The sequence below is a fragment of the Triturus cristatus genome, chromosome 2_2 (genome assembly GCF_964204655.1).
Source record: "Triturus cristatus chromosome 2_2, aTriCri1.1, whole genome shotgun sequence".
In the NCBI taxonomy this organism is placed as follows: domain Eukaryota; kingdom Metazoa; phylum Chordata; class Amphibia; order Caudata; family Salamandridae; genus Triturus; species Triturus cristatus.
In genome coordinates, this window is record NC_140582.1 from 376,749,401 (window position 1) to 377,326,116 (window position 576,716).

Here is a 576,716-nt window from a genome sequence, read left to right on the forward strand (position 1 = left end):
TCAGCCCCACAAACCCTTTTTTGATAACATTTGCAGGGAAAACTCCAGATGCTTTCATTTGCAGCCTGTTTTCCCATTTTCCCAAAAAAACCATACATTTTGCTGTATTTTGGCTCATTTCTGTGACCCCTCCAGGGGAATCCACAAACCCTGAGTACCTTCAGAATCCCCATGATGTTGGAAAAAAAGGACTCAAATTTGGGGTGGATACCTTATGTGGTCAAAAAGTTACAGGGGCCTCAGCGCGCACTACCCCAAATAGCCAAAAAAGGGCGTGGCATAGGAGGGGAAAAGGACTGGCAGCGAAGGGGTTAAAACTGACTACTAGCCTGTGTCTGTTGATAATGTGACTACTTGCCTCTTGTAAAATACTGCCTTTTTTTAAAAATTACTGCGCATTTGCACTATTACCTATATTGCACTCACCGGTACTCGAACTCGGTGCCAGAATCCACCAGTCCCTCCCCGGTCCACCGTATCCATTGGCGGGCTGTTTGAATGGAGGGAGTTGGAGTGACGGACACTCACTTCCGGTGTGCCATGCTCCTCCGCCATTCTGGGTGAGGAGACGGTCTAGTCTGCCGAAATTGGATAGTAGCCTGATTGAAAAGGGGCCGATGGTGCAGAAGCGTGGTTGATTTTAGACACAGCCTGCAACTGACTTGTGTGAGACCGCCTAGCTGCTGGAAGCTGTGTGTGTTTTTAAATCTGTATGTTTTATCACAATAGCTGTTAAAACTGACTACTAGCGTGTGTCTTTTAATAATGTGACTACTTGTCTCTTTTAAAATACTGCCTTTTAAAAGAAATTACTGCACATTTGTACTATTACCTATTTTGCACTCACCGGTACTTGAACTCGGTGCCAGAATCTGCCGGTCCCTCTCCGGTCCACCGCAGCTATTAGCAGGCTGTTTGAGTGGAGGGAGTTGGGAGTGGCGGACACTCACTTCTGGTGTGCCATGCTGCTCCGCCATTCTGGGTGAGGAGATGGTCTAGTCTGCTGAAATTGGACAATAGCCCGATTGAGAAGGGGCCGATGGCGCGGAAGCGCGGTTGGTTTTAGACACAGCCAGCAACTGACTTGTGTGAGACAGCCTGGCTGCTGGAAGCTGTGTGTGTTTTTAAATCTGTGTGTTTTAACATAATAGCTTTTAAAACTGACTACTAGCGTGTGTCTGTTGATAATGTGACTACTTGCCTCTTTTAAAATACTGCCTTTTAAAAAAAATTACTGCACATTTGCACTATTACCTATCTTGCACTCACTGGTACTTGAACTTGGTGCCAAAATCCGCCAATCCCTCCACGGTCAACCGCAGCCATTAGCGTGCTGTTTGAGTGGAGGGAGATGCGAGTGGCGGACACTCACTTCCGGTGTGCCGTGTTCCTCTGCCATTCTGGGTGAGGAGACAGTCTAGTCTGCCAAAATTGGACAGTAGCCCAATTGAAAAGGGGTCGATGGCGTGGAAGCGCACAGCGGGCGCGCCAGCGGCGCGCCATTGGCAAGCCCGTCTGTGCCCGTCCGTGCCTGTGCGTCGCCAGACACCAGACATGCTGCCAATATCACCGGAGGTGGACAAACTTATGCCCGTAATGATCTCCAAGCGATCAAGAATTTGGTGAGCAGTTGCGGATAGTTCTGTCTGGATGCGTACGAGGGCCCTTTTTGCTGCTTAAAGTGTGGTTTCGATTCTGTGTCCATGATGACACCACACAGTCACCTTCCCCTCTCTAGAAAAAACTTTATTATTTTCAATCTTAATTGCCGCTCCATAGCCAAACACTTTGCAGATGTCCAGGATCTATTAGAGGACGATTCCCCGGACGTCCTCTTCTTAACTGAGACACGGCTCTCTGATGCTATGATCGCTGAGCCAGGCTTGGCGCTCCCGGTAGGATACAGTATTTTTACCCTCAATAGGGAGACTAGAGGCGGGGGCATAGCGGTCATTTTCAAATCCCGCTACAGTTGCACTTTTGAAAAGCAAGCCGTAGCTGGCTGCGAATGTTCGCGTTTCAAGGTTACCTTGAGCCCTAACTACACAATGTCAGGGCTACTAGTGTACCAGCCCCCGGGGCCATCTAAAGCCTTTAGGGCAGCCCTCATTGAGACAGTCAGTACAATGGCAGTTAACGCCGCTAATTTCACAGTCACTGGAGATCTGAATCTGCACCTGGATAACCATTCAGACTCTGATATAGCTAATTTTGTTGCTGACCTCGCGGTGTGTCAGCCCGTTCAACTGGCCTCAGGTTCGACACACTCTGCCGGCCATCTGCTTGACCCTATTTTCACGAATATACCCTCCCTCACAATGCACACCCCTATCCCGATGGGATGGTCTGATCACTACATGGTACCTATGTCACTTCAGGGTATAATCCCTTCACGGAGTGAGGATCGGAAGACCTCCTTCAAACGCCCTTGGCACTAATTGTATTGGGACCAATTTCACGTCCTTCTCGCGACCACTGCCCCGTGTTTGCCGGCTGACCCCAACGAGGCTAACAGGGCGTTCTCTGACTGGATCAGCCAGCCGTTGGACAACTTAATTCCGGCAAAATGGTCTATGAGCCGCAAATCGACATGGCTAACATGCGCAAGGCCTGCAAGAGGCTGGAGCGTATTTGGAGAAGGGACTTCGACCCCGTCTCGAAGGATAACTACCGGGTAGCTATCCAGAGTTACCACAGGGCCATTCAACTTGCATGTGCAGCATTCTATGCCAAGTAAATTCGCGAGAGAGACAATCCAGCAAAGAGTATCTTTTCTATACTCTCTAACCTTAAGTCTCAGCAGACCACTTCAGGACCTACAATCACGTCTGATCAGCAGCGTGAGGACCTTGCCACCTTCTTCATTAGGAAGGTGGAAAATATCTATAGGTCTTTCCCGACGGTGCAAGTCGGCCGGCAGTAGGCACCTTATCATCACAATACCAGCATTCTAGACACCTTCCTGCCGATCTTTGCAAATCAGCTGCAAGCACTGTGTGGCAAAATTAAGTCAGGCTCCCCAACTGATCCTCTCAAACCAGCCCAATTCAGGAAAGTGCTATCAGTGATTATATCCCCTCTGGGATAATCAGGTCTCTTGCCATGGCGATCGTGCCTAGAGCCTGGAAACAGGCCAGGGGGATACCCCTGCTCAAGAAACCCACTCTAAACCTGAAACTTATCACCCTATCTCTCTGCTACCATGGGTAGCGAAGATCACGGAGGCATATGTCAACTCCCTCCACACGGACTTCCTGACAACTAACAACACTCTCTACCCCTCCCAGAATGGCTTCCGTCCAGGACACAGAACCGAGTCTGCTCTCCTGGCTGTGACTGAACATCTTTGAACAGCACTGGATGCTGGGCACACGTCGGCACTGATTTTATTGGATCTCAGTGCCGCGTTTGACACAGTATCCCACGCTATTCTGTTACGATGCCTGGAGGAGGCAGGAATTGTAGGCTCGGCCTTGGAGTGGCTCACCTCGTTCCTTGTTGAGAGGTCATTTGAGGTGTCAGCACCCCCTCTTATCTTGGGTATTCATTCCATCAAAAAAGGGGGGTTCTGCAGGGCTCCTCCCTGAGCCCTCTGCTATTCAATCTTTATGTCCAACCCCTGGCAGCGGTAGCTAAGAGCAGAGGGCTGACTATGGTCTCCTACGCCAACAACACACAGTTGGTGGTGGCACTCTCGAACGACTTAAGTTCCAGAGCGACCTGGCAGCAGTCGCTGAGTGGATGACCACTAACTGCCTCCAGCTGAATGCCAGCAAATCGGAGGTGCTGCTGGTGGGGAAGGACCGTGGTCAGTGGAGCGAATTCTGGTGGCTCAAGAGCCTTGATAGCGCCCCTCCTCCCAAGCAGGTAGTTAAGAATCTGGGGGTATGGGTGGACTCATCCCTCAGCTTCCAAGTACAAACAAAAAAGGTGGCAGTGACCTGCTTTGGGCTTGTTGTATTTGGGGTCTAATAAGGCTACAGAGGGCACAAAATGCAGCTGTAAGAACCCATCTCGGTCTGCGTAGAGCATGCTCTATGACAGACGCCATTCGCCGACTCCACTGGTTGACTGTGGCCAGGCGAATTGAGTTCAAGGCTCTCTGTATAGCCTTTAAGGCCCTGAAACATGGCAGCCCTGGTATACTGGCCAACCTGCTTGTGCCATACGTACCGCCATGCCAACTTCGTTCCCTGGGGCAATACCTGGCGGTGGTCCTCCGGGTAAGGAGGGCTTGTGATGGGGGTCGCTCTTTCCGTAGCAGGGCGGCTATCCTCTGGAAATCGCTGTCCGCTCACATCCGCGGCCTCAACAACTACCTGGAATTTAGGAAGGCAATTAAAACACACCTCTTTCCTGCACTATAAGCCTGCTCTCTCTGCTCCCTTTGAACTTGTCTGTTGCTCTGCTGTCAGCGCCGGGACGCCTCTTTGCTGGGGCAGCTGTCGCGCTTTAAAGGTTGTGGTAACATAACATAACATAACATGACGTCACATATTACATCACTCATGACATGCTCAGTGACATCACTGATGACATCTCAAATGACATCACTGATGACATCACTGATGACATCATCCAGTGACTGAGTGTTTCTAAAAAGTTCAAGTATGTTATATCTACATATGCCAAGGTCTATTGAAGAATGATTGATTGTCTGAGAACCTTTAAGGGTGCCTGAGTGTCTGTGTGGATGGGGGTATGTGTGACCCCTGTATGGATGTGTGAGTGGGTGATTCACTGGGTGTATGCATTAATGAGTGCGTGTGTTAGGGAGTGTATGGGTGAGTGAGTGTACATATAGCTGTGTTGGTGAGTGAATGGATGTCTTAGTGGTATATGTGTAAGGAACTACATATGTAAAAAGCAGTATTTGTGAGTGTTGGAGTATATAAGTGAGTATATGTGACAGTGAGTGATTGTGACAGTGGCTTCATGGATATGTGTATGATTATGTCAGTAATTGTTGAAGACAGTACGTATCTGTATGAATAAGTGATGTGGTGTATGTATACCAGTATAGGTGAGTAAAAGGCAGTCTAATAATTCTTTGGGTGACTCTGCAAACGCGGCTCCTGGCGCACTGCTGTTCAGAGGATGAAGTCCACTTGTGTCCTGAGGTCCTCAAGGCACAAGAGGACCTCATCGCTCAACCAGCAGTGCAACAAGAGGCGCGTTTGCAGAGTGGTGTAAAAAGGGGCATGGCCTCTGACCACCTCTCTGCAATCCAGCTTTGTGGCGCTTACTGGAGGTACTTGGTGGGCTAGTTGGCCCTCAAGGATCCTCAGTATTCAAGGGGAATTCATTTCCCAACTTAAAACGGGCCTGGTGGCGCATTTGCAGAGTGGTGCAGGGTGGGGGCGGGCCCTCCAACGAGATCACGCCTTTTAAAAAAAACATTTTTTAGAAGGGGGGCTGTGTGGCTCCCCTTCTTTTAGCATTTGTAGGGCCCTGGGGACCCCGTCCCCAAGGGCCTGACCCCTTTTTCATAAAAAAACCAGGAAGGGGGTCATGTGCCCCCCCTTCCCATGGCCACTATTGGCCCTGGGGACCCCATCCCCCAGGGCTTGGCCTCACTGCTGGGGACTGTGGGGAGAGCCCCAATGCCCCCTTGGTCCCCGGCCAGCTCCCTGCCTCCTGCGGGAGCCGGCATTGATTTTGCCCAAGGAGAGCTGCTGACATGCAACTCTCCTTGTGCAAAAGCAATCTGCTTTTGTTTTTGGAAGCGAGAGCAGGTTTCCTGCTCTCGCATCCAAAAACCAAAGCTGAGTTTGCTATGATAGGGTGGGAGCCGTGCTCCAGCCCTGTTATAGAAGACAGCAAGGTCCTGGAGGTGGGCTCCCAGGGACATTGCAGGAGCCAGCCCAGGGGGGAGGTGGTCCCCAGGGCCATCAAGGTCTCCTGAAGGGGGAGAGCGCGGCCCCCTCCCATCATTTATAAAGCCCCGGAGAGGTGGTGGTCTCTGGGGCCATGGGTATGTAACGGACCCCGCATTTTAATATTTAGTGCCCCAGGGAGGTGGTGGTCCCTGGGGCAGTGTGGGGGGCTCCAATCCCCTCACACTAATTATTACTTAAAGCTCCGGGGAGGTGGCGGTCCATGGGGCTCGGGGGACCACAAGCCCCCCACACCTATTTAATTAAAGCCCCAGGGAGGTGGCGGTCCACGGGGCTGTGGGGGCCCCAACACCTTACTTTAGAATTGTTCCAGGGACCTGGCCCACCCGGGGACGTTTTAATAAATGAAGCGCGGGAGACTGTGCTTCGTTTTTAAAAATAATGTTGGAGAGATTCGAGGGCCCAGCACGTATTCGGTCGAAATCATAAAAAAAAGCTTTTTTGAGGCCTGGGGACCCCCTGAGCAGTCCTAGGGGGTCAGGGTGTTTCTACCCTGCCCCCTTGTCTTGTTTTTTACCTTTTCCTTGTAATTCGGTTACCGAGTCACAAGATGGCTGCCAACACTTCCTGGTTTGGAGTGTTGGCAGACAATCAGAAGTCAGCTCATGCTCGGGAGGAGTCGCAACTCCTCCTCGGTGCTCAGATATCGATATTTTTATTTTTTAAATTCCTCAGGAACGACTGAATGGATTCACACCATTTGAAAAAAAGTTGCTTTATGAACCAAGAGCTACCTTTTTGCCAAATTTGGTTTAATTCCATTCAGCAGGTCGGGCTGTAGCTGTATCTAAAGTTTCCTAAGGAAATTAACATGGGAAAAACACGTTTTGGGACCCCCCTTTTTTCTCGGCCGCCTCCGACGAACCACCCCGAAAACTTTCAAGACAAGAGCTGAACGGAGCTCCCCATTAGTTTTGAAAATTTCGCAAAGATTCGGCAAATGTCACCGACGATATTGGCAAAGGAAAAAACATTTTTTAAATAGAAACGAGGTCCTAACTATACCTACTGGCGACTGCCCATAGGTAATATATATATATATATATATATATATATATATATATATATATATTATGTATATATATATATATATATATATTATCTATATATATATATATATATATATATATATATATATATATATATATTATTGCCCTCCAGTCGGTGATGCCGAGAATGTTTATGCTACTTTTTCTTTGTCACCCTCGCTCCCTTGCACACCAATTTCACATGCTGGAGTCCTTTCACAAGTTCAATATATAAAAGGAGGACTTGTTGTAGCCCGTTTTGCCTGCCGCTTGCTGTTTTAAATGGTTCATGATGAAGGGATTGTTTCCCGAAACGTGTCGACCAATGCTTTTGAGGGGGCGGTTTACATGAGAGCCGTCAGCCTGACAAGGGCCTTGAACCTAACTGCCTGTGAGTGCCAGCCACGCGGGTGTCTCTTTTGTTTGATAATCATGTGGCCTTAACCCGGCCACGGCATGGCACCGCTGCGAGATCCTTGCGGAACCGCCCCGTTACACTTGGCAGGAGTGCGGTATGGGTGGCCTGGAGATTGCCTTGTGTTACGGATGTTAGCGGAACTCATTGGCCCCTTCTTTTACGAACTTATGTGCAGAAACGAAGTGGCAGATACCCCACTTGGGAATCATATGTTTTTTTCATGGACTACATGCCCCAGCATGCAATGTGACTCACTTGAGACATACTTCCTGTATCAATTTGAAATAAAAGGAGGACTTGTTGTAGCCCGTTTTGCCTGCCGCTTGCTGTTTTAAATGGTTCATGATGAAGGGATTGTTTCCCGAAACGCGTCGACCAATGCTTTTGAGGGGGCAGTTTACATGAGAGCCGTCGGCCTGACAAGGGCCTTGAACCTAACTGCCTGTGAGTGCCAGCCACGAGGGTGTCTCTTTTGTTTGATATATATATACATATATATGAGTGACTCACTGTTTGCATGTGTTGAAGACAGCATGTGTGCAGGACTTTATGGGTGGATGAGTGTGTGTATGGGTGTGTTAGTGAGTGAATGACTGTCTCAATAGTGTCTTTATGAGTAACTACATATGTTTTAAACTAGTATATGTGACTATTGGTGTATATAAGTGAGTATATGTGAGAGTGAGAGATTGGAAGAGTTCCTGTATGAATAAGTATGTGTTTCTATAAGTGATTGTTTAAAAGACTAAGAATGTGTAAGTTTCTGTAGAAGTAAGTGTGGTGGTGTGTGTATAACTGTATATGCAAGTAAATGGATGTTTGATTCTTAATTAGCATGAGTGACTATATGTGTGAATAACTCTATGGATGAGTGGCGTTGTGTAACAGGATGTATAGGTGAATGAGTACATATGATGAGTGAGTACATGTATGAGTGACTGTATAGGACTATTGGTGAATGAGTGGATGTGTATGTCGATCTTAGAATTACTGAATAGGTTGTTGTAACTGGTATTGGTATGTCCATTGTTTTGAAAATGTTACTTTCTATTTTTGAATGTGTGTATCAAAGGTTATATTAGAGTGAGAGGAGGTCTGCCACTCTATCACAAGGATGATGTCATCAGTGACGTCATCAGTGATGTCATTTGAGATGTCATCAGTGATGTCATGAGTGATGTCACTGACCATGTCATGAGTGATGTAATATGTGACATCATCAGCAGTGCATTGCGGGCACGTGAGTTATAGTTAGCTGAACTAACTATAACGGGGGAATTTCAATGGTTTTGTATGAGTGAAAAGTCCAGCTAACTATAACGCCCCTGAAACCTATGTTTTTTTCAGTGAATTTCTAAGGTTTTTTAAATGCTAATTCCTAATTATAACGTGCCTGAAACCTATGGTTTTTTTCAGTGAATTTCAAAGGTTTTTTAAATGCTAATTTCTAACTATGCCTACAGAGATAGGACATGTGAAGAAAGAAGAAAAAATGCACAGAAAGAAAAAAAGAAATGCAGAAAGAAGCAACAGAAGTCCTCAAAGACGAAGAAAAGAGCAGGAAGAAGGACAACGTGCAGAAAGAACAAACAGAAGAGCAGAAAGAAGCCTTGTTGCAAAATCATCCTGTACCCTCAACTTTTTCCAACGGATACTGGTGGTAACTGAGTCTGACTAACCAGTCCTAGAGCCAGTGCTATGTTAAAAGACACTTAGAATACAGTGAAAACACCTACATACACTAGGGAACACTATGCGTTGGGGTCCCCTTGTGATTAGCATGACCTCCTCTGTAAGCCCCTAGTATATAATAGGGCAGGGGGATTAAAGCTACCTCTTAAAACGCGCCACAGGGCGTGTTTGCACACGTCACCTCAGGCCCCGTCCCCCTCCCTTCCCCACTGTGTAAACATGCCCTGTGGCCGTTTTAAGTTGGGAGATTAAGTCCCCTTGAATCCTGAGGGTCCCTAGGGTCCAACTAGACCACTAGGTCCCTCCAGTAAGCGCCACAGCGCTGCGTTGCAGAGAGATGTAGAAAGGGGCACGGCCTAGAGCACCTCTCTGCAACTCAGCGCAGTGGCGCTTACTGGAAGCACCTGGTGGGCTAGATGGCCCCCAGTGTCCCTCAGGATTGAAGGTGAATTATTTCCCCAACTTAAAACGTGCCACAGAGCGTGTTTGTACAGGTTAACTCAGGCCCCGTCCCCTCCCTTCACCGCTGTGTAAACACACCCTGTGGCCGTTTTTAGGTGAGAGATTAAGATCATTTGAATCCTGAGGGTCCCTTGGGTCCAACTAGCCCACTAGGTACCTCCAGTAAGTGCCACAGAGTTGCGTTGCAGAGAGGTGTAAAAAGTGGCACGGCCTGGACCACCTCTCTGCAATGCAGCTCAGTGGTGCTTACTGGAAGCACCTGGTGGGGTAGTTGGCCCCCAGGGTCCCTCAGGATTGAAGGAGAATTATTCCCCAACTTAAAACGCACCACAGGGCGTGTTTGCACACATCATCTCAGGCCCCGTCCCCTCCCTTCACCACTGTGTAAACGCGCCCTGTGGCCGTTCTAAGTTGAGAGATTAAGTCCCCTTGAATCCTAAGGGTCCCTAGGGTCAAACTAGCCCACTAGGTACCTCCAGTAAGCGCCACAGAGCTGCGTTGCAGAGAGGTGTAAAAAGGGACGTGGCCTCAGAACACCTGTCTGCAACGCAGCTCCCTGGCGCATACTGGAGATACCTGTTGGGCTAGTTGGCCCTCACGGACCCTCAGTATTGAAGGGGAATTAAGTCCCCAACTTACAACTCGCCAGGGGGCGCTTTTGCATAGTGCTGCAAGGAGGGGGCGTGGCCTCCGGCGCGATGCCGGTCTTTTATTTTTTTTTATTTTTTTATGAAGGGGCCTGTGTGGCCCCCCTTCTTTTTCAAATTTATTGGCCCTGGGGACCCCATCCCCCAGGGCCTGCCTCCTAATTTTTTAATATTTTTTATTTTTTATTTTGGAAGGGGCCGCGCGGCTGTGTTATCCCCACTTATGGCCCCGGGGACCCCATACCCCAGGGCCGGCCATTGTTTTTTTTACTTAAAAAAAAAATATATTTATAGAAACACCTAGGACATGCTGGACAAACCGTACGTACCTATCACCATGACAATTTGCGTGATATTCATTAAAAGGCGACTATGCATACAATGAATCCACGTGGACTGTATTTACACCGCCGGTGGGTACTCTCCAAGTAGACACCCTTGTCGTTTATTTATACAAACATGGGTAGCTATTGATGGGCACATTTAATACACACGCACACCAAGCCATTCAAAGGGGATTCTACAAAAATTCAACAAAAACTATGCAAGAAACCCCCTTCGCGGTTAATAAAACACACATCTACCGGAAAGGAGACAAACCTCACTTGAGAGTCACAGCGTGCTCCTGGCTGAGCACAATGCTGTGTTACACCCACCAGTGCCCGCCGAGTGCCACACACCTCTGTGTTGTATTCCACTAGCTAGTGCGTATGCTATGACACTCTCTAGCCCATGTGCACTGTAACACTACCCCGTGAATATGTCATGCCACACTTGCCTTCGCATGGTTTATATTGCCCCATCTAACGTGCCTTCCTCGATGCCTATGTTATAACGCACAGTGCTATGCCATACATATTACAATCTGGGATCCATATCTTTGTCACAGTGCATATGCAACTTTACACTCCCCAGCACATATTTTATATTACAACTTTAGAGACTAGTTAGGTTACACAACACTGCCCTGTGCATATTACACTCCAAGGCGCATATCGCATAGCACGCACTAGTGCCTGTGCTATCTCGCGCTCTCCAATGAATCTGTCATTGCGCACAATGTTTTGCATATTATATTTCACGCCCGGTTCATCTTATGTCACACTTTTTGGTGCATAGTTTATACCATACACTATATCTAGTTTTCATTTTCAATCTTGCTCTCAGGACTATGTTCTATATAACACTGCGTTCACCTACCCTTTTCACAGGCATTACATTTTGCGATGGGGGTGCAGGGTCAGGGGGTGTTTCTGCCAAGTGAGCCCGGAGTCACAGTCATAAACGTCCTCTTCTTCCTGAATAAAAGTGAGATTATGCTGCATACTTGTTCATATTTTAAGTAGTTCGCACAGACACACATTTTAAAAACAATAAAGTTCCTAAAACCCACCTTCTGAACAGTTAGCTTGCTGCCCCACCCCCTCCTCCCTATCCTCTGTTGTCTGAATCCATGGACTAGCCTCCTCCCTCCTACCATGCATGGTCTGATGTGCTGCCACTGCCCTCCATTTAGCATGATGTACCAGTCCACCCCTCCTGCCCTCCATTGCCCAATTCTATGCAAAATCATTGACCTCCTGCTTAGCCTCTGTGCTTAGCTTGCTGCCCCTATTCTCCTTCCCCCTGCCTTCCGATGTCTTTGTGCATGCCCCTGCTCCATCCTTTTTGCCCACCATGTTCCATGGACCTGCCACTCCTATCTACTCAGTGTTCTGTTGAGCTGCCACTCCCCTCCCGCCTGCCTAGCATTGTCAGATGACTGTAACCTGTCCCTGCCACCTCCACCCTGCCTGTCCACATGCCATGCCCCTATCCCCTTCCTCCTGTCCTCCATGGTCCATTTTACTGCCACACCCTTCTGCCCTCCCTGGTTTGTTGTCCTGCAACTGCTCCTCCTGCCTGCCCCGCGCGGTCTGTTGTGAGGCCCCTTCCCCAGAACTCTTGTCTGTGCCCAGGTCCTGACCCTCCCTTCTATCCTCCATGGTCCCTTTGTGCATGCCCCTGCACCCTCCTTCTTGCCCATCACAGCCATTGTGCTGCCACTAACCCTCCCGCTTGCCATGCATGGTCTTCTGTGCTGCCAAGGCCCCTCCCACCTTCCCTGTGTGGTCAGCTAGCTGCCCCTGACCCCCTCCCACCTTCCCTCCATGGTCTGTGTGTATGCCATCATAGTCTCACTGTTGCTCTCTATGGTGTGTCTTGCTTCTATTGCCCATCCTGCCTTACCTTCATGGTCATCTTGCTGCTCCTGTCCTGCCCCCTTGCCCCCAGCCCTCTGTTTCCATGTGCATACTCCTATTCCCTCCCTCCTGGCTTGCCATTTCCATTGTAATGCCCCTGATCCGTACCTCCTGCCCTTTATGGTCTGTTATGCTGCAGCTTTCTCTCCTGTCTGTCCATTATGGTCGGCTAGCTACCATTGCCTCTTTCCCCTCTGTTCTCTGTTGTCCATGTGCATGGTCCTGTCCCCTCCCTATTTCTTTCTATGGATTGTTCTGCTGCACTCCCGTCCCGCATGCCCTGTGTGGTGTATTGTGCTGCTGCAAACCCTGAATCCTTCCCTGGATGGTCAGTTTGGTGCACCTCTCCATGTCCCTCAAGTCCTCTGTTATCCAAGTCCATGTCCCTACCCCAATTCCTCCTGCTTTCCATGATCCAATGTGCCATACTTGCGAACATTTTGAACTTGGTAATAGGGAGATTTTGAAAAAAAACTGGGGTATTGATTTTCCCCTTTGAGTTACATTGAAAAAGAGGAGATTGTAGACAGGAGACAGATCAAATAAAGTCCATTTGAGCTTAAAAACATTGGACGTTTTCTGGCTGAATCGGGTCTGTTGGCATGTATGGCTGTACTACCACTGCCTCTTTCTTCTGCCCATAATGGTCTATGATATTGCCACAGCCTCTCTTGCCAGTCCTGTACTGTTGGTTTGTCGCCCCTGCCCCACTTTCCACTGCCCTCCATAGTCTGTTGTGCTGCCACGGCCCTTTCTGCCTGCCTGCCTGTGGTCAAATTGTTTCCTCTGCACCCTCCTACCTGCCTTCAGTTTTCAGAGTCCGTGCCCCTGGCCTCTGCCTCTCAACAGTATCCTAATGAACAACTAGATTGCTAACATTCTATATTTATTACAAAAGTGTGGAACGCCTGACGTCATCTTGATGTAATCAAATCTGTAATACCTAGAGCATTTCCTTTAGAAATTACATATATGAGAGGGTCTTATTTGCATAAAAATTATGGGGCCATATGTAGAAAGCAAAATTGCGATCGCAAACGCCGAAATTCGCAGATTTTTGGCGTTTGCGATCGCAATTTTGCTAAGTGGGATGTAGGAAGGCAAATCTGCATGCAAAATAAGGAATCGCAAAATTTGCGATTCCTTATTTTGCAAATGCATTTAAGGAATCTCAAATAGCGATTCCTTAAATGCAATGTAGAAAGCACCCAAGTTGTGCTATTTTGGCTTAAGGAATCGCAAATTACCACCAACTTCAGGTTGATGGTAATTTGCGATTTCTTTCAATAATGCAGTTTTTTGCATTATTCAAAGTGCCATGTGGCACACATACATGCCCTTAGGGCATGTATGTGTGCCACATGTGCACCCATGCTCATTACAGGGGTGCAAAAGGGTGTCATGTTGACACCCTTGCACCCTTGAAATTGCATTCTCAATTTGCGATTCTCTAATTGAGAATCGCAAATTGAGAATGTCTTCCTATTCATTCCTATGGGCCTTTTAGCCCATAGGAATGAATGGCAAGGTATTCCTTATTTGCAATTCTCAATTAGAGAATCGCTAATAAGGAATAGGTGGGATTCGCAAACAAAATTGCTAATCCTACCTACATAGCGTTTTGCTATTCTCTAATTGCGATTCCCTAAAAATTGCAATTAGAGAATCGCAAAACACAGCCTACCTACATATGGCCCATGGTTAGTGCTCTAAAAAACTAAAATAAGTACATATTTTCTGAGATTTCAAATAGCGACAAAGCACTTTTAAATTATTTGTTATCTTTATGTTTTTTTATCCAGTTGACCACTTGATTAAATGTTGCACTTAGGGCAGAGGATGTGGTGTTACTTCCAGAGCTGCAGACTTTGCCACTGGGGAACCAGGTTGGAGTTTCTGCTTCAGCTCGACATTCTGTGATTCTGGTCAAATCACTTAATCTCCCCATGTCTACAACCAAAATGAATTTGTTCTTGTGTGATGTAACCAATGCTCATGTAAAGCACTCCAACACCTGACAAGTCTACACTATATAAAACTGCAAAAACACAGAAAATAAGTGTCTTGCACACTTCTGTCATTGGGCTATACTTGGGCTACATCTGGGTGATATTTGGGCTACATTTGGGCTCTTTTGTCTCTGGTGGCCATCTTGGGAGACTTATTTGTTATGAAGTTTCCTAATTTCCCCATTTACCTCAGTCTCCTCAGTAGGAAATACTTTCAGTTTTTTACTTTGGTTCCATCAAGAAGGCATTGAGATGTGTCACACATTTGCCAGAAATTCTGAATGGTATTATTATTATTAACATTTCTAGAGCGCACGGCTACTTCCAACGGAAGTGTCCCGGCGCTAGCATCCACATTGAGAGAGGGAGAGATAGACCAGAGGGAACAGCTGTCTTTAGGGTAACCCAATCAACCAGGTTTTAAGGGCCTTCCTGAAAGGCAGTTCCGCATCTAGCTGTCGCAGATCATTCGGCAGTGTATTCCATAACATCGCTGTTTTGACGGAAAAAGCACAACCACCTGTCCTTGCCTTCTTGAAGCGAGGTGTGACCAAGAGATTACAGCTGTTCGATCTAAGCGTTCTTGCTTGATGGTATTTCTGGAGCCTCCGCCTCAGATAGTGAGGGCCTACCCCTCTTATTGCTTTATGCGCCAAAACAAGAGCTTTAAACTGAACTCTTTTTCTCAGAGGGAGCCAATGTAGGCTGCGCAAATGGGGAGTGATATGATATCGTAGTGGCACATTTCTGATGAGCCTAGCTGCTGCATTTTGGATACGCTGTAGTCTCCTCATCAGATACTCAGGGAGACCAATATACAGGCTATTAACGTAGTCAAGTTGGGAAGTGATTAGGGCATAAACCACTGACTTCCTACAATCCATAGGTAGGAAGTGAAGAAATCTACGCAATGCCTTAAGTCTCCAAAAGCACTGAGAGGAGACATGCGTAATTTGTGCCTTACCTGTAAGTTGGGAGTCAAACCTGAAACCCAAGTTCCTCGCCGAGGTTACAGATAGCGGAGGAGGATTTAGCTCCGCTGGCCACCATAGCTCGGTATGTGACGGAATAGGTTGATTGAAGAATGAGACTTCAGTCGTATCCGTGTTTAACTTTAAGCAGCTATCTGTCATCCAGGAGGAAATATTTAAAAGGCACTGTCTAAAATTAGTGAAGGCTGTCTTGCTTTGTTCTTTAAAGAAGACAAGTTGCCTGTCATCTGCGTACGAGACAACATGCACACCCCATTTTTCCACAATTGCCGCCAGAGGTGCAAGATAGACATTAAAAAGTGTAGGACTTAATGCAGAACCCTGTGGAACCCCATATGGCATAGAACTAGAGCTGGAGACATAAGAATGTAGGAATACCTGTTGCGACCTTCCTTCTAGTTCCTCATTAGAACACTGTAGTAAAGCTACTGCTCACCAGGGAAGTCTGCTGCTGGTATTCAAAGTGCATGTTTCAGTCTGCATGTCAGAATTTTTTAATGAAATAGAAGAGGATTTGAGAAGTCAAAATGTGCCCTAATTTTTCTTTCTGTAGCACTAATCATAATTTCTATGGCAAAATTAACCCCCTCATTTTGTTCCTACATCTGGGTGATATCTTTGCTGCATTTGGGCTCTTTTGTCTCTGGTGGCCATCTTGGAAGATTTATTTGTTATAAAGTTTCATAATTTCCTCATTTACTGCAGTCTCCACAGAGGAAATGCTTTCACTTTTTTACTTTGGTTCCATCAAGAAGGTATTCAGATATGTCACACATTTGCCATAAATTCTGAATGTTAGCACTCTAGTTGCTCATTAGATCACTGTAGTAAATCTACTGCTCACCACGGAAGTCTGCTGCTGGTATTAAAAGTGCATGTTTCAGTCTGCATATCAGAATTTTTTAATGAAATAGAAGAGGATTTGAGAAGTCACTCAAAATGTGCCCTAATTTTTCTTTCTTCAGCACTAATCATAATTTCTGTGGCAAAATGAACCCCCTCAATGTGTTCCTTTTTAAATTAAATGTTTTAAGTGTTACCAGTTTATTCCTATCAAGATGGCTTCAGGTGTGGCATACTTCTGTCATAAGTAAGACTGTTAGCGCTCTAGTTGTTCTTTAAAACACTCTGGGACATTCTGTCATTGGGCTATCCTTGGGCTACATCTGGGTGATATTTGGGCTACATTTGGGCTCTTTTGTCTCTGGTGGCCATCTTGGGATACTTATTTGTTATGAAGTTTCCTAATTTCCTCATTTACTACAGTCTCCACAGTAGGAATACTTTCAGTTTTTTACTTTGATTCCATCAAGAAGGCATTCAGATGTGTCACACATTTGCCATAAATTCAGAATGTTAGCACTCTAGTTGCTCATTAGATCACTGTAGTAAAGCTACTGCTCACCAGGGAAGTCTGCTGCTGGTATTGAAAGTGCATGTTTCAGTCTGCATGTCAGAATTTTTTAAAATAGAAGAGGCTTTGAGAAGTCACTCAAAATGTGCCCTAATTTTTCTTTCTGCAGCACTAATCATACTTTCTATGGCAAAATGAACCCCCTTATTTTGTTCCTTTTTAAATTAAATGTTTTAAGAGTTACCACTTTATTCCAATCAAGATGGCTTCAGGTGTGCCATACGTTTATCATAAGTAGGACTGTTAGAGCTCTAGTTGTTCTTTGGAACATACTGGGAAGCTGCAGTAGAACACAAAGGAATCAACTGACTTCGCCCTTGTTGAATGTACATGTTTTACTGAGCATGTCAAACTTCATTCTCACATGACTGAGAAAGATAATGTGAATTTACAGAAAATATACTCTCAGTTTAGCTTATAGATCACCTTACAAACCTCTGTGGGAAAAGCATGAGAAAATAGTTTTCTCTCAAACATGATTCATGATATCACAGCAGAAGGTTTTTTCACATTGTAAAATCACCTTAGAACACACCACAATTTCTAAAATGAGTATGGTACCATCAACAAATGATTTATAATGTAACTAAAGTCTTAAAAACTTCTATTAACTGCAATGCTTTTTAATGAGGTGCTATCTTGTATATTGGTCCCAAGATGGCTGCCAACACTTCTTGGATGAAGTGCTGACAGCCAATCAGATCTCACGATGAGATGTGTGGTTAGGCTCCGCCCAGATATATATGTGATTTTACTTTTGATTTTCTCTGGAACTACTGAACGGATTTACACCATTTAAGCAAAAGGCACGACTCTGAACCAAGGTCTACCTTTCTGCCAAATTTGGTGTAATTCCGTTCAGCAGTTCGGGCTGTAGCTGCGGCTAAAGGTCCTATTGGGAATTGCATGGGGAAAACACGTTTTGGGACCCCCCTTATTTCTCAGCCCCTGCTACACGAATCATCCCGAGACTTTCAGGATAGGAGCGGACCGGAGCTGGCCAAATGTTTTGAAAATTTCGTGAAGATTCGTCAACGGGCGCCACAGTTATTCGAAATAGAATGTTGCGGATTTCCTATGGAAAATAGGTCCTAACTATAATTACCTACCGGCGACCACCAGTAGGTAATATATATATATATATATATATATATATATATATATATATATATATCAGCAGTGCATTGCGGGGGCGCGAGTTATAGTTAGCTGAACTAAGTATAACAGGGGAATTTCTAGGGTTTTGTACGAGGGAAATGTCCAGCTAACTATAACGCCCCTGAAACCTATGGTTTTTTCCAGAGAATTAGTTATAGTTAGGACCGTGTTTCCATAGGAAATCAGAAAAATTCTATTTTGAATAACTTTGGCGCCGGTTGATGAATCCTTTTGAAATTTTCAAAACTAATGGGGCGCTCCGCTCAACCCTGAAAGTCTCGGGGGGATTCGTCAAGCGGGGGCCGAGAAAAAAGGGGGGTCCCAAAACGCGTTTTCCCCATGCATTTTACCATAGGACCTTTAGTCGAAGGTACAGCCCGAACGGCTGAACAGAATTACTTGAAATTTGGCAAAGAGGTAGTCCTCAGGTCAGGGATGTGCCTTTTGCATATATGGAGTCAATCTGTTCAGTAGTTCCTGAGGAAATTGCAGTTAAAGTACATAAATATCTATAGCCGCGCACCGTGCACGCACGGTACGCGCACGGTACCGTGCGCGAGCGTAATTCTGATTGGTGGATTCATGACAGTCAACATTCGAATCGGTCGAAATCAGGAAGTGTCGGCCGCCATTTTGTGTGTTGTGTGTGTGACAGGGAAAAAGAAAGGTGGAGAACATGAAAAGGGGGCAGGGTAGAGAGTTCCTGACCCCCTAGCCTTTGTCAGGGGGTCCCTGAAGGACCCCGAAGGGTGAAAAAAACATTTTTTTTTCAAAAAATCGCGGGGTGCGCGCACGGTGCGCGCACCCCCCAACCGCCATTTTGAGTTTTAGAGGCAGAAGAGAGCTAAAAAGACAAGTGGAGAAGGTGAAAAGGGGGCAGGGTAGAGAGCCCCTGACCCCCTAGGCCTTCTCAGGGGGACCATGAAAGACCCCTTAGGTCTCAAAAAAAAAAAATTTAAAAAAAATATCGCGGGGTGCGCGCACTGTGTGCGTACGGTGCGCGCACGGCGGCAAAAAAACCATAAAAAAATAGAATTAAAAATCAAGTTTAAGTGTTTAGATGTTGGTTGGCTCTAAAAAGAGCCGTTGTGTTCATTGAGTGTTTTTTTGTACCTACAAGTAAGTACCAATGCAGAGTCTAAAGTTCAAGAGGAAGACTCTGTTGCCTTCATCTGTGAAATGAACACCGTCTCCTCTATAAATGCCTTGCATGTTGTAACGCAAGTTGTTGTGGTATATAGAACCCATACCATAGTCTCTGAGGGAAGCAGAAACAGACTTATTGACGTGCTTTCTTGCTTTGTCAATCTGCGGAGAATATTGGTTGGACCAGTTCCACTTTTGCCTTTGGCATATATTAGAATATACAAAGGTAGTTTGTGGAAAAAGTGACATCAATTGCACAAAGGTGTCCTTAACAAGCATTTCCAGACCTACCCCAGTTAAAGTGCCTAGGTCATTTCCACCACAGTGCACAATTATAAGGTCTGGCTGTGGGAGGTGTAGAAAGGATTTCACCAAAGGCATTAATTGGTGCCACTTTAACCCTCTCTGACCAATCCATTTAATGTCTACATTTGGCAAAGCAAGGTCTTTCAAAATACCTCTTTTTTCTGCATACTTTTCACTCCAGAAGACATAGCTATGACCTACAATCCACACTGTGAACATCTTTCAAGGAGATCTGGATGCACTCAGAAGGTGTCTTTCAGTAGAATGGCAATATGAAAAGAAAGATAGTTGTAAAATGGAGGCTTACATACTTTTATTTAAATAAAAAGAACTCATTGGCTGTTTCAGACCATTCAACACTAAAAATTAGGCTGTATGTTTACATTTTTAAAAGCATGTTTTGTATTGGTCCAGAAAAATGTGTTCCAACAGAACATTACTTTGGATTTGCTGTTAGGTTTGAAAAGTCAAGCACTCTTGCTCTTTGGATTAGAAACATTGTGTGCTGAACTTCTGACCTCTCTGCTCACACCAGTGTTCCATGACCTGTTGATATGGTAGCAGGCAGAAGTCATGTTGGGGGTAGGGATCATTTAGAAAGGGTTGAAATTTGCAACCAATAGAAATGTGTGTTTCCATTTGAAAAAATGTGGGAAGCACTGTGATTTGAAGTTAACATGTATATGTGTGAAAAAAGAGAGGGAAACATTGCCATTTACTGGTTCTGCTGAGAGGAGTACAGTTCAGAGATTCTGGCTCTGATAATCTGCTGTGTGAGTGCCACATTTCTTTCTCAACTAACTACTTTTAAAGGTAAGTTATTAATTTGAGAGGGGATGTATGTGGTGCATTTTGATATAAAAAATATAAATGTGATTCTTGTTTTAAAGTTGTGTTTTACATTTTATGTTTTGGAAGATATTTAACTGCCTTGAACTTGTAAGATATTATGGAGTATGTCTTCACCATAAGTTAAGGTGTACTGGTATCAACCAGGAATACTGTTTTCTGCATAGAATCACACCATGAGTCTGTGTGCACAAAGGAATTGTTGTCAGAGATTTAATTTGTGGTGGTCTGGTTCTGTAAGACTTGCATTCGTAGGAAAGGTGCAGCTTGTTTTCTTGAACTGTGATGGCTAGCATCCAGCACAAATCAATTTCTCACAAATGAGAGGCAAATGCTAACACATTTGAAAACAACAGGGTAGATTTTCCTTACACTCCTGCAATGGGTGAGGTAGTTCCTACATGTTCAAAACTCCAATTAACCCTTACCACAGGTGATCTTAGATACATCTCTGCAGTCTTCAAGCAGTTGTGCAAGCGTCCATGCAGATCTCTCTTGCACCTGACAATACACAGTCTCCAGACGCACGCTCTAGGCACACAGGCAGGTGCTTCTCCTGCACTCCCATGCTAAGTATTCAGCACTGTGTGGTATTTTAGATAGCAGTGAGTAACGCGAACACAATCAATATCACTAAGGCTCATTTCCTTTGCTGTAGTCTAATCACTCACCCAGGTTACACATGCTCATGCTCTCAAGTAGCTGTTAGGACATGTGCTCTTTTCTGCCTCTCTAAACTATAAGGAAAATGTGTCAGGCTGTTACAGTAATTATCACTTCCAAAACCACAGTAGTAAATGTGCTTTGAAATTGCCAATCAAATATCGTTTTCTGCCTAGAATCACACCATGAGTCTGTGTGCACAAAGGAATTGTTGTCAGAGATTTAATTTGTGGTGGTCTGGTTCTGTAAGACTTGCATTCGTAGGAAAGGTGCAGCTTGTTTTCTTGAACTGTGATGGCTAGCATCCAGCACAAATCAATATCTCACAAATGAGAGGCAAATGCTAACACATTTGAAAACAACAGGGTCGATTTTCATTACACTCCTGCAATGGGTGAGGTAGATCTTACATGTTCAAAACTCCAATTAACCCTTACCCCACATACTCTTACATACATCTGTGCAGTCTTCATTCAGTTGTGCAAGCGTCCATGCAGTTCTCTCTTGCACCTGACAATACTCAGTCTCCAGAAGCACACTCTTAGCACACAGGCAGCTGCTTCTCCTGCACTCCCATGCTAAGTATTCAGCACTGTGTGGTATTTTAGATAGTAGTGTGTAACGCTACCACATTCAACATCACCAAGGCTCATTTCCTTTGCCCTAGTCTAATCACTCACCCAGGTTCCACATGCTCATGCTCTCAAGTAGCTGGTAGGACATGTGCTCTTTTCTGCCTCTCTAAAGTATAAGGAAAATGTGTCAGGATGTTACAGTAATTATCAGTTGTAAAACCACAGTAGTAAATGTGCTTTGAAATTGCCAATCAAATATCGTTTTCTGCCTAGAATCACACCATGAGTGTGTGTGCGCAAAGGAATTGTTGTCAGAGATTTAATTTGTGTTGGTCTGGTTCTGTAAGACTTGTATTCGTAGGAAAGGGGCAGCTTGTTTTCTTGAACTGTGATGGCTAGCTTTCAGCACAAATCAATTTCTCACAAATGAGAGGCAAATGCTAACACATTTGAAAACAACAGGGTAGATTTTCCTTACACTCCTGCAATGGGTGAGGTAGTTCCTACATGTTCAAAACTCCAATTAACCCTTACCACAGGTGATCTTAGATACATCTCTGCAGTCTTCATGCAGTTGTGCAAGCGTCCATGCAGATCTCTCTTGCACCTGACAATACACAGTCTCCAGACGCACGCTCTTAGCACACAGGCAGGTGCTTCTCCTGCACTCCCATGCTAAGTATTCAGCACTGTGTGGTATTTCAGATAGCAGTGAGTAACGCTAACACAATCAATATCACTAAGGCTCATTTCCTTTGCTGTAGTCTAATCACTCACCCAGGTTACACATGCTCATGCTCTCAAGTAGCTGTTAGGACATGTGCTCTTTTCTGCCTCTCTAAAGTATAAGGAAAATGTGTCAGGATGTTACAGTAATTATCACTTGCAAAACCACAGTAGTAAATGTGCTTTGAAATTGCCAATCAAATATCGTTTTCTGCCTAGAATCACACCATGAGTCTGTGTGCACAAAGGAATTGTTGTCAGAGATTTAATTTGTGGTGGTCTGGTTCTGTAAGACTTGCATTCGTAGGAAAGGGGCAGCTTGTTTTCTTGAAGTGTGATGGCTAGCATTCAGCACAAATCACTATCTCACAGATGAGAGGCAAATGCAAACACATTTGAAAACAACAGGGTAGATTTTCCTTCCACTCCTGCCATTGGTGAGGTAGTTCCTACATGTTCCAAACTCCAATTAACCCTTATCATACATGTACTCTTACAGACATCTCTGCAGTCTTCATGCAGTTGTGCAAGCGTCCATGCAGATCTCTCTTGCACCTGACAATACACAGTCTCCAGAAGCACGCTCTTAACACATAGGCAGGTGCTTCTCCTGCACTCCCATGCTTACTATTCAGCACTGTGTGGTATTTTAGATAGTAGTGTATAACGCTACCACATTCAACATCACCAAGGCTCATTTCCTTTGCTCTAGTCTAATCATTCACCCAGGTTCCACATGCTCATGCTCTCAAGTAGCTGTTAGGACATGTGCTCTTTTCTGCATCTCTAAACTAAAAGGAAAATGTGTCAGGCTGTTACAGTAATTATCACTTGCAAAACCACAGTTGTAAATGTGCTTTGAAATTGCCAATCAAATATCGTTTTATGCCTAGAATCACACCATGAGTCTGTGTGCACACAGGAATTGTTGTCAGAGATTTAATTTGTGTAGCGTTTATTGTGTAAGACTTGCAGTCGTAGGAAAGGGACAGCTCATATGATAGGTTTTGAAAAGCTCATAAAAAATATAGTAATATATTTAAATTACATAAAGGTATTTTTTTTTTAGTTTCTTTCAGGTATTGCTGAACAACACTGAAATAAATTAAAGATGCCTATAAAATCAAGAAAGAGAAAAGAACAGCAACAACATCTATATTTGAAGACAACTGGACAACAAAAATTAGTTGAAGAACCTCATGTTGGAAAAAAGAAAAAGCCTTCTTGTAAGCAGACTAAGGATTTTATAAAAAATATCCTCAAGCAAAGAAAAAATGTAAAAAATATATCCACTGGAAATAGTGTTTCAAGTAGAAAACAACAAGACAATCAACAGAATATACTAAATGCCAATGTACAATCAGAAGTATGAAAGAATGACTTAAAAAGAAAAATAGATTTTAAAAACATTCGTAGAAAAATGTTTCAGAGAAGAGTGATGTTCAATTTGCTAAAGGATGTGAAAAAATATAGGAAGAAAGCCAAATTTTATAAGAAAAAGAAACATATTGAATCAATTGTTGCACAGGCTTTGGAATTAAAAAGAAAACTATTCATTTTAATTTTGAACAGGATCCGTACATTAGATACATTAGTGAATGTAATGAAGTCAAAAAGAAAAAGAAAAAGAGAAGTGAAAAAAAAAACTTTTGTAAAGTGTTCTTAGGAGAATGGAAGCATAGTTCAAGTACTGAACCATTTTTTAATGAAGAGACTTATCTTCAACGTAATAGTTTGCTGCATGCAGTTGACACCAGTGGTCCAGCATATGAAGTTAAGGATGGTTGTGTAATGGAAAAGGAGAAAATGGTTCCAAGAAATGAGGAAGAAGTGTTAGCTGATGACGTTATGGGGAGACGTCCTAAAGCCCCAGTGTACACTTGGATTTGTAGTAGTATTTGTAGTGTACGACAGGAATCTATTGATAAATTGTGTGACTTTCTAAGAGAATATAGTAAAAAAAAGTGTTAAACAGAAGATTAAGGTGCTTCAAAGACTAGATCCATGCAGAGTGAGAGAGAATACTGGTTTGCAAGGACATTCTCTGGCTTGTCTTTCTAGGAAAGTTTGTCAAAGTGTTTTTCACCATTTTAGGATGCTAGCAGTTCATCATACTGAAATGAGAAAGTTTGTGAGAAGATTGTATTTTGCTAAAAGTCCAGCACTAAAGTTACATGAGTTGAATAGTGCTCTGTTCCGTGGATCTGTATCAGATGTGAAGAAGGTTTGTGAGGATATAACAAAAAACAAGAGGTGCACCACATAAGCAATTTGTAAAACAAAGGAATCCTTTGCGATTAACGAATTTTCTCAAAACTCATTCCTTATGAACATTTATTTTCATTTATATAATAATTCCAAAAAGGACATGAACAAACAGTTTGTGTGACTTCACAAACAGACCAGCTGACGCGTTTCGTTCTGAAACAGGACTTCTTCAGGGCACTAGATCGTAACGTAATTTATAGGTGGATGGGTCCTCATGGATTTTTTTTTCTCAATACTCAGCTAAGTGGCGCCAAGACAAAGATCAAGTCCTCGTTGATTTTTTCATCCTTAAGTGGATTATATTTAGGAGGCAATATGGCATTCAGTCAACTAATATAATCTTTAGATAAAGGGGATGTTTGTATTTGACATCGTCCCAAAAATCGCAATATATTTTTTGCTGATCAAAAAAGCACCGAGGAGTCTCCGACGGACAAGATCAAGGTCCGGTGTCCAGGTAAAAAAAAAAATATATTGCGATTTTTGGGACGATGTCAAATACAAACATCCCCTTTATCTAAAGATTATATGGTTCCTGTGAATGTGAACGATAAGCCATTGGATTTCGGTAGCTATACTACTCATCTTGTCCTTGCGCCTATTTAGTTGATTGAATGCCATATTGCCTCCTAAATATAATCCACTTAAGGATGAAAAAATCAACGAGGACTTGATCTTTGTCTTGGCGCCACTTAGCTGACTACATGGCATTTTTCCTCCTACGATAATCAACTTTGGGATTGAGAAAAAAAAAATCCATGAGGACCCATCCACCTATAAATTACGTTACGATCTAGTGCCCTGAAGAAGTCCTGTTTCAGGACGAAACGCGTCGGCTGGTCTGTTTGTAAAGTCACACAAACTGTTTGTTCATGTCCTTTTTGGAATTATTATATAAATGAAAATAAATGTTCATAAGGAATGAGTTTTGAGAAAATTCGTTAATCGCAAAGGATTCCTTTGTTTTACAAATTGCTTAAGTGGTGCACCTCTTGTTTTTTGTTATATACTCGGATTCCTAAGGGAATAGGCATTTCAACAGTGGGTGCCACTGAGTGTGCACACGTTCTTCCCTCATATATAGGGTCGATTACAGGTAGAGTTATAGAAGGTTAGGTGCTGGTCCAGTGAAGGTTCCACTGTTAGTTTTTGTTCTTTAAGGTTTGTGAGGATATTGAGTTTTTATACTTTGGTCCAGAGCAAGAAAGTGCAGGAAATGACACAGTTATTGAAGAAAATGTGGAAGAGAATGTAGAACCCACTGTTAGTAAAACATTTGAAGATCAAATGACAAAATTTACTATCATCTCTAATGAAAGACCAAATATTACTTGTATTTGTTGCCGGAGAAGCCATTATAAAACTCAAACAAGGAATGTTGATCTCTATAAAAAAGTGAAAAAGAAAATAATTATGAGTGGAAGGATTTTGCTACATATTTGTTTCTGGAAAATTGTTTTGAATTGGGTGAAGATCAGCGTATTTGTAAATACTGTTATAACAAGTTAGAAGAAAATAAAATGCCAGCTAGACCTGTACATAATAATTTAGAATTGGTTGATATTCCTGCAGAACTTAGTGATTTAAATACGTATGAGTCTATACTCATTCAATGTGTCCATCCATTTCAGACTATAGTTCGTATGGAGCCCAAAACAGGCAAATTACCTCCTTCAGATTTACAAAGAGGTTTAAAAGGAAGAGTTATCTATTTGCCATTAGAATTGAAAAAAAATATTGAAACAATTGATGCAGATAGTTTGGAAACTGAACCATTCGTTATTCTGGTTAATGGTGTACCTACAAAGAATAAGAAAATTTGGCAGGAGTTGGTAGATGTACGAAAAGTACAAAGAGCAAATTTATATTTGAAAAGAAATAATAAATGGTATGAATCAATTTAGATGGATGAAGATGAAGAAGTTTTACTAGCAGACACAGGAATACCAACTGGGCAAATTGAAAAAGTGGATAAGTCAAAAGAAGAAGAAATTTATGAACATTTCAGCATACATCCTCTTCATTCTAAAGAAGTTATGGGAAACACTATTGATCTGTTTCAGATGAAAAAAGCAAAAGGAACTCCCGTGAGTGTATGGGAGGAGAGCTTGGAAGCTCGTTGTTTTCCCCAGCTGTTTCCTACAGGAAAAGGTGGACGATATGATGAACGTCCAGTACAGATTCCTGCTTCTGAGTATCGGACTACAAGATTATATGCAGAAGATCCAAGATTTCGTCAAAGTATTCCTTATTTGTTCCATCTTTTATTTGAAAGTGACTTATCTGCACTATCTTATGCAGTAAATCACATTTTAAAAACTGGAGTACATCTACATAATGTGTCTGCAAAGGATTTTCTGAACAAAGTGCAACAGCGAGATGATCATTTGGAATCACAATTGATTAATCCGATGGCTTGTCAGCATGGGACTAATGAATATTGGTACCGACGCCATGGAGAATTGAAATGTATGTTACGGAATTTAGGAACTCCTACATGGATCCTTACCCTAAGCTGTGCTGAGTACGCTTGGGATGATTTACTGGATTTTCTTCGAGAGGCAAATTCAAATATTGAAAACATCCAATACAAGACAGCAGGAGAATTGTGCTCATTGGATCCGGTTAATGTTTGCAGATATTTCAATCATAGATTTGAGGATATGATGTCCTTCATCTGCAATAAAAAAAATCCACCTCTTGGAGAAGTTGTGGATTTCTTTTGGAGAAAAGAGTACCAAGCAAGAGGTGCTCCTCATATTCATATGCTGTTGTGGATCAAGGATGCCCCAAAATTTGGAACAGATTCTGATGATGCAGTTTTATCTTTCATTGAAGGATATGCAACATGTGCTATACGTAAAAGCACAGAAGAAAAAAACTTAAAATAGCAAGTTTTACGTTTCCAAAGTCATCGGTGTGGAAAATACTGTCGATGAAAGTACAAGAGTAAAGATAAATTCTACACAAAATGTCGATTTGGATTTCCACGACCTGTTCTTTCAAAAGGAAGAGTAAACAGTTTTATGTCAGCTGTGCGACATACTATTACAAGAAAATCGCCTAAAAATACCTACAACCTAAGAAGAAAAGAAGAGTCAAAATATATAAATGACTACAACCCAGTCATTTTATCCATGTGGAATGCTAACATGGATATTCAGTATGTAGCTGACAATTCTATTGCTGTTGCTCGGTATGTCACATCTTACGTCACTAAATCTGAGAGAACGGAATTGAAAGAAATGTGGGAAGAGATTTCTCACGAGAAGACTGTCAGTAAAAAGCGATACAGTTTCAGTTTAAAGATGTTATCGCATCGAGAAATTGGCTCATACGAATGCTCAGATAGGTTATCATCTGCAAGTCTGTACTCCAAATCCAGAAGAATAATTTGGGTAAGTTTAGGCCTTGCAGGAATGCGAAATCGGGTATTGAAATCTATTCAAGAAATTGAATATTTAGCAGAGTACGAATCAGAAAGTACAGACATTTTAAGAACAAACATGTTGGACACATATTACCCAAAGAGAAGTCATCATCTTGAGAACATGTGTCACTATGAACTGCTGCAGAACTACATTTTTAAACGGAATACCACAGAAGACATCAACAATGGTAAATATAAAGTCATTGGTGAGGAAGGATGTTTGGTAAAACAAACAAATGGAAGTAAGATTAATCACAGAAAGCTGAGTTGCGACACTACTGACAAAAAGGAATGTTACCACTTAGCACTTTTACAGTTGTTTAAACCATGGCGTTCAGAGGATGAATTACTTGGACATTTTCAGAGCTATGAAGATTCCTTTATTGCATGCAAAGATACCATAGAATGCAATACTTTCACAACTTATGTACAAATGTTAAATGAATAAATTGAACAAGAAGCAACAATTGCAGCTGAAGTAGCTAGAGACAGTTCTCAAGACAGTCAAAGTTCTGGGACGCTCAGTCAAGATCCCCTAGGACAACCAATCGTAGAAAAGGAAGCTGCAATAGCCATGGCTGAAGTGGAAACAGCTATGAATCAAGCTCAGGAAGATTTATTAAACTTACCAAATTTGGAACAGCAACTGAATGATGAACAACAACAAATTTATGAGGAAGTCACAAAACAAATTGATCATGGATTACTACATGAAAATAAAGAGTGCTCGTGCACATCATTTGAACCAATCAGAATGTATGTGAGTGGACAAGCTGGAACCGGAAAAAGTTTCTTAATTAAAGTAATTAGAAGCTACCTACAGAAAAAAACTGATTCAACTTTGTCTTGTGTTGTTACTGCTCCAACTGGGTTAGCAGCATATAACATAAAAGGAATTACCCTCCATTGTTTGCTAATGTTACCAGTAGGCCTGGGCGGTAAATTCCGTTCCGCTCGCGAAATTTGCGGAATTTCGGTAATTTTGCGTTCCGCGGAGAACGCGAAACTGCCCAAAATTCTGCTTTCCGCGACTTCGCGAAATTTTTTCTTGTTCGCGTTCTCAAAATGCGTGTTCGCGAGATATTTCTCCCCGAGCACGCAAACAGCAACTGTGAACAGGAAAAAAGCATCGCGAACAAGCAATTCCACGTGTTCGCGGAATTTCTGCATGTTCGCGGAGATTTTTTACCGTTTCGCGGAGATTTACGTAACGCGATTACGCAAATTCCGCCCACCCCTAGTTACCAGTAGAGCATGAGAACAAAATACAATACCACAAGCTAACAGGAGAAGCATGTTTTGAAGTTTCAAGAGTATTGAAAAAATGAAAGTTCTCATTATTGATGAGGTAAGCATGGTATCAAACGTAATGCTTGCCTTTGTGCATTTAAGAATGCAGCAAATTCTAAAGACAAACTATGACGTGCTATTTGGAGGAAAACATGTTATAGTTTTTGGGGATCTACTGCAGCTCACTCCAGTTAAAGGACAACCAGTATTTCATACTCTTACACATGAAGACACGAAAAAGTCGTTAGGAAGTATAGGTAATGTGAATATTTGGACATACTTTGAGTACAAAGAACTCATTACCAATATGCGGCAAGCAAATGATGATGATTATGCATGGATTCTCAAAGATATCAGAATTGGACTACTCACAGAACATGGCAGAAAAGCTTTACAGAGTCGATTGCTATGTAATTTGTTTCCAACAGAACAAATAGTTCCAGAGAAAATATACAAGAAAATTGCTGGAAAAAATACTGTAATCTGCTTAATGCCAACACTACATGAATGCTCTATATTCAATTGGAAAATGAAGAGATTATAAAACTGGAAGCTGTGGATAAAATACAGCATGAAGGAATAACTATTATATTGACAAGCAAATTGAAAACTAAATTGGATTCTCTAGAGAAAAACATATCAAAAACAGCTGGTTTAGAAAAGAATCGTTATATATATGTATGAACTGTCGAGTAATTTTAAGACGTAATTTGGATGTAGAAAAAGGTTTAGTGAATAGAGCTATGGGTAAAGTTGTGGGTTTTGTTAATTACCAGAAAAAAGATGGAATTGAATTTTTAAAAATAAAATTTGATCAGATTGAAGAGGTTAAAGACATTAGTCATTGTTCAGTTCGTTTCTTGCTTGTGAAAGACTTATATGTACGTAGGAAGCAGTTTCCGTTTTCTCTAGCATATGCTGTAACTATTCACAAATCTCAAGGATTAACTGTAGATAGTGCTTTTGTAAACATTGGATCTACTGTGTTTAAAGAAGGTATGGCATATGTTGCTTTGTCACGCGTGAAAAAAATGTCTGGTTTATTCATGATAGACTTTGATGAGTCAAAAGTTAGTGCTGATGCAAACTGTGTAAAGGAATATAATAGATTAAGAAAAAGCTATGCTCCTCATTTAGGTCAGTATCCTATGTTTGAAAAACGTGTTGTTTGTCGGAAAAGGAGAATTGAGAATATCTGTAATGAGGATGTACAGAAGAGTAAACAAATAGAGACTGATGTGATTGCAAGCAAAAGAAAAAGGACAATGGTGTAGAGGTTGTTGGTTGTCATTTTGAAAATAGCTCTGGTGTCAACTGCTACGCTAATGTAGTGCTGAATGTTGTATTTTATCTTGAAAGTTTGAAAGAGCAGATAATACTAAATCATGAAAAAAGATTCTGTTCTCTGCTGAGTTTCCTTTATGAGAAGCTGAGTAATGATAAAACTAAAATAGAAAGTGCTTCTGATGTTAGAAATCTTTTAGATGTATGTTCAGGATGTACACAGTTTATTCAAAATGTCCAGCAAGATGCACAGGAATTCTTAATGTATATGCTTATGATACTGGAAGATGAAGGGGTAGAAATAGAAAATATGTTTGGTCTCTCTTATAAATGGGAACATAGTTGTGAAAACTGTTTGAACACATTCAGCTCTAATGTTGATTCTGAAAGGTTCATATATTTAACATTACCAGAGAGTAAATCAGTGACTTTTTGTAAATTAGTTAAAGATGCAAATCACAACATGGAATGTTCTCAATGTAAATCAGAAATGTTATCAACGTTATTTTTAAAGAAATATGGACAGTATGTCATTTTAATGATGCAACGTTGTAGAGCTGATGGAACAAAATTGGACACTTTAATAAAGAAGTTTACAGGATATCAATTATCAATATCAGGAAAAACTTTTGTTGCAGTTGCAATAATTTTCCATGATGGACCTTCTATACCTTCTGGTCATTACACAGTTTATCTAAAATGTGAAAAAGGCTGGACACTGTGTAATGATTCACAATTGATTTTCAAGCAACGTTTGCCTGCAGAATTACCAAATTCCTACTTAATTTTTCTAAAACCAAAATTTTAGATACAAATTGCAGCATCTGAAGAACCCATTATTTCGATTTTATAGGATTACCATTGAATATTTCACCAAAAAATAATTTAAAAATTACCATTTGGCCTCATGGAAAGGTAACTGTTTCTATTGTGGATTTCTTTGACAGATATTATTTTGGTGTATGAGCTTAAGCAACAAGATTTACAGACGTTATTTATTGCAAATAGTTATTGTTCTTAGATGATATTTTTAATATATATGTTACATTTCTATCAAGGTATGTTTTACTGAGTAGAGATTCAGGGCTTTTTTTAAACAATCTTTCAGATTGTTAATTTTTTTGCCCGCTGTTAAGTGATGAATGCAATTGATTTCACAATTTGCAGTGAAATTCAATATATTCTGAAAACAGCAAAAAAAAGGGCAACAAATTACTTTGTTAAATATGAAAATATGTGTACTGTATTCTAAAATGTATTGTTAAATATTACTACTTTTTTCTTTTTTTTCAGATCGAGAAAGAACATTTAGGAAATGTAATCCTTTTTTCTAGCAATTAAAAAAAACATTTATTTATAATTAAGTTATTTTGTTGGTCAGGTAAGTTTGAAATATCTGTATTTCTCACCCCTTCACTTTCCTGCTCCCTTTTCTTCACTTCTCCTCACTCTGCTTTTCTCATTCCCCTTCTCTCTCTCTTCTTCCTTTACTGCTCTTTCGTAACTCCCTCACTCCCTCTATACTACTCCCCTAAGTTTACTGCCTCCATCACTACTTTTTCAACCATGTATCTCTCCCTGTCTCCATGTGTCTCAGTCATTCTAACTGCCTTACTCCTTCTCAGTTCCTTGCTCTCTGTCTCTGTTTCTGTATCTCTCCCTTTGTCTGTCTTACCCTTAATTTGCTTAACATCTCTGGAGAAGATTAACAAGACCCCTGCGCCACCACTACGTCACTTTTCATAACATACTGGTGGCGCAGGGAGCTCCTCCATATTTACAAGGAGAGGAAAAGCCACCCTGCGTGACTTTTCCTCTCCACATAAATACAGCCACTTAACACGCAGCACTGTGCGTTGAAGGGGCGTTCCATGGGTGTTGTTGTGGGTGTTCCCACGCAACACACAAAGAACTAGACACATCTCCAGGTTTACGAGAAATCGTAACTCTGGAGATGCGTGTGAATGCTACGCCACCCTAGAGGTGGTGTTGCGAGGCACAACGAGGAGAAATGTTTTTATTTCTCCTCGTTTTTTCCTCTTTTAGTGCGTCCTCCATTCTACAGCACGCATTGAAAGAGGAAAAAGCCTCTTTTGATTGTTTTTGTGCAGGAAGGTGTCCCTTCCTGCACAAGAACAATCTCCCCACCACGCAGGCATCCTTGAACCATGGTGCAAGGGAGCCTGCGCTGGCGCATGGCTGCAGTTTGTACGCCTGCGCAGGGGAAGCATAGAGATGCGACAAAAAAATCGTATAAAAAATAGAATTAAAAATAAAGTTTAAGTGTTTGGATGTTGGTTGGCTCTAAAAAGAGCCATTGTGTTAATTGAGTGTTTTTTGGTACCTATAAGTAAGTATTGATGCAGAGTCTAAAGATCAAGAGGAAGACTGTGTTCCCTTCATCTGTGAAATGTACACCGTCTACTCTATAAATGCCTTGCCAATCCCCTCACTATTTCTTCTTATTTCGTGGGACAAGGAGCAGAACAGGTATCAATTTTAGTTGTAAATGGCAGAAGAGCAATCTACTTCAGGGAGTGAGGAGGACATCTGGATGCACTCAGAAGCATTGGTTCATAGTAGTTTCTCTTCCAGAATCTTCATACACCATAGCCACTCCCCTCACTATTTCTTCTTATTACCTGGGACAAGGAGCTGAGCAGCAATCAGTTTTACTTGAAAATGGCAGAACAGCAGTGTATTTCAGGGAGTGAGGAGGAGAACTGGATGCACTCTGGAGGTGTCTTTCAGTAGAATGACAAAATGAAAAGAAAGGTAGTTGTAAAATGGAGGCTTATATACTTTTTTTTAAAAATAAGAACTCATTGGCTGTTTCAGACCATTTTACAATAAAAACTAGGCTGTATGTTTAAATTTTTAAAAGCATGTTTTGTATTGGTCCAGAAAAATGTGTTCCAACAGAACATTACTTTGGATTTGCTGTTAGGTTTGAAAAGTTAAGCAATCTTGCTGTTTGTATTTGAAACATTATGTGCTGAACTTCTGACGTCTCTGCACACACCAGTGTTCCATGATCTAATGCTATGCTAGCAGGCAGAAGTCATGTTGGGGGTAGAAATCATTTGGAAAGGGTTAAAATATGCAAAAAAAAGAAATGTGTGTTTCCATTTAAAAGAAAGGTGGAGAACGTGAAAAGGGGGCAGGGTACAGAGTTCCTGACCCCCTAGCTATTGTCAGGAGGTCCCTGAAGGACCATGAAGGGTGAAAAAAACATTTCATTTTTTATAAAAAATTGCGGGGTGCGCGTACCGTGCGCGCACGGTGCGCGCACGGCGGGAAAAAAAACATTAAAAAAATAGAATTAAAAAATGTTTTTAAGTGATTAGATGTTAGGTGGCTCTAAAAAGAGCCGTTGTGTTAATTGAGGGACAGAGGAAAAAAAAGACATGGCAAAAATTATAGGGTGTCTCACGTGTGCTGCTGTATCTTCCTCTCTATTAGCGGAATGCTGGTGTCCGCATAAGAGCATTACACAAGTTGCACCATATATGCACCCTCTCAAACAGAGGGTGTATTTCCAGAGGAACCGAAGAAGGTGAAGCTGCCGCCGCAGATGAAGTGCTCTGCTGAGCTGCCGATGATGTGCTCGGCTGAGTTGCTGCGGATGTGCTCGGCTGAGCTGCTGGAGGGTTTTCTCTAGCAGCTCGAGCATAAGCCACAGGATGTACATCTCTAACGTGCCTGATCATAGTGAAGATACTAAAAGAGTATTTCTTTTTAGAATCTCCTCTTGATAAGACACGATCACAAAGAGTGCAGGTGACTTTGGGAGCATTCACTTTCTTCTGCCCCAGTGGAAATGTAAAAAATTGACATATAAAAGAGTCTTTCTGTTTCCTCTGTCTCTCTCTCACAAGGGTCTCCTGCTCACTCCCAGAAGATGACTGCTGCTCTGCCATTCTGAAGTACTGAAGTACTAGAAAAGCTGCTCAGCTCCTTCTCCCAGGGAATCAGAAGTAATAATGAGGGGAGTGGGTGTGGTGTTGGAAGTTTCTGGAACTGAAACTACTATAAACCAATGAAAAGTGTTGTTTCTTAATCACATGACCTGAAACTACTATAAACCAATGAAAAGGGTTGTTTCTTGATCACATGACTTACCGTGCGCGCACGGAGCACGCACTGTACAAGCACGCATGCGCGTACGGAGCACACGCGCATGCGAGTACGGAGCACGCGCGTACGCATCACGCACAAAGTACGCATGCGCACGTGGATCACGTACGCATGCGCACACGGAGCACATACGCATGCAAGCAACGAGCGCGCACCGTACACGCACGGTCAAAAATCCTTAAAGAAAAATGTTTAGAGGTTTGTAGAAGATATTAACTATGCTGTTCAACTATATCCAAAATAAAAAACAAAATAGGTAAGCCATTCCATATTGCAGGATACAGTAAATCTATAATTATATACATAGGTAGCATATTGTAAAATAAATAAATAAAAAATATAATAAAACATTCATAAATTAGCATTTAAAAAACCTTGCAAATTCACTGAAAAAACTATAGGTTTCACACACGTTATAGTTAGGAATTAGCATTTAAAAACCTTGCAAATTCACTGAAAAAACCATAGGTTTCACACATGTTATAGTTAGCTGGACATTTCACTTGTAAGAAACCAATGAAATTCCCCCGTTATAGTTAGTTCAGCTAACTATAACTCGCACGCCCCCAATCCACTGCTGATGACGTCACATATTACATCACTCATGACATGGTCAGTGACATCAGTCATGACATCACTGATGACATCTCAAATGACATCACTGATGACATCACTGATGACATCACTGATGACATCATCCATTGAGTATGTGTTTCTGAACAATTTTAATATGTTTAATATATATAGGGAAAGGCCTGTTGAAGAATGAGTGGGTGTACAAGTGTGTAAATGGATGATTTTCTGTGGTGCGTAACTGACTCTATAAGTGAGTCATTAAATGTATCGGGCTGTAGCTGCGTCAAAAGGTCCTATGGGAAATTGCATGGGGAAAACGTGTTTTGGAACCCCCCTTTATATATTACCTACTGGTGGTCGCCAGTAGGTAGTTATAGTTAGGACCTATTTTCCATAGGAAATCCGCAACATTCTATTTCGAATAACTTTGGTGCCCATTGACGAATCTTCGCGAAATTTTCAAAACACTTGGCCAGCTCCGGTCCGCTCCTATACTGAAAGTCTCGGGATGATTCGTGTAGCGGGGGCTGAGAAATAAGGGGGGACCAAAAACGTGTTTTCCGTATGCAACTTCCCATAGGACATTTAGCTGCAGCTACAGCCCGAACTGCTGAACGGAATTACACCAAATTTGGCAGAAAGGTAGACCTTGGTTCAGAGTCGTGCCTTTTGCTTAAATGGTGTAAATCCATTCAGTAGTTCCTGAGAAAATTAGAGGTAAAAAGATAGATATATCTGGGCGGAGCCTAACCACACATCTCATCGTGAGATCTGATTGGCTGTCAGTACTTCATCCAAGGAGTGTTGGCAGCCATATTGGGACCAATATACATGATAGCACCTCATTAAAAAGCATTGCAGTTAATAGAAGGTTTTAAGACTTTAGTTACATTATAAATCATATGTTGATGGCACCATACTCATTTTAGGAATTTTGGTGTGTTCTAAGGTGATTTTACCATGTGAAAAAGCCTTCTGCTGTGATATCATGAATCATGTTTGAGAGAAAACTATTTTCTCATGCTTTTCCCACAGAGGTTTGGAAGGTGATCTATAAGCTAAACTGAGAGCATATTTTCTGTAAAATCACATTATCATTCTCAGTCATGTGAGAATGAAGTCTGACATTCTCAGTAAAACATGTGCATCCAACAAGGGCAGAGACTGTCAGCTGATTCCTTTGTGTTCTACTGCAGCGTCCCAGAGTGTTCTAAAGAACAACAAGAGCGCTAACAGTCCTACTTATGACAAACGTATTGCAGTATTTCCTACTGAGGAGACTGCAGTAAATGAGGAAATTAGGAAACTTCATAACAAATAAATCTCCCAAGATGGCCACCAGAGACAAAAGAGCCCAAATGTAGCCCAAATATCACCCAGATGTAGCCCAAGTATAGCCCAATGACAGAATGTACCAGAGTGTTCTTAAGAACAACTAGAGCACTTACTGTCTTACTTATGACAAAAGTATGGCACACCTGAAGCCATCTTGATTGGAATAAACTGGTAACACTTAAAACATTTAATTTAAAAAGGAACACATTGAGGGGGTTCATTTTGCCACAGAAATTATGATTAGTGCTGAAGAAAGAAAAATTAGGGCACATTTTGAGTGACTTCTCAAATCCTCTTCTATTTCATTAAAAAATTCTGATATGCAGACTGAAACATGCACTTTTAATACCAGCAGCAGACTTCCGTGGTGAGCAGTAGATTTACTACAGTGATCTAATGAGCAACTAGAGTGCTAACATTCAGAATTTATGGCAAATGTGTGACATATCTGAATACCTTCTTGATGGAACCAAAGTAAAAAAGTGAAAGCATTTCCTCTGTGGAGACTGCAGTAAATGAGGAAATTATGAAACTTTATAACAAATAAATCTTCCAAGATGGCCACCAGAGACAAAAGAGCCCAAATGCAGCAAAGATATCACCCAGATGTAGCCCACATGTAGCCCAATGACAGAAGTGTGCAAAACACTTATTTTTTGTGTATTTGCAGTTTTATATAGTGCAGACTTGTCAGGTATTGGAGTGCTTTACATGAGCATTCGTTGCATCACACAAGATCAAATTCATTTTGGTTGTAGACATGGGGAGATTAAGTGATTTGACCAGAATCACAGAATGTTGAGCTGAAGCAGAAACTCCAACCTGGTTCCCCAGTTGCAAAGTCTGCAGCTCTGGAAGTAACACCACACCCTCTCCCCTAGGTGCAACATTTATTCAAGTGGTCAACTGGATAAAAAAACATAAAGATTACAAATAATTTAAAAGTTCTTTGTCACTATTTGAAAACTCAGAAAATATGTCCTCATTTTAGTTTTTTAGAGCACTAACCATAATTTTGATGCAAATAAGACCCTCTCATATATGTAATTTGTAAAGGAAATGCTCTAGGTATTACAGTTTTGATTACATCAAGATGACGTCAGGCGTTCCACACTTTTGTAATAAATACAGAATGTTAGCTATCTAGTTGTTCATTGGAATACTGTTGAGATGCAGAGGCCAGAGGCACGGACTTTGAAAATTGAAGGCAGGTAGGAGAGTGCAAAGGCAACAATTTGACCACACTGGGCAGGCAGGAAGGGCAGTGGCAGCACAACAGACTATGGAGGGCAGTAGAAAGGGGGGCAGGGGCAACCAACCAATAATACAGGACTGGCAAGAGAGGCTGTGGCAATATCATAGACCATTGTGGGCAGAAGGAAGAGGCAGTGATAGTACCACCATAAATGCCAACAGACCCGTTTCAGCTAGGAAACGTCCAATGTTTTTAAGCTCAAATGGGCTTTATTTGATCTGTCTCCTGTCTACAATCTCCGCCTTTTCAATGGAACTCAAAGGGGAAAATCAATACCCCAGTTTTTTTCAAAATCTCCCTCTTACCAAGTTCAAAATGTTCACAAGTATGGTACATTGGATCATGGTAGGCAGAAGGAATTGGGGTAGGGACATGGACTCGGATAACAGAGGACAGGTGGGACATGGAGAGGTGCACCAAACTGACCCTACAGGGCAGGCATCAGGGTTTGCAGCAGCACAATACACCACACAGGGCATGCGGGACGGGAGTGCAGCACAACAATCCATAGAAAGCAATAGGGAGGGGATAGGACCATGCACATGGACAACAGAGAACAGAGGGGAAAGAGGCAATGGTAGCTAGCTGACCATAATGGACAGTCAGGAGAGAAAGCTGCAGCATAACAGACCATAAAGGGCAGGAGGGACGGATCAGGGGTATTACAATGCAACAGACAAGCCAGGAGGGAGGGAATAGGGGTCTGCACATGTAAACAGAGGGCTGGGGGCAAGGGGGCAGGGCAGGGGCATTAAGATGACCATGGAGGTCAGGCAGGATGGGCACTAGAAACAAGACACACCATGGAGAGCAACAATAAGACTATGATGGCGTACACACAGACCATGGAGGGAAGGTGGGAGGGTGTCAGGGACAGCTAGCTGACCACACACGGAAGGTGGGAGGGACCATGGCAGCACAGAAGACCATGCATGGCAAGCGGGAGGGTTAGTGCCAGCACAATGGCTATGATGGGCAAGAAGAAGGGTGCAGGGGTATGCACAAAGGACCATGGAGGATAGAATGGAGGGTCAGGACATGGGCACAGACAAGAGAGTTCAGGGGAAGGGGCCTCACAACAGACCGCGCGGGGCAGGCAGGAGGAGCAGTTGCAGCACAACAGACCAGGGAGGGCAGAAGGGTGTGGCAGTAAAATGGACTATGGAGGACAGGAGGAAGGGGATAAGGGCATGGCATGTGGACAGGCAGGGTGGAGTTGGCAGGGACAGGTTACAGTTATCTGACAATGCTAGGCAGGTGGGAGGGGAGTGGCAGCTCAACAGAACACTCAGAGTAGATAGGAGTGGCAGGGCCATGGAACATGGTGGGCAAAAAGGATGGAGCAGGGGCATGAACAAAGACATCGGAGGGCAGGGGGAAGTAGAATAGGGGCAGCAAGCTAAGCACAGAGGCTAAGCAGGAGGTCAATGATGGGCCATAGAATTGGGCAATGGAGGGCAGGAGGAGTGGACCGGTACATCATGCTAAATGGAGGGCAGTGGCAACACATCAGACCATGCATGGCAGGAGGGAGGAGGCTAGTCCATGGATTCAGACAACAGAGGATAGGGAGGAGGTGGATGGGGCAGCAGGCTAACTGTTCAGATAAGGTGGGTATTAGGAACTTTATTGTTTTTAAAATGTGTCTTTGTGAACTACTTAAAGTATGAACAAGTATGCAGCATAATCTCACTTTTATTCAGGAGGAAGAGGATGTTTGTGACTGTGACTCCAGGCTCACTTGGCAGAAACACCCCCTGACCCTCCACCCCCCAACGCAAAATGTAATGCCTGTGAAAAGGGGATGGACGCAGTGTTATATAGAACATAGTCCTGAGAGCACGATTGAAAATGAAAACTAGATATAGTATATGGTATAAATTATGCACCAAAAAGTGTGATATAGGATGAACCGGGGCGTGAAATATAATATGCAATACATTGTGCGCAATGACAGATTCATTGGAGAGCGCGAGATAGTACAGGCACTAGCGCGTGCTATGCGATATGCGCCTTGGAGTGTAATATGCACAGGGCAGTGTTGTGTAACCCAACTAGTCTCTAAAGTTGTAATATAAAATATGTGCTGGGGAGTGTAACATTGCATATGCACTGTGACAAAGATATGGATCCCAGATTGTAATATGTATGGCATAGCACTGTGCGTTATAACATAGGCATCAAGGAAGGCACGTTAGATGGGGCAATATAACCCGTGCGAAGGCAAGTGTGGCATGACATATTCAAGGGGTGGTGTTACAGTGCACATGGGCTAGAGTGTTATAGCATACGCACTAGCTGGTGGAATACAACACAGAGGTGTGTGGCACTCGGCGGGCACTGGTGGGTGTAACACAGCATTGGGCTCAGCCAGGAGCACGCTGTGTCTCTCAAGTGAGGTTTTTCTCCTTTCCAGAGAGTAAAATAAAAAGTATTACACATCCGGTGGTGGATGTGTGTTTTATTAACCGTGAGGGGGGTTTCTTGCATAGTTTGGTCGAATTTTTGTCGAATCCCCTTTGAATGGCTTGGTGTGCGTGTGTATTAATTGTGCCCGTCAAAAGCTACCCATGTTTGTATAAATAAACAACAAGGGTGTCTACTTGGAGAGTATCCACCAGCAGGGCGCCGGGATTATGCACGGTAGGGTGTCAGACACGTCAGAGCTTCACTAGCAGTGTAAATACATTCCACGTGGATTCATTGTATGCATAGTCGCCTTTTAATGAATATCACGCAAATCGTAATGGTGATAGGTACATACGGTTTGTCCAGCATGTCCTAGGTGTTTCTATAAATATATGTTTTTTAAAAAATAATAAAAAACAAAGGCCGGCCCCGGGGGATTGGGTCCCCGGGGCCATAAGTGGCCTGAGGAGGGAGCAATGCAGCCCCCTCCTTAAATTGTTTTTTTTTCTTTTTTAAAAGGCCATGACCCGGGGGTTGGGGTCCCCGGGGTCGATTAAGGCCTTGGGAGGGCCAAATTTATTTTTTTCAACAAAAAAAATTAGGGTGCAGGCCCTGAAGGATGGGGTCCCCAGGGCCAATAGATTAGAAAAAGAAGGGGGGCCATAAAGCCCTTCTTCTTAAAAAAATAAAATAAATAAAAGACAGGCATCGCGCTGGAGGCCACGCCCCCCTCCTTGCAGCATTCTGCAAAAGCACCCCCTGGCCAGTTGTAAGTTGGGGAATTAATTCCCCTTCAATACTGAGGGTCCCTGAGGGCCAAGTAGCCCAACAGGTCCTCCAGTATGCGCCAGGGAGCTGCGTTGCAGACAGGTGTTCTGAGGCCATGTCCCTTTTTACACCTCTATGCAACGCAGCTCTGTGGTGCTTTCTGGAGGTACCTAGTGGGCTAGTTTGACCATAGGGACCCTTAGGATTCAAGGGGACTTAATCTCTCAACTCAGAATGGCCATAGGGCGCGTTTACAGTGGTGAAGGGAGGGGACGGGGCCTGAGGTGACGTGTGCAAACAGAACCCCTGTGGCACGTTTTAAGTTGGAGAAATAATTCCCCTTCAATCCTGAGGGCCCCTGGGGGCTAACTAGCCCACCAGGTGCTTCCAGTAAGCGCCACTGAGCTGCGTTGCAGAGAGGTGGTCCTGGCCGTGCCACTTTTTACACCTCTCTGCAACGCAGCTCTGTGGCTTTTGCTGGAGGTACCTAGTGGTCTAGTGGGACCCTAGGGACCCTCAGGCTTTCAAGGGGACTTAATCTCCCAACTTAAAACGGCCACAGGGCGTGTTTACACAGTGGGGAAGGGAGGGGATGGGGCCTGAGGTGACGTGTGCAAACACGCCCTGTGGTGCGTTTTAAGAGGTAGATTTAATCCCCTGCCCTATTATATACTAGGGGCTTACAGAGGAGGTCATGCTAATCACAGAGGGACCCCAACGCATAGTGTTCCCTAGTGTATGTAGGTGTTTTCACTGTATTCTGAGTGTTTTTTAACGTAGCACTGGCTCTAGGACTGGTTAGTCAGACTCCGTTACCACCAGTATCTGTCTGAAAAAGTTGAGGGTACAGGATGATTTTGCAACAAGGCGTCTTTCTGCTCTTCAGTTTGTTCTTTCTGCACGTTATCCTTCTTCCTGCACTTTTCTTCGTCTTTGAGGACTTCCGTTGCTTCTTTCTGCATTTCTTTTTTTCTTTTTGTGCGTTTTTTCTTCTTTCTTCACATGTCTTAACTCTGTAGGCATAGTTAGAAATTAGCATTTAAAACACCTTTGAAATTCACTGAAAAAACCATAGGTTTCAGGCATGTTATAGTTAGGAATTAGCATTTAAAAAACCTTAGAAATTCACTGAAAAAACCATAGGCTTTAGGGGCGTTTTAGTTAGCTGGACTTTTTACTCGTAGAAAACCATTGAAATTCCCCCGTTATAGTTAGTTCAGCCAACTATAACTCGCGTGCCCTCAATGCACTGCTGATGACGTCACATATTACATCACTCATGACATGTTCAGTGACATCACTTATGACATCACTGATGACATCTCAAATGTATATGTAAATCTCAAATATATATATATATATATACATGAGAGAGAGTGAGAGAGAGAGAGAGTGAGAGGAAGGAATGGCTGTACCCCAGAAAATGATGAGATGTTGTTCATATTGGTCACCTTTGTTTAAAAGTAATGTAATTAGGCTGGCATTCTGTTTCTTTTTAATGCACAGTAAAAAAAAAATCTCACCTTTTTCAGGAGTGCGCACCTCCATACAGTGTATTGAACTCGGGAATCACATTATATTAAATGTAGCTACTGCATTCTCCATGAATTTCTTTTACCCTTTCATTTTACATCACTTATACCAAGCAAAATCAGAGCATTTACAACAACACTTATGACATTACAGATCACATTATTTGTGAGAATATAGTGCATGGTAGAGTGGGGAGTTATAGTTATTGTAGTGTGAGTGCAGCGTTCAATAAATTGTTTATGGAGGTGTGTGACTGATAAATATTTTGAAGGTGGTGCTCAAATTATAAAATTAAGGTATAAGACTAACATTAACATTTCTAATTTCTTTTAAAAAATTTGAGTTGGATGCATGCAGCCTTTAGTGCAATGGTGCCAACCCCCGTTCTATATACCCTGATGGGATTTGTAAAGCAGTATACAATACCAGGAAGGAATACATTAATGCACTGGAAGGGATGGATAACGTCTAGCAAGCTTTAAATGAGTCACCCTACCAAAGCAAGTTCATAGAAATGTAATTTATAAAAAAAGAACATAGGTATCAAGACCTATGTCAAATGCAAACGCTAGCATGACAATTAAAGCCTAAACTTGGTGTTAGCCACATAGGTCCTACTCTTTCCAAATAACCAAGGGTTATCCTATCTAGAAATCATAGTTCAAAATGTAATATAATATGTTTATTTCTAAGCACATGGGAACACCTTACTAACTATATAAACACATCAATACATACACAACCCCTATATAAATAAAAAGATTTTTTCAAAGATATACATATCATCTATTTTTTTAACATTCTGAATACATGTACCATTAGAAAAACAATAACAAATGCAAATTCTGAAAGATATGGATTTCTATATGTTTTACATTAAATAATCATATTCTTGTACAACCCATAAATAAACACACCAAGTTATTTAAATAACAAACACACCTCTGATTATTTTATTCATTGATCAAAATGAAACCAAAATAAAAACATAATACCTCCATCACACCATACATAATTTTAAGCAATTATTAAATCTAATACACAATAGCAACATATAATTGTAGGGACGGAAAAGTTATCTACATGGTAATGGATGTTCACCCCTGCACTGAGTGCCCCAATCGTACTGATGTCTCCATCCCTGATGCTGATTTTTTCTTCTCGTAGGCTAGCATGGATCATGTGTGTCTGTAATGACATAGGTCTGTCTCACGGATTGCAATCTTGTTGGACAAGGGGGGCCTCCAAAAGCACCCCCTCATAGTGTAAAAAGGCTGTTTCCTTGACAAGGAGTTAAGCAGCATGATCACGGTGGTGGCAGCAAACCGTGTAGTGATCAGCAGGAGTAAACAGGTCCTTTTTAACCTGTGCCGATGGAGTGAGCCCTACATGCTCACTCATTTAATGTTCCATTGCTGTGAACTTAACTAACCCCTTGGCCTATGTCAGTTTAGTGTGAAGTGCTGCGTGGCGCATGAGTGGTGTACCTGGACTGGGTGTGTGTGTGCCTGTTAAAGGTACACTACAGGGATAAATCAGTACTGTGCAGTGCATGCATGTTAAATGCATGTGCTAGGTGTATGTGTGCAAGGTAAGTGGTACAATACATGAAGGATGCAGTGCTGTGCAGTACGTGTATGTTGAATATATGTTCTCTGTGTATGTGTGCCTGTAAAGGCTACAATACATGGAGGAATCTAGGTTCCATTTTGATGGGGTCAGTTGGAAGGGAATCCGAATTGGATTTCCTAATGGCTTACAATGGGCTCGGAGGGCCCGTCCACCATTCGGAAGCCTTCAGAATTCCCTCAGTCTGCACTTTCCGGCCAAAGGATTACAATGGTAGATTCCCACAGCCTTTCTGTGCCTTTCCGACACAGAAAGGCTTCGGGAATCTGTCTTTGGAGGCCCCCAGCAGAGCCCCATTGGTGCAAGGCCGATAATGGTGGCCTATGGGGGACCTATGGTAGGTATCCCCCCTGCTGACCCTGCACCCAGTGGCAAGCACCTTGAGGTGCTTGCCACGGGGTGCAAGGATGAACTGCACCTCTGCTCTTTGCAATGAGAGCATGCATTCTGTTCAGAATGCATGCTCGCATTTTAAAGTATAGGATTGCTAACCGAACAGGGTTCAGTCGCATCCTACTTGCTGGGCTGGAACCCAAAACAGCAGGGTGTTTGTTTCCAGTTCCCAAACGATGTCAGACGGACTCTCATCTGTCCAACATCGTAATCGGGCCCTATGTTGCGTATAGTTACATCACCCCTCAAAGTGTGTGAGTGAAGGAATGCGAGGCATGTTCAAGTCCTTGATCTTGGCTACTCCAAGACAAGAAGTCTGTTGCACTGTGTTGTTAAGGAAGATAATCCCAGAATTATGCTGTTCACCCTGTTCAAATGATCCAATAGTTCCTCGTCCGCCAGAAAAATATCATCTATTTAGGACAATGCCTTCGCATCAAAATTTTGAAGTAACTCTGATACTCTTGCTGAGAATAACCCAGGTTTAATCTTATACCCTTGGGGCAGTCTGCAAATTTGCCTTTGAAAGCCGAGGACCAATTATGCTGTCAAATATCTGCTTTCAGGTGCTATATTTGGCAGAAGAATCCATTTGAGAGATCTAATTTTGTTTTGTATTTCTTCTGCACAATGTTATTCATAAACGCGGAATTGTGTGCATTTTGTACTGAAAAATGTTTTTGTGCATGTGTTCAAATGCCTATAGTCTAAAAGTAGACAGTATGAATTGTCTGGTTTTCTTAAGGGAAGCAAAGGATTATTCATGGAAGAAGTGCCATTCCCAATAACACCTTGATTTTCAAGTTGATCTAAGATCTCCCTGACCTGTTTCTTTGCTTAATGTTTTATAGGGTACTGCCTCAGTGGAGTTGGAGTAGCGCTTGCAGGAATTTCATGGTGAGGTGACTCAGCATCCCCCCCTACATAATTGATGTATAATACAGGAGCTAGTGCTACCGCCCACTCCTGCGCATATGGATGTTTTAGTGATTCTAGGATGAGTTCTGGGATGCTGGTAATATTACAGCTTCTCCTTTTAGGCAATCCATAACGAACTCAGGCTGCCAATCTTTTTCAGCCAAAGCAATATTGTATCCAAAAGGCAGGTTCTCCCAAAAGAGACCTTTCACTTTCCTTGGTATGTCCCCCTCCATTTGGAGTGTTTTTTCATGTAACTGATGTGGGATGCTTACCCTTGTATCTGATGTTTCCACCGTGATATGTTCATTCAACGCTGCTGTCACCAGAAATTCCATCAGGTTCTGGCGAACTTTTGTTACTTCTGCTGCACTGTCTAGCATCGTCAGAGCACATTCCCAGTTCAGTAGTTGAGTCCTCAGTAGCCTGGGCATTTCTTATTTTAAGGCCAGCTACCTTCTTCTTTTTAAATTGAGGTTTAGATTTGGGTTTATCCTCTTGTGTGTCTCTTGGCTTGACTCGCTTTGCTGATCTGCGTTATGACCGTCCTTCCCTCTCTGAGTTTTTGTTTGAACCCTGAAAGGAACAAGAGGAACGTGTATCAGTATCCTGATACCTGTAAGGTTTCTTAATATTGTCACGGTTTCTAAGGTTATATTTCCCGTCAGAGGGCTCCTGTTGAGGAGACCCACCCCGTGATGCATTCTGCTTGTTTTTTTATTGTTTATCATCCCACTTCTTTTTAGAAAAATCAGGTGCTTGCTTGGAGCAATCCTTTTCAGGATTACTCATTAATTGTGGTTTTACCTAACCCTGGGCGTAGTTCGCGAAGTAGCACTTCGCGGAGCTACGCAAAGTGCACTTCGCACTACGCGAGCTACGCGTAGCACTTCGCGAACTGCGTAGTACCTTGTTCGCACTGTGCCAGATGTCGTTTTCAATGATTGCACAGTGCGGACAAGCAACCGGCACTGTGCAATAATTGAAAATGGCATCTTGCACAGTGCAAGCTGTAGTTTTCTGCTGTTCGAGTAGATTTTTACTCAAGCAGCAGCTTTCTCAACGCGAACTGGTAGTTTCTCATCGTGAGCGGTCGCGAGCATACGCGACCACTCGCAATGAGAAACCTGACCTCCTCGCGTTGGGAATCCCGCCGGGAGGTTTATTTTCCATGCTCGCGATCGCCAACTTGATGTTGCTGATCGCGAACAAGGAAAAAGTCTAGCCGGGATGTCATTTTGCTTGCTCGCGGTCGTCAACTTGACGTTGAGGACCGCGAAACCGCAGCACTACGCAACACTACGCTACGCGTGTTCGCACTGTGCATACGTGCAATTCGCGTAGTGCGAAGTAGCGCGAACTTCGCAAACTACGGGAGCGTAGCGTAGTGCTTTGCCAAGGCTTAGTTTTACCCAAATTATCACGCCCCAGAGAAGCATAGGTCTCTTAGATAATTTCAGGTAACTCCGCTCCTGTTGTGCAGGAGTGCATTCCCTCAGGCATTGGTGTATAGCTTCCGCGGCTGCCTTCCCTTTTATGTTTGCTAACATAATTGTAGATACCTGTGAAAAATTGCCCATCAATTTCATCCCTAAATCCAGGGCAGGTTCTGCCCAATACTCATTCTGTATTTGTTTTAATACTTCTGGTATGACTGCTATTGAAGGGGTACCATGAGTCCTGGTGTAGACGAAAGCAAAGACTTTATCCCAAATGGTACAATCCTCTATCGGGGGAGCTAACCCCTTTGTCAAGCAAATTGTCAATATTCTGTATTTTTTTGTGACCCTGTGTGTGGAAACACTGCCTCAAGCTGCACCTTTTTCTTTGCTATCCAGAATGGAATTTGCTCGTATTAAGTGGGCATTCTTCCCATAATCACGTTCAGCATTTGTAGTTCGATTTTAGTTGTGGTCCCTTGTAGTTGACCTGTTTGAGTAACCATTGCAGGTTGAAGTGTGAGTGTTCAGATTACAAACTGTGTAAGATTTCTGTAAAGTTTTATTATTTCTTTGTGAAGTGGGATTAAGTCTGCTGCTGGCAATGTGTCAATCTCTGGATGTGGTGTGTAAGCAGATAGAACTGGCCAAGCTGTTCCGTCTCTGCTGACTGGACCGAGTCTCACTTTATCTGCGGTATGGGGGAGGGCACCTTCAAATCAATTTATATGTTCTTGGTAGGTTAACGGAGCTTCTATGTCCTCGTATGGAGAGTATTCTCAAGGTATTTATTCCGGAGTGTAAGAAGAAAATGTATGTGTGCGTGCATCTGCAGGTGTGAATTTGACCAAAGAATAGAACACCTCTGTTCTGTATGCCTCATGTGCCTCAATCACAAAGGTAACAGTCCCACCTAGTGCTGAGACCTCAAAATCTGCTAATTTTAAAGTAAGTGCATTTCTGCAATTTTCAGAAATTTGTATAGCACCTTCCTCCTCCCCTTCCTCTGCTGCACTTGCATTAAATTGCAGCCGCAGCAGCAGCATCATCCTGGACAGACATTTTTTCAAGGAGGTTTTTAGTACGGGAAATAGATAAGGTTTGCACAAAGGTGGAACTATAATGCTTCAAGCTTGAATATACCTACAGCCAATACATAGGATATACCTCCTCAGCTGTGATGGATTTTCCTTCCCCACTCCAGACGTTTCTGGGTAAATGTGAGTAGGGGTCTCTGAGAAAAGCACGACTGAACTACTCCGATTTGACAGTTAAATAAGAACCAAACCAATGTTGGTGGCGCCATGTCATGTAGTTCCTACAAATCGTTATAGGATCTGCGAGTTTAAACAACATAAACCAAGGGTTTTGTGTGTAGACTGATTTCAGACACCCCACCCCCAAAGGATGTGTTAGTCTGTAGACCAGCTAGCTCGCAGTGCCACTATAAGCCCCACAACCTTACCAAGGATTGAACAGTTTCTGGAAACTACTGACCATGACAACCCTGACGCCTCAGGGATTGTGCAAACGGTACAGTTCTTTTCACTCAGTCACTCGTCTTCACTTTGTCTCAGAGAGATACACAGAATTATCGTTGGGGACGTTTTCAATAAGTATTTATTGAACCTGTGTCATTCTAGTATTAAATATGTGTGCTGCAACAACCCTTAGAGAGAAACAGGTATATACGAGTATAAGCACCAACAGAGAAAATAAAATGTAGGATTATACCATGGTGCTAAAACAGTGAATATATGCAGGCATATAGATACATAGCAGTAATCATGAGTACTCCTCTGATGCAAACCCTAACTAGATGTAACTAAGTGTACCTAGCATGTATGTAGGTATATAGCCAATAATCCCCCTAGGAAAGAGCCTACCCTATTACCTGATGGCAGAGGATGAAGGACCCCTTCTTGATCTCCAGTTGGACACCCAGCAATGGATGTCAGACCAATGCGTGTTGGAGTGTCTGAGTGCAGGGACTTCAGCGTCTTGTGTCAGCATGGAAGCTTCTCGTCTGGTTTGCCCAGTGAAGATGGGTTACTTATATACCCAAAAGGTACCCTTAGGGGTTCTACCTAGATGTGTCATGGTACTCTGGGCCTTTCAGCCAAGGATGTAGATAGTGGTGATTTTTGTATAGAGTTAATATGCAGAAGATAGTAATCCTGCTGTGATACTAAGAATCCTCATGCATAATAAATGAGACTAGTTTTCAAATAAAACCACACAATATTTATTCAGCACCTAAGTCGGTAAAAGGACAGCACCAGAGCCGTTATGTAGAGCAAGGTAGGACAAATGTAGGTAAATGGTCGATGGTATGATGGAGGCACCGGTCTCCCGGATGTCCAGCGAAACTACTGGGATGCGCATTTGGCAGCTAGCAATCAGTGCACATTTAGACCATATAATGACCCAGGATATCAAATGGATAGATGGTTGTTGCTGGGGGATCCTATGCGCGGGCTCTTTACTCTAATCCTACCCGGCTGAGGTTGACGGAGCTGACATCACACACTGTTTTGACATGGCATACAACCCATAAGTGTTTAGGCTGGGATAAGATGATCACGCAATTCACCCCCCTGTACTTGCTAGGCACCCTCAAACAATCCAAAGATTTAGATTTTTGGGACCTAGTTGGGCTCTCTAAGGTGGGTGACCTATGGAAAGGTGGCTGGTGATGGAGTTCTCTGAGTTGCAGCTGGAATATGATCTTACCAGATCAGAAATCTCCAGATACTACATGCCCTATGCTCCTGTCTCTCTGTTGGAGAGATGCTTCCTGAAGCGATGCCATTGGAGGACAGACTCCTAGACAGATAAATGCCCAGTAAGTCAATTTCGCTCACCTATCGAAAACTAATTAACCATGTTCCCGACTCCCTTGTGAAGCTTATGGAAAATGGACAGGGGACTTGTTGGAGCTAGATGAGGAAGACTGGATGGAGGCGCTTGCCTCCCCTAGGGAGGTTGCAATCTTGTCGTGACTTAAACAAGTGCAGTTAAAGATTCTAAATATAATGTATTATTCAAGAATGGCCCTAGCTAAGATGGGATACGGGAAATTGTGGGCAGGATGGCACTTTCATTCATACGCTGTGAAAATGCACTAATATCCGCAAGTACTGGTCGAATGTGCATATCGCGGGGAATTCTGTGCTCCCCCTATTTCCCTTACACCCCCTTCTTGATGAACAATTACATGCTGATCGTGGCGAACCCTAAATGTATATGAAAGTAAATAATACCTGTTCCATCCATGACAATCAGATTGTATAAAGTTGTTTACACCGAAGCTAAAGATGTACCTGCTATAAGTAAAACTGCTGTTTTCAATAAAAATATGTAAAAAAAATAATGATGATGATGATGATAATAATAATAATAATAAAAGACCTTGTACGTCATACATTTCATTTTGTACAAGAACAATTGAAATACCAGCTTCAAAATCTATTTGTTACTTGTGTTTCACCACATAAGCCAAATGCTTTTCTAGGTCATGTTCTGATGGTGCCATCTTAGACTCCAGTAGCGTTTCTACTTTGAGGAAAATACTCAGATGGTAGAACCACATACAGTGCAATGCAAAGGTACACCGTCTACCGATCCTCCTAAATCCATACGTCTTTATGACAGGCGACAGTGGCAGCAGTTTCAACATGTTTCATTATATTCTAATCATAGGACCCCTTACAGGGGTCTGAGGATATAAAAATGCAACATATTCTCACAAAATGTATTATTAAATCAAATAGTGAGGAGCTCATAGAACACATTGTGTGTCTGAAGCGAGGGATCTGGAAGAGTAACATGCAACTACTGTGGACTGAGCACCTGCAACAGTTATTTTTCTTGTGTCGTAAAATGTCAGTAAGCAGGCAAAATTCTGGCTTTTAATCCCAGTTATCTTCCCTGCCAGCCACACTGTTGTTGTTGGTTAGGCAAAGTGTGATCTGGCAAACACCATAACCCCTGTGCCCATACCTGGTGGCAACCTGAGGCTAGTGGCACTTGCTTTAGGGTGTGTCACTGAAGCGCACAAATGAAGCACACAAAGGTGAGGGGCAAATGAGATAGCATTGAAAGGGTTTCAAATGACAGGTGTAGAGAGTACATACCTACTCACTTGCCAGGCCCTAACCTTCCCTTTTTCTACCTGTATGGCACTGTTAAGGTAGGCCTAAGTACCCTCCATAGTTAGGGTGCAGTGTATGCGGGTAGGACATGTTCTGGGCATGTTTTAATTGTCCTGATAGTGCAATGCTCTCCCATAGGTTATTTTTGGAGCTGCCTTGTGACATTTTACAAGTATAACTTTCAATTGGGTCGAGATTGAGATTTGGATTTAGGGCTCCATGAGCTCAGAATTTAAAAATATGCCTTTTAGTGAAGATCATTTTTAAATTGTGTGTTTGAAAATGCTACTATTAGAAAGTGTGCATTTTCTTTTTTAACCATCCTGCACCTCTGCCTGCCTGTGGGATCAATGTCTGGTTTAAACGGAGAGGGGCCTGTTTGTGCATTCACTCTAGACATTCACACAAGGGGAGTTGAGATGTGCCCTGCATATCCTGATGGAGAATGACCAGGCTGATGGGTCTTCCTCAAATAGGGTGGTGGGAGGAGTTATCACTGACAACTGAATAGGTCTGTGTCTGTCCTCTCACAGTGCTGTCTCCACACCCTGGTGTGTGTCTGGAGCCAAGGCAGGACAAGGCAGGAACTTGTGAACTACAAAGACTTTTCATTGAAGTTTGCCTACTTCAAAGGCCAAAAGCGGTATACGTATTGGACCTAAAATCCCAGAGTTTTAGAACGCTTCTGGATCAAGAGGAGACTCTGCAAATAAGAAGAGCTGTAAGGAGGAGTACTGCTACTGCTCCTTTGCTGTGTGTTGTTTTGGTGGGTTGGCGTGCAGTTCCTGCTTCTGCTTTGGAGAGGAAAAGGACTGGACTTCACTGTAATCCTGCTTCAGAAGTTTCTCCGAGGAATTGGGTGAGCTTGTCTCCTGTTAAGAAGTCTCAGGGCCATCAAAGACTTTATCTACAGCATCCCTGAACTCCACTGCTGTGAGTTCTGACCAGCATTGTGGTGCCAATTCCAGTTCTCCACCCTTGGAGTTTGCCTTGTGGCCTGAAACCATAAAAATCGATGCATCGCCCTTCCAGCGCCTGTTTTATCCAGCACCGCTGTGCGGGAAGATTTTCCACTCATTGCCACTGTGCGGCTGAAGAAATTGGCGTACTACCAGCCCGAGGCCGAAAAACCTACCATAGCCTGAGTTCACTGCAACGTTTCTCCAAAGTCTGAGAACACAGGACTGACCCCCAATGCAGGCCCTGCAGTATGGTTGAATGAATCAACGCACCATTGGACTGCATATGAAGAAATTGACACAGCGCATGCCTGTGTCGCAGCGAATCGACCACCAATATGTTCGGATTGGCATGCATCCACCGCATCACCCGCAGTCCAGAACCATCTTGGATTTAGATTCATTGCTTCCCCTTACAGTCCAGCTTCGATGCAACATTTGCCTGCGTGCAGCAGAACTGACGCATCGCCTCACCAGGGACTTAGGAATCAATGCATCCCTGTGTTTTCCGACATTTCCCTCCTCTGCAGCTGTTTGTTGATTTTGACGCATCTAAAGGTACTTTGTGTAAAATCACCGCATCCATAGAGTTCTACTGACAGAATTGGTAAAAACATATAAAAGTGATATTTTGATTTGGATATGCTGGAGTTTTGTTGTTTTGGTCTTGTTTGGTTTAGATACTGTGTCACTGTGTGTGCTATGTACAAATACTTTACACATTGCCTCTGAGATAAGCCTGACTGATCATGCCAAGCTACCAAAGGGGTGAGCAGAAGTTATCTTGGGTGTGTAATCCCCTTATCCTGATTAGAAGGGAGGGTCCCTACTTTGACAGGGTGCCTTCAATCCCAGCTAGAGGCCCCCATTTCTAACAGGTTCTACCATAGCTGCATGATTATTTTTCCATTGTTCTTTTCACAATGCCTAATATCTCAGGTATTGATCCTACTATAAGTACGCATGTTATTTTGATGGCGCTGAAGTGTAAAAGTCATTTTGGTTTCTCCATCCCATGGCTTTCCTCTCGTTGTTATAACTGGAAGGGTTGTTATTGTTAAAAGGGTAATAGCCCCTATGCCACTTGGGATGAGTACGTTTGTCCTGATGAGCTACCCTACAAACTCTCATGTCATTTTTCGATGTGTTTTAGACAATGTGAATTAATGCAATCTTGACCTTCTGTGTTATTCCATGTTTGAGACGAATTGCGGAGCTGCTGTCCTGTTTGATTGCATTGGATGTAATATATGCTTTCCCATTGTCTGCGGTTAATTGCACAAAAGCATTGTATGTACCACTGTTGATACTTGTGTAAGCAATATATTTGATTCCTTTGTTGCAATATGCACTATTTTGGTGTGTAACACCAGTGACCGGTGTTTGGTCATTACAGTTCTTTCGCAGATGTAATCTATTGGTCACTGGATGACCTCATGTTGGTGCACCAATGGCAATGTTTGGTGTTGCGAGCACGTGCATGGAATTCAATATATTTTGCTTGGGGATGTGTATCTCATCTGCAATCACAGGAAATTAGATGCTTGATTTGTTTTCCAATCCACTTAACATAGTCAAATGATGTATGTAATTTTTAACTGGAGCATTTTGATGGCAGCAATTATGATTCTTAATATATTTTCATTTCAGCTGCAAATGCATATCATATTCCATCAAGCCCTTGGGTCTAAGGGCAGACTATCAATCAAGATATTAATGGAAATGCCTTTCCCACTTTCAATGGTGTAGAAATTAGGGGGGTAGTGTGTCCAACACTAAAAGCAAGCCTCTGTGCTGCCAGTTCTCTGACAAGCAAGACTGTCTTCACTGCAAAGGTGCTGGCCAGTAAAAGTGAACAATGATATGGTTTGAGGTCTGCATTTGTGTTGCTTGGTAGCACAAGGCCAACATGACATGTTGGGCTAACTTTGCGACGGGTGACGTTGTAGCATGGGCTGCTCTGCCCTCTTCTTGGAGAATGCTGCCTGGGACTGAATTGGAAATAATGAGCTTGTGCCTGTTCTATTATTTGATGGTTATTTTAATCTCAGTCATCACAAAAACTTGACAAGGATTTCTTCCAGCCCCATTGACCCACTATCACCCTCCATTCTGCCATATCCGGGCCTTATAGAACTACTAGAGTGGAGTCGGAGTGCAGTGATTGGTGGGCCTTCGGATGCTTTCTCTACACCTTGATATCCACTCTTCCCAATAAGTGAGTGTATTGGATTTCATGGTATGTTTTCATCTTACCAATTCTACCTTTAGGAAAAAGCACACTCAGCCTAAAGTATATCTCAACTGTTAAGAGAAAAGGAATACATAGGAATACATAGACAAAGAGGACACATGTCTGTTGGGTGTTATAGCTTTGAACTGTACCAATGTGGTGGGCAGGCTTGTTTGCCTAATGATCTTTAGCCCAAATTATTAGCATTTCTGTATTTCTGTGTTGGGTTTCAATTCTCTCTCAGCTGAGTAAATACGGGGGCATCTATCACTATTCTCTGTGATTTAGCACATTCCACTGCCAATTCTAGTCACATTTTTGCAAGGCAAGGAAAGAACAATCCTCTTCCAACATTTTTTATTAGAGCTGTGAGAAACATCTGGGTACTGGTTGATTGGGTTGACACCCTACGAAAGCAGGAACCACAATTCCTGTCAGGGTTCAATCACAAGCAAACCTCATCTGGTAGCCTGACACAAAGCAATCAGGGTGAACTTTGACGTGATGTGTAAAGTATTCATGCGGCACTTCAAACAGTAATAAAGTTAAAACAGAACACAAGAAAAATCCCACACTAATTTTGAACAAAGGAGTAAAATTTAATAAATATTCGAGACCAAAATGACAAAAATCCAATCAGTGGATACAGAGATATACAACTTTAAAGATTTAAGTGAAATAATGCCTAAACGCACAAAGCGCCAACTGTGGTTCTCATGTCGCACCGGACCGGAACAAAGTCACAAGTTCAGGCCGACTGTGATGGAGCACAGGCCTTTACATGGACCAAGTTAGGCTCACTGAACAAAGTACCTTAAGTCCTGGTTGCAGAGCTTCTCACAGCAGCGGCTGAGGAAGCTTTAAGACTGCGTAGTGGAGTTTGCATTGTCGCTGAGGATGGCATCGATGAGGGACTTGCGATGCAAAGGCCTCAGTTGAGGATGCAATGCACAGCAGTGGTTCTGAGGAATATGAGGGCTGCAATTCATGGTCCTGCATCTGGGATGTGTCTTGCAGAGGCAGCTCTGCTAACAGGACCACAGCTGGGCTGACAGAGCACCTTCAGGCCCACATCAAAAGGTCCAGTACTCGGGTGGCACCACTTGGGGGATACAATTGACAGCAGACATGGCCCAGGTGATGGGTTCATGTTGCTTGGAGCTTTTTCTGCCTCTGAGACACTGATCAGGAGGCCAGCCAATTAGCTCTTGCAGTCACTCTTATGGTCCTGGGTTCAAGATGCAGGTCCTGTCCTTCTCACTTAGGGCAGGAGGGCAAAAGCGTAGCAGTCCTTCCTGCAAAGTAGCACTGCGTTTTCCTCATGTCCAGACGGGTACTGAAGAGCTGGATCTGATGGTCCATTATTTAAACCTGGTTCCCACTCTTAAGTAGGAGAAGGTTCTGGAGGTTTCCACCCCCATAGGTGCTTGAAATGTCCTGCCTCCCTGCCCTGGCTCCAGCTTGTCTGGGGTCACAAAAGACTAGTGTCAAACTCTTAGTGAGTGTGCAGAAATAGAGACTTTATGGTGTGCAAGAATGGGAGGTGATAGCACTCCTCGTCACCATCACATCAGAGATTGGCCTATCCTGCTAACACCTATTCCCCTATGTCTCACTGATTGATAGAAATAGACAAAGACCAACTTCCAGCTACACCTAGTCAATGTGACCCAGGATACAGGCTGCAGGCACCAAATGGTTAGGACATGAAAGTGTCAGCTTTCTGAAATTGGCATTTTTAGAATTGTTACTTAAAAAGGTTTACCTTTCCAAGCTGAGATGCAGTTTAAAGCTACTCACACAGGCTGAAATAGCAAGCCTGAGACATGTTTAAAGGGCTACTTAAGTGGGTGGTAGAATACGTCCTGCAGACCCACGATTAGTATTTAATTTACATGCCCTTGGTACATTTCATACTAAAATACTAGGGACTTACAAGTAAATTAAGTGCAAATTGGGTGTAAGTGAGTTTTACCATGTTTAAATTAGAGTGCATAAACATGTTAGCACTGGTTAGCAGTGGTGGCGTTTGCAGAGTCCTAAAGCCAGCTAAAACCAAGTCGGCAAAAACAAGAGGAGGGAAGGCAAAACGTTGGGTAAAAACCACACTTAAGGGCCGATTCCAATCCTGGGAAAAGGCTGTACGAATCGTTGTACGGAGCGTTTTCTCCGTACCCCTCGTACCCGGTAAACTGTCTGTACAACCTAGGAAGTACGATTCGTACAGAAAGCCTATTTCCGTACGTTTAGTACAAAAGACCGTACGGGTCAAAAAAAACAACGATTCTGATCCGGAACAGCTTGTACGCGACGTCCGGACGCATTCAAGCAGCGGTTTCCAGCCCAGCAAGTATGATTCGTCCCTACGTCACTCCGTACGGCTCTTTTTTTACGGGAGCCAAACACAGCCGGAAAAACAGAGTCCGACGCGAACCGCTACGCAACGGAGCACGGGTACATGGCGTACATGCCATTAACTCCATCGTACGTGTCATCCCGGTCCTCCTAGCCTATGACCTGGTCACCGGACCCAACGCACATGCCGCAGAAGGTGAGAACAACACCCAGGGGCCAGGGAGGGGTGAGGGGCAGGAATCATACCCCATACCCAAAGCAAAACCTATAATATGGAGCCCATACATTACCACCAGGGTCTGGTCACTTGGGGGGGCGTGGCCAGCAACCCCTGCGTACCGCAACAACGGAAGTGGACGTGTACGGTGCATTGCACACGTACCCCTAGCACCAGTAGAACAGTCATACGGACCGTACACACACAATGAATACGTGGGTACGGTGCGTTCCACACGTACCCCTACGGCACCAGTACAATAGTGATACGGACCGTACACACGCAATGAATGCGTGGGTATGGTGCGTTTCACACGTACTCCTACAGCACCAGTACATTTGGGATACGAGGCGTACACACGCCAGGAATGTGGGCCTGCATGTTACCTTCATATTGGTGTGTGTGTAGGTCCAGGCCAGCAGTGTACTGCTCCAAGGGGGTGGGTGGGTGGGTGGGTGAGTGGTTGCAGAGGATTCCCAGCAGTGGCCACACATATAGGGGTGGGTGCAGATAAATACAAGCAGTGGACAGAGACATGGGGGTGGGTGCAGATGAATACCAGCAGTGTCCAGACATATGGGGTGGGTGCACAGGACTCCCAGCAGTGGACAGAGACATGGGGTGGGTACAGACGACTCCCAGCAGTGTACAGAGATATGGAGGGGGTGTACATCATTATCAGATGACCACACCTACATGGTGGTATGGATGCATCCCTAACTTTGGACTATGATGATAGTGCCATGACAACACATCACTGACAGCAGTGTCCCACTCCCAGGAGGATGGATGTATTTCACACACTGCATGACATACCACATGTGGGTGTGAGGACATATAACTCATGCATACCCACCCATGGCGGATGCAGCACAATACACACCCTGATATCATGCCACAAGACTGTATAGTCATGTAACTGCCTACAAAACTAAGATAGTCAAAGGGAACACACACTGTCACGCACATCCCAGGACTGATAGGAATGTCCAGGTGCTGGTCCAGCCACCAAGATGTTGTCTCTCATGGAAGGAATAGGGTGGAAGTCCCCTAGATACAATGCCCACAATTGTCAGTCAGGTGCCCAAATACCCTGCATAACAAGTACCATTTGTGTGGTAGGTCGTGATTACACACATGCATAGTCCTGAAAAGGGGGAATTTGTCCATGAAGGCATTTCGACATACTCAAAACACAAGTACAGTGACTAGCAAGGATGGCACAAACGATTCAGCAGGAGACATCGGTGAGCAGGCATGGCCATTGTTGAAGGGATCCGTCACCAACAAAGGAAATGTAGACACAGGTCAGCACAACAATTGTGCAACTGTTTGCAGGGAAGATGTCAGGTGCCACAGAGGAAGGAACACTCCTTGGGACAATGTCTCTAAACAAAATTAACACACACTACCAATGATTCTTTGCAGAGACATTGTGATGGCACACAGATACCATGGTCCACCTCATGACCATCATACAAAAACATTTCTCTGAACCCTAACACATTACCAGAACACCAACTCCAGGAGCCTCAGCACCAACATCAAGTACCTGAAATGCAATAGTGTTGAAAGTAAAAATAAAGGCTTTATTCAACACAAAAAAATAGACAGTCCATATTTGAAGTCCAAGGGGGGACGTAGGGGACCGCGTCTACCCCTAGCTTGCCTGCACAAAGGAACCTCAAGGTTTGTTGACTGGGGGGGCATCATCTGTGGCAGGACCAGGTACCGCAGGGACAGGAGGGTGAAGGGTAGGTGTTGCGGGTGCAGGGGGGGATGTCTCCACCACAGGGGGTGGGGCAGCGCCGAAGGTGGAGGCGAGCTCGGCGCTGCACACCGCTGCCAGTGCCTCCATCCGAACCCCTGCACCTGAGGATTCCCCAGGGTCAACAGGTGTGGTGGGTGAGGGATGGGGTGCAGCGCTCTTGGGGGAGGGGGTCGACCTGGTAGGGGACTCAACTCCCATGCCCGGGGACTTCCTCACACGCTTGTGGGGTGGTCGCTCAGTGGGGACGAGGTCCAGCTCACCCATAAAGATCTCCTTGGGTGAGAGTTTGGCAGGGGAGCCAAGGGCAGTGGTTTTGGAGGAACATGGTTGTGAGGACTGCAGACTGCTACTGTGGCTGTGTGTATGTCGTTTGTCCCCAGACCCTGTGGGTGTGCCTACATCCCCCTGAGTGTGCATGCCAGGAGGTGTGCTGGCTGTGTCTGGTGGGGTGTGTGCCCGTGACTGTCTGGGTGTGTGTTGGACAGGCATGGGAGAGGGAAGTGTGGATGGGTCTGGGGTAGGGGGGAGACGGAGCACTGCAGGAGACTAACTGCTGCTGTCAGGGAAGAGTCCATGGACCGCAGAATTCTGCGTTGGTCAGACATTGTTGCTGACATGCCCTCCATGAACGACACCATCTGTGTGAGTAGTTTAGTGTGTCAATGGAGGACATCCAGCACCGATGCCTGCCCAACCTGCAACTGTCGCAGTATGTCCACAGACTCTTCACTGAGGGCAGTAGGGGTGACAGGGGCAGGGGGTGCGGTGCCTGGGCCGAAGGAGACATGGTGGGCCTCTGCACGGACAGAAGGGACGGGAGCAACTGGGAGGGTGGAGATGGTAACGGAGGAGGCGGGGACAGATGTGGGGATGCTGCCAGGTGGTGTTGCAGCCTCCGCCTCCCCCAGGAGGTCAGCGTCGGACCTGTCGGCATCGTAGCTGGTATCGTGTCCAGACAGGTCCTCTGACTGACTCCCCTTGTCCCCACTTTGTTGCGGATGATGATGCTGTGGGCAAGGAGAAGAAACCGAAAAGCATCAGTCACCTGTATACATCTGACACATGAGCACAAAAACAATTGGTCACGGTGCATATCAGGCAATGCATCATGAGTAACAGCTAGATTACTACGCACATATGTAAGCCCGGTACTGCCCAGTTGGTAGACCCACTATGCCACTCGGACACAAGGAAAAAAAAACACACCAGGCCACTACTTGAATGAGAAATACACTGAGAAGCTAGTGTCTGTGAACCGGTGAGCACAGCAATACAATTAAGTCATGCCACCTCTTGTTTACCCTGAAAGAACCTGTAGTGGTGTACCCAACGTAAACTGACACACCTCAATACTCAAGGTGTCACCACACTCAGAGACCTGTAAGTACTTTGGAACACAAAACTAAAAAATGTTGGTACCTTGGGACTCACAATTCTTTACAAAATCGACATGTTTGGAATGTGCCAATTCGCCATTTAGCGAAAAGAACACTCATGTGCCTGCATGAAATATTTCTCACAAGGCAGTGCACACAAAACTACATTTACACTGTCATTGAAGAAGCTGGCACCTTTTCTAAGAAGCCACTGTTAGAAATAAATGGTGTTGCAGAAAGTACATATACATGGGCCCTCGGAGGTCTGGATGTCTAGAGACTTGTTAGTTTGTATCACCAACAACAAAGGAGTCTCACAAAATCCAGACCACTGTGGGAACATGTATATGGAGAATCTGCAACACCATTTAATTCTAACAGTGGCTTCTTTGCAAAGGTGCCAGCGTGTTCCATGAAAGTGGAAATGTCGTTTGGTGTGCATTTTCTTGGGAGACATCTTTCATGCAGGCACATCAGTGTTCTCAACACAAATCATCAAATTACCACATTTAAAACATGAAGAACTGTTGACAAGTGCTGTGAGTGTCAAGGTACAATTTTTTTAGAGTAACAACTTGAATCATGTCAGTTGTCACATGGCCATCCGTCACCTGATTACACAGCTGGCTACACATATGACCTACTGCCTATCATCTGGAGTGGCACCAATGTCCACACCCAGGACAATGCATAAGCTACTGGGCCTGCAATTGGGTTGTTAAAAAGCATAGCTGTACTGTGGAGACACCCTCATGGCAAGCCAGAATGTCCACACAGATGTCAGCACACAAAGTCCAAACTGTGTAGCATCTGAACCACACACAGGTGCCAAAAATGTATGAGCAGGAATCATGTTTTAGAAAAAATGACACAGGCTGCAAAGCACGAACATTAAGCACTGTCCAGCATCACAGGGGCACAGCACGGTGATTCTGTGTACAGCCAATTCTCACACACAGGTCAGACCAGGCAAGAAAAAATCAGGGGTGCCCATGTAGGCCTCTCCCGCACAACCACCCATACCTGAGTCAATGTGATTGTTACAGATAAAGAAGTGACACCTCTTATTCAGGGTAACAAAAACTGTGCAGCAAAAATTGCTAGATTTACACAACATCACCTCCTGGGGCTGGCAACACATATTTGTGACAAACAACCAGAAACTGAATTTTGTGAATAGCCACACAGGCACTGCCCAGTGTGAGTATGCACAAGCAAAATGGTGTATCCCTGTCCAGTGGACACATGTAGCACACATTAGAAAAATACAAACTAGGCCAGGGACCAATGCCACAGAGGCAGACCTATGCTGAACCCACAGAGAATGTGCACAGTGTTGGATGACACACATGATTAGGAGGCCAGGGTGTCTCAGGGGACTGTAGTGGTCACACTGCTCCGTGTTCCTGGAATGAGCTGACTGTACCATGAGCAACCGTCATGGCACTATGCATATCTCACACTCATGCACATCATGTCTGAGGCCACAACATTGGTCATGCATGCTGCAAGGGTGTTCATTTGAAACCTCACACTCCTATGTTGAGAATCATCATCAGTGCCAACAAATATGGACCCCCAACATAGTGAACAGGTCATGGCACAGGCAAGGTACCAACACAAGTCACAGACCACCCTCCCACATGATGCGGAAAGCAATGTGCACTTAGATTTACTGGAATCTTAGATGACCATGTGCAAATGTGATTACACACAGACCAGGGGACACATGTCAAGGAGGGGAAGGGATGAAAAAGAGCACCAGGTGACATTGGGAAACAGAAAATGCACTGCACATATAAACTCTGGGAGTGTATCCAGGCTACAGAGCACTTCCAAAAGCTGGTGATACATAACACAACAAACAGCCATGTACCTACCCCCTCGTTGCTGCAGTCTCTCCTGAAACTGCCTATCGAGGTCAGGGAATACCACCACCAGGACACGGCTCATGTGGGGGGGTCAGGCGTCGGCGCCCGCCGTAGGGGCGAGGAGAGTCAATCCCCAGCTGGACCCGGGCGATCCGCCGGGTCCAGCACCGGATGTCCTGCCACCTTTTGTAGACCTGGGGCAGGCTCCGACTACGCTCCCCCGCAGATCTCACGGCCCTGACGATGTCCCTCCAGATCACCCCCTTCTCGTAGGCAGTTACCTGTCAGGATGACAAAGTGACACAACATCAATACACCTGCTCCATGTCCCAGAGACACACATTTGAACATCTTTAAAATGTTGAACAGGGCATAGGATGCTGACAGGAATTGCATCATTCACAATAAGAAATTGGCCTGTGTGCAAGCCCCAATGCACTACATAGCATTGAAAGTCAACAGGTGGAATGAGGGGTGCGACACACTCACTGATCATGTCACACACTGTGCAGCACATGCAACAGCAGGCTGATGGCCAGCACGTGTCAAGCAGTCACATGTCCCACTCCACTGACGCACCCTCAGCAGACTAGGCAGACGCACCCAGACACAGATCACTCGCCTGTCAGTCACAACAGCGGATTCAACCCTCACTCTGCACATGTGCCACTTGCCAGTGGGAAGTCACAGGTGTTGTGCCAGCTCTGCAATTCAGACACACAGCACAGGCAATGATTGCGGGTGTACGGTGCGTTTCACACATACCCCTACGGCACAAGTACAATAGTGAAAGGAAGCATACACACGCGATGATTGCGGATGTACGGTGCATTTCACACGTACCCCTACAGCACAAGTACAATAGTGAAACGAAGTGTACACATGCGATGATTGCTGGTGTATGGTGCGTTTCACATGTACCCCTACAGCACAAGTACAATAGTGAAACGAAGCGTACACACGCGATGATTGCGGGTGTACGGTGTGTTTCACACGTACCCCTATGGCACAAGTACAATAGTGAAACAAAGCGTACACACGCGATGATTGCGGGTGTATGGTGCGTTTCACACGTACCCCTATGGCACAAGTACAATGGTGAAATGAAGCATACACATGTGATGATTGCGGGTGTACGGTGCATTTCACATGTACCCCTACGGCACAAGTACAATAGTGAAACGAAGCGTACACACGCGATGATTGCTGGTGTACGGTGCGTTTCACCCGTAGCCTTACAGCACAAGTACAATAGTGAAACGAAGCATACACACGCGATGATTGCGGGTGTACGGTGCGTTTCACATGTACCCCTACGGCACAAGTATAATAGTGAAACGAAGCATACACACGTGATGATTGCGGGTGTACGGTGCGTTTCACACGTACCCCTACGGCAAAAGTACAAGGGTGAAATGAAGCGTACACACGCGATGATTGCGGGTGTACGGTGCGTTTCACACGTACCCCTACGGCACAAGTACAATGGAGAAACAAAGCGTACACACGCGATGATTGCGGGTGTATGGTGCATTTCACACGTACCCCTACGGCACAAGTACAATGGTGAAACGAAGCGTACACACGCGATGATTGCGGGTATATGGTGCATTTCACACGCTTACAATGGTAATACAGGCCTACACATGCCATGAATGGAGGGCTACGAGTCGCACAAGGATGTCCATCAAGTAATTGTCACTGCATAATTTCATGTGCAGGCCCTATGTGTGTCAGCCAGTGATATTGCACATGTCATCTCATCTAGTTGCACAATTGTTGTGTGATGACCTGTGTACACATGTCATGTGTGATGAGGCACTATGTGGCACACATCACCTTGACACTTGCCACATGTGTGTCTGTAGTCCAACTGTGTCATGCACAGCAGCAGTGGGATGGCACAGTCATCACCACCCACACTTGTCTCCTGATGCCAGGGACAGGGACACTCTCTCAACAGACATGTAATGATCAGCGTGCCCCTATGTGACTATGTCAGGTGTGTGTTATGTGTTCCCATAAGCTTGCTGTTAGTGTTCCGTCAACTGCATCTGCTGTTGGTGCATCCAACATGGGTCTGTGTGGAGATGGGCATGGCACACATCTACGCACACCATGCCACATGTGGATTCCCACGGCTGTAGGGTCTGTGTGCATCGGACATCATATTTTCACAAGCATACATGTCTGCGTCGTCTCAATGGCTGTGTTTAATTGTTGTCACGTGTACCCCTTCATCGCAATGTGTGTCATATGTACATTTGACATTCCATGTGACCTGTGCGTGTGCCTTGCAGTCAACTGTCTGGATGAGATGACATCCTTCCAATGCAGCTATGTGGATGTGTGTCACTCCTGTGATATCTCTGGCTGTTCACTCAGACTTGCCCCCAGCTCATTTCAGGGCCTGTCATGTAGACTTGACAATCAACAGGTGTATCTGGCTTTTCGTAGGAGTGCCAGCAAGGTGGCATATGTGTCCTGGATGTATTGCACACACCAGGCTCCATAGTTACCTGATGTGTAGTAGCAGTTTAGCATGTGCTATGTTCATTGACATTGATGTTGGCAGACTCTCAATCTTCACGATTCCTAACAATGTCTTGCAGGGCACCGCCTGTCCCAAGAACAATGCCAGACTTGGCTGCCATGAGGGAACGTGCCTGCATTCGACGTTACAGATTCACTCAACAGTTGATTGAGGACTTGACTGACAGGCTGGCACCACACCTCCATCCGCGACACAGGTATCCTACTGCACTGACCCCAAAGATGAAGGTGATGGCAGCCCTACATTTTTTTTCCACAGGTACGTTTCAATTGACCATAGCTGATGTTGGTGGGATGTCACAGACAATGTTCAGCCGTGTCCTGTGTGATGTTTTGGCAGCCATGTTGGAGCACCTTGATGAATTCATCAAATTTCCTACTCCTGGGGAGTTGACAGATGTCAAGGGTGATTTCTATGCCCTGGGAGGGATGCCCCATGTCATTGGATCCATTGATGGGACACATGTGGCTTTGGTACCACCACAGGCACAGGAGCAAGCCTATCGCAACCGTAAACATTACCACTCAATAAATGCCCTTGTGGTGCGTCTTGCTAACATGCTGATTTCCCATGTCTGTGCATGTTTTCCAGGATCAGCACACGATGCCTACATCATGAGGCATAGCAGGGTGCCACAAATGAAGCTGCGGCTGCACAACGAACGAGCATGTCTTGTTGGTGGGTATACTCTGTTGGTCCTGTATGTTGCCGTATCTTTGGTTCTTACGGCATCTCCTGACCCACTTATTTACATGATGTTACCATGTAGGGGACTCTGGATATCCCAACATGCCATGGCTAATGACACCTCTCCGCAACCCAAGAACAGCTGCAGATCACAGGTACAACAATGCACACGGGCAGACCAGGCGAGTGATTGAGAGGATGTTTGGCCTCCTGAAGAGCTGATTCCGGTGCCTTGACAAGACAGGCGGGTCCCTCCCATATGCACCGGAGAAGGTGTGCAAAATCTTCATTGTGTGCTGCATGCTGCACAACATGGCCATTGAGAAGGCAGTGCCACTCATCCTTGATCCTGATGAGGAGCAACACCCACCCGTGGAGGATCCAGGGCTTGGTCACGAGGCAAGTGATGAGGAGGAGGAGGATGATATCTGGAGTCAGCTCATACGCAACTTCTTCTCATAATGGTGAGTCACTGGGTGTGAGTGTGCAAGCTTGTAGCATTGAGTGGTATGTGTTGCAATGTGTGTGTCCAGCTGACTGAATGCAAAGTGACTTTGATGTGTGTACTGATGTGTCACTTGAGTGATGATGTCATGCCACACAGTTTTGCGGAGAGACTTTCTTTGAAATTTGCATGTGTCCAGCATTGTTCCTGTTTCGTAACTGACCATGTGTGGAGCAAGATTTGTTTTAGGTGACTTCTTGTGTGTCTGTCATTCCCAGGTTTTTGCACCTGTTGTCTGCTCATGTCATCTCTGTCCTCCTGCTATTCCTCATGAGGATTGCAACGTGTGCTGAATCAGCGTTCCATGCACGGACATGTGGAAATGTCAGTTTGGGTAAGGCTTGCAGCAAGGCTTTTTGGTGGTGGTATGGGTTGGGAAAGTGTGGGGACTGCTTCTGTGCATGTTGTGGTACCATGCATACATGTCTTCTCACCATGGAACATATAACATGTAGCATCACTACCATATCATGATAGTCACCCTTCTTGACAGTCATCTGTGGTGGAGTGTGGAGTGTGGAGTCTGATGAAGGCATCAATGTGCGTAAACCTTGCCTCTGAAACCTTGCTGATGCTACGGGTGGACATAGTGTGGGACATCACAACAACTGGCTCTATGGTGATTTGCAGCATCTCCGTGTGCAACATGATGTGTTTTGCTCATCCCCTTGACTTGTGTGCCAGTTTATTGGGATTTACAACATCCGTGTTGTGAAGGGGGGGTCCAGCGTATGTCCCACATGTTCTGTCAACTGACCTGTGAGTCTGTTCGTATGGATGCATTTCCCTTTGTGTGAGTTTGTGCAATAAAGGTGTTCTGCGCAATCCATCTCTGTCACTGCATATCTCTTGCCAGTTTCCATGCGTCATCTATGGCATAATTGTCAAAAATTGAGCATATGAGTGTATGTGTACTTCCGCAACATGCATGCATTTCTTCATGGCTAATAATCTCTATTGTGCATGAAGTACCTGGTTGTGTATGTATTTGTGCAGGTTGCTCCCCACGACGGGACGTCAACGCCTGGTGACGGTGTGTCTCCTGTGCGTAGGTCCGCATTTTGTTGCCTGATCCTGTGGCCGTCATTTTTGTTGATTCTTCATACATTTTCTCGGAGTGACCCATGAATAACCTGACACTCCTTCCTTTACATACACCTTTTGCACTGTGCCTTTCTGACCTCCTTGTCTTTGTGTGCTACTTTTTGCCTAGTTTCTCACCCCTTCCGCCTGCTGCTGCCTCACCTGCGGCACCGCCCCACCGAGTGCCCTGATTCGCCAACCCACACGCCTACAAAATGCTCCTCCCTTCCCCCTCCACCCATTCTAAATGCAGCCAGCAGCTTGTCTGTGCCACTGTTGCACCAACGCCGTGCCAAAGGCAGGACCGCCTGCGCCTGCAACGTGCACAGTGCACGACCCTCTGGTCCTTTCATGACTCACGCCACACAACAGGCTCATGCTGCAGCCACCCTCCAAGCAATGTCCTCCAGACAATCAACCGCCTGCTATCAGGCAACCCCTAAGCGCACACACGACACCTTTGCATGCTGAGTGTGCAACTCCAACTGCCTACATAGCACTGCCCCGCCTACCAGACTCTGTCAGAACAAATGGGTCATGTGCCTCCTACTCCACACCCACTCCGTCCACAAGCACGCCATTGGACTCTGCTACCTCCTCATCACAACGTCCCCACGCATCACCTTCATGACAGTAACCTGGTCAAAAGCATCCTCAGCACACAACTTCTTCATTGCCATCTCAGACGGATACAAGATCACCCGCAGGGACGGCAACAATAATCCCGGAGGATGAATTGCAATTTATTCTTAAGTACACCCTCAGAGTCACAAATCCGGTTTTGCTCCAACCACCTGGCAACCCTCAGAGTAACACTCATCTACAGATCTCAAGGCCTACATCCACAATTCCGCAAAGCCATCAACACGTAAATCTGCACGCACACACTCACCTCCACAGGCTACATGTGGCTGGGGGCCAGTAACTTCTTGCTGGAGGAGAACCACACCACCATCCAACATTGGTCCATCAACATTTGCATCCACGTCTCCGACAAGTAACACACTGGCCCACACCCCGCTACCGATCCCCCAAAGATGCTTGATGTAAGTCACCACAGACAAGCTGTGTGGGACACTCGAACCAACACCACCGCCACACCCTGCAACCTCACACACTGGATCAGCTACTGATCCAACAATCTTGCCACATTGACGGACTTTCCTGTGAAGCACAACAACAGTTAAGCCACCTGGGACAAGGCAGACCTACTGGACTCATACAGATCGAGCCAGACTCTTGCGCAAACCTTGCAACACAAAGTACCTTCATTTACCTTACAGCCCTGGAAAACGCCACACACAGCCATCACCATATCATCAGCAAGGCAAAGTGGAGATCCTTCAGATAGGGCCGAGGCACCAAAACACACGACATCAAGGAGCTCATCAGCAATGTGAGTGAACTGACAGCAGATCTCCATCCAAAAGACACCCCACCCTTGCAAGGCAGATCACATCCCTTGCAACTTTCTACCACTGCAAGCTCATGGCCATACACGACAGCCTTGGGTCACAGAGGCAGACAGCACTATTATCCGCGTGACAAAACCCCCCCAGGTTCTGGACTCCCGTCAGCAACAAATACACCACCTGGCTCATGTGCACCATCCACTCTGGCTCTCCATCAGGCCCCTTCCCACACAACATCTCAACCACATCATTCCCCATCCTTGAAGCCCACGTCCAGGGCGTCCTGAATGTCTCATTTGAGTTTGCCACATTCCATGGGAGCTGGAGGCATGCAGAGACCCAGGCCCTTCTTCAACAATGGATGGCAGTACCGCAGGATCTCCTGGAACATCACCCTGCTTCCCTACCCAGCAAATGTCATCACGAAGACACTCAAGAGCGACTGACAAACTTCCTCCGCGCAAACAGCTCCAGGCAACCGGCACCAGAACATCTTCCACAGTAATCACACCACTGAAACCGTCATCATTGCCACCACCAACGACAACTTAGCCCTACTCAACAATGGTGAGACCACCCCCCTTGACCTATCAACGGCATTGTACATCATGTGCTATCACACATCTCCAACACCGGTATCCAGAGGAGGGCCCAGTATTAGATCACCAAGTAGCTCACCAGCAAGGCCCAGGGAGTCGGCCTCCACCCTGCAGCATGTAGTACACTGGGGTCATGTGGCCCATGCCCCTGGGCTAATCTCTCAGCGTGACGATCTTCAATGTCTCCATGACCCCCCTCTCCACCATCACATGCGCACATGACCTCATCATCATCTTGTATGCCATTGACACCCAGCTGCTCCTCAACCTTACCAAAGACCCAGCCATTGCCAGATCCAACCTTCAAGAAGGCATGAGATCTGTTGACGAATGGCTGACCATCAGCCACCTGAGGCTGGACATGGACAGGACTGAGGTCATCATCTGAGGATTGTCCCCTTATGGCTGGGTCAACTCCTTGTGTCCCACCGGCCTGGGCACCGCACCAGCATCCAGTGGCCACGCACGCAAGCTGGTGTTCATCATGGACTCATCGCTCACAATTACCATGCGATTCAACACCATCTGTACCTCATGCTGCAACACCCTCCGCATGCTACAAATGATCCACAGATAGATCCACTCCAAGGCAAGACAGGCCGTTCCCTGGGTCCACGACACCAGCCGGGTCAACTACAGCAATGCCCTCTACTGAGGAACAACAGCAAAACTGCAGGAGAAGTTGTCCACATCCAGGGTGCTTCCGCACACCTCATCTTCAACATCCCCCGTCCCAGCCACATCACCGTCCACCTGAGATAGCTAGAATGGCTCACTGTCTGCTGCAGGATCACCTTCAGACTCCTGAACCACACTCAGGAGGCAGCCCACAACCCCAGACCCAAAACTGACCTTGGACGTCTGTCATCCAACACCCCGTTGGCCCAACTTCGTGCAGCCCACCTTGCCCTGGCCACCATTCATCACATCCACAGAAAAACTGCATGCAGGAGATAGTTCTCCCACCTCGCAAAACAGACCTGGGACTCCCTCCCCGGGCACCTCAACACTTTCATGATACTCTGGCAACTTGGTCTGTCTGAGCAGTATTGCAAGCCCCCCCTCAGCAGCTTGAGGCCATCACGGGTGAGTATTGGGCTCCATGTCTGTAGTTGGTGATACATTGTGACCCATGTGTGTCTTCGACCGGACTCAGATCCAAGTGTATGGATGGCTGGAGTTAGTTCCACACTCAGGCATACTTTGACATATCCCCACAGGTATGTTGTGGACTCATGCTAAATGACTGCAACATAAAATTACAATTATAATTTTTTTTATTATAGGTCTGGGGCGTGATTTGTGCACAGAAAAAGGTGCAATACAGGGACCATAGAATCCAAAGTTCACAGGGGGAGATGGGATCCTTGGCATTTGAAGTCATCAGAGTCCAGGCCACAGTGTTTGGCATCATTGGTCAGACTGTGACCAGCAAGTCCATGTGGCAGATGATGTCAGTCAATGAGGTGATGCTGTTGCACATGGAGGCCAGGTGCCACGCCAGGTGACCTGGGAGATGTGGATGGTCTGCTGCCTCTCACGGTCTTTTCCGTGGACGACCCACCTTTCTCCGGAGACCCTCAGATGCAGGCCTTGACGATGCTTTGGGACGGTCCGTCGGACGAATCCTCCTCCTCCTCCCTCCATGTGGCTGGTGGTGGTCTTCGCCTGGTGGCACAGGGAGGGTTGCCCATGTTGCCAGCGATCCGACGGAGTGAATGGCTTATGTCCCTTTGCACCGCCAGGAGCTCAGCCAGTCTTGCCTCCATCCGTCCTTGGTGTTCTTGTTGACTCGCGTGTTGCTCGGCCTGCTGGTTCTTAATCTCTGTGAGGGTCACCACTGCCTGTCTGAACTCCCTGGTGTCACGCCGGTATGCATCCATGATGTTGTCTATGTGTGACATACCGGTCCCTTCAGCTGGCTGGTCAGGTTCTCGCCTCCGCCTGCCTCCACTCCCACCACCCCTGCCCACATGAGCCTGGGCTGCCGTTGTGGGCTCATCGGGTCTACGGGACCCCTGAGGGATGGCAGTGGCAGTGTTTTCTGCCTCCTACTGGGTGCCCGGTGCACCTTGTCCCTCCTGGTCAGACTGGCTCAAGGTGTTCACTGCGGGCAGAGCTCCTCGGTGTCTCCTGGGATGTGGCAGGAATGGGGGTGGTGGTTGGCGCAGATGTTCCTGAACCAGGTCCTGCAGGGGCTTGGACACCAGAGGGTCCAGGTCGGTCGGGGTCATCCACGGAGTGTTGAGAGGCGTCGCTGCCGGTGGTATTAGGTTCCTCCCGAGCCTGGGACTGTAATTGTTCACCCCCATTGTTGGGGGGAGATTCATCACGTTGCCCTGTGTGTGAGAGACAGACAATGTTAATGCTGTTTCATGCAACATCCATGTTTCATACACATTCAATTTGGCACTGTTCCTCCAGGTAGTTGTATGTGCCTAGGATTCTCCTCAATGTTCACATGTGGATGGGTCTGTTGCGGGGGACAGATTGATATGTTCTCCTGAGTCTTTGACATGTAGATTTTTGGCTTGGATGCTTCTTCGGCTATGTATTAGTGTTGTTGTGTTACATGTCCGTTGTGACAGTGGGTAAATCCATTGCCTGTCCCGGGGGTGTCTGCTTGTGTAAGGGGTGTGTGTGACAGGGCCTGCTGGTGGGTGTAGTGTGATTTGGCACTGGGGCACCCAGGTGATGTAGCTGTTCCCCCATGGAGCATGCTGCCATGACAGTGAGTGTGAGTTCCTGTCCTTTATTTCTGACCTTGTTATCTTGGTGTTTGTGTTTGCACTGGTCACAGGAGGGCCTTGTGCTGCCTACACCCGCGCCAAGTGTCAGCTATCTTGTCAGTACTTTCCCAATCCCTGTGCATTGCGCATGGTGCATGGGTATGTACCTGGGCCATATGGGATGAGGGCAATTGTGTCTGATTTGGAGTTCATCAATGCGTTTTGTGACACCCACCCTCCCAGCATTCGGGACATCCATTCCTGGGTTGGTGCTTCGTGTTGCATGGGACATAGCATGGCCTTGCTTTCTCAATGGGGCATACACATGTTATTGGCATTAGAGTTGTTTTTGACTGTGGTTGTGGCCAGTGAGGGCTTGGGGGTAGTTGCGTGCATTTTGTGTAGTTGGGGTGTGGATGCCATTACCCCCATGTTACCTAAGTTATTTGTGTACTCACCAGGTTCTGGAAGTCCTTGAAGTCCATGTACTCCCACTGGCGGAAGCAGGGCCATCACCTTCTCCTCCCAGGGATGGAAATGTTCTGGTCTGTGGGACCCACCCCCTCCAGTGATGTTGCTCTGGGCGTAGTCATCATTAATTTTTCGCTTGACCACCCTCCGCAGATCTTACCACCTGGCTTGGCATTCAGTCCTGGTCCTTCTGATGGGTGCAACAGCATTCACCCTATCGACGATCCTCTGCCACAGGCGTGATTTTTCAGCTATGATGGTCTGTCTGACCAATGTTCCAAACAGCTGTGGCTCGACTCTGATTACTTCATTGACAATGATCTCCAGCTCTTCCCTTGTGAACTTTGGATTCGTGTCTGTGGGCATGGTGTGAGGTGAGGGTGTGGATGGTTGTGGGTGTGTGGGTGTGAATGTGAAGTTGTGTGTCTGAATGTGAAGAGGGGGTATGTGTGAAGGAGGTTGTGTGAAGGTGTATATGTTAAGGTGGATGGGTGCAGCTGTTGGTGTGTGCTCTCTAGCTGCAGTGAGTCTGTTGCAAAGGCTCATGGTGTGTGTGTGTGGGCCCTTTTTATTGGTGAATTTGTGGATGGGCCTCAGTTGGAATTTTTGGTGGGTGTGTTATAAGGGGTGGTTGTGAGTTTGCCCCTCTGTTTGCCTGTTTGGATGTGGCCAGGTCAGTCATTTCCATGTTTTGTGCACTGTAGACGTGTTTTGTGGTGTTGTGCGAGTTGAATAGACCCCCCTTGTGCTGTTTTACTTTGCCTATGTACGGTGCATACATGTGCAATGATGTTGTGAGGTGCGTACATACGCAATGTTGGGGTACGCACCATACATACACGATGATGTTGTTGTGAGGTGCGTACATACATGAGGATGTTGTTGTGGGGTACGTACATACGCGATGTTGGGGTACGCACCGTACATATGCGATGATGTTGTTGTGAGGTGCGTACATACGTGAGGATGTTGTTGTGGGGTGCATACATACTCGATGTTGGGGTACGCACCGTACATACGCGAAGATGTTGTTGTGAGGTGCGTACATACGTGAGGATGTTGTTGTGGTGTGTGTACAATATGCGATGTTGGGGTATGCACCGTACATACGCGATGATTTTGTTGTGAGGTGCGTACATACGCGATGTTGGGGTACGCACCGTACATACACGATGTTGTTGTGAGGTACGTACATACGCGATGTTGGGGTACGCACCGTACATACGCAATGATGTTGTTGTAAGGTGCATACATACGCGATGTTGGGGTACGCACCGTACATACGCGATGATGTTGTTGTGAGGTGCGTACATACATGAGGATGTTGTTGTGGGGTGCGTACATACGCAATGTTGGGGTACGCACCGTACATACGCGATGATGTTGTTGTAAGGTGTGTACATACGCGATGTTGGGGTACGCACCGTACATACGCGATGATGTTGTGAGGTGCGTACATACGCGATGTTGGTGCACGCACCGTACATACGCGATGATATTGTTGTGGGGTGCGTACATACGCGATGTTGGGTATGCACCGTACATACGCGATGATGTTGTTGTAAGGTGCGTACATATGCATGGGGGGACCTGTACGACTCGTACCCCTGTACGACTCTCACCCCGGTAACTACTTTTCCCGGGATACGAGTCGTACACAGTTTGCTTTGTAGCAGGTAAAGTCATTCCCCGTGTACGGGACGTTTTCAATACGAATCCTAAATCGGAAAGCCGGTCCGGATCGTACTCGTACGGTCGGACTGTATTTTTAGGCTTCGTACGGAAAAGTGTCCGGGTCCATCTCGTACAACTTTTCCCGATCTAATTCGTACAGATCGGGCCGATCCGTATGTATTTTTCCGGTACGAATCATACTTCACGGGTGGGACGGGACTTGTACGATTCGTACGGGAAAAAATACGGATACGAGTCATACGGAAAAAAATAATACAGGATCGGAATCTGCCCCTTAGTATGTTAGGTCCAACAAGAGCCCAGCAAACGTCTAATTAACAGGAAAATATGGTTCTATCCCTTTAATTCTTAGCAGGGCCAATTGATGGTTTGAGGTTCAGAACAGAGAGGAAAAGCTTTTTGCTATTGCATCATCTGGGTTCAAACGTCAAGACATTTTTTAAACATTTATCACCTTTGCCAGTTGTTGAGGGTAGTGTGGTCTTGATGAATACCAAGATGCATTTAAAACATTTGGAAATACACTTTCCTACTCAGCCAAGTTTGGTTGTACACAGACATTCATTTGTTTTCAAGAGAACAACCAAATGAATCCATTGATTCATATATTGTGGCTCTGCATATATGTGGTGTACCTTGCTAGTTTAAAATCTTCATTTATCTGTTAATTTAAGATCAACTCACAACAAATGTTTTAACAAGAGGGTGGAAATGAAACTATAGAATTCCAAAAACCTCTCCTCTGTGGAAGTCATACATATGGGCTAAGACTGATGAGCTCTTCAAACCTTCTGCAAAGGCACTGTGATCACAAGTAGACCTTGGTCCGACTACCAGTAATGTGAAAGTGATCAATCCTAGAACAACCAAGCTGAACATGACAATGAATATAGACAAGGAGCCATATTACAGATGAGAGCGTATTTCCTACTTGATCAACTTTAAAAAATCTCCTGCAGTGAAAGCAGGCTGTAAGATCTGCAGGTGCAAGTGGCACTTGGCTTGAGTGTGCAGCAGCACCAGGAAAAGCTTAGTCTTTTCAACAAGGGGATTAACTTGACGGCGTAACAGAGCAGACCAATAATCAAGTTCTATCTGTCAGAGAGTCTTGTGTATCTTTGACCAAGAAGGATAACTATTCTGACCTAGAAGACAATAGGGATATAGATGTTGCAAAGCTTGATGATGATGAGATTGCCTACAGTCATCCTTATATTGATCTCGCCACTGATGGAAAGCAGTGAAATTACAGTTAGATTGTTGGTCAACAAATACTTTTCTATCATATACTACATCTTCTGCAATGGAAATGGCAAACATGGGTTAATTTTGTCCCCAATGATATCTATCCTAGTGCATATGGGACTCAATAACCAATTATGTGGGGATATTTTGTTGCTGAAATATGTCTATCTTTTCAATTGAAAAATTGATGGGAAAGTTCATGTCGCTCAGAAAAGGATTTATATTCTTGGATGGCTACACCAAGGAAAGTTTAGGTTGACATTAAGACCTGGGGTTAATGGACTACTCCTAGCCACATTTATAATACGTCTGAAAAAGTCTCTCAATTCTCTCAGCTCCATGATGAAGAATATATTTGCACTCGTATTGTGATCTAGCTTCCCTAAGTGTGTTCTAAAAAGCTGGGGATTCCACAGGTTATTGCACATGTTTATTGTAAAGAATGGGTGCATTCAAGGTAAAGCACCACCTGGTGAATGTTCCTCTGAGTGGATAGAAAGAATTGACTGGAGAAATGCATTATGCGATGAAGGTGTATAGAATTCATGGATTCCTCCCAGTGGGTCTCAGGTTTGGTCGTGGTGGAAATGATTAATTGCTATTTGAGTGTTTGTATAAAACTGGGTTTGGTCGTGGCGGAAATGATTAATTGCTATTTGAGTGTTTGTATAAATCTTAGGTCTTTGACTAGTCATTTGGGATGATAATTTTCATGAATTCAAATTTTAGTAAGAGTTGTCATGCAAGAGTTTGACTTACCTCCAGATTCATTCAGCGTCAGAGTTGCTGTACCTTACCGCATTTTTCATGCAGGAAGACCTATCCCAATTGTGCTGTATGCCTTTAAGTTCAGTCTCTGCAGCCTTTGTTTTTCAATGGTTAGAATATAAGTTGTTGAGAGACTGGAGGGTGTTGTCACATTTTAGGATGATCTGCTAATTTTTGGTGAACAAAAAAACTGAGAAGAGGTAGAGTATTGTTTTGACATCTGGTTTCCTGCAATGGAATTCTGCCCAGGCATAGTTTGGTGTCAGCTATTACAGAAGCTATGCCTCCTAATAATGTGGAGGATTTGAAATGATTTCTTGCCTTATGTGTGGTTAATAAAAATGTTATGCAGGGATTTAAAAGCACTTCTGTTGTGCTTAGCAAAACACCAAATTTATTTGGTTAGAGCTGCAGGGAAATCGTTTTCAATGGGTGAAGAATGCTCCTACTAAGGCACCAGAATTACAAACGTTCAGTGATAACTGTATGTCTTGCACGATGGTGTGTGCTAGTGTGAACTGTTTTGGAGCAGTACTATGCCAATTGATAAGATGGATGTTACTCTGGGGGTTGCCTCGCCAGCTCTCAGGGAGACAGAACAGCTGTACTCTATGAGTGAGAGAGAACTCCTAGCCTGTATGTTGACAGTACACAAATGCCATTCATTTGTATGGAGAAGACTTGAGTTTGTTCTTCCTATGGATCATTGCTGTTTGCATAACATCCCTAATGGGATTCCAGCTATAAAACCTTCAGCTATGATTGTAATTATTTTGTGTACAAACATCAGTGCACAGTGTTACTCAGATTCTTAACATGAGGGTTGACACTTATCCAATAGAATATTCTTTGAGATCTCAGTGAGTTGATATCTGACTGTGATCTTGTAAATTAAATCATTTTCTAATAAAAAGGATACATATCTGACCATAAAATGGCAGTCCTCTGGAGAGTGGTCTATTCATGGGGAGCAAATTGTTTGCCTGTAGAATTTGTTTTGTAGCATGTCACACTAGAATAACCTTCCTTTGTGCAGGGCATAGTCCCAAACTAGAGATGATCTCTAAATCTGGTGGTTCTGGAAAGATCACCTTTTTGAACATCCTGGAAAGCAGATGTCAATGTTTTGTTTTCTAGTGATCTGTTTAGCAATGCACGGTGGGAGCAGCAGTATTCCTGTCTGGCTTATGTCATTTCCAAATCTTCATAATCACCATGGTTGTTATGTGTCTGTATTGTTTATATCAAAAAGTACAATTTGCTTTAGTTTTAAAATTGAACTTTTACATGTGCGTGAATGTGTGTTGCTTTTCTTATTGAACTACCTTTATTCCAGACAGTGCCTGGGGGCTACCTGGTAGTTCTGTGAAGGCAAATTTGTTTTTAACGCCTATTTTCTTTGCAATGGACTACAAAAGTTCCATTGCATAGTATCATTCAGCTAATTTAATTTAAACAAAAAAAGGATGTTTTGTGTTTTGCAATTGCAGTGTCTAAGTGAACTCCTCTTTATTCAAATGAAGCAATCTACTTGTGTGTTCCTCCCCTTTTCTTGTTGTACTTTATTGCTGTTTTCAGACTCTGCACACTGGGGCACTGATGTCCAGTGCTCAGTGTATTTGCTCTGACCCCGAAAATGTGTAGAAATTGGCTAATCCCTGATTGGCCTATTTAACTCTCCTAAAAAGTCATAATATATGGTGTAGAAACAACATGCATGTAATGGGAAATTACCTGAAATCAGTGGACTACAGCCCTTATTATGCCATCCACTAGTGTGACAAGCAATTCATATCTGCAGGCCTACCATTGGTACAGTTTAAACCTGTAGTGTGACCTGTTAAAATAACTCTTTTTGACAGGAAAAATCTACCTTTTAAATATAGTAAGTCAGCCCTATTTAGGTTGTGTAGCCCACAAGGTAGGGAGCATGGTGTTTAAATTGGGACATGTAGAAAATTAAAGATAACTTGTCACTACAGTGACATGTCCCATAAAGCTATGTTCACCTTGTTAGCCCTAGAGTGCAAAATATAATACTAATACTCGTAACTCTGGAAAAGGACCAGTGTTGGAAATGGACCTTTCTAGGGTGCTTTCTCTAGACTTTTTGCTTTTCTCCTTCCCAGTTTTCTGTTTCTCTGGATGCTAGCCTAAGGACTTGGGTATGTTTGGCACTGCTGTCCTTTGTCAGAGTGCTGTGCTCATCATGTATATACTGTGGAGCAGTGCGTCCATGATTGACTGATTCGAGTTAGTTGTAAGTCCCTTATCGTGGGGTAATACCTATACCAGGGTCATGTATCTTGAATGTGCCTCTGTGGGCCTGCTGTACTAGTTGTGCCATCCATGGAGTTAGCTCATCGATTGAGCCACAGGTTTGCCCTGGTGGCGCCTGTGTGCACAGGTTGCTGTTACTTGACTTGGCATTTACAAAACTGTGTGTCAAGGGTCTGCATGTCACCTGCTCTATCGGAGCTGTCCCTGGTGAAGAGGTGCGGTGTTTGGAAGAGGTTAGGCATTTATGTATATTTGCTACCTGCGACTGGTTTCTAGGGGGATAGCCACATCTGTACATTTCTGATAGAGGGCCATAAACTAGGGGTTCATGGGAAACTGCAGACCTCTGACTCTGAATGGCCATTCTTGAATGGCTAAGTGGGGTTGGAATTGGCACCTGCATTCCAAGGGGCAGGGTCTTCGCCCCAATAAAGATTGTGATCAAACCTCCTGTGTAAGATGGCAGACAGTAAAACATTTAGGATCATATTTACAAGGGAAGTGCCGGAGTTAGCCTTCCTGGCTTAACGCCTCACTCTGCCACTTCAAAAACGCAGGGCTGCACAATATTTACAAGAATATAGTGCAGCACTGCATTTCCCCCTGCACTGGTGCTACACATAGCAGCCTAACACCAACGCAGGCACCCTTGCACCATAGTGCAAGGGTGTCTGAGTGCAGGGGAAGATTGTTTATGTACAGGAAGGTCCCCCTTCCTGCACATAAACAATCTTGAAATGCTGTTTTGTAACTTCTGTGTGTGCTGCTTCATGCAGCACACATAGAAGTTGCAAAACTGCATTTTTTTAATTATTGTTTATGTGCCGGAACGGAAACTTTATGTACATGAACAATCATTGGCCTTTTGCTGATGCAGAACATATGAAAACACACATGAAAACAGCAAAAATGAGGAGAAATGAACATTTCTCCTCATTGCGCCAGGGTAAGACCAGGCTTTTCCTGGTCTTAATTCTGGCGCAGCCTTCTATTTACGCCTACATCTTAAATAGGGGACAGTGTCAGAATCAATGGGTGTTGCGGTAGAGCACCCACTGCAACACCCATAACCTTCCCCTTTCACGCTAAGCATAGAAATGGACTTATTTACAAGGCAGCGTTAAGCCACATTAAGTGGCTTAACGCAGCCTTGTAAATAAGGCAAAGCCCCTATCGCAACAGGAACATCTTAAAAAGTGACATTACCATGGTGATAGGGGATTATAAATATTACCCTTAGAGAGGGCCTGTGGATTTCAAAGGTGGCCTTTTGAAGTGATCATATCTTCAACGGCCATGGTGGGTATAACTACTGCGGCTTGGGTTTCTGAAAGTAGTCACACGTTTGGATATGGAAACATACTTCACTGGTTTGGTACTGGGACATTGACATGAGGAATCATTAGGGCATGAGGGACTGGAACTGGACTATCTTCAAGACTTGTGGTGACTTGGAGCTTGTTGTGCTGCAAGAAGGGAGGTTGATTTTGTCTTGACGTTGCTGACCTACCACTAATGTCAACTGCTGTGGCCTGGGTCTCCCAGTCTTTCCTGAAGGCTGGTGAGGTGGCCTCCTGTTCACAAGATCCCAGTGACACAAAGGATCTCATTGTCTCCACAAGATTGTAAGGACGGCACTGGGTGCGGTGGAGACAGGTGGAAGTGAGTGTGTTTGGGGCAAGGCACATCCTGACTTACACCATCATCTCACTGTGCAAAAGGAGTATGCGTGCAAAGATCAGCAGCCATTTGAGGTACCAGGACATGAGGCATTTCAGGAGTGCAATGAAGCTTACAAAGTCCGAGGAACCCGTGCTTGCAACCAAGGAGACCTGTGTTCACTTGTGTTCCAGAGCATGTGGTGTACGAGGGGTGTTGGGGGAATCTGAGCCAAAAGATGAGACTGTCTTCAGCGTTCAGCTTGAGAGGACGACAGTGCCTGGCAGAGCAGCCTCTGTCCGAGGTCGTTGGCTCCCTCTCCCTGGACGAATGCCACAGGGTGCTTTGTTTTGTAAAACATTTTGACAAGACCTGAGGGGTTTCCTGTGCCTTGTGGGCATCTGTGGCTAGCTGCCTGGGGTTTACGGCACCTCACACCTTTGCTTGAGGTGAATACATTTCTTCAGACGGGGAGCATACCTGCTTCCTGGGGCACAACCTTTTGCCTATGGGGGTGATAACGAGCCTGTTATCGTGCAAGTACCGTCGGGCGCCTGGAGGTCTAATCCGGCTGGATGAAACTAAGTAAGAGTTTCTTTCCATGTAAGGTGGTTTCGAATGTCTAGTCAACAGGCCTCCAGCAGGGGCAACATGTATCATTGGCTGATAGAGTTGAAAGACTGAGGGGCTGGGTCATGAGGAATAGTCAGAGACTAGTGACTATTTGACCTTCCTGAGATGGGAAAGTCTGACCATTGTATATAACTGTAAATTGTATACAGAATTTATACTTCATTGTGATTTCAATAGCGAAGTTTGACAATTGCATATAGCTGCAAAGTGTAAATACAATGTGTATCTCGTTTTGATTTTTAGTGTCTTTGTGTAATACATAAAGAAGTGGTTATTTACATACGATGTGGAGTATTTTTGTGGTGAACGCAGTGTGTTGCGAGGGGGTGTATTGTGCCAACACTATACACTCAAGCCCTGAGGATAAGACTGACTGCTTGTGCCAAGCTACCAGAGGGTGAGCACAAGTATTGGGAAAAGTGTATCTTACCCATCCTATTTCGAAAGGTGGGTTCTGACTGGCTTTGATGCGTCTTATCCAGTCCCAAACCACTGGGTTTAACAAACACTAGAGAAATAATTAAATCACTAACTTTAATATATATTAGAGATCTAATTCAATTGTGAAGCTAGATGTTTAATAAATATTAAGCAAATGTAACTTTTAGAACATTATCCTTCACCAGCCTGCGCTTTCATGAGCTAATTTCAATTATCTCTCCAGCTAATTCAAGCTAGTGCTTAGGCTTGAATGATGTGTGAAAATCTACCAAAAGCACACAATAGGCTAATTTAAACAGAATGGGTGGCGATGAATCTTCTGAGCTCAATAGAATATAGAGGATGGGGATTGTGCTTTTCCATTTCACACCCCCAGTATCAAATCTTGCATGGCATGTCTACATTTAGCACATGTAAAAGTCATTCACCCTTCCAAGGGGAAAAACAGAATGCTAGGACAATTCTTGTGTATCAGCTGTCTGGTTGTTGAAGGACACTGCTTTTATCCTACCAGACCATTGTCTCTGGGTTTTTTTGTGAGGACTTTGCCTGCTTCAAACTGAATTTTAGTGTTAGATGTGGACAGACACTAGGATTACCATAATACACTCTCAACACAGAGCCCTCAGAGCCCAAATTTAGTTGCTTATTTTCAAGGGCATTGTGCTATCAGAGTGTCACTTTTTGCAATGATCAGGTGGCACCGTGCCCTGCTACATATTTAAAGGTGGCTATGCCACTTTGCGTGGCTTAACATCATCTTGTAAATATAGTCCTCCTCAACACAGTTTTCTACAGCAATGGGGCTTGCAATGCGTGTTGCTGTGAGCGTTCCCACGCAACACCCTATGCCTTTTGACACAGCTCTTTACAATGATCTGTAAATCTGAGGCAGTGCCAAACACTTATGCCTCCCCATGAGAGGATGTAAGAGTGGCGCAACGAGGAGAAAAACTTTTATTTCTCCTTGTTTTTTGCTCTTTCTGTCTGTGCTGCAATCTGTGCTGCATTCTGCAGCACTCATAGAAAGAGCAAAATTCCATTGAGGATTGTTTTTGTGCAGGAAGGTGCACAACAACATGCGCCATTTTATTGTAAATATGCCCCCCTTAGTATGGCTGAAGAATTTCACCATCTTGAAATATGGCATTTTGGGCATGTTTGTAGTAAGCAGGGAATATGGCAAAAGTAGGAAGGTGAGGGCCATGAAACCTTTGCTCACTGGTCAGAGAGAAACTAGTAGTTTCTTAGGGAATCGCCAATCCACAGTCTGGAGATCCCAGAAAGCTGGACCCTCAAGCAACCTTTGTCACAACACTGCTGGACCTGCAAAAGGATACAAGGCAGACAAAGTCTTCTGCATTTGGCATCTGTTGCATTTGAGAAGGGCCACAGGATGTTGGAAGCACTTCCTCTTCAAATCCAAGGACACAAAGATCACCAAGGATCATTAGGCTGATACCCTGTATTGCTTCAGGAACATAGGAAAGCTGAAGAGGACATTCCTCTGAAGTATCCTAGCTGACCAGTGACGACTGGACCTGGACTGGACTTTGCTGTTCTCCTCTGCCTAGCACTCTGAGAGTTCCAAGTGTTCCACCTGACATTCTGGGGGCCTTGGAAGCATACTCATCTGGTTGTTTGGGCAGCTAAAGATGGTTGGGAACTTTTCAAAAGTTTTTGCTCCAGAGCTTCCATGGAACAAACAATGAAAAGTATCCGACCTACAGTTTCACTGCATTGAATCAAATGTCAGAGTTTTTTCGTCAGAAAAATAACACGCTGTATGTTCAGATGCAGACTCAAAAATGTTTTAGAGGTCCCATACTTCCCGGCCTTAGCGAGGCCAATTTTCTTGGTGTTTCCGTCCCGTGCTCCACCACGGTTTTCCTCAAATTGTGCCTAGGACCCGGTCTAACATGATCATCGGTTACCAGTGGTTCTTTGTGATTTTTGGTGCAATTCTCACTTATATCATTAAAAAAACATATCTGTGGTTACCCTTATTGAATTTCTGGCAAATTGGTGTCAGCTTGCTCATATTTTCATCTATTTTTACAAATTAGAGCAAAATTTTAATTGTCCCGTATTTTCAACTTTTTAACCGTTTTGGTACTTCTAAATACTTTTCACATTTCTTCTAATGCTCATGTCAACAATAGTGTAACAACAATAAGAGAAGAATATTCAGGCAGGGAGTTCAGTTCAGTCCCCTTCAGACATTGACTTGTTTGAATGAGCCCCCTTCCTCGTGTTTGCAATGTTTTTGTCTTGCTCATGCATTCGCACAACCTATTACATTATTGTTTACATTATTCCAGTTAAAAGGAACAAATTGCAAGGCTTCCAATGTCTGATTATTGTAAAACAGAATCACTTATTTCTAAACAGGATGTCCACGTGTCTTCATATATACATCAGCACATTTCCTTTCTAAATCTGCTTGCATGTCATCTTTTGATCATTTTCTGTTTTCACCCTTTCTCAATATTTACTAAGTCTTTAGTCTTGTGTGCTTTTTTTACATTGTGGAAATTAATTTGCAGACTGTTCTTCTAGCAAGCATACTAATGCTTTTTGCGTCAAATATGTTTCCTAGGCCAGTTAGAACATCACAAGACACTTCCAAACAAAGCTGCTAGCTATTGTATTGACTAATGCCGGCTAGATAACACAGTAGTAATAGCATCTTCTGTAGAGTTTTCTGTGTGCCCATCTATATGTGAGAAATGTTTTCAATGCTATTACTTTCCTTGCTGCTCCTCTCCTCTATGTGGGTGAAACCAATGCTGTTTCTACCTGGGGTGCGTGCGTGTGTGTGTGCGGGTGTTTGCATTGTCACTGGCTGTAGCTGTGCACATTTGATAATTGTGTCAGTGGGAACCTTCCACTGCTATTGACAATACATTCTGGCTTATAACTTAAAATGCAATCCTGACCTATTAGCTTTGCCAGTGCATTTTCAAACATTTAGGGGCATATGTACAAGCCCCTATCGCCACAGGAACATCACTTTTTGTGACGTTCCCGTGGCGATAGGGGGCTTTCCTTACGTACAAGGCAGCGTTAAACCACTTAAAGTGGCTTAACACTGGCTTGTACATAAGGCACCCTTTCACACTATGGTTATTGTGAAAGAGGCGTGCAGTGGGTGTTGCAGTGGGTGTTCCTCTGCAACACCCATTGTATTTGGCGCTGCGCCCTATGTACAAGAGTGGCGTACGTAGGAGGCAGCGCCAAAATTAAGACCAGGAAAATCCTAGCCTTAACTTGGCAAAACGAGGAGAAATGCATTATTTCTCCTTGTTTTTGCTTTTTCCATGTGTGCTGCCTTGTGCAGCACTCATGGAAAAAGCAAAATGCCATGGTTTGTTTATGTACAGGAAGGTGTCCCTTCCTGTACATAAACAAACCTTTTATAAAAATGCCATTTTGTAACTTTCATGTGTGCTGCATGAAGCAGCACACATACATTTTTTTAACAAAATGTCATTTTAGGATTATTTATTTGCAGGAATGGGAACCTTCCTACACATAACCAATCCGCCCCTGCACACAGACACCCTTGCACTCTGGTGCAGGGGTGTCTGCTTTGGCGCTAAGTTGTAAAACTTAACGGCATCGCAGGGGGAAATGCAAGGCTGAACCACATTCTTGTAAATATGGTGTAGCCATGGGTTTCCGAAGTGGAGGAGCGTGTCGTTAAGCCCAGGAGGCTAACGACATTCTCAAAACCACACTCCTTCTTACCCTTGAGCTAAAATATGGGACTTTATTGCAATAAAACTTGTTTAAGCAAGTATTGTCGGACCTTGGCATCAAATATGTGCCTCGCTGAAATCAGTCTATGGAGAGGCATTGTCAGCCATTTTGTAATGTCTGTCAATTGAAGTTCCGGCCTACTCTTTCCCAGCCAGATGAACAACTAAGGTCTACTTGGCGGTGTGTTCCTGAAAGGATTTTGGATTTTGGATCTTTAATTTGTCAGTCAGTCAGTCAAAAACAACTTTATTTGGTTTATCACAACCATAAAGCACACAATAAAATATATAACAATTGAAGTTTTAAAAACATCATATTATCAATAAAATTTTTGAATATTTACAATTTTTATAAAATTCCCAGAGCTGTTCCAACCCCAAGCATTTGTTCTTTATCCACTTTCAATAAGAGGTTGTCCACTAGGGTCATGAATTTTACACCACGACAAATTAAAATATTTGAAGAGCTCCCCCCCCATCCAGCTTATTACCGCCTGCCTGCAAGTGCGAATCTGTAAGTCATTTAAAGATGCTTTTAGCATCTTCCCTCTTTCGGTTTTTAAGGAGTCACAAACGCACATCACGCAAATCTTTAATTTAAAACGCCTTTTCAGTTTTAGCGTCTCCGAGGCTTTTTTACGCGAGTTGTATGCCTTTTTATGATCAGCTTGCTTTGACTACAATGCAGTATCAATTTGCATTTAAATCTTTAGCTGCCTTTCTCTGTGTATAAAAGGCTTCACTGTGGTCGGGTACCTTTCCCATGTTACACTTATTAGGGGATTGTGGCATTTGTAATATTGTTACATTTGAGCGAAAACTTCATTGGGGATGAATTACCACACATTATCAACAAAGCTTCAGTCATTTCCCTGCAGGGCAGGATTGCCTGCTTTATCCAAGGGTTCAAGAATAAACACAGATGTATCAAAACAAAGAGTCAGAATAAAAAAACACACAGGACATTTACTACACGAATGGGGATTAAGAAGCTTGGCATACGTGGATGACAGGAAGTCGAAATTAACCTGGTTTGGATTCATTGCAGCAGCGCAGGGTTGATCGTCTGCTCACCTGGAACATTGTGCAGCCCTAGTCACGCTCTGAAGTAGAGTGACGCAAGGCGGAGGGGAATGTCGCCAGCCGCCCAATTGTCATGCATTAACAGCTGCATCTCTCATTTTTCGCCGCTGGTAAAATACTGGAATCCCCTCAGTGACAGGAGGACGGAAAGAACAAGGTTATTAAAATCAGTCACTTAAGAATCAAAAATCACGGAAATATGCTCACCGTAGATTAGCAAAGGACAAAGGAGCTCTCGGATGGCAGGGTGTATTGAGGCAGAGAGGAGATTAGGCCGCTCTTCCCAGGTTATATCGGAAACACATTATCCCAGCCACACGTTACCTGCCCCAGAGGAAGCGCATTTGATCTGGTGCTTTGTTCTTTGCAGATGAAGGGCATTTGCTGAGATGTGCCACCTAACGTGGTGCGGTTTGTGTGATGCAGATTCCTCTGCAGGTGCACTCATTTTTTTGTCATAAACCAACTAAGGGGCATATTATCAAGACAGACGATAAAATTATCGCCGCTTTAGTGCCAGAAAACTGCCGCTAAAACGGCGATAATGGGCTTGATAATATACTCTATGGAATTCCAATTGAAGCTCAGGTTAGATGTCCTTCACATCTAACATGGGCTTCAATTGGAATTCCATAGAGCATATTATAAAGCCCATTATCGCCGTTTTAGCGTTTTAAATTATTGAGGCAAATATATTTGAAATACAAGTATGCACGGAAACTTCGTAAGATAAGCACAAGGATGCAAGTGCTGTTTATCTGAAGCTCACACTAAAAAACGCATTAAATAGGAAACTTATACCGACCATTTGAAGAGTTATAAACACCTCGGGGCATATTAGCAAGCCATTTATCGCCGCGTTAGCTGCACTTTTGTGCCGCTAACGCATTTTTTTAACGCCCTATTACCAAGCTGTCGCTAACAGGCGTTAGCGACAGCTTTCTGGCGGTAGCAGCCATTTTTTTCATCGCCTTGCATGCCAGTGATAGTTATCGCTAATGACATGCAAAGTAGGCGTTCCTTCTCAAAATTTCTTGAAAAATGTCGTTAACACCACATCGCACTATTAGCAATGAATGCTCAGACCTGTGAAGCGATAAAACAAGTTGTGCTAAGGCCCCTAAGCTGCAAGAACTTAAGACCAGAAAAAAGCTGGTCTAAAAATGGTGATAAAGGGAGGTATGTAAGGGAGACTAGCGCAGAGCCTCATCTGAAGACCCACTGACGCCATGGAGATACTAATCATTCATCTTGGAGCACCACGAAGGCAACAACCACCACTGCCACCTCCCCCAGGACCACCACCAAGGCAACGCCAAAGAAGACAGCGGGCCCTGCGCAGACGTCTCAGTCTTGCAGACTTAACACCAGAGGATGTCAATTGCCCACTACAGTTACAAAAGGACATCCATCCAACACATCCTGAACCTGATAGCCCACAGGCTGATGCTACCAACACAGCAGAGAACCAACATCCCTCCACAGACAAAGCTGCTAGCTGTGCTGCACATGTTGGCCTCTGGGAACTTTCAACCAACAACGGGCAGAGTTGGCGGAGTGTCACAGGCAGCCTTTTCAATCTTCCTCCCAACTGTCTTGGATGGCATACTCAGCCTGATACCCCAGCACCTTTACTTCCCCAATACTGTGCAGGATCAGATTGAGACCATGCAAGGCTTTCATGCCATAGCCGGATTCCCGCAGGTGTTGGGGGCAATTGACTGCACACATGTCCTATTTGTGCCCCCTGTGGACAGCGCACACATACATCGCAACAGAAAGCACAACCATTCTATGAAAGTGCAGGCAATAGTTGACCACCGGGGAGTGTTCACCAGTGTCATAGCCAAGTTCCCAGGGAGTGTGCATGATTCCTACATCTTCCGACAGTCCATCATAAACCAGCGCTTCCAGGATGACACATACGGAAATGCATAATGGCGCCCGAACAGGGACACTTTCTCATCTCACGCGCCGGCGGTGCGTTGCAGGCCCGGTCTCCTGCCACAGCTGGACGGACCATAAACGCGTACCAGCAGGATTTCCTGTAAGCTCCCTCCGGTCAAGCGGGGGCGACTGAGGCTGCGATCAACCCAGACGAGGCGGTGAGAAGTGCGAAGTATCCCGACCAGAGCCTAGCTGAGAGAGCAAGATCCGAGGTATACAGAGGCCCACCAGGTTTTCCGAAATCCCGACGTCCAGAGGGTCCGATGTCCGCAGTTATCGAGTCCTGTCCATTCTCTGAGGCCTTCCGTTTCAAGGAGCTACTCGGTGAGTACCATCGCCGGGGAGGCGTGTTGACGCGCACATAGGTTGTGCCGGTCAAGACGGATTTGGGTACACAAATCCGGTCTGCACTGTTTAGCAGTGTATATGTACTGTTTAGCAGTATATCAAGTATTCCGAAGTATTCAGTTATTGTCAAGAATTCAGCGTGGTGATTAGTTAGGCAGACTGTCATCATTGTCGATCATTGTTATAATGTTTAATGTTTAATGTTTAAAGTATTCAGAAAATGTCTTGCATATTGTGGTATGAATGACTGTTTATTGTTCACTGTTCATTATTGTGTTTCTCGTATTAAGTAAGTTCAAGAGTAAGTATCAGGTCAGTTGTCAATATGCCGCTCTTCTCGAAGTTAAGACAGATTACTACCAGAAAAGGGGTGCTTGAAGAAGCAGTTCCTATTCCTCCTAGAGACACTCCAGGACATTTCATGTACCATAAGCATGGCTTAGATGCCATATTGTTTCTTGATCTATGGGTAGATTATACCAAAGGATTACCGGAAAGTCAAAGGTGGCCCATAGCGGGAACCTGGGATGCAGAGTGCATCATGAAAGTGGAGGAAGAGTTATGGAAAAGAAAGGTCAGACAGTCACAGAAAGACGCTGTTGAGTTATGGCGTAAAGAATCTCATAGACGAACAGAAAAAGCACGTAGACAAGAAGAGAGGAGTAAAGAAAGTTCAAATAAAGTTCAAGAAAATCTATTAATTGAGGAAGGTATCCGAGTGAGATCAGAACAAGTAAATAGACAAAGAAATGCTCTTATGAATGGTATGTATCCCCTACTAGCCGAAGGATTACCTAAGGCTGCTCCAGAGATACCAAAAGACTTGCCACCCCCGTTATTTCCAATTAAGGTACATCCAAAGGGGCATCCCAGAACCGCAGAAGATGTTTTTCTTTCCTCATATCTAGACGATGCAGCTCCCGAGTATGCTAACGCCACACCACATAAACCGTCTGGCGGAGGGGTTCAACGTCAGGATCAGGTATCTGCACCCGTGCAACAGCAAGTTCCGACACAAGCGTCGGCAAGCACATCCGTTTCCGCATCTGTCTCCGCAGTCGACTCTACAGAGGTATCGACACCCATAGTTGCTGTGTCACGTTCAACGAACCCTTTCACACCCGACGCCCCAGATGGGGCCACGGGAGGTGCTAGCAGTACCTTTACACCACCCAGAATAAATAAACTTGTTTTTCAAGAGTCAGCACATTCACGTACACCAAAATTCGTAAATGAACGTACGCTTAAGGAACTCCTTGTAAATTGTAGATATGACCCCGTGGTCGGTAAAGAGGACGAAATGGTCCTGGCATCATTACGTATCAGACGAGCCGCAGAGTATTTAGCAAGGTTACCAGGAATGACTACGCATCTGGATAACATATATCATTTTGTTCAAACAGGACGAGATCCAGGATGTATTAACAGAGCTATGGAATTCCAGAAAGTAGAGATACAGGGGGAACTGTTACGTTTCCTCATAAACTGTGTGATCAGAAATCAAGATCGTCCGGGGGTAGACCCGAATGCAATGCTTATTCTTACAAGATGGAGTCAGAATATATCGGAAGGGAGACACGATAAGCAAAATTGTATAATAGCCATGTGCCGAAAAATCCGTAAAGAAATAGAGCGTATTCATGAAGAAAGATTGGGAACAGACGAGTTTGAGCAAGATGAAGTGTCCGAATCAGGGAACTCTGCAAGACAGTCAGAGACCATAGCCTATGTAGGCAGAGGAAGATCTTGTGAAAATACTAGATGTTTTTCTGATCCAATACACTCTGTATGTCCAAATAATAGCAGAACGTATCCGACGCCTGTAATGAATCTGAAGTCTCCTGAACATTTGTTTCAAGCCGCAGATAAAATACTACGAGAACGAAGGGGTTATCACCTCCTCGATTCCATAGATGAGCAAGAATTAGCCAGATCAGCCGTTCACTGGATTGTTAGTCCTGAAAAATACGGTGATGAGACCGTAGCACATACGTTTCTCAACCTCAGTACAGATGAACAACGTTTAGCTGGAATCTATATGATTCAGCAACTCCTCATATTATATAAAAGCCAACATACTGACCCTGGTCCTTTACCTGATATATTAACGGAACTACTCACGTACAGATGGAGAGGTTCTAGTAACAAGCTAATTAAAGAGATATTAGTGTCACGTAAGCAGTATGTTCTTTTTGTAAATCCAGATTCTCTCTCCCTGCCCCCCAGAGAAAGAGCACCGTACTACATGGATAGACAAAATCCTTTACGGGAAGTGCACCCAATAAAAGGCGAAGACAATGAGTTTCACCGTGTATTTGTTTACACACCCATATCAAAAATGGAATTATTAGAAATGAAGAAAGTAGTACCTAGTCATGACAAAGACCCAGCGGGTTTCCACCGAGAAATTAAAGACATGTTACTGATGGGAGAGTACACCTTTCCTGATATTATGACGATATTAAAGGTGCTTTTGCCTGCTGGCATTTATGAAAAACTGAAAGAAAAAGAGTGGGAAGTGGGAGACCAAAAGATAGACTGGACAGCATTAGCAGAGGAAGAAAGGAGCCGAGCTGCAGGTTCGGGGCTCGGGGATAAAGTTAAACTATTACCAGGTTTACTAGTACAGGTACTGCCACGTTTATTAACTACAAAAAGGGAAGATTGGGGTGCAATCACAGCCTGTAAACAAAAGCAAGATGAAGACACAAGCGATTATTATGCTCGATTTGAAAAATGTTTTGGTATAAATAGTGGTATAAAAGCAAGTAGTGACTCATATCCACATCTATTTGTGACAAAATTAGTGGAAAATGCATTGCCCCCAGTGAAGAATAGAATATTGAAATTCGAGAGTACCTGGCAAAGTAACACTCCGTCGCAAATGCTACAAATGTTACAGTATCATCACAATAGAATTAGGGATGAACAAGAACACGAGCATAGACGCATGAAGGATACAAAAATGAAAATGCTAGTTTCTCAGACAGTACCAGCAGATGGTCACAAAAAGGGTGTGACACATTCTGGTGATTCTGCAGTTCCTGTAAAAGGAACCTGCAATTACTGTAAACAACTAGGCCATTATGTACATGATTGTCAAGTCCTGAAACGTAATATAGCTACAGGTATTGCAAAAGAGAGACCACGATTAGTTAGACAAGATCAGAATGAACAAGGAGCTATGCAGCATGGACAGTCCGTGCCAGTTCAGCAACAGTCCATGCCAGCCTCACAGCAACCCATACAGTTTGTGCCAGCTGCACCACCGTTGCCTGCTACTGCCACACAAACCACAACACAACAAATGTATCAGACTGCACAGTATGAATACCCTGAGTATCAGCGTTACGCATGAACCAGCCTAGAGAGGGAAGTTGACTTACCGCTTATCGAGATTCCGGTAGATCAAGAAGGACCTTATGTACATAGTGAATTATTAGGTCAAGATAGAAAATTCTTACTCGATACAGGGGCAAGTCGAACAACCATAAAACGTAGTGAAGTTCCAGGGGCACCCCTCTCAGGCTCTCAAAATGTTTCCCTTGGTTTTTCGGGAAAACCTATTGTTAATGAAGTATCACAGCCTCTACCACTTACGATAGGACCTTTGACACGAACTACAGATTTATTGCTTACTAAATCATGCCCAGAAAATCTGTTAGGAATTAAAACTCTGAAAGCACTAGGAGCCATAATATGTTGTTCTCCGGAAGGAGTAAGGTTGTTTTTGCGTGATTTTAAAGGTCACTATGTGTCTAGAGACATGGATCCCCGACTACAGATTTTACCAGTACATCTATGGGCACAAGGCCCTACGGATGTTGGCTGCATGAACATTACACCCTATCGAGTTACATTGAAAGCAGGAGTAGTACTACCACGAATGCGACAATACAAGTTACCGCATGATGCTGTAGTGGCTTTGTTGAAAATTATTGATGAGTTAATTGCACAGGGAGTAGTTGTAGAAACAGACTCCAATGTATGTAATTCACCGATAATTCCGATTCTTAAACGAACTGATCCTACTGCTCCACCAGTGTACCGATTGGTTATTGATTTGCGTGAACTAAACAAGTGTATTGTACCACAATTCCCTGTGGTCCCTGATATATCATCATTGTTGACAGCAATTGATTCCGAAGCAACATTTTTTACTGTAATTGATCTCAAGAATGCCTTTTTTAGCGTCCCAATAGATCCGGAAAGCCAATACTTGTTCGGATTCAGTTTAAATGGGCGCAGCTTTAAATTCTCACGCGCTCCTCAAGGATTTACAGAAAGCCCCAGCATCTACAGCCAAGCACTGAAACGAGAACTTGACAGTATCCACATGCCAGTCAATACTGCACTGCTTCAATATGTCGATGATCTGCTGATCACCGCGAGAAGCGAGCCAGAATGTGAAAAAGCTTCTCTGACAGTTTTACATTTCCTAGCCGACAAGGGGCACAAGGTGTCCCCTTCTAAGCTGCAATTCTGTGTTCAGCGAGTTATTTCTCTTGGTCACTCGCTGTCCAAGGAGGGAAGGCAGCTTACACCAGATCGCATCCAGTTAATTGCTAACATGTCAATACCCCAGACACAAAAGGAGGTGCGAGCTTTCATAGGCCTCACTTCATATTGTAGGCAGTGGATCCCTCAGTACGCATTTCTAGCAAAACCACTCATTCAGTTAACCACACAGGAGGCAGCCACATCGACTGTTCTCCCTTGGACTCAGGAACATACACAAGCTTTTGAAAGCCTAAAGGAAGCTTTATGTCAAGCACCTGTTTTAGCAACACCATGTTATAGCAAACCTTTTACACTCTTTGTTACAGAACGCGAAGGTACTGCCTTGTCAGTACTCACTCAGGATCAAGCAGGATCACGCAAGCCATGTGCTTATTTTTCCAGTACATTAGATCCCGTAGCTCAGGCTTTGCCTGCATGCCTGAAATCAGTGGCAGCGACAGCTTTAGCAATCAGACAAAGCGATGCCATAGTATTAGGACACCCATTGACAGTACAAGTACCACATGCAGTAGAGGTTCTTGTGAACCGAACACAAACACAACACTTGACCATAGCAAGACTTACCGGTTATGAACTGACATTGTTTCAACCACACATAGAGATCCGACGGTGTAATACATTGAATCCTGCTACACTATTACCTGTAATTGGAACAGACCCACTAGCTCATGATTGTGTTGAAATCATTGAAATAAAGACGAAACCTAGACAAGACTTGACAGACGTTCCATTGTTAGATCCAGACCTGACGTTGTATGTAGACGGATCATGCATGAGAACAAGTAAAGGAGATTTAGTGGCCGCGTATGCAGTCACAACAGACACTGAAGTTATTGAGACACATTGTATAGATACTCTGTCAGCCCAAGCAGCAGAACTTATTGCTCTAACGCAAGCCTGTATTCAAGCCACAAATAAGAAAGTTAATGTATACACTGACTCACGTTACGCATTCGGAGTTGTACACGACTTCGGCGTGCTGTGGCGAGAGAGAGGTTATCTAACGTCCCATGGTGCCCACATTCAGCACGGGCCCCTCATTCATGCTTTGTTAGACGCAATACATCTACCCACTGCTATATCGATTATGAAATGTAAAGCACACACGAAGGTTACTGATACCATTTCTCAAGGCAATGATTTAGCTGACCGAACAGCTAAACAGACTGCTCAGAATCGCACATTAGACATGACAAAGCCAATAGTTCAGACCCCAACACAGTGTATGACAATTAAGGATCCCACACTTGATGTAATTGACATACAGACACATGCCACAGCAGAAGAAATAAAGAAGTGGACTGAACTAGGAGGGATCCAGACAGATCAAGGATGGATGACGAAGGAGAAATCTGTATGGTTTCTCCCTGATTCCATGGTTCAAGCCATTATAGCTACAGTTCACAGTCCAGCACATTTAGGAGAGAAGGCTATGCTAGACAGCATTCAGCACATTTGGTTCAACAAACATTTACGAGCAGCAGCTAAACAAAAAGTTCGTACCTGTATGATATGTTGTCAGTTTAATCCAGGAAAGAGTGTTCCCGTAGAGCAGGGTGGATTTCAGCCTCCTGACCATCCTTTTGAAGTCCTCCAGATGGATTATATTCAGATGGAACGTTGTCGAGGATTCAAATATGTCCTCGTAGTTGTCTGCGCTCTCTCCCGTTGGACAGAGGCGTATCCCGTATCAGATTACACTGCCCCGACTACTGCCAAGCAGCTAGTTCGAGAATTCTTCCCACGGTACGGTTTACCACGTGTTGTATATTCAGATAACGGTCAGCCTTTCTCATCCGAATTAATGAAACATGTCTCACTTTTGTTGGGATATCAGTGGAAATTCCACTGTGTCCGACACCCCGAGGCAGCAGGTCTCGTAGAAAGACATAACCAGACACTGAAAATCAGACTGTCCAAAATATGTAGAGAGAAAGGTGTCGACTGGATAGTAGCATTACCAGTTGCACTCTTTTACATGAGAATGGTAGCACACTCTAGAACAGGGCTATCCCCGTATGAGGTGATCTTTGGTAGACCACCGAATATGTGGGGGACGCCTATACCACGCAAAATAACTGATGTTGACTGTAACATGCTGACAGATTACTTGGCTTCCTTGATGTCTGCACTACAATCTTCTCGTTCACAGGTAGCTGCAGCCTTTCCCGACAACACTGAGGCGAAACCCCATGACGTTGTTCCGGGTAATCTTGTCTTTGTGAGAAATTTCGACAGGAAAAGTCAATTGGAGCCCAGGTGGAAAGCACCAAAGTTGGTCCTGTTGACCACAAGAACAGCCGTGAAGATCGAGGGACGCAAAGGGTGGATTCATTCAAGTCACGTCAAAAAATTTCATGGACTTCCTCCTGACACAGACAGTACTGCCCGTGTGTCTTCCCCCATTGACTCAAAGCTACCTTTGGCTGAGGCCAGTAGCACCGAACTCTATAAACAGAAACTCAGGTCCAGATCTAAACTGTCGGACGATTTGATTGTTTAAGTCCTCTCCAAGGTGAAGCGGTTGAATCTGTCCCGACATGTACCCCTTAGGTCTGAATCACGTAGAGTCCAGAATCATAATGAAACGACATGCTTATTGTAAATTACTGCGTAACCACTGTATTGTGACTTTATTAATTTTGTCTTCCTTGAGTTTTTTAATAGTTACTGCAAGTATATTGTTGCATATGTATTATCCTGTTTCTAAACGTGTTTTCAATATAACTGATGAACATTCTTTTAGTGACCTACCGCCACATGAATTATCTTATAGACTTGCGCTGCGCAATAACACATTCATTAGTATGTTACATCATTCCCATCAGACTAGTAATGCGACCAATTGTTGGGTGTGTGGCCGACTTCCTCCCTATCAGAATAACAAAGGAGTTCTGCCTTTCTTTCCACATCCATTCACACACAATGGCTCCTGTGGAGCATGGTTTAGTTTATCAAATTCCATAGACCCAGACACAGCAGTTTATCAACAACATTGGATATGGGGAAATCTGAATCTAGTTTTATTCAAAGTCTGTCACCCTAATAAGGAGGGTCACCCCAGTAGAACAGGAACTGATTTAGAAAATGAAGTGTATAAATTAGGTAATTTTACGCCTAATCTTATGATTTTGAATGTCAAATCCGAAGTTGAACTAATTCTGCCCACTATGTCAGTATTTCCAGTTAAGGGAGAATTATGTGTAAGAAAAGTTGGTTCCATACATATGGGCAATAGCCAATGCGTTACTACAGTAGAATATAGTGATCAAGGTAAATCTTCATTTAGAGCTTCTCGCCATTCTTACTTCATATGTGGTCAGACGGCATATATGCGTCTGCCTCTAGATTGGGATGGTACCTGTTACATAGCATTCCTTTTGCCACCTGTTTTCCTAGCTCCCCCTGATTATTATCGAAATGTTCATTTAGTACACAATAGAGAGCAAAGAGATCTCCCAGTTGTCGATTATACTGAGACAGCATGGGACAAGTATGTAGATTTCAATAAAGGTATCTTTCCCTATATAGGTACTATATCAAATAGTAAGCTGATACGCAGACTAACCAAGACTCTTGAAGCTGTAGTAAACGAGACTATAGCCGCCCTAGGCAATCTGACAGAGGAACAATCAGTGATGAGAATTGTTGTTCTCCAGAATCGTCTTGTCCTTGACGTCATCCTGGCCGATAGGGGCGGAGCTTGCAGGGTCATCGGATCCAGCTGCTGCATATTCATACCAGAAAATTCGCCATCTGTATATAAAGCCATAACACGCCTTCATAAGATTGTAAGCCAGATACACGAGAATCCAGGCACTTGGACGTGGTCCGGGTGGTTTTGGAGTGTGATATCAGCCTGGGGATGGAGAGTTCTATCCTTCCTAGGTATTGGCCTTCTTATGCTCTTCAGTTGTTGTTTATGCCTACAATGTGGACCAGCGATTTGTGGTCTGTGTGCCACATCATGCAATCCATATCACAGTTCTCGTTCAAAATGCCGGAAGGAAGAAGAAATGATGCTCCATGAGCAAATCAATGGAATGATGAAGATTGATGTCTCGTGAAGGGCAAGAAGGGGACAAGGAGGGAATGTGGAAATGTGGATTTTCCTGATCAGTTATGTCCCCTATCTTGGACCCCAACGGTTCTATATGCATGTTACAAGTACATGTATGTTCCCTCCAGTTCCAGTTTCTAAGACGCAAACATATGTGTGTCTACCGTCAACATGTTCTCTGTCAGATCCGCCATCAATGGGCTGGATATTCGATTCCTAAGTATGAAAGGCCACCGACTTTATATGGCTAAGTTACTCCATTTTTACAGTTCAGGCAAGTAGGCCCGATTCTGTCCTCAAGCCTTTCCCTGCTCTCTGTCTCTGACAGCTTCAGCTTGAGCTCGCATCTGTATCCATGAACTTTGTCCTACTCCCTGTGCAGCTAACGGTGCCTGCCTCGGCCAGTTTTCGCCTGTCTGCCAAGAAGTTGTATTTCACCTTCGAATTATCTATTTTGCTCTCCAGCCGATGCATTCCTGTCCAGTGATTTAGGTAAACATTTCCTTTTGCTCACAAGCAAAGGACTCAGCCTTTCCGTCATCCTGCAGGTGATTCATAGCACTGTTGCCATGGAAAGTTTTCTGCCATGTGGTAAATAAAATAAATATTACCGGACTGAATTTCATACGGAATCTTAAAATAAAGTAAATAGCTCAAAATAACAAGAGGCAGAATCCGTGGTATAAGAGGTTTTCTAATGGGCTTTATTCCATTCAAAATGGCCGACTCGAGTCGCGGCCTTCAGGTTCCGTCACCACGAGGGTTCAGGAAGTGAAGTACAATAATTTATTAACAGACATGTATTTTTATAATAAGTACATTACAATGAAACGAATGTAGAAGGCGTAACATTTGATAAGAAAAGTGACAAAACAGTGACATAATCGAAACTAGGCGTAATAAGGAATAAAAGAAACATGATTGGTTAGAATTATCAGACATAGGTGGATCTATAAGATAATACTTGGCATAGATGCGCGCGCAGCAGCATGACGTGTAATTGACGTGCAACTAGGGGGTGAAGGGGACTTGACATTTAGCTCTACATGTGGAGACGAGAAGTCTGGGGGTCAAGTCAACCTAATCCCAAATCATATCTAACATCCTATGTTTAAAGAACTATGTTATCCACAAGGAAGAGACTCTCGGACAGAATCTATTCTATACTGACTGTGTACGTGTACAAGCGTCTAAGTGTCTATATGAGAAGCGAGGGATAGAAAACTTTCCATGGCAACAGGGCTATGAATCACTTGCAGGAGGACGGAAAGGCTGAGTCCTCTGCTTGTGAGCCAAAGGAAATGTTTACCTAAATCACTGGACAGGAATGCATCGGCTGGAGAGCAAAATAGATAATTCGAAGGTGAAATACAACTTCTTGGCAGACAGGCGAAAACTGGCCGAGGCAGGCACCGTTAGCTGCACAGGGAGTAGGACAAAGTTCATGGATACAGATGCGAGCTCAAGCTGAAGCTGTCAGAGACAGAGAGCAGGGAAAGGCTTGAGGACAGAATCGGGCCTACTTGCCTGAACTGTAAAAATGGAGTAACTTAGCCATATAAAGTCGGTGGCCTTTCATACTTAGGAATCGAATATCCAGCCCATTGATGGCGGATCTGACAGAGAACATGTTGACGGTAGACACACATATGTTTGCGTCTTAGAAACTGGAACTGGAGGGAACATACATGTACTTGTAACATGCATATAGAACCGTTGGGGTCCAAGATAGGGGACATAACTGATCAGGAAAATCCACATTTCCACATTCCCTCCTTGTCCCCTTCTTGCCCTTCACGAGACATCAATCTTCATCATTCCATTGATTTGCTCATGGAGCATCATTTCTTCTTCCTTCCGGCATTTTGAACGAGAACTGTGATATGGATTGCATGATGTGGCACACAGACCACAAATCGCTGGTCCACATTGTAGGCATAAACAACAACTGAAGAGCATAAGAAGGCCAATACCTAGGAAGGATAGAACTCTCCATCCCCAGGCTGATATCACACTCCAAAACCACCCGGACCACGTCCAAGTGCCTGGATTCTCGTGTATCTGGCTTACAATCTTATGAAGGCGTGTTATGGCTTTATATACAGATGGCGAATTTTCTGGTATGAATATGCAGCAGCTGGATCCGATGACCCTGCAAGCTCCGCCCCTATCGGCCAGGATGACGTCAAGGACAAGACGATTCTGGAGAACAACAATTCTCATCACTGATTGTTCCTCTGTCAGATTGCCTATGGCGCCTATAGTCTCGTTTACTACAGCTTCAAGAGTCTTGGTTAGTCTGCGTATCAGCTTACTATTTGATATAGTACCTATATAGGGAAAGATACCTTTATTGAAATCTACATACTTGTCCCATGCTGTCTCAGTATAATCGACAACTGGGAGATCTCTTTGCTCTCTATTGTGTACTAAATGAACATTTCGATAATAATCAGGGGGAGCTAGGAAAACAGGTGGCAAAAGGAATGCTATGTAACAGGTACCATCCCAATCTAGAGGCAGACGCATATATGCCGTCTGACCACATATGAAGTAAGAATGGCGAGAAGCTCTAAATGAAGATTTACCTTGATCACTATATTCTACTGTAGTAACGCATTGGCTATGGCCCATATGTATGGAACCAACTTTTCTTACACATAATTCTCCCTTAACTGGAAATACTGACATAGTGGGCAGAATTAGTTCAACTTCGGATTTGACATTCAAAATCATAAGATTAGGCGTAAAATTACCTAATTTATACACTTCATTTTCTAAATCAGTTCCTGTTCTACTGGGGTGACCCTCCTTATTAGGGTGACAGACTTTGAATAAAACTAGATTCAGATTTCCCCATATCCAATGTTGTTGATAAACTGCTGTGTCTGGGTCTATGGAATTTGATAAACTAAACCATGCTCCACAGGAGCCATTGTGTGTGAATGGATGTGGAAAGAAAGGCAGAACTCCTTTGTTATTCTGATAGGGAGGAAGTCGGCCACACACCCAACAATTGGTCGCATTACTAGTCTGATGGGAATGATGTAACATACTAATGAATGTGTTATTGCGCAGCGCAAGTCTATAAGATAATTCATGTGGCGGTAGGTCACTAAAAGAATGTTCATCAGTTATATTGAAAACACGTTTAGAAACAGGATAATACATATGCAACAATATACTTGCAGTAACTATTAAAAAACTCAAGGAAGACAAAATTAATAAAGTCACAATACAGTGGTTACGCAGTAATTTACAATAAGCATGTCGTTTCATTATGATTCTGGACTCTACGTGATTCAGACCTAAGGGGTACATGTCGGGACAGATTCAACCGCTTCACCTTGGAGAGGACTTAAACAATCAAATCGTCCGACAGTTTAGATCTGGACCTGAGTTTCTGTTTATAGAGTTCGGTGCTACTGGCCTCAGCCAAAGGTAGCTTTGAGTCAATGGGGGAAGACACACGAGCAGTACTGTCTGTGTCAGGAGGAAGTCCATGAAATTTTTTGACGTGACTTGAATGAATCCACCCTTTGCGTCCCTCGATCTTCACGGCTGTTCTTGTGGTCAACAGGACCAACTTGGGTGCTTTCCACCTGGGCTCCAATTGACTTTTCCTGTCGAAATTTCTCACAAAGACAAGATTACCCGGAACAACGTCATGGGGTTTCGCCTCAGTGTTGTCGGGAAAGGCTGCAGCTACCTGTGAACGAGAAGATTGTAGTGCAGACATCAAGGAAGCCAAGTAATCTGTCAGCATGTTACAGTCAACATCAGTTATTTTGCGTGGTATAGGCGTCCCCCACATATTCGGCGGTCTACCGAAGATCACCTCATACGGGGATAGCCCTGTTCTAGAGTGTGCTACCATTCTCATGTAAAAGAGTGCAACTGGTAATGCTACTATCCAGTCGACACCTTTCTCTCTACATATTTTGGACAGTCTGATTTTCAGTGTCTGGTTATGTCTTTCTACGAGACCTGCTGCCTCGGGGTGTCGGACACAGTGGAATTTCCACTGATATCCCAACAAGAGTGAGACATGTTTCATTAATTCGGATGAGAAAGGCTGACCGTTATCTGAATATACAACACGTGGTAAACCGTACCGTGGGAAGAATTCTCGAACTAGCTGCTTGGCAATAGTCGGGGCAGTGTAATCTGATACGGGATACGCCTCTGTCCAACGGGAGAGAGCGCAGACAACTACGAGGACATATTTGAATCCTCGACAACGTTCCATCTGAATATAATCCATCTGGAGGACTTCAAAAGGATGGTCAGGAGGCTGAAATCCACCCTGCTCTACGGGAACACTCTTTCCTGGATTAAACTGACAACATATCATACAGGTACGAACTTTTTGTTTAGCTGCTGCTCGTAAATGTTTGTTGAACCAAATGTGCTGAATGCTGTCTAGCATAGCCTTCTCTCCTAAATGTGCTGGACTGTGAACTGTAGCTATAATGGCTTGAACCATGGAATCAGGGAGAAACCATACAGATTTCTCCTTCGTCATCCATCCTTGATCTGTCTGGATCCCTCCTAGTTCAGTCCACTTCTTTATTTCTTCTGCTGTGGCATGTGTCTGTATGTCAATTACATCAAGTGTGGGATCCTTAATTGTCATACACTGTGTTGGGGTCTGAACTATTGGCTTTGTCATGTCTAATGTGCGATTCTGAGCAGTCTGTTTAGCTGTTCGGTCAGCTAAATCATTTCCTTGAGAAATGGTATCAGTAACCTTCGTGTGTGCTTTACATTTCATAATCGATATAGCAGTGGGTAGATGTATTGCGTCTAACAAAGCATGAATGAGGGGCCCGTGCTGAATGTGGGCACCATGGGACGTTAGATAACCTCTCTCTCGCCACAGCACGCCGAAGTCGTGTACAACTCCGAATGCGTAACGTGAGTCAGTGTATACATTAACTTTCTTATTTGTGGCTTGAATACAGGCTTGCGTTAGAGCAATAAGTTCTGCTGCTTGGGCTGACAGAGTATCTATACAATGTGTCTCAATAACTTCAGTGTCTGTTGTGACTGCATACGCGGCCACTAAATCTCCTGTACTTGTTCTCATGCATGATCCGTCTACATACAACGTCAGGTCTGGATCTAACAATGGAACGTCTGTCAAGTCTTGTCTAGGTTTCGTCTTTATTTCAATGATTTCAACACAATCATGAGCTAGTGGGTCTGTTCCAATTACAGGTAATAGTGTAGCAGGATTCAATGTATTACACCGTCGGATCTCTATGTGTGGTTGAAACAATGTCAGTTCATAACCGGTAAGTCTTGCTATGGTCAAGTGTTGTGTTTGTGTTCGGTTCACAAGAACCTCTACTGCATGTGGTACTTGAACTGTCAATGGGTGTCCTAATACTATGGCATCGCTTTGTCTGATTGCTAAAGCTGTCGCTGCCACTGATTTCAGGCATGCAGGCAAAGCCTGAGCTACGGGATCTAATGTACTGGAAAAATAAGCACATGGCTTGCGTGATCCTGCTTGATCCTGAGTGAGTACTGACAAGGCAGTACCTTCGCGTTCTGTAACAAAGAGTGTAAAAGGTTTGCTATAACATGGTGTTGCTAAAACAGGTGCTTGACATAAAGCTTCCTTTAGGCTTTCAAAAGCTTGTGTATGTTCCTGAGTCCAAGGGAGAACAGTCGATGTGGCTGCCTCCTGTGTGGTTAACTGAATGAGTGGTTTTGCTAGAAATGCGTACTGAGGGATCCACTGCCTACAATATGAAGTGAGGCCTATGAAAGCTCGCACCTCCTTTTGTGTCTGGGGTATTGACATGTTAGCAATTAACTGGATGCGATCTGGTGTAAGCTGCCTTCCCTCCTTGGACAGCGAGTGACCAAGAGAAATAACTCGCTGAACACAGAATTGCAGCTTAGAAGGGGACACCTTGTGCCCCTTGTCGGCTAGGAAATGTAAAACTGTCAGAGAAGCTTTTTCACATTCTGGCTCGCTTCTCGCGGTGATCAGCAGATCATCGACATATTGAAGCAGTGCAGTATTGACTGGCATGTGGATACTGTCAAGTTCTCGTTTCAGTGCTTGGCTGTAGATGCTGGGGCTTTCTGTAAATCCTTGAGGAGCGCGTGAGAATTTAAAGCTGCGCCCATTTAAACTGAATCCGAACAAGTATTGGCTTTCCGGATCTATTGGGACGCTGAAAAAGGCATTCTTGAGATCAATTACAGTAAAAAATGTTGCTTCGGAATCAATTGCTGTCAACAATGATGATATATCAGGGACCACAGGGAATTGTGGTACAATACACTTGTTTAGTTCACGCAAATCAATAACCAATCGGTACACTGGTGGAGCAGTAGGATCAGTTCGTTTAAGAATCGGAATTATCGGTGAATTACATACATTGGAGTCTGTTTCTACAACTACTCCCTGGGCAATTAACTCATCAATGATTTTCAACAAAGCCACTACAGCATCATGCGGTAACTTGTATTGTCGCATTCGTGGTAGTACTACTCCTGCTTTCAATGTAACTCGATAGGGTGTAATGTTCATGCAGCCAACATCCGTAGGGCCTTGTGCCCATAGATGTACTGGTAAAGTCTGTAGTCGGGGATCCATGTCTCTAGACACATAGTGACCTTTAAAATCACGCAAAAACAACCTTACTCCTTCCGGAGAACAACATATTATGGCTCCTAGTGCTTTCAGAGTTTTAATTCCTAACAAATTTTCTGGGCATGATTTAGTAAGCAATAAATCTGTAGTTCGTGTCAAAGGTCCTATCGTAAGTGGTAGAGGCTGTGATACTTCATTAACAATAGGTTTTCCTGAAAAACCAAGGGAAACATTTTGAGAGCCTGAGAGGGGTGCCCCTGGAACTTCACTACGTTTTATGGTTGTTCGACTTGCCCCTGTATCGAGTAAGAATTTTCTATCTTGACCTAATAATTCACTATGTACATAAGGTCCTTCTTGATCTACCGGAATCTCGATAAGCGGTAAGTCAACTTCCCTCTCTAGGCTGGTTCATGCGTAACGCTGATACTCAGGGTATTCATACTGTGCAGTCTGATACATTTGTTGTGTTGTGGTTTGTGTGGCAGTAGCAGGCAACGGTGGTGCAGCTGGCACAAACTGTATGGGTTGCTGTGAGGCTGGCATGGACTGTTGCTGAACTGGCACGGACTGTCCATGCTGCATAGCTCCTTGTTCATTCTGATCTTGTCTAACTAATCGTGGTCTCTCTTTTGCAATACCTGTAGCTATATTACGTTTCAGGACTTGACAATCATGTACATAATGGCCTAGTTGTTTACAGTAATTGCAGGTTCCTTTTACAGGAACTGCAGAATCACCAGAATGTGTCACACCCTTTTTGTGACCATCTGCTGGTACTGTCTGAGAAACTAGCATTTTCATTTTTGTATCCTTCATGCGTCTATGCTCGTGTTCTTGTTCATCCCTAATTCTATTGTGATGATACTGTAACATTTGTAGCATTTGCGACGGAGTGTTACTTTGCCAGGTACTCTCGAATTTCAATATTCTATTCTTCACTGGAGGCAATGCATTTTCCACTAATTTTGTCACAAATAGATGTGGATATGAGTCACTACTTGCTTTTATACCACTATTTATACCAAAACATTTTTCAAATCGAGCATAATAATCGCTTGTGTCTTCATCTTGCTTTTGTTTACAGGCTGTGATTGCACCCCAATCTTCCTTTTTTGTAGTTAATAAACGTGGCAGTACCTGTACTAGTAAACCTGGTAATAGTTTAACTTTATCCCCGAGCCCTGAACCTGCAGCTCGGCCCCTTTCTTCCTCTGCTAATGCTGTCCAGTCTATCTTTTGGTCTCCCACTTCCCACTCTTTTTCTTTCAGTTTTTCATAAATGCCAGCAGGCAAAAGCACCTTTAATATCGTCATAATATCAGGAAAGGTGTACTCTCCCATCAGTAACATGTCTTTAATTTCTCGGTGGAAACCCGCTGGGTCTTTGTCATGACTAGGTACTACTTTCTTCATTTCTAATAATTCCATTTTTGATATGGGTGTGTAAACAAATACACGGTGAAACTCATTGTCTTCGCCTTTTATTGGGTGCACTTCCCGTAAAGGATTTTGTCTATCCATGTAGTACGGTGCTCTTTCTCTGGGGGGCAGGGAGAGAGAATCTGGATTTACAAAAAGGACATACTGCTTACGTGACACTAATATCTCTTTAATTAGCTTGTTACTAGAACCTCTCCATCTGTTCGTGAGTAGTTCCGTTAATATATCAGGTAAAGGACCAGGGTCAGTATGTTGGCTTTTATATAATATGAGGAGTTGCTGAATCATATAGATTCCAGCTAAACGTTGTTCATCTGTACTGAGGTTGAGAAACGTATGTGCTACGGTCTCATCACCGTATTTTTCAGGACTAACAATCCAGTGAACGGCTGATCTGGCTAATTCTTGCTCATCTATGGAATCGAGGAGGTGATAACCCCTTCGTTCTCGTAGTATTTTATCTGCGGCTTGAAACAAATGTTCAGGAGACTTCAGATTCATTACAGGCGTCGGATACGTTCTGCTATTATTTGGACATACAGAGTGTATTGGATCAGAAAAACATCTAGTATTTTCACAAGATCTTCCTCTGCCTACATAGGCTATGGTCTCTGACTGTCTTGCAGAGTTCCCTGATTCGGACACTTCATCTTGCTCAAACTCGTCTGTTCCCAATCTTTCTTCATGAATACGCTCTATTTCTTTACGGATTTTTCGGCACATGGCTATTATACAATTTTGCTTATCGTGTCTCCCTTCCGATATATTCTGACTCCATCTTGTAAGAATAAGCATTGCATTCGGGTCTACCCCCGGACGATCTTGATTTCTGATCACACAGTTTATGAGGAAACGTAACAGTTCCCCCTGTATCTCTACTTTCTGGAATTCCATAGCTCTGTTAATACATCCTGGATCTCGTCCTGTTTGAACAAAATGATATATGTTATCCAGATGCGTAGTCATTCCTGGTAACCTTGCTAAATACTCTGCGGCTCGTCTGATACGTAATGATGCCAGGACCATTTCGTCCTCTTTACCGACCACGGGGTCATATCTACAATTTACAAGGAGTTCCTTAAGCGTACGTTCATTTACGAATTTTGGTGTACGTGAATGTGCTGACTCTTGAAAAACAAGTTTATTTATTCTAGGTGGTGTAAAAGTACTGCTAGCACCTCCCGTGGCCCCATCTGGGGCGTCTGGTGTGAAAGGGTTCGTCGAACGTGACACCGCAACTATGGGTGTCGATACCTCTGTAGAGTCGACTGCGGAGACAGATGCGGAAACGGATGTGCTTGCCGACGCTTGTGTCGGAACTTGCTGTTGCACGGGGACAGATACCTGATCCTGACGTAGAACCCCTCTGCCAGATGGTCTATGTGGTGCGGCGTTAGCATACTCGGGAGCTGCGTCATCTAGATATGAGGAAAGAAAAACATCTTCTGCGGTTCTGGGAAGCCCCTTTGGATGTACCTTAATTGGAAATAACGGGGGTGGCAAGTCTTTTGGCATCTCTGTAACAGCCTTAGGTAGTCCTTCGGCTAGAAGGGGATACATACCATTCATAAGAGCATTTCTTTGTCTATTCACTTGTTCTGATTTCACTCGGATGCCTTCCTCAATTAATAGATTTTCTTGAACTTTATTTGAACTTTCTTTACTCCTCTCTTCTTGTCTACGTGCTTTTTCTGTTCGTCTATGAGATTCTTTACGCCATAACTCAACAGCGTCTTTCTGTGACTGTCTGACCTTTCTTTTCCATAACTCTTCCTCCACTTTCATGATGCACTCTGCATCCCAGGTTCCCGCTATGGGCCACCTTTGACTTTCCGGTAATCCTTTGGTATAATCTACCCATAGATCAAGAAACAATATGGCATCTAAGCCATGCTTATGGTACATGAAATGTCCTGGAGTGTCTCTAGGAGGAATAGGAACTGCTTCTTCAAGCACCCCTTTTCTGGTAGTAATCTGTCTTAACTTCGAGAAGAACGGCATATTGACAACTGATCTGATACTTACTCTTGAACTTGCTTAATACGAGAAACACAATAATGAACAGTGAACAATAAACAGTCATTCATACCACAATATGCAAGACATTTTCTGAATACTTTAAACATTAAACATTAAACATTATAACAATGATCGACAATGATGACAGTCTGCCTAACTAATCACCACGCTGAATTCTTGACAATAACTGAATACTTCGGAATACTTGATATACTGCTAAACGGTACATATACACTGCTAAACAGTGCAGACCGGATTTGTGTACCCAAATCCGTCTTGACCGGCACAACCTATGTGCGCGTCAACACGCCTCCCCGGCGATGGTACTCACCGAGTAGCTCCTTGAAACGGAAGGCCTCAGAGAATGGACAGGACTCGATAACTGCGGACATCGGACCCTCTGGACGTCGGGATTTCGGAAAACCTGGTGGGCCTCTGTATACCTCGGATCTTGCTCTCTCAGCTAGGCTCTGGTCGGGATACTTCGCACTTCTCACCGCCTCGTCTGGGTTGATCGCAGCCTCAGTCGCCCCCGCTTGACCGGAGGGAGCTTACAGGAAATCCTGCTGGTACGCGTTTATGGTCCGTCCAGCTGTGGCAGGAGACCGGGCCTGCAACGCACCGCCGGCGCGTGAGATGAGAAAGTGTCCCTATTCGGGCGCCATTATGTGGTAAATAAAATAAATATTACCGGACTGAATTTCATACGGAATCTTAAAATAAAGTAAATAGCTCAAAATAACAAGAGGCAGAATCCGTGGTATAAGAGGTTTTCTAATGGGCTTTATTCCATTCAAAATGGCCGACTCGAGTCGCGGCCTTCAGGTTCCGTCACCACGAGGGTTCAGGAAGTGAAGTACAATAATTTATTAACAGACATGTATTTTTATAATAAGTACATTACAATGAAACGAATGTAGAAGGCGTAACATTTGATAAGAAAAGTGACAAAACAGTGACATAATCGAAACTAGGCGTAATAAGGAATAAAAGAAACATGATTGGTTAGAATTATCAGACATAGGTGGATCTATAAGATAATACTTGGCATAGATGCGCGCGCAGCAGCATGACGTGTAATTGACGTGCAACTAGGGGGTGAAGGGGACTTGACATTTAGCTCTACATGTGGAGACGAGAAGTCTGGGGGTCAAGTCAACCTAATCCCAAATCATATCTAACATCCTATGTTTAAAGAACTATGTTATCCACAAGGAAGAGACTCTCGGACAGAATCTATTCTATACTGACTGTGTACGTGTACAAGCGTCTAAGTGTCTATATGAGAAGCGAGGGATAGAAAACTTTCCATGGCAACAGGGCTATGAATCACTTGCAGGAGGACGGAAAGGCTGAGTCCTCTGCTTGTGAGCCAAAGGAAATGTTTACCTAAATCACTGGACAGGAATGCATCGGCTGGAGAGCAAAATAGATAATTCGAAGGTGAAATACAACTTCTTGGCAGACAGGCGAAAACTGGCCGAGGCAGGCACCGTTAGCTGCACAGGGAGTAGGACAAAGTTCATGGATACAGATGCGAGCTCAAGCTGAAGCTGTCAGAGACAGAGAGCAGGGAAAGGCTTGAGGACAGAATCGGGCCTACTTGCCTGAACTGTAAAAATGGAGTAACTTAGCCATATAAAGTCGGTGGCCTTTCATACTTAGGAATCGAATATCCAGCCCATTGATGGCGGATCTGACAGAGAACATGTTGACGGTAGACACACATATGTTTGCGTCTTAGAAACTGGAACTGGAGGGAACATACATGTACTTGTAACATGCATATAGAACCGTTGGGGTCCAAGATAGGGGACATAACTGATCAGGAAAATCCACATTTCCACAACTGAACACACCACACGCCTCAACTCCACATTCATGCAACTCACAATTGTGAGAATGTACATGTTACAAAATGTCAATCAACATGCCCACTTACCAGACACAACAACACAAGTAACTGTGGGAACTGTGGCTAGCTATGTAGACAAACCATCCCCAAAGGCCTAGCCCCTCCGCCACTCATTTGCAAATGTGGGGAGAGGTGGGAACCAAGTATGTTTGACGCAGTGACTCGATCCACAAGGAAAGTATGTACACAAGGCCCAGTGTGTCGGTGTCGTGCTGGACAGTCGGGACTAAGCAGAGCGCAGACCTGCCCATGTGGGCATATAGTGTGTTTCCGTAGTCCAGCCTGATGGCAATGACTGTGTGGGTGACTGTCTTACCTGACAATGGGGGGATCCATTGGAAAGTTGCATGGAGGATGCAGAGGCAGTTGAAGCAGCTGCAGGCCAATGCATAGACCTGTTGGTTGATGGAGAGGGAGGAGTCAAATACGGTGCCTAGGTATCTAGACTTTGGGAGGGGCTGACAAAGCCGTTGGCCCACCAGGTGATGTCACATGCTGATGGGTTGGTTACGAGGATGAGGACTCATGCCTCATCTGCGTATAGCACCCCCCAGCTGTTGATCGTCCATGTTGCAACTCACAGCAATCCTTCCTGGAAGCCCAGTTTCGTGTGTGGGCATATTGTTAATTGAGATTATGAGCTTGGTGTCCATGTAGGTGGTGATGTCTAATGGTATCCTCAGTCTTGCACCAGTTCTTCCTCATGTGTCAGCAGATGCACCTGCCAGCTTTGAGGTTGTTGGTGGCTGAGGTGGCATTTATTGCATGCTGTATGTTGGAGTTGCATAGTGGGGCTAGTGTGCATGCGCAGTTGGAGATACATGTCTGTTAATCACGGTCTAGCACTATTGGTGTTGACTACAGTGTTGTGGGTATTGCTGTTGATGGTAGTGTGTAGCATCTCATCGGTGACTGAGCTCCACTAACTTTGTGTTGTTCTGGATGTGGTTTAGGGTGGCTTGGGGTTGACCGATGAGGAAGTGTATGCGTTTGTGGTCACTACATGTGCGTTTAGTGGGGTTGATGAAGTGGACAAAGTTTACACATGCGAAGAAGGTGTCAAAGGTGTGCCCTGCCTCGTGGCTCAGTGTGTTGAAGATTTTGGACAGTCTGATGTCAGCAAACATTTCGAAGAGTGTAATGGATTTTGAGTAGTTGTGGTATGGGAGTTGGCGGCTCTGCTCAGGAATGATTACGTAGTCCAGGGAGTGGACGGCTTGGCATCTGATGATGTTGATGGTGTCGGTGAAGCGTTCCTGCCCTTAGTGGGCCCTGCAGGCAAGGGGGCTGCTGAATGTTGCTTTTTTGCAGGTCTGGTCATGAAACTGCATGTGTTGTGCAGTGGGGAAGGTCTGTCAGCAGCGGCAGCTGCAGAACTGAATGTGAGCCGTGTCTGGTGTAGCTTATTGGCATTTAAACATTCCCATGGCGTTGACTGTGAGGAGGGCGGATGAGTGCTATTGCTAGATGGTAGGAGAGCCAGGGTGGCTGCTGGTGTTCTTGTTAGGCCTGCGGATATGCGCAGATGGCCTTAACATTATTGGACAGTAGGAGTGCCAGTGATGCAAGCGCACAGCGCACACAATCAGATCGGCTCGGGGGAGGGAGGATCAACTGTGAGGTAACTTAATTAGCACTGATGCTGGTAAATAGTCAGAAGCGACACATGGCTAACATGAAATCCAAAATAGCACAAATCACACACCACAAAACTATCAACACTACCAATACAGCATGCATAACCAATAATGGACACATCTCTCCATCACATGTTACAGGTGATCAAGGATATGCACTCTGCCCGTGGATGATGACACCCCTCCGAAACCCCACCACCCAGGCCCAGAGGCAGTATAAAAGATGAAAAATGGGTGTGAAATGGAGTAAAAGATGGAAAATGGGTGTGAAATGGGGTAAAAGATGAAAAATGGGCATGAAATGGGATACAGCATGCTTTTTAGGGTGTCATCTGCAATAAGCTGGGAACCTACTTCCACCTCAAGATCATAAACCTCTACAACAAGACCACACACCAGACGCAACAGCCAGCCAACAGCCAGCCCACCAGCCGCCTGAGACAACAACAGACAACAACCAGCCCACCATTTCCAACTGGACACCAGGCACGTGTGAAGACACTGCCTCCAGCATGAAAGTCATGCACTCAGGGGCCCACACAGAACCCTGGCCCACTCACATCTACCACAGAGCCGCGTGTGCCATCGCACACGAACTACAACGCAACTTCAATGCCACTATCAAAACAGGCACCTTCACAGACGACTGGAAGCGCACAGAAGTCAGACCCCTGCTCATGAAGCACATATCTGACCCCACCGACCACAATAACTACCGGCCCATCTTGCTCGTCACCTTCGCAGCCAAAGTCGCAGGGAAAACAGTCAACAGTGAACTGACACGATTCATCGCAGAGAATGCCATACTCGACCCGTCACAATCCAGATCCCTAAGCAACCACAGCACTGAGACCGCATTATTAGCCACCACATACAACATCCACACCCTCCTGGAACAAAGCCACTATGCAGACCTCATCCTACTCGACCTTTCAGCAACCTTCAACAACGTCTCCCACCGCACACTAGTCACCAGACTACACAACGCCGGCATCCAAGGTACAGCACTGGACTGGATCCGATTATTCCTCACCGTAAGAAGGCAAAGGATCAGACTGCCACCCTTCATCTCTGATCTCTCAACAATCACCTGCGGAGTCCCACAGGGGTCATCACCGAGCCCGACCCTCTTCAACATCTACATGGCCCCCCTCGCAGCCATCGCCCAACAACACGACCTCAACATCCTATCCTACACTGACGACACCCAGCTCATCCTCTACCTCACCAAAGACCCCACCACGGCCAAAAACCAACTTTCAGAAAGGAATGCAACACGGCGCAGTCCGGATGACCACCAGCTGTCTGAAGTCCAACGCCGAGAAAACAGAAGACCTCGTCCTTGGAACCAACCCTTCAGCATGGGACAACACCTGGTGGCTGACGGCCCTCAGAAGACCACCTCCCCCTGCAGACCCCCCTGAGTCAAGGAAGACAGTCACCCACGCACTCATCAGCAGCAGGCTGTACTACAGAAACACACTCTATGCCTGAATAAAAAAGTCCATACTCTGCAAACTGCAGACAAACAGAACACCGTTGGCAGACTTGTCATCCCTTGGCACGAACACATAAGCCAACACCTATAAAGACTCCACTGGACTGGCTCATAGCGTAGAACATAGTCAGCTTCAACATCCTCCCCCCCCCCAGTGCCTCATGATCCCCAGGGTAAGTAGCACACTTAAAATTCCCCTGATTGATTGATTGATTTTTAGTGAAATAAGCAATTTATGGTGTCACTGTGTCACAGGAGAGGACGAGGGTGGTGCCACACACGGAAGGCTAATGCATCCCTCCTCCGATTGCTTGTACATGTCACCCTCAGTTCGGGTATGTCATGGCACCATTGTTTGACACTGTCAGTCTCATTTTGTTGTGACAGTACATGTTCCATGCCATGCACTGTCATGTCAGTCTCCCCAGCATGTAGTCACCGATCCATGATTCAACATTTCGTTGTCCAGGTCACTCTCTGACTTCACATAGTTACGCTGGAGTGTAGGCTCCCATGATTAAGTGATATTGTGTTACAGATTTGAATGGAGTACATTGACACAGTCTAAAGGATTAAAAATTCCCATTGTTGATATTTTATGGACAACATGATGCCAGCCAAACAACATGCGTTCCAGGTTAGGAAGGACCGCTTCAAGCATGTCAAGAAGGTGGCAAAAGGGTACCGCAACATGGCAAAGAGGTGCCAGGAGGAATGGAAAAAAGGTACATGGAAGGTGGCGCCCGAGCTTGCAACAACTGGCACACAGGTCATCCCAGGCCTCTCGTGCATCAGTGGTGGGTCTCACCCTGGACAGGTGTCCCATCCCCCTACGGCCACACCCCCAAGGGACAGTCCCACCTGCACCTGCCGAGCAGGTGAGGGACAAGAGGATCCTGCATGACAACAATGTATTTCTGGCAGAGATCAGGCGAGAAATGGCAGATCTGAACAGACTTTTCACAGACATGAAAAAACACCTTGGACTGCCATGGTGCCTGGACATGTTGGACCCCATCCCCCTCTTCTCCCTTCCCCCAAAGTTTTAACTTGCGATATTAGGTAGTGTTAGGTTAGTTCTTTTAATAGTTAGGTAGTGTAGTTTTAGCATTGGTTATAGTTAGTGTTAGATTTTAAGGTAATTTTTAGATATTTATTATCATGCAGTATTTGGGGCTAAGTTTTCTTTTCATTTGGGTGGGGGGGTTGATGTATTTGTTGTAAAAAAAAAAAAAATATATATATATATATATATACAAAAAAATATCTTTGTGTAGGTTACATGTGTGGTTAGTTTATGTATAGCTTAGATGTCTTTGTCCTGTTTCGTGGAGTGCCCGAAGGGTGGGAGGGGGGTTGATGTCTAAGATATGTTGTTGCGTGTTTAGGATTAGTTAGGGTAGATAGTTTCGGTAAGTAAGAATTTTCTGGTTAGTTTAGATTTTAGTTGCAGTTTTGGTGATCATTGTTAGTTTAAGGTAGTTCATTCTTTTTGCTGTTCTAATAAATGTTTAATATTTTGGATTACTGCTTGCACTTATTTCAGGGATGATGTTGGGGAGTGTGGCTTATTCTGTTGTATGCAACTCATACCATCACTGTTTAATCCATGGAATGTGTAAGTCTGGCCATGACATGCTACTTAGCAGGATGTATTGTGTCAGGACACCTTGGATCTGAGCACAGTGAACTTGCATGGATGACAGGGTTGCAAGTGGGATTTACAGCGTAATCTAGGGACAGTCATTTGTGACATTCTATATCTTAAGTGTGACTCACGGAGTTGGACTGCACATTGTTGCCCATTTACAACACAACCTAGGGACATGGCATTGAGAGGAAATCGAATTAGCTACTGTTATCCATCATGGGGATGTATGTATGCCCCGGGTGCCACAGATTCCTTCACACACCTGCATATCAGATGCTCCTGGTGCAGAGTCCATCTACATTGCACAGACCTTGGCATATTTGCTGTGTAGTGCCACTGTGTCAGCTTCCTTAGAATGATATGTTCCTGTGCATGGACGCTCAATCTCCGGGCCATGCATGATTTAGTAAATTTGTGTGTCAATTGTGAACGGCACATGGCACAACCATGTTCCAGATTCACAAAAGTCATCTGAGAGTAAGTAATGACTTTACATTTTACGGTATTCACAAATGGCATTTAGGAGTAGTACAGTTAGGTATACTGACTTCACTTCTCTTAAATGCCTTTCATGACTCCCTTAATTTGTCAAGTTATAATTTTGTCCCAGCTAATGTTTTGGTGCGGGCACACTGTTCTGCTACACACAAGGGGGGATATGTTGCATTGCTCTCTGTAGTGACAGTGTCATAGCCACTTGTCCCAGCGGTTACTTCTCGCATGGCCTCATAGTGATGCCACCCTTGAAATGTTGGCCTTGCATCTGACTATATGCTAAGTGCAGTGCACCACACATCCCTAGACCCATTGCCCGATACGTTCACAGTGGTCACAGCATGAAAGGGGTCAAAATTTGGTATGTATTGTTTGTCCACAGGAAGGGGCTGACTGACGCCTTGCACTTTGGGGTGAGTCCCTATTGGCAACTCTACTTCACTGAGGCAGACATTGTGGTTCCATATGTGTATGGTAGACATGTGCCCTTATGTGTCTTCATCAATGTGAATATGGTGTGCACCATCTTGGGATGTGACATGAAATGCGCACCATCACAACAGGCTTTATCCACCCGGTAAAGTGTGAGTAGATATGCCAAGAGATAATTGTTTGCAATTGTTAAGGTGGACACTACTTGTGGCCTGCAACAGTCTTGGACATTTCAGCACACATGCCTATTTACTTAATGGACATGGGCCTACTTTGGGATATTGCTAGATGTTGTTTTGAAACAATGAGGGCACAGCTAGTTCACACATACCTGGTCATCTCACTGCCTATCTGTGTCAGGTAAAACATAAAGGAGCTTATTATCAAGGATCTATCGCCGAGTTATCGGCACTTTATTGCAGCCACAGTGGCAATAAATGTATTGTACTATTCACAAGCTGGTGCTAACAGCCGATATCACCAGTTTTCCTGTGATAGCAACCGCAAAAAATATCGCCAAAGATGACTCCAGCAACTAATGCTAATAAGATGCAGAGTAGATGTTCCCGTGCCAAAAGCCGCGACAGCGCCACTCCGCAACATTATCAACGACCAGCCAGATCGGCAATAAGAAGACAAAACATGTGATGAGGCGCTTTAGCTGCATGTTTCTAACACCTGCTCTAACCTGGTGTAAAGTCGGACGACAACCGGCACCAGACAAGGGAGCACAGCCCAGAGCCACACATGAAGAACAACAGATGGCCATGGAGCAACTGAACATGCAGCCCGGAGCCCCAATAAGGCAACAACACCCAGCGCCACCACCCGCAGCATGCCACAACCCCCCCCCCCGGGGCCCCACCCCAGGAACCACCCACCCCCCCTTGGACAAAGATATTGCACATCAACTCTACGAAACCCCAAACCAAACAATTCACATGAAGTCCCACAATCACAACACCTAACATACATATGTGGACAAAAAAGGGAGAATCATAAATTCTTCTTAGAATATCCAAATAATTAGTTTATTACAGATTAAACCCAATACAACAATGCTGAAGAGTCATGGCGGGTCTTCGCAGGACATTCTGTAAGTCACAGCCTGCAAGACAAAAATCTAGATAAGAAGATGAGTCCTGCGCTCATCAAAGTACAGAGAGAGAGAGTGAAAGAGAGATAGAGATAGAGTTAGGGAGAAAGAGAGAAAGAGAGGGAGAGAAAGAGAGAGAGGAGAGAGAAAGAGAGAAAGAGAGAGAGAGTGAGAAGGGGAGAGAAAGAGAGGTAGAGAGAGAGAGAGAGAGAGAGGGAGAGAGAAAGAGAGAAAGAGAGGGAGAGAGAGAGAGAGAGGGAGAGAGAAAGAGAATAAGAGAGATTGCCGACACTGTGGACCCAGGCCTCCCTGCTCACCTGCTGCCACCAGTGTGTCTCCAACCACATGCAGGTATACACTGCAGTCCCCCAGGTCCCTTATCTGAAACAGTTGCCAGAGACATGAATGGCAGAGTCCATACAGTTGCAACACGCCATCAACGCTTGCCTGCCCCTGCGCACACAGGATGATGCACCCGAGCCCCTCCTGCCGCCCAGCGGGGATTGCCCGCCCCTGCGCAATCAGGCCTCCATGCACTCCATCCGCCACCGGCGTGTCTCCAAGAAGGCCCACCACATGCCGGTGGGAGCTCCAAGCCCAGAGCCCGTGACCATGGCACCCTCAACATCATACAGCCCCGCACTGTGGGCCACCAGGTCACCCACTTGATTCTGGGTCTTGATTTCGCAATGGCAGAGATCACATCAGTGCACACGGCCTCAGCGCAGGCTGCACACCCGCCCAGCTCCTGAGGTGCCACTAACTCTGAAAAACGCGAGACAACACCATGATGCGGTAGGCTCGCACTTCCCACTGGCTCAGGCCTACACTGCGGTCCAGCAGGGCTCACACTAATCCATACCAGTCCGGACCACCAGGACGGCACATCATCGCAGGCTGCACACCCGCTTAGCACTTTAGGTGGCCCTAGCTCAGTGCACCGAAAGACACTGTCCTGTGGCGGTGTGCCTGCCGCAGTGTATCCGGTGCCACCAAGTCTGAGCACCGCAAGCCATGGACCCTTTATGATTGAGTCTCGTGGTGCGGACGCCATCATGTCACCCCCGGCACTGGGCAATGTTAGGTGGCAGGGCCCTAGCCCTTCATGCATACATGAGAACCACACAGAGACACCCAGTTAGAGAGTGGAAATGGCATCCAGCACATGCAGCAGGCCCTTTTTATTGGCCGTGCCACATTTCCTGTGACGGCTGTGCTGGATGGGTGAGGTGTGGGTGTAAACCAGCCGTGAGGGAGTGGCTGTGGCATGCTGACAACTAAACCTGTAAGCAGCAGATCCCTACAGGGAAGACCTGGGACATGTAGCATTGTCGTCGTCCCCTGTGAGCGTAAGCAGTATGGGCTGGCCTGGCGTATGCCAGTCCAGCGTAAGTGTGTGAACACTGACCCCGGGACGCTGGGCGTGGTTCCCTCCTAGGCTGGACAAGGAAGTAACTAATGCATGTGTCTCCATTGTAGTGTCGGCGCCACCTGGATGGCAATCGGCAATGTGTCACCCTGTGACCCAAGTCCCACAACATGAGCAACATGGACGTAAGGGGGAATCACTGACCCTACATTCATTCATACTTCCACACTTGACAGATCATAGACATGATACATAAATGTTTATTGCACATTCAGTGGAGTTTTCAAGCTGGAGCAGTACAGGGCCATGGAAACCCCACTTTACATTGTTGGCCCGTGGAGGGCCAGCCAGAGTCCTTAAGGGAATGACAGGTACATCAGAAGAGGAGGAGTTCAGTCCGCAGTCTGATAGCTGTGTCATTGGCGACCAAATAGAATATGGCTGTCCATGTCGGGGTCCAAGGTGAGTATCGCAGAGTGCATCGGGGGACAGTGGAAGGGGATGATGCAGAGGGTAGAACCAAGCAGAAACAGGCCATATTGCGGATATGAATGCTACCACTTTCTTCTTATCACCAAGGTGGATTCAGCCGCATCTCCGTCCTCTGCTGTTTCATGTGCCTCACATGTGGGTGGTGGCGTTCTGTCTCCAGCACTGTGTGGCAGTAACACCTCAGGGGCCGGAGGTCGAATGTCTGCTGCACTGTGTGGCACTGACACATCAGGGGCCGGAGATGTGGATGGAGTGGTAGCAGCAGCATGCATCAGCACCAGGCATTGTGGCAGCAATGCAATGAGGATGGACTTTAGGGCATTGAGGCACCCAGCTACCTCTCGCTGGTGTGCAGCTTTTGCAGCCGCTCTTTCCGCCCGCATCTGCTCAATGTTCTCCATGAGCCTCCGCATGTGTTCCAACGCGAGATAGCTGGAGCCACTCTGACTAGACAGTCGTTCTTGTCTCAGAGTCAGGACTCTGGCGATGTCAGCCATGGTTTGTTGGAGTGGTAAACGTAATGGGGCAACCCAGTGTCCCTCAGAATCTGGGTATACGTATTTTAAGAAAAAATTGGTTCTGTCGGGGTTTCAATTACTTTGAACAAGTAGCAACAGCTTACTTATAACAAATATGAATGATATAACACACACCAAAAATTTTGAATAAAAATGTATTAAGAGAAAATCAAATAATAAAGGCTGTCGCAATTTACAATTTCAATTGCAATGTGCAGAACGTGACTGTGGTGTACCAGTGACATGTGGTGATTAGTGAAAAAGATAGTCCACTATATACAGAAACAAATTGTGCAAGGAAAAAAAGGGGGGGAAAGAGAAATCATAGATGTCCTTATTATTAGCACAGAAATTGATTCAGAGGTTCCAGGATTGAGCCACATCCTGATACAATCGGGCGGCCTGGTGGTTTTCGTAGGTCTTTATGTATTTTGGAAAGTGTGTGTATTCATGTTGTGACAGAAAGCCTTCTGTCAAACCTTGATTTGTTAAGACTGAATGAGTACAGAGATAGCTTCGGTTGGATTCTTTCTTATCCATTGGTAGCTGTCTGTGCAGCTCAGTTGGTTATTAATTTCTGTGATGTAGTCCTGGGTGTTTTGAATGACCACGGCTCCACCTTTGTCTGCTGATTTCACAACGATTGAAGGGCTATGACTAAGACAGTGCAGGACCTGTTTCTCATCTTTGCTGATGTTATGCTTGATTAATTTTTTGTTGTTAAGGAGATCCATTACACAATTTTCTCATACGCGAGGATCTTTTCACTCATCAAGTAAGCTGCAGGAAGAAAGGTTGAAGCAGGTCTGAATTCAGTAGCTGCTTCCAGTGTTCATTTTTCTTGAAGTGGTATTTCAGTCGTATTTTTCCGAAAAATTGTTGCAGTTCCAACTTGATGTTGAAATTGTTGGGTGGGGTCGTCGGAATAAATGAAAGACCTCTAGACAATACATCATGTTCGCTTTTTGTAAGTGTGTAGTCTGAAATTTTGATGATGGGGTCTGTTGAGGCTAAATCAATCCATGTGTCCAGGACCTCCACATCTTCCTATAGGCTCCAAACCGGCTGGTGGAGACCCTTATGATTTACTCTCCTTACCTGACCAAGAATTTATCATTTGCAGGGGTACCTAGAAATCTACTTATGGGTAAGCTTCATCCCTTGAAAGCCATACATTAAAATAACACTTTTGTTCCATAACACACACCTGACGCTGTTATTTAAATTAACCCTTAGGCTGCCATCTACCCCCTTCTGCCCTGAGGAAGACCCACCTGTATGCAATTCTACTTTTGCGCTATATATAGGGTCAAAACGTCGGCGTATTGCAAATGTCTACACAACGCTTATGATCAGAGCCCCATCGTCATTGGATCATTAAGCATATGTGCTAATAATGAGGACATCTATGATTTCTCTTTTCACCCCCTTTTTTTCTTGCACAATTTGTTTCTGTATATAGTGGACTATCTTTATCACTAATCACCACATGTCACAGGTACACCACAGTCACGTTCTGCACGTTGCAATTGAAATTGTAAATTGTGACAGCCTTTATTATTTGATTTTCTCTTAATACATTTCTATTCAAAATTTTTGGTGTGTGTTATATCATTCATATTTGTTATAAGTAAGCTGAAGCTACTTGTTCGAAGTAATTGAAACCCCGACAGAACCAATTTTTTCTTAAAATGGTTTGTTGGAGAGCATGGAGTGGACTGTGGGTGTCCTTTAGGGACTGTGAGTAGACACCCACGTACAGTGTCTAGTTTGGCTGCCATGCGGTCGAACCCCACCTGCCCCTGTTCATCCAGCTTCTCTTGGCACCCCAACACATGGCGTTGGAAGGCCATGTGTTTGTCGTGAGGGTCCTGGGAGGCACCCGTGGTGGTGGGTGCTGCCTGCTGTGTGTTCTGTGCAGGGGGTGGGTTCTCCTTGTAGCAGCTGGGCTGCCCTGCTCCTGGAAGTGGGCTGTGGAGGCTCTCAGTGAGCTGTTGGAGGGCATCGGAGTCGAAGGTGTGGTGGTCCTCTTCATCATCAGAGAAGAGAAGTTCGGCCTGCTCTGCAGGAGGTGTTGGATTTCTCCCTGCAATTTGAAGGGGAGATGCAGTTTAACATTGTGTTCATATGTATGTTTACGCATTGTACATGTTTACATTCAGACTGCATGACAGTGTACATTGTGACTGTTTGGGGGGAGCTGCCTATTTGATGCGGGACAGTAGACATTTCAGCAACATCACAGATGTGTGTTTGTACTTGTACATTGTCAACTCACATTTCCCTGCAATGCCATTTGTGATTGGCCTGTTTCTACACACAGGCGGCACCAGTTGTGTCCTCTGTTCTGTTGTGTTGCGGTTTGTGCCACATCGTTGTCAATGTTAATGTGCTCTGCATGTAATGTGTGTGTGCAGCATTTTGGGGGAATTTCCCCTGCTGCTCTGATTTAGCTGCCCCTTATCCCTGACATGTGGTGTGCCTCTGATGTCTGTGCTTTTACAGTGATGAAATGTTGCATACTTGGGTGTATTGGTGGTAGTTGGGGGTCTGAGGCATGGTTTGTCTGCAGATGTGCTATGCTTACTTGTTCATGTGTGCCATTGTGTCCATCTCCCCCTGTCCCCCAAGTCCCTGGTCGTTACTCACCCTGTTGCTGTTGTGTCCGGTCATGTTGAGCAGTGTCCGGACCCCCAACTCCTGCCACCGCTCCCCCGCTGATGACTGGACACCATTTCCTCCATCTCGGCCAGCTCCTCCTGTGGCACTGGACTCCCACCTACAGTCTGCTTTGCTGCCTTCCAGTTGTTTGTGAGTTTTTGCTTTGTTTTGCGCTTCACATCATTCCAGCGCCTCTTGACCTCTTCCATTGTCCTCTTCAGCACTCCGACTGCATTCACCTTGTCCACGATGGTCTGCCATATTCCATTTTTAGTTGCCAGTGACGCAGTGGAGATGACGAACAGTAGTTGATGGTGTTCTAACACCTCCGTTATCAGGATCCTGTTTTCCTGCGGACTGAACCGCTTCTTCCTACTCTTCTTGTCCTTGCCCTTCCCTGACCCCGAGATCCCAGGCTGGTCCTCTGGGGGGCTCATGGGGTTCGAGTTGTCCTCTGCAATCAGTCCGGGTGCATCCATGGCACTAAGCAGTTTATTTTGGTTTTGGTGTGTTTTTTTTGTTCTACTCTTATAGTGCATTTTCCCGCATGACGCATGGGAATTGCAGGCCTTTGGCTGGTTTTCGCTGATTTGTGTATTGGGATTGGCGTCATCGCAACTATTTTCGCGTTCGTGTTTCATGTTTTTGTGGCATCGCATTCATTTTAACGTGTTCCTTTGATGCGTTATCGTGGGTCTATCGCATGGTACCGCCGTATTGAGAATACCACGTTAACACAGTTATTTTCCCACGATAGACTGTGATGTGGAGAGTTGCGTTAAGCTAATTTTGCGATGGTTATCACACGTTCTTGAGAATATGCCCCATACATTGCTCGTATTTCCCTTGGTGTACCTTCTGGTGGATTCAGCATCCATACAATTTTTACAGACTTCTATATTTGATTGGTCATGGACAACACACAACTGTGTGAGTTAAAGATTTTTATATACATTAAAAGAGTGAAGACTGGGCCAGTGCTTGGCCATACAAGCAAACACTGCATAGATGCCCGTTAGAGGGCCAGGCAGAGTCCTTTGGTGGTAACCGGTCCAAGGGAAGAGGCAGAGTTTAGTCCGCAGGCTGATTGCAGTGTCATTGGTAAGAAAAAATAATATGGCAGTCCATGTGGAGGTCCAAGGTGATTGTCGGGGGGACAGTGGAAGATGAAGTGGCATGATACTAAGCCCTGCACCAAGAAGAAACAGGCCTTTTGGCATCAATGGATCCTCCCGCTTTCTCCTGAGCACAAATGCACTATCATCCTCATCTTCGTCCTCTGGTCTGTCATGTGCCTCACACTTGGGTGGTGGTATAGTGAGTGGGTGCAGCACTGTGAGGCACTGACACATCAGGGAGAGGAGCTGAGGATGTAGAAGCAGCAGCAGCATTTATCGGCGCCGGACCTTGGGGCAGCAATGCAGTGATGAGCAGGTGCAGGTCACTATAGATTACAGCTACATTGTGCTAGTGTGCAGCCCTGGCAACCATTTGTTTTGCCTGTATCTGCTCCATGCTCTCCATTATTTGACGGATGTTGCCCAAATTCTCGCTGACATTGCTGGATACATTCTGACCAGACAGTTGTCGTCTCAGAATCATGACTCCAGCAATGTCAGCCATGGACCGTTGGAGAGCATCGAGTGGGCTGTGGGTGTCTGTGATCTTCTGTATGTGGTCCTGGATGGGACTCAGACACTCACATATGGCATCAAGTTTATCCACCAGCCTCTCAAACCCAACCTGCACCTTTTCAGCTATCTCTCGCTGGACCTCTAGCACACGGCGTGGAAGCCAGATGTGGGTCCTCGAGGTCCAGGGAGCCAGCTGTGGTGGGAGGTGCTTGCTGCTAGTTGGTTTGTGCAGTGGTGGGGTTGCCGCGATGCTGCTGGGTTGCCCTGCTCCTGGAGGTGGGGTGCTGAAGAAGTCTAGCAGACAGTGTGTTTCATGCATGATCATGCATTGGATGAGTTTACAAGCAGACTGCAGGACAGTGTACATTCAGACTGTTTTTGAGGAGATGCCTATTTGTTGCGGGATAGCGATTATTGTGAGGACTTCACGGCTGTGATGTTGTTGTACATTGTCATCTCACAGTTTACAGCTATACCAAATGTGATTGTACTATTTCTACACACAAGCGGCACCAGTTGTGTCATCTGTTCATTTGTGTCAGTAATGCAGTTTGTTCCACATAGTAGTCAATGTTGATGAGCTCAGATTTGTATGTGTCTGCACTGCCTTGTGTGATAGTGGCACCTGCAGCTTGGGCTTTACTGCCCGTTATACCTTTCAGGCAGTAAGCCTTTCACTTCTGTGCATTTACAATGCTGAAATGTTGCACACTCGGTAGAATATGAGTCTTGGTCAGAGTTGGAAGACTTGTGCATTGTTTGTCATCAAATGTCTTGATTACGTCAGGGGTTGTATGTACACGAGGATGTGTCAGAGTGTGACCTGCTCCTTTAAGGATGTGGTCCACACGCAGCCACCTCAGTGAGGTGGGCTGCACCATGTTAATATGTGCCTGCAGGCATGCTATCCATCATGCACTGTCAGTTGCCTTGTCAGTGTGTCTCCCGGACAAGCAGCTTTGCAGGGTACTGAACATGTGCATGTGTTTTGTGCAAGATTATTTATGTGTGAGGAGGGCACCCTTTAGGCACATTAACAATGAGAGCCTACTTCCTGTTTTAACATGTGCTGTACTATGCAGTACACATGGGCATCCAGGTAGCTTTGTCTATTGTGATTAGTCTTGTGTGCATGTCGTTCTTCATGTTTTATCTTGCATTAATTGCGTACTGCCCTCCTGTTAGCTTACCCATGTGATCATGGTGTAGAGTGAGTTTCTATTGTTGTTGCTGTTTGAACAGACAGTGTCAGCACCCATTACCCTCAAGGTTGACCCCACGTGTGGTGTGTAAGTGGTCCGTGATTTGATGTATGTGCATTTCCTAATGTCTAGTTATGCTGCTCAGGTCTTGTCACCACCAACCTCACAAGAGATGCAAATGGCAGGGTGATGTGTGTTTGTGTATGTGCCACGCAGCTGCTGACATGGTTGATACATGCTGTCCTGGTTCTGGTATTCACTGCCTGGCTTAGCATGTGGTTGATAACTACCTGACTGCATATTTGTTCACTGACACAGTTGACTTACCAAATATTTAAGTTTAATTGCACATGATGGTGTGATGGGAAACTCACATCAGGACCGATGTGGAATGCTGTTTTCTGTATGGCAGATGTGTGCACTAGGGGGTGGAGGAGTGTAATTTGGCCTAAGGGTTGAGGGTGCCATTTGGGCCTTGGTCATTATTTGTTGCAACTTTGCTTGTTATCATACTTTGGTTGTCATACTGCTTTACAGGCACATTGTGGTTCTGTGAGTATGTCACACAGACAAGACATGCAGTACATATTTGTGTGACACATTCCTGATCTGCATTGTCCATGTACTGTGGTGTTGTAGGCATAGCCCCCCTGCTCATTGTATTCCATCGCCCATTGGTGAAGTCTGCTGTTTGTGTGCATTTTTGGATGTGCATCTTTTATCCTGTGGCCTACATGGTCACTTTGTTGTGACATTGCATGTGTGTGTGGTATGCAATCTCACTAGATGCTTCCCCACTTGGTGTACACAGGACTGCATCTCATGAACAGGCAAGGGGGCACATTGCCTGGAGATGCAGGTGGATATCAGAATTTCCCTCTTGCATCATCACCACGCATAGCCAATTCATCTGCACATGGCCACGTCTCCCAGACGGTAAAATGAGGACTGCAAATGTGACTGATCATTTGAATGAGTAGCCATGCCACCACCAATGTCAGCACACCTGCAACATTGTGCACAAGTGTCTGAGATGTGTGCAGGAATGTGCATGTGCATATAGGTGGACCTTACTGCACATACACAACCTTGCTAACAACTCAGACACACGTGCACAATGTTGCAGGTGTACTGACATTGGTGGTGGCATGCCTCTTAGTGCGCATGATCAGTCACATTCACAGTGCATCCTCATTTTGGCGTCAGAGAGAGATTTGTATATGCGTGGTGATGAGGCAAGGGGGCCATTTTGCCACACTGCCGCATCTCAAGTTAATGTGCCACTTTTCCATTTGATGTGGCACTTATTTTGTGGTCTGATGTTGATCTTGGACTATATTGGGCTTACTTTTCTGTGCACATTTTAAAGTCTGTGTGCCCACCAATATGTGTCTTGCAATTTATTGTTTGAGTAGGGTGATGTGTGTCTATGCCACCATGGACAAGGGTATCCAGGAAATGATCCACAGTAATTGTGGGTATGCATTGCAATGTATTTAATTGTACATGAGTGCCATTGTGCCCATCCTCCCCCGTCCCCCCAGTCCCTGGTTGTTACTCACCATGTTGTTGTTCTGTCTGGTCACGTTCAGCCCACAACTCCGACCACCGTCACCTCACTGATGACTTGGGACACCTGCTCCTCCAACTCATCCAGCTCCTCCTGTGGCACTGGACTCCCACCTCCAGTCTGCTTTGCTGCTTTCAGGTTTGCTGCTAGTTTCTCCTTGGTCTTATGCTTAGTATCATGCCAGTGCTTCTTGCAGTCGTCCACTGTCCTCCTCCTCTCTCTGACGGCATTCACCTTGGACACAATGTCCTGCCATATTTCTTTATTTCTTGCCAATGTCACTGCGGAGGTGACAAACAGTTCTTGTTGGTGTTCAGTCACCTCCGCAATCAGGACCTGGTTTTCCTGCTGGCTGAACTTGGGATTCCTCTTCCTTTTGGCCTTCACATGGCTCTCTGGCGGGTCCTCCTGGGTAATTGTGGGGTTGTTTGTGGCCTCTGCACTGGTCCCAGCTTCATCCATGGCTACTCTGCTATTTTCCATTTGTTTTTTTTCTGCTTAGCGGGCCTTTTGTAGTGCATTTTCCAGCTGAATGTGAGAAATGCAGGCCTGGTCCCAATTAGCGATCCGATTCTGCCGCTGATTGGCCAATTGCCACTTTATTTACGTTAGCGTGAGGCTTTTTATCACCGTCACGCTAAATCTATCGCCGTCCATTTCCGCCAGAAAAGGAAGCTATCACCTGTTAGCGGAGTGTTGCTAATACGCCATTAACACGGGGATAGAATCCGGCGTTCGACGGCGATAAAAAATATTGCGCTAAACATGTTTAGCAATAAATATTGCCATTTGTTGCTAATATCCCCCTCATATTAGGAGAGCAGAGAGGAAAGGAGCAAGCACAAATTAAATGTGTGACGGGACAACAAGTTCCTCTGCACAATAAAACATTCAATGTATATTTAATTACAGCTGAAGAAAAATGTAATTGCTTTAACAATAATTAATCATAAGATAAACAAGAGGAGTTTAATGTTTTGGTTGAATTTATTAGTGTGGAAGTGAATTTAGCAGTTTATTCATGAAACCTAATGCATGCAAACAGTTTGTGTAACTGCTTTGAATTGAGGTTAATAGAGTTTCTGCTTTCATGTGATTTTAATCGCTTCATAGTACGTTTCACACGCTATGTGTTGTTGTGTTAATATAGAGGTGTCTAAAGATAATGTGAATGACCCACTCTTTTCTATTGAAATGTTTTACAGTTCTTGCAAACAAGGCTACAAAAATTCTAACGTCATGTAGAAAGTTAATATCATACTTCACAGGTATACTGAATGAATGAGTGGCATTTATATAGCACACAGCTACTCAAAGAGTGTCCCGGCACTCACCATAAGAGTACAGGTGAGGAGAGGTCTTGAGATGTCCAAGAGTCCTTAGAGTTTAAAAGTATATGTCTTGAACCCCTTTTTGAAGGGTGATTCCATGGTTATTGATCACAAATGACCAGGCAGCTGGTTCCACATTCTTGCAGCTCTGACCATGAAGGAGGAACCCCCCTCAAAGCAGTCCCGAACTTCCACTGCTTTGGGGCAGCGCATTCGTGTTAAAAAATGTGCCTCCTGAGAGCTTCTTTGCCTCTCTGCCCACGTCCATAATATGGCACGGGTGCAGAGGCAAAAGTATTCCCTCATTTGCATGGGGCACGCCCCAATGCAAATGAGGGAACGACTTCTGAAGATAGCGCTGGCACTTTATGTGTGCCAGCGCTATCGGTATTACAGAAGGGGACGCCAAGCATCTGTGGCCCCTTCTGTAATACCAAAGTGCCCAGGGGGCGCACAAAGCAGGCACAAATGCCTGTTGGGTCCTGGGGCACTTTGTGTAATATGGCCTGTGGTCTGTACTCCTTGATCATCTCATTCAAGTGTAAGGGACCTCTGCTGTTCAAGGCTTTGTGGGCAGTATCAGAGTTTTAAACACTATGTGCTTGCACACTAAAATCTAGTGAAACTCCTCACAGAAGTGACATACTGAGGCATATTTAGGTAGCCTATAAATAAGGCATACTGCCATGTACTGTATCACTTGTAGGCACTAGACTAGGTAGTCAGGAAGATCCTCACTTGAAATCACTGAGAGAGTGCAGTGGAGACTGACATGTGCAGTCACTAAGGTGGAACGCGACCATTTGGCACGGGTACCTTTACGCGGGATGGTTGCAGGTACGCAGGACAGCAGCAACTACCCAATTTGGTGTGAAAGAATATCGAGGAGAAGACTGGCTCCCCGACAGCCCTGATGAAGTTGCCTAGATAGTGTTGGCAATGAAACATGTTGGCCTTCTGTGAGTGAAAGTGGTCATACACATGCCTGTTTTTTAATTCGAGGACACTCACAAGGACTAATAAAAATACATTTTGTATGTGAGTGGTACCCCATTTGTATCTGTGAGGACGTTTTGTTCTCTGTGCACGGTTGAGGAAAAGTGAGCACTGAGTGAGCTACCCAGTCTCGGTGTTGTTCACTACACACATTGTTAATGTTGTATGTTGTTTGTTTTCTCACCTCTGAGGATTGTTTGTGCACACCTTTTTTTCTGTTTTAAGGCCACAAAAGCAACCAATGATGAAATCGTGGGCATATTGGCGAGTACCATCCAGCAGCTCCTTGGTTGTGCATACGTGAGGTTCTTTCTGGCCTTTTCCCACATTTTTCAATGTTTGGAATTGTGGTATATACAAGTTTGTGACGCTGTTACACAGTGTGGTTATTGAGATTTCTTTTCATATTGAGCAGCACAAACTAACCAGTCCACGGATATTTGAGCTGGACTGGATTGGGAATTTAAGTAGTTATTTCCTATGGTTCTAAAAATATAGAATCGTTTGCTCTAGGGTGGTCAGACTTTTTGTTGTGTTTTTGTAAATGTGAGGAATTCCATGGAGTAAAACTCAGTGAGTTCCGGCCACCACTACTCCTTAGTCACGTTTTTGGAGTGTGGATTCCTCCTGCAGTGCAAGGCTGCAAGGTGTAGCCGAACAGGGTTCCGCGAGGCCAGATAAACTCTCTGCGACCTACCGCTGAAAATGATTTGCTGTTGCAGAAGAGCTCAGTGTTGGAGGAATCTGGAACTTTGTCCCAGCTGCAACACACCCTACCTGGATTGACCTGGCAGGTGTGTCTTTGTCGTCTGGAGGTCTTTGGAGCCAAAACGTTTCTAAGTCCCAGGTTTTCAGGGGGTTAGCAGAAGTAAACTTTGACACAGTCAAGTGTCCCAGGACCTCAGGATCAACACTTGGGGGTCCAGACTCACTCCAGCAGAAGCCACTAGCATGGTCTAGGACACGTTCAGTTGAACGTTGCCAGCTGGGCTCCTCCGAAAAGGCTTTTAGCAGCTCATTGTGTCCCGGTAGCTAATAGAAGGACAACAAACTGACTATTGGAGACCACTTCTTTGTCCTGGGTTCAAGTGCGAGCAGGTCAAGCCTTTCAGGTCTCCCCACAGGTCTCAACAGCAGGTGCAGTCATTCTTCTCTTCTCAAATCCACAGGTCTAATTGAGTTCTGAAGAAGGTACCCTGGGTGCCACATTTATACCGGGCACTAACTTGTGGTTGGAACTAAATATTCGCCCCTCCCTGAACAATAAGGAAAATGTTCCCAGTGGTAACCCTACCCATGTTTACAGCAGTTCCTGTTTGCTTTCCAGTATGAAATACCACACTTTACCTCTCTATCTAAATCCAAAATGCCAGGACCCTTCTTCCCCTGTTCAGAGCCTGTGTACCATCCCAGAGATGTGGCTATGATAATGAGGTGCCTCCTCCTCCTCCTTAATCACCCTAAACTTGTTTTGGGAGCAGCTGCCCTCCCACTGGGATTGGTGCCTGCCTAGCTAGGTAGTCAAAGGAAGGGGTCGGACCAGGTGTTTGCTACATCTATTTTTGAGAGGGTTGGCTTCTTTGAAGTTAAAGAAATACCTGGACCCAGCTCACAGAACATCCTGTCAAGGAGGCAACACCACCCCCCCCCCCACACACCAAAGGCATCTGTCTTAGCAAGTTCACACCGCATCTTCTAGGTGACAGTTGGGGCTCATGCAAATGGGCGTCCAGAGAATATAGACAGGGAAAAGGTAACTTTCTAAATACCTTTTCCTTAATAGTTACTCCAAATGTGATTTTACATTTACATTTAATTTGACACATCTGTTAAAGAGAATGTTTGAAGTATATCTCTAGCTGTTTCCTAACATAAATTAGCATTATTAAATGTAATCATGTAACCCTGTGTATTCCAATGGAGCAACCAGCTATGTTACAGTGAAAATAGCTTTTGATACTTTCTCACTGTAAGGATAGGTGTAACATTAACTTTCAACTTGTCCTACTTTTAGATACCATGCACCTTGCTTTATGGCTGTAAGGCCTACTTAGGGGTGCCCTACTAATATTTAAAAGGAACGTTTAGGTATATCAAAAAAGGGATTATTTTGGCAGGTCAAATTTGCACTTTTACAACTGAACAGTCAGGCTACAATGGTGGTCTGCAGTCATGTTTACACTATTACTGTAGTGGGTGGCACATTGCATGCTGCAGTATGCTGGAAAAAATTAAATGTATGGGCCCAGGTACAGTTTGCACCATATACTAGGGGGCAGATTTACAGGCCCCTTGCGCCACTTTTGCGTCATTTTTAACATGGTAAAAGTGACGCAAAAGTGGCGCAAGGGGTTTGTAAATCTGCCCTTAGGGATTTATAGGTAAGTTAAAGTTGCCAATTAGGGAGTATAGCCCTTTTTTATATGTTTTAGTCAGAGCATAAGCACTGGGGCCTGAATAGCAGAGTTCCAGTACACAGGGTCAAAACGCAAAAACTCCAGCAAGATAAATGCATTTTCCTGCAATGGTGTACAATGCTTTCTGTTTTCTCCACACCCGAACTTCAACTGAATGCTTAGCTTAGCCAATAAACTTTGTGAACTTCCTGCATGGATTCAAAGACTCTAAACAAGAAAGTAGATAGTGATTTAAACCACAGCTGGCACTCAGTTTTCTCTGTGCCAGCTCCAGGTTACACTTGTTGCGGTCCTTTGCATTTCATAATGAAGCTAGAACATAATGTCCTGAACTAAGCGAGTGAAGCCAACATGTCCAATTTAATTAAATTGACAATGCATACTATTTATAACTCAATTGTCGAAGAGTAAACCACTCAACGTCTGCCTAGTGGTATATTAAATGTAAACTTCAAACCTATAGTATCCATGGTGCCCAGCTCCTTGCATCTTATGCACACATGGTACATTTGTGTGTAGTACATATTATCCAAATAATATATATTCATTTTCACTCTGAAGTCGGTGTTGGATAAATTTAATAATCTCTCTGTAAAGTGGTCTAAGAGGGACCTGTTATGGCTTGTTCATATTATGCACACTGTTAGCGTACAACTCTCTTACCTATATCAAATATAGAGAATGTTGGGTTAGTTTGCCACAAAAGTACATAGCGATGGAGTCAAATCATTTATTGTGGTTGTATGGAGTGCACAATCATCATCTTTAATAAATTGGCTTTTCGATACAGGGGGTGACACTCCTTGTCAGGTTGAACTTCAAAAGTCACTAAATTGACCTGAGCTTAACCCTCAGGTAGCTTGGTGTAAAAGCAGTCAGGCTTAACTTAGTGGAAATGTGTTGAGCATTTATGTAGCACACAAGCAGTAATAAAGTGGAAACACAACAGATAAGATATCCCACACCAACATAGAACAATAGAGTCAACTTTAATAAATGAAATGAGACAAGACCAATATGATCAAAATACAATAAGTAGATATGTAATTTTTAAGGTTTGAGTAAAGGTAGTGACAAAGTCACAAGGTCAGATCGACCACGATGGAGTGCGGGTCGGATGCAGGGACCATGTTAGTCCCTCTGGAAAGTTACATTCTAAGTCTAGCACAAAGAGTTCGATTCATGTTAGAGGAGGCCATGAGGAGGAAGCCGAGCGTCGCAGATAGTACGTCACTGTACCACGCAGAGCTGGTCAGTTGTCTCAGGCTGTCATCACTGTAGGTCGAAGTGCATGTTTCGAGTTGTCAATCATCATGGACTGTTATTACGGGTGCAAAGTGCAGGTATAATTGGAGCTTTGAGTGGGTGGTCATCATGTGCACTCTTAGTTTGGGTGCGAACGGGCACATTCACAGTTGTGAGGAGCCCACACCTCAGGAATTTCTCCTTTTCTTTCAGGAGGAGCTTCCACTGATGCCAGCCCCGTGTCTAGGACTTAGGTAGCACCTCCTGTGGCTCAGGACTCACTCCAGCAAAGTTTAGCAGCAGGGCTCAGGCATGTTTGTTTGCAGGTCCGGGCAGGCCCAGTTGCAGTAGATAAGTGGCAGGAAGATCACTGAAACGTGTTGTGTCCCTATAGCTCACAGAGGAGGTCACCCAACCAACACTTGGAGTCATTCTGAGTAGCCCGGGATAGGGGTGAGCAGATGTAATATTCATTCTCAGAGAGCATAGCAATCCTTCAAGCAGGAGGACAGGTTCTGGAGGTCCAGTATTTACACCTGTTACCTGCTTTAATGTGAGGGGGACTCCTTGCTCTACCCCTACATCTGGTTCTGGAAAGTTCATCCCCTGTCAAGGCACAGATGGTTGGGACATGAAAATGTCAACTTATTAAAAGTTATATTTTCAAAATTGTAACTTAAAGTCTGACTTTACCATAAAAAAGTTTACATTTACAACTCATTTGAGTGTAAATAGCAAACCTCTATCTGCTCTGTATCTTAAGTTATCACTTATTAAATGTTATAAGGTAACACAGTGTTAGTTATTGGGAAAAAAAGGCCTTACAACAGTGAAAAAAGACTTGCCCTTCTATTTAATACTATGACCCTTGACTTAATGAGGCTCCAGTCTATGCCCTGTTCCAGATCCTGGGAGCGGCTGTGCCCACAGATGACTTACTCATTGATTTTCTGGTCCATCTGACTATTGCTAAGGTGTTTTAGTTCTGGGTGCTGGTTATTTCCAGGTGCGCAGGACATCGTTAAATCGATGGACATATTGTGGTCCTGTGACCACCATCCAGGCCCCACCATGTACTGATAATTCACTCTTTCAAACCTCAGTGTTAGCAAAAGTATTCATGCAACTAATTTCACACAATTAACTTTATATCCTCACAATAGCACTCTGTTCCCCTCAGTGAGATGCTGAAAAGAGCATACTGCTGGGTTCAAGCAATGCAGCTGTTAATGAAGTTTTCTGTAATGAGCTAGAAGCATCACCTCAAGAGGTGGCAGCTGGCAGAGGATCCTGGGGTTGAGCCTGCAATTACATAGCTACTTTGGCACTGTGGGTAGCAGGCCAGTTTCTTGGTGGCCCCTGTTTTTTCTGCCTCCAAGGAATCTGCCTGTGGGCTGCTGGGTAGGGGTGGGTGGAATTTGCGAAATTAACTTTCGCAAACTATCGCGAAAATGCTGAAAATCTCCGCAAACACGCCGGAAATATCGCGAAGACGCGGACGTTTTTTTCCCGCATGTTCGCGGTTTTTTTTGGTTGATCGTGGCTCGCCAACTTACCCATGCGGTTGCTCTCGGGCGTGGCCATCTTGTTTTCACTTGTCCCGCCCTCTTGCGATGCTTACTTCCTGTTCCGGGTCGTGCAATGCATGTTCGCGCCCGTTCGCGGTAGATATTTCCTGTTCGTGACCGCTTTTACTAGATCGCGTTGCTTTTTGCTTGCTCGGGGAGAAAATATCGCGCGAACTTGCGCACGTGGTCGCAATGGGCGCGGCCATCTTGTTTTTCACTCTATTGCATGGTTCTGGGGCCTGATTTTGAATCCTCCCTACATCTTTTCAATCCTTTGTTTAAAGCCACTTTTTTTTATCTTTCTTATTTATTATTTCTCTAACTATTTTCCTGCTTCTATATTTTTGGTTTTTGTCTACTTTTTTTGTTTTTTAGCTACTTTTTCTCTCTTTCTATTGCCTGCTATTTATTTCCTTTACTTCTTTAATTTTATTACCTTTTCTTTCCCGCTCCGTCCCAGAACCATGTCAAAGGGTAGGGCTGGTCGTCGCAGCCAGAGCCGCGACTGCCTTCCTTGCGGAAGGCGCCGCCCACAAGGGGTGAAGGCACGGGCCTTATTTGGGGAGGTGGAGTTGGCTGCACTAATTTTCTTTGTGCAGCGCCACCTCCCCTCAACCATGGCAGCAGGTAGCAGGCCTGGGTCCGGGTACGGCCTCCGGGAGCGTCGGCAGCGATGGGGGAAGGTGCCCCGGGCAGTGTTGCGCTTCTCTGGGATCCGGAGCACCCAGGCGCAGCTGACGCACCGGTGGTCCGACATCCTGGACCGTGAGCAGGACCTGCTGGACCTGCTAGGAGTGGAGGTCCCGGGGCTTGGTGAGTAACTATTTAATTATTACTACTTTGTGTCTGTTCTTCTGCTCTGTGTTATATATTGCGAATATCTTTTTTTTCTTCCAACCAGCTAGAATGTTGCTGCTTACATTCCAGGTTAATTACGTTTAAAAGTCTTCTGTGATTATGACACAGGTGCTCTTCTGCGCTACTACTAATCTTACGTGTTTGCAACTTTGCGTTTGCGCTCGCTTAGCGTGATTCTGTAAGAGCTTATTTTAGAGAAATTAAGTTACGTAATGCTACAGTGGCTCTAGTCCACTCCTTACTTTGTCCTGTCACTAAGAGATAGGGGCGGATTGCTACTTAGGTTTAGGTACTTTGTATGAGTTTCTAATTTGTTAGTGGTATGCGTGATGCCCCCTCAGTTACGTGACGTGCTGCTAGTACGGCAGTCTTTATTAGAATCTTTTCTAGTTTGTTCAATGAGTGGTGGTAATTGGCTTAGCACTAGCAGAACATCAGCATCAATCAATCAACCCAAAATCTGGTGTATACAAAAAATGTAATCATGTGTCCTCCATTTGACCATATGCATTGTTGAGATATAAAAGAAGTGGAAATGCATACTTAATGTACAATTGGCATGCCTGGAAAAGGTGGGCTAGGTCCAGTGGTACGTCGTACTTAGGCTTAGTTGTAACTTAGTATTCTGGAATCAGAATGGAAGACTGGATTACTGTTGATAAATAGTAACTTAAGTAGTCGATCCGCGAATCCCCCGATACTACTTGTTGACCAGATGAGATCGGTCAATTTAGTTATTGCAATTGTTGTTTACATAAGTGTTTTTTGACCGTTCTTTAAAAATATTGTATTTGTTTGACACCATCCATCAATGTTTGTCTCTTTCTTATATCTTTCCTGTTCATCAGCACCCAGGGACAGACAGACAGGGAGTGGGCAGTCGGCGGGACAACAGTCCGAACACCACCACCAGGAGGACACCAATGAGGGCTCCTCTGCTGGCCCCAGTAAGTCTTCTTGTTTTTAATAATATTTCTTATTCCATAACTTTTACTGCATCATATTTTTCACGAACTATTGTTTCAGTTTCCCAATGTTATTTTTTACCAACAATTATCCTTTGATCTGTACGGTTTCAAAAATCTTGTTATCCCTGCCTCTGCTATGATGACTCTCAGTACTACTACTACTATCAGTCTGTCTGTACTGTAGTAGCTAAGCTTGCCCAGTTGGCCAGCGCCACTCTTTATGTGAAAGGTTGTAATAAAACTCAGATTCACCAGTAGCTCTAGCCATTGAGTCCAGTCCTTTGGGTCGTCCTCTTGTACTACTTCTAGTCTTATTGATCTTGAGTCTTTGTTAATCTTGAGGCTTTGACAATTCACAGCAACAAATGCCCAACCAGATTTATTACTATTTTGATATGATAGCCTATAGGACATACTACTACTGTTGTAGGGATCTTGCACATACAGACCTTTGCACAAGAAAATAGGATGTTGGTGATGGTAGGTTGGACCTTCCTCACACACCTCAATCAGAAATTCAGAACCCACCACAATCCCCTGCTCGACTATAGTACTGTCTTGTCATAACTATTAGGTCTCCGAACCCTCCCCCAAGATACCCAACAAGTAGACAACCCAGAACATAACACACCCAACTCTCAGTCATGGAAGCAATGCACATGCACACCCTTACTTTAATTTGCTCACTCGTGTAAGTTAGTCCACACCAAATACCACCAAGTCTATGTAAGTCTATGTAAGTTCAAAATGTTTATTTTGAATTGAGAAGCTCTGTGCATTGTTCTATTATAAAATGCAGCATCAACCGGAAAATCAATAACATTAAAACAATAAACATTGTTACACTTACTTACAGTTGGGAATTAAATCATGATAACTGAACAGTGGTGGAAGGCAGCACCACCATCCCATAGGAATTTAGTTTATATAAATTTATAAATGAAGATCTGAGTGAAGGGACCCCTCACCTTAGAAGAACCTAGTACTGGTAGTTGTTGCATCATTCATAAGCTCTGCAAAGCACTGGTTCATAGAAGGGAATCTTACGTCTGTAATGCGAAAAATGAAATGGTGCGCGTTAGTATATTGCAACTTGCAAGCATTTCTCAGCCGTGCCAAAAAGTGTAGTATTTATGGATAAGCAATATGGACTAACAGTACACCAGTACTTCATAAAAAAGTGGCTTGTTAATGTTTTTGTTGACCGCTTGTACGCAGCGCGTAGACAGTAGCAGTGTGAGGCAGGTCATGTGGGCTCAAAGGTGTCTTGTACAAAAAGCTGCAAGGTAACGTCACATGTGCAAAAATAAAAGACACAAAGGTAAAATGGTTGCATGGCTCGGGCTAACTAAGCAAAGGCTAGAATTACCATATATAACTATTAGTGTCTACTCTACTACTACCTGATTTGTACTAGTGATGTATGTTAGTATACTATTAACTCATTTTTCAACCTTGCTACTGATCAATAGGGGGAGGTGTATATGACGCCTAATAAATGTGTAATGTTTTCTAGGCACACTACCGACAACCATTGCCGGGGCCAGCGAAGGCGACGCGGAGGTAGAGGATGCGGCAGTTACTGCAATTACCGACGATGGAGCGGTAGGGGGAGTGGCAGCACCAGTGGCGGGCTGTGGTAAATTAGATTCATAATCCTTAACTATTATTGAACTTGACAGTACACTCACTGCAAGGGTGTACTGTATGTATACTGTACTGTTGAGACTTAGGGCCCCATTAGGATGGCAGGCGTATTGCCCCCGCCGGGCCGGCGGTATTCACCGCCGACACCACAGGGGCAAACCTCCCGCCATCCCTGTAGAAAAGAGTCAGACCCCCCACATGTCGACCAGACGGAAAAGGGTTCAATATGGTGGTGGACTGGTGGTGTCTCTCTGAACACACCGCCAGCCATATAATCTGCATTTTGGAATGCCTTTGCATGGCGGCATTGCCGTCCGCCACGGAAAGGCATGCAGACATTGCAGAGCCATGGAGGGTACCTATGCTATGGTACCACCCCTGCCTTTCAAAGCAAAACGTGACAGGCTCCTCGCGGGGCCTGTCATGTTGTGCTTGGAAAAGCAGCACAACATGTATTTTTAGCATTGCTTTCGGCACCGCCAACCAGAATGTAAAAAAAACAGGCCACTGTGCCGGGCGTATCCTCATAATTAATTGTCCCCACGGGACCCCTACCCTTTTTAGCGTGAGGATGAAGAGTGAACTAGAAAACTAGAATCCCTTTAATTGGCATAGGAGCGGGAGTATTGAGTAACCAATGGCCTCATCTATCTGATTTCAACTCCGCTTTGAAAGTTTTATGGAGAAGAGCATCTGGTGCACTGTTCAACTAAAAAGTGAAAGACGGGTGTAAGAAAGGACGGGCGAGATTTAAAATGTTATGTACTACTGTGCTTTATAGTGCTACTCTACCATGCCACTATGTGTATAAATAATTAACTTGTCTTACTGTTTTTCTAAGAGTATATTTTACAATTGTCTTGTTTTTTTCTTTTTGATACACAGCTACTCCTAAACTCAATCGAAAGGAGTTGGCCGCCAAGGCACGGCGCCGGAAACTGGAGGCAATCCAGCGTGAATATCGGCAGCTGGTGGTCTTGGCAGAGGAGGAGACTGCAGCAGCACTTGAATCCTCCTCCAGTGCCCCGGGCCCCAGCCACTGCCCTCCAGCGGTACGGCGCCACCGTCTGGCGGCTGCCCGCCGCCACCGCAGTGCCATCTCTGGTTCCCCCCCCACTGTGGCTGCTACTGCCGCGCCCTCAGATGCCACGTCGCCCGTTTAGAGGAGCAGATGCGTGTCCTCCTTCAGTCCCGCCCCACACCTTAGTCCCTGTCTTCAAGTTCTGCCCCTTTTTTAATTCTTGTTTGGGTGGGTGGGAACTGGTTTGGGCGTTGGGTTTTTGCTTTTCGGACTACTATTTTCTCCTGGACTTTCCTACGGACATTGGTTGGGGTTAGGGAAGGGGTGGGTCAGCTTTTGTGGGTTTTTAGTTTATTTTTGTTAGGGTAAATTAAATATATTTTTCTACGTTACATGCAATGTTGTTAATGTTTTGTAGGTGGGGTTACTGTTTTACATCACACTGTTTCCCTGCTGGTGCAGGGCCGCCCATAGCCAGTGTTTGATTTAAATAATTGGCTGACTGTGTAAGACACAAACAGATAGATGCAACACCCCTCACTGATTGACTTGTCCTACTAGTACTTTCAGTCTCTCCTCTAGTCTATGCATTCTTTATCTAGACTCAAAGGGGTGTGTGAAATTGAATTCATTGAAAACATGTCCATTATTAATTCTGCCTCCCCCAAACTTCTCTCTTACCTGTGCTTGATGTTTAACTTAGTCACAGCAATGGCTGCATGGTGAAGATGGTTTCCTTTTTCTAACATGCCATGATTGGGGTGGTGGTGGTTGTATAGTAGTAGTAGTTGACACTGGCAGGGCAGCAGCATTTGCAAAAAAAGAGAAGGAGACAGTCAATCGCCTTTGAGAGACTGCTAGAGGAGTAGTAGAATGAAGTACAGTACAAAACTTATCGAGCAACAATAATATGCTAAAATATTTTACAACAAAACATAATGGTGGTTGGGATAGCCTATTAGACAGAGTTACAAACTATAGTTGTGTCGAGTCACTTGACTAGGCCTACAGCCTAACAGTTAGTGCTGTGTATGAGGAATGACAACAAACAAATCCAATCAATGCCGGCAATTAATGCTGAGGTATATGTTCCTTTGTTAAATAAAATAACCTCTAAAATATCCTACTCATGGGTGGGCAAGCAGAAGAAGATCATCGCTCTGCCTTGAAATTGAAGTACTGTTGCTTTCGCCACATCCGCCCCAGCAAGCGTGTGATTAAGTATTGGTGTACATTTAATTTAGTCACACATCGACAATAAGTCACACAGCCCGGGGGAAGAGGGTTAGGGTTTGTTGAATGGATGGGAAGGGGGTTTTGGGAAAGGTTTGACATTGAAAAACCGTATGCATGGACAAACAAACGACAATCTTTGAAGACTACCATATCCATATGTTAAGGGAGAAAAAGGAAATGCATGCATGATGATGAGAGACCCGGATTACATACACTTCTTGTTCTGTTGTTCCGGCCTTAATACTTTTACAGATAGCAAATAGAAATTTTAAATATTGGTAGGGAAGAATCGTAAACAGAGAGCAAACCTAATGATGATAATAACAACATCAAGAACACACTGTTGTAAAGATTGTATACAAAAAATTATTCAAATTATTTAAAAGAAGATAAAAGTTGATACTGTTAATGTGTTATCCTGGTAAAAAATGTGGACTGTATTTGCATCTCGGCATTCCTCTTGGTCCTCTCGTCCATCAATCTTGGGTGTGTCGCCACTGCCCGGCTGGAAAAAAAATGACGATTTATTGGTAAGGTAAGTGTGCATTGTAATGTTTTCCAAAGTATAGGGCAAGGCCCGGCCTGTAATTGTAGATGGAAAACCAAAGGGGATATTGAGAAACAAAGTTGAAACAAATGCACAAGTTATGGTGTAGTGCAACACCATGTTTCCAGCATTGACTTTCAACAATAACAGGAGAGAGCAGGCCCACAGTGACAGGCCTGACGGCACGTTGCTTAGCAGTAGCAGATCCTACGTTTAGACTTTCGAGTACTTTTTGTTTTTTTTTAAAGAGTTGGACAAAGGCAAAGCACATTATCCATTCCAAACATAGCATTTTACACTTTAAGTTAGTAAATCAATGCACCGCAGTCATCCCACCGCTACACTCTATTCTACTTCTACACAGACATTTGAGTTTGCTGTGGTTTTTGTTGACGTGTTTACCTTTAGGCTTTTAAGTTTTATGCCACTCATGAAACGTCCTCCTAACTTCATCATCATCTCCGATACTTTTACTGACTGACTGTGAAGATCGGCCTGCAGTAGAAGTAAAATTGTTATTACACAACAAGAGTAGAAATATTATTGACTTGAGTCAGTCTTTAGTGTGTACAGAAAGATAGATTACTAGTACACTTTGACTTCACTTTGTGCACAACAAACAAACAACGAAAACACAAACACCAATCGCTCAGAGTCAGGTGTCCAATGCATGCCATTAACTGTCATTACCTGTTCCTTCTCATCTTAAGTTACAGGGCCCTCTATTTCGCCATCATCATCATGGAAGGTGCTGTTGTGTCAATCATACTCATTGCGCAAATTGAGTGAGTCCCCTTCCTGTATTGCATTAAAAGCAATGTATCACCAAGCTGCAGGAGAAGTACACATTTCTTATTTGCAAGAAGGGGAAACTTGAATTCACCTTGAGTTAAGTTTAGTGTGTTCTGTAGAAAGATGATTAGTGCATAATTACATAACTTCATGCACAACAAACACAACAAAATCATTCAGTCTGCAACTCTGCGTCCAATGCATGGCATCAATCATTACCTGTTCCATCTTATTTTCAGTTAATGGGCAGTCTCTCTCGGGTCTGAAAGGAGGATAGCTATAGTAGTCATCTGATTCATGCTCCACTTCTTTTGGCAGGACTAGGAAAGTTTCAATTTGTTCTTCTAGTATTTACCATCATCCAATCATCATTCATGTGGGCAATGGATTTGGGCAGGAGATTCAGTATGATGGAGCGAAGGAGCTGGATTCGGAGGACTGTACTGTCAAATTGCAAACACCTGAAACTTGTATATTAAATAAGAAGAGTAGAAGAGGCACAGGTGGTAGTGAACAACAAAAAATCCAACGCCTTTGCACTTGGTCATGGCACCCGACAGGGTTGCCCCCTCTCTCCACTGCTGTTCGCTCTGGCCCTTGAGCCACTGGCAGCTTGGATCCGTAATGACGTTAGCATTCGAGGGCTGCAGTGGTCGGCAGGTTGGGAGGATCGCATCTCCTTATATGCCGACGACATACTTCTCTACCTTGCCTCTCCCAATCGGTCGCTGATTGTGGTGTTCGACATCCTAGAAGTTTTCGGAAGGTATTCTGGGTTTCGAGTAAACTGGCAGAAATCACTTATCTACGTCTTGTGTGGGAAACCTCCACGGCTGCCTCAAAATTGCCCGATCTCAATTGCTACTAAGGGATTTAAATACCTCGGTATATTTGTCTCTCTTGACCCCACTCTTAGGCACGACCGTAACCTGGGCCCGCCCATGCAACGGCTTAAAAGTGACATCATACATTGGAAGTCACTGCCTATCTCACTATTAGGCAAGGCTGCCCTGTTTAAAATGATGTCCTTGCCCCGTTTCCTATATGTATTACAAAATGCCGCGGACCCAGTCCCCAACTCGTATTTTAAAGACATAGAATGACTTCAGAGAGATCTCCTATGGTGTGGAAAGCCCCGTATTGCCTTGCCAAAACTTACGCTCAGTTGGTATGACGGTGGAATTGGGCTACCTCATATCAGAAAATATTACTGGGCTGCTCACCTCACAGCCATAAACCACAGCTTCTATGGCCCCCCTGACGCTCCAGGGTTCCAGATGGACCACTGGATCCACCCTAATGGGGCCTATGCCCGAGCTCTGTACTCCAAGCCTGCAAAATACACGCTCACAGGGCCCACCAAACACACAGTAAAAATCTGGCACGCTGCGACGCAGTCACTAGGCTGGTGCAATAAACTAACGCTCGCCACCCCGCTTTGGGACTCACAAGCATTAGGTTACCTGGGAAACACCAAAGGTTTTCACAAATGGGACTTGATCGGCATTTCCAAGATTGGAGATCTGTGGGGTGCGGAGGGAATGAAGTCGTTCAGCGACCTTAAGAGCCAATATTCATTAGCGGAGTCTGAGTTGTTTAGGTATCTTCAAGTTCGGCATGCACTGCAGTCTGCAATCACTAGTGACGCCCCCTTACCGGACAGTTCTCCATTAGAAGACAGACTTTTGGACGGGCACATGCCTGAACGGGCTATCTCCCTGACTTACAGAAAGCTTATAAACAACATGAACGACCCACTGGCCTTGTTGCGAGAGAAATGGACGGAAGATGGTATTGAGCTGGATGATGAGGGATGCCAGGAGGCGGTCTCGTCCCCTAAAACAGTTGCAATATCAGTGAGGCTCCGACTGGTCCAATTGAAAATTCTACACAGAGTATACATAACGGGGCCACAGCTGGTACATATGGGAGCCCAGACGGATGGGAATTGTAGGAGGGGGTGCACACAACCGGGCATTTTTATGCACATTTTATGGCACTGCAGGCTGATCCAGGACTACTGGCGTAAGATACACGAAATAATGAGTGACACTGTAGAAATTGAGATCCAGCCGGAAGCCCCCAGATGCCTCCTTAATATTTGGGAACCAACCGACCTTAACAATTATGCCATGCAATGGGTCACACTCGGATGCATGGTAGCCAAAAGAAATATTGCGCAGCTCTTGGGGGCCTCACATGCACCCACAATTGCGGACTGGGGAAAAGACCTAGATTGGTGTATGCAACGAGAGAAGTCTGTATACATTGCTCGTGGCTGCCCTCGTAAGTGGTCCAAAATATGGGCCCCCTGGAACACATACCGTGGTAATATCTGTTCCCCCCCAATTGTTTGAAGCAGATGTCTCCCTCACCGTATAATTCCTACTACATGAAATCAATGTATTCTGACGAACCTTTGTTTTGCTGCCAATTTTGCTATGATTCTGTGATACTATGCCATGATGTCGAATCAGTTTTAAATTAAAAGATTTACAAAAAAAGAAGAGTAGAAGACGTGGTAATGGATTTGTTGTGATTCACAAGTTTGTAAACGGAACGACAGACACACAAATAAAGGGGGAAAAAGGGAGGAAGACAGTAAGTGCAAGCCTAATTGTCAGAGAAGTATAGCTCGTCCTCAAACTCTGGGGGGTTAGCCAGTAGTAGGTAATCATCATGTGACACACTACTTCTGTCACCTGAGCCGCTGTCCTCATCTTCCTCCATTGCTTCATGTATTGTGTAATTCGGTGGTATGAAGTGCAGATTCATTTTGATCATTGTTAACCTCTCCACGTTTTTGGGCGAGAAACTGGTCCTTCTCATTGTTACAATGGAACCAGCAGCACTGAAAACACGTTCGGAAGAGACTCTTGCGACAGGGCAAGCCAGATAGCTTATCGCCAGCCTGCTGAGCAGTGGCCTTTCAGACCTTTTCCTATACCAATACTGCAATGGGTTTTGATCAATGTACACCTCTGTTGGGTCGTCCAGATAGACCTGGACCATCAGCACTGTGCTTATTAATGCCTAACTGTACATACCAATCGTCTAACGATTATACTGGGCCTCATGATCCAGTTATTGTTGCTGTTGTTGATATTGATGGTGAGTGTTGTGATCCAAACGTACTGCCCTCAGCCGACGAAGTTGCACTTGATCCTGCATGCCCTGCTGCAGTACTTCTTGTGGGTTGATCTTGCGGGCTTTTAATTAGCAGCCGTTCGTTTTCCAACTTACTGGCTGCTTCAGCAATACAAGTTTTGTAGCGGGCAACATCAATCTCGGAAAAAGCAAAGAATGTCTTCAGTCCACATTTTGCACGTGGATCCAGAATTGTGGCACAAATGTAATGTTCTTGTGACAAAATTTTATTTTGTATCCTTACATTTTCAGCTAAGCGATGGGCTAAGCTCCCCACCAAGTCATAGGCTTCCCTTTTGTCCTCTACACCTTTGTATGTTTCAGACACATTCTTCAGCTGATGCTCTAGCATTTGCAATAATGGGATAGCTTGGCCCATTGTACAGTCCTCCTTGCTGACTTCACGTGTGAAGACCTCAAAAGGACAAATCATCTCAGTCAGGCATTTAATTAGGCTCCATTGCTCCATCTCAAGGTTCATGCCTTTAACAGTAGCATCCCCTCTTCTTTTCCAGACATATTCATGGAGTGACCTGTACAGACGATCAAGCATGTAATACGTTGAGTTCCAACGTGTTGCCACCTCCTGGATGAGTGCCTTGACTGGAGAAGTGTGGCTCAATGATTAGAGCGGCAGACCCTGATGCAGAGGTCTAGCCCGGGACCAGGGTTCAATTCCCCGCCTCGGCGGGTCTTGGGCTCAAAAATTCCACGGACATGGTAATTCTCGCCTCGGTGCCTATTCCAATCATGGAGTCCCACTCTGCAACTCTGGGCAATAGCTTGCTTAATCTCCACAACGGCCCCCACAACGCTAAGGATGCCTGGCCTCCACCTTGGGGGTGCCCAGGAGTGGACGCCTCACAGGGAAAGCCAGGATGGGTTCCACAGCGGTATTCGTACAAGCGCCTTGAGACCCATGCGGGTGAGTAGTGCGCTATACAAGTATCAATTTACATTTTTTTTACATTTACATCCTATGTTCACGTTGGATGATCCTCAGCTGCTTCCGAGCTTTAAAATAATGGCTGGAATGAGTGTATATTCTTTGGCAGATGGCCAGTAAATTGCTGACTATGGGTTCTTTTTTCAGAAAGTCTTGAACTATAATGTTTATGCAGTGCGCCAAACACGGAACCCTGAAATAGGAACCAAGTTCCATGGCCTTAAGTACATTACTGCCATTGTCTGTGGCAACAAAACCAATACTAAGCCCTCTTGGCCGCAGCCATTCCAAAACCTTGCTGCAAAACTCGTCTAAAATGTTTTCAGCCGTATAAGATTTCTCCATGGCGAACATGGCTACAGTTGCATGTTTCCGAGTACCTTTAAAAATCGCAGCTGTGTCAACAGCACCTCGTGCAGATAGCTTATCTCTAACCCCACAAAAGAGACCCAGTGTGCAGTGATGCACATGTAATCTGTGGCTTGGCAACTGGTCCACATGTCTGTTGTCAGGTGGATATTGTGAACAGCACTCTGCTGCAAAGCTTGTCCAACCAATTCCAGCACATCATGATGTAGTGCCGGAAGAGCAATTCTTGCGAAATAAGACCGGCTGGGAACCTTCCATTTAGGGCAGATGGCTGACACAAATTCAAGGAAACCCACCCCTTCCACAAATGAAAAAGGAAGAAGGTCCAGCGCTAACATTTTAGCCAGCTTCGCATTGTACAACCGTGCCGTTGGGTGGTTGCTTTGGAACTGCCCCTCCAACCTCAACATGCTCTCAATGGTAGGCTGGATTACTTTCCTTTGTTGTGCTGTTTTCATTAACCCACTTAGGCTCAATGACACAGTTTGTCTCATTGCGGTACTCGGTCGCCTTGGTGTCTCAGCCTGACTCTGAGTATGGCTCTTACTGCGGTGCCACTCAGATGTTACTGAGGAGGATGTGGGTGGTACCACTGCACTACTGGGGACAGGGCTAGAAATGCCTCCCTCTTCTTCACCTTCCACCGCAATAATATCGCTCCCTGATTCTTCCTGACCAACTTCAATGGGTTGAGTTTTTCTACTTTCTTTTAACTGAAGTAGGTGATTCTCCCACACGATAGTGTGGTGTATTCTGAGATGACTTGCTTGGCCTCCGGTACCATAGTTTGTACCAAGCTTACCCCGCCGGACACCTTGCCGACAAATTGAGCATATAGCAACGTTCTACTCCTTGGTGCTAACAGAAAATAAGTTCCAAACTGGGGAGGAGACCTTTCTGGCACTGCTGGATGTGCCACTTTCAATACCAGATGAAATGTAAATGTAAATGTAAATGTGTTGTACTTGTATAGCGCACTGTTACCCTGGGGTGTCCTGGCGCTGTACTCATACCGCTGTGGAACCCTTCCTGGCTTTTCCCTGTGAAATGTCCACTCCTGGGCACCCCCAAGGTGAAGCCAGGCATCCCAGCGCTGTTGGGGCCGTTGTGGAGATTAAGCAAGCTATTGCCCAAAGTTGCAGAGTGGGACCCATGATTAGAATAGGCACCGAGGCGAGAATTAACAGGTCCAAGGAAATTGAGCCCAAGACCCGCTGAGGCGGAAATTGAACCCTGGTCCCGGGCCAGACCTCTGCATCAGGGTCTGCCGCTCTAACCATTGAGCCACACTTCTCCACTGGAGGGTGTGCTTGAAATGTGACCCTTTGCACCTAGACTGTGACTCTTACTACCACTACCTACTGAGATGGTTGAGCTGGATGTAGGTCCCAGCCGGGCCTTGGAAAATATGGCAGCTGGAGGTAGTGGTGGTGTGGTGTGTTGGTGATATCCGTGTTACATCCCGCTCAGTAGCAGCCTTTCTGGATAGGGTGAGAATGTTGGTCTCCAATCCCTTTGGGGCGGGAGTAATGTGCGTGATGACTGGCTCATCTTCATCAACAACATCACCCCCCTCTTCTACATCTACCTCCATAACTCTAAGTTTTTCTGGGACCTTCCTTTTCAGAAGCATTGTCTTGTGGTGTATATCACTCTCAGACTGAGCTTGTGGGTGCCAAGTGGCATCACGATCATCAGAAGCGGGGCTTGAAGAAGAAGATGATGGACTAAGCCTCCTTTTCCTTGCTGGTGGTCTGGAAGACAATAGATCTTCTGAAACAGTGGTTTGACTTTGCTCCACTTTGTCTGCAGGAAGCTCGATTTCCTGAAATGCCCTTATGTCAGGAGCAACAACTACTATGGTGGGCTGTTGCGGCTGCTGCTGTTCTTGTTGCGGCTGCTGCTGTTCTTGTTGCGGCTGCTCCTGTTCTTGTTGAGGCTGCTGCTGTTCTTGTTGCGGCATCTGCTGTTCTTGTTGCGGCTGCTGCTGTTCTTGTTGCGGCTGCTGCTGTTCTTGTTGCGGCTGCACACTTATCTGCTGAGTTTGCGCCTGTGTTGATTGTGTACTACTTTGCGATAATGACATTTCTTCAACATCGCTGCTCGTTAGCAGACTGGCTACCTCTGCGACACTAAAGCCCTTGGGCCTAGGTTGGTTGGGTTGGACCGCTGGTGCTGAGGTGCTGCTCCCAGCTTGGTTCCCGGACAACGCTGCTGCAGGCGTAACTATTTTGGTGCCAAAAAAAACATTGGCCGGCACACCACCAGTCATGGTTAAAGGCACTTCCTTTTTCTGTTCCTTCTTCTCACCGGCAACTTTCTTGGTACTGGACCTGGTACCTTTCTTTGGGGCCATCTTCTTCAGATGTCAGGCAGGATGCAGATGCACAACAAGTTCTGGTCACACGTGGATGTGATGCGCAGCAGGACTTCTGTCTGGCTGGCAGTACAACCGGTAACCGGGTGATGCTGATGACACCTCCTCCTCTGGCTTTTTGTGCACCTAAAAGCAAATAAGCCAGGAGAAGAACATCAGTGAAATGTTGCATTTGTTGTTGTGGTTCAGTTACTTACTACTGTACTAGTGCACACAAAAGATATAGTCTAGCCATTTAGGACTTTTTTTGAACAAGGGCTACGTTATACTACTGTGTACAGTCACACACTACACTCTCAGGAAGAATAGGAAAGTTAATAAGAACCACGAAAATAAAAATGTTATGGAAGTGGGGTGGATCCTATTTGCCATTAAATTATTTGAGCATCTCAGCATCCATGGAGCTGCTGCTGGCAAAGGGGTGGATGGATGGAAGCAGTAAGCCAATAGGAAAACCATGCAGGCCTATATGGCAAAAGCAGGACACTAATAACTCCCAACACAAAAAAAGGACACCAGCCACATGGACATTCACAAATCACAAACAAGCAGGGGGCCTGGGAAACACCAGGAGCTGACAAAAGGCCTATAAAAGCCAGGTAAAGGATGCATGCTAAAGCACACTGCTCTGCCTTTTTAATGCAACAAAATGCAAATACGAACATTCACAGGCCCCAAAAAGGTCTGCAGGGTGCATGCATTGCACACCAACACACACCAGACACACACAACAAAAGCATGTCTTTAAGACAACCAACATCAAAAAGCCCACCCCAAAAAAACACACTTCTCCAACTCAATCCAATGCCATCCATGCCCTAAATGATGTCTAAGTTCAACAGACTACACAGAAAACACTTGATTAATAAAGCTGTGGCTACCTACTCTGATCCTACTGGATGAAAGAAGGCCTGTTGGCAGACAAGGCCAGGCAAACTTGCAGGCCTAGGCTTCAAAATGGCCACCAGCCACATGGCCAGGCCCAACAACATTAGAAAGCCCACCCCAAAAAACACACTTCCCCAACTCAATCCAATGCCATCCATGCCCTAAATGATGTCTAAATTCAACAGACCACACAGAAAACACTTGATTAATAAAGCTGTGGCTACCTGCTCTGATCCTACTGGATGAAAGCAGGCCTGTTGGCAGACAAGGCCAGGCAAACTTGCAGGCCTAGGCTTCAAAATGGCCACCAGCCACATGGCCAGGCCCACCAACATCAGAAATCCCACCCCCAAAAAACACACTTCCCAACTCAATTCAATGCCATCCATGCCCTAAATGATGTCTAAATTCAACAGACCACACAGAAAACACTTGATTAATAAAGCTGTGGCTACCTGCTCTCATCCTACTGGATGAAAGCAGGCCTGTTGGCAGACAAGGCCGGACAAGCTTGCAGGCCTAGGCTTCAAAATGACCACCAGCCACATGGCCAGGCCCAACAACATCAGAAAGCCCACCCCAAAAAAAAACACTTCCCCAACTCAATCCAATGCCATCCATGCCCTAAATGATGTCTAAATTCAACAGACCGCACAGAAAACACTTGATTAATAAATCTGTGGCTACCTGCTCTGATCCTAGTGGATGAAAGCAGGCCTGTTGGCAGACAAGGCCAGGCAAGCTTGCAGGCCTAGGATTCAAATGGCCACCAGCCACATGGCCGGGTCCAACAACATCAGAAAGCCCACCCCAAAAAAACACATTTCCCAACTAATTCCAATGCCATCCAGGCCCTAAATGATGCTTGAAAATGAAATACATTCAAAAAACACCAAAGGAACAGTTGCTTCATCATGCACACACCCATGAGGCCATGACTAGCTCGGCCCTACTACTGACTACTACTACCCACACATTTTTTTTTAAAAAGGAACTATGATAGTTACCAAAAATTAATTGTAGTTACAACAACTGCAATGCCCACAATCAAACAGACACAACAACCACTTACTTGTAAAATATCCAAATAAAAAATCCTCAAATCCAATTGCAATGATGCAGCAGACAAAAAGAGTGATCTTTTCAGCTCAAAATCCAAAGGCAGAATGAGCGGCAGATGGTCAAAGCACTGGGAGGAGCCTGCTGGACAGGAACAGGAAGTTGGAGATTCTGTGGCACTTCCTCCCTCTCCCCACCTTTTTACAAAAGGACTCCTTGCAAAAAAAAGGACAGCCAAATGTCAATCTGAGGAGTTGTTTTCATCCAAAATCATCATTTGCAGAAGGTTTCATGCTGCTAGAGCTGATATTCTTCTCCAAATTGAAAATTTTACATGTTCGAGTCCTCGAGCTTCACATTACTTCCGCCGGATGTCGATGGCATGACCAAAATGACTTGATCGCGTTCTCTTGTTCTCTGTCGCGTTGGATGTAATGTGTTTGGGGTCACTTTCTCTTTTTCGCGTTCGATTAGATGTGCCCACGTCCTCACGCTCTCGCTCGCGGTGGAGAATGACGTGTTCGAGATCTCAATCTTCTCATACTCTTGCGGTGCATGATCACGAGAAGAGAGACGTGATCGTGCGACAAATGACGTGATCGCGCGACAAATGACGTTAATGCGGGCGCGAACTGTCGCGAGACAGCGCAAAATGGCTACCAACAATCCAACATCTCGTGGAGAACGCGACCGGGTCGGGAAAACTTGTCAGCGAACGCGGGGATTCAGGTAAGGCGATCGCGCGCACGCGAGAATGTATTTTTTTACAGCGCAAGCAAGAAACAAATTACCGCTAAGATGCGGATTGCGGAAATTTTGACATTTTCACGCTTTCCGCGGAATGCGAAAATGCCAAATTATCGCAATTTCCACGAGCAGAACGGAATTTTGGCCCAGGCCTACTGCTGGGGTGAGTCCGGCAGTGGAAGCGGCAGCCACTTCTGCCGCTGTTTTGTATACTCGCATTTTGTTGTTCCTTTCAATCAAAATAAATGTGTCAAAATCAATAACTGAAGTTAGATACTGTGTTTTATTTTTGTTTCCATTCTTACACTTGGTTGTTTACATATTAAATGTGGCTGCGTCCTTGTAACCCATGAAGTATGTGTCATTGAAGCATCCATGCCCTTGGTGGAAAACAAGGGTCGACACAAGTATATTCATGATGTGCATTGAATAGCACAAATAGGATTGACAGATTTTGATAGAACCCAAGGATACGGTCAGTTTGTGATACAAAAATACTGAATGATTTAACATTGATTCAATTTTTGCCTCATGTTTACAGAATTTGTGTAGTGTTTCATACTTTTCCGAGGCATGAAACTCTATCCCATTTAACCTATTAATCATACTTCCATTCAGCTTCTGCTGCCTTAGTGTTAGCAACTCACTTTGGCAGGGTTGTACTGCAATATTTTGTCTCTGCTGGTCATCCTTTCCTGTACATTTTATTGATTATTATTAAAATACCTCTATTGGATCCCTGGAAACTGACCTGTCTGCATGCACCGAAACTCATGGAAAGACTGTCACTTGCCTTAGATCACATAGTTGCCAACTGGAAGAGAGTAATCAGCAATGGACAAGCTCTCTGCTCAAAACCCAGAATCTCTCTGACCAATTGATCACACCGCACATAACACAACTCCACAAAGTGTGAGAAAAAAATACCATTAAGTGCATACCTCCTCAACAGAAAAGTAATGAACTGCACAATGAAATGAATAGCTGCCTCTTTTGAGAAGCATCATTGCTGCCCAACTAAGATGTAGCAGCCATGTTGATAAGGGATGATACTATCCTGTTAAAGGTATAGCAGCCCAGCTATAAAATGCCCACCTTGTCTCACTGAAAAAAGAGCAGCAGATCTGCTAAGAAGTGCCAGCACTGGTCATTTAAGGGTATAGCAGCTATGTCAAAATGTTACCGATTTGTCCTATTACAGGTATAGCCTTGCAGCTGAAATGTCAGCCCTCTCCTCTTGAAGTGCAGAAGCCATTCTAAGAAACACCTGTAGCATGCCAACAGAAGTTTAGCGACCCAAAAGAGAAAATTCACCTTGTTCTTCTGCAGTGTAGTATAGTAGCCAAGCTGAGATGTGCAGGCACTCTGCCATTATAGGAAAGGGCTGCCTTGGCAGCTTCCTTTCAAAGCATAGCGGTATTGATGTGAAGAGGTAGTTATGCCCCATTAAAAGTGCTGATACATCCTTCAAGAGTATAGGAGAACTGCCCAAGAGTACTTGTACTGTCACATTAAAAACACAGCAGCATCGCTGCACAGATACTCAAAGAGTGACAGTGCGGTCCGTAAAGAGTCTTTCACTCACCTTATTCATTTTCCTGGGATGTGTAGCGCTGGCCACAACACTTATAGCACAGCAGTTCCATGGTCTAGCGCAGAGAAAAATGGCTAAAGTAGGTAAGCAACAAGAAGCAGCAGCTACGACATTGATGTCAGATCAGATTACCACCTCCAACGGTACCAACTGGTGGGGATCGCTCTGTGCTACCAGCAGTCACTTCCGGCATTTGGAAAACAGAGGCTCCAACAAACCTAGATCCTATTGGTGTAAAGTCAAAACGGACGGAGCAATATGGATGAAGTTGACAGGGAAGTGGTGTGCACTGCTGAGGTGTATAAGAAAGGCAGAGCAAAGTCTAGATAAATTGTGCAAAATAGCGTGGGTGCCAACTCCGCTACACTGCCTGGGTGCCAACTCTGCTACGCTGCGGAATTAGCAGGGTTTTTACCGAACTCCACGCTCCAAGTGAAGCACTGAGTGGGCAAAACAGCTCAAACTCCGCAAGAGGAGCATAGGCTAACGCCCATGCCTATTAAAAAGGATACTACAGGTTTATTTTTCCAGATCCAAAAAGCAGTTTACAACTGAACACACAGGGGCAGATTTACAAGCCCCTTGCGCCTCATTTACGCTGCCGTTGCGTCACTTTTGTGACGCAGCGGCGGCGCAAATCCTGCGCCATGGTGCGTGGTACTTAAAACGCGACGCATCTGGGAGATGCATCACGTTGTAAAGCCCTGCGCCACATGTAGGCATTCCTGCGCAGGGGGGGCGTTCCGGCGCATGAACGCCTCCTAAAAGTGGCTGAGTGAAATCTACAAGATTTCACTCAGTCACTTTTAGGCCCATGCTGCGTCAAAATCCTGCGCCTGCCTGAAGCAGGCGTAAGGATTGACGCAGCATTAACAAGATAGGACCCCCCAAGGCATTGCTGGAGCTGCATCGCACTTGAGACGCAACTCCAGCAATGCGCCACTTTTATGGCACAGATGCGTCACGCATCTGTGCCGTTTTTGCCCCATGGTGCGCCGCATTGTAAATGCGGCGCATCCATGGCGGCAGAGCTGTGGCGCACAATAACTGGTGCATCCCTGCTGATATGCAGGGATGCGCCAGTTATTGTAAATATGCCCCACAGTTTGCAGCGGTTGGGCGGAGACATGTTTTACAGTGCTACCTTAGTGGATGGCACAATGTGTGCAGATGTTCACTGGTAGCATTTAGACATGTTTTACAGTGCTACCTTAGTGGATGGCACAATGTGTGCAGATGTTCACTGGTAGCATTTATTTACAGGACCTCGGTACAGGAAGTACTATTTACTGGGGACTTGCATATAATATAGAGAGCATGTGCAAATTTTACGAGAGTGGATTTATTTGAACTTTAGAAGGGAATTTGACAAAGCTACTGGCTGAGATATCTAATTTGACTCGCCCAAGTCAACATGTGGTAGACTATATCAGAAGTAATAAAAGAGATGAGAATGCCTCCAAAATGTTGTTTCTGCATAGAATTGATCCAGAGATTGCATCTGAATTTGAATATACAGTTTGATGGATGACAGAAAATCAGGCTTAAGTTACTAAAATTAGATGTAGCAAAAAAATGAAATGTACCTTATCACACCAAATAATGTTAATGTATTTCAATGATTTTAATTAATCGTAATTAAAGCGTTTTCTCATGGTAATTATCATAAGAATTTGTCATAATGAAGAGTTTTCATAGTTACAGCTAACAGCTAGCAATGAGGATATTCAATTATTAATAGTAATCATTTTTGATACAATTTATCTCATCCCTCAACAGAGGCTAATTATTCTCAGAATTCGAAAGATTTTTAGCTACAGGCTCGCCTTAGAAATCATGTTTGATCTGCTAATTACTGTGAAAGTAGAATCAACGTGAATAAGGTCTGGCTTACAGGTGAAGCAGAGAGGATTCCTTTGGCTTATGCAAGAAAGCTATGATGATCAGTCTGAAATGGAAAAGCAAACGAACTAGATTCATTTGAAATACAAATATGCAAAATATTCCGTAACAAAGGAAAGCTGCGAATGTTAACCCCTACTTTTAAAAATAAAATATAGCAAATATTTGCACAACACAGATTTTGCTACAAAAGATGCTGTATAAAAGCGCAGCCTGGTGAACAGGTGTTTCCAAATACAGTTTGGCAAAACGAAGCATGCTTAGCATCATGGTTGAGCCCTCGCCCAAATAAAATTCACTTTGGCATGCTTTTGTTTTGTTCTGACCGTGCCCATAATTACACCCTTATAAATGCTATTCTATAAAAGATGTGCTCCAATCGCTGGAAACAGGTTGTAAGGTAAAAAAAAAAAATACCACGACTTGGACACACCGAAAATAAAAGCGGTAAAAATAACTGTCTCGTGGAAAATGTTCACATCGAATATGCCCCACAAATTCAACAAGCATTGGAAATGCAATCGGTCTCACATTTGTTACAGTTGGGGCTATTGACATTGTATATAGCAATATTTATTACTATTGCAATAGGTCTTGTATTTATTGGAGTTATTGGCAGTGTAATTGGCAATGCTTTTACTTATGTGGTGGGTTGTGGAATTATGTAGGTTGGATTGGATTAGTTAGGAGTGTAATTGCGTGGCGGGGAATTATGTGGTGTGGAGGGGATTTGTGTTTAAGAATAAATAAATAATAAGAATAATATTAAGAAATTAAGATTTAAATTAAGAAATATTAATAATAAATAAAAGGCATTGTCATTTACAATGCCAATAGCTCAAACACAATAAATGCGAGACCTATTGCATTGCAAATGCTTGTTCTTTTATGTTTTGCTTTTTCTTGCTCTGGGGCATAATATAATAAGTGCCAGTCTGCAAATTTGGATGCTGGTGAACCCCCATCTGTAAACACTAGCTCAAATTAATCACTGTTATATCAGAAGAATTTGCAGGGTCGGTAAGGATGTAAGGAGTCAGAGGAGTTTGTAGAGTGTTATAGTATCCCCACCACAGTTGTTTGTTATCATCGCCCACGCATGATGCCGCTTTTTATAAAATATTTTACCTTACACATTAACTATGCAGTATTCTACCTGGTTGACAACGCAGCAACAGATCATATGCAGATGAAAAATAATCAGATGCAAAGATATGTGCCCGGCACAAAGAAAAACAAAACGGCCTCTGAGATTGAACAGCACTTCCTGAGTGTCTGGACCACACCTTGGGAATTCCCAAATATGAAGAGAGCGCACAGGGTTGAGCGCTCACTGCAGAGTTTGATGCGTAACCTTCAAGTCACCGGTTCCTTTTCTTATGGTGATTTGGGTACATCGCTACTATGTTTTTCATTTGCCACGCAATGTGCACTTGACCAACCCAATCCATTAGTTTCAGGTACAACTGTTAGATGGCTAATTGTACCTGATGCTGCGATATACCTGGGGTTTGCAGATTCAGTATAAAAGCTAAGTGGTTTAGAGCACCAGACATCGCATGCCGGTCATAATATCAGTAAGCTAGCGCAAATGGTCGGTGCAGCTGCTGCAGAGTTTTGGGTATGAACAGTATGTGACATGATCATCGAAGTGCATATCGGGCTAACGCATACATTGCTGCGATTTGTGTATGGCCTGCAGGACACTACTTGCTAATACTGATTGGCTAACTGAGTATTTTAACTCTCTGAGCTGGATACAATCAGGACAGGAGCAACACCGGTGACTTACAGTGCTAGGCAAAGCAGAAAAAAACAAGGAATTCTCATAGTGCTACACTTGCTCATCTAGAAAATACGTTCAGGGTTAATGTCAGCAAACTACACGGTTTTGGGATGAAAAATAGGGCAACATTACACACAAAAAACGGAAGGAGAGATTACAGTGACAGAACATCTGTACGGTGACCCTGAAGAAAACCAAGTGTATAACTGCAGTTCAAAAACAACAGCCGAAAGATGTGTCGCACTTCAGCAGTATTGCTTGTACTACCGAGATAACACAGGGGCGGGTCAAGAATGTGAAATATGGGAGGAAATGAGGAGAAGCACATGGGCGAGTGCAGGAGGGAGGGAAGCGGGTAACGGGCAGCAGGGCAGGGGGATAGAAGGGGTGTGCCGAGTGCTGTGCATATGGGTCAGCTGGTCAAGCAGCAGGATGAGGCAGCTCCAGCAAGGGAGGCTGACTGATGGCTGGGATGCGGTGGCTGCAGTAGGAGATGGGTGTGGCAGCCGCAAAAGCTTCCTCTTTAATGGTGCACTAACAAGGTGGCCATGTTGGAAGACAGCCTCATCACGTGGACTGTATTGAAGGTAGTCCTGTATCTGCGTTACATACTCGGGCCCAACAGGACATTTGGACCACTGATGTCAAAACATTAAATAAACAACACACTGGTATTACATATACGAATTATGAATAGCAAAAACCGGAGCATGGTATTAGGTTATAGTACTAGTCATAATCTGTAGCAATTGCCTGAATGGAATAGTAATGTCTTACAAACATTTTGCATGAATAACATTGCGTATTTTTATGTATGGGCAAGCAGTGATCTGGGAGGGCTATTGAGGGCGGGTTGCGGAGAAGTGTAAGGTGCTGCAGTGGGCCAGGTGCAATGGAGTGCGACCACAAATACAAATCTAGAAAAACGTTTTTAGACTTACGCCGGGTGTACGTGTTTTGTACCGAAAGCATGTTTAAGCAGAAACAAACAAAAACATGCGCCTTCCCATGGCTGCATATCTGGGGCACAGCTCTCCCTGCAGCCCAGTGGCGAGGGGGAGGCGGCGGCGGCAGAGGAGGCAGCGGAGAAGGAAAACATCCCGGCCATCCGTCCACTCCTACAGCCTCAGCGATATACCGGCGCACACGCACGCATCCACTCATCACGCGCTTGCCTCGAAGTAAAAATGAAAAAAACAAGGCACATTTAAAAAAAGAGATCCCCGATAAACAACAGACCCAAAAAAAAACCACTAATACCAGTAAAGAGGCCAATAGCCATAGGCGTGCCCAACAGGGAAAAAGGAGGGACATAACACACGGTCAGCCAATAAGAAGTACATAATTTTGAAAGATGCACTCCAAAAACAAATAGGAAAACGGAGGCAAATGGAGGCGAGGATTACCCCACTAAAGCATATACTGCATGTCTCACCGAGACAGCACATGCGCTGCCTAGGCGAGACCTAAAAAGCACGCTCTTCAAATATCACTAAAGCACGCTACTGCCTCTGCAGTCATGGCAACATTGTTCTTACGCAGTACAAAAATTTCATGGTGTGCCATTTGACACTTATGTACTCTTGAATACTGTAACGTGACGAACAGTGAATAGGCAGGCACAATACAATGAGCCACATGCAAACAACACCTCTCAGAAATAAACACACAGATTAAGTGAGCTAAAAACATTACTCTGCCATGAAAAGTATCCACGTATGCTAACTGCATAAATGGAATGCAAACAATGCCACAGACAGTAAACATTACATCTCCAGAGCAAATTAAATAAAAAATGCTGTTCATGACGCAGGTAGCTTTCGTAAACCATGCTAAAGGTCTGATCAGCCTAATAGCAGGCTGTAAAAGTAGCGGTCCTACATAGCCAGTAGAATCAGAGGGGCATACGTACAAGCCCCTATCGCCACCACAGTGTCACTTTTACCGACGTTGTGGTGGCGATAGGGGCTGCACCTTATGTACAAGGTAGCATTAAGCCACTTAACATGGCTTAACACTGCCTTGTACATAAAGCCCCCATTCACGCTATGGTTACTGTGAAAGGGATGGGCAGTGGGTGTTGCGGTGGGCATTCCCATTCATTTTGAAGCTGCCCGGGCGCTGACTTGGGGTAGGGGCATCATTTTTGCAAATACAGTAACATTTTAAAAGCACCTGCTGCTGCGTTCCTGGCCTCCAGCAATTTTCAGGCATCAATTAAAAGGTCAAAATAACTCCAGTGATTATCCTGTTCCTGGAAAGAGTCCGGAGGTTTGTCAAGTGGAAGTTTTTAGAGCAGAGGGTTAAAATGCCTGCTGCTAAGAACGTGTACCATGCAGATCACAAAGTGCAGTGCTTACATGGACGTGCACCCTATGATTAAACCAGGAGTTTGTAACTAAAATGTTTCTGTCTTTAGAGTAATTCATTGTTACGTAGTGGAAAACTGAATGGCTTCAAGTTTACAGACTGCTGAGCTTCTCATGGGAATCTAAGATGAAATTACCAAACATAAATGTTTAGCAACTAACCAATACATCTATGGCCTCACTTATAAGAGGCCTGTGCCGCTGGAGCTTCACTTTTTAAGACAATCCGGTGGGCATGCCTCTCAATCATATCTATGAGGCAAAGGAAAGCCACCCTGCATGGCCTTGCATGGCATCATAGATAATGACTAAGACAAGGCAGCGCAAAGAACTGACTTGCCTTACTCTACGTCAAGGAGGTGTTCCAGGGGCATTGCTGTGGATGTTCCCACTCAACACCAATGGATTTTGACACTGTCACGGATTTACAATATCACATAAACCTGGGGCAGTGCCAAAATGTATGCCTGCCCAGATCAGGCGTAACAAGGAGATATTTTTACATTTCTCCTCGTTTTTCCCTCTTTCCATGTGTGCTGCATTCTGCAGCACACATGCAACAAGTGAAACACCTCTTGCGATTGTTTTTGTGCAGGAAAGTGCCCCTTCCTACACAAAAGCAATCATGCCAACAACACAGACACCCTTGCACTATGTTGCAAGGATGCCTGCGTTAACTGCACATTGTGTGCCGTTGTTGGCTGAAAGGGCAGGGATGAACTGTATGTTGTAAATATGGTGCATTCCTGCCCTTTGAAATTGATGTAGGGCAGCACATGTAAATAGGTCAGTGGGTTACTGCTTCTGTAAAAGAGCTCTTTTTGTTATATTTGAAGTTTATAAGTCCAAATCCTTTTATAGAACATTGAGCTATTAACTGACATCAAAGAGCTGCATGCAAACTGCAAGGTATATGTTAGAGCTATATGTTTTTTTGCACAGTCTTTCATTATCCTAATCTTCCCAACAGGGTTCATTTGGGTAGAAAACAATTCTTAATATTAAATAGTAACCCAAACAATTGTGTTACATTTTCAATTCTGAATTTGTGCTTTTCCAGAATAAGGACTCTTAAACTATATTGTTTACCAGTACCAATGACATATAACTCCTACATTATGTCTTGTAGTCCTGTCTGATATACCATTTCCTATACACTGATTTACACACATGATTCTCTCTGTGCAATGTGTCTGTGATGTAAAGTGCTCTGACACCTAACACTGGTATGAGGGGTGCTATAGAACTAAATTAATCTGAGAGACAGTGGTTATGGAGATTTGAGGGGCACTGTTAAAGGGTGCTAGTGAAGTAATCCATGGCAGAGGTGGCCATTGGGGGTGCCAACAAACATTGTCGCACAGGGCACCACCAGTGTTGAAGCCGGGCTTGCCCCTATGTACAAGGGTGGGGTACATAGGAGGAAACGCCAAAATTAAGACCAGGTAAATCCTGGTCTTAAGTTGGTGAAGCGAGGAGAAATGCATTATTTTTCCTCGTTTTTGATTTTTCCATGTGTGCTCCTTGTGCAGCACAAATGGAAAAAGCAAAATGTCATGGTTTGTTTATGTACAGGAAGGTGTCCCTTCCTGTACATAAACAAACCTTTAAAAAAATGCCATTTTGTCACTTTCATGTGTGAAGTGACAGAATGGCATTTTAGGATTATTTATGTCCAGGAAGGGACATCTTCCTACGCATAAAAAAATCCCCCCTTCACTAAGACACCCTTGCACTATGGTGCAAGGGTGCCTGCATTGGCGCTAAGTTGCTAAACCTAGCACCAGCGCAGGGGAAAACGCAAGGCTGCACCACATTTTTGTAAATATGGTGCAGCCTTGCATTTCTGAAGTGGCAGACTGTGGCGTTAAGCCAAGGAGGCTAACGTCACGCTCCACCACTTCCTTGTATATATCCCCCAGAGGATTTTTTTCAATTAGAAGAGTGCTGCGTCGCTGAGAACTGGCATCTCTACTGACTGAGAGGACAACACAATTGTATCTTTGGGCGTGTCCATTTTGATCTTGTTGGAATTAACCATCTGCCACACCATACATGCTGGAACTTTATCAGCATGCACAAATGCAATGAATTGTGAAGGCCCAAAGACAAGGCAAGGTGAACAGTGTCAGGTTTCAAACTGTATGTGATAAAACAGGAAAAGTTAGCTTGAAAATGTAATCAACAGAACTGATAACTGTCTTAGATAGTAAGGAGAAAACATATACAGCTGAGTAACATGTAGGAAAACGTGTTCTATTAAAACATACAAAGGCCTGCATGCAAAATTAATGTGCACCTTGGTTAACACGTAGAGAAAATGTGCAGAATGCAAAACTCACCCATTTTTATCGTATTTCTATTTTGTAGACCCAGATTAGATTTTATTTCTCTTTCTGTCATGCCTTATTTTTCCTCTTTAATAAGTGAATGTTTTCTGGAAATGCTGAACCATGAATAACTGTATTTTGATAGATGAACCAAGTTTGACTTGCTTACACTTGTCATTGCTGTAGAATGTGTTAGCTCTATAAAATGTATTTCTTCTTTATACAGTGCATGCTCTGATTTCATTTACATAGCTATAGTTTCCACATATTCATACAATGCTGAATAGAGAGGGGTATACCAACAACAATAATGCTTACATGGACGTGCACCCTATGATTAAACCAGGAGTTTGTAACTAAAATGTTTCTGTCTTTAGAGTAATTCATTGTTACGTAGTGGAAAACTGAATGGCTTCAAGTTTACAGACTGCTGAGCTTCTCATGGGAATCTAAGATGAAATTACCAAACATAAATGTTTAGCAACTAACCAATACATCTATGGCCTCACTTATAAGAGGCCTGTGCCGCTGGAGCTTCACTTTTTAAGACAATCCGGTGGGCATGCCTCTCAATCATATCTATGAGGCAAAGGAAAGCCACCCTGCATGGCCTTGCATGGCATCATAGATAATGACTAAGACAAGGCAGCGCAAAGAACTGACTTGCCTTACTCTACGTCAAGGAGGTGTTCCAGGGGCATTGCTGTGGATGTTCCCACTCAACACCAATGGATTTTGACACTGTCACGGATTTACAATATCACATAAACCTGGGGCAGTGCCAAAATGTATGCCTGCCCAGATCAGGCGTAACAAGGAGATATTTTTACATTTCTCCTCGTTTTTCCCTCTTTCCATGTGTGCTGCATTCTGCAGCACACATGCAACAAGTGAAACACCTCTTGCGATTGTTTTTGTGCAGGAAAGTGCCCCTTCCTACACAAAAGCAATCATGCCAACAACACAGACACCCTTGTACTATGTTGCAAGGATGCCTGCGTTAACTGCACATTGTGTGCCGTTGTTGGCTGAAAGGGCAGGGATGAACTGTATGTTGTAAATATGGTGCATTCCTGCCCTTTGAAATTGATGTAGGGCAGCACAGCAAAATGACTTGTGACACTGCCCTATGCTAATTTTTTGTAAATGAAGCCCTTAGATTGTACCTTGTTGACATTGTGGTGCCGATTACGATCCTGTAAAAAATTTCCCCGTACGACTCGTATCCGGTCTTTTTACCGTACGAATCGTACAAGTGCCGTACAAACTGCCAAGTACGATTCGCACGGGAAAAAGTCCATACGAATCGCATTGGGAATAATTCCCCACACGTCCTCGGGTCAGGAAATGTGTCCGACACGTCCCCGGACGATTTACCGTACAAATGTGAAAAGTGAAGTCCGACCGCGCAAGTACGATCCATCCTGTGCGTCCGATGTCACAACCGGATGGAAAAAACAGCGCCCGCACCGAACTCCCATAGCAACCATGGAGACATGTGCCCACATACGCGCCGAACACCCCCCCAGCCCCTGTGAGTACGCGCCGTACCCCCCCAGACCCTGTGAGTACGCGCTGAACCCCCCGTGTATGTACACCCGTGTATGTACGAGTCGTACCCCCACCCGTGTATGTACACCCGTGTACGTACGAGTCGTACCCCCACCCGTGTATGTACACCCATGTACGTACGAGTTTGTATGTATGGTGCGTACCCCCAGCGCGTAGCGCTGGGGGTACGCACTGTACATACATGGGTGGGGGTACGACTCGTACGTACACGGGTGTACATGCACGGGGGGGTTCGACTCGTACGTACATGGGTGGGGGTACGACTCGTACATACACGGGAGTACATACACGGGGGTTCGGCACGTACTCACGGGGGCTGGGGTGGTATGGCGCGTACTCATGGGGTCTGGGGGGGTACGGCATGTACTCACGGGGTCTGGGGGGGGTACGGCGCATGCTCACGGGGTCTGGGGGGGTAAGGCGCGTACTCACGGGGGCTGGGGGGGTACGGCGCGTACTCACAGGGGCGGGGGGGGTACGGCATGTACTCACGGGGTCTGGGGGGGTGGTACGGCGCGTACTCACAGGGTCTGGGGGGGGTACGGCACGTACTCACGGGGTCTGGGGGGGTACGGCGCGTACTCACGGGGTCTGGGGGGGTACGGCGCGTACTCACGGGGGCTGGGGGGGGTACGGCACGTACTCACGGGGCTGGGGGGGGTACGGCGCGTACCGGGCCCCCTAATCTGCTCGTTTCGCGGCGTACTTTGCTTTTCCGGCACTTTTTGGGTGCCGTAAAAATATTGCCGTCCGGACTGCTGCCGGTTCGATTCGTACTTCCTGGGTCGTAAAACGCTGCCTGTAAGCGTCCCGACGTCACGTCGGAGCATTCCCGGATCACATTCGTATGTATATTTTCGTCGGTCGGTGTTTTGTACGACTCGTAGTACAGAAATGGTGTTTCCGTGCGAATCGTACTTGCGTGTTTGTGAAGTTTTACAACCGGGTACGAGTCGGACGGAGAAAAGCCTCCGTCCGACGGTTCGTACCCAGTTTCTCCAGGATCGTAATCGGCACCCTAATGTCTACGGTGGGAATGCAGAAAGAAGCTGCTGACCATTGGACGATTGCTTTTCTTTGGCTCAAGATGACCTAACTTCAAAATGGATTGATGTTTATATTGTGTTTTATTTCAGGATGTGTATTCTAGTTAGGGCAATGCATTTCCATATTATTCTCCTTGCATATTTTCCTTTGGCCTCTCCTATCGGGAATTCTGTGAAACGAGCTGTAAGCTAATCATGACAGCTTTTTATATGTGCCACTTTGACAATGAGTCTTTTTCTGATTTAATATAGTCTTATAGCCCGCTGTAGCGGGCTATACCGGCTATTAAAGGCCCGCTGCATCGTTAAAGGCCCGAGCTGAAGGCGAGGGACTTTAACAAAGCAGAGGGACTTTAAAAGCCGGTATAGCCCTGCTACGAAGGGCTATAAGGCTATTAGAGCATACTGCCACTAGAGGGCAGAATGTTCTCACAAATAAAACAAAGCCTTTAGGGAGCGCGAGGGGATTCAAATCCCCTCAGGCTCCCTGAAGCCTTTGTTCACAGCCAGAGCTGTGAACAGAGAAACATTGGAATGTTGGAACTCCGGGCTTATACCAGCCATTATAAGCCCGGAGCACTCCATTGTTTTCAATGGAGCTTCCAACATTCCAATGTTCTAATATTCTTTATGCCTAATGGGTGTGGCTACTGCAGCAACTGTTGTTCTCATAAGGAGACTCGTCTGAGTTTTCTTGAACTGCTCTTTATGGGGAGTTTGACTTCTTAAATGCTCCAATGATCTCACTCTTTTCAAGAACTCTTTATGGGTTCTACCTAAATTCTGAATGTTAGGGACTTACAATATATTTTTGCGTTATTACTGAATCTAACCATGCCTTTTCTGATATTTCTGTAAACAGACTTATCTGACATACTAAATTGAATAAAGAAGAAAATAAACAATCTACTAATCTCTTAATGAGAAATTAAAGTTTTCAAATCTGATATGAAACTCTCATAATTAACTGAACTAATTTGCCTGTAACAATGATATTGATTAAGATGTTTCTGATTTACGCTCCACTCTAAAACGGTAGCAAAGATCCATTTGCCTAGAGAAGATCAGAGTGTGGAGCTGGAGCCCATATTTGTATGTCAAGGGTTGAACTGATTAAATTAAATTGACTTCCATACTAACAGTTTTCTGCTAGCAGAGTACGGTTCACACCCTGAATGGAGCTATAATAATAGAATCCAAATTAGAATAAAATTCCAGATTCCTGAATCCAATGTCCAGAAACTTGAAGATCTGAAGAGGTGGTATAAAAAGGCAGTTAAGGTTTGGAGGTGTGAGTATTAATAGGGTGTTATGTTGTTTTTTATCATTGTGCTTTTAGAGGTTGACTGAATGAATGAGAGAGGATATTTTTAAGTCATTGAAGAACATAGGTTGCTGATTTCAGGCTTGCTGTAGTCGAAAGATCCCAGGACACCAAATAAATAAATTGAAGAGGTGTGTGCAGGATTTGAGGTGCATTGTGTGAGGTACTATTACCTATACCTTTAAGATAGAGATACTAAGGATTGTTGTGATTGATTACCATTGATCGTTGTTAGTGGGACCTAATTGTGCAAACAGGGGAAGCTCCATTGATTAGGATGATTTCATGCTGGTCGATATTTCACTTGCGATTGAGGAAAATAATTCTAGAGCGATTGTAACACTGTTATTTCTTTAGTAGAGAAAATAAGAAAATGTTTACTTGAGGATTTTTAAAGATTTGTTGAAGTAATGTGAATGTGGGAGAAATTGTAAAGGAGGGTGACTGCTGCAAGGAGTGAAGTTATGCATCTCAGTGTTTCGCACTGGGATTGGTTGGTGATGTTGAAGTGATGCGTTGAGATTGGACAGTAGAAAAGTGAATAATGTATTTAGATTTGTTAACTAAATTTGAGAAACTAATAGCAGTAATAGGATTGGTTAGCTGAAACCTGACATACGGAACAGAATCATACCATTGAATTGAATATGCTTCGTTTCTACTTGAATTACAAAAATGAAATGTTTTAAGGAAATTAAGAATTTGATAAAGGGAGATGTTACAAATCCGGTATGGAAGGGTGAAGATGCACATCCTGAAGGAATGCCTGCATACATTATGACAACAGAACATGGGTTAGGCACTCGTATTTGGCTTCAACAATGGTCTAAGATCACTGAGAAAGAAGGATCTGTGAGTTTCCCTAAAGATGGAACATACAATACCAGACTTCTTGATGTCAATACCAGGCCACCAGTTGACACTTTTCACACTCATCGTTGTCTTAATGATCTCTAAATGCCCTTCTTGACACATTAGAATTATTATATTGTCTTAAGGATTGGGGAGAAACAAGTCTTTCTCCTCTCACAACATTTAGGTCATTGCTAACCCTGGGCAATGAACTCCGCTCCCGGTGTTTGAGGAGATTTTTTCAACTACGCATTCCATTATAAACACGAAATTCAGGCAAAAACTCAGCGGAGACTGCTACTAAACTGCACCCACAAGTGCTTTGATAAAGAAACTTTATATGCTAAAAGGCATATAACCAATTCACAAAAGTGAACTTTGAAAATGAAAATTATCAGGCAATGTGAGAGGTGATGATTTTGGGGTCCCCCCTAACCTAGGCGGAGGAGCAAGCAGATGCCTTGAACACAAAGAGCATATCATACTGCATGATTCAGTGGTAGTCCCATCCTCCTAGGACCACCACAAGCACAGTTATGGGGAAAAACACAATCCCAATCAAAGGCCCTGCAAAGCATTATGGGACGAGATTAGCAGTGGGCAGTGAATGTTATATTATCCAATAGCAAAATAATTCTACAAAGAGCTGCAGTTCAACTAGTCGTTACTAGGTGTCCCTCACAAGTCAAATGCAAAAGCATTGAAATTATTACATCAAGCTTCAGTTCAACTAGTCGGTGCTAGGTGTCCCTCAAGTCAAATGCTTTTGCATTTGACTCATGAGGGACACCTAGTAACGACTAGTGGAACTGCAGCTTCATGAAAGGGTTTCAATGCTCTTGCATTTGACTCATGAGGGGCACCTAGTAACGACTAGTGGAACTGCAGCTTGATGTTATAATTTCAAGGCTTTTCAATTTGACTCGTGAGGGACACCTAGTAAGGACTAGTTGAACTGCAGCTCTTTGTAGAATTGGATGCTATAATATTTACTGTCCACTGCTAATATCCTCCCATAATGCTTTGCAGGGCCTTAACTGTGCTTGGGGTGGTCCTAAGAGGATGGGACCACCACGGAATCGTTCAGCAAGATGTGCTCTTTGTTTTCAAGGCATCTGCTTGGTTTTCTCCCTAGGTTAAGGAGGTTCCCAAAATCATCACCTCTCTCACTGCTTGCTAAATTTTAATTTTCACTTTTGTGAAATGACTATATGCATTTAAGCATGTAAAGACAGAGATACTTGTTATTTTACCAAAAGTATATGAGGTTTCTGTTTTATTAATAACCCTTAGTCATTGCACATTAACTCACTTCTTATCTCCCAGACTGTCTACGTTCTTTCAACTCTACTTTTTATGGCCAACTATTACTTTTGAACTCAGTCACATTCTTTTGTGTTAATTGTGTTAAATCCTTGCTATATTTAACATCCTACTCTTCCTTCATGAAAGCATCCATTCAATTTTCCCATACCCATGCAATCTGGAAATCATCAAAAAATGTATCCTGATTTCCTGAAATCTGAATGGGCAGCCGTGACAGAAAATCAGCCACTGCCTTCTTTTTTTCTAGGTAAATACTCCTTTCTGTAGATGTCCTCTAGTAATCTCATAGAACTTCGGGCCAACCTTGAGGATACATTGCTCTTACCCACATTTGTCAATACCTTAACCAAAGGCTTATGGTCACACTTCTCTGCCCCAAATAAATTAACAAAAATGTTCTGGCACCCAAGTACATGCCACTGCTTCCCTTTCAAATACTGCATACTTTTCTTCAGCTGGTGATAATGATCTTGAAGCATAGGCAATGATTTGTTCATTACCCTTTTTCTCGTATTGTGATAATACTGCCCCAAGACCTATGCTACCAACATAAGTGTATTCACACTTTTTCCCATGGGATTAAATCCTTGCAACGCAGGAGCTACAGCAGTTGCATTTGTCACATTCTTAAATTCCTTTTCACTCTCCACTGACCATTCAAATTTTGCTCTGGCTTTAAATAACTGCTTAATGTGGAAAGTTCTTATAAACATGACAAATTTAGAACAAAATTCAACTTGTTATAAAAAAGATTTGACTTCCTCCTTACTATCAGGACTGGGAGCATCTTTAATAGCTTCCACTAGTTTTAATCTTAGGCTGGATCCCTACCGCACTGATCTCATGACCTAAATATTTCACCTGCCTTTCAGAAAATCTATATTTAGCATACTCTACAGTTAAACCTTGTTTGTTCATCAAATGCTAAATTAGTTTAAGTTCGCCATCATGGTCATCACTGTTCATACCCATCAGAAGAATATTGTCTAGAAAAACTAAAAAGTGGTACAATTTTCCAAAGATATTGAACATTAAACCCTGAAAAACAGCAGCCACCTAAGCCAGCTGGAATGGCAAGCTTGTGAACTGAAAACATCCCACATGTGAAATAGCTAGGTACCTCTATATCCTCACGCAAAATAATTTGGTGGTACACTTGAGATAAATCTATGGTTGAAAATAACACAATGTCCCTATTTTTAGTCAACATATAATTGATTTCGGGTAATGCCAATTGGTGAACCAAATAATTAGCATTTAGGTGGCACAGATCAGTACATAATCTGATATTTCCAATAGCTTTCCTTGCAACCAATAATGGAGCTATCCACTCTGATGACTCAACCAATTCCATTACACCATCCTTTACTAATTGTTCCAATACTTTCTCTCCCTTACAGATATAGGCACATTCCTGAGTTCATGTATTTTGGGAAAAGCATTCTCCTTCAATACTATATTGTGTTCAAATCCTTCCATCATCCCAATAATTCCAGAAAAAACTTTAGGAAATTCATCATGCATTATTTTCCTGAAAACCTCCCCTTCAATAAGCACCAATACGTGTTCTGTACTATTGGGATACAAAATTAAGTTAAGATTCCTCTGATCTCTCCATCCCAGGATGGAAAGACCTTTCTTGGAAGTATACACTTTTACCAATACCTTCCTGTTCTTTAATCTAAGGAGTAGATTTATGTGCCCTAACATTTCAATGGTTTCGCCAGTGTAGCTCTGAAGTGCAATATCTGTTTCATGAAGATCAAAACCCAATTTTTTCTCAAAATGTTCCTTCCATACTGACTCACTCATGATAGTGAATGACAACCCCGAATCATTAACAATGCTATTACCAACTTACCCCATTTTCATAAAACATATCGGTTTACATTTGTCGTTCCCATATTCAATGTATAGGACAACATTTTCTCTTATGCTTATAACACCTGAATTATCATTATCATCCTTTCCTTCACTAGAGTAATCTCTTGCACCCTCCGCAATACATTTGACTTTTTTAAAACACTCTCGTTTTACACACACAAGCAAAATACCCCATTTTTTCACAAATTCTGCACTTTTGGTTTATGGCTGCACAGTTCTTATCATTGACTTAATGGTTCTTACTATCGCATCGAAAATACTTAAGTTCCTTTTTGACAGGTTTTTTCACCTTCTTATTTCTGTACACCTTTGTTCGCTTTAAATACTTTAGGTTTGTTGGCCATTATTCTGTCTACTGTTTCATTTTCTTCTAGTATATTATCTATCTTGAGTGCTTTAGCGCACCTGCCCGACATCTCAGCTTTCATTACGACAGACAATACATCTTTCAAAGGACTATCCCCATTTATTCACAACCTCTCCTGAATAGATGGGTCATGAGCACGCATTGGTCACTTGCTAGTTGTTCTTGTATGATTTCAAAGCGACAATACAACGTTAGTTTTTTCAAAGCAGTTACATATCATCAATTGACTGATTATTGAGAAAATTGTAACGCGTAATTCCTATACATACTTTTGGAGAAAACTAAGTATTGTCTAAGAACTTCACTAAAGACATTTTCGTCTCCAGCGCTGTCATCCTTGTTAAGTTGGTTATAAACTATCAAACTCAATGGGCCTAAAAGGTGTAGCAATATTGCTTTTTTTTCTTTCTGAAGATAGTTTGTTACCGTGATCAATAGTGGATATATAATTCTAAAATATTCATTCCACCTTAACCATGGAACTGGTGGATCCCGTGCAATACATGGGAACTCTTTGAGAGGATTCAGAGTTATATTCGGTGCAGGAGCTGCCATAGTTAGATCGTTTTAACCCTCTTTCCATATCAAACAAACCAATCAATAACCTCTTCTGCAAAATAGGCATTTAAATACTGTACAGTAAGTAAATCACATTAAATAGTTTTGCGGAGATTTGCCTTCTCCGCGTTCCGCGGAGAACCCAGAGAAGGCAAATCTCCACACACTCCGCAGTGGAGCGGAGTTGGCCAGCCCCCGCCCCCACCCCCTATTAAGAAGTAAGTTAAAATTAATTAAATATAAACCTAAAACCACTTACCTCTGTACTGCGGCATCCCTGGGCTGCCCTCCTCCTCTTCCTGTGAGAAATGCGCACCCGAGCATGCGCAGTTTTCTCAAGCATTACCGGTACAGCGAGGAAGAGGAGGAGGGCAGCCTGGTGACACCACAGTACAGAGGTAAGTGGTTTTAAGTTTATTTTTAATTAATGTTAATTTACTTCTTAATAGGGGGGTGGGACGGGCGGCACAGCGGAGCTGAGTTCCACGGAGTTTTTGTGCAACTCCGTGTACCTCTATGTTGCCCCGCTACGCCCACTATGCTGGGGGTTAATTAAAACGCTATGGTGCACAGAACAGCAAATGAATTAAAAATAAATTCTGCTGGCCCACATAAAAAAATGATCATGTTCCAATAAGCTGTGCTGATCAGCATTAGCATAAACTGCTGGGTTGCACTCATGTTGTGTGAATCAACGAACCACATTCAGGAACACTCAGAAGAATGCTGCAAATTAGACTGCTGTAGACACCTGAGCACATAAATGGAAATAAACTGTGGCCTACTGTGCGAATCAGCAAAACCTGAATTGCCAAACCACACATATGCTGTGCGAATCAGCGAAATATAATTCCTGAACCGCACTGTAGGTCACAAAGAAGTGCAATAACCAGTGGAAATATACTGAAATGCTGCCCAAGTTAAGCTGCTCAAATCAGCAGGTTAAAATACAGCAACAGGTTTGTACAAAACAGCAAGGGAAAGGCTTGAAAACAGCACGCTGAGTTTACAATGAAGTGCACTTATAACAGGAGGAAATATGCTGAAATGCTGCCCCAATTAAGCTGTGTGAATCAGCATGTGAAAACTCAGCAACAGACTCGCACCATAAAGCAAAGAAATGCCTTGGAAGCAATTCATATTGAAAGTGATACCAGGCAGCGAGCGATAACAGTGAAAACTGATCGGGGACAAATGACGTACACGCCTACAAAGTACGGAGCAGCCCAATAATTGCTAGGCAATGCATGAGCCTAGCGTCATAACAGCAAAACAGTAATTACAAGAGGAACATTTATTTTTTCTTCCTTATGTGACCACAATGCCCGTTTGGCCAAAACATAAGTAATTTTCAGCCTCCGAGCTTCCGCAGTCACATAGTTCAGTGTTATGGAGAAGCATGTAGTGTCGGAACAGGAATCACAGCTCCCGGCATGCATAGAGGCCACTGCCTAGTTGCTAAATCATCGCCACAAAAGTCTAGAGAAGATGCTACACTGAAGTAAGTCATAGTACATTATTAGCAAGTAGACATGTAGTCGGACAGGCAGCTGGGCACCTCAACTGCCAACAGAGACCCCCAGAAGCGTGGACTCTTAGTAGACATGCATTGTGACCCTTAACATTCTAAACAAAGTCGCATGATGCCCAAAAGTTCTACAAATACCCAACACTACAGTCATGTTTGTTTATTTTGATTGACGTTGTTATTGCTGTTCACATTGAAAACTTTCTAATGTGGTCACTATAATTCTTCTTTTTTAAGGACCTTCTGCTAGCTTATTTTACCATATTCATTCATAATAATTCACTGTTGTTCATGTAACAAGTTTGTTCTGCCATCTCCGGATGACATTAGCTTAGAGTGGGGAAAATCAATATTCATGTAGTGGGATAGTGCTTAAGTACTAAGTCAATGTGACATTTTATATTCTTGTGCTCTGATTTGCTAGAAATGCTACATTTTTTCTCACAACAAAGATAATTCTGCAACATTAATGTTAGCCTATGAGAAGATTTCCAGAATAAGCATCTAATTTTGTGGGTGAGCAGAAGACTTTCCAATGGTACTATGGATGCTGTACATTTCTCTTTTGGGATGTTGCTGCTTACTTTTGAATTATTTTCTGCCTTGCATGTTAGTCTGTAATGGCCCTATCATAAGCGCCTTTATGGCATTGACTTTATAGTTTTCAGTTTATGATTTCTGAATTGTATCTTTTGAAATTTGTAAAATAAATCTTTTTATTTTGTTCCTGATCTAGAACTCAATCATTTATTGGGCCCTTACTTATTTTAGTGTATTTTGATTGTTTATGGGGTGCCTTATCTTGGGGATACAATGCCTCATGAAACTGAGGTATAACACCGTCTCCAATTCATCAATCTGTGGGCAAGTTGTTGAGGCAAATTGTGCGATTTTCAAATTTAGTGGTTCCCCGCACCTGCAGTAACAACTCATGCTAAATTACTCGTAAAACTGCTTATACTGGAATCAGGCTCCTTACAGAGCATCGGCGCTGAATTTGCTCTGGTGTAACAAAGTGGACAATATGCAATCCAATCACAAATTTTTACGCAAACCTAACTTCACACCGTGGCTCCTCAGGTTCCCCAAAGCTCATGTCACTCAGTACAACGTCAAGACAGACTTCTATACCGTAGTCAACTTCCTACATTCTTATTTCAATTAACTGTATTCACGTCACTTTCGTCCCACCTCCTGATATAGCACACATATATTGAAACTGCAAACACACACACAATAACTGTACAGACAGTCTGTGATGACATATTTTGATTCCACAATTTAGAAGCCTAATGCCCAAGCAATACACATGATTTAAACAGCTTCAGGCAAAATACTATCAGCCTGCAACTTCAAAATTGTCTGCATGGACAAGGACTGCTAGTTGGGATGTATGGTACACATGCCCTTCAAACCTCAGGAGTAGATAACTGTTCAAAGACAACATATGTAGCATGTATTTATGGCCCTACCTTAGGTGACCAGGATTTCAAGCTTTTGTTGATGAAACATTTTACAACCAGATGGATCCCAGAAGAAGACAAGTATGTAACACAATAACACAGTACTCAGAAAGACTCATGGTATATTTAAACAGATTTTTGACTTATACCTTAATGGGTGTAGACTTCTTTACCTTCCCAAGATTTTCTGTGACGTGTAAGTAGCATGTTGCATTAAGCAACCTCGGAGTACGAGATGAAATGCCCCTTCTTAAATACCCAGGAAGCAATGTGCAATCTCATGAGTATGTCACCAATTGACTTTTGAGGGCCCAACAATGGTACAGGCTCATAGGATGCAAATATGAGGAAATCAGAAATCATCCTCAATTTCTTTCTTTACCGATCTTACATGACTAGTGTTCTATTGACACTGTGAGTCACTGGGTAGCAATGTTACTGACATGTACTGTCACAAAAAACCAGCTTCATATGATCTCTTCCAGGATTCCATAATTGCAGTGTAGTGCAACTGATTCCCTTGCTGTTTCCAACTGTTCCTGAGTCAATGATAATGTAATACATAGACATGGTTGTGTCACATGTGCCTTGATATCCACTGAGGGATGAGGAAGCACATGACATTCAGTACATCAGACCGTATTTTACATACCAACAAAATTGCTCTTGTTAGCCTTGCTTCTATTTTACTTGGTGAGAATAATATAAACTCTATATGCAAAGAAAACTCTTTGTTTCACCCAATTTTTTAATAAAATGTGTACTCTTAATTTAAATCTTTATGAAATTGAACTACAAAAAAAATCTTATATCATTACAGAAATCCCATCAATTGGGAACTAGTTACTCATTTAGACATTACACACCCGCTTCAAACATATTCCCCTAATAGAATATCTATTGTTTTCTGTGTAGACTTTGTTTAAATTTCTAAGGGCATTCTCTGTAGATCACTATTTCAGTCTATAATATATGTACTGTGTATATATTATACATTTTGTGATCAAGGCTGTCAGGCCGAAACGCATCATGAGCAGTCTCTGAAAATAAACTTTGAATCACTGCCTTGTGGAAACGGTGAGACTTGCCATCTGCACCACAAACATATAGCTAAGTGAACACCATTTGTGTTTAGAATTCATAGTGGAATAAAGCAGTAGTTGGTGAAAGCAACTGTGATTGGAAATCGTTGATCAATAACCATCCCCAAGGTGGTGTGATCCTTGCTTGCACTACAGCCTATTAAACCCAGGCAGTGCCACAGTTTTACATGGTAGTGACATGAAAGAAAAACTGGACAACCCAAAAAGAAAGGTGTGTAGATGAAGCTCTTTGCACAATAACCGCTCCACCCTCTAAAAGGCCATTTTATTAGGACAAGGTTGACAACAATAATTTAACCAAACATCATAAAACATCTACCAATCCCCAAACTCAGATCTTTCATCCATCAGCCATTTACACACTCCAGTTACTCTCTCCCAATTCACTCAGCGACCTCTTCCCTTCTTCCATTCGCTTCCTCACTTATCCTTCAACCTCCTCCAGCATCTCGAGCCATCGCACTCTTGCATGCCGCACCCCCATCATGCACCTGTATCCCCCTCCCTATGGGGGGTGAGTATGCCCGTCATAGACTCCCCACTCCTCCAAAGTACTGCGAACCAGGAAACCCCTGAAGGGCGGTTACCTGCTCACCCCGCTCCAGTGCACCTTTCGCCCTCAAACCCGATGGCACCAAATGGACTCATTTTACAGTTTACTAATGACATCCCTCATTTCCATCATGTAGTACGTATTACCCATGTGCGAAAGGTGCACTCTATCATCATGAAAAAGCAGTGGCTCCTCAAGCCGCAATCACACATTAGCAATCACTTTAATACCGCTGTTCCCACAAAAAGCTCTCATTGCGCGATTCAATTTCCGGTGCGCTTTCTCAACTGCAGTGAGCTTCAGTGCTCCCCCCAAATCCTTCTCGGTATAAACTCAGTCCAAACAATACAGGCGCCTGCCATATTGCTCCTCATCACCTCCAGATCCCATTGCATCAAATGTAGCATAGACACACCGGATTGCTTGATTAAGTAATTCTCCCCCAGGTGGATAACCAACATGTCCGGGCAGCCTCTTTGAGTCACCTTTTTCATCAGCCAGGGCAACAACGCTCCCCAGTGCATCCCACTCTTACTCCACCAGTGTACCTCATGGTGGCTGCTGCGCAGGCCTAGGCTACGGCCGTACACCTGCCTGTCCGCGTATTTTGATGCCCAATGTACAAACGAGTGTCCGACAATCCAGGTAACCGTCTTGGCTCCCGGACCCCAAATGCAACCTACGAAGAGAAACAAATATTAATACAACTGAACCAAACACACAACTATCCCTCCAGCACCCCTACGGCCTACCCCAACGTCTTGAACCTGACTCATTTGCGCTCATAACGCACAGCAGCGGGACCTCCATCGCCCAATTCATTGAATCTTGTCCCAGGACCAACCCAGGCACGATGCCGCTGTCGCCGTCGCCGCGCCAAGGCAAAATGAATGCGTCCCATTCCTAGCAGGGTCCCTGCCCAATCGCCTCAATGCCATTCACAACACCGCTAGGAACTGAAAAGCCGTCACCCACTTCTGGGAAGCATAACAAAAGTTTTCCCCAGATACCTTTTGTGTCCTTTGAAAAAACTCTTGCCACTCCCGCACTGGGCATGCCCCCATGCAGCCGCTTTTGCCCAGCCACACCCACTTGCCCCTCCCAACCTGGTCAGTCTTAGAACATGTAACCAAATACCCAGATGTGTCCCATCCAGGCGCACGTCCTCATTCACCCTACCAGCTTTGCCCCTTGCCCCCACCAATTCTGAAACTCGGAACGCCGAAAAGAACATCCAAATCATACACAAACGAAACACTGCCACCTCATACTCATCATAACAACAATGCGATAACTCAGCCAACAGGCCTTGCAATAGGTCAAAAGTAAGTGCCACCCTAGGCGCCTCCCCCCTCCCTCACCAGTTTTGTGCCCCCAACCTTTCAACATTCTGCTCAACAAATCACTTTTTGCAGGATCAAACCCCATGTACAACGTGCTGTAAAAAGAAATCCCCACCAATTTTTCTGCAATCGTAGTCTGAGACAACCCTTTATCAATGCAGTCCAAAGAAAAACGAATGACTCCCTGTTCACATCCTTGTCCTGACATGTCCCATGTCTCACTGGTCCATCCCAGAAACGTGCCAAATTCAGACCATGCCAGCCTGTAAGAGCACCTCGTAGAGTCAGCTATGGATTTCTCTACCAGGCCCACTACTCTCACTCTCCCCAGGCCCAGATACCATCCGGCACCTTGGTCTTGCAAGCCTCCGCTCCCGGCGCCAGACGTCTGAAACGCTGCCACTGTGAACAAGACAATGCATCCACAATGTCACTGCTTACACCAGGAACATGTTGCGCGTGAAACAGCACATTAAAACGCAAACATTGCAACACAAAACTTCACAACAAGTGCAGCACAAGCAGGTCTCTTGCTTTCTGTTTGTTCACCAAGTCCACTACTGTCCTGTTGTCCACATGGAACAATACCATCCTGTTCTGGAACTCCGGGCCCCACACCCTAGCGCTACCAGCAGTGGAAAAAATTCTAAGAAGGCAAAACTCCTGCCCTGTTTCAATAATGTCTTGGCCACTGTTGCGCACACCACCTCCCGTCCCAGAAGACCCCAAACCCGGAAGCCCCTGTGGTGTCAGAGAAAAGTTGCACCTGCCAAACCATCTTGTCATCCACAAAATCAAACGACACCATTGAAGTCAGACAGAAACTTCTGTCACACCCGAAGGTCCGCCCTGACCCCCATCGAGATCCTGACTCTGTGATGAGGGATCACCGCAGACCGACATGGCCATGCCAAGACGTCTGCAGAAAGTCCTCCCGGCACGCAAAGTTCAGAAACCCCAGGAGTCGTTGTACCGACCGCAGATCGATCTTTTTATCCCCAATCACATGCAGCAGGAAAGCCTGCATGTCTGTCACCTTCTTCTCAGGTAACCTTGCCACCCAAGCGACCAAATCCAACTCAATGCCTAGAAATGTAAGACTGCAGCCGGGCCCACCTCACGCACTCACCAGATCGCGCTCTCCCGACAAACAGAATATTGTCCAAGTAGTGAGACACCGCAATATGACCGCTCTTAAACATAAATGCCCACTGCAGAAAAGAGCTGTACGTCTCAAACAAAGCACAGGAAATCGTGCAACCCATGGGCAAGATCTTGTCAACAAAGATGGCCCCTTCGATTTGCATCCCCATCAGGGAGAAATCTGCAGGGTGAATGGGAAGGAGGCGAAAGGCCGACTTTATGTCACATTTTGCCAATTCAAAAGACACACAATTGATGGACGGAATACAGAACAAAGTAAAACATTCACCCCCAGTCAAGAGATCTGGGTTAAATCCATCATTCTTTTGCTCAGCACGCCACCCCAGTTTAGATCTGGCCATATGCAAATCAGTCTTGACCCTGTGCCTCATGGGAACAGTCCAGCCCGAACTGCCAAGCCAGGTCCTCCCTGGATCAGAACCAAGCATCCTAGGACCGGTTTTGAGGTTTCACCCCTCCTCAGCCAGGATAGCTCGATTCCAGTGGCACAGTGAGCCCAGGACCCACGTCTGGGCATACCTGGCGCACTTAGGGCAAGAAAGCAAAAGACACACAATTGATGGACGGAATGCAGAACAAAGCAGATGTGAGTCCCATGCTCTCCATGCCACTGGAATCAAGCTATCTTGGCTGAACAGGGGTGAAACCCCGAAACCGGTCCTAGGGTACTTGGTTCCATTCCAGGGAGGACCTGACTTGGCAGTTCGGGCTGGACTGTTCCCATGAGGCACACGGTCAAGACTGATTTGCATATGGCTGGGTTCAAATTGGAATGGCATGGTGAGCAAATAAACAATGGATATAGGCCCATATCTCTGTACTGGGGTGAATGTATGACATTCTTCTGCATTCTGTCCATCAACTGTTGTTTTTCCATGTGTCACCCCGAGTGGGACGGGTATGCCCAGACGTGAGTTCCGTGCTCTCCATGCCACTGGAATCAAGCTATCCTGGCTGAAGAGGGGTGAAACCCCTAAACCAGTCCTAGGATTCTTGGTTCCAGTCCAGGGAGGACCTTGCTTGGCAGTTCGGGCTGGACTTTTCCCATGAGGCTCACGGTCAAGACTGATTTGCATATGGCTGGGTTCAAATTGGAATGGCATGGTGAGCAAAAAACGATGGATTTAGACCCAGATCTCTGTACTGGGGTGAATGTATGACATTGTTCTGCATTCTGTCCATCAACTGTTGTTTTTACATATTGCCAATTCTGCACCTTGCCCACACACCCTCACCAGACTGATCGCATCGTCAACCGAAACATACAAAACTCTGGAATCCTCTTCAGCAATGAAATCATTCACAGATCTCCCTTCCGGCCAGGATAAATAACGAATCAGCCTGAACTCCCCCGGCTCCTTCTTAGGCACCACTCCCAAAAGTGATATAATGAGGTCTGGGACAGGCCAATGGTCAAATGAGCCTACTAATCTACCCTCTAGCACCTCCTTCTGCAATTTAGCCGCAACAACACTCGGCAATTCCTTTGCTGACTTCAAATTCTCTGCCCATCTCCGCTCCCGGGAGCCCTGGTATCCCACCCAAAAACCCTCCATAAATCCCCAATGAATCCTCAATGCGGCCTCTCTATCGGGGTACCTAGAGAGCCATGGACCCATGGCCTCAACGTCAACCGGTGTAGGAGCCCTTGGGCCCAGCTTGCCCCGCCCTTTTGTGACCCGCCACTGTTTGGATGGTGTGGCCAACATGGAACATTGCGTGAGAGGGTGGTGTCCGCCACACTTGGAGCACTCGTGCTTGAATTTGCAGGGGTGCCGCGTGCAGAAACCCTTGTTGAAGTTCCAGCATGCACCTGTACTAACCCCAGTGGGCTTCGGCGACTGTCCTGTTGACCCAGTGTAAGTGCTCTGTCCTCCCGTTCTGGTGTAAGAGCTCTGCCCTCCCACCCCAGTCCGAGCGGGCTGTGACTGAAAAGGCCGGTACATAACTGGGAGGCCACTGGCCGTGTGTGTAGATGAAGATGACTGAGTGGAGGACATCCACTGCATCCAGAGCTCCTGATCTACCTCACCCCATGGCTTATCTGGATTGACGCTAATCCTGGCCCTAAACTCTGCGTCATAACTGAGCCACGCGAAACCACCAAAATGCATCTGTGCTTTCCGGATGATGTCCATATACTTAAGCAACGCTATAGCACGGTCCATATGCTTCTCGCAATATATACTCGCGTAAATCAGAAAAGCTGATGTCCAATTTTCCATGTTAATCGGCAGCCTCGGCCGCCTAGTCAGTTCCCACTCTTCCTCCTTGGAACCCTCCATGGCCTGGATCTCCCTATGTAACAGTTTGAACACATCGACATACTCTTGTTTCCATATCCTCGACTTAGTATTCTCAGACAAATGCGACCCCAATGCCATTGCCAGGCCCATGTATGGTAACTTTTTCCAATGTTTGTCATCCCCTTTGTCGTCCTTCCCTTCCTGGTCATCTGTCTTGTCTGTCTGGATGCTTGCCCCTACCAGTTGCTTGACCCCCCCCACAGGTCCCACTGCTAACTTGGCAGGCACTCCCGGGTCCCACACTGACCCATCACCCACACCCACCGACCGGCAGGCTTTCTTCTGCCCCCCTTTGTGGCCATCATCCCAAGCCACCCACAAGGCACCCTCACCTGATAAGTTCGTGGGTGCCTCCTGATCCTTTCCTCTGGCGTCAGACGTCCTCTGGCTCACCTTCTTGCTCCCGCTGGTGTTGGCCTGTGGCACCTGCAAAACACCAAGCCATCCTGTTGCCACCTTAGCCATTCCCCAATCCACACTGTCCTCACTTCACCCTCTTCCAGCTCATCAATTTCATCATCATAATCCAATTGCTCCTCAGGCTCAACCTCAACAGGTGCCCACAACACCTCATGCACCGCTCTCTTCAGACCTTTCCCTTTCACACCAGGCACTACCTCACACTCCGGCGCCGCTAATGCCCGCTCCCTCTGTGGAAGGCAGGCTGCTGCGGGCCCCCCTGCTGCTTCTGCCCCACATCTAGGGGCCGTTTTGCACTCCGCCAGCCCACCCATGCCTCTACCAGCCTCCACTGTTGGCTTGTGCCCCCCCAGACTGTCTAAGTCTGAGGGGCCCCAGTGCCATCAGGTCTCTGAGCCGTCGCGCCCATCCCTGCCCCCGAAAATGGGGGCCTCACCTCACCCACCCAGACCCACTTGCCTCGGGGCCAAGAGGCCCCTCGGCTGAGCCCTGGCCCTGCCTTCACCTCCAACCTGTGAACCGGGGACCCTTCCCCCGTACACACCCCCACGACCTGCATCTCTGGCCGCACACAATTCCTGCCACTTCAACTCGGTCTCCTGAATGATGCGGAGCTGGTCTCGGATCTGATCCTCCAAAGACATTCCTGCCCACCTGGTCCCCGTGGGCACCAGTCTCGGGTCACTTGTATCTGGCCCCCGGGCCCTCGGGCCCCCGAAGGGCCGGGGACATTACCACTTAGGGGCTCTGCAGGCCGGAGCTGTGTGTCCACCTTCGCAGACCCCTGCCCCCTCCCACCCTGTGCACAGGCCCCCTCCCAAACCCAGATGAGAGGTCCACAGGCTGATCACACCAAGCCCCCTCCCCCCCCCCCACATATTCACTGCCTGATAAAATGAGGGCAAAATCCTCCTGCCCTAGCTCACCCCAGGCACCTTCCTTCTCCCCCTCCTCACTGTCATCTCCTAGGTCCCACAAGACCTTACCCAGCACTGGCCTGCCCGCCTCCACGTCTGGGACGTGCTGGGAGCACTTCCTGAGGCCTCTACTCCAGTCCCCTGCTGCTGCTCCAGTATGTCCCCGCCCCTCCCCACCAGCCCTGCCATCATGACAGAGGTGGCCGTCTCATTTTAGACACACGCGTAGAGGCTCTTACGCCATCCCCCACGCTTCACAGGTTCAGCAGGAATCAGCCCCCAGCCCTGCCCAGACATACCTCTTTAGGGTGGTGGTGGCTCTTTTTGCATACCACCACTGCCGTGGCAACTCCTGCTGGCGTGGACCGAGGTGTGCGGGTCCTCCCGGCCAACGCCTGGTCCAAGCTTTCGGGCCTCCGGAGATCTGCTCTCCTGGCCCAGTCTAACACTTGCAGGCCAGCACGGACCGCCGCCACATCAGGCTCCGTCATTTCTGCGGCACACGAGAGTGCGCTGCCGTTCGGGACCGTGTAACCGCCGCTAGGGAGGGGTGATGAAATGTGAGCGCTAAATGAATGGGGATTTTGGTGCAACCAGGTCATCTGGCTGCACGGCTCGCTCAAACCAATCACCTGATTGGGCCCAAGAAAATCCCTACGATGGCCTAAATTACTAACTCCAAACTAACCTAGACCCTTCCCTAATGGTGCTGCGGGCAGGAAGAGGATGGAACTTCCTCTCCTGCCCCCTATAAACCCTAACGTTAACCCCTCCCCTAAACCCATCCCCTAACACCTAACTACACCTTGTCCTAGGTCTCGCGCGAACACCCCGGGGAAGACTGGTCAGCCGACCCTACTTCCCCCGGTGGTTGCATTCTCCATTAGTTAAAAATATTTTCTTGTAGACAAAAAAATATACATACTTACAAACATTAAATCATCCTTTACATCTGATGAACTTCCGGACAGTTCGAATGGGATTTCTCGTGATTTCCTAAAAATGCTAAAAATCTGCTGCATGTGATTATGCCTAATTATGTCTGCAGAATCCCCAACATGGGGATTCTGTATACATACATTTTGGGCATTGGATTACCAAAGGAAATTAGGACTATCACAATATTACCGCAGATACACCTTTGATTGTGAATCCTTAAAAAGTCGGTAAGGCATCCAACATGAAGGTAGAGCGGAATACTTTATGCAGGCTGGTTGATGTGCCAATAAAATGTGACTGGAGCTGTTGTCCAGAAAATGTTTGATAAGTATTTTAACTGACTTAAAATAAAAAATTAACAGTTGTACGAGTTTGTTGTGCCAAATGTCATTAGTATTTATTACCTGGAGCTCCAAATGACAGTGTCACATTTTTGTGGGAACATCAATCTATCACAAGACTTAGTACAAATGAGGAAGTGGATGGTTTATGCTGTATGCAAACCTGTTGAACATGTTACCAGAGGTGTATTTTATTCAAAAACGTTATCTGGCTGTTCTAAAAAACAAAACAAATGTATGATTTTGAGTACTTCAGCATTATTTTCTATTTACCAGTTTCAGAAATTAGTTGAGATGCTAGTGGACTATTTCACTTAAGTGTATGTAAAAAAATCAATGCCAGCTATAATGTAAGTATCTAATTGCAAACATTTACTTCGTTGGAGAGCAACTCTGGGCATCATAAGTATTTGCATGTAATTTCATGTGCAATGTATGTACACAGTAATTAACAAATCCATTGAGTCGACGCGATATGTGTGCGTTATTACGAGTTTTGGACCTCTGAATGTAGGATATTACTCTATTAACAAGTTTTCTTTAAAACTACAATGTGCACAAACTCAGACTATGTGCAGCGAGCTTACTCGATTTGCATCAGGTTTAATCTTGTGATAAAATCACAAAAACCATAGCCCACGGGTAAAAAAAAGCCATTTCAGATGACAGATGTTCTTGTGCAAACAAGAACCACTTGCATGAGTTGAACCGCTTTGTGCTGCATAAAATTGTTTTGGTTTCCTAAAGTACTTCTCAGCTGCTTAGTTCATTTCAAATGACAAAATCGAATCTCCCAAGAATTGTGATTAAACTGAGAAAGGAACAATGGTGCTTATATAATGACTTAATATATATATAAGGGCTGAATGATTTCTGCATGCTCACAAAAAAAGTATTCATGCATTTCCAGTTCATTGGACTTCAGTCTGAGGCCTTAGATATGGGTAACTTTGTGCACTAATCTTAATATCACATGGAACAGCACATGTTCAGACCCTCCTGTCACTTGAAGGGCCATGCTTCAAAATGGAGTCAGCCATGCTAGACATCCAACATGCAGACTTCATCTTTGATGCTGAACTCAGCACAAGGGACTTCGCTTTAGGTCTGTTTATTAAAATTCAGAAATTATGCCAGATGCCTTGATTCATGCCATGCTAGTTTTTCCTCTGTCAATTAATTAATACATTTGGCATCAGGCTCACAAATGATGGGCAGATCTGCATGTTCATGTGAATCTACATGCTTAATGAATGGTCCATACTGCCCCGCAATGAGCTCTCCTGGAACACATCCGTCCAGGCGTGCATATTAATTAATATTGCATAGTTCACCTGAAACATATGATAAAGTACTGCAAATAACAAGGATTAAGGATATGTAACTTACGCTGTTCGTATACCATTATACAGGACTAAACTGAACATGGTCCCGAAGCACGCTATTTCTTAATATTCATGGGTGCCCCTTTATTTCACCTACTAAATGTGCTCTTGGGCATTTTCATAAATGACTTGTCTCAAAACCACACTCATATTAATAAGTGTATTACATGGCACCAGTAGGCGAGGAAAATAAACTTTTTTCAAATATTTCACCACATTGTGGTAGTTTGTATTTATTAAAATGGTTTACACATTGGGACTACCATGTCTACATGGTTTTGGATTTTTAATTCCATTTGATTCTCCCAATTCTCTTGCAAACCGGATGATAGTAAGTGTCAAAATAGGAACAATCTGTTTGCATTAAACACATTTCAAGGTAGGCTTCTATTGCTACCTACGCATATTGAAGACACCCACATATTTCACGCTTGACAGTAAGTGGCATCGGCTGCTGCTGTGATAGACTGCGGAGCTCCTAAACTAAAGATTCTATCCCGAGACCAGTCTAAAACAAAGCAAAAAAATACTTTAAAAACCTCAAAGTTTACAACATCTATCTTAGAGCTCGGCATCATATGTCAAATTTCAATTAGAGATAGTGTCATAAATAGTGTTTATCTGCCCCAGGCACAAGAAACAGGTGTGTCTGGCTCTGTGTATGTATTCCAACGTTCTCTATGACATATTCCACTTTGATGCCAAGAAGATCTTTGTGCATATTAGCACAATCCAAATCATTAAACTTGTCTGGCTAGTAGACAATTTTCAATTCATTTCTTATCTCTGCATCAGTATAGTGCTTTTAGTATTTGGTTCTATTATTTAACCATTATGTGTGTTAGGATTTTCAGTTTTTCATTATGGGTAAATTCCTACCATTAGCTTGAGCTAAGAAGCAGTATTCTACACCAAATTGCTTGCATTTTACACATTGAGTTTTACCCTTGCCAAAATCAACTGTGTAGTGGCTTAAACATTTTTACATACATATAATTGTAGGAAAGTAATGCATTTGAAATTGCAGCACGCTTACTTGAGCTCTCCAAGGCCCTCACTGTTGCTGTTGCTTTTCCTGCTGGGGTGGGACTCGGTCCCTCAGAGTGCCCCAGTGAGGAGGGCCACAGCACCACAAATCCAGCGAGGGACTCCTGCAGCACTGGACGTGCCCAGGCATGTCTGGGCCACACCTGGGGAGGCCCGTCTTCTCCCATCAGAGACCGGAGGAGGCTGGGCTGTGCTACCCTTTTTGGTTTGCTGACTTCACATGCGTGGGATGCTTTTACTGCCCCAGATAGAGAAGGAGGAGATTGTGGAAAAGACTGGACTGACCATGGTTAAGAGGAAATTGGAAGGGGGGTCAAGTGTGGGGACTCTGGGACCACTTCTCTGGATAAAATGTTATAGCCAGCCATGGCAGTCATTTCTAATGAAACTGAACACACTGAAAGGAGACTGCCTCTTACCTCAACGACGGGAGTGAGCCTTGTTAATTCTACCCGTGCTCTCACGTGTCCTTCAGATACCTTGCTGACTACCCTTAATCAATCTCCAGGGGCTCCCTCTGCCCTCTCTGATGATCCCACTTTGATCCTGCTTGTTTGTTCACCTGAGAGCCCTCAACCCCGGATGGAGGCCGAACCCCTTAAACATATATCTGTAGCTAAGGTAAACAAAAGCGTGACTCAGTATACCCAGCCTTTCCAATGACTGAAAGTGACCTCTGGTATGTCTGAGGTTGTCCATCCTACTCGGCGCAAGGAGGAAAGTGCAGGGACGGCAGCCTCACCATGGCAAATTTTGACTACAGGGAGCCCACCATCGCTCCTGCGCCTTTTCAAGCTTCAATTACTGTGAAACTCTGTACTACCGCCGTGTGTTTAGGCAGCCCCAAACTAGAGTGGGTCCGTCCTCAACCTACATAAGTAAGGTTGGAAAGTAGGGGAATATAGGGGATCTTAAGTTCTGACTAAAGCTGTAAAGACCTGTGTTGCTAGGGCTACATCTAATCGGCTGAAACATGTTGACAAATATGCAGTTAGGAGGGGTGAGGGGCTTCTAATAATCCCCGACACCACCATCCTATATTTATTTTAATTCTGACCAGGAAATACCGGAAACAAGTATATTGGCTGATATTTCGGAGCCAGTTTTAGATTCTATGTTCTGCACAAATATTTATATTTTTGGATCCCTATGATTTTATTTTTCTATTGGCTTTCCCCTCCCTTTTGCTCCACCCCATGTGTTGGTCTGCACGGGGGTGTAGTCTAGCAATCCCTATGATGACGCATACCGCAATTTGTGGCCGAGGGCAGTTTTTTTAATACTAAGCATGCGCCACCAAATATAATATAATAGTGTAAATCCAAATACTCCTACTTCTCTTTTCTGTGTGTGGTTTTCCATCCTAGTCAGTCTGAGTATGTCAGGGCAGATAAGGAGCTACATAAGGAGGGGCAGGCTAACAGAGATGTAAGGTGCTTGGTGAATGCTATTTTGGCGAAGGTGACAGAACAATTGCAGGTTGAATCAATGCCGATATTGTGGAGATTGGATTCCATTGATCGGGTTTCAGCAGAAATCATGAAGAAAAGGGGCAATCTAGAGCAAGCTAGTTGTTCTCTAGCATCAGCAGATGTGGTTGCCAAACAGGTGAGCTCAGGAGGGTAAACTCCCAAATTAGCAGGGGCCCCAAATAACTCATCTACCCCCATTGGAAGCCACCTGACATTCTAAACGCCTGATTACAACATTTAGCAGTGCGGGAGTGGGCGGGAAGTCACTGCCGTGCTCCTGCACTGCCACAAGTTTAAAGTGGTCTGGTGGGCGGGCAGCATGGCAGTCCCATTGCGGTGCCTTAGAAAACAGGCCCCGCAAAGTGGCTGCACAACAAGGTTCCTGCACAGCATGGAATTGAAATAACTGGGGTTTAAGCACATAGGGGGGCACATAATGTGCCCCCTTGCATCTATACCCATACAGAGAAGGCACAGTTTCTTCTCCGCCATGATGTTCATGGAGTACGAACCTCATGACAGCGCCGGTGGAGGGGAAACTCATAATCTGCTTGGCGGGACTGCAGGGTTCCCACCAAGCATATTGCTGCCTCTACCCCACCGCTCCACCACCGGGGAACAATGGTTCCCCGGCGGCGGTCCGACCAACCAACTCCTAATGGGGGTGTCGGACCGCTGGTGTGGAAGTGGCTGGACCCCTACACCAAACCACAAGTCTGACTGTTCTCAGACCCTCTGTGCAAGCAGCTGCGGTCGGTTGTAGGAGTAACTCCAGGGCGGTGACGTGGGGAGGGGGAGGGGCTGGGTGGGGGGTAGTAAACTATGGATTACGGAGGATTACAGGTAAGTTAACATATAAATTAATAAAACAAATTTCGTTGCGTGCACTGCATCGCATTTGGGGATGCAGTGCACGCAACGAAAATCGTTTTAATAATTTATATGTTACCTTACCTGTAAACCTCCGTAATCCATAGTTTACTACCCCCACCCTGCCCCTTCCCACGTCACCGCCCTGCAGTTACTCCTACTACCGACCACGGCTGTGTGCAAGTCAATTTACTAGTTGAAGTTAAGAAGACACCACCGCTGGCACTGACAGAGAAATGGAGAGAGGACAATCTCATAACCTTCTATGGGGGATGCCAGAAAGCCAACTTCGAGGCAGGAGGAGTACAAAGAGATGGAAAAGCAACCAGTTATTCACTTGCCACCTGACTCCTGCCCATATGTAATAGTTCTGCCAGGTGTTCAGAACTAAGAAAAGGGTAAACGGAGATTCATGAAGAACTACGTAACAATACTGTGAACTGGGTGGGCCAATATAGAAATTTTCCATCAGTTTTGGCCCCTAAGATATTGCTGACGAGGATGGTGGATTGGATTGGGCTTGGACCACTGGATGGGCACTAGGACTGTATGATAGTTAAATTTAGCTCTCCTCAATTAGCCAAAAGCTTATTATTCTACCACGTGAGTTTTCAGCTAGAAGTTAGCAACATTGGCCTATTGCCTTTGGGATATTTTAATAAACCCAATCATCGGATAGCAGGAATGCCCGCCTGTGTACACAATCAGATAAGGGGGGTGGCAATGGACTCAGCAGTACAAAATAGAGGTAGAGGTAGACCCTACAGTATTCCTACCTATAATAGGTTTGAGGCTTTGTCATATGTAGACTGACTCACAGGGAGGAGGGACCGGGCTCCATCTGTCCATGTTGGGAGAACAGTGAACCCCAAAGACAATGGTAGTATAGATCTATTTAAAGGCTCGCAGGCCACTTTGGGGGCGTCCAAGAACTTGCAGAACAAATTGGGTGTACTTAGCTGGAATGTGGCAGGGATAACACATTGATGGGTGATAATCATGGTGTTGAGTTTTGCAAGTCCTGTGAGACTGTCTGTTTACAGGAAACCTGGGATTCGGAGGTAGCTCCTTTTTAGATGGGCACATAGCACTTTGAGTCAACGCTAAAGTTTCCACATATGGTAGGGCAAAGAGGTGGGCTTGGGGACTTTTGTGAGCCTAGGGCAGGGATGTGACTCAGAGTTCATTCCCTTTGCCTCCAAAAATATTCTGAGTGTCCTTTTATCTTTTCCACATAGGGTCAGAATGTTTGCAATTAATATATATAATTCACCATTGTCTGCAGTACAATTGGAAGCTGAGTTGAGAAGCCTATGGGAGATGACTTTATTGGTTTGGTAATTCTCACTTATAGATGTTGTAACAGGCAACTTTAACATACATCCATGTGCGTCATGTTGTTATAGCAGGGGAGAACAAGGTCAGCCAACCAAACATGTGCAGATTCATTTTAGTCATACCAACCAGGGAGATATTTTGAATAATATGCTGGCAGAATTTGATCTAATTAATCTCTTGACTAAGTAAGAATATGAGTCCCCAGACTCAGTCCCTACAATTAAGGGTAGACGTATTAACTCAACTATTGACTTCATCTTTGTTTCTACATGTCTAGGTCTTTCCCTCGTAAAGTTTAAAGCTGTGCGGAATACCCTTAGAGACCATAATCCTCTTGGCTGGGTTTGGATGGTATGAAATGAAGGATAAGATTGCTATAACATATAAAGAAACTCTTGAGCCTAAGGAGCATTGCAAAACAAATGGGTGGGGTAAGATCCTTCCCACTGAATTCCTTAAGAACATGGTACAGAAGTGTGATAGGGAATTTGAAGTTTGTTAGCAACCTGATACTCCTGATCAAGCCATCTCTGACTCCTTCTCCCTAATTTGCCAAGATGTAAAGAGCGCTCTAACTAGTAGAGCAAAAGTTTAGATAGAGGAGACCCAAAATGGTTTGAAAGGAGTTGTACTAAGAGACATAAAGCTCTCAAACTGGCAGAAACCAAGGTCCAGGGATGAGGTCAGGATTGCCAGGAAACTATATGAGCTGGCAAGCAGGAATACGATGATAGTCCTTAAAAACAAAAGCTGGGGGGACCTTAAGGAGGCTTGTAGTCGGAGAGATAGCTCAGCTTTATGGTAAGTTGTGAACCAGTGAGGTAGCAGTGCCACTTATGGGTCAAACCATCCCTGCCCAGAAATGGGTCAATCAGTTTGCTAATATTTATGCAAGGGAAGGTGAAAAATTCTCTTTCTGTAACTAAAAGCAAGTGCCTAAACTATATTTTAATCTGACTGAAGTGAGGGATGATATAATAGGCCTTGCAGCAGGGAATGTAACTGCCCGGATGGAGTTCCAGGGGAACTTTTGAAATCATGCATAGACCGCTGGGCCCCACTATTTATGCTGCACCTCAATATAGCAGCTTGAGGCCACATTCCCACTACATGAAAATAATCATTAACTGTACCCATTATTAAAAAAAGGGAACCGAGCAGACCCAGTGTGTTATCGACCGATCTCGTTGATAGATGCTGAAGTCATAGTATTGGGTAGGGTCCTGCTCAATAAACCAATGGCTGGGCTGATAACAAAGACATTTTATCTGATATCCAATATGGTTTCAGAACAGGTCATGGCACAGTGGAACAGAATTTGAATATATATTTATTAATTACTAAATATACTGCTGTTAGACAGGAGGACATTCATCTGGACTTCATGGACCTCAGCACAGCATTTGACACAGATGTTAGATCAAAACTCTAGGCTGAGCTGAGGGACATGGGGTGGATGAGGCCCTCATAGCATTCCTGCATGATTTGCACTCAGGGCTTGAAGCCTCCATCAGATATGGACTCATGGGGGAATGCACATCGCACTTTAAATGTAGTAGGGGGGTCCAGCTGGGCTGCATTCTGTCCCAGATGCTTTTTATCTTTTGTATAATTCATCTAGAGCAGGTTTTATTGAAAGGTCCCTGTATAGTCATCCCAAAGGTAGGATCCCAAGTGGTACCTGCCATGCTGTAAGCAGATGATTCTGTTTTAATTGCATGTACACCCAAAGCTGTGCAGTTTTTATTGGATTGTTTTTATGATTTTATGGATGCTTGGGCTTGAAAATGAATTATTTAAAATCATTTATAATGTCATTAGGCCTGAAGAAAATGAATACCAGGTCACACTATATTAAGGAACATAACATTGGAAAAGTGGATAGATTTTGGCATGTGGGTATCTTGCTAGACAGTAAAATGAACTGGGGCCCCTTGATAACTAAACAAATTCAATCTTTCAATAGGGTTTTTTTATTTTGGCAGAGTTTTATATATTGCGAATTTGCCCTGAATCGGGTATCAGAGCGCTTTACCTAGCACCAGTTACGTTACATGAGGACACACATTCATTATGATTAGGCACGGGTTGATTAAATGATTTGCCAGGAATCATAGGATATTCAGCGTCATTGCCGAGACTCGAACCCAGTTCCCCAGATTCGAGGTCGCCCGCCCTAGCCGTTAGGCCAACATCACAGAATTGATTCTTTTTTAGGCTATAGTGATATTAAATCTATTTTACATGTATATAAAGCTAAGTGCATCCCACCGTGTCATTTGGGTCAGGCATACTGGGGTACAGGCCCTGATTTTAATACAAATAGCTGAAAATAATTTATTTTGGAGTATATTACGGTTACCTCCGGACTGCTCCATCAAAGATTGTTTATGAGGAAATCAGGAGTGGTTATACAGAGGATTTTACAAGATTGAGCACTATACTAATATGTTTTTTTGTATGGCTAAAAAGTGACCTAGATTTTAACAGGGAAATTTTAAGGGATTGCCTGATAATTGACTCTTGCCTACAGATGCCGTTGATGATGTACATAAAGGCTACATTGGAGATGCTGGGCAAATCTCAACTGCATAGTGATCTGGGGATAATCTCTAACACAGATATCGCTTCGGTCAAAGGGCCATTTGTGGCATATATGCAGAGGGAAAGGGACAAAGGCGTTCTGACCAAAACTATGTGTAATCATCATGAGATGGTGTCTTCTTCGAGTAACATAGAAAGAAGTGTATCTCACGTTAGATATGCCCGCTCTGCTCAGAAGGCTCCTAAATTGCTTCTGGTTAAATATGTTACCTCAACTTTTAGGAGACTGGCGCAAATCCTCCAGCCCACCGACCTGTTCATTAGACATGAGTGCTGCACAAGACACTTTACAAATTATTCTTATTCGCGACAGGTGGGCAAGTTTGCTACATAAGTACATTTGCCCCCTTCTTTTGTAGTTGAATTTTAAACAAGGTAAGCCAGCATTACCATAGATGCAGTTTTTAGAGACTATTTATGTATGTTTTTATGTCACATGTTTTTAGCAGGTGTGTATCATGCTTATTTATTAATTTAAATGTGCAACTTCATAGGTACTCAAAAGCATTTTGAAGGTGAAGATACTTTTCAATCCTGACAAAACTTGTAAATGTAATACAGAATACAAGACTGAATCTATTTTTCAGCCTGTGAATGTTATGGAAACACTCCCAAAATTGTTGGTTATATAGTGAAGGGGGTTCTCCACAAAGAAGAATGCCCCCATGGAAAAACAATGCCTTCTTATGTCTTATATTTCTGCATTGAGAAATGTAAACTATAAAATGCACAACAGAGTAGTGCTGCTGGAATAATTTGTAAATACAAAGAAAGCTTTAATTTTGTTTCACATTTAGTATTTACTCTATGGGAACAAATGCCTGACTTACTTTTTGAATTGGCCAAATAGGCAAAGTAATAACATTTTGTTTGCCTCCTTAGGTAAACATTCATAAAATATACATTATGATTATACTAATATGAAATGTTCATTATTCTGTACAGACTGTTGTCTTTTCCTATTTCTCTAAACCTAGGCATTCTTATCTTCAAATGTAAGTCACACATCTGTATGAATAATAAAAATTAACACACAAATTATTGTGTCACAACCTACACTCTTGTGAAATTCAACATAATTACCATACATCGCTTCACTTTTCACTCCACTTATAGCTGCTCCATTTTGCTGATAGGTTGCCTGTTCATTTCTAAAAAAAAATTACGGTCTCTAAATTGTACTAATATGTGTGTGTTCGCAATATTTCAATTGTAGTATCGAATCTTTTTTTCCTCACATTCCCTTTTTTTACAATCATGGGTCATATGTACAAAAGTATTTTGCAGTTTCCAAGCCTGTGATTCACAAATACACATGGTCGAGACTCAAAAACATCCATTAGAAATGTATTAAAGCTCTTTTCTCAAGTTGGTAAATCCTGGAAAGAGGCATCTCCGTCCTATGTGAGATTCATAATGGAATGCAGTTATGGTTTTTGAAAGCAACTGTGGATATAACACTTTGATTGCTTACCAAGACCAAGTTGGGGTGGCAACTTATCCAAAAGGGAGAAGCTGACCATAAAGGACAGCTTCCCCTTAGATAATCTTGTTGATATCCCATGAAGCAGCAAGTGATGGTCAAGGAGATGAAAGAAAAATTAGTAAAAGGCCTTATTGAGTAACATGAGGACAGAACCATAAGGCGTCAGCTGGAGATGAAATATGAGTAAGGTATTGAAACAAAAAGCAGATCATTCATAGACTGATACTCCTAAAGTTACTAGCAACAATTGCTGATCCAACTAGGAAGATGATGACTTGTTGTAAATGTTTGCTCTTTAATGCAGAGACCATGTACTTTGGTATGAAAGTTTTGTGGGATTGAACATGCAGAAAGTGAAACCCTATAATTCCATCGACTAGAGGTTTCTAGCACATTCTTCTGTTCTGCAAATGTGTCATGAAGTTCTGCTAATCACGCTTCTGCAAACACATTCATAGTAAGAAAATGTCTCTGTTGTCTAATGGAAAGAAAAATTGTGACTGTTCTCTTTCAGACTTTCTATGTTTTCATCACTTGTCTTAACAGACTCTTCTGTTTCTTTCATAGAAAGTGTTAAACTTTGGACATTCTCCGAAATGCCCTTGCAGACTCTTTTTTTATCTGAAAAAGTTGAAATTTTAGACATGTGTAAACATGTTTGTATTCTATCCACCTCCAATCTAGAAGGACATGTTTACATTGTTAATAGTAATGGAGATATATGATCAATGGAATAATGAAGCAGACACATTTGCCACCATGATTGTTTTGTCCTACTGATGTTTAGGTGTCTCCTGGTCTCCTCATTGTTTTCAAAATGTGAGATAACATCAAAAATCAAATGCTATAAAAAACCCAAGGAATCTGACCTTAGGTCAGAGAGGAACTTGGCTCGCCTAAAGATCAAGATGGGCGCGTCACCAGTATTCACTGTAACAAAAAAAACTCTATTGAGACTCCTGTGAGGCTCCAGTGAAGCATTTAGCCTTCACTGGCTGGTGTTTTGGCTCTGTTTGGTCTTGAATAGACATGATTGTCTTGCCCTTGTACCTGGAATAGCAGGCATGACATTCCAGAGTGAACAATAGATCTTGCTGTCCCAAATCAGGTACACACCACCTCTGAAACTCAAAGAATAGGCTTTTTTACTTCTTATGATAGAATTGGCATAGTGTCTACAGAGGGAACACAGAGGGTGTTAAGACTGTACTATTCCATGGCTATGTTACAATTTCTTCTCTTACCAACTGTAGGCTCTGAAGGAGTCCAGTGCTTCACTCAGCAGAGTGTGGAGGCTCTAGTGGAGGTAAGGTGGGTGATGGTGAAAAGCTGCAGTGGATCTTAAGTGATACCTGAAGCCTGATAGAACAAAAGCACAACAACAGCATTGGGCAGATGGTGAACATGGTCAAACCACAAGTGGGAATGATGGGCACTATATTGGACATTTAATGGGGACAGGCAGCACGTGCTAACTAAGGTCGGGCAGCGAACTCTGCTCCGCCAGCAGAGTGTGCGGAGGTTTGCCTGCTCCGCTGAGAATGCATAGTTTAGGCAAAACTCTGACTCCACAGCAGAGGTGAGTTAGTCAGCCCCCTGACAAAAATAGGCTCCTCCCTTTCACCCCCCCCTAATAAAAATATATGGCAAGGAGGAGGAGGGCAGCTGGGAGATGCCACAGCAGAGGTAAGTGTTTAGCAATGTGATGAGTACAGAGGGAACACAGAAGGTGTTAAGGCTGCACTATTCCATGGCTATGTTACAATTTCTTCTCTTGTTTTCACTGTTTATAAATTGCTTCACTGAATTAATTTCCATATCCTCCGATTTTGCCATTTATATAGCGTGCACTAAATTAGGAATTTTTAAATATTCAAAATGTACATTCCATTTCTCGTGATGCTTGAGTGTATGATTCGTTAAGGAAAGAGGGTTTAGAGTCCCACTGTTGTTCTTAAACTCATCTTATGGGACTGATTGTTGTCAGGAAACAGTACCAATGAAAATGTTCGCAGTGGTTTCTGACTGTGTTGCAGTCCAACTGCATGTCCAATTTGGGTTGGCACATTGATAAAGTCCTTGTGTCAGGGGGCTAGAAATCGGTGACTCCACAGGGGTACCCACAGAGAACATATCAGACTTACATATGCTTCTGAATCTGCAGAGAACCTTATAGATGGCAACGCCATTCACATGTCAGAATCAAAATACCAGGCTGAATTTATAAATAACCTCTCATCACTGCCCTTTCTGGCCTGGATATCTTTAAACTTCATCTAAATGTGGAATAGTCTACTTTTGATCATTCAAACAAAGACGCCGCTGATAAGTCCATCCTGCACTCCGAGACATCACCAACAGCTGCTTACCCAGTTCCTCCAAATGTTCCCAGCAGGCAGTTCGTCCATACCTCTGGTCACTCACCAAGTGAGGTCCTGGCCACTACTCTTCTGCATACCCCTATGTTACCTATGGTTATGATTTATCCAGTCTTCACTCCCTGCTCTGCACATGAGACAGGTCCACTAACATGATTATCTGGACGATGTTAGAGTAGAATGCAGCCACGGTCGGTAGTAGGAGTAACTGCAGGGCGGTGACGTGGGGAGGGGCAGGGTGGGGGGTAGTAATCTATGGATTACGGAGGTTTACAGGTAAGTTAACATATAAATTAATAAAATGAATTTCGTTGCGTGCACTGCATCCCCAAATGCAATGCAGTACATGCAACGAAATTTGTTTTATTAATTTATATGTTAACTTACCTGTAAACCTCCGTAATCCATAGTTTACTACCCCCACCCTGCCCCTACCCCTCCCCACGTCACTGCCCTGCAGTTACTCCTACTACCGACCGCGGCTGTGTGCAAGTCAAGTTACTAGTTGAAGTTAAGAAGACACCACCGCTGGCACTGACAGAGAAACAGAGAGAGGACAATCAAATAACCTTCTATGGGGGATGCCAGAAAGCCAACTTCGAGGCAGGAGGAGGGTACAAAGAGATGGAAAAGCAACCAGGTATTCACTTGCCACCTGACTCCTGCCCATATGTAATAGTTTTGCCAGGTGTTCGGAACTAAGAAAAGGGTAAACGGAGATTCATGAAGAACTACGTAACAATACTGTGAACTGGGTGGGCCAATATAGAAATTTTCCATCAGTTTTGGCCCCTAAGATATTGCTGACGAGGATGGTGGATTGGATTGGGCTTGGACCACTGGATGGGCACTAGGACTGTATGATAGTTAAATTTAGCTCTCCTCAATTAGCCAAAAGCTTATTATTCGACCACGTGAGTATTCAGCTAGAAGTTAGCAACATTGGCCTATTGCCTTTGGGATATTTTAATAAACCCAATCATCGGATAGCAGGAATGCCCGCCTGTGTACACAATCAGATAAGGGGGGTGGCAATGGACTCAGCAGTACAAAATAGTGGTAGAGGTAGACCATACAGTATTTCTACCTATAATAGGTTTGAGGCTTTGTCATATGTAGAATGACTCACAGGGAGGAGGGACCGGGCTCCATCTGTCCATGTTGGGAGAACAGTGAACCCCAAAGGCTCGCAGGCCACTTTGGGGGCGTCCAAGAACTTGCAGAGAAAATTGGGTGTACTTAGCTGGAATGTGGCAGGGATAACACATTGATGGGTGATAATCATGGTGTTGAGTTTTGCAAGTCCTGTGAGACTGTCTGTTTACAGGAAACCTGGGATTCGGAGGGAGCTCCTTTTTAGATGGGCATATAGCACTTTGAGTCAACGCTAAAGTTTCCACATATGGTAGGGCAAAGAGGTGGGCTTGGGGACTTTTGTGAGCCTAGGGCAGGGATGTGACTCAGAGTTCATTCCCTTTGCCTCCAAAAATATTCTGAGTGTCCTTTTATCTTTTCCACATAGGGTCAGAATGTTGGCAATTATTATATATAATTCACTATTGTCTGCAGTACAATTGGAAGCTGAGTTGAGAAGCCTATGGGAGATGACTTTATTGGTTTGGTAATTCTCACTTATAGATGTTGTAACAGGCAACTTTAACATACATCCATGTGCGTCATGTTGTTATAGCAGGGGAGAACAAGGTCAGCCAACCAAACATGAGCAGATTCATTTTAGTTATACCAACCAGGGAGATATTTTGAATAATATGCTGGCAGAATTTGATCTAATTAATCTCTTGACTAAGTAAGAATATGAGTCCCCAGACTCAGTCCTTACAATTAAGGGTAGACGTATTAACTCAACTATTGACTTCATCTTTGTTTCTACATGTCTAGGTCTTTCCCTCGTAAAGTTTAAAGCTGTGCGGAGTACCCTTAGAGACCATAAAAATGAATTTTGTTGCGTGCACTGCATCCCCAAATGTGATGCAGTGCACGCAACGAAATTTGTTTTATTAATTTATATGTTAACTTACCTGTAAACCTCCGTAATCCATAGTTTACTACCCCCCACCCTGCCCCTCCCCCTCCCCACGTCACCGCCCTGCAGTTATTCCTACTACCGACCGCGGATGGTAGAATGGTGAGTGGGTGAGAATAGAGCTTCTTTTACCAAGTGTAGGCTCTGATGGAGTCCAGTGCTTCACTCAGCAGAGTGTGGAGGCTCTACTAGAGGTAAGGTGGGTGATGGTGAAAATCTGCAGTGGATCTTAAGTGATACCTGAAGCCTGATAGAACAAAAGCACAACAACAGCATTGGGCAGATGGTGAACATGGTCAAACCACAAGTTGGAATGATGGGCACTATATTGGACAGTTAATGGGGACAGGCAGCACGTGCTATCTAAGGTCGGGCAGAGAACTCTGCTCCGCCAGCAGAGTGTGCGGAGGTTTGCCCACTCCGCGCTCCACTGAGAATGCAGAGTTTAGGCAAAACTCTGACTCCACAGCAGAGGTGAGTTAGTCAGCCCCCCTGACAAAAATAGGCTCCCCCCTTTCACCCCCCCTAATAAAAAATATGGCGAGGAGGAGGAGGGTATCCGGGAGATGCCACAGCAGAGGTAAGTGTTTAGCAATGTGACGAGTCCAAGGTAGGTGGTGCTATTTATTCTTTCATTTAATTTTACCTATCCCGTCAACAGTCAACTTCCCACCACCCTGCCTCACCCCACCACACCCCCAGCCTCACCCCTCTTACCTGTGCCGGCAGTGCCTGTCACTTATCAAAATCTCAGATAAATTGAATGAGAATAAAAGATCTCCAAAACCAATACCCTCATTTGTATTTTCCAAATACTTTGGAGTATTAATGTTCTCCCTCATCCATTGGCCCTTCTTTCTAACACTAACCATGCCTATTTCATCTTTTTTTGTCATAGGTGCTGCACATGTGTGGGATCTTTCACCTGCTCCATCAGTTAGTGGGTCTGTGGGTTGGGGCATGAGTAATAAATACATTCACATGAATTAAATTGTGGGGTCTTTTAGATCAGCAATGGCTGCATCCCAGATGGAATGCCTTTAAATGACTATTGTGCTGCTCAAATGAAGGCGACGGACACTATTCTGAAATGGCAATGATTATAAAATGCTGACCCAAACAGACAACATTAATCTTTCATCAGACTTTCAGGTAGGCAACAAGGGAGGAGATGAGAGCTGGTGGGGGTAACAGGGACAAAGGCAATGAGAGTTTCTTTCCATGTATTTGATGAACATGAAAGGTTGTTTGGGTAGGCATCAGGGCATGGAGATGTAGTATTTTACCAGCTGCCATCAGTTACTTCGAGGTCCTATCTTTTTTCCATTCATAAATTCTCCTGGGCTGCACCAGTACCAGTCACAACTTCGTCCTCTAGGGCAGATGGTGTAAACATTTTATTTGAAATGGATTGATTGTTTCGCCTTCCTATGATGTCAGCTTCAAATTCAAACTGCACTGCACGTCTTTTTTCAGCTCCGTGACTAACAAGTTTTACTATTGCACAGGTTAATAGTATTCAGTTTATAGACCAGAAAAATGGCAGGCAGAATTTATCAGTGTGTTCCAGCTGAAATTATTAGACTCACCGATCTATCCTGCCAGCTTAAATGTTATATAGATCACATATCTAATTCACCTAACAAGTGGAGGGCTACTCCCTCTGTCCTGCTGCTGCTGTGGACTAAGTAGGTTTTTCTGGCATATATTCACAATGGCTTGCTGTTGAACTTGCCCTTCTTTACAGGGTCATCCCCAAATGTTTTGCCTTATCCCCTCCTGTTGTCTGAAATTTGTTTTGTTGGCATTAGGACTCTATTCACTATACCACTACTATCAAGTGGTAAAAGTATTGAACTCTATCCTTTACACAAGGTGACAATGGCTTACATCAAATTGGCACTTTTTATTTACTTATAAGTGGAACTACATGTACCTGGAGTCTGTAAAGTACATGCTAATAGTGGGCCTGCAGCACTTATTGTGCCACCCATGTAGGTGTCCCTTTAAAATCTTTATCAGGACTGCCATTGTCGTCTCTGTGCAAGTTACAATTTTCAATTCAACCTGACAAAATTAAACCTTTTGACAGGCCCAAATCTCATCTTTTAATACATATACGCCAACCCTAAGGTAAACCCTAAACAGCGCAAAGAGCTGGTGCAGTGAATTTAAAATAATGAACATGTTAAGTTTTAAATGTCCTCCCAAATTCATTTTTCACTATTGTGAGGCATATGCCTCATATAGGATAACATTGGTTTACCTTATTACATTTAATGAGTGCTATCATTTGATTGGCAACGGGGATAAACATCATGTTTAGTCCCCAAGGAATTGCAATTTAAATTCCTACTGAATGATAGAGTTGGATAATTTAAATTGGCATTTTCTTGTCCAAAACCATGCCTGCAGCCTGTATTCTGGGTCATATGACTGTGAATAGTTGACATTTAGCCATTGTTTCTTCCTCACAGACAGTGAGACAAAGTGGGACTAGATATAGGCAGTAGGGGCCACCCTGCTAGGATGGATGGGGTCCAGTTGCTCCCTACCCCAATAACATTTCAAAGGACAACCTCCAGCATACTCACAAAGAACTTGACACCAATCTTCGTCACCATAGACCTCCTGGATCCTGGGTAGGGGAAGGAAGTACATTTCCAGAACCAGATGGGGGAAAGCCTGGAAGCTTTCCCGACTTCAAAGGCTGGCACCACGTGTAAATATTGGACCATCTCCTTAGTTGACTCCTGAACTTGTAAAGGAGCTCTAAAAGGACTGCCTATTACTTCAAAGAACTACCCTGCTGCTTGAGGCCTGCTTTCTATCTCAGAGGACTACCAAACTGTTCCCTTCTGTTTCTTCAGCTAAAATGTGGTCTAAGAACGGACATGAGACTGGGACCTCCCTGCTTGCTGATCTGCGCAAGGTGAAATGCCAGTCGGCTTGACCTAGCAGTAGCACCTGCCAGGTTCTTCTCTGCAGAGGCAAATCCTATTCAGCAGCTCCTTTTCAAAAAGCTATCCAGGCTTGTGGAGCCCTCCTTGGCTACCCTCTGCATCTTTATCCGCTGGAGGTTTTTGGCTTCCCAAAAAGTGACCAAATCCGAATGTAGGAATCCTCACTGCCACTTCATCAAGCGACTCTTGATGATGACGTATCCTCCTAGGACACTGCCGGCTGCCTTCCATTACTGACATTTACTTTCCCAGACATTTTTCTTCAAAAATTCTTCTATGTCTGAAAGTAAGCCGAGACAGGGCCCAATCTACTGCGTGTGTCTGAACCACACTCAATCGTGGTCAGATATAAGTTTTACCTTTGCCTCATCTCACGTGACTAGATGGCCAACATTGGTGCTTTGATCTTTACGGGGCTGGTTTTAACAAAAAATGTAAAAATTCATAACTTCGGTTCCACTGATTGAACTTAATGCATTTTTGCATAATTTTCTCTATGTTTCCAAATTGGTGTGGGTTTTCTAGCATTATCTTTTCACTTTATTACTGTTTAAGTGCTGCATCAATACTTAACACATTGCCTTAAAGTTAGTTCTGACTGCTTTTGTGCCAAGCTAATCGAGGGTTAATCAAATATTAATTTAGTGACTTTTTGTGGCTCACCCTAATAGTGATTGTGGTTGTGCTTGAGGAAGTTTACTTCCCCCTTAACAAAAAAAAACAATTTCTGGACTTGCCAAATGGGATATGCATTCAAATGTGGTGTGGCTTACTTTGACACACTTTGCATGAGTAACACTATCCAGTTCAGAACCATATGAGCATCTGTCCTATATACATTATTGTATATCATACTTAGAATCCCAGAGTGAATCAAATGCCAGGAGTATGATATACACAATCTTGTTGAGGATAAATGATTTCATACGGGGATCCACATGTGACATCTCTATACATACATGTCAGTTGTCAGGTATTGTGCAGTTTCTGAGATAATGCTTACATGCAGGTACAGTTTAGCATTGAGCTCATCAGCACTGCAGTCATGCATAGAAGGAAATTCTGCTACTGGCTTTGAGTGTCCTGATACTCTTGATGTGGATGCCACCAATGTACCTATGTGATTAGGTATATTGGTTCAAACTCCATGTGATTACTGTAAGCCTACACATAGAGGAGATCCTTTTAGTGACTTACAGAGTTACGGGACCCTGAGTCTCTTTGTTACACAGCTGAGTTAGCACACAGTAGGTTCCTAGAGTACTCCACATCAAATGCAAGTGGGCATTCACCAGTTGGTCTGTCCATCTAGCACACCATTAAATGGTCACCGCTGTCATAATTGAAAGCTACAATGGATCACAATTTTCCTTTGCCAGGGCAGCTTTTGCTATCACCTGGGTTAAAGCCACCTGTGTCATTGACTGAGTGCAACCCATGCTGCCATGTGAGGAGATGAGAGCTTCAAGTATTCAGACCATCTCCAAAACCTTGCTGCCATGGAAGAATGAGATATTGTCAAAAAATTCTGATTAATTAGACAAACATTTCTTTATTTATGGCACCAGCTGGAGCCAGATCTTCTTTCTCACAAGTAGAATCCCACAGCAATAACACTATAGTCTAAATCATGGCACTACTACATTTTATCACCACAGGATCATTCTAATACACTGAGGCACTATCTGGTGGCTTGTCAGTGGTGTGCTACAAGAAGTTATTTCTTCTACGGTGAGACACATCAACAGCTTCATCCAGTTTCCATGAAACAAGGATTTTGCCAATGTGAAGGCAGACTTGTATGCTTTGATTCACCTACCAAATGGAGTTGGCTCAATTGATGGCACACATATTGCCTTAGTGCCACCACATGCCAGAGGACAAGTCTACCGCAATAAAAAAAACTTCCATTTAATCAATGTGCAAGTTGTCTGCTTACCAGATTTGTTTAACATAGGCATGCATGTGCATTTTCCAGGATTAACCCATGATTGGTTTGTACTGCAGAACAGAAGCATATCCCTGCAAAATGTCACATCTTGGACTGAAAGGGCCTGTCTTGTTGTTAATTAAAATCTTTAAAAATATCATTTGCTTAATTTCAAGTTTAATGATCTAAAATAATGTTAAATATTTTGCCCAAATGTTTTTTTTCCATATAGGGGACTCAGCTTATCCTAACCGACCATAGTTGTTGGCCAAATGAATATGATAGTGGTGTAGAGAAAGGAATTGACTTACGTCAAGATGTAATTAACAACTTCTTCACACGAGTGTGAGTATATATTTACAGTTTATTACTTTAAATGTTAGACCAACTTGTAATCTAATGAGGATGGCAGTCTGTGTTGGAATTGTTTTAGAAAAAACAAGTTATTGTAAATACAGGGCAACTGTGTTTGTTGATTAAAGTTTTTGACATGTTGAGAACTTTGTTAATTTACATTGTTTATATTTGATTATTTTTAGAAAATGTACCCTCAAAATTATTTATTTTTTATGTGTAAATTTAGCAAAGGAATCAACTAATTTCTTTGGTTTTTAATCTGTTTTAGGTTCCTTCACCATGTCATCTTCAGTTGGGCATTTCAACTTTGTGACATTTGCAGTTATATACTGCTGTTGAGAAGTGCAAAGGGGAACGTGGGTAGGTCCTGTGAAAGACACACATAGACTTTGGTGTACATATCTTGTACAAAGACAACTTTCACAGTGATTGAATTAAGTTTTAAGATTACCTTAGACTTGTTTTATGTGGAATGTTGGAATCAAGCCAATATGTGCAGGTTAAAAGTGCTCTAACCACACGTCATGGTCGACATAAAGCATACTAATCTCCCTTCACATTGACAAAATCATCACTTTTTATTAACTGTCTGAGGCTGTTGATGTGTGTTTTTATTGTAGAAAGAACTGCTTATATTACTTCACTTCAAGTTGTTTGTGCCATTGCACCAGATACTGCAACCCTGTATTGGAATGATCCCCTGGCCACTAAATGGACTACAGCCATGATTTAGACTGTTGGTGTAATGGATGTGGGATTCCTATTGTGGGTCCGGCGATCTGGCTCCAGCTCATTCCATAAATCAATACAGTTAGCCTGTTGAATCTGATATATTTGAATATATTCCTTCCTTCCATGGTGGCAAGGTCTGGAATTGTAATTGAGAAAGAGGCACTAAGTATTTGGATAATGCATGGGTTGTAATGTTTTGTGAAAAAATGAAAACTATTAATTTGTGTTTTTATCGTTAATTTGTGAAAAATGTGGAACACGTTACCTACATGGCCGTAATTTTTGACTAAACAATTATTATAGTGTTTACATTTGAAAATGTATGATGTAAAGAAAACAATTAACCAATTGAGAAATGAAACATATCAACAGTTTGTGACTTTGTCAGTTTTGTTTTAGTCAACATAACCCAAAATAAAACACAGGATGACATTAAAAAAAAACCTAACCAAAAATGATATCTTTTAATCATGGTGAATAAAACTATTATTGCAGAGCCAAAATTGTCTGAAGTCTAAAGTTCAAAATGCAACTGGCATCAGAAAGGTAAATGTGTCCAGAAAATAGTCCCCAGAGTGAACGGTGGTCACATATTGGAGGAAATGTAATTCTGCGTCTCTTGCTGCTGGTGGTGGTGGAGGTGTTTCCATTGTCCACTGGCAGTCCACCTGAACATGCCCTCTTTGGGGGGGGGGGGGGCAGCAGATCCACATTTGCAGAGACTGAGGGGGGATGCAGCTGTTTCCTCTTGTGGCAGGCCCTTCTTCTCTGTGGTTGAGGCAGACGCAGTTGGGCCAGATGTGGTTGGATAACAGAAAGAGGAAGATATTGCTGAAAAGGCCCTGCACAAATGGGTGAAAATATCATGCAACATCCCAGTCATGGAGCCAAAATTGGAGATCAGATTCTCCATCTGTACATTGTGCTTCCTTTGCAACTGCTTTATCTACTGGATCTCTGTCAGATCCTGACCCATCATGTCTTAGGTCTGATGGAGGGATCCCATGATGTGGTTTATGGTGGCCTGGGTGACAGTGATCGAGGGGCCTACTTTTGCTGGCCCACAGATTCCCTCCCATGACCCCTACCCCCACTACTCTGTGCCCTTGACCCAGTGTGTCCATCTCACTGGTTCCTGGCTGAACTGGAGGTACTTGTGGTTGTGTATCAAGAGCAGGCAGGACTGGAAGGCACAAGATTGTTGTGATATTGATTTGAACACAGGAAGTGGAGGTATCCATAGGCTGAGGTGTGATATCAGCTGGGCTGGCAGGTGTAGGTGTGGGTGTGGTGAGACTCACTGTAGCTGTCTTCCCAGTCACCCCAGATGGACTTGGCTGCTCTCAGTCAACAGGACTTGCAGGAGTTTAGTCCTCACTGAAAGCTGAATCCTGGTCTGGAGTGGAGGTATTCTTATTGGCAGATGGTTGTCAACGTACTCTGGCTGTTGGAACTATTATGAATTAATGACAAATATGAATGTTACAAATTTGGATTACACATCTACTTATTTCTAAGCTGAAATATGGAGCAATCTAAAAGTAAAATGTTGAAGATTATAATGATTGTACATTCCTGTGGCAATATAATAGGTTACACAAACAGTTTAATTGACACACAAAACTGAATAAAGGAAGCAGTAGAAAATATATCCTGAAATGCAATAGGATGATTAGAAAGTACACATACCATATGCCAAAGATTTCACACAACACAGTAAAGAGGTTACATGTGAATACAATCATTCCAATGCCTAGTAGCTAGTATTCTGACATTTACACAACTTAGAAGGATGTATTGCATTAGTCACTGTATGAACATTGCAGAGTATATTTCCCCAAAAATAACCACTTGTATTCAGCATACAAAATTACATACTATAAAAATGTTTTTTGAATAAACTTTGATTTGTGAAACAAATAACATCAATTTCTTAAAATAACTGTGATAGGATAAAATACGAAATTAAAGATAAAAACATTTTATAACATAGCATGATATAGAGATTGATCAATACATAACACTTTGAAATATGTTAAAATATGATAGGAAAGAGAGAATGAGCAATATAACATTGCAATATGATTTTCACTAATCAAAAACAAGACGTCCTGGTATGAAATGGAGTGTATCATAGTGTGGACTGCATGTGAACACAATTAGGCAAAATACGTCAGGTGTGTGATGCTAGCATCCATTCGAAAGCCACAGGACCAGTTCAATGTTGAACACCTCCCGTAATGGAATCAGTCTGTCGGTAATACGATGCTAGTACTCTGCCAGCACAACAGTGTAATCTAAATAGACTCTGCGCAATCCCGCCACCCTTATGGTGACAGAGTAATAATAGCCTGAAGAGAAGTCTGCAGCGTCGACATTTGTGAACCATTTACACTACCGAAAACACTCTGTCAACGCGCACGGCAATTCAGCCAGCGCACATCTAAATACTCCGACTAGGATTCCGCCAGCTTGACTGAGTACTTGTAAACTGTGCTGCAGAGAGTCCATTAAAGATCTGAATCAGGCTCTAAGTCAACCAGGGGACCTGGCTTTGAATCCAGCAAAGAACTTGACTGAAAACTGGGGAGTTCTGAGAAAATCACTTAGTCTGTGATTATTGTATAATTGTGTGTAACTCAAAGATTTAGGCCCCTATTTGATATAAGCAATCTTGCTTTGTCTCCATCATTCCCCATAGTATACAACACTCCATTGCTCCACAGCTAAATCTGTGCTACAACAATGTGAACACATACCATACATATTTTTACATTGTTAAGTTATCCTGCTTTTTCCCCTCTGTAAATGTCCTTTCATTTTGAGCTCTTTGTGAACATCTTTGTTTTGTGACATTCATATAGAAGCACCATATCATTTTCTTTATCATGGTACATGTGCCACGCCTTTAATAGGGTTCACACAAGTGTACTACTCGATGTCTCTGGGGGCTAGTTCTTATGTTTTTTAGGGAGATCCCCCATAAACAACTTCTTGTTCCCTGAAGCATCAGTTTATTATGTGGCTTGTGTTGCTTTTAGTAACAAAAGTCACCTTTACAAAAAGGCTCTTTTTCTGTCTGCCAGACGTGCACAGAAGCACAAGATTTGCTTATTATTAGAACATTGGAATGTTGGTAGCTCCATTGAAAACAATGGAGTGCTCCGGGCTTATAATGGCTGGTATAAGCCCGGAGCACCAACATTCCAATGTGTCTTTGTTCAGAGCTCTGGCTGTGAACAAAGGTTTCAGGGAGCCTGAGGGGATTTCAATCCCCTCGCGCTCCCTGAAGGCTTTGTTTTGTTAGAACATTCTGCCCTCTAGTGGCAGAATGTTCTAATAGCCTGATAGCCCTTCGTAGCAGGGCTATACCGGCTTTTAATGTCCCGCTGCTTTGTTAAAGTCCCTCGCCTTCGGCTCGGGCCTTTAACGCTGCAGCGGGCCTTTAACAGCCGGTATAGTCCACTACGGCAGGCTATAAGGCTATATTAAACATCTTGAAGACATCTGATGCTCACAAGCCTGCTGGATACTCTCAAAGCTCCACCAGTGCTTAGTGCCGGAGTAGAATTTTTGGCAAAGCCAATAGATCTGGTTTTAATGTGCTGAGGAATGAAAATACAGGCATGCACAAATGCTGTTTGTATGTCTTAGCACATTAAAGCCAGACATATTTGTAATATGTGCTCTCATAATGGCTCTGAGAATGTCCCTACCTCCATTGCGTCAGGTTGCTGCTTGAAGTTTGAGTCTAGTTGTACCCCTGGCCTTATGTTAATTAACCCACATCTGTAGGGGTGTGGTTTTAGCACTACTCTGATTAAGGCTTTTTATTTCCACAAAAATGAAGAATAACATGGTGTTGTAACGTTTACTGCAAGTCTAACTTCTCTGTGCACAGTAGTCGTTTGCTGTGGTAACATTCACGCTTTTTTATGTGGTTTAATGTAGCATTGCCGTTTCTCAGTAAAAAGTGTATGTGGCAGATAAGTATGTATATTTTTCAGGTTTTCTGGTGCTCTAAATGATGGCCCGTTGCTTTCCTTGCTAGTCAAAGAGGGTGCATATTCAGAATAATGCACTATCAATAAATGCACATGTACTGTTAACCTGCTCCACCGATTTCATTCCAAAGCAGATAGATATATGCAACTTTGTTTAAATTCGAAAGCAATGTAAAAGTAAAGATTTTCAGAAAGCATCCCATTTATGCAAATGATATGATTTGATAAATGCCCACCTCTTTACTGATCACATCACAGATAGATGGTTCAGTGTCATAAATGCATCATTAAATTGTCATAGCAAGGAAAATAACCCTATACTCCACCCATATGGGACAATTTCTGACAAATGGTGAGTAAATAAAGAGAGTGGTTTTCTATTCGTCAAATACAATGCTATGGAAAAGTTAAGAAAGATGTTTTAGGGTGAGAAAGGAATAAGCTGTTAAAACAAACAACGGTGAGATACTTAAGTTGAAGGACTGTGGAAACCCAGAGAAGGTTGAACGTAAGAGGCGAAGTAAGGTCTGGGTGCCTCGAGTAAAAAGAGGAGGAAAGGGTAATGCAGGACATGATGGTATAAATAAGAAACGCAATGTCTAATGAATAGAGTCCAGAACAATGAACTATGAATTCATGGCGCAAAGCCCAATATCTAGGCAACCGGAGCGCGCGACTTGAACGCAGGGCGCCGCGTCTCTCCTTGGCCAGCTCATCAGCGCGCTCTGAATGCGGAGCACCGCGTCTATTCCTTGGGCCACTGTACGGCGCATTATCCATGCAGAACACTGTGCCTAATTACGGTATTTAATTAACCCATTCTCTCTGCACACAGTTTGATAATGAGTTCTGCTGCACTGTTTCGGTAACTTCCACATAAAGGGATCAAAAGATTAAACATTGCTATGAGGATAACGAACAATAGCAGACAGACTCATACATTTTAAAATCCACTAAACACATATTCACGTTGAAAATGTGATCCGGTTTTAAACTCAAGTTCAGTTCAATACTTTGGATTGATAATTATAGGCCTGATGTGAACTTTTTCTAGCTAAATTAGGCCAATTGAGAAAAAAACAAGTTGAAAATATTGTTTAAACAATGACGAGTTATCAAAAACGGGAAAGTATTTTTTAATGCTAATGGTAGTATGGATGCAGTGTTTACCATTTCAAATTTAGACTGAAAACACCATGACTATCGCCTTTTTTTGCCACTTTAAGGGGCATATTATCAAGCATGGCGTTAAAATTATCGCCGCTTTAATGGCAGAAAACTGCCGCTAAAGCGGCGATAATGGGCTTGATAATATGCCCGTGAGAATTCCAATAGAAGCCCATGCTAAAGCGGCGATAATTTTAACGCAGTTTCTTGATAATATGCCCCTTAATGAGTTGGCATCTATTGCAACTGATTTATAATTCTCTCTCTTCCCAATTCTTTTCTCTTTCCCTCTTTTACCTCTGCTTCTCTATTACCGCACTGGTTGTTTCCGTCCTAAATGCACTTTCATTTTGGGATGATATTTTATAGTTAATGGATTTACTCTTATAAAGTCAAAGGGGGAAATTCACAAGGAAGTGGTGGAGAGAGGCATTATCCTTCTTGGCTTAACGCCTCTCTCCGCCACTTCGGAAAAGCAAGGCTGCACCACATTCACAAGGATACGGTGCAGCCTTGCGTTTCCCCCTGCGATGGCGCTAAGTTTCACAATTTAGCGCCAACGCAGGCACCCTTGCACCAGAGTGCAAGGGTGTCTGCAAGCAGGGAGGTTTGTTTATTTACAGTAAGGTGTCCCTTTCTGCACATAAACAAACAAGGGACACCTTCCTGTACATAAACAAACTATGGCATTTTGCATTTTCCATGTGTGCTGCACAAGGGAGCACACATGGATAAAGCAAAAACGAGGAGAAATAAGGCATTTCTCCTCATATCGCCAACTTAAGACCAGGGTTTTCCTGGTCTTAAGGTTGGGGTTGGGTCCTATTTACGCTGCCCTTGTGATTAGGGGGCAGCGTAAATATCAATGGGTGTTGCGGTGGAACGCCCACCACAACACCCACTGCACGCCCCTTCACGCTAAACACAGCGTGAAAGGGGGCCTATTCACAAGGCAGCATTAAGCCACGTTAAGTGGCTTAACACTGCCTTGTGAATAAGGCGAGGCCCCTATCACCACCACAACGTCACTGAAAGTGACACTGTGGTGGCGATAGGGGCTTGTGAATATGCCCCAAAGTCTTTTTTGACAAATTTAGCTACATCACAGGCATCTGCAGTGAGATGGCCATTTTAATCTGTGCTAAATCATTATTAGCTGCATTGGTTCGATTTGGGAAAATTGGGGACAGAACCAGGCATTAAGGGCCTGATTTACATTTTGTCGTACATGTTAGTCTGTCACAACAGTGACAGATATCCGTGTCCGGAGAAAATATAAATACCATTATATCCTACGGGATTTATATTTCGACGGACGGGCTATCCGTCACCTTTGCGACAGAGTAACCAATCTGCCAAGATCATTCTAAATCAAACCCTTAGCAGTGTGTATTATTAGCCAGATGTAATGTTTCTGTATATTTAAAAATATATCAATAAATCGTTCTTTGTTTCGCATTATTTCTGGTGCATATGAAGAACATATATAAAAATAATTTCATCACAAATAAAATTACATTTTAAAATCGACCTTCCATCTTATAAATGCGTTAATACAGTAAAAGGGAGAGATAATATAATTGTACATTATAAAAGGTGCTAAAAAATGATTACACTTATGTACTGTCTAAACATCCACAAGTCAATTGGGTTCCCCTACACCGCAAGGCTGACCACAGGAAGGAGGTTAGAGAATAATACACAAATGCGTCCCCAAGCATCTGGATAAAATACAGCGCTACTCGACATTGCCTGAAATTTTATTTCATAGAATTTACAGAAAAAGATAAAATGTAGGTCTTATGGTGAAGATGAGAGTCACACGGACATAGGGTTAGCTCTTCTAGCGCATACATATTGCCCGGATAAACCAAAATCAGGGGGGTATAATTTAGTCGGAATCTCACTAAAATAAAACAATGTAAATTTGGGACATGCGCGAAATAGGAATAATTAACCACCTGCATAGGAGGCGAAAGTTGTACAATTGGTGTCCCATCTGTCCAGAGAAGCTTTCAGGCAGAAGACATCCTTCTATTTGGCTTTAGAAATCTTATTACAACTAGATGGATTCTCAAAGAGTTCGGAGAGGCCAAATGCTGTCAAAGTGTTTTTTAACATAATATAACCAACTAATGTTTCTGACGTGATCCAATTTTAGACCATCACTCAGAATGGATTGATTTAATTTAACCGACTCCCTCATCCATGTGGAACGCCACAATGTGATTGGTGCTAGACGAATTATACCTGAAATAAGAAGGGCCCCCCATTTAATTGTGACAGTTATAATTTGAACAGGTAGGAGGGAGGGAAAGTGTCCTTTTATAAAACCCATCCTCAATACGCTGGAGAGTGTCAATGTTTCACATACCCCAAATCCATGCCCCATATGAGGCTACTGATATTGCTTGGGCCTTGTAAACTTTTATGATTTCTGATATTGGTTTGGATCCCAATTTCGTAATGAAGGTGAAGATGGCCATAATGCTCTTTTCAAAAGGCAGTCCTCTATTTGCTACCATGCTATTCCACGTTAGCATTTCATCGAAAAGAATCCCCAAATAGGAGAACGTGCGGACCACCTCCAGCCTACGTTTTTTATCTGGAATAAGGGTAGTTTCTTCAACCGATCCCCTACCACAAGAAAGTATGTTTTTGCCTTGTAAACTCTAAGGTCCACTTGTTTCATAAAATGGGTGTAGGCGCCAATTAGAATCTTCAATGCCTTTTCAGTTCTGACAATTAAAACCGAGTCATCTGTGTATAAAAGGATAGGGAGGGGGGCTGGGTTTATGTATGGGATATCTGTGGTGGAGCCTAACAGTGAAGCCTTCACTCTATTGGTGTAAAGCGAAAAGAGAAAGGGAGCAAGGACACACCCCTGTGTGACGCTCCTCTGGATTTTGAACAGCCTTGTGCATTCCCCCTCCCAACCATACTGGACACTTGTGGATGCCTGTGAATACATATGACGAATGGAAACTATTATTGGTTCTTCTATACCCATTACTTCCATAACAGACCATAGTTTGAAATGTGAAACACCATTGAGCTGCTGAGAGGTCCATAAAGGCCGAATACATATGCCCCTTCTTGGCCTTTGCATATTTCACCATTATCAGCCTTAGATTTAAACACTGGTCAATTGTCCCTCTAACTCTTTTAAATCCATACTGCACTTGGATCAATCGACTATGCTCCTCATCCAATCCTGTAGCCTGTTCAACAGTGGTCGGCCCATTAGTTTTGCAGTCCCATCTGATAATGAGATTGGGCGGTAATTACAGGGCAGTCTCTTGTACCTCTTTTTGAAAATAGGAATAAGTATACTTTTCTTCTAGGAATCTGGAAGACCCAGATTACATATGATGTGAAAAGCATTTGTCAGAAGGGGAGCCCATAAGTCTTGATGGACTAAAAGGACATCTGTTGGCACTCCATTCAGCTCTGGGGCTTTTGCAGAGGTACACTGCGCTAGGCCAAATTTAACCTCTTTTATATCGAAAACCAAGGTTCCACTAATTTTATTCTGGTAAGCATTATCAGACGTGGGGATGTCCTCTTCCATATTTTGCTGAAGTCAGCCACCCACACTTCCTCTCCTACATTACGCTCTAAAGTAGGGTCTTGGCCATTCACAAGAAAGGGAGCATTTATCTCTTTCCAAAAAGGCCTGGCTATTATTCATTATTGCTGCTGCTCGAAGTGCTTCCCAAGATTCCTCTCTTAAGCTTTGTAGTCTGGTATTACGTGCCTCTCTATACTACTTGTGCATACTTTGTACTGCCCTCAGATCTCTTAGGATGTCTTTAAGGGCAGTGTATGGAGTTTTCAAAGAACGAGTATGAGCAGAATCAAACCAGTGAGGGACAGGTGCCTTATTGGAATGTATAGGGTAAGTCATTAAGCTTTTAATCAAACCCAATAATGCCTCGAAGGCCTTTATTAGTCGTGTTGGCTTGGGATTATTATCTAAGTAAATAAGTATTTGGTTTTCCTCTGCTATTACCTGGGGGAAAAATGTCTCATTGTTAATATTCTTCCATTTAAGGGTGTAACCGTTCCTTCTTGCTATTATTGGTTTGGGTACCTTAACTCTTAAATGCTTGGGACCACCCTACCATTTAAAAAGTATGTGAGGGAGACATGATTGCTGTAGTTTATGCAGTTGGTATCTATATGTGTAACCGATCACTGAATCCCTCTGAGGCTAGAATGCAATCTATGGTTGAGCCACTCTTCAGGTTCCCAAGGTCTTTTCCAGTTGCCCTGTCTCTGGGTCATTTTTATTCAATATAACTTGGTTCCTTGTTACTAAAAGTCTGTTAAGCTCATTCCAATGTTGGCTGTGAGAAAATGGGGAAGAGCCTCCCCCTCTCCATCCAATAGGCCACACACCACCCTGGAAGACTTATCAAACACATGAGCATTAAATGCACCACCCCAAAAGTTATTCAGGCAGTGGGGTGGGCATTACATATGAGGTCTAGCTCCTTTTCCAATAGGCCTGGTACAGTTGACATATTCCCCGTAAAGTTGATAATATAATAATTCATTATGATCCAGTCCCAATCTTTGCAACCCCTACACAATAATATGTGTTAATAAGAGGAGGCATCTAGAAATCTGGACGCCTTGAGATTAAGTGTATTGGTGATCAATGTTAATAGACCTCCACTTGCCCTCCCTGCCTTGGTGTGTATCGCCATAGTTTGAAAAGAATGGAATCCATATAAAAAATGGGATCTGTTTCCCAGGTTTCATGTAAATGTATTATATCCTGGTTATCCACTAAACCCCCCCAGTCTGCAGTCCCCAACTTCTGCCTTAATCCTGCGATGTTCCATTACATTAACTTAACCCTCTCCATGTCAGGTATTTTTAGACCCAGTCTCACTCTGGTTCCCAGGGTTGATTTTACTCAGTGCCCTCCATTCAGACGGATTGCCACACCATCAATGACACTCTTACAGGCCTTCCAGAGGGACACATCGATTTTTGAAGCACTGGGAATTTAGATGGGGATCATGGGGGCCAGTGTAGCAATCTGTTCTAGTTTGAGGAAAAGCTCTACAACCCTGTATTCTCTCTGTAGCCTGCACACTTGCAGGCAGCCGCGGCCCGTGGAGGGAGTTCCGTGGGGCGGTATGGCGGGGCGGGGGAGGGGCGATACAGCGCGCGCTACGAAATTCGTTTTATTTATTTAATTGTTTACTTACCTGCAATTATCCATATTCCGGTTTTTAGAACCCCCCACCCTGCCCCTCCCCCGCCCCGCCTTACCGCCCCACGGAACTCCCTCCACGGGCCACCGCTGCTTGCAGGTCTGTAGAAGTAACCCAGATAGAGGGTGACAATCTGTAAGACAGGATGGGTTGTAGCAGGGAGGGGACTCAATAATTCCCCTACTATTGTACAGTCGTTACAATTCATAAAAATGCCTTGGACTCTGTTCTATTGAACCTGTATTTCTCTCAGGTCTTGATAACCCAACTATACCTCTACCCTCTTTTGTACCCAAGGGGGTAGGAAGGTGGATTGTGGGAGAGGTCTCATCACACCCACTTGTGTGGTGGGATCTAGGGAGTAAAGTATAGATGCCCTACCCCCCTCCCCATTTTCCAGAGGAAAATGCCCTGGAGATAGCTCCAAAGAGGGTTCTCCTGGGGCCCTGTTTGCGCCCCCATGTTTCACATTCCTTACTGCCATAGTGTGGGGTAATATTTCTGATTTGTTCTGGTTAATTAAATCAGATAAGCCTTCTTCTATTTTAATTAACCTGCAAAGTATCGGCTTTAAGGTAAGCATCAGAATATGTTCAAGCCTTTGGCATGAATCATCATTGATATTGTTAAATGTACTATTAGGGGATGTATTGATGATTATATCATTCCTTAAGCCGCCCTCTGTACTTTGAGGCTTTTTTCTCCTAGGACCTTTGTGAGAAGTTGGCCTGGCATATGCTGTCTCCTAGTTATAGGGACACCTTGCACCAGTCCAATTCGACTCTTATTGATGATAGGTTTAAGACAACCTTTAAAGAAAGCTATCCTAGTGGTAGCTGTGGAGAGCAGCCTTCAGGCTAAGTCTTGATGGAGTGTTAAGCTTATTGTTTTAACATAGATAACCTCTTGAATGACCAAATAAAAGAGTATTCCACACAGGTATATATATAAAATATATGTATTTTTTCTAAACAGAATCCCACAAGTCTCTTTATGAGGCTGAGGCAAAGTTACAATTCAAACAAGCATTGATAGATACAATAAAATAGCACTGGAATCATAGGGCCCCAAGGGGGGACCAAACCATATATGAAAAAAAGTGGAATAAGAACCACGACAATTCTACAGACAATGCCTAGGGCATTTAGGATCGCTGGCCCCTTAAGAATCCACCCCAGGTTATGAGGAAGGGGACCCACGGGAGGCGCGTGCAGTGGAAATAGCTGCTATCGGGATCTCTATTAAAGCCTATGGAGAATGTCGCAGTTAGATTTAAACAGATTAAAGTCACTTCTAGCAGGAGTACAAAGTTACAATTTTAGAGTTAAGCTTTTGAAGAGCCCACTACCACGAGAGTACCAAGGTACCACTGTTACCTGCCCCAGGGAAGCCGGGTGCATAGGTCGTTTTTGATGTGGGGTCGCGGGCTGATTTTCAATGGAGAAATGTTCAAAAGTGCTGCTAGCCAAAAGCGTCGATGATGCCGTGAAGATTGAAGTTGTAGAACTTGTAGAGAAGAACCTGAAAGCAGAGGGGACAGAGTCTGGGTCACGGCACAGTGACCAGGGAGCTCAAAGCAAAGAGTCCTTCAATGTTGGGTGCTTCAAGTGGAAAGAGGTGTAGCTTGGATCTGCAGCCATGGGCTCCGGGAGGCTTCAAGGAAGGCTAGCTTCGGGAGGGTAACTATCCCACGTCGGATGAGGGTCGCTGCAGTGTTAGTGTCCGGATTGGATCCACTAAGCCTTGGCAACTGCAACCCATGCAAGATGAACAAATCAGCTACTGGTGCAGACCCACGAGGTCTGTGAGAGGTCTCCTTTGAAGAGACTGTAGAGCAGGCCTGGAGCAACCAGGGGAACTCTTAGTTGTTGAGATTGTCCTCTGCTCAGGCCCACAAGTCGAGAGACAAGGGACCGTGGAAGGCAGCAAAATGGAGTGCGTAAAAGGGAGCCCACGGGCCACCGGAGGGGGCTAGAGTGCTGGTCTTTGGCACGGATGCTGCTTGGTAGTTGGCTCAGTAATGGGCCAAAGCACAACTTCCCCACTGGTCAGGGTCGTGTGCTACGCAAGAGGTGGCTTGTGTCCTGGGGTATTGGGAATCTCGGCACCCACGTGGTCCACGGTACACAAGTTTGCTGTGCACAACACTGGCCTCTGGGATGCTTAGGAAACCCACCTCAAGGGTGCTGGAAGTCGACGAAGTTTGTGAGAGCAGCGAAGTTCCAACCGGGTCACTTGCAGTGTTTCAGGTGCCTGCCAAGCAGGGGGATAACTCCTTTATCCCAAGGGAGATTTCTTCAGTCAGCTGGGCAGCAGCTCGTCGAAGGTCAAGTCTGTAAAGTCCAAGATTAATCTGAGGCTCTGGGGCCACGTTATTCACCTTTATCCCCAAGATTAAGGGAGTGTCCAGAGTAGTGTCCACCAATGAGTGGTGAGGCGGGAAAGGGTGGCTACACCCTCTCCCCTTTGTGTGTTTCCTGCCTGGGCAAGGGGCAGGATGCCCCTGAACCGGTTCCAAGTGGTGTATGCAGAATGAAGGCACTGCAGCTGCCTACGTGCAACTCTGAAAGGACATTTGGGGCACCCACCCTGTTCCAATCCACATATCCCGTCTGGGGAGATGCTAGCACCTCCCTGCCACAGGAGCCCTATTGTTCAGCTGGCGAGGCTGGGGTTTTCCCCAGCAACAGCCAGCCAGAGTCGTGTGGGTGGCGGGTAGCAGCCATTTTGTACTACTTGTGCACTTTTAAATTGGTGTCCGAATTCTGCCGCTTTTCCCATATCGCCCCTCTAGCAGGGGGGAATCGTGCCCTCATGCCCATGGCTGGACTGGGGGTAGGATTCCTACATGTTTGACACCAAACACGATATGGTTCTGTGTAGCCATTCTCAAGTTATCACGCTTTCGCGATAGACTTATAATGCGGTTAAGAGTATATGGTATGGCTACACTACAAATAACCCAGCAATGATTTTATGAGGGTTGCAGAGAGGCCCTACTCAGGTAGGGGTCCCCCCTCACACACATCCCAGCACCGTGCCCTATAGGATTAGCAAGGCCTGCTATAGGGGTGACCTATGAGAGTACATGTGTTATAATGGGGTGGGATATAGGGTACCTATCCCTGTAAGGGGTGCTAGCACCACCTTACCCAGACTACAGTAGTGGTCTGGTGGCGTCAGTTTGTATGGCTGTCCCAGGGTGGCACAATAAGTGCTGCAGCCCTGGTAGGCCTACTGAGGGACCCATGCCCTGGGTACCTAGGGTACCATCTACAAGGGACTGTCAGGGCATCCTCAGCATCCAATTGGTTTTGTACCTAGGGTACTCACATCAGTTTTAAGGAGAAAGCAGATAGGCTGGGGTCCTGGATAGCAGGATCCCAGCCAGACTAGTCAAAAACCACTCAAATACCAGGCAAAAAGTTGGGGGCAACCATTAGTCAGATTCCACCTTCCTATAACCTTTTTTACCAGTGCAGGTTCTGATGCCAGTGTATGTTATGAATCATGGGGGGGTGTACTGAATGCTCATGCTGACACATGCTCTATTTGCAGGCCCCCCACTCTTATGACCCCCACAATGTCCGTTGCATCCACCACCTGGCATATCGTGCTCTCATTGGAACGAGTTCTTACGAGGCGTTGTTCAGTCAATTCAATCTCTTTCGACAGGACACTTGCTGCCCTTGTCAGGAAGGAGTTAAAGCTTTTAAGTGTATCACTTCTCCGCTCAAGTTGTTTCACCATCCTTTTCATCATGATTATCAAAACATGTCGACCAGAAAAACACAGGTTAGAGGGGTGGCCTGTCCCACCCCTTTATGGGCTCTGACGGGCATGGATGGGCCTGTCCTTGGCCCAGACGTTGTCTGGGCATGGTCTGAGAGTGCCCATGCATATTCCCGCAGGTCGATGTTGCGCTTTTGAGTGTGTGGTGCTACCCCGGGGAATGATCGGGATTGCAGTCCTCCCCCAGCGGTGCGATGCGGTTTAAGTATGGCTGGCATGGCTTTTCCTCAGCAGAGTCCATCCAAGTGTGGCTGTGGCGGCTATTTAAAAATATATAAAAATGTATCAATCTCACACAGTTAAATATTTATTAGTCACATCACTCCACTCATTGATACAGCCGAAAAGGTCATAGCTGTCTTTCATTTATAAATATGTTTAAAATTGGACATCTAAAACAGAAAGCAACATAGAAAATACCAGAATAAAAAAAACTTCCCATTTCACAAAGGTATTTTAAGTATGTGAAGTAGTACTATTGGAATATTACCTCATGAAGTTTTAAATGTTTTTGTGAATTGGCCATTTTTTTTGCTTTAAATAGATATAGGTGTAAAATATCCTGGCTCTCTCTAGTGGTGTTTCCACTCAGGAAGTTTGGGAAACAATTAAGCCCAAATGTTTGATTTGACAGCACATTTTTTCCACACATTAATGTAAAATACTTTTGTATTGTGACAGTCAAGCCTTATTTTCATTCAGGCAGAGAGGACACAACTTCTACAAGGATATGCTTGATACCATGTACCACCCCATCCTCATTTACTGCCTACATGATAACGTCATCCAAAGACCTGCACTAGTTGGATCTGCTCCTTTCTGAGAGGCCACACCCAGTCAATCAGACTGGCACCTTTCACCTCTTCCTTCGCCAACCTTTTGTAGAGTACAACAAGGATTCTTGATCAGCCTGTTGCTGTTCAACACCTACATGAGCCCACTTACCAGCATCATTTCAACTCTTGGATCCAAAGGTATTTCGTATGTGGATTATGACAAATTCAGCCTCTCCTTCTCTGACAAAACTTCAAATAAGCAGATTAACTTCTTGACCTGCATGCCCAACACCACTAGATGAATAAATGCCAACTAACTCAAACTAAACACAGACATCACAGAAGTAGTCATCTTTGGTGAAGGGACTTCAATATAGAACTCCGCCTGGTGGCCTGTTGATCTCAGACCCACTCACAACCCTACCTACCAACCATGACAAAAACCTCACATTGATAGCTGATTATCAGCTCTCCATGACAAACCAAGTGAACAAAGTCTCTACCTGTCGATTCCACCCTCTGAAGATGTTTAAGAAAGGCCTCAAGCATGGATAGATCCATGATTGCAGAGAAAGAGGTATTAAAAAACAGAAGTTACCCGAAGAAACAGGACCAAAAATGGGCTAAATGGAATACGTCTGGGGTGGAATATGTGTCTCCCCCACAGATGAACTGCGAAGAGGGAGGGATGGGATCAATCAAATGCAACTGTGACAGGGAACAAATGCATTGGATACGCTGCATACCTGGAAAAAGAGTTTTTAAATGTAATGTGTATTATTGGCATAACCTTTGATCTAACTTTCAATCTGTTGTAATGCTACGAGTCTTTAAAATAAACAGAGTTAAATAAAAAGAAAGACCTCAAGCAGATTCTTCCTAACGCTCACAAAACCGTCACCCAGGCCCTCATTCCCAGCAGGCTAGACTACAGGAACACACAAAACATAGAGATCGATGTTCTACAGGCCAGGAGACTTCTGACAATGCAGAATTCATCTTCCCACATCAAAAAAACCTAGACTGGCTCCCCTTTCACAAATAGGATCTTTTCAAACTCATCAAGCATACATAAAAGGTCTTGAACACAATAGATCCCCGCTACCGTAACAATTGCCTTAACTTCAGCAAACATAGAAGAAACCTCTATCTGCTGGACTCATACTCATGCACTCACTTACGCAGAACCAGTTCCGGCAGCTTTGCCTACTTTTCTACCTCACTCCCAAAGCCTTGAACAACCTGTATCTACACATCAGAGCAAGTAACTGAAGATTTGGCTCTTCGCCTAATTATTGGCTCTGGAATAGGTCCATGCCAAGCCTGCTTCCACTACCAGGATACACCCTCAGGTGAGGTGTGCAATATACAGAGACACATAAAATAACATACCATAACATTAACATGAGGTAACATAACATAACATAACAATTAGCTATATAAATCCCTGAAAGATACAAATAAGTTTGGATTTAGAAAGGGTGTGGTGAAAAAATCTAACGTAATACAATTCTGACAATCTAGGACTAAATACATGGGAGGTACACAAATCCTAGTGACACATACAGCAATATTACCCACATTAGGACAGTGAAGACATAACCTTTCCGCTAACTCCCATTTAAACCTTTATACCCTTTGTTAGACCTGGCATCATTGGTGTGGTTTCAACTGCATTTTTGCCTTTTGACCTCCTGAATTTGCTGACTTTGTTTTTGCTAGCCTTAGGAATCTGAGCACTTTACCACTACTAACCAGTGCTAGAGTGCATCTGCTCTTTACTTTAAACATGGAAACATGTGTTTTATCCACATTTGTTACATTTTATTTTCTTATAAGTCACTAGCAAAGTCACTACATGTGGCCTGGGCCTGTCAATCAAATACTTCTAGTGGGCTTGCAAGACAGACTCTGCACCCACTTAAGTAGCCCATTAAACATGTCTCAGGTCTGCCATTCCAGAGCCTGTGTGTGCAGTTCTAAACTGCCATTTCGACCTGGCAAGTTAACCTACTAGCCAGGCTCAAACCTTCCTTTTTATTACATATAGGTCATCCCTGAGGTTAGCCCTAGACAGCCCATGGGCAGGGTGTAGTTTATTAAAAGGTAAGACATTAACTTTTAGATTTTACAGGTTGTGGTAGTGAAATACACTTAACTTTGTTTTTCACTGTTGCAAAGCTTATCTCTCCATAGGTTAAACTTGGGATTCCCTTATTACATTTTATAAGTGTAATGTCCAACTGGGAAGATATGGGAACCCCACATTTGGCGTCCCTAGACTCACAATTTTAAAACGCAACTGATGGTTGAAGTTGGTTTTTAAATTGCAGCTCTGAAAGTGAAACTTTTAGAAAGTTGCTATTTTCTTACTTAACCGATTTTGTTCCTTCTGTCTGTCTCTGGAATACATGTTTGGGGTGGGTGACAGCTGGCTTCCTGCTTTCCCTCTAGACAGACACACACAAAGGAAGGGTAGATGTGACTGAGTAGCCATCTGCATGTTGATGGGTCATCTTGAGCAGGATGGAAGGGAGGAGCTGACACACTACATATGAAAGGGTTGTGCCCTGTCCCCACACAAAGGATTGCATTCCTGCCTGGAGTTAGTCTGGAGCCATGTTAGGAAAGGCAGGGTCTTGAACACTTCAAAGCATCTCTTTGAAGTCTCCCTATTTTAAAGGTCCAACTGGGTATAATACGTTCTGGTCCTCGGACTCCCCCATATCAGAACATTTCTGAAACTGAGGATATTCTACAAGGTAGAATGACTGCTGTGCTGCCAGGAAGGGCTGCCACATGCTGAACTGCTTTGCTGTGTTGGTCTATTGCCTACTACTCCTTGCCTGGGAGTGAGAAGGACTGAACCTGCATCTCTACATACCAGAACCTAAGTACTCTTCTAGGGCTTGTTGGCTTGCCTTCTGTTTCTGAAGTTGCAGGGATCACCTTCATCTTTAACTCAGCACCTGAACTTTACTTGCTGTAAGTCATGCCCTGCTAAGTGGTGCAAACCCATTCCAGGGCCCTTGGAAGTGAGTTTAAGGTACTGTATCTGCTTGAACCTGCACATCGATGCCGTTGCTCCGATCTGAACCAATGCATCTCCTGCTGCAAGGTCGGTATCAACGTATCACATCTGTTGCCATCACACACGGAACGGCCGCTTTGCCTCTGGAACCACCGCTTTGGTACCAAAGCATCGCTGCCACTGTGTTGAGAAGATTACTGCATCACCCCTCCAGCGTGGATTAATCCGGCATATCGCATTGAGACCCACCACACTTGGAATCAGCACTTTGCTCAACAGAACTGATGCAGCATTGCATTTGTGTGGAGAAATCTGGTGCAACACCCCAACTGTATGGGGTTCATCAATGCATCTCATGCTGCGGCAAGGATTAAGGTACTTCTGCTCTGTGAACCCATTGTGGGTCCTGTAGCATGCCTGCGCTCCATCACGGGCATCCTGAACACTTGACTTTGTCCCAGTCCAGCTCAACTAATTACCTCTTTGAGCGCTATTTGCTTCTAAGTGCTATCTTTGCATTTAATCTTTAAAAATTCAGATCTCGACTTCTACTGATAAACGGACGTGGACTATTTGTGTTGTGGTGGAATGGAGTCTTTTAGTGGGGTTTTCACTGTTTTACTGTGTACTGTGTGCACACATTGCCTCTGAGTTAAGCCTGACTGCTCTGTGCCAAGCTATTAGAGGTTTACTGCAGGTTAATTTAGAATGTGTTACTGACTTACCCTGACAAGGATTGTGGTCCTTACTGGGGCATGGTGCATACCTCTGCCAACTAGAAACCCTATTTCTAGCACCCTTCTATTACTCAAGATCTCTGACTCACACTTCTCTCACACTCACACCTTTAATCCACTTACACTCCTCTCATACATTTTCACTCCACTCACACTCCTCTCATAATCTCACTTTACTGAAACTCCTCCCAACTACCCCACTCTTGTTCTCACTTTAACTTTTATTCACACTCCTCTCTCTCTCAGTCACATATACTCTCACTTAGACCCACAATGACAGCTCACTCTCACACTCTTCTAGTATAGATTCTCTCACTCATTTCCTTCTTGTTTACACTCACTGCCTCGCCTTTTGCATACACGCATCTTAGTTACACTGATTTCACTCTCACTCACACCCTTACTTACATTTCAGTCATTCTCACTCCCAAAATATTATTAGACAAAGTACCTACAATTGAAATGCCTCATACAGTGCCAAACTACCATCCCTCATTATTTGGATTTCTTAAGAAATCTAGCCATAGAAAGGATACTGAACTTTATTTCTGCATGCCTCAATCCCATGACCACTTATTAGGTTCTGATATCGAAGATTATTACCATTGAAAAACATCATGAAGATAATTGCCACAATGAATTGCAATGTGACATGAATATCATAACTCCTGGTGCGAAGAACATCAAATTGCAAATAATTGCCAAGGTTCTGCAAAATAGAACAATCTCAATGTATCATCTCAGTTGAATACCAACTCACCCTTATTCCTCGTACATCTCCAGTGGCCCTGCCTAAAATATCTGATACAATCTAGTATTAGGAGAGGCAGTACTCATCTATCATGATCATGTTCATTTCAACATTTTCATTTGGATACTTTAAGCTTACAAGAATTTAAATGTTCCCTACTAATATCACATACATTCTGCAAATACATAATGTACCAAATTATGGAAGCCTCATTTTTGTTACATGCATATACTTTGTAATTGTATTTATGGTACAGTATTCACCGCTATTGAAGGTTTCACATGAACAATTTGATATCAATTGGTAAAAGCATAACATAGTAAAAGAAAAAGAATAAAATGACAATGTTAGAGAAACATATTACATACAAATAATATCTAACAAGATTTTTAGGTTTTTAATATGGTAGACTAAGAAGGCTGTGTTAATGATTTAAGTTTTCTATGTGAGTCAACAAGTTTCAATAAGGGAAGTTGTAAGAAATACATTTCTTTTTTAGAGGTCCTCGCTTTTTCATAGTCATTGTTGCTGACTTTAGTAGTCTGTAGGCTATGGTATTTCTAAATTGTGTAGCAGTGCATGTGCTTCTCCTCTAAATTATGTACTATGAATTGGATTCATGCAACTAGGCTATGTAACTCTAACAATAGGGCGATAGTAAGTTGCCACATAAAAAGCAATTGTTGCAGAGAAGTTAAATATCATATGTGTGCATAGGTGTGTAGCTACACAGTTCACATTTGTGTCTAAAGAGTATGTCTTCCGAGACAACTGTTGTCCTTGTCCTGGCTTGCAGTGTCAAATGGCAAGGAAAACCACTTTACCATGTAGAACACCCTAGATATATATTATATAAATCACACAGAATAGTGCCATGTAAACCCACAAGACTGTGAGATAAATCACAATGATCAGCTGCAAAAAGCTCCTTGTCCCTGTCTGGCAAATCTAAAATTTCCATGTAACATGCCTGAATGAATTAATTTAATCATGGAAATTTCTGACATGCTTAGTGGAATATAAACTTTAAAAAATGGTACTTTACACCACCTGAGAACAAATTGGTTTAGAGCAAGTGCACATCACAGACTGGCTCTTAATGTCGGATCTTCTAGAACAAAATGGAACTGCTCAGGTGCAAGGTTAAAGGGGTGCATCAAAGAACCTGCTACTCCTTCAGTATTACCCTTCCTAGGTCATATAATACCAAAATGTTACCAGCGAACTCCTCGCTATCAATTATTCTCACTAGCATACAATAACATTTTCCCTAACTTAGTGCTTCCAGTCCTGCGTAACTTTCAGCACTTTCACGATTCAGACCAGTAACCTCACTGCAGTGTGGCTTCCATTCACCACCCGCTATTCAATATTCCTGGGAATTTCCAGACAACATAAAACAATACATAACGGGTTTTGGTTAAAACATAAATCAAGAATTCAAAATTTCAAATACAATCCTCACCTAACTAACTATACTAACCATGCCTCTGCTACCAAGAAAAACTGATGCAGCGGAGTTTACCAGCTCTACATATTCACACACACAACACTCATTTGGGCCCATATACATTCATACTCGCAATGAGCCGGCAAATATCCACTGGTCACCAATTTTATTTTACCCTAGGGAACCCTTATACCAGTATTCTTACCATTCCTGTCTCCTGAGTAAATGCACTAAGAAAGATCTAGTAGTAGATTAGAATAGGGAGGAAAGACAATCATGCATTTAACTTTATTTTAAAGAACCACAGACTCAGAGGGAGTTTTAAAGATTTATCTGAAATAATAATTTTGTGATTCAAATCAAAATACACATGAATATACCAGAAGTCTCCATCAGGAAAAATAGTACTGTTAGCTTATAACATGATAGACTTTAGGGAATACTATTCCTAAATAGCGACTCCCATACTAGTGATCAGGTAACCTAAAATAGGCTTTTTTTCCACAAATATATTACATTCCAGGGAATACTGGATCAGTTCCTCCCTTTAGACCCCAACCCCCAATTACTAGGAAGTTATGTTCACATTCTCTGAACCAATAAATACATTGTTATATTCTTTTTTTAGTCTATGGAGACAGATTTTCCCTTTCTTTTCAAAGACCAGAGACATAGTAGCATGAGTTTTGCCAGTTACTAAAAGGTCTTCCGTTTCAGCCCATTTAGGTATCTGAGGTTTCGGTTCAGAGGCTCTTCTTTGGAAATCCTGTCTCCTATTTTCAACTAAATTCAAAAATATCTTTTCTTCTTCATGTAATTTACAAGTTAAGTTCCGTTTATGTGCATCAGCTATATCTATTGTCTTCATTGTTAGAAAATATTTACCCATGAATTGTGAGTCTCTAGTACTAAGGACAGGGTTCATGCTCTTTCGCATGGGAACTTCTGAAAATATTACATCTACATTTGAGTAATAATACTGCAGCTTTCCAGTTCTTTCCAGTTCACAGCAGGCACCACACGATTCGTGCCTGCCAAGACGCTCTCTGAGCAGCACAAAAGCAAGGCGCGCAGACGCTATTCTTAAAACGTTCCACGCTGCAAAAATAAATATATATATTTTGTTAACTTAACCCGCATAAAAAAAAAAAAAACACACGGGCGCCATCAAAAGTCACACATTTTAAAAGATGCAGAGGCACCATTACCATCGTGCCGCGTTGTGAGAAAATAAACATACCGTTTTAAAAAAATACAGTAAACAAAAGAAAGGTGCGGGCCACTATGGGTGAACCAGGCGCCATGGTGCTTTAAAAAAACAATGAAGTAGTCCATAAATGAAAAGATACGGCCCTGAAGAAACTAAACTGGCCCCAAAAGCGGACGAAAACTGTAGTTAGGCAGTGCTGCTTTTCTTCATAAACGGAAGTGACGCATGGCCTCTACAGCCAATAATAAGCCCTGTACGAAAAGGAATGCCAGTGTTTACAAATGGCAAGCGGTAGGAGAAATTCCCCGGCAAAAGGCAGAGTTTCACCCCTGATAGAGTTTACTTGATGGCTCGGAGAAACAGCACAGGCGCGCTGCCTAGGCGAGACCTAAAAATCTTCAGCGTGACCTTGTGGTATATTTATATGGCCTCATGGATGCATCTTCAGCTATGGCATCATGTATTGCCCCAACAGAGGATTTCAAAGTGATGTAGTCCGAAGGAAAAGCTGGGTACGGGATAAGGAGGAAAATTTGAAATGGTTACTAATTTGCATAGACATACAGTTTCACTGAATAAACTATATTGCATGCAACAATGGGGGTTCTGTGTATATTTACCATTTGTGCACAACCAATTGAAATGGCTTTGTTTTCATATTAAAATCTCTGTTTCCAGCACACTTTAGAATTACAAAAACACATTTTCTTCATTTTTGCTTTCCCTCATTGCTGAATGCATGCGGTTCATTTACTGGTATTTACATTTTGTGTGTTGCAAAAAATGACACCCTAAGATTGTCACATAATTCTCTTTAAAAACTCATCTCACTTTGCAGTCCAAGAAAGAAATATAAATACTAATTCCATGATAAAATAGTAAGAAGCAAATTGTCAGAGATATAGGGGCATATTTACAAGGGGATATTGCCACCAGAACGTCACTTTTAGTGACGTTCTGGTGGCGATATGCCCTTCTTCATATTTACAAAGTGGCGTTAAGTCACTTTTTGTGGCTTAACACCGCCTTGTAAATAAGGCCCCTTTACATGCATCCCTAAGCATGACAGGGGAGTGCAATGGATGTTGTGGTGGGTGGTTCTGCTGCAACAACCATTGCTTTCGATGCTAACCCCAGATTTGCAAGAAGTTGTATACCTGAGGCTGTGCTCAAAACCCCATGCAAGAACACACGTTAGAATGGCACAACGAGAAGAAATATTTGTATTTCTTCTCTTTTTTGCTCTTTCTATTCTGTTCTGTAGCACACATAGTAAGAGCAAAATGCCTTTAATGATTATGTGCAAGAAGGGACAGCTTCCTGCACATAAACAATCATTCCCTGCAGTGCAGGCTCCCTTGCACCATGGTGCAAAAGGGCCTACGTTGGTGCTAGGCAGCTAAATTTAGTGCAAGCACTAGGGAAAACACAGGGGTACACCGTATTTTAGTGAATTTGGCGCATCCCTGCATTTTGAAAATGTCAAAGTGCAGTGCTGCCAAATTTGGCATAGCCCAGCGCTCCAACATTTTCTCATAAATATGCCCCATAGCCTGCTATTGACCTCTACCTTTGAAGCACTGCAAATGTGGCAAGAAATGCACAGAATCTAAAGACATATTTATTTGTTGCTCAGACTTTTTTGACCTGCTAAGAGTAGGCTTGCGACGCAGCAGTGGACCATGACCTACAGTTTTGGAAACACTACTCTAATGGCAAAGTGACCTCAGTGGCTGCAAAATCCTGCTTGTACCAATTGGAGCTTTTGGTGCTAAAACTGAAAGCCTCAACAGGAGTTTATAAATTATGCATCTGAATTGTAGGAATCTTACCAACTGCAGCATCCTGGCTTGTGCCACTGGAGTATTTGGAGAACCAAAAGAACATCAAAGTTCCAGGGAAAAAAATGTGTGACACTTGCTTTACCGCAATCATTCTGATATCATGTCTAGATCACAGTTAACCCTAACTATTGACTTTCAATTGTTCTTTTTGATTTGTTGGTGTTATTTGTTTTAAACTCTTTAGTGATGAGTGCAACCCGATGATGCCCTCAGCACTACCTTTCTGGTGCTAAGGATTTCAGCAGACCTGAAAAAGAAAATGCTTCAATTTTCAAAAGCAGAAGCATTTTCTTTTTCAACATAAAAGTCAGCACGTGAGAGAACAGCTTCTCTTGCATCTCGAGTTTGATAATTTTTTGTTTACATGTAATGGTGATGGGCACATCACACCGATGTCACCACAAAACAAATGAGAAAGCAAACCACTCTATCGGTGCAGTCTGCTTTCACGTGTGATTTGTTGTTGGGGACATAATTGTGCCCCAAGTTCTGATCTCTGTGAGAGAGGCAGCACTGGAAAGGGGAAAATGTCCATTGCTATCTCTTCTTACTGGATCCCTGCTTCTGGAATCACCATTTGAGGGTGAACCTCAAGTAGGGGTGTAGTGGCTGCTTGAGTAATGGCTAGTGCTCCCCTCACCCAAAGGCTATCTTTATGCCTCCCCTTGGGGGAATATTGTGTGCTTTACCCCTCAATCTGCACCTCTAGGGATGGAGAGCACACTAGACACCGGGATTACATTTTCTGGGAGTGAGAGCCCCTCCTGCAAGGGCCGGTGCCTACCCAATCAATAGCAAGACAGTCTTTCTGCCCCCCCTTAGGTGGGAGTTTGCATGGTTTGCCCCCAGTCTGCCACCCAGGGGGAGGAGAAAGCTACCTAGACAGCACAGATTAATTTTTTCGGTGAAAGGAGAGGCCCTTTCTACAAAGGCCAGTAATCTACCCTGTAAGAACAAGAAGGTCTTTCTGGCCCCTCGCTACCCCACTTGGGAGGCAAATTGGTTCAAATCTGCCCTCTGTGGGTAGAAAGCCCACTAGACACCGGTATTTTGAAATAAAAGGGTTCGGACCATCTGATCCTGGTATAGGATCATGCCCCCACCCAGAAGACGACAAATCACTCTTTCTACCACTTCCGGAGGAAGATTACGGAGGTTTTCCAAATCTGCCCCCCTAAGGGGCTATGAAGCTCACAAGGCTAGGGAAATTGTTTCTTTGAAAAAAGAAAAGTTAGCGGGGTGGTGGCATAAGGTCATGCCACCACCCCAAAGGTTCAATACAGTCTTTCTACCTCTATATGAGGCAGATTGTGGCGTTTGCCCCAATTGTTCCCTTCAGGAGTTACAAAGTCCACAATCCACCATGTATTTTTATATAAAAAATGTTGGAAGAGGTGAGGGTGGCCTACCCTGGCTCAGGCCTTTATCCCCATGCCAAGGGGGCAATTCAGTCTTTCTCCACCAACCCCAGAGGTAGACTGGGTATTTGTTCCCAATCTGTCTTCCTGAGAGGTAGAAAGCTCACTTGAGACCAGGGTAATTGTTTTTCTGAAAAAATAAAAAGAGGGGGTAGGTTGCCAACCTAGGCATTGGGACATATTCCCACCCCAGAAGGGGTAAGAGAGGCATTCTCAATTCTCTTTGGGGGTAAGAGGGGTAAGCCCACTAGACATCAGGGCTGTTTTTCTGTTTTAGTTAAAATCTTATCAGGAGTGGGTGAGGTGCAGTGGTATGGCCTATCCCTCATCCCTAAAGCACCAACAGTCTGTCTGCCCACCTGGGGTGCAAAGCATCCGCATCCCAATGGCAAGCAAGAAGAAATGTGGATTCCTTTGATAGTTGTTTCTATATATGGACTCGTAGGATGGGGTTAATCCAAATGTCCTTCTATTTGCCATGCTGAATGGCTGCACTATATAAGCCCGTGCTCAGTTGCCACCCAAGGAAAACCACTAAACCTTGAACTTTCAGAAATATAGACACCCAGTAGAGGTCAGGGTTGTTTGACTTACACCTGTCCAAGGACGTTTTCTTACCTAAAATGCCCCAAATCCTCAAACTTAAGTTCCCAAAATCTACTACTACCGAGCATTCCCATGCTTATTCCAATCAAAACACTTTTCCACTCTTGGGACCCAGCCTACCACTCATGACACAAAAGCCCCCAAATGTCACCTAGAGGAATTGGCAATAGGGGTACTTGCGGTATTTGAGCCCAGCTCACAAAGGGCTCCCATTGTCCATGGATTGGTCTGTTACTATAGCGCATGCTAGCTCCAGATACCCAAGTAGGGTATCAATTTTATTAGGGAAAGTTGGGAATGTTGGGCAGTAGAAAGGTTGTGGACCCCTAAAGATTCTAGAAGTTTCATTCACAGAAATGCAAGGCAAAGTTTGAGATTTGAAGGGCATTGTGGGTAAGAAAATCTCATGGGATCCTCACAAGGCACACCACTATGGACTCCCCCAGGCATCTGGTTTTCTGGGTTTGTTAGATTTTCTTGGGTGCCGTCTGAGCAAGGGTCCAAATTCTGTACCCAACCATGTCGCAAAAAATTGGTTGGTTTTGAATGAATACATTTGATCTGTCTATGTTTTATTTTCTGCCTATTCCTGTTGTAGCACTTGGCCCACCCACACAAGTGGGATACTGTTTTTATCAGGAGACATGTGGGAATGCTTGGTTTCAGGAACTGTGTTGCTCCATATATATTCCAGAACTTTTTCTCATAGCATTTTGAGGACTACATGTGCTTTTAGGCCAAACATTGGTTAGGTTTACAAGGACTACTTGGTAAAAAAACTTGGCGAGATTGCTGCAAGTAACACCACCCTGGACTCTCCCAAGTGTTTAGTTTTCAGAAATGTCTAGGTTTGGTAGGATTACATGGGTGAAGGCTGAGCTGTATCCCAAATTCTGCAGCCTCTCAAATTACAAAAAAGGACTGGTTTTGAGTGGAAAGAAATTGAACTGTCCATTTTACGTTTTGGACCATTTCCTTTCGCAGTTGCTAGGCTCAACCACACAAGTGTGGCATAATTTTTATTGGGAGACATGTAGGTACAACATTTATGAAACACAGCAGACTCTGAAAATTTCACTCACAGAAATGTGAGGAATATGTGTGTATACAGTCAATATTTAAGGTTTGCACAGCTTCTGGATAAAAAAGACTGTGAGTTTTACATGAGCAAAATGACCTTGGGTGTCTAGTTTTCAGAAATGTTTGGGTTTAGTAGGTTTCATTGGCTGTTGGCCAAGACCATGACCAAAATCCACATTTACCCACATTCGAAAAACGGTTAATTTGGAGTGAAAAAATGTGATCTGACCATGTTGGGTTTAGGCCTTTTCCTGGCAAGGGAATGAGGCCCACTCACACAATGTGGTAGTGTTTTTATCGAAGACCAGTGGGAATAAAGAATAGTGAACAAATTGCTGTTACCAATGGGATTTTTCTGAGTTTGTGGCTACCAAATCTTAGGGAGTGTGTAATAAAGAAGACTTCTAGAAAATTGCCATCTAACTCACCTGATAGCATGGGTAGCCACAAATTCAAAGGGGTACAGATAACCATTGTAAACTCAGTATCTTGTGTTCATTTGAAAAATAAATGTTTCCTTCATGACCATTTTCATTCCTTATATTTTACAATGTGAATGTCTGTACAGTCACTGTATAATGAAAAATCATTTTAATGTGCAGCTCAGGTTTCCCAAAGGACTCTTTTTCTAACTTATTTTCATATCTCAAACTTGAAAAAAACAAACCCTTTATAGTAAACTGAACAATTTTGTTAAACTTCTGGGTCCTGCATTACTACATAATTGTTAGGTGAAAAAGTGAACTAACGTTTAAAAATCTGATAAACCACAGACATTTTTCACTGATAGTTCAGACAACTAGTTGTACCTGGTGTCCCTTTCATGCACTGCTTATGACCTCACATATTTCATTACTCATGACATGTTAAATAACATCATTGATGAAATCACTGATAATATTTCAAATGACATTATTGATGATATCACTGATGACATCATCAAATGACTGTGACAGTCTGCTATAGGCGTTCAGAAATGGAACTAACTCAACAAGCTAAACCTGTGCCCCATATCTCTCACCATAAAGTGTTAAAAGACATAACCTTTTGCAACATGCAGACCACTTCCCGTATCTTTTTTCTCTTTCATCATCTTTTTACTATTATTCCCCTCCTTAGCAACTAAAATGCTTCAATACACCCACTTTTCAAACCTTGAACACCATCTAAAATAGTGTTTGTTCTCTAGTCATCTTAATGAGATCATCCTTTTAAATCTTAGATGATCCGCAATGTTGAGTCAACAGGTTGATAGGTATGCATTACCCACTAATAAGATATGTTCAGCAAGGCAGTATGGACAACCCTCTACCTTCTGGTAAAAGATACTACAAACATTATTGAGATGAATATGTGGATTGGTGTCTACCACAAGTAATAAAGGTGCTTTCTTGTTTAGTCATAGGTTTCAGTAATTTAAACCTGAGCTTGATCCCTGATAGCTGTGTTACAGAGCAGACAGGCTTAAGTTAAAGAAAATGTGTAAAGTATTTAAGAATGCCTAAACAGTTAAAAAGTCAAAAACAGAACACAATGAAAATCCCACACTCATTTATAAAAATAGAGAAAAATGTAATAAGCAAAATGACACCAAAAGGGCAATAAACCAATTAGGGGAACTGAAGATATGACTTTTCTAAAAGTTTAAGAGAGAATAGCGCCAAACGCAAACTCAATGGTAGTCAATTGTCGCGGTGAACTGAAACTTAGGCCTGGTTTGAGGCTGACTGTGATGGAGAGCAGGTCGAATAGAGAAGTTCAAAAAAGCTTCTAAGTCCTAAGCTTAGAAAAGGGACTTTGTTGGTTTACTGAAGAAAAACTCTTCTCTTCTTGTGACAAACCAGCAATTCAGTCTGAATCCATGGAACTGCTTGCTGGACACTTTTTGCAGTCGGTCCCCTTAAAGGTCTGGATCGCTGGAGAAAAAGTTTTGATGAAGTTCCCTAACATCTTTTGGTGCCAGACAACAAAGGGATTACACTACCAAGGCCCAGTTGACCTCACTGGGAGAATTTAGAGTGCCTAAGTGTGCCAGGCAGAGGGCAACAACAAATTCCAGTCCTGGTCAGCTGGGAAATTTCACAGGAACATCTTCTTCACTTGGATTTCAAGTGGAAGGAGGTTCAACCTTCTCTGGTCCCTCTCACAGGTCAAATGCAATAGGTTCAGTCCGCTTGATATATGTTTGCAAATCCAGCAGTGTGCTGATGAAGGTAACACCTTTATGCTTGGCACTAGCTAGTGGGTGGGGGGACTTCTGAGCACTCCTTAACCAATGGGGTAAAATTCCATGGCGGCAACCATACCAACTTTTTCAGTAGTTCCTTTTTGCCTTAATGCAAACATGCCATGTGCCAGGGTATTTCCAAGATGATGAAAGTTTTTTGCTACACTAAGCTTCGGCTCTGATGGCTGGATGTGTTTTTACGAGTGTCATAGGGAAAGCTTCAGAGTCTCCCCACATCAGACACTAAAATCCAGTTTGAATCAGGCACTGTACCCACAACAAACCCAGAGACAGACTTGTGGTAGGACACAAGAATGCTTCTTCAGCAATTACACAGTGAATTCACGAGAATTGTTACATGTGGCTGAATAGACATGGTCAATGACGTCACTCATGACATCAGTAATGACATCTCAAATTAGCTGTGAATGGAATGGAACTATAATTGCTAGAACTTTATTTAGGGATAGTGTGTGGATATTAACACCCCTTTTTTTCCTTTCTTTTGTGTAAGAGCCATTATAATACGCAAAGTGCCAAAATCAATATGGCCGATAGCCTTTCACTATAAAAGTAATGTGTAGCCCATTGTTTATGTTGATGTTTGCAATCGTAAATATGTTTATTATGAACAAGTCACGTTGACAAACATACAGGTACGGTGGTCACGGGGCAAGATATGCTGAAATTACATTGTGTGCATATCAACACTTGTTTTCTTTTCTTTACTGTATGAATTAATTTTTGCATCGTGACCAGGCCAATATGGCCGCCAGCTTTTTGGATTAATGTAATATGTAGTCCTTTGTTAATGTTGGCAACTGGAGGCATTTGTACATTTAAGTAAGGTAGCTACAATGACGTCTTGTAATGTTATCAAGGTTCGGACGAGCCGAAATGCGTGGATCGTGTCTTTTGTGGATTAAATACTTCCAAACTACAACCTGAGTGCTTATTTCTTCCTTGTAAGTGTGACAGGAGATTGAATACATAAGTGAGTAAGTATGTGCAAGACCACTGACTCATTGTCAGTAAAATTGCTCTCCCTCCCTCGTAACTCCACCATTAAGTGAAGCCTTCCCCCGAGCCCCTGCACTGTCGAGTGTTGGTGTTCGAGGCCCTCCTCCACCCGCAGGTTTCACCTGCGCCTCATCCCTGGTGGTCCAGTGGACCTCTGTCTCCATTCTCTCACTCCGCTTTTTCTCTCCTTTTCCACTCGTTTTTTCCCCTCACTTCTATCTCCCCCCTTCACTCTCCTTCTGGGTCTTTCCTCCATTTACTGTTGTTTTTCCCTCATTTCAAGCTCCCCCGTCACTCTCCTTCTGTGTCTTTCCTCCGTTTTTCCCTCGTTTTTTACCCTCATCTCAATCTCCCCATTTTACTCTCCTTCTGTGTCCTCTGTGTCTTTCCTCCACTCTTTTTGCACTTTTGCTGCCTTATTTGCACTTTTCTCTCTCTTTTTGCCTTTTTCCTTTTGCCTTTTTCAGCCCGTTTTCCCTGCCGTTGCTGCCCCACGGCCCCTCCCCCCAGCATGACCAGTGCGACCGGCCCAACCCAGTTCCCCTCCCCACTCCCGCCTCCCAGCTGTCCAGCCCTCCCTGACCCCTACTTGATGGCGGATGCTGCGGGGACGGGCGAGCAAGACCACTGACTCATTGTCAGTGAAATTGCTCTCCCTCCCTCGCAGCTCCACCAATAAGTGAGGCCTTCCCCCGAGCCCCTGCACTCTCGAGTGTTGGTGTCCGAGGCCCTACTCCACCCGCAGGTTTCACCTGCGCCTCAGCCCTGGTGGTCCAGTGGACCTCTGTCTCCATTCTCTCACTCTGCTTTTTCTCTCCTTTTTCACTCGTTTTTTTCCCTCATGTCTATCTCCCCCCTTCACTCTCCTTCTGGGTCTTTCCACCATTTTCTGTTGTTTTCCCCTCATTTGAAGCTCCCCCTCACTCTCCTTCTGTGTTTTTCCTCCATTTTTACCTCGTTTTTTACCCTCATCTCAATCTCCCCCTTTTACTCTCCTTCTGTGTCCTCTGTGTCTTTCCTCCACTCTTTCTAGCACTTTTGCTGCCTTATTTGCACTTTTCTCTCTCTTTTTGCCTTTTTGCCTTTTTCAACCCGTTTTTCCCCGCTGCTGCTGCCCCGTGGCCCTTTCCCCCTAGCACGACCAGTGCGACCGGCCCGATCCATCTCCCCTCCCCACTCCCACCTCTCAGCTGTCCCACCCTCCCCAACCCCTACTTAATGGCGGCCACAGTGGCCGCGCCGCCGGTGCGCCAAAGGCAAGCCCGTCTGCGCACATCCCCGACCCGATTGCGACCAGCGCCAGGAACCCTGGAACTCTGCACCGCCAACGCTACGACCTAGCGCACTCCATACTCTCAACCCAGGCTGCAACAACAACTGCAAGCTAGCATCACCAGCCGACACCCACGGACCCTTCAGCTGTCACCCCTGCCGGCACACCTGCAGCAGCGCCAAGACCACGGAGCCATCTCAACCCACCCGCAAGAACACAACTGAACCGAAGACCCTGCAATGCATCCTCATCAACGTCCGATCCCTCCACAAACACGCCACCAAAATCTGGGACCTCCTCAACAGCGCCACCCTGGATGTAGCATTCTTTACCAAAACCTGGACCGACACCACCTTGGGACTGGACATCACCATCGCCATTCCGCAAGGATTGAAAATCTCCAGGAAGGACCACCCCACCCGCCCGGGAGGAGGAATTGCCATCATCCACAAATCCACCCTCCGCCTGAGCACACTCCCCGACGAGCCCACAGACCTGATGGAACACCTTCACTTCAAGATACTGGCCAGCCCTACCTCCACCCTCTGAGGAACCCTCATCTACTGACCAGCTGGACTCCGCGGACTTTTCGTCAACTCCATCACGGACATCACCTCCCTTCATGCAATCGCATCCACCAACTACAACCTACTGGGAGACCTCAACTTCCACCTCAACAACCAACTGGACCCCAGCACCACATACCTCCTGGACAACCTCCACAACATTGGACTCCGCCAGATTGTGACCGAACACACACACTCAGCAGGACACACCCTCGACCCCCTCTTCACAACCGGAAACTCCATCACCTTCAGCCACACCACCGAACTCCCATGGACTGATCATCGATGCGTCCACTTCACCTTCAGAACACCCACCATCCACAGACACCAGCATCTGCTCCCATGAAGAAACTGTACCAGAATCACCGACGACCAGCTAATCTCATCACTCAGCAACTCCACCCCAACCATCGCGGAAAACGACGACCCCAACACCGCAGCCCGAACCCTGCACAGATGGATCTCCGACAGCGCCAACACCAAAGCCCCCCTCAAGAAAAGCAACAACACCCATGCCAAGAAAGCTATATGGTTCACCACCAAACTTCAAGAGTCCAGGCACGATTGCCACCGCCTTGAAAAGGGCTGGAGGAACACCAAATCCGCAGAAGACCACAACAACTTCAGAGCGCCACCAACACCCACCACCAACTCATCAGAAAAACAAGGAAAAAAGCGATTGAAGACAGAATCTCCACTCATGCACACAACAGCAAAGAACTCTTCAACACCATCATGGAGATCGCCCAACCCACCAGCGAGTCCACCAACATCCCACCCTCACAAGACCTCTGCGACAAACTCAGCACCTTTTTCCACCACAAAATCAAGAGCATCTACGACAACCCCACCGACCGCACAAACTACAGAACCATCTCCCTGCTCCCGTTCCCAGCTAAAGTTATCAAGAAAGCCATCAACAGCCAACTCTCCATATTCATCGAAGAGCACATCATCCTCGACTCCTCCCAATCTGGCTTCAGAAAAAACCACAGTACGGAAACCGCCCTCCGCGCCGCAACAGACAACATCCGCATCTTACTGGACAAAGGAGAAACAGCTGACCTCATCCTCCTTGACCTCTCAGTGGCGTTTGACACAGTCTCTCACCGCACCCTAATAAGCAGACTCCACAACGCAGGGATCCAAGACAAGGCCCTTGACTGGATCCACTCCTTCCTCTCCGGCAGAATGCAGCAGGTGAGACTCCCCCCTTTCCTCTTAGACCCTACACTTACCATCTGCAGAGTCCCTCAGGGGTCCTCCCTCAGTCCTACGCTCTTCAATGTCTACATGGCTCTGCTCGCCCCCATCCTCACAACCTACGGACTCAACATTATGTCATATGCAGACGACACCCAACTCATCCTCTCCCTATCCAACAAACCCAACACCGCCAGACACAACTTTCAAGAAGGCATGGAAGCCGTTGCCAAATGGATGAAAAACAGCTGCCTACAACTAAACACCAACAAAACGGAAGTACTCATCATGGACCCAAACCCCGATGCCTGGAACGACACCCGGTGGACCCCTGCCCTCGGAAGCCCGCCCACCTCCACGGACCACGCACGCAACCTGGGAATCATCCTGGACTCAGAGCTCAAAATGGACCACCAGATCAACTCCGTGTTGTCCTCCTGCTTCCACACCCTCCGCCTCCTATGTAAGACCTTCAAGTGGATCCCCCTCCAACACAGAAAGACCGTCACTCACGCATGCTCAACTACGGCAACGCACTCTATGCCGGAATAAACAAAAACTTCACCCGCAAGCTACAGAACATCCAAAACGCCACCGCAAGACTGGTCCTCAACCTGCCAAGACACTGCCACATCTCCCATCACCTGCTCACACTCCACTGGCTCCACATCAAAGCTAGATTCACCTACAAGATGCTAACCCACGCTCACAAGGCACTCCACGACACCAGACCAGCATACCTGAACAGCCAACTCAAATTCCAAGCACCCCAAAGGACCCTACGATCAGCCCAGCTCTCCTACGCTGTGGTCGCCCTGCACCAGAAAGACCAGATCGGGAGGCCGTTCCTTCTCCTGCCACGTGGCCCGAGCCTGGAACGACCTTCCACGCCACCTCAGACAGACAACATCGCTCCCCATCTTCGCAATAAACCTCAAAACCTGGCTCTTCGACAGACCCCTCCTTGATGGGCTGGACCTGTGACCACCCCCCCAGTGCCTTGAGACCCTTACGGGTGAGTAGTCGCGCTTAACAAACACATGATTGATTGATTGATTGGTTGATTTGTTACTATCTGTATGAATACGTGAGGTGGTGTGTATAACTGTATAGGTGAGTAAATGGTGTTGTGATTGACTCTTTGGGTGACTGACTAGGTGTGTGAGTAACTCTATGGGTGAGTGTTGGTGTGTGAGTGTCTGTATGGGTGTATGAGTGCATGTAATAGTGGCTGTATTGATGAGTGACTGCATGTATGAGTGACTGTATGGGTGAGTGTGTGGATGTGTGTGTAGACCTAGGAATCAGTGAGTGGGTTTGTACTAACTGGTATTGGTGTGTCTATAGTTTCGAGAATGGTAATCTGTATTTTAGAATGGGTGTATGAAAGGTTATATTAGGGTGTGACTAGTTGCCTAGTTGACTAGAGATGATGTCATTTGAGATGTCATCAGTTATGTCACTGACCATGTCATAAGCGATGTAATATGTGACGTCATCCGCAGTGCATTGCTGAATGTGAGTTATAGTTAGCTCAGCTAACTATAGCGGCTGAATTTCTCTGGTTTTGCTCGAGTGAAATGTCATACGAATCATAACGTCCCTGAAACCTGGGAATTTAAGGGCTTGTAGGTAGGTATAGACTTGCATATCCTAATTTTGCTTCCACATACCTTGACTATAACGTCCCTGAAACCTGTGGTCTTTTCAGTGAATATATATATATATATATATATATATATATATATATATATATGGCATACATCTCCCAGAGTGCATCAAATAACTTGATTAAGTGCTGATGTTTTATCAAAAGTTCTTATTTGAATGGCATTGTTCTTAAATGGCTCATTTGCACGTTTTCTGATGCACAGAATTGTTATTGACATCCAAATGGAACCCAGTCATGCACATGATATTTACCGGCAAAATGCTGAGATTTTTTGACGTCTCTGGGCAAAGTTCTTTCTCCGATGCGATCGGCGCAGGAGACTCCTCGCCAAATCCCTTCCAGCACTGCTGCTTCATTTCGCTATACTAGCATCACCTTGGTAGGCGAACCATCAGTGTGTGGGTCATGCTCCCAAATTAAATCCATAGAAAAATCTCCGAACTGGGAGCCCCTGACCCTTCAGGGCGACCTCTCACAACAGGTACGGAGAAGCCTGTCAAATCACAGCAAATGAATACGAGGAACAGAGGCCCGTCACCGGAGTCAGTTTCTTTATTTCTAAAGGTCCTATGGAAAAATGCATGGGAAAAATGCGTTTTGGGACCCCCCTTTTATCTCAGCCCCCGCTTGACGAATCCCCCCGAGACTTTCAAGGTAGGAGCGGAGCGGAGCACCCCACCTATTTTGTAAATTTCGCGAGGATTCGTCGACCGGCGCCAAAGTTATTCCAAATAGAATGTTGCGGATTTCCTATGGAAACAGGGTCCTAACTATAACTATCTACTGGCGACCGCCAGTAGATAATATATATATATATATATATATAAAGACCAACGCTTGTTCTCAGTAAGAAAAAGATGCTAGTATAGCGAAATGAAGCAGCAGTGCTGGAAGGGATTTGGCGAGGAGTCTCCTGCGCCGATCGCATCGGAGAAAGAACTTTGCCCAGAGACGTCAAAAAATCTCAGCATTTTGCCGGTAAATATCATGTGCATGACTGGGTTCCATTTGGATGTCAATAACAATTCTGTGCATCAGAAAACGTGCAAATGAGCCATTTAAGAACAATGCCATTCAAATAAGAACTTTTGATAAAACATCAGCACTTAATCAAGTTATTTGATGCACTCTGGGAGATGTATGCCATATATATATATATATATATATATATATATATATATATATATATTCACTGAAAAAACCATAGGTTTCACACACGTTATAGTTAGGAATTAGCATTTAAAAAACCTTGCAAATTCAGTGAAAAAACCATAGGTTTCACACATGTTATAGTTAGCTGGACATTTTACTGATAAAAAACCAATGAAATTCCCCCGCTATAGTTAGTGCAGGCAACTATAACTCACGCAATCCTCTGCTGATGCTAATACTGTATTTAGACAATTATTTGCCCATGTCTTCTTCCATTAAATTTTAGCTATACATATATTACAAATATTTTTTTTTCATAAAGACACATATGTCATCAGCAGAGGATTGCGGTCGCGTGAGTTATAGTTGCCTGCACTAACTATAACGGGGGAATTTCATTGGTTTTTTATCAGTAAAATGTCCAGCTAACTATAACATGTGTGAAACCTATGGTTTTTTCACTGAATTTGCAAGGTTTTTTAAATGCTAATTCCTAACTATAACGTGTGTGAAACCTATGGTTTTTTCAGTGAATTTGTACGGTTTTTTAAATGCTAAGTTACTTTACGCCATTCGTGTCGTGCGCGCTCACTTAACGCAGTTCGTTCCGTGCGCGCACCGTGCGCGCACAGTGAGCACGCGGTGCCCACTATACACAGTTAGTGCCGTGGATGGGCCATGTACGCACGATGCGCTTCGCGCACAGTGCGCACATGGAGGACATATTATGCGCTTCGTTGTGAAAGGTAAGCATTTAGATTTTTAGTAAAAATTATGCCATGTACAAATGGTGCCCTACGGGCACCATTTGACGACGGGGTGGGGAGAGTGTGGATAATTTTTTTTTTTTAATTTTTTTTTGCTGTACGCGTACGGTAAGCGTAATCGGCGATTTTTCGTAAAAAAATAAAATTGTTTTTTTGATTTTGGGGGTTCTTTGGGGACACATACATCAAAGCTAGGTGGTTAGGAGCTGTCTAAACAGTCCCTTTACATGTTTTTGGCCTTTGTTTTTCCTCTCCCCGTCAGAGTGCGAGAGAGAAAATGGCGGACGCCGCTTCCTGGTTTCGAACGATTCGAATGTTTACTAGGATCTAACAGCCAATCAGAATCGCGCACGCGCACGGCACCGTACGCGTACGGTAAGCTTACCGTAAGCGCACCGTAAGCGCACCGTAAGCGCACCGTAAGCTGGCTCAGATATATATATTGATTTAAATGCTATTTTCTCAGGAACTACTGAACAGATTTACACCAGACCTACAAAAGGCACTTCCTTGACCTGAGGACTACCTCTCTGCCAAATTTCAAGTAACTCTGTTCAGCCGTTCGGGCTGTAGCTGTGTCTAAAGGTCCTATGGAAAAATGCATGGGAAAAATGCGTTTTGGGACCCCCCTTTTATCTCAGCCCCCGCTTGACGAATCCCCCCGAGACTTTCAAGGTAGGAGCGGAGCGGAGCACCCCACCTATTTTGTAAATTTCGCGAGGATTCGTCGACCGGCGCCAAAGTTATTCCAAATAGAATGTTGCGGATTTCCTATGGAAACAGGGTCCTAACTATAACTATCTACTGGCGACCGCCAGTAGATAATATATATATATATATATATATAAAGACCAACGCTTGTTCTCAGTAAGAAAAAGCACGGCACACTTGGAGTCTTGTGAGGGCTTTAATTAGATCAAAATTCGCAAAGCAGGCAGTCCATGAGAATCAGGCATATCAAAGTACTGGCAGTTCATGAAGCGCTGGCATACGCGTTTCAGCGATAAATCGCCTTCGTCAGTGCCGGTTTCACAGAGTCGCCAGCACACAGTTCAGCTGCTGTTGCTTCTGTTCCTGTTAAAAATTAACACATGCCCCTCCTCTACATCATGTGCTTATTGCAGCGCGATGACACTCCCACAGGCCAAAGGATGCTGGGACTTGAAGTCCGAGTGGGCGCCTGAAAAATTTCTAAATCGCTCCAAAACATCAAGTGATGCTCCCAGGTCAGTGAGCACGGGCCGCAAGCCAGCTCGAGTGCCCGCGGGGCTGTTAGTCAAGGACCTCACTGGTTTCTCCATCAGGCACACCATAATGCCTCCTCTCTCCCCATTCCAGCTGATACTGCCACATCACGATACAACTTTTCGGGGGGGGCGCCTTGTTTTGCCAAAAAAGAAAAATTACCAAAAGGCTGGTTTCTCCTGGGCGCTCCTGATCGAGAGGGTGTGCCGTTTGTCCGCCTCCAGCCAGCGGACTAAAACACAAAGACCAACGCTTGTTCTCAGTAAGAAAAAGCACGGCACACTTGGAGTCTTGTGAGGGCTTTAATTAGATCGAAATTCGCAAAGCAGGCAGTCCATGAGAATCAGGCATATCAAAGTACTGGCAGTTCATGAAGCGTTGGCATACGCGTTTCAGCGATAAATCGCCTTCGTCAGTGCCGGTTTCACAGAGTCGCCAGCACACAGTTCAGCCGCTGTTGCTTCTGTTCCTGTTAAAAATTAACACATGCCCCTCCTCTACATCATGTGCTTATTGCAGCGCGATGACACTCCCACAGGCCAAAGGATGCTGGGACTTGAAGTCCGAGTGGGCGCCTGAAAAATTTCTAAATCGCTCCAAAACATCAAGTGATGCTCCCAGGTCAGTGAGCACGGGCCGCAAGCCAGCTCGAGTGCCCGCGGGGGTGTTAGTCAAGGACCTCACCGGTTTCTCCATCAGGCACACCATAACGCCTCCTCTCTCCCCATTCCAGCTGATACTGCCACATGACGATACAACTTTTCGGGGGGGCGCCTTGTTTTGCCAAAAAAGAAAAATTACCAAAAGGCTGGTTTCTCCTGGGCGCTCCTGATCGAGAGGGTGTGCCGTTTGTCCGCCTCCAGCCAGCGGACTAAAACCCAAAGACCAACGCTTGTTCTCAGTAAGAAAAAGCACGGCACACTTGGAGTCTTGTGAGGGCTTTAATTAGATCGAAATTCGCAAAGCAGGCAGTCCATGAGAATCAGGCATATCAAAGTACTGGCAGTTCATGAAGCGTTGGCATACGCGTTTCAGCGATAAATCGCCTTCGTCAGTGCCGGTTTCACAGAGTCGCCAGCACACAGTTCAGCCGCTGTTGCTTCTGTTCCTGTTAAAAATTAACACATGCCCCTCCTCTACATCATGTGCTTATTGCAGCGCGATGACACTCCCACAGGCCAAAGGATGCTGCGACTTGAAGTCCGAGTGGGCGCCTGAAAAATTTCTAAATCGCTCCAAAACATAAAGTGATGCTCCCAGGTCAGTGAGCACGGCCCGCAAGCCAGCTCGAGTGCCCGCGGGGGTGTTAGTCAAGGACCTCACTGGTTTCTCCATCAGGCACACCATAATGCCTCCTCTCTCCCCATTCCAGCTGATACTGCCACATGACGATACAACTTTTCGGGGGGGCGCCTTGTTTTGCCAAAAAACAAAAATTACCAAAAGGCTGGTTTCTCCTGGGCGCTCCTGATCGAGAGGGTGTGCCGTTTGTCCGCCTCCAGCCAGCGGACTAAAACACAAAGACCAACGCTTGTTCTCAGTAAGAAAAAGCACGGCACACTTGGAGTCTTGTGAGGGCTTTAATTAGATCGAAATTCGCAAAGCTGGCAGTCCATGAGAATCAGGCATATCAAAGTACTGGCAGTTCGTGAAGCGTTGGCATACGCGTTTCAGCGATAAATCGCCTTCGTCAGTGCCGGTTTCACAGAGTCACCAGCACACAGTTCAGCCGCTGTTGCTTCTGTTCCTGTTAAAAATTAACACATGCCCCTCCTCTACATCATGTGCTTATTGCAGCGCGATGACACTCCCACAGGCCAAAAGATGCTGGGACTTGAAGTCCGAGTGGGCGCCTGAAAAATTTCTAAATCGCTCCAAAACATCAAGTGATGCTCCCAGGTCAGTGAGCACGGGCCGCAAACCAGCTCGAGTGCCCGCGGGGGTGTTAGTCAAGGACCTCACTGGTTTCTCCATCAGGCTCACCATAATGCCTCCTCTCTCCCCATTCCAGCTGATACTGCCACATGACGATACAACTTTTCGGGGGGGCACCTTGTTTTGCCAAAAAACAAAAATTACCAAAAGGCTGGTTTCTCCTGGGCGCTCCTGATCGAGAGGGTGTGCCGTTTGTCCCCCTCCAGCCAGCGGACTAAATCACAAAGACCAACGCTTGTTCTCAGTAAGAAAAAGCACGGCACACTTGGAGTCTTGTGAGGGCTTTAATTAGATCGAAATTCGCAAAGCAGTCAGTCCATGAGAATCAGGCATATCAAAGTACTGGCAGTTCATGAAGCGTTGGCATACGCGTTTCAGCGATAAATCGCCTTCGTCAGTGCCGGTTTCACAGAGTCGCCAGCACACAGTTCAGCCGCTGTTGCTTCCGTTCCTGTTAAAAATTAACACATGCCCCTCCTCTACATCATGTGCTTATTGCAGCGCAATGACACTCCCACAGGCCAAAGGATGCTGGGACTTGAAGTCCGAGTGGGCGCCTGAAAAATTTCTAAATCGCTCCAAAACATCAAGTGATGCTCCCAGGTCAGTGAGCACGGGCCGCAAGCCAGCTCGAGTGCCCGCGGGGGTGTTAGTCAAGGACCTCACTGGTTTCTCCATCAGGCACACCATAATGCCTCCTCTCTCCCCATTCCAGCTGATACTGCCACATGACAATACAACTTTTTGGGGGGTCGCCTTGTTTTGCCAAAAAACAAAAATTACCAAAAGGCTGGTTTCTCCTGGGCGCTCCTGATCGAGAGGGTGTGCCGTTTGTCCGCCTCCAGCCAGCGGACTAAAACACAAAGACCAACGCTTGTTCTCAGTAAGAAAAAGCACGGCACACTTGGAGTCTTGTGAGGGCTTTAATTAGATCGAAATTCGCAAAGCAGGCAGTCCATGAGAATCAGGCATATCAAAGTACTGGCAGTTCATGAAGCGTTGGCATACGCGTTTCAGCGATAAATCGCCTTCGTCAGTGCCGGTTTCACAGAGTCGCCAGCACACAGTTCAGCCGCTGTTGCTTCTGTTACTGTTAAAAATTAACACATGCCCCTCCTCTACATCATGTGCTTATTGCAGCGCGATGACACTCCCACAGGCCAAAGGATGCTGGGACTTGAAGTCCGAGTGGGCGCCTGAAAAATTTCTAAATCGCTCCAAAACATCAAGTGATGCTCCCAGGTCAGTGAGCACGGGCCGCAAGCCAGCTCGAGTGCCCGCGGGGGTGTTAGTCAAGGACCTCACTGGTTTCTCCATCAGGCACACCATAATGCCTCCTCTCTCCCCATTCCAGCTGATACTGCCACATGACGATACAACTTTTCGGGGGGGCGCCTTGTTTTGCCAAAAAACAAAAATTACCAAAAGGCTGGTTTCTCCTGGGCGCTCCTGATCGAGAGGGTGTGCCGTTTGTCCGCCTCCAGCCAGCGGACTAAAACACAAAGACCAACGCTTGTTCTCAGTAAGAAAAAGCACGGCACACTTGGAGTCTTGTGAGGGCTTTAATTAGATCGAAATTCGCAAAGCAGGCAGTCCATGAGAATCAGGCATATCAAAGTACTGGCAGTTCATGAAGCGTTGGCATACGCGTTTCAGCGATAAATCGCCTTCGTCAGTGGCGGTTTCACAGAGTCGCCAGCACACAGTTCAGCCGCTGTTGCTTCTGTTCCTGTTAAAAATTAACACATGCCCCTCCTCTACATCATGTGCTTATTGCAGCGCGATGACACTCCCACAGGCCAAAGGATGCTGGGACTTGAAGTCCGAGTGGGCACCTGAAAAATTTCTAAATCGCCCCAAAACATCAAGTGATGCTCCCAGGTCAGTGAGCACGGGCCGCAAGCCAGCTCGAGTGCCCGCGGGGGTGTTAGTCAAGGACCTCACCGGTTTCTCCATCAGGCACACCATAACGCCTCCTCTCTCCCCATTCCAGCTGATACTGCCACATGACGATACAACTTTTCGGGGGGGCGCCTTGTTTTGCCAAAAAAGAAAAATTACCAAAAGGCTGGTTTCTCCTGGGCGCTCCTGATCGAGAGGGTGTGCCGTTTGTCCGCCTCCAGCCAGCGGACTAAAACACAAAGACCAACGCTTGTTCTCAGTAAGAAAAAGCACGGCACACTTGGAGTCTTGTGAGGGCTTTAATTAGATCGAAATTCGCAAAGCAGGCAGTCCATGAGAATCAGGCATATCAAAGTACTGGCAGTTCATGAAGCGTTGGCATACGCGTTTCAGCGATAAATCGCCTTCGTCAGTGCCGGTTTCACAGAGTCGCCAGCACACAGTTCAGCCGCTGTTGCTTCTGTTCCTGTTAAAAATTAACACATGCCCCTCCTCTACATCATGTGCTTATTGCAGCGCGATGACACTCCCACAGGCCAAAGGATGCTGGGACTTGAAGTCCGAGTGGGCGCCTGAAAAATTTCTAAATCGCTCCAAAACATCAAGTGATGCTCCCAGGTCAGTGAGCACGGGCCGCAAGCCAGCTCGAGTGCCCGCGGGGGTGTTAGTCAAGGACCTCACTGGTTTCTCCATCAGGCACACCATAATGCCTCCTCTCTCCCCATTCCAGCTGATACTGCCACATGACGATACAACTTTTCGGGGGGGCGCCTTGTTTTGCCAAAAAACAAAAATTACCAAAAGGCTGGTTTCTCCTGGGCGCTCCTGATCGAGAGGGTGTGCCGTTTGTCCGCCTCCAGCCAGCGGACTAAAACACAAAGACCAACGCTTGTTCTCAGTAAGAAAAAGCACGGCACACTTGGAGTCTTGTGAGGGCTTTAATTAGATCGAAATTCGCAAAGCAGGCAGTCCATGAGAATCAGGCATATCAAAGTACTGGCAGTTCATGAAGCGTTGGCATACGCGTTTCAGCGATAAATCGCCTTCGTCAGTGCCGGTTTCACAGAGTCGCCAGCACACAGTTCAGCCGCTGTTGCTTCTGTTCCTGTTAAAAATTAACACATGCCCCTCCTCTACATCATGTGCTTATTGCAGCGCGATGACACTCCCACAGGCCAAAGGATGCTGGGACTTGAAGTCCGAGTGGGCGCCTGAAAAATTTCTAAATCGCTCCAAAACATCAAGTGATGCTCCCAGGTCAGTGAGCACGGGCCGCAAGCCAGCTCGAGTGCCCGCGGGGGTGTTAGTCAAGGACCTCACCGGTTTCTCCATCAGGCACACCATAACGCCTCCTCTCTCCCCATTCCAGCTGATACTGCCACATGACGATACAACTTTTCGGGGGGGCGCCTTGTTTTGCCAAAAAAGAAAAATTACCAAAAGGCTGGTTTCTCCTGGGCGCTCCTGATCGAGAGGGTGTGCCGTTTGTCCGCCTCCAGCCAGCGGACTAAAACACAAAGACCAACGCTTGTTCTCAGTAAGAAAAAGCACGGCACACTTGGAGTCTTGTGAGGGCTTTAATTAGATCGAAATTCGCAAAGCAGGCAGTCCATGAGAATCAGGCATATCAAAGTACTGGCAGTTCATGAAGCGTTGGCATACGCGTTTCAGCGATAAATCGCCTTCGTCAGTGCCGGTTTCACAGAGTCGCCAGCACACAGTTCAGCCGCTGTTGCTTCTGTTCCTGTTAAAAATTAACACATGCCCCTCCTCTATATCATGTGCTTATTGCAGCGCGATGACACTCCCACAGGCCAAAGGATGCTGCGACTTGAAGTCCGAGTGGGCGCCTGAAAAATTTCTAAATCGCTCCAAAACATCAAGTGATGCTCGCAGGTCAGTGAGCACGGCCCGCAAGCCAGCTCGAGTGCCCGCGGGGGTGTTAGTCAAGGACCTCACTGGTTTCTCCATCAGGCACACCATAATGCCTCCTCTCTCCCCATTCCAGCTGATACTGCCACATGACGATACAACTTTTCGGGGGGGCGCCTTGTTTTGCCAAAAAACAAAAATCACCAAAAGGCTGGTTTCTCCTGGGCGCTCCTGATCGAGAGGGTGTGCCGTTTGTCCGCCTCCAGCCAGCGGACTAAAACACAAAGACCAACGCTTGTTCTCAGTAAGAAAAAGCACGGCACACTTGGAGTCTTGTGAGGGCTTTAATTAGATCGAAATTCGCAAAGCTGGCAGTCCATGACAATCAGGCATATCAAAGTACTGGCAGTTCATGAAGCGTTGGCATACGCGTTTCAGCGATAAATCGCCTTCGTCAGTGCCGGTTTCACAGAGTCACCAGCACACAGTTCAGCCGCTGTTGCTTCTGTTCCTGTTAAAAATTAACACATGCCCCTCCTCTACATCATGTGCTTATTGCAGCGCGATGACACTCCCACAGGCCAAAGGATGCTGGGACTTGAAGTCCGAGTGGGCGCCTGAAAAATTTCTAAATCGCTCCAAAACATCAAGTGATGCTCCCAGGTCAGTGAGCACGGGCCGCAAACCAGCTCGAGTGCCCGCGGGGGTGTTAGTCAAGGACCTCACTGGTTTCTCCATCAGGCACACCATAATGCCTCCTCTCTCCCCATTCCAGCTGATACTGCCACATGACGATACAACTTTTCGGGGGGGCACCTTGTTTTGCCAAAAAACAAAAATTACCAAAAGGCTGGTTTCTCCTGGGCGCTCCTGATCGAGAGGGTGTGCCGTTTGTCCGCCTCCAGCCAGCGGACTAAATCACAAAGACCAACGCTTGTTCTCAGTAAGAAAAAGCACGGCACACTTGGAGTCTTGTGAGGGCTTTAATTAGATCGAAATTCTCAAAGCAGTCAGTCCATGAGAATCAGGCATATCAAAGTACTGGCAGTTCATGAAGCGTTGGCATACGCGTTTCAGCGATAAATCGCCTTCGTCAGTGCCGGTTTCACAGAGTCGCCAGCACACAGTTCAGCCGCTGTTGCTTCCGTTCCTGTTAAAAATTAACACATGCCCCTCCTCTACATCATGTGCTTATTGCAGCGCAATGACACTCCCACAGGCCAAAGGATGCTGGGACTTGAAGTCCGAGTGGGCGCCTGAAAAATTTCTAAATCGCTCCAAAACATCAAGTGATGCTCCCAGGTCAGTGAGCACGGGCCGCAAGCCAGCTCGAGTGCCCGCGGGGGTGTTAGTCAAGGACCTCACTGGTTTCTCCATCAGGCACACCATAATGCCTCCTCTCTCCCCATTCCAGCTGATACTGCCACATGACGATACAACTTTTCGGGGGGGCGCCTTGTTTTGCCAAAAAACAAAAATTACCAAAAGGCTGGTTTCTCCTGGGCGCTCCTGATCGAGAGGGTGTGCCGTTTGTCCGCCTCCAGCCAGCGGACTAAAACACAAAGACCAACGCTTGTTCTCAGTAAGAAAAAGCACGGCACACTTGGAGTCTTGTGAGGGCTTTAATTAGATCGAAATTCGCAAAGCAGGCAGTCCATGAGAATCAGGCATATCAAAGTACTGGCAGTTCATGAAGCGTTGGCATACGCGTTTCAGTGATAAATCGCCTTCGTCAGTGCCGGTTTCACAGAGTCGCCAGCACACAGTTCAGCCGCTGTTGCTTCTGTTCCTGTTAAAAATTAACACATGCCCCTCCTCTACATCATGTGCTTATTGCAGCGCGATGACACTCCCACAGGCCAAAGGATGCTGGGACTTGAAGTCCGAGTGGGCGCCTGAAAAATTTCTAAATCGCTCCAAAACATCAAGTGATGCTCCCAGGTCAGTGAGCACGGGCCGCAAGCCAGCTCGAGTGCCCGCGGGGGTGTTAGTCAAGGACCTCACTGGTTTCTCCATCAGGCACACCATAATGCCTCCTCTCTCCCCATTCCAGCTGATACTGCCACATGACGATACAACTTTTCGGGGGGGCGCCTTGTTTTGCCAAAAAACAAAAATTACCAAAAGGCTGGTTTCTCCTGGGCGCTCCTGATCGAGAGGGTGTGCCGTTTGTCCGCCTCCAGCCAGCGGACTAAAACACAAAGACCAACGCTTGTTCTCAGTAAGAAAAAGCACGGCACACTTGGAGTCTTGTGAGGGCTTTAATTAGATCGAAATTCGCAAAGCAGGCAGTCCATGAGAATCAGGCATATCAAAGTACTGGCAGTTCATGAAGCGTTGGCATACGCGTTTCAGTGATAAATCGCCTTCGTCAGTGCCGGTTTCACAGAGTCGCCAGCACACAGTTCAGCCGCTGTTGCTTCTGTTCCTGTTAAAAATTAACACATGCCCCTCCTCTACATCATGTGCTTATTGCAGCGCGATGACACTCCCACAGGCCAAAGGATGCTGGGACTTGAAGTCCGAGTGGGCGCCTGAAAAATTTCTAAATCGCTCCAAAACATCAAGTGATGCTCCCAGGTCAGTGAGCACGGGCCGCAAGCCAGCTCGGCTTATATGTATATAATCTACTGGCGGCCAGTTGATAGTTATAGTTAGGACCTATTTTCCATAGGAAATCCGCAACATTCTATTTGGAATAACATTGGCGCCGGTTGACGAATCGTCGCAAAATTTTCCAAACTTTTGGCCAGCTCCGCTCCGCTCCTACCCTGAAAGTTTTGCTGTGATCCGTCAAGCGGGGGCCGAGAAAAAAGGGGGGTCCCAAAACGCGTTTTCCCCATGCAATTTCCCATAGGATCTGTTGTCGCAGCTACAGCCCGAACCGCTGAACGGAATGACACCAAACTTGGCAAAGAGGTAGTCCTCAGTTCGGACTCGTGCCTTTTGCATATATGGTGTGAATCTGTTCAGTAGTTCCTGATAAAATTTGGGTAAAAAAGTTAGTGATATCTATGGCCGCGGAGGATCCGCGGACCGTACCCGCACCATAAGCGCACCATCCCCGAACCAAGCGCGCACCTTCCCGATCGCGTGCTGAAGCTAATTGGCTGTCGAGTGTCTCTCTACATTCGAAACCAGGAACTGTTGGCGGCCATTTTCTGCCTCGGTAGAAGCGAGGCTGAAGATGCAAGGGGAATAAGTGTGTAAAACATATAAAGGGGGCAGAGTGGAAATACTCTGACCCTCTAGAGGTGCTTAGGGGGTCCCAGAAGGATCCCCTGGGGCCCCCTTTTTAAAAAAAAAACCACGGGGAAATGCGCGCACGGTGCGTGCATCCTATCGCGTTGGATGCACGGATTCTCTCGCGGTGGGTGCGCGGATCCACGGCAACGTTTTTGGAAAAACAACAAGAAATCATTCGTTGTATGACAACTTTCTACACTGAAAGGTAGGGTATCTATTTCTGTTTTTTAAAGGTATGATTGTTATTGGTTAACAAAAACAGATTGTAAGGAACATTATATATGATAAGCTGATATGTTGAAAAGTCACGCACACTTCCTGTCTTGTGTAGGAACATTGTGTGCTGAACTTGTGACCTGTGAGGTCAGTGCAGTGTTCCATGACCTGTTTCTATGGTAACAGGCAGAAGGCAGATTGGGGGAAGGGTTTAAATGTATTTCAGTTGGAAAGGGTTGAAATGTTTAACCAATAGAAATGTGTGTTTGCTTTTGAGTTTATGTGCGAAGGATTGTGATTTGATGTTTACATGTATATGTGTGGAAAATGAAAGGGAAACTTTTTCATTCTTTGCTTTTGCTGAGAGGTGCACAGTGCAGAGATTCTGTATAAGAAAATATGGTGAGTGATTGATATACTTCTTAATCTACAAAAGAACTTGAAAGATGAGTTATTTATTTGTGAGGTGATGTATGTAGACAATTTTGATTTTAATCAGACTAATGTATTTTTCCTGCTAAAGTGTAGGGAGTACTTTTTTTCTCTACAATGTGTGTGCATGTAGAAACCATTCTGTGAAAAGCATTTGTGTTTTTCATGTGTTTGTAAACAGATAACTGTGCAGTTTTTATATTTTGGTAGAATTAGAAACCGGTCATTGTTTATGAATTTGTGAAATGAGTTATGTTATGTTTCTATACTAAAATGTAGTACTACTTCTAGATGAAGAAATGTGTTTTGGTATAGTGCAAGGGATAGGCTTATGATTTGATTAAATGAGACAGGCTTTGACAGAAAAGTGCAGTCCTGAAATATGTAGATTGTGTGCAGTTCCCTTACCAGTTGCACTGTAGTGAATGAGTTTTGTTAAACTCCTAGGGATAGTGGTGCATGTCTAGAATCACAGTGTGAGTTACTGTGTATTTGGGATCAGTGTGAGAGAAGCATTTGGTGATATCATGTATTTACTTACAGATAACTTTTTAAAACCTGTCATGTTGTGAAGTTTTAGTACAATTAGAATCCAGTCATTGCTTATGCGTTGATTAAATGAGTCATGCTTTGACACTGATGTGCTATACTTAAATATGTAGATTGTGTTCAGTACCATTAACTCTTCCAGACTAGTGAATGAATTTTGGTAAACTCCTAGGATAGTGTTGATTGTCTAAAATCACACTGTGAGCCTGTGTGCATTTGGGTAAGGATTGTGAGAGAAGCATTTGGTAATATCGTGTATTTGCTGACAGATAACTGTTTTAAAACCAGTCAGGTTGTCAAGTTTTAGTAGCATTAGAAGACAGTTATGGCTTATGCTTTCATTAAATGAGTCAGGCATTGACAGTAAATTGCAGTCGTGAAATATGTAGATTGTGTGCAGTTCCCTTACCACTTGTACTGTAGTGAATGAGTTTTGGTAAACTCATAGGGATAGTGGTGCTTGTCTAGAATCACACTGTGAGTTAGTGTGTATTTGGGATCAGTGTGAGAGAATCATTTGATAACATCATGTATTTGCAGACAGATAACTGTTTTAAAACCTGTCATGTTGTGAAGTTTTAGTAGGATTAGAATCCAGTCTTTGCTTATGCGTTGATTAAATGAGTCATGCTTTGACACTGATGTGGTGTACTTAAATATGTAGATTGTGTGCAGTACCATTAACTCTTCCAGAGTAGTGAATGAGTTTTGGTAAACTCCTAGGATAGTGTTGTTTGTCTAAAATCACACTGTGAGTCTGTGTGCATTTGGGTAAGGATTGTGAGGGAAGCTTTTGGTAACATCGTGTATTTGCTGACATATACCTGTTTTAATACCGGTCATGTTGTGAAGTTTTAGTAGCATTAGAAGCCAGTCTTTGCTTATGCTTTGATTATATGAGTCAGGCTTTGACATAAAAGTGCAGTCCTGAAATATGAAGATTGTGTGCAGTTCGCTTACCACTTCCACAGTAGTGAATGATTTTTGGTAAACTCCTAGGTATAGTGGTTGTTGGCTAGAATTACACTGTGAGTCTGTGTGCATTTGAGAACCACTGTGAGAGAAGCATTTGGTAACATTGTGTATTTGCTGACAGATAACTAATTTAAAACCTCTCATGTTGTCAAGTTTTAGCAGCATTAGAAGCTAGTCTTTGCTTATGCATTGATAAAATGAGTCAGGGTTTGACACTAAGGTGCAGTACCATGTACTATTCTGTTCACTGTGGCAGAACTGAAAATTTAAAAGTTTTACCTAAGCACTGTCCTAGAAGTAGTCTGATTATGTAGTCAGTTTCTAAGTACCAAATAGACTGCTTCAAATGTCTATGCAGTATTCATGTAGTGTTCTAACATACTATACACTTGTCTTTTACACCTTCGATTCCTTATCCATACACTTCCAGGAAACATCCTGTCACTTCCTTTGCAGTCCTCTAGAGAACCATTCAACAGCATGTACTAATCCATTCACTGTGCCAAAACCCAAACACTTATAAATTCACCAAGACACTCTCTTTCCAGTACTCTAATGATTCAGTCACTGCCTAAGTATTCATGCACTGAGCCAGACCTTAGCACATGGACTTCTTCAAACCCCTATCCACTATGCATGCAGTCCTCTAAGCACCTACACACTTGTCTTTCACACCTTCAATTCCCCAGTCAGTATCCGTTCACTTCCAGCAAACACCCTGTCACTCCATTTGCACTCCTCTAATGACCCATTCAGCATCATGTATTAATCCATTCACTGCGCCAAACCCTAATAAATTCACCCAGGCACTCTCCTTGCAGTACGCTAATCATTCAGTCAGTACCCAAGTACTCATCCAGTGACCCAGGCCTTAGTATATGGACTGCTTCACACCCTTATCCACTATGCATGCAGTCCTCTAACCACCTACACAATTGTCTTTCTCACCTTCAATACCCTAGTCAGTATCCATACACTTCCAGGAAATACCCTATCACTCCCTTTGCAGTCCTCTAGTGACCCATTCAGCACCATGTACTAATCCATTCACTGTGCTAAAACCCAAACCCTTATAAATTCACCAAGATACTATCTTTGCAGTACTCTAATCATTCAGTCAGTGCCTAAGTATTCATACACTGAGCCAGGTCTTAGCAAATGGACTGCTTCAAACCCCTATGCACTATGCATGCAGTCTTCTAACCACCTAGACACTTGTCTTTCACACTTTCAATTTCCTAGTCAGTATCCATACAGTCCAGCACTTGTGACTGCCTTTGCACTCCTCTAGTGACCCATTCAGTACCAAGTACTAATCCATTCACTGTGTGAAAACACTAGCACTTATAAATTCACCTAGGCACTCTCCTTGCTGTACTCTAATCATTCAGTCAGTACCCAAGTAGTCATGCAGTGAGCCAGGCCTTAGCACATGGACTGCTTTAAATGCCTATGCAGTATGGATGCAGTCTTCTAATCACCTACACAGTTGTGTTTCACACCTTCAATTCCCTAGTTAGTATTCATACTCTTTTACCAAACACCCTGTCACTCACCCAGTGTGTCTCCTTATAGTACTGTAATCATTTAGTCAGTTAGCATGTAGTCTTTTAGTGAGGTAGGCTTTAGGGCATGACTGCTTCAAAGTAGTATGCACTATGCATGTAGTGTTTAAACGATCATCACACTTGTGGTTCAGGGCTATAGTTTCTTAGTCAGTTTATATATAAAATGTGTTTGTACAGTAATGGAATAGTATAAATGTGAAAGATATTAATATACATTTATTTGTGATTCTTTTTTACAGATACAGAACAGGAGTGTTTCTCATCTGTTTGCACTCTTCTCGTGCAAGATTGTTTGGATGAAGGGTCCTTAGGTGTTTCATCATACTTGCTGTGCCGCACGAGTATTTTTTGTTAGGATCCCCTCGTAACAGAACTCTTTGGCAAATCTTGCGAATGAAGAAGGTGGCATTGGTCTTTGTTTGCCCCTTGGAAAAAGTTAAACATTTCTTCACCACTGAAGAAAAACGTTGTGGGCGTGGTGCCTTCTGCAAAAAAAATTCCTCAGATTCGGTAAATATTTTAAAGCGGCAACATTTACAGTTTTTGTAAGTTAAACTTAGAAAATTTTGTTAGCTGTATAAATTTTATATATCTGTGATTTGTTTCTTGTGGTATTTTGTTGAATACCATGTTGGTGTTTTTTTAACAATCTTTCTGATTTTCCAGGTCTGTCGTCGACATCCGTGGTTCCCACAGGAGTGTTCCGCCTTGTTGTTTTGTATTATTGTTGTTACATTTTGTTTATTAGTGTATTGTTTATATTTATGTCAATAAAAAAATAAAGTTTGAAAATCGTTTATCGTTTTTATATATTTATTATTATAAAAAATAAAGTTTGAAAAAAAAAATAATAATGTTTTTGGTTGTTCTCTTAACTTCTGTGTGACTCTTTCTTGTTCTTATTACTGTTATTTTAATGGAGTCCACCATGGTGTTAAATTTTGGGGCACTTATCGCTGGAATACTGGTGATATCTGCAGTTTGCACCAACTTCTGAACAGTGTGTTAGATTTATCTCAACTTTACTTCCGTTAAAGTGCTGATAATGAAATAGAGAGTAGCCGTTCCCGTGCAAAAAGACACGAGGTGCACCTTTGTGATTTATTCTAAATACTAAAATCCTGTATTGTATTGCACTTAGGTATTGGCTGCACTTACAGTGTACACACAAAATCTATTAAGAAATCTCATTGTATTTATATTGATTGGGAATAGTGCGTCAGGTGCTGGATCTTGACGAGATACACTGCTCAGTTCGTATATTGTTGTGCACACGAAAAAAATCACATCACAACTTTCACACCAATTGCAATGCAAAACAAATTCCGGCGATAAGACACGTTAGCACCAGGGATTTTACACCTGCTTTCTGCTGGTGTTAAGCAGGACAACTACCTGCACCATGAAAGGGAACACAGCCAAGAGCCACACCAGAACACCCACAGGTGCCATAGAGTCAATGAGCATGATACAGGGATACCCATGAGGGCCAGAAGACTCATCTCAACAACTCCAGGACCGCCAATGCCCCCCTAACCCACATCTTAGTAAGTGTGTCCCTGTGGTCATTGTCTTAGCATGATAGGCATGAGACCTGCAACATCACAGTGTGCTGTCACCTCAGTGTTGGCAGTGAGCCTGGATGTGTTGCTACGTACGCATCCTCCTGCATGCACAACTGGCGTGTGCTGGTCTGTCGTTCACAGGTCAGTGCAGGGGTGTGCCTATCCGGCAAGGGGAACGGGTTGTCTCGGACATGTCCGTGTACAGGAAGTGCTGTAAATGTGTCTCTGTGTTCTGGTGTGGCGTGTTACAAGAGCCGCAGCAGTCGATGTTGTAAAGTGGCATGCACCACCTCCAAACGGCACTGTGATGTTGTAGTTTGAATGTAGCAGGACATGCGCAAATAGGCATTACAATGGCGTGCTGTACGAGTGCATGAGATACAACAGCTCACCGTACAAAAGTGTGGGGGCTTGTGGGAGGGAGGAGCAGCCGTTTGGCAACTTAACACACAATGAACTCGACCATGTGCCACATGCTGGGCATCTCATCCATGATGACCACGGTCACAGACATCCCACAACACCAGCGACTGGCCTTTGTACACATCCTGTATGAATGCAGCGTGGTTTTCACTTCTATGCTCGTTCAGTGGTGTGATGTTGGCAGGTTGTGTGACTTGTGCTCCTTGTTGGTGTGTTTCATTTTGGCCATTGTTAGTCTATATGTGTGTTGTACTTATGTGCATGTGTGCCATTCTGCCCATCTCCCCCCTCCCCCACTCCCTGCTTCTTCCTTTTCCTAGTGCTGTTGTGTCTATAATTTTGTTACTGCACACATAAATACATGTAAAGAATAAATTAGAATAGTTCCTTGATTACGTTTCAAAACTTCTCTATTGGTTTCTTTTTAATTTTCCATATGAACCGTTTTTTTTAATATTCAACAACACATAGAAGTCAGAAGTGCAATGTATTCTATCAACACACTTTCTAGAACATTCTACAATACGTGCAGGTTAAAAGTTCATCAATTTTTTAAAACTGTACAGTATTTTTTTGTAACATTTTCTTGAACATTTAACGACACGTGCAGGTTAAAAGTTGACGATTGTTTTAAGTTCGAACAGTGCCTTCCAATTGCAGGTAGAAGGTGTGGTTGAGCTGAGCAAATTTTATCCTGTGATATGTACTCCACGTTGAAACTGCCTTTTCTTAACCAATCACAAAGATGCTTTTCCACAAAACTAATGTGCACCCTACTTTTAAAAAAGAATGCTTTTCATGATATCTTCAGAGGTAAGTTATAGATAGGAATTAGCATTTAAAAAACCTTTGAAAATCACTTAAAAAACCATAGGTTTCATGCATGTTATAGTTAGGAATTGGCATTTAAAAAACCTTTGAAATTCACTGAAAAAACCATAGGTTTCAGGGGCGTTATAGTTAGGAATTGGCATTTAAAAAACCTTAGAAATTCACTGAAAAAAACATAGGTTTCCGGGGTGTTATAGTTAGCTTGACATTTCCCTCGTACAAAACCCTAGAAATTCCCCTGTTATAGTTAGTTCAGCTAACTATAACTCGAGCCCCCGCAATGCACTGCTGATGACGTCACATATTACATCACTCATGACATGCTCAGTGACATCACTGATGACATCACTCATGACATCTCAAATGACATCACTGATGACATCACTGATGACGTCATCCATGTGATAAATTAGTGCATCTTCTCACACCCTAATATAACCTTTGATACACCGACTCAAAACTTCAGACGGCCATTTTGACAACCATAGATACTCCAATACTAATAACTACTCACCCACTCATTGACTTTTAGGTCTACATATATCTCCACTCACTCACCTGTACAGTCACTCATACTAACAGTCACTCTGTGCATTTATACACCTATATAGAAACTCACACACCGCCAATCATCCATTGAGGTACTGACACATCTAGTCAGTCATGCAAATAATTAATCACAGTAAAATGTACTCACCTATACAGTTAAAAACACTCAAGTTCACTTACTCATAAAAATACTAACAAATTCTGTGTCTTCCTGCAGAAAAACAAACAGCACATGACACAGATATCCTTGCACTATGGCGCATACAACCACTCCCAAAAACACACACTCTCACATATAGATAGTTGTATACTCTTACACACATATACACTGCGTTTCACATATGTAGTTACTGACACATGTACAACTGAGATATACATTCAATCACTAACACACCCATACATACACTCACCCAACCATACAGTCCATCACAGATGCACTCTTAAAAACATGCACCCACTGAATCACCCACTCACTCATCTAGTCACAGAGTCACACACACCCTACCCACACAAACACTCAGGCACCCATACAGATACTCAGACAACCAATCAATAACCCATATAGACAATCATATAGCTATTCACAAAACCATGCAGCCACTTATACACCAACACACAGACACATACAGACATTCACACAGTTTAGTCACTAGTCTGCAGTAAGATACATTTAATGACTCACTTATAGACTCAGTTACGCACCTAGAAAATCATCCATTCACACACTTGTACACCCACTTATTTTTCAACAGGCCTTTCCCTATATATATTAAACATAATAAAACTGTTCAGAAACACATACTCAATGGATGATGTCATCAGTGATGTCATTTGAGATATCACCAGTGATGTCATCTGTGATGTCACTGACCATGTCATGAGTGATGTAATATGTGACGTCATCAGCAGTGCATTGCGGGGGCGAGAGTTATAGTTAGCTGAACTAACTATAACAGGGGAATTTCTAGGGTTTTGTACGAGGGAAATGTCCAGCTAACTATAACACCCCTGAAACCTATGGTTTTTTCAGTGAATATATATATTTTTATATATATATATATATATATATATATATATATATATATATATATATATATATATATATCATAGCTCCGTCTGCACCTCCAAACCAGCGCACTCAGTAGACGGGTGCTTTGAAACGCGAAGGTGCACTCGCGTTTTAAAATGCGCGCTCACTCCCAGTCACTTTCAGGAACTTGGAAAAGCACTCAACGGGACACTCCTGCAATTATTTAATCATTTATTGCATTTGCGAGCATGAGAAAACATGACGCGTTTCGGCGATGCCTTAATCAAATGTTTTACAAAAATCGCGCCAGAAAACGGCATATTTAAAGAGGCAGAACAGGAGTCACATGATATTCTTTCTCATGGTCATCGAAATGGGACAACAAAATGAGGCGATCGTCATTAGAAATCAGCCGCCATGTTGGGAGAGACAATAGTTAAAATGTATAAATACAATTTGCAAATCGCTAAACATTAAACCATAAATTGGTCCCCAATATTGTTCTACATTTTTGAAAAAACAATTGTTTACATAAATATGTACATTTACTCCACAGTTATTACGCCTTGTATCGGCACATGAAGTCCCATGAACCTGACCATAATTGAGCCGTGTATCGGCTATCTTCATTGCGAGATCGGCAGTGAAATACGAAGAGGAAATATTCCTCTATTGCAGAGGAACAGCTTGCAACTGTAGATCAATTGCCAAGTATATGGAAAAAATTACTAACATGACGCCGTATATCGGCCTGAACCTCAACGTTAACACTGTCCTACAAGCAGTATTGTGACCCCTAACCCAAAAGCCTCTATCACAATCATTCTATAAATACAAAAAAGATATGTTAGCAGTCCTCACACAGAAACAGAACCACTAATATAAGTGTAACATCTCACATAATCTTGTATACCTGATCCCTGTCATTAGGCCATATTACTCTATCCTGTTATCATTTAGTCACCAAGATGAACCGATAATTCCTCGCCCACATTCATACCTACAGGATTTTTTGTTCCCAGATCTATAATGTAACGTGACTCAAGCCTGCGCAGTTGTTTGATTCTATCTCCTCCCCTGATACTCACGGGGACCTGGTCCAAACCATAATAGCGTAATAGCTCCCTATTGCTATTATGTTTTTCAGAGTAATGTCTTGCGACAGAGTAGGTGATATCATTCTTAGCTATCGCTCGCATATGCTCCAGGATGCGAATCTTAACACTATGAATCGTGCTGCCCACATACCGTAGGCCACACGGACATTCCAGGCAGTAAGCTACATAGTTTGTGTTACATGTGATGAACTTCTTAATGGGACGGGGATTCTTGAGACCAATAACCTGATAGGTCAATGTCCTTCTGCTGCCTACACAGGCTTTACATTTGCCGCATGGGAAGAAACCTCTAAGATCCCTCAGGGTTCCCATCACCTTGGGGCTAGTAGATAGATGGCTTTGAACCAAACTGTCCCTTAAAGATCTTGCTTTTCTAAAAGTTACTAGAGGGACAGAAGGAATATCTGGACCTATCACATGATCCGTTTTCAAAATGTGCCAATTTTTTCTTAGGATTTGCTTCAATTGATTGGCACCATTTGAAAAGGTGGTCACCATTCTGAACTTATTGGTATCACACTCATCCATTCTACTTTTCTTGCTTTTCTTTTTCTTGTCCTGTGTATCCACTTGCTGGTCATCTTTGAATAGAGTGGCCCTGGGTATATTCCTTACTCGCTGCAGAGTATTCTCAAGGAATGCTTTATTATACCCTCTAGCTACAAATCTACTGATGCTATCTTTGGCTGCCTTTTCAAAATCATCAACCCTGGTGCTGTTTCGTTTGAGCCATAAGAATTCTCCATAAGGGATACTTCTTACTAGCCCAGGGAGATGATTACTGGTAGCATGCAGGATCGAATTCCCGGCTGTGGGTTTGCGGTACAGTGATACAGATAATTGGTTATCCACTACCCTGATCTGTAAATCGAGGAAGTTGACAGTCTCAGCACTAACTTCACCACTGAATTCCAGATTGATGGTATTTTTGTTCAGGTTATCAATAAAGGTAGTGGCTGACTCGAAGGAGCCATCCCAAATAATAAAAAGATCGTCTATGTACCTATACCAGCTGACCACCCTGTTGTAATCAATCGGTCCCGGTGCTCTGGACACCTGCTCCTCCCACCAGCCCACGAATAAATTCGCGTAACTGGGGGCGAAACAGGTGCCCATCGCGGTACCGGACCTTTGATGGTAAAAATCATCACCGAAAACAAAAATATTGTTTTTAAGGCAGAACTCAGTAAATTGAAGGATCATGGCATTGTGTTCCATAAATTTCAGAGGTTTTTTCTTCAGAAAATAGGCTACGGCTTCTAGGCCATGTTCGTGTCTTATCCTGGTGTACAGGATAGTAATATCTAGCACGATAAGTTTGAAGTCAGGATTCCATTGTCGTTTCTCAATACGCTTTAAAAAATCTTGTGAATCCTTAATGTACGCCGGTAAGGTTTTTACTAACGGAAAAAGGAAGGAGTCAACAAAAATAGACAAATGTTCAGTTAATCCCCCTTGGGAAGAAACAATAGGTCGACCCGGGGGGTGTTGAATGTCTTTGTGGACTTTGGGGATATGGTAAAATGTGGGAACCACCGGATTCAAACAACGGAGGAACAGGTACTCTTCCATACTGAGCATAGACTTGTCAAGCCATGTCTTAATCATGTCATGGTATCTCCTGATGCTATCCAAGTATATGTCCTTGGGAATTTTCTGATAGTTCTCTGCATCTGACAATTGTCTAATGGCCTCCATCTCATAGTTCACCCTTGTTTGGAGGACCACGTTCCCCCCTTTGTCCGATGGTTTGCAAATTACCGTGTGGTCATTTCCCAAAGTGTCAATCGTCATACGCTGTTCCCTAGTTATGTTCTGTTTGGTGCCCAAATTTTGAAGTTTTCCACGAAGGATCAAAAGATCTTTGTTGACAGCCTCCGAGAATACATCAATCGCATCCACAGGCAATTGAGGTAAGAATTGTGAAGTAGGTTTAAAGGTGCTCACGTCTCTCACTTGGTTAAAACCCAGCCGTGTGGATCTTTGTATTGGATCGTTATCCACGACGTTATCACCTTGGTCTTCTTCTCGATTATCCGTCCGTAATGACTCCATAATTTCAAGAGCAGCTAGATCTTCGCCAGTTAAAGTGTCAATCACCCCAAGTTGGCTAGAGGGTTTTTTGGATTTCAAGACATTGGGCTTCATTTTAAAATACTTGTGAAGCTTGAACTTTCTTGTTAACTTAAAAAGATCAATTCGTGTCTGTGTATATTCCAATTGGTTCGAGGGGCAGAAGGTTAGACCTAGCTTCAGGACTTGCTGTTCCACAGATGTAAGGGTTCTAGGTGTCAGATTGATAATGGTAAGATTATCTAATTCCATTTCCTCCCCCTCCTGTTGCGTGAAGCTCTGGTAGGGACTTTTGGTCCTTCGTTTCCAGCCGCCCCGTCTTGTCTTTCTTTTTCTTTTTCCCCCTCGGGTGGTCTGCTCTTGCCACCTCTTAGCCATGTCTGCCTCATTAGCCGAAATTCCTCTTGAAAAGGAGTCACGATAGGTCTAGATTGCCCCGTTGCGTCATCTGAGGATTCACCGCCCGTGAGGTCCGATTCGGATGTCTCAATTCTGGTGGTGACCGGTTCATTCAGTCTCGCTCTTAGTTCTTTGCGTGGGCCCTCAAATTTTTTGGCAAACTTTTACATCACTGATGACATATGTGTCTTTCTGAAAAATAAATATTTGTAATATATGTATAGCTAAAGATTAATGGAAGAAGACATGGGTAAATAAGTGTCTAAATACAGTGATGTAATATCTGACGTCATCAGCAGAGGATTGCGGTCGCGTGAGTTATAGTTGCCTGCACTAACTATAACGGGGGAATTTCATTGGTTTTTTACCAGTGAAATGTCCAGCTAACTATAACATGTGTGAAACCTATGGTTTTTTAAGTGAATTTGCAAGGTTTTTTAAATGCTAATTCATAACTATAACGAGTGTGAAACCTATGGTTTTTTCAGTGAATATATAAACATATAAATATAATCTGCATATCTATATAAATATTAATTCATGCAAATATATACATATATGCATACATATGCATGGTATGTACATGAAAGTTTGAAAAACTCTAATACAAGCAAAGCTAAAAAGCCACCTAATTACAAACAGAATTGCTTTAAATTAAACGAGGGCGAGACCTATTGCATTTTTCAATGCTTGTTTACTTTGATTCCATCAAGAAGGCATTCAGATGTGTCCCACATTTTCCATAAATTCTGAATGGTAGCACTCTAGTTGCTCATTAGATCACTGTAGTAAAGCTACTGCTCACCAGGGAAGTCTGCTGCTGGTATTGAAAGTGTATGTTTCAGTCTGCATGTCAGAATTTTTTAATGAAATAGAAGAGGATTTGATAAGTCACTCAAAATGTGCCCTAATTTTTCTTTTTTCCTCACTAATCATAATTTCTATGGCAAAATGAACCTCCTCATTGTGTTCCTTTTAAATTAAACTACTCACTCTCTACTACTCACTCGCTACTACTTTCTACTACTCACTCTCTACTACTCACTTTCTACTACTCTCTACTACTCTACTACTCTCTACTACTCACTCTCTACTACTCACTCTCTACTACTCTCTACTACTCTCTACCACTCACTCTCTACTACTCTACTACTCACTCTCTACTACTCTCTACTACTCTCTCTCTACTACTCTCTCTCTCTACTACTCCCTCTCTACTACTCTCTCTACTACTCACTCTCTACTACTCACTCTCTACTACTCTCTACTACTCTCTACTACTCACTCTCAACTACTCACTCTACTACTCTCTCTACTACTCACTCTACTACTCACTCTACTACTCACTCTACTACTCTCTACCACTCACTCTCTACTACTCTCTCTCTCTCTACTCACTCTCTACTACTCACTTTACTACTCTCTACTACTCTCTACTACTCTCTCTGCTACTCACTTTCTACTACTCTCTACTACTCACTCTCTACTACTCACTCTCTACTACTCTACTACTCTCTACTATTCTCTCTACTACTCACTCTCTATTACTCACCCTCTACTACTCTCTACTACTCTCTCTCTACTACACACTCTCTACTACTTGCTCTCTACTACTCACTCTACTACTCTCTACTACTCCCTACTACTCCCTACTACTCCCTACTACTCACTCTACTACTCACTCTCTACTACTCTCTACTACTCACTCTCTACTTCTCCACTACTCTCTACTAATCACTCTCTACTACTCACTCTGTACTACTCTCTACTACTCTCTCTACTACTCTCTACTACTCACTCTCTCTACTACTCTCTCTCTACTACTCACTCTCTACTACTCACTCTCTACTACTCACTCTCTACTACTCACTCTCTACTACTCTTTCTCTACTACTCTCTACTACTCACTCTCTACTACTCTCTACTACTCACTCTCTACTACTCTCTACTACTCACTCTCTACTACTCTCTACTACTCACTCTACTACTCCTTCTCTACTACTCATTCTCTACTACTCTCTCTCTGCTACTCAGTCTCCACTACTCACTCTCTACTACTCTCTACTACTCACTCTCTACTACTCCCTCTACTACTCACTCTCTACTACTCTCTACTACTCCCTCTACTACTCACTCTCTACTACTCTCTACTACTCTCTACTTCTCACTCGCTACTACTCTCTACTACTCACTCTCTACTACTCACTACTACTCTCTCCTACTCACTCTCTGCTACTCTCTCTACTACTCTCTACTACTCTCTCTACTACTCTCTCTCTACTCTCTACTCTCTATTACTCATCCTCTACTCTCTACCTCTCTACCTTTCTCTACCTCTCTCTCTACTACTCTCTACCTCTCTACCTCTACCTCTCTACCTCTACCTCTCTACCTCTCTACCTCTACGTCTCTACCTCTACGTCTCTACCTCTACATCTCTACCTCTCTACCTCTCTCTACCTCTCTCTACACGCACACATATGCACAAATATGCATTTATATATATGTATGTGTATATATATGTATATACATACATATATAAACATATATATAATCTGCATATCTATATAAATACAAATATAAATGCATGCATACATATACAGATATGCATGTTATTTACATGAAATTTTGAAAAACACTAATAAAAGCAAAGCTAAAAAGCCACCTAATTACAAACAGAATTGCTTTAACTTAAACGAGGGCGAGACCTATTGCATTTTCAATGCTTGTTTACTTTGGTTCCATCAAGAAGGCATTCAGATGTGACACATTTGCCATAAATTCTGAATGGTAGCACTCTAGTTCCTCATTAGATCACTGTAGTAAAGCTACTGCTCACCAGGGAAGTCTGCTGCTGGTATTCAAAGTGCATGTTTCAGTCTGCATGTCAGAACTTTTTAATGAAATAGAAGAGGATTTGAGAAGTCAAAATGTGCCCTAAGTTTTCTTTCTGCAGCACTTGTCATAATTTCTATGGCAAAATGAACCCCCTCATTTTGTTCCTTTGCAAATTAAATGTTTTAAATGTTACCACTTTATTCCAATCAAGATGGCTGCAGGTGTGCCATACCTTTGTCATAAGTAAGACTGTTAGCGCTCTAGTTGTTCTTTAAAACACTCTGGGATTTCTGTCATTGGGCTATACTTGGGCTACATCCGGTGATATTTGTGCTACATTTGGGCTCTTTTGTCTCTGGTGGCCATCTTGGGAGACTTGTTATGAAGTTTCCTAATTTCCTCATTTACTGTAGTCTCCTCAGTAGGCATACTGTCAGTTTTTTACTTTGATTCAATGAAGAAGGCAGTCAGATGTGTCACACATTTGCCATAAATTCAGAAAGTTAGCACTCTAGTTGCTCATTAGATCACTGTAGTAAAGCTACTGCTCACCAGGGAAGTCTGCTGCTGGTATTGAAAGTGCATGTTTCAGTCTGCATGTCAGAATTCTTTAATGAAATAGAAGAGGATTTGAGAAGTCACTCAAAATGTGCCCTAATTTTTCTTTCTGCAGCACTAATCATACATTCTATGGCAAAATTAACCCTCTCATTTTGTTCCTTTTTAAATTAAATGTTTTAAATGTTACCACTTTATTCCAATCAAGATGGCTTCAGGTGTGCCATACCTTTGTCATAAGTAAGACTCTTAGCGCTCTAGTTGTTCTTTGGAACACTCTGGGAAGCTGCAGTAGAACACAAAGGAATCAACTGACAGTCTCTGCCCTTGTTGGATGTACATGTTTTGCTGAGAATGTCAGACTTCATTCTCACATGACTGAGAAAGATAATGTGAATTTACAGAAAATATGCTCTCAGTTTAGCTTGTAGATCACCTTTCAAACCTCTGTGGGAAAAGCATGTGAAAATAGTTTTCTCTCAAACATGATTCATGATTTGCCAGCAGAAGGCTTTTTCACATGGTAAAATCACCTTAGAACATACTACAATTCCTAAAATGAGTATGGTACCATCAACAAATGATTTATAATGTAACTAAAGTCTTAAAACCTTCTATTAACTGCAATGCTTTTTAATGAGGTGCTATCATGTATATTGGTCCCAAGATGGCTGCCAACACTTCTTGGATGAAGTGCTGACAGCCAATCAGATCTCACAATGAGATGTGTGGTTAGGCTCCGCCCAGATATGTATATGATTTTACTTTTGATTTTCTGAGGAACTACTGAACGGATTTACACCATATATGCAAAAGGCACATGCCTGACCTGAGGACTACCTCTTTGCCAAATTTCAAGTAATTCTGTTCAGCCGTTCTGGCTGTAGCTGTGTCTAAAGGTCCTATGGAAAAATGCATGGGGAAAACGCGTTTTGGGACCCCCCTTTTTTCTCGGCCCCCGCTTGACGAATCACCCCGAGACTTTCAGGGTAGGAGCTGAACGGAGCGCCCCATTAGTTTTGAAAATTTCGCGAGGATTCATCAACCGGCGCCAAAGTTATTCAAAATAGAATTTTGAGATTTCCTATGGAAACTAGGTTGTAACTATAACTATCTACTGGCGACCGCCAGTAGATAATATATATATATATATATATATATATATATATATATATATATATATATAAACACAGACACCCAGGCACCCATAGAGGTACTCAGACATCCAATCGATGACCCATATAGACACTCATGTACCTATTCACCAACCCATGCAGCCACTTACACACCAACTGACAGACTGATACAGACATTCAATCACAAAGATTAGTCACTCACATAAAAAAACACATGTTTTAGAGACGTTATAGTCAAGGTATGCAGAAGGTTATGTAATTCTATACCTACCTAAGAGCCCTTAGATTCACAATATTTTGGTTCTCGATACTAAGTGCAGAATAGTTTGGATCTATGGTATTATTTACTTGATATTCTAACATACAACCATCATCACACCATACCCTGTACCTTAACCTATATCCTTAAACCTTTCACATATACCATAAAACCCTTAATCCTATACCACAATCAACAAGATCTATACCCTTAATACTTAACCCTTAACCCAAGTTCTGTCTCTTAACCTTATCCCCTGTGCCCTTAACTTTATGTCCCTAACTCTTGATTCCTAAACTCTTAACCCACATACCCTTAACACTTTAATCTCAACCCTGTACCTCAAACCCTTAATCATAGCTTCCAAACCTTTAACCTTACACCCACACCCTTAATCCTTTACCCCAAATTGATAGTCCTATATCCTTAAATCATAACCCAACACCATTGAACCCTGTATCTTATACCATAGACCCACAGTTTTGAGGAAATACTAGCCAAATATCTACCAGCAGATTAATTTAATGTTGATATTTGCACTGTATTTATCTGTCTTTTTCCAACACAAATTCTGATTCCAATTGGTAAGCTTTCCTCACCTGCAAACTCATAGAATGCAGGTGTGATTGTTTTCCTCATGACCCGTTGCAGACAGCTGTACACCAAAAAATATAATTGATTGCAGAGTAGAGATCTACATTTGAAGACATTGTGAAATCTGCAATTCTATGACATTGTGGACACTGCTAAATCTTTTGCACTGCCACCAGTGATTTTGCGCCTGCACCTCGGTACAAAACTTTCAATTGCATCAGATCTGCCAATCTGACAGATGTGTTGTCATCTAAAATGCATTTTACAACAGTAGAATCTAATGCTTCTATTATCTTTGAATGGTGATGTGACATTTACTAAGGCTTATGCAGCTCTTGTACTTGCAGCTGTTGTACTTTACATTTAGATGAGAATATACACGCATGTGAAAGAAGCCGTTTGTTACAACAACAATGTTTGACTGTTTTTAGCTTATTATTCCATGCTCCTATTTTAGAACATCAATCTAAACTCAGTAGAGGGCAAAGCCTGGGCCATTCTTTCCAAAAACCACTTATTTGTTTGTTACTGTATATCTCATTTTGAAACAACATTATAAGCAGTGGTATAAAGAAAGCACCAACTTTATCAGCTTAACCGGGGGAAGCCACTGTTGTGTCATGTGTTTATGCATATGATGACTCTAGTGATCCAAGGTAGACTCTTTACATGTATTACATAATTTGATGGGTGTAGCTGGATGTGGTTAATGAAGTCAGTGACTCTGTGCATTCAGTTAAGGATTGCATGCTGAAGAATAAAGACATGCAAATCAGAGCTCCATTTGTGGTATGATCTGGTGACAAGATAGGGGATATGTGGCCACCCAATGATACAAGACCGCTCTACCTGAGAATTTGCCGTGGTCCAGCAAACTGTCTGTGGTTGCCACATGCAACTCGAGATGTGGTCTACAGTTGGCGTATGAAGAGTCACAGCACAACTCCAGCTTTTGAGAGGCCCTTGAAGAAGGTGAAGGCCCTGCAGAGGAGCACAGTCAGTGAGCCTGCCAAAAATCCCTTGGTAAGGCCGAAAGAAGAGATACTGCACCACAGCATAACACAGAGCCAGCATTAATACAAAGCCGACATGCTAAATACAGTGACAACCAGGTACAAAGAAGCGCTAAAGGCTGAGAGGAACAGGTGCAAAGAAATGCTAAAAGCAGCGATAACCAGGTATGAGAAAGCAATAAAGGCAGAGAAAAAGGGGTATAAAAATTACAATTTTAGTCACCAGAGCGAACAATAAAAACACCATCCGACCTCCAATCAGGACTTGGCCGGGGCTAATTAGCACTCGGCATCCACAACACCCCAGACATAACCACAGGGGTTGTGCTTACGAAGTGGTTGGTACCTGCAGAAGTGGCCCCCAAGGCAGCTGGTGGCACTCCGTGCAACTCAAAAGATCTCTGAGTTCCTGATACCACCACCTCCATGCAATACCGCCAAAAAGCAGAATATTGGTGCCAGATGGGCTGCCTGGATTGAAGCATTCAATGACTTCATAGATGCTACAGAAAAAGCATGTGAAAAACAGATCATAAAATACTTAAAGGACCTTGCAGGTGAAAGCAGTAAAAAAGGTGATAAAGAAGTTATTACAAGCTGGTGAAATATCATACCCTTCAAATCAAGAAGACTTTGGAGGCCAAGTTCAATCCAATACTGAATGTTGATTATAAAAGGTACACTTTCAACCAAGCTAGACAACAACTTGGCGAGACAATGAATGAGTTTGGTGAGAGACTTGATAGGCTCATAAAGCATTACAAGTTCAATTAATTAAATGGTGGAGAAGTCATGAGCCTTAGAGTTATTGATGGATACTTCTCCAATTCATTCCGATGATGCATGCTGATAGAATCTGTTTGGAAAAAGTACTCATGGCTGCACAAGCGGAGGAACATACCAATTGACAACCTGCTGATATGGAAGCTGGACTAATCCAAAATGAGTCAGCGTTGAACAAGAAAGGTAAGCAGAAACAAAAGGCAAAAGCCGACCAAATGATGGCTCCGGAGAAAAAGAAGTTGTGTTTCCACTGTGGATTTTCCATTCCACATGAAGTTAAATGTCCTACCATTGGACAAATATGCAAAAGCAGCAGGAAGGAAAACCATTTAATAAAGGTTTGTAAAGCAAAAGAGAAACTAAGTGCATCACAAAGAGACGAGAAGAAGGATGCCAGACCGTTCCAGAAGCACTCTAGCCACTTCCATAAGGCCAAATAGCAACATCGACCAAGGCAAGTAGAAACAAAACGAAGTCGATCTTTATCAAGTTCCTCATCCAGTGGTTCATTTACGTCATCATCAAGTGACGATGAGGAAATTGGATGTGCAATGGTGAAGTCAGTCACAGATCAGCTTGCGCATGTAGGATTGGCCATTTGCAGGGAAAAAGACACATCTAAAGAGAATCACCACATGAAGCAACAGAGATCCTTTGACATTCTCCAAAAACCACACTCAAGGTGAAAGGGTGCCCTACAAATTTCATTAAAGACAGTGGTGTGTCGATAAACATCATGCTAGCAGAAAAGTACAAAGAACTATCTCTGATACTACTTATCACACCGTCAAGAACCAAGGTGTTTACCTGGGCAGCTTAAGGAATCCTTTGTGGTGACCATGCAGCACAAGAAGACAACAGTGCAAGCTCATTACCGTTCACTGCATGCCTATTAAGATTCAACACTGCTGATGAAATGGGACTGATTTCTATTCATTACAACTTGAAATCCCATTCTGAGATAGAGAGTCCGTTCACGATATTGTTTCATGGACTTGAAAAAGAACTAGAAACACTATTAAAACATGACATCATCGAGCACTCTACTGGTCTGACACCGTGAGTTTCACCCATTGAGGTGTTGTCAAAAACGGATAGTGCAGGTTCAGTATGACTTTGTGTTGATATGTGACAGGCCAACAAAGCAATCGAAAGAGAAAGACATCCAGATCCACACAATGCAGATATGATCACACAGATGAATGGTGCCAAAGTCTTCTCCTGCCTTGATCTGAACAAAGGTCACTAACATCTTGAATTAGAAGAAAACTGCAGATACATCACTGTTTTCTCAACGCATATTGACTTGCTTAAATATAAATGACTCTATTTTGGTGTGTTTTCAGCTGCAGGAATCTTTCAACATGTAATTCATTGAGTAATTCAGCCTGTCACACATGCTTTTGACTCTAGTGGATATATACCAGTGTTTGGGGCTACACAAAAGGAACATAACAAAGCACTCACACAAGTATGCCACCTGCCTGCTGACACAGGTTTCGCACTAAATGCTAAGTGGTATGAATTTCACAAAAACAGAATTAATTTCTTTGGGCCATATTTGCTCTGAAATGGGGATGACGCCTAATTCCGAAAAGGTACAAGCATTTTCATATTCTTGCCCTTCAGAAGATGTGATCATGCTGCGATCCTTCCTGAGCATGGCCAGCCACTGATCCAGTATATTTGTGACTTTGCCTATGTGAGTGCCCCTCTAAAAGAACTAACAAAGAGATATGTACCATTGGAATAGTCATCTGAGTGTGACTAAAGTTTCAAGAATATAAAACATGCAATTGAAAATGCAACTGAAATGGCTTGCATTGACCCAAAATTGCATACAGGAATTGTGGTGGATGCAGGCCTGGTGGGGTAGGGGGTGTTCATTGCCCGCCATAATGGTCACCTGATCCTCAGATGCTCAGAGACACATTGTGGCCTATGCTAGCCGCTGTCTATTTCAGACTGATCGCACTTATTCTCAACCGTAGAAAGAAAACTTAGCTGTAGTATGGACTTGTGAATACTTTCACGTTTTTCTGTATGGGAAGCATCTCACCTTTGTCACTGATCATCAAGCGTTGCTCACCATTTTTGGAAATCTGCCCCCTTGCTGCATTTGTAGGAATATGATTACACTATTGTGCACAAACAGGGGAAAAATCTAAATCTGACAGGCAACTTTGCACGAAGTGCCACTACAGCGCCATAGCGCAATGTCCAAAGCGGCTAAGGCCTACATTAATTTCATAGTAAAGTCAAGCTCTTTCTATTGAACAGATTCTAGCAGCTACTAATACTGGCAAAGACATGTTGAACCTCAAGGAAATCATTACAGCAGAATCATGTAGGAAGCATACTCAACCTCTTACAGATAACATTGAATACCAGAAATTCAAAAATGTTTGTGAATACCTTTCTGTTACACATGATGGTGTCATACTAAGAGGAGCAGGAATAGTTATTCCTAAAAGCCAAAGCAACCAGTGATTGAACTGGAACACTCAGGACATTGTGGCATTGCTGCAACTAAAAGTGCCCTCTTGGCTCCAGTGTGGTTCCTGCATCTTGAGAAACGAGTTGAAAAGGGAGATTGAAGCTTGCCATCCATGCAACTGCCTGTCTTCCAAAACGACTCAGCACCCATTGAACATGTTTGATCTATGTAAGTAGGCTTGGTAGAAAATTGCTCTTGATTTGTTCAGACCTCTCAACAACAGACATCATCTTATGGTAGTTGTCGATGAGTACTCATGTTTTCCTCTACTGGAAGACTTATCATCAACCACACTCGCGTCATTGAATGGCTTGACGACATTTTGACAACATGAGGTGTTCCCTCCATTATCAAACCTGACGATGGCCCACCCTTTAATAGCAGAGTTCAAAGACTTTCTTAATAGTTTGAACATCAACCAGCAGAAAACTACACTTCTCTGGCCACAGGCAAATGGCGTTGTTGAACAATTTATGAGAAGTTTGAAAAGGGTGGTGGTGCATTGGGAGGCATCGACCTCAAGACTGCGCTGCGCCTAGCCCTTTGTGCTCACTGTTCCACTGCTCATTGCATGACAAGGGAAAGTTCTGCCACCTTGCAGTTCAAGGGGCTCTTGGTAAAAGGATAGCACAATGGACCACCAGCCGTCAATAGACCCTGAAGAGATTTGTGTTACCGGAACTTCTTGCGAGTGCAAAATGAAGGCTAGCGCCGATAAGCACTGACATGCTCAGGACACAGTTTTTGAGAAAGTAGCCCGAGGTCATGTTAAGCAAAAGCAGATACACAAGATGGACATTCCGTTTGATGCTGAACCGATAAGAGTTGTGGTGAGCAAAGGCCATATGGTAACAGCCCAATGATCTGGAAAGTCTATAACCAGAGTCTCATCGCACTTTCAGCCTTTACCTTGATGTTCTTCAGCTCCAGACCTCGCAAGTGCGGCAAGTCCGCCTGAGTGCCCAAGTAAAGCATCTGACTCTTCTCAAGAGTTGCCAGATGAAGGCGTTCTTCCTCTATCTCATACAACTAGATCTGGAAGACTGGCACAAGAACATCAGCGACTTAGCGAGATGTTGTAATGTGTGTATGAGTATATATATTTGTAACTTTTCATTTAACAAAGGAAAAGATGTTGTGTCCTGTGTTTCTGCATGTGAGGACTATAGTGGTCCTTTGAAGACTCCTTACAAATATTGCGTTATCTGATGGGTGTGGCAGTGTGTGTGTGTAATAAAGTTTTTGATGCAGTGCGTTCAGTTAATATTTTCATGCTGAGGAATACACTAAAGGTGTTCAAACCACAGCTCCTTGTGGGGCATAATTTGTTACATGCTCCAGGGCTGGGCAGGACTCCACAGTCACTACACCTGACGGGCTCGTAATCTGGGTCCTACTTAAAGTTATTTGATTTATACTGTCTTCTATCTGCAGTATGCAGAAAAAAAGCCCATAAAAACAAATAAAAGGGCTCTAAGGCATAGGTGGGGGCCAAGGGCTGTAAGTGAAATTGAGTGAAGGAGACAGAAGATAATGATGAAAACATGTACAACGGACAGACATCAGCAAATACAACGTATAAGGAAGAAGATGGCAAAAAAGAAAAAAGTGAGAAATGAAAGAGTGATGGTAGGTAGAAACTAGAAGGTGAAAGGGATGAAAATGTGACAATGTGGAAAAGTGCACGGAAGGAAAAGTAAAAAAAAAGTTAAAGGAAGAACCCAAAAAAGAGCAAACACAGGGTCCAAGGCTGGATAGTTGGAAAGATGCAAGATGGCTGGTTTTAAGGGTGAAAAGATTAGTTCGCGAAATATTGCAGAAATTAGGATGGCTAAATGGACAGATGGGTTGGGTGGATGGCTTGCTATGTGAACAGAATGGTGATTAAATGGATGGATGGAGGGAAGGTGAAAGGGTGGGGGAATAATGAAATGGCTGCTGTATGGATGGAAGGCTCGGAGGATGAATGAATAAATGGTTGGATGTAAGGTTGAAGAGAACTATTTAAGTAGGGCTGGGCTTACTGATTTTTGGTGTCAATGTGTGAGGTATATTAATATTTTGAATACTCATTTGGCTACGACTGTTTCCTTTGAGCAGAGAGTACACCATTTGCATTTGTATGTCGATTGGCATTTTCCCATCTGGATAATAATTCCATAACACCTCTCAAATAGTACTAGGGTTGAGGTTCGATTGCTACTGCACGTTCTATGAAGCTCACCTCACGTAAACATTTTAAATTATATCTGTGGCAGGAGAACGCCAGGTCAAATTGGCGAACTTCATGAAGCAGTTCGTTCCCCTAATAATATATTGTGAACTTTGAACACGTTAATAATGAAATGATGACAATCTGCCGCATAAACACCTACCTTATCCATCTCATGTAATAAATATATCAGAAACCCCCAACGTAAAAAAGAAAAATATTCATGCGTTTTTTAAAGATGTATATTTTATTTTAAAATACAGCTTTAATCGGCGTGCAGCGTAAATATGAATACAATTGCATTCAGTTCACCCTTTTACTTATAAATCTATATTATGTTCTCAGTTTGTCCCCAGAGAGTATGTAAGGCCCCAAACCTGGTCGTAAAATGGCCCGATCCGGGGCCATTTGTCAACAACATTTCTGGTTATTAATTGTTCATAAATGCGACTGAAATCATGTGTCACTCTAATGAACTCGTTAACAGAGGGAGGACAAGCCATTAATTATTCATTGTTGCTAATTATGTCTGAGATTTGCAATCCCATACTGCTGCGCGGAATGCAAACCAAACATGTCGCCTTCCTTCCATCGCGCCTACCATGAGGCTGCAGCACACAAGACAAGTGGTTTTTAATTACAGCTCTCAGCACTGCTGTGGGCAGCCCCCGACTGAAAATTAACGACAATTTCATCAGCGGTAATTAAGAACAGACGTTATTTGGCGGAATAAGACTTTGTGCCCATCGAGGATTATGTTGGCCTAAACGAACATAGAACACGCTGCCTGAATTTTGGGATAAATAACCACAATGTAACCGAAGTACCAGACATTTAAAAATGTTTATCTTCTAATGCACAATGCACAGCGGAGGATGATTGGACAAGAAGGAAAAGATGATTATTGGTGCTTGGGCCTGAGCAGTACTCCACAGAAGCATCACGCTGCCTCTGATTGCTGCTTGCAGTTGGCAGATGAGGCCGAGTATCCATGTGTCAATCACAAAGGCTTTCACAGCCAAACTCAGTGACAACAGTGGGCACGGAAGAGAACCATCAGAACCATCCTCAGATATATATATATTTGAAACTGCTTCTACAAATTAAGAACATTTTCAACAAACAAACTCTCCTTGAGTATATTTTTGGTATGGTGTCAACGAGGGATGCTGCTTTCGTCTGAGAGTAATGTTTTGAGAGCGAATATTTTCAGGAAAAAAAGTATTTTTTATCACATATAGTGTGACCTTTAAAACTACCAGCATGAGAGGATGTGGTGATGTCATTAGAGGCTGTGACGAGGAAAGCAGGCACGAACTCAGGTTTGCATAATGTAAGATGATTTAAATCCCAATTATCCTACAGACTGATAGTGATGGTGATTACAGTTACCAAGTGTCCCTTCTGTGAATGTTGGACCACCAAGCTCAAAATGCAGCTCTATAATATTTCTCTTCTCTATAAAGTTGACAATAATGAAAGATAAAGGGCAAGTGGCAAGAAAAAAAACAAGCATTGGTAAGGCATCGGTTTCGCCTATGTAATAAATAAAGAGCTGCTTTCATCAAGCATTGACTTGAGAAAGAAAGAGCTCTCTGACATGTAACACAAGAGTGCAGAGGATGTGTCGCAGCGGCCAGAGCTGCGGACTCGAGAGCCGGGGATCCCGGCCAGCCACGCATCATCCTGTGATTCTATGCAAATCACTCAATCTCTCTGGGTAGTACATTATTATATAAATATGCTGCAAGAGCAAAAGGCAAAACTTTATGAAAATATAGTTTCCCCAAAGCGGATGCTAACAGTATTTGAGCTGCGGGAAATTGATAGGAGAAGCAGACAAGGAACAAACATTGGTAAATGCAGGAAAATATGCTACAGCCAATAGAAAAGGAGGAAATTTAAGTGGCACACACAGGAACGAATAAGAAGCCAGGAAAGAGAGGAGGAGGAATGTTAGTCTCTTTTAAGTTTATATTAAAAACAATAGATTTCTCAAAGCCTAACCAATCAGAAAGAATGAGGTGGCGACCTCAGGCTGCATCCTCTTCTTGAATAAGATAATGCCATAGGCAATAAGTGGAGAAAAGACGTGGCCTTATGGGTCTGATATTTCTAAAGCTACCTGTTAATTTCTGACATGATAGTCATCATTTGATACTCCTGAGCTCATGATCCTTTGGCCATTGTAATCAGATTGGTTAGTCAGTTTCAAAAGTTCTTCATTTGACATATAACCTACAAGTACATTTTCACATGCGTCATGACACCTCCTCCTTTGATATTCCTTCTGCTGAAAAAATTACACTTTAGAAACAGCCCACTTTTCTCCATCACCTGAATCTGTTCAGATCATAGCACCCTTTGGCTTCCTTTGATGTACTAAACATGGAATATGGAAAAAAGTGACGAACGGGCTGTGCAAGGGTCTTGTAAATAAGCCCCACAGCAATGCCATTGTATTTTTATTAAATGATCCTCGCATATTAGATTTAATAAATGCTCTAACTTCCGTCACTTTGTAGGCTGATTAAGATAGAGACCCGATCATCTCCTTTTGCTTTTGATTTTCATGTCAGTACAAGTCAACAAGGGTGTAGATTCATGTCACTAAAATCCCAGACAGCTGCACACTCCTTCAGTACTATCACAAATAAATGAATTCTTTTGCTCATGTTTTGTGATCTTGTTTAAAATGTGTGTTTATACTTTGTTTATAGTGCTTTGTACTGCCCTTTGAAATGTCCTCAATCCTCTTACCTCTTTTTTTTCTTCCTCCTTGTAGGAAAGTAGGGTCTGCTTTTATGGTTACCCCCACTTTTTGCTTGGTGCTAAGCTGTTATTGACTAGTCTGACTGGGATCCTGCTAATTAGGACCCCAGTCTCTCTGCTTTCTCCCCTAAATTGTTATGTTCAGTACTTGACCACATCCCAGATTGGCTACTGAGGTACCCTTATCAGTTCTAAGTGTATGGTACTAAGTTACCCTGGGCATAGGTACCCCAGAGGTCCCCCATGGACTGAAGCATGTATTATGCCACCTATGAGAGACCATTTAAACTGTAACTACAGGCCTGCCATTGCAGCCTGTGTAAGCTGGTGCTAGCACCACTTATGAAAGATATAGGTCTCCTATATCTAGGGTCATTGCACTTAAAACCTATAAGTCAACCCTATAGCAGGCCTTTACAATCCTGAGGGCTGGGTGCTAGGTGATAAGTGTGAGGGTGTCCCTGCAGGAGTAAGACACCCCTACAGACTACGGAGTCCATTCTCCTGGGTTGTAAGTAGGCCTGGGCGAAGCACTACGCTACGCTCGCGTAGTTTGCGAAGTTCGCGCTACTTCGCACTACGCGAACTGCACGTAGCACAGTGCGAACACGCGTAGCGTAGTGTTGCGTAGTGCTGCGGTCATTTTTTGCTTGCTCGCGGTCCTCAACGTCAAGTTGGCGACAGCGAGCAAGCAAAATGACATCCCCGCGAGACTTTTTCCTTGTTCGCGATCGCGAGCATGGAAAATAAACCTCCCGGCGAGATTCCCAACGCGAGGAGGTCAGGTTTCACATTGCGAGGGGTCGCGTATGCTCGCGACCCCTCGCGATGAGAAACTACCAGTTCGCGTTGAGAAAGCTGCTGCTCGAGTAAAAATCTACTCGAGCAGCAGAAAACTACAGCTCGCACTGTGCCAGATGCCATTTTCAATGATTGCACAGTGCCGGTTGCTTGTCCGCACTGTGCAATCATTGAAAATAACATCTTGCACAGTGCGAACATGTTACTACGCAGTTCGCGTAGTGCTACGCGTAGCTCGCGTAGTGCGAACTTCACTTTGCGTAGCTTCGCGAAGTGCTACTTCGCGAACTACGCCCACCCTTAGTTGTAAGTGAAGCAGCCATATACCATATAGAGGGGCACCATGTAATTACGCGATGACCATCTCGAAATTGGCTGCAAAGAATCCTATCATGTTTGGTATCCAACATGCTGGAATCAGAGAGGATTTAGTGTATTGGGCCTGGGTGGGTGTGCTGGCCAGCACCACTCAGTCTGCATAAGGGTCACATTTGGTGCCTCCTTGCATAGTCCTGTTCAAACCAGCGCGCTGGCGTGAAACTGGACAAAGGACATGGGAGTATCCTCCCCCCTGTCCATACCCTCCCTGGGGAGGGTCCCCTGAATCATCCCAACCCTTTACTTAGGGTACTTAAGGACTTACCTGGGTGTAGGTCCCTAGATTTGTCATGGGACACAATTCAATTTAGACACCACTTCAACTTTTACCGTCTGGGCACTCTGGACTTTGCTGGACTTTGCTTTGGCTTGACTTTGTCTCTCTTCCAGTCTGCTGCATTGTCTGTGCCTGTGCACCATAAAGAAACCTTCCAAGGCCTGTGGGCATCCAAGACACCTAAAGGAATCTCCTTTGAGTGAAAAAGTCACTTCCAAGCATCTGCAGGCAACACAACTAAGCTGACTGCTCTGCTGATCCTGAGCTCCCACAGACTCCCAAAAGCTCAGCAATGCAGGTGGTGGTTCTCCACAGCTCTCAAGGCCTTTCCTACCCTCTCACCATGTTTGAGGCCAGTATCCATCATAGGAGCTGCAGGAACCAAACCCCAGTGCACCACTTTGACTTGCTGTTGCAAAGGCTTGTTGGCTTCCTTCCACCAAGATCTTTGGGCTCCAAGTAGCCCCAACCTCAAGCATCTCCAGTGACCAGAATCTTTGTCCACACCACATTGTCTGCACCGTGGCTTGCATCTTTTGGTGAGCTGCTTGAGGTCCTTTCGCGACTCCAGTGCCTCCGGCTTGTGGGTCCTGTTGAGCGTCACCATTGTTTCTTTTGGGCTCCCCTGATTGCTCGGGCCTGCCCTGACTCCCCTGCTTGTGGTGAGTCCCCTGAACCTTGCTGTTCCCGACATTGCAGCTTCTTTGACATCCACGTTGTTTGCAGTTGCCAAGGCTTGTTGGTGCTCCGGATGGACACTGACCCATCAACTCTCAACATCCGACATGGAACAGCTTGTGAATCGCTCCTGGTCTTCCACAGCATCACCTGGTCCTCACAGCTGCAGAGTCAAGGTCACCATCCACTCTCCTGCAACTCCCGACATCGGTGGCCATTCGTCTTCCAGGTCTCCAGGTCACTCCTGAGTGACATAGACTCTGTCCCCTCTGCTTGCAGGTACTCTTCAACTTGAATTCACCTAATGATTCCACCGGACACTTTCTCCTTCTCCAGCAGCTGCATTTTCCTGAAGTGCTCCATGAGGTTCGACAGCGGTTTCCGACACCACTTCACCTATGTACCCGGCTTCCCTGGTGTAGGCAACGTGGGTACTAGGGTATCCATGGGTGGTGTGGCTCTCCAACCTTCTGTCTTCCACTGAGTTTCTTCAGGGTCCACTGGCACTGGTCCTTAATCTTTAAAATGGCAACCACGACTTATACATTGAGTTGTACGGAGAACGAGTCCAGTTCTCATACTGCACACGATCTCCGTGGGGTTCCTAGTCACTCACCTTGGGTGGTTCCTTGGGTCCCCGACACCTCTATGTCCTCTGGGCATTGTCTTGACACGAGTCGTGGTTCTTATACCACTTTCTTAGCATATGGTTTGGTCACCCTCTGGGGTCCACTGTGTATTCTGTGGTATTTACCTGATTCCAATGCAAAGTATTGTGTGCATTGTGCATATCTCCAGGTAGGAGATATCTGTATGTGTTAGTGAGTATTCTATAATAAATGCATATTTTTATAAATACATTGTGTGGTTATTTTTCACTTAATATATACCTATAAGATTGCATTCTGGTAAAACAAGATGTTTTACACTGCTTCTGGACTAAGCCTGAAGGCCCCTCTCCACAGCTACCATTTAGAGAGAGTTCTATGGTTGTCTAAGACCTCCTAAATCACCATAAGGGTTGTCTGGACTGGTGCAGGGTGTCCACTTGCATAAGTGTACATCATATACCAGGCCAGCCTCTCACACTCCTTCTCTAAGAAACAACAGATCTCTGACTTTCTGTTCAAAGGGCAGTTATTATTAGTCTATTTTCACGTCTTTACCTACATTTTAATCTATGCAATGATACAAAGTCATTAAAAATAAAGGTTCCACACTTTTCATGGAATAGGTAAATCGCCATACATGATGAGGAATAATGTTGGTGAAGTCTCAGTTTTCATGTTTTCTCATCAGTGTGCACAAGATGTGTAAACTTTAAACACGAAAGCCATATAGGTGAACAGAATATAAACTGAATACAACCCTTTCTTGTTTAAAGTGTATTTATAGTAATAATAGCCTGCATTTATATTATAGCAGTCTTTCAATACATGCTGGTCTTCGCCTTGGTTCCTGGTACCCCTCCTTGTGCAGTTTTTCACGGATAAATTTTACTAAACCATGTTCTGCATTCTTCATGCTTGATCTCTGCTTACTGACTGTTAGAAGTACTTGAAAACTCGCGGGGGCGTGGCTTGGATGCCGCGCAAGATGGCCGGCTAGATACGGAGCTCCGCCGCATCGACCACCTCACGGCATTTTTTCCCGATGTAAACGGGACCATTACTGTGCACCGTTGCCGGATTTGGCTGGCGGAACATTAGTGGAATCAGCGGAGCAGTTTTTCATCGCTTGTGGAGCCGTTTTCGCCCCTCTCCGCGATGAGTTCCCTGCCCCTCACGGAGCCGCCATTTTGAGGCTCTTTTGAACATCGGAGCCTCTGCTGACAGGAGCTGTCAATACGCGACGTGCCACTGGACACCAATGAACTCTTAGACACCGACTTCACTTCAGGGGTGAGATTTACATATATTGTGCAAGTCACCTTTACTGCGTTTTTTCTCTCCTCCTCCACATTCGAGGCCACGTCCAAATACGCAGTTTTATGGCACTTCACCCCTGACAACTGGATGTTTCCCGCCCTAACATGCTTACTGCTCTGAAATACTTTTTATCCTAAATTCCCTCCTCATGGCGATATGACAACAACGTTTTTCTAAGACTTTTTGCCCGTTTCTCCTGCGCCTCAGCTACTTCAGGATGCTCCTTCCTGTGCTTCCATTTTAGTCACTCTCACCTTCTTTTTTGTACTCGTGATTTAGCATACTCTAATTCCCTGTCGCTTTTTCCACTGAGTTACTTTTGGGTGCTTCTCCCTCTTTTTGGAGATATTTCTGGAACATTTCACATGCACCTTTAGTCGCCTCACAGGGAATTGAGGCTATATTGTCGCACGTTCATTTCTTTCTATGGTCAACTTACGCACACCTAAATTTGTCTTCATACCATCGAGGAGTGCTTCAGGTGCATCTTCATCGGGTACGAATAGAGCCACTCCATCTGCGAAAATGACGACTCCAAAATCATCATTGGCTCATACTAACACCAGTAAGTCTTCCCCACCCGCTCCGGCGGGCAAGCGACCCAAGCAAAATTCTCCTACACCAGAAGACAATCCTTCTCATTCTTCCATTGACCAAATTCTGGAGGAATTGCGTGCGCTGCGCCCATTTATTGAAAAGACGAGTACAGATATGCAGCTTTTAAAAGATAAATGGGAAAATATGGATGCCCGTCTCTCTACTGTTGAACAGCACCTTCCTGAAGTTCAGTCCAACACACAACGTATAGACTCTCTAGAAAAAACGGTCCTCTCACTCCAAAAGCATACAGAAGATTTGGAAAATCGAAATAGGAGGAATAACCTCCGTATTTATAATTTGCCGGAAAATCTTGAGGGGGATAATCCAGTAACCTTCTTCACCACTTTCCTGTCGAAACTTTTGGACCTACCACCTTCCACCACCATTAGTATACAAAGAGCCCATAGACTAGGTGCCAGAACGGGCTCCTCCTCAAAACCTCGTGGAGTCATTATTTTATTTCTGAAATACACAGATCTTTTATTGATTCTCTCAGCCGCGAGGAGTAAAAAACAAGTGTATTGGCAAGGTCAACGAGTATATCTATCTCAGGATGTCTCTAATGTCACCGCCTCCAGACGTAAAGAATTTCTGGCTATGCGTCCCTCTCTGCGCGCCTTGGGAGCAAGATATGGCTTGTTTCATCCTTGTACTCTCAGAGTCACCTATCGAGAAAAGACTTGGTCATTTCAGGAACCTGGAGAATTAAGGAACTTTCTTCTTCTACACAGTGATGAAGGGATGGACGCCTCCACTTCTGCTCCGACCAGTGGCTGAAATTGGACTTTTATTGTTTAACTTGTTTGTCTTCTTAATGGCTTGTCTTTGACTTCGTGTATTCTCCTTACTTCTCATCTCAGTTCTTATATTCTCTTTTCGTATCTCTTCTCTCTTTTATCTGTTTCTGGCATCTCCTATATATTCCTCTATTTTTCTTTTTCGACTCTCTGGACTTCTATTTTTATGCCTACAGGTTATGTATGTTAACATTTTTCCCTTTTTTCCTCTCCAGACGGATATGTATCGGATACTCCTTTCAGCACCTTGTCCCATTCCATGTTCCTTTTGTGCGGTCTCGATGTGGTTCTCCTCCTGATCCTGGTCCGTACGTCTTGTAAAGCATCACCACCTCCCCACCTTCCCTATGTGTATTTTTTCTCTTTCAGGTATGTTTAATACAGTCATCCTTCTGGATTTGTACTGTCTTCTATGCATTCTCTCCTTTCTTCCTTCTTCCATCCCCACTGGTCTCCCTTTCCTTTTCCCATCCCTCTCCTCCTCCCTTTTCCTTTTTCTTCTTCCTTTTCTACCTGTTCTTCCTTCTTCCTTTTTGAAGAGTTTTATGGTTAATACTTCTATACAGTTTGGATTATTATTACATGTACAGTATGTTTTTGCAAATCTTGATTTAGACCAGTTTAGTAAGCTTTCACCTTCAAAGTTGTTTCATGGAATGTGAAAGGTTTTAATCACCCTATCAAAAGGCAAAGAGTACTCTCCCACCTTTCCTCTTACAACCCAGATATCGTCCTTATCCAAGAAACTCATCTATCTGACATCGAATCTTTAAAGTTAAAGCGATTATGGGTTGGAACTGTTTTATTTTCTCCTGCTTCCCAAAAAAAGAATGGAGTAGCCATTTTGATTCATAAGCGTCTCCAGTGTAAAGTAGTTCTAGAAGAAAAGGATGACGAGGGACGCTGGGTCTTAGCTAAACTACTAATTAACAATATCCCACTTACGATACTCAATGTTTACGGTCCCACATGTTTTGACTCCTCTTTTTGGCCCTCCATTACAGCAAAATGTATTCAGCGTAAAGATGATGCTTTTCTATTGGGTGGAGACTGTAATCAGATCATTGACCCTTTTTTAGACCGAAGATCCTCTGTTCGTTTTTCTCCTCATAAACCACATAAACAATTCCTTGACACTATCACTCAAACTCATCTGGTAGACTCATGGAGACTCACTCACCCAGACGTTATGGATTTCTCCTTTTTCTCTCCTCCTCATGCTTCCTTCTCCCGCTTAGACTATATCTTTCTCTCTTCATCTCTTTCTCAACACCTTATTTCTTCTTCTATTGAACCGATTGTTATCTCTGACCATGCTCCTATTATTACTGTTTTTGACCTTCTTCCTCCTACTCCTAAATCTTCTCGCTGGCGCTTCAACCCTTCTCTTCTTACTGATCCTCTTTTTTCCTCCTCTTTTCGTGCTATTGCTTCTGAATTTTTTCATCTTAACTCTACGCCTGATACCCCACTTCATATTCTTTGGGATTCCTTCAAGGTCACAGCCCGAGGTTTTATTATTGATTTTGTCTCTAAAAAAAAAAGAAAAAATTCCTTCAAAGGCGTAAAGTCACCCTTGCACATATTAAATCTCTGGAGCATCAATTCTATGCTTCCTCTGATAAGATTATGTCTCCTGAATTGCTTAAGGCTAAGATTGCCTTTAACAAACTTACCACAGACTCTGCCTCCTCTTTTCTTCTCCGGAGCAGCGCACGTTTTTATGGAGGTCGAAATAAATCAGGTAAACTGTTAGCCAATTATTTAAAATCTCGTAAAGAACGTACTAATATTGATTCTATTTATTCCCCCTCTAATGTACTTCTTCATACCAATGCAGAAATCTTGGAACAATTCCACTCTTTTTATGAAACTCTATATACTCCGGAAAACCCTCCCACCCCAGAGCTTATTCAATCCTACTTTGACAACATACCTCAACCAGATACTTCCCACCTTAATATTTCGGCTGTTGATTCTGATCTTACGATTTCGGAACTGTCCTCTGCTCTATCCTCCCTCACTAAGGGGAAAACCCCAGGACCTGACGGCTTCCCAGTTGAATTCTACCTACATTTCTCAGACCTTCTTTTACCCCACCTTCTATCTCTATTTCAGTCTTTTTGTTCTACTGGATCAGCCCAAGGCTCTTTTCAAGACGCTACCATATGCCTTATCCCTAAGGATGGTAGAGACCCTAAGTTTTGTAAAAATTATCGACCTATATCTCTAGTTAATGTTGACTATAAAATCTTTGCGAAACTATTAGCTCTTCGCCTTGACCCGCTCCTACCACATCTTATAGGGAAAGAACAATGCGGCTTTGTCAAGGGCCGCTTGACCTCGGATAATTCCAGACTCTTCCTTAATGTTTTAAGTAAAGCCCCTTCACTATCGATTCCCCTTGCAGCCATTTCAGTAGATGCTGAGAAAGCCTTTGACCGGGTTGACTGGTCTTTTCTTCTGGCCTCCTTAAAATGGCACGGCTTTAACCCTAAATTCATCTCTTATATTTCTTTGATATATTCTATGCCCAAAGCGTCTGTTCTTGTTAATGGTCAACTCACTTCCCCATTCACACTTCGACGTGGTGTTCGTCAGGGCTGTCCCTTATCACCTCTTCTATTTATTTTAGCGCTTGAACCTTTCCTTACCTCCATACGCAACAATTCATCTATCTCTGGCTTCCCGTACGGTAAACGTCACCTTAAATTGTCTGCATATGCTGACGATATTCTTTTATTTATTTCTGACCCGCCTTCCTCCGTCCCCGCGTTACTAAACGAATTTCAGAAATTCTCCTTGGTCTCCGGTTACAAAATAAACTCGGATAAAACAGAGATTCTTCCTTTAACCAAACTTTGCCTCCCCCATTTTTTCACGGCTACGGGCTTTGCTTGGAATTCTACAAAAATTAAATATCTCGGCGTTCTTTTTTCTAGCTCTATATCTTCCTCCATTCAACTCAACATGAATGCAGTCATATCTAGGATAGACTCATTACTCACCTCTTGGAATCCACTATTTCTTTCCTGGTGGGGCCGTCTTGACTCCATCAGAATGATGATTGCCCCTATTTTGATCTACCTATTATCCATGCTACCACTTCGTATCCCAAACTCCTATTTCCGTCGCATTGATTCTTCATTGTCCAAATTTCTTTGGAAACAGAAAAAAGCCCGCATATCCCTTTCCAACTTACGTAAATCTAAACTTAATGGTGGTACCAACTTTCCAGACTTTCGTCTCTACCATAAGTCCTTTTCCCTTCGACAGGCTTCCCGCTGGTTATCCCAGGAACCCTCCCCTTTTTCTCCCCTCTGGCTTTCTGTTGAACAGGAATTACTGCTTCCGTACTCTTTCCAAGAAGTAATTCGTTTTACCTCTAAAGCCCCATGCCTTAATCCCCTTTTATTCAAGCATACTTTTTCTCTTTTGCGCCCTTTAGTCTCCCCTTCCTCAGTAACGCAGGAATCCTTCCTACTATCGCCTATATGGCACAATTCACTTCTATTAATTAACAATCGACCTATTGTATGGCCTTCTTGGAGAGCGAAAGGTATCATCTGGATACGTCATCTTTTTGATGGGTCATCCCCTTGCTCATTTCCTGCATTTCGGTCTCAATTCCACTGCCCTCCCTCTTTTGTAAAGAAATTTTCTATTCTTATGGAAACCATTCTAGATCGTTATTACTCTCTTCCCTCTGAAGCTTTACCTACCTCATCTTCCTCTCTACTCACTGTCCTTTCTACAACTCCTAAAGCTTCCGTCATTTACCGCTACTTTTCAGCCCCCAATCCAGATCGTCTCAAATCAAAATTAGAATTGTCCTGGGAGACAGACTTACATTCTTCATGGCCGACTTCTTTCTGGGACAAAATATGGGCTCGTTCCTTGAAGATTTCCCGTACTGCCTCTCTCACTCAATCCCTATTTTTCTTTTACCACAGACTATACCTTTCTCCTCTTTCTATCTCTCGCTTTCAACCTGACGCTGTATCTAACTGTTGGACCTGTAATGCCCCTTCTGCGGATCTTTTCCACCTCTTCTTCTTTTGCCCTTCAACTCGTATTTTCTGGTCTCAGCTATTCTCTCGCCTTTCTCGCATTTTCAACCTCTCTATTCAATTTTCTCCTTCTTTAGTATTTCTCGGTAGCCTTTTAGTGGATTTAGACCTCCCCCCACATTCTTGCGGTCTTTTTGACCTTATGCTGGCTCTGGCATTACAGCATATTGTCTCTAATTGGAAATCTCCGAACAAATTGTCTCTCAATTGTTGGTGGAATCTTGTATGTCACTCGCACAGACTTGATGTTGCCTTTGCTTCCTCCTGTAAACCCTCCCGAAATGTTGAATTTTACTGGCTACCTCTTACTCTATACCTTGATCAATCCGCCAAAAAGAGTTACTCTCCACTATCTTCAGATAATTTCAAGCCCCCTTGAACACATGTACTCTTGCCTGCAGTTCTTCATGATATTTTTCAGTCTCAATATTGTTATTACTTAGCTTTATATTGACCTACTTCATACTTCTTTTTAATCCATGCAATTACTCATATGATGGTCTTTTACTGTACGTTTTGATTGCCATTGACTGTGTTTCCTATTATTGCTTACCCATCTTCTACGATCAATACCATGTTTTTGTTTTCTTCTCTCCTCCCCTCCCTCCCCTCCTTCCCTCCCCATTATTTAAAATGCTTTGTTTTTTATTGTGATATTAGCTGCTTCTATTTTCTTTGTCCCTTTTTTTTTTTTTTTTTTACCTTTGTTCTCATATTGGCTGATGTCACCTTATTGTAATACTTATTTTTCTCTAATAAAGCTTTCAAACATAAAAAAAAGAAGTACTTGAAAACTCAAGGGGATTGCATTTGTTATTTGTAGGACACACAAAGCGGTTGTTTATTCTCCTTGAAAGAAATCTACGCTTTTGATCACCACTGCTTGATTAAAGGGTAATTGTCTCTCTACTTCAAGCTGGCTTTTAACTTTTCGAGTTCAATGCAACTTGAGCTTTTTATTTATACATGTTCTCTACAGGAGTAGTACATTTGTAATCACACAGCAAATTATGCTTCCAGGCTAATGTTTTGTTAAATGAGAGAGTCATTTCTCCAGACAGGTGTATGCTCGTCGTTTCCATCTTATGTCATGCACATTTACATGGATGTTTGCATGTTTGGGTCATTCACTCAGAGGTTCCCATTCTCGTTGCGCATCTGTTGTGCACTGTCCTATGGCTGAGAGAGTATTTGGTTGTCTCTCTGGTGCTTGCTCAAACAAGGTGTGCAGACAAAATATCGAGGTGAAAATGTCGAACTACAGGAATATTGAGTCCTAAATATAGTCAGTGAAAAATATCGACAGCAAGAATATCGTGGTCAAGAATATCGAATTTAAGGTAAGAAATACTCGTTAAAAAAATATAGAAGTCAATAATATCATTTGCAAAAATATATTTGTTTAAAATATCGATTTTTTAATTAGTGTTATGTAGTTTAGTATATATTTTTTCAATGTATGTGATGTATTGTTTTGTATAAGTATTATTTCTGTTTTTAATATACGTTACATTTTTAGTAGTTATCAATTTTATTGTAATTACATTTTGCATTTTATAGTTCCGTAGTAGGTTGTGGGTTTATGGGGGAATAGGGTGGGAAGTAATTTAATTATAATAAATTAAAGATATTTTTTTATCGGTTAATATTTATGTAATTAATATTTTATAGAGTTAATTGTGGAAGTAATTTATTTTAATTAATTATTAATTTGTTATAAATTAATATTAATTAATTGAAAATTAAATATGGAGATCCTGTAAATACCATTAGGTGCGGGTTGGGGTGTTTATAGGGGTAAAGGGTGGCAAGCAGTTTATTTTTTCATTACTTCATAACTAGTTGGTATTCAATATCAATTAAATAATTAAAAATTAAATATTGAAATGTTGTGATTAATTTTAGTTGCGGGTTATGGGGTTTATAGGGGTAAAGGGTGGGAAATAATGTATTTTTAAATGTTAATAAATTAATTGAAAATGAAATATGAGGAGGAGCCAAGATGGCGACCGGGACGGCAGCGTAGACTCCCGGCTCCGTGAACCTCCGCATTCTGCACGGATATCCTGTACGAGACCCTCAGCCTGTACTACGCGGTTGTGTTTCTGAAGGAGAGTGGCACCCGATCGTGTGACTCCGAGGTTTCTGGCTGCGGTATCGCCGGAGAAATGTGCATTTGAACTTAGCGGCCCTTGCGGCCCTGGAGCCGGGACCTCGAGTGGACGCCATGGCCGGGTGGCAGTTCAACAACAGCGGCCTGTGGTGACTGGGTGGAGGCGGTCCACCGGAGCGGTGCCAAACTCGGCCTACATTTCGTCGTGGTCGTTTCTACTGTCAAGCGTAGCGGACCGAGGGCACACCCGGGGGTGCAATTCTCAGATCCTCCGGTGACTGCCCCTGCCTTTGATGGTGAGCTGCCCAGACGCCGGCCGTATCTTGCCCTGATCCTTGCGGGCCGCTCCCGGTTTTTCGCGGGAGCTGATCTGTGGTGGGGACGACTGTTGCCCGTGACCACGCAACGGATAACTTTTTGCCTGCCCCCGGAACCCGGTCTCCAGCGACGTGAACCTCGAGGCGCTTGTCCCTGGATCCCGGCCCCGGTGCGGGTCGGGCATACTTGGCGGCCATCTTGTTGCGATGAAGCCTACCATCCTGTCCGCTGGGTTGCAGCGGGCTTGTGAGTGTGTGACTTTTGGGAGTGTGGCGGAGCGATCGCAGCGAGCTGTGCTGGGGTACGGCGACCTCCTCGAGGCCCTTGGTGCTCTTCACTCCTCCTTGGTTCATGGTGTCGGGGTCTTGGGGAGTAAGCTCGACGGTGTGGCGTCAGCGTTGGGACAGTGGCGGCCCGCCTGTCCTCACGTACACAGGGACTACCCACACGGCGCACGGGAGGACACTGTGGCGGCCACCCCTGAGGTTAGTGCACAGCTGGACACTCCTGACAGTATGCAACCGTGTGCTCGGCCAGCTGAGGGCCTGATCTGTCCCGGAGGCATTGGACCTGAGTGGGAGGTGGTGGCCTCGTCCCGTGCATGGCCTCCGGCGACCCAGGGACAATTCCAGCAACAATTGTCTGCTTTGGCTGCTTCTGCCTTCCTGGACCTTGAGTGCTGTGCAGATCCTGGGGCAGCACTAGGAAGCCTGTCCCTCCATGCTGCGGACGGTGTTTGTGCTCAGAGACTTCCACCCCACCTGTGTGCGTCGCTTCTCGGTCGTCTTTGGACGCTCCTCTACCTTGAAACATCGGATATGGTGCTGGGTCGAGGGGTAGGCATGGGCAGAATTACAAAGAGTGGTCAGGGATAAGGCTGATCCTTCAGGGGTGGTCATCTAGTGGATGAGCGGGCTCAGGGGTTGCGTGCTCCCCTGGAATAACTAATAGCATAACAGGTGCATAATGCTCCCCCTCTTTCTTTGATACGATCGATTTTGTGCTGTTTATTGTTCACTTTGGGGGATATTTACCGTGCGGGAGGGAGAAGCCGGGGGTATGTCTTGAAGGCCCTCCTCCAGTTTATTAATACTTTCTCTACCCCCCCGTCTGGTGGGGTTCTTTTCCTACTTCTTTTTCCCTATTCTCCTATATTTCGGGTCTGGTTCCAGGGCGACAGGCACACTGCTGGGGGGGGGGCCGTGCTCATCTGCAGAGGTGCAGGGTGGGGGGTTGGGGGAGGGGATTCTCTAGTCTTTCATCTCTTTTTCCATGGCCTCCTTTTTCTTCTCTGATTCTTCTTGTTTTTCCTTTTCTGGGATCAGTGTGATACGCCTCCTTTGTTATGACTCGTTGCCGTTCCATGTGTGCCACAATTTCCGGGGTGTTGTCTGGGAGTTTGGGCGGGGGACTGCAGGCGCAACTGTTTATGATATTCTTCCCCATCCTGACGTTCTTGTGCCTGCGCCATTGATCCGATAGATTGCTGTATATTGCTTACGTCTATTACTCTGCATACCTTTTATCGCTGTTGGGAAATTGTCTGGCACCTGATCCTTCTGTCTTGTTCCATTATAAAATGAAAACCTTTTTCTCCTATTGTCCTATCTGCGCTGTTCACAGTATTAGCATGAGGATGCTGCTCCCCGAAGTGCTGCCTGTGTTTACATTTGATTGTTATTGCTCTGATTGCTTAGCGGCCGGCCCCGGGGGGTTGTAGGCCCATATTTGTTCTTGATTGAAATGTCAATAAAGGTTTTCAAAAAAAAAAAAAAAAAAAAAAAAGAAAATGAAATATGAAAATTGTTTAATAATTTTAGGTGTGGGTTGTGGTATTTATAGGGGTAAAGGGTGGGATGTAATTTATTTTTAAATAATCAATATTTCAGTGTTAATTAATATTAATTATTTAATATAAAATTAAATATGGAAAGTGTGTAATTATTTTTAGGTGCAGGTTGTGCGGTTTAAAGGAGTAAAGGGTGGGAAGTCATTTATTTTTATGTATTTAATAATTAGTTGTTAATTAATAATATTTTATTATGTAATTCATTTTTGGTGTGGGCTGTGGGATTTATAGGGGTAAAAGATGGGAAGTTAGTTAAATTTTATGTGTTTTAATTTGTTTTGATTTGTTTTTGAATTAATAGTATTTATTTAATTGATAATAAAGTACATTTTATTTTGAGTTTACACATGGGTTGTGAATTGTGTGGTGTTATATGGTAGGATGTTAATAAAATGAATGTATGTAATAATGTTTTTGTTTATAAATAATTTGTAACAAAAAATATCTCTTTGTTTGAAAACTATTTTTATATTTCATTTTTTAAATTTATAATATCAACTATATTTGTATTTTAATTGTTTTAATATTTATATATGTTTTTAATTTATTTTGTTTTTCGAATATTTGTTGTTGTTGAAATTTTGTTTGTTTTTAATTTTGAATTGACTTTAGTGGGAATAGTAATTTTCATCCCTCTACAATCCAACACCTCCCTACTGTTACACTCCCTGGAGTGGGAATAGTAATTTTTACACCTCCGCTATCCAACACTTTCCCTACTGTTGCACTTATTGGAGTGGGAATAGTAATTTTTACGCCTCCACAATCCAACACTTTCCCTACTGTTACACTCACTGGAGTGGAAATAGTAATTTTTAGCTCTCCACTATCCAACACTTTCCTTACTGTTGCACTGACTGGAGTGGGAATAGTAACTTTTACACCTCCACTATCCAACACTTTCCCTACTGTTGCACTCATTGGAATGAGAATTGCAAGTTTTACCTCTCCGCTATCCAACACTTTTCCTATTGTTACACTCACTGGAGTGGGAATAGTAATTTTCGCCTCTCCGCTATCCCACACTTTCTCTACTGTTGCACTGACTGCAGTGCGAATGCTAATTTATAACACTCCGCTATCCAACACTTTCCCTACTGTTGCACTGAGTGGAGTAGGAAAAGTAAATGTTATCCCTCTGCTATCCAGCACTTTACCCACTGTTGCACTGACTGGAGTGAGAATACTCATTTTTAACCCTCCGCTATCCAACACTTTCCCTACTATTGCACTCACCGGAGTGGGAATAGCTATTTTTCCCCCTCCGCTATCCAACACTTTCCCGACTGTTGCATTGATTAGAGTGGGGAATTTAAGTTTACATATTTGTAAATAGTTTATTGTTTTAATTAATAACAAAATGTTTTTAACATACATTTTATTATTATTGGTATATGTATATATAGATTTATTTGTTATATTTTTCTATATATTTTTAAAATTATAAAATAAATTTAAATAAATAGTTTATTAATTGTTTTACAATAAATATATATAATAATTATTATATGTGTGTGTTTAACTTTTTTATGTTAAGTTCATATGTTACTTAAGTTTATTATTTGATATATATATATATATATATATATATATATATATATATATATATATATATATATATATATATTCTTTAATATATATATATATATATTCTTTATATATATATATATATATATATATATATATATATATATATATATATATTCTTTAAGCTTTTGATTCCTTACGCACTCGCAGTTATCCGAACATTAATTTACTCCACTCCGTCGTGCTTTTCCATAGATGTTTTATTTCAAGCAAGCCAGCAACCCCTACGCGTTTCAGTCTCCACCGAGACCTTGCTCACGGGGAACAACAAATAAAATGCCCCATTGCTGCCTTTTTTGAACAGGTTGACATCACTTCCTGTAACTTTTCACTTTGCATTGTGGTATCTGTAGTTTTTTTTAAATAGCATTTCTTACCATTATTAGTGCCTATTTAGTCTATATTTTCCAATTATAACCAATTCTTTCAATTTATACATGTTGAACATAACAAGACATTATTGCAATAAATCATTAGATATCTGATTAAAGGCCACAATCAATTATTAATTAGGCAATGTCCCTTTTATGTTACGCAAATTATTACTGGCCATCGAGATCCAGCCCTCCAGTGGGCTCAAATAGCAAACCACAATTCATTTGTAGTAATAACATTGCCTTCATGTTACTATTCAATTATGCCATAATGTTATTATATACTAAACCCTCTAGTGGGTTATGGGTGACCATTTTGTATATGCTTGAACTCATGTTTTGCAAATTTCTACTCTGTCAGTTCAACAATTCTCAAAATCTCATCTCAATTCAATATTTGTTACAAAAATATGATTTTGAAGAATAAGAACAATAAAAATCATCAAAGGAAAACCAATAGGAGCAATCATTCTTGTATAATCCTTAAGTCCCAAATCTAAAAGGTTTTGTTTCAACCAGTCTGTATTTAATTAATTATCTGAGAGTCTGGGTCATTGAGTCATTATAGGTGTGAATGTAATTCTTCGTCTTGATTTAATCACATCGGGGTCAGTGGACGAAAGTTGATAATATGTTTGGATTCTTTCTGTCGTATAATCTTTTCTCTATCACCGCCCCTTACATTCATTTCCACTTGCTCAATTGCGTAAAATTTTAGCTCCTTCCAGTTGCGACCATGTGCCTTTTCCATATGCTTAGCAATGGCATTGCTTCTGTCAATGTTGGTCGTTGCTCTTACATGTTCCAATATACGTTTTTTTAACTCGCAAATGGTGCTTCCAATGTATTTTAACGGGCATGGGCATTCCACTGTGTAGATCACAAATTGACTGTGGGTGGGTGCAGAGTCCTCCCAGCAGTGCCCAGACACAGAAGGGGTGGGTGCAGAGTCCTCCCAGCAGTGCCCAGACATATGAGGGGTGGGTGCCTAACACTCCCAGCAGTGCCCAGACACATGAGGGGTGGGTGCAGAGTCCTCCCAGCAGTGCCCAGACATATGAGGGGTGGGTGCAGAGTCCCCCCAGCAGTGGCCAGACACAGGAGGGGTGGGTGCAGAGTCCTCCCAGCAGTTTGGATTCTTTCTGTCGTATAATCTTTTCTCTATCACCGCCCCTTACATTCATTTCCACTTGCTCAATTGCGTAAAATTTTAGCTCCTTCCAGTTGCTACCATGTGCCTTTTCCATATGCTTAGCAATGGCATTGCTTCTGTCAATGTTGGTCGTTGCTCTTACATGTTCCAATATACGTTTTTTTAACTCGCAAATGGTGCTTCCAATGTATTTTAACGGGCATGGGCATTCCACTGTGTAGATCACAAATTGACTGTGGGTGGGTGCAGAATCCTCCCAGCAGTGCCCAGACACAGAAGGGGTGGGTGCAGAGTCCTCCCAGCAGTGCCCAGACATATGAGGGGTGGGTGCCTAACACTCCCAGCAGTGCCCAGACACATGAGGGGTGGGTGCAGAGTCCTCCCAGCAGTGCCCAGACATATGAGGGGTGGGTGCAGAGTCCCCCCAGCAGTGGCCAGACACAGGAGGGGTGGGTGCAGAGTCCTCCCAGCAGTTTGGATTCTTTCTGTCGTATAATCTTTTCTCTATCACCGCCCCTTACATTCATTTCCACTTGCTCAATTGCGTAAAATTTTAGCTCCTTCCAGTTGCTACCATGTGCCTTTTCCATATGCTTAGCAATGGCATTGCTTCTGTCAATGTTGGTCGTTGCTCTTACATGTTCCAATATACGTTTTTTTAACTCGCAAATGGTGCTTCCAATGTATTTTAACGGGCATGGGCATTCCACTGTGTAGATCACAAATTGACTGTGGGTGGGTGCAGAGTCCTCCCAGCAGTGCCCAGACACAGAAGGGGTGGGTGCAGAATCCTCCCAGCAGTGCCCAGACATATGAGGGGTGGGTGCATAACACTCCCAGCAGTGCCCAGACATATGAGGGGTGGGTGCAGAGTCCTCCCAGCAGTGCCCAGACATATGAGGGGTGGGTGCAGAGTCCTCCCAGCAGTGCCCAGACCCAGGAGGGGTGGGTGCAGAGTCCTCCCAGCAGTGCCCAGACATATGAGGGGTGGGTGCAGAGTCCTCCCAGCAGTGCCCAGACATATGAGGGGTGGGTGCCTAACACTCCCAGCAGTGCACAGACACAGGAGTGGTGGATGCCTATCACTCCCAGCAGTGCCCAGACACAGGAGGGGTGGGTGCAGAGTCCTCCCAGCAGTACACAGACACAGGAGGGGTGGGTGCAGAGTCCTCCCAGCAGTGGACAGACATATGAGGGGTGGGTGAAGAGTCCTCCCAGCAGTGCCCAGACATATGAGGGGTGGGTGCCTAACACTCCCAGCAGTGCCCAGACACAGGAGGGGTGGTGCAGAGTCCTCCCAGCAGTGTTCCAGACACAGGAGGGGTGGGTGCAGAGTCCTCCCAGCAGTGCCCAGACATATGAGGGGTGGGTGCAGAGTCCTCCCAGCAGTGGACAGAGACATGGTGGTGTGCACACCATCCTACAAGTAGCAAGACTCCATGGGTGCATGAAGGCATACACAAAGTGCGACTATATTGAGAGTGGCATGCCAACACATCACTGACAGCAGTGTCCTACTCCCATGAGGGTGGATGTCCATCCCCCACTGCATGACACACCACATATGGGTGTGAAGACATATGACACATGCTTACCCACCCCTGGCACTGGCAGCACAATACACACACTGAGAGCATGCAACAAGACTGTATATTCATGTGCCTCCCTACTAAACTAAGAGACCCAAAGGGTCACGCATATTCCAGGACTGATAGGAATGTACAGGTGCTGGGGCAGCCAACAAGTTGGTGCCTCCCATGAAAGGAAAAGGGTGGAGTACCCACAGATACAAAGCCCACAATTGTCAGACAGGTGCCCAAAGACCCTGCAGAACACGTAACACATGTGTGCGAGGCTGGGAGTACATACATGCATAGTGCGTAACGGGAACATGTCCACATGAAGTCATGTCAACATACTCCATACACAGGTACAGTGACCACCAAGGATGCCACAAATGATGCAGGTGGAGACATTGCCGAGCATGCATGTCCGAAGTTGAAGGGATCCGTCGCACACCCAGGCAATGTAGACAGAGCTCAGCACAACAATTGGGAAACACCCTGCAGGGAAAATGTCAGGGTCCACACAGGAAGGAACACACCTTGGGACAATGTCACCATACAGTAAGAGCTTACATGACCAAAGATTTTTTGCAGATACCGTGTGATGGCACACAGATACCAGGGTACACCCCATGAGCAGCACACTACAACATTTCCCAGACACCTAACACATTATCACCACCCCAAATCATGGAGCAGCACCACCAACAGCAAGACCAGTAAAGCATCCGTGTGCAAATGAAAAACAAAATGCTTTATTCAGCATGAAAAATCATAGCTAAAGAAATGTCAACTATATACAGGGCCCATAGGCCAGGCCATGTTTGAAGTCCTGGTGGGGCACACTTGGGGACGCGTCTCCCCTAGCTTGCCTGCACAGTTCACACTTCCTTATCATCCACAGAAGGGGGGGGCATCATGTGGGGGGGAAGGACCAGGCACCGCAGGGACAGGAGGTGCAAGGGTAGGTGTCGTGGGTGCAGGGACGGACGACTCCACCACAGGGGGTGGGGCAGCGCCAAAGGTGGTGGTTAGGATGGCACTGCACACGGTCGCAAGGTCTTCCAGCGTCTCCCCTGCACCCGAATGAACCACAGGCCCCAAGGAGGGGGGGGGGGTCGGAGGGATGGGTTGCAGCGCTACTGGGGGAGGGTGTGGACAGGGGTGGGGACTCAACTACCCTGGCCGGGTACTGCCTCCACCGCTTGCGGGGTGGTGCCACACTGGGGCTGAGGGATACACTGGCCACGAAGGACTCCTTATCTGACAGTTGGCCAGGAGAGCTAAGGGGAGTGGTTTTGGAGGAAGTGGGTTGTGAGGACTGAGCACTCCCACTGTGGCTGCGTGGCTGCCGTTTGCCCCCCGACCCAGTGGCTGTGCCTACTTCCCCCTGTGTGTGCGTGACAGGAGGTGTGCGCTTGGCCTTCCCTGGTGGTGTGCTGCCTGTGTCTGGTGGGGTGCGTGCATGGGGACGTCTGGGTGTGCGTGGGACAGGCATGGGAGTGGGAAGTGTGGATGGTGCAGGGGTAGGGGGGGTATGGAGTGCTGCTGGAGATCCACTGCTGCAGTCAGTGATGAGTCTAAGGACCTCAGCAACATCCGTTGGTCCGACATCGCTGCTGACATGCCCTCCATGTACGACACCATCTGTGTCAGCGGTGTGGTGTGGCCATGGAGGACATTAAGCAGCGATGTCTGACCAACCTGCAACTGCCGCAGAATGTCCACAGACTCGGCATTGACGGCAGCAGGGGAGACAGGGGCAGGGGGTGCGGTGTCTGGCACGAAGGAGACATGTTGTCGCCTAGCACGGAGGGAAGGGACCCGAGCAAGTGGGAGGCCGGTGATGGGAATGGAGGGGGCGGCGAGAGATGGAGTGCTGCCTTCAGCTCTGGGAGCAGCCTCCGCCCCCTCTGGGAGCTCAGCCTCGGACCCATCAGCGTTATAGTCGGTGGTGGGACTGGACAGGTCCTCCGCCTCACTCCCCTCGGCCTCCGTGCCACTCGCTGCACCAGACTCACCAGCACTGGTGGCACCGGTGCTGGATCCCTCCTCAAGGTCCGTGCCAGTGTCTCCCTCGGTTTCCCCTGACGATGCTGTGGGCAAGGTGAAGAGACAGGAATAATCAGACACCTGTATACATATGACACATGATTCAAAACTACATAGCTCACAGTGCATAGCATGAAAAACAACATGAGTAACATCTACAATACTATGCACATATGTAGGCCCTGCACCACACAGTTGGTTGACCCACCATGCCACTGGGAAACAATGGAGAGCATGACACAACAGCAAATGACTTGATATCAAATTAGACAGAGGAGCCAGTCTCTGGGGACAGTCGAGCACAGCATCTGGACCACACACCGTTGCCAAAAAAGGGATGAGCAGGAACCATGTCTCCTAACTTTTGGCACATGCTGCTTAGCAAACACATTAAACCATGCCCAACATGACTGGGTCACTGCATGTTGAGTGTATGTTCACACAATCATCACACACAGGCCAGACCTGGCAAGGAGACATAAGGTTTGGACATGTAGGCCTTCCCTGCACAAACCCCACCCTACCTGAGACAATGTGATTGAGACAGAGGAAATACTTACACCTCCTACTCGGGGATTAGAAACATGCCCTTCAATAAATCCAGAGTGTACACAAAGTACCCCTTGTGCGCCTGTCCACACATATAATTGACAAACAACCATCATCAGATAGTTGTACCAAGACACAGAGGCACTGGCCACTGTGAGTATGCACAAGCCAAATTGGGTCACCCTGTACAGTGGACACATGTAGCACACTTTACGTAAATACAAATTAGGCCAGGGTACAATGCCACAGAGCCCAACCTATGCTGAAGACACAGAGAATGTCCACAGTGTTGAATGACACACATGATACCTAGGAAAAGGTGCCCCAGGGGACTGTAGTGGCCACACTCCTCCGTGGTCATGTATGTAAATGACTGCAACAGAAGCGACCGTCCCTGCACTATGCATATCTCACACTCATGCACATCATGTCTTTGGGCACAACATTGGGCATGCATGCTGTAAGGCAGTACACTTAAAAGACACACTCCTATGTCGGGACTCAGCAGCAGTGCCAACTAACATGGACCCCACAATGACTGAACTGGCCAGGGCACAGGCAAGCTCACAGCACACGTAACACACCACCCCCACACATGATGTAGCAAGCATTGGGCACTTGGATTAACTGCCAGCCTAGATAACCTTGTGCAAGAGTGACTACCCACTGCCCCGGGAACACATGTCAAGGAGGGGAAGGGAGGAAGAACAGCACGGGTTGACTTTGTGGAACAGGATATGCACTGCACATTTAAACCCTGGCAGTGTATCCATGCGACTGCGCACTGCCAAAAGCTGGTGACACACAACAAACACACATGTACCTACCCCCTTCTTGCTGCTGCTTCTCCAGTAGGTGCCTATCCATCTCTGGGAAGACCACCGCCAGGACACGCTTCATTAGGTGGGTCAGTCGGCGACGTCCGCCCTAGGGCACCACCACTCCAGTGATACGGTCCGTACAGGCGTGTTTAGGGTCCGCATCACTATGGTTGTGTTGCCGTAGGCGTACGCCATAGGGATACAGTCCGTACAGGCGTGTGTAGGGTCCGCATCACTATGGTTGTGTTGCCGTACGCCATAGGGATACGGTCCGTACAGGCGTGTGCAGGGGCCGTATCACAATGGTTGTGTTGCCGTAGGCGTACGCCATAGGGATACGGTGCGTACAGGCGTGTGTAGGGTCCGCATCACTATGGTTGTGTTGCCGTAGGCGTACACTATAGGGATATGGTCCGTACAGGCGTGTGTAGGGTCCGTTTCCCTATGGCGTACGCCTACGGCTACACAACCATGGTGATACGGACCCTACATACGCATGTACGGACCGTATCCCTATGGCGTACGCCTACGGCAACACAACCATAGTAATGCGGACCCCACACACGCATGTATGGACCGTTTCCCTATGGCGTACGCCTACGGCTACACAACCATGGTGATATAGACCCTACACACGCGTGTACGGACCGTATCCCTAAGGCGTACGCCTATGGCTACACAACCATGGTGATACGGACCCTACACACGTGTGTACGGACCGTATCCCTATGGCGTACAGCTACGGCAACACAACCATAGTGATGCGGACCCTACACACGCCTGTACGGACCGTATCCCTATGGCGTACACCTACGGCTACACAACCATGGTGATACGGACCCTACACATGCGTGTACGGACCGTATCCCTATGGTGTACGCCTACGGCAACACAACCATAGTGATGCGGACCCTACACACGCGTGTACGGACCGTATCCCTATGGCATACGCCTACGGCTACAAAACCATGGTGATGCGGACCCTACACACGCGTGTACGGACCGTATCCCTATGGCGTACACCTACGGCAACACAACCATAGTGATGCGGACCCTACACATGTGTGTAAGGACCGTATCCCTATGGCGTGCGCCTACGGCTACACAACCATGGTGATACGGACCCTACACACGCGTGTACGGACCGTATCCCTATGGCGTATGCCTACGGCTACACAACCATGGTGATACGGACCCTACACAAGCCCTCAGAACTTGTGTACAGTGCGTTTCACACCTTACACTGGTGACAGGCGGCACACAGAAAGGAATTGAGCTGTCATATTTGGCCAAGGCTGGACATCAAGTCATTGTCAGTGCAGTCCTACATGTCTCGGGCCTAGGTGTGTCAGGCTGTGATGTGGCACAAATCTCCTCATGTTTGAACCCAATAGATGTGTGATGAGCTGTGTACACATGTCATGTGTCAAGGTGCACTATGTGTCACACATCCTCTTCACACCTTTGACATGTGTGCATGTAGTACAGACTTGTTGAGCACTGCGTCACTGGCATGGCACAGTCGCCAACACCCGCAACTGTCCCCTGATGCCAGGTACACGGATAATGACACCTGACATGTGACTCCCGGCGTTGCACGATGTGAGTATGTCAGGTGTGTGTCATGTGTTCCCATAAGCTTGCTGTTGGTGTTCCGTCAAATGCATCTGCAGTTGCTGAATCCAACATGTGCATGTGTGTGGATGGGCATGGCACACTATTATGCACACCAGGACACATGTGGAATCAGACATAACGTGTGTATGTATGCATCTAACATGGACTTGCAAGACAAGGACATATCTGCGTAGTATCAATGTATGTGTGATCAGTTTTGACATGTACCCCTTCATGGCAAGGTGTGTGGTCTGTCCTTTTTTCAGGGACATGTGACCTGTGCCTCTAGTGTTCCGCAACCTGTCTGTATGATAAACATCCTTCTTCTGCAGACATGTGGATGTCTATCACTCCTGTAATGCATCTGCCTGTTCACTTACACTGGCCCACAGCTAGTTTCATGTCATGTCATGTTGAGCTTGTGAATCCACGTTTGTAGCTGGCTCTTGGTAGGAGAGTCACCTGCCTGGCATACGTGTCCAGGATATATTGCACAGACCTGACTCTGCATGTAGCATATGTGTATTGGCTGTTCAACATGTGCTCAGTACATTGACAGTGTTGTTGTACTGTACTCACTCTTCGTTGTCCTTTCCAAATTACTGCAGGGCTCCGCCTCTCCCCCGAGCAATCCCAGACTTGGCTGCCCTGAGGGAACCTGACTGTATACGCTGCTACCGCTTCACCCAATGGTTGATTCTGAACTTGACAGCAAGGCTGGCACCACACCTCCAACCGCTACATAGGTATCCTACTGCACTGACACCCAAGATGAAGGTGATGGCAGCCCTACATTTCTTTGCCATGGGTACGTTTCAAGAGACCATAGCTCATGTTGGTGGCATGTCCCAGACCATGTTCAGCCGTGTCCTGCATGATTTTTTAGAGGCCATGTTGGTTCACCTGGATGAGTTTATTCATTTCCCAACTCCTGAGCAGTTGACAGGTGTCAAGGGTGACTTCTATGCCCTGGGAGCGATGCCCCATGTCATTGGGTCTATTGATGGTACACATGTGGCTTTGGTACCCCCACAGGCACAGGAGGTAGCCTATAGAAACAGGAAACATTACCACTCCATTAATGCCCTTGTGGTGTGTCTTGCTAACATGGTGATTTCCCATGTCTTTGCTTGTTTTCCAAGATCAGCACACGATGCCTACATCATGAGGCGTAGCAGGGTGCCTGAAATGATGCTGCAGCTGCGCAACAAACGAGCATGTCTTGTTGGTGGGTATACTCTGTTACTCCTGTATTTAGCGTCATCTTTCTCTCTTACTGCTTCTCCTGACCCAAGTCTGTCCATGATGTTTCCATGTAGCGGACTCTGGCTATCCCAACATGCCATGGCTGATCACGCCTGTCCGCAACCCCAGAACGGCTGCCGATCACCGGTACAACAACGCCCATGGGCAGACCAGGCGAGTGATAGGACCTTTGGCCTCCTGAAGAGCCGATTCCGGTGCCTCCACAAGACTGGCGGCGCACACCCATATGCACCGGTGAAGGTCTGCAAAATCTTCCTCGTGTGCTGCATGCTGCACAGCATGGCAGTGGAGAAAGCTGCGCCACTCATCCTGGATCCGGATGAGCAGGAACATCCACCCGTGGAGGACGAGGGGCTTGGTTATGAGGCAAGTGATGTTGAGGAGGAGGAGGAAGAGGACATCCGGAGTCGGCTCATACGCAACTTCTTTGCTTAGTGGTGAGTTGCAGTGTCTGAGTGTGCACGCATTGAGCCTTGTGTGGCATGTGTTGCAATATGTGGGTCCATCTGCATATATGGCAAGTGAGTCAGAGGTGTGTTTGGATGTGTCACTCGAGTGATGGTGTAATAAAAGTATGTCTTACCTGAGACACTATTTTCACCTAGCATGTTGACGTGTCGAGTACATGCCCATGCATGCGGATGTGCTTCTTTTGGCTCACTTCTTGTGTGTCTCTCATCCCCAGGTATTTGCGCATGCTGTCTGCTGGTGGCATTGTAGTGCTCCTGCTATTCCTCATGAATACAGCAACGTGTGCTGAATCAGCGTAACATGCATGGACATGTCGAAAATTCACCTTAGGGTAAGGGATGCACCACGGCTTTTTGGTTGTGCTATTTGTTTGGAATGTGTGTGCACTGCTCCTGTTCATGTTTGGTTACTTAGCATACATGTAGAATCACCATGGGGCACATGACATGGAGCTGGATTCACCTGAATTGATAGTCACACTTGGTGACAGTCATCTGTAATTTGATTGTGGATTGGGATGAAGGCATCAATGTGTGTAACACTGCCCTTGGAAAAATACGGGATGCACCGGGTTGACATAGTGTGGGACATCCCCATTAGTGGCTCAATGGTGAATTGCAGCCTCTCCGTGAGCAGCACGGGGTGTTTGTCTCAAACCCGTCACTTGTGTGCCAGTTCTATGGGTTTCCTGCATCTGTGGTGCAAAGGGGGGTGCCAGTGTAGGTTCCACATGTTCATCCACATGACCTGAGCATCTGTTAATATGGATGCATTTGCCTTCCGGCAAACATGACTAATAAAGGTGTCCCTCAGCCTCCAAGGTGCCTCATCTCTGTCAATGCAGGTCTCTTGCCACTGTGCATGCGGGATGTCTGGCATAGTTGTCACAGATTGTGCATATGAGTCTATGTGTAGAGTTGCAAGATGCAAGCTGTTTCTCAGTGATTATGATATGTATTGTGCATGATGTACATGGCTGTACAGGTATTTTGGCATCTCAGTCCCCACAACGGCCACTTTGCTGCATTTACATCCATTGTCTGTGTGTGTGCCATGTTGAACCAGACACTCCTCCCTTCTCATACACCTTCTGCAGTAGTCCTTTCTGACATGCTTGTGTTAGTGTGCAACTTGTGGCATGGTTTTCAGGACATGGCACCTGCTGCTGCAGGCCCTGCAGCAAGGGCACACAGAGTTTCTATATTTGCCCTCACACACACGCCTCTAAGACGCACCCCCCTTCCTCCCTCCACCCATTCATTTTGGTGTAATCTGCTTGTGTATGACACAGTTGCGGTGGGAAAGGCTGGACCGTCTTCACATGCTACGTGCACATTGCACGTGCCTCATGTCCTTGCATGTGCCACATCACGCTACACCATGATGTTGAGGCCACCCACCAAGCAATGTCCATCCAATAAATCTGTTGCATGCACTCAGGCATGCACTCATCGCCCACACAACACCTTTGCATAATGAGTGTGCAACTCCAATTGCCTACACAGCGCTGGCACGCCTTCCAGGCCCTGTCACACCAACCAGGTCATGTCCCTCCTACTCCCCACCGGCTCTGTACCCCAACATGGCCATGTGAGTGGTACTCCAGGCCTCTGCATGTAGTATGGTGTAGTTGTGGGACACATGGCACAGGTATCATGTCTCAGCGTGTCAGTCTACAATGTGTCCAGGATCCCCCTCTACACCATGACATGCGCACTGCATCTCATCATCATCTGGTGTCCCATTGACAGGCAGGTGCTCCTCACCCTCCCCAAAGACGCAGTCCTTGCCAGTTCTCATATTGAATAATGCATGGTATCCATTGGCAGATGGCTGCACGTTGGCCACCTGATGCTGGACTTGTACACGACTGAGGTGTTCATCTGTGGATTGTCCCCTTACAGCTGGGTCAACTGCTTGTGTCCCACCCGCAAGGGCCCTGCATAGGCACACAGTGTCCACGCACACGAGCTGGTGTGCATCATGGATTGCTTGCTCACATGTGCTATGCTGATCACCAGCATCTGTACCTCAGGCTTCAGCACACTCTGCATTATGCACAAGATCCACAGTTCGATCCACCTCAAGGCAAGACAGACCATCCCCCAGGTCAACTACAACATCCGTGTCTAATCCTACCCTGCACTCTAGGAAGAAGTACGTTACAACTCCCATGAGACTTGTCCACATCCACGGTGCATCTGCACAGCTCTGCTTCAACATCCGGCGACCCAGCCACATCACCGTCCAACAGAGATAGCTGCAATGGATCACTGTCAGCTGCAGGATGACCTTCACAATCCACGCCCACACTCAGGATGCAGCCCACGACCACGCCCCCAACACAACCTTGTGGCACTGTCATCCAAGACCCCATTGTGCCATCTCCATGCATCCAACCTTGGCCTGGCCACCATTCTCCACATCCACCTGACTCCTGCTTGCAGGACATAGTTCTCCCACCGGGCTACACATACCTGGGACTCCCACCCCAGGACACTCCACATGATCCCGAACCTCTGCGCATGACTGTTGCTCTTTGAAATAGGTCTGTTCGCACAGTTGTGCAGGCACCCCCTCAGCTGGTTGGGCCCATCACGGGTGAGTATGGTGCTCCATGTCTGTATTGGATGATACATTGTGACCCATGTGTGTCCTGTGCCAGACTCAGACCCCAGGGTATGCATGGTTGGAGTTACTTCAAAACTCAGGCATGGTTTGACTTTCCAACACACACATGTAATGGAATAATGCTAAATGACGGCATCATCTTGTGATTTCTAAGATTATTATTAGTGGTGGGGTACTGATGAATACAGGCCCCAGCTAGGCCCGCAGGACATAAGGGTTCGCTCTCCTGCAATGGAATCTGTAAGGAAGTTGGCACGGAAACTGCAAAGTACAAAGACAAGGTTTATTAACCCTTAAGGGTGGTCCTACAATCCATACAACACTCTTCAGTATTGCATAGAGTAGCACAAAGAACTTGCGTACATGGTCCCCTTTTATACACAATAGAGGGGCTCATAAGTGGGTGGATACAACATGAGGCCGAAGAACATTACCTTTTATGGTCATTTTCGATACTGAATCAATATATGGGCGGAGCTAACACACTCCTTGAGCCCGCGAAGACATGGTCAAGCAAGGCTAACTGATAACAGATGTGGTCAAGTCTGGGCATGCGCCAAATGGACAAAGGAGCTATTTATAGACTGTTACTAGGCAGATTACAAGAGCAACTAACACAGAGGTTGGACTCTTCTCGTGTTGAGCACGTGGAGACATGATAATACAAAATGGAGTCCGAACTTCAGTCAACATAACAGAAGAAACATACTCTAAAGTAAGAGAATTCATGTCTTTAGTAAATGCTTAATCACATCGTTGTTTCAAATTACAACAGACGACCCTTTCAGCATTTACTGAAGACATCCGGTTTGTTAGGATAATCATCATATATGTCAATTGTCATCATTTCTTCGACTTCTTTAGCTAAACGTTTCTGATGAGCGACATCGGCAATAGCCTTCTTATCGGGGGTACAGAATGATATACATAAGGAACAGAACAAGGGACCACATTGAACACAAATACAACAAGAAAACAGAACTGCTACAATGATACAGAGACCAGTTAAAACCTTCCACCCCCAGGCAGTGATCAATGCCCAAAACCATCCAGAAAAGGACCAAGTGCCGTTTTCTGTATGGATTTCAGCTGCAATTTTATGTAATTTATTAATGGCATTATAAACTGACGGCGTATGATCAGGAATGAACACACAGCAACTACTTCCGATAATTTTACATGCTCCACCTCTGTCAGCTAGCATAACATCTAATACCATACGATTCTGCAATGCAACAATTCTAGTAATTTGCAATTCTTCCGTAAGATTCCCAAGAGCAGCAGCAGTTTGGTTTGTCACAGCCTCTACCACTCTTGTTAATCTTCGGACCTTCCTACTGTTCAGGGCAGCTCCAACAAAGAAAAACAATCCTAAATTAAAATCAATATACTGTTGCAGACTGGTATCAGTCTGATCTACATCATCAATTGATAGAGTGCGTTTATACCTATTTACAGTCACATTATTCAATAATTTCAGATCTTTATGATAAGATGCTGGTGCTAGGAATACAGGAGGTAATAGGAATGCCACATAGCATACCCCAGACCAACCAGGCGGCAAACGGTAATAACCTTTATTTCCACACACAAAGTATGTATTATGAGACGCCAGAAAGGTACTATTGTTCAACCCATCAATGTTCAGAATGGTGACACAATCACTAACGCCAACAGGAATAAAACCCACACTCTGGACACACAGGTCCGCCTGAGCTTGTGCCACTTGAATCACAAATTTGTCCTTTCCCACAGTGTCTCTAGTGTTCGTGAAGATATAGGGAATGGATTCATTGTCCGGCCGGTACTCTTCCCATTCCCAGATTGTTCCATTCGCTTGCGGATACCCATTTTTATCCTGGTGACACTCTTTGTTGAGTCTGAAGAGTAATCGTCCCACTGTCGGTTTCCGAGTAGCAAAAAGCAAAGTATACCAGGCTCTACAAGAGCCATTGTGAGAGAAAGGAAGTGGTATGAATGGCGTTCCTCCTTTCTTCTGATGGGCTGGCATCATCCCACATATCCAACAGTTCGTAGCGTTCGTAGCAACGTGGGTATGATGCAGCATCTGGATGAAAGTGTTATTCAAGTAAGACTGTCGATGCTTCAACTCTTGATACGGTAATGTATAAAAGTAGTGCTCCTCAGGCACCGGAGTTGTCAACACAAGTAGTTTTCGAGCGGGAGTCACATCCTCCACAAACCATGTGGTTATCCCAACAATAGCTACTGTCAGCATGAACCCTGATGCACAAAGAATCTTTTTCCTCTCCATGATGGAATAAAAGAAAAACCCAATGTCTTCCTGAAACTTAAGATTTGTCAGAACTCTTCTCCTTGGGCAGCGGTCGATTTCTTCACCAACGGGCCAAGACGGGTGTCGCTACACTAATGCAGGGCTGACCCCCCCCCCTTGCCTCATTGGCTCTCTGTTTCACTAACCCAAGGGCCGTTCTGACAATATGTCCCGGTACTGAAGAACTCACTTCCTTGGTCTAAGATGATATCGCCTTCCTCCAGGAGTCGCGTGGTCCGGAAAGAGCTCCTCAGTGGCGTTTGGCTCCGCAGCACGGCCTGTCTCTGCAGCCAGGATTTCTCGTTGATCGGTCAGCACGGCAGGTTCCACCAATCCAGGCGGCACCTTCCGACAGTGCAGGGAATGGATCCAATTCTTTCTGTTGGAAACTCGCACAGCCGTCCTCGTTGCAAGGAGGACCTGCTCAGGGCCCACCCATCTCGGTTCCAAGCTGTTTGTCCTGTCGAAGATTTTTACCATCACATGGTCGCCAGGTCGGAGACCATGTCCTTCACCGGTAGACCGATCAGGGAGCACCTCTCGGACCTGTTGATGAATAGAAACCAAGTTATCCGTTAACTGTGCCAGATAATCGTTCATCATTACACAAGGTACATCGTACACAGCCTTAGGTTTTGGTGGACCCCAAATATTCATTGGGCGTCCAAAGACAATCTCATACGGTGTAAGACCGGTTCGAGAGTGTGGTACCGACCTAATTGACAATAACGCCAGCGGTAAAGCATCTGGCCAAGTCAAAGACGTCGAAGCTTGAATTTTAGCGATCTTGAGCTTCAGTGTACCATTATACTTCTCAACTAATCCTGCAGACTGAGGGTGGAATACTGCGTGGAACTTCTGGGTGATGCCCAGGCCCTTCAAGATGTACTTTATAACATCCGCTACAAAGTGGGGCCCATTATCACTCCACAGAAGTCTGCAAACGCCATATCGAGGGAAGAACTCCTTCAACAGCAGCTTCGCAGTAGTCATTGCAGTATTGTCTTTCGTAGGGTACGCTTCAACCCACTTACTGAAGGCGCAAACCACTACTAGAACATACTTCAAATTGTTACAGCGCTCAAGCTGGATGTAATCCATCTGCAAAACTTCGAAGGGTGCAGTAGGTGTCACAAATCCTCCTGCTGGAGTTCGAGTACCCTTTCCTGGGTTGTACCTCAGGCAGATCATACAGGTCTGCACCACCCTCTTTGCCGTGCTAGCAATCTCTGGATGCTCCCAAACTTGAGTAAGCAATTTCACAATTGCGGAAGCCCCAACATGTGCTAGCCCATGTGCCATCTGGACCATAGGTTGCACGAAGGCCGTGGGTAATTTCCATCTATCCATCTGCTTATTTCTCCAGCAGCCTTCATCATCCAATTCTCCCTCGCTAGCCCATTGCTCCCGCTCTTTATCAGAAGCGGTCCTTTGCATTTCTCACACTTCCTCCTTCGCATCATGCCATCTTTCCACCTGTGACTTTACTACATACATGGCAGTAGCACCGGGCTGCATCGCAGTCTCCCGTGCCACTCGGTCCGCTAACGCATTCCCTTCTCCAACTTTATCAACTACTTTCCTATGGGCGCTACATTTAACGATGGCAATTTTCTTCGGATACGTCAATGCAGTTAAAAGGTTATGAACTAACTCTCCATGCATTATCTGCACTCCATGTGACGTTAAAAACCCTCTCTCCTTCCAGAGCAGGCCAAAGTCATGCGCTACTCCGAAGGCATAGCGGCTATCTGTATAAACATTCACACACAATCCTGTACTGAGCTCACATGCTCGTGTTAATGCTATCAGTTCCGCTGCTTGAGCTGATTTCTGTGGTATGCGTGCTGTCTCCACTATTGTTTGTAATGTGGTAATTGCATACGCCGCTGAAGTCGTACCATCTGGTAGCTTCAGGCATGATCCGTCCACCCACAGTTCTCCATCTACATCTGGAAAGGACGTATCCTGCAGATCAATACGACCCTTTGTTTGTTCCTCAGTCACAAGAATACAATCATGTGCTTTTCGTGCTTCAGACTGGGTCTCAGGGTATGGCAACAATGTGGCCGGGTTTAACGTTACGCACCTTTTCAACGTAATATGAGGAGCCAAGAGCGTCAACTCATATCCCGTTAAACGGGCACTGGTCAAATGCTGCGTCTTTGTTTGATTAAGCAGGGCATCAACAGCGTGGGGGACTAATACCAACAACTTATGAGATAACACAATTCCCTCGCTTTGGCGTATTGACACAGCTGTCGCCGCAACCGAGCGAAAACACCCTGGTAATGCTCGGGCGACAGGATCAAGTACAGCCGAAAAATATGCACAAGGGCGCTGCTTGTCGCCGTGCATCTGCACTAAAGCTGATAATGCACATACATCTTTCTCATGCACATACAACGAAAAAGGTTTTGCATAATCAGGGGTCCCTAACACTGGTGCTGAACAGAGGGCCTGTCGTAATTGCTGAAAAGCAGCGTCACACTCATCTGACCAAGGGATCGGGATAGGCGTGTCTTTTGTCAAAAGGGCTAACAATGGCTTAGCTATATGTGAAAACCCCAATATCCACTGCCTACAGAAGGAAACAAGACCCAAAAATGCACGCACATCCTTCTGCGTGGACGGTGTCGGTGTGTCCAAAATTACTTGGATACGATCCGGTGTGAGTGCACGTCCCTCCTTAGACAAAAGGTGACCCAGATAAGTCACCTTTGGTCTACAGAACTGCAATTTCTTCCTAGATACCTTATGATTGTGGGATGCCAAAAAGGAAAGTAAGGATAACGTACTCTTCTCACACAACTCCAGGGTGTCAGCCGCCAGCAAGATGTCATCGACATATTGAATGAGGGCGACCCCCTCGAGCAGAACAAAGGAATCCAATTGTCTTTTCAAAGCCTGACTGTAAAATCTAGGGCTTTCTGTGTAGCCCTGAGGGATCCTACAAAAACGGTAAGATCTATTATTTAAAGTAAACCCAAAAAGATATCAGCTATCGGGGTGAATGGGAATGGAAAAGAAGGCATTTTTCAAATCGATAACTGAGAACATGGTCGCCGTAGGCGGGACCAAAGTAAGCAACGTCGTGATATCAGAAACCACTGGGTACTGAGGTATCACGATCTTGTTTACTTCCCGTAAATCAATTATAAACCGATAAACTCTGGCATCCGTGTCCTTTTTCAAAATGGGGAGAATCGGGCTGTTACAGATGTTGTAGGGAACTTCCACCACTACCCCCACCTTAATCAAATCCTGCACTATCTGTATGAGAGCCTCCTCGCCCTCCTGGGAAATACGATACTGTGGGAGGCGCGGTAACACCGCCCCCTCCTGGACACTAATGTGGACCGGCGGAATCACCATTTGTCCCACATCAGTATCCGAAGTGGCCCACAAAGCACGAGGGAGGGTAGCTAACAGAGCATCCTCTGAGACCACACACATCCGTTCAGACCGGGGGTAATTGTCATTCAATATTACCCGCACACCAGCAGGGGAGCAGCGGATCGTAGCCCTAAAATGCTTTAACATATCAAGGCCCATAATGTTGTCCGGTGTGTACGGGGCAAGCAGAAACGGGCAGGGTGCAGAAAAAGAATCAACCTGAAATGTGAGGGGCTGCGAAAGAGGGCTTCGGGAGAGTGTACCGTCAAACCCTACCGATGTAACCATTAAGCCAGATGGGGGAGCCCTCGGAACCAATTGCTTAGACAGCGCACTACGTGTCGCTCCTGTATCCACTAGGAATTGATCAGTAGAGCCCAAAACCTCAGCCAATACATAAGGACCCTTCTGATCAACCGGCACCTCAACTGATTCTAACCCCCATCCAACGCATTCCTATGCATGCTGAGAATCATGGTACCCCGAACGGTCAATCCCCGATACTTGATACTGATGCTGGCGATCGAAAACATTTGATCTATCTCGTTGCTGCCCAGCAGAGTCAAAACGAGCGTGATCGTTAGAATTCCCTCTAAAGTTCGAGAAACCCCCTCTACCTCTCGGGCCACCCTGACTATGCCCCTGCCGCGAAGCGTGCAACGCCGGGCAATCTCTAGCCCAATGTCCCGATTGCTTACAATACGCACATTGATTCCTATTCAAATCAGATCGGCCCGAGGGAGGACCATAAAATCCACCCCTACCTCTATTAACACCCCGTCGGGGCGGGCCATATACCTGTGCCAACATCACCTTTGTTTTTAGATCTTTCGATTTCTTTTCCTCCTGGCCTTTTGCTTCTTGCTCCTGACGCTCATAATACTGAGCTATAGTCAGGAGGGCCGTCGGGGTCGCGGAGGACCAAGAACTCTCACTCGCTTTTAGACGGGCCGCAACTGCCGGCAGCAGATTAGCCACATATTTATCAGCGAAAAGGTGTCGACCCGTATCATCCGTAAGCGACTGGCCACTAAAGTCATGAAACGTCTCCTCAAAGCGCGTAAAGAAGTCTGCAACTGACTCGTCAACTTTCTGCTTACATGAAGCTAACATATTCCAGTCAATCTTTTTAGGGGGGATAATTGTCTTCAGCTTAGTCAGAATAGCGGTGGGGAGATCTAAGATACTCTGGGGTGGTTTCTGCGCGGGCTTCCGTTCCCTATCCTCATCCTCAAGGTCAGACCACCGAGCCTTAAAAGCAGCTATAGCATCCACTTTTCGGACAGATCGCCACATATCCGGTGGTAGAATAAGACCAAAGAACAGGTCTATATCCGCTAAGGTCATAACGCAAGAATTCAAGGCCCCCTCGACTTCTTCGTAAAAGGCCGCTGGATTCTTGCGGGGGTCAGGCAATGCATTCTTCAATGCCATAACATCAGCTCTATGCCAAGGAGTATAAACCCAATTATACACAAAATATCCCTTAGCATCAGCGGAGGTGATGTCCGAGCTAGTCCCCGCTCCTTTAGGAGGAACATACAAAGGCGCCGCCTCTCGCATTGGTTTAGCATGCACTATGACATTCTTATCTGACTGGGAGGTGGATGAGTGGCCCTCTGCTGTACACGAATCCGACTGCTGCTCCTCCCCCGTTTGTTGGCGCGCTTTTTCTTTAAGGCACAGCACCGCGTCCCGTAATGCGAACAGTCGCCGAGCCGTATCAGGAGCCTTGGAGGAAGGAAAAACACCGTTACGCAATGCTTTAGCATCCGACACCACATCGTCAGGCTCAAAGACACTGGAAACTTTCCGGAAAGCAGCAATCACTTCATCAGCGAAATGGCCCAAAAAATACAATTTCTCTCTATCCTGCCACAGCCCCCAAGTATGGAACAATTCATCCAGGGACACCTTGCCCTTCAGTGCACGGAAAGAAACGTGCCGAAGCTCACCCATTCGCTCAGCCGATAGCATGGACCGCGTATCTACCTTACCCGGAGCCGGGTCAGAATCTTGTGGCCTCGGGGCAGACGCGCCAACATAAGGGGGCGGAGAGCGATCTAGTAAATAAAAATCATCATCAAGATTATTAAGGACAGGATAAAGTGGCTGCCGAACAGCATATTGACCCGAGACTTGCAGCCTACGCTCTTTCTCTTGTTTCTCCGTCTGTTCTCTGTCCTCCCGACGCCTTGCTTCCTGTGCTCGCACATGATCATTCTTCCGTTGTTCTTTATCAAACAGCGCTTTCTCACGCTTCTCTCGCTCACGCACTTCCTTCACCCACAACCGCACACACTCAAACATATCCTGACGAGCACGCCGCTTACACATACATTGTTCCACATTCTCAATCTTACGTATATCAAACGATCCATACAAAGGCCATCGTAACTCAGGATCCTTCTTAGTATATTTCCTCCATACTGTGCTGTACATTATGGAAGAAAGACCATGCTTCACATACATATCCCTATTAGGAGTCCCCTCTGGGGGAGCCGGAGCAGATTCCTCGAGGTTCAACCGGTTTCCAAAGCAGCAGCACCACTTACGGAGTGCGCTAAAAGCAGGCATGCTCAAAAATAATGCAAAATATGCAATATTATAAAAAAAATGGCACTTAATCGTTGCGCCGTTCAAAGTTACACAGCTCCGGAGAAATCTCTCCACATTACCTGCCTATATGTGTTGCAACGCATATATTTTCACAATAACCAATACAAAATATGACCAGTCATCACAATTCAAACTCAAATAGCCAAACCAGGCTTCAAAAAACTCGGAGCAAGTACCGTACAACGGTTCTTACCAATCAAGAGTCCAGATTCCAACTGCCACGCTCCAAAATCGCCCAAACGGCTTTCACGGCAGGACCGACAGAAGAGGTCTCAGTCGAGGACCGGCGCCACCCAGACGGTCAGCTCGGAAGGGAAGGAAGAAAAACCTCGGGATGCCAGGGCTAAACCGCCGCTGGCAGTGATCACATCCCCGGCCAAATTCCTCACCTTCGTCGCGACCAGTCCTTCGAGCATCCGAGTCGCCGATGAGCCCCACGTGACGGGCGCCAATTGATGAATACAGGCCCCAGCTAGGCCCGCAGGACATAAGGGTTCGCTCTCCTGCAATGGAATCTGTAAGGAAGTTGGCAGGGAAACTGCAAAGTACAAAGACAAGGTTTATTAACCCTTAAGGGTGGTCCTACAATCCATACAACACTCTTCAGTATTGCATAGAGTAGCACAAAGAACTTGCGTACATGGTCCCCTTTTATACACAATAGAGGGGCTCATAAGTGGGTGGATACAACATGAGGCCGAAGAACATTACCTTTTATGGTCATTTTCGATACCGAATCAATATATGGGCGGAGCTAACACACTCCTTGAGCCCGCGAAGACATGGTCAAGCAAGGCTAACTGATAACAGATGTGGTCAAGTCTGGGCATGCGCCAAATGGACAAAGGAGCTATTTATAGACTGTTACTAGGCAGATTACAAGAGCAACTAACACAGAGGTTGGACTCTTCTCGTGTTGAGCACGTGGAGACATGATAATACAAAATGGAGTCCGAACTTCAGTCAACATAACAGAAGAAACATACTCTAAAGTAAGAGAATTCATGTCTTTAGTAAATGCTTAATCACATCGTTGTTTCAAATTACAACAGTACGTGTTTGGGGGGATGTAAAGTGGTGCTCGCCGGGTGTCTGTAATCCAAAGTTCACAGGGGGAGTTGGGATCCTTGCCATTGGAAGTCATCAGAGTCCATGCCACAGTCTTTGTCAACATTGGTCAGACAGTGACCAGCAAGTCCATGTGGCAGGGAATGTCATTGGATGAGGTGCTGCTGTTGCGCCAGAGGGCCAGGTGCCAGGCCAGGTGACCTGGGAGATGGTGATGGTCCGCTGACTCTCACGGTCTTTTGCGTGGACGACCCACCTTCCTCCGGGGACCCTCAGAAGCAGGCCATGACGATGTCTGTGATGCTCCGTCGGACGAATCCTCCTCCTCCTGATCCCTCCCTGTGGCTGGTGGTGATCTACGCCTGGTGGCACAGGGAGGGTTGCCCATGTTTTCGGCAATCCGACGGAGTACACGGGTCCTGTCCGTTTGCACCGCCACGAGCTCAGCCAGTCTTGCCTCCATCCATCCTTGGTGTTGCTGCTGACTGGCATATTGCTCGGCCTGCAGGTTCTTAATCTCATTGAGGGCCTCCACGGCCTGGCTGATGCCCCTGGTGTCTTGCCGGTATGTGTCCAGGATGTTGCGGACGTGTGACATAACCGGTTCCTCAGCTGTCTGGTCAGGTTCGCGCCTCCGCCGTCCTCCACTCCCACCACCCCTGCCCACTTGAGCCTGGCCTGCCGTTGTGGGCACATCGGGTCTCCGGGACCCCTGAGGGATGGCATTTGCGGGGTCGCCTACCTCCTCCTGGGTGCCCGGGGTACCTTGTCCCTCCTGGTCAGACTGGCTGCGTTGTGTGCGAGCAGGGCTCCTGTGTGTATCCTGGGATGTGGCAGGAATGGGGGTGGTGGTTGGCACAGTTGTACCTGACTCAGGTGCTGCAGGTGCTTGGGCACCAGAGGGGCCAGGTGGGTCGGGGCCATCCACGGTGTGGTGAGAGTCGTCGCTGCCGGTGGGATCATCGTCATGCCGAGCCTGGTCCTGTGATTCTTCCCCCCCAGTGTTGGGGGGAGATCGACGACGTTGCCCTGTGTGTGAGAGAGAGACAATGTTAATGGTGTTACATGCGTCATCCATGTTTCATACATATTCAAGTTGGCACAGTTCCTCTGGGTAGTTGGATATGTCTAACATTCCTCTCACAGTGCACTTGTGGATGGGTATGTTGCGGGGGACAGATTGATATGTACTCCCGGTTATTTGGCCTGTCTAATGAGTGTTGGGATGCTTATTTGGCTATGGATTGGTCTTGTTGTGTCACATGTCCATTGTGGGAATGCCAATTTGCGTTGCCTGCCCCGGGGGTGTGTGCTTGTGTGAGGGGGGGGGGGTGTGACCGGGCATGCTGTTGGGTGTGGTGTGATTTGTCATTGGGTCTACCAGGTGATGTGTCTATCCCCTCATGTTGCATGCTGGCATGACAGTGAATGTGAGTTCCTGTGGTAGGTAGGTGGCATGTGGAGTTGGTGTTTGAGTGTACAGTGGTCACAGGTTTGCCTTGTGCTGTCTACAGCAGGGCCAAGTGTCATCTACCTTGTCTGTACTTGGCAAGTCCCTGTGCATTGTGCATGGTGCATGGGTATGTCCCTTGGCCACAGCTGTCAACACTTTTCCTATGTGTGACACACTCTTTGTTGTTGCATCAGTTTTGAACGCAGTGAGCAGTGTAGCAAGCGTGCGTAGGGAGCGCTGCAGAACCGACTTACGTGTTGCACTGTACGTGTCCAAATGTTGCATTGTCATGTCTATTGGAGAATGCAGGTAGGTAACTTATGCATTTGTGACTGGGTTCTAACAAACACAGTGAGTGGGTATACTGGGTGTGAGCTTAGGTTTGTGCCTGCAGCAAGGATCGACTCGTGCACAGTTTGACACATGGCCCAGTGCTTTCCAAACAAATGAGGGTGTTTCACGCACTGCCAGACCTTGTCAACATGCATACAGTCCACCTGCTGATGAGTGGACATGCCCACACCACCCAAGGGTGATTTTGTCTCCCTCTGTCTCCCTCTCTCCCTCCCTCTGTCACCCTCCTCCCTCTGTCTGTCTCCCTCTGTCGCCCTCTGTCTCCCTCCCTCTCTCTCCCTCTCCCTCTCCCTCCGTCTGTCTGTCTCCCTCTGTCGCCCTCTGTCTGTCTCCCTCTCTCTCCCTCTCCCTCCGTCTGTCTGTCTCCCTCTGTCGCCCTCTGTCGCCCTCTGTCTCCCTCCCTCTCTCTCCCTCTCCCTCCCTCTGTCTGTCTCCCTCTGTCGCCCTCTGTCTCTCTCCCTCTCCCTCCCTCTGTCTGTCTCCCTCTGTCTGTCTCCCTCTGTCGCCCTCTGTCTCCCTCCCTCTCTCTCCCTCTCCCTCCATCTGTCTGTCTCCCTCTGTCGCCCTCTGTCGCCCTCTGTCTCCCTCCCTCTCTCTCCCTCTCCCTCCCTCTGTCTGTCTCCCTCTGTCGCCCTCTGTCTCCCTCCCTCTCTCTCCCTCTCTCTCCCTCTCCCTAAGTCTGTCTGTCTCCCTCTGTCGCCCTCTGTCTCCCTCCATTTTTCTCCCTCTCCCTTCCTCTGTCTGTCTCCCTCTGTCTCCCTCTGTCGCCCTCTGTCTCCCTCCCTCTCTCTCCCTCCCTCCATCTGTCTGTCTCCCTCTGTCGCCCTCTGTCGCCCTCTGTCTCCCTCCCTCTCTCTCCCTCTCCCTCCGTCTGTCTGTCTCCCTCTGTCGCCCTCTGTCGCCCTCTGTCTCCCTCCCTCTCTCTCCCTCTCCCTCCGTCTGTCGGTCACCCTCTGTCACCTCAGCCCAGCTTCCTGGGCACACACACTTTGCAGGTCTTTCAATGGCCATTGGCTTGTTCATGTGGCTTTGTTTAGAATCTCCCGGACTCCATTGGGCAGAGTGTCTCTGAGTCTGCGCTGCAGCGGCGGTGTGTGCTGACACTCTTTCACAGTGATGCCTCTTCATTAGCTGCTGTTATGTGCAAATTTGGCCTTCATCCCCATGTCATCCTGCGATGCGGCCGCCATTTGCAGGCGACACAGTACAGTGTCGGGACACACTGTTTGAATAGCTCTGCCCTAGGCCATATGGGCTGAGGGCATTGGTGTCTGCTTCTGAGTTGCACAATGTGATTTTGGAGGCCCCCCTCCCGCCATCACGGACATCCTGTCTTGTGTTGGTGTTTTGTGTGGCCTGTGACTTGGCATGGCCTTGCTTGGTGCATGGGGCATGGAGCCGCTAGTGGCATGTGCGTGTTTTTGGAGTGTGGTTGTGTCCGGTGATGGCTTTGGGGTAGTTGCGTGCATTATTGTGAGTTGGGTTGTTGATGCGGTTCCCCCATGTGGGGTGAGTTGTTTGTGTACTCACCAGGCTCGGTGACTCCTCCTACTCTGTGTACTCCCACCGGTGGCAGCGTGCGCATCACCTTCTCCTCCCAGGGATGGTAGTGTACCGGTCTGCGGGGCGGGCCACCTCCAGTGATGTTCCCCTGGTTGTATTCGTCTGTCATTTTGCAGCGGACCGTCCTCCGCAGATCGTACCACCTGGCTTGGCATTCATGCCTGGTCCTTCTGATGGGCGCAACAGCATTCACCCTCTCGATGATCCTCTGCCACATGGCTGATTTAGCTGCTACGCTGGTCTGTCTGACCAATGTTCCAAAGAGCTGTGGCTCGACTCTGATGATTTCGTTGACAAGGATCTCCAGCTCCGCTGTTGTGAACTTTGGATTCCTGTTTGTGGGCATGGTGTGGGGTGTGGGTGTGGATGGTTGTGGGTGTGTGTGTGTGGTTGTGAAGGTGTGTGTGTGAATGTGATGAGGGGGTGTTTGTGAAGGTGGTTATGTGAAGGTGTGCAAGTGTAAGGTGTAGTAAAGTTTGAAGTAAGGTGCTGTAGGTTGTCTGTGGGGTCTGGCAGCAGTGGGTCTGTTGCAAAGGCTCATGGTTTGTGTGTGTGGGCCCTTTTTATTGGTCCATTTGTGGGTGTGGCTGTGTTTGAACTTTGGGTGGGTGTGTTATAAGGAGTGGTTGTGTTTTGGGCCTCTGTTTACCTGTTTGGCTGTTGCAGGTCAGTGTATTGGATGTATTTGGGCTTGTTGGACGTGTTTTGTGGTGTTGTGCGATTCGAATTGACTCTCCTTGTGGTGTTTTGCAGTGTCCTGGTTCAGTACGTGTGTTTTTCGTGTCTGTGAGGTGCGTACATCGGCCATGTTGTTGTACAGTGCTCACATTTGCTATGGCTTGGTACGACTCGTACATGCGCAAGGCTGGGTGAGGGTGCTGGTGTAGGGGCCTCGGGTAGGGTGCGTACAGGCACGGGCAGGGTGTAGGGGCCTGGGGGTACATGCCGTACATACGTGAACCGAGGGTACGGCGCATACATGGGGGGGCTGGGGGTACGGCGCGTACATACGGGGTGCTGGGGGTACGGTGTATGCCCCCACCCCCGTATGGACGGTGTGTACCCCCACCTCCGTATGGACGGTGCGTACCCCCAACCCCCATATGTAAGCACCGTCCCCCAGCACATACCCCCAGCCCCCAGTATGTACGTGCAGTAACCCCAGCCCCCGTATGTACGCGCCGTACACCCGGCCCCCACCCGTATGTACGCGCCGTACCCCCAGCCCCCCCTATGGATGGTGCGTACCCCCACCCCACCCCTTGGTACGGACCGTACCCCCACCCCTTGGTACGGAGCGTACCACCACCCCCCCGTAGGTACGGAGCGTACCACCACCCCCGTAGGTACGCTGTGGACCGCACCGTACATACGGGGGGTGGGGGTACGCTCCGTACCTACGGGTTGGGGGTACGCTCCGTACCTATGGGGTGGGGGTATGCTCCGTACCTACAGGGGTGGTGGTACGCTCCGTACCTGGGGGGGTGGGGGTACGCTCCGTAACTACGGGGTGGGGTGGGGGTACGGCGCGTACGTGGGGGGGGGTGCTGGCGGGGTGTTCGGCGCGTATGCAGGCACATATTTGGACATCTCCATAGTTGCTATGGGAGTTCACACCGTACAGTGTTTTTTCCATACGGTTGTGCATGCGGACAGACGGGACGGATCGTACTTGCGCGCTCGGACTTCAGTTTCCTGATTCGTAGGTAAAACTGTCCGGGGACGTGTCAGACACTTTTTCCGACCCGAGGACGTGTGGGGGAATTTTCCAAATGCGATTCGCATGGATTTTTTCACATACGAATCTTACTTGCCAGTTTGTACGGGACATGTACGATTTGTACGTAAAAAAATCCGGATACGATTCGTATGGGGAATATTTTTACCGGATCGGAATCGACACACTACTTGTTACCATACGTAAAAGAATTAACATCATATTTACAAGATACTGGCAATTTATTACGCCATATACAGGAAATTCCATGGGCAGCATCATATAAATTGATATCGATGGATGTAGTATCACTCTACACGAATATCAACAATGATATTGGTTTGACTGCTTGCGAATTTTTCCTAAAAGAACGTAACATTCAATTTCACAATCACAATCAAATGTTATTAGAAATGATAAGAACATGCTTGACTGAAAACATATTTATGTTTGGAGAAGAGATCTATAGACTAGTAAACGGCACCGCGATGGGATTTGCATTCAGTCCCAGTTACGCATGTCTCACCATGGGATGGTGGGAGCGTAATGAAGCTTGGAGTGTTAAAAATTATTATTTTTTCAACAAAATCGTTTTGTGGCTACGCTACATTGACGATTTATTCATTATATGGGATGGAAGCCAGGATGACTTCGCAAAATACTTTGAAATCTTAAACAACACAGATTCAAATCTCAAATTCACCTATAATATAAGTGAAGAGCGAACGATATTTTTAGACACGGAAATCTATGTTTATGAAAATCAAGTCCACACTACATTGCACCGCAAAAGCACTGCCACAAATTCCATCCTGTATGCTGAAAGTTTTCATCAACCCAGTGCCATTAATAATATTCCATTCGGAGAATTCTTGAGGATTCGGAGAATCTGCTCGCAAGAGACCGAATGGCAGAAAAACAGTAAAATGGCAAGTGTAAGATTTAAGAAAAGCAAATATAATACCAAAGTGATAGATGCCTGCCATCAAAAAATAGAAAAACTAACACAAACTGAACTGATTAAAGTTAAAAGTAAACAAAAAGAGGAAAGTAACCAAGAGATTCGTCTGATAACAACATTTTCCACAGAAAATAAACAGATCAATATGATATTACGTAAAAATTGGAATATACTACAACTGGATCCCACAGTGGCAAGGATAGTGGGAGACTCGCCCAATTTCAAATTTCTAACTATGATGTCCCTGAAACCTATGGTTTTTTCAGTGAATTTCAACGGTTTTTTAAAATGCTAATTTGTAATTTTAATTATATAAAACTTTTATTTTCTGTAAATTACAAGATTTAAAAAAATATATATTTTATAACTCTAATATCCTATAAATATTTTCTCCTATTTTTTTATTTTAATTTAAATATGTAATGTCCTATGTCTTTTAAAAATATAGGTATATTTTTGTTTCCAAAAAATACTGGAGTCTCGTCCCCATTGTGTACCTATCACGATGGGTGCGCAAATTCAAGCCGCAATATTGGTAAAGTAGAGAAGGAGCCGTGTTTGGTTTGCGACAGGTGTGCGGTGTGTGCCCCGTGTAATGTCATATACGTATGGGATTGCGCCATGTGCGTGATTAGTAAGCGACAGGTGTGCGTGTATTGCCCCACGTAACGTCATATACTTATGGGTTCGCGTCATGTGCGTGTTTTTTATGCGATGTGTGCGCGGTGCCGGGACCCACGTGACGTCATGTACGTGCTGGGTCGCGCCAGGTTCGCGACTCCAGCAAAAAAATGTATGTTTTAAAACTATATGTATATAACTTTAATGTACATATCAGGGCAAGAGATTATCTAAACTATTTATAAAAATAACATATTTTTACTTGTAATAAACATATTATTCCTAAATATATTTTTGCGAAGTCGCGTTGGGTGCGCACTGGTTGCGCGCTGGGTGCGAGACTCCCATGTGACTTTAAAAGAAACCATTTCATTGGTTGACAAGGTTTTCCAATACAGAACTTGAAGGACCCCACCCTTTTTAGTCATTCTCTCTGCTGCATCACAGGAGAGACACCTGTTGTGTTTTTCGGAGCAAAATTGTGATTTCCTTGGTATTTACTTGGAAAACTTCTACAATGGCTTCTTCAAATCCACCATTAGAACTTCCATCTGATGATGAAGATTTAGTACCACCTCCCAAAAAAATACCGGAGTCTATTGTTTGGACATTTTTCAAAATCCCGGAGGGTGAAAGAAAAGTGAATGCAGGAAAGGTGAGCTGCACGCTCTGTCCCAGAGTTCTATCAAGAGGCAGCGAGAAGAAGTACTCGTGTGGCACTTACAGTATGTATAAACATCTACAGACTATACATCCGAGACAACTTGCAAGAGAAGAACTATGACGTGCTAAAGAGGCCACACCACAAACTGACCAGTGAGCTGGTCCCAGCACTTCTGGAGGCTCAAGCTCTGCATCTTGTGGTCCGGATATTCGTCCAGAGTGTGCGACGCACAAACAGCATTGTATAAAATGCAATACCATTTTATTTTGTGGGGAGCAATCAGTTGACGCTGTGTGTTCAGCAGCAAAAAACCATCGCTGATAGTTTTTGTTTCTGTTGAAATGACAATATAATTCTAAAAATGTAAAGTTTTGTCTATTTATTTTTTCGTTTTACAAAAAACACCCAAAAAATTCACAAAATTGTTTAAAAACACAAAAAAAATTAAAAACAAAAAAGAAAAAAAACAGTTCTCTTCAGAACTACCTTATTTGGTTAAAAAATATAAACAATTGCATGTTAATATCTGGGTGATTGCTTGCATACATGTGTAGAGCACGATTGATTCTAAAGAGTGCATGGGTAGTGACAGGGAGATGGCTGGACTGCATGAGTAATGCACAGGTAATTGTAGGTCTGCATGTGTTAGTGCCTGGGTCATTGTATGAGTACATGAGTACTGACTGGATGATTGGAGTACTGCAAGGACAGTGCATGGTGAATTTATAAATGCTTGGGTTTTGGCGGAGTGATTAGATTAGTACATGGTACTGGCTGGGTGATACCTGGGTAATTGGAGGAGTAAATCAGTAGTGTGTAGGTGGTTAGAGGACTGCATGGATAGTGCACATGCGATTCTAGCACTGCATGTGTTAGTGTCTGGGTCATAGCATGAGTACATGGATAGTGACTGGATATTTACAGTGCTGCAAGGAGAATGCATGGTTAATTTATAAGTGCTTGGGTTTGGCAGAGTGATTGGATAAAGACATGGGACTGGCTGGGTAATTGGAGGAGTGCATAGGTAGTAACAGGGAGATTAGTAAATTGTATAGGTAGCAGTCATAGGATTGTAGAAGTGCACGTGTTATTGCCTGGGTAAATGCATGAGTACATGGGTAGGGAGTACTGACTGGATGATTACAGTACTGCAAGGAGAGTGCATGGTGAATTTATAAGTGCTTGGGTTTTGTCTGAATAATTAGATAAGGACATGGAACTGACTATGTGATTAGAGGAATGCACAGGGAGTGACAGTATGATTGCTGGACTGCATGGGTACTACGGCGGTAATTGGAGGAGTGAATCAGTAGTGTGTAGGTAGTTAGAGGACTGCTTGGATAGTGCACATGTGATTGTAGCATTGCATGTGTTAGTGCCTGGGTCATTGCATGAGTACATGGATAGTGACTGGATACTTAGAGTGCTGCAAGGAGAGTATATGGTGAGTTTATAAGTGCTTGGGTTTTGGCAGAGTGATTGGATAAGGACAGGGGACTGGCTGGGTAATTGGAGGAGTGCATAGGTAGTAACAGGGAGATTACTAAACTGTATAGCTGGCACTAAAAGGATTGTAGCATTGCATGTGTTGGTGCCTGGGTCATTGCACAAGTACATGGATAGTGACTGGATACTTAGGGTGCTGCAAGTTGACTGCATGGTGAATTTATAAGTGCTTGGGTTTTGGCACAGTGAATGGATAACGACATGGTACTGACTGGGTGATTGGAGGAGTGCTTAAGTAGTAACAGGGAGATTACTGAACTGTATATGTAGTGCTCAAGGGATTGTAGTAGTACATAAGGTAGCACTAAAAGGATTGTAGCATTGCATGTGTTAGTGCCTGGGTCATTGCACAAGTACATGGATAATGACTGGATACTTAGAGTGCTGCAAGATGACTGCATGGTGAATTTATAAGTACTTGGGTTTTGGCACAGTGATTAGATAAGGACATGGTACTGGCTGGGTGATTGGAGGAGTGCAGGGAGAGTGACAATGTGATTGCTGGACTGCATGGGTACTACCTGGGTAATTGAAAGAGTGAATCAGTAGTGTGTAGGTGGTTAGAGGACTGCATGGATAGTGCACATGTGATTGTAGCAGTGCATGTGTTAGTGACTGGGTCATTGCATGAGTACATGGGTACTGACTGGATGATTAGAGTACTGCAAGGAAAGTGCATGGTGAATTTATAGGTGCTTGGGTTTTGCCGGAATAATTAGATAAGGACATGGAACTGTCTGGGTGATTAGAGGAATGCACAGGGAGTGACAGTGTATTTGCTGGACTGCATGGGTACTACCTCGGTAATTGAAGGAGTGAATCAGTAGTCTGTACGTGGGAAGAGGAGTGCATGAATAGTGCATATGTGATTGTAGCATTTCATGTGTTAGTGCCTGGGTCATTGCATGAGTACATGGATAGTGACTGGATACTTGGATTGCTGCAAGGAGAGTGCATTGTGAATTTATAAGTCCCTGGGTTTTGGCAGAGTGATTGGATAAGGACATGGGACTGGCTGAGTAATTGGAGGAGTGCATAGGTTATAACAGGGAGATAACTAAACTGTATAGGTAGCACTCAAAGGAGTGTAGCATTGCATGTGTTAGTGCCTGGGTAATTGCATGTGTACATGGGTACTGACTGGATGATTAGAGTACTGCAAAGAGAGGGCATGGTGAATGTATAAGTGCTTGGGTTTTGCATTAATAAATAGATAAGGACATGGGACTGTCTGGATGATTGGAGGCGTGCACGGAGAGTGACAGTGTGATTGCCGGACTGCATGGGTACTACCTGGGTAATTGGAGGAGTGATTACAGGACTGCATGGATAGTGCACATGTGATTGTAGCACTGCATGTGTTAGTGCCTGGGTCATTGCATCAGTACATGGATAGTGACGGGATATTTAGAGTGCTGCAAGGAGAGTGCATGGTGAATTTATAAGTGCTTGGGTCTTGGCCGAATCATTAGATAAAGACATGGGACTGTCTGTGTGATTGGAGGAGTACATAACTGGTAAGATGGAAATTACTGAGCTGTATATGTAGTGCTCAAGGGATTGTAGAAGTGCATGAGTTAGTGCCTGGGTCATTCCATGAGTACACTAAGCATATATGCAACTGTATAAATAGTATCTGAACACATAGATAACTCATTACATACTATCTAGTTAAGTAGATAAGTCCAACATACCACAAAGGGTAATATACGTGGTTTATTTTTTAGTTACATCTTGACCATTCAATCTACAAATATGCAACATCATTAAAAAATACCTCACAACAGACTTAAGAAAGAAAAGCAATTAACAACATATTCAATGATCTTTTTTTAAGCTACATATATCTTCAGCTTTTTATCTAAAGTCATGTGGCATCATTCAACTATACCTTTGCTTAAACTACAAAAATAAACCTAATTAACAGCACCTTATTTCACTATTCTATCTTTAATTATATGCCATAATTTAACTTTACCTTCTGTACAAATTAATAACAGAAGCTTAATTAATAACAGCTTATATGGTCATCTTTCAAACACATCAGTTGGGTTGCATCTTAACCAAATTATCTATAATTATGCAGTATCATTAAACTATACTTTTGTAGATAGAAGAAAAAAGGTTGCCTAATAAACTCACCTTATATGAGCATCTTTCAAAATACACATGTGTATTGCATCTTAAAAAACGATCTAAAAATATGAAGCATCATTCAGCTATACCTTAGAACAGACTTAAAAATATATAAATTATTGTACAGACTGTTTTTTAAAGAAACTTCAAGTACAATGAAGCTAATTCCAATAAACATCTCTGCATTTAATAATATATTTCAAACAACACAGTTTTAGAATAATGTCACATCTTTTTTTAAATATAAATGAAAAATATATAACTCACCTTGCTAATAAATCTGTGGAATGAAAAATCAAACACACTCAGACAGGATTTACTTTTACTCATAGTCATTATAAATCACCAGACTCAGCAAGATAGAAACAGTAATGGCAAGGTTTCCCTCTCTTTTTCCACACAAATACACGTAGGCCATAAATGACGTTGCTTCCCAGAATTTTTTTAATTGTAAAACACAATTCCATTGGTCACAGATAATAACCCTTCTGACTTCCTCACCCTTCTGCCTAATGTCAGTTTCCATAGTAACAGGTCATGCAACATTCAACTTAACTCACATGCCACAAGTTCACCACACAATGTTGCACATGAGAACAGCAGGTGTGGTTGGTGTTGCAAAACATAACCTTATCCTTTCTGCTGTACTTTTCAAAAAATGTTTACTAACCAATAAGAAACTTGCTTTTTAAACAAACTAAAATACACCCTATTTTTGAATGTACAATTTTCTGAAACAGCCAATGAAACCTCTACTTTCTTTAAAACAAAATCTTGTCCACCATTTTAGATATCTCTCATTTTACCAACTGACTACCTCAGTTACAGACATCTTTTCATTACCTACAGTCAACACTTCAAGATGCTTTCAGTGTGGATTGTTGGGCACAGCTATGTTTTCTGATGCAAAAGGTATGCTGAACGCAGAGGTATTGACAAAGACCTAGCTTTGCAAAATGTGGAGATTAAATGGATTGTACAGAGAGGATTAAAGTGGTACCAATTGATGCCTGTGGTTAAAACCTTTTTGCATCTCCAACCCCCTGACCTCATGATTGTGCACTGTGGTGGCAATGACCTAGGCACATTGACTGGGGTAGGTCTGTAAATGCTAATGAACGACACCTTCGCAGAATTGATGTTGCTTTTCCCCCAAACTGCCTTTGTATACTCTAACATATGCCAAGACAGAAATGGAAGTGGTCCAATCAATGTTGTCCTCAGATTGAGAAAGCTAGAAAAAATGTAAATAAAGCTGTTTCTGCTTACCACAGAGACCATAGAATGGGCTCCATATATAACAACAATCTACATTTCCATATGGAGGGCATCTACAGGAGTGACGGAGTACACTTCACTGATGAAGGGAACATAGTGTTTCTCAACAACCTGAAGCTCTGCGTCCGCACTTACATGTAGCTGCAAGAAACTCATAATAAACCCAAGGGCTCTTTTTAGAGCCTCTCAATAACCCAATATATAACCTAGGTTTATATAAAAAAAATCTTAATTATTTTTGCTTGGAGTCGCGCACCTAAATTGCATTGTTAATGCCCCGGGGAGGTGGTGCTCGAGCCCCCACACAGATTTTTCTTTTTTTTAAAAGCCCCCGGGGGTGGCGGTCCCCAAAGCAGTGGGGTGGCATGTGCCCCAGCGCATATTAAAGAAAAGCCCCGGGGGTGGCTGTCCCCGGGGCTTGGGGGGCCTGGGAGGCCCCCCAAAGATTAATTAAGAGGAAGCCCCGGGGAGGTGGTGGTCCCTGGGGCTGTGGGAGGGCTGCTTGCCCTCCCGCATATACTTTACATAGCCCCGTGGAGGTGGTACACCCGGGGGCCTCATTTAAATCATTTAAATCAAGCGCTTCTTTTAAAAAAATGTCGGCGGGATTCATGACCCCATTCTGATGAAAATATTTTAATAAAATACTTTTTTGGGTCCTGGGGGTCCTTGTGGGATCCCTTGAACAGGCCTAAGGGGTCAGAGTGTTTCTACCCTGCCCCCTTATCTTGTTTTTAAACATTTATTTTACTGTTTTCTTGAGACTCAGTTCTGCCGAGTCACAAAATGGCTGCCAACAGTTACCAGTTTGGAGCGTTGGCAGACAGTTAGAATGAAGCTCGTGCCCAGGAGGGTTCGCGAATCCACACCATCCCTAGATATTGAAACTTTTTCTTTTTCAAATTTCCCAGGAACTACTGAACGGATTTACACCATTTAACAAAAACAACTCTTTCTGAACCAAGGGCTAACTTTTTGCCAAATTTGGTGTAATTCCGTTCGACAGTTCGGGCTGTAGCTTTGTCTATATTTTTGATATCTATATTTATGACTCGATATTGTGGTATGGGGATGTTTTGGGTGTCGAATCTCGATGTTTAGCAGTGAACCCTAAAACAAATCTAATTTTCTCTCCTTTGTCTTCATTCACCCTAATCATTTCTTTATTGCGACAAAGTGAGTCGATCTCCTTCTCTGTCCCTTCATATGTCTGCTCATTGTGGTGCTTGTTTCACATTGCGCTTGACATCTCATAGGTAAGTTGCATTGTTCTGTTACTTCTCTGTGCTTTCTTTCCAGCTTGCCCTCTCTATTGTTCAGACCCTCATTCCTATTATTAATGCGGTAGGTCGATTTGCGACCCCCTAGGAATCACTAAATGAAACGTACATTAGGAATAGCGATTACCTAATTGCAATTCGCGGAAAATCACAATTTGGTAATCGTTATTCCTAATGATGATACATGTGTCCCTTTATTCATATGCTGCTTCCAGTGTATCATGAGTGCCACACTTTTTAAAACAGATTTTTCTTTGGTTCCCACTTAGGTCCGATTCCGATGTCATTCGGAAGGCCTTCAAATCAAATTCAGCTTTCCCTGATCCGATTCGTAGCCTTTGTTTACGACCGAATCGTACACAGGTCCAAACAACCAAGTACGATGTGAAGATCACGTACGCGTTGATCGAATAGTTTCCGGGACCTGAACCTATCCATACGACTAGTTCATAGTCGAATCATGCCATGACATGGATGATTCAGACAGCCACTTTGCCTTGGTCTCAGCGAGACGAAGCAGCTGTTGGAAGCATACTTCGGGGGGCTGTAACAGGCCCCCCTTCACCTGGGGCCCTCCAAATCTGGCACGGGGGTGTGCCCATGGGTCCCCCCAATCCAGGCGTACACAGTGTGGCGGACACCATGGAGTGCCCGCCACTGGGTGTACTCCTTCCCCACCCACCCTTTTTCAACTATGGGAGCCTGTGTACGCGTCTATATACGGGCTCCCATAGAGTTCAATGGGAGTACGAGCGAACCGAGTCCGTAAGCATACGGCAGAATCGTACTGACTCGTTCAGACTCCCGGAGCACATCTCGCTCAGGTAGCCCTCCGGATCTGAGTCGTATGGAGGGCTTTCCTATCAAGATATGAATCGGGCCCTTAGTATCCCTTTCTTTCTGCATATTCTATACTTTCTAGAGGAACACATAAGCAACGATATTCAATTTTTTTTCATATAGATACATTTTGTTAGTTAATGAGCTTCAAAATTGTGTCTTATTAGTTCTATGTCAATAACATACAATAATATGCAAATTAATTTAAAATGTATTTTATATATTAAAATATGTTTGATATTTTTTCATGAATTACAAACTTTAATCATTTTCCCTATACATTCCCTTAAGGAGTTCTACTCCTGGTGGTGTAGATCACCATCAATTGGCAAAAAATGCCAAGCAGTTACTTTATGCTCCTAAAGTTTGATACAGACAGCTTCACCCCCTGACTTGATGGATTAGAGACATACAAGTCTACACCTGAGTGCATATCCCCACTCATAAATGGTGAATAGCACAAACGTGGAGAATTACAACTAGAGTCACACTTGAGTGGTTATGCAACTGTATATTTACCTTTGTGTGTCGACAGGGTCCTTGTTATGATGACTTTCTATGTATGAACACATTATCAATATCTCTATATTTCTTGTGCAAAAAAGCACAATAAAAGCCAGCCACACTTTTGCTCTAGTCTTGATTTCAGTACTCGCTGTCTGTTGGGCATTTTCACTCAGCACCTCTAGTGTGTATTGTATACCCAAATTCAAGAAAAACACATAAGGGCCAGGGTTGTCTCTTCAAAAGCCACACTACTTTTGAAATCACTACCACGCATTATGAGAGAGGTCACATTATGAGGCATGTGTTGTGCATAAGACTATATGAAATACCATAACATAAAAAACATAGCATAGCATAGAATAAAATAACCTAACATCCCATATGTACCAAACAAAGTGTGATCTTCCAGTGGGGCCAAGTTTTTAGTATTATAAAAAACTATTTTGTCAGACAATTTCAACAGTTGAAGCTTTGTCCTAATTATTTGAATTATAGTTGTAAGAAAATGAGGTATCAGTTGGAGAAGACGTGAGTTCTTCCCAAGCAATAAGTCCAAAATCAACATACAAGTCCATTAAAGAACCCTGGGTATGACCACTGGTAGCTAAGGTACAGAGAAAAAATACCAAAGCAAATAAAATGTCAAAACCAGACACAATACAATTCTTATAATTTCAAAAGATGTAAAACATTAATTAGTAAAATAATTCTAAAATCACTAAATTCCAAAAAGTGGAGCCAGAAATATCAATTTTTAAAGTTTATGGCACAAAGAACTAAGAAAAAGTAAAGTGATAATCAGAAGTAACTTTTCATTGCTGGCCAGGATCTAGGCGTGATTTCAGATCAATCGCAATACAATGGAACTCAATACGCCAAGCAGGTTGTCCTGGTCAAAGATGGTATTTTTGACTTTGTTTCTGAAGTGGAAGTCAACTTGTCCAGCGGGCCAAGGCAGTAGGCTATATCAAACAACATCACCAAGACGTTAGACTGCTGTTGAACAAGATCGCACTGAAGCCACTGGTTTTGGCGGGAAAAGCTCAGATGGTCAAAATTCAAATTTTGGGCCCACCAATGTCTTCTCATCAGTCGGATACTTTTTGCACTTATGTCCGTTCAAGGGTTCTACCTTCGGACTTAGTATATTTTATTGGGCTGAAAATCCTCCAGGGGGCAAACCTGGAGCTTTATCCAACAAAGTCCTCTTGGAGCACTTCCTCTTGATCTCTTTTAAGGATCCCAGGACATAATGGGCAGCAGTTAGTGGACAGGGCTCACTCAAGTGGAGGCAACCAACAGGATTCAGTTCAGGTCTAGTTGCTACTGGCCAGAAGGTCCCATCAGAGAAAGAGCTCCTTGCAGTTTGCTGTGTCCCTTTAGCCACACAGGCGGTCAGCCAATGGACCCTTGGGGTGTCCTACTTATTTAGGGGACAAGGGGAGGAAGGTCATAGACTCATGACATAGACAGCAGGTAGGTCTAGTCCTCTTGTGTTCTTCCACAGGCAAATATATTTCTAATAAGCTGTGGAAGAGGTGCCAACTTTTGTAGGATTCATTACCCAGTTGGCTGTGGTAACTCCATGAAATTCTCTAACCAATGAGAAAAATTGTTTGTTTTCTCAGCACATCCAGTTTGGCCTACAACAAATTGTCCCAGAGTGCACTATTTTGATTCAAATTCACTATGGCTCACCCTCTTGCCCTTGAGGTTTTTACTGTCCGAGGCAGGAGGATGTTTAGGGGAATGATCAGTACCCTTCTTCTCATAAACCCCTACCTGGATCTGGGTCCAGCTCCCCTCCCTGGGTGGCTACAGTTAGTCCAGGGAATACAGGTTTCTCTTCCACAGGTCTCCATTGCATTTAACTTTGAATGGAACGTAAAGATCCTGACCCCGTCCAGCTGCCCTTTCTGAGCTGAGAGTAGTCACATATCTCACATCAATGAAGTCATTCTTCAACGTTGGCCCTGTTCCACAATTTCCTTAAAATGCTTATTTAAAATGGTTTCAATGATAGGGACATGAATGTCCTACCAGTGTGGTCAGCATCCTAGTATACACTGGCTTAGTTTCAAAACTAGTTCTGCTGGGGCCCCCAGATTCTGAAATTTAAAGGGGATTTATTTTATATTGTGCAAAATAGGGTTTTGATGAGTTGGTTGATTGCTTTCTGTCCTATAGTGTGTACCAATGTCACTGTCATGCGCTAGAAATCCGTGTTAATGATAATCGATTAGTTGCTTGCCCTGAATGTATATTTCTCTGTGTGTCCCCTATGTGGTACAGAATCCTCCTGCATTAATCATTGACTAGGGTGTACGTTTTGTGTGCTTTACTCAAAGGTTTGAAAGTTACATAAAAACAGAGTTATAGGATGGGGTTCATTGCAGGATCTGTGATATAAAATAGCAATATATTTTGACATTTGAAAGTATATTTTGTCATTTTGGTATTTTGTGGTTTTTGGTACTTCTTACACCTTATTTGGTAAAATGAATGGTCTAATATATATTTTAAAACAGAGTACACAACCCAGCAACCCTGTAACATTCCTCTGGTCGGCGTTCCCAACACTGCAATTGCTCCCATTTCTATATGGGAGCTTCTGCTGCGGCTATAAACTGGCCATAGCAGAATCTCCCATATAGAAATGGGAGATTGTGTTAATCCCTACACCACATGGTGCAGGAATTAACAGGGGGGCACCCTGCTAGGAGCCCCCAAACTTGCTTTCAGACAGGCTTTCTAACCACCATCCATTGAGATTATGGGCCGGTCTCCGACTGGCCGACGACCTCCTGGAGCAACCTGTGGTCGGAGGCATTCTGGGCCTCATCATATTAAGGCCCAAAGTGTATGATTAGCAAAGTTACATTAGCAATATTGATGGTAATATACTAGACTGAATATACTGCTTTTAAATAGTTTTGTGAGATACTCCCAAAAGATATGTAAGAAAAAGCTTGTGTAATTCAGACAATATTGGACCAGGATCATTTTCAAAACTGAACTAAATATTAACAGATGGAAAAGATGTTATTGGATTTCCCAACAACAAATAATTTTAAGTGTTATATAGCTAATATCCATCTCCATAGTGGGAGACCTGTGAAAAAAGGCGAAGTTATCCCATTTGCCCAACTGCAAGCCACCTACGGACTGGCACAGACAGAAACCTACAGATATGCGCAAGTTAGACATGCACTCATGGCAGCAATTCCAGCAGCCATGCAACTCCCAGAGGCCTCACGACTAGAGGACAGACTTCTTACATATCACCTAAGCAAAAACGCCATCTCCCTGACAAACTGAAAAATAATAAATAATCAGCCGGACCCCACCACAACCCTTAAGGGACGATGGGAGACAGACCTAGGAGACTTGGATGAGGAGGACTGGCAGGAAGCCCTGGCGTCCCAGAGGGAAGTAGCAATCCCTTCTACATTAAAACTAATACAACTAAAATTCCTACATCGCACCTATTACACGCAAATCTTGCTGCATAAGTTGGGAAGGGCGGATGCTCCACTATGCCACAGACAATGCGGTGCTATAGGCACTGGATTCAAGCTAGCCTGGCTGATGACGGCTGATTAGCCAGAAACCGGTTCCAGGATGCTTGTTTGCGTTCCAGGGAAGACATGGCTTGGCAGTTCAGGCTGGACAGTTCCCATGAGGCACACGGTCAGACTGATTTGCATATGGCAATGTCTGAACTAGGGTGGCAGAGTGAGCTAAAGAATGATGATGGATTAAACCCAGATCAGTTGACTGGGGTGAGTGCTTGCAATGTTCAACACTCCATCCATCATCCCCTTTGGTTTTGCTTTAATCGCCCTAAGTTGGCAGGGTATGCCCAGACGTGGGTCCCTTGCTCACTTTGCCACTGGATTAAAGCTAGCCTGGCTGATGATGGCTGATTAGCCAGAAACTGGTCCCAGGATGCTTGTTTCCGGTCCAGGGACGACATGGCTTGGCAATTCGGGCGCGACTGTTCCCATGAGGCACAGTGTCAGACTGATTTGCAAATGGTCATGTCTGAACTGGGGTGGTGGGGTGAGCTAAAGAATGATGATGGATTAAACCCAGATCAGTTGACTGTGGGTGAGTGCTTGCAATGTTCAATACTGCGTCCATCATCCCCTTTGGTTTTGATTTATTCGCCCTAAGTTAGCAGGGTATGCCCAGACGTGGGTCCCTTGCTCACTTTGCCACTGGATTCAAACTAGCCTGGCTGATGATGGCTGATTAGCCAGAAACCGGTCCCAGGATGCTTGTTTCCGGTCCAGGGATGACATGGCTTGGCAGTTCGGGCTGGACTGTTCCCATGAAGCACAGGGTCAGACTGATTTGCATATGGCCAAATCTGAACTGGGGGGGCGGAGTGAGCTAAAGAATGATGATGGATTAAGCCCAGATCAGTTGACTGGGGGTGAGTGCTTGCAATGTTCAACACTCCGTCCATCATTCCCTTTGGTTTTGCTTGGCACCTTTTGGCACACAATTTGGGATTGTCAGGTAATCACTCGCTTCTGGGAGGCCATCCTGTGCACAATTTCACAAGTCACTAGAGTAGGAGTCCCACCGGAACCAAAAAGATGTTTGCTTAACATCTGGGAACCCATGGATCTTAATCACGCAGCTCAAGATTGGGTGACACTAGGAATGGCATTGGCGAAGCGTAATATAGCACAACACTGGGGCTCGGGAGTGTCCCTGGCTCATCGACAATGGTGTTGTGATATGGACGACACAATGATAACTGAGAAGTCAGTACATGTCCATCGGGGCTGTCCCAAAAAATGGGCTCGGGTGTGGGGAGGATGGAATACATTTTGTAATAATATCTGCGAACCCCCTCAAGAAGAGCAGGTGTCGGCGGATAGCAATTAACCACCAAAGATGGGGTCACCAGGGAATGTATAACAGCACGCAGCATATCAGTAAACACTGAGTGATTGGTGGAATGTAAGAGGTGTACCACTGTTAACTATGTTTATGTAAGCTAATGTATGCACCAATGATTATTACACTGATGTATCGATTGTCTAAATATATATCAAATGCCAATTAAATGTTTAAAAAAAAAATATTAAATATAAAACTCATTTTCAAAATAGCATAATTTAAATAAATGGTGAACAAAAACCAATTACTTGAAAAACACTAAAGTAAAAGAACTAAGCAATTAAACACTGTACATATTTATATATCGATTGATAATTTATTGAATAAGAAATTATATATATATATATATATATATATATATATATATAAATATATATATATATATATATTACCTACTGGCGGTCGCCAGTAGGTAGTTATAGTTAGGACCACGTTTCCATAGGAAATCCGCAACATTCTATTTTGAATAACTTTGGCGCCGGTCGACGAATCCTCGCGAATTTTTTAAAATAGGTGGGGCGCTACGCTCCGCTCCTACCCTGAAAGTCTCGGGGGGATTCGTCAAGCGGGGGCTGAGATAAAAGGGGGGTCCCAAAATGCGTTTTTCCCATGCACTTTTCCATAGGACCTTTAGACAGGGCTACAGCCCGAACGGCTGAACAGAATTACTAGAAATTTGGCAGAGAGGTAGTCCTCAGGTCAAGGAAGTGCCTTTTGTAGGTTTGGTGTAAATCTGTTCAGTAGATTCTGAGAAAATAGCCTTTAAATCAATATATATATCTGAGCCAGCTTACGGTGTGCTTACGGTACGCTTACCGTACGCGTACGGTGGCGTGCGCGAGCGCGATTCTGATTGGCTCTTAGATCTTAGTAAACATTCGAATCGGCCGAAACCAGGAAGCGGCGGCCGCCATTTTCTCTCTCGCACTGAGAGTGATGTTTAAAATATAAAGCACAAAAACATGTAAAGGGGCCGTTTAGACAGCTCCCACACACATAGCCATGTTGAGGGAGTCCCCAAAGATCCCCAAGGCCAAAAACGGAATTTTTATTTTTTCGCTAATTTCGCCGATTACGCTTATCGTACGAGTATGGTAAAAAACTATAAAAAAAAAAAAATTATCCACACTCTCAACACCCCGTTTGCAATTGGTGCCTGAAGGGCACCAAATGTGCATGGCTTTTTAAATTAGAGATAAACTAAAATATTAAAAAAAAAATAATAAAAAAAAAAAATATCCACACTCTCTCCACCCCGTGTGCCAATGGTGCCCGAAGGGCACCATTTGTGCATGGCTTATAACATATACGAAAAATTAAAATATTACCTTTCAAAACGAAGTGCATCATATGTCCTCCATGTGCGCACGGTGCGCGAAGCGATAAACTAAAATATTTAAAAAAAAAATAATAAAAAAAAAAATTATCCACACTCTCTCCACCCCGTGTGCCAATGGAACGAACTGCGTTAAGTGGGCGCGCACGCCACGAATGGCGTAAAGTAACTTAGCATTTAAAAAACAGTACAAATTCACTGAAAAAACCATAGGTTTCACACACGTTATAGTTAGTAATTAGCATTTAAAAAACCTTGCAAATTCACTGAAAAAACCATAGGTTTCACACATGTTATAGTTAGCAGAAATTTTACTGATAAAAAACCAATGAAATTCCCCCGTTATAGTTAGTGCAGGCACTATAACTCACGCGACCGCAATCTTCTGCTGATGACATATGTGTCTTTATGAAAAAAAAATATTTGTAATATATGTATAGCTAAAAATGTATGGAAGAAGACATGGGCAAATAAGTGTCTAAATACAGTATTAGCATCAGCAGAGGATTGCGGTCGCGTGAGTTATAGTTGCCTGCACTAACTATAACGGGGGAATTTCATTGGTTTTTTATCATTAAATTTCCGCTAACTATAACATGTGTGAAACCTATGGTTTTTTCAGTGAATTTATATATATATATATATATATATATGAGGGTCCACAGGTGTCCAAAAACAGAGTGCACTCATCATCGGTTAACCAAAGTTAAATATGATGGCAGGTAAGTTTGGTGCATGCTGTCAGTAATCTCAATTATAATGCCCAACGCGTTTCAAGCTGAAATAGCCCTTGGTCACGGGCAAGCGGCAGCAGAAATAAAGAGTGCGGGTTTGTTCGTCAATTTAATTCCTCACAGGTGAGTTGAAAGTTCAAAAAATTGCACCATGGGACTGGTAGTCCAATCATATCACTCGTAATATCATGCCACTTCAAATAATTACAATCTTGCCTAAAATAGGCCAACAGTTCCATCACCAGCTTTCCCTGCAAATAAACATCTCCCAATGTTCCCCAGTGCCTCGCTGTTACGAAGCCAGGGATCCACCGTACATTCAAGGCGGAGGTGCAGCTCCAACGGCTGGACTGCCGTTATACAAGAGGGTCCACAGGTGTCCAAAAACAGAGCGCACTCATCATCGGTTAACCAAAGTTAAATATGATGGCAAGTAAGTTTGGTGCATGTTGTCAGTAATCTCAATTATAATGCCCAACGCGTTTCAAGCTGAAATAGCCCTTGGTCACGGGCAAGCGGCAGCAGAAATAAAGAGTGCGGGTTTGTTCGTCAATTTAATTCCCCACAGGTGAGTTGAAAGTTCAAAAAATTGCACCATGGGACTGGTAGTCCAATCATATCACTCGTAATATCATGCCACTTCAAATAATTACAATCTTGCCTAAAATAGGCCAACAGTTCCATCACCAGCTTTCCCTGCAAATAAACATCTCCCAATGTTCCCCAGTGCCTCGCTGTTACGAAGCCAGGGATCCGCCGTACATTCAAGGGGGAGGTGCAGCTCCAACGGCTGGACTGCCGTTATACAAGAGGGTCCACAGGTGTCCAAAAACAGAGTGCACTCATCATCGGTTAACCAAAGTTAAATATGATGGCAGGTAAGTTTGGTGCATGCTGTCAGTAATCTCAATTATAATGCCCAACGCGTTTCAAGCTGAAATAGCCCTTGGTCACGGGCAAGCGGCAGCATAAATAAAGAGTGCGGGTTTGTTCGTCAATTTAATTCCCCACAGGTGAGTTGAAAGTTCAAAAAATTGCACCATGGGACTGGTAGTCCAATCATATCACTCGTAATATCAAGCCACTTCAAATAATTACAATCTTGCCTAAAATAGGCCAACAGTTCCATCACCAGCTTTCCCTGCAAATAAACATCTCCCAATGTTCCCCAGTGCCTCGCTGTTATGAAGCCAGGGATCCGCCGTACATTCAAGGCGGAGGTGCAGCTCCAACGGCTGGACTGCCGTTATACAAGAGGGTCCACAGGTGTCCAAAAACAGAGAGCACTCATCATCGGTTAACCAAAGTTAAATATGATGGCAGGTAAGTTCGGTGCATGCTGTCAGTAATCTCAATTATAATGCCCAACGCGTTTCAAGCTGAAATAGCCCTTGGTCACGGGCAAGCGGCAGCATAAATAAAGAGTGCGGGTTTGTTCGTCAATTTAATTCCCCACAGGTGAGTTGAAAGTTCAAAAAATTGCACCATGGGACTGGTAGTCCAATCATATCACTCGTAATATCATGCCACTTCAAATAATTACAATCTTGCCTAAAATAGGCCAACAGTTCCATCACCAGATTTCCCTGCAAATAAACATCTCCCAATGTTCCCCAGTGCCTCGCTGTTGCGAAGCCAGGGATCCGCCGTACATTCAAGGCGGAGGTGCAGCTCCAACGGCTGGACTGCCGTTATACAAGAGGGTCCACAGGTGTCCAAAAACAGAGTGCACTCATCATCGGTTAACCAAAGTTAAATATGATGGCAGGTAAGTTTGGTGCATGCTGTCAGTAATCTCAATTATAATGCCCAACGCGTTTCAAGCTGAAATAGCCCTTGGTCACGGGCAAGCGGCAGCAGAAATTCGGGGGACACTGGGAGATAATATTTGCGAGAAAAGTTGGGCAATGGACTGTTAGCCTATTTGAGGCGATATTAATGAATTATTGCAGTGGCTTCATGAAATTATTATGTTAATGGACTACCTATCCCATGGTGCAATTGGGTGTATTTCAACTCACCTGGGGGTAGTTGGAGTGAATAAAAAGGAAATGAACAATGCAAAAACCCTTACTGATTATTTTTGCAGCTGCTGGCCCGTGACCAAGAACTATTGCAGTTTGAAACGCGTTGGGAAGAATACTTACTTAATGGAACTTGCCATAACTCTGCTTGCCATCTAAATGAACGTAAGTTACCAAGCGAGGAGTGAGCTTCGTCTTGGGACAAATGTGGAACTGTATGTTTAAACGGCGGTCCTGCCGTAGAAGCGCACCACCGCCTTGGATGTTATGGCGGGTCCCTGGCCTTGTGACGACGAGGCAGATTCGGGGAACACTGGGAGATAATATTTGCGAGCAAAGTTGGGCAATGGACTGTTAGCCTATTTGAGGCGATATTAATGAATTATTGCAGTGGCTTCATGAAATTATTATGTTAATGGACTACCTATCCCATGGTGCAATTGGGTGTATTTCAACTCACCTGGGGGTAATTGGAGTGAATAAAAAGGAAATGAACAATGTAAAAACCCTTACTGATTATTTTTGCAGCTGCTGGCCCGTGACCAAGAACTATTGCAGTTTGAAACGCGTTGGTCAGAATACTTACTTAATGGAACTTGCCATAACTATGCTTGCCATCTAAATTAACGTAAGTTACCCAGCGAGGAGTGAGCTTCGTCTTGGGACAAATGTGGAACTGTATGTTTAAACGGCGGTCCTGCCGTAGAAGCGCACCACCGCCTTGGATGTTATGGCGGGTCCCCGGCCTTGTGACGACGAGGCAGATTCGGGGAACACTGGGAGATAATATTTGCGAGCAAAGTTGGGCAATGGACTGTTAGCCTATTTGAGGCGATATTAATGAATTATTGCAGTGGCTTCATGAAAATATTATGTTAATGGACTACCTATCCCATGGTGCAATTGGGTGTATTTCAACTCACCTGGGGGTAATTGGAGTGAATAAAAAGGAAATGAACAATGCAAAAACCCTTACTGATTATTTTTGCAGCTGCTGGCCCGTGACCAAGGACTATTGCAGTTTGAAATGCGTTGGGCAGAATACTTACTTAATGGAACTTTCCATAACTATGCTTGCCATCTAAATTAACGTAAGTTACCCAGCGAGGAGTGAGCTTCGTCTTGGGACAAATGTGGAACTGTATGTTTAAACGGCGGTCCTGCCGTAGAAGCGCACCACCGCCTTGGATGTTATGGCGGGTCCCCGGCCTTGTTACGACGAGTCAGATTCGGGGAACACTGGGAGATAATATTTGCGAGCAAAGTTGGGCAATAGACTGTTAGCCTATTTGAGGCGATATTAATGAATTATTGCAGTGGCTTCATGAAAATAATATGTTAATGGACTACCTATCCCATGGTGCAATTGGGTGTATTTCAACTCACCTGGGGGTAATTGGAGTGAATAAAAAGGAAATGAACAATGCAAAAACCCTTACTGATTATTTTTGCAGCTGCTGGCCCGTGACCAAGAACTATTGCAGTTTGAAACGCGTTGGGCAGAATACTTACTTAATGGAACTTGCCATAACTATGCTTGCCATCTAAATTAACGTAAGTTACCCAGCGAGGAGTGAGCTTCATCTTGGGACAAATGTGGAACTGTATGTTTAAACGGCGGTCCTGCCGTAGAAGCGCACCACCGCCTTGGATGTTATGGCGGGTCCCCGGCCTTGTGACGACGAGGCAGATTCGGGGAACACTGGGAGATAATATTTGCGAGCAAAGTTGGGCAATGGACTGTTAGCCTATTTGAGGCGATATTAATGAACTATTGCAGTGGCTTCATGAAATTATTATGTTAATGGACTACCTATCCCATGGTGCAATTGGGTGTATTTCAACTCACCTGGGGGTAATTGGAGTGAATAAAAAGGAAATGAACAATGCAAAAACCCTTACTGATTATTTTTTCAGCTGCTGGCCCGTGACCAAGAACTATTGCAGTTTGGAACGCGTTGGGCAGAATACTTACTTAATGGAACTTGCCATAACTATGCTTGCCATCTAAATTAACGTAAGTTACCCAGCGAGGAGTGAGCTTCGTCTTGGGACAAATGTGGAACTGTATATATATATATATATATATATATATATATATATATATATTTACATATTTATATATATATTACCTACTGGCGGTCGCCATAGTTAGGACCTATTATCCATTGGAAAAGCGTTTTTTGATTCTCCAAGATCTTTGGCGCCGGTTGACAAATCCTTGTGGAATTTTGAAAAACAATGGTGCGCTCTGGTCAGCTCCTGTTCTGATGGTTTCGGGGTGATTCATAGAGCGGGGGCTGAGAAAAGAGGGGGGTCCCAAAATGGGTTTTCTCCATGTTAATTTCCATAGGAATTTTGGAACAGGAAACTCACCGAACTGCTCAATGGAATTACACCGAATTTGGATAAAAGATAGATCTTGGTTCAAAAAACACTCTTTTTTTTAAATGCTGAAATCTTTTTCAGTAGTTCCAGAGAAATTTAAAAAACAAAAATATTGATATCTGAGCACCAAGGAGGATTTGAAACTCCTCCTGAGCACGAGCTGACTTCTGATTGTCTGCCAACACTCCAAACCTGGAATTGATAGCAGCCCTCTTGTGACCAAGTCACAAGAAATCAGTAGATAAAAAGTGAAAAACAAGAAAACCCGGCAGGGTAGAAACACCCTGATCCCTTAGGCCTGCTCAAAAAAGAATTTTAAAATGAAAAAATAAATCAGCCGAATTTGCTCTGGGTGCGCGAATCCAGCGAGAATATTTTAAAAAAACTAAGCCTGCGCTTCATTGTACTTAAGCCCCAGGGTGGGCCAGGTCCAGGGGACAATATCCAACTATCTAGCGGGGCCGGCGGGGGCCACCACCTCCCTGGGACTTCATTCATGATTTGCTGGGTGCACGCAGCTCCCCCAGTGCCCTGGGGGGCACCACCTCCCTGGAGCTTATTAACACTTAAAATGCGTGGGGTGGCTCCTGCCCCCAATGCTGCCATGGGACTGCACCTCACCGGGGCTTTGACAATTGAATGCGGGGGGCACGCAGCGCCCCATGCAGCCCCAAGTACTGCCACCTCCCGGAGCACTAATTGTTCACATACTGGGGTCAGTTGCTGACCTCCGGGCCCCGGGGACCACCATCTTCCAGGGCTTTGCATACGTTGGGAGGGGGGCCTCATGGCCCCCCTCCTGGAGCCCTTGATGACCCTGGGGACCGTCACCCCCAGGGACGCCCCCTGCAATGTCCTGGGGTCCCCACCCCTGGGACATTGCTGTTTTCTATGGTAGGACAGGATCACCGCTCCCACCCTGCCATAGCAAACAATGCGTTGCTTCATTGATGCGGGAGCAAGAAACCTCCTCTCGCTTCAACAAAGCAAATCAGATTGCTTTTGTGCAAGGCAAGCTGCATGTTAGCAGCTCCCCTTGCCCTAAAGCAATGCCAACTCCCACAGGGGGCAGGGAGCTAGCTGGGACCATGGGGGCATTGGGGCTCCCCCCACGGTCCCCAATGTAAAGGGCCAGCCCCTGGGGATGTGGTCCCCGGGGCCAAAGGTTGCCCAGGAAGGGACCACACGTTACCCCTCCCCTAATAATCTTTTTTAAAAAGAGGCCAGGCCCTGGGGGATAGGGTACCTGGGTACAATAGTGGCCCAGGGGAGGGGGGTCCTGCAGCCCCCTCCTGTAATTAATAAAAAACATAAGAAGGCCGGTCGCAGGAGATGGAGTCCCTAGGGCCATAATTGGCCTTAGGAGGGGCCACATTGAAAAAAAAATGCAGGCTGGCCAGGGCCCGGGGGATGGGGTCCCCAGGGCCACAATTGGCCTTAGGAGGGGCCACATTGAAAACAAATGCAGGCTGGCCAGGGCCCGGGTGATGGGGGTGCCCGTAGTGGCTTTAGGAGGGGGACCACATGGCCCCCTCCAAAATTATTTTACAAAAGATAAAAAAGATGGCCATGCCCCGGGAATAGGGCCCCCGGGGTCGAAATTGGCCTCGGGAGGGGGGCCGTGTTTTTGAAAAAAAAATGTGACTGGCTTTAGGGGATGGGGTCCCCAGGGCCCAAAAAACATTGAAAGAAGGAGCCACACAGCCCCCCTTGTAAAAAAAATAATTTAAAAAAGCTGGCATCTTGCCTGGAGGCCCTGCACCACTCTGCAAACGCGCTCCCTGGCACGCTCTGAGTTGGGAAATTAAGTCCCCTTGAATACTGAGGGTCCCTCTTTCTACACCCCTCTTCACTCTTTCTGCATCTCTGTTGCTTCTTTCTGCACCTATCTTGCTTCTTTTTGCACCCCTCTTGCCTCTTTCTGCACACCTGTTCTCTCTTTATGCACCCCTGCTACCTCTTTCTGCATCTGTTTTTTTTGCACCTCTCTTGTTTCTTTCTGTATCCCTCTTGCCTCTTTCTCATCCCCACTTCCCCCTTTCTGCATCTCTGTTGCTTCTTTATGCACTTTTCTTGCTTCTTTCTGTACCTCTCTTGCTTCTTTGTGCACCTCTCTTGCCTCTTCTCCACCCCACTTCCCTCTTTCTGCACCCCTTGTGCCTCTTTTTCATCCCTCTGCCCTCTTTCTGCACATCTGTTGCTTCTTTCTCACCTCTCTTGTTTCCTTCCCCACCCCTCTTCCCTCATTCTGCACCTCTCTTGGTTCTTTCTGCACCCCTAGCGTCTCTTTCTGTATCCCTCTTCCCTCTTTCTGCTCCCCTGCTGCCTCTTTCTGCACCTCTGTTCCTTCTTTCTGCACCTCTCTTGTTTCTTTTTGTATCCCTCTTTCCTCTTTTTTCACCCCACTTCCCCCTTTCTGCATCTCTGTTGCTGCTTTCTGTACTTATCTTGCATCTTTTTCCACCCCATCCCTCTTTCTGCACCTCTGTTGCTTCTTTCTGCAACCCTTGTGCCTCTTTCTGCACTCCTCTTCCCTCTTTCTGCACCTCTTGCCTCTTTCTATACCTCTGTTGCTTTTTTCTGCACCTCTGTTCCTTCTTTCTGTACCTCTCTTGCTTCTTTCTGCACCCCTCTTGCCTCTTTCTCCACCCTTCCTCCCCCGTTCTGCATCTCTGTTGCTTTTTGCTGAACTTCTCTTGCCTCTTTCTGCACCTCGGTCCCTTCTTTCTGCAACACTTACACCTCTTTCTGCACTCCTCTTCCCTCTTTCTGCTCCCCTCTTGTCTCTTTCTGCACCTCTGTTGCTTCTTTGTACACCTCTGTTTCTTCTTTCTGCAATTCTCTTGCCTCTTTCTGCACTTTTCTTGCCTGTTTCTGCACCTCTCTTGTCTCTTTCTACACCTCTCTTGCCTCTTTCTGTACCTCACTTGCTTGTTTCTGCACCCCTCTTGCCTCTTTCTGCACCCCTCTTCTTTCTTTGTGCAACTCTCTTGCCTCTTTCCACACCTCTCTTCCCTCTTTCTGTACTACCCTTGCATCTTTCTGTATATCTATTGCTGCACTTCTCTTGCCTCTTTCTGCACCCATTGCGTCTCTTTCACCACCTCTGTTGCTTCTTTCTGCACTGCTCTTGCTTCTATCTGCTACTCTCTTGCACATTTCTGCACTCCTCTTGCCTCTTTCTGCACCTCTCTTGCCTCTTTCTGCACCTCATTTGCCCCTATCTGCACTTCTCTTGTTTCTTTCCACACCTCTGTTGCTTCTTTCAGCAATTCTCTTGCCTCTTTCTGCATGTCTCTTGCATCTTTCTGCACCTCTGTTGCCTCTTTCTGTACCTCGCTTGCTTCTTTCTGCACCCCTCTTGCCTCTTTATGCACCCCTCTTTTCTTTTTCTGCACCTCTCTTGCCTTTTTATGTATCCCTTTTCCCTCTTTTTGCACCTTCCCTGCCTGTTTCTGCACCTCTCTTGCCTCTTTCTGTACCTCTGTTGCTTCTTTCTGCACTTCTCTTCCTTCTTTCTGTACCCCTCCTGCCTCTTTCTGTACCTCTCTTGCCTCTTTGTGTACCTCTCCTACCTTTTCTGCACCCCTCTTGCCTCATTTTTCAGGAAGCAGGGATCCGGGACAAGGCCCTCAACTGTATCTGCTCATTCCTCTCCGGCAGAACGCAGTGGGTCAGACTCCCTACCTTCCTCTCGGACCCCACACTGACCACCTGCGGAGTCCCCCAAGGATCCTCCCTCAGCCCCACGTTGTTCAACATCTACATTATTCTGCTCACCCCCATCGCTAGAACCCACTGACTCAACATTGTTTCATAAGCAGATGACACCCAACTCATCCTCTTCCTATCCAACGAACCCAACGCAGCCAAACACAACTTTCAAAAAGGCATGGAAGCAGTCGCCAAATGGATGAAGAGCAGCTGTCTATACCTCAACACAGACAAAACAGAAGTACTCATCATGGGCCCACACCCCAACACCTGGAACGACACCTGGTGGCCACCCTCCCTTGGAAGCCCGCCCACCCCCGCGGACCATGCACGCAACCTCTGAATCATCCTGGACTCCGAACTCAAAATGAACCACCAGATCAACGCTTTCACATCCTCCTGCATCCACAACCCCTGCCTCCTATGCAAGACGTTCAAATGGATGCCCCTCGAACACAGAAAGACCGTCACACACATCCTCATCACCATAAGACTTGACTACGGCAACACACTCTACACCGGAATCAACAAAAACCTCACCTGCAAACTTCAAAACATCCAAAACGCCGCCGCCAGACTAATCCTCAACCTGCCACGACACTGCCACATCACCCAGCACGTACGGACACTACACTGGTTCCCCATCGAGGCAAGAATCACCTTCAAGATTCTCACCCACACAGACAAAGCCCTCCACAACACCGAACCAGCATACCTCAATAGCCGACTCACATTTCACGCCCCCCAAAGGACCCTATGATCAGCCCAGCTCTCCCACGCCATGGTCCCTCGCACCTAAAATTGCAGATCGGGAGGCCACTCCTTCTCCTTCCTCGTGGCCAGAGCCTGGAACGCCCTCCCGCTCCACCTCAGACAGACAACATCACTCTCCACTTCACGAGGGACCTCAAGACATGGCTCTTCGATAGACCTCCTCCTTGATGGACAGGACCCTGCGCCTCCCCCCAGCACCTTGAGACCATTACAAGTGAGTAGTCACGCTCAACAAACCCATGATTGATTGATTGATGGAAGTATTTAAAAGCACTATTAGTTACAGCATTAATTTGGAGTAAGAAAGACCGTTTAGCGCCAATGACTATCCCAAGGTTGCACACCGTTTGAGGAGCGTGAGAAAGACATAGAAGCCGATTATGATAGGCCGCATTGTCATCGGCCCCCCGGTTCACTTTCCGACCACTGCATTACAGTGCTGATGCTCTTAAAAAACCCAGCTGGTCCTTCCGTCTGGCTTCCAATGGGCTCCAGGAGCCCGTCGGCCAGTCAAAACCGGCACATAGTCCCAAAGGGCGGGCTTTTCCAGCCTTGGGATTACAATGCACGGTTTGAGGCATGGTTTCCATGCCGGCCTGTCCGGCATGTAAACCATGTCGGAAGTGTGTTTGAGGGCCCCAAGTAGGATCCCCTTGTGTGTGTACCTCCAGTTGGAAGCCGAGGGGGCACCTGTGGTGCCTCCTGTTGATCCCTGCAGCCTGTGGCAGGCACCTTGAGGCATCTGCCACGGGGTGCAGGGATGAACAGCATCTCCCATTTTCCTATGGGAGCATGTTTTTGGCCAGTTTATGGACGTAATGCATTGTTCCTCAGGGAAATATAGGAACACAACCGAACAGTGTTTGGTTACATCCTAATTAGGCATTCGGGACTGCCCGACATCGTGATAAGACCCATAATGTAGGCAAGCCATCTGAAATGAAATGGTGATGTTGTTGTACCACATACAATCATCATGTCAGATTTGGTCATATTGAGACAATGCTTGTCCTGGTGCATCCAGTTACGCGCTGAAATCAAATTATTAAGATGGTCAATATGTGGGATCTGGATTGTCTGAAAATGTATAAGGCTTAATCCAAAGCCAGATCAAATAACTTATGCGAGGCAAGATTTCAGATGAAACCTTATGCGTTTATTGAAAATTCAGATAATTACAAAAAGCAAAAGAAATTAGTTAATCATATATGAATTAGCTAAATAAAATAGTCAATGCCCTAATCTGAGTGAGGACTACTATAAGGCCAGTTTTAAAGCAAGGCAATTGCCAGAACTAAAATCAAAACAAATAAACTGACTGACATGGAGTCTGTTCAGTTTAAACATTCAAGAAAGTCTGGCACATATCGCCAAAACATCTCCTTTTGTAGGAATGTAGACAGAAAAGCCACTCATATTCAGTGGGGCATAAGAGGAAATAGAGTTGAACTAGCAATGTATTATTCTAGTAAGCCAATTAACTTTTGGGGCCAGATGTACAATTGGTTTTAGTGGTCACAAATGGAAAATGGGGCTGTTTGTGACCGTTAAAAAGGGTTATAGCATGTAAAACTCGCCAAATAGGGTTTGTGAGTTGCTATTAGGAAGGGGCATGTCGAGGGCGTTCCTTCCTAACAGCGAGTCGCTGGGATGTACAATTGTATTGGGCCTGCAAATGAGGTCGCAAAACAATCACAGGTACCACCTATTTCAAATGAGTGGTAAGACAGTCACAAATGGGAAGGGATTCCTCAGGACACCCCTATCCCTTTGTGTTTGGCAAAGAAAAAATGTTTCAATAGCAGGAAGTGGCCCCAGGGACCACTGCTGCACTTAAAAATGAAAAGAAAACTTTTCAGTTTTTTCTTTCAATGTACCCTGTTTTCGTTTAAGGAAAATGGGCTGCATTTGAAAAATAAAACACTGCTTAATTTAAAAAGCAAACACAGACATGGTGGTCTGCTGTCCCCAGTGGGATGCCATCCTTGCGATTGTAACCCATTCTTCATGGATTACAAACTGCGACCTACCCCATGGAAATTGATGAGGGAGGTCATTTGCGACTCTTTTGGGAAATGCTAAATGTATCTGGGACACATTAGTACAATTCGTTTTGCAAGTCGCAAAAATCACAATTTGCGACCCGCAAAACTGATTGGTCGTACATCTGGTTCTTTAATACATAGGATATAGTCAATAAGATAAATCTTAACTGCATACTAATGAATGAATTGTGAATAAGAAACAAAGGAAAGGGCATGACATTTGTACAACACAGAAATGCATTAGTCAGTTCAACTAATGAATGGTTCATAGAAAATTCTTGATCAGAGGACCTTGAAAGTTGCAAAGACAGAAACATTCTGAGTATGACTTCTTTGAGAGGAGCACATATTAAAGCAATCCATTAATTCAGAGCCCATGGACTAGACTTTTATTTCCATGATTTTCTGAAACGGAAGAGCACACAGAAACATGCTCAAGGAAAGCCTTGTTCATGTAAAAAAAAAAGTACACATTTGTTTCTGCATTTGTGAATAGATGTCAATGCAAGCTGGCTAATGCCTAGGCATGGTAACTACACCACATCTAAATTAGGCATTATTTTCTAAAAAAAAAAGTTTAACAAATGAATGAACGAAACTGTTGTAATCCATTTCCCACCTGGATCCATTATGGGTTTGGTGGTTAAAGGTGACACCAAGGGCATAACTTGAAAACAGGTGAGACGTTTAATATTATAGAAACCTGATGATAGTACATCGTCTTACGGAAATGCATAGGAGAGCTCTCTAATAACATTATAATTCTAAAGTATATTATTCCGCTTGCTGGATGCAGCTATCCAAGAGCCTGGTGACTCAGGGTAGAGTTATGGCTCTGACTAATCCGCTCCTAAAGATTTTCTTACAGTAATATGGCTGATGGTGTTAAAAGTCATTCATCCCTTAAGAAGAACCCCTCTTCTCTAACATTGCAAATGGAGGTTTACATTCTTCATTAGGGGTAGAACCTCTAGGTTTCAAGTCAATGACCCTATGACAATGGAAGATGGTCGAGTTCGACACGTAATGTTATTGATTGTCCACAGAGTGCACAATATGTCACCATTTCTTTTCAGTGCTGACAGGCATCGAAGAATCACTTCAAGGATACAGTTGTGAAACAGAGCTACCTCAGGTGAACCCAGAACGCCAATGGCATATATTGCATTAGTGTTACATGTACAAAGACGATGACGGCATGCCAGCGGTCGGATTTAAGTCGTAAGTGATGGAAGACTGCATTTTAAATCTAACTTGAAGAATAATGAGCTTTCCTACTTTGCTACTAATGCTCGATGTGAAGTAACACTCTTTTGACAGCTTCATTTGGGAGGTGCATATCAACACACACCCACGCATCTCCTGCTTTCCAGTTTTTGGCCTTGACAGTTTGTAAGAAACACATTCATGTCTATCTTAGTGATTGTTTACCTTGGCACTCGTCTTGCCGTACAGCAAGTACTGCCATTACCTGCATTGTTTTGTTGATATGCAGCTTGACAAAGTCGTTTTAACATCGTCCAATGGCTTGGAATATATTCCTGTGGAGTTCATATAATTTTTTCTCTGCAATAAAGCTGGCATGCATTTGAACATTTTAAATCTCCCCGTTGCCTTCACAGAGAGTTTTGGTGTTAGAGGTGTCTAGTAATTTTGAACAGACAGTTCAAGCGTGAGGGGTTGTGCATCACCAAACCAAAAAGAATTGGGTGTAGCTAGATTGGTTCAGGAAAGCAGCTGCCTTTATTTCTTCATATTCAATACGTTTACAGATACCGAAAATCCGTCGACATAATGAATTCCAAACCATCGTGGGTAAAGGAAGTGGACAGAGGCTTCAAACATGTTTAAAATTGTGAACTGAACTCTTCCGTTTCCCTTGTCCCAGTGTGAGTAGCTCAGCCAGTCCAGCCTTTATTGCTTTACTTTCTGTCACCTATACTCCTGGTTTCACAATGGACTTAACAGGACAGCAAGTCCTGGAATGCAAGGCAGAAACCTGGCCTGGATGGGCTACTCACTCCTGGACGTGGGAAACTTTAGGGCTCTGGGAACCTTCGTGGCATTTCTCCTCGGACACACATTACATTGGTTATGCCAACCACCATCCTTGGCCCTGATGCCTACTGCTGACTATGCCTTGGAGAAATTGTTGGCCGAAGGGATCAAGGCATGGATATAGAAATGCCCTAGTAGAGGAGTCTCTACAGAGAAAAGCTACAGAGGAAGCCCAGAGAGAAGTTTTGTCACTGCCAGCGTTAGAGCTAAATTTGGGATAAGGTAAATGATTGATGTTCAGTTTTGAGTAAGCCTGAGTCTTAAGATTGGGGTTCAGGCTAGAGTCGGGTCAGAGATAGAGTTAGAACCAGGAGGCATATTATCAAGGACGGCGTTAAAAATCATCGCCGCTTTAGCGGCAGAAAACTGCCGCTAAAGCAGCGATAATGGGCTTGATAATATGCCACAGGGAATTCCCATAGAAGCCCATGTTCTGGTGTCAACCTGGGCTTCTATTGGAATTCTCTGCGGCATATCATCAAGCCCATTATCGCCGCTTTAGCAGCAGTTTTCTGCCGCTAAAACAGCGATCATTTTAACGCCGTCCTTAATAATATGCCCCTAAGTTCATGGATAGGTTCTACTCTTCACGCAGTGTATGGAATACAATTTTTTGATTGTAAAATTAATTAATTGTAGCAGTTTTATTTTTAAATCCTTCTAATCGTTTTAAGTAGTGTGGCTATTTCTCTGTAGAATTTTTTTCTTTGAAGGCGTTTCTTTTTTAAAATGCTTCTCTCTCGTGGGTTGTCTATTAAAGTATATCTCTTTAGAAATAAGTCTCGTAATGACAACATTGATCTGTGGTCACCTAGGGCCACATCAGCAACGGCCAGCGATAATTATCGCTGGCCGTGCTTAGCCATAATTTTCTTATCGCTGGCTATCTCTGCTTTTTATCGCCCTGGTAGCGCGTTATCATCAACGCGCTGCTCCAGGGCGATAAGAATTCCAGAGATAGCGATGTTATCGCCGTTTTGCAGGGAACTTCGCTGGTTTCCCAGCGATGTTCCCTGCAAAAGGGCGATAACCTTGCTGATATGACCCTGTGGTCGTATCAGCATAATCCACCCCCAATGTTAGGGGTGGCTTAGTCAGGATTTTAGCAGACGTTAGTTTTTGGAGAAAACAGCAGTTTGCTCCAAAAACTAACGTCTGCTAAAATGCAAGGGCATCCTTGCTGATAGCGCAAAGACGTGTTATTGCTCTCCTAACATGTAGTGTATGTCAGGAACGCCCACTTTGCATCTCATTAGAGATACAAAGGATGGCGTAGTGTAAAAGGGTGGTAACATGCGAATACGCATGTTAGCACCCTTTTGCTGAAAGGGCGTTGGTTTTATCTCTGCTTTTCTGGCTTTTAAAGCCAGAAAAGCAGAGATAAAGCCCTTGATGATATGCCCCTTAACTCTTACGTTAAGGAATATTTGACCAGTTGGGCATGATATCTTTGTTTCAGTTTTGCAGTGACTCACATACAATACTCCCGGGCATATTATCAAGCCAGGCGATAAAATTATCGCCGCTTTAGCCTCAGAAAACTGCCGCTAAAACGGCGGTAATGGGCTTGATAATATGCTCTATGGAATTCCAATTGAAGCTCAGGTTAGATGTCCTTCACATCTAACATGGACTTCAATTGGAATTCCAGACAGCATATTATCAAGCCCATTATCGCCCTTTTAGCGGCAGTTATCTGCCGCTAAAGCGGCGATAATTTTATCGCCTGTGTTGATAATATGCCCCATTGTCTTTTAAAGACCTGCGAAGTACTCTGGTGCGACTGTGTGTGCACCCGAGAAGCTGTATCAGCCCGGGCTAACACACACAACGGGAGGGGGAGCTGAAGCCCTTTGATCCTAATGGGCGTTGCACGCCTGCTCACTACCATAGTGTAGGAGCAGCAGACCCTTGTAGAACAGACACACACACTTTAGCTGTTGGCTACAATATGAAAGAAATAAAGTTATTGAACTGAGGCTATAAACAGGGTCCAGTAAGGATCTAATGAGGGTGAAAGATGAGACCTTGAAGAAAGGTTTTGGAGTCTAGGCTATACACGTATCCATTTGTTAAGTTTCTTAGGTCTTAGTTGATAACACAATCAATTAAATATTAACTGCTGGAAACCAACAAAGGATATTTTTCCTTAGAAAAAATAGGCGTTACTTTCAAATTGGCATATTGCTCTTGTAGGAAGTGGTTTGATTTTAGAACGTCGGAAAGAGAGATATATTCCATTACCTAGACTCTATATAAAAGTGCCAGCATAGCCACCCATAGCCATTAATTCCAGATCAAAAATGTACATTATAAAAAGGTAGGTCACTTCTTGGGAGAAACAAACGACATCTGACTCATTTGTATCTGCCTCTTAAACGACAAAGTCCAGACTATTTAAAGCAAGCAATGACAAAGCTGATAGGTCTGGATGGCATCTTGCGTACTCATGAAGGCATTAAAAAGCCTGCTACACTGAATAGACAAAGGCCCTCACTACGATATATGTCCATAAATCCTGTTACCACATTTATCAGGATCATCAGTTTTATGACTACACATCAGTGATCGTTTTATTGGATGTGATGATTATCCTATGAAGTAGTAGGTAGGCTACTCGGCCAAAGAACAACATTTGTATTTTCTGTTTAGAAAGCATCTTTGAGATAAGTAATAAAATATGTGATGTTTCGGTGTACTTTTGAGACATTAAATTTCCCCTTATGTATTACAATCACGCACTCCATAGGAGGTGGAATGATAACACTAAACAGCCAATAGCATGAGGTGAGTGGGAAAGACTCCTCTGCATGTGATCCCAACCTATTCTATGTGTATTCCACAGCACTGGTTAGCAATAGGTCCTGCTCTGTGAAGCCAGATCTAGCAGTGATGTAATGGAACATAAGAGCAACAGAAAGAATCAATGTGTACATAGGTATGCTTGGGACTACTTAGACAAAAATACATGTAAGTAATTTGGTAAATACCCACTCTTGGAGGTGAGGGCTACTTAGAGCTTGGCAATCAGAAGACAGTAAGAATGGTGTAATCCAGGGGCGTAATGCAGGCCCCCGAAGCCCCTGTGGAGCAAGGGGCCACCAAAAACTTCTGAGGGCTTCCAACCCTTCAGAGGGGATTTTTTTAGTGGAAGGCCAATGAATATCTGTGACATATCGGAGACTCCTGAACCTCTAATCACATTCAGCATGAGGGCTTCGTCTCTTTGCGTCACACCATTGGTCTATTCGCAGCTATTACGAACACCCCAGTGTATGCCCATCCATCTTTCACAGAGTCTCTGTGGCAAAATGTGCAAACTGCAAACAAGCAGTAGTGTGAAATATATTCAGACTTTTTCCTTCATGGGGGATTCACTTCTGGTTTACTCCAACAGAAAGAATACAACTTAGCTAACCTTTGGGCCTCACTTATGGCCTTTTCGCATGGGACAGCGCTAGCAAGGCACCGTGCTGACCTGCCCTACGCCAAAGTGCAAGGGCAGGAATGCACTGTATTCAAACAAAATTATGCATTCCTGTCCTTTCTGCCTGCCTGCCACTGTTTCAGCACCCTAGTGCCAATGTAGGCACCCTAACACCATGGTGCAAGGCTTCCTCAGCTGCAGGCAGACGTTTTCCTCTTCCAATCATGGAAAGAAGAAAATACATTGAGAAGTAAACATATTTCTCCTCATTTTGCCTCACCTCTGGAGTCATATGAATTTGGCACTTCCCCAGGTTTACACCACTTTGTAAATCTGGGGCAGCATTACATTCCAAGGGTGTTGCTTGTGAAAACATGCCATAATGCTCATGGAACGCCTCCCGGGCGCAGTGTAAGGTGATGGAGCGATTTGCACTGCGTCGCCTTACTCATGATTTATGAAGTCACTTAAAGCCATGGGGGTGGCTTCATAAATCTTTATGAGAGCCCTGTGTCATGCCTGCACCACTTTACATGTTACAAAATGGATGCAGGGCTCTCATAAATAAGCCACTTATGGCCTAATTTATGAGGAATTTGCATAGGGCAGCGCAGCAAGTCTTCTTGCTGCGCTGCCCTACGCCATAGTGAAAGGGAGTATTTATGAAATACGGTGCAGTCCTGTCCTTTGCCCCTATGCTGGTACACAATTTGCTGCGTAGCGCCAACATAGGCACTCTTGCACCATGGTACCAGGGTGCCTTTGTTACATGCAGGATTGTTTCTGTAGAGGAAGAGGAACCTTCCTGTACAAAAACAATCCTGAGAAGGGCGTTTTCTTCTTTCTGTGTGTGCTGCGACACATATAGACAGAGGAAAAAAGAGGAGAAATAAAGATTGTTTTCCATGTTACGCGTCACCTCAGGAGCCATAAGGATTTGGCGTTTCCCCAGGTCTATGTGATTAAATAAATCTGGGGCAGCGTCAAAATTCATGGGTGTTGCGTGGGTAAACCCCTTTGCAAAGCCAATGGAATGCCTCTTTGACAGAGAGCAAGACAAGGCAGCAACTTGCACTGCTTTGTCTTACTCAATATCTATGAGACTATGCAATTCCATGCAGAGTGGCTTTGCGTCGCCTCATATATATCATTGAGTGGCTTGCGCCACCCGATCGTCAAACAAAGTGATGCACCGGTGGCACGAGCATCCGCTAAATAATTCCCTTAGTGTTTTTTTGGTTCTTTCAAGCACAGAAATGCTGTGATTTATGGCCCAGTAAAATTGCTGTTGTCGCTATGTGTTTTAGCGTCGGCGGGCATGCTTAAAGTGTACCAAACCTTAAAGGGAACAAACATAGCTGTAAAAGAAGCAGTGGAATATTATGCTTTGGAGATATATCTTTTCAACTGCAATACACCATTTCATATTCCAGTCTAAAACCTTACTCAGATGTTCTTTTTGTTGCTTCCATGGAATCCGGCTAATAATAATAAATAAGAAAATATATCTTCTCAGCTGAAATGTATTCTGTTTAGAAGTATTATTTAATAGTCATATCTTACCATTTTATAAGTTTCAAAACCTTTCTCAAGGTAAGTGATTTTTTTCTATTATAGTCAGCAAAAATATAAAAATGTTAGATATTTTTGGACGGCTTTTCTATTCTCTTCCTGCAGAGCGCATAAAGGAGTTGCTTATGACAATTGACATTTTGTACCTTCAAATTCATTCAGTGTGATTTGGAGTTTATTTTGATAAGATGACTTTCCTTTGGCTGAAACCAGATGTGACCTTTAGAAAACAATATATCTACAGTAAATAAGAAGGCACCATTCTGTCTGAGATAGGAGTCTCTGTATCTTGCTGACCAGGCTGCTGCTTTCTGCTGAGCGTCATCTGTAGGTTGCAAAACCTTTTGAATTACATTTTCAGTCTCATTACTGAGAAGAACATGATATAATATGCTGTGGATTTTGAAGAGTTGTTGTGAACATTCTGGGAATTTCAGCTTCAGTGTAGCTCTTCTTAATGTTCTATGCAGCATTTCCAAAGCCCATTTCTTTAATCATGCTGTTAGCTAAAAACTGTGAATTGGATGAAAAAGAAGAGAGATGGTGATATTCATAAACTTCTTTGGGGCATATTATCAAGACAGGCGATAAAATTATTGCCGCTTTAGCGGCAGAAAACTGCCGCTAAAACGGCGATAATGGGCTTGATAATTTGCTCTATGGAATTCCAATTGAAGCCCATGTTAGATGTGAAGGACATCTAACATGGGCTTCAATTGGAATTCCATAGAGCATATTATCAAGCCATTATCGGCGTTTTAGCGGCAGTTTTCTGTCGCTAAAGCGGCAATAATTTTATCGCCTGTCTTGATAATATGCCCCTTTGTCTTTTAATAGGCAGTGTTTTTAAATAACATTTGCATTATATTTTGTTAATATTTGTCCTCATTTCATGCGGATTTAAAGAATTAAAACAATTAGTTTTAGATATGCTTAATGTAAAAAGATACATTGTTTAACCAGGTTTAAAGCTGTGCATTGACTTTTTTATTGGACAAAGTATTAGTGGATTTTAGACATTCAAAACATGGTCACTGAATCACTGCAATGGTGCAGGACAGTCAAAACCATGCAAGTGTGTAAGTAGGCTGAACCAACACAGGAATGAGATATAGGGCCATAGATTTCTCCTGGTTGAAGACCTAGCCAACACATCATATCACCTAGCTAACACATCATATCATATCACCAAAGACTTAGCCAACACATCATATCACCTAGCCAACACAACACGTCATATCACCAAAATCCAGGTCATTCACCATCAGTGATTTCAATTGACTGTTGACCAAAAGTACAATATGAATCCACGGAAAGACAATTGTCGAATCTCCTACAATTGAAAATTGACCATCAACAACACCTCCTCTGGCAGGGAGCATTTTCACAGTTAGAGACTTATTTGTAATTTGGCAGACAGGGTCCTCAGCCATAAAAAGTTTTTCCTCTTTTATATAGAGTCAGGAGAACTGCTGTGTTTCTGATTCAGTGCCTCCTCTGATTCTGCCAGCAGAAACCTTTAACCAATGTCTAGTTGTCTGACGGACAATCCATTTTCTTTGTTTAGACCACATGGGAAAACTTGGGAGTCTCAAACAGGAAATTTGATTAATGACGTCCACAAGTTAGAAAAAAAAATCTTCCAGCATGTCAGGACCATTACCTTTTTTGTGTTTGACAATTGGAATTCTTGGTTGAGTGGGTGCATTGAACACAGTGCTGGAACAATGGACTTTCAGTACCTTCAGAGGAGCTGCTGTGGCAGCAGGACATCTAAATACACAGAGATCTCTGCCTGCCTAGCAAAGAACTATATATTGTGGGCCATACTCAGGGTCAGTGGAGTACATCTCTCTGCTGGATTGATGGAATAAAGAACATCCTGAAAAAGGCTTAATAAGCCTCTTAATATGGATTTTTCAATGTAATTACCAAGAAGCATACTCAGACCAGTCTTTTCACCCAACTGGCTGGTGAGGAATTTGCTCCAGAAGAGAGAACAAGTACCTGATTTAGAGTAGGCTAAATACTCTTAAGCATCGAGGACGTATTAAAACCAGCATGGTCAGGGATTCACCACTATCACAGAATTCTCTGCTGTATTACCTTTGGACTGCTGTTGGGAAAGTTTGAATGTATAATTTCCAGAAAAGATCGATTAAGTCTAATTGGAACTGGATAATACATTTATGGAGGAATTATTACAACTGTTTTTTGAATGATTAGTTATTACTAGCTTTCTATAAAGCAATCACTTAGTCATTGCTTTAAATATTGTTACCATTTCAAATTACCACTAATACATTAACATTTTTGAAATCATGCTGTCACCCCACTCAGGACCCTAATTATGGCAGGAGAAAACACTCTCTGGCATTAGCCTATCTTTATCATCAAATGTGTCCTACGCATTGAAACCGTGGGCACATTAGCTCTTATTAGGTTGAATATTCAAGGTAGAAAGGAAGAGGCTCTGCCATTGACTAGTTAGTGGATTGGTGTTTCTGCACTTCCACTTAAATACTCACTGCTTGATTCACAAAAATAAACTTACATTCTTGTGTAAGTTTGTGATTGTTTGGTATTCACAAATGTATTTACTAGTAGTATCTATATGAGTGTGGAGTCTACGCACATAAACAATAGGGCATTCCTATCGTTTCATGTGCAGAGACTCCACACTTATGAAGTGAAAACCAAACTATCATAAGTTTACACAAAAGTGTAAGTTTACCTTTGTGAATCAGGCCCTCAGACAATCAAGGTTGCTTTTAAATATTTCTGCATGCAGCATTTCAGGTGACAAGATAATGTATATTTTTGACAGAAATACATATCTAACAACGTTACCTTTGTTACATTACCTAGATATTTACTAGAAAGGTTGTCTAACACTACAAAAACGATGCTTACTATTCTACAAGGTGTACACAAGGAATAATCAAACATGATAATCTCTATTGTCTATCCAGTATGTGTATTCTACTCATTCATTACTATAATATAAAACCTAATAAACTATTTCCCATGCTCTGTAATAAAACCAAGCAGTACAACACTACATGAAACATCCCACCACCCACACATTCATGAAAAGTCTGCCTTTATAAATGCCATATCAGTTGACAAACATGCACTGACCTTCGGTCTAACTCATTTCCAAACCCATCTCCTCAGCTTTGGAGAAACCTTGTTACTTCTACTGCCATTATGTTGCATGAAGGCTTGCAAATCTTAAATTTGTTTCACACTAAGTTGATACCAATAGCCTTTCAAATTTTCAGCATACTGATAATCTTCATGCTTAAAATCTTGGAATAGGTAACTACCATACAACTTCAAATGTATATGGAGCCCAACAAATTACTAGATTTACATTAATTATGTTTTTACCTTTTCACAAAGGGGATTGGTAATTTGGCAATGTGGACTCTAAAAAACTTGATAAGCACACCCTGGTTAAGTGCCAATTCAAGTTTGAGGGAAACTCCTGGCAGCTTTTGCATAAGCATTAGGCAATTCCTCAAAGGAGTGTGTGTTAAGTTGAACAAGTACCACCAATTTTAAAATCTGGAAAACACTGCAATAAAATTCCCAAATCAGTTTAGAAAATAATTAATACAAACTTTTTTTAAGTTTAAGAAGCTTTATTAAAATATTTTCATCATACAACATAGGGCAAAATATAACAATATATAATAATAGACATATGTATTCAAAAACATGCCAAAGAACATATCGAAAAGCTGTTTTAAATTTTAGGAATTACAAGGGAAATTAAAAGGGGGAAGAAAGGGAAAAGAGAAAGATAAGATATGCTTTACAAGTAAAGATAAAACTAGCAAAAAATACTCATTAGAATAAATACAATTAGTCTATTTTCCATAAAAAAAACTTACAATATGAAAGGTAATAAAAAGAAGAAAGAAGGGAAAGAAATGAAGAAAGAAATTCCTGGAGGTAGAAAGTTTTCTGACCAGGTATGAAAAATATATATGTTATTTAAAAAAAACAGTCTGGGGTAACCAAAATAGAACTTTATTTATCTTTGGATTACAATAGGAGGCAACAGCAATATCCAATCCATGATAATGGCATACAGTATTCCACCAGGATTTGACTGTGAGCTTGTTTGGGCATTTCCAATTGAGTGTGATTTGTTGAAAAACTAAAGCTAACATCAGGTCAAAAAACCTACGTTCATGAGATGATAATATAAGTGACTCTGATAAACTTCCCATGGACAAGAGGGCATACGGTTAGGGAAATATTTAGATTACATTTTTTTTTAATCTGAGGCCAAATTTGTGAACAAAAAGAAGCTACAGTAGGGCATGAAAAAAGAAAGTGATACAGGTCGGCTAAGGGATGGTCACAGGACCAACAAGGTATGTTATTAGAGTGTGTAAAGTTGGCAATGGAAATGGGAGTGAAATAAAGTCTGTGATAGAGAAAGAACATAGATTGTGTAGTAGAGGCAGATCTAGATATCTTTAACGATCAAGACCATATCTTGCTCCAAAAGTCAGTGCTCCAGTCACAACCGAATTCAGATTCCCAGGCAAGTTCTGTTTTAGTCTTAGATCATTCTGGTATAGTAGAATTGAGATATTTGTAAACAAAGGAGGCTCTTGGGGATACTGATGAGATTCTAAGAAGCTGTTCTTGAGTAGATAAAGTATTTTCAGAAGGGAGGGAACTTCCAAAATTGTTTCCATCAGCAATGAAAACTTATGAAGAAACGAGGGGGGACAATTGAAATTCGTTTGGAATTGGGGAAAAGAAGAAGGAGAAGTACCATCAAAGATATCCTGAAACCAGATGATACCTTTAGATCTCCAGGACCTTCAAAATAAAGGTCTATTAATAATAGTAAGAAAGCGATTATGCCAAAGAGAAGAGCGTAAAAACGTGTTCCTAGCAAAACTTTTTAGTTGACAGTAAGGCTTTAGTAACTAGCAAGTATGTTTGAATAATGGAAGAGATGTAAGACTAGTTTTGGCCGTAAAAGCCAAAACCTTCAGGAAAGAAAAAGGAGAACAAAGATGACGTTTGATATTAACCCATAAGGGGGTAAAAGAGGAAATATTCTCTTGAAGCCAATAAGAAGCTTGTCTAAGACAGAAGGCCTTATGATATAATCTAAAGTTTGGGAAATTTACCCCACCTATGAGTTTTGATTGTCTAAGGTGAAATAAAGAAATTCTGGATTTTTTATTGTTCCATAGAAATCTGGAAAGAAGAGAGTCAAGTTTTTTAATATAAATAGAGGGAATGTGGACCGGAATCATTGAAAGAATATATAACATAATAGGAGTAATCATCATCTTAATAGAGTCTAGACGTCCCCACTAGGAGAGAAAAAGAGGGTTTCAAGAGGAAAGAAGTTTGGAGATCTGTTCAAGAACTTCTTTTATATTTGCTTTAATCAAATCTGAGATAGAATTGGTAAACCATAACCCTAGATATTTATTTTTTGAACTATTCAATTGGATTCCAGTGGTGTTTGGAACAAAATTTAGTTATGGGAAGAATCTCCATTTTATCTGAGTTAATTTTATAACCCGATACTGCTGAAAAATCTGAGATTTCTTGTAATAATGGGGGAACAGAAATTTCTGGATTAGATATAAAAAGTAAAATATCATCTGCATAAGCAGAGAGCTTCAAATGTTGATCACCATATAAGAAATTAAAGATGAAAGTATTATAGTGAATACAAGCTAGAAAGGGTTCAAGGGATAGAATAAAAAGAAGAGGACTGTTCGATGGAGTGAAAAACAATTTGAAACTAAACCATTGACTATAGTGGAAGCAGTAGGTGCCGTATAAAGTAAAGAGACTAGAGAGATGAATTTAGGTCTAAAACCACGCCAATGAAGAGATTTTAATAAAAAAGATCATTCAACTCTATCGAAAGCTTTTTCTGCATCAATAGATATCGCAGCCAGAGAGTCGGATAAAGTAGATGCTTTATTCGAAACATTAAAAAATAACCGAGAGTTGTCAGAAATGAATCTACCATTGACAAATTCACATTGTTTTGGACCAACTAAATGGGGTAGCAATGATTTGAGACGCAACACCAGTAGCTTAGCACAAATTTTATAATCCACATTTATCAATAAAATAGGGTGATCATTTTTGCAAAGTTTGGGATCCTTACCATCTTTATGAATGAGACAGATAGAAGCGTCTAGAAAAGTGGCACTTGCCCTGCCAGGAGAGCAGAAGTATTGAAAGAGATTAAACATTTTGGGCAGTAAACAATTTGAAAAATGAAAATAAAATTCTACTGAAAAACCATCCGGGCCAGGAGTCTTATTTTTCTTTAATGAGTTAAGAGAATTTGTAATTTTGTGGAGAGAAAGGTCTGAGTCTAGGGAATTAAAATCAAGATCAGTGAAAATAGGAGAAGGAATAGTACTTAAATAAGAGTCAATCATAGAATCTGGTGCAGGTGTTTCTGAAGTATATAAATTATTATAAAAAGTGGTTAATTCATCTCAGATCTCTTGGTCTTTGAAAATATGTTTCCCATCTGGTAATTGAATAGAATCTATCAGTGTTCTTTCTTTCCTAGATTTGAGGTAGTTAGCTAAAAGTGAACCAACCTTATTACGACCTCCATAATATCAGGCACTACTGCGAAGAAGAATAGATGAAGCGTTGTCAGTAGAGATCTTATTGAATTCTAGTTTAGCATGAACAAGCTCCTGTAAAGTGGATGTAGATGAGGAAGTGTAAAATAAATGTTCCAGACACTTAATATTAGAAAAGAGAGCCTTATGTTGAGTGAGAGTGTGTTTCTTTTTCTTAGCCATGAAATCAATAATAAAACTTCCGGCAGTGGCTTTAAAGGTATCCCATAGCAAAGTAGGAGATATAGAAGGATCTTCATTCAAAGAAAAGAATTTTTCCACGAATGAAGTGAAGGAAGATGAAAATGCCGGATTTTGTAAGAGAAAATTGTTAAATCTCCATCTGAAAGATTTGGGTCGAGAGGGGAGCAAATCAAAATCAACGATCAAAGGAGCATGGTCTGAAATTAAAATGGGCTCAATTGAAAAAGAAATCAGATTTTGAGCTAAAGGCTGAGATAGAAAGATATAATCTAATAGGGATAGGGAGCCATGTGGAGGAGAGAAAAAAGAAAATTCTGATTGGTCTGGGTGACAAAGTCTCCAAGCATCTACAAGGTGAGTGATTGTACTATGAAACTGTTTATGGGATTTATGTGGAATAAAGCATACATGTGATTTGCGATCAATAACAGGATCCATAACTTGGTTACAGTCACCTCCAAGGATAAAAAATTAATCTTTATATTGCATACATTTATTAGTAATAGCAGGCCAGAAAGTGTAATCTGGTTGGGTCGGACCAGAGACATTACAAATAGTTAAAGAAACATTATTAATAAGTAATTTAACTAAAATCCATCTACCTTCAGAAACAATTTCTTGTGAGATAACATACCATTTCAATTTTATATGGACTAAAATAATAACACCATTTTTTTTGTACTTGAAGGAGAAACAAGAACAGAACCAACCCAATTACGCTTAATTGTAAGGGCTTCAGTTTCTGGTAAATGACATTCCTGTAACAAAACTAAATCAGGATTGTAAGAAGCTAAGTGTGAAATAATTCTCTGCCTCTTTATAGGATTAATAAAACCTTTTACATTCCATGTAACAACTCTGAATGTAAAAAGAGAAACATATACATAAGACAATGGAACTGATAACAATGAAAGAGCAGAAAAAAGTTATAGGTGAAGCAAGAGGAGAAAAAGAAGAATATCTTAAGAGGGAAAGGAGAAAAGAAGTATGAGTAAGAAGAACAGTGACAACTGTGATATGTACCTTACAGGGAAACACAGAGGAAATGCGAGAAGCATGAACGGACAACAGGGATGACACACCTAACAATGGGCAGCGAACCACACCTGGACTTCAATAAAGCCAGAGAATGGGACAGAAACATGAGGTAGGTACAGACTCAGGATCCAGAAAAACCTGTAAAAGAATCAAAAGGTTATGTAAACAAGAAGGAATATGAAGGCTGTGAAACTCATTACATTAAAAGCAAAATTAATTTAAACATTACAGAAGAATCATTAAAGTCAGGTTTGAGAAGAAGAACCAGCCATCTCCATCGAGGAAGGAGAATGAGAAGGAGAATGAGAGTGAATGAATTTTCTGAGATCTGCAGGGTCCTCGAATGAAGAAGTTTTGTTCATAAAGGTGACTTTCAATAGGCACGGTGGAATAAGCCAAAGCGAGCCCACAAGGAACGAAGAGCGGGACGGAGATAGAAAAAATTCCTTTCGGCGCTTGGCGGTAGCTGAAGAAACGTCTTGGGAAAAATATAGTTTTGTGCCCTGCCAATTTAGCTGTTTCTTGGATTTAGCTGCATTCAGAACTTGTAGTAAATCTGTGAATTACAAAAACAAGAAGATCACACCACGAGGTTTAGATGGAGCAGATGAGGACGACAAGCGTGGACCAAGTCTGTGTGCTCTTTGAATATTTAATTTGGTTGACATAGAAAGGCCCAAGAGCTGTGGGAGAAATGCAGTGAAAAACGTAACCGGATCATCCCCCTCAAGGCCTTCAGGAAGACCATACAGGCAAAGATTGTTGCGGCGATTTCGGTTTTTAAGATCCTCAGCCGATCTCTTGAGTTGTAGAACTTCTTTTTCCAATGAGGAAATTCTGGAGGAAGTGTGTTGTACATTGCTAATATGTCGTTCCTCTACCAAAAGGTGGGAATCAATGGAGGACCATTTGTCGTTTAAAATTTGCAAACAAGAGTTTGTTTCTTCAAGAAATGGTCTTAAAGCACAAATTTCCTCCAGTACCATTTCCAGAGAAACCGGAGACACAGATTTTGGAGGAGAAGGAGGATTGTGCGTGATTCTCTTTATGGTGGTCAAAGGAGGTTGTGACTTGGACCCCATGGTCGACATAGCTGTAGGACAAGAAGACGTCTTTTGTGGTAATTCCTCAGAAGGCAGAAAGGAATTAGAGGAGGTTGTAGAGTGAGCAGGACAAGACCACAAGTCACTGTATTTAATGTTTTTGGAGGAATGTAATTACTTCTTGCTCCTACCCATAAGATGAGTATCCAGGAATTAGGAAAAACAGGCTCTCCCAATGACGCAGCAATGAATCAATAAAAGTATTCCACAGAAGAGCAATAATTGTAGTGTGTATCTGGATCCCACAGCATAGAGACAAGCATCAGGCAAAAGTAATGTGATGTAATAGGCAAAGAAGAGCATTTACAGGGGCATTATAGTAAAAAGTGTGAGGAAAAAGTAAAGGACAAAATGGTGGCCGCCAAAAAGCAAAAAGAGTCACCTGATAAAAAGAAGCCTTATTTCTGGAGCATAGCGAAAAGAAAAGGTAGCCTCCTGTGGAGGAGACGATCCGATTCACGAAAATGCCCTCATTATAATGAAAACGGCAAAATGACTGCCGTATTTTCAGCCGCGATGTCCTGTGCGGTGCGGAGCTCCGATCTCAGGCGGCCATCTTGGGTCGTGGTGCACGTGACTCCCTAATGAATATAATTTAATAAGCAAAAAATACATCAAAAAGATCAAAATCAAATAAAGGGAGCTAGATAAACATTTAAGTTTTAAGGCGAAAACACCTTGAAAATGTATAGTGCCATGTAAAATATCAGTTTGTACTTGACTGGTCATAGGGAAAAATTCAAACGGAGTGTGATGAAGCAGAAGTCTGATACACCAAGCAGGCCATCCCAGTAAAAACCTCCTTTGCGGCACTTCCTCCTCGCTTTGCTATAAACATTCCATATAACCCTAAATTCAAATTAACCAATCCTTTCATTCATCTGGAAAGGCTCTGGCTCTCTCTTTGTGCCATCTATCTATTGAGGAGGGGTACCCTCCCTTCTGTCACAGTACAAAGCAGGTTATTCCTCCGGGCAGAATTGGTGAAGGGATGTTTAGGAGGGCCATTGAATGAATGGGGTCTGATTGTGCCAGTCACATTTGACATCTCCAAATCAAAACAGGAAGTGTTATAAGAACTGCTCCTGTCCCATTCCCCAATGGTCAACCCTTTTAAAGTGGCCAGTTGTTAACAACACCCCTTGAATTTCTATGTTTCTGGGTTGATTGCTCTCATCCATGAATATGTATTGCCCATTTGGAGTGGCGCTGAATAACATAATGGTCCTAAACCAGTTGTGACTTAGGCAACACAAATTATACATTTATAATGTTATGTTTTCACTAAAGTTATCAGAAATCTAGCATATGCACAATTGAAGATGTGAAATAAAGATTTTAATCACATTTATGTCTGGATTCCTCTAGGCATGCACTGTTCTAAAGTATAGTCTGTGTATTAGGCAAACTTTTTCCTGCTGATTTATCTACTTACTCTTTGTTTCCATTATTCTTTGAAGACTTCACAATGGCCATTGACTTTGCTGATAAAAAGCACCTGTTAATTCTGAATTTTAAGTGGGTATCACTTTTTGGCTCCTGATGCAAGAGACGGTTAGGTTGTTGCATGCAATGTGGTTTTAATCAGTGTCCTGGGGTCCCATTTAGATCGCATAGTTGACAAGGTTATTGTTTGCCTAATATGTACCTCTCAGTAAGTTGATGTACAGAGGGTGAGAAAAGATGCAGTTGTACATGCCAAAAGATCAATACATTTGTATTGTAAATAAGCCATTTATCAGCCACGTAATATTTTGTTTTATTTAAGGAGCAAATGGTGATGTTTAACAAAGTTAAATAATGTTTGCCTAACTTTTTTTCATGTTGTTCAAACTGCAAGTTTTGAAAATTATTTTGTTGTTTATAAGGTTCCAAGGCAGTCTATGTGGTTGTACCACCTGAAGAGACTACTGAATAGCAGACTTGCTTTATATTGCTTTTGTTCATGATTAGTTAGTTAACATGTATTGTATAGTTGATTAAAACCATAACAAATAAGCATAACATCATTAAAACAGTCAGCATGATACACTAAATCTTCAGAAACTTAATTAACATTAGAATCAGCGATAGTCCATTATTCAAGTAACCTATGCAATCTGCCTTATTAAAATGGCAAGTGCCTCGATCTTACCCCATCCGAATGGGTGAATTCCATCATAAAAGTAGTACATCATCTCATACCCACTAAAATTCATATTTAATATAAAATGTTCATAATTGAAAATCAGAAGTATATACACAGATCTGGATTATAATAATGGTGAACTAAATTAAAATAGTGCCTAAATCCTTTACTAGGGGACCGGCGGAGTAGTTCAATCTAGGAGGGCGAAATTATTATTGCACTCTAGTCATGCCAAACTTAGAGCCTCCGATATACCTGTTTGAGCTTAATGCCTACTGGGATTATCCCACCTTTTACCTCTGCCCTAGCCTCCTGGTGCCTCCCTCACCAGTGGGGAATGCCCAAATACAAGTGTATCCACCCAGATGCACTACCTAATCTTCTTTTGGGAGCCTTAAAATGCAAATTTTTTCCTTCTAAAAAGGGTTAAACCTCACTACCTGGAACCATCCATCCTAGATGTCCACTGTACTCCAAATCCGCTCTTACTTTCACTCCGACGTAAAGGGTGTTATTGATTTAAAATGTTCACAAATTTGGCACATCTCCCCGGCCCCCTGAAGCAGAAGGCTGCTGCCTATAAACGAGAACAAACTCCCTCTGTCGAAAAGATAGGTTTTAGAAGTTGTTTTTTTTGTTGATCTAGGGCAGGGCAACAGCATAACAAAAGAAACCATGATTTCCGATAATTGTAGCATAACCTACACTTGATGTCACCCCCTACACCAGCACAGCGCGGATTAAAATCTCTTATTGGTAGCGAAAGCCTCTCATGTAAAGGATTAGGTCCGGAGTATTTGCGTTAATAAGATCCGAAAAATATTTTTGTGGCTTCCCAACATGATAGGAATTCATTAGGGGTTGAGCCCATCCTCGACACTCGACGGTCCATAGATCCTGTTCCCAGGAAGACTCTTTCATTTGCTTGTTAATAGCCATCCTCCATGCCCGATATGGGATGGCACTGTCCCCTAAGGCAGACTCCTCAATCTTAAGTAACAGAATCGCCTCATTTAGCTGACTAGACCATGGGTTGCCCATTTTTTTGTAAATCAATTTCAAGAGATTTATTAATTAATTCTTGGGAGCTCCCCTTACACTTGATAAAATACTTTAACAAGGATGCCTTACAATCGATTGATTGAATTATTAACCCCAGCTCAAGTCTTAACCTGGAGCGTCGGACGTGTCGCGGTTGATTGAATATTTTTTTTTATGCTCTAATATGACATCATTCTAACGCATCATCCAATGCACCAGGATAGGCAAGATGCCCATAAGGCAGGCCTTGGGTTGGGTGCCTTTATTACTCTTAAAATATGATACTGTTGATCAATTCCATAAGTAATAGCTGCCGCTTTCTTATTAAGATATTTAACTTGGGCCACTGCAGAACCACATTCACTAAACCCCATGCCCAGATATTTTTTTAATGCCTTGCTGTAGTGATGGTCTGGCCTCCCAATTGCCATGTTGCCAGCTTCTTCCTTCGGTATTTCCCAAGTATCAGGACTTTAGTTTTGGACTGATTTACCAATAAATGGTCTGCCTTGTTAAATCTACCCAAAGCGTTTAAAGCCCTTTGCAAACCTGAATTGGTATGGTCCATGGTCACAATATCATTAGCGTATTGGATTATTTGTAATCGTACTGAGCTCAGATTAGTGGGAACCAAACTACAACCATCCAGTACTTTCCCTAGATCCGCCATGTACAGATTAAACAACATGGGTGTCAAAACACAAATATGTTTTAGCCCTCGATACATTTTTACTATATGTTGCACTGTGCTTGTTTTCACTTGAACCCAGGTCTTTGTACATAGTGATGTGATGGCTCTTAGCAAGTTCGATGGTATACCCCACCCACGAGCTTCCTTCAGAGAATGGCCCTATCCACTCTGTCAAAAGCTGCACTGTAATCTATAAAACAAAAACAACAATTGATGGACAGAATGCAGAACAATGTCATACATTCACCCCAGTACAGAGGTCTGGGCCTAAATCCATCGTTGTTTTGCTCACCATGCCATTCCAGTTTGAACCCAGCCATATGCAAATCAGTCTTGACCCTGTGCCTCATGGGAACAGTCCAGTCCGAACTGCCAAGCCAGGTCCTCCCTGGACTGGAAACAAGCATCCTAGGACCGGTTTCGGGGTTTCACCCCTCTTCAGCCAGGATAGCTTGATTCCAGTGGCATGGAGAGCACGGGACTCACGTCTGAGCATACCCGTCCCACTCGGGGTGACAAATGCAAAAACAACAATTGATGGACAGAATGCAGAACAATGTCATACATTCACCCCAGTACAGAGATCTGGGCCTAAATCCATCGTTTTTTTGCTCACCATGCAATTCCAGTTTGAACCCAGCCATATGCAAATCAGTCTTGACCCTGTGCCTTATGGGAACAGTCCAGTCCGAACTGCCAAGCCAGGTCCTCCCTGGACTGGAAACAAGCATCCGAGGACCGGTTTCGGGGTTTCACCCCTCTTCAGCCAGGATAGCTTGATTCCAGTGGCATGGAGAGCACGGGACTCACGTCTGAGCATACCCGTCCCACTCGGGGTGACAAATGCAAAAACAACAATTGATGGACAGAATGCAGAACAATGTCATACATTCACCCCAGTACAGAGATCTGGGCCTAAATCCATCGTTTTTTTGCTCACCATGCCATTCCAGTTTGAACCCAGCCATATGCAAATCAGTCTTGACCCTGTGCCTCATGGGAACAGTCCAGTCCGAACTGCCAAGCCAGGTCCTCCCTGGAGTGGAAACAAGCATCCTAGGACCGGTTTCGGGGTTTCACCCCTCTTCAGCCAGGATAGCTTGATTCCAGTGGCATGGAGAGCACGGGACTCACGTCTGAGCATACCCGTCCCACTCGGGGTGACAAATGCAAAAACAACAATTGATGGACAGAATGCAGAACAATGTCATACATTCACCCCAGTACAGAGATCTGGGCCTAAATCCATTGTTGTTTTGCTCCCCATGCCATTCCAGTTTGAACCCAGCCAAATGCAAATCAGTCTTGACCCTGTGCCTCATGGGAACAGTCCAGTCCGAACTGCCAAGCCAGGTCCTCCCTGGACTGGAAACAAGCATCCTAGGACCGGTTTCGGGGTTTCACCCCTCTTCAGCCAGGATAGCTTGATTCCAGTGGCATGGAGAGCACGGGACTCACGTCTGAGCATACCCGTCCCACTTGGGGTGACAAATGCAAAAACAACAATTGATGGACAGAATGCAGAACAATGTCATACATTCACCCCAGTACAGAGATCTGGGCCTAAATCCATCGTTTTTTTGCTCACCATGCCATTCCAGTTTGAACCCAGCCATATGCATATCAGTCTTGACCCTGTGCCTCATGGGAACAGTCCAGGCCGAACTGCCAAGCCAGGTCCTCCCTGGACTGGAAACAAGCATCCTAGGACCGGTTTCGGGGTTTCACCCCTCTTCAGCCAGGATAGCTTGATTCCAGTGGCATGGAGAGCACGGGACTCACGTCTGAGCATACCCGTCCCACTCGGGGTGACAAATGCAAAAACAACAATTGATGGACAGAATGCAGAACAATGTCATACATTCACGCCAGTACAGAGATCTGGGCCTAAATCCATCGTTTTTTTGCTCACCATGCCATTCCAGTTCGAACCCAGCCATATGCAAATCAGTCTTGACCCTGTGCCTCATGGGAACAGTCCAGTCCGAACTGCCAAGCCAGGTCCTCCCTGGACTGGAAGCAAGCATCCTAGGACCGGTTTCCGGGTTTCACCCCTCTTCAGCCAGGATAGCTTGATTCCAGTGGCATGGAGAGCACGGGACTCACGTCTGAGCATACCCGTCCCACTCAGGGTGACAAATGCAAAAACAACAATTGATGGACAGAATGCAGAACAATGCCATACATTCACCCCAGTACAGAGATCTGGGCCTAAATCCATCGTTGTTTTGCTCACCATGCCATTCCAGTTTGAACCCAGCCATATGCAAATCAGTCTTGACCCTGTGCCTCATGGGAACAGTCCAGTCCGAACTGCCTAGCCAGGTCCTCCCTGGACTGGAAACAAGCATCCTAGGACCGGTTTCGGGGTTTCACCCCTCTTCAGCCAGGATAGCTTGATTCCAGTGGCATGGAGAGCACGGGACTCACGTCTGAGCATACCCGTCCCACTTGGGGTGACAAATGCAAAAACAACAATTGATGGACAGAATGCAGAACAATGTCATACATTCACCCCAGTACAGAGATCTGGGCCTAAATCCATCGTTTTTTTGCTCACCATGCCATTCCAGTTTGAACCCAGCCATATGCATATCAGTCTTGACCCTGTGCCTCATGGGAACAGTCCAGGCCGAACTGCCAAGCCAGGTCCTCCCTGGACTGGAAACAAGCATCCTAGGACCGGTTTCGGGGTTTCACCCCTCTTCAGCCAGGATAGCTTGATTCCAGTGGCATGGAGAGCACGGGACTCACGTCTGAGCATACCCGTCCCACTCGGGGTGACAAATGCAAAAACAACAATTGATGGACAGAATGCAGAACAATGTCTTACATTCACCCCAGTACAGAGATCTGGGCCTAAATCCATTGTTGTTTTGCTCCCCATGCCATTCCAGTTTGAACCCAGCCAAATGCAAATCAGTCTTGACCCTGTGCCTCATGGGAACAGTCCAGTCCGAACTGCCAAGCCAGGTCCTCCCTGGACTGGAAACAAGCATCCTAGGACCGGTTTCGGGGTTTCACCCCTCTTCAGCCAGGATAGCTTGATTCCAGTGGCATGGAGAGCACGGGACTCACGTCTGAGCATACCCGTCCCACTTGGGGTGACAAATGCAAAAACAACAATTGATGGACAGAATGCAGAACAATGTCATACATTCACCCCAGTACAGAGATCTGGGCCTAAATCCATCGTTTTTTTGCTCACCATGCCATTCCAGTTTGAACCCAGCCATATGCATATCAGTCTTGACCCTGTGCCTCATGGGAACAGTCCAGGCCGAACTGCCAAGCCAGGTCCTCCCTGGACTGGAAACAAGCATCCTAGGACCGGTTTCGGGGTTTCACCCCTCTTCAGCCAGGATAGCTTGATTCCAGTGGCATGGAGAGCACGGGACTCACGTCTGAGCATACCCGTCCCACTCGGGGTGACAAATGCAAAAACAACAATTGATGGACAGAATGCAGAACAATGTCATACATTCACGCCAGTACAGAGATCTGGGCCTAAATCCATCGTTTTTTTGCTCACCATGCCATTCCAGTTCGAACCCAGCCATATGCAAATCAGTCTTGACCCTGTGCCTCATGGGAACAGTCCAGTCCGAACTGCCAAGCCAGGTCCTCCCTGGACTGGAAACAAGCATCCTAGGACCGGTTTCCGGGTTTCACCCCTCTTCAGCCAGGATAGCTTGATTCCAGTGGCATGGAGAGCACGGGACTCACGTCTGAGCATACCCGTCCCACTTGGGGTGACAAATGCAAAAACAACAATTGATGGACAGAATGCAGAATAATGTCATACATTCACCCCAGTACAGAGATCTGGGCCTAAATCCATCGTTTTTTTGCTCACCATGCCATTCCAGTTCGAACCCAGCCATATGCATATCAGTCTTGGCCCTGTGCCTCATGGGAACAGTCCAGGCCGAACTTCCAAGCCAGGTCCTCCCTGGACTGGAAACAAGCATCCTAGGACCGGTTTCGGGGTTTCACCCCTCTTCAGCCAGGATAGCTTGATTCCAGTGGCATGGAGAGCACGGGACTCACGTCTGAGCATACCCGTCCCACTCGGGGTGACAAATGCAAAAACAACAATTGATGGACAGAATGCAGAACAATGTCATACATTCACGCCAGTACAGAGATCTGGGCCTAAATCCATCGTTTTTTTGCTCACCATGCCATTCCAGTTCGAACCCAGCCATATGCAAATCAGTCTTGACCCTGTGCCTCATGGGAACAGTCCAGTCCGAACTGCCAAGCCAGGTCCTCCCTGGACTGGAAACAAGCATCCTAGGACCGGTTTCCGGGTTTCACCCCTCTTCAGCCAGGATAGCTTGATTCCAGTGGCATGGAGAGCACGGGACTCACGTCTGAGCATACCCGTCCCACTCAGGGTGACAAATGCAAAAACAACAATTGATGGACAGAATGCAGAACAATGCCATACATTCACCCCAGTACAGAGATCTGGGCCTAAATCCATCGTTTTTTTGCTCACCATGCCATTCCAGTTTGAACCCAGCCATATGCAAATCAGTCTTGACCCTGTGCCTCATGGGAACAGTCCAGTCCGAACTGCCTAGCCAGGTCCTCCCTGGACTGGAAACAAGCATCCTAGGACCAGAAACCGGTCCTAGGAAGCTTGTTTCCGGTCCAGGGAAGACATGGCTTGGCAGTTCGGGCTGGACTGTTCCCATGAGGCACAGGGTCAGACTGATTTGCATATGGCCATGTCTGAACTGGGGTGGCAGAGTGGGCTAAAGAACGGTGATGGATTAAACCCAGATCAGTTGACTGGGGGTGAGTGCTTGCAATGTTCAACACTCCGTCCATCATTTCCTTTGGTTTTTGCTTTGTTCGCCATAAGTTGGCAGGGTATGCTCAGACGTGAGTCCCTTGCTCACTTTGCCACTGGATTCAAGCAAGCCTGACTGAAGACGGCTGAAATGCCAGAAACCGGTCCTAGGAAGCTTGTTTCCGGTCCAGGGAAGACATGGCTTGGCAGTTCGGGCTGGACTGTTCCCATGAGGCACAGGGTCAGACTGATTTGCATATGGCCATGTCTGAACTGGGGTGGCAGAGTGGGCTAAAGAACGGTGATGGATTAAACCCAGATCAGTTGACTGGGGGTGAGTGCTTGCAATGTTCAACACTCCGTCCATCATTTCCTTTGGTTTTTGCTTTGTTCGCCTTAAGTTGGCAGGGTATGCTCAGACGTGAGTCCCTTGCTCACTTTGCCACTGGATTCAAGCAAGCCTGGCTGAAGACGGCTGAAATGCCAGAAACCGGTCCTAGGAAGCTTGTTTCCGGTGCAGGGAAGACATGGCTTGGCAGTTCGGGCTGGACTGTTCCCATGAGGCACAGGGTCAGACTGATTTGCATATGGCCATGTCTGAACTGGGGTGGCAGAGTGGGCTAAAGAACGGTGATGCATTAAACCCAGATCAGTTGACTGGGGGTAAGTGCTTGCAATGTTCAACACTCCGTCCATCATTTCCTTTGGTTTTTGCTCTGTAATCTATAAAACAGCACAGGAGAGGTGGTCTGTTCTTCTGAAGACTCAGCTTGCTCCTTAAAGGATTGTGGTCGCTTTCTACTCTAATTGTAATACCAAAGATATCTAATCGTGCGGCCAGACTTGTAGATAAAAAGATGTAATCAATGGTTGATACATTTTTACAGGTTGGCGACAATATCAGCTCCTTATTTATCAACTCACATTCCGACTAAGTGGATACTAAATTATGGGTTTTCATGAAACCATTGATTCCAAAATCTGCCTTTTCTTTAGAAACTCCATTAATGTTCTCCCCCAACCCCCTAATGTTAACATTTTCAGTAATTATAAATTCACAGTTCAAATAATCTAAAAAGAGGTCTTCAAGGCATTCCTGAAAGTGCTTCACCAAGTTTGTCCTTGTTTTCCTGGGAGCATTCAAATAACAGATGACCACAATCAAACCCTTTGTTTAGTGTTTGTTTTCAAACCATGAATACAAACCGGTTGGGCTGCTGAGCAGTTACTGTCAAGAGCCATCACAGTTAAGTTGGCAGTATGCTTGATGAATATTGACAGACTCCCTGAGGGATGACCAAAAGGGCTTAGGCGTGAGGCAGCAGAAGTTTTTTTATAGAAACCTGGTGGAGCAGTGTGGCCAACGCCCATGTTTCTTGAAGACATAGAATGTCACCAGTAACCAAACACAGACACCCTTCTTTGCTTCCCGTGAGTTTTTTGAGGCCTGCAACATTCCATGAGATTATTGTGATCTCAGAGTTTGACATCCATACCGGATGTTTTGGGCTTCGAGAATTCCTTAGGGGCCTCGACTGAATATTCCAGTTTAGTTTACGTATACTCCCATCAGGACTGAGGCATACTGATCAATGAACTGTGTGTGGCCCATGCTATTCACGCTGCCTGCTGCCCAGTGTTTATTTAGGGCTGAATCTCACCTCTCTCGTGAATAATCATTCTTTAGTGCTCTTGTTCTCTTTGTTTCCTCTGGTTCCCAGTTTCCGCTTCTGCCTGATGTGCCCATAAGAACGCTTTGGGTTAGCCGACCTGTGGATGGGTTTAATAAAACATACGGATACTTTGGCTGTGTAGATTTCACAAGTTCAATTCCCCAGTCAGCAAAAATGTATTTTGCACCCCACACTGCATCCCTCAGAGTTCCACTCCTCCATGCAGTTTGCAAGACTTCTCCTGTAGCATTCATACCGGCAGGGTAACATTTTACCCATAGCAAATCTTCTGAGGTAATATGATTAAGAGCTGGAACATGGGTACGCAGTTTCAGCAAATTCCCCTAATTAAGCGTATACTGAGGGCCCCTTGGGCGAAACTGGGAGATTGGTGTGGTATCCTCATATTCCACTCTACCCTCTGCTATGTTCAAGTTGTGTACTAGCGCCTGAGTCAGGTCACTTTGTAGATGACTAGCGCCTTGAATTCCACATAGGTCCCACGGCTCCATCATCCAGATCCCTGCCTTTATTCCTTCCCCAAATGCCTTTTGGGGATCTAAAAATGTTACTCTCATCTGGGGGGTCCAGGTATATGGACATGCTGTGCGGCCCTGATAATCCGAATTACTTAATTCCGTCCACTGTGCACCTATGGGGGTCTCCAATTAAAGGCTCTTGGATGTAGCCCTGCAATGACCTTGAAGCATATGTATGTGGGCCCCCCATACTGCTTGTGTCCCTACGTCCTTAGCGATTCGGTCATCTTCTCGCTGCTGCCCGTGAGTATTGACCCTACAGCTCACTTTAGAAACTGCTTTCCCCAAAGGCAAGTCCGTAGACAGGTCAACCTGTTTATTTATTTCATTGTCACCTGACCAGCTCAGTAAATCCAAGACTTTTGATGATGCCCACTGGTCCGTCTTTATCTGCTTAAATATTGGGAATATATTAGTAGGGTTCATTGACGATGATTTAAGAATTCAGTTTTTGTTTAAAACTTTTTTTATAGCATTTTTAGCTTCTTTTATGACCTTCTTGAAATATTAGTCCCTGCTGTATTCTCTGCGGGCAGTAGATTTGATTGTCCTGGACTAGCTCATTGGTAATTCGTGGATCTCTAGGCATCACACGTCTTTCTTGCTCCGGCTTGTCCGATTGAGTAATGTCGTCTGTCTCATACTCTGCTCCCGCTGTGTTAGATTGGGAACTTAATAATGAATCCATTCCATTTGACTAGACTGCTAAAGAAGCACCCTGGCCATTGTGTCCTATTGGGCACTTATATCCCCCAATGTTGAGAACTTTTCAGAAACTACATCTGAAACAGGGTAACAGTTGCAAGCCCTCCGTCCAATAATCGGTGTTTTGTTAAGCGTGTCCTCTATTTGCGCTTCCGTAGCAGCTAATAGCCGATATGAAAGATTTCCTTGCTCTTGATCCATGGCATGTTCATTTCTAACCATTGCTGGGATAAAGTATGGAGAATTTGTGACTGTATTTACCGAAAAATTTGTTCCTGAAGGGGTTTTCAACTTTATGGGACAAGATGAGCCTTGATCACTCCCTGGGTCCTTGCTACGCAGCACTTGGGTAACTACTAAGACTTTATTATTGATTGATTCAGCCAATTGAGTACTAGGTTCGTTATCGCTTATCTTGAAAGCCAGGGACAATGAGGTAGGTGCTTGATCAATTTTGTCCCTGTTGTGGGGTAGGCTGGAGACCGTGGTTGGATTCAAGGTGTTCTACACTGCTTGCTGGCAACTTAAATTGTCTCCTGACATAATTGCAAACACTGGCTATTGGTACCCGCTGCCATAGGTGAAATGGAGCTGGTGCTATGTAAATTAGACTCCCTGGGTGAAGAGGGGTCTAAGCTCGCCCAAACTGGGACCAGTGCACCATTGACCAAAGGCAAATTCAAAGGCACGCTGATAGACTGCATATAGTTCCTAATTGTTCCTTTTGTAACGTGAGTCACCCATCCCTCTGTGTCATTACAGAGCACAGGCTGGCCTCCCCCTCCATCTGGGGCAAATTTTAGGATGGAACAGATGCTTTAATATCCCGTAATTATGGTTTGATTTGTTGCCCACCTGACCAAATATAGAGACCCCCCTAACAAGGGTTTGTAAGCCAGACAGTCGATGAAAGCCTACACCTGGCTGCTGCTCCTATCCACCCAAATAGCACCTACTTTTCAGGTGAAGAGAGGCTGTGAACCACTTTAAATAATGCTTACTGTGGACACTTTTATTGGCTGATGAATAATTGCATCACTTTAAAATATCTCCTTAAGCCTATTTCCTCGATTAATGTATTATTCTCCCAGACTTCCAGGCTAGAAAGAGGCACTAGGTCAGAGAAGCACAGTGGAACAGCAGCGCTGACCATAGCACCAGCACAAGGCTTCAGGGAGAAGGGGTTACCGAGGGGGGATGGAGGCGGGGTCCAAGCGGTGAGCGGGGCAACCCAAAGGAACACTCCCAAGCCACAACCGGCGCTAGCCAGGCCGCCTCCGTGGGTCTCCTGCAGGCTCACACTTTTTGATGCAGCTAGCTACAGCTGCTACGCTTGTCTTCCTCCCCCCTGCTGACACCCCCACCACTCCCTATGTACTTGGTTGGTGGGAGCCGGGGGATGATCACACTTCTCCATGTCACGTCACAGCTTGTCGCTTTCTTTCTTTTTTTTTAAAACATTTTTTTTTTATTTTTTGTCAACAAGAGGGAAACATATTTAACACAATGTTCCATTTAAAAAGGAAAAGAAAGCATTACCCAGAAGCATGAAGCAAGCAAACAAATCACTATGAACAAACAGAAACAGTTATCCCCAGATCATACCTATTATAAATGTTAAGGATAGTAATATTCAAACCGAGATATCAAGTACCAGATGCCCCCATGTTGCCTTCAGTTTCCCCAAACAACGAAGACCCCTTGCCTTAGCCAGAGCTGTTTCCATTGCATATGTTTCCCTAGCCAGAATCCACCAGTTGTTTATAGAGGGAGGTTTTGGGGAGATCCAAACCCTATCGCTTGCCAGACGGACATCAACTAACAGTATTGAAGATAGCCGCATAAGTCCATGATTCACATTCTTATAGTCCATCTTAATATCTATAGCCATAAGAGGTGAAACTATTCCCAATTTTTGAGAGAATACCTGGCCGATCTTTTGCCAAAATGTCTCTAATTCTGAACAAGTTGTGAACATATGTAGTATGCTGGCCGCATGTGTCCCGCATCTGGGACATTTAGTCTGATCGCCCCCAGGACCCCCCGAGACCCATTTGGGGATTTTTGCTGTAGTCGCAAACTAACAGAATAAACTGAATCATCTATAATGCATAATGCTTGTTTAATAGAGGCAGGCATAATCCCCGTCCCCAAGGTGTCGCTCCAGCGCAGAGCTAGTCTTTCACAATCACTCTGTCTATAATTATTGAAACATTTATGGATCTAAATAAATAAATAAATACAGATATGTCGGTAGTATTTTCATTTAAATAATATCAGATCTTCCTATGGGGAGTTTATGACCATTCTCTAACTTTATCCTTCAGTAAAGATTCGAAATTTAGCTCAAATAACGATCTATTCGTGCCGAGAGCTTAACCCCTAAGTAGCTACCGATCAGACCCCAGAAACTAATCTTTCAGACTTAAAATTAAGAAGTACCTGTGTTTTTTTGATGTTTAGTTTATATTCTGACAGAAACTCGAACTTAATTGCTTCATCCTCAATAGCATTTGATGCCCTGACTGGATCAGTTATAAGAACCGCGATGTCATCTGCATAAGCGGTGACCTTAAGCTGAGTTACACCTGATATTATTGGAGTAATTTGCAAATTGGATTGCAGGGTATGGATAAACGGCACGATGTAAAGAGCAAATAACAGAGGTGAGAGGGGACATCCTTGCCTGGTGCCAGATAAGATTGAAAATGTAATTGATTGTAAACCTGAATATAATAATTTAGCTTGGGGCTTATCGTATAATGCTTGTATCCATTCTTTAAATCGTCCCCTGAAGCCAAGTATTGCGAACGCAGCCCACAGAAAGTCCCACCCCACTCTGTCGAAAGCCTCCTCAGCATCTAAAAGAACCATTCCAAGATTTATTGACATTTTCCCAGCCATATCAAAAGCCCCTACTGCCATATTGACGTGGGCTGCCCATAATGAAACCATGTTGATCTGATATTAAACCAGGCATAATTGGGGCTAGACGATTTGCCAAAACTTTTGCAAAAATGTTTGCGTCAACATTAATGAGCAAGATTGGCCAATAGGAGCCACGCTCATCAGGGGGTTTGTTATTTTTCAAAAAGAAGACTATCTGTGTCATACTCCAAGATGTTGGTGTCTATCTGGTTGAACCTATAGACTGTATACCCAAACTAAATGGTAAAATTAAAAGATTTTTGAAAGCTTTATAGAATACACTCAGTATGGAATCTTCACCAGCCACCTTCCCAGTGGGCAGAGATGAAAATTGCCAAACTTATTTCCTCTCTCAAAATATTACACTCTTAAAGAGCCAGTTCTTCTTCACTCGCAACTGGGAGATGACTGCTCTGAAGTTATCCTTGTATGTCTCTTTCTTCTGGTTTAGTAATTTGCATATATAGATTTTGGTAGTAAATGGAGAATAGTTCTAAAATTGCCTGTGGATGTGAATGTAAGATCCCATTTTGCCCTTTTATGACTTTTATTTGAGTCTTAGCCTTTTCATCTGCCACTTTATAAGCCAAAACCCTTCTTATTTGTTCCCCGTATGAGTATTGCGAAAGACGATGTTTATTATAACTGACTGCAATGACTGCTTCGTGGCTAATCTTGCATCTATTAAAGAAAAAAGCAATTGTTCCTGATCGTTTGTCCCCCACAAGACCACCAGCGCATGTTGTTCTTCGATATTGTGTACTGCTTGGGTAGCCGCTTTACTTGCAGCTTTTCGCTCTTTTTTCTGTTGCCAAACATATTGTTGGGTTGCCCCTCTTACATATGCTTTCATAGTATCCCAAACTATGAGCGGGGAGGCTGACCCAATATTCTCTTTAAAGAATAGCTTAAGCTGTTTACTAATGTGAGCCAAGTACAAACTATCCGAGAATAAATATCTTGGAAAAGAAAAGGGTCTAAGTATCTTACATTCCACTGTGGCCTGAAAAGATAGCAAAAATTGAATTATGATCGGAAGTAACCCGCGGGCATACCTCCGAATCTAATGTCCACATTATTTGATCCGACACCCTTGCCATATCAATTCTAGTGTAGAGCCTATGTGGGGCAGAGTAATACGTGTAACCTGGAACAGTTGGATTTAATGTTCTCCATGCATCTCAAGTATGCTGCAGCCGCCCTTTTTCTAAAATTGCGGCACGTGTCCTCAGCATTCTAGGTGTAGCTCTCCGCCTAGTTGATGACTAGAACTTTCTAATTTGCCCTTTATAATTTTAAAAACAATGTTAATTCTGTAATTGCATATATTTTCTTTTTCAACATTCTAATATCTCTATCTGATGTAGTGTCTTATGGCTATGAGCGCCAAGGCCCTGTGGTTCTGGGTGAACTCAAGGAGAGGATTACGTGGTCATTTTGGGGAGATGTTAAGGTGTGGTTATTAATGGTTAGGAGATAATGAGAAGTTCAGTTAAATGTTGATGAATAAAGACTTTAGTTACAAGCTCATTATGTGGCGTGTTCATTTTGTATGCTCCCTGGTCTGGGGAGGTTGCTACAACGGGCGATGAAGATGAGATCTGTGCCCTGAAGAAGCAAGACCTCTCTCCCTGAAACCTTTCAACCATGCAGCAAACTGCTTGTGTGTACCATGTGTGCCTCTCTGATGAGAAGCTTTTCGAGGTTGGCGTGTGTGGAATTGGAGCGCTGCCACTGCCTATATACGGCCCTCGAAGAATTCGAAGGCCCTACAGAGTAGTATCTTCTAAAGTCCACCAGAAACCTACTGGTAAGGCCGAAAGAAAAGATACTGCACCGCAGCCAAACACAGAGCCGTCATCAATACAACGTGCAGCGATAAAGGCAACCACAACCAGGTACGATGTAAAAAACTGAAAGCAGTAATGAACAAGAGAGACAAAACTGTCATATACTCTCAACAGTAGTAGAAAAGAGCGTGAAGCATGATGCTGCTGTGTTTCTGAAACCACTACAACCATCCAACACAGCGAAGAGGCAGAATATTGGACCCAGATGGACTGCATGGATTGAGACGTTAGATGATTTCATAGATGCCTTTAAAGAGGTAAATGATCAGAAAATCATTAAGTACCTAGAGAACCTTGCCAGTGATGGAGTAAAACAAGTGCTAAAGAAAATGTCACAAGCTGATACAGCATCATACCATCAAATTAAGGAAGCGTTAGAAGCCACGTTCAATCCAATGCCAAACGTAGACTATGAGAGGTGCATTTTCAACTAAATGAGACAACAAGTTGTCGAAACAATGGTGAGTTTGTTGAGAGACTTGATGTGCATATCAAACATTGTAAATTTAGTGAATTTAATGAGGAAGAAGTCATGCATCTCACAGCGATTGATAGCTATCTTTCAGACACGTTCAGAAGACGCATATTGAAAGAGACGGTCAGTTTAGAAAAAGTGCTAATGGTTGCAAGAGCTGAGGAAAGAGCAGATCAGCAAGCTGCTGACATGGAAACGGGAACAGCAGAGAGTGAACTGCCACTAATCGTGAAGAGCAAACACCAGCACAAAATAGATACATGTAAGTCGACATCCTCAAACAAAGTAAAACTGTGTTTCCAATGTGGATTTTCAATTTCACACGAAAGCAAATGTCCAGCCATCGTACAGACGTGTAAAGTTTGTGGAAAGGAATACCACTTTATAATGGTTTGCAAAGCAAAAGATAAACCTTGTGCATCACTACGCGATGTGCAAATGGACGCCAGAAAGTTCCAGAAGCATTCTCGCCATGTCCACAAAGACAAAAAGCAACCTTAATTGCGACAGGTGGAAACTAAGCAAAGTTGATCATCATCAAGTTCATCAAACAAAAGTTCTTCGACATCACAATCGAGCGACAGTGAAGAGGGCGAATGTGTGATGATCATATCCATATTGCTGCTTGCAAAGAAGACAAACAAACGACAAAAACAAGTGAGTCAAAGAAACAAAAGAATGTATATCGACACTGCCTCAAGATCATGCTAAAGGTCAACAGTTGCCCCATAATCTTTGTAATTGACAGCGGTGCATTGATCAACATCATGCCAGTTAAACAGTTTAACAATATGTCACCCTTACCACGACTCAATATGTCAAACACGAAGATGTACACATGAGCTACTTCAAAACTGTTGCATAGTCAAGGATTATTTACGGCAACCTTACAACATAAAAAGCCCCAATTTATATTCTTCAAGGTACTTTGTCCAGTGATGGTCTACTCAGTTTTGCAACTGGTGCTGACATGAGACTACGGGCCTCATGTAGGTAGCCAAATACCGGTCGGTAACGGCCGATTTTCGGTAAATATGCCGTTACCGACCGGTATTCAGACAAGTGAGATGTAGGAGTCCAAAAACGACTTTTCGGTAAATATGAGGCGGTAAATACCGAATCATATTTACCGAATTCTAAAATACCGATTCATATTTACCGAAGACATAATTAACGAATCGGTAAACATGAAGTGGTAAATATGAAGTGGTAAAATCTAAAATGACATGTAGGAGCACTCGGTAATTAAGAAATCCAGTAAAATCGGTAAATAAGAGTCGGTAATTAACACGGATTGAAAGCAGGTGGTAACCATCAACAATGCATATAATCAAACCCAAAATGCAACAGCGTGGACAACATGGCCGCTATGTACGTCATTGCAAGGCGCCTACGTCTACAGGCAGCAGGACTGAGGGTGTGGCGACGGGAGGAACAAATCTACAGACAGCGCATCACACTATTCCAGCTGACTGATGCAGAGATACATGAGAGGTACAGGCTAGACCCCGAAACCATCATGGACTTAATCAGGGACCTACACCCACTCCTGGACCATCCAATAAGAAGGGCGCACGCCATACCCCCACATGTGCAGGTGCTCTGCAGCCTACATCTGTTGGCATCCGGCAGTTATCAGGTGGTGATAGCTGCGGTGGGTGGGGTATCCCAGAGTTGCCTGTCACGTTTCTTCAGGAAGTTCCTGGATGCCATGATGCAGAGAATGCACCACTACATAAGCTTCCCGAACACACAGGCTGCACTGCAGAAAACAAAAACTGACTTTTATCACATGGCACAGTTCCCCCATGTCATCGGCTGTATTGATGGTACACACATCCCAATCTGTCCTCCAGCTGATACAGAGCACATCTACAGGAACAGGAAGTCCACCCACTCCATCAATGTGCAGGTGATCTGTGATGCAGGGAACATCATCACAGATATAGTTGCAAAGTTTCCGGGGAGCACCCACGACTCTTACATCTTCCAGAATAGTGGGATCTACACACGACTGAGTGCCGGAGAATTCGGAGAGGGATACCTGCTAGGTAAGTAACAGTGACGCCCCTTGAAACCTGCAAATCATAGTGTATAGAGGCTTGTTACTGATGGTTCCCTTTTACTCATCCAGGCGACAGTGCATATGCATGCCGGTCATTCATCCTCACTCCCTACCTACACCCAGCAACCCAGAGTGAGAGACGATACAACGTGGCACACAAAACAACACGCAATGTGGTGGAGCGCACGTTTGGACTACTGAAGAGCAGGTTCCGCTGCCTCCACAAGAGCGGAGGCGCACGCCAGTACAAACCCATCACCTGCTGCAAGATTATTGCCACTTGTGCAATGCTGCACAACCTTGCCATGAAAAAAGGTACAGATGTGGAACTGACATATTTTGAGGACAACGAGGATGAGTCAGGCCAGCCAGAGGGCAACGGAGCTAGAGTGCCAACTGCAATCGATGGGAGAGAGACACGGGCAGTGATCACATGCAACTATTTCTGAGTAAGTAAGGGGACACAGCGAGTTGTGAGAAGTCCTGACGTAGTTTTAATGTGGCACCACGCCATGAACACATGAACAGGCCAATCTGGCAATATACCATCTATACAAGGAGTATGTCCAGGGTTACGTCACCCAATGGGAAGTGGCTAAGCAGGGCCACATCAATGTTTGCGCATACGCGCTGCAGTGGTGGATTGCACGGCCTGTGCATCCTCACTAGAGCCAACCCCAAGCCGCCTGCTGCTCCTGCGTGCTTCTGGGACGGGGGGTGTGATGCTGCTGCTGGTGTCGATGCTCTCCGCAGCATCCCCTGCAGCAGTTGTCGACGCCTGACTAGTCAATAGCACCCCTAGTGCACTTGTCACCTGCACCATCCCCCGAGACAGGTCGCTGCAGCACTGTGTTAGGCCCTCCTGCATCGTCACAGAGCGCCGGCACAGCAGAGAAGTCGCAGTTGCCAGACGGTTGAGTGCCCTGCTGGTGGTGTCCCGTCTCTGGCGTTCCCGGCGCCGTGCTTCGATGTCAGCATCTAATTTGCTGCACAACTGCTGGATTGACTGGGACATGTCCCGAATGCCCGCAGCCATGCCGCTAATGTTAGTGTCCATGTTGACTAATGTTGTCTTCATCACCCGCATGTGCCTCTGGACTGACATGACTGCCTTTGATTGCAGGCGCTGTTGCTTCAACATTTGGCCCTCGAGCCCCAAGAAGACACCATGGCCGTCAGTGGGTGCTGGTGGACTCTGGACACGCGACCTGCGGTGCCCTCTTGCTTCCGTCTGTGCTGCCTGTGAGGTGTGGGGCACAGTGGCATGGCTCCCTTCCCGGGGCCCGGTGCGGTCTTCTGGGCCCATGCTGTCGTCTGACGAGGTGTCTAAGGCTCGTAGCCTGGCTGCTGGACGCCTCCTCATTCTCACACCTGCAAGCGGAGATGTGGCCAGTGAATCGAACATGAGTGGCGATGCTGGCTCTGGTGGTGGTGATGCTGGCTCTCGGTGAGGTGATGCTGGCTCTGTGTGCGGCGAGGCTGGCTGTGTTGGTGGTGCGGCTGCCAGTGGGCCTGCTCCCTGGTCTGCACTTGTGCTGGCTAGAGGTGATTTATGTGGCCGGTGTGCCGTCTCTCCTGCAGCATGCCCTGTCCTGCATGATGTCACATCTGTGGACAGAAATACAACATTGGCTCAGTGTCCCCGAAGGGCTGCATTGCAAGCGTCACAATAAATCATTTCACATTCCAATATGTCCCCTGTCTCCTTGTGCCTCGAGTGCGTGACATGCCTTGTTGCCCTGTAACATTTACGTCATGGTTAGTGTTGCCCTGACTACATCTCCCGGAATGCATTGCCTGTCTGCACTGACACGTGTGGACTGCAGTGTGATTCTCGTTTCACAATGGGGGATGTGGGATAGGGGTAGGGGGGGCAACATTGCTGTGCTTTCGTCTTACCTTGGTGTGTTGCGGCTCTGGCAGAGCTGTCGGCGTCCCCAAGACCCACGACGCTCTCTTGCTCGATTGTGGCCGCCACCAGCTCCTCCAGTTCGGTGAGGGCAGGTGCCCTGTTGGTTCCACCTCCGGTCTGGCTGGCCTCCTTCTGGATGTCGCCCATCTTCCTCTTGGTTACAATCCTGAGGTCATACCAGCGCTTTTTGAGGACCTCAATGTCCCTGTGGGTCACTCCCACAGCATTGACCTGCGCCTGGATGGCCAGCCATATGTTGCGCTTTTCAGCCTCAGGCACTTGCAGGGATTGCCTTCCAAACAGCTTCTGGTGCTGCTTCACCACCTCCTCCACCAGCACCTGGAGTTCCTTGGGGCTAAATTTCAGCTTCCTCCTCCTTTCCCCTCCGTCTTTCTGTGTTCTCTGGCTGGACATGCTGTTCGTTTACCCGCTCGCACATGCAACGGCTCCCTGCCTCTCCTCTGCACTCCAAGCCTCTCCAGGGTCGGCTGATTATGTACACCTGCCTGGGTGTGGCCACTTCGGCTAATGATGTACACCTGCCTGGGTGTGGGCACTTCCTGGTTGGGTGGGCTGTCGTTGCACTGGATTGGCTGTTTCGTCAAGTCATGTGATTTGATTTACCGAATCCGTACATACCGATTCGGTATTTACCGATTCGGTAAATACCACCTCGGTATTTACCGATTCGGTAAATACCACCTCGGTATTTACCGATTCGGTGAATTCCGATTCGTATTTACCGACTGTTACCGAATCGGTAACTGTTACCGAATTTTTACCTACATATAACTTACCGATTCTAATTTACCGATTCGGTACGGCTCGGTATTTAAGAACCGGTAAAATTTATTTACCTACATGAGGCCCTACATATCTATCAATTATAACCTACATACACAATCTGAAATTGTGAGCCAGTTCCCATCTTTATTTCATGGCCTAGGAAAACTCAAGACAATGGAGTTGCAACTTCACATCAACGAAGACATCCGGCCTATTTCATAGTGACACTGCAGAATAGCATTTCACCTGCAAGAATTAGTTTTAAAACAAACAGAACCGCTTTACTGTCCCTACACCATGGGTGTCACCCATAGGGGTATTGCCAAAAAGTGGAGGTGCAGTGAGCATTTGCGTGAATATGTGCCAGGCTAACAAAGCAATTGAGAGAGAAAGACATCCAGGGACACATATTGCAGACATGATCATGCAGCTGAATGGAGGAAAAAGCTTCTCCCATCCTGACCTTAACAATGGTCCACCATTCAATAGCAAGGAATTCAAGTAGCTTCTAAAAAGACTCAATGTCAAGCACCAAAACAGTACACCCTTGTGGCCCCAAGCTGTGTGTCATAGAAAGATTTATGGACACCCTAAAGAGAGTGAGCCAACATGTATCAATGGTGGGAATCAAGCTAAGGCAGGCCTTATGTCATGCCCTCTGTGCCTATCACTCGACTCCTCCCTCCACCACTGGTGAGAGTCCTGACACATTGCTGTTAGGGAGAGCTGTAACAACCAACTACCACAATGGACCACTGAACAAACTTGGAGTGCTGACAAGGTTTGTGCCACTGACAGTTCTCGAAAACGTCAAATGAAGATGTACGCTGATCAACATCGGAGAACTCAGGAACTCATCTTTGACTAATGTGACTGGGTTCTTGTCAAACAAAAATAGAAGCAGAAAGTGATCCTCCATTTGCTGCTGAGCCTCTGAGAGTTGTGATGCACAAGGGACATATAATAACAGAGCAAAGTCCAAGAAAATCCTCACCAGGGATTCATCACATTTGAGACATCTATCTTGACATTCATCAGCCCCTGTAATCCCAGATGAGCTGCTCCACCTGATGGCCTGGATCACAAATCAGCTCCTGTACCCTCAGTGTCCACTCTGAGTGCATCTTGACTACCTCACACCATGCAATTTGGCCGATCTGTGCAAGCAACTAAACTACTTATTGAAGAAATATAAGTCTGTTGTTGTTTACACCTTTTTTATTTAACAAGGGGGTGATGCAGTGTCTTCTAACTATGAGCGCCAGGACCCCGCGGTTATCGGTGGATTTAAGGAGAGGATTAAGTAATTATTTTAGGGAGGTGTTACGGTATGGTTAATAATGGTTAGGAGATAATGAGAAGTTCAGTTGAATTTTGTACACTGCTGAATAAAGACATCAGTTACGAGCTCCATGTGTGGGGTGTTCATTTTGCATGCACATGGGCTGGTGGAAGACGCTAAATCTATCACCCTGAATTTTCCTTGAATATTCCCAGTGCCTATTACCCAAATGTTTCTTGTTGCTTCTCTTTAAGAATTAGCTTTATCTTTGCATAGAGGCCATGAGAATCCATGTTATCATTCTCATTCAGACCTACCCTTATGTATGTGTTGAGTGATTATGGCTAATGAATGAATATTGACCCAATGTTAGTGTAAAAAGTGTGAAAATATTATAGTTGTTTAATATTGACCTTACCATATCTAGAATCTACTCCCTTCACAAGTTATCCTGCAACTCCTTTAAACAATCATTGATGACATTTGTGTCTGCGTAAATTCCAAACACACATTCCTTTAGATTCTGAGGATACTTTCCCAAATGTGCTATTAGCAATCGATGTATTCATTTAATTACTTTTCCCACATGCAAAACCAAAACATGTGGTTTGTGGAATGTTTTTTTTCAGAGGTTAAAATCCAAAGGAAAATAACATGCAGGAAACAAACTTTCAGACCACTGAATGTACCACAGTCATTTCCCCACCCTGACTGGAATGGTATTATTTTATTCCAAACACAAACTATTCTTTATTATATCATAGAACAGACTTTGTTGGCGTACTGTTTCCCCAAATGCTTTGCCCTTACTCCTCCTGTTTTACTGGATTTGTTTTTGTTGGCATTAGGACTTTACCTCCCACCAGTGCTAAAGTGCTTGTGCCCTCTCCTACAAATGTGGTAACATTTGACCACAACTTATTGGCACATTGTATTTATTTGTAAGTATCTAATGAATTGTATTACCTGTACCCAGGGCCTGTACATTGAATGCTACTAGTGGGCCTGCAGCACTCATTGTTTCACCCATTAAAATTTAAAATATGTCTGAGGTCTGCTCCTGCAGCCTTTTGTGCAATTTCATACCAATATTTTAATCATGCCTTCCTTTTTAATACATACAATTCATCCCTGAAGTAGGCCTAATGGCTCATAGGGCAGGGTGCATTGTATGTAAAAGGTAGGACATGTTGGTGTAAGGTTTACATGTCCTAGCAGTGAAAAACTATAAGGTCCATTTCTCCCATTGACTAATATTAGGTTGCCTTATTACAGTTAATAAGTGACAACTTTGGATTGGGGCAGATAGGGATATGCTGTTTACCCTAAAACTAATTGTAATTCAAAATCACATTTTAAGTCACAGTTCTGAAAATATCACTTTTAGAAAGTTGGCATTTTCTTGTCCTAACTATTTATTCCTTGTACCAGTGTCCTGGGTCACATGACTTTGAATGTCTCTGCTGTTGGGTGCTGTGTATTGCTTCCAGACAGAAACACAAAGGGCGTAGGTGTGGACATGAAGGCATATACTTGAGGATGACTGGAATAGGCTCTACTCAGTCCCACTTAAATTTCAAAGGGCTTTGCCTCCTGCACATGCCAGGGAATTTGATGCCAGGTCTCCTGTGTTTTATGTTCCCCCAGAAAATTTAGGAGCCTTGACAGTGGAAAGAGAAGAACTTTCTAGAATCAGATGTTGAGGAAGGACAGGGAATCCCCCACACAAAGGCTGACACCAAGTATGAATATTGGCCCTCCTGAGTGACTATTCAGAAAACTCCTATTCTGTGGAAGGTACAGAAGAAGGACTGCCCTGCTGCCCAAGCACTACTCTTTTGCTTGAAGGACTAGGACTGTCCTGCTATGTGAGAAGGAAGACTAGACCAGCTTGTCTTTATCCCAGACTAAAGAGTGACTTCAAGTGCCCGTTGGTTGACAGTCTGTGTGAGCTACAGCTGACCTGTTGCACTCGACTTGCAAGTGGACCTGCCTGAGTCCTACTAGTGGGCTCTGCCCGGAGTGTGTCCTGGTCCCTAAGAGGTGCCGTTCCAGGTCTTGGACCCTTGACTGGCATTAGAATGTACTCCTACCTATCTAACTGTGGGTCCCCTTAAATACTATGCAGACCAACACAGCTCAGCTCAGCACCTCACAGCTCCTGGTTAGTGACCTCCTAGGAACCGACGCAACGTGATGCAACTCGACCTAGGACCTCACATGGCAGTCTTCACTGCTTCTAATCAGAAATGACACAGTACTGTGCAATTTGACAAAGGACTTTGCATTATAACACCCTGCAGCCCTACAAAGCCCCACAGCAAGGACATAAGATACAACTCTCAGCGGGAGTAAACTGGTATCTCACGCTTTCTCCATCATGGTCAGCCTCAATTTGTGACTTTGTCCCTGTCTGGCACAACCAAATAACCACGATTGGCGCTTTGTGCTTTTAGGTTCCAGTTTTACTGATTAGATTTTTGTCATTCTGGTATCACTTCATTTATTAACATGTGCACTATTTTGTGTGTCCCATAGCTACTTTACACATTGCCTCGAAGGTAAGCCTGTCTCTCTTCAGTCACGATGGATTTTTCTTAAGTTGTGTTTTCACTTTATTGCTGTTTGTGTGTGTCATAGATACTTTGCAAATTGCTTCTAAGGTAAGCCTGACTCCATTCTGCCAAGAGGGTTAAACACTGGTTAATTTGTGGTTCATTCTGTCATGAATTGTGGTTGTTGCTTGAGTGGGACTTCCCCGGCCCAACCAATAACTCAACTTCTTATAGTATCGTCATATAAAAATGCAAGTGGATCAATAATTTTGTATTGAATAAGAAACACACTTCATGTTTGTGATATTGTGATTATGGAATTGAGCATTGGGGTCATATCTATACTTTGATGTAGCTTTAAAATATGGGAATATTTCACCAAATTGAGGATCCATCGTCCAAATTGGTAAAGTTTTGTGGTCCCATTGGTGGTACAAGAACCATGCTTGTAGCATTGAATATTTGTAAAAAAGCAATCAGATTAATTTATCAATTTTTACCAGTACATTTTACCTTAAGAAAAATTGGTTGGTAGGTGCACAACAAAACATCCTTTTAAGCTGCTGCTCCGTAGTTTGCTCTGGGTATCACTGGTTTTTAGACAACCAAACACTATATATTCCTGTGACTAGAAAGATCAGGTATACATAACAGTATGTTGCTTTGATAAATTGGCCACCAGGGTAAAAAAAAGACAGATGATAAACGGTGTCACTTATTTCCTTTTGTAAAATTTTAATGATTAGTTTCTTTGGAAAAAAACATTGTTGATCTACATGAATGACCCTTTGTTGAATTTATAATTTTTTCAACTGTTTAGAAATGTCTTGCATTTCAGGCTCACTGCAATATTACACCTGTTATCACCACAAACAACAAATAGATTGGAACAACAAAAATGGGAGCAATGCACTACCACTTGGAAAAATGCAAAAACTGAGGTAAAAAGGATTTGTTTTACCACTCAGCTTGTTCCTAAGATCTGGGAAGCTGGTGATCTTGGCAGAGCAAACCTTTTGTCGATGTAATTATTTAAAAAAAGCATTTGTGCACAGCACTTGAGGAGGAAGAAAATGACACAATTTTGGCATGGATACCTTTTGGGGAAGAAAAGGCTAAGCGCGAAGGGCCTCAAACTTAAAAAACTTCTCTACATTAGCCTCAGCAGCTAAGTCTTTAACCCGGTATGTTTATTTTACATAGCATATGTTTTTCAATGCTGTTTCAAATCATGATAGACCAGTACTATTCTCTGAGATTAATTTGGTTTCAATACCGGGAAAATGTGGATGTTCATTGTAGATGGACATGGGGTCATGATTTCCCAATATTCTTATTCATCTTAAATTCATTTGAAGTCTTCTTTGGCCTCTTGTTTCAATGGGTATTTCTTTTGAACTTGAAGCTCATCCACAATGAAATTTCATGTGGAACTTTACATTTGTGCTAGCCTTCTTAATTGTTGTATAGCACTGGAGCCATGTGTAATACCCACCTTTTGGTGTCCTGACCCTTGAGTGGCTGGGGCATCAATGATGACACATCTCCCATTCTACTTTTCTTCCCTGATAGGAGCATCAATTATAATTTAGGGGAGGTGGTCTTCTATTGCAAGTTTTATGTTATAAGAATGAGTCAATGAGTGCTGAGAATCATTGAAATAGGCCTCTCACCTCCCCATACGATTTCAATGTTAACTTTATAAATAAAATCCAGTTCATTTGAATGCTCATATCGTGTGTCTAAGCAACCAATTTGTTGAGCCCGCTTCATGTCCGCGAGGGGCTTGAGCTTTAGGTATTTCTGCTTCATAGTCTAGGAAGGCTGTTGCCCTTTCCCTGCTCCACAAAAGAACCCCCTTTCTGTGACTCTCTGGCTGTCTGATTTCACTTAACCCTTTGAGTTGGTTGGCTTGCTGGCAAACTCACTCAAGACTGCTGAGAACTGGTGGACTCTTTCTGCCCCTGAAAAGGCAGGAATCCCCTGCCTTGTGGACTTCCTCAATCTCCTGGTCAAACCATATCCTAAATGCCCCATTTCCAGATTCCTTTTGAACTTTTCGATTTAGTAGGAACTCTTGCTTGATTTATCTATGACTAGAGAATGTGAAAATGTTACCTTTAGAAGAAAAAAAAAAAGAACCCCATTTCTGTGCTATACAGTGGCTTATGGTCGCTGATACCTTATACTATTGGAAATACTACTTGGCTAGTTCCAATCCTATGATGTCCCCTTCCACCTAAAAGGTAGGCCTGTCAATTGTCAGTTCCTCGGAAAGAGTGGGCACCTCTATTTAAATGTGGTATCTCAACAATTCAATCATGTGAAGAATCTGAATAATGCTCCTAGTGCTGAAGGTGTCTTTCTTGATGGAGTCCTACATTTGAGAGATAATCTTCAGTAACGTGACTTCTTTCTGGTCCTGTGGAAGTGTGGCATATCTTTACCGAATACCACGCAGAGCTCCCGCTCTCTTTTTATTGTTTTTGAGAACAATGTCAGCTGCGGTATTAATGTTGCCTAGCAATGTCATACACAGGTATGCTAGAGGTGAAGCCCAGTGTATTAGGGGTGTGCCAAGTGTGGTGGTGTATAAGATAGCCAATATGCTGCACCACAATTGCCATTTTTGCAGTTTGGTACTATTCCATTTGTAAGGCACATGTTCATTATCCAGGTATTTTCTTGCAGGGTTTGTGAGCTAATACTTGTTTCTGGATACCCAAAATGAGATTTAATTTCTTATAGTTAATCAGTGGCCCATTATTACATTCATAGTTTGTGGATTATTGGTAATTGTTTGTGTATGCATGCAGTCTGATACTTGTGACCTCAGTGCCTTGTTTTTAATGGACATACTGCCTTGGCTTCTTGCATATTATTATTTTTGTACTCAAATTACCTCTAGTTTCTACTATGAGAAGTTAGTCCCTATCTGGATATGGTGTATATGTGGCTAAATCAGGCCACTTTTGCCCTGGCAAAGTCAAAGAACCTGCATATTCCACGTGGTAGTCTTCCTAGAAATTAGAGCATGTGCTCTATAGAGGTTAATGTCACTTCAATATTGATATATGGACATTTTAGATTGGAGTATATGTATTTCATATTTTGTGAAAAGACCTGCTGCATCTTCAGCTTCTGTTTCAATCCATCAATAGAATAATTGAGTAGTATACATACAGAGTGCCTCCACTGACCACAAGTCTGCTCTTACCCTCCTCAGTTAATGGAAATCCCATTGCCATCAAATGGGTTATAAGGTTGAGCGAATATGTTTTGGTATGCATACTGTCTCCATCTCTATCTTCTTTCCTTCTCCTGCTTTTGCTTCCAAAGACTCAGAAATCAGAACTAGCAATTTGGGCTGATCCTTTGTAACTGTTAAGTGCTCAGCATACCTCAGATGGCCAGGGCAATGACTATAATGTTACCCAGTCTTTATTTTGGGTGGTATTTTATTTTCATCTCATTATGTTTGGGGTTAAACCCAATTTATCCCCATAACCACAAAAGGAATTGCTCCTTTTTTGGAGAAAGGGGGGCTGGCAGGTGTTTCTCACCTCCATTTTAGCAAGCTACAGGGAGTCAGACCTACCTGTCAAGTAATCCCTCATCTGCAAGTGTTGATAAAAATGAGCCATGCTCCATTAACCTCACATCAGTACACAAACACACACACACATACACACACACAATGATTAGTATTTTACAGTTAGTATGCAAATGTTGGGTAGGCTTTAATCATATCATACAGGCCTAACTTGTTAGCCTATCCTCTGTCCTGAAGTGTCTTTTATATTGTCAGCTACCCAACCTATACAGCTCCATTAGTTTAATATGCTTAAGTCCTTAAATTATGCCAAGCCATGAATTGTTTTCTCGCACACCTTATGTTGTCATTGGGTCAGCAGTTGGAATTAGTAATTCAGAATCTGGCCTAAGCAACTGGTTCATATCCACGTAGCCTACACCCATGCATTGGTACCTTACATACCTTTACTGACACATGGAGTCTTATGATTGAAGAGGAGGGATCACTAGATTGATTGATTGATTTGAGTTTTATAAAGTGCAACAAATGTCCACAGGCGTCAAGGTACTATTGTCATTACAGCCCGGACAATCCAGCAGAACATCAAACAAATAAGAGGACAAAAGGATAGTCTAAGCAGTATACAGAAAGGTCTTTAATTCCTTTCTAAAAGGCAAATGCCCCTTGATTGAAGGCAAAGGCCGGGGGAGCGAGTTCCAGAGTCTAGCAGCAGCACATGAGAAAGCTCTATCCTCACATCACCTTGTGGACTGTGGGCAAAGTGACCAAATTGCGATGGGCTGATTGCAGATCTCTACCTGGAGTGTACCGCTGGAACATGTCCCTTATGCAGGGCTTACTTGGTAAAGACCCTTATGTACCTGACAGATTGCCTTGGATTTGATACGAGTTCTGAAAAGGAGCCTGAAGCAGATTGGCACTTAGGAATATCAAGAATAGCCCTAGCGTGAGTGTTCTGTACTACCTGCAATTTTGATTCTAGACATAACCAACACATGAGAAACCTTTTTCTGCGCTGAGATGAGGATGAAGGTAAACATTTTTCTTAATCTTCTTATAAGAAAAAAGTACTTTGCAACTGTGCAATTTGCCTTAAGAGAGAGCTCAATATCAAGAATAATTTCAGAGATTTTTTCCTTTATCAGCTGGGACAGGTAGAGTGTTGCAGATCAATTATGCGTTCCAAAAAGTGACATCTTCGTTTTCTCACCATTGAGTTTTAGGAAGTTTCTTCCAATCCATTCTGCAACTGCAGACATGCAATGTGGGAAATTAACTGCTGAGGCTGCAGAATTCTGAGGATCAACACAATGATTTGGGTGTTGTTAGTGTATGATTTTGCATGCTACCCATAGGTACGGATAATGGTGGCAACACAACCAAATTAAATAACGTAGGGCTCAAGGATAAGCCCCACGGTACACCACAAGGCAGGGAGAAAACATCAGAATGGTACTGATTCAACATGACCCTTTTAATGAATGAGGACAGCAGTACCAAGGCCCTATCAGCAATGCCCATCACTTGTAGGTGTTGAATTAATAGAGAAATGGAGATGGTATCAAAGGCTGCTGATAGATCCAGTATGATTAAGGTCACACCTTGCCCTTCTTCCACTAGCTGCCTAATGCTGTTTGCGGCCCACACTAATAAAATTTCAGTTCTGTGATATTGCCAGAAACCGAACTATGATCTGTCCAACCATCCCTGATTCCATGGCCATGGACAGCCAGCCAGAGGAAATCGCCTTGTTCATTAATGTAGCAAGAGGGTAAACCACAGTGCAAGCCACCATGTGCAGCATTGCAGGTCCACATGCCTCCAAAGGGGAACCTGATTTAGTGATAACAAGATGCTGCTCCACCATTTCGGGGGTAAGCGGTGGAAAGTCAGTAAGCAAATTAGTCTCTAGGTCAATAGACAGTGTAGTGTTATATGGTTCCATCTTACACTCAATAACAAGCAATTGTAACCTGTCATATGTTTTTTTTTTGATTGATAAAGTTCATCATAAATGTTGGTAATTTTAAACTGAAAATAACCAGTCAGCTCATTGCAGAAGTCGTACTATCCTTCAGCCCCTCCGACCAACGTGGGGGAAGGAGAACTGTTGCACCACCCAAAAGAGCTCTTTAGAGGATGTGGCTGAATTTTTTGTGTTGGTACAAAATATATTGATTTTTCCTCTAGTTGTTTTGTATTCCCTAACCCTACTCCTGTGAGAAACTTGTTCTTGCTCATCATAAGTCTTCCTCCAAACTCACTCCTGGCGGCAATAAGCCTGTCTAAGAGCTCTCGTTAAACCATGTGGCAGGGGGTGAAATCCTCCTTAATTTAATCTCCCGATTGGGGGCTACCCTATCTGCAGGTGTTACCAGCCAGTTCGCATAGACATCTGCACCATTATCTACATTGACGTGTGTCTCCAAAGACAAATTATCTAAGGCATTAGAAAAAGCTTCTGCAGATACCCCCTTCCAGTTTCTCCTACCAACCTTGGCATAGACTGAGAGATGTTTTAAATGTAAATGAGAGAGTGTAAATGAAAATAGCACCACCATGATCTGACCAACTATAAGAGGACACGGACTGGAATGTTACTCAAGGATCATTTGTAATTATACCATCTAGGGTATGTCCTGCCTCATGGGTGTGCGCTGTAACCAACTGGGACAGCCCCATACCACTAAGGGTCTCCTTCAAAGCCACAGAGTCTTTATTGGTATTCTCTTCACAGTGGAAATTAAATTCCCCCTGAATAATCAGCCCACTCATTGCCAAGTAGTGTTCTATGAGATTGGCAATCACATTTGGAAAGGTAGTTCTAGAGCTAGGAGGCCTATAAACTAACATCACATCAAATGAGATAGTATCAGATACTTTAAGCTTGGAATAAAAGGCTTCACAAGAGTTAGTGCTAAGATCAGAAACCAGGTGGCACTGATAATCAGCTTTAAAAACTAGCACCAGCCCCCCTCCTGGCCTACCAACTCTATCTAATCCAAGGATAGAGAAGTCTGGTCCGATAGCATCAACCAGGTCTGGGCAATTGGTCAATGATTCGGTGACAACGACCCACTCTGGGTCATGTGGTACAACAAAAGCTCCTGCTTTTCTCAAAAAATGTGCAAACACTACCCCTTTGCAGAAACATACAGAAGCTAATGTTACTTTTTTCTTCTTCCCTCCAAGAGAGATCTTTACAAATCCATAATTTCGTGAAGACTTGGTTACACCACGTGTACCAGAAAAGTCAAAACATGTCCTTTTCCCCATCTGTTATTTTGAACAGTACTAGAAAGTATGGCAATTGAGCACATATTTGTTAACATTACCTTTTGTACATTAGTCTGATTTCTAGGTCCTATGAATAATACACATGATCTCTAATAATTAACGCAGTCATGTCTGCATACAATCATATTCATCTTGGATGTAACATGCATCATTCTTGCTCAAAAGCCATGCCACACAGCACAAACTCTCTCTCACACACTGAATAGCCAACTATGAGTACCAAATGTTCTTCAGATTACCCAGTCAATGCATGGTAGTGCAGCTACTATGTGAATGCAGTGTAACTTTACATACAATATGCTAAAGTGGATTAGATCAGCAAAGCTTTGCTTTTTTCCAGAACTTGTGCATCTGTGTTGCTTATCTAAACTAAAACACATATCCATCTCAGATACTTTGGGATTTTAATTAAATTGTTATGCAGCCAACTTTTCATGTGTTATGCAATAAATGATCATGATCTTCTTTCCACTATTTATCTTTTGCAGCCCTAGCAATCAACCAAAAATATTTGAGAAGAATAAAAGAATAAAGGGTATGTAGGTACTGAGTCAAAAATTTAAAAATCAAAACCCCTAGGATTACATCTATATTTGCATATAGGTCTTTTAGATTTTTCAAAGTAGTATTTATATAGAATATGCAATAATGGCAAGTTTTATACAGGCAGTCAAAAGTATAATCAGTTAAACCTGCTTAGGGGCGAACAGTTGGAACACTGCGGTCTTAACAGCGAGTATTCTGACTCTGCAAGCCCTACTATTAGTGTTCTGGGCTGGGGGGTGGGTCGGGTGTAGTTTTCTTGACTTGGGGTGGGTCGGTGTAGTTTTCTGGGCTGGGAGAAATCGGGTCTAGTCTTCAGGGCTGGAGGTTGGAGGTAGTTTTGGTAGTTTTCAGGGCTGGGGGCAATGGGGCTAGTTTTCAGGGCTGGGGGTGCGGCTAGTTTTCAGGGCAAGGGGGAACACCTTTTGGCTGAAATCCACAAATCATGCAGAATCCCTGAGAATACTCCATATGGGTCTGCTGGAAATACATGTTGGTACATCAAACACGCAAAAGGTGATGGAAGGAATGATCACAATAAGTCTAACAACTAAAAATAACTATATGCAAATCAGTCTTGACCCTGCTACAATAGGAACAGTCCAACCCGAACTGCCAGACCAGGTACTCCTTGAACCAGAATAGAAGTAAACCAAGACTGGTTTTATCTCAATTGAGGCTTGCCAGTCATATGTATCTTGGTTTCAGTGACAAATGGTGTGCATGACGTATTTCTGGGGACAACTTTGCCACTTAGGATGATAGACCAAACACAGAAAAGGTGATGGGAGTTATGCTTGCAATAGGTCTAACTACAGGTAATTGCTTGGCGTATAATTCCAACCCATTGTTCTCTTTTCCATCATGCCACCTCAATTTGGACTCAGCCATAGGCAAATCAATCTTGACACTACTCCAATGGGAACAGTCCAGTCAAAACTGCCATTCCAGATCCCCCCTGAACTGAAACAAAAGCAACCCAAAAGTGGTAACTCCCTGATTGGGATGTATCAGTCAGGTGTAGCTTAGTTCCAGTGGCACTGTTAGTAAGGGACCCAAGCCTGGGCAAACCTTTGCCACTTAGGATGGTACATCAATCAACCACATTAAACGGGATGGGAGGAATGATTGCAGTAAGTTTAACTACTGACAATTGCTTAACGTTGCATTTATTTTCAATTCATCGTTCTTTTGCCCACAATGTCCCCTCAGTTTGGTCCCTAGCATATGCAAATCACTTTTGACCCTGGTCTAATAGGAACAGTGCACTGCCAGGCCATGTCCTCTTGGAACCAGAACACAAGCAACCCAAAGTCAGTTTTTCACGGATTGGGGCTTGTGAGTCAGGTATAGCTTGGTTCGCGGGTGAATCAAGAAAACTGCCAATAGCGGCTGTCACACAAGCAGTGAGCAATTACCTCACCCATTTCAGGAAGTACATTTATTTTCATCTGCACAGCAGAAACAGAAATTCTCTCTGAACAGAGGACTTCCTAAAACACAATGTCCAGCCAGGAGCCACAAAAGAAGGTGGACAGGAAAAGACAAGGTAAAATCAGTGACCAAGTGCTGGAAATACTAGTGGATAAGTGTGTCTCTGAACATGATAAACTGTCAAAACATCCATGCCTTTTCTGAAAACAACCAATATAAAGATATGGAAAAGGAGTCAGCAACAGAATAATGCTGCGGGTGTCACAAAGAGTTCACTGGAAGAAATCAGGAAGTGCTGGGTCAGCCTGTGTTTCTGCACCAAGGAAAGGTAGCAACAAGGAGAAAATAGGCTGCAGTGACAGGTGAAGGACCACACACACAACCATCACTCACCACGATAGATTAAATAATAGATACAACACTTCATCCTGAAGCCATCTCGCAGTATCAAATATAGACACATTAGCCCTGCATCTGATACCAGATACAGGGCTAATGTGTCTACATTTGATACTTTGAGATGGCTTCAGGCGAAGTTTTGTCGCTATACATTTTTCTATCATGTTGGGTGGTGACTCTGTTTAGTTATTTGCAACGTACTAATCAAATTGTATCTACATGTCCTTGATACTTTGTAATGTGCAAAATCAGATGGAAATTGTGTGTAGGTATTCATACGCCTGAGCATCATCTCCAAAACCTGGCTGAGGACAGCTGAAAAAGTCGGTTGGGACATTCCATTGGAATCAATAACAGTGTACTGGAAGAAGACAGTTTCACAAAAATGTAAGACTTACATAGTCTTCATAGTATGTGAGGTAGAAGTAGGATTCCCACTGTCTAGAAACAGTTCTATTTCCAATTGTTGTATTAATGCTTTTAAAGTAGCACGGTTTAAACAATTTCTTTTATTTTATGTTGCTATTGTATGGTTTGCAGATCATGAAGAGCTTTGTACACTTATTCTCTTTGTCGTCTTTTCTATTGGAGTGATCAATGGACATATCTGTGTATAAAAACATATTTAAACATAACATGTTGAAGTTAACTATTTGTGATTTATAGTTTTACCGATTTGAATTTTATTTGTGAATTTTTTTATTATATATATTTATATATATATATATATATATATACATATATATATATATATATATATATTCACAGAAAAAAACCATAGGTTTCACACACTTTATAGTTAGGAATTAAAAACCTTGCAAATTCACTGAAAAAACGATAGGTTTCACACACGTTATAGTTAGGAATTAGCATTTAAAAAATCTTGCAAATTCACTGAAAAAACCATAGGTTTCACACATGTTATAGTTAGCTGGACATTTCACTCGTACAAAACCATTGAAACTCCCCCGTTATAGTTAGTCCAGCTAACTATAACTCGCGCTCCCGCAATCCACTGCTGATGACGTCACATATTACATCACTCATGACATGGTCAGTGACATCACTCATGACATCACTGATGACATTTCAAATGACATCACTGATGACATCACTGATGACGTCATCCATGTGAAAAATGACCACATCTTCTCACACCCTAACATAACCTTTCAAACACCGATTTCAGAGTTACATTCTCAAAACCATACGTACTCCAATACCAATAACTACATACTCACTTATTAACTCTTAGGTCTACATACAACTCCACTCATTCACCTTTTCAGTCACTCATACTTACAGTCACTCCATACAAGACTATCACATGTATTTACACACCTATATAGACACTCACACACCGCCAATCATCCATTGAGGTACTGACACACCTAGTCAGTCGTGCAAGTAATTAAACACAGTCCAATTTACTCACCTATACAGTTAAACACACTCAAGTTCACTTACTCATAAAAATAGTACCACATTCTTACACTCTTATACAATCATTGATACAAGCACACACACATCCATACAGCCACTCTCACAATCACACACTCTCACATATACCCACTTATATACTCTTACACACATATATACTGCCTTTCACATATGTAGTTAGTCACACATGTACCACTGAGACATACATTCAATCCCTAACAGACCCATACATACACTCATCCAACCATACAGTCCCTCACAGATGCACTCTTAAAACCATGCACCCATAGAATCACCCACTCACACATCTATGCACAGAGTAACACACACCCTACCCACACAAACACACAGGCACCCATACAGATACTCAGACAACCAATCAATAACCCATATAGACACTCATATAGCTATTCACAAAACCATGGAGCCACTTAGACACCAACACACAGACACATACAGACGTTTACACAGTTAAGTCACTAGTCTGCAGTAAGATACATATAATGACTCACTTATAGAATCAGTTATGCACCACAGAAAATCATCCATTTACACACTTGTACACCCACTCATTCTTCAACAGGCCTTTCCCTATATTTATTAAACATATTAAAACTGTTCAGAAACACATACTCAATGGATGATGTCATCAGTGATGTCATCAGTGATGTCATTTGAGATGTCATCAGTGATGTCATGAGTGATGTCACTGACCATGTCATGAGTGATGTAATATGTGACGTCATCAGCAGTGGATTGCGGGCGCGTGAGTTATAGTTAGCTGAACTAACTATAACGGGGGAATTTCAATGGTTTTGTACGAGTGAAATGTCCAGCTAACTATAACATGTGTGAAACCTATGGTTTTTTCAGTGAATTTGCAAGGTTTTTTAAATGCTAATTCCTAACTATAACGTGTGTGAAACCTATGTTTTTTTCAGTGAAAAAAAAAAAAAAATATATATATATATATATATATATATATATATATATATATATATTCAGTGAAAAAACCATAGGTTTCACACACGTTATAGTTAGGAATTAGCATTTAAAAAACCTTAGAAATTCAGTGAAAAAACCATAGGTTTCACACATGTTATAGTTAGCTGGACATTTTACTCGTAAAAAACCAATGAAATTCCCCCGTTATAGTTAGTTCAGCTAACTATAACTCGCGCGCCCGCAATGCACTGCTGATGACGTCACATATTACATCACTCATGACATGGTCAGTGACATCACTCATGACATCACTGATGACATCTCAAATGACATCACTGATGACATCACTGATGACATCATCCAGTGAATGTGTGTTTTTCTGAAAATTAAATATGTTTTATATATGTATATCTCAAGGTTGATAGAAGAATAAATGGGTATATTACTGTCTAAATGGATGATTTCTTTTTGAAAAATTGATTGTGTAACTGACTGATTAAGTGTATCATAGTGAATACATGGCTTAGTGAGTAATATTTAAATATGTAAATATCTGTTTCATTTTTTCACTTTGTGTATAAGTGGCTGCATGGGTTGGTGAGTAGCTACATGGGTGTCTATATAGGTTATTAGTTGGTTTTTTGAGTATTAGTCTGAGTGTCTGCATGGTTCGGTGGGGGGTATGACGTAGTGCATAGGTGCATGAATGAGTGACTCACTGTTTGTATGTGTTGAACAGAGCATGTGTGCAGGACTGCATGGGTGGATGCGTGTGTGTATGGGTGTGTTAGTGAGTGAATGACTGTCTCAATAGTGTCTTTATGAGTAACTACATATGTTTAAAACTAGTATATGTGACTATTGGTTTATATATGTGAGTATATGTGAGAGTGAGAGATTGAAAGAGTTCCTGTATGAATAAGTATGTATTCCTATAAGTGATTGTTTAAAAGACTAAGTATGTGTAAGTTTCCGTAGAAGTAAGTGTGGTGGTGTGTGTATAACTGTATATGCAAGTAAATGTATGTTTGATTCTTTATTAGCATGAGTGACTATGTTTGTGAGTAGCTCTATGGATGAGTGGCATTGTGTAACAGGATGTATAGGTGTATGAGTACATATGATAAGTGAGTACATGTATGAGTGACTGTATAGGACTGTTGGTGAATGAGTGGATGTGTATGTGGATCTTAGAATTACTGAAGAGGTTGTTGTAACTGTTATTGGTATGTCCTTTGTTTTGAAAATTTTAGTCTCTATTTTTGAATGCGTGTATCAAAGGTTTTATTAGGGTGAGAGGAGGTCTGCCACTCTATCACAAGGATGATGTCATCAGTGATGTCATCAGTGATGTCATTTGAGATGTCATCAGTGATGTCATGAGTGATGTCACTGACCATGTCATGAGTGATGTAATATGTGACGTCATCAGCAGTGCATTGCGGGCGCGCGAGTTATAGTTAGCTGAACTAACTATAACGGGGGAATTTCATTGGTTTTTTACGAGTAAAATGTCCAGCTAACTATAACATGTGTGAAACCTATGGTTTTTTCACTGAATTTCTAAGGTTTTTTAAATGCTAATTCCTAACTATAACGTGTGTGAAACCCATGGTTTTTTCAGTGAATTTGCAAGGTTTTTTAAATGCTAATTGTTTTTTTTTTCTTCTATTTTTTTTAACTTATTTTTTTTTTATTTTTCTTACCTTTTATAAAGACTATGGCTAAATTGTTTAAATTCTTTAATATGTTTTTTTTTTAATATAATTTTTAAAATAAACATGTAAAATTTATTTGCAGTACTTTTTTATTTTTTTTTTTATTATTTTTTTAGTACGCGTACCGTAAGCTTACGGTAAGCGTACGGTTTTCGCAACACTCGTAATTTTTCTACGCTGCTTGCGTATAGTTACGCAATTTGCGTAGCCGCGCGTACTCCGCGTGGGACGCGTGCGCGCGTACGCTACACGCGCACGTTACGCGGAAGTGTCGGGTAGTGTCTGTTATGCGCATGCGCGCAAGCGCGTGTCTTTTTTACGCGCATGCGCACTTTTGACGTAAGCGTACCGTAAGCGCACCGTAAGCGTACGGTAGGTCATGTGATCATGAAACACAACTTTTGATTGGTTGAAACTACTTTCAGTTCTAGAACTCTCCTACACCACACCCATTCCCCTCATTTCTGCTTGTGATCCCTTAGGAGAAGGAGCTGGGTTGTCTTTGTGATACAATGGCAGAACAGCAGAGCTCTTCTGAGAGTGAGGCTAGCACTAGCAGCACTGTTTTGAGGCAGAGAGCGAGGAAACAAAAGCCCTCTTATGTATGGGATTATTTTACTTTTCCTGAAGGCCAGCAAAAGGTGAATGCACCCTTAGTAACTTGCAAGCTGTGTCAGCGTGTACTTTCAAGAGGTAATCCTGACAGGAAGTATTCCTTTGGGAATCATACCATGAAGAGACACCTCAAGGATGTACACAAAAGGACACATGGTCATCTTTTTGGAGGTAACTCTTCAGAAAGACAAGCAAGTACATCCACAGCAGCTCAGCCTGGACCATCATCTGCAGAGCTGACTCCTTCTTCTGCAGGTCAGGTGAGCCCTTCATCTGTGGGGGGAGCATCTCCTTTTGCTGGCCCTCTGGAAATGAACCCTCGATTTCGGAGGGTTGATATTCGATGCGCCTTTTGTCAAGATCTAATTTGCCATAGGGAGACCAGTGTTTCCCTAGTGAACAACAAAATAGATCAGCACACTTGTCGCTTTGAATAATTTTCCCATTCTTTCTTTCCTCTGTCCCTGCATGAACACAACGGTTCTTTTAAGAGCCAACCTTATCTTTCATCTTTTTTTTACATATGTTTTTAAAAACTTTTTTTTTTTTTTTTTTTTACCGTACGCGTACGGTGCGCGTACTTTTTTTTTTTTTTTTTAAAAAACACTAAAAATCAATATTCACATTACAAGGTCCTTGAGAGACTACACTCCAGCAAGGGCAACCAGCCTTAGTGATGCTGAATGTATTTGCATTACTGACTGAAACCTGAAAACCCCACTCGCTTGTAAATACTGTGCATGATTATACATGGAAAGGAGCTGGGTGTGTGCTAAGAGTCTGCTTCTTCCCCCAAAAAATCGCTCCCCCTTTTTCCTACTAATGCAACTGTGAAATCACCAGAGCAAAACGCATTAAATCTCTGCCTGTAATTCCTATTTCCACACAGAGTCATGTTTTCACATTAGTCCCAAAACGAAATTTCTTTGCCAATTTGAATGCACACTTACTGCTCTTTTTTTTTGGCAAGTGAAAATCACTTTTACAGACTGACACATTATGAAACCACTTTTCAGTTTTTTTAAAAAGCCCATGTCCAAACTGCTTTTTCAGACCACCACCATGTGTAACCTGGGTGGCTGCCTACATTCCAGCAAGGGCAACCAGCCTTAGTGATGCTGAATGTATTTGCATTACAGACTGAAACCTGAAAACCCCACTCGCTTGTAAATACTGTGCATGATTATACATGGCAAGCAGATGGGTGTGTGCTAAGAGTCTGCTTCTTCCCCAAAAAAATCGCTCCCCCTTTTTCCTACTAATGCAACTGTGAAATCACCAGAAAAAAACGCAATAAATCTCTGCCTGTAATTCCTATTTCCACACAGAGTCATGTTTTCACATTAGTCCCAAAACGAAATTTCTTTGCCAATTTGAATGCACACTTACTGCTCTTTTTTTTTGGCAAGTGAAAATCACTTTTACAGACTGACACATTATGAAACCACTTTTTTGATTTTTTTAAATGCACATGTCCAAACTGCTTTGTCAGACCACCACCATGTGTAACCTGGGTGGCTGCCTACATTCCAGCAAGGGCAACCAGCCTTAGTGATGCTGAATGTATTTGCATTACTGAGTCCAACCTCAAACCCTTAAACTATTCTTTTTTTTTCCAGTACACCTTAATTTATCGTGAAAACATAGTCCATATTATTTTACATGTTCCTCACATTTAAATTTCTCCCAAAACAGAAAATGATAAACGCAACTTCAACAAAAAGAATTTCCATTTCTATTATTCATTTCTTAATTTACCATATACATCTCCTCTCAAACTCTAACCTCACCTTTAAAATTAGTTAGTTGTGAAAGAAATGTGGCACTCAAACAGCAGATTATCAGAGCCAGGATCTCTGTTCTGTTCACCTCTCTCCTCTCAGCAGAACCAGATAATGGCAAACTTTCCCTCTATTTTTCCACACATATACATGTAAGTTTCAAATCTCAGTGCTTCCCCCTTTTTTTCAAATGTAATCACACATTTCTATTGGTTGAAAACCAACCCTTTTCCAAAAGTACCCTGCCTTCAACTTGACTTCTGCCTAGTACCCTTCCCCCAACTTGACTTCTGCCTGCTACCATAGCAACAGCTCATGGAACACTGCTGTGTGGAGTTAGGTCAGAAGTTCGCCACACAATGTTTCAATTCCACAGAGCAAGAGTGCTTGACTTTTCAAACCTAACAGCAAATCCATAGTACTGTTCTTTGGTAACACATTTTTTTGTACCAATACAAAACATGCTTCTATTAATTTACACATACAGCCTAGTTTTTATTCTAGAATGGTATGAAACAGCCAATCAGTTCTTTTTGTTTTGTAAAAAATATGTATGCCTCCATTTCCAAACTGTCTTTCTTTTCATATTGCCATTCTACTGAAAGACACCTCCTGAGTGCATCCAGTTCTCCTTTGAAGATGTTCACAGTGTGGATTGTAGGGCACAGCTATGTCTTCTGGAGTGAAAAGTTTGCAGAGAAAACAGATATGGTGAGAGACCTTGCTTTGCCAAATGTAGACATTAAATGGATTGGTCAGAGAGGGTTAAAGTGGCACCAATTGATGCCATTGGTGAAATCCTTCATGCAAATCCAACACCCTGACCTCATAATAGTGCACTGTGGTGGCAATGACCTAGGCACTTTGACTGGGGTAGGTCTGGAAATGCTTATGAAGGACACCTTTGCACAACTGTTTTCACTTTTCCCTAAAACTGCCTTTGTGTTTTCCAACATATGCCAAAGGCAAAAATGGAACTGGTCCAATCATTTCTGTCCGCAGATTGACAAAGCAAGAAAGCACGTCAACAAATCTGTTTCTGCTTTCCTCCGTGACTATGGTATGGGTGCCATTTACCACAACAACTTGCGTTATGACATGCAAGACATTTATAGAGGAGATGGTGTGCACTTCAATGATGAAGGGAACAGAGTCTTCCTCTTGAACCTTAGACTCTGCATCGGTACTTACTTGTAGGTACCACTAAAAAATCATTTCATAAACACAACGGCTCTTTTTAGAGCCCCCTAATATCTAAACACTTAAATCTGAATTTCATTTTTTTTTTTTTTTTTTTCTACCGTACGCTTACCGTAAGCTTACCGTACGCGTACTCCGTGATTTTTTTTAAAATCCATAAATGTTTTCTTTGTACTTTTCTGTCCTTCTTTGACCCCCTCACAAATGTAAGGGGGTCTGTAACTCTCCTCATTGCCCCCTTTTCTTGTTTTCACTCTTTTTTTTCTGAGTGAAACACACAAAATGGCGGCCGCCGCTTCCTGGTTTCGGCCGATTCGAATGTTTACTAAGATCTAACAGCCAATCAGAATCGCGCTCGCGCACGCCACCGTACGCGTACCGTAAGCTTACCGTAAGCGTACGGTAAGCGTACCGTAAGCGGGCTCAGATATATATATTGATTTAAAGGCTATTTTCTCAGAATCTACTGAACAGATTTACACCAAACCTACAAAAGGCACTTCCTTGACATAGGGACTACCTCTCTGCCAAATTTCTAGTAATTCTGTTCAGCCATTCGGGCTGTAGCTCGTTCTAAAGGTCCTATGGAAAAATGCATGGGAAAAACGCGTTTTGGGACCCCCCTTTTATCTCAGCCCCCGCTTGACGTATCCCCCCGAGACTTTCAGGGTAGGAGCGGAGCGTAGCGCCCCACCTATTTTGAGAAATTCGCGAGGATTCATCGACCGGCACCAAAGTTATTCAAAATAGAATGTTGCGGATTTCCTATGGAAAAGGGGTCCTAACTATAACTACCTACTGGCGACCGCCAGTAGGTAATATATATATATATATATATATATATATATATATATATATATATATATATATATATATATGAGCATTATCGTTCCTGACTCGCTTCTCATCAGCAACAAACAGGTACGGACCACAGCGTGCATTTTTAGTGCAGATTTATTGCATCCTTCCTCAGCTACATTATTGTACAGCAAGTGCCCAGCATGACGCGTTTCGACAGCAGGACGCTGTCTTGATCACATGACGCCCCAAGGGCCAATCCACATTAAGTACTCTTGTTGGTGAATAAAAACTGGTAAAACATTTTTTCTACAATCAAAGAAACAGAAAAAATACTGCGTTTGTATAAAATACAATCATAGTCAAAACATGTAAACTAGAACAACGCAATATATGCGAATGTTTGGTGAACATTGTCAACACATTGCATCATAGTTGCATTGTCACATTAAAAACCAGTTTTTCATAATAATAGCTGGAGAATTAGTTTTTTTAGAAGAAGAAGAGAAAGCCATGAGGATGCTAACCTTGAATCATAGAAATTATTTAAGTGTATAAAATTACCTCACTTTATATATCAAGCATAAAGTGCAGAGACTACGCTAAAGTACATATCTTCACCAATCATCACAATTTAAAACTCATAATAAATATCAGAGTTCAGATAATGTATATGGACAAAAGAATAATATAAATATAATAAAGTGCAAGTGCATCAAGATCAGTGGGTATCGATCTTACAGTGCAAAGACTACGCTAAAGTGCAAATCACTGCCAATCATCACAAATTAATCACTCCTTATTATTGTCAGAGTTGTGTGATGATCACAGAAAATGTCAAGATAAAGTGCAAGTGCATCAATCATCACAAATTTGTCACTCCTTATTGTTGTCAGAGTTGTATGATGATCACAGAAAATGTCAAGATAAAGTGCAAGTGCATCAATATGATATTGAAATAATGAGATACATAACAAAGTGGCATGGAAAATAAAATCCAAAAGATAAAATACAAACAGTTGTATTAAAAAAATGGAAGAAACTCTAAAATTGCTCACATAGCTACCCCCAACCATGCCCAGTAAAAGCAAAGTAAAACCACAGGTAAAAGCCAGAGAATCCAGATAAAACCAGTAGTAAAACCCAGCTAAAACATGACAAAAATTGGGAATAAAAACATGAAGCAACATATCAGAGTCGATTTACTAGACAAACCACATTCAGTTCAAAAAGCAATAGATCCTAGGCTGCAGGGAAGATGTCAAACATACACAATTATATAACAAAATTTATAAAAAGTTGTGTAGATCCTCCCCTGTGTTAAGACCGTTGGGCATTTTAGTATCTAGTGTCAGTATATAATGAGACTCCAACTGCCTAAGCTTTTTCTCCCTATTGCCACCTCTAAGTGATTTTGGCACAGAATCAATTACATAGTAGCTCAGATCTTTAAGATCATTTTTATGAACGTATTTAAAATGTCTGGCCACTGGGTAGCTAGGGTCAGAGTTCACAATGGCTCGTAAATGTTGCAATATGCGATTATATACTTGAAGTTTGGTACTGCCTACGTATTTTAATTTGCAGGAGCATTCCAACACGTAGACCGCATACTCTGTCTGGCAGGTTAGCAGAGTTTTGATTTTCAAAGGTTTAGACTCAAATGCTGTAATGGTTTCATGAGTATTTTTCCCAAACTTACAAGCTCGGCACGAGCTACATTTGAAAAAGCCTGTTCTTTTACTAAGCCAGTTAGAAGAAATAGTAACTTCAGGACTATTTCTCACTAGTGCATCTCTCATGGAGGGTGCACGTCTAAACGTGAGAACAGGTAAATCAGGCACCATTCGAGACATAGTCAAATCAGTTTTGATGATGGGCCAATTTTTGTATATTATTTTCCTGAATTGTTTGTCCTGACAGCTAAAAGTAGTAATGAGTCTGACCATATTTTCACCTCTAGTATGTTCGGAATTGTGCTTATCAGGCGTATTGGAATTCAAACTGCCTAATGATCCAACCTCTTGTGTCTGACCATTGGCTTTGTCCATAGGTAATGTTAGGTCTTTAGCCTTGTACCCTCGTCTCATAAATCTTTGGAATGCTTCATTTTGACAGAGTGTACGATCATTTTCAGAACTACAGATACGCTTTATTCTTAAAAACTCCCCGTAGGGGAGGCTTTTTATTAGATGGTTAGGGTGCAGACTGCTAGCATGAAGTACTGCATTACCTGCAGTACTTTTTCTATGCAATTTAGTGTGGATTGTGTATTTGTTTGATATAAATTTCTACATCCAAAAATTGCACAGATTCATTACTGATAGTAGCAGAAAAATTCAAGTTTAAGTCATTGATGTTGATTTCATTGACAAAATGATATGCTGATTAGGGGTGGGCGGAATTTGCGTAATCGCGTTACGCAAATCTCCGCGAAACGGTAAAAAACTCCGCTAACACGCAGAAATTCCGCGAACACGCGGAATTACTTGTTCGCGATGCTTTTTTCCTGTTCACAATCGCTGTTTGCGTGCTCGGGGAGAAATATCTCGCGAACACGCATTTTGAGAACGCGAACAAGCAAACATTTTGCAAAGTCGCGGAAAGCGGAATTTTGGGCAATTTCGCATTCTCCGCATAACGCGAAATTACCCAAATTCCGCAAATTCCGCAAACGGAATGGTATTTACAGCCCAGGCCTAATGCTGATTCCATAGACCCTTCCCATATAACACAAACATCATCAATTAAACGCCACCAATGTTTAACATGTGCATCATACAGCTTCCCATGGGTGGTTCTGAGGACGTGCTCCTCCCACCAACCAACGTGAAGACAGGCGTAGCTGGGAGAGAAGCACGCCCCCATCGCCACCCCACGTAACTGCTGATACACTTCTTTGTTAAATAAGAAATAATTATTGTGCAAGCATATTTCGATCATTTTCAATAGCATTACATTGTGGTGATAGAATTCCATGTTACGTTTGGATAGAAAATATTCAACTGCTGTTATTCCATCCGCATGATGTATACTCGTATACAAGGAACATATATCCATAACAATCAGAACATACTCATGTTTCCATTTGATTCCTTGGATTTTTGATAAAAAATGACCAGTGTCACGTATGTACTATGGTAGAGTTTCTACAAATTCATGTAGAAAAAAATCCACATATTTGGACATGGGTTCTCTATATACATACACACACACACACACATATATATATATTATTTATATCATAGCCATAACTAATAAGAAAAGTTAGATATACTACATTCAATCAACATTCATAAAATAATGTTAAAATTTTTGTCATACTTATTAATTTTCTCTTTTAAAATGTAAGTTTGTAATTTATATTAAAATCGACACATACTGTATTTTTACTTTAAACCTACAATCAATGGTCATGTTAAATTAAAACTTAGCAAGGCTGATATTTATATATCCAGCAAAAATGTACATGGTGGACAGGTCGAATATATAATGTATTTAGGTGTAATGTTACAGTTATTGCAATCAAAATTAGTTAATGTTCACAAATATAACATGGTCATGGAAGACATACTATTTAGTGAAGTCTACTGTGTTAGAGTGCATCAGAAAATAATGATTGGTTAAGAACTTCTGCGAGTGACGTTTTACACCATGCATGTTTACACATGTGCTAATGTAAGGGTCTGGCACAGTGGTGTACATGCTTCAGTGCCGTAATTATGTCACTTGCCTCCTAGATTACAGCTGCACAACACTTCCTTAACAGATACTGCTCTTCAGCTTGAGCTGGAGCACACCGCAGTTGCACTTACAAGCGGAATAGTCCCCAATGTATCTTCCAAGGAGGCCCTCACCAACTATTGCAAGTAGTATGGTCCAGCAGAGAGACAGGTATGGTATTGTTATGCACATTAATTTCTTATGTAGTAATGTTAAGAGTTCACAACTGTTTGAATAACTTATAATCTCATATTTAGTCATAGTCATAAAAGTCAGCCTTTCACATATCATATTCAAATGCATGTTGTACAAAATCTATGTTTTTTTATATTAATTATCACGTGAAAGATTCAGGGTTAAAATGTAAAACTTTACATTAGAAAATAATGTGGCTTTTTAATTAAACAATTAGATGTTATCTGAAATATTTTAACAATTATATATCACTTGAGTTTGAAACAAATTTCAGAAATATTTTAAAAGTGAAATAATGAAATGACAGTGTGAGTTACAACATATATCAAACCTATACGGATGTGTGCTTGCAATTGCAGTATGAACAGTTTATTTGGCAAGTAGTGTTAGACTCTGGCAGTGTAAGCAAGGAAGATGATAAACTTAAAATAAATGTTTTCACTCTTGTAACAATATACATATATGTGTCTAGAAACCTATAAAATATAAAACATTTGAAGGTAGTTTAGATCTTCTTTTTCCACATCATAACTGTCCCAACAATATCTGTAACAACATTTACATTCTCCAATATGTTCTAACAAACATATTTTCATAAAGAGTATTTTTTTAATCCAAAACAAACATGCCTTTAATTAAAGGAAAAATATTTTTTTTGTGATATTTTATAAACAAATGCTTATTGCACTAACTGCATATAAGGAAAAGTATCATAACAAATAATGTTCACAAGAACATAATTAGCCATTTATTCTAAAAACTGTCATGATATATGTTAATGATTACTTATACTCATACACCACACCCACATCACACAACACCTGAAGGAGCTACATTAACTCCCTATTCACAAACGAGCACAATTCAAACTCCTCACCCACACTTTCAAGGCACTACACAACAATGGTCAGCATAATTCACAAACCTTCCAGACATCTCAGCTTCTTTGGACTCCTACTTTCACAAATCCCACACATTCAGAAAGCCATGCATGGAATGACCTGCTGCTACAAGAAGAGCCTCCTCCTCCTGAATTCTACTGGAAGATGATGACCTGGGTTTTCGAGTAGTCTCACTAGGCCCTAGGTGTGCCAAGACTCAGACCTGGTCAGCATCTGGATACCCTCCTGAGTGAAAGTTCACCCTAAAAAACAACATAACACAACATAAAATTATTTATGCAATTTACAAATATATACTCATTTATGAAGTTTCAATTGTATGAAAGATGTTCCTAGAAATTATGAACATCTGATATTTTGACAAATTATCTATCTAATGAAAATTACTAGAACAAAAAACAAAAATGTGTGATGTGCAAACCTTTATGCACATGAAAATGAACAATTTATAATATTGTACTAATCGGACAGCAATCTTAGACACTTAGGTGCCACACACTATTTATTGGAAAGCACAGTACAATTTAAAAATATGTGTGCAATTAAACACACACTATTTAAAAATGAATTTAATAGGCAATGCATGTTAAGTGTGTGTGACATCAGGCAACTTTTAAAGAAATAGGAACTGTATGTAATGATTGTGTTTTGTGACTTTTCTCATGACAAACTGAATTTATTAATATTAAACAGATTTTTCAATTATTAAAAATATTATCAACACAACAAAACAAATAATATCATAGAATATTGTGAACAGGAGATAAACGTTAATACACTCTGTTACTGTGCAACAGATTTTTAAGCCCAGCCTTGTGTTGTTGAAATGTATTAAAGATTTTAAATTATTAAAATATTGGCCCATTTTGATATTGTGAAAAGGTATAATGCTGCAATTAATTGTGCTTGAAGGATTCAACATGACTAATAGCCTTCTTGGTCAAAGAAGCTTTCCATGGTGTTAGGCTAGAAATGAGTGCTAGTTTTGAAAACATGCTATTTTTAAATTTAATTTCCATAAAATAAATTAAGTTAAAGTTTTTTTTATATCAATAAATGTTACTTACTATGATGTTTCATATTTTAATCTGGTTTATTATATGACAAAATATTTGAAACAATGTTATGATTAAAATTGGATTATACTTATTTAAACATAACTAATAAATTCACAAATATGAATAAATAATCACTATTCTTCTAATCGACTCATTTATTTACTAATTAAAACTATGTTAAGAAAGATTTGTTTTTTGAAAGACAACATGAAAAGTTAACATTCATTCAAAATAGATGATTTTGCTTTATTACCTAGGACTGTTCTCAAAGATGGTTAGAGGTGTATTTTCAATCAATAGGCTGCCATTTTTTTATTGAAACTAAATTGATTAGTATGTAGTATGACCTTTCTTAATTCTTTAAATCATGTTTTTTAAATTACATAAACACAAGGCGATGATGGGCCGAGTGCTGAAACTTTTCAGACACTCACCCCCAGTCACAGATCTGGGTTGAATCCATCATCATTCTTTAGCTCACTTTGCCACCCCAGTTCAGACACAGCTATATGCAAATCAGTCTTGACCCTGTGCCTCATGGAGGTCAGTTTTTACGTTCATTATATTTAGCGACTCATAATTTGCAAATCACTATTTCTCGCAAATTGCAAGTTGCTAATTCTAGCGTTTCTTACATCTGGTCCTTAGTGTGAAGCTTGTAAACATTTATGAATCTGCATCACACAGCACTTTTTTTATGATTTAACAAGTCAAAGTTTTATATTTTTTTAAGTGAACATTATATATATTTATGTTCAAATGTTTGAGTGAAGATACTTGTACTTCTGCTCTGGCCACATTAAGAATTCAATGTAGAAATCATAACAATAAAGGTGTAACAAATGTGGCCTGAATATTAAGGCATCAGATATGATCTTCAGTTACAAAGTCCATATATAGCCCATTTTGAACATACATGGTACATTCTATACTTGACAACTCTAAAATAAGGTAATGGGAGAAAACTCACAATGTTTATGTGGTATTCATTTTTTTAAAAAAGGTTCCTATTTAATGTTATCATTGTGTAACAGCTTCTTAAAAAATGGGACCATATATTTTTTTGGGATGATAAAACAAGTTAAAAAGGCACCATTAAAGACATTTTGAAAATGTATATCATTTCGCAACATCAAAATATTGACAACATTCTCATTACAGAGGGATCACAAATAAATTGTTCATATATATTTTCTAATATTAATTTGTGATTTGATTATTTGATGTAAAAAATGTGTGTTTTCAGATTCTTCTGGAGCAAGCAAAGGAGATGGTGGCTGTGCTTCTGGGGAAGAATAGCAGAGCGGCTGGGAGTTTCAGGGAGATAGAACAAACTCTGAAGGTCCCAACAGTCCTGAGGGTAAAGGGGCTGATAAGGAGGCCACCAATACAATAGATACCTAGTCCTCTGACACAGACCAGTCCCTCGTGGTGTCAGGTCAAACCACACAGGCTCTTCCATCTGTTTCCACATTTGACAACACTATTAGTAACAACACCAGCTCTCAGTCCTGTCTCCCCAGTTATTTGACCAGACCTAGTCTATAGGCGCACAGGGGTCTTCTTTGCCCTGGGACCTCTCCCCCTTCCCCCATGCAACAAGGACTGGTCTCCATAGAGACCCTTGAGGTTTTAAACAGGCCCAATGGGGCAGACCTCATTGCTTAATGACTTCCAGGGTGCAAGTCAACAAATCACTTAAGTAATCACAATCCTCAATGGCAAAAACTCTGCAATGTTTTTTTTCTCTATATAAACTTTATTGCGTGATTTAAAAGTAAACCATTGCAAATACAAACATTTAAAATTCAAGGTTAATTTAAGACGATGATTTCATTAAAAAGTTGATATGTATGGATAATAACATAAAACTTCAGTTTAAAAAGTCATATTCAAAGGAGCCAGAAGCAGCAAGTGAGGATTTAGCAGCATTATTCCAATGGGGGGTCGCAGACTCTGGACAGCTCAGTATGTTTTTTTGCAGCGCACTCCATAAATCTTACTAGGGCACAATTTAGTTTAGTGTTCCTAGGATCGAAACACGCCAAAACTGCTGCTCTACAGCTTCTAATCATGATTCTATTCCAGTGATGCTTGAGTAAAGCCCGTCTCTCTGTCAATAGTAGAGGACACAGGCATATGATGTGTGTAATGTCTTCTTTGGGGGACCCGCAAAGTCGGCACTGTACTTTTCCATGTTCTCTTTTCCATTTTGGCCGGTGTGTCAACAGATTAATGACTCCCAGTCTCAGTTTTAAAAAACTTAGTTTCGTCCGAGCACTGAACAATGTGGTAAGGTACGGCTGTGGGATTAGTAAGGCATAGGATTGAAGAGTCATCCACCCATGACTTCTTTTGGCAAGGCTGGCTTTGTCTTCCACTCTTGATAGTTGTTTAGTGCTGATTTTCGCTAGCCTTTTGAATTCCTTCTGACTGGCATGCAGGATCCAGAGGTCATTTAGGCACAGAGTTTTTAAACCTTTTGACCAATAGTCCTGCTTGCCATAAGTTGTTATCAATGCAGGCCCACAAATGGTAGCCTAAACTTCCCTCCTTTGATAACCTCAACTTGTGACAGCACACGAGGAAGGACATGGCTCTAGCCAGTCGTTGTTTACAGATGCCAAATTCCAAACTGATTTGTGCAGGTGATGTGTGGTTTGGTAAATTGAACACGGACCTGTAGATATTAGTGATTATTTTATCCAGATGGTCACTGTCCAATCCTTTTAGAGCTTCACTGCCATAAGTTAGAGTGGGAATGATTTTTGCCTGAGCCACCTGAAGTGTGGGTGCAAGAGTAGGGCCTTGAAGTTTCTTTTGGATTAGTCCGATTGCAAAGGCAAGTGCCGTACCCTTCCTTTTTTGCTCTTCTAGTTGAGATTTCTATTTTCCGTTGTTGTTAAAAGTGACTCCAAGGTACCTTTGGCAGTTGGATTCGACAATGCTTTTGTTATTCAAAGCCCAAGACAGCTTCTTTGCTTTCCTTGAATGCACCGCTAAAATTTTCGTCTTCCTGTTATTAATGCGAAGCTCATTATTGTTTGAGTAGTCGGAAATAGCATCCAGAAGACTTTGCATTCCGATCTTTGTTTTACTTAACAGTACCACGTCGTCAGCATATAATAGGTTTGTCAGCGGCAAACCGGATAATTTAGGAGCGTGGGAATTGACCTTGTTGAGAACTTCGGGAAGGTCGGCTAGGAATAGATTGAAAAGTATTGGGTCCAAGACACATCCCTGTTTGAGGCCTTTTTCCGTCGAAATCTGGCGAGACAGTCTTGAGCCGTCCCCGATCTTAATTCTGACCCATGTGTCCTGGTGCAGGAGTTGTATGGCTCTTAGAAGGGCCTCTGGAATGTTGAAACTGGACAGCTTCTGCCATAATTTGCTTCTGTTGACATTGTCAAAGGCCGCTTGATAGTCGATAAACCCCATATAAAGTGAACAAGAGCAGAATTTAGCTTGGTCGATTAGGCATGAGAGGGACATGAGATTGTCTGAGGTTCCGGTGTTTATTGTAAAGCCTGTTTGATTCGGGGGAATTATGGAGTTTTCCTCAGCCCATGACCTAAGTGAGTTTAGCAGCACTCCCGCAAAATACTTTGCTTCGTTGTCAATGAGTGCAATGAGGCGGTAATTCCCAGGAGATTTTTTGTCCCTGCCTTTAAAGATTGGTGCAAGGATAGATCCACGCCAGGAGGGCGGTATGATGTTGTTTTGGAGACATGTATTGAAAAGGGGGCTTAGTTTCGCAGCCCAAAAAATTGGATCGTCCTTGAACAAAGCTTGAGGAATTCCCCCTGGGCCAGGCGCGCCATCCTGACGTCCCTTTTTTATTATTTTTTCAATTTTGCCCTTCTGGACTGTCACAAAGTTGGCGCAGCTTTGGATCGAATGAATTACTTTTATTGGTATCATTTTGTGACCGAGCTTTTTTGAGGAGTTTGAAGTGTTCAGATGAGATTCTAAGGCAATCTCTGATTGTGAGAGTGTTTCCTTGAAAGTGGGATATTGATCATTAATGAGCAATTCCTGGTCATTGAAGTGGGAAGAAAGATATTCAACCCACTCTATTTCGAGAATGCTCGAGGAAGCGACTTTGGAAGAGCGCCCAGATGAACTATTAATTGTGCGCCAAAACCTGGCAGAGTTGTTTGTTTTAATATCATACTGTAATTTGACCCAAAACAGGTTCCATTGGTTTTTGCGTAGTTCACGTTTTGCTTTCTTGAGATGATTACGTGCCTCTCTCAGTTTTTTAATTTTGCTGGGATCCGATGGGTCAGTTTTTAAAGCCCGCCATGAGCGATTCATTGCTCTTTTTGCAGATAGTATCTCACCGTTCGAGCGCGGCATGTTCTTTTGATCAATTTGGCTTACGTGTTTTGTTGGTTTTGCAAATCTATCCGTAAGTTTGGTAGCAAATATTGACCAGTTGGCACATATATTGCCCGGGCACATTTGGCGCTCAATTATTTTTTTAGCCTCGGCTGATATGGGTTGAAGATTCTTAAGGGAACATTTGATGCGTTTGAGGTTGATTGTGAGGCTCTCAGATGGCAAGTCCCTTACCTTTTTATGTTGTGTGAGGCCAGTCCTCAAAATAATTTCTTGCGGGCAATGATCACTTTCTATTCTGTTTCCAAGACAGTATCCTGCTACTTGATGGAGCAAAGAGATGCTGACAAAGGTATAGTCAATTAATGAAGTGCCTTTTTTCGATAGGTAGGAAAATCGAGGTGGCTTGTCAGCAGGATAACGTCCGTTTAAGGCTCTTAGACCCAGATTTTCGAGGTTACCTTGTAGAGAACTTCCATGAGAATCCTCCTTATGCCAACCAGGCTTGGCTTGCGGTGGGATCACCCAGATGCTGTCGTGTGATTTGGTGACCTCATTTTTATGAAGAACTGACATTAACCACATGTTAAAGTCACCAGTGAGTAACATTTCTGAGTTTGGAAAACCTGTTTGCGCTCTGACTACTGATGCCGATACTTCATCTGCAAAGGATTTCCTGGATGCTGTGTTTGGGCGAACGTAGACGTTCATGAGTGTTAACCTCCATTTTTGGCCATTATTCAAAATAAGAGAGATTCCCACACATTGGAGGCGATTTGATGAGTCCGGCAAGTCCCAGGAAGTGACTGCGTTTTTTGTTGATATATAGACTGCTAGACCGCCACTCCCCCTTCCCGGACAATTCAGTTTGTACGCTGGGATGTGGTGGATTTTGAAGCCTTCTAGGTGATGCGGTGCCATAAGCCATTTCTCTTGTAATAAGAGTATGTCAAAACCCCGAAGGTAGGGAATGGTAGTGTTGTCCTCGAGTTTGTTCGTGAGGCCATTTATGTTCCATGAACAGATTTTTAAAGGAATCTTATCGTAGCAGTCCACCCTGCTAGGATGTCAGCGTAAAAGACGGGCTGTATTCAGGGCGCCGGCCAGCCATGACCATGAACCCACCTCGTCCAGATTCCTGTTTGTTATGCACCCATCTTCTTTTGCTTTCCTCATTGGGTGGGCAGAAGTGGGAGTTTTATTACATGCTCCCCTGAGGACGGAGTAAACTGTACCCCTCCCTACACTTCTATTTACAACACCGCAGCTTCCCTGTAAAACGTGTGGGTAACCCTCTTCCCTTCCCGGTTGTATCAGTATTCCCCATTGTTTGAAGGTGTCAATTGACCCTAGAATTTTGTTCATTGCTTCAGCAGTTCTCCAGGTGATTTTTGTAGAATCATTTGATTGGCCTTGACGTGGTGCGATGAATTCTACCGAGATTATGTCTTGAGAGGTAATTTCGTCAGACAGACCTAACGCTTGTATCAGCTTTAAAATGTTACCCCGATTTAGGATATCCTGGCTGCCTTTAGACTTGTATTCTGGATAGAAGAGGGTAGAGTAGTTGTCCCCACTCCGAACTATGCTATTTGGCCTGGGCATTGCCTCTGTTTTATCCATGATTGGTAATTGCGCTATTTTTATCAAAGGACCCGTGAAGGGGATCTCATTGCGCATAGTGTCAAGCCTTTCATTATTTACATGACCAAAGTTCCAGTTTTTATTTACTGGGAATGGGCCCTGTTGGTGGTTGGCACAGGTTGCTGCATCTTCCAGCTTTGAGATGGGGCCTCCAAGCGGCCTTGTCGCAAGACTCGGAGCATGATTCACATCTATTTCATTCTGCTTGATGTGTATGTTGGGGGGAGCCAAGTTGGTGGTAGTTTTTTGTTCATTTGCATCAATGGGCAAATATTTTCCCGAAGGGACCGTTGGTGGTTCCTTTACTGTTGGCGGGCTGGAAGTGAGACTCTTCCTTTTGTCACAAACTTGATTGATTGGTTGTGCTTCCGTTGTTGTTCCGGGGACAGAGGGAGTTACTTGCTCGACATCTCCGGAGACACCAGGTGGTCCAAGGCTGTTAAACATCGGGTAGAGGTTTAGGACTTGTTTGCCCCTTCTCATTTTATTGCGTCCTTTCCGCTTTCTCTGTCTCTTAACTTTCCCCGCAGGGTTTTCCTCTTCTTGTTCAATTGAAGAGAGAGGGGTGGAACTGGCTCTGCTAGTAACCTGCTTCCCTCTCGTGCCACCACTTTGCGCCAAGAGGATTTTTTTCTCACAAGGGTCTCTTCTGACACTAGAACTGCCCCTACACCTGCACTTGTTCCTCCTCCGACCCTTATTTCCTCTTCTGCCACAATCCCATACCAGCCTTCATCCAAACCCCAGATCCCACTCACCTCCCATATCTCTTTCCCAATCCATCCCCAGCAATACACACACCATAGCACTAACACATTTTGTTCTGAAAAAAACACACCAACACTTAGAGGCACATAAAGAAACACATTCACAAATTTCACAATTGCATACATTGACTAAGTCACACAAGACTACAGACATACCCTAAAACCTTCCTATGCTCATAAATCGTCACATTCCCCTAAAGCCTGCTGTTCCTATCTCCTCCCATTCACCTGAAGCCTCCCCTGCTCAAAATAATCTGATTCAGCTAAACCCTACCCTGCTGATATCTTTACCCATACCCCTAAACCCTCCCCAGCTCCTACCTCATCCCATACACCTAAAACCTGCTCTGCTTCTACTGCATCCCACATCCCTAAACCTACGCACAATCACCCAAAGCATCACAACAACACGTTCCACATACAGTGGAACCCAACATTTCTTACACAAGTGGCAGGCGTTGGCACTGCATCGCCAGACACCAGACAGAAATCTACCAGAAGTAACTAAAAGGGACTACCTGTGGAACAGCAAACAATTTCGGGCTTGTCACCGTTAAATTTTAGAGTGTTCAGGCCCAGCCAATGGGTAATATTTACAGGTGTGAAATGCCTCAAAATATGCTGGTAAGTATTGATCGACTGAGATAATCAGCTTGGTATTGTCTTTGTAATTCATGTTAACTCCATGATTAAGAATCAGCTGAGCCAAAGTCTTAACACATTAAATAAGATAGGGCTCAGAGACAAACCTTAGGGTATTCTTTGGCTACAAGATCTGAAATCTGAACAGAAAGGGGGAGATGGATTTTTTGAAATCTGTTTTCTAGGTAAGACTCACATCAGCCTAAAGCTGGCATGTTTGATGTTGATTTCTGCCAGCCTGTAAATCAAACTTCTGTGAGTGACTATATTGAAGGTGACAGAAAGATCAAATAATACAGAAGCTACAAAGTGACCCTTGTCTGTTGCCATCCAAAGGTCATCCAGTATGGAAGCAAAGTCAGTTTTGATGCAATGATTCATGAGTGGGGTGAAACCCCAAATGAATAGCATCAAGCAGAGAATGTTGTTCCAAGGAAATCAGATAGGCACCTGTTGACAATTTTTTTAGACTCTTTAGAAGAGATATAAGTTGAAATTGATGCAATTTGGAGGATCTACTGAAGATTTTTTTTTAACATAGTAACCACCAAGGCTTTTTACCACTGAGTGGGCCCAGATCTGATGGACAAGGAGTGATTAAAGATGGCTGGTTGAGGTTTGGCCAAAGATGACACAACTTCTCTCTTTCTCTTTCTTTTCAAGTTTTGGGCAGTAAAGGATAGAGAGGGGGATCCAGAAGACATGGAATTGGCTAACTTAAAAAGGGTCTTTGTGTCAATATGCCTGAGAGCAGTCAATGAAGGGGAATCCTTGGTTTCATTATAGATCTCTCCAGGTGAAGATAGAAGGATGCCATTATAAACTGCCTTGATAGTAGATTAATTTTAACTGCTAAAAATGCTGAAGATTTTCTTCACAAAAATAAGAGCAAGATTGTTACATAGCGACTAAGAGCATTTGAATGTTTGAGAGCACAAGAAGGATCCGCTAAAGAGTGCAACTGAAAAAATCGTTATCACCGGATTAGGAGCAATGAAGATTTCTTTAGCAAAATAATCAGCTTTGGAGGAAGTAATATGAAAAAAAGCAGCCATTAGTTGAAATTTAAAATCAGGAACGTAGTTTGCTCACCATACTTTTTCACACATTTTGCACTTATACATAACAGCTCTTAGACCGTTGTTATACCAGGGGACAGAAGGGCAAGAACTGTGAAGTATATTCTTTTGGGGGGGCACAGTATCCAAGGCTGATTGATCTGTTTTTGTAGGCAAGGCCATCATGAATAATGGAATAGCTTTGAGAAGGCAAAAGTCCGCTAGCAAGAGTGTTGGGAAAAGACTTACAGGATAATTTATGCCAGGGTGCACAAAAACAGAAGCAGTGGTATTAATACTGCACTTTTTAGATTTGTCCAATGACAACATTTGATAGAAGATCAAGAATAGATCTGATCAGTTCTGAGGGTTAATAGGCCTGAAAGTTGGCAGGCTTGCAGAAGCAAAAATCAGGTCAAGAATAAGACCATTGTGTGTGTAGGTCCAGGGACCATTTGCTCAAGACAAATAGGAGCCATAAAATTGAACTGAGTTGAGGCTAAGGAGTTTGTAGGAATTTCCACCAGACATTGAAATCACCCTAAATAAAGAATGTTGATTATGCTTAGAGCAGCAGTTTGAGAAACTTGACTTGACAAGTGTTTTTATAAAATCAGAAGAATGGCCAGGTGGACGATAGGACACAATGCCATCTATAGCGTAAGAGCCTAAAATATATAAAGAAAAACTGATGAGTTTGGATTGAGGAAATGGAGTTAATTGAAGAGTCTTCAGTTTCCAACTATCTTTAAACATAACCACCCCCTCTGTGTGAGGGAGAAGGAAGGTGAATGATTTTGAAACCAACAGGGCATTTGCATGATACATCAGGGATAGACTCTATTGAAGTCCACGTCGGTGATAACGAGTGAATCTAATTTCTTAGCAAACAATAAATCATGAATTTCATGTGCATATTTTACTAATGAGGGTGCATTGATTAAGGTGCTATAAATGTGAACTTTGCACTTAGGGCCCAATTCCGATCTCGGTCGGTAGGGCACCAAATTGGATACGGCTTTGCCAAAACCGATCCGGAGCCCTTGTTCCCGGGCCCCCTCTTCCCAACCATGCACAGTGTGGCAGGCACCAAGGGGTGCCCACCACAGGGTGCACGATTTTCCCCAGTCACCAATTTCTTCAATGCACACCTGTGTATGTGTTCAGTACACAGGCTCCCATCGACCAAATTGTATTCGGATGTATTCAAATGAGTTGTTTGGTACGCTTTCCGAACGAGATCGGAATCAGGCCCATAGTGGGAGGCTTAACGTTTTTAATAGAACGCCTTTCAAATGACTTTCATGCTGAGCCGAATTCTTTAAACACCGGACGTTTGTTCACAACTGAGGCATAGCCCCAAGACTAAAATGTAAAGGGTCAGAGTACCCAATAACACATGAGAGATTATACCGCCTCTCCCCAATCCTTAGTAGCCTCCCCCCAAAAATACCTCGACCAAATATATAAAATAGACAATTTAAAAAAAAAAAGCTATATACATGTTTACGTTATAAAAAATGAAAATACATAATAAATAATACAATAATGGTCTATGCTATGTAACATTAGCGTTATCACAAATATGCATCATCATCAGTATATTCTGTTGGAATAAACTAGTTAGGACAGTTATATGTTGGATGTTTGCAAGCAGTGTAACCTTACTAATGTTCGTAGATTATGCATTGCGAATTCTGGAAAACAAAAAGCTTATAGCTGAAATCTTCATAATTTATTTCATTAAGTTACACCCCAATTACTGCATTATTTACACCAAGAGAGGGTAAATATAAATTCCAAGTGGGAAATGCAGAAATGAAAGTGACACATTCTTACAGTGACTAACACTTACATTTATTAAACCTCTTCAAGGCTGCGGTTCACCCTTAGATTTTAAATAATATGGGGCATATTTATCAAACTTTCATGCAGCAAAGCACAGTAAGCAACCTTTCTGCCCTGCTATAAAGGGCATAAACGCACCGTATTTAACATTATACAGCGCATTCCTGCCTTTTCCTTGCACTGGTGCGCAAACTGCTGGCTAGCGCAAACGCAGGCCCCCTTGTGCCGTGATGCAAGATTGCATGCATTGCAGACAGGGTTAGTTTTGTGCAGGAAGGAGCACCCTCCTACACAAAAACAATGCTCTGAGGCGTTTTTCTCTTTCTATGTGTGTTTCAGAAAGCAGCACACATAGAAAGAGGAAAGAACGAGGAGACAAAAATATATTTCTCCTCATTACACCTCACCTGGGGTCTACCACTAATGCTAAATCTGGGAATGCACCAAAATCCATGAGTGGATGCTTGGGAACACCCACACTCCACCCATGGAACACCCTTCTTGGGGCACAGTAACACAATGCAGTGATTTGCGCTGCTTTGCATTACAGTAGATTTATCAAGACACGCAGGGCTGCGCAAGGTGACCTTGGGTGGCTTGATAAATCGGACTTGGTAGTTGCATCGCCCTTACGTTACATTGTGTGGCACAAGGGTGACAGAGCTGAATGATAAATATGCTGCTAAATGTGAACAAAAATGATAATATAAAAAAACTGTGACAAGTTGGACACAGCATGAAGCAAGACTCAGAACATTCATTTAAATGCAAATAGAAAGGTCTTGTTTTTCTTTCTCAGCGAGGAAGTTCTGTTAGGGTGGAGTAAGAAACAACACTCACTTTAGTAGGATTACACTTTCACCGACTCACTTTAATTAAAAATTAACGAGGGGAGTATTTTGTCTCTAGTCAGGCAGGCAGCAAACTCAGTAGATATCGACCTACACAAAGAACCAGATTAGAATGGCCACAGAAAAATAATTTGAGAATCTCACAAACAACACCCAGAGACAAGATAACATGGTGTGTCTATATTCCCCTTTCATGGATGAGGTGCCCTAAATGTTTATTTGCAGTATCTGAAACATAAAGTACATTAAAACTAGATAGTGTCAACTCTGTGAAAAATACAAGCATTATTAATGGATGAATCTGGAGTGAACACAAAACAGTACTTTTAGTGGGGCAGAAATGTATCACTCCAATGCACACTTCTCTGTTGTCTGTTACTTGAGAGAAGTTCATAAGAACATGTTCTGCTCTCCTTATACGCAGGACAAAATAAATCCTCTGTAAGCTACATTTTTCTGACATCCTGTGTGGCTACAACAAGCAGCAAGTGGATTTATTTTATGAAGTGTCCAGCTCACCAATACTAACTGGTTGTGTCCTGAACCCTGCTGGTGGAGTATGTAGGATTGTGTCATGACACAGTAGTGCTGTACCAATGATCCATGGAACCTTGATTGTGCATAACAACACATGTAGGAGCACATTTTAAAATGGTAGACTTTGACATTTTTTGGACTAAGAGTGCCTGAGGATCGGGTGTAACTTAGTTTCAGTAACCTGCGCTCCATCGCGGATGGTCTGAATTTACACCTAGGTCCCGGTGTCAGGCAAACAATGGCATTTATGTTTTTCACATTTATCAGAAATAATTCATACAAAAATATTGTGACACTATTATTGTTTTAAAGAATTACAAATGTGTTTGCAAAACCATTAATAGTCTAATAATAAAACAATAAAAGGAGGATTAACTTTAAATGCATACTTTCATATTTTTTCAATGCAGTCTATATCTAAATTATCACATGCACCATATAACTTACCTTCAAATTTTTAGTGCACTGCTTTGCTCCTCCTTAATCTTTGCAAGATACAGGCTGACAACTTGCAGTAACAGGGACATGTGTGCTGAGCTGTTGATATGTTTGTTGTGCCCTGGATCTTATTTCCACCATCTCAGGTGTGGAAGTGACTCCACCATAGTATAAAACAACATGAAGGTATGACAAGCGGTTTGCGAGTCACAAGAGTTGCACAGCTTCATTCACATTTGTGTTCAAGTAATCCACGTTATCAGTAGTAATTTGCAGTTCATCCATTTTATTCACCAAAATATGTTAATCCTTTTCCATCACGTAAAAGATACATAGTTCCATTGTTTTATGCATGTTTACTGCTCCAGATTTGCCCATCCAGGCCTATTCGTAGGCACATACTGAAACTAAGTTCCTCCATCACATTCAAATCCACCCAATGCATTTCGGTCCACCTGGACCTTCGTCAGGGGTATCTATGGTGATTTAAAAATACGTGTCACCTGCATGCTATGAAAGTGTATGATCTAACATAAATACATAAATAACACATCCTTTAATTTAAACAAATCTACGCTCCCATTCAATCTATCTAACCTCTGTTTAAAGAAAAACATTACACCCACCAACAACCTACCCTTAAATTAAACCTATCTGTGCCCCCATTAAATATACCATTACATACAACCGCTACTCAAAAGAAACTATACCACCCGCCATACAAAAATCTACGTAAGTGTAAGTGCTCTAACCCCTCTTCTCTATGCTATTTCCCAATAACCATGCCGCTCCCCTCCTCCTACCTTTGTTTTCACAAGTCAAATCTTTTAACAGCATGATCACCTCGCTCCTACTTCAGGTCCAGTTTACTCGAAATCTCCCCGTGCTACCGGTTTTAACTACGCTTCTACTTCCCCACCTGAAGCCCATGAGTGACAGTTGACATTTACCCCGCCCTCCAAACTACCAGTGCCCCTCCCGAAACCTTCCTATTGCTTACGCCCGTGTTGAACTAACAGTGCGTGATTTATTTATACGAAAATCACCTACGTACAATAAAAATAAAATAAATTTAAACTTCAACATAATATACTAGCATGTGATTGATCCATACTTTAAATGTGACTGTTCATTGAAAACTTTGACATGATCTTATCACTTAAATGTTCATATAAATATTGTGTCTACGGGGTGCTAAACAGTGTTGGAACGGCTAGAAATTATGCTTTGCGATAGACCTGAAGCACACCTTTCCTTGAATTTCAGTCTTTTTAATCCATGTTTATCGTTTTTAGCGTGCATACACTCTGAATGCGCTCCGTCCCAAATGCGCATTAGAAGAAAACAACATGAAGGTATGACAAGCGGTTTGCGAGTCACAAGAGTTGCACAGCTTCATTCACATTTGTGTTCAAGTAATCCACGTTATCAGTAGTAATTTGCAGTTCATCCATTTTATTCACCAAAATATGTTAATCCTTTTCCATTACGTCAAAGATACATAGTTCCATTGTTTTATGCATGTTTACTGCTCCAGAATTGCCCATCCGGGCCTATTCGTAGGCACATACTGAAACTAAGTTCCTCCATCACATTCAAATCCACCCAATGCATTTCGGTCCACCTGGACCTTCGTCAGGGGTATCTATGGTGATTTAAAAATACGTGTCAACTGCATGCTATGAAAGTGTATAATCGAACATAAATAAATAAATAACACATCCTTTAATTTAAACAAATCTACGCTCCCATTCAATCTATCTAACCTCTGTTTGAAGAAAAACATTACACCCACCAATAACCTACCTTTAAATTAAACCTATCTGTGCCCCCATTAAATATACCATTACATACAACCGCTACTCAAAAGAAACTATACCACCCTCCATACAAAAATGTATACCCCTGACGACGGTCCATGTGGACCGAAATGCATTGGGTGGATTTGAATGTGATGGAGGAACTTAGTTTCAGTATGTGCCTACGAATAGGCCCGGATGGGCAATTCTGGAGCAGTAAACATGCATAAAACAATGGAACTATGTATCTTTGACGTGATGGAAAAGGATTAACATATGTTGGTGAATAAAATGGATGTACTGCAAATTACTACTGATAACGTGGATTACTTGAACACAAATGTGAATGAAGCTGTGCAACTCTTGTGACTCGCAAACCGCTTGTCATACCTTCATGTTGTTTTCTTCTAATGCGCATTTGGGACGGAGCGCATTCAGAGTGTATGCACGCTAAAAACAATAAACATGGATTAAAAAGACTGAAATTCAAGGAAAGGTGTGCTTCAGGTATATCGCAAAGCATAATTTCTAGCCGTTTCAACCCTGTTTAGCACCCCGTAGACACAATATATATATGAACATTTAAGTGATAAGATCACGTCAAAGTTTTCAATGAACAGTCACGTTTAAAGTATGGATCAATCACATGCTAGTATACTATGTTGAAGTTTAAATATATTTTATTTTTGTTGTACGTAGGTTGTTTTCGTATAAATAAATCATGCACTGTTAGTTCAACACAGGCGTAAGCAATAGGAAGGCTTCGGGAGGGGCACTGGTAGTTTGGAGGGCGGGGTAAATGTCACGTGTCACTCATGGGCTTCAGATGGGGAAGTAGAAGCGTAGTTAAAACCAGTAGCGCGGGGAGATTTAGAGTAAACTGGCCCTGAAGTAGGAGCGAGGTGATCATGCTGTTAAAAGATTTGACTTGTGAAAACAAAGGTAGGAGGAGGGGAGCGGCATGGTTATTGGGAAATAGCATAGAAAAGAGGGGTTAGAGCACTTACACTTACGTAGATTTTTGTATGGAGGGTGGTATAGTTTCTTTTGAGTAGCGGTTGTATGTAATGGTATATTTAATGGGGGCACAGATAGGTTTAATTTAAGGGTAGGTTGTTGGTGGGTGTAATGTTTTTCTTTAAACAGAGGTAAGATAGATTGAATGGGAGCGTAGATTTGTTTAAATTAAAGGATGTATTATTTATTTATTTATGTTCGATTATACACTTTCATACCATGCAGTTGACACGTATTTTTAAATCACCATAGATACCCCTGACGAAGGTCCAAGTGGACCGAAATGCATTGGGTGGATTTGAATGTGATGGAGGAACTTAGTTTCAGTATGTGCCTACGAATAGGCCCGGATGGGCAATTCTGGAGCAGTAAACATGCATAAAACAATGGAACTATGTATCTTTGACGTGATGGAAAAGGATTAACATATTTTGGTGAATAAAATGGATGAACTGCAAATTACTACTGATAACGTGGATTACTTGAACACAAATGTGAATGAAGCTGTGCAACTCTTGTGACTCGCAAACCGCTTGTCATACCTTCATGTTGTTTTCTTCTAATGCGCATTTGGGACGGAGCGCATTCAGAGTGTATGCACGCTAAAAACGATAAACATGGATTAAAAAAACTGAAATTCAAGGAAAGGTGTGCTTCAGGTCTATCGCAGAGCATAATTTCCACCATAGTATAATCATCGAAAAGCCAAATCTAAACATGGCGGGGAGAATTATGGCTTTGTTTACTTTATGTGTCATGTTTGGCAGATAATTCCATTGACGGAGGAAGAAAAATGCATCAGAGTGGGCAGAGGTTTGACATAGTTTCATCTTTCAAAGCGCCAAACTCTAACTTGGGCTAACAGACCTCCATGGTGGAGGAAGGTTTAGCAGGTGATTTTCCACTGAAGTACCACATCCACCAATTTCTAATGAAATCCCTCAGTCTGTTAAGTCTCACCTTTTTAGGATTTCTGGAGCAGTTCCTCTGGGTTCACTTCTAAGGTTCTCTGAACCTCAGGGGCAGCAATTAGGGACCAGGACTCACTCCAGCAGATGCCTCAACAAGGTCCTGCCAGGTCCCGTTGCTATTGGTCAACTGGCTGGTTCAGGGAAAAAGTCTTTTGCAGCTTATTGGGTCCCTGTAGCCACACAGGATGTCAGCCAACTGACCCTTTGAGTCCACTTCTTTGTCCTGGGTACAAGGGGAGAAGGGCCAGTCCTTCAGGACTCATTTCAGATCACATAAAACAGGCCCAGTCCTCTTCTGTTCTAGCGCAGTTTCAGAAAGTATTCTGATGGGGTGCCTTGGGGTACCCCATTTATGCCTGCAATTAGGTAGGTGGTTGAGCTGACTCCTGGGTACTCCCTAACCTGGGCTAATTGTTCCCGGGGGCACTATACTGCAAACAGGCCCAACATGTCATGAATCAGAGCATTTTCAGGATGGCAAAACACTAGCAACAGTAAACTTGGACTCTGAGGGTTGTGGGTATGTAGGGGAGTGCACTATTGTACTCACTGTAGTCCTCATGAATCAAACACTAAAGCTTAGTTTTTGAAACAGGCACTGTACCCACAACAAACTCACAAACAGAATTCAGATAGGACAAAAAAACGCAGAATCCTTCAGTAACTAGGCTGGTGATAAACAAGAATTATCCTGACCTCCTGTTCACTCCCTTTCATGTACATCAAAGTGTTACGTGTGGCTCAACAGACCTGTCAGGCAGGACTTGCACTATATGTTCAACAGAAGGCCCACAGCCCCCACCCTGCATATTATATTATGCTCAGATGAGTCTTCTCTGTCCATGCAGGTCAGCCTATGGTGTGCTTCTGGGAGGAGGGGTATTTCACACCTCTTTCACATCTCTTTCCCAGCTTATCACAGGCTGGGAGTTGTTGGAGAGTAAACGCAAATTAGCATTCAGGAATTTCAGGCAGGGAAAGGGTAACTTTCAAAAAGCTACTTTTCCTTAATATTTATGATATATCCAATGTCACCATTAAATTGAATTTTTAATAACTATTAAAAATAGATCTTTAATTAGTAGGCCTTTCACAGTGAAAATAGCTTTTAGGGTTGTGTCACTGTAGAAACATGGTGATATTAATGTTCTAACATTCCCACCTTCAAATATCATGCATCCTACTTTGTGGGCCACAATACGTACATAGAGTTGACTCACAAAGTGAAGTAGAATTGCACTGCAGTAGTCAGGCTACTCAAGGCAGGCCTGTAGACATGTTTCAATTGCCACTTAAGTGGATGTCACAAGAGGTGCTGCAGTCCACAAGAGGCATTTAATATCCAGACACTGAGTGCATAATATGCTAGAGACATACAGCCATGTTACACGTGTCATTCAGGAATCAGCCAATTAACCATTGTTGGAAAATGGCCCTTTCTGTTGGGTCACCCCACACTCCTTCTCCTCCTACTTTGTACTGAATTTGTTTTTGCTGCCATTTGAACTCTGAGCACTTTACCAATTCTAACCAGTGCTAAAGTGCATGTGTTCTCTCCTCTACGCATGAGAACATTGGCTCATACCCAGTTGGCATATTTAATGTACTGATATGTCCCTAGAAGAGTTCACTACTGGTGCCCAAGGGCTGTAAATTAAATGCTACTAGTGGGCCTGCAACACTGATTGTGCTGCCCACTTAAGTAGCCCTTTAACCATGCCTCAGGCCTGTCATTGCTAAGCCCAAAACTTCAATTTCTACACATGTAAGTTACCCCTAAGTTTGGGCTTGGGCAACCAAGAGGGCAGGATGCAATGAATTTAAAAGACAGGACATGTACTGTTTAGTTTTACATGTCCTGGTAGTAAAGAACTCTCAAATTTGTTTTTCATTACTTCAAGGCCTATCTCTCCCATAGGAGAACATTGGGATGATCTCATGACATGAGTGTAATTTCCAATTGAGAGGAGATAAACACTTCAAGCCCAGTGTCTCTGGAATGACTATTTAAAATCCAAACTTATAGTGGAGTTGGATTTTAGATTGCAATTCTGAAAATTGCACTTTTAAAAAGTTGCCGTTCTTTTGCTTTGGCCATTTGGTTGCTGTAACCTGCCTCTGATCACATGACTGGGTGTAGCTGGCAGTTGAGCTTTGTGTATTCCTCCTTCCTAGACAGCCACGCACACTAGGAGCTTAGGTGTGTCTCAATGGGCCATCTCAGATCACATCAATAGGCTGTGTTCTGTCCACACCCAATGGGCTGCATACCCACCTGTGGTGAGTCTGGAGCCAGCCAGGACAGTAAGGGAGGACATATGTGCACTTCAGAGCTATGTCTTTGAAGTCTCCCCCACTTCAAATTCACCACTGGGTATGCGTACTGGACCTCAGACACCACTTCTTCAGCACACCTCTGAACCTGTGGATAAGCCAGGAAGGACGACTGCTGTGCTGCTGAAGGACTGCTACTCTGCTTGACTGCCCTCTGCTGGACTACTGCTTTGTTGTGCTGATTTGCTGCCTGCTGCCATCTTTGCAGAGTGAGAAGGACTAGACATGAATCTCTTGACCCCAGAACCAAAAGTGACTTCAAGGGCTAGTTGTCTGGCCTCCTGATCTGAAGCCTCAGGGTCATAACAAACTTCAAACCCCTGCACCTGGACACTTCCATCTATGAGTTTGCCCTGCAAAGGGGTGCCACCCCTGCCGTGGACCCTTGAAAAGGGGCCTAAGGTGCTTGCCATTGGAAACAATGCATCTTCTCTCTGAGTAACACATCGCCGAGCAGCATCGACTCATCTCCTTGACTGAGCAGCAGATGCCAGAGCATGGATTGGACCCGCTGCAAAAGACTTGCATTGCCACTGCAACCCACATCTTGGATCTGATGCCTTGCTCTCGTGACCACCACTGCCGCTGCTTTCACCAGCTCAGGTACTCGCATTTCTTGTCAACAGCAGCCTCCATGAGGAAATTCCACATTTTTGCATCACAGTTCATCTAACTGACGCTTGGCCTTGACTGGCATCGCATCCCCTACACTGAGCTTCACATCGCAAGTCCCAATTTCGGGATCCAACAGGTTCTGGCACTGCAGCCTCGCTGCATTTCGGAACTGACGCAAACCCTTGCCATACTCTGCAACCTATATTTAAGATACTCTGTCAGTGGGCCAAACTGGACAACTGTAGCCGGCCCATGGTCCATTGCGGTCGGCCTGAACTTGTAGTTTTACCAGTCTGGGGCGACCAGATATCCCCAATAGCGCTTTATGCTTTCTGGCACTATTTTTTACTGTAAGCTTAAAAAAGAAATAGTTGCTTTGGTCTTGTTCAATTTATTAAACTAAGATGTATTTTTCTAACCTGGTGGGGGATCTTTTTCAGTGGTGTTTTCACTGTTTTACTGTTTGAAGTGTTGCACAAATACTTTACACATTGCCTCTAAGTTAAGTCTGACTGCTCTGTGTCAACCTATCAGAGGGTGAGCACAGGTTAATCTAGGGTAGGTCTCCACCTTATCCTGTCTAGGATTGATGGTTGCTTGGCCACCGCTCATACCCCAGTCAACCAGTAACCCAATTGCTAACATATATGTTTCCTACAGAGTACATGTGCAACCATCAGCAGAGCATTAAAGTCTATTACTATATAATTTACAAGTCCTAAATCAGATATTGTTAAAAGAGAAATATGTAACAATAAAGGGTCACAAACAATTAAAGTAATCAGATGCATGGAGCAAGTGTTAGTAGAAAAAAAACACGGACAATGTGACCTAGGCAGAATAGGTGGCTGAATAGCATTGAATAGAGAATCAGTTGTTTCCCCATCTTGTAAGGCAGAGTGACTGCTCGCTCATGTCTTGGCATGACTAACATATTAAAATGAAAACATGAAAACAGAAGAGGCCAAGTTACATTCTGTTCTGGGACATCTTATGCCTGCAAATAATTGCTTGAAAATGTAGGTTAACCTACCACAAAGCTTAATGGGTTCCTGTTCCCAACACTGTGTCCAGTCAGTGTTTCTACATCTATGTTCTGCTCCTTATGCTTACTAGATCAGGGCAGCATATATTGTTGCCAGTTGCAGATTGCCCTCCTATCTTTTGCCAAGATATGATGGCAAGCTCTAACATGTCTTTGTAAATGTATCCTAAACCAATAATGCAACTTTATATATTTCCTCTTTGGCCCACTTTGCTCTCAAGTGACCTACAGCAGTGTTTAGTTTGTACAAAAATAGATAAATAAGTTCAAGTGCCCAATGAAATGTTTCTTTGGAGATGGCCACCAACTTCCCTCTTCACTGGTGGACCATCTGCACCTGTCTTTTCCCTCTGCCCCTTCAGGCTTCATGCAAAGTGAATGAGCTCCCCTTTCTCTAGGGAAGCTGGAGGGATTCCCCCCAGAGAAAAGTATTTAAAAATGAGTTTAACTAGTGCACTTTACACTACAATGGTTACCTAAATGTTCTAAAAAGCCATTGTGTCTGGAAGATCTCTGTCAAAATGTGGGTTTCTAATTGGCAGAGATAAGCACCCTGTCCAAGCAGGAACCACAATCCTAGTCAGGGTAAGTCAGTAACAAATTTAAACTGTGGTCACCCGCCAGTAGCTTGGCACAGAGCAGGCAGGCTTAACTTAAGAGTCAGTGTGTAAAGTATTTGTGCAACACATCAAACAGCGACATAATGAAAACACCACAAAAAGACTCCCCACCAGCTTAAAAAAATAGAAAATAATTTTATGAAATACAAGACAAGAACAACAAAAATCGAATCAGTGGAAGGTGAGATAAGAATTTTTAAAGATTAAATACAAAAATAGCAATTAAAGGCAGTAAGCGCATAAAGAGTTAATTGGTTGCGCTAGATCGTGACAAAATCAAGAGTTCAGGCTGATCGTGATGGAGGGAGAACCCAATATAGGACCCACTCAGGGCCATATGAGCAAAAGTACCTTGATCCTGGTCGCAAACAATGAGATGTGTCAGTGATCCACACGCAGTTGATGTGATGGTCCGTATTTCTCCACGCAACAGCAATGATGCGTTAGTTCCATGAGCGATGCACCAGTTCCAATGTGCAGAATTTCTGAATGAGATATGCCAGGATTCCCCACACCATAGAGGTGATGCGTCAATCTTCTCCACACAGTGGCGGCGATGCGTGGGTTCCAACATGGCAGTTCTGGAGCCGATGTAGCAGTTCCTAGTGCAATGCATCAATCTGGTTCCCACAACGGCGGGGATGAATTGGTTCTGACATGCTTAACAATGTTGATGCATGGGCTCAGGCAGATGTAGCACTTTAAACTCACTTCCAATGGCCCAGGACTGGATTAGAACCACTTGGCAGAGCAGGGCTCACAGCAGACAGAGTCCATGCGCTGTTTGCAGGTTGAATAGCGATGTTGTTGATATTCCTGAGACTTCAGAAACAGGAGGCAAGTCAACAAGCCCTTGGAGATAGAAAGGTGCTAGGATGTAGAGATACACGTCCAGTACTTCTCACTTCCATGCAAGGGGGCATCAGGCCACCATAACAAAACAGTTGGCAAAGTGGCAGTCCCTCAAACAGCAAAGCAGTCCTTCTTCCTGGTAGAATGTTCTCAGTTCCAGAAGTGTGCTGATTTGGTGGTGTCAGAGGTCCAATACATATACTCAGTTGGGCCTTTGAAGTGGGGGAGACTTCAAAGATAGGCTTTGAAGTGCACAGAATTCCTTTCTGTCCTGCCTTGGCTCAGACTCACTATGGGGGGTATGCAACTCTTTGTGTGGGGACAGGAGACAGCTCTTTCAGGTGTATCATCTCCTCCCTCTGCCCCTGCCCTGCCCAGAGCCTAACTTAGGGTGACCTATATGTAATTAAAAGGAAGGTTTGGGCATGGCAAATAGGTTAACTTGACAGGTCGACAGTTTAAAACTGCACACTCAGACTCTGAAGTTGCAAGTCTGAAACATGTTTAAATGGCTACTTAAGTGGGTGTCACAATCAGCGCTGCAGGCCCACTGATAGCATTTGATTTACAGGCCCTGAGCAGAGGTCCTGTACTTTACTATGGACTGATAAGTAAATGAAATATGGCAATTATGGATAAACCAATCCTACCATATTTTAAAGAAAGAGCACATGAACTTTAGCACTGGTTAGCAATGGTAAAGTGCCCAGATACCTAAAGTCAGCAAATATAAAGTCAGTAAAAACAGTCAAAAACATGAGGCCGGAAGTGATATACTATGGGGAAACCACGCCAAGGATGCCTGATCTAACATATGTCCCCCAAATGGAACGTGGGGAGAGTGTTCCGGTCTCTTAGGAGTTTTATTCACTAAAGCAGAAGACCCTTGATTGACCATCAGCATTGGAATGGCCTGCTCCAGGACGGTGTTCCACCGTAAAGTCCACTCCCTTTAGGGAGATTTGAGCACCTCAACTGTTTGGGATTCTCATCCCTCATTTGCATTAGTCATCTGAGGGGCCTCTGGTCTGTCTCAATCCAGAAGTAAGTGCCAAATAGGTATGGCATTAGACTCTTCAGAGCCCAGACCACAGCAAAGACTTCCCTTTTTATTGTTCTCTAACTCTGTTCCCTGGGAAATAACCTCCTACTGATGAAGGTTACAGGTTGATCCATGTCCTCTTTATTCATCAGTGAGAGCATGTCCCCTAGGCCTAGGGGCCATGCTCTGAGGCATCTGTCTGCACAACTCATTCTTGGGAGATGTCAGGGGCCTTGAGCACCGGTGCTGTGCCCATGGCCTCCTTCAGGGTGTCAAAAGCTTTCTGGCATGCCTCTGTCCAGATCACCTGACGTGGCTACTTCTTGGAAGTCCGCTCTTTCAAGGGGGCAACAATGGTGCCATATCCCTTGACAAATCTCCTGTAATAGCAAGTGAGGCCTAAGATAGCTCTCACTTCTGTCTGGGTCTTGGGGGTCCCCAAGCCAGAATGGTTTTCGTTTTTGGCTGAAGGGGCTGCACTTTACCACCCCATATTTGGTGCCACAAGCACACTACAGAACCCTTCCCTATTTGGCACTTACTGGCCTTGATAGTCAGTCCTGCACTCTGCGAAGCACTTATCACTTCCTGGAAGTGGCACAAGTGGTCCTCCCAACTAAAATTGATGACTGCGATGTTTTCTAGGCAGGCAGCACTGAAGTATGTCCAACTCAGCCAGGAACTGGTTGACGAACCTCTGGAATGTGGCAGAGACATTCTTCAAACCAAAAGCCATGATCCGGAGAAGTGCCCTTCTACAGTAGCGAACACAGACCTCTCTTTAGCCCCCACGGTCAAGGCAAACTGCCAGTACACAGCCGTTGCGGCAAACGTGCTGAAGAACTTGGCAGTTCCAAGTCGATCTATGAGCTCATCAGCTCTGGAGCTGGGGTGTCCATCAGTCTTGGTGACTGTATTAAACCCACATTAGATCACACAGAGCCGGAGTTCAGGTGTTACATCTGGTGGGGTGCCTTGGGGACCAACATTGGGCTGGATCAGGGGCTATTTGTGGGCTCAATAGCCCCTAACACTAGCATCTTAGAGACCTTATCTTTGATACTGGCTCTCACACCTTGTCAGATAACCTGTAAATGTTGTTCTTCACAGTCATGCTGTCCTCAATATGAATATCAAGGGTGCACCATGTAGTGCTTCCTGGTGTAAGAGAGAACAGAGAGGCAAACTGTCACAGCAACTGATGGCAGTCACTCTGTTAATCTAGGATCAAGGCAGGGGAGAGCCTCACACCCTCCACTGACCCATCATGTTCCTTGGAAGAAAGGATGTGGCAGAGAGGTTCACCCTCCTCTTCAATCCCATCATCAGTGACCAAGAGCATGGTAAGCTCAGACCTCTCTAAGTGGGGCTTGAGGCATGCTGGAAATGGGGTTTCTGGCTGCCAGAGTAAGCATCCTGTAAAACCAGGCACACCACACTAGCCAGGGTAAGCTAGATATACACTAAAAGAGAACCTGTGCTCACCATCTGGTAGCTTGGCACAGACCAGTCTGGCTTATCCAAAGAGGCAATGTGTAAAGTATTTATGCAACACACATGCACAGTAACACAATGACACCAGCACAAAAAGTACCCCACACAGTGTTGGAAACATAGAACGTAATGTTATGACTAAATCAAGACCAAAACTACATATTTCCAATAAGTTAAACCAGAGTTATGAATTTTCAAAGTTGAAAACAAAATCTAGTGCTTACAGTCAAATAGCGCTTAGGGGTTACTTGAGGTTGTGCTGGACCGGGGTGAATCAAAAGATCTGGCCCGCGGTGATGAAGGGCAGGCCGGCTATGGGACTCATGCAGGTCTCGCTTAAAAAGTGCCTTGGATGGAGTAAGTGTAGAGGTTGAAGGCTCGATGTATCAGTTCCGATCCTCACCAGAGATGAACGCTTCGTTGATGAACCCCACCCAGTCCATCGAAGCAATGTCGTCGATCAGCTCCTGCATCGACGTCAAAGGACAATGCAGTGGTTCCCATCAGTGCACATTCGTCACTGAGTTGATTTTGATGGTTCTGGATAGCAGAAATCGCCTTTCAAGATGCCAGGATGGTATAGCACAGGTGATGTTGCAGAGTTGAAGAAAGTCTTTGATGGCCCTGAGACTTTAGAACAGGGGGCACGCCAGAAATCCTTTGGTGTCAATCTGGGTTCAAGTGAAATGGGTCCAGTCCTCGTTATCAGCAGGGTAGAGATCAGCAGGCGGCAGGGCAGCTCATCACAACAGAAACGCTGTTCTGAGCCGAAGTCAAGCAGAGTGGCAAGTCGTGTATCATAGCAGTCTTCACCGCTGGCAGAGTTCTTCAGTGCTATGCTGAAAGAAACACATTAGAATACAGTTAAAACACCTACATACACTAGGGTACACAATGGTATGGTGGGGTACCCCTGTGATTGGCATGACCTACCCTATAAGCCCATAGTGTATATGAGGGCAGGGGAATTGAAACTACGTAGAAATCCCTAGTCCCCTGGGGCATGGCAGTTTAGAGGCCAGCAGCTCTTTTTGCACTTGCATGTGTGCACTGCTGAAGCCTGAGGTCAGTTTAAAAGCAGCACTGGGTGCCAGGACTGCTTTTAAAAAATAAATTGTGCCCAAACTCGACTTTGGTGTTTGGGGCACTTAAAAGTGGATAATGTTTTGGCCTATTAGGGATGCCCAGGGTCTCCCGTAGGTATCCCAGGGGTGGGGGGTCAGGTATTTATTTATAAGGTATGCCCTTAAAAAATGAGTTTTTATATGCCTGGGTAAAGTGATATTTCACATTTCACTCCCCACATTGTGGTACAGTGCTACTCAAATTCGACTTTGAATGCTACGAACACTGTAGTGGGAGGATCTGCAATATTTCTACAAATTCAGAACCCCTAAAGTCACCCCGAGTTGCACATGGGGTGGGGTTTGTGTACATATAAGACAAGTACTTATAAAATATGTTTTTGTAGTCCTGGTGCTGGAAAAATGGCCCAAGTCATTTTTGCCATTGCAAATCCCCTGTTAGATAGGTTAACATCGTAGGAATTATTGATTAATAACTATGGATAGGAGAGGGATAGAAATCCCATTCAAAGACTTCCCAGAATGGTATTATTAAATCCGACAATATCATAGTGTTGACTTTCTCCTAAAGTGTACATACAAGAAGTTATAAGACTTTCTTGTTTGTAAGTCCAAATTCAGCCTTCCAGTGGTCTGCCCTGATTGGTCAGAGTTAAGTGGATTAGCCAAGCTACATTGTAGAGGTGATAAAGAGCCACTGGGGTTGACCAGCTCTGCTGGGAAGGGCAGTGTGCTGTTTCATTAGAATGCCAGGCCAGGGGGAGGAGTCATAAACCATGGTCTTCAAAGAGGAGAGCAGAGACCAGTGTCATTTATGGCTCTGAACTTACCACCTCAGGCAGATGGTAGGATTAAGGAAGGTATGCTACTCTGCTCCCATTGGTCAGAAGTGACCTACTGCATGACCCAGAGAACTTGGAATAAGTATCTGAGAGGGGCAGAGCCCTCCAGATCTGCTGCTTGAAACTTACTGAAGCAAGAAGTTCCCTATTGAAAAGTTCTGCTGTGCAAAGATTTCTAAGGCCTGACCTCTGAAGACTGCACCATCAGAAAAGTCCAGCCCTGTGGATTATCTTGCTGAAAAATAACTAATGAGTGGGGTTCCTGAAAGCTACAGCTTGAAAGAGCTCATCTGGAACATCGCCAACTAAATCTACACCTTGGAGAACTACCAGTGGATTTGTAAGGGTTTTGTACCAGTGGGTTATGGGAATTGACATCCTCAACTTTCAAGGACCATCCTGGAGCTTCCAGACCCTTGGAGCAAGTTTGAGACACTTTGGGACTCCTTGAGGAACTTCAAAAAGACCTTCAAGAAGTTTGGAGAACTTTGGAGCAACTTTGAAAAAAAGCTCCATAGAGGGACTGACTCAACCTGGCCTGCCAGGCCTCCTGCCTTCAACTGCGAGCCGGCCAAGCCAACCAGGTTCATCCCGCTAAAAGCTCCATCACTTCAACTTCCAGAAATTGACCGGGACTAGAAGAAATCTGAAGTCGGTGAACCCTCACCAGATCTGGCTACATGAGGAGCATCGAGAGACCCCGCGAGAAAAAGCTCCAGAAAAGTTTCTAAGTCTGCTCGTAGAAAAGGTGACCAGGAGCAACCGCGAGAGCCAAGCCGCCTGCCTTCCATCGCCTGCCGGCCTGGATTCCTGGGTTGCCCCAGTGAAGCGATTTTGAGAAATTTTATAAGTCCACTCCAGGGAAGTTGACCAGGACCTCTTCACAAGTCAAGCCTGCGAACCCTCACCGGATTCAGACTGGCCGGGAGCTTTGAAGACCCTCGGTAAGAAAAGCTCCAGAAAAGTTTCTAAGTGTGAAGATAGAAACTGAGACCGGGACCTGCCGGGAGCTGTAGCGGTTCAGGCCTCCATCGCGCCTGGCCTGAAACTTTGATTTTGGTCCCCTGCCGGGAGCTGTAGCCGTTCAGACCTCCATCGTGCCCGGCCTGAAACGTTGACTTTAGTCCGGTCTATCGCGAGCAGGTATCACAATATGGTGCTATAATCTTCTAAGTGCTGTATTTTATTAAATCTTTGAAACTTCATATCTCCGATTCCCTACATTGGATGTTTGTCGTTTTGGTATCACTTTAAAGATAAAAATATTTCCTATTTTTATAAATTGGTGTTGGATTTTTATTATGTGTTGTGTTTCAATTATTTACCAAATTGGTGTTTTTAAATGCTTTACATACCTGCCTTTGAAGTTAAGCCTGCTTGCACGCAGCCACGTTACAAAGGGTTGAGCATAGGAATAATTTTCTAAGACCTATGCTGAGTCCTATCATGTGTTAGTGCCTTATTGCCAGTGGCAGACCTACATTTGCCTGTACCAATAATCCACTTTCCAACAATCCACAACTGGCATATTTAATGTACTGATAGGTCCCTAGTAAAGTGAATGATATGTGTCCAGGGCCTGTAAATCAAATGCTACGGGTGGGCCTGCAGCACTAATTGTGCCACCCACTTAATTAGCCTTTTGAACATGTCTTAGGCCAGCCACTTCAGATCCTTGCAAATTCATCTACTTTCCATGCCCAAACCTTGTTCATGGGACAGTCCATGGGTAGGGTGCAGTGTATTTAAAAAGTAGAACATGTACTTTTAAGTTTTAGATGTCCTGGTAGTGAAATACTCTTAAACTCGTTTTTCACTACAGCAATTCCTATCTCTCCCACAGGATAACATTGGGATTGCCCTATTACATTTTTAAGTGTGATTTCAAATTGGGAAAAAATGAGACCCCCAAATTTGGTGTCTCTGGAATCACAATTTAAAAACACAACTTAGTGTGCATATGGTTTTTAAATTCTGAAAATGCCACTTTTGGAAAGTTGGCATTTTCTTACTGTGACCGTTTGATGCCTTCTGCCTGTCTCTGTCTGGTGTGGAGGGCATCTGGACTCCTGCATTCCATCTATATAGCCACACACAAAAGAAAGATAGGTGTGTCTGAGTGGCCATCTGCATGTTGATGGGGCGTCTTGAGCAGGATGAGAGGGAGGAGCTGACACACCTAAAAGGGCTGTGTCCTGTCCCCACACAAAGGGTTGCATACCCCCCTGTAGTGAGTTTGGAGCTGGGCAGGAATTAATGGTCAAAAAGTATGGGTGATGAGCCCGTGGAGCCCAGGGCCCTGCAAGACTATTGGTCTCAGCTTCATGAGATGAAGGAGCGCAAGAGTGATCTTTGTCAACCTCAAGACTCCCAGTAATCCTTTAAGGGTTCTTCATGTCAGTCGCCATGTTAGACATGTCATCCCTAAGGTGATCTTCCTCCAGACCTTTAGCCTGCTCTCCTCCTCTTTTATCTGTATCTTTTTGTTGGCCTTAGGACTCTGAGCACTTTACCACTGCTAACCAATGCTAAAGTGCATGTGCTTATCCCCAACCATGGTAACACTGGAATATACACAATCAGAATATTTAGTTAACTTATACATCCCTTCTAAAGTGGTAAACCATATACTCAGGGCCTGTAATCTAAATGTCACTAGTGGGCCTGCAGCACTGGTTGTGCCATCCACACAAGTAGCCTTTCAAACCTGTCTCAGGCCTGCCATTACAAGGCATGTCTGTGCAGTTTACTGGCACTTGGACTTGGCCTTTAAAATCACTTGCCAAACCTTAAACTCCCCTTTTATTACACATATGTCACACCTAAGGTAGGCCCTAGGTAGCCCTCCGGGCAGGGTGCTGTGTAACTAAAATGTAGAATATGTATTTTTAGGTTTTACATGTCCTGGTAGTTACAAATACCCAAATTAGTTTTTCACTGCACTGAGTCCTTCCCGTCTCAGTCTTCAGAGGTCAGGCCTTAGAAATCTTTGCACAGCAGAACTTTTCAATAGGGAACTTCTTGCTTCAGTAAGTTTCAAGCAGCAGATCTGGAGGGCTCTGCCCCTCTCAGATACTTATTCCAAGTTCTCTGGGTCATGCAGTAGGTCACTTCTGACCAATGGGAGCAGAGTAACATACCTTCCTTAATCCTACCATCTGCCTGAGGTGGTAAGTTCAGAGCCATAAATGACACTGGTCTCTGCTCTCCTCTTTGAAGACCATGGTTTACGACTCCTCCCCCTGGCCTGGCATTCTAATGAAACAGCACATTGCCCTTCCTAGCAGAGCTGGTCAACCCCAGTGGCTCTTTATCACCTCTACAAGGTAGCATGGCTAATCCACTTAACTCTGACCAATCAGGGCAGACCACTGGAAGGCTGAATTTGGACTTACAAACAAGAACGTCTTGTATGTACACTTTAGGAGAAATTCAACACTATGATATTGTTGGATTTAATAATACCATTCTGGGAAGTCTTTGAATGGCATTTCTATCCCTCTCCTATCCATAGTTATTAATCAATAACTTCCTACCATGTTAACCTATGTAACAGGGGATTTGCAATGTCAAAAATGACTTGGGCCATTTTTCCAGCACCAGGACTACAAAAACATATTTTATAAGTACTTGTCTTATATGTACACAAACCCAACCCCATGTGCAACTCGGGGTGACTTTAGGGGTTCTGAATCTGAAGAAATATTGCAGATCCTCCCACTACAGTGTTCGTAGCATTCAAAGTCGAATTTTAGTAGCACTGTACCACAATGTGGGGAGTGAAATGTGAAATTTCACTTTACCCAGGCATATAAAAACTCATTTTATAAGGGCATACCTTATAAATAAATACCTGACCCCCCACCCCTGGGATACCTAGGGGAGACCCTGGGCATCCCTAATAGGCCAAAACATTGTAGGTTATCCACTTTTAAGTGCCCCAAACACCAAAGTCGAGTTTGGGCACAATTTACTTTTTATAAGCAGTCCTGGCACCCAGTGCTGCTTTTAAACTGACCTCAGGCTTCAGCAGTGCACACATGCAAGTGCAAAAAGAGCTGCTGGCCTCTAAACTGCCGTGCCCCAGGGGACTAGGGACTTCTACGTAGTTTCAATCCCCCATGCCCTCATATATACTTTGGGCTTATAGGGTAGGTCATGCCAATCACAGGGGTACCCCACCATACCATTGTGTACCCTAGTGTATGTAGGTGTTTTAACTGTATTCTAATGTGTTTCTTTCAGCATAGCACTGGCCCTGGGCCTGATTAGGCAGTGCCCAGAGTTAGTCAGAGTCAGTTACCACCAGCATCAGTCAGCAAAAAGTTGTGGGGTGCCCAGGGCGCAGGATGACTTTGCAACATGGATAAACCAATGTTACCATGTTTTAATTTAAGAGCACATGCACTTTAGCACTGGTTAAACAACAAAAATAAAGTCAGCAAAAGCAGCGAAAACAGGAGGTCAGAAGTCAGAAAGTTAGGGGAAACCACACCAAGGATGCCAGGTCTAACTGTCACTTTAAAATGGTACTTATTAAATATTCCACTTAATCTGGTCAAAAGCCAAGGGGCATATTATCAAGCACTGCGTTAAAATTATCGCCGCTTTAGCAGCAGAAAACTGCCGCTAAAGGGCGATAATGGGCTTGATAATATGCCGCAGAGAATTCCAATAGAAGCCCATGTTGACACCAGAACATTGGCTTCAATGGGAATTCTCAAGGGCATATTATCAAGCCCATTATTGCCGCTTTAGCGGCAGTTTTCTGCCGCTAAAGTGGCGATAATTTTAACGCAGTTTCTTGATAATATGCCCCTAAGTGATTTCTTGCATTAGTCTATATCCAAACAGCATTGGACTTGGAAAACCAAAAGCACAGATAAAAATCGGTTTGGCTGAACTGATAGCTAATGCTGCTTGTTGGAAATTAAAGGTGCTGAATTTTGGGTACTCGACCAAAAGTACTAAGGCAAGGCTAAGCAGCAGTTTTGTTTAATCTACTCTTAAATTAACAACAATAATATACTAGCGATTTAAATGTGGAAACCTCTCATATCAATAGGACTAGAGTGCACCGTTTATTATTTCTTTACGACATAGTATTTTTTAACCCGCCCAGAACCTCTAGAGCAATATTACTTTCTTTTTTTGCTGAATCCAGTAAATGTGTCATGTGCTTTCTATTTCAAGCGATTAATATCAGAAAGACCTGCCTCAATAGAACATCTGGCTCTGTGAGATTCTGGAAAAATACAATACCAGCATAGTGGAAATGTGAAGTGCTAATTGTTTAAAAAATATTCCTTCATTGCAGGTGAGACATTTCTTTGGTGAAGGGATACTGCAGAGCTGAAATCCTCGATTCTGGCAGATATCCCTGAATAAAAAAAAACATGAATTCAAGGTTTTCTTCCTGAAGTAAGGAATTACTGCAGGTGCTTTATAATGCATTTTCCCCCATGCCAGGGAGAAAACTGCAGCCATTTTCCGCCTGAGTTTGGCAGGTAAAGTGTCGATGGGAGCGTGGCGGGGAGGGTGGCTGGTGGCTTGGTTCAGGATCGGGTGATTCAGGGCAGGCTTCTGTCTGTCCAGGAGGAGCATGCATGCTGCTGCAGGAGTCAGGTGGATGCCCCCTGGAACCCGCGACCCCTGCTGCACGAAAGTGATGTTTGATGTCTACGGTCTTGGAATTCTCGAGTCCGGGATTTACCAACCTGATAATTCCGGTCCTGATGCGACATTTGTAGCTCCATGTGAAAGTGCACCACTTGTAATCAGGGGCTTACAGGCACATGCATCAATGTAAAAACCGGTCGCAAGCGGGCAGATTCTCAGAATCGGCCCCTTTGCGACCGGTATTTTTGCATTTGGGATGCATCATCCCAAATGCAAAAATCGCAATTTAAGTAATCTCTAAATTGCGATTACTTAAATAGCGATTGCATTTAAGGAATCTCAAATTGAGATTCCTTAAATGCAATGCATTAAAGTTAAAAAATTAGCGATTTCGCTAATAGGGGGAGCAAATTACCATGAGTTTGAACTTCATGGTAATTTGCAAAAACGTTGAAAAATGCACTTTTGTGCATTTTTGCAAAGTTTCATGTTGCGCACACACATGCCCTTATGGCATGTGTGTGTGCAACATATGTGCACAGATCAATTTCAAGAGTGCAATAGGATGTCATTTTGATACCCTTGCACCCTTGAAATTGCATGAGCAATTTGCGAGTACTTACTGTTACTCGCAAATTGCTCATGCAATCTCCAGTTCATTCAAATGGGCCTGGAGGCCCATAGGAATGAATGGGATGGCATTCCTTAATTGCGACTCGCAATTTGCGAGTCTCAATTAAGGAATGTGTAGGAATCGCTATTTTTATAGCGATTCCTACATGCATAGGCTTTTGCAATTCCTTAATTGCGATTCCTTAATAATCACAATTAAGGAATTGCAAAAGCCTACGTTGATGCATGTGCCAGATAGTTTTGGGGGCGCGTAGTCCAGACACTGGGGATGCAGAACGGAGCTCACCGGGAGAGATCGAGACAGGTTCCTTTCCAGTCCGTGTTTTCTGACCTGCTGACGACCGCGCTGCGAGCGGAGCAGAACAGCTGAGAACGCTGAGAGGCACGGCCGCAAGAGAGGCCGCCGCTGGAAACCGTCGGAAAGCTGCCGGGGGCCGAGCTTTCGTCTCCGCTTAGGTTGCTGAGTCTGGCAGTGGCCGGCGGTGGTTGAGATGGCTGACTTCAGTCAGTCCAGGACAAACAACAGGTGACGGGAGTCGGGTGAAGCCCTGTGACTCCCGCGACTGGCTAACTATTGGCGATGTTGCTCCCGAGCCTCCGAGCTTTCGAACTCTTGTGAAGCAGTGAGCAGGAATTGCCCTGACTCACCCCATACCTGCCCCACACCGGATTCCAACAACCAGCATATCGAGGAGGGCGGGACTGCGAGGACCAGCTACCACAGCGAAAGGTGCCCTGACTCACCCCATACCTGCTCCACGCCGGATTCCAACAACCAGCATATCGAGGAGGGCGGGACTGCGAGGACCAGCTACCACAGCGCCTGGAGAAGCAGGGGCGCAGCTGGGTCCTCTTCCAAGCCCCTCCCCTTGGTCACTCAGCGCAACATATACCGCATTAATATCCGCGCTAGCGGAACGCGCGCGGAACAAGCCCGGACCGGGCAAAGAGCGGGCCGTTTGAGGCCGTAAGAGACAGGACTGGACATCCCTCTGGGTGAGTGTTTTGTGTTAAAGGTTATATTCAATGGCCATTGGTGTTTAAAGTAGGCACATCGCAACCGGCCTGAGAATTGACTGGACCCTTTTTCACTGCCTCACTCCAGACAAAGGACTTGTTAGTGGATAGGTCTGAGTTGTGTTGTGTTTATTATTATATCATTTTGTCACGAACAGCTGGCCATGGCTGCAAGGGAAACCAGGAGCACTGCCGCAAGGTGTGGAGCTCAAACACTTTCCACTCTGGGGACTATGGACAACTTCATTATAAGGGCCAATTCTGTACTAGATAAAGAAATTACCTCACTTGAGAGGAGACTTTCACAGGGCCTAGCTGCATCGAAACGCTCCTCTCTGGGGGCTATTGCTAGGGCGATATCACCTATTCAGCAGGGTCCTCCGGAGAATTCCAGGGATTTGAGCCTAACACCTCCATTAATAGGGCTAGTTGGTGATGCACAACCCCTAACTAACATTGTTATCCCCGATACTCAAGGTGATTCCCAAAGGCCCCTCCTTGTTCCCTCTACCCAACCTCCGCAAGGCCCTGTACTTAGGTATAAGACCCGAGAGCTAGGTCAACGCGAAGGTGCAATTAAGAAAAGGAAACAATGCACAGGGGGTTTGAGGGGGGAAAAACCCAAAAAATCCAAAATCCCAAAGCATGATAAATTCCAATTCTCACGGAACGTGAGCAAGGGTCAAGGGAGGAACCCCCAGGTATATAACACCAATCCGAGGGCAGAAGCTACCCCCCTACTGTCAAGCAGTCCCTTCGCAATTTCCAACGCTGACGGGGAAGTGCAACTGCGGGATAGAGACCTGAGCACTGTCACAGAATCCTTGACGGACCTCCTTGAAGCCAGACTAACACGGCTAGAGGTCAGACTGAGTGGTATTGAGGAAGGTATAAATGCTATCCAGCAAACCCTCACGGAATCTACCCGTGGGCTAGGGAAAGAAAAGGGGAGGCTGACTAGATTAGAGGATTTAATGAAAGATCTGGTAAAGGGTGTAGGGACACTGAAGGTACCACAAAACAGCAGCGGTACCTGCTTGAAGTGTGTAACAAGGGGAGATTTAGCTCCCGCAACATCATCTACCCACCCAACGATCCCACCTAGTTCAGCCATTACCCTACCTATTACATCTGGTTCCAACAATTCAGTCCCAAGCAACTACATACCACGGGGTACTCCAAACCCTTCCCCATCACTCCCCCCATCTATACCTCCTAGGGGGGACACTATCAGCAAAATCCCTGTGACAGCAACACCTGTTATTCAGCTGCAGAGACCTAATCCCCCGGTAAATCTGCCAAAGGGACCCAATCCATATCCTAGGGAGCAAACTATGCAACCTCTAATGAAGATCCCCGATTCTAATTTCGCTAGGAGACCACCCCATCTACCCCCAGGTGCCGCACCCTATGTGGTAGTTCTCACTGGTGTCCCTGAGCTTGCTGAGGGCTCCAATGAGACTCCCACTTCTATTAAAAATAAGACCATAGATTGGCTCAACAAATTTAGGCCCCTACCCCCGGGTATGCACAATGAGGTCATTCTGGCAAGGCAGGTTCCGTGGGTAGGTGAGTCAGTCAAAAGGGGTTCAGGGGATTGCGTCCTGGTCAATTTCAGAGACCCAAGAACAGTTGCTTACATCTGTAATTGGGTCGGGGGTTCCCCTTATACCACCATACAGACACTTCCCTTATCGGCCTTCTATCCTAACAGATTAGAGCGGTCTGCGGAGGGAGGCGATGAGGGTTGGACATGGGTGGGCCCGAGAAAGTTGCACCAAGGGAGAAGAGTCTTTCCCCATGGGGATCCCTGGGGTATAAATAGATGGAACCAACCAACCCTGGGTCTGAATGGGGTCCCATCTACCCACTTTACTCACTTTAACAGATTTGACTGTCTTGATGCTGTGGATTGACGGTATTATTCCAAAGGGGAGCTTACTGTCTCTCCAACTTCTGGGGCTGAGAGGAAAACAGGGGTGGGAGGGTGCTTACCAAGGAAGGTCTCCTTGCCACGGGCTATCCCAGCCAAAGAACACTCTACCACTGTGGATTCGGCCCCCTCCGGGTCAGTTCAAACTATTCCCGCTGAGACTGTCACCAACACAGATAAGGATCTGAGGTTTCTAGAAATCCTATCCTGGAACATAGCGGGGTTACCCAACAAACTAGATTGTTGTGAATGGGAAGACTTCATCAAAAACTATGATATATGTATGTTCCAGGAGACATGGGCCAGAGAGAACCATTGTTATGCTGGGTTCGCAACTTTTAATGTTCCAGCCACATGGGGTGGGAAGGGACGTCCGTCTGGTGGCCTGTCAATATGGGTTGCTTCTCATCTCGGCTGCAAGGCAGAGATTGTAGAAACAAACTCCTTGGATATTTTGTGCGTGGCCTTGTGTTGGCCCACTGGGATGGGTCTAACATTGGTAACCGTATACTCAAGATCGGTTGGTGTAGCGGGCACCTCAGGGACATTGGAGGACCTGGCTACTTTACTTGATTCTGTTTCTAGCCCAGTAACACTCCTTGTCGGAGGTGACTTTAACATCCAGTATGAACCCCTCCCGGCATATCTAGACGGGGTTAGTAGTGAGGAGGACGATCTCTGGGGCATTCCAATCATTGCGGGCCCCCCGGTCAGGGCATGCTCACCACTTGTATCCCAACTAACATCTATAACCCTTGCAAACTCACTTAGAGCTTGCAATGGCAGGTTCAAAGGTGACATACCACCGCGACCAACTTTCAATAGACTAGGCCACGAGTCCCGGATAGACTACATACTAACTAGATTACAGGACTGGAAACTAGTTAAAAAATTTAAAATAGTCCCTAGGCCGGATAGCGACCACAATGGCCTGTCCCTCTCCCTAGCAGCCGATGGATTCCTTTATCCTGCTGTGGCAGAAAACAAAGCAGTGGCGACAAGTTTAACTATATCTAGTAACAGGCGAAGAATAAGGTGGGAAAAACTTCTGGAAAATCCAAATCGCATTCAGGCGATTTATAAGTTAGTGGCCCCAGCCCTCGAGAAGGTGGGTAGGCTCCTCCCACAACTGCCTTCGCCCGTCGGTTGCCGCTCCTTGGGGGATATTCATCTGTCCCTGCGTAATAATCTTGCTGAGGTATTGAACCCAGTGGTTCGGCAGAGGAAACTGAGAAGGCAAAAAGCATCTTGGTTCAATGCCAGTTGCAGGAAAGCCAAGGCAGACCTCCTTCAGGCACTTAAAAATAGGGAGGCCCATTCGGCTATTACGGAGAGGCGGGCTGCTTACAAGTTGCTCCTCGAAAATGCCAAAATAGACTGGGACTGGGAGAACTGGTCTGAAATGGCAACAGCTCTCAAAGTCAGAGACTCCAGGAAGTTCTGGCAAATAGTGAAATACGGCTCTCTCGAGCCTGCTCTGGCTATAGAGGCTAATATTGCGCCCGCAGTGTGGGAGGAACACTTTTCTTCCCTCTACAGTGTGGCAGGTCTGGATCACCTGGGAACCGAGGTTGGAGAGATAGCGTCCCTAATCAGTGCCAATTCTCCCATGTTGGAAGATTTTACCTTAAAGGATCTGGAAATGGCGATCGCTCGCCTTTCCTCGGGAAAAGCGCCAGGACTTGATAAGCTCCCAGGAGACCTCTTAAAACACGAGGTTAGAATCTGGGCCCCCTACTTCCTTGTACTCTTCAATGCCATCGTCCACGGTATGACGGTTCCCTCTACCTGGCTCGGGGCAGAGATCGTCCCCATATTTAAAAGGGGTTCACCTCTGCTTCCGGCCAATTACAGACCGATCAGTCTGATAGACGTCCCTCAGAAGCTTTTTGCGAGGCTTCTGCTGGATCGCCTCTCGGACTGGATCGAAGGTAGGGAAATCCTGAGCCCTCTCCAGGCTGGGTTTCGACAAAAGGTTTCTACCGTCGACCAGGTCTTTAGGCTTTCCCTCATATATTGGAAAACAATACAGTTGGAGGGTGGCAGCCTCTATACTGTGTTTGAGGACCTGAGGGCGGCCTTTGACCTGATTCCACGAGGTAAGCTGTGGGAAGTGCTGGCCAGAATGGGGGTACCGAGCGCCTTACTGTCGATGATTATCCGACTTCATACCAACACCTACGCTCAAGTGAGGTGTGGTAAGCAAGGCGCTCTATCTAACAAGTTTCCCGTGGGCAGAGGGGTAAGACAGGGATGCGTACTCGCACCGACCCTGTTCTGCCTCTTTGTCAACGGGGTCATCGACCACCTCAATGGGGTCCCTAATTCTGACGTCCCCAAGCTGGCAGGGAGGAGGGTTCCGGCAATTATGTTTGCGGATGACACCCTCCTCCTCTCCAAGTCACCGATGGGAATCCAGCGTGTTCTAGACGGCTTTGTGGACTTCTGTAGAGAGCACGGACTGGAGATTAACACCACGAAGACCAAATTTATGGCCTTCAACCCCCCGATTAGATTCCACTGCATCCCTCGCATTGGAAATAATACGTTAGAAAGGGTTAACACCTTCGAATATCTTGGTATAACCCTTAACGAGAAAATGGGGTGGGGTCCGCACCAGGAGAAAGCTAAGCTAAAACTAGCTCAACACGTGGGCGGGATAATGAGGTTGATGGGGAAGAATAGGTCGACTCTCAAACCTATAGGCCCTCCACTCCACATCTATAGGGCCCAAGCCAGAGGAGCCGTTACTTATGGCAGTGAATTATGGGGCCATAAAGTCTCGTCTTGTCTGGCCAAGGAGGAGAACAGGTTCCTTAGGTGCTTAGTAGCTCTCCCCCCTAGCACACCCCTAGTGCCATTGAGACTTGACCTAGGTATTAGACCCCTGGAAGAAGATCTGGCGCTCCGTCCTCTGATCTACTGGCGCAGATTGTGGACGGTGCCCGAATTGATTCACTACAGGCAGGGCCTGCAGGAAGTCCTCAGCCTTCCAAATTCGGGGAATATTAGCTTGCTCAGATTTGTGAGGAGTAGTCTGATGGGCTTAGGCCTTGATACCTTATGGAATGATCCTCTCGAGGCTTGCCCTAGGCTCCTAAAAAAGGCCCTCACCAAAATCTATTATGATTCTAAGGCACCCGCATTGCTCCCTTTCAAAACCCCTGGGACACTTACGGAGCAATTTATTTGTATAAAAAATGTTTATAGCCTGAAACCAGCCTTGGATAATATATATCCAGTACAAATAAGGAAGCTGTTCTTGCAATGGAGGCATGGGTCCCTGCCAATCCGTGCATTTACTAGCCATTGGATTGAGTCCGCCCCCAGCACCTGCCCGGCCTGCAGAACGAGTGATGAAACTGAATTGCATATCATATTCTTCTGCCCGGTCTACAGCGAGGTGCGGAGAAAATGGATTGTCCCCATTTGTAGGAATTTGGGTTTTACCAGGTGCAATGAAGCCTTCAGAATTCTAAAGAGTGAAATGGCTCCCCACATTGTGTTTGCTGGGGCCAAATTTCTGGGGGCCTTCTGGCAAACTAGGAGACGGTACTTGAAAACGCTTACTTGATTCATTTGTACTGGCTCAAATTGTATGTGTTTGTTGTAATGAGTGGCCATATAGATGTCCTGGTTCTAAATGTTTTTAAACATCTTAAATTATCTTTTAATCCATTTCACGCATGTTTCCTTTTAAACATTTTAACATTATTATAATTGTATAATTTTATGTATCTTTTATGGAGATCTTCTCCGAAATAAAGTTATATTGATTGGATTGATTGGTTTTGAAATTGACACATGGAATCTTTTTTTTATTAAGGGCTTTTACATAGAATTCAATGAGACCTAAATGTACAGGCAACGTTGATGTTCGGCGCAGATGTGTTAACCCTCCAGACTCCTTTGTATTCATTGAAGTAAGTGGCCACACGTTACATACAGAATTGTGTAGCACGTATCCTAATCATTCAAGTTATCAAGCACAACATGGTGTTAGAAACCTCCCTTATTTAAAGAGCTTCTGCAATATGAAGTGAAACAACAAAAACAACACTTAAGTGCAGCTTACACCTGGTTCTACATGTGTGGGTTCAATGCTGTGCTAAAATGAGAGTGATATCCCATGAATCACACCAGCACACGGTCCACTGCCTAAATCACTAGGACAGTCAGGGGCCAGAAGGTTAAAGGGCATGCAAGAGATCTGCGTAAAAGGTGGTGCTGTGGGATTCACCTTCTAAATCAGATTACTATAGAATATTATCTGGTCATGTCCACAGAGGAGTACTCCGTAACTACCACAAATGCTTCCTACGTCCCCTGTTTGTTCACACATTTGTGGGGCTGGGACACTATCAACCAGCATGGCACCCCGGTGAAAAAAGCAAGTAGGCCAGCATTTGCTGCACCTGCGATACTGCCTAGATGCCATTCTGTGCATGACCCAGCATTGGCCAGTCCTTGCACCAGCTGACCCATCCCACCAGTGGGACAATGGTGGAGCCAAATGACTGAAAGGCTGTTCAAAGTGAAAAGTCTTGTCCTCTGTAGGCCTTAAGGACAGGGAATGTGCACAGCGCAGGAAAATATGGTGACCCTGCCAATTAAAAGTCCAGGCTCACGTGCTTGTTGCCAGTTCTTTGTACCATACCGACTGTGTCTGTGTCCATTATTTATGGCGTTTATGGGCTTAGAGCCCGCAGCTTTACAGACCCTTGTTGGCGGGAGGCACAGAAAGAGTCTCAGTCCCATCAAATAAGGGCTTAGTGGTTCCACCTGCACCCAGTGGCCCAAACTAAAAACTGTCCAAAGGGAGCATTGTGAAGGCAATCAACTAAGTAATGGATGATGCATTTCAGCACTACAAACAATTTTTGCAGGACAAAAGGCTGCTACCTGATGTACTTTGCCTGCACAATCCCATTGCAGTCATTCTGTGATATTGTTCCTGGTGATCTTCTGGATGATGTCACTCTAACATAAAATCCTTTAGTTTAATTCAGTATCTTGATAGCCTTCAATTAAATACTTAGTTAGCCTTACCATCTTATTCATTTAGGAAAAGTATGACTGTGATACGCAAGAACTTGTATTAATTTAATTTCCTGGGGTGGGGGGGTGGTAGCTCAAAGATTTTCGTTTGCCCAGCAGTCTCTAAAAGAGTGTTCCAGGAGTTCTCGCCTCATTATACCATCAACAGCTACAAGTTTCTTTTCTCTCCTGACTAACAGCCATTCTGCTCTTTTCTGCTTTTCCCATATTTTTATATTTTCTTTATGTTCACTAACTGAAATTTTGAATAAAATATCCAGCATCTAATACTGGAGACTGCAGCTCTAATACTAAGAATATCAGAGCCCAATGCAACATTACAGTTTCCCATTGGTGCACTCTCTTTCCTCTAGAAATAGGATCACTATGAAGCCCCTTGTAGTAATCTTGAATCCTCTTGTGACCCCTTGTGGTTGTCTCAAAAGGTAGCTGCCTTCACTGCTCAAAATGTATCACCAGCACTTGGAGGCTTTATAATAAAGGCTTGTAGCCTAATGCTGAGGACTGTACTGGTTGTTAAAGGCCCTGAACCCAAATTATAGGCCCGAGCCACAGCCTATAACGAGGAACAGGGCCTTTACCAACTGGTATAGCATGGGGCAGAAGGGCTATAAGGCTATTGGAACATTCCACTCACTAAGGATAGAATGTTCTCAATTAAAAAGGGAAAAACGGGGGGCGTGGCTAACTGCCGAGGAACATGGCCGCTTCTTGAGGTGGCTCCGTCCGAGTGCGCCCACTCCAACATAAATCCGCTAATTAATCTGCCACTAATTGAGGCAACAAGACCTGCATTGAGCTTCGCATGCTCCGTACGGGTCGATTGAGATGCGGCACCGCCGATACCAGCCGGCGGTGCTGGAGATCGGCTCTTGTTCGCACTTGATCCGTCTGTGCGGCGATCATGGTGGAGGAGGGGCGAGCTGGCCCAGTGTCCCGATGGTGCAGCAGGTCAAGAGTGGCCGACTCCGAGTGTGCTGCGGTGCCTGTGTCTGACCGCTGCGCCGTGACATCGGAGGGGGGGGGCGGCCGGGGTGTTTCTCAATGCCCTCACAAGAACTTGGTGCCAGCCCTGACGAGGTAAAATCCAGCGCGAGGCCCGACGGCCAATCGGGCCTAAGCCTCAACATTGGTGACTCCGGCAGCGGCTCGCGCCCTGAAGGCAGCCATCACCCTCTCCTGCCCAGTGAGGTGATCACACGGACACTCCCCCCCGGCGCCACTGGGTAATTGGGTGAGCGGGGAGCCCAGGAGGGGTATTAAGTTGTGACTCTGGGATGACGGGCAGCCCGGGGGGTGGTAGCTTGATTCCGTGGCGGCCGGGACACTATCGGGCCGCACCCTGTGTCTGCAGAAACCGGCAGTCTTTCTCGCGCTAGCCGCTGTGGGGCAGGCAGGATCTCGTACCCTCATCGGCTCCGGACCCTCTCTCTTTTACCTGTGGCCCCCGCTATTTGTCGGCTGCATTGGGTCGTGGCTGCCCCTCCCCTACCAGAGCTCCGTTTACTCTGCCTCTGGCTTGATGGACTGCTATTGACCCCAGTGTGGCACACGCATTTCACCTGTGGGGCCAGGCCTTTGACTTGAGTGGTGGGGGGCATCAGAATCATTGTTTCTTCATGACTTGATGTTGTTTCCCCCCCCCTTGGTGCCACCCTCGCTGTCCTCGCTGGGAGGCTCTATCTGGCAAGAGCCCCGAGAGTGGGTCAACTCTCACATTTTTCCCATTGCGCTAAATGGATGTAATAGCAGCTGTGCCGCTGTGACCGGGGACCACTGGACGCCACTTCCTAAGACCCTATGCTTGTGTCTCACGCTTGGCTGGCCACAAATCTACACTACATGGGCCATATGACGCAGTGACATTTGGGCTTCTGGCGTCATAATCTGCCCTGAGAGGAGGGTCCCGTCGAGCTGTGTGGTGCCAAGGGTTAATCGCGCAATGCCCGTGTGCTTCCTGTCTCTCTGCGCGCTCCACGACTGATGGGTCCCAGTCATGGCTCGACACAACTCCAAAACCTCGCAGTCCAGGATGGAGAAATATGCCTGTGATAGGGGCTCTGGCGTGGCCCAGAAGGGGAGATGTTCCATCGGGGACGCAACAGCCGGAGGAGGGGGCCAAAGAGCTGACGCTACAAGATATTCTTACAGCTATTACTACGGTTCGCACGTCGTTGGAATCACAGATTGACTCCGTATCCTCAGAGGTGTCTCTCATCAGAGCGGACATGCGCTCCATGAACACTAGATTGCAGGACGTAGAACTAAAGGCCCGGAGAGGGCGGAGGAGTCGGCAGCAGACCTCTTCTTCGAAGAACTGGTCACTACTCATCTGAAACCAGCCAGGTTGTCCAACTTTTTTTCCGTTGAAAGTGCGCACTGTGTGCCAGGGGGAAGACTGAAGCTGGGGGCCCCCCTCGGCCTATTGTTGCTAGGATCTTCAACTACAGGGACAGGGACGTTATCCTCCAGGCTGCTTGGGCTGCGCCCCCGCTGGTATTCCAGAACTTTCTTTCGGGACTTTACCCTCAAGGTACAGCAACAACGGTGCAGCTTCTTGGATGTCAAACGTGTGCTTCGAGACAAGAACATAAAATACGCCATATTATTCCCAGCTAAGTTGAGGGTGGAGTCAGAGGGGAGGGCCTGGTTCTTCGTTACCCCTGAGGAGGCTTGGGACTGGCTGCATGGCTGGCACCTGGTGGGGCGGGGGAAAAATCGTACTCACAAACCTGGAGCGGAAGGGGTACAGAGTGATGCCGATGGGGGTGCCCCGTCGAGCGTACACATGGCTGCAGCTGGTGGCACCGGAAAATCTGGTCTGTATTTCAACCCCCTTGTTTTTTGATGTGCTGGTTCCTCCAAATTGGCCTGTTGGACTGGGCAGAGGCAGGTTCCCCCACTTGTGGTAGACCATGCTGCAGGACTGTGTGTAGGGGACCGTCTTGTGTTCTGGGAAACCGTCAATTAATGCATGACACAATGCGGGTGTGACTGCTGCTTTCTGGAATTACTGTTTATTCATTGCCTTTCATGATTGGAGCGGGTGCTCGGTTGGCCGCACGTACCTCCTAGTTTAAGGGGTGGGCGACAGGCACTCTGCAAGTTTGGGGTGGCGGGAGGTTGTAATTCCGCCATGCAGGGAGGCAGGGAGGGGGATTGGAGTTTGAGATGCTGGGGGGGTTGGGATGCCAGTGCACTATGTCTCTCCGTTGAGAATTGTATTCAATGTGCCCCTTTCGGGCTTTCGACAGTGCAGGGTTGGGAGGGGGGGATGTTTTAATTTGTTTAATGTTTTGCTATACAGGTATGACATATTTGACTTCATTTGATAACAGGAAACTACTACTTTATGCTTTTGATACATTGGTCTTGGTGGGCGGAGGGTCTACTGACATGCACGGAGGAACTGAGGAATTATATAAGGTTCAATAAGTACGCTATGGGATAAAAGTGTCAAAATATTGTGCTGGAATGTCAGTGGGCTTAGGGATAAAATCAAACTGACTGTCGGACTACAATACATTAAGCGCAACGCCCCTGATGTTATTATGCTACAAGAAACACATCTGGTGGACAACTCCTGTAAGGCACTCAATAGGTGGGGATACAAGTTGATTGCACACGCTGGGTTCACAACCAGCTCGCTAGGAGTAGGCATTATGGTGAGAAACTCCTTTCCTTTGGCTGTGAGTTCAACTTGGACAGACGACAGAGGCAGATATATAGGAGTCACTGGTTTCTGGGAGGGCCACACGCTTATACTTTTGTCAGTTTACATACCGCCAGGTCTCCAGTGCACCACATTTAAGGACCTAGGCGCCTTTCTACTCACGTTGCCGTAAGGCCCCCTAGTGGTCGGGGGGATTTCAATTCAGTGGCATTGGGTACATTAGATAGGTACCCTCCGCGTGAACTTGGGTCCTCCAACAGGTGGCTCCCTGACTTTCTCAAAGCGCTGGGGCTGGCTGACGGGTGGAGGACATACCATCCAGAGAAAATCCAACATACATTCTACTCCATAGCCCACCACAGCCTCTACCATATTGATTATGTCATGGTCCCAGCCTCACAAGCTGCATACATTCACAAAGTCAAACACCTGGCAAGAGGAATCTCGGATCACTCCCCGGTCTGGGTTCGGATAGTCCTCCGTCAGGCTGGGGTGGGGAGGGTCGCCCCCATCAACCCGTGGTATCTCCAAGACCCTGGAATCAAGAAAGCACTATTGTTAGCTATTGACACCTACTTCCGAGACAATGAGGGTTCAGTAGCTTCTTCCCAGACCTTGTGGGAGGCATTCAGATCTGGAATTCAGGGACAGGCACTGTCACTCATTGCTGGCGTGAAGAAAGATAGGCAGAAAGAGATTGTGGAAGTGGAGGTAGAAGTCGGCAAACTAGAGGACGCATTAGAAGCTGGGGTCACGCAAGAGAAGCTCCACAAATTACACCTTAAACAAGATGAGTATAAAGCTTGTGTAACTGACAAAGCCAAAAGCCTTGGGAGGGAAAAGTTGAGTAGAATATACGACCTGGGTGATAAAGCAGGGAAACTACTCACCTGGCTCCACAAGAAGGAATGGGAGAGTCGGTTGGTACCTGAACTAATAGATTCAAACAACAAAACCATCACCAACCCCCAAGATATTGCAAATCACTTTGCCACCCACTACAAGACAGTGTATACAGCCAGTACACCATACACAGAAGAGGACTCACACGACTTACTGCGCAAAATTACGCTCCCAGCACTGTCGGAGGAAGACCAACACTTTATGGACAGTGCCTTAACAAATGATGAAGTAGCATAAGCTATTATATCACTGTGCTCCAGGAAGGCCGTAGGCCCAAATGGCCTACCCATTGAGTTATACAAACTTCAACCTGACAAATTAGCCCCATACCTAAAAGCTATGTTCGTAGAGAGCAAGACGCAGGAGGTACTGCCGCAGGACCAAAGACTGGCCACATTGGTCACTGTCCATAAAGAGGGTAAACCCAAAACTTCTTGTGCCTCGTATAGGCCGATCCCCCTTCTTAACGCAGAGCCCAAAATCCTGGCCAAACTCCTTGCAAACCGCCTGATAAAAGTGATTGGAGGTCTAGTCCACCCTGATCAGTCAGGTTTTACGGCACACCGCAATACTGCGCTGAATCTGCGTAGGATACATGGTGTGCTGGGGAGGACAGCTACAATCCGAGAAAACGCAGTTGTGGTATCATTGGATGCAACCATGACATTCGACACCATTGAATGGCAATATCTGTTTGCTGTTCTTGCAAGATTGGGATTTGGCCCGGAATGTATCCAGTGGGTGCGGATTTTATACTCGAAGCCCCAAGCACAGTTTGTAGTCAATAACAAGAAGTCAGACAGATTCACCCTGAGTCGGGGAAACTGACAGGGATGTCCTCTCTCCCCCCTCCTGTTTGCCCTCGCCCTCGAACCACTTGCGGCTTGGATTAGTCAGGACCCAGAAATAAAAGGGCTGCGTTGGTCCCCCGGCTGGGAAGACCGTATCTCTCTCCATGCTGACGACATCCTCCTATTTCTAGCCTCCCCAAGAAAGTCCTTGGTATGTGTCTTAGACATCATGGCAATCTTTGGTAGATATTCGGGATTCTCCATCAACTGGAATAAATGTTGCTGATTATTCAGAATGCATCTGCAAGACTGTTATGCCCGTTGCTGAGATTCTGTTCTGTCTCTCAGGATCTCGCACTCTGCACTGGCTCCCTGTGGAGAAAACTATCCAGTTAAAGGCATTATAGGCATTATGCATGGGCCATCAAATTGTTGCTAAACCGTGCTTCCGTTTTATCTACCCACTAGGGCATTAAGATCAGCAGACCTTAACTTGGCCGTGGTCCCTCAATTCAAGCTGGCCAGAAAGGGGGGGGGTGTGCTCTTTTTGTGTTGTGTTCCTCATGTTATAGTATACACTGCTTATTCATTTAAGGAAGCTATCCAATCATTTTAGCTTCAGAAAGCAGTTAAGGCCCTGGTTGTTCTGGGCTTAAGATTGCTTTTATGTTGTGTTACACTTGCATCAGGCACGCTGGGAAGCCCTAGTCTGGGCAGCCATGTGTGGTATAAATCCTTATAACATAACATAACTTAAGATATTAATGTCATTATTGTTATTATTATTAATGATCCCAATTAATTGAACACAGCATCAACAGTTCTGTCAACACGATTCCACCCACAGAATTCTGTTTTTTGTTTCCACCCGCTGACGTTTTCCTAAACTCTCTCTCAACCCCCCTCCTACTTTCATCTTTCAGATGATAAATTGATGCAAACTTAGAGTTCTTTTTTTTTTTCAGGAAGCTGCGGGATATGAATAGAAGCCACATTTGCATGTGTCCTTTACAAATTGCAAAGGTTTGCCCGCCATAAGGCTGTCATATTTTTGGATGAAACGTTTATTTTTGTAGGTCGGAACACAGATGGATGACAAGCTTTCTTTTGGATTTGTATACATTTTTACAAATTTAAAAGGTTATTTTCCTCCTGTTTCCCTGCGGCAGACATTTGTTTACAACTTAAAAGAATGACTGATAGTTACTAAATCAGCTGTGCCTGAGCCTCTTTGATATATCATAATTGCCTGTGGATGCTTCTTTCAGTTCAGGTTTCCTGTCATCCAAAGAATGTCTGTGCACATGACCTGTGTGATTCAGCAGTGGCATAATTATCATTCGGTTTTGTGCTTTCATGTCTTTTCTTTTCCTTTTGGCACATCCTGACTACAGATTTTGTTTCAATAGAGTTTGGTATCATAATCTCATTGTCAGGTGGCATTGAAGACTATATATTGTGCCTATCAGCGATTATTTTCTGCGATAAATGGGCTACATAAAAGCCCTTCACTTAAAAGATTAAGGGGTATATTCACAAGAACGTGTGCTAAACATCACCAAAAAATGCTCATGCAACTTAACACATTGCAGCCCATCGTGGGAAAATAACCCCGTGTTAACGTGGAATTCACAACACGGCAGTGCCATGCGATAGTCCACCGAAAACGCGGCCAATTTCTGCGATACAACCACCCCGACGGAGATAAAAACACAAACCACAACACCAGAAAACTTGCAATGAGTCCATCCGCAATGAGGAAAGCAGGGATAAGCACCTCCAGGACCGCGAAACACACGGCAGGCAGGAATAAGCACAACAAAAGCCTGAAAAAGTAAGACAGACCAAACAGAAAACAAGAGCCAACCACAATGGAGGCAACCCGAGCCAGCAGACAACCCCACCAAACCCATTGGCAACTAAAAATTGTACATGGCAGGCCAACTTGGACAATATAAATGCAGCCTGAGAACGGAGTAGGACAATGGCAGAAAACCAGAACTCCAGCAATGATGGGAAAGGCACAAACAAGCAGAAACACGCCAACAACAAGAAGGCAGCAATGCACACCAGATGTGGGAGTCCAGCGCCACACCAGGAGCTGGATGACATGGAGGAAATGGTTTCCACCACATCAGTATGGAGATGGTGGCAGGATTTGGGGACCGGAAACTGCACCAAACAACAGACACAACAGCAACAGGGAGAGGAACCAGCAGGGACTGGGGGACTGGGGGAGATGGGTACAATGGCACACATGCACAACTAAGCACAGCACAACTGCAGACAAACTATGCACAAGAGTAACAACACCAACCAGGTGAACAAGTCACACAACCCCGCAATGTCACACCACTGAACAGGCACAGAAGTGAACACAACACCGCCTGAAAGGGAGAAGGATGGGCCAAATCAGAGCTGAAGGGACACCTCACACACAATGCAGCACACACAAATAGGAAGCAAAGCACCCCAACATCCAAAACAATGTGGTACAAACACCAACTTCTGCACAACCAAACACAGGACACAAGTGCACCCGCCTGTGGGCGGTAAATGGCCATACGCATCTGGCAAAGGATGTTTGATATTACAACGTGGGTTTTTACCACGTGTGCAGTTACATCGCATGTGTTACAACGCATGCGATGTTACAACGCTATGCCATTAGAACGCAAGTCTTTACATCGACTTGCGCTAGATGGCGTGCTGACATTAAAAAAGTGTAATTTACTATTCCAACTCCAGTCCACTTAACAGTAGGGAAGGTGTTGGGATAGTAAACTACACTATTTGTAATGTTAGCACGCCATCTAGCGCAAGTCGATGTACAGACTTGCGTTGTAATGGCATAGCGTTGTAACATCGCATGCGTTGTAACGCATGCGATGTAACTGCATAGCGTGGTAATAACCGCGTTGTAATGGCTGTTCCCCCTGGCAAAGCACGAAACAGGGACATGATATTGCACAAGTTCAAACACACAGTCCTGATGGGGTAGCAGTGCACGGATGGCAGGGAGCCAGAGAGTCCGTGACACACATTGGCATACAAATCAAGACACAACACAGTTGGAGACGAGTGCGGAAACTTTATCAACATGTGCGAGTCAGTATGGCCAAGAGAAGTGCCACAATATGCAGACCAATGCAGCAGCATGTCTGAATGAGGAATGTAGGAAAGCGCCCATGTCCACCTCGGGGGAGTCCCTCCCCAACACAAGTCAGTGCTAACCTGCGTTGGTTGTCCGCGCCTGGAATATGAGTCCTGGGTAATGCAGCCATGGTCACTGTCAGGGACTTGTGACCATATCCACAACATGCAACCATGTGTCGTGACAAGTGCAATGGCTCACCTCCAGTTGTGGCTGCAGGTACCTTGTCACTCGTCCATGAACGCGAGTGAAGCTGCATAGGCCAACAACTCCAATGAGCGATCGCCGTCCACCAAATCTGACATGTTGTTGACGTAATCCATCAGCTGACCAGGACAGATGTGCTGACTCCAACCAGTGGACCCAATGTGCACCAAATCCCAATCGGGTAGTGGCTCAATGTGCTCACTGCACACGACGACTCGTGCAATCTCCCAGGTCCAGTTTCCAGCCTGCATGCCAAACATCCATGCATGCCATAAGCGGTCATACTGGTGACACTCCTGGTCGTGGGCCAACAAGGGGCGCACACACACGTCGAAATCCAGGTCAGCTACCGTTATGTTGGAGAGGCAGACATCCATGGACCACTCGAATATGCACGAGCAACAATGCAACACAGGCTGCACGCAGATGACGTACGCAAGGTGGAAGCTCAGCCAGTAACTGATACATACAGCAGACTTGCACGGTACAGCTCCACGTGACTGGAGTAGACCATGTGTCCGGGATGGTGTGCCATTGTGTCAGTGGCTCTGCTTGAAGCGGCACTGGCTTGCCCTGAGACAGTCCTGTGGATAAAATGGCACAGCTCGGTGTAATGAGCAGTGTCTGTGTGCAACGGGTGCAGGCCTTGGGTGGGGTGGGAGTACGTGTGAAGGCCATATCACGGCCGCCAACTACGACCAAGGACTACTGCGTGTGGGATGTGCACACGTTGGTCTCACGCCGGGCAGTGCGTAGTGTGGGAGTCGCAAGCAAATGCTATCATACCTGTCAGGTGGTGCTGGGCACATGCAAGTTCCTGCTCGGAGCTGCAGATGTGCTACCACCTGATAGTACAGACAAATGACCTTTAATCCCTACAGTAACTTCACCTTCTGCATGCATACAGGAGACGTACAGAGGCCGGTCGTGGGTGTGGTGGGACGTCTGCGACCCAGGGAATCATGGATGATATGGCCAGTACGATGCACATGAGTGGACTCACTGTGTGTCACGTTGCCACACAGTTGCTCCTCTCTGCCATAGGCACCCACACTTGTGTACGCTGCATGGTTGCATCACGTGCACTCCTACGGGACACCATTCTAATGCCTGTCTGCGCATGTCCAGTGTCATGCCAATCACACTGCAACGCAGGCCTTCGAAGGTGTGCGCCCACTTGGGTGTAGGCCAATGGTCCGGACAGGGCGGACACAGATGTCCAGCCCATGACTGGCTGGGATCACGCTGCAAATGAGGCCAGGCAACAGACTCATGCATCTGCAAGACTAATACACATCACACCTGGCATGCATGTGCCAAGACCCAGAGCGTTCTCGCGCTCCTACATGTCCCTGTACCTGCGGGCCCGCCCTCCTGGTACATGGCACATTGCAACATCGTGTACTGTGGCCCTGGTGGCGACAACACCCCAAAACAGAGACACACTTACCGCACTTCCTGCACCGGGCCAGGTCCGGACCATGCCCTACCCCCCCCCCCATCGAATTAGCACACGCAGCCTGTGCATGCAGGGGGGCAGGTGAGGGATAACATGTCCAGGGTCACTGCCAATGCTGAGGTGACATGGCAACGTCCGCAGAAGAATGCACACTGTGAAGTTGCAGGGCTCGTGCCCATCAAGCTGACACAATGAACACACGGACACACTGCTCTGCCAAGCTACCAAGGGGGTAGAAGCGCCTATCTTGGGTATGTAATTCCCCTATCCTGACTAGAGTGGTGGTTTCTGCCTGGCTTAGGTGCATACTCTAGCCAACCAGAAACCCCATTTCTAACAATCTCCTATATTCAACTCCTCTCATGTGATTTTCATAATCAGGATACATTCTCAAGTTGACTATAGACTACAAAGTTTGACACTCAACATTGCAACATTATGCACAAGATGGTTATTCTGTTTCTAAAATTGATCATTCTTGTGTTCCTTTGTAATTTTGTGCATGTATTTTTATCCTTCTTGCTTCTCTTTTAAGACTTCCCTGAGGGTGCACTATAATTGTAGGCTAGCCAATATTATGCTGCATTTCACTTCTCGCCATTCTGCTGACAGAAAGAATAAATTAGCTTTTCTTTCAAGTTTGCTGTGTTGTGTTGTGCCTGTCTTTTGTGGTTCGAGCAATCTAGAATAAACACAACAAACTATGGCCAGCGGGTAGATGGAATGATGGTACCATGTTCTACCTTCAGATGGTGTGAATGGCTACGGGCACGTGCGCATGGCCACATTTATTATCAGGCAAACTTACCGAGTGACATCTGTGATGGATGTGTGTGGGGTGTGTGCACTCCAGACGGCAAGGGCTGCCTGATGCAGTCAGAAATTGACAGGAGTGTACATCGTAAAGGACACAACCATACAACCATAAAGTCCCCATGATTTGTGCTTCACAGAGTTAGTGGCCCGGATGCACATCGTCCTGCACGGGCCTGCCGCCACGGGCCGCTGACTTGCGGTGCACTGGGGCAGGGTCACGGGTGCAGAACAGGTTAATGGGATGACAAGGGGCCTTGTCGCGGAGTGTCTTGATGCACAGTGGAAGGTGTACCCCCAGGGCAGGATGCAGAGGGGAGGCCCACGCTGATACAGTCACTATGGTGGAGATGAATGGAACAGACACATGTCCGACACCAAGTCCGGTCCAGCCAGAAGAAGATGCAGAAAACCACCAGGCCATGGGTTCTGACGCCACCAGGGTCCAACCAGATGGTACCTATGACTCATTGCGCACAGAGTTATTGGCACCAGTGCAGTTAGGGGATGCCACTTGCGATGAGGCGTGTGCAATGGTGTGGATTCCTCCACATCTTACCCAAAACACAGTTCCACATGTGTGACCTAATGGCCCGCAGGGTAGGCCTGAGGCAGCGGTCAGCACAGGCCATTCACCGAGTGTCACCGGCATAGGTTGGATGGCCCCACCGGCCTTCGTAGTTCAGGTTCAGTGGCACCACGGGACGTGGACTTGTGATGAACAGGGTTGATGGTACCAGGTCAGTTGTTGATAGTGTTTGGTCACCTCCATGACTGTGACCCGGCTTTTGGCCGGACTGAGCCGCATCTTCCTCATACTCCTCTCCGTGCGACCATTGATGTGGACTTTGCCATTTGTGATTCGCAACTAGGTGCTGGATGTGGGACCTACTGGTCCGCAGGGTGATCCTGGTCCCTAATCCACGTGTCGCTGGCTGGCATTGAACAGGGTTATTAGGACCATGTGTCGCAGGCTGGAGTTGAATACTGTTAATGGCACCACATGTCGCAAGTTACCCATATGGAACTATGCCTCAATGATCGGGGGTCTGGTGCTGTGGCCGCTGCCCCGGCTTTGGGCTCACTGCCATTCAGGACTCAGGACACAGTTTCACATATGGGACATACTGGGCCAAAGAGGACGCCGGAGTAGTATGTAAATGTGGAAGTAGTAATGTGGGCCAGCGTTGGGGGCCAGTGATGGTCTGCGGAGGCTGCAGAGGTCACAGAACTGGTGCTTGGAGCTTGCACCGGCACGTGATGGACCCTCGTTGACACACGCCGGTGTCGGCAGGTGATCAGTGTGGCCTGGCTGCGCAGGGGTGGGCCTGTCGGTTTCGGGTCCAGCGGGCCGGGGTACGGCTGGTGCACAGGATCGCAGGCAACTTTGCTCACGAGGACGGCATTGGCCTTGTGGCGTGGTGAGAGGCTCCGCCATAGCAGAGACATTGGACTTTCCGGAAGTGGACCACGCCCAGAGCTACGTGCTTTTTATTCACACCCCTACGCTGGCCTGGCGTATGCCTGGCCATCCCACTCTGCTCACGCTTACGGGGGAGATGTAACAGGCAACATTTGCGCGAACTCCCCCACTGGCCGGGGTGACATGGTTGCGTCCACTGTCCACTACACTCCATACACTAGAGGTGTATTTCGCCATGAATATGGGTGTGTTCTGCATACTGCGGTCTGTCCAGCACATCTCCGCCACTCTTGGCATTGTGTGCTTTCCCGGTCATGCTTCTCCTGCCTCCTTCACACATGCTTGGTTGCCACCTCTCCCCACATTGGGCTAGTGTGTGGCTGAGGTGCCATGCCGTTGATTGTTCATGTTCACGGCTTGCCCAGGTTACCATTGTGAGTTGTTCTGTCGTGTCTGGTGGGTGGGCATGTTGTTTAGCATGTTGGTTTTGATTTTGTGACGTGTGCATTGCCAGAGTTGCATGGTTGTGGAGTTGAGGTGAGTGGGGTGTTCATTTGGAACTTGCCAAGGGGCTGTGCATTTCCCTTGGTGCCATCCTGGGGATGCTGGTTGCCGATGGACTGTCACAGGATGGAGGAATCGAGCACAGTGGCTGGGTATTTGGAGTAGAGATTGGTGGAGGTTCCACGGTGTTCGGTTGTTGCCTGCACATTGATGTGTGCTTTCTGTTGCGGTGATTGTGTGCTGTGTTGGCAGGGGGCACAGGTATGACATGTGTGCTGTGGATTGCCCCCAACACGTGCGTGCACCCAGCTATGGCGTATGGTCCTTGCTTGGTGTCCAGCGGATCCTGCGCATTGTGTTGGATGTATAGGGACTGGGGTGACAGGCTGATTGTGATGTCCAGGTCAGGTGTGAGGGACTTGGATGTGGCTGGCTATGTGACTCCTCCGACTGTGGCGCGTGTTGGTAGGGGGATACCAGGGGCCAACAGGTGCAGCACAGCCAGCAGCTTTGTTTGGGGTGGGATGTTGGTTGTCCAGTGTGTTAGTGCCGTCGGCCTGTTGGGCGTTGTTGGTCAGGATGCATACGATGGTTGTCCTTTTGAGCCTGTAGTGGGCAATGACATTGTCAGGGGTTGGGTCTGTGTGGCTGGTGCGTTTCCTGGGGGTCCGCTGTCTTTGTCTGCGCTGCCTCTGTGGTGGTCCGGGGGGGGGTTCCGGGTGGGTGTTGGGTTCCTGGGGTGATGGCGGTGGGTGTTGTGGCCATCTTGGGAGTTCGGCCCGCATTATCGGTGGCTCCATGCATCTGTTGCCCTTCCGATGTGGCTGTGAGCTGGTCTCCCTTATGTGGCACAGGCTGTGGTCCTACTTTGCACCAGGTCAGAGCAGGTGTTATTTTCCTGCTGCTAACGCACCTTATCGCCTGTTTTGTGTTCTTATCGCAGTTCTGGCTGGTCGTTGTGAATGTTGTGGAGTGGTGTTGTCGTGACTTTGGGCACGGGAACGCCTACTCTGCATCTCATTAGCGATAGTTGCGGGGGTCTCCTGTGGCGATTTTTTTTGCAGCTGCTATTGAGGGTAAACTGGTGCTGTGGGCTGTTAACACCAGCTTGTGAATGGGGCGATCGATTTATCGCAACTTTGGCTACGATAAAGTGCTGTTAACTCGGCGATAGCTCCTTGTGAATATCCCCCTAACTTGTTGATGATTTGAAAATATTTATTGTAAAATCAACTTATTTGGAGAAAGCCGCCCTTATGGGGAAGCTGCACACAGGTTGAGGAGAATATTCATTTCATTGGTATATTTTTAATTTAAATCAAATTATTTATATTTCAGGATGCTACAGAACACCAGTGAATAACATTTTTAACAAAAACGTGCTCAGGTGCGTTCACTATGACTTATAAAGAGACCGGGTGGTGACATTGTATGCGGGTATATGAATTCTCGGCATAAGTAGGGTTTCCTGTTTTCAGTCTTTATTTTGTGTGAATTACAGTAGTTATTTTCCAGCGTTTTCACAAATGACAAAATTCATTAGTTATCGGTGTTAATACATTTTAACTCACAAAATGTTACTGAACACCTTGTTTTACATGTGTTTCCAAAATGCATTCACCAATAAGCATTTTTATTGAAGCATTATTTATTTATTATTTATTTTAAGAATTTGTAAAGCGCAAACTGTCGCCATAGCAGGCATCCTGGCGCTGAGAGAGTCTGAGGAGGATAGGGGGGTGGAACAGAGGGGACTTGGGCTAGCCCGGGAAGAGCCAAGTTTTAACCTTTTTTCTGAAAGGTAGGAGTTCATCGGTATGTCTGATCTCGGTGGGGAGGGTGTTCCAGAGTCTAGCGGCGGTAACCTAAAAAGATCTACCTCCGGATCTGACCTTCTTGAATCTGGGGGTGACCACCAGTTTGGCATCCGAGGAGCGGAGTTGTCTGGTAGGGGCGTACCACACAAACTTGGATTGTAAAGGGGCTGGGCCGGAACCGTGGAGTGCCCTAAAAACAATACAGAGGGCCTTAAATTGCACTCTCTGTCTAAGAGGGAGCCAATGCAATTGTGCCAAGGCGGATGGTCCATGGGATCTCCTCGGGAGCCCCAAGGCTAGTTTTGCAGCCGCAGATTGGACTCTTTGGAGCCTGTCTAATAGATACTCCGGGGCCCCGAGCAGGAGGGCATTGCAGTAGTCCAGCCTGCTCAGGATAGTGCATCTAACTACTTGGGCGCGAGCTTGGGTGGGTAGGAGGGGCAGAACTTTCCTTAAAGAGCGCAGAATGGCATAGGAGCAGGCAGAGGTTTTCTGAACATGGGTCTCCATGCTGAGCTTGTGGTCAAGCATGACCCCTAAGTTGCGGACAGAGTCTGCAGGCTGTACATTAGAAGCTGTTTCCGGGGGCTAGAAGTTGCTAGGGAACGGACGGGGGATCCTCGAGCCACTGTTAAAAAGCACCTCGGTTTTCCCTGCATTGAACTGAAGTGAATTATTCTTCAGCCACCTTGATGTCTCCCGCAGGCAATTGTGTAGGATCTCTATGGAGATAGAGTCCTCTCCTTCCAAGGAAAGGATCATCTGCGTGTCATCAGCGTAATTAATGGTTTTGATGCCGAAGCTTTTGATCAGAAGAATAAGTGGCCTAAGGTAAATATTAAAAAGTATTGGGCTAATGGCAGAGCCCTGTGGGACTCCGTGCGTTACCGGGGAGGAAGCAGATTGGAAGGGAGGTAGAGATACTGATTGTTGCCTGTCCTGCAAAAAAGAGTGGAACCAATGCAGTGCCGTATCCCTCACTCCTGCCTCCCATAGGCGTCTCAGTAAGATCTTGTGATTCACCGTGTCAAAGGCGGCAGACATATCGAGCAGTATCAAAAATGATGCCTGACTTCTGTCTGCTCGCCTTTGAAGTTCGTTCATGGCGATAATAAGGGCAGTTTCGGTTCCATGAGCAGGCCGGAATCCGAATTGGTCCCCATCCAATAGTAGATGATGTTCCAGGTGGTTGGAAAGGGTGTTACTGACCACCCGTTCCACTATCTTGGCAGGGAACGGCAGCAGTGAGATGGGCCTGTAACTTTTTGAGCAGTCAGGGTCCAGGGAAGGTTTCTTCAGCAAAGGGGAGACTAGCGCTTGTTTCCAGTGGGCAGGGACAGTGCCGGTCAGCAAAGATTGCTGACAAATTAGATGGAGCGGGGGGAAAAGTTCTGCTTCAAATTCTTTCCAGATTTTAGGGGGTACAGGGTCCAGTGGAGACCCAGACACGATCCCTCTAGCTATCTTAGTGAAGAGTTCGAATGTTAGCGGTGGAAACCTGCAAAGGAATTCTTCTGGAGACACAGCTAAGTTAGGTGGTTGATTCTCCAGAGTAACAGTGTTCAAGGAAAGGGGATTTCCAGCAGTAAGAGGAGTATCCAGATCTTTAAGGCTAAGTTCAATTTTCTCCTTGAAGAATATGGCCAGATTGTCACAGAGGTCTTGGGATGGGACGATCGCATTTTTACAAGACTCCGGGTTAGTGACGCTGTTTAGGATGCTAAAAATGCTCCTGGAATTGTTGGTAGTGTTACAGATCAAGGAGGAGTAGTGATCGGCTTTAGATTATTTGATGAGAGTTTTGTACGCGTGGACCTTGGTTTTCCACGTGTCTTTGCAAGTTTTATTATAATCACGTCTCCATCTTCTCTCTGCTTGTTTACATTCAAGTTTTAGCAGTTTTAGGTCGACGTTGAACCAAGGGGCAGAGTCTTTACCCCTGCAGGTCCGATTTTTGAGGGGGGCGTGGGTGTCGACCACCCTAGAGATACTGGAGACAAGGGAATTGTAATTGTCGACTGTGCTTTTGTTCACATCAAAAAGTTGTTGCAAATGGAACATTTCGCCCCCCGGAGGATGTGCGCGTGAGAGAGCCCACCAGTCTCTGCATTTAATTTCCTTGGTCGGTGCCGGGGCCTTGTAAGGGCCAGTCGTCTTGTGAAGAAAGAATTTAACCAATGAGTGATCAGTCCAATCCATTGGAAGAATTTCTCCCATTACCACCAAGTCAGGTGCCGCAAAGATCAGGTCAAGCAGATGACCCGCTTTGTGGGTGGCCTTGGAGGTCAGCTGAGAGAGGCCAAAGCTGTCACAGGTAAAGAGTAGGTTCTTGAGAGCTGAGTCAAGGATACCGTTTTGCCATAGATTAAAATCACCGAGTATAAACAGCTTCTGGTGAGATAAGGCGATATTGGTTAGGGTAATGATTAGTGCTTGTTGCTGCTGAAGGCTGAATGCCCCTGGTGGGCGATAGCACAACATCCCTGTGACTATATTTCCGGCGTGGGTCTGAATTGAGAGTCCTAGTAACTCGGTGCCCAGAATAGGGTCAAGAGTAAGGATTGTAATGCTGCAAGAGGCTCTGAAAATGACTCCCACACCTCCGCCTCTACCAGTAGGCCTAGGGAGGTGGAGAAATTTAAACCCGGAGGAGCAGGCTAATCCCGGATTGACCAAACAGTCTGGACGTGTCCAAGTTTCTGTCATGAAAAGGATGTCAAGTACGTTAGAGTCAATCAGAAGTTGGATCTCTGTGCAGTGTTTGGGCAGAGACCTGACGTTTAGTAGCCCACAATACAGAACATCACCACAAAGTACATCAGCCCGGGGGAGAGAGGAGGGTGATAGAGACAGTATTCCTTTGTAGGCAAATTGCTTAACTATTTGGATGAGCTCCTCTCTGGAGTAGGGAGGCCCAGACGGAAGCTGATCCTGATATAAAGGGTCGAAACCGGAAGCATAAGGGGCCCATGGCCCTACATTGGCGCGGACAGGCGCAGACGGGCTTCCTTTTTATGTTAGAAACAGCATGGATTTCATTAGAACAACTGAACATATGCCATTCGATATTGAGCAAGACATTCTAGTAACTTCTGGAATACAGTGTGTGTAAACTAACATGCCCAAGAAGTGGTTTTAAATTTATTGTGTTACAACTTAAACATAAAAAAAGAGCTCAAACATTTCTTCATGACACAAACCTTTTTTCTCTTCAAATAAGATACACACAGAACCCATATGTAATTAGAGTAGTTGGTTTTTCACCGACATATCTAATCTGTGTGCTGGAGACTTTTATATCAACATTATCAATAATCATTTAAACCTATAAAGAGCGCACATTACAATGTGCCAACATGCATTGATGTTATCTTTTGATGTGGCATGGTTCCTCATCTGAACTCTGTTCATCCATCTAATTGTTAAACAAGAACAATGATCTCAGATGTACTTTGCCTCATAGAAGAGATGAAGTTAATCATCTTGATGCGTCTATATATCACACAGATTATAAATTGCAACACTTTAGTAAAAAAAAAAAATCGACATACAGCAACTGCTTAGTGTACTTTTGTAGAACAGGCCTAATCAGTGCGCACCAAGAAACAATCTCCCTTTTTGGCCAGTTGTTGCAGGTCCAACATGATTGCAGAAATAGAGAAGATTGTTTGTGAAACAACTGAACTAATGAAGAACCTATTTGATAGGAGATACCCCAAATCACTTGTACAACAAGTAAGAAAAAGGGCATGTATTGCAATCATGAAACACTAATGGAAAGCAGAGGAAGACTGAAAAAGATAAGGTAGTGTGTGTTGCTCACATTTATTCCTGCCAACAACAAAACAATTGAAGAGAACCCTTCATGGAAAGTTTGAAGTGACCTGACAGTTGATTCTCTTAATTTTTCATTCAAACCTAACAGACATATAGAAGAGCATGTGGGTATGCCTAACAATTTAAGATGAAAGGCAACATATCTGAGCAGAAAATGTTAAACCACTTTCCTACTTCCTTTTCCAATTACAACTACACCAATGTGCTTTATGGGATTTAATGCCAATATCAATTTTTACACACAGGACAGAAAACATAACTGATCAAATAATGTATTTGCAAGCACCTGAGCAGAGTCTCTGGTGCCATTCCTAATGCTCTCTTAATTAAACACTATTTCAGAAACCATTGGCAAATCCAATAGTTCCGAAGTCAACCCTCAGCATTTTGGCAATTCTTGTATTGTTTTGGCATGGTTTATGCAAAACCGTATTGTTCTGGAAGCTGCTAGTCCTTCAACGATCTAAAATAAAATTGGCTAAAGGGAAAACTGTTTTTTTTAAATTACCATAGCACTACCTAGCACTCTACTGTGTGTGGGGATGTGCTCCGTGTGAAAGGACAGCATGGTGCAACTCATAGTGAAGGCATCCAATGGCTTAAGTGTTATGTTATGTTAAAGAGACTTATAAAGCACACCTCTACCCATAGGTGTCTTGGCACTTGCAGAAACATGAGCTACTGATTGCCAAAGAGCCAAGTCTTGGGTTTCCTTCTGTAAGCAAAAAGGGTAGGTGTGGTCCCAAGATGCAATGGAAGAGAGTTCCACAGCCTGGCTGTGCTATTAATGAAACGCCTTCCTCCCCAGTTCACTTTCCTGAGTCTAGTGGGGGTAATCAATCTAGCATTTGTTGATCACAAATGTCTAATTGGAGAATGTCAGTTAGAAACCTTCCAAAGGAATTTCGGTCCTTTTCTGTGCAAGGCTTTATGGCCACACAAAGCGCCTTAAATTTAATTTGCTGTCGTACCAGGAGCCAATGAAGTTCCGAATGCCTGCGGATATCGGCTGAGTGGCAATTGGGCTGACCCATTGCCCCATGGAGAATGTCAATGACACAACCATAAACAAATGTATGAAAAATGGCTGAAAACTCCTATAAGTAACTATGTCCTACACAACATTTTAGTAAAATCAAAAGGTTTTGGCTAACACTGACCTAAAAAGCCATTCCTTCTGCCAATGCCCACCAGCCTCTTGCCTTTGAGAAAGAAAGAAAAGATAGAAGTCAAGAATGAAAGAAAGACAAAGGAAAGGAAGGCAAGAGAGTAAGAAACAAACAAAAAAATTAAAAGAAATGAAATGAAAGGGAAGAAGTGGGCAACAAATAAAGAAAGACAGAAAGAAACAGAAAGAAAGAAGGAAAGCTACTTTTTCCTCCAGGGCAAACTTTTTTAAAGAACCATTAGTGAAACTGAGTCTAGGATAAACTTGTTCGGCTTTGTGTACTGTGTGCATAGAAAAAAACAGATTTGTTTGTATGTTATACATATGCACACAATGTTGTAACACATACATAGTCACAGCGTCCTTTATCCTGATGAAGGCTGTGAATGATAAGACCAAAACTATTGATTCATAGTAGATAAAACAACAAAGTAGAGAAGACACTAAAGAGAAAGACAATGATATATGGATATTATATAAGATGTACCCCATAACATATGCCAAACTCTCTCTGCCAAGTTTTAATGCACAGTGCAAATGATTGGTTTGCTTATTAATTTTGTTTTCAATGCTTTACGTGTATGGAAAAAATAATGTATTTTTAAATCATTATGAAAATTGGACCAATTATAGAAAAAAAGACTTTTCAATCGCAATTTAGCAGACTGAAAAATAAATAAAATCAGCTTAATAGGTGTCAAGTCCAACCCAAAGATGTTAATGTGCCTAGACATCTATATTAATAAAAGGCCTACTCTTTTGTAATGTAGGATACCTGCACAGCTTACCAGGGCTTGCTTTAGTGCTGTTGGCGCCCAGTGCGACAATCATTTTTGGCATGACACACCCCATAACCACCTCCTCTGATTCTCTCTTACCACTGGAAAAAAGTGCTCCTCATCTGTCTAATTATAAGTTATTGCTAAACGCAGCACACCCCCTTGAGTTCAGCACCTCCTCCACAGGTCAGCGCCCAGTGCGGCCGTACCAGTCGGACTGCCCTAAAGCCGGCCCTGCAGTTTACATACAATGCACACACGTTCTTCACCTTTATGACAACTGTCATGTCACAGCACCTATCACTGCCCCTCAATACTTAAATAGGCACTTTTTACACCTACAAAATTAGACACTTTTTATCAATCTTGTGTGGAATATCTGCAAGTAGGCATGTATGTTTCTGCTGCCGATTGCTCTTCTCCACACTCTGAATCACTAACATTTATGAGTACTGTACGTTCTGTGCTCACGAAATGCATACATTACTACATGACCTCCTTCCTGTTGTCAAGCTCATGGACAAACAGCATTAAATTCCTTAGTACCCCAAAGCATGTTGCAAATGTGAGCTAAAAATAGGCTGAATAATCTCTACGTGGGTTCTTTCCCTGACATCTGTGCCTGCTTATCTATTTATTTTTAAATAACATTGTGCATAAACTTTTGGACACAAAAATATATGGGGCATATTTACAAGGTCTGGCACATCTCTTCAAATCAGCAGGGATGCGCCAGAACACTTGCGACAGGCAAAACCACCTGTGCGCCACCACAGATGCGCCGCATTTACAATGCGGCGCGCCGTGGCGCACGGATGGGCAGATGCGTGTCGCATCCCCCGTCGTAAAGGCGGCAGATTGCTGGAGTCGCGCCGCAAGCACAACGCGGCTCCAACAAGGCTCGGGGCACCCTATGCGTAACATGCTGCATCACTCCTTGCGCCTACTTCAAGCAGGCGCAGGGTTTTGACACAGCATGGCTGTAAAAGTGACTCAGTGAAATCTTGTAGATTTTACTGCGTCACGTTTACGAGGCGTACCTGCTAGGGAACGCCCACCCTGCGCCGTAACTCCCACATGAAACCTGACACAGGTTTCATGTGGCGCAGGGCTTTACAACGTGACGCATCTCCATAGATGCGTCATGCTGTAAATAGGGCACAATATGGCGCAAGTTTTATGCCACCGCTGAGTCACAGAAGTGACGCAACGACGGCGCAAATGAGGCACAAGGGGCTTGTAAATCTGCCCCTACGCTTTTACTTCCCTGACATGAGATTTTCAGACTAAGATACTGGGATCGATGCATTCATACACTGCCTGATTTTGGGTTTGAGTGGTTGCCGTATGCAGCATGTCCATCCCCATGAGTGCTCTAAATATGGTCATTATACCACTGAAGGTGAGGGTCCACCATTCACTCACAGGTGGTCGGGTACTGACCTCCTTAGAATGATGCTGATGCTTTAAAAGATGGCTCTCCAAAGATGGGTAAAAGAGCAATTACCAAGTGAAGGAAGGAGTCTGTTTCTGATGACTGATACTCCCCTAAACATGCTAGATTCATGTATTCATTCTACTGAAAATAATCCCTCCAGTTGTCGATCCTGTAGTGTGTGACTCGCCCTTCATAAATAATGACTTATTTGAGGTGTGGTAGATAGTGTAAAGTTATGTCATGAGGGAGTGCGAGGACGGATGAAATAGACAAAGGATTTTGGAGCAGTTTGTAGATTAATCTGATTGGACCAAGTGACAAATACGTGTTAGTGAAAGTAACCGGAACTATGCCACATGCCTTTCAGTGTTCAAAGAAGGAATTAATAACTCATGCTAAAGGTTTGTGACTTTTTAGAATTCATATGTGATGGCTATATTAAAATGTTATTGCAATGGTGTGTGCCCTGCTAATGCACAGGTCTTTGAAGGGATTTGTTGGACTTGAACCTTTTTGTAGTGCCATCCCAGAGCTTCTTGCCTTCCTCCTATATTTTTTCTTACCTGTTGTTGGTGGTTTTATGACTCTGGTCACTTTATCACTGCTGTTCATTGTTAAAGTGCATGTGCTTTCTATTGTAAACTTGTTAAGATTGGCCACACCTCTTTGGCATATTTAATTTACCTGTAAGTCCCTTGAACAGTGGTATCCCATATACCCAGGGCCAGTAAATTAAATGCTACTGGTGGGCTTGCATCACTGCTTGCGCCACCCACCAAAGTAGCCTTTCAAACCTGTCTCAGGCCTCTGCCACTGCAGGGTCTGTGCGTGCAGTTTACTGCCACTATGATGTGGCACATAAAATGGTGGTCACGTCTGTAACTCCCCTTTTACTACATATCGGTTTCCCCTAAGGTAGGCCCTAGCTAGCCATATGGGCAGGGTGCGGTGTAGGTAGAAGGTATGACATGTGCCTTAACTGTGCGGAATGTCCTGGTAGTGACAAACAGCCTATTTGGTTTCTCACTGCTGGGAGGCTGCCCTCTCATAGGGATGCAGTGGGGATTCCCTCATATGTGCTTCAGTGGTAATTCCTGATCTGAGAGGGGTAGCGTGATCAAGTTTAGTATGTTTGGAATAGTAGTGATAAATCTGGCTTATTGGTGAGAGCAGATTTATTATTACTATTTTAGAAATGCCACTTTTGGAAGTAGGCATTTTTGTGTGCTATGTGTCTTTGTGCCCCTGCCTGATCTATATTGACCGTCTGGTTCTGATTGCCAGGGGAGAGGAGATGTGCATTCCCTCCGGCCAGTCCTGGGGGGTTGAGTTGTGTCCTGCCCTGCCTGTGTGACTCAGAGCTAGGCCTGATCTGCATTTGGAGTGGTGGGAGTAGTAGCACCTGCAACTGAATAGGGATGTGCCTGCCTTCCACAATGATGGCTCTGCCTCCCTGTGGTGTGTATGGGGCCAAGGGTTTCACTAACAATGGAGGTTGTTGTGCACTTGAAAAGATATTTAAAAGTGCCCCCCAAAACTGGTTTGGACTGGGCTCAGAGCCCTGTGCCAGGGGGCAGAACAAAGACAGTGCTACTATAAGTACTGGGGCTGTGACCACATGTCTGTTGAACTTCTTGTATTGGAACTGAACTGAGGAAAACACAGTGGCATAGGTAGGCACTTTGCGGCCCGTGGAGGTCCATGTCTTTGCTGCCCTGCGGTTGCACTGAAGAGCGGGGGGTGCTCTCGCTGAATCCTGCGCGGCAAACTCATGTAAGAGCGGGGATGAGGCCACTGCCCTCAAAACTCATGCCGCCGAGGGCGGACCGTCCCCCTCCTTGCTACACCACTGGGAGAACACACTGCATGGACTGCAGTTTGCCAGGAGGAGCCACCACTGGGGACTCACCTACTGCACGTTGGGTGGTTGAAAGGCCTTTCACTCTGCTGCATGACCCTGTGTGCTGGCCTGCCTATGCACAGCTCTGCCCTTGCAGAATATTGGAGAAAAGCACCGCCTGCTCCCACTTTGTGTCTCCAGGTGGGAGACAGTCTGAGTGCTACGTAATACCACTGGCCCTGGGTAATTGGCACAATATTGCACGTGTAGTGCGTCCGTTGGGGCATATGTGTGTGCTTTCAGCAGGAGGGTAGGTTGAGGTGTGAGAGAAGTGCTCTCCCTCTCCCTGAAGCAGGTGGAGAGCTTATGGTCTGCGGAGATGGTGTGTGTCTTCCCTTCACCTTACCACATTGCCTGGACTTCACGTGGCGTACCCTAAAGGGAGAGCTGCCTGCCGGTGGCGCTGCCCCGCTCCCTGCCCTGGGCCCGCGTTTCGAATATCCTGGTTGCCGAGAGACACTCAAGATCGCCGGGCAGCCGCTTTGCCTATGCAGGACATTAGATGCTGCCTAGCAACCTCGAGAAACCAGGAAGAGCGGCCGCAACAAGAATGGCCCCACCCAGTGGGGCAGTGGCCCGCAAGCTCGATGGCACACTCCAGTGACTCGGAGCTGCTTCACAGCACAAGCTGGGGGAAGGGAATTCCTTGTGCCTCTCGCTCTGAGCAGAAGGGGCACCAGACTTGAGGAGGCAATTATTGCTAGCCAAAGACCAGGTGAGTGCCTTGACTCGTACCAGCTCACCGACTAGATTGGTTTTGGTGGCTGCCCCGCACAATCGCAGTAGTAGGCGATTGTTCATGCTATTGGGGGGGTTTCTTGCTTCTGTGGCCAATGCGGGCAAGCCCAAGACGGGCCCCACCACAGTATTTCGGCAGCTGCCCCACAGGTCTGTGGACAAGCCTCCTCACACTGTAGGGAGAATTTTTGGATTACTCCTGTGGACATTGCGGGGTGAGCCCAGACGGGACTCCGAATTCACCATTACCAAATCCCCTGTGATAGGTGGGCAGGTGGCCCAAGAACCTACGCAAGGAAGGACAGTTGCCTTTGCAGTAATGTTGGTGATATGCCTACTGTTGGTCTGAGGTTTCTAATAGGTGCATCCTGCAAATGTTTACTTTGGTGCACTGCTATCTATGTTTTGCATAATGTGTTACTCTCAGGGTAATCCTACCAGTAGTTACTGGCCAGCCTGAGGGTGTGTTTATGACAGTGGTCCGATTGGCCTAGTGATTTATGTAATCTCTGTAATTTCTGTGAAGTCAAGACGAGTGCCAGTGGCACAGTCTAATGTTTGTGATTGTGTTCTAATGTGTTTTATGAGTAATACAAAGGATATTTTTATATAACTGTTGAAAAGAAGATTTGAAGAACCGAGATAAGTCTGAGTATCTTCTTAATTGACCATCCACTCTCCAGAAATCTTTCCACACTGAATAGTGTCAACATTCTAGAGCAAGCTCCCAAAGGAGAATCCACTGGGGAAGAAAGGAAGGGGGAAGAGAGGGATGCACCAAGGAGGGAAAAGAAGGGAGAGAGATGAAAGGGGTAAAGGAGAAAAGGAGATTATAACACACCTTCCTTTTTACATGATTAATCATTGCTACATTTGACAATTTTATCACAACTCCACAACTGTCCATTTTCCAGTAGTACCACATTGTTGTAGAACTTTGATACATGACAAGGAGGGTAATATTTGCTTTTGCTATGAGGGTCTTTTATACTCCTTTTTTGTACTAAATCACTTTCCTCCCACCTTGGAGCCTTGACCCCATACTTTTCATTGTACCACTTCTTGTATTTTCTCTGGTGTAGTTCTACCATCTTACCTACTCCCTTGAGATAAGATTCCACAGCCCTACCACCACCCAACCACGTGGGATTAAACTTAGTGCAGGGTTCGCTTCCTCTGAGAACAAAAAATGGGCAAACCCCTAAAGCGAGATTGGGTGAGGTGTGGTACACCCATAGACAATCACGTAGGGACGATTCAACATCATGACCATTTGTTACAGATAACTGTATATGTTATTTTATTAACCTATTGGCTCACTCTACCAGGTAATTTGCCATAGGGTAATAAAGTGCAGTCTTTTCATGTTCGATATTGTGATTTAGTAAGAATTCCTTCATCTGTTGTAATGTGAACTGTACACCATTCTTGCTGACTGAGGTACATGGTATTCCTTCTCTTGAAAAAACGTCCTTGAGAAAATCTAGTACAGACTTAGTGTTAGTGCTATGAACAAATTTGAGTGAGACCCAATGCGAATTATAGTCCACTAACACAAGCATTAATTGTTTGTACATTACCAAGTTGTCCATAGGTCCAATTATATCCATGGCAAGTTTACTCCATGGCTTAAGAGGTACCTCGACAGGGGATAATGGAGCTTTACGTGCAGACGTAGTTTTGTCACTCATGGCACAACTGTGGAAACCTTTCACCAATTGTTCTACCATAGTGTCCATCCTGGGGAACCAGAAATTAGACCTGATTCTGTTTTTTTGTCAGGCTTCTCCCTAAGTGACCCTCATGTGCCAGTTCCACGATTCTCTTCCTAAGACCTTACGGAGAGACAATTCTCTTCTTGCTTTACACTTTTCCTCTTATGGTGCTAAGCTCGTACCTGACCTCCCTGAAGTCTCTGATCTCTTCCTCAACCTCACTGCACTTGCTGGGCCACCCTTCCACCCTTCCCCATTATCTCCTTTAACCTGTTGAGAGTCTTGTCTTCTTTTATGCTTTTTTCCCATTCTTCTTCTGTTAAAGCTGGATTAATTATAGCAATGATGGGACTGTCTAACATTTGCTCTGGAGATTCCCCTTGCAACGGTGTTCTGGACAGAAAATCAGGGATTATATTTTCACCCCCTGGTACATAATCAAACAGAATTTTTCTAGGCCTAACACCCATTTGCAAATGCGGAGTGTACTGTGTTCCATGCCTTTGACAGTAAACATAAACATGAGGGGCTTATGGTCCGTGCGGATAGTGAAGTTTAGGCCCCAGAGCAAAAACGTAAATGTTTCACCGCCCAGTAGCACGCCAGGGCTTTCTTTCACCTATGGAGTGGTTGCTCTCAGCCTTGGTAAGGCAACAGGAAGCAAAGGCAATTATTGTTTCCTCCTTGCCATCTCTCTGAGAAAGGGTTGCTCCCAACCCTTTATTGGATGTGTCAGTAGTGAGTATTGTTTTTTTCCTTGGATCAAAAGTACCCAATGCAGGAGAATTAATGATTTCCTCTTTTAAGGCATCGACAGTGAAACTATGTTGGTCCTGCCATACGAACTCCTTGTTTTTTTAGAAGGTCCTGCATCTGTTCACACTTTATAGAGAAGTTCTTAATGTATTTAGCCATGTACTCTAGTAACCCCAGAAAGGATTTCAATTCATCTTTACTTTAGGATATGGGGCGTCTCTCACAGCACTCAGCAAATTTTTGTTTGGCCTAAACCCATTTTCGGAGATGGTATGTCCCAGGTAATCTACAGACGTTACACGGATCTGACATTTGGATTTCTACACAGACAAACCAGCCTTCATCAATTTGTTGAACACTTCTCTAAGGGTTTGATCGTGGGCTTCAACAGTCTGTACATACACCAGGATGCCATCCTGGAAACACGTGGTGTTACTCACGTCTTTTAAGATTCGGTGCATTATTTTTTTTGAAAGACAGCTGCAGCCAACCCGAAAGGTATTCTTTTATGCATGTATGCTCTGTGTGGGGTAATGAAATGCTGTGAATGGTCTAGAGTCTGGGTGGAGATCTACCTGGTAGTAGGCCATTGAAAGGTTGATGACACTAATGTACCTAACCTGCCCCTTGGTACTGAGCATTTTGTTTATGTTTGGAAGTGGGTACCTTCCAACCAGATGTTTTCATTTAGACTACGTAAATCCACAAATAAAAGAATACCCCCACTATTGACCTTAGACGCGATAACAATAGATGCCAACCACTTGGATTTGTCAATGGGTTGAATGACATCCAAACTGCACAATCTGTATAATTTCTTCTCTAAAGGTTCCTTCATTAAGTTTTGGCACTGGGCATAGTTTATGCACAACGGGTCTATCATTGGTTTTAAGTTTAATCTTGTTTTGAAAATCATGAATCAAACCAAGATTCTCTGAAAACAATTTGGGGAATTCTTCACCTATATTAGTTACTGATTGAATATCATCCATCAGGAGTACCTGGTCTGTGTTATTGGGATCAAGAATTATACCTAATTATTTCTGGTGTTGCCACCCCGATAAATTAGATCCTGTTTCAACAACATATACTTTCCCCTCCGTACTCCTCCCTTTGAACCCAATATGCATTTCTCTCATTCCAATGAGTGTAATGGGTTCTTTCGTATAACCTTTGGGCGATATGTCTGGTTTCTCCAGCGTGACACCTCCATCTCTGTCCATATTCACAAAGTCTGTATGGCTCAACAGGGTAAATCATGAACAAGAATCGGTATACATAACACATTATTACTAAGCAGTGCATCACATTTTGGATATATAAGATTAATACTTCCCATTGTGTCTTTCACTTGGAAAACATATTTTTTTTCATTAGAAGTGGTGCATTTAACTTCTTTAACTGAATCATCTTCTTTCCCCCACCTCTGATATTGGGGTCACCATGTCTACACATTCTGGCGAAATGCCCCCTTCTGTTGTATTTTTTACATGTTACGCTCCTGGCTGGGCATTGCACATTGTTGGCTACGTGATTACTGCTGCCACATCTAAAACAACGTAGTTTTCTTTCATTGAGTAGATTTTTGTTTGTGGACCCTTCCTTTCCCTTGATCTTGGAAATCTCAGCCTCCCCAAGTTTCTTGTACTTATGGCTACTAAATCAGGAGGGGTTTTCATTTTTTTATGCACTTGGCAATATGTTCGACAGATTGTGCAATGGCAATTGTCACCATGAGGGTGGGATTCTTGGCTAACAGTTTCTCTTGTATGCACATATTGTTTGTGCAACGAACTAGCTGGTCCCTTATAAGGGAATCTGTGAGGATACCAAAGTCGCACAACTGGCTTAGGCCCCTTAAAGCAGCAATGTAGTTGGTTACATATTCTTGTTTCCTTTGTATTCTGCAGAAAAACCTATGGCATTGCAATACCACATTAATTTTGTCACCGAAATGAGTTTCCAATTTGAGCATGGTGCTGGCAAAGCTGTCCAACGCTCCCACATCCCCATCTCCTACATTCTCAGGTTATGGCAAAGTCTCATAGATTTTCCGTCTATAAATTCCTAAATTATGCAGTAAGATGTGCTGTTTCAGCAATGCAGAGAAGCGTTCTCCCCCTATGGCAATTATGTAGCATTCGAACTGTTTGACCCAGTCATTCCAATTTATTTCCGGCTCTCCGTTCTCATTAAGGAAGGATGGGGATTGGCTCATGCTTGCTGCTGCCATCATAATGCACAGTATAAAAGGCAGTTCCTAGACAATACTAGCAAAGGTGACAATACAAATGGTTCAAAAATGGAGTAAGGAAGACACTTATAATATGCAGACTCTACAGGTATGAAGGAAGAACTCTCACAGATGATTATATTGTAGACATCTGCTGCGATAACAGTCTGACAAATTGGCAAGCAGAATTGCAAAATGCTCTAACGTAGGGAAAGAGCAATTGATAAAAGTACAAAGTATGAGCAAGAAGGAGGTTAAAAGTTGCCCCAATGCGCAAGTAGGAATGGACTCTCACCTTTAATAATAGGCTTAGAGAAAGTAAATGTCCCTCGAACAGGTTTAAAAAACCGGTACACACGGGAAAATGGAAATTCCACAGGCATTTGCATAGGGACAGAAGTGTCTGACGGCTCTGCAAGATTATCGCTTGTGCTGAGGAGAGAAGTAACGGATACTCAACATACACAGATATGCGGCGGTGTGCAGCCTCACTCGGCACAAGCGACGAAATGAAACTGTGAAGAAGTATAAGTACACTCTCCAACCATTCTCCTAATGCACAACGGCAGGATAGCTGATTGCCCCACGTGACCGCAAGACTGTGCTGAGGAGACGAGACGCCACCCCGCAAGCCAATGTCTCAGAGCGGGAATGTCTCCATTCAGCACATGCGCAACTGGGAATTATGAGGTAAAGTTCTGGAGCACCATGCGATCAGTGTCTGTGAGCCTCCGCTGGTGGAGGACTTGAATGTATTCCGCAAAGAGGTCACTCGGGCGGCACAAAGAAACGAGGAGGCAAAATGAACAACGGGCTCCTGACCGGAACACGCCAGCACAAATTCCAGCAAAAGAAACCTTCCTTTCCCTCAGTCTGTACAGTGTAAATGAAAAGGAGAGAGTTCTATTTCGGGAAATGGCATGTTTTTAAGTAAGGATAGCTGAAGACTGCACCGTCAACAGTCTTATAGAAAATAAAGACTACTCTCTCACCGGTGTAATTGCTTGTAGTTTTGGAAATTCTCCTCTTAAGTACAGTCCCAAAAAGATCACTAGCAGCTTTAAGTAGCCACCAGGCCTCTGTCGTTACACCTCCCTCACGGAGTACTGCTGCTGAAGACGGAGAGAGCACGCAAAGGGAAAATGGTCAACACTGCCCCTGCGCAGAAGATCATCGCCAGTGTTGAACAGAAGATTCGAAGAAGCGATGTAAGTCTGAGTATCTTCTTTATTAACCATCCACTGTCCAGGAATCTTTCCACACTGAACAGTGTCAACATTCTAAAGCAAGCTCCCAAAGGAGAATCCACTGGGGAAGAATGGAAGGGGGAAGAGAGGGATGTACCAAGGAGGGAAAAGAAAGAAGAGAGATGAAAGGGGTAAAGGAGAAAATGATATTATAACAATAACCTTGTGTGGAATTTCTTTGGTGGTGTGTCTAGTGAGTCACTGCTGTGTGAGTGTTTTGGGGAAACACTTTACACATTGACTCTGGGATAAGCCTGACTGTTCTGTCAAGCTACCAAGGGGTGAGCAGGAGTTATCTTTAGTGTGTTAGTCCCTTGCCCTGAGTAGAGTGGTGGATTCTGCCTGCCTAAGGTGCATACCCTAGCCAACCAGAAACCCAATTTCTTACAGGATTCCTCTTCATTTCAGGCCAGAAACCTAAAAGAAATATATTTTGCATTCAAATGCAAGTCTGCAAGTCTCTGTCAAACAATTTTGACCTCTAAGACTAACAATCAAGTACACAGTTAAATAGGGGTCTACACCCTGTAGTCAAAAGGCCACTGTCACTAGCTTGCATGGACATCGAAATCAGATATATATGGTTTTATATTGAGCCTAGTATGCATGGTCTTCTGAATAAAAGATGATAGCATCATGTGTGGTTTAGAGTTTGATGTACATTTTACTAATAAGCAGAAGAGTGGACCCAAAGGCGCAGATCCGGGTAGCAGACCTCTTCATAGTCATGTATTGGTTGCTAATTCCTAAAAATATAGATGGTAAGGTTGGAGGTAAGCTTCTGGTGATTTAATTTAAAACAAAAAAAACATTTAATGCAGATTTATATTGCGGGAACTCGACCCGAAGGTATTGGAGGGCTTTACATGAGCACCGGTTACGTTACACAAGGACACATTCAGGCACGGGGAGATTAAGGGGCATATCAGCAAAAAACGGCGAAAATGATCGCTAAGCGCACTTAGCGCTAGGATAATTATCACCGGCTAGCGTGGATTTTTATCGCTGAGATAGAGTGCTATTAGCAACGCTTATCTCTAAAGCGATAAAAATCCTAACTGCCTAACGTGAGATTATCGCTGGAAACCCAGAGATAATCTCACGAAGTGTGGCGTTAGCTTGATGATAGGTCCTCACATACTTAGCCATGATATCCGCCTTCCATAGGATATCATGGCTAAATCAGTCCTGAAGCAGGCGTAAGGAAAGTAGCGATAACAGGGGTTATCGCTACTTTTCTTGCCGCTATGCTTCATAGCGTGGGGCTTGATGATAGGAGAAATGTCGCTTAGCGACATTTCTCCTGTCATGTCAGGTCAGGAACGCCCACTTTGCATCTCATTAGAGATGCAAAGCTGGGGGTTAAGAATCCGGGCGCTAATGCAAGGTTTCACGCAATAGCGTGACCTTGCTGATTAGGCGATAAAATTATTGCTGCTTTTTGCCCGAAAACGGACGCAAAAGCGGCGATAATTTTATATCGCCTTGTTGCTGATATGCCCCCAAGTGATTTGCCCAGAATCACAGGATGTGGACGCGACCCCGAGGCTCGAACCTTTGTTTCCAGCACCAAAGTCGGCAGTCTACCCCACGGACCACATCCTCTCCCCAAAATGATGGTCCTAAACCTAGTTTAATCTCTTATACATTCAGTCAAAATATACATAGCTATATCTGACAACGTATTCGTTTGTTGTGTATGCAAATGAGTGATACTTGTTTAGGGTTATTTGACTTTAGTAAAGATAAAAAATAACAGATTTTAGTTTAGTACTAACAAACAAGGCAGACTCCACGTAATTAATAGACAAGTGGCTTCCATTATTGTTTGTAGGTGTTTTATGCAGCTTTCCAATCATATATACATTTTGAGTACGAAATATTTGCCACTTCCTTACGTTTTGTGTAAAATCTTAATTTAAAACACACCTTTTATTTAGTGACATTTAATTGACACATAGAAGCAGTAACAGCTCCCAACAGCTGGACTCTGAGAAAGATAACCATGTGTTCTGAATGTAAACAGGGAAGAAATGTCACAGCTTCTCAACTATCGACACTTCTGTGAAAGCGCTCATCTGTTTAAGTTTCCTCCACTCAGCAAACTTCCGTGATCATTGTCAATCACAGCTCGGCTCACATGGAAAATTAAGCACCTGATTGCGCTTATTACAATATTAATGTACCATGTGCGTAAAGAAGAAATTAGTGAACTGTAGATTAATCATCCAGGAGTCAGAGTGGTACGTGCCTAGAACTCCCTGTGGGTAAAATGAAACACAATACTCATGTGAAGTAGAGAAGACTCATCTTGAGAGCTTCCAGTCCAGTTTAGCACAAATTTACTTCAGGGTCCGTACTTTTATCCAGGGCCATATGTATGAACACGTTTTCCCATAGACACATAATGGGTAAAACCCTTTGATACATCTGGCCCCTAGTCTTTAAGTTTAAATTCAGGTGTGCCTTCTATGTTAGGTGAAAATATATTTTCCCAAAAATAAGTTGGTAATGTAGAAGTCAGGGGCTGATCTCCGTTGTCACTCAGTAAATACCGTAGCTTGGCTGAGACTGTAACCCCAGATGCCACCAATGAGCTTTCTGCATGTAGGTGTGTGTGCCTCTAGGTGTAGGGTCTGAAGACAATCCAGGCACTGGTTCCAATTCCGGTCGTGCACGCCTGGGAGCCATGTGCAGTGGGAGCAGGACACACGTGTAGTTAGATGTAAAGCCTGGCCTGCCAGTCCGGCCAGCTCTGCATCCAATCCCACAAAGAATGGCCAAGGATCATGTGAGAAGAGGGCAGAATGGACGGCCCGTGAGCGTGCACCTAACTACATGTTTCTGTTAAAAAAAAAGACATTCATTCAAAAACCAAACACTGTTAAACTGATGTTCATGGTGGGGTATCAGATTTGGCTCGTGTAAAGATAACTGGTGAATGTCAGATTTTTTCAGGAACAATACATCACTTCTAGAGTGTTTTTCACTGAGTCGCTCCATTGTGCATGGTGTTGGCCACCACTGCATAGTCATGGTTCAGACTAAGTTTCAATTAGAAACATCCTTTTTTCATTTGCCTATAACTTTTGACCCTGTGGACAGATTTGCACAATGTTTAGGGATGTAATAGTTTAGCTAGATAAACAGCCCCATACCAGGATCATGAAGGCCAGTCTAAGGGGAAAACAAGGAACAGGCAGTGAAATAAGTGTTTTCCCATTTTAGAACCAATAGGAAATGTTGCTAACACCTACAGCCCAATTAACTGAGCAGAGTTATGTCAAACTTGGCATGGAAGAGGAACTTCCCTGAGAAAGTGTGCTTTTGTTGGCTTGGTGTAACTCTGTTGTGTAGATATTAGCATTTTTAAAAAGCTGCAGAGCGGGCTTCAAAGGGTTCATACTTTGTTTATCACTGCCATTTGGGACTCAAGAATAATTTGCGAGTCTGGGAATTTGAAAATAAAATAATTTGATGAACGAGGGATCCCTTTCACCCACGTTCTCTTTCAGGTACGCAGTTTCAACATATATGTAGGTATATATGCATGAACATTGTCTTTCTATTGCACAAATGTAGCTAAAACGCAGCAGAGCACTGTTAATGGTCCAAGTCCAGCATTAAGTCAGCGAGTAAGTTGAAAGCAAGCTGAGTTGTAGATGAGAGTGTTTAAAAATAGTTAGTTGCAGAGTTGGTACTGTGGATACAAAAAACGTATTGGCGCCTGCAACAGTGACATTCACTGAAACTAATTTACTATTTCGAACAGTCATGTATTTTTTATTAAACTTGTTTACAAAAGCCATGCATTTTCACTGACCCAAGGTATATTTAAATATAATTCTTGAATTTGCTCATGGTCATTTGGTATTCATATTTTGAATTCTCGTCCATCTCATTCCTTTTTTAAATGCACATGTTATCATTATTATTTGAATATAGAACCATACTGAATGTTCTGCATTTATAAAACACACTCAGTAGCGCAGCAAGCGTGCCATTGGCTCCAATGCAGTCAAGGAAGGCAGCCCCCAACATTCTTAGTAGTAAAAGCACTTATAAATTAGGTTTAGTAGGTTCCTCACAACCTTGGAACCTGGGTCCCTATTATAGTTAGGGGGCACTTTTCGTGTTTCCACACCGGCACACTTTAAGCAGGTGCGCAGGTTGAAAACGCGAATAGTGTGCCCTATCAGATAGAATGCGCTGCCCTCAGGGCAGCCGAAAATGTGTGCTGCCCCAGTGAAGCGCATTAAATTGAAATATGGAGCAGCTGTTTAAAGGTTGCTCTGTGTTTCTCTGTGCTGGTGGTTACCCGCCTGCACTTTAAAGACGGATTTGAGATCCCCTTGCAGGCTGGTGCACCAGCCTGCAATGGGGGGTCCATGGGACCCCTGTTCCCTCCTCCGGAGAGCTGCTATCAGGGGGCGCACTGATAATGCACCACCTTTGAGGTGGCACACTGACAGTGAGCCTCCTGACAGGTTCTTTGCCTCTGGTCCCGCGTATATAATACACGGGCGCAGAGGCAATGGGATTTCCTCATTTGTATGGGGCCATGCCCCCGTGCAAATGAGGGAATGCCCTCTTGAGAAAGCAATGGCGCTACATGTGTGCCAGCGCTTTCAGTAGTACAGAAGCAGCTGCAGATTCGTCTGCTACCCTTCTGTAATTCAAACGTGCCCGGGGTGTGGGCAGACGGGCGCACATGCCCATTGAGCCCATGATGCACATTCTGTAATACCATTGACCTCTCTTCTTCTCCCTCCCCCCCTACCTGTGGCATCTGCCGCCTCCCAGTGGACAGATATGTATTTGATCACAAATCTGCGCACATTGAGTTTCTAAGAAACCTAATCAGCTCTCTTTCCAGCCCAAAAAGCAATAGAGGATATAGAAAATGAATGCACGCTTTGTGAATGCTAAACTGCACAAACTATGCTTCGACGAGAATAGGGAGCATCATATACCTTGCTCTCCCTTTAGTTGAACCTAAAAAATGCTTACTGCACACATCCCCGTCCAATGTATTTATGCAGAACTAATGATGCACATGTACGTTTATAGAATATATCTTCAAGAGGCGCTTAGAACTTCTTTCATGAAACAGACTGGTCAATGCTTCATAGCTCCTTCGAGTTTATGCATTCTGATCAAACTATGGAGTATTAAAGATTAAACTCTTCAGCTAATTACATGCTTGGAGGCACATTAACAATGCAAGTGTCAATGCGCTGTTAGAATTCATTATGCATTTTAGCACGGTACTGATAGGAGTGCTTTGAAGGCAGGAAAGTGGAAAGAGTTATATTTGATTCAGCAGCTTTCTACAAAAAAATAGCTCACGAGTCTTGGAACCTCAAGAGTGACGAAGCTCATTATTTCATCCTGTCAAAGAGGATATTAGAAGATGTGTGTATTCAAACTGATAACCTTACATCCCTGGCAGTTTTACTGGATAAGAAAATATTATAACACTTTTAAACTTGAGTATTACATTTGGATGGAAATACATCAAGGTCAAAGCAGAGCGTCTAAGAACTAAGGCTTGCACGCCGTAGATAGAGAAGCCAGCCCATTTTCTGGTTTTAATATTTGTGGAAACTTTTATGTCTCCAAAGAGCTTGTGTGTTTGAACACTAAAGTTGCTCTTAGTGACTTTCCCTAAAGCAGAGAGCAGCCCCATTATCCCAGGTTTTATCGCCAGAAAAGATGAAGGGAGGAGGTTCAAAGTGTCCGTGGACGCTTTCGGGTGTAATCAGCTATGATGCTACCTTGGTTTGCAGAGATCACAGAGGCTGTAAGTGTAGAGCACACGTGGAAGAGAGTGCATTTCTAATCCAGACAAAATGGGTGTTTGGAACAAGGAAAAAAAAACATTATTTCCTCCTGCAAAATGTCCCTTCTTATTCAGCAGAAACAGAGGTAGGAAACCAAGAACCTTTACACGATTTCGCTGATTTGAATGCGTTTTTAACCTGTGAATATAAGTTTGATTGGCATAAGCGGACATTGTTGCATTTAGAGCAAAAACAAAAGTAATTCCGATAATTTCGATTGTTATATTTTACAGAAACAACTATTGTAATTGCTCAGTGCCTGCATTGGTAGGGTAATGATTTGATTCAGTTCGATTTAATTATTTATTCGGCAGATAAAACAGCAATAAAAGTACTTACAAAAATATAAAAGTACAGTATAAAAGAAGAAGCTCAAAATATAAAAACATAACCATAGAGGTAAAGTATAAGGGGCATATTATCAAGCAAGGCTTTAACATTATCGCCGTTTTAGTGGCAGAAAACTGCAGCTAAAGTGGCGATAATGGGCTTGATAATATGCCGCAGAGAATTCCCATAGAAGCCCATGTTGACACCAGGACACGGGCTTCTATGGGAATTCTCTAACGCATATTATCAAGCCCATTATCGCTGCTTTAGAGGCAGTTTTCTGCCGCTAAAGTGGCGATAATGTTTACGCCGTTTCTTGATAATATGCCCCTAAATTATTTGAGGTCACAGCTAACACACCATAATTTTCCTAAGATTTATGGCCCCTATTACATAGAGTGCAGCATTGAAGCAAACATGAGAGTCTTAGGGGCATATTATCAAGAACGGTGTGAAAATTATCGCTGCCATAGCGGCAGGAAACTGCGATAATTTGAACGCCGTTCTTGATAATATGCCCTTTAGAATGCAAGTAGATAATTCAATGCTGACTTGAAATCTCTAATGTTCTGTGCCAGGAGGGCTGGCTTAATGTAATAACTCCTCAAGTACTTGTAAAAGACAAAGAACAAAATAAAGTGATGTGTGCTTTGCTTAAATTCACCATCACAAGGGCAAGGAAATTAGCCTAGCGGGTGAACTCTATAGGAAAATACTCCTTTTGGCATGGTCACCCCCATGTTTTGCCTGTCTCTGATGCATCCTTGACTGAATGTGCACTGGGTTCCTGCTAACCAGATTTCCAGTGCCTGCAGTTTCTCTCAAAACTCTACCATGGTTTCCACAATTGACACACCTCTGGCACACTTATAAATCCCTTGTAAAACATACCAGTGGTACCAAGTACCTTGTCACCAGAGAGGGTCTCTAAGGGTCGCAGCATGTATTGTGCCACCCTAACAGACCCCTCACCAAACACATACACACTGCCACTGCAGCCTGCCTGTTTTTGGTACAGATAAAAGTGAAGAGTTGACCTGGCACACATTCCTGTGTGTAAGGCCTACCAGCACTGCAAAAAGCATAGGTAAGTCACCCTACAGCAGGCCTTACTGCCCTAAGGAAGGATTCCCAAAATGTAGCACAGTTTACTACATTTACTCCATGTTTTTAATAATTTCGCAATATTGATTTGAATTGATTCACTATGTGGCCTAGTCTGCCAATGGGTTTTCCAACCAAAAGGCCCAGAGCTACTCATATGTGAATGAAACAACTGTTTCTGTGGTGTCTGTTGAATGTAAAGACCATTTTGGCCATGGTTGTCATTGGATTAAAAATACAAAATGTGTGGGGGGGGGCGTAGTTTGCCAAGCAGCGTAATGGCTGCTTGCTAAGAGGGCTCCACTGGCCGCAACAAGATCCTGAATAATCTTGCCTTCAAGAGCGGTCACAGTCGACAAGGCACACTGTGCTGGGTGAGGCGAGTGGAGGAGGCTACCACAGGAGGCAAAAAGAAAATTGTAAAAGCCCTCTGTGCCGAGAAATTTGCAGATGTAAGCGGTGAGACGGTAAACCCTGCTGTGAAGCCTGCTGTGGCTGCCAGAGCCAACGAGACGCCCATCGCGATGCGAGACCCTGCCGACGGATGGGAGGCTGGAGCATGACTACAGTCCAAGGGGAGCAAGCCCGTGCCCTGCAACATCAACGGGCTAAATGCGGAGATCGCAGATCTGAGAACACTTAGTGCAGGAGAGCCCGGGCCTACCTGGAGATGTTATGCACTTCCATGCAGCCTGCTCGGCCCGTAGGGCGGTGGGCCCGGTGCACGGAACATGCTGCAGGCACCCTGAGGTGAGGAGCAGTTGTGTGCACAGAGCAGGGCGAGACTGTGTTGCAGATGGCGAGCCCAGAAAACGTGAAGTGTGCTGAATACCTAGGCCTGGGTGTGTAGAGGCTGACGAGTGGGGTGTTTGGGGAAGAATGGCCCTTCACGTTGAGTGAGCCATGCGGGGCCCCAAGGGATTGAAGAACTGGTCTGGGGTTCCAACAGCGTGCTTTGAACCGTCGGGGGGACGTGGCCTCAGGGTCCAGCAAGAAGTGACACCGGCTGAATCCAAGATTGAGATGCTGGGGAGGGGCCCGACAAGAGACAGGGGCCCTAGCCGCGGACCGCAACAGAGGACCACCTGATTGTTCGAGCTATTCGATACCTTCTGACCCTGGCTTTAATGAAACGGTGCAATAGGCCTGAGGCTGCCGAACTCGAGAGGCACTGAGTGCAGACGCTCCTGCGCAGGGTTCCAACGCCGGGTACACTTGAATCTGGAGGAATCGATTGTGGATCCCTGGAAGATGCATCCTGGGGGTTCTCTGTCTGGTAACCCAGAGATTGTGTTTAAACCACTGATTGTATTATGTGCCATAAATAGACCTGTGAATGGGCAGCCGCTGAGCAGGAGCAGGGTAGACTGTGAAATATCGGTGGTGCACTTCAGGATATGGCATGTAGACATCCAGGGCATGGACAAACACGATGCCAAGCAGGCCAAGCTCTCTTTTTAGCACAAAAGACTCGCAAGGCATAAAGACGACGATGTGGACACTGACATCAAATCTGGCACTAAAGAGGGAGCAGAGGGGAGTAGCAATGACTTCCGAACCCTTCTACTTTAAATTAAAGCTAGCCTTAAAACTATTGATCAGAAACCCGGACCTCTCAACACTCTTTATAGTGGAGAGAGCACACCGTACTCTGGTGTCCAAACCCCCGGAAAGCTCTACACTGTGTCCAATTTTAGCACATATATTCAATGCAAAGCTATTCTCCACTTGGCAAGAGAGAAAGGAAACATTAACCATGAAGGCAACAACATCTCCATCTACCCTGACTTTACCCCTGCTGTACAGGCAGCTATACACAAATGTTTACCAGTAAAAAGATTGTTGCGACAGGCAGAGATACCATATGCCTTACTGTATCTGGCCAAGTTGAAGATTAACTATGAGGAGTCGGCGCACCACTTCATGGATGGCAAGTCTGCGCTAAAGTTTGCCAAACATATTGGAAAATCCACAAAAACTGCAAAATCGCCATCTAAAGAAACCCGTGGAACTGGTCTCAGTGATAATGACTGAGAATGAGATTCTATACTGTCAGCTATTCATTATCTTAATGGTGTTACCGAAGCTAATGTTATAACAGTCCTTTAATCTTTCTATTTTTTATTTTGAAGGAGAAGAGAAATACTATTGTTATTGTAAAACTCCTCCTCATAAACTACGCTTTTAAGAGTGACTGCGCTGCTCTCGCTTAACGAATGCAGCCACCCTTCCAACGTCCGGGACTGGTCTTTCAGTTTGCTGTTTGGGGGGGAACAATGCTCAACCTAATTGGGGGTTAGTGTGGGTGGGGTGAGGAACTGGGTAGTTATTGGAGTTGGACAGGACATTTCAAAGGTGCATCACCCAAAGGGCAGCTACAAGAAACTGAACATTAGCCAAATGTAGATGTATAGACAACGAACCTAAACAGACCATTTTCCTATGCCAGTTGAAGAAAGTAACAACTTAAGATGACAGAATACAAATTCCTCACATGGAATGTCAGGGGTGCAAATAACTTTTGGAAGACTTGGCTTATTCAGTCTTATTTAGTCAGACATAATGTAAATATTTGTGTCATACAAGAAACACTACTACACAACACTTCACACACCAAACTGCACAACAGACACTGGGGCACTAGCTATTCCTCCGTTTATACAAACTATGCCAGAGTTGTATCTATCCGGATTAGACGAGGGGTGAACTGGTACACAGCTATGTCACAGGTTGACCCAGACAGCAGATTTGCGGTCTTAGGGGAGAAACTTGGCGAGTTGTTCTTCTCACTGGCGGCGATATGAAGTCAAAATGTGGATAAACTTGATTTGTTCCTAGACGTCTGAGCCATAATACAAACAGTAGGCTATGACACCATAATATGGGGAGGAGACTTTAACGCAATAATAAATGACACCCTGGACAGGAAGGGCAGCTCCCACAAACTACATCCAAAATCTAGTGCAGCTCTAAATGAAATCATAACTGAGGCTGGGTTGCTAGATGTATGGAGAATGTGGAATCTGTCAACATATGAGGGGACATGTAACCTGTATCACGGCAAAACATAACTCTTGGTCTCGGCTAGATTTCTGGCTGATATCTCCAGATGTAACTACCTGGACCACAGCCATACAACCATTACCTAGGATGCTCTCTGACCATGCCCCAGTCCTGCTAATACTGTCGATCCCAGATGGCCCACCAAAATCATCTTGTTGGAGACTATAACCACACACCCTCACAGACACCCTATTCAAAGAGGAAATCAAGTCAAGTCAAGTCAAGTTCCACTTTATTCGATTAATTAAAATCATAAAAGCATTCTACAGCAAAAATTCGTCTAAAACAGTATTAAACAGTTGATAGATTTAAAAAGCAGAATAAAAAGGCATTAATTGCATAAAATACATTAAAAATGCACTCAAATATGCAATAAAGATGGATACAAATTTCTATTGTTCTTCCAATCTTAGCCTTAGTCTCTTGCATCTCACAGATGCGGCTAAAAAACTAGCAGTGCAGTACATAATTAATGGAGAGAGCAACATCTGTAAATATAACAATGCAGGCTTATACTTGATAAAACCCAGGTCCTTCAAAATAGATTTTAAATATCAAATGCGAGGTTCATGATAGAAGGAACAAAAAAACAAAAAGTGGGCATTATCCTGAAGAGAGAAACCATCACATTTGCATGGGGACGATTCCTCAAGCTTGCACCAGTCTTTCTCATCCCACAGTACCGTATAAGTTTGATTAAACCGAAATTTGGATAAAAGCCATCTATGAAAAGGGTTGGTTACCGTTATTAGATAAGGAGCCAGCACACAAGATGGAGTTATCAGAACATGAGCCCTCACAGAGGGTTTACATAGATCGTGGGCTTCGCGCTCGGCCATGCGAATTCTCAGAAAATTTGTTTTCACCCACGGCAGGTCAGCTCTACACAGGGCTTCAGGTCTACTAAATATTTCAGGGCGTCCCAGAAGTGCTGTCGTAGTTTCAATGTAAGACAGCCACTGAATATCCCTCCTGTGATCAAGTTGGAGACAATCTTTGATGATCCGCTGATTAAGGCTAAGGTTTGGGTTAAGCCAAAGCTTTATCCACATCAAAAGTGGAGGTAGATTTATTATGTCTAGGATGTAACCCATCCCCAACTCTAGATGTACTGAGTAGGTAGCAGTTGACTGGGGTAAACCCAGCAATGAGCGAAAACATTTATTTTCCTCAGTCTGGATATCTTTAGAATTAACGTAACCCCAGACAGCTGCACCATATCTAGCAATTGCGATTGTCTTAGCTTTATAAACGGCCATAATAGCCTCCATAGGTTTCCCCCCCAATCTCTTAGCAAAACCCAAAATTGCAGCATATGAACTTCTTATCGCATTCCTTTTGGATGTTAGCTGCGGTGTCCAGGTTCCCCTTTGGTCAAAAATCACACCCAAATAGGTAAAGACTTTGACACTAGTAATCACCTCTCCATCACAAAAAAAGGTTTTTTCTTTACGCTTACCACATCCTACTGACATGGTATGTGATTTACTTTTGTTGATCACCAGGTCGAGACTAGTCATAAAATTGCCAAAGGCGTCAAGTAGCTTTTGTAGGGCAACTGGGGTCCTAGCTATAAGTACCGCGTCATCGGCATAGAGGAGCACCGGAATTGGTGCACCCCCCATACTCGGGAAATCCTTTGTGGCAGACGTTAAGTAGCCCTCCAAAGAGTTCACGTAAAGCGTGAACAACATTGGCGCCAGGATGCATCCCTGGCGGACCCCTCTAGTGGATCTAAAACTCTTGGTACACTTTCCGTCGATGGTCATTCTGATGCGGGCCCTCAGATCTTTGTGGAGCTCCGCCAGAAAGTGTACCAAGGAACTGTCGAGGCCCATCTCCAGCAGCATTGCCCACAACTTAGATCTATTAACAAGATCAAAAGCTGTGGACAGGTCCATGAAACCAAGGAATAAGCTGCCCCCTTTTGCTCTGGTATATTTGGACAGTATGAGGTGGAGGTTGAGGCATTGGTCCTCAGTACTCCTCCCTGACCTAAAGCCATATTGTGCCTCGGACAAGATATTATTCCCCTTAACCCACGCAGAAATCCTCGCCAGGACAGCCTTACCTAAAATTTTTACCGAGGAGTCCAGAAGCGATATAGGTCTATAGCATTTTGGGTCTCCTCTCTGCCCTTTTTTGAATATTGGGACGATTGTAGCTAAAGACCAGGACTGAGGGAAACCCACTATTGCAGCGGCGTTAAAAACTCTAGTTAAAATATTTGCCCAAAATAGTGAATTTGCCCTGAACATGTCCGCTGGCACTCCATCGGGGCCCGGGGCCTTGCGACCTGCTGTCTCCTCTATGGCTCTAAGTACCTCACTGGTTTCAAATCTCACAGGCTCCATGGGGCTCTCATTTACGGGGATTGTGAAAGGGTCCGGCTCCCTGTTACTGTCATAAATTTTTTCGAAATGGCATAGCCAATCCTCCTCTGGGATATTTAATTCCTGTGCTGAGTTTTGAGCGCCTGTAAGTAATGGGGAATTTATTATTGTCCAAAACTCGGCGCTATTTTTTAGAGTGGCTTTATCCCTTAAGTCCTCCCAAGCTTTGCTTTTTAATTCATTTTTACGCAAAGTAGTGGCCGTGTTATACTCCTTTCTTAATCGCGCCACAAGCTCCCTATCCCTTGGGCGAGTATTGAGGGCTTTTTTAAGGCGGTTATGAGCTTTACTGCAATTATTATCAAACCAGCCTTTAGCCGGCTTTTGTTTGGCCCCCTGCCCTTTGGCTAAGAGACTGCTAGACACAAACCGGCAAATATCTTCAAAGGAAGATATGATATCATTGTGCCCAGCTGACGGAGTGGCACACACAATTAACTCTTCCGCGACTGAGTTGGATAAAGTTATGAAAATTTTTTCCGGTACAACCGTCTCCCATTTAAGTCTTCTCCCCTGATCCTTTTCCTTTACAGGCAATATAGTCCGATGGAGAACAACAGATTTCGACAAGAAGGCACTATTTGTTAACACCAATCCAACAGGATTATGATCACTCATGGGCATAGCAAATGCATTATATGAAATCACATAATTAAGAAAATATCTCGAAACAAAAATAAAATCAATTATCGAATCGCTAGCCCTTCCCGTGTAGGTGGCGACCCGTGTACTATTATCATAAAATTCAGGTTCAAATAGCTCATTTTCCTGCAATACATGTTCAAGTGCCCGACCCTTCTGTGTGTGTTCTAAATGAGGGGGGGACACGCTGTCTGGCCCGTCTGATTCCACCATAACACATTTTGAACACAAATGAACATTAAAATCACCCATTAAAATGAATCGATACAGAGTGGAATGCTTGTCTCCGTAGAGAATTAAAAAATCAGATAACCAATTAAAATGCATGGATTCTGGATTACTGTTAGGAGCACTATAACAGTTAACCAACAGTAGTTTACCACCTTCCTCCGTTTATACAAACTATGCCAGAGTTGTATCTATCCGGATTAGACGAGGGGTGAACTGGTAAACAGCTATGTCACAGGTTGACCCAGACAGCAGATTTGCGGTCTTAGGGGAGAAACTTGGCGAGTTGTTCTTCTCACTGGCGGCGATATGAAGTCAAAATGTGGATAAACTTGATTTGTTCCTAGACGTCTGAGCCATAATACAAACAGTAGGCTATGACACCATAATATGGGGAGGAGACTTTAACGCAATAATAAATGACACCCTGGACAGGAAGGGCAGCTCCCACAAACTACATCCAAAATCTAGTGCAGCTCTAAATGAAATCATAACTGAGGCTGGGTTGCTAGATGTATGGAGAATGTGGAATCTGTCAACATATGAGGGGACATGTAACCTGTATCACGGCAAAACATAACTCTTGGTCTCGGCTAGATTTCTGGCTGATATCTCCAGATGTAACTACCTGGACCATAGCCATACAACCATTACCTAGGATGCTCTCTGACCATGCCCCAGTCCTGCTAATACTGTCGATCCCAGATGGCCCACCAAAATCATCTTGTTGGAGACTATGACCACACACCCTCACAGACACCCTATTCAAAGAGGAAATCAGAGGGGACATAACAGAATATTTTTTCATCAACATGGGTTCAGTGCAGACACAGGCCACACTATGGAAAGCATTTAAAGTTGTGATTTGTGAGAAGTGTATTTCGAAGCAAGCTGGGGTATTAAAATCTATCAGACAAACACTTAGTAAGTTAGAAACAAATATCCGAAACCTGGCGTCACAATTCAAAACCACTGGAAATGTACATAGGTTGAGGGACATCAAAGCAAAAATAATAGAATATGAAGAGGAAGCCAACAGGGAGGTGAAATACCTAGGGAAATATACTCGAGTGTGCAGATACGGAGAGGAAGATAGACCAGGAAGGACACTAGCTAATACCCTACGCACTCACAACACTGATCTATTTATAACCAAAATCCTTGACGACAACCGCAAGATAGTTAGAGGCCCCCAGGGAATACTGGAGCAATTCACTAACCACTACTCAACACTCTATCAATCCTCATCCCAGTCCACTCCTGAAGAATTACAGGCCTACCTAGATACTCTTGAATTACTGTGGTTGAGCGGCAGCCATAGGGCCTACTTACACAAGCCTTTCATGGTGGAAGATGTCACTCAGGAAATAAACAGCCTCCCTTCAGGCAAGGCGCTGAGTTCAGACGGGCTAACAGCGGCATTCTACAAGGCATACGCTGATCTGATAGCACCACAACTCTTACACCTATATTAAAAGGCACAGGAATTGGATTTATTTCTGCCCACAATGAGAGAGGCCAAAATATTATCCCTGGTAAAACCTGGGAAATCTCCCAAAGACAGAGACTCATACCATCCTCGCTCTCTAATAAATCTGGACACAAAAATGTATGCCAAACTGCTGGCAAACCCATTACAACCGTTGTTGCCCTTGACAGGCAGACCAGATCAATCTGGTCTTATTCCTGGTAGGTCAACATCACATAACCTACGTACATTTTTCACAATTCTTCACTATTTAAACCCTCAGCTCCCAGCATTAGAGGCCCTCTTAGACGCAACAAAGGCCTATGATTCACTCGAATGACAGTATCTATTCTCAATATTTACAAGACTGGGATTAGGCCCTACTTTCACAGGTCAGTTAAAAATACTTTACAATCCACCCCCAGCCAGACTTAGAATAAATGGCCTGATCTCCTCTCCTTTATCCATTACCTGGGGAACGAGACAGGGTTGCCCCTGATACCCATGACTATTTATGATCGCCATGGAGCTGCTGGCGGCAGCACTTCAACACCACCATGCAGCAAGAGGGCTGGGCTTCACTACTCGCGCCATCATAGTCTTGCTATATGCGGACGATATTACTCTATATATTAACAACCCCGAGACAAACCTTAATCTGGTAATACATGAAATCCTTAAACTTGGGTGATTGTCAGGCATTCAGATTAATTGGGCTAAGTCAGTTCTGTTTCCGTTAACCTCAAGTACCCAGCCCTATCCATTGGAATACCCTCTGCAATGGCCACCCGGCCTAACCCAATACCAGGGATCTGGTTGTGCCAAACTACACAGGAACTTTGGAGTGAAAACTATGGTAGAGCAGTGACCTGGTTGGAAAACAAAATCAAGATCTGGTCCCGTCTCCCGATTTCGCTGGCTGGGCGCATTGCCATAGCTAAATTGGTCGTCCTCCCCAAATTTTGAAAGTATTAATCAACATACCCCTCCCAATCACTAATTCCTTTTTTAAAACTATGTGTTCATTGATGATATCCCTGGTGTGGTCAGGAAAGCAAGCCAGGACATCTTGGGAACTCCTTACTCTCCCTCTGGCTCAGGGCAGTTTGGGTGCGCCAGACTTCCCCCTTTATGCCTACTGCGCACAAGCCAATTTTTGCATTACTGGCTACATCCCACACATTTCCACTCACACGTGGTGGTCAAACTGGACAGAACGGCCCCAATTCCACTTCAGGTGGCACTGTTTCAGCCATTCAAATGCCCCAGCGATAAAATTGACCCGGTCGAGATGCTAAGGTGGAGTTGGGATGAGCTGCGAAATAGAGCTGGGCTGTAGATTCTGTATGCCCCCTCAGCCTCGCTGGCACCGATCCACCAGATGCCACCAATGGAGGAGAAAGGAAATGTTAAACTAGTTGCCACATTGGGGATAAGTGCATTTGCAGACCTCTACCCTTGGGACACATTCACGTCGCTCCCTGACGCGGAGCGAGACACGAAGTTCACATTCTCTGGGCTATTTTTCTACTACCGAATAAGGGTTACTTGTCGCCAGATGCACAACTCTTTCCCTAACCAGCCTCCCATTATGCATGCCCTAGGAAAAATGATAGCTAGCCCATCACCACGCAGATTTATCACAAGGCTTTATAGGAATATGCAAAACACTGCTGCAGTAGTGGAGCCCAAGGCACATCGCTCTGGAATAATAAACTCGACCCCCAAATTACAACAGAACAATGGAAATATTGCTGTGCTCAATTAAAGATGCTATCCTCCAACTACAATTTGTGCTTAATTCATTTTAAATATCTGCACAGATTCTATCGAACCCCCTCCCAGCTACACCGCATGGACCTGACACACACGGCCAATTGCTGGAGATGCAAAGCGGTCTCTGCAACATTCTTGCACGTTGCATGGGAATGCCCTTCTATAGCAAAGTACTGGATAGAGATCTTTTGCATCATCGGGGAAATCCTCAACACACCAACCATTCCTAACCCACAGGTAGGACTGCTGGGCTTCCTAAAAGATACCCCAGCTGGCCATGGGAAATTGCATGCAATATTATTGCGGCTTGCTAAACGCAGGTTAGCCACACATTGGAGGAAACTGCACATCAGATGTTGGGGGGCCTCCCCCATCTCGGTAGCGGGAAAGATCGCCTTGTTAAAGATGGTGGCTCTTCCACAACAGCTATACTTTTTTGTCACACTGCCTGTTTGGATACCCAGGGCAAGGTTCCGGGAGCTCGACTCCTACCTCTTGGCATTTATCTGGGAGGAGGCAAGTAGCTTTAGCCACACCAAAGAGGCCATCAGTGGAGGGGGGATGGTCACCCCAGACTTCGAAGCGTACTACTTGGTGGGGCAACTGCAGAGATTCACACAATGGATGGCGGGGAGACTCAAGCCAGGTAGGGGGGTGCACCCCTTTACCCCGGGAAAAGATGAACTGCTCTGAACACTACTGAGGACAGCAAAGCCACACCACATACGCACCAGGGAGCATAGAGTTATACAGGTATAATAGGTATCTTCAAAAGACCCAGACAAAGTACCCATACTCACCGGAGCGCCGTGGTCCCCCGCACCAAAAAGACCAGATCAGAAGGCCGCGCCTTCTCCTTCCTCAGAGCCTGGAAGCCCTTCTGCTCCACCTCAGACAGACAACATCGCTCCCCATCTTCGCATGCAACCTCAAAACCTGGCTCTTTGACAGACCCCCTCCTTGATGGACTGGAACCTGCAACCCCACACCCCTTGATACCCTTACAGATGAGTAGTCATGCTCAATAAATGCCTGATTGATTGAACTACCGCTGTTGGTGCTCAGGGCACTGCCGAAGGGGGGAAAATGGGGGGGCATAGTTGACTGGGTACAGGCAGGGGCGACAAAGATAGGGAACCTCCATAGGGATGGAGAACTACTCCCATTCGAAGACTTCAGAGCTGACTGGGATGTCCCGCAGGGGCCACCTTGTGCTGCACAGAGTAGTCACGGGGGCAATGAGACGGCACTGGCAAATGGGCACAATAGAACCACCACAACAGGCCACATGTGAATATATTGGAATAGCCGGAGGGGTTATTAAGGCAGTCACATGCCTGTAAAGGGCAGTAGGTAGAGACTCCTTTAAACCACAGGAGGGGCTCAGGAACCAATGGGCAGAGGAAATAGGACACCCCATGTAGGAAAAGGACTAGGAAAATGTACTGCAAAGGGCACCAAGGGTTTCTCAGAACACACGATTCAAGCTCATAAGCTTCTATACGTTACATCAAGCATACCTCACCCAGGAACGTATCAACCAGTACTTTCATAGGGAAGAGTGCCCTAGATGTAGGAAAGTAGGAGCTAATTAAATCGACATGATGTGGAACTGTTGCGCATTGGCCCATTACTGGCACAAGGTCACAAGGGAGATGGCCCGAGTCACTGAAAAAATAGTACCCTGTAGACCGGCACACTGTCTGCTCAATATGTTCCCACACACGGCAAGATAAAAGTTACCACCAGATTCCCAAGACCTCGCCCTAATATTAGCCAAGCGGGAGATCACCGGGAGATCACCAGAAGATGGAAGGCATCAGATGGCCCTTTCATCACTAGGTGGAGGCGGAAGCTAGAACGATGGGTGGGCTGCGAGAGCAGAGTCCTGATGAGAAACGCAAGGTGTGGCATAGGCAGAATAGAGAGGGCCCAGGCATGGGAGCTTCTGGTGGAGGAGATGAAGCACCCTGGCCAGCAGTCTGGCGACTCCTCCCCAGCAGCGGGATCCATACAGGGGAGCCCCCAGAGACAGGCCCCGAACCTAGTCCGGAGATGGGACCTGAGAAAAATGCCCCACAGACTTAGAAAAGCAGACTCGTTCACATGCATCTAGGAGGAGCAGATGCGAAGTCTATTCAGCTCAATACCGGCCATTAGAGCAAACACGGCCCATATTAGAAGGCAAGACTTGTGATGGCCTGCAGTGAGGGGGAGTGGGGAAAGTTGGGGAGGGGAATGGGAATTTGGAGGGAGGGAGGGTGCACAAGATCAACAGCTTAGAGATGCTAAGATACTACCTGGGGTACCCAGATAAACAGAATGTAACTCAACAACTATAAGTCATGTAATATGTGACATGTAATGTTGACCGATGTCATCAAATATATGTGTATCACACCTAAACCAATAAATTATGTTTTATAATTGGAGGAAACTGCAAGCCCCATCAGTGGAGTGGCTTCAAGATATTACATATTGTCAAACTCAGCTCTCGTTATTTTGGGAACTCATTCCTGCAGCGTCTAGACCTAAAGATGTTTGGAATCCCATGTTGGAGTGGTTCCGTGTACATGGTCCAGACGACAGAAATCCAGGTTCGCTGGCCACGGGCACCATTTATCCAAGTCCCTCAAGGTAGATAAGAACTACTGACATATTGTGTTGGGTCAATTTACTTTGCATTGTAGCAGGCTGTCAACCCAGGGGATTTGCAAAGCTGTACCCGTTATAAGAGCTATTAATGTTCAGTATTGATCTTACTTAAGTGATGCAAATGACTGTCCTAGAGTTTTGGTAACTGTTAAGTTTTTGAGTAAGCAGCACTATGTATACAAGGATTATGTGTTTTATCCTGATAAATTCATGAATATGAAAATGCAAATAAATAAAAGTAGAAAAAAGATACAAAAGGTTTTTGGGGGGTCTTTCACCTTTTTTTCATGTGTGTTAAATTAAATGCCTTTGTTGTATGTGTGTGGTTGTAACTTGCAAACCTTTTTAGCCCTGTGGATTTTTGTTTTTGGCATTGTTGCATTAAAGATGTGTTGTTTAGCATGCCTCCTTTGTCTGGCCAGTGTATGCGTGTGTTTGTAATAGTGGGCCAGCATTTGCCTTGGCTGAATCTCCCCCTGTGGCCAGGGGCCATTTTGTAAAGTCAGTGTCCATATAAGCCTGCTTGAGTTCATGTTTCCCAGGCCTCCTGCTTGTTGTTGCAGTGACCATGTGGCTGGCGGCCATTTTGTGAAGGCAGTCAGTGTGCTTTTGTCATATAGGCCTGCATGTCTGCCTTCCCTTTGTTTCCCTTGGCTTATTGCTCCCATTGTCATTTGTCAGCTGCAGCTCCCTGAGTGCTGCATCCCATGTGATGCATAATGCAAAACAGTTACATTTGTATCTTTGTTGTTGTTCTTTTTCTTTCGTATCCTTCCTGAGTGTACTGTATAGTACACCATGAAAGCCCTTGTTGATGTCAAAGTCTCACAAATGGTTTCACTGTATTGGTAATTGTTTTAATAACTGAGGTAATAACACTAACAAGTGTGACAACACACTAAATTATATTATATTTCTTTGTACTAGCAATTGAACCACAACAATGTCATGTTTCACTGATGTTCTTCTTGCTTCTTTGCTTCTAGGTGCACAAAAGAGGAGGAGACAACATCACCCATTGTATCGCCAGACAGAAGACCTACGCCCTGTGCATGACGTCACGTGACATGTGACCACAGACATCCCTTCAACTTGTGAATCTCAGACCAGTGCCGCTGCATGCTAACTGACATCTTCAAGATGTACCCAAAGAAAGGTACCAATACCAAGAAAGTCAAAGTTTCCGGTATGTCGCCCAAGACCTTTTTTGGGAAACCAAAAATTGTGAATGCAGCAGCGGTGTTCAGGGATCAAGCTGGGAGCAGCACCCCTGCATCAGTGGACCCACCCTGCCAACCTAGACCCAAGCCCATGTCTGTCGCAGAGGCAGCCAGTCTAATCACGACAATGCCGACGAGCTGTGATTTTGAGATTAACTTATTGTTATCGCAAAATAGTACCCAATCAATGCAGGAAACTCAGAAAAGTGGGTAACAACACCCGCAACCACCCCCAATAGTAGTTGTTCCTCCCAAAGTAGGGGCATTTCAGGTGATCGAACTTCCTGCTTAGGTAGGAGAAGAAAGTGCAAGCCACTCTTTCAGAAGATCCATTGTCTTCCAGATCCACAGCAAAGAAAAGGAGGGTTAGTCCATCAACTTCTTCTGCAAGCCCCCCTTCTGATGATCTAGACACCACTTGGGTCCCACCTCAGTCTCAGAGTGAGACACGCCATGAGACAAGGTCAGAGAAAAGGAAGGTTCCAGAAAGCGTTAGAGTTATGGAGGTAGATGTAGAAGAGGAGGGTGATGACAAGCCAGTCATCATGGACATTAGCCCCACCCCAGTGGAGACAAACATTATTCCATCCCACATTGCTGTGAGGGATGTGACACAGACACCACCAACACAGATACCACCAACAGCACCTCCTGTTGCCATATTTACAGAGTACAGGCAGTGACCTACATCCACCACACCCACCTCAGTAGAAGTAGGTACTGCAGAGAGTCAAACATTATGCCCCCCTACCAGTTCATCCGACATTGCAAGTGGCACCAGAAGTGTCAGAAAGTTGACCTCCCCATTTTGAGACTTCTTTTCAGTTAGCCAGAAGGAGGGGTACATTGCTATATGCTCCATTTGTGGAGTAGGTGTTAGTTGGGGTAAGCTTGGTAGAAACTATGGTACCAAAGGCCAAACAACCCATCTAAGAAAACACCAATTGATCAGAGAGCGACTCACATTAGCAGCCAAAAAAACTGCAAATGTTGTTGGTGGAGAGGATGAAGATCCAATCACGGTGGAAGGTGAACAAGAGGGAGATATTTTCTCCGGTACACAATGCAGCTCTGTCCCCAGCAGTGCAGTGGTATTGCCCATATTATTATCAGCAACATTGCAATGGCACAAGAGTGAGGCCGAAAAACCAAGGAATCCAAGGCAATAGAGTACCACAACAAAAAACACGCATTGAGCCTAACAATATGTGGTTTCAAGAAGTCACCTGCATCAGTGGCACAAGAAAAGAAAAAAATCCAGGCTACCATTCTCAGTATTTTTAGGGCGGAGGGGCAATACGAACGCAACCACCCAATGGCATGTTTATATAATGCGCAGCTGGCTAAAATGTAAGCACTGGACCTCCTCCCTTTTTCTTTTGTGGAAGGGGTGGGTTCCCAGCCGGTCCTATTTCGCCAGAGTTGATGTTCCAGCACTACATCATGATGTGCTGGAATTGCTTGGACAAACTTTGCAGCAGAGTGCTGTTAACCACTATCCACCTGATGACAGACGTGGACCAGTTGCCAAGCAACTGATTACATGTGCATCAATGCACACTGAATCATTTTTGTGGGGTTAGAGAAAATAAATCTGCAGGTGTTGACACTGCTGACATTTTTAATGACGCTCTGAAGCATGCTACAGTAGCCATGTTCGTCATGGAGAAATCCCATACTGCTGCAAACATTTTGCAAGACTTTAACACTAATTTCTTTGAATGGCTTTTACCAAGAGGGCTTTCAATTGGTTTTGTTGCCACGGACTATGGCAGCAATATAGTTAAGGCCATTGGTGATGGTGGCTATTTCAGGGTCCTGTGTTTGGTGCACTGCATTAACATAATTGTTCAAGACTTTCTAAGAAAAGAAGACCGAGCCAGAAGAATCTGCACACATTCAGCCATTCTTTTAAAGTACGGAAGCAGCTGAGGATCATTCAACGTGATACTAGAATACTAGTTAAAGCACTCATCCAGGAGGTGCCAACACATTGGAACTCAACGTATTACATGCTTGAACGTCTGTTTGAGCAGTACAGACCAATCAATGAATATGTTTTGCAAAGAGGGGATGCAACTGTGAAAGGCATGATCGTGGAGATGGACCAATGGGGCCTAGTTCAATGCCTGACTGAGATGCTGCTTCCTTTTGAGGTGTTCACATGTGAAGTCAGAAAGGAGGACTGTACCATGAGCCAAGCTATCCCATTGTTGCACATGCTACAGGAACAGCTATAGGAGGTGTCTGCAATGTACGCAGATGTGGAGGGAAAAAAAAGAAGCATGTGAGTTGGTGGAGAGCTTAATCCTACACTTAGCAAAAGGCATTGTGTCATCTAACCATTACATTTGTGCCACAATTCTTGATCAACGGTACAAACCATTAATTGACACTTTAATTCCTTTTTCAGATGGGGATGTTGCCAACTACACAACTTGGATAGCTGTGCAAGGCAGTCAGCTAGAACAAGAACAACCGGGTATTAGAGTCCCGCTCCTGCAGGGCACAACAAGTAGTGCAGGGCAGCCTTCAAGTTCAACTTCCAAGCCAGAGGGCAGTGTGAATGAGGTTAGCTCACAGCAGCCAAAACCACCAACAACAGCAAGAACAACATCAACAACAACAAGAACAGGACCATCAGCCCCAAATCGGCAAATGAATGGTTTCTACAAGCAGGGCTTAAGTCCAGTGCTGAGACAAAGGCAAAAGAGGCCAAGCAAAGCGGAGCACCAATGACCATTGAGCGGATGGTCCTGGCCTATCTTGTTGACACAACGGAGGTCTACTTTGATCAAACCCATTGCTGTATTGGTATGGGAAAAGACGCCAATGGCCAGTGCTCCGCCGGCTGGCGATAAGCAATCTGTCTCTGCTGAGCGTGTTTTCAGTGATACTGGTGCCACTCGGACAGTGAGTAGGATCAGTCTCTCGCCCCAAAGCGTAGAGAGGTTAACCATGATCAAAATAAATCAGCACTTTATACCACTGGATTACACCATGCCTGAAGTACCACAGCAAGAAGATGATGACAGCAACTCAGGTCATGGAAGTAGTGTGTTAGATTACCTACTTCTGGGAGAACCACCAGAGTTTGAGGCTGGGCTTTACTTCCCTGATAGCTAGGCTTTCGAGTTTCTTTCTCTTTGACACCCTCCCTCCAAAAAAGACATAGCTAAGGAACATTTACTTTATTATTTGTCGGTGTCACTGTCTTTCTTGTTCACAAATCCATCCCCACCGTCATACTCTTTTGTTGCCTGATTGGAGTTTCAACTGTGTGCAGTCAGTGAAGAAGTAAGTCCATTCCTCCTGACTTGCCCTAAAGCCATTGCCCTCAAGCCAGACATTGGATGGAGAATACAAATGTGTGCCTGCCTCCAACCCTGGGCCCTCACTATCTAGCTATCCTTTTCTAACCTAGAGGGACTTCCCCGGAAGAACAGGTAAATGATGGCATGCATTGAACGGTGAGTGATTGTTGTTTGTTGTGATGTCTACTATTCTACACACAAAAAAGTGACTCAAGTCAATCTTTGCATTCATGTTGTTCAATAAAAAAATTGTACTACCGCATTTTGAGTCAGGACGAGTCAACTCTGGTCTTACTCGAAACCCTGTTGGTATGGAGTTGGACACCATACTCGCAGTCAGAGTCAGGAGGATCAGAAATGATTAATGGAATACCTGAGGCGTGAGCGTGACTACTTAAAGAAATGCCACCAGAATAATATGGATGTTTTCAAATTCACTGAAACCAACCAATTTGGATGATGATGACTTTGAAGGGACCCAAAGGTAAACAGCAACTCCAGACCTACATGTCTGTGTAGTGGTGGTTGCGAGTGTGGTGTGACTGCATTGATTTTTTACTTAACTTGGAAAATGCTATGTTGCTGTGTATGTGTGTGCTCAGTGCTGTCTAGCTCAAATTGAAGCTAAGTGGAGGTTGGGCGGGGGGCCTGTTGTTGGAGGTAACTGCCGGAAACAGACATGAATTAGCCATGCTGCCTCTGAAAGTCTTCATGTTGCACTCCTCCAAATGCAGCTTAACCTTTCTGCTTGATTTTTCAATATCCTTTTTGTTCTTCCATCTACAGGCTTTTTACCCTGCGCCATACTGGAAAAACAACTCACACTTTACTTACCAAACTGCATCCGCCAGGCGCCCATGATTGACGGATGGGCAGTCCAAGAGGAATGCGGAGATGCAACTCCCAATTTGGCAATACATAACAGTATCATTTTTTTTCTCTTCAATCATTACAACTGTGTGTGTTGTTTATGTTTGCTTATTTGCCTCCTACAGCTATTTACATTTTATTTGCTACCTTTCAAAGCCAAGTACAACAGAACATAATTTATGTAACTTGGTTATGTAACAGATTTATAATGGTCGGTTGCCTGGATGAATGTGTTGTCCATATGTAGTGTTTGTCTTTGTCAAACCTTTCCCTCAAATCCCCCTTCCCAACCATTCATCAAACCCCTAACCCTCTTCCCCCTGGCTGTGTGATTTATAAGGGAACAGGGTCAAGACTGATTTGCATATGGCTGGGTCTGAACTGGGGTACAGAAGTGTGCTAAAGAACGATGATGGATTCAACCCAGAACTGTGACTGGGAGTGAGTGACTGAAAAGTTTCTGCACTCCGTCCATCATCTCCTTGTGTTTGCTTTGTTCACCCTAAGTTGGCAAGTTATGCCCAGATGTGGGTCCCTTGCTCACTTTGCCACTGGATTCAAATTAGCCTGGCTGATGAGGGGTTTTACCCCGAAATCTGTCCCAGGATGCTTGTTTATGGTCCAGGGAAGACCTGGCTTGGCAGTTCGTGCTGGAATGTTCTCATAAGGACCAGGGTAAAGATCGATTTGCATGTGGCTGGGTCTGAACTGGGGTGGCAAAGTGAGCTAAAGAACGATGATGGATTCAACTCAGATATGTGATGGGGTGAGTGTCTGAAAAATGTGAGCCCTCCATCCATCAGCTCCTTGTGTTTTCTTTGTTCACCCTAAGTTGGCAGGGTAAGCCCAGAAGTGGGTCCCTTGCTCACTTTGCCACTGGATTCAAGCAAGACTGGCAGATGAGGGGTGTTACCCCGAAACCTGTCCCAGGATGCTTGTTTCCAGTCTAAAAAAGACCTGGCTTGGCAGTTCGGGCTGGAGAGTTCCCATAAGGAACAGGGTCAAGACTGATTTGCATATGGCTGGGTCTGAACTGGGGTGGCAAAGCGAGCTAAAGAACGATGATGGGTTCAACCCAGATCTATGACTGGGGGTGAGTGTCTGAAAAGTTTCAGCACACTGTCCATCAACTCCTTGTGTTTGCTTTGTTCACCCTAAGTTGGCAGGGTATGCCCAGACGTGGGTCCCCTGCTCACTTTACCACTGGATTCAAGCTAGCCTGGCTGACGAGGGGTGTTACACCAAAACCGGTCCCAGGATGCTTGTTTCCAGTCCAGGGAAGACCTGGCTTGACAGTTCGGGCTGGACTGTTCCCATAAGCAACAGGGTCAAGATTGATTTGCATATGGCTGGGTCTGAACTGGGATGGTTAAGTGTGCTAAAGAATGATGATGGATTCAACCCAGATCTGTGACTGGGGGTGAGTGTCTGAACGGTTTCAGCCCTCTGTCCATCATCTCCTTGTGTTTACTTTGTGATTTAACAATTTACACCATTAATTAATCACACACTTGGTGGGGCGGATGCGGTGAAAGCAACACCAATTTAATGCAGGATGAAGAGGGTCTTATTGTTAAGCTCATATAGCCCACACTGGCAGTATATATTATAGTATCAACCCCCACACAGTGTATGATATTCTTTTCGGAGGAATATCTGATTTCCAGCATCATCATTCAGGCACTGTATTAATTTGCGTCTAAGGTTAGGCTTGTCCACTTTCTACAGTTCGTAGTAGCTCAACATTGTTCTGATTAATTACATTTTTCATTGCTTATCATACTCTCTTCTTGTGTCTGAGTCTGTTCTAGTAGTCTAGTCTCTGGTGACTGGCATGAAGCTTGCATATAATAGCGGCATTAACCATTTTTTTTTCAATTCAATTTGTTAACTTCCCTTTCAATGAATACTCCCCAGTCTTTAAGTCCTTATCCTACAGTTCTAGTTCACCTAGGAGGGAGTGGGAACTCGCTTCAGTTCTGATAAGTTTGCCTTCAATATCATAAGATTAAGAAACACTAGCAATGAATGCTGATACTCTCTACTACCTCCACCATGGGACCTTAGGAAATCATACAGCCCTCGCTTCATCTAATCAGGTAAGAGAAGTGAACTATGGTTGTTTGATTCATTTTTGAATGGCAATCATTCTATACATTGGAAATTCACTCCCACGCCCTCTGAGTCATTAGGGGTTAATCATATTATATAGTAGCAGAGTAGACTGCAGAGACTAGTAGGAGAGAGTAGAGGGACAAGGGAGGCTACTACATCACTATTTTGTTTACACTATCAGCCTGGCTGATGACGGCTGATAGCCAGAAACCGGTCCTAGGATGCTTGATTCCGGTCCAGGGAAGACATGGCTTGGCAGTTCGGGCTGGACTGTTCCCATGAGGCACAGGGTCAAGACTGATTTGCATATGGCCATGTCTGAACTGGGGTGGTGTAGTGGGCAAAAGAACGATGGATTTAACCCAGATCTCTTGACTGGGGGAGAATGTATGCATTGTCAGCATTCCGTCCATCATTTGTTTGTTGTAACGCTTTTCGCCCTAAGTGGGATGGGTATTCCCAGACGTGGGACCCGTGCTCACTACGCCACTGGAGTCAAGCTATCCTGGCTGATGACGGCTGATAGCCAGAAACCGGTCCTAGGATGCTTGATTCCGGTCCAGGGAAGACATGGCTTGGCAGTTCGGGCTGGACTGTTCCCATGAGGCACAGGGTCAAGACTGATTTGCATATGGCCATGTCTGAACTGGGGTGGTGTAGTGGGCAAAAGAACGATGGATTTAACCCAGATCTCTTGACTGGGGGAGAATGTATGCATTGTCAGCATTCCGTCCATCATTTGTTTGTTGTAACGCTTTTCGCCCTAAGTGGGATGGGTATTCCCAGACGTGGGACCCGTGCTCACTACGCCACTGGAGTCAAGCTATCCTGGCTGATGACGGCTGATTGCCAGAAACCGGTCCTAGGATGCTTGATTCCGGTCCAGGGAAGACATGGCTTGGCAGTTCGGGCTGGACTGTTCCCATGAGGCACAGGGTCAAGACTGATTTGCATATGGCCATGTCTGAACTGGGGTGGTGTAGTGGGCAAAAGAACGATGGATTTAACCCAGATCTCTTGACTGGGGGAGAATGTATGCATTGTCAGCATTCCGTCCATCATTTGTTTGTTGTAACGCTTTTCGCCCTAAGTGGGATGGGTATTCCCAGACGTGGGACCCGTGCTCACTACGCCACTGGAGTCAAGCTATCCTGGCTGATGACGGCTGATAGCCAGAAACCGGTCCTAGGATGCTTGATTCCGGTCCAGGGAAGACATGGCTTGGCAGTTCGGGCTGGACTGTTCCCATGAGGCACAGGGTCAAGACTGATTTGCATATGGCCATGTCTGAACTGGGGTGGTGTAGTGGGCAAAAGAACGATGGATTTAACCCAGATCTCTTGACTGGGGGAGAATGTATGCATTGTCAGCATTCCGTCCATCATTTGTTTGTTGTAACGCTTTTCGCCCTAAGTGGGATGGGTATTCCCAGACGTGGGACCCGTGCTCACTACGCCACTGGAGTCAAGCTATCCTGGCTGATGACGGCTGATAGCCAGAAACCGGTCCTAGGATGCTTGATTCCGGTCCAGGGAAGACATGGCTTGGCAGTTCGGGCTGGACTGTTCCCATGAGGCACAGGGTCAAGACTGATTTGCATATGGCCATGTCTGAACTGGGGTGGTGTAGTGGGCAAAAGAACGATGGATTTAACCCAGATCTCTTGACTGGGGGAGAATGTATGCATTGTCAGCATTCCGTCCATCATTTGTTTGTTGTAACGCTTTTCGCCCTAAGTGGGATGGGTATTCCCAGACGTGGGACCCGTGCTCACTACGCCACTGGAGTCAAGCTATCCTGGCTGATGACGGCTGATAGCCAGAAACCGGTCCTAGGATGCTTGATTCCGGTCCAGGGAAGACATGGCTTGGCAGTTCGGGCTGGACTGTTCCCATGAGGCACAGGGTCAAGACTGATTTGCATATGGCCATGTCTGAACTGGGGTGGTGTAGTGGGCAAAAGAACGATGGATTTAACCCAGATCTCTTGACTGGGGGAGAATGTATGCATTGTCAGCATTCCGTCCATCATTTGTTTGTTGTACAGCAAAGGCAGCAGTGCAAAGTAAAACAATACCATCCCCAAAATATTTCAATCATTCATAATCATAAAATATAAAAGTATGAAAAGTTTATTCCCTGAACAAATCTAAACCAAACCCGCAACTATCCCACCCCTCTCCCTAATCCCCAAAAATGTCCAAGTAGTGTCCAAGAGTAAAAAATGTTCATAAATAAAGAAAAACCCAACAATCCCCCAACTCCCACCCACCCAACAAAAACAGATTAAAAAAGGGGCTGAAGAGGGCACTAATGGTAGGTTAGAAGCTTCTTCAGGTGACTGTCCAGACATTCCTGCCTAGCTTCAATATTCGTCAGCCTAAGCATTTTGCGGCGCCAAAATCGGCAGAAATAAGGGGAAGCAGCAGTGATGGTGGAATGGTGGTGGGTGCCCATCGGACCACAGATGTGGTGTGGTGGGGTGAATGTTGTGGCCTGGCTGGGGCCCAGGCATCTGCAGCAGCTTCTGCCTCCTCATCTTCCAAGGACACCAGCTGCCGATACTCGGCCCTGATGGCCTCCAATTTCCACTGCCAGGTCTGGGATTCAATTTTCTGCTTGCTAGGTGTTTTTGTTTTTCGATCATCAGCAGGAGTAGCTATATATCTAGAAAGAAAAAAGACAAATTGTAAACAATGCTCTTAGCAAAGCACATAGAAAGGTATGCCATGGGTTAGAGGGAGGGAGGTTGATTTATGATGGGTGGGTAGGAAGCATACATAATGTTGCGCTTAAAAACTACTGTGAGTCCAAGGTACAATCTGAAATACGACCTCCTCAACCCTTTCAATAAAAAAAACCTAGAAAAAAAAACATTCCCGGCAAGTAAAGGTGGGAAGAACACCACTACTGAGGAGCACCCCACTGCCTTATTCTCCTTCCCAAGGATTTTTTCATTCATCATTGCATTGTTTTTCTAGTATTCTATTTTTTATTCTTCACCTTTGGCTTTGCTACTCACCACCATTCAAGTTTTACATTCTCTCAATACACTCTTCAATATTGAAACTATCCATCCATCCAAATAGCCATCCATCCAAACATGGCTCTCTATCTAACTCTAGTCTCATCTGAAGTACAAACCTTTCAGCAACATACATTTGTCATTTACCCACCTACATACCCTTAAGCTTATTTCAATCAATTAAACCACCACAGGATTCCAATCACCCACGAAGGCAGGCATCCGTTCAAACATATACTTTCACCCACCTTGGTAAGCTTCCTACCCATATATCATTCATCCATCCTTCACCCATCCATGCATCCTAGCTATCAGCCACCTATAATATTTATGCTTCTGATGCTTTCACCCACACATCCTTCTCTTTCAGTCATATATATTTTATATTTCACCCATCCTTTTCCCTTCCATCTTTCCCTTTTCCATCAACCCATAGTTGAAACATTCTCTGCTGAGTTGAAGATAGGAACTGACATTAGTTACTCAGCTCAACTCCTGAGGTGTTCACGTGTTGTTCACAAGTTAACAACACTACACCTTTACAGTTAGTTTATAATTAATTGTCAATAAGCAAGCAATATAACTTACCACCAGCCGCCACTGCCGCTGGCTCACCCCCTTCAACTGCTGCATCTGCAGACTGGCTGGCACCGTCACTGCTGGCCCCGTCACTGGTGGTCGGTGCGGCTAGATAAAAAAGATTACACATTTCAGATATGCCTCCCCCTATTAATTGTTTTATAGCAAAATAAAAATACATCACACACATCATTCACTACAATTTGGATACATTACAGACAGTATCTTCTTTAAAAAAAAATCAGGTTGGGCATTTTGTCTGTGGCAATTGTTTAAAAAGCCTCAGGTCAAGAGACAAGCTGTTAATGAGTGGCTGGAGCTGTTGATTGATAAATTTGATGTTTTAAGAGAAAAATAGCATATGGCCTTGGTTGGCAAATCCAATGGGGCCGTCCTCCTCCTACTTCCTTCCAGACATGGTGCACAGTCATCATTTCACCAACTGTTGCTAATAATACCAGGCCTAACTAATAAGTATACACAACTTTGGGGTGTCCAAAGTGAGCCTTCTCATGTCAACATACATTCATAGAATACCTTACTTGGGCAATGGACACGCAATCTGCACGACAGAGGAATAGTAGTAGTAATAGTAGTAGTATGTGAGCAACAGGTTCTCTGATTCTTAGAGTACCACCACTCGGCCGTCCACAAAAAGGGACAGGGAAAGCTGATTGAAAAAGCAGAAGAAAGGAAGCTACAGACAGACTAATAGTAGTAACTACAGACTAGAGACAATTTGATGTTAAGTATAGAAACTTGAAATATAGAAAATAAGTAAATAGGATAATGCAGGGATAACAAGAATTTAGAAACGGTTAGTTTGAAGAGGATATGGAAAAAAATATAAAACGGGTAGACACCACATTTAAAATGGAACGGAAAAGTTAGAGGAATAAATATATTAATGTTAACACCAGGAAGACTTACTAGGACCAGGGGGAAACCCATTGGCTGAGGAACTCTGGGAGACACCTCCAGCTCCTGGACCCTCTCACACCTCTGACCTCTTTTTGCCCCTGGATGCTGATGTAAAGCATAAAGACAACAAAAGATTAGTCGTTAATAAATATCTCCCCAAAATATTTTTGACAGGTAAAGGCAATTGCAATAACACAGAACATTTCTAAATCAGATCAACTAGTAGTAGTATATTGCCGACCGTCCTATCCTACTCCAAATTTCCAAAACCAGCCTACCTACCCTATTCCAAATTTAGTAAACTGCATTTTGGGATTACTAGTAATAAATTGCAACAACTGATGTTTGCTTCTTCTCAAATCTCATTAGCAATCTGCAAACCCCTTTGACAGGCCAATTCTCTAATTGCTAAGAGCGTTATTAATTATTACAACGTCAGGTGGACCCCGTTGTGGTTCTGGCCCTGACCTTAGGTCGATGCCACGAACACGACGACCGCACTAGTCTCTTACGAATCAATGAGATCGCCGATAGGCCATAGGACAGCCGCAAACCTCCATTTGTCAATGGAAGCTTGTGTGGCAGCTGGAAAAAGCCCGCAGCACAAGCTTCTAAAAATGGATGTTGTTGTTCATAAACATCCCTGAACGTCCATGTGGCATGCCCCATGTGGTAACTAAATTTAAAAAAACTAATTACAGAACATCTTACATAATCATCACTAATCACATCAGCCCAAGCGAGCGCCAACAAGTACGATTCGATAACTAGGTTAGGTAGTGCCAAGTAAGCTAAGCACCTAGAAAAACAAACTATTACATAATATTTGAAAACTTAACTTACCTGCATGTGAGCAGCAGGCTTGCTTTTATTTGGGGAAAAAATATTAGCTATAGCATAGAACACACAAGTAATAATAAAAAATAATAATTTTTAATATTTACTTAGCTACTCACCAAGCCCAGCGACCTCAACTCCTAGCAGGTCCAGCAGGTCCTGCTCTCGGATGTCAGACCAGTGGTGTGCCAACTGCTGATGGGTGCGCTGGACCCAAGAGCAGCGGGAAACTGCCTGCGCACCCACGCCCAGCGCTGCTGGCGGTCTTGTATCCCATACCTGAACCAAGGCCTGCTGCCTGCTGCCAAGGTGGAGGGGAGGTTGCGCTAGATATAAAAAAAAACAGTGCTGCCACCTCCTCCTCAGAAAACAGGGGACGGGGCTGCACCCCTTACAGGCGCTGCCTACAGCAAGGAAGGCAGCTGCTGCTTGCCACCTTGGTGCGCCCTTATCTGCTATGCTGCTATGGGGTGGGGGGAAAAAGAAAAAAAAGCAAAAGGGAAAAAGAAGGAAGAAGGGTAATAATAAGGAGGCTAAAAAATAATAAATTACAAAAATCATCAAAAGCACAGTTAGGAAGACAATGGGTAAGATAATTGGAAAAAACTTTTTAGAAAGTAAAGTAAGAAACAAGATGGCCACGCCTATGTGCGGCTGCGTGGTGCATTTCGCTCAATATTTCCACCTGAACACGCAATCTGCATTGACGGATGGCAGAAACATCACACGAACGGGTGGGACAAGCAACTCCGTCTGCCAACGGAACTCTGCGTAGCGCGGCGGAATTTGTTTACTGCTTCACGGAGCTCTGCATAGTGCCACTACACTAACTCCACCCAGGCTTAATTATAAGAGCACAGCGAAGCCACACTGAGGACATGTGCTGGGAGCTTGTTATGTTATGTTATGGTATTTGAGTTTATAAGGCACACAGCTACTCCAAGGGGTTTCCCGGCGCAACCCTGAAAGGAAGGTGAGAAAGGAAAACGAACTTCAAATGTAAAAAAACAAGTTTTCAGCGATTTTCAAAAGTTACCAAAAACCCTTTTTTTAAGTAGAGAAATGGGAAAAGAGTTCCACAGGGAAGGTCCAGAGTGTGCAAAGGATCGACCGCGCATACGCCTCAATCTGATTCTAGAGACAGTAATTTTAAGCTGAGTAGTGGAGCGAAGATTGCGTGAGGGTAAATAGGGTTAGACTAAAGACTGCAGGTACTGAGGGTCTGAACCAGTTTTTATTTTGAACATATAGCTCAAGTTTTGAATTTAATACGATTCTCCACCTTAAGCCATTGAAGGTTATGAAGAAAGCCTGAAATAAAGGTAGTCCTAGGGACTTGGCAGAGCAATCTGGCCGCCACATTTTGCACTATTTTCAATCTTTGTATCACATCCTTATTGCAACTCAGATATAAGACATTACTGTTGTCCTGCCTAGATGTTACAAGGGCCTGGACTACAGTTCTCTGAGTGGAATGGGGCAGCAACCAAAGAATCTTCTTCAGCCATTTAGGAATGGTAAAACAGATAGAGGCCACCTTCATAACTTGCTGTTTCATTGATAACTGAACGTCGATAATCACCCCAAGATTGTGTACTTGAGGAGCAGGCTGGGGTAAAACGCCCATCTCCAGAGGCCAGTGCTGAGGACACCAAAGATCTTATTTTTTCCCTAAGATCAGAACTTCTGTTTTTTCTCCATTTATCTTGAGTAAATTGTCCTGCATACAAGATGCAATCTTCCTCAAACCAAACTGGAGAGTAGAAGATTCAGATTCCTGAGCTGTCGAAAGGGAAAAATTAGCTGAGTATCATCAGCATACGCAAATATGGACACCTGCCTCTTTGGCAATATCTGTCAGTGGGCGAACATAAATATTGAACAAGAAATCGATCAGAACCGAGCCCTGGAGCACTCCATACGGATGCCGCACTCAGGTTGAGAAGAATGAGGGCCAACGTGTCACCAATGTCCCAGCGGTGTCGCAGCATTTCAGTGACTCCTAGCAAAGTAGTTTCAGTAGAAAATCCTGCTCTGTCTATGAGTTCCACAGCTCCATGATGGCTTCACGAAATTCCAAGATGTTTGGTAACAAATATCTCAGATAAATAAGTCCACACTGATGCTAGTGTTGGATTCATTAATAAATGCACTCAGAGGGCACCTCAGAGGTGCCCCCTGAAAACCTACCTACTGACTAGTGTGTGCCTGAATGGTTTTCACCAGCCTGCCGCTTCTAGACATCTTTCTAACCCCCTGAGGTGGGAGCCTTTTGCTCTAGTGGGTCAGAAACAAAGCCTGCTGGTGGAAGGGCTTCACACCTGCCCCCAAGCAGAAACATCATAGCAAGGTGGTGAGCCTTAAAGGCTTCCTGCCTTTTGTTATGTTGACCAAGGCCTCTCCACCTAATGGAGATTACTGCCCCCAGACTAAGCCCCACTCTTGATGGAAAGTTTGGCTGGAAATTTAGTAAGCAGGAGAAGTGAGTCCCTACTCATCCAGAACCAGGTGCCCTGAGCTGAAGTGGCCACCTCCTTTGAAAATATTCCATATAGTTTTGGCGGATTCTAGTTTACAGGGTTAGGGGGATGCCCCCTCCCAGAGGAAGTGGGCATACAAAAGAGTGTAGTCAAACTAAAGGTAAGTAGCTTATTCGCTACAACCTTCTAACCCCTGTAACACCCCTAAACTGACTGATCCTTGAACCTTAATTCCCAGATTACTGATGACCTACGAATAAGTGGACAAAGAAGAGCTGTGCAGCAGTGAAGACTTTAGACACCAATGGACTTGGGCCCAGCCCTACCCGCCTGTCTGCAGCCCTTAAAGGCCCTGCTACAGAAGAACGACTCCTCCCACAGCTTGTGACCTCCAGAACCCTGGGAGGACTGCCTGCTTTTTAAAAGAATTCCTGATCTCCCATGGACAGCGGGCCTGTCCAGAAGAAAACCAAGTAAAGACTCTGCCTGCAGAACAGCAAAGTCAACCACCTCCACCTGATGTCCAAGGACAGGGTCCAGGAGACTCGCTGGTACAGAAAAAGTTCCCTACCAATCCTGAACAAAATTTCCTCATGGGCTGACCCCTGCTGGACTGCACGTTGACACCTTCAGCCTCTGAACGACGAGCCCCCCCAACCACGACCGCATTTGTAAACTGACCTCCAATGCCAAAGAACACCTTTGCAACCGGAGCCCCTGGGCTTTGGGGAGATCTGCGGATGGTGTCCTGGTGCCCCAGCACATCCCAGCTTACCTGGAAACTGTATATTTCCATTGATTGGCCTCCTGGCCTGACTTTGCAGCCTTTTTCCAAGTTTGAGAATTCCAATTGGTTTGCATTGGGTTCCCAATGCTGTGTTGGCAATCTACATCTAGTGCCACAGGAGATGTAAGTTTAGTGCTACCTTGCGCCCCCAGTGCTTAACTTAACCCCAAAGACTGTGTTCCAAAATTGTGCAACTTACCTGCAAGTAGTACCGCACTGATTGCCCCCTTTCTCCATTGGATAACATTGGCACCAGTTCCCGAGTTTGACCTATGCACACGGCTGCCCCAGGGCCACTGGTGGTGCACTGAGGTCACTTACCTGAACCTTGCCTGGCACTGATTCTTCATACAAAAATGTATTTCATGAATTGTTTACTCACCTGCAAATTGCTGATTGTGATTCCTCCCTTAGGTTAACATTGTATCGATTGGAAAATACCCTGCCCACTTTTGATATTGAAAAACAGTGATATTGCAAAACATATTTTACTGCAACAAAGTATCTTTGGTTCTATAAAATAAATATACTAAAAGTAATTGTTTACAAAGCATTGTTCTCTGATTCAGAGCATGACAGTCCTTTATAACTGATTTAGTAAAACCCGTTTCATCTCTAGACCAAATTGAAAACCATAGTAGTAATGTTTTTCATAGGAGCTGGTCTTCCAAAAAGCATAGGCCCACTTTATTATGAACAATTGTGGATGAGGTTGAAACTGGTAAGCATAAGATATGTTTAAAAAAGTGTTCTCTTCAATCTGAAGCAGGTTACTGTGGGTTAAACCCCATAGCTCCACCCCCATAAGTAGCGGTAGACACTCTCAAGCCTTGTAAATAACAATTGTTTTAATCAGGCATTAAGCCCTACCTCTGGATGAACCTAAAAATCCCATGGCAATTCCTGCTCATCTTGGATTTTGCATTAGCAACCTGTTGTGACCATGTTCCGATGCTAGAGAACACCTACATAACAAAAGGAGCTGACTTTTGTGATTGGCAGGTACACTATAAAAGAAGACCTGTATTCTGCGACCTTTTTCCTGCAAATCCTAGTATAGGTCTTAGCTTTGCTAATCATCATCTTCTTGGCCTCCATAAAAGTCTCAGAATTCTTAAGTCTCTGCACGCCTATGGGTGTCCTAGAGGGCAGAACTGCGTAGTCGGCATATAACAATATAGGCACCGGGCATCCTGCGACAATAGGGGCATCAGCTTGTAGAAGCTGAAGGGTACCATTGACCAAGGTAATAAAAAGAGAGAACAAAAAAGGGACCAATACACAACCCTGCATAATTCCTCTCCAAATCCGAATAGGAAGGAAGCACTCTCCGCTTGGGCCATATTGGACCCTAACAATCATGTTCTCATATAGGCATGCAAGGAAACAAATTATCTCAATATGGGTACCAAGGGAATTCATAGTGGACGAAAGAATGGAATGATCAACCAAGTAAAAAGCGCTACTTAAATCAGCAAAACACAAGAAAACTGATCCCTTCGTAGCCCTAGTATAATTCCAAGTGAGCAATTCCGGGTTAACACATTGATCAACAGTCCTTAGACCCATCCTAAAGCCAAACTGGACTTCTGCTAAAATAGAGTTATCATATGCGCACTCTTTCAATCTTATCAACATTACCTTGCTCATTAATTTAACAGAGGAAACACGGAGAGATATGGGATGATTGAATTTAGGGTCCGATTTATCTCCCTTTTTAAAGATAGGAACTATGATTGCGGTAGTCCAAGAGGAAGGTATCATGCATTCAGCAGCTGCATTAAAAATGTGTGTCAGAATGAGCCGCAACAAGTTCCTTGCTGTTATAAATGCATCAGCGTGTGCCCCATCCAGGTCAGGTGTTTTCCCACCTATGCTTTGTTGCAAAGCAAGCATACCTACTCTAGAGTATTACCCAGTGGGAGTAATTGGCTAGGCGGGCCCCTACCCCATCAATCGTCGAGCTAGCTGGTTGGGTTAAAAATTCCAGCAAAGTGAGCCACCCATGAGTCGCAGGAAACATAGGAACTAAGCTCTGGAATATGGCCATTTTTCAGAAAGGGGGCATTGACGGTACTCCAGAACAATTTGGAATCCCCTGTTTTAGCGGCCTGGAGTAATGTTGTCCAGGCCTCATCCTGAATAGTCTTCTTCCTAGATGCTTGTGCCTAGTTGAAATTTTTACGGAGGAGCTTGGCTGTTTCAGGGACCCTAGGTGAAGTATGTAGTGCTTCTTTCAAGTACTTTAAGAAGTAATTTACACAAATGATCAAACCAACCAAAGTTGGAGGATTCGGTCCTGTGGGCAGAAAATGCCACCTATACTTTTCTGACTTTCTTTCTTTTTTCAAACCCATACTCTTGAGAATTTTGATACATTCTATCCATAAGTTTCCATTAACACATCAAGGCACAGTGCCTGCCTGCATGACCATCTCCTGCAGCACATTTTTTTTTTTTTTGTTACACAATTTGTAAAGCATGCAAATACCCGTGGGTGTCTCAGAGCTATGGACGGCGAGCAAGAACCAGAGACTATAGACTATTGACTGAATAGCCATGTTTTTGTCATGTTCCTGAAGGCAAGTAAGGTTGGGCTAGACTTGATGTGGATTGGAAGAGAATTCCACAGCTTGGCCGTAGCGACGGTGAATCGTCTGTCACCCCATGAGGAGCCCTTAACAAGTTCGCTGTGGATGACCTTAAAGCTCTGTTAGGGGTGTAAGCACTCAGAGCTTCCTTCAGGAACAAAGGTCCAGAATTGCGGGTAGCTTTGTAAGCGATGCAGAGGGCCTTGAATTTAATTTGGCTTCTTATCGGAAGCAAGTGATACTGTAGCAGCACTTTTGAGATGGATTTGTACTTGGGGGTTACTGATAGGATTCTGGCAGCTGAGTTCTGGACCAGCTGTAATTTATTGAGGATTTTACTCTGTGAATTCATGAAGAGGCTGTTACAGTAGTCAATTGTTGACATGACTAAGGTGCTCACCAGGGTCTTTCCAGCAGTGAGTGGAAGGAATGGTAAGAGTTTTTTATCATTCTCAGTTTGTAGAATGATGATGAAACAACAGAGTTGACATGAGGTGCGAAGGACAGCTTGTCGTCAAATAAGGTTCCGTAAGTTTCTGAACTTAGATAGAGGGAGTGGAGGAGGTCCCAATATGGTCGGCCACCAGGAGGGGGACTATCCTGGGGATAATTTGCCAAAAATCATTACCTCTGTTTTTTCAGAGTTAAGTTTTAGGAAATTATTAGCCATCCATGTACTGATGGCCAGCCTGCCTTCCTGGAAATTGGCTGCTACTGTCCCTCCATCGTTGTGCACTGCAAGCACCAATTGTGTGTCATCAGCGTAGGAAGTGAGACCTATCCCGTGTGTTTTGATGACTCTGGCCAAGTCCGACACATAGATATTAAATAGTGTCAGACACAGTGATGATCCTTGTGGCATGCTGCATGGGAGGGCGAGTTGTGGGGAGTTAAAAATGCCAAGACTCACTGATTGGGTGTGGTTGGTGAGAAACAAGGTTAAAAGGGCTCTGGTCGTGTGTCTGATACCATGTTTGTGACACGGTCAATAAGGGGGTGGCATGGTCGACCGTGTCAAATGCCACTGACAAGTCCAAAAGTATCAGGGCAGCGGCACCACCTTGATCCAGTATCGTCCTAATCTCCTCTGATGCCTTAATAAGGGCTGTCTCAGTTCCATGGCCCTTCTGGAAACCAAATTGCGTGTCATCCTGTAAGTTGTTGTCTTCAATGTATTTGGATAGCTGGGAATTCATAACTTTTTCGAAGATTTTTGTTGGGAATGGAAGGCTAGCAATGGGTCTGAATTCTGAAATTTTTTGTATAGGTTGGGTCAAGTTTGTGTTTTTTAAGCAAAGGCTTGATGATGGCTTTTTTCCATATGAGCGGATAGATGCCTGTTTTAAACATCGCATTACATATGTTAGAGAGGCTCGGAGCTATAAGATCGGAGATAGGTTTTAGAATAGAGGGTGAACAGGGGTCGGTGGCGGATCCTGATTTAACAATGGAAATTAAGTTTGTGATCTGATGCAGTGAGATTTGATCAAATTCTGAGAAAGAGGGAGAGGGTTCAGAAATGTCATGATTCGAAAGCTGATGGTCTATCTTGGGTTGAGAGGAGAAGTTGGCATATATGTCATTGACCTTTTCGAAGAAGTAGCTGGCAAGTGAGTTGCATAGGGATTGTGAGGGAGTTATGGTGAAGTTCGATGCTTGCCCTGATAGCTTGGCTACTACCTGATATAGTTGTTTGTTAGAATCTTGAGGGGATTCAATCTGTCTAGTTTAGTATTTACTTTTCTCCTGCATAATGAGAAGTTTATATTTGATAAGTACGTCTTTGTAGCGGATCTTTTCGTTGTTGCCGTAGTCTTTCCGCCAATGCCTCTTGAGGTTTCTACATTGTTGCTTTTCTAGTCTGAGAGCCTCTGAGAACCATGGAGCAGAAGGGGTAAGTCGGTTTTTGGAGGCTTTTTTTTAGTGGAACCAGGGAGTTGAATGCATTATGAAGCCATTCTGAATAATTTGATGAGGCGAGATCAGGGTCAGGTGTAGGGTCTGGCTGCATGGAGAGCAGGTGCGTTTTAAGAAGCTGTTAATCCACGCTGTTCCAGGCCTTAAAGGATATGGCTGGATGTGGTATAGAATTTACGATAGCTTTTTTATTTAGTTGGATATTAAATAGGACAGCACAGTGACCATGTGTTGCAGGGTTTTGCCACAGGGCCTGATCTTTAGCAGTTGTTCTCACCTTTATTCTACCGTCCATCCCTATTTATGAATTTGCCAGTTGCAAAAAAGTTGTAGGTGCTTGAAGATGAATACTATATTGTTAGAATAAAGACCGGGAATAAAAAGGGTACCCGACTGTCTTGTATTTTGTTTAGCTCACTTAATTATTAATACATATTGTAAACACCAAATTGAGCATAAGCACTTCTTAAATACTAAATCCAAGGTACAAACAATTTATCTATGTCTAATAAAAGCTCCTTTTTGTAGGTGTGAAGTCTGCAGATCCGAATGAAGCCCAAGAATTGCGCTGCTGATTAAAATTGATCAAAGATTTTTATTGGTGAATATTTCTGTATTGTTCCTTCTAATAACTCCCTTCAGTAATGGGACAATTTTAAAAAATGAATAGATTATTGTACAATAATATGATGAAGCTAGGAAAAATGATTTTATATAATTACAGAAAAGCAAATCTGTCATTTAGTGCCATTTGTAAGCGTGATTTATGTCCATGCGTCAATTTTTCAACCAGGAACACGTTTTGCACTAAAATATAGTGCAAACAAACAAAAGCACTACAAACAACAGCTGCACATGGTGTGTTGTTCCTTTGCATTTGCAGTAAACTGACCATGAATGACAGTTAATTATGCAAACTTGCATAATATCGGGAATGTCGTGAAACAAGTGCAACATGACATGAATTAAACTGACATAAATTGAGTTTCACTTAGATCTAGTACAAACGGTGCATTTATATGTTCATTATGCCCATCTTTTTAAGTCTGCAGATCCAAATAAGGTCCAAGGATGGTTCATTGACCAAATTGTCCAATCAAAGGATTTCCTCAGTAAATAGTTGTGTATTTTTATTCTATCACTTGCTCTAATTTTATATCTTTGCAGAGTACATCACTTTTAATTGCTTCACTGTAGGAAGGTCCTGGGTCTGTTTGCTTTAACTTACCAAACCCCTACTGTGAATCTCCCTCTGTGAATAGCATGGTTTCTTTCTGGGGACAATCCTACAAATCTCATTCAAATTCTGGACACTGAAGGTGATGGTGAATAAGGGATTTGATGTAGTCCCCATCCAAATACATTGTTGGGTGTTTGTTTCCGTTCCGGAGGGCAGTAAAACAACATGATGCCTGAGATGTCATATGTCTACTTTGTGACTAATCCCTAAATTGAGATAAAACTGAAAGTCATGCTTTTTGCCCTTCATATTTGAGTAGGTTATTAAAAATTGAACACAAACAGGCTTGTCAGAAAAAAAGAGAAAAACATACCATGGTGATAAGTTCACCTCTGCCCTTAGTGCTTCTGCACGAATTATGACATGCATAGTTTACAAGTTGCCTGCAAGCATGTATGTAGAAAAAGAAACAAAGGTTGACCAACGTTATCAGTTTGAGCGCAATGTGCTGCATAGACTGTGTCAACCATCTTAGCATAGACAAACAGAAGAATACCATACACTGCCAATGAATAGAAGATTTCAATGAGCAGTGCGCCCCATTTTTTTGTAATCCTCTCAGTTTTATTGCTTTCACCTCATTTATATTACCCAAATGTTGTTTAGTTTATAAAACATTTTTGTTTTAGTTTTAAAAAAGTCAACAAGCCACCTTTAATGTTCTAATATTAGAATAATTCAATCTGATTTCTATTTTATTTTTTTGTATGAAGGACTGTGGACACAAATATTTAGCATTTATTATTTTTGCCTCATCTTGAAATATGTTATTTCCTGGATCTTTTCAAGGTCTTTAGCTAGATGCTACAGCACTAGCTAAAAACCATTATGCATACCACAGTATTAGCATTTTGGAGGAATAGGTCCTAAAGATAATTTCTGCACATGCCTTGGACTCGGGCATATTTATGAGAGTCTTGTGTCACATTTGCACCACGCAAAGTGTTACATGCGTGACTCAAGCCTCTAAGTAAGATTTATGAATCTAGGCAAAGACACATTGGTATAATAAATCTGGAGTAAGGCAATGCTGTGCAATACGCTGCCTCACCTTACCATGCGAAAGGGGGGTGCAATGGTGCCTGCGTTGGCGATAGGCTGCCAAAACAGCGCCAGCACAGAGGGAAAGGACAGGAATACAGCAAATTGGAAACATACGGTGTACTCCTGCCCTTTCCCTGTCACGCATGGCAGCACAGCAACGTAACTTACTACGCCGCCCTGCACTTCCATTCCTGTAAATATGCCTGTTAGAAAGTCATCCTTTTGTCCTGTTCACCCCCATTTTTTTTTATGAATGATACTGGCGTTAACTTACTCTGACTGTACCCTAGACGCTGCCAACCAGGCCCAGGGCCAGTGCTATGTGTAAAAAGGTACATGCAATAGGATATGAACTTGAATGAAAAAATTAAATGATAAAAAAAGGATTTATAAAGCGTAGCTACTGTCCAAGGACATTTAGTTTCAGAGTGGATACATTTACAATGGGCAGGGATTCCCTAGTAGATAATAGGACCAGAGGGTTCTATCTACCTATAAGTACCTTGCAGTCTGTCTTGAAAAGTGAATTCTCACAATTGGTATTGACAGACCCTATAAGACCCTAGCATATAATATGGCTAGGGGGATCAACTATCTATAAGTCCCTAGTATGCAATAGGGCATGGAAGTTTAGAGGTCTAGCAGATTTCCTAAACATGCATGTGTGCACTGCTGAATGTCTGCTATCATTTTGCAATCAGCACTTTAAAAGTGATAATCTACCTTATTTTTTAAATATTAGGCACCCACCAGGTCTCCTCTAGGTGTCCCAGGGGTGTGGGGCCATGTAACTATGGACAGGGACCTTATAAAATATATTTGTTATGCCCTTATGAAGAAAAACTGTCCACTTCATTTTTTCCCCATTGCAGGTACTGAGCTCCATAGGCTAACATTACAATATTTTATGTAGATATAACTATTGCTAGGAAAGGAGTAAAACAACATAATTCAAGGACTTAAAAGATTGGTGCAACAACTTGCCACTGATGAATTTATCAGAAGATATGGAACTTTCTCTTTTGTAAGCCAAAATCCATCCTTCTAGTGGTCTCTGCTGATTTGTCAGTCTTTACAGGCTTAGCCAGGCTGCCTTGATTAGGGGATACGTGACCTGGCCTGAGCAGAGGTTATCTGATGGAGAGAGCTCTGCAGCTAGGGAGGATGGGTCCTGCAGAGGGGGTTGTGTAATTCAAACTGAGCAGATCAGTAAGGAATGCCAGGCATACCTACCTCCACATCCTGGGCACCAGTCAGATGAGAGGCTTAGATCAAGAATTTACAGAGGTCAGGGGGAGGAGAGCTAATTGAAATGAGTCACACTGTGTTGGCTTAGCTATCTCTTACTCCTCTTGAAAGACATCATCCATGTTGAATTTTAGCATTGCAGTGATTTGTGGAACAAGAAGATGTCATACTTTAAAGGAAGTTGTCATGCGTTTGTGTGGCACCCAGCATCTCATTGGACAGAGATGCCCCTTGCTTGTCAGCACATAACATTGAACAAACAAGGGAGAGCTGCATAGTCTCTCAGATCTGCTGCCGGAAGCTACAAGGAAAATAAGTACTTCCCTGCTGGAATCTAAACTTGCACCCAAAGGCCTGCACTCTGATTGACTGCGCCTGCTGTGCAATCTGGTACTACAGCCTTGGGGACTGTGTCTTGCTTCAACAAGGATTCAGGAGAGGAATCCCTGCAAGCTACCGGTTAACAGAGCCCACCTGCATCATCTCCACCAAGTTTCCCCATCCTGGAGTGCATCCAATGGAACTTTAAGGATTTGGCTAGGTGCACTGTGGGAATTGTGGTCCAGGCATCCCTGAGACCATCTAGTAGATTCTGGACCTTTGTATTGGTAATCTGGACACTTTGAACCTACAAGGAGACCTTCAGGAACCACCTCCTGAAGTTTGGAGAACTTTTGGGAAAAAGCTCCATAAGGTGACCGACACGACCGCGAGAGTCAATCCGACTACCTTCAAATTTGACCCAGCCAGGATTTCAGGTTCCTCCTGCTGAAAGCTCTGGAGCAAAGGACAAGTCAAGCCGGCGAACCCTCTCCGAATCCGGCCTGCTGTAGAGGGTCAAGTGACGTCTGAAGAAAAAGCTCAAGAAAAGTTTCTAAGTGTGAAGGAAATACTTTTGACTGGGGCCTCCCACTTAGTGTTTACTGCCAGGGCTCCATAGCAATCAGCCTCAAACTTTGACTTGTCCCGGTCAAATGCGACAAGTTGTCCCAGATTGGCACTATAGGTTTTTAAGCACTATAAAGGGGTTAATCTTTGAAAATTCATATCTTCTGTTCCCTCCATTGGATTTTTGTCATTTTGTTGTCTATTTGTTCATATAAATATTTCCTCTTTATATAAATGGATGTGGGATATTTATTATGTGTTGTGTCTTACTTATTTGATGTGCTGGTGTTTTAAAATGCTTTACAGTCCCCTCACCTAAGTTAGGCCTGACTGCTCCTTGTCAGTTACCAAGGTTTGAGCAAAGGGTCGATTTATCAAGACTTTTACTCTACCATATACCATGTTAGTGGCCCTATTACTAGTGGTAGGTGCATACTTACCCCTACCAATAAACCACTTTTCAACAATGCCCCTCAGTGCTCAAGGATTTTGGCTCTGATAATATTCATACACCTTTTAGTTGGTCCTCGAAACCACATTGGACTTGTCAAACATGCTATATCTGGCATTAGAGACTTCAAGTACAATGGTTCTAAGAAATTTTATATCAATCAATATATAAATTGTAATACCAAGTTTGTTATTTATGCCATTGTATGTAAATGTACTATGATCTACGTGGGAAGTACGATCAGAAACCTTAAAGTACGAATTTCAGAACATTTTAGGGCCTTGAAAAACATGGATGACAGATACCCTATTGTACATCATGCGTTGGAATGTCCTGAACAAAGTAAGCACCAGTCTTTTAAATGTCATGCTCTTGAAACTGTAACAACTGACATCAGGGGTGGTAACCGTGAATTGAAACTGCGGCAGGCTGAAGCACGCTGGATTTTGAAGTTGCATTCAGTTGATGAGGGAATTAATATCGATAATGAACTGCAGTACTTCTTGGGCGCGTAACATTGAATGTGACTGAACCATTTACTCCACCTTGTGGGTAGTGTCTATATCTGTTTACCTTGCCTTACATCTTTAGCAAGGCTTTTTGACTAATACTGTGAATGTATGATTTGGGCATCATATTTGTTTTTTGTTAACTCCTTTTTGAGTATGATATGAGAACAATACCTTTTAGCTTTTGCCCTGTAATGTGGATTTTGATCATGAGAGAAATGTAGCACTGCAAAATTTGACATGGTAATTTATTTATGATGTGCACAGTGTACTAGTTTTATTTCCATTTTGGTTTGATTTACTAATTTTCTCCTCTTATTTTATTTTATCTTGTTTCTCTCTTTGTCTTTTACTTGTGATTATGATTATTATTCTAACTAACTTGGCCCGATTGACTAACTTAATATGGCGCCATAATCGTAGCTCTTTGACCGCCAACAAAGTCCGACGTCTACTCTTCCATTTAGTTATCTTTTCCTATTCTAAGATGGCGCGCGTTGCACACGTCATCGTTTGCAATGTGAGGTTCTGATTATGGACCTTCGTCATGCTGTTCAAGGTAAGCGCTAAATATTTGACAAACTAGTTGCTTATGTAATCTTATAGTGCTAATACACTTACTTGAGAGAGCTCTTTAAACTTTGTGATCCCGATTATTATTTTAACTAATCTGGTCCGATTGACTAATCCAAGATGGCACTACATTCGTAGCTTTCTGACCGCCAACGAAGTCCATCGTCTATTTCTCGCTTCAGCTATTTATTCCCATTCCCATTGCACACACCAACTTTTGCTATGTGAGGTTCTGATGGTGGACCTTTGCTATGCTGTTCTAAGGAAAGCGCTAAATAATTGACAAACTAGCAGCTTTATGTAACTTTATAGGGATATGTTAATATACTTACTTGGGGGAGCACCTTAAGCCTTTTGCCCTCCCGTACTTTCGTAGCGACTTTAACGCTTAGATCATGCTATAACACCACAACATTTTCGTTTCTTTTCCATAATTGACACCGAGCTTACTGTTTAATGTGTTAAGAAGACATGTACTCTTTTGATCGCTCATCTCTCCCAGCCATATATTGTTTGTGATAGCGGTTTTTCCTTAGCGTTCTGGATGTGGGATATTTATTATGTGTTGTGTCTTACTTATTTGATGTGTTGCTCGTTGTCAGTTACCAAGTTTTGAGCAAAGGGTTGATTTATCAAGACTTTTACTCTACCATATACCATGTTAGTGGCCTTATTACTAGTGGTAGGTGCATACTTACCCCTACCAATAAACCACTTTTCAACAATGCCCCTCAGTGCTCAAGGATTTTGGCGCTGATAATATTCATACACCTTTTAGTTGGTCCTCGAAACCACATTGGACTTGTCACTGAAACATTTTCAAGGGTCTGTTTATATGTTGACAATTGTCTTCCTCTTTTTTTTGGTGAGTAAATGAATTCTGTCTCCAGGTCACAAACTCAAAATCGCGCACAGATTCTGTAACCCTCTATGGGTTTTGAGACCCCAGGATCCTGTCTATTGAACCATGCTGAGATCCCAAGGACTCTGCAAACATGAGTTTAAAAAAACCTGTACAGTATTTGTTTATTTGTGCCCCCCCCCCCATCCCCCAATAAAGTTTTAGGGATCAGCAGATGCTCCCTTTGCGCTTATCCTCTGACCTGTTCATTGCTGGCGCAGAGTCTTCCATCACATTATGGCATCCGCAACAAAAATGTCTCAAACACTGCCAGTAATTCAGAAAGACTGGGATTGTGGTCCCCGCCCTGGTCCTCAGACACTTCAATGAATCGAATTACTTTATCTAAAAAAAAAAAATCTGCTGACCATATGCAGACTAAGGTCCTGAGTAGTCTGCAAATTAACAGAAAAGCATATCACAAACTGCTGAATAGGTTCAAACCAAATTACATCAAAGTTATTTTCTGGGTGAAGTTCTACTTTCATACTTCAATTGATGTGATTCCATTCTGTCAGTTTTTGATGTATTGAGGAGCAAAGTTTATTGACCACCCCTTTAACCTTACTTCCTCATGGACAAATCCGCACAAAATTCGAAATACCAAAATTTAGCCAGATTCACCAAGTGCGTACCGAAATTTGTGTTGACTTATTAAACAGAGCTCAAATCATTAGCAAACAAACAAGGCAATTTAATAGAAAATGAGTATTACCAATAGCTGCACAATTTATGTGGAAGGGGAGACCGTTACTTAAAAGGGTGAAGCCGCTTGTGGGTTATTATGCTCCTTCCCCTCTTTCAGTAACACATCATAATTTGCGTGCATGCATACATGGTTTATGCCATGCTATTTTTTAAACTATTTAATTTAATGAAAACATTCTAAAATCTTTGAAACGCCTCATTATTATATCAATTTATATGCGCAAATTAAAGAATTAAACTATAAATTCCAAATTGTTTAAAATAATTACCGATGCAAACAGCAATTAATTTAGAAATATAAAACAAATCTGTTCTCTAAAGTAAAACATATTGTATCACTGATCTTTTATGTGCATTAGTTATAAAACCGAAATGTAAGGCGTCCCAAACGAAATCTCATTACAGAGGCCCATTGTGTAAAGCAGTGAAGCTCACCGATATGACTGATGACTGTGATGGTCATAATTCATCTCACACCTCTTCTCTGGCAAAAATGCATGTTTAGCTAGGTCGTCCTTATTTGTATTGCATCTGTATTCACTGCTGAACTCTCACATTGGCATGCATTCGTCCCCAGCTGTTTTCAGAATCTACAGTCCAAGCATCCAACATGCAGCTCGGAAGCGAGGACCCCAAACACCAGAGAGAGACCCATGCAGAAAAAAATGTTTTCACTTTGTCACCTTTAGTCAATGATGGAACATTAGATGTCGTTAATAATAATATATGGGATTTTCATGGCCAAAATACTCTGCTCGCTGAGGATTTCGTCCCAATTTGGCTGGAAAGTGCTTGCTTTCTATCCAAATATTATAGCTACTCTCGTCATAGATTATCAGTTGAAAACGAAAAGAGGGACAATAAGAAAAATGCTGAGCTTATAGTACTCGTAAATGAAAGCAATGACAATCCACACTTTAAAAAGTGAAACGGCAGCATTGATGTACTGGCATGGCTTGAAAAAACTAAAGTGAAGGTGAACATTTGTTTTTGTCGGTCAACAAATGATTCATTAATTTGTGACTATATTTAATGTATTTATTTTTGCAATTTTGTATAGTGCTGATATGGCTTAGAGGCATTAAAACACTTTACAACAGTAGCAGGATACTTGTGTGTTAGAAATTGGGTACCTGGTTGACTGGGGTATGATGAACCTTGGTCAGGCAGTAATCACAATCCTAGTCAGGGTAAGGCACAAGCACACCCTAAATTAACGTGTGCTCACCCTCAAATAGCTTGGCATAGAGAAATCAGGCTCAAATTTAGAAGCAATGTGTAAAGTATTTTTGCAACACTTCAAACAGTAAATCAGTGAAAACACCACAAAAGAAGATTCCACAGCAGAATTGAAAAATAGTGTTAAATTTGCTAAATAAAACAAGACCAAAATGACAAAAAAGCCAGTCAGGGAAACCGGAGAAATTGAATTTCAAAGATTTAGGTTAAAATAGCGCCAAAAAGTACAAAGCGCTAACAATGATGATCTAGTTGCACCAGACCTACCTTAAATCTTTAATGGAAGCGTTGTGTGGATCCGAGGCAGGATGGGTCACACAGTCGAATTAATGCATCAGTTCCGAGAAGTAGAGAAGTTGCGGTGTGAAGTCCTGTACGTCGTTGTCAAGGATATCATTGACAGGGCTTGCGATGCAAAGTCCGGGTGTCGACGATGCAGTGTGCAATTGAGGCAATGTGTAGGCTCAGAGGAGCTGTGAGGTTGCGATGCGGAGGCGGGCGTTGAGTTGCCATTGACGAGGGATGCGAGGATCTGGGTCAGAGACACACCACACCTTCAGTGATTTGTCGGTTCCGAAGATTCAAGGTTGATGCAGACCTTCTTCTTTGGGCCCAATCCACAGAGCAGTGGTGATGCGTCCGTTCTGCTTAAGGATGTGCTTCTCAGTAGAGCAGATGCTTCAGTTCCACTGATAAGCACCTTAGGCCAAATTCCAAGCGTTCAGGACCAGGGTGCACCACTTAGCAGGGTAGACTCACAGATGGCAGTGTTCAGGTGTAGTTGCAAGGTTGTTGGGAGCCTGTTATGTACCTTTGACTTTAGATCATGAGGTCAGCCAACTAGCACTTGAAGTGACTCTGGGGTTCTGGGTTCAAGAGATGGAGGTCCAGTCCTTCCCACCAAGGTAAGAGGGCAGCAGGCAGCAGTTCTTCACAACAAAAAGGAGTTCAGCAGAGTAGCTTCCAGCTGAATAGCAGTCCTTCAGCAGCACATCAACCCTTATTACTGGCAGAGTATCCACAGGGCCTGAAGTGTACTCAAGTAGTGGTGTCTGAGGTCCAGTACTTATACCCAGTGGTGTCTATGAAGTGGAGAAGACTTCAAAGACATGCCTTTGAATTTCATAGATGACCTCCCTTCCTGCCCTGGCTTCAGACTCACAACAGGGGGTATGCTGCCCTTTGTAGGTGGCCAGGACACACCCTATTCAGATGTAAGTGAGGCTGTACCCAGCTCTTACCTCCCATCCTGCCAGTATGGCCTATCAAGTCACACCTAAGCTCCCACTGTGTGTGGCTGCCTGGACATAATACACAAAGCCTATCTGCCAACTACACATAGTCATGTGATCAGAGCCAGACTGTAGGCACCGAATAGATAGGCAAGAAAATGCCAACTTTCTGAAAGTGGCATTTTCAGAATTCAAATTTAATCCGACTTCATCATGAATTAGGAATTTAAATTAGGATTTCTGAGACGCCATACTTGGGAGTGTCATCTCTTCCCAATTGGAAATTACACATATAAAATCTAATAAGGTAATCCAAATGTTATCCTACAGCAGATATAGCTCTTTTTGTAGTGAAAAACGATTTTGGGAGTTTTTCACTAGTAGAACATGTAAAACTTAAAAGTACATGTCCTGCCTTTTAGATACATTGCCTAAGTGGCAAAACAACACCTTTGGGAGCCCCCATGCAAGATAAGGTGAGGAGGCCCCTATTCCCTAACTGCCTTATGCTTCTGAGTCTTTTAGTTGATTGCAGCTGGCCAGGCCAAGTGGGCCCCCTCTGAGGTGATCAATGTGCTTCCCACACCACAGGGATGCGAGGGCCTACATTATGTCCCTGCATTGCACCCTGCCCTCTGGGTTGTCCAGGGCCTACCTTAGGGGTGACTTATAAGTGTAAGACTTCCTTGTTTTACTGTACTTTCTTCTTTGCCCTTTAATCCGCCAGAGCTTCAGCTGATTGAGTGGAGAGGGCCTTACTTTCGCTTCCGGTTAACCGTGCTGCCCCACTTCTTTTTGGTGCCACTATCGTGCCACAATTTGTGGTAGGTAGTTGTCTAGTGGTTCTGGGTTCAGTCACCTGCAGCCTATATTAGACTCTTGCTACACTGGACATGCAGCGTGTGCACCGAAGGCCCCCAAAGGCAAGCCCTTCTGCACCGGTCCATGACCTAAAGTCGCCAGGAACCCTGCCTCTCATGCCATAGATTTGAGTTCCACACACAGAATTAGGTACTCTTATGCAGTCCTTACTATACTTAGAGAAAACTGTGTCCATTCAGGCAGATCAAGATTTTCCTGTGACTACTTCCCTTACCAGAAGTTTGAGGGCCAGTTTCATGAAAAACCTGCAGGTATTCTTGCCTCTTTTTATCCTTGAATACCGGGGCCCCCAAAAACCCGCTCCTACCTTCTAAAATTACTAGCGGTGCTCACCTTGGTTCTTTGGTCCACCATCCTCCTTCCCTAAGTAATACTGCAAGCAATATGCCTTATTCCGTCCCGCCTCTTTGAGGCATTTATTGCAATGTCAGATAGTTACACAAGCATGCTACTAAAATCTGGGATCTTTCATTTTCGCCCTCCCCAGATTTCTGTTTCCTCACCGAAACCTGACTCCACCATGGTGCTACCATATATTCCCATCACTCTATCTGACAATTATCAACTAATTAGGTTGGAAAGAGAATCTATACCTGGAGGCGGTATAGCTATTGCATTTCGAGATACTATCAAGGTCCAACTATTTAAACCCTACTAGTGGACTGGGTAGAATTCTGCATTTAAAATGTTTAACTGCCTGCCGGGATAATTTTTTAGGGCACGTTCATCTATCACCCACCAGTTGGCAAGAAAAACTTTAACAGGCTTCTTGCTGAATGCATTGCTTCTTTCGTTCTGTCATCTAACAACTTTCTCTTGCTGAGGGCTTTCAATTTCCATGGGAAAGACACTGCAAACCCTGAGGTTAGCCAACTTCTCACTGACATGGAGATACTTGGCCTCAAAAAATACGTGGCCATACTCTGGATTTAAACTTTACTAACACCTCACATCTAGAAGTGGAAAGGCTGGTCCCTCTTACTTGAACAGATCACTGTTTAATCAAATGGCAGATTGAAAAGATGTACAGGCCAAATCATTCTCTCAAAGTAGAGGAAAAATACCTACAGAGCCTGGAACTATATTTTGCCAGAGACATTTTTCCAAATCATTTCCTCCGGCGATTGGACACCAGGACTCTGATGTTAATTCTGCCTTGGCTAAATATCATCAGGCTCTTACAGTAGCATTAGATAGAACAGAATCAATTTAGCAGGCCAAGCCTGTTTTGTCCAGGCTCCACGCTCCATTCTTCTCCGTGGTACTGCGCATTGCCTGCTCCTTGATTATTCTGGCCTCTCAGCAACTCTGTAACTCTTTGGCTAACGTCTTTGAGGAAACGAGAGAAGCAAATCTATAAAAGGTTTACCACCAGCCAGACTCTCAATAGGCCATTAGATTTGACACCATCTCTACCTGAATCCTTACCCCTCCTAGTCAAGTTTGAACCTTACACGCCAGACCAATTGACTGGACTTTTGGTTAAAGCTAAATCCACTGCCAATTTGTGTCCACCCAGTGTTAAAGCTAATCTCATGCATTTCATTCTGCCAACCATTCTCTTCAACCTTTCCTTAGACAAGACTAAAATCCCACTAGCCTGAAAAGCTGCTCTGATCTCCCCAATTTTTAAACCAAATGCAGATCCCGAAAGCCAGTCTAGTTACCGCCCCATTTCTCTGCTCCCAATTCTGGGAAAAATTCTGAACAGCCTAGTTAATAAACAGCTTATGGCCTTCCTTGAGAAACATAAAATTCTCAACGTTTCCCAGTCTGGATTCAGTATGTGCCACAGTATGGAGATAGGGCTGGTGGCAGTTATTGACATCATTCATCTCTCTGCGGGCTCACCTGCCAGGGCTGTGTTGCTAGATCTGTCAGCAGCCTTTGTCACTGTCTCACAGGTAAGTCTGCTGCATAGACTGCATGAGATTGGTGTCAGTGGCAAATGTTGTTTAACATTTACGTAGTGTCCCTTGTCCATATTGTTAGATCCTGTGTCTTTGATGTCATCTGATACGCAGATGACACCCAGCTAGTTATCTCATTTGGACAAGATTATGATGGAGTTAAGCTCTGCTTTCTGGACTGTATGAAAAAGATTGCGGCATGGATGACAGCAACCTGTCTGCAACTGAATAGTGAGAAGACAGACATATTGCTGTTTTGAGAAGCCCAAGATTTTCGGTCCCCTGAGTGGTGGCCTCCCACACCTGGGACAGCCCCCTCTCTCAATCTGATTGTGAAAAATTAGACCAGGTATTGTCCACGAAAGATCACATCTCTTCAACCTGTAGCACCTGCTTTTCTATCATGCTGCTACTGCGGAAAGTCTTCCCATGGCTACCATCCGTTGCAAGTAAAACCCTGGGTCAGGTCCTGGTTATAAGCCATCTTAACTATGGGAATGTCTTGCTATGGCCACTAATGACACCTTATTGGCCAAACTTCAGGTAATGCAGAATGCAGCAGCTCGCATGGTCTGTAATCTGCCAGCAGGTTCCCCGTCGTCAACTACTTTGAGATCTTTACACTGTCTTCCCATCAGAAGGTTTATTTATTTCAAGACCAGCTGCCTTACTCATACGGCTCTGATGGGGAATGGCCCCTCCTTTCTTAAGGCCAAACTGAGTTACTACCATCTTGCAAGGATGCTCAGATCAAGTGATAAGGTGCTCTTGACCTTCAACGGTTCTGCACCTCCAGACTACATGGTAGATATTTTTTCGTACCTTTGACCCTGGTCTCAGACATCTCCTTTCCCCACAGCTCTGCTTAGCCTGCCTCGCCGCTGGTCCCTCCTGCCCCCTCCAGGGAGGTGTTCGAGATCGCTGCCAGCACACACCTGTGTGTGTGCTCCACCTGATTCCGCCCGGCGCTGCTGGTACTGCCTGTGTCTTTTTAATTGTATTCTGTGCATCAATGTTTAAGCCATTGTTGGTACTTCTGTGTCCTTTTCATTATTGTATTTTATTTTTGTTCCTCTGTGTCAGCCCTGGTCATTGCTAGCCCTTTCCCTGTACCCGTCTCTCCCCACTCCCTTCTTGCCGCTGCTGCCCCTGTGGCCCTGCACCCTGCACAAGCCCACTCCCCGCCACCCAGCTGCTGTCTCTCCCCCCTCCCCTACTTAATGGCGGCTGCTGCGCAGTTGAGCAGCAGACGCGTGCAGCCGGCGTGCTGCTGGCGTGCATAAGCCAAGCCCGTCTGCACCCATCCAGCGGAGTGCCCGTCCAGCGGAGAGCCCGTCCAGCGGAGCGACCGTCTGCGCCCATCCATGACCCGACCGCGACCAGCGCCAGGTACCCTGGCCCTACTGCCGTCCACCACTACTACTCCGCGCACTCAACCCCTGACTCACAGACTATGGCAACAGGTCTCACCGAAGTCAACCCACGGCCAGTTCTCCTGCCTCCACTGCCATTGGACTTTCACCACCGCCCCAAGACCCCACACAAGCGACACCAGCACCAACCACACCCTCAACTGCATCCTCCTCAACGTTCGCTCCGTACACAAACATGCCACGGAAATCTGGAATCTACTCGACTCTCTCACCCCGACATCGCCTTCTTCACAGAAACATGGACCAACGCCTCCTCCGCCCCCGACATGACCAATGCCACCTTCGCCCCCAACATCAGCACCACCATCCCGGACGGAAACAAAATCCAGGAAAATAATCGCCCCAACCACCCGGAAGGGGGCCTCGCCATCGCCCAAAAGAGCACCCTCCACCTTACCACCTCCAGCAAAATGTTCCCCTCTGCAGAACACATGCACTTCCAGATCCAGACCAGCCCCAACACCACACTCCGAGGTACCCTCATCTACAGACCACTCAAGCCCTCGGATACCCTTCGCCACCACCATCACCAACTTCATCGCAGCCGACGCCATCACATCAATGAACTACATAATCATGGAAGACCTCAACTTCCACCTTGACAACGCCAGCGACCCCAACTCCACCACCCTCCGTGCCAACCTCGCCAACATCGGACTCAACCAACTTGTCACTACACAGACACACAGAGCAGGACACACCCTCGACCCCATCTTTGCTGCAGGTAACAGCACCCACTTCAGCCACACAATGCAACCACCATGGACCGACCACCACTGCGTCCACTTCACAATCGACAGACCCAAGGCCCCAAAACCAGATCGCACTTAAACTGCAACACACCATCAACACTACCTTCACAACAGGCACCTTCCCAGACGACTGGAAGTGCACAGAAGTCAGACCTCTGCTCAAGAAGCCCACGGCCGACCCCACTGACCTCAAGAACTACCGGCCCAACTCGCTCCTCCCTTTCATGGCCAAAGTGGCAGAGAAAACAGTCAACAGGGAACTGACTTGATTCATCGAAGAGAACGACGTCTTCGACCCGTCCCAGTCTAGATTTCAAAGCATAGCACAGAGACCGCCCTACTAGCCACCACAGATGATATTTGCTCCCTCCTGGACCAAGGCCACTCCGCAGCCCTCATTCTCCTCGACCTGTCCGCAGCTTTCGACACCGTCTCTCACCGCACACTAATCGCCAGACTACACGACGCCGGCATACAAGGAACAGCCCTGGACTGGGTTCGATCAATCCTCACCGGAAGAAGCCAAAGAGTCAGACTACCACCCTTCCTCTCTGCCCACACAGATATCACCTGCGGAGTCCCACAGGGGTAATCTCTGAGCCCGACCCTCTTCAACATCTACATGGCCCCCCTCACAGCCATCGTCCGACAACAAGGCCTCAACGTCGTATCCTACACTGACGACAGCCAGCTCATCCTCTACCTCACCAGAGAACCTTCCACCACAAAATTCAACCTCCAGAAAGGAATGCAAGACGTGGCAGTCTGGATGACCAACAGCTGCCTAAAACTCAACGCAGAGAAGACCGAACTTCTCGTCCATGGAATCATCCCTTCAGTATGGGACAACACCTGGTGGCCCACTGACCCAATCGGACCACGATAAAAAACGTCGGCATCGTACTCAACTCTACTCTCGCCATGAACAGACAGGTCAGCTCTGTCACCTCCAGCTGCTTCAACATCCTCCGCACCCTTCGCAACACCTTCAAATGGATCTCCCCCAAATCAAGGAAGACAGTCACCCACGCACTCATCACCAGCAGACTGGACTACGGAAATGCTCTCTACTCCGGCATAAACAAGTCCCTACCCAGCAAACTCCAAAAAATACAGAACACCATGGCCAGGCTCGTTCTAGGCATCCCCCAGCACGAACACATCAGCCGACACCTGCGGAGACTCCACTTGATTCCCGTGGTGAAGAGAGTCACCTTCAAAATCCTCACCCACTCCTACAAATTCCTACACAACACCGGACCCAAATACCTCAACGACAGAATGAATTTCCACGCACCCAAAAGAAACCTCCGGTTCTCCAACCTTGCACTGGCTGAAACCCAGCGCATCCACAGAGCCAGAGCAGGTGGAAGAGCGTTCTCCCACTTCACAGTCAGGACCTGAAATGAGCTACCGGTGGATATCAGACGCGCCCCCTCCCTGAACACCTTCAGGAAGACCCTCAAGACCAGGCTCTTCGGCTGAACAGATCTGCCAACCCCCAGCCCCTTGAGACCCTCATGGGTGAGTAGTGCTCTTACAATTCCCTGATTGATTGATTGATTGATTGATTGATTGATTGATTGATTGATTGAGCCGGAAGGCAACTTCCGTTCCAGCTGTGTTGTAGCTCAAAGTTGACAAGGTATAACAAATCTTTGAAGACCTGGCGCTTATAACTGTTGTGGTGTTTCTGTGCTAGCTCAGTACCGAGATATTCCTCCAGGTATGATTCATTATGCTATACCAAGTAGAAAATAACATAAAAAGAGAAGGTTTGAATCTGGCAGATGGTTTATTTTGCCAGGTCGACATGGCAGTTTAAACTGCACGCACAGGCTCTGCAAATGAAGGCCTGAGACATGGTAAAAAGGCTTCTTGAGTGGTTAGCACAAGGAAATGAACAGAAAATGTATAGAACTCACTACTACTCTGAGGCGTCAAAGCATTAAATTCAAAGTAAGTATATCCAGTTGAGCTGAAGCAGGATGTAAGAGAGAAAGCTACTTTTTTTAAAAGCCAGGTCTTGAGGGCTTTCCTGAAAGCTAGCAGATAGTTTTCTTTTTCTTTTCAAGGCCTCAGGAGTTCCAGTGTCATGAAGTGCTGCCCACAAAGCTCCTTCCATCTCATTGAGCTTTTTTATAATTTAGGGGCAACCTGATTGTCGGCCGCAGCAGAGCAGAGCGATCTTGGCGGGATGAATCAATAAAAACTTTGCCTGAAGTAAGCGGGCCACTTTCATTAAGCTCCCTAATGGCAATTCAGGAGCCTTAAAATCGATCTGCTTCTTGATGGGGAGCCAGTGAAGGTGAATAAGCAGATTCATGTTTGGGAAAGCCCAGGAGTTGTCGGGCAGCTGTGTTCTACAGGATCTGCAATTTATTAAGGCATTTCTTCAGAATGTTGTTAAATAGGGCATTACAATAATCGATTCTAGAAATGATAAGGGATGATATCAAGGTTTTATGTAATTTCCTCAGGGTTATTGTCTGGGGTGGGGAGTGTGCCAAGTTCTGGAGGCTACCACATGGGGGACCAAAAGGAGGTGTTCTTTCCAAAAAGCAGAACCTCTGTTTTACCGGAGTTTAGCTTCACACAATTATGGGACCCCCATTTTCCAACTTGAAGCATGCAGTTGTGGAAACACGTGGCCGGGTCTACAGGGTCTCCAGTCACTGAGACCACGATTTGGTTATCATCGGCATAAGATACTGCCGCAAACCCAAACAACCTGTTCAGTTTGGCCAGTGGGACAACATAAATATTAAAAAGGGTTGGGCTTAACATCAAGCCCTGGGGAACACCACAAGGTAGAGTGAAAGGGGATGAGTTAAAAGCTCCAAGAGCAACAAATTGTTTTCGGTCATTGAGAAAAGATTTAGGAAGGGTAAGTGCTTGACCCTTGATGCCTTTAGATGAAAGATGGCCAAGAAGTATGTTGTGACTGACGGTGTCAAATGCCGCAGAGAGGTCTAAAAGGATCAAGTCAGCCTCGCCTCCTGCATCAATGCTCTGATGCAGTAATTAGAGCCAGCCCCATGCTGTGATGGCTTCTAAAGCCAAACTGGGAGGTGACAAAGGGACCCTGCTCTTCAATAAAGGATGACAGTTGAGAATTAATGGCTCTTTCAATGATTTTTGCAGGGAATGGGAGAGGTGAGATTGGGAGGTAGTTATTGGGATTTAAAGTGTCCAAACTTGGTTTCTTGAGAAGTTTGAGGATGGATGCTAGGTTCCACTTCCTTGGTAAGTATCCTGTGCTAAGCACCTGATTGAAAATGTCTGCGTGATGCACAGAGATGACCTTGCGTGCAAGACTAATTATTTTAGGGGGCGGGGGTCGAGAGGGGAGCCTGATTTAATTTGGGTGAGTAATGTCATGACTTGTGTTGGGAAGGGTGAAGAGAGGGTCAATATCTTCAGTAGGCTGGAGGCAAATTGCCTTATCTGCAGAACTGGCAATGAGTATTGATGGTCCAAGAGCGATGTTTAGTTCTAGATCGACTGGCGGGACCTCGGCAGCGGAGGCATGGGTATGCAGTGTGATTGGTTGAAAAAAGGTTGTAAACCTCATTCACCTTATCTTGAAAAAAATAAGGCAATTGAATTACAAAAAACTTGATGCATTTCATTATTTTTGTTTTCTGGGGGCTTGGTTAGCTTTTTAACAGTGGCAAAGAGTTATTTCAAGGAGTTTTTAGAGGGCTTTATCTTGTGGGTGTAGTAGCACGTTTTCTCTTTGAAGATCATGTCTTTGTATATTACCAAAGAGCATGTACATCTCTTTCTCAGTTGAACCATAATTAAGTCTCCATTCCGTTTCCAGCCTGTGACGGGCCTGTTTCTGGAGTCTTAGATTTTCTGGGAACCAAGGTCCAGAAGGTGAGGTCCTTGGATTTTTGTGGAGCTTAAGTGGTGCTAGCTGATTAAGAGCTGAATCGATCCATTGATGATAGGAGTTGGCTGCCAGGTCAAGAGCATTGGGGACAACCAGTGGAGTCAGGGCTAAGGCAGTTTATAATGCATCAGTATTCATGGTATGCCAGGTGCGAGAGGGCCCTGGAGGTAATGGCCGTGTAGTAGTGGAAATGTCCGCTGTAAATTTAAGGCTGAACATGACCACCAAATCGTCTGACCAGACCAGATGGAAGGCTGGGAGAATGTGGAGATGAGGGTTGTCGGAAAAGATTCTGTTTAGCAGGTTACCTGCTGAATGCTTGGGTCCCCTGACTTGCTTTTCTAAGCCCATACTACACATCACATCAGTGAGGTGAGCAGAATTCTGAATTGATTCATTTTCTATTTGAAGATAAAAATTTCCTAAGAATATGAAGAGTCAGTCTTGGTGTACAGTAGATGATGGAAGAGGCTGCGCTAGGGCCTGGGGGCGGTTTATAAGTAAACCATTGAAGGAGTAGCGCTTAGTAAGCTAGATTTTAAATGATAGCGCTTCAAGCTCCTGGGAACCATTGTGTCAGACAAATTAAGTTTTAAAAGTGCTGCGATAGATGACAGCTAAACCCCCACCTCTTTTCCCCATACGATCTTGCCTGAAGACTGAGTAGCCTGTTGGGACCGCCATTAAAAGCTCTGGTCCAGAGGATGCATCGGCCCAGGTCTCTGACAAACTCGATATCTAAGGGTTGCATATTTAGGATGTCAGCAAATTCAAGTGTATGTTTAATGAGGGAGCTAGCGTTGATGACAGTGCAGCGATAGGAACCAGTGTGATGGGATGGCTTGAGGTTTATGGCCTTAGTGGGCCTCAGGTCTTTGATTTCAAAGTTAGAGAAAGTAAGCTTACAGCTAAGGCAGGTGAGAGAGTCTGAAAGGCCCGTTGGACACATAGTAGGGCCTTGGCAATGCTTACCTAGATGGTTCATGCTGAGCAACTGGTCGCTGGAAAAGCGAAGTGTGGCTTTGGGCTGTGGGGCAAAACCGGCATAATGGCTGGCGCTGCACATGGTCCAAGCGCGAACGGGCGCAGACGGGCTTGCCTTAGGCAACCAGTGCTCCAGGCCCATTAGTAGCATTTAATTTACAGGTTCTGGGCACTTATAGTGCCCTTTACTGAAGACTTATGAGTAAAATAGATATGCCAATTGATTATGAGCTAATGCTACCATATATTAAGGAGAGAGCAGAAGCCCTTCAGCACTGGTTAGCAGTGTCCGAAAGCAAACAAGAACAAGGTCAGAAAAAGTGGAGGAGGAAGGCCAAAAGTTTGGACGTGACCCTGTAGAGAGACCATTTTCCTACAATGTGTAACAGCAAGTTTCAGTGACATTAATTAAATTTGAATGTTTACATCGGAAGATGATTGCAGGAGTTATCACATGAGACACTTACAGCAGTTTATCAACGGTCATACACATTTAAGGCATTGATTTAGATGGGTGCGGTCAAATAACTAAGATAGTTCGGATCCTAGTGGAGAGTGTACTTAAGTGCGGTGTGATGCTGTTCAAATGATTTCTTATGATTTGAAATTTCAGTTTCATTGAACTGCAAAGGCAGTGATGATTGCTAATATGGGAGTCATTGATTAGTGGATCTGCTGGCATAGAATTTTCTTCAGCCTTATTGACACAGATCACTTTAGAGTTGACGCAAGTTGTACCTGCACTTCTGTTCACTTTTTGTAATTAAAGCCTTTCAATTCACCAGTGCTCATGTGCACTGCAGACCATCTTTTTCACCAGGGTGTCCACTTTATTTTTGCATCTATAAATAAGTATTGTTTTGCCTATACTTTTATGTAATGTCGAACCTACCTGCACCCCGGTAGAGTGCAAATGTCCAACCAGTTCACATAAAGTCTCAGATTTGCTAAAGCTTTTCACTGACACTCATGTGAAACAATGCTCAAAAACAGAATAACCAATGTGCACGTGCAAATGGGTGTGGCAAGGATGAAAAGTTGGCTATTTCACAGCGTCATAATCTCTTTGTGCCACTACATATTAGTGTATATGTGAGAATGTGAATCATCAGTTGGAGGGGTCATGAGTCCTCATTAAGTAATAATGTCACAATTCCATACCAAGTCCAGATAGGTCCAAATAATTTGAACCCGAGATCAACCCTTTGCACTTTAGCACAGGGCAGTAAGGAGTAACTAAGGAGAAGTATGCAAAGCATTTATCAGGACCAAAACAGTTAAAAAGTAGAAACAAACAAAAACAATAAAAATACCACTCCAATTTAAAAGAAATTGATTAAATAGACATTAAATGACAACAATCAGATGTAGGGAACCAAATAAATGATTTTTCGAAGTTTTAAGTGAAAATAGCACCTAAAAGTGCAAAGCAACAATCATAGTATTCTGGTCTCGCTAAACCAGGTCCAAGTCAATATTTAAGGCCATCTGTGAGCTACTCTCAGTCAGATACATGACCAGGCTTGTCCCATTAGAAATTGTACCTTCTGACTTAAAAGATTATCTGGAGAAAAGTTTTTCATATGACGGTTGTCAGCTGGTTGGGCTGCACGCTGGATCCAAAGGAAAATTCAATGATGGTAGCCTCGTGAAGTGCAGGTCCTTGGTGTGAGCTACAGTTCTTGCAGGAAATTTTGGCACAGTTGGCATCGATGTGGGGGAGCTCTTAGCGGGCATAGTCATGGACCCATAATCAGGAAGGTATTGTCAACAGTAGGATACTATTTGATATCGGTCTCAGTGAAGCCCATCTATGTTTGGCCTTAGAAACTTTTCTGGAAGATGAAATCCTTTCATTAAGGAAAATTAGTGAGTTGAATCTAACCTGCAATTCAATGTCAGCAGCTGCAGCTTTGGTGTTAGACCTGATCTCCACAGTTTCCCTGGAGGAAAAGCTCTGAAATGTTTTTTAACTGTCCAGTTTTGCAGGTTTTAGGGTAAGAGGAGCACAATCTTACACCAGCCAAGTGAAACAGACTTCATGAGCACTATTTGTGGGTTAGGACTCACTCTCCTGGAAGCCACCAGCAGGGTTTAGGGCAACTGCAGTTGGAACTTGTCACCTGGGATCTTGGAAAAAGTAGGATTCGCGCAGCTTTTGTGGCCCTGTAGCTTTATGGGAGGTCAGCCAACGGACCCTTGGAGTCCACTTCTCATTCTTCGGTGCAAGTGTGTGCAGATCCAGCTTTTTTAGGTTCAACAGCAGATTTAGTCCTTCTTCTGTCTTCTGTAGGTCCAGATGTGTTCTAAAAAATGTGTCAAAGGGTGGCATATTTATGCCTGGCACTAGCTTGTAAATTGGGAAGGGGCCCTGACCAATGAGGAAAAGTTCCCATTAGTACCCCTACCCCCTTTGACATCATTTCTTGGGAGTTGGCCCTAAACAATTCCACAGCACATTTCTCTGCCAAAATCCAACATGGTGGGCCCTTTTTCCCTTGGACAGAGCTCTGAGCATACCCCTGGGTGTGTCTAGTTAAATGAGAAACTCTCTTTGCAATCCAGTTCTGAAACAGGTTTTCCCCCAGTGTGATTTGTGTCAGCCTGACTACCTGCACAATGGAAAGCACAGGCCTAAGTGTGAGTTACATCTGCCTGGGAGATGGGATGTCCCTTTGAAGATTGTGCAGTAGGTGAGCATATTTCCCTCCCCCCCACCGCCATCCATTCTGGGGTAAGTCACCCAAGACTTATTTGTACCATTTCCTTGGAGCTAAATACACTTCCTTGCAGGGGACCAGGAGGCTGCCAGCCAATATTTGGGGAGTAACTCTGAAAAGGCTACCATAGGCTAATTATGACTTTCTAAAGTCACTATTTCTGAAATAGTTAGACAAAATTCAACTTTGGCATTAATTTGGATTTTGTTTAACTATAAAAATAAGTGTTTGAAGTATATTTCTAGCTAGTGCCAATCTGACATTAGATGTACTAAGAGTAATAAAGTCCATGTTTTATCCAGCACAGACAGTCTTGCTTCAGTGAAAACAGGCTTGGGGCCATTTTCACAGTAGGAACATGTAAAAACATTTAATATACATGTCCCTATCACGTCTGACTCCAGTGCAGTGGTCTACACACTGGAATTGTATGCTGGAGGGTGCACCTCCCAAACAAAGCACAGGGTAGACACCATAAACTTACCTTTGTGCCCTAGCGGGAGGCTGAGTGTCATGTAGAACAGCTACGTTTAGCAAGAACTCTGCTAATGTTGTCACCAGAACGCACCTCTACTCTAGTTTCCACCCTTCTCATAAGACAGTAAATTTAGGCATACAAATGTTACACATCTGGATTCTTCCACAATGCTATGAGATTCTTCGGGATTAACTCCACCACCTGTGCATACGACTACATTAAAACGTGAATATTGCATGCTGGTGCTACATGTTTCACTGACTGATTGATATGCCTACAAGGCCTTCCAAATAATTCCAACATTGCTGAGACCACTCATTTTTCTGACACAGGAGCCTACTGGCCCATTGATGTGTTTCAACCCACCAAGATGCTTGTGGTGGATATAAGGTGGCTCCCCCAGTCCTGATGAATACCCCGTTTTAAGGACTCAATGTACCTCCACACATGTATAGGGTCGAAACATTGACTGTCCCACATTGTGCACCTGTACTGTACCTTTACTCACAGCACAGATAACAGCAATTGTTTTACTGTATCTCTTTAATACTGTGTATTGTGATTTATTTCTAACCAATTAGGCAGCTGGACAGATCTGTTGTTAATACACATTGTAAATACTGTATAATCCCCCATTTCACTTTATTGAAACCCTCACAAGCGCACATGTTTTAGCACACTATTTTTTACTTTCCCCTTGAGCACCTTTGTGCAGTTGCATAGATTGTTTGCATGATACCAATGCTGATATAAATATACTTGAATTTGAGATTCAATTGAATAATGAGTTTATTTTGGGTGATGTGATTAGAATGATTATTCTTCCACTGTGACCACCATTTCTTGTACTATACATACATATTTCACAGAGCACATCATATAAGTAATACTTTGGATCTTTTATTGCCATTTGTGTCTGTTCTGAATTTTATAAATCTGGGGAATTAAGTGAGCCCAAGTCTAGTGTTGTAAAGGTTGTGATTTCTGTACCCAAATGTTGATCTATCTTGTTCTTAATAGGACAATCTGGAAGAATATTTTTCTTAAACAGGAGGTGTTAGCCCTATCTTTATTGCTAATCAGGATGTAAGAGAATGGAAAGTTCACTGGATTGCCTACAAAGGAGGTTTGCATGCAAAAACAAACAATTCTTTATTAGACTGTCAAGCAGCAGAGCCATTGGCATAGAAGATTCACTGACAATATGTGAAGCTTATCCAAATTACCTGCTTTATTTTTTCCGATTTTTAGAAATTAATACTTTTAAGGAATCAGAGGTTTTTCTCTCTGTATTTATAGGAGAGAACCAGCAAAATGGAAACCGGAACCCGGTTCAAAAAATGTTTGCTGTCAATTATTAAAAGAACAATTGATGGACAGAATGTTGAATAATGTCAAACATTCACCCCAGTAGAGAGATCTGGGCCTAAATCCATCGTTTTTTTTGCTCCGCATGCCATTCCAGTTTGAACGCAGCCATATGCAAAACAGTCTTGACCCTGCTCCCTATGGGAACAGTCCAGGCCAGGTCCTCCCTGGACTGGAAACAAATATCCTAGGACCGATTTTGGACTTTCATACCTTATCAGCCAATCTGGCTTGACTATAGTGGCAGCAATTGTGAACATGCCAACACTGAATGTAGATCCAAATTTAAGAAGTTTAGTAACATCCATAGAACACTGAAATAATGGCACCTTTTTGTACATGGTCAAGGTATACAGTAAATCTGCATTAATTAGATTATTAAAACATGCAGTCTCTGAGCAAAAGAGCTATGATCAGAGGCACTGGAATTACGCGCCAGTAGAGGACCAAATTATGCGGCAAGGTTGGCTAAATAATGCCTCAAGAAAAGACAAATTTTGGTGTAATGTAGGATATTTTGTGCTACTATAATTTCATTGTTTTGTTCTTTTTCACATAGTTTCCCTGTCTGTGCAAAGATTTCACTTCATTTGTACAAATTTTGCAACCAAATACAGCATAAAGCAAATGAAAGATGACCAATCAACCTTTGGGAGGGGCCTTCCATTGCACAGAGAAACACGTCGGCATATTTTAGTGACTTTTGATTCGTTTGAGCTAAACACAACATATTTTTTTGTTACGAACCGCACATTATTTAGCAGATGATATACTATATGGAAAATGCGGCAAATACATTACTATACAGAAAACATTGCAGCCGCAGAATTGAATAATTCCAATGGCCTTCATTATGATCTATTTAAAGATGGTTAGTATTGCGCAAAAGAAAAACGCTCCTTACTCAAGATTTAGCTTAGTTTTTAGTTGTCAGAATAAACCGAGTTTGCTGGTTTAGTATTAAAATAAAAATGTTTACTTATACAATAACTGTCATTTATTTTGAATGCCAATAAAAATGAGCCAAATGGGATAGCAAATCATTGTTGACTTAGCAACTGCCCCTAAACTGCAGTTCTACATTAGATCATAAACTGATCTCTGCTTGAGGCGTTTGTGCTCAGAAATCTCTCCTCGGTCATGATGTGCCAGAAATGAACTGTCGTTGCACTTTCAGCTTCAGTGACATTTGAAACCGTTCATTTATTGCTATGCCTCTTCAGAGTACAACTTTGCTCCTTAGCACTGAGCTAAAAAAGGACGAATAATGCAGAACAGCCTGTTCAATTTGGATGAATGTTGTGCATATACATTTCAAATAATGTCTTGTTGTGACGTCATGTGTCTATTTAGAAGCGCATACATTGAATTAAACGCAGCAAGCATGGCCTTTGGCTCTTCAGAATAATCAAATTTTTCCATTTTCTAAGATATATATATTTTTGTTTTATCGCAGAGATAAAAAAGCAAATTAATACGCTAAAATGAATGCAAGAACTTTGTATTATTTTAGTATAAATACAAACTTTATTTTCCATGAGGAGGCGATTGTATTTATTCTTTTATTGCATATCACAAATTCTCAGGCTTAGTCTCCAATAAATGGTAGACATTTATACTCTGCTAATACACTGCAGATCTTTATCTTCAGTTAATGGCTTGAGATTTACAGTTTTATAATCTTAGTTTCCTCCTGTTATAGAAATAAAAACTTGGAACACTAAATGCATGATTGTCACGGAAACATTTCCTTTCATCACAAATTTTTCTATCCAACTTATAATCTTCCTCGGCAGGCATTAGCAGCCCAAATTCGTTGGGAGTTTGGCCTTGGAAGACAATACATAAGTAGCCTTGGAACATATTTGAAATTTTGTTTTAAATAAAGAATGATACAAGATCTGCAGTCGGTACAATCATATGGGAGGCCATAAGTGACCCTAGAAATGTTGCAGTACACAAATATTTTAAATTGGCTCTGTCCACTTTTAAAGCAAAGGAACTCTGGTCTTTACCCCTCTCTCAAATTGCAATAATTAGAGTCATTAATGGTATCAGCAAAAGATTTCATCTTTGATGGATAGAGAGGCGTTAGCAAATAGTATGGATGGTTATCGCTAGGTATGGCCCTTTAATATTTCAGAATTATCTGGGAGGCCTGAACTGTCTGAATTCAAAATTAAAGCTTTTGTGATTCTGGCTTGGAAATTTCCAATTTCATTGTAATTTACCAGCTTGGAAGAGGCTGACCAAAGAAATGTCATGCCGTCTTTGTAATTATTGTAGGGAAGACATCTGTCATATCGCCTGCTGTTGCTCAGCCCTAGCGGATGAACGTAAAAGTTTGTTCAGACTCAGGGAGAGGACCTGATTTTTATCTGGAATGTTTTTTTAAATACATGTCCATAGCCTGAGGGGGAACTTGCAAAGTACGATCAGTAATGTCCGCTGACAGCTATACAAGTAGATTGTATGAGGCATAGCTATAATGAGTTATTTTTTACTTGGTATAATGGGCATTTCTGAAGTATGATTAAACAGCATGGCTTTAATTATGACCAACACATAGTATTAAGATGAGAAAGGATTTTTATAAAAGACATGTTGCACTTTAATTATTGTTCTGCATAACTGTATTCCTTGTCTACAGAAAAACAGGGACAGTATCTAATTTGAGGTGCAATGGTATTGAAAAATGGGAAACAAAGCTAATGATACACCAAATCTGTAGATTGTTGCCCTCATAATTAGTTTGGTGTATGGCTGCATGTACTAATTAGGTTGGTCTTATCCATGTCCATTATTTAGCACCAGGATAATAGAGGACTCTAGAAAGTCACGTTGCACTTTATTGATTACTTTGCACATATTGAATTGTGGTTTAACCAACAATATTGTAAATAGGAAATCTTAGGCGCAATGGGTCTAATAAGTGCAATAAGATATATGTAATGAGATAACTGTAGATGTGTGTCATGAAGACCAGTTCCTACCCTGAGGCTTTGAATACATTATGTAGTTTTTAACTGTATTTTAAGATGGTTCTTTGAAAATGATATTTATGTATGAAGTGTTACACTGTAATGTAATTGTGTCAAATTGTTAGTTTTAATTAACTGAAAAATAAAGCAATAATTCACAATTTTCTTCTATCCAAGAGTAACGGATGCAATATTTTCATGATATTTCACTTTTTATCAATCTGTCCGTTGTCCATGAGCCAAATAATATCATAAAAATGAAGAAGGAGCAATGAATAAGTACATCCTTTTTGTGCTTGGGTCAAGATTTTCTTTCTTGAAACAATAATACCTTATACAGAATTCAGGTATTAACTTACATGTTCCTCAAATTGCATGACAGGCAGAGGAAGTTTAGTGAACAAGTACATAATATTGATTGCACTACTGCATATCGATGAGATGAATATCATAATACAAGAAAATCTTGGACAAAATGCTGTAGACCAAAATATCGAAAGGTAAGTGCACCTAAAGTTACACTTATTAGCAGCATTAGGCTGACTTTGTTTCGCAAAGTCACACATAAAACATTTGTTTTTGTGACATGATATTATTTTAGAAATACGCTGTGCATATTATTTGTTATTTAGTGACTCTTCTTGGGATTTAGTGTGAACGTTTCATACAAGGTCAAATAACGTGGTGTAATGATTTCTTGAGCCAGGTCAGCAACATTCAACACAGTAGCACAGCAGCAGTTTTCTAACACAATAGTTCTTATCATATAAACTGTGCCTCTGCCCCTTGGAGAGCAGAGGAGAGAATTCCAGCAGAGAGACCAGTCTTGGAAATGAGGCAGCAGCCTCCTTTTGTAAACTGAGTTTACGCCTACGATATGGGCCACCTAACTACACACCAGATATGGGGTCTGATGCTAATCTCAGAGATCACTTCTATATTCCCTTGCTCACATAATGAGGGTAGGCCTAGATGTATATTAGTTGCCTTGGTCTGGCTTTTTATCATATACAGTCTGCTAGTAATGTTGATTACGTTGCTCAGTTGTATTTGTCTACTAAACACAGCACTCCTGCTTTAAAATAGACTAAGATAGTGCCAATAAATATATTATAAACTTTCTTTGTGTTTTTTTTTGCATACTATGGATATGCAAGCTCCCTTGGAGACTAGAGGTTCATATTCTAGTTTTGCCAAATCACCTGCTAATCTGGAAGGTTAAGTGTTCAGGTGAGACACTGTGAACAAGTCAGATTTCAGGCCGATAGTTGCGTATGTAGTAGAGAGACTCAGTCCCTACATCCTGAAGTCCTGTTCTCCCAATGTATTTAGGAAAGCAGTAAAAACCTGGCTTTTTATCCTCCGATAGCTCTCTCCCCTCTTTCCTCTCTAGTAATCTGCTTTAGCACCGGGACACCTCCGGTTGGGGTAGCTGCGCGCTTTATAAATCCCTCTTATTAATATTATTATCATTCTGTGTCCAAACAGAATCCCTGCAACATGGCACCACCAACCATGGTCTGGTAGTAATTCAATGGACCTCCTGAGTAGTGCTTGTGCTTGCTCGCAGTACCTTCACATCTATCACCAGAGACATCTGTGGTGTTGGGGATATATACTCCACAATATTTTTGGGCAGCACCTAATTTTTTCTGTCGATTGTTCAAGCTTGAACCTTTAAAAGGGTTACCAGTATTTGTTTTTGCATTATGTTTCCATTTCTGTTTTAATAATGGGGCAGCCACCGCCTTTACCAATTGCTGGCAATTGAGGACCTGCAGTCTTTGCACATGTAAAGTTGAATGGCCTTGGTGCTTCAGGCAGTGACTTTATCTTTGTGGTTGAAGTCAACAAAGGCTATTGCTTAGAAGTCTTTTACTCTTGGGTCAGTCAGTCATATCACTTTAGGGTCAATTTTCCAGCTGTGGATGCTAATTCGGGTACATTCCATGAATACAATAATGCAACTCCACAGCAACACTATAGAGCATATTTGTTCTTAGAAATTCCACTTTTACATTAGAAACATCAAAATTGGTCCTGAGGTGCCCTGGTACATATACTTGCACCAGTATGCAAGAGTCCCCTTAGTAATGAAGAGGCAACTTGGCCAACATTAGAAGGTTATATACCATACCCTAATCTACAAGGTCTCAATGTTAATGAGCTCCAACAATTGTATAATGGTGAAGTTAGGCTATATAGATGCTCAACTCAGTATGTTTTGTGCACCTTGTTAGCTGTCCTAGCAAGGGCAGGCCTCGCAGGACAAGCCCAGTTGCCCACAGAGCCTACTGTAAGCACTGTGATTGTTCATTCAATTATAGGCAAAATTCCCACAAGCCATGAAGAAATTCCTTTTTGGATCATTAAAAAAATTAATCAAATTGTAGCTGTGTTTTTCCTTACGGGACCACAAGACAAGCACAGAATATTAACTTTTAGCTTACCCCATGTGATGGTTCTCATAATAGGTGACTGTGCCACTTGGGGCACAGTCTTTGCCGCTGTCAATACCATAGCACATGGTACTCTGCCTATGTCAGAATTGCTTGAGATGTTAAAACAAATACAGAATGAACACAGGGCAGCTGCTGCCCTGGATTTATGGATGAAAGTAATAGGAAACTTTCCCATAGTGTCCGCAATTATTCTGTCTAACATTAAAGGACGAAACAGCATCACTGGCTATACGCCAATGGCTCAAGCAGGTTGTACCACTTACCCAGGAACGCAACAACCTATAATTATTGCTGAAGTATATACTTCTATAGGACACAATAATCTCGGAGCCAGACTCAGCAAACCTCAACTTGTCAAGCCTAGTGCCGACAAGGATACTGCCAAGCCTTAGCAGAAGTATGTTAAAAAGCGATAGGACAAACTGAAACCTAAAGAAAAAGCTAAATCTCAGGGGCTTTCTCTGCCTTCGGAGTCCTCTAACAGATGCTACAATTTGCATGATTGCTCACAAATAAAGGCATCGGATAGGTATCTGTTTTCTGATACTAATCCTTCTCGTTCCTTTCAGGATTCACCGGAAAAGCAATACAAGAGTGTAGGGCATTCTGACAGCAACAGCACGAGTATGTGATACCGAAGGACTCACATTACTTGTTTTACGTGAAGATAAAGAAGAAGGAAAAACCTCCTAAATTTAAGCCCCAATTTCAGAAAAAGAAAGTTTCAGCTATACCTGCAAAATATGCCAAAAATTCTGAGAATGCTCCTCCTGAACTGGAGCTGGGCATTTGACTCTTCTCGATAGCCCGGCAGAGGTTACTATAGTGCACCAGAGTCTACAGGAGTTTCTGGAAGCAACAGCAACTGATTTAATTACAGTTGTATTCCCAGACAGGCGCGAAGCCCCTCCAGACAGATGATATATTTTGGATATACAAATTGAGGGTGACATTCGGGTAATATTCTGGAAAAATGTAACTTTATCATACAGCAGTCTCCCAGTGGAGGTCAATTGGCCCACGCAGTTTGTCCAAAATCCCTGCAGGGTGAGTTTTTAATACTTTCGTCTTTCTCTGCACTTGTCCCTGATGTAGTGAAGCAAGCATATGAAGCAGAATGGGCTCTTTCACTAGCCCCTGCTTTATATCCCAATCATCTCTGCTGGGTTACGGATTATCCTTATAATATAGTACCCATACAGTCCAGCCCACAAGTGCAACCACAATATCCCATACAACTGAATGCTAAGGAATCTGTAAGAGAAATACTCTCCCAGTTGGAGTACCAGGTAGTGATTGAACCCTGTGTCTCTCAAATAAATAATCCCCTTTTTCCAATTTTGAAACTGGATCATTCATATTGCATAGTCTTAGACTACGGACATTTAAACAGTCATACATGCACATTTGCAATTCAAAATACAAACAGTACAGCACTTATAAATTACAAAACAACCTTGGACATTTCCACAATTTTTTCTGCCTAAATATAGTGCCTGAAAGCAGAGATTGGGTTGCCTTCTCGGTACTCGGCTTTCAGTGTTGTTTTTTATGACTCCCTATGGGGTATAAGAACAATTCAGGAATGTTTGCTGCTCGCATAGTGTCATTTCTATATGATATTGACCCCAATGCATTGTCCTATGTAGATTATGTCTGCTTGATGGATGATGAGTTAAACACACATTAGGTCAGAGTCGACCACATAATATAGGGATTTACCAACTATGGCTATAGATTCAACTTTAAGAATTCTAATATAGCATTTCTGCTGTCCTCTTTTTGGGATATGAACATACACATTAAGGTAAGAGCCTTGCACCACGCTTCCCGTAGAAGTGTGCTCTGCTGCAGCCTCCTAATATTCTACAGAAACTGCAATACTTATTAGGATTCCTAAATTTTGGTAGAACCCACATACCTGATTTTATACAACATATCAAATCTTTGTATGAATTGATTCCTCCTGATTTTTCCAATTCTCATTGGACATCAGAATACACAGACGTACTCAGATCACCACAATTTGATTTGCTTGCAACACTACACTTAAATACACGTGTCAACACAACAAACCTAGTCATCCGTATAACTGCATGTGTCGTTGGCTTTACCTATGTAACCTTTAATGAAGCTGAGCCAGTGCCGATTGCATATGAATCACATTTATATTCCAGTGTCGAAATGCATGTTGCATCCACTGAAGAAATACTGACAGCAGTGCACATGGCTATTCTAAAAGAGGGGCCACTTGCAAAAGGGAAACGCATTATTGTTGTTACTCCCGTTGCAGCTTTAGAGGCTATCACAAAAGCTAGCGATCCTAATGCTAAAGCTCTCCATCGTAGATGGATACAATGGGCAATATCTTTGACAGCTGTTGATTTAGACTTTGTCTTTGGTCCATCATTACAGATACTAGAGTTTCTTCAATATGGGCATGTTTATCCCATGCCCATCAATATTTTGCCTCTTGAACTGTATAAATGTATTGTTTATATGGATGCTTCAGCTTAACCTGCTATTGGCACTAAGCATCAATATTCAGCGGTATGTGCCATTGTTCTTGGTGTGATATTGGATGAACAATTCTGTCAACAGAAAATGTGCACACAGTCCTTAGGGGACTTCACTGCACAGTTAGCTGAACTGAATGCCTTGCTACTTGCACAGGAACATACTGATCCTGGATTCCCTACACATGTAATGTGTGATTTGTATTATTGTATCAAGTCTTGTAACAACAATTTGCATTATTGGTGCCAGAATGGACTCAAAGACTCTAAAGGCAACACAATGAAGCATAAAACACTTTGGGTGAAGGTGGTGGACCTTAAAGATAATGTAATATGTCCAGTGCAGACCATTGTCGTTTACCTTATGTTAGCAGGAGCATGTTGCAGACTGCCCAGGTTTTGCACCTGTTACTATACAAACTAATTTTGCTTTGTGCCACACTGTACTTTCACACAGAACACACTGTTGTTTTTGAATTCTGTTCTTTCCTGGGATTTAATCTGAACATGTAGACAAGGTCGAACAACAATGCCCCTTGTTATTTTGTTCCGGTCAGACCATAGCACCTAGACAAAACACGCAAAATGTAGCTGTTGTTTGGGAACACGTGCCCTAGGTTCCTATGGGTTTGGCCGCAGTGCTCTGCTGCCGCTTGCACTGTTATTAAGGATTTTCATGTCTTTGCCAGGACTTCTGACTGTGGCGCTTTCCATTCAGACCAAGGTCTGGCTTTTGCCTCTAACGCTTACCGTGATTCGAGGATATCTTTGGGAGTGCAGGTGCATTTCTCATCTCCCTATAGGCCAGAAGGAAATTCTGTTGTGAAGTGGATGAACCGTGACTCAAAACAATCTTTAACAGCAAAGCTATTAAGAATGGGTCGTGGCTGGTTAAATCACCTTTATGGGGTTAAACGTGCTCTTAATACTCTCCCAAAAAGATCTCTAGGTGGGCGGACCCCATACAAAATGCTTTTTGGCATCAAGATGTTTGTTCCAGACCTTGATGGTCTGGACGTTGTGGCGGCTGCCGCAACATTTGATGTAGATACCACAGTGCTGTCTTAAAGTATCTACAAAAGTGTTGTGATGCTCTGACTAAAACTCAGTTGCCCTCGACTTCGCTTGAAGAAGCAGCAATTCGGATTCCTTTTCAGGCTGGCTCCCAAAGTTGGTCATCTGGTTTGTGAAAAGGTGGCGATTAAGAATTTGATCCCTCCTACCGTGCTCCTGTTCCTGTGCTTGCTCTACAGGGTTCCCGAACTGTAATGTTACCTCCTTTGCCTGGATACAAAAATAATTGCTTTGATTGTATGGAACATGTCAAGTTACACCATATGGTCAATACTCAATATTATGCCTCGGGGTGTCCCAGGCCGGGGTGCTTTTACAGGCCGGGAGCTCTGTTCCTTCTGATTCTCCCTGGCTGCCAGGGCAGAATTTTGAGTCTTCAGTTGACCTGGTTTCTGTTTTACCTATTACACACTCCAAAATGGAAATCGTTTATTCTGATCCATCCCTTGAGTCCTCTGCAGGAGTGCAAGCCTCAACTTCACATCCAGAATCCCAGCCTCATGTTATTTCAGCGGAGTTCTTCTGGTTACTATATCGATCAAGATAATTTTTTTTCGGACAATTCTGATCCCCACGACCAGAGAGGATTTGTGTGTTCATATCTTCGTTAAAATGCACTTATCTGGTTCCACCTTGGACATATTTCTGGATAGTGTTGTCCGTGGTCTTTCAGTCCATGTGGATTGGATTGCAGGTTGTTTCTTTCCTATTGATTTATGCCACTACCTCCCAGAATGTTCTGGTGCAATACTTGTAGATGGTGTGTTGGCCCCACACTCCTCCTCACATAAAAGGAAAAGAGACCAGTCCCTTTTTAACATTTCAGCGGTCCCAGTCACTGATGAAATTGTATGGGATAAAGTACCATTCAATATCTTTGGTCCTACAAGGACCCTACAGATACCATATGTATTCCGTGTTTCTATGGGTGATGTGATAATACCTGGGTTACAATCAGACGATTGGGATGTCAATGCTGTGAATTCTATGTTTTCCGAATTGCAATATTACCCTGTCTTCGATACTGAGGAGTTATATTTGAATTCTGCTAACTATGCCAATTTGTTCTGTTATCAACATTATGGACATCATTTCCTGCATAGAACAAATGAACAGTGTCCCCAATTAAATTTTACTCAATGGAAACATTGCACAACTCCATCTCAGGGTAGTTTCAACACACAAAAGATGAAGTAAACTTATTTCACCGGTTATAACATTTCGGATCTGGTATCATATTATTTTTAATTGATTTCCAATGTTTCCCAAAAGTCTATGCTTACTCAGGCCAAGTTAGTTTATGCATCTCATTTTATTGACAACCTATCCCAAAAAGGATATAAATATTGAAAAGACTATATCGATTTTAAATCAGTATAGGGTACTAAGTCCTGGCAGGCCCAATGTATTGCTTATTTATTCCGTGCACGTCTGATACCAGCTCGAGTTTTCTTTCTAAATGACACAGTTCAACAGACTACTTGCCTGGGGTTGGCTAAGATTAAATAATTGAATACTTCCACTATTCCATCCTTGGCTCTGTTTGGTAATACCCCTGGAGTCAAGCTATCCTGGGTGATGAGGGGTGAAACACCGAAACCGATCCTCGGATGTTTGTTTCTAGTCCCTGGCCTGGTAGTTCGGGCTGGACTGTTCCCATTGGGTTCAGGGTCAAGACTGATTTGCATATGGCTGGATTCGAACTGGAATGGCATAGGGTGCAAATTTTGATGGATTTAGGCCCAGCTCTCTGTACTGGGGTGAATGTATGACATTGTTTTACATTCTGACCATCAATTGTTCTTTTTGCATTTGTCACCCAGAGTGGGATGGATATGCCCATACCTGGGTTCCGTGCTCTCCATGCCACTGGAGTCAAGCTGTTCTGGCTAATGAGGGGAGCAACTCCAAAACAGTCCTAGGATGCTTCTTTCCAGTCCAGGGAGGACCTATCCTGGAAGTTCGGGCTGGACTGTTTCCATTGGGCGCAGGGTCAAGACTGATTTGCATATGGCTGGGTTCAAACTGGAATGGCATAGGGAGCAAAAATACGATAGATTAATGCCCAGATCTCTGTACTGGGGCGAATGTATGACATTGTACTGCATTCTGTCCATCAATTATTCTTTTTGCATTTGTCACCCCGAGTAGGACGGGTATGCCCCGATGTGGGTGCTGTGCTCTCCATGCTACTTGAGTCAAGCTATCCTGGCTGATGAGGGGTGAAACCCCGAAACCGGTCCTAGAATTCTTTTTTCCAGTCCAGGGAGGACCCGGCCTGGCAGTTCAGGCTGGACTGTTCCCATTGGGGGCAGGGTCAAGACTGATTTGCATATGGCTGTGTTCAAACTGGAATGGCATGGGGAGCAAAAGAATGATGGATTTATACCAAGATCTCTGTACTGGGGTGAATGTATGACATTGTTCTGCATTCTGTCTATAAATTTTTCCTTTTGCATTTGTCACCCCGAGTGGGACGGATATGCCCAGACGTGGGTTCGGTGCTCTCCATGCCTCCTGGCTGATGAGGGGTGAGAGCCCAAAACTGGTCATTGGATGCTTCTTTCTAGTTCAGGGAGGACCTGGCCTGGCAGTTTGGGCTGGACTGTTCCCATTGGGTGCGGACTCAAGACTGATTTGCATATGAATGGGTTCAAATTGGAATGGCATGGGGAGCAACAAAACGATGGATTTAGGCCCATATCTCTGTACTAGGGTGAATGTATGACATTGTTCTGTATCTGTCCATCAATTGTTCTTTTTGCAACTGTTTGATAATTGGCAATTTTATACAAATTATACTAAATAGTATGATACAAAATGGTAGATTTAATTAGACTGTGATAGCTCCCTTGGATGGTCATTATGGTCTTCGAACACAAATGTTTGTCATTCCTGTTTTATGAACACTACTTCAGGGTTTACTTTAAATAGACCTGATCCACGTTAGCCACATTCCAATACTGTTACCACTTATTCTATAGGTAAATTATGTCAACAATGTTTAGAACATTCCACATTGCCTGTTGTAAAACAACATCTTTCACTTCTATTAGAAGACCTACACCTTTCTGATCTCCTTTGGGTCTAAAATACCCTTGTTCGAAACAATCTGTTTATGCTCTTTATAATGAATTTTGGATATTGTCGCAAATGAAGGCTGCTGCACTTTTATGCTAAATTGATCATGACACTTTAGACAAAGTGCTTGCTGTTTTCGACAACAGCATTAATACTTTATCATCTCACAATTATTCTTTAGATAATATTGTGTCTTATGTTATTGATATTGTACAAAATGAAGTGTCTACCCTGTATCATGATCAAAATCAACTTAGATCGGTTATGCAATTTTGCGGGCCACTTGAAGAACCAGAACCAATTGGGCCTTGAGGTTCTGTAGCGATCCGAACCCGTGTATTCGGTATCGTAGTACTGACACGATTTTGGTACCAATGAACCGTAAATGATCCATTATATGCATGACAGTGTTTTCGCTGCGCAACTAGCATGAATTCACTGAGAAATAGGGCATTCTGTTGTTAAGTCATGGCATCCATTTTAGTTACGGCATCCATTTTGTTTCTTGCCCTCACATAGTCAATGAACGGGCGATGACCCCGGCAGAATCACCTTGTTAAGGATACGTAAGTTCGAGCCCCGAGAAAGACTGACGCTGCATGACTAGGCAGAATCAAGCTGCCTCCCTTGCCTGAGGCCAGTCCTGCTATACTGGTTCTCGTGTCCGCTGTCCTAACTGAAAGGCCGAAGACGGTCGCCATGCCCGTTTATGATCCATAAACACCTCTTATCCTACTTTGCAATCCTTTGCACCTGGCTCTGCTCCTCTCCTTCTGGGCTTTTACAATGGGGAGGTTACGATTTTTATGATGGGGAGGATCGGGCAAAGAATGGAAAACTGACAAGGGGACCTGATCGAATACCGAAAACCTACGATTAGTTATTGTCTGATGTCTATTTACTGTTTGTTTGGGATACCGGGTTGGGCATGAGAAATATTCGTGTAATGTTGCCTAAAGACATTTTTCGTGTATTTAAGGAACAACCCACTTAATGCAATTTGAACAGTCTCGTAGATTCTGCCTCTGTGTGGTTCCTATGACTTCTGTGTCCCTGCAGTGAATAAATCTTGGTCTCTGACGCCGCCATCGAGAAACCCGCGTCTCTGTTTATTTGTGCACCGAGACAGGAAGGAACTCAGGGGTCTTCGGGTGTTGTTTCCCTGACACCTCTGGACTCTTAAAAGTCCAGAACCTCAAATTGGCGCCCAACGTTGGGCGACGTCATCCGGTACCGGTCCAAAGCCTGAAAAGTTCGAGAAGTTTCGTGTGAAGATTCCGGAGGGAGGTACCCCGCTTCATCGATCCCTGCATGTCGTAAAAGTGGCCCGACGATCTCTTCCACGAGGGTTCCCGTTCCCAGATGGCTACAGAGGACCGCTGCCTTGACTGTTGCCCTGTCTTGGACCCGAGGTGCAGACCTTAGTACGGCGAGACGTAGACGGGTTCTCCTTGGTGACGTCCTCCACATTTCAGTTAAGTATTAAGTGGGTTGCGCTCAGTTTGGTTGTTCTTTGTTGCTCTGGTTTAATTCGTAGATTATCATTGGTTGCTCTTGTTTAGATAATCTTTGTTTTGGTATTGGTTCATTTTGGTAGGCCTAAGTTCCCTGCGCATTTTGGTTGGAATTTGTCTTTGTTTATCACGACTAACAGTAGTAATTGTTTCCTGTCCTGGTTACGTTGCAACGGGGATTCCCGGTTGGAGGATTCGTGTTCGGTTCCTCCGATTGGAACTCCTACATATGAGCTCTATTGTAAACACGGTGTAGGTCCTATTGCGTAGAATGAAGTATGGGTCCGTTATACCAGAAAAGATGGTGTCCTTAGTTGGCCACCGCATGGTAGCTTCGAAAGCGAAATTCTAGACAATCTAGAAATGAAGTTGTTTAAAAGAAAAGCCCGACCGGCAATGTTTGATTCTTTTCGCGTATGGCGTAAAGAAGCCAAACAGAGAGAAATTAGGAAGACGAAGAAAGAACAGAAAGAGAAAGGGTTGACTTTAATGGGGTCTGCTAGGCAGCTGCATGTCAACGAGACTGAGAAAGCAATGGAGATGGCGAATAGAAAATATAATTTGGCAATTGATAAATGTTACCCTGTATTGCCATCTTGTCCTACTAAGCCGATAGAGGACCATGAAAAGGATCCTCTGTTGTCTTACCTGTTGAATTCACCTCCACCGTATGCACAGGGTATTACAGTACCACAGTTACTACCTGTTGTACAGCCAGCTGCTGGTCAGCCTGGAATAGTTGCTCCACTTCCTTTGATTCCAGCTCCTGTCCTTCCTGTGGTTAATGTTCCTTCGGCACCCCCTCTTCCTGGGTCGCCTGTTCCGCCTTTGCCTGTCGTTTCGCAAACTGCTTTACCTACTACTCCCACCCTTACTATTTCATCTGCTCCAGCTGCCCTGTCCCCGAACCCTGTGGACATTTTGACTCCGCTTTCCGTTCGTTGGAAAATAACTGACTCTGTAACTAATATCGTAACTCCTCTCTACAGGTCTTTAATTGGGACCCCCGTTTCTGACTCTATACAGAGACGTAGCCAGCTTCCTGGACCCCAGGAACGAGAAATGTTAGATTCGACAGCTCTTAGGTGGATGTCGAAAGCTGCGAAGTATGATGCACGAAGAGTGTCAGATACCTTTATGCAATGGAATGAACCAACTCAACGTTACGTTTTTGACGTGATGTGTTCTCTTGTGCGTGAGGAATGGGAAGATGATGACTTAGATTCCGTCCCCTCTGATCTGATAAATGTTCAGCAGAAATTTGCTGCAGGAATGTTGATAGGTTCAGAAGTGATGGAAGCGATAGAACTGATTTTAGCTTATAGGGATGATTTCCCTCTTCGAGCGCCAAGAGACCCTGATGGTTCACCGATTACTAGGAAAAGACGAGGTCAATATCCGATGAGGGAAGTTCCACCGATATGGCGTGATGCAGTTCAAGCTGATGGGGCTAGTGGTATTGCAGCTGCTCCGGCACAATTCCAGAGAGTGTGGATACACATCCCTTGGAAGCGGGCCGAAGTATTAGCAGTAAAACAAACGCTGCCGGACCCGCGTAAAAACCCTGCTGGTTATTATAAAGAGTTAACACAGACAGTTCAAGCGTGTGTCATGAATTTGGCAGACATTGAAATGCTATTTGGCAATGTAGTGCCACAGCCTATATGGGCCAAGATTCGGCAAGAGAACCACCCGGTCGCCCTAGGAGGTGATTGGCCAGCTATTGTAGCAGCAGATGCGCAACAAGTTGGCGGTGCTAAACCTGAACCTCTGATTGCTGCCTTACCTGGCAGAATAATTAATCTGATGAAAACGCTGATGCCAGCGTTACGAGTTAATTGGGATAAACTATCGGCATGCAAGCAAAAGAAGGACGAAAGCGTCTCTGACTTTTTCACTAGATTTGAAGAGACCTTCGTAGACCACAGTGGGCAAGATATGAGTACTGAGGGAGGCCAGAGGTTGTTTGTCGACAAGTTCGTGTTTAATTTACTACCTGAGCTTAGTAACAAGTTAAAGGATTCTGAAAGTGCATGGGCAGTGTCGACGACAGCACAGATACTTGCAACTGCTCAGTATTACGAGAATAGAGAGAAAGAAGAGAAGGAAAAGTCAGAAAAGAAGACAAAAGATTTGAAGACTAAAGTACTATTGCCACAGGCGTATCCGCCTCGCTCGAATCAGTCAGATTCACAGCAGCGACCCCAGTTTCAGCAACAGCCACAATTCCAGCAAGGGACGTCCCAAAGATTTAATTATGGTTTTTCCCGACAACAGTTAGCATGGAATCAGTGTGCCTATTGTAAAAAGGAGGGTCATTATAAGAATGAGTGTCCGGTACTGCACGCACAGACTAGTGGTGTCCCAGCTCAGAGAGGTAATGTTGGGTTTATGCAAGCACCTAGAGGTAGAGGACGTGGTACAATGACACCACAGGCCGATCGCCCATCAAATTATTTCGATCAGCGAAATGTACAACCTGCGCAACTAGGTAGATCTCCACAGTATCATGTTGAAGATTACTATGATCATAATGAAGAGATTCAGAGAAGCGAGTACTAGGACAGCCACAGGCAAAGAGAGGGAGTAGTATCAGTTCCAGTTGATCAGAGTGGACCTTATGTCGCAGTAGTTACATCAGGCGTGGTCGAACCGTTTCTGTTGGATACTGGTGCGGCAAAAAGTTCAATTGTGCATGCGAAACTCCCTGGCGCACCTTTGTCTGGCTTAACGAACACTTCAGTAGGTTTCTCAGGCGCCCCTGTTCACAATCCTGTTTCTAGTCCTTTATCAATTTCTGTTGGGCCATGCGAACTAGAAGCACCCCTTATCCTAACAACCGGTTGTAATGAGAATCTGCTTGGTTTAGATCTGTTGAAACGCCTGCATGCGACACTGTACTGTTCTCCTTCAGGAGTACAGCTCACATTAGGCAAAAGAGTCATCTCTCCAATGTATATGTCAATGGATAAGCTCCCACCGGAGCTGCGTTCTCTCCCTGATACTCTTTGGGCGACTGGTCCTAACGATGTAGGCCTCTTGGAAATTCCCCCTTATGTGGTAAGTCTGAAAGCGAATGTTAGATTCCCACGAATCCCACAGTATCGGATTTCGAATGAAGGTGAACGTGCACTCTTGCTGATTGTGAAAGACTTAATACAGAAAGATGTGATAGAGGAAACTAGAGGAAATGTCTGCAATAGTCCTGTTCTGCCGATTTTAAAACGCACTGACCCGTCTAAACCTCCAATCTACAGATTTGTGATTGACCTCAGAGAAGTTAACAAAATAGTGATTCCGCAGTTTCCTGTGGTACCAGATATCACTGCATTATTGACGTTGATTCCTGCCTCAGCCTCATGGTTTACAGTGATCGACTTGAAGAATGCCTTCTTCAGCATTCCGATAGCCGAGGAAAGTAGAGACATTTTTGGTTTCTCCTTAGGAGGTCGCAGTTTCAGATTCAAACGCGCTCCACAAGGTTATTGTGAGAGCCCCTCAATTTACAGCCAAGCATTGAAGAGTCAATTAGATGCTCTTGTACTTCCTCCTGGTGTTGCTCTGATCCAATATGTAGATGATCTTTTACTGGCTGCTGATGACAAGGAAACTTGCAAAATAGCTACAATTTCTTTATTACGTCATTTGTCAGACTTACATCACAAGGTTTCACCTTCTAAACTGCAATATTGTTGCCAAGAAGTGACCTACTTAGGTCATCTTTTGTCAAAGGAGGGAAGAAGGTTGACCTCAGAGAGAATCACAGCAATTTCGCAGATGACTATACCAAGCACACAGAGAGAAGTACGTGCGTTTTTGGGTATTACGTCATACTGCAGGCAATGGATCCCAAATTTTTCTCTCATGGCAAAACCATTGGTGGCCCTGACTGGAAAAGGTGTTCCGAGCCCTTTGCCATGGTCTGATGAATGTCAACAGAGCTTCTCCGACTTACGTGATGCGCTGTGTTCAGCTCCTGTGTTGGGTACTCCTGACTACAGTAAGCCGTTTACTTTATATGTCCATGAAAGAGAAGGTTGTGCGTTGAATGAATTAACGCAACAATTTGGTGACAAACAGCGGCCTTGTGCATATTTCTCATCCACATTAGACCCGGTAGCCGAGCATTGCCAAGTTGTTTGAGAGCTACAGCAGCAGCTGCAGTGTCTATTCGACAGTCTGCTGGACTAGTCATGAACAACATGTTAGTAGTCATGGTTCCATATGCTGTGGATACACTCATGAATCGAACAAAAACTCAGCACCTCACCAGTGCTAGACTATCAGGCTATGAGCTGACGCTTTTGGCAAGTCACATTCAGATCAAGCGATGCAACATATTGATTCCAGCAACGCTGTTGCCGACTACTCAGCAGTCGAGTGATTCAGAGCCCCATGATTGTTGTTTCAGAACTGAGGAAGAGACAAAAGGTAGGATTGATTTAAAAGATACTCCGTTACTAGATCCAGATGGCACTTTGTATGTCGATGGATCGTGTTTCAAACTACAGAATGGTGATGTGACGGCCGCGTATGCAGTTACGACTTTGAGTACGATTGTTGAGACCGCAAGAGTAAGTCAGAATTCTGCTCAAGCTGCAGAATTAATTGCATTAACAAGAGCGTGTGTGTTAGCTGAGGGAAAGAGAGTGAATGTGTTTACTGATAGCCAATACGCTTTCGGCGTAGCACATAGTTTTGGACGTCTGTGGAAAGAGAGAGGTTTTCTCACGACCCATGGGACTAAGATCCAACATGGACAGTTAGTCAGCGATCTATTGGAATCTCTGACCCTACCGAATGAAGTTGCGATTGTGAAGTGCAGTGCACATCGAAAGATTACGGATGATGTTGGCCGTGGGAATGCGTTCGCTGATGAGGTCGCCAAAGAAACGGCCAAGAACATGACGAGCCGAATGTACGTTGCAACGTCTGCAAGATGGATTGCTGAATCAGGGATGTGTGAGAATACGATTGAAAGTGTAAAGGCAATCCAGAATGAAGCAACTGAAAATGAGAAGAATGAATGGAAGGAGAAAACGGGTAAAATGGATTCAAGTGGATGTTGGGTTGATTTGTCTGAACAGCAGCGTTGGATGTTACCTGATGCGTATGTGCTCGCAGTAGTCACGATGGCGCATGGAGCGGCGCACATCAGTTCGAAAGGGATATGTAAAATGTTAGCTCCAGTATGGAAGAATGATGGAATTACTAAGTGTGCGGAAAGAGTGGTGAAAAACTGCATGATATGCCTGATGCATAATCCTGGCAAGGGAACCCCAACCCCAACTGGTCATTTTGCTCCCCTTTCTTGTCCCTTTGAAGTGATTCAGTTGGATTTTATCCACATGGACAGGTGTAACAATCTTAAATATGTCCTAATGGTAGTCTGTGCCTTTTCAAGATGGATTGAGGCATATCCATTAAAGGATAACACTGCTATGTCCACTGCCAAAATCCTCCTCAAAGAATACTTCCCCAGGTATGGTATGCCACGGATTGTTTGGTCGGACAATGGAAGTGAGTTTGTAGGGAAAGTCATGAAGAGTGTGTGTACGGGTCTGGGTATCACCCAGAGATTTCCACAGTGCGAATCACCCACAGTCAGCAGGTTTGGTTGAAGGGTACAATGGTACCCTGAAGCTGAAACTTGCTAAAATTCAAGCTTCCACTGGTCTATCTTGGCCAGATGCACTGCCTTTAGCTCTACTGTCCACTAGAGCGACTGTAGACTCTCGAGTAGGGCTTAGCCCATATGAGATTGTGTTCGGTCGTCCTGCTAATGTTTGGGGAGTCCCTAGGCCAAAGGAATTCAAACAGATCGAATATCCAATGTTGATTGATTATCTTTATGACTTGACTGCTAAACTAAGCCTTATTCATCAACAGGTATTCGAATCCTTGCCTAAACTGCCAGAGAGTCCAGGCCACACGTTGAAACCAGGAGACCAAGTGGTGGTATGGAATTTTGAACGAACCCGGAACCTCCAGCCAAGATTCGTGGGTCCGTTCCAGGTACTCCTAACAACGAGAACTGCTGTACGCCTAGCTGGAAGGAAGAATTGGGTGCACGCTAGCCATACGAAGCGTGTCCCTCTCCCACTCCCTTATGACAACTGGGTTAGACAGGGACTTGGTGTATCCGAGACAGAACCTGTTCCTAGGCTCATCCCTTTCAGTGATGCAGAGTACATAACGGACCCACGAACTGAAACGCAGAACTTTGACACCTCAGCAGGAACTGCCCCTTTGAACTGTGGACAAAGTGTTGTACAAAGTGAACATTTGTCACCTGTGGAGTCGAACATTTCTGCACCTGTAGACCAGCTATTCCAAGATCAGACAAGACCCGGGAAGTACAGATATAATCTACGTTCTCATGCTATGAACTAATGACATTGCATAATTACCTTTCTGTTTGAAAACTGTTTTGATCTTATTGCATTCCATTCAGTCAGGAAGTTTGCTCTAAATTTTTATCTTTTTTGTTTTTGTTGTTCTCTCACCTTGCCGTCTGGGTTACTGTAGGGTCGTAACGTGTGCCTTGTTTTAATTTGCAGGGAACCAGACACAAGGTCGGTTCCTTCTGTTTACTTTGGGAACTCCCAGGGTAGACAGAGGCAATTTTTTAACAGGTACAAACCATCCGTTGCGAACGGTTGTAGAAGATGGAGCTTCCTGAACTGCGACGGGTTAACGTCATAAATGTGCACAAGACAAAACTATATGACATATTGTATAGCAAATGTTTTCTAATGCAATGTGCTCTGACACTTCTGATTGTTTTAATAACTTTGGTAGGTGGAGTTATTTTTGGTATTCAGTTGATCTTTACACCTGTTACATCTACAGTATCTCCCCGTGTTCCCGTTTCTCTGACTGTTGTTTCTCTTCATTCTTTCCATCCTTTTCCTGCCCACGAGCAAGCTCGACGCTCTGAGTTTATAAATAACACTTTCATTCAACTCTTGCACCAACATCAACTAGTGGTTAACACAACGAACTGCTGGGTGTGTGGCTTGATACCACATACCATGGACAAGGGCATCCCTTATCTGGTTTGGCCCTTTAGTTATAATGGATCATTCTGGGCATTTCAGACCATGTTCGCTTATGCCCTAGAGACCTATCCTCCACGACCTCCGCGTTCCACTAGGTATAACTCCGCTAATAGAGCCTTGGTAAAAGGAATCACTGACATGGTTAGAGACGTCAATAACACTCCGTTCATTCCCAAGGATGAATTGCGAGTTTACATGGGTTGGAATGTTACGGAATATGGCATTACTTTGGGTGAGAACAAAGGTAAAAGCTCGACTCCGATCTGGGTCGTACCCCACCAAGGTCAGGTCTGTTTGCAAGGAAATGGGAGGAATCCGAAAGCTCGACTAGGGAAGAGTGACTGTATCGAAACATACGTTTTCCCGTCACAGTCTTCCCCTGCATTTTTAGCTGCTAAGGGCACCTATTTTGTTTGCAAAGACAGAGCATACACATGGCTGCCTGCTGACTTCTCAGGCTCATGTTATATCGCTCAACTGTTACCTCCGACATACACTGCTGCACCGGACTATCACAAAACTAGAGTTGTGAGAGGTGTTTTCAGTAAAGAAGATACTGCAGGCCAAGAAGCAGGAGACTTCTTGAAAGGTTTCCTTCCATTCTGGGGGCCTATGGCCAACAGTAGAAACTTACGTCAACTAACACGGGTAGTTGAATCCACTATCACCGAAACTGCGGGTGCCCTTAGTAACCTGACAGCTGAGCTTCAAGCGGATCGCCTCATGACGTTACAGAACCGTATGGTCCTTGATGTGTTACTTGCGGATCGAGGTGGGGTATGTAAGATGATCCAGTCGAGTTGCTGTGTTTTTATCCCAGATAATGCGCCAACTGTATATAAGGCCATCTCTAAGTTACATAAAATCTCTGACTCTATTCATGTAGAGGAAGGTGACTGGTCATTAATGGGATGGTTCTGGAGTCTGTTATCTGCGTGGGGATGGAAGGTTCTGATAGTCACTGGTGTTGCGTTGGTATTTTTATTTTCGTGCTGTCTCATTGTTCAGTGTGGTCCCGCCTTATGTAGCCTTTGTGTTTCGACATGCGTAAGAAGACCACCTGTTTTTAGAGATACGCCACGGGATCGAGTAATGCTTCAGCAACATATCAGTGACCTGATGAACATAGAAATGGACTCTGACATAGAGTAAGTTATTGCCTATGTAAGGGCAAAAGGACGGTCTGAGGTTCTGTAGCAATCCGAACCCGTGTATTCGGTATCGTAGTACTGACACGATTTTGGTACCAATGAACCGTAAATGATCCATTATATGCATGACAGTGTTTTCGCTGCGCAACTAGCATGAATTCACTGAGAAATAGGGCATTCTGTTGTTAAGTCATGGCATCCATTTTAGTTACGGCATCCATTTTGTTTCTTGCCCTCACATAGTCAATGAACGGGCGATGACCCCGGCAGAATCACCTTGTTAAGGATACGTAAGCTCGAGCCCCGAGAAAGACTGACGCTGCATGACTAGGCAGAATCAAGCTGCCTCCCTTGCCTGAGGCCAGTCCTGCTATACTGGTTCTCGTGTCCGCTGTCCTAACTGAAAGGCCGAAGATGGTAGCCATGCCCGTTTATGATCCATAAACACCTCTTATCCTACTTTGCAATCCTTTGCACCTGGCTCTGCTCCTCTCCTTCTGGGCTTTTACAATGGGGAGGTTACGATTTTTATGATGGGGAGGATCGGGCAAAGAATGGAAAACTGACAAGGGGACCTGATTGAATACCGAAAACCTACGATTAGTTATTGTCTGATGTCTATTTACTGTTTGTTTGGGATACCGGGTTGGGCATGAGAAATATTCGTGTAATGTTGCCTAAAGACATTTTTCGTGTATTTAAGGAACAACCCACTTAATGCAATTTGAACAGTCTCGTAGATTCTGCCTCTGTGTGGTTCCTATGACTTCTGTGTCCCTGCAGTGAATAAATCTTGGTCTCTGACGCCGCCATCGAGAAACCCGCGTCTCTGTTTATTTGTGCACCGAGACAGGAAGGAACTCAGGGGTCTTCGGGTGTTGTTTCCCTGACACCTCTGGACTCTTAAAAGTCCAGAACCTCATCCTGGCGGCGCAGGGTACGCCTTAATCGCCTGGGTTCTCCTGCTTCAGCTAACAGAGACACGGGGACACTCTGTCGGCGTAAAAGATCAGATTTTATTAGCTGCAACTAGCACAGTTGTCCTAGAAGTACACACAGTATGTTCTCAGGAGACTGCCACTTCACTCCGTGGCGCACAATCTTTTATAGTACATAGGTGACATATACATTAATGAAGGACACACCTAAAACATACATAGGAAAACCAGTAGGAATTGTTTGAAAGAAAGTCAGAGCCAATAGAAAAAGTCGGAAAACAAAAGTATTGAGTAACTCAAAGAAGCCTCTCCTCCAACTGTGTTTGCCACCCCTCACACAGGTTAAGGTATTAACATGTCTGTAACTGGCTTGCAAGTGGCGAGATACGTTTGTGTGTTTTGGAGGACAGTTGTGAAACGAGAGAATACGAGCGGAGGACAGCGAAGGCCAGAAGATGAGATAAAGTCAGAAGAGAATAGTGTGAACCAATAGATAGTTAAGACAGGGATTAGAAAAACCAGACAGGGATTGGTGTACTCGGCCAGTCTCTAACACCAGCTTTGTAAACAGAGGCACAAGGCTATTTTGACACAATATTGCAGGAAAAGCAGAAAAGACTTCGATCATCGTGCTGCCTGAGTGAGGGCAACACAAAATGGCGGCGGAGCACAAAATGGCGGCTCAATGCGATCGTGATCGAAAATCGAATTTCCTCACACTGCAAACACTTAAAAATGGGCACATGCCTTGGCATTACCTAAATTGTAGTGCATTGTTCTTAACATTCAATTTAACATGCAAACAGCAATTAATGGCTATGAAAGACTCTAGTTATAGCATGCTAAATATAGAAAAACTTGAACAGCTTCCCTTTATTCTGCGGTCTGGTTAAAACACGGATTATCTTGTTTCCCATCTCGATGTTTCAGTTTACTGCCTGCATGAAACACTTCCCTATAGGTAGATATGAACCCCTTGGGAGCAGTTACATGCACGAATTATGGTCCCTGCCTTTTCTGTATCATTGTCAATGGGCTGAAAGAGACGGTTTACTTACAGGAGAAAAATAGGATTCCACTGCTGGGCATTCACTTGTGTGTTAACAAATAGAAATTCACAGCACCTGTAATGTTTCTGCCCCCAATCTGGCTTGTTATTTGAAAGGAACTCTGGTTCCTGCAATTATTCCAACCCTCACATTGCTTTCAAGGGGCAAATATCTTGTTCTTAATAATCAAAAATTTTGCGGTGTCCGGCCGGAAATCCCATAAATGGTATCTGTTTCTCAGTTAGAAATTATTGCACAAATATCCTGTTTCCCCCACATATGTGAGTGTACACAGCTCATATATATTGTCTTCCATTCCAACCCTAAAACAGATTTCAATAAGCTAAGCAGAGTCAAAGCGCTATTGTTTCACCAAGAAGCTGCTCTTACTTCAGCACATGACACCTTTGAATTGCAAGTTACGAGAACGTCTAGTGAAATACAATTATTACTGAACACAAATCTCCCCCTGCATTTTGGGGAATTGATACATCAAATATTTAATGCATATGAGACCGGGGGCCTGGCACACTTTTTAAACTCATGGGCTCTGGCCTTGTGACTTCATTTCAAACTATTTTTGGAGTAATCCCAGCTTTTATACATTGTATTTTTTCCAGCGTATCCAGTGGGGTTCCCGCTGCTGCTCATCTTCATTTGCGGCATCACCGTGCTGTTCCTTTTCTTCCTTAATGGCTGCTCCATCTGTGGTCCTGCCAGGAATTGCTGCAGCTGTACTGTGAGTGAATGCAACAACTTTTTGGATTGGTGCCATTAGAAGCTCTAGATAACAACTTTTTCTGATCTTCCAATACGCGTACTTCACCTGTGTGTAACCTGTGTTTCATTGTACCCGGTGCCCCTTCCAATGGGCCCTGGATGTCTGACTGGCTTCACCATCACATGCTGCCCTGGATTTCAAACTGTTGATGAGTCCTTTAGTGGCCCATAACCAGGACTCTTGGGCACGCGTCTTGTGTACAATCCATCTTTGTGGCCAGTGGTCGGAATTGTTCATTGCGCACATGCACAGCGTCTCTTGGATCTCAGATACATTGAGGTCAACTCAGGTTCTCCTTGGATGGTTCTATTGACAACTGGATATGAGGAGCATGTCTGATCCTTTGACCTGCTCAACTGGATGGCTGCTATTTTTACTGTGGAGAGTTCAGATATTTTACTGGAGTTTATGTCATTGCACTTAGCATTCTACATCCTGGGTCATGTTGATAAGCTGCAATTAGATAGATTTGTGTGCACAAAACCTTTCATCTCAATCGGCAATACATTTCTCCTGACACTCTCCAAATGCAATTAGTTATGCACTTTCGTTCTGATTATCGCCATACTCCTGTCGTCATTGTGTGCTCTTGTCCTGACCAAGGGAAGGGTGTGATAGGTCCTGCGCAGGTCATTGTTGTTTTTTCCTATGTTAGCATGAGCATGTTGCAGACTGCCCTAACTTTTGCGCATGTTACTATACTAGCTCATTTTGCTTTATGCCACACCGTACTTTCACACAGAACATGCTGTTGTTTTTGCGTTCTTTAGTAATTTAGTCTGAACATGTAGAAAAGGTCGAACAACAATGTCCCTGGTTATTCTGTTCTAGTCAGGCCCTAGCACCTAGACAAAACACGCAAATGTAGCTGTTGTTTTGGAACACGTACTTTTTGTCATATAAGTATGCACAGATAGGCAACACATACTTGGAGAGGGATCTTTCCAGCGAAAAGAACATGACAGCACCTGGGATGAACTTTCATCTGTGTATGCTAAGGTACGGGATCTGCTGCTAACACCCTGAGATCTTCTGATATATAATAATTTTGCTTCTGTAGAAGGGGAGGAAGTTTAGGCTACACTGTCGCAGATAATGTCAGTTCCATTTATGATTTATGGATTACTTGCTATGCTGACCATATTTGTATTAGGCATTTTCCTGCTTGTTGTTGCACGTATACGGCATATTAGAGCACAATAGTTAAAATAAACATATTAAACATTCCTCGTGTCTCTCTAACCACTTATTGTGGACTAGTACAAGTGGGAGAGTGAAAGGGTCTGTCATGCAGCCACGAATCCTGACAGGGCCGGGAGTGTTGTGTTCTGGGGTGTCTAATCACTTGTTTCCCAGTGAATGAGTAGGAGGGCAAGTGCGACACCATAGCTAGTCTGTCCTGGGCTCATGGGTACTCAGGTGGTAGGATGACTCACTCCCTGCCTACTAAGGTTCTAGGGTCCCAAGCATAGTTCTTTGACTCTGTAGAATCCCTGCAACAATGAGTTGCCGCTGACTCCTGTCGTTCATACATTGGGTCATCGATGTGTGGGAGCACATGTCATAGGGAATTCTTTGGGAAATCTGCAGTTGCTACTTCAACAGTTGTTCAGACGAGGTAGACAATGATATCTTGGCTGTCATTATTGCTACACACAATGGCACCCCTTTGCTTAGTGGTTTTCCCGCTAAATATACATATCATCTCAGTGAACAAAACGTTCCCTTTGTATTAATTACAGGGGTTGGTGATCATTTGATTCCCAACCAAGACCCCAGGCTAGCCTTAGTGATAATTGCGCATGAAGATATTGATTCTTCACAAGCAGATGCAGCGGCCACAATTGCATTGCTACATCAATGTTATTGGCAGCATGGTTTACCGGTCCTAGGATGCTTGTTTCCGGTCTGGGACCTGGCTTGGCAGTTCGGACTGGACGGTTCCCATGAGGCACAGGGTCAAGACGGATTTGCATATGGCCAGGTCTAAACTGGGGTGACATGGAGAGCAAAAGAATGATGGATTTAACCCAGATCTCTTGACTGGGGGTGAATGTTTTGATTTGTTCAGCATTTCGGTCATCAATTGTGGGTCTTTTTCTTTCTCGCAATAAGTGTGCCGGGCATGCCCAGACGTGTGTCCCGGGCTCGCTATGCCACTGGAATCAAGCTATCCTGGCTGATGAGGGGTGAAACCCTGAAACCGGTCCTAGGATGCTTGTTTCCAGTCCAAGGAGGACCTGGCTTAGCAGTTCGGGCTGGACTGTTCCCATGAGGCACAAGGTCAAGACTGACATGCATATGGCCAGGTCGAAACTGGGGTGGCATGGTGAGCAAAAGAAAGAAGGATTTAACCCAGATCTCTTGACTGGGGGTGAATGTTTTGATTTGTTCTGCATTCCGTCCATCAATGGTGTGTCTTTTTCTTCATTCCCATGAGTGCGCCGGGCATGCCCAGACGTGGGTCCCTAGCATGCTGTGCCACTGGAATCAAGCTATTCTGGCTGATGAGGGGTGAAACCTTGAAACCGGTCCTAATATGCATGTTTCCGGTCCCAGGAGGACCTGGCTTGACAGTTCGGGCTGGACTGTTCCCATGAGGCACAGGGTCAAGACTGATTTGCATATGGCCAGGTCTAAACTGGAGTGGCATGGTGAGCAAAAGAATGATGGATTTAACCCAGATCTCTTGACTGTGGGTGAATGTTTTGATTTGTTCAGCATTCTGTCCATCAATTGTGTGTCTTTTTCTTTCTCGCTATAAGTGTGCCGGGCATGCCCAGACGTGGGTCCCGGGCTCGCTGTGCCACTGGAATCAAGCTATCCTGGCTGATGAGAGATGAAACCTCGAAACCGGTCCTAGGATGCTTGTTTCCGGTCCAGGGAGGACCTGGCTTGGCAGTTTGGGCTGGACTGCTCCCATGAGGCACAGGGTCAAGACTGATTTGCATATGCACAGGTCTAAACTGGGGTGGCATGGTGAGCAAAAGAATGATGGATTTAACGCAGATCTCTTGACTGGGGTGAATGTTTTGATTTGTTCTGCATTCTGTCCATCAATTGTGTGTCTTTAGCATGGTTTATTTAAACAGGACAGGAAATACTTCCTTTGTTGTGACATTTGTCAACAAATTAAATACTCCACCATGGCTCGTCCACCGCAGACACACCTGTCGATTTCCAAAAGACCTTTTGGCTGCATTTATTTGGACCACTGTGGTCCTCTTAATTTCAAAATGTATCCTACTTGCAGTTGATTCTTGCTCCAGGTTCCTCTGGGTGTGGCCACAGCATTAGGCTTATGCTTGCACTGTTATTAAAGATTTGCAAGTCTTTATCACAATACATGCATGCACTGCATCCTACTTGGACCAGGACCCGCTTTCGCCTCTAAGGCTTACAGGGATTTTATGGCTACCCTGGGTGTCGACAAACATTACTCTTCTCAGTACTGGCCTGGAAGTAATTGTGTTGTGGAGAGGACCATTACTTAAAGCAGTTCCTTAACAGCTTCAGTGTTAGGTACAGGGTGTAGTTGGATTCAACACCTTTATGGGGTACAAGGAGCACTTAATTTTCTTCCTAAAAGATCTCTGTGTGGCCAGATCCCATAAAAGGTCCTTTTTGGCATCATAATGAATGTCCCAGACGTTGACAGTCCAGAAATTGTGCTGGGGGCCAAACTCTTTGACATAAATGAATGTCGTGCTGTCTTACAAGTCTTACAAAACTCTTGTGTCAGCCAATCCAATGAGCAGTTGAAGAAGTCTGATTCTGCAGGAATGAAGGAGCAGCCAGCTCCTTCAGGCTGGATTCCACAAGTTGGGGACCTTGTTCAGGGAAAGGTTTGCAGTAAGAAGGAAGCTAGCCCATCATACCAAACACCGGTGTCAGTCCTTGGCATTCAAGGTACAAGAGTTATAATCTTGACACCGCTCGCTGGTTCTAATGACAATCGTTTTGTCTCAATTGATCACATCAAGTTACATTGTGTGGCAAATTCTAAACAGTAAGCTACGAGGAGTCCCTGGTAGTTCCCTAACTCTTCTAGCTACCATACAAGAAATTCCTCTGACGTTTGTGAGCTCCAAAAAAGCGGTTTTCCCCAACTGAGGGGCAAGGAATCAACTTCAGTTGATTCCAAATACTGTTACAAATTCCAGACACAGAACTGGAGGACCGTACTTGGATAACACTTTCCTTGTTTCTTTCTATTCCTTTTTATTGGGTTTGTGACTGTTTTCTTTTTGCTGTTAAATGGCCATTACCTTCCAGAACACCATGCCACTGGTCAACGAGGTGTTAAAATCTCACTCATCTTCACTTAAATTAAAAAGAGAAATGCCCCTTATGAACATTTCAGCTGTTCCAATAACAGATGAAAGTGTTTGAGATACAATACTGCAAATACCTTATGTTTTTAGAGTGTCGATGGGTGATGTTATTGTACCTGGGTTAGATTCTGATGATTGGGATGTCAAGACTGTAAACTCCAGCCTCTCAGAGCTGGAATACTATACTGTTTTTGAATCAGAGGACCTGCATTTAAATTCTGCTAATTATGTTGAAATGTTCTGTTACCATCATTATGGACATCATTATTTACATCAAAGTTAGTGTTCAACGCACACTTCTCAATTATACACAATGGGAATATTGTCTAATTCCCCCATAAGGGAGCTCCAAAACATATAGGGATACATTCACATATTGTTTGGGATATGATGCGTTAGACCAGAAATCATGCTATTTTAAACTTGTCCATAGACAACGAAAAGAAATATATGCTCACACAAACCAAGATAATATATATAGACTTGTTTGTCACACAATTAGCCATGAAAGGCTATGATTATTGGAAGGATACCATTGATATTAAATCAATTTGAGGTACCAAATCTTGAAAAGTTCAGAATGGTATATTTAATTCCACAATCTCAGGTCCTGATGGGTGGTTATAGTGGACAGTGTACACAAATAGTTGTTCTGCTTGTTTGTTTAGTTCCACACTGGGGTTTAAGGCAAGCATACCCGACCCCCGTTATTCCCATTCTCAGCACTCAGGTATTGTCACCACCTATTTGGTAGACAAATTGTTCCAACAATGGATGGGACATTGCACACTGTCTGCAGTAAAACAACATATTTCTCTCCTTTTGGAAGAAATTGACTTATCTGACTTTTTATTGGGTTGTAATTCTCAGAGTTCAAAAAGATTCATTTATGCCGCATATAATAACATTTTGAAACTATCACAAATGGAAGCTGCTGCATGTTTATGACAAACTGATAAAGATAATTTGGATAAAGTACTTGATGTTGTTGATACTAGTATTAATACGTTGTCTTTTATCATTTACAGCTGGAATAACATTGTGTCATCTGTTATTGATATAATGAATAGTGACATGTCTTCTTTACACCATAGACAAAGTCAGCTTAGATATTTCATGCAGTTTAGTTGGACACTTCAGGTCGTCAAAAGTGGTATGTGCCATGACGTTACCTTAATTCTACGCAGCTATTCTTTCCTTTCCATCTAGCACATAAACAATGACTCATAGCAAAGAAAGACACGACTTACACAATGTTATATCTTGAGAAGTTAGAACAGCTCCCGCTCAAAATAGCAGAAACACCCTCAGCAGTGTGGCTGATCCATGACGGAATATCTTTGCCAATTTCAACATTCCAGTTTGCATGAAACATTTTCCAGTGGGTGGATATGAAGCCCTTGGAGGGTGCTTCATTTATGAGTTATGGTAATTCCCATTCTCCTATCAATGTGAGCCGGCTGAAAAAAAGGTATCCCTTACTGAAAAGGAATGCAACTCTTTGGTCGGTCACTTGTTTGTAAACACGTAACCATTCATGGAGCACGTAATGCTTCGGTAGCGGATTTGGCCTATTTTCTAAAAGAAATACCAGCCCCTTCAATTCTCCTCCTCATTACTGCCCTTTCAAATAATGCTAAGCAACCAAAACTGTTGTGGCATGAAAGCCATGATCCTGCACATTTTATTGGTCTCCCAGATAGTGACCTGATGCAATAATGTGTTTTTTCCACCCACGCATTTGGTCTCTGACACTTCATTGTGGCCTTCATTTCGAACTTTGAAGGCAGATTTTAACAAGCTAAGCAGACTCAAAGCCATATTGTTTAAAAAAGATGTAGCATTAACATTGCCTGAGAATCTTTTACAGTCCTTGTTGAACAACAATCTTCTGATAAATTTCAGTGAGCTTGTGCAATGAATATTTAATGCCTTCAAAACTGCCAGGATTGCACACTTCAGGACTGGCTTTGTCAGTACCTTCACGAAGATTTGTGGAGTAATACCGGCATTTATTCATCCAACGTGTTTGGGGCATACCATTGCTGGTATTCTTCAATTGTGGCATTTTCATTCTATTTTTGTTACTCCGCAATGGATGTTATATTTTAGAAGCCCATTGGTACTGGAACTACCACCTTTCCAGTTGTGGCGTGAGTGCATAATATGAATCTTTGGAGTCCCTGTGCTCCAGGAATTGAACATTGACTGGTCATTGTCATTCCCACCAGCCTGGTTCACCTGCGTACAACCTGTGTTTCGTTGTCTATGGTGCCCATTGAAAGGGTACTGGACATCTGCTTGGTTCTGCAATTGCCTGGTCCTGTGAACATGAGCCTGTTGATGAGTCCAATAATGACCCATTTTTGGAGTTGTTCCATGAACGTGTGGCTGCTCCCAGATGTCTATAAGAAACAACAGAAATGCCTATACTGATATTTATCTTTATATGCGCCACTAATTGCGAGGTAGCATATTGAATGAAAACAACATGAACCTATTGACCAATTTTTTCGTCAATTTAATCAATCAATTTTTGATTCTTTTTTTATATACACCATTAATTTTTGTTTTTTATTTTTTTCAAAATTCCAAACATATGTACAAACATGTATGACTGCATGTAAAAATTACATTCTCATTCGTCCCATACTACAATCATTCTTGTCATTTCTTTCATACCTGCACTCATAAACAAATCACACCAAACTGTACAGTCTTCAGACAAACATACTCTCTTCGATCAAAAATTGCATTTGAACCATTCTAAAAAACTTCTTTTTCATAGAGACCATAGAATATATATTGCACAAAGTCGTCACTGTGTATAATATTCTCAAAACAATTTCTATTTCTTATGGTCTAGAGACAAGGTCTACGCGTTTCGAACCCTTTCCAGTATCGGGGCTCTCATCAGGACCTGTAGACTGAAACACAAACAAAAAACTTATTTCAGCATAACTAGATGCCACAACTCTCTCCTTACCATAAGCCGTCAGTAGTCTGTATTTATTTACCTCTATCACATGCAGAGTAGATCAGCCGATCTAAAAAACCAGTGGTTCTCTAAGTCTGTGAAAACACACACAAAAAGCCAAGAGGGGAATCAGCGTCATCAAATGCTAAATTCTACTGCTAGCTCTCATTCACACAAAAACCTTTTCTCGCTTACCTACTCGATGTCTTCTGAGCGGTAGGACGTATCTTTTTTATTTCATTCGCTATTCTGGGAAAGATTCCGTTTCAGATATGGAAAATGCAGTCTTGCTTCCAACTGTTGCCGCAAGTATGAAAGAAAATGCAAAAAGAAAGTTTGGCCTCATTTCAATATTATGTTGAGTTAAACGGTATGGCGTGGGCCGACTGAAAGGGAAAATACCTTAATGTTGTTGATTTAGCTCCTCTTACTTTGAGCTGTAATCGTGTTCGTATTTCAACACATCGTTGCCAACTAGGAAGAGAAGTAAATACGGG